Below are 576,716 nucleotides of genomic sequence, written 5' to 3'. Positions count from 1 at the left end.
ATTATCACGTATATAGATAATATGTATATATAATGCATTGAAAATGCAAATATAAAAATTTACTAAAATATATATATATATAAATAAATAAAAGATACCGTAAGTTCCCAGGTGCATGACTATTTAGTAGACTTCCTGGAGGTGCAAGCAGACCCCTCCCATATCTGGATAAGACGTCCAATCAGGAGCCTCTCATTGTGGCTTGTGAGGTCTGATATTATCCCATAATCCTCTGTCTGGAAGAAGTTTTATGGGACAATTGACGTGGCAGTCTGGAACTCTTGCTCTGAGCAGCTCGGCAGACTGATCTGAGGGTGTATCACTGCAGATATAAGCAGCAGAGGAACTACGGCTGGTTCTAGTGTTGCGGCTGCACGTTGAGGGGGCCCATCAGGTAACTCATGCACCTAGAGCCACCCGATATGCATGTGTTATCAGGGACCCGGTAGTGCGCTTAGTTCTTTAACAGAACGACCAGGCCCCTTCAAAAATGTCAGTACTGGGAGGAAGTGACAAGTGGTCACTTCCTCACAGCTACCTTACATGGAGCCATATAAGTGGGAGTGGAGAAGAAGGCAGAAAGAAGGGGGAGACAAGTGGCAGAGCAAGCCCCTGACACCCAACAGCTATAGTCAGCAGAAGACACCGTCCTGCACTTAAAAAGTATGAAACTGGAGGGTGGCTAGAATTTTGATCAGCATGTGTGTCTGTATGTGTGTCAGTGTTTGGATCCTGTGTGTCTGTGTATCTGTATGTGTGTCAGTGTGTGTGTATATGTATGTGTGTCAATTTGTGTGTCAGTGTGTGTACCTATGTGTGTTTTGGTGTGTGTATCTGTGTGTCTGTTTATATGCATGTATGTCAGTGTGTATCTGTGTGTGTTGAAGTGTGTGTGTACATGTGCAAACACTACACACAAATACACCCCTGCATTCAAACGATAATACTACTGTACATACAGACACACCTCTGTATTAAAACCCCAGCATTATATATAAACACACCCCTGCATTGAAAGATCAACACTGCACACAAATACACCCCTACATTCACTCATACATACTCCATACAAAAACATACTTACACACACACACACACACACACACACAGACTGCTCAGTGATGAATACAGCCCTGCAAGGATGGGCAAATGGTAGATCCCCGGTTGGCAAAGCATTCTGGGAGTTGCCTGACAGATGGGGATCAACCTTTTAGCCACATTTGTGATGGGGGGGGTACCCAAAAAAATTCTTGCACCAGCTCCCTCTCTACGTTAGTTCCTCCACTGGATCTAACTCTTTCAACTTTCGGCACTCCAGATGGTGTGCACCACATTCCACATAATGCTGTTACAGCCATAATGCTAGCAAAGAATCATGGGAGATGTAGTTCACGATATCAGGAGATGTGAAGGTCGCATACCCCTAATCTAAGCCATTATCACAGCAGATAGACATTCAGAGTTCTCCAGGCTCAGTCAGCTTTGCAATTAGGGGCTTCACGTGACCTTTCAATCATAGGGGAATCCTGACAGCAGCATGTAAATCCTGGGCCGATAGGGGGGCGCAAGGATTTGTTTGGGAACCATTGAGTAAACTTCCGTGCACTGCCCATAAACACGAGGATTCTGCAGCTCTAACCAAGACACAAACACAGACAATCGGTGACTGTTCGAGATTTATAATTAAATGTCTAATGTGCAATTGTAAGTCTTATTTAAGAGCTTCCTGCAGGGAGTAACCCTCTCATTACCAGTGACCAGTATTAAAGTCTCTGGTCACTAGCAGGGCGATACCCAGAACGTATCATTATTGTAAACTGTCGTACAATGTGAATTCAATCATACTGACAGAAAAGGAATCGGCATCCGGCCATGATTATTATTCCTAAAATGCCAACACGTTCTGTAGCGCTGTACAAATTGTTCATAAGACTTACAGATAAGTGCAGCTCACAGATTTGACTTTTAGGAACAAGAGGCTGTGAGAATTTCACTCAAACAAGCTTTTAACCTAAAGCCATTAAAGTAATAATTATATCACAGAGACTAACGAGGCATAAAGACTGCTGGGGGCCTCATTTATAATGTAAATCAGTGATGGTTCATGGTAGCAGACTAGGTGTGTGTAAACTACATTTCCCATCATACCTTGCTCCGAATAAAGCAAGGTGAGCCCCCACTGGTCTATGTCCCATTAAATAGTAGAATAGTAGAGAGCCCGGGGGGGGGGACTGGGAAGTTTTGCGCTGACCGCCTGTCATTAACATCTGAATTGGTCTCGACAGCAGAGGGACCAAGTTCCGGGGGCCAGGAAAGCCTTGATTTTTGCAAACTGTTAGAAAAATGAGAGCTACCAAGTCAGACGTTTACTCAGTGCGACACGTAATTTTCCTTCCAATCACCTGACAGACCATGTCTTTCATCGGATGTGCAGAGGACTGAGGGGATGTACAGCATGATCACATAGCTGAATGCACTTATGTTCCACTTGTGAGTAGTGTCCGGGTATCTTCAAAGAACAAACAAAACAGCATAACCACTGCATTGCACTATAGTGGTTATAGTGCAATGAGTGCCCTAGTGCTCCCCACTGTAAGTAGGCAAACCATTTTAGAACCTCATACTGCAGTGGTTATGGTACTTAGAATGTTCCTTTAAGCCCATATGCAACTGCTTCATTGATGTTCAGCATATGGGCACAGACTATTATCCTATCACACCTTGTTTACAACTAACACGTTGTTAATGACATCAGCTGTTACACAAACACACTCATCCAAAAGCTCCACTCACCCCCACACCTCTCCTTTTATTGGGTGTGCCAAAATGAGAGGGAAAGCTTTCAAAACCTCTTTGTTATGAAATCATGAGTTGTAATGATACGATAAGCTGTAATGATATGATAAGCTGCAATAATATGATAAACTGTAATGATACAATAAGCTGTAATGATAAGAAACTGTAATGATACAATAAAATGTGATGATACAATAAGCTGTAATGATACGATAAGCTGCAATAATATGATAAGCTGTAATGATACAATAAACTGTAATGATAAGAAACTGTAATGATACAATACACTGTAATAATATGATAAACTGTAATGATACAATACACTGTAATAATATGATAAACGGTAATAATATGATAAACTGTAATGATACAATACACTGCAGTAATCCCATAATTTGTGATTATACAATACTCTGTAATGATACGATAAGCTGTACTGATACAATAAGATGTGATGATACAATAGACTGTAATGTCCGTGCTAGTTACAGTGTCTTGATAATGGGAATACAGATCAATGAAGGGGCTCACTGACCCCCCTCATCATAGCTTACAGGGACCCCCAGAATATTGTGTCACATCCAAGTCTAGTGATCTGCACCTGTATACACAAACTGGGCAAATATTATACAAACTACAAACCCAGACCCTTCCCTATAAAGCGCTCTCTCTATGACATTATACATAACAAGCTATTTTTAAATAATCCTGAAAGCAGCCCTATTTATTTTTGTCTGAGACAGCGCCTAGTAACCTGACACTACACGTATTCCATTGCAGCTCATTGTGCAATCCTGCTTTATGTTGATAAATAAACACACTTCGCACCGAACCCAAGTTCCACATTTAGCATTGCTTGGTGTCTGTCATCGCTGCTCTGCGTACCTCCTTCCTTATTTCCTTGACGTGCTTAGAATGTGTTTACCTGTCCGGCTTGCGTGTCTGCCAGAGCACACCTTTTTTTTTTGTTCACTAAGCAGTAAATTGTGATGCCAGTTTTGAAAATTGTAAAAAAAAGAAATATATTAGACCCGTTTTAGACCGAGCAGCTAAACTCAGATAATGGTTGATAAAGTTTCAGGCAGAAATACACAAGGTACTTAATTCCAAACGTAAAATGCCAAATTTCACAAATTAACACTGAATACAAAAAATGAGGCAAAAAAAAAGCCCCATTTGTGACTACGGCTTGGAAGTTTTCCAAATCAGCTACTGTTGCCTCAGTTTTGTCATTGAGATTTTATTCACAAAAATCTGGGTTTTCATCAATAACGCTGACAGGAGCTGAACACGTATTTACAATCTGATCATTTTGACCTAAAATTTACAATTTCTTTGCCAATTTCCACTATTTCAGTTTAATTTTTTTTAAGAAAACTCAGTTTAGTTACTTTTACCTAAAAATTGCATTTTAAATTCACAAATGTTTAAGAAACATCACCCAAAATGCACAGAACCTCATCTACAAACTATACTTTCTATAATGGAGGGTCAAACTGTCAGAACTCGCTGCAATAGGCCCCGTTACAGCTGTCACAAGGCCGACTGCTCCACAATTTCACTATTGTTGGACTTTCTCTTGACCTACTTAAAGATCTCCTCCTCTTTTCTGAGTCTTGAACCAGTTACAAAATAAACGTTTTGCAGTTTGAAAATCTGTAGCGAGTAAAAAAAATAATAAAAAAGTGGTCCGGATCATGTGTGAGTTAATGATTTCAGAACAATATAAGAAAAATGTTAGGTCCAACTGTTGTGAAAATATTTCAACAGCTACTCCAAACACCATGACCACTTCAGTAATTTAAAGTGATCATGGTGCCTGGAGGGTGTGAACACAGTGTTTTGCTATAATTATTATTATTATCGCCATTTATATAGCGCCAACAGATTCCATAGCGCTTTATAATATTATGAGACGGGGGATTTAACTATAAATAAGACAATTACAAGAAAACTTACAGGAACGATAGGTGGAAGAGGACCCTGCTCAAACTGGCTTACAGTCTATAGGAGGTGGGGTATAAAACACATTAGGACAGGAAATAGCAATCAAATAGATGGGAGTGAGGCAGAGCTGGAGGAGAGAGTAGAGTGCTGCCCTTTAGGAGAGAGCAAGAGACAGGTATGTGAGGGAAAGGTTACTCTGGGAGGCCATAAGCTTTCCTAAAGAGATGGGTTTTAAGGCACTTCTTAAACAATTGAAGTCTAGGGGAGAGCCTGATGGCGGTAGGCAGGCTATTCCATAGGAAGGGAGCTGCTCGTGAGAAGTTCTGCAAGCGTGAGTTGGCCGTACGGGTGCGAACAACGGACAGGAGAAGGTCACGGGCAGAGCGGAGAGATCAAGAAGGGACATACCTATGGATCTGTGAGGAGGTTAGAATTGTTCAGTAATAGGTGTGAATTAATACCTTGAATTGACTCCTAAAAGATACAGGCAGAGGAATGGCAGAGGGGTGAGGTGTGAGAGAACCGACTAGAGAGGAAAATCAGTCTGGCAGCAGCATTCATTACGGACTGTAGCGTTGCAGTACGGCTTTTGGGAAGACCAATCAGGAGAGGGTTACAATAATCCATGCGTGAAATTACTAGAGCATGGACAAGCTCCTTGGTAGCATCTTGTGTAAGAAAGGGGCGGATGCGGGCTATGTTTTTAAGATGGAATCTACAGGATTTGGCGACATACTGGTATGCTATGACATTCTGCACATACTAAGTTTAACCCCTTTGCTGCTGGAGGTGTATCTCTACTTCCGGCAGCATCATTGGGGTGTCATTATCGCCAGCACCAAACATGAGGTCCAGACTGGCCAATTCTCTACATATTTCTACGCACAGTTGAATTGCTTGAAATTCATGCTCTTAGCAAATGAATAGATCTGCAGATGCTAGTTGCAGCCAGCGGGGACCCAGGTAAGAGGACAAACCATTGCAAAGCAGTTTACCCCATTATCGGTAAACGGGTCAACTGTACTCCTAAAACCATTGTATTGTATTTGTTTTCCGTTAGATGTGTTGCCTGGTGTACAGCTCTGCTGGAGAAAATACTGTGCGAATGCACGTTTTCAGGATAACTTTTCTAGGTGACTAAGTGTGCGGGCATGAGTCCCAGGGATCATGGGGCAGCAACATTGTGGACATCGTTACCTAAATTTTGCCATTTGGATGTGAATTCACCAAAATTTGGAGTTTAGTAAATAAACCTTTAAAGGGTTATTCGCTAAAGTGAGAATTTAAAATAAATTTCAAATTTAATGCCAGAGTTGCCAAACTGAAAGCACAGCTGAATTTTTCCAGATCGGCTATTTCGACCTTAAATTTTAAATTAATTTTGAACTCTCACTATGGTAAATATTTTAATATTGAAATAAATTTCGAAGTGAAAGTCAAACTTCAAGTCAGCTATGTGTTCAGCCTGACTAATTTGGCATAAATTTTAAATTCATTATGAATCGCTAACAATTCACCCCCCTGTAAATAGATATGGTAATATCTAAAGCAAATGTTTTTCTGTGATTTATGGTTTAATGGTAAATTTTGCTTCTTATCATTTTTTGCTTGTTTAGAAATCCTGTTGCTTGGCTTGTGGGATAAGAAAGACTAGTTACGGTTGTAAGATGCTTTCTTTCCTTACTACTGTTATAATTGGCATTTATATGGCGCCAACACATTCCCCATCAATTTCTGAGAATCTCCATTTGTTCTTGATGTCTGTACATTCCTCCCGAATATGTCCTCTTCGTTTGGATTCTTGAGATTTTGACCTGAGGCTGAGGAAATAAGAAATATTCATAATATTTGGATTACGCTCGTGTCTAGCTTCTCTAATATGGAGACTGTGACTGTGTATAGAGCAATGAGACGGGTGCATGCTGTTATGGTACATAGCGAGCACATTGCACGTAGACACTCCATCTGCGACAGAAACTCTCTGGTACTTCTTGTAGTTATCCTCAGTATTAACAGCCTGCACGGTAAGACCCCACTCTGCTGAATAATTATCCCCAAATATGACACGGCCACAGATTTTGTAATTGGAAGTGTTATCTCTCACTAAATGTTACAGCGGATTTGGTGTGAACAATAAAATGGTGCCAAAATCAGACCAGGGTTTTTTAGGACCTCTACTTGGGGGCGGATTTGGACATATCACCAATCGCCCAGAATTCGGACCAATCACTATTTGTCTGAAACCGAAAGTCTAATGCTATACAGGAAATATGCGTGCGGGCTGTTAATCGTCTGATCCCCCCAATAGGTAACAAAGCAATAACAAGCCATAACCTCTTACACTAGACATAAGATCAGTGCGTTTCTATAATGATCTGATCCCTAGGGGTGTAGATTGGAATACAGGGCAACGTTCGTATCAGAGTTAGACATTAACGGACACAAGATCAATACAGAGCCTGGTTCGAGCTTGTACCGTTCCACCCAAACACACATTGCTCCTAGGTAGCGGTGACACATTGCTCCTAGGTAGCGGTGACACAGATTGCCCCTAGATAGCGGTGACACAGATTTCCCCTAGATAGCGGTGATACACATTGCTCCTAGATAGCGGTGACACACATTGCTCCTAGGTAGCGGTGACACACATAGCCCCTAGATAGCGGTGATACACATTGCCTCTAGATAGCGGTGACACACATTGCCCCTAGATAGCAGTGATACACATTGCTCCTAGATAGCGGTGACACACATAGCCCCTAGATAGCGGTGACACACATTGCCCCTAGATAGCGGTGACACACATTGCCCCTAGATAGCGGTGACACACATTGCTCCTAGATAGTGGTGACACACATTGCTCCTAGATAGCGGTGACACACATTGCCCCTAGATAGCGGTGACACAGATTGCTCCTAGATAGCGGTGACACACATTGCTAATAGATAGCGGTGACACATTGCTCCTAGGTAGCGGTGACACACATAGCCCCTAGATAGCGGTGACACACATTGCCCCTAGATAGCGGTGACACACATTGCCCCTAGATAGCGGTGAAACAGATTGCCCCTAGATAGCGGTGACACACATTGCTCCTAGATAGCGGTGACACACATAGCCCCTAGATAGCGGTGACACACATTGCTCCTAGATAGCGGTGACACACATTGCTCCTAGATAGCGGTGATACACATTGCCCCTAGATAGCGGTGACACACATTGCCCCTAGATAGCGGTGACACACATTGCTCCTAGATAGCGGTGACACACATAGCCCCTAGATAGCGGTGACACACATTGCTCCTAGATAGCGGTGACACACATAGCCCCTAGATAGCGGTGACACACATTGCTCCTAGATAGCGGTGACACACATTGCTCCTAGATAGCGGTGATACACATTGCCCCTAGATAGCGGTGACACACATTGCCCCTAGATAGCGGTGGCACACATTGCTCCTAGATAGCGGTGACACACATTGCCCCTAGATAGCGGTGACACACATTGCTCCTAGATAGCGGTGACACAGATTGCTCCTAGATAGCGGTGACACACATTGCCCCTAGATAGCGGTGACACACATTGCCCCTAGATAGCGGTGACACACATTGCTCCTAGATAGCGGTGACACACATTGCCCCTAGATAGCGGTGACACACATTGCCCCTAGATAGCGGTGACACACATTGCCCCTAGATAGCGGTGACACACATTGCTCCTAGATAGCGGTGACACACATTGCCCCTAGATAGCGGTGACACAGATTGCTCCTAGATAGCGGTGACACAGATTGCTCCTAGATAGCGGTGACACACATTGCCCCTAGATAGCGGTGACACACATTGCCCCTAGATAGCGGTGACACACATTGCTCCTAGATAGCGGTGACACACATTGCCCCTAGATAGCGGTGACACACATTGCCCCTAGATAGCGGTGACACACATTGCTCCTAGATAGTGGTGACACACATTGCCCCTAGATAGCGGTGACACACATTGCTCCTAGATAGTGGTGACACACATTGCTCCTAGATAGCGGTGACACACATTGCTCCTAGATAGCGGTGACACACATTGCCCCTAGATAGCGGTGACACACATTGCCCCTAGATAGCGGTGACACACATTGCTCCTAGATAGCGGTGACACACATTGCTCCTAGATAGCGGTGACACAGATTGCTCCTAGATAGCGGTGACACACATTGCTCCTAGATAGCGGTGACACGCATTGCCCCTAGATAGCGGTGACACACATTGCTCCTAGATAGCGGTGACACAGATTGCTCCTAGATAGCGGTGACACACATTGCCCCTAGATAGCGGTGACACACATTGCCCCTAGATAGCGGTGACACACATTGCTCCTAGATAGCGGTGACACACATTGCCCCTAGATAGCGGTGACACACATTGCCCCTAGATAGCGGTGACACACATTGCCCCTAGATAGCGGTGACACACATTGCTCCTAGATAGCGGTGACACACATTGCCCCTAGATAGTGGTGACACAGATTGCTCCTAGATAGCGGTGACACAGATTGCTCCTAGATAGCGGTGACACACATTGCCCCTAGATAGCGGTGACACACATTGCCCCTAGATAGCGGTGACACACATTGCTCCTAGATAGCGGTGACACACATTGCCCCTAGATAGCGGTGACACACATTGCCCCTAGATAGCGGTGACACACATTGCTCCTAGATAGTGGTGACACACATTGCCCCTAGATAGCGGTGACACACATTGCTCCTAGATAGTGGTGACACACATTGCTCCTAGATAGCGGTGACACACATTGCTCCTAGATAGCGGTGACACACATTGCCCCTAGATAGCGGTGACACACATTGCCCCTAGATAGCGGTGACACACATTGCTCCTAGATAGCGGTGACACACATTGCTCCTAGATAGCGGTGACACAGATTGCTCCTAGATAGCGGTGACACACATTGCTCCTAGATAGCGGTGACACGCATTGCCCCTAGATAGCGGTGACACACATTGCTCCTAGATAGCGGTGACACACATTGCCCCTAGATAGCGGTGACACACATTGCTCCTAGATAGCGGTGACACACATTGCCCCTAGATAGCGGTGACACAGATTGCTCCTAGATAGCGGTGACACACATTGCCCCTAGATAGCGGTGACACACATTGCCCCTAGATAGCGGTGACACACATTGCTCCTAGATAGTGGTGACACACATTGCTCCTAGATAGCGGTGACACACATTGCCCCTAGATAGCGGTGAAACAGATTGCTCCTAGATAGCGGTGACACATTGCTCCTAGGTAGCGGTGACACACATAGCCCCTAGATAGCGGTGAAACACATTGCCCCTAGATAGCGGTGACACAGATTGCTCCTAGATAGCGGTGACACACATAGCCCCTAGATAGCGGTGACACAGATTGCTCCTAGATAGCGGTGACACACATAGCCCCTAGATATCGGTGACACAGATTGCTCCTAGATAGCGGTGACACACATAGCCCCTAGATAGCGGTGACACACATTGCTCCTAGATAGCGGTGACACACATTGCTCCTAGATAGCGGTGACACACATTGCTCCTAGATAGCAGTGACACACATTGCCCCTAGATAGCGGTGACACACATTGCTCCTAGATAGCGGTGACACAGATTGCCCCTAGATAGCGGTGACACACATTGTTCCTAGATAGCAGTGACACACATTGCTCCTAGATAGCGGTGACACAGATTGCTCCTAGATAGCGGTGACACACATTGCTCCTAGATAGCGGTGACACAGATTGCCCCTAGATAGCGGTGACACATATTGCTCCTAGATAGCGGTGACACACATTGCTCCTAGATAGCGGTGACACACATTGCCCCTAGATAGCGGTGACACAGATTGCTCCTAGATAGCGGTGACACAGATTGCTCCTAGATAGCGGTGACACACATTGCTCCTAGATAGCGGTGACACACATTGCTCCTAGATAGCGGTGACACACATTGCTCCTAGATAGCGGTGATACACATTGCCCCTAGATAGCGGTGACACACATTGCCCCTAGATAGTGGTGACACACATTGCTCCTAGATAGCGGTGACACAGATTGCTCATAGATAGCGGTGATACACATTGCCCCTAGATACGGTGACACACATTGCTCCTAGATAGCGGTGACACACATTGCCCCTAGATAGCGGTGACACATATTGCTCCTAGATAGCGGTGACACACATTGCTCCTAGATAGCGGTGACACACATTGCCCCTAGATAGCGGTGACACACATTGCTCCTAGATAGCGGTGATACACATTGCCCCTAGATAGCGGTGACACACATTGCCCCTAGATAGTGGTGACACACATTGCCCCTAGATAGTGGTGACACACATTGCTCCTAGATAGCGGTGATAAACATTGCTCCTAGATAGCGGTGACACACATTGCTCCTAGATAGCGGTGATACACATTGCCCCTAGATAGCGGTGACACACATTGCCCCTAGATAGTGGTGACACACATTGCTCCTAGATAGCGGTGATACACATTGCTCCTAGATAGCGGTGACACACATTGCTCCTAGATAGCGGTGACACACATTGCCCCTAGATAGCGGTGACACACATTGCTCCTAGATAGCGGTGACACACATTGCTCCTAGATAGCGGTGACACACATTGCTCCTAGATAGCGGTGACACACATTGCTCCTAGATAGCGGTGATACACATTGCTCCTAGATAGCGGTGACAGACATTGCCCCTAGATAGCGGTGACACATATTGCTCCTAGATAGCGGTGACACACATTGCTCCTAGATAGCGGTGACACACATTGCTCCTAGATAGCGGTGACACACATTGCTCCTAGATAGCGGTGACACATATTGCTCCTAGATAGCGGTGACACACATTGCTCCTAGATAGCGGTGACACACATTGCCCCTAGATAGCGGTGACACATATTGCTCCTAGATAGCGGTGACACACATTGCTCCTAGATAGCGGTGACACACATTGCCCCTAGATAGCGGTGACACACATTGCTCCTAGATAGCGGTGACACACATTGCTCCTAGATAGCGGTGACACACATTGCTCCTAGATAGCGGTTACACACATTGCTCCTAGATAGCGGTGACACACATTGCTCCTAGATAGCGGTGACACACATTGCTCCTAGATAGCGGTGACACACATTGCTCCTAGATAGCGGTGATACACATTGCTCCTAGATAGCGGTGACACACATTGCCCCTAGATAGCGGTGACACATATTGCTCCTAGATAGCGGTGACACACATTGCTCCTAGATAGCGGTGACACACATTGCTCCTAGATAGCGGTGACACACATTGCTCCTAGATAGCGGTGACACATATTGCTCCTAGATAGCGGTGACACACATTGCTCCTAGATAGCGGTGACACACATTGCCCCTAGATAGCGGTGACACATATTGCTCCTAGATAGCGGTGACACACATTGCTCCTAGATAGCGGTGACACACATTGCCCCTAGATAGCGGTGACACACATTGCCCCTAGATAGCGGTGACACACATTGCTCCTAGATAGCGGTGACACACATTGCTCCTAGATAGCGGTGACACACATTGCTCCTAGATAGCGGTGACACATATTGCTCCTAGATAGCGGTGACACACATTGCTCCTAGATAGCGGTGACACACATTGCCCCTAGATAGCGGTGACACATATTGCTCCTAGATAGCGGTGACACACATTGCTCCTAGATAGCGGTGACACACATTGCTCCTAGATAGCGGTGACACACATTGCCCCTAGATAGCGGTGACACACATTGCTCCTAGATAGCGGTGACACACATTGCTCCTAGATAGCGGTGACACAGATTGCCCCTAGATAGCGGTGACACACATTGCCCCTAGATAGCGGTGACACAGATTGCTCCTAGATAGCGGTGACACAGATTGCTCCTAGATAGCGGTGACACACATTGCCCCTAGATAGCGGTGACACAGATTGCTCCTAGAAAGCGGTGACACACATTGCCCCTAGATAGCGGTGACACAGATTGCTCCTAGATAGCGGTGACACACATTGCTGCTAGATAGCGGTGACACACATTGCTCCTAGATAGCGGTGACACAGATTGCCCCTAGATAGCGGTGACACACATTGCTCCTAGATAGCGGTGACACACATTGCTCCTAGATAGCGGTGACACAGATTGCTCCTAGATAGCGGTGACACACATTGCCCCTAGATAGCGGTGACACACATTGCCCCTAGATAGCGGTGACACACATTGCTCCTAGATAGCGGTGACACACATTGCTCCTAGATAGCGGTGACACAGATTGCTCCTAGATAGCGGTGACACAGATTGCTCCTAGATAGCAGTGACACACATTGCCCCTAGATAGCGGTGACACACATTGCCCCTAGATAGCGGTGACACACATTGCTCCTAGATAGTGGTGACACACATTGCTCCTAGATAGCGGTGACACACATTGCCCCTAGATAGCGGTGACACAGATTGCTCCTAGATAGCGGTGACACACATTGCTAATAGATAGCGGTGACACATTGCTCCTAGGTAGCGGTGACACACATAGCCCCTAGATAGCGGTGAAACAGATTGCCCCTAGATAGCGGTGACACACATTGCTCCTAGATAGCGGTGACACACATAGCCCCTAGATAGCGGTGACACACATTGCTCCTAGATAGCGGTGACACACATTGCTCCTAGATAGCGGTGACACACATTGCCCCTAGATAGCGGTGACACACATTGCTCCTAGATAGCGGTGACACAGATTGCCCCTAGATAGCGGTGACACACATTGCTCCTAGATAGCGGTGACACAGATTGCTCCTAGATAGCGGTGACACACATTGCTCCTAGATAGCGGTGACACAGATTGCTCCTAGATAGCGGTGACACACATTGCTCCTAGATAGCGGTGACACACATTGCCCCTAGATAGCGGTGACACATATTGCTCCTAGATAGCGGTGACACACATTGCTCCTAGATAGCGGTGACACACATTGCTCCTAGATAGCGGTGACACAGATTGCTCCTAGATAGCGGTGACACACATTGCTCCTAGATAGCGGTGACACACATTGCTCCTAGATAGCGGTGACACACATTGCCCCTAGATAGCGGTGACACAGATTGCTCCTAGATAGCGGTGACACACATTGCTAATAGATAGCGGTGACACATTGCTCCTAGGTAGCGGTGACACACATAGCCCCTAGATAGCGGTGAAACAGATTGCCCCTAGATAGCGGTGACACACATTGCTCCTAGATAGCGGTGACACACATAGCCCCTAGATAGCGGTGACACACATTGCTCCTAGATAGCGGTGACACACATTGCTCCTAGATAGCGGTGACACACATTGCCCCTAGATAGCGGTGACACACATTGCTCCTAGATAGCGGTGACACAGATTGCCCCTAGATAGCGGTGACACACATTGCTCCTAGATAGCGGTGACACAGATTGCTCCAAGATAGCGGTGACACACATTGCTCCTAGATAGCGGTGACACAGATTGCTCCTAGATAGCGGTGACACACATTGCTCCTAGATAGCGGTGACACACATTGCCCCTAGATAGCGGTGACACATATTGCTCCTAGATAGCGGTGACACACATTGCTCCTAGATAGCGGTGACACACATTGCTCCTAGATAGCGGTGACACAGATTGCTCCTAGATAGCGGTGACACACATTGCTCCTAGATAGCGGTGACACACATTGCTCCTAGATAGCGGTGACACACATTGCTCCTAGATAGCGGTGACACAGATTGCTCATAGATAGCGGTGATACACATTGCCCCTAGATAGCGGTGACACACATTGCTCCTAGATAGCGGTGACACACATTGCTCCTAGATAGCGGTGACACACATTGCCCCTAGATAGCGGTGACACATATTGCTCCTAGATAGCGGTGACACACATTGCTCCTAGATAGCGGTGACACACATTGCTCCTAGATAGCGGTGACACACATTGCCCCTAGATAGCGGTGACACACATTGCTCCTAGATAGCGGTGACACACATTGCCCCTAGATAGTGGTGACACACATTGCCCCTAGATAGTGGTGACACACATTGCTCCTAGATAGCGGTGATACACATTGCTCCTAGATAGCGGTGACACACATTGCTCCTAGATAGCGGTGATACACATTGCCCCTATATAGCGGTGACACACATTGCCCCTAGATAGTGGTGACACACATTGCTCCTAGATAGCGGTGATACACATTGCTCCTAGATAGCGGTGACACACATTGCTCCTAGATAGCGGTGACACACATTGCCCCTAGATAGCGGTGACACACATTGCTCCTAGATAGCGGTGACACAGATTGCTCCTAGATAGCGGTGACACACATTGCTCCTAGATAGCGGTGACACACATTGCTCCTAGATAGCGGTGACACACATTGCTCCTAGATAGCGGTGACACACATTGCTCCTAGATAGCGGTGACACACATTGCTCCTAGATAGCGGTGATACACATTGCTCCTAGATAGCGGTGACACACATTGCCCCTAGATAGCGGTGGCACATATTGCTCCTAGATAGCGGTGACACACATTGCTCCTAGATAGCGGTGACACACATTGCTCCTAGATAGCGGTGACACACATTGCTCCTAGATAGCGGTGACACACATTGCTCCTAGATAGCGGTGACACATATTGCTCCTAGATAGCGGTGACACACATTGCTCCTAGATAGCGGTGACACACATTGCCCCTAGATAGCGGTGACACACATAGCCCCTAGATAGCGGTGACACACATTGCTCCTAGATAGCGGTGACACACATTGCTCCTAGATAGCGGTGACACACATTGCTCCTAGATAGCGGTGATACACATTGCTCCTAGATAGCGGTGACACACATTGCCCCTAGATAGCGGTGACACATATTGCTCCTAGATAGCGGTGACACACATTGCTCCTAGATAGCGGTGACACACATTGCCCCTAGATAGCGGTGACATACATTGCTCCTAGATAGCGGTGACACACATTGCTCCTAGATAGCGGTGAAACATATTGCTCCTAGATAGCGGTGACACACATTGCTCCTAGATAGCGGTGACACATATTGCCCCTAGATAGCGGTGACACACATAGCCCCTAGATAGCGGTGACACACATTGCCCCTAGATAGCGGTGACACACATTGCTCCTAGATAGCGGTGACACACATTGCTCCTAGATAGCGGTGACACACATTGCTCCTAGATAGCGGTGACACATATTGCTCCTAGATAGCGGTGACACACATTGCTCCTAGATAGCGGTGACACACATTGCCCCTAGATAGCGGTGACACACATTGCTCCTAGATAGCGGTGACACACATAGCCCCTAGATAGCGGTGACACATATTGCTCCTAGATAGCGGTGACACACATTGCTCCTAGATAGCGGTGACACACATTGCCCCTAGATAGCGGTGACACACATTGCTCCTAGATAGCGGTGACACACATTGCTCCTAGATAGCGGTGACACACATTGCCCCTAGATAGCGGTGACACACATTGCTCCTAGATAGCGGTGACACACATTGCTCCTAGATAGCGGTGACACACATTGCTCCTAGATAGCGGTGACACACATTGCCCCTAGATAGCGGTGACACACATTGCTCCTAGATAGCGGTGACACACATTGCTCCTAGATAGCGGTGACACACATTGCTCCTAGATAGCGGTGACACACATTGCTCCTAGATAGCGGTGACACATATTGCTCCTAGATAGCGGTGACACACATTGCTCCTAGATAGCGGTGACACACATTGCCCCTAGATAGCGGTGACACATATTGCTCCTAGATAGCGGTGACACACATTGCTCCTAGATAGCGGTGACACACATTGCCCCTAGATAGCGGTGACACACATTGCCCCTAGATAGCGGTGACACACATTGCCCCTAGATAGCGGTGACACAGATTGCTCCTAGATAGCGTTGACACAGATTGCTCCTAGATTGCGGTGACACACATTGCCCCTAGATAGCGGTGACACAGATTGCTCCTAGAAAGCGGTGACACACATTGCCCCTAGATAGCGGTGACACACATTGCTGCTAGATAGTGGTGACACAGATTGCTCCTAGATAGCGGTGACACACATTGCTCCTAGATAGCGGTGACACACATTGCCCCTAGATAGCGGTGACACACATTGCTCCTAGATAGCGGTGACACACATTGCCCCTAGATAGCGGTGACACACATTGCTCCTAGATAGCGGTGACACACATTGCCCCTAGATAGCGGTGACACACATTGCTCCTAGATAGCGGTGACACACATTGCTCCTAGATAGCGGTGACACACATTGCTCCTAGATAGCGGTGACACACATTGCTCCTAGATAGCGGTGACACATATTGCCCCTAGATAGCGGTGACACACATTGCTCCTAGATAGCGGTGACACACATTGCCCCTAGATAGCGGTGACACAGATTGCTCCTAGATAGCGGTGACACAGATTGCTCCTAGATAGCGGTGACACATATTGCTCCTAGATAGCGGTGACACACATTGCCCCTAGATAGCGGTGACACACATTGCTCCTAGATAGCGGTGACACACATTGCTCCTAGATAGCGGTGACACACATTGCCCCTAGATAGCGGTGACACACATTGCCCCTAGATAGCGGTGACACAGATTGCTCCTAGATAGCGTTGACACAGATTGCTCCTAGATAGCGGTGACACACATTGCCCCTAGATAGCGTTGACACAGATTGCTCCTAGAAAGCGGTGACACACATTGCCCCTAGATAGCGGTGACACACATTGCTGCTAGATAGTGTTGACACAGATTGCTCCTAGATAGCGGTGACACACATTGCTCCTAGATAGCGGTGACACACATTGCCCCTAGATAGCGGTGACACACATTGCTCCTAGATAGCGGTGACACACATTGCCCCTAGATAGCGGTGACACACATTGCTCCTAGATAGCGGTGACACACATTGCTCCTAGATAGCGGTGACACACATTGCTCCTAGATAGCGGTGACACACATTGCTCCTAGATAGCGGTGACACACATTGCTCCTAGATAGCGGTGACACATATTGCCCCTAGATAGCGGTGACACACATTGCTCCTAGATAGCGGTGACACACATTGCCCCTAGATAGCGGTGACACAGATTGCTCCTAGATAGCGGTGACACAGATTGCTCCTAGATAGCGGTGACACATATTGCTCCTAGATAGCGGTGACACACATTGCTCCTAGATAGCGGTGACACACATTGCCCCTAGATAGCGGTGACACACATTGCTCCTAGATAGCGGTGACACACATTGCTCCTAGATAGCGGTGACACACATTGCCCCTAGATAGCGGTGACACACATTGCTCCTAGATAGCGGTGACACATATTGCTCCTAGATAGCGGTGACACACATTTCCCCTAGATAGTGGTGACACACATTGCTCCTAGATAGCGGTGACACATATTGCCCCTAGATAGCGGTGACACACATTGCTCCTAGATAGCGGTGACACACATTGCTCCTAGATAGCGGTGACACACATTGCTCCTAGATAGCGGTGACACACATTGCCCCTAGATAGCGGTGACACACATTGCTCCTAGATAGCGGTGACACATATTGCTCCTAGATAGCGGTGACACACATTGCCCCTAGATAGCGGTGACACACATTGCTCCTAGATAGCGGTGACACATATTGCCCCTAGATAGCGGTGACACACATTGCTCCTAGATAGCGGTGACACACATTGCTCCTTGATAGCGGTGACACACATAGCCCCTAGATAGCGGTGACACAGATTGCTCCTAGATAGCGGTGACACACATTGCCCCTAGATAGCGGTGACACACATTGCCCCTAGATAGCGGTGACACACATTGCCCCTAGATAGCGGTGACACAGATTGCTCCTAGATAGCGCTGACACAGCCAGGGGTATTACTAGGTTCCAGAAACACCAGGGGCTTCAGCCCAGGGGAAAACTCCCTGAGTCCCCCTGAGGTAGTTTGGCAAAGCACTATACTACTGATATAAAATTTTAAATAAAAATCCACTACTATCCCCCCCCCACCCCCAACTGTAAAGATCTAGGATTAAAACGTCAAACGCCCTTCTGCTCCCAAGTCCCCTCCCCAGCAACGTCTGTGTACAAAACCCTAGTATTAACGTACAGCAAAACCTTACTGAGATTTTTCATCTATCTATGAGTGATTGTGCGGAGCCCATGCTATCATTAAACATAATGTTACACCTAACCCCCTCCTACTCCCTACACACAGCAATCATGTCCTGAGCATCCAGCGGTGAGATTGGTGAATAGACAGGGGTACCTACTGTCACCCCCTTACTTGGTAAAAATTGGTGCTTGGGCCCTGTACCGTTGGAGAGCTAGTCGGTGGAGATCTTTTGACGGCTGCATTCTCATGGATGGAACCCCCAGATTTTTATATTTAATCATTGACTGGAGTAATCACTCAGGCTAGTTCTGTATATCCCATAGACCCCTGGCAATACTGGTTTATGAGATATCAAGCTGTGATAGGGTTCGCATAGCTGCTGAACAGAAATCCATACATGCTGAATACATGCCATGTATGAACACACTGTACAAGATCTTGTATGGGTGATACAGACTCCATACTTGTCCAATTAATCCAAAGATTAGGGCTTTAATGTCACAAGTTGTCATAGTGACACAGTAACTTCACAGAATTAATAAGAGTGCTATTACCACTGATTGTACAATGCAGCACTCATAATGATGGGATAATAAACTACACTGCTCTAATACAAACACAGCACTATTATCCCATGACTATTACATCACTTTCTCTACTTACAATACTGAAATCAACATTTCTGATGTGAACCAGATGCTGGGATTTTGCAATTCTCTACGTCACTAATGAACCAAGGAGACAGGATTAATTACCTCCATTCTCCACACAAGGAGCTGAGGTGGTTATGGTTTTTGCAGAGTCCCTTTAATTCTGAGTATAATATACTTTTCCTCAGATCTCTGGATTCTGTGTTGTTTGTCACCTGCCGTTGTACACACACACACACACACAGCTTTACATCGTAATGTAGGGGTGTGTCAACTTTTACCAATCTTTTGTCACTTATATTGAACATTCTGAGACCTGCAGGAGTGATTGTACTGAATCCACCTGCCTCAATGCGGATGACATTAACACACAGATTGTCTAAGATCCTTTCCAGTCACTGTGATCACCACACCCTGCACAAAGCTTTGTTATTATGTTAAAGGGAATATTTAGCACATCTTACTGTAGGCCCCGGTGACGTTAACCTGGGGTGGTCCAGTTTCATGTTAAAATCTTTTGTTTAACTGATCTGTAATTCGAATCATGAATATATTCACAGACATTTAGGAGCGAATACTGAATTCCCCACTGATCCCTAAGCATTGCTTAATAAATCTTAAAGGAACCGTTAACATAAAAATAAATCAATTTAAATTTAACATTAGAGTATTTTTATTTTATTTTTTTACGTAAGAGGACCTTCATTAAGATCCCTTAGATCATCCCTCAGAGCAGGGATAGGGAACCTTTAGCACTCCAGATGTTGTGGACTATATCCCCCATAATGCTCTTACACCCATAATGCTGGCAAAGCATCATGGGAGGTGTAGTCAAAAACATCTGGAGTGCCGAAGGTTGCCTATGCCTGCCTTAGAGTGGTCATATTTTCACTGCTAATGAGTTACAATTACAATTTTTTTTATATAGCACCACCATATTCCTCAGCGCTGTACAAATGATAAACCAAGACAAACAATTCTGACAAAACAAGTTTTAACATTACAGGCCGTACTGTTACGAGGAGTGAGGTCTTAGAACATCTGTTCCTGAGTCTACAACTACTTTTACATGTCATTTATCGGGGGTGATCTAAGCAGCAGATTCTCATTTTCTGATCACCTACACATCGGAGGCAATCTGTCTCATATGATGGATGTCCTTATATGTAATATGTGTATCATTGCAGTAATGCCCTGGTTTCTACGGGTTTGTTAATTAAGCTCCATATTATAGTAAACTGGAAATCAAATAAGAAAACGAAGGCTTTAACTAGGCCATTTTTTTAGATCCGCTGTTTTTTGCGTTTAATAACGCAGAGATAGATGGGTTTATGTTTTTCTTAAAACAACATTTTAGGATCTCAGTTGTTTAAAGAGTAAAAAGAAAATGATTTAAAAAGGCTCAGGATAGACGTAGCGCTGTTAATATGATCAGAATGATGACGTAGACTGCGATAGGGTTTAGTTAAAACCTGCAACCTTATAATTTAATCGTTCCTTTATGCCATCAGCGTAAGAACTGTATGGGGTAAGTAGATGCTTGATCTAAGAATGTTTGTGTCCCCTCCTGGTTCTATCCAAAAACCAGAGGTTTGGGTCAGAGGGTCGGGTCTATTCTCACTCAGAGGTCCGGGTCTGTTCTCACTCAGAGGTCCGGGTCTGTTCTTACTCAGAGGTTCGGGTCTGTTGTCACTCAGAGGTTCGGGTCTGTTCTCACTCAGAGGTTCGGGTCTGTTCTCAAACAGAGGTCCGGGTCTGTTGTCACTCAGAGGTCCGGGTCTGTTCTCACTCAGAGGTCCGGGTCTGTTCTCACTCAGAGGGTCCGGGTCTGTTCTCACTCAGAGGTTCAGGCCTGTTCTCACTCAGAGGTCCGGGTCTGTTCTCACTCAGAGGTCCAGGTCTGTTCTCACTCAGAGGTTCGGGTCTGTTCTCACACAGAGGTCCGGGTCTGTTCTCACTCAGAGGTTCGGGTCTGTTCTCACACAGAGGTCCAGGTCTGTTCTCACTCAGAGGTCCGGGTCTGTTCTCACTCAGAGATTCGGGCCTGTTCTTACTCAGAGGTCCGGGTCTGTTCTCACTCAGAGGTTCAGGCCTGTTCTCACTCAGAGGTCCGGGCCTGTTCTCACTCAGAGGTCCAGGTCTGTTCTCACTCAGAGGTCCGGGTCTGTTCTCACTCAGAGGTCCGGGTCTGTTCTCACTCAGAGGTCCAGGTCTGTTCTCACTCAGAGGTCCGGGTCTGTTCTCACTCAGAGGTTCGGGCCTGTTCTTACTCAGAGGTCCGGGTCTGTTCTCACTCAGAGGTTCAGGCCTGTTCTCACTCAGAGGTCTGGGCCTGTTCTCACTCAGAGGTCCAGGTCTGTTCTCACTCAGAGGTCCAGGTCTGTTCTCACTCAGAGGTCCGGGTCTGTTCTCACTCAGAGGTTCGGGTCTGTTCTCACACAGAGGTCCGGGTCTGTTCTCACTCAGAGGTTCGGGTCTGTTCTCACACAGAGGTCCGGGTCTGTTCTCACTCAGAGGTCCGGGTCTGTTCTCACTTAGAGGTTCGGGTCTGTTCTCACACAGAGGTCCGGGTCTGTTCTCACTCAGAGGTTCGGGTCTGTTCTCACTCAGAGGTTCAGGCCTGTTCTCACTCAGATGTTCAGGCCTGTTCTCACTCAGAGGTCCGGGTCTGTTCTCACTCAGAGGTCTGGGTCTGTTCTCACTCAGAGGTTCGGGTCTGTTCTCACTCAGAGGTTTGGGTCTGTTCTCAATCAGGGGCCGGACACAGTTTCACCCAGAAATTGACTCCACAGACCGTTTCTGAGAATGCAGAAGAACATAATATTTACCAAAACATTGTGCCAAGGACATTAATTATCAATTGGTTTCATAAACAAACGGCTTTATTTAAAAATAAACCGTTTATTTAATGTAGTTTCTGCAATCTCCGGATTTCTATGAGTTTCAGTTCACAGAAAATCCACCGGTTTTCACTGTCATGTTCTTGTAATTAGCTTTTCCATGTGACTAATAGTGTGACCACAGCCACAACCCACAGCCTGGCACCATATACCACAAACCCGCAGCCTGGCACCATATACCACAAACCCATAGCCTGGCATAATATAACCAACACCCGCAGCCTGGCACCATATACCTCAACACCCACAGCCTGGCACCATATACCCCAACACCCACAGCCTGGCACCATATACCCCAACACCCACAGCCTGGCATTTTATACCCAACACCCGCAGCCTGGTATTATATACCGAACACCCACAGCCTGGCATTTTACACCCAACACCCACAGCCTGGTATTATATACCCAACACCCACAGCCTGGCACCATATACCTCAACACCCGCAGCCTGGCACGATATACCCCAACACCCACAGCCTGGCACCATATATCCCAACACCCACAGCCTGGCATTATATACCACAAACCCACAGCCTGGCATTATATACCCAACACCCACAGCCTGGCACCATATACCACAAACCCACAGCCTGGTATTATATACCCCAACACCCGCAGCCTGGCATTATACCCCAGCACCCACAGCCTGGCACCATATACCCAACACCCACAGCCTGGCACCATATATCCCAACACCCGCAGCCTGGAACTATGTATCGCAACCTACAACCCGGCACTATATACCCCAAACCTGCAGCTTGGCACTTTAACCCCAAATTCACATCCTGGCACTATATATCCAACACCCACAGTCTGGCACTATATAACCCAAACTCACACCGTGGTCCTATAACCCAACACCACAGTCTGGCACTGTATAACCCAACCCCGCAGCCTGGCACCATATACCCCAGTCCCACAGTCTGGCACTGTATACCCCAACCCCACAGTCTGGCACTGTATACCCCAACCCCACAGTCTGGCACTGTATAGCCCAACCCCACAGTCTGGCACCATCTAGTTCAACCCACAACTTGGCACCGTACCATTTAAACCACAGCCTATTAGCCAGAGCTGTTTTTAGCACAAGGCAAACAAGGTATTTGCCTAGGACGGCACTTTCAGGGGGGCAGACAAAAGCACAGCCCTAAACTCCCATGCAAATGACTTGTTTGCCTTGTGTCCAGAGGGGCCCAACAGCTGGTGGCCCTCTAGGTGTTAAACTACTAATAATCTAGCTGGGCGGCGAAGAAGCTATGTCCTTTTAAATAAAAAAAATATATATTTATAATTGGTGAGTGTATGAGAAAATGTGTGTGTCTGTCAGTGAGTGTGTGTGTCTGTCTGTCAGTGAGTGTGTCTGTCATTGTGAGTGTGGCCTTGACACGAATTGGTGGGGCAAATTTGGATAAGGGAGGTGCCGAATTTAGTCGTTCCCAGCACAAATCCAAAATACACCACTGCTATTAGCTGTAACTATAATTACAGTTCAATCCACAGTCTGGCACCATGAGTTTAATTTTCATCCCATCCAATGCTCTCCAAACCCCACAGCTCATTAACTGATAACTTAACTCACATTCCATTTACCATACACTGCAATCAGGACACAGTTCTATGGACTAGTGATGTCACTGCGCAGTCAGTAGTGATGATTCCCACCATCTTCCCCTGAACTCAGCAGTTTCTATTGAACTCTGCACCGTACTCGGCAGTATCTCAACTCCCAGCTCATCCGGCTAAGTTTAGTGAGACTGATGCAGGCTGCGTGCAGTGAATAGGTCAGAGAGAGAACAAGCAGCGCGCCAGCCATCCTGCAGATCTAAACTCCCATCATCCTCAGCCAGCCTGGGCTCAGCTGTATTACTGGTTACAATCTATATTTTTTATACATCCGCCTTTTTAAGCCAATCCGTTGTTGGAGCTCCAATTTGGGTTCAGAAACAAATGAGCAGATTTTATTTCTTGTCGTAACCCCTCAGTGGTGCTTCACAGGCAAAACTATTTATTAAATTGAGAAATCAAGGTGAATTCAAAGTGAATTTCAAATTTAATTTCAGAATAGACAACCTGGGACAATTTTGTAAGTCAGCTAATTGAAATACGCTTTCAATTGTGGCCTTAGAGGATAGCTGTGATAGAGGTAACTCTGGTTTACATATAGTTAACAGCTGATGTGAAGGAAAGATAAGAACAAAGTACAGAACAGACAGCTGGGAGTTCCTGGAAAGGTCTGTTTATTATGGTCTGTCAAGCTGTGAGTATAATTTGGAGATTGGGCAAAGCACGGGATATCCCTGCATGCACACAGGGGAATCTGTACGGGGATTATTCACTTAACTGAGAATTAACCAGGACTAGCTGGGTTATTGTCAGGAAAAAAAAAGCTGAACTCTGAAAAATTCTCCACATCAGCCAGACTTCCTGGTCAACTATTCTGAAAAATGTGAAATTACCTTTAAATTCAGGACAATTCTCACGTTAGTAAATAACCCTATAAATCAGTGTTGGGGAATGACTTTTTGGCCATCACCGACACAAATGGGATGTCCCTGGTCAGTAAAGGGTTAACTGACACTTCCTGTGTTCAATAAAAGTCTGTTTTCAATATTGCATCATTTGTAGAGAAGAATCATTTCCAATGGAAACAATGTTACACGTTATTGTTTTGTAACAAACTTTAGAATGTTTGGAACGGGGCGTGTCCTCAGAGATGCTGACCCGCCCACTCACTGCCTTTCCCAAGCCTTACATCAGAGAAGTGGGCGTGGCTTGAAGCTGCCCTTTATAAGGTGGCCAGCAGGCTCTCCAGCCTTCAGTAGGTCGCTGTGTCATCAAGAACCCAAGTCTGGGACTGCCTGCTGGCTGCTAACAAGGTATGGGGGAGGAGGGGGGACTGGTCCTAACTTGTTTTGGACATGTGCTCTGAGTGCTTTGTTTGCCATCTCCTGCCCATGTAAAGGGGTAACTGGGGGCATCACCTGGGCTGGCACGTCCTGCCACGAATACAGTGTGCCCACTGCCCACATGACTACAATCACTGAACTATTAACTCCTTCCTTTCTGCACTTTTTTTTTTTTTTTTTTTTTTTAAATTGGGGTTTAACTGTGGTGAGCTGGCCATGGGGCTCACACTACTATAGTGATCACAATGCTTCAAATTACTTTTCTGTTGTCTGGTTGGTAAATATCTGTAAATATGTCATAGAGGATGGGGGTGAGGTGTGTGTGTGTGTGTGTGTATATATATATATATAATTTTTTTTTTTTTTTTTTTTTTTTTTTTATCCTTTGTCAAATGTGAGATTGCTTGTGGGGGCACTGTGATGGATTTTTTTTTTTTTTATAGCCTTACTGAACGTGTGAATCTAGATTGTGATTGTTTAATAATTCAGAGATATTGTGTGTATAACTCCCCCTTCCATCAGCCTTGGAGAATGAATGTCCCTCACACAATAGAGTTCTTTATTCCCAGACTCAGTCCATGGTGCAAGTAAAATGGGGATTAAATAACCTGATGTGGATAATCTGAGGAATCCCTTTGTTCTGATTGATGGCCTCTGGCTCCCACAGGGTTAAAGTCCAGTAGCCCAGGAAGGCTCTGACCATCCGCTTAGTTTTAGTACAAAACTTGTTGAACTGGTTGATTCCAGTTTGTCTATTCTGTTCTCCTGCGTAGGGTGGAGTTTAGTGGTGGGGAGGGGGGAGATAAAATATAATTTGTCTAGTGTTCTAATCTCCATTGGATACAAAGCTATATATCTACAAATCTCTATATTTTTAATTTCCGCCCAGACGGTATATCCATAATTAGACGTGTGATAAACTGCAAGCTAAGCTGTGGAGTTCTAAAAGCTCATTATTTATCTAGAATTCAATGCACTTTATGGGATTGGATGCCAGTCTCTGACTTGAGATCTTCATCATAGGAGACAAGGGTCCAGTTTATTGCTGGTGGTCCCCCGCCCCCCCCTCCCTCCCCCCCCCTCCCCTCCACCGTGGCTAAAACCCAACTATAACCGGTCATGCTGGAAAGTGTGGTTACAAATGTAACTTTTTATAACATTAGAAATTCTAGCTGCGGTGTATGGACTTGAGCTAGTAGTCCATTCGCAGAACCAACCCTGTTCAGATTCTTTAATGTATTTATCCACGTTAATCAGATTTCCAAGATGGTTTAGTGTATACACCACAAAATCTCAATTTCTCAATCTGTAGGTTTATTTTTTTCATGACGAAGAATTTTAAAAACGCCACGTCTAATATTTTAATGTGGATGTGTGTATAATTTGTTTAAATTGAGTTTTTTTTCTCTTTACACACAGATCAGCTGCAACAATGTCTGTGTCTCACAGTTCAAGACTTAACAAGGGGGTAAGGGAGCAGTACATGAAACTGCCCCAAGGAGGGATGGTCCAGGTCACCTACGTCTGGATCGATGGGACTGGGGAAGGAGTCCGCTGCAAAACCAAGACCCTGGACTATGAACCAAAGTCTGTTGAAGGTGAGACAAATAGACAAATGCCCCCTCCCCCACATGGCATCCTGTTGTGACTGTCTGTCCTTCGCCCTGCATGGGGTGTCTAATTACAGAGCTTGAAGTGTCTATGCAGGGTATTACGCAGTCACATCCCTATCCTTTAATAGTGTATCTGGCTCAATCCTGTCTGAGCCATTCTGCTCCTTCTTGAAGGAATATTGAGCTGCATTTTCTGGAAGTAAAATTAACACTATTTTTTAAGAATTTGGATAGAAGACAGCTATCCTTGGGCAGACTAACACATTCTTCTACAAGAAAACCTTGATTGGCCTATGGGGAGAAATGCAGAATTTATTTGGTTTTTTTTTTTCTTCTTGATATTTTACATTTTGAGCGTTTCAGTGGTGGTATGGTCTGATCCCTGTGATCTTGTCAGTAACGGTGATACCAGCTTTGCATAAAGTCACTGCAATAACTTTAAGTATAGTTGCAAGACATGACCTGAGTCCTCTGTTCGCTCTTGTAAACACTTAAGTGGAAAATGCTGGCAGATAAATGGCTACGTTTATGTAATATATAATTTTTTTTTTTTTTATTGTGTTGCTACTTGATTACGAAACCTGGATTCAGTATGTTCACTGGTGCTTTTAATGTCTTATTCCAGAGATCCCAGAATGGAACTTTGATGGATCGAGCACGTTACAAGCAGAAGGATCAAACAGTGATATGTACCTCGTCCCTGTCCACATGTTCAGAGACCCTTTCTGCCTGGACCCCAACAAGCTGGTCATGTGTGAAGTTCTGAAATACAACCGTAAAGCTGCAGGTAAAAAAATGGGCCATTTGCTGAAATCACAAGTCCACTTTTGGACGTTATTTATTTTTCCCGATCAAGTCATCAGGCTTCGTCCGTCTCTGGTCTGAACTGCAGAACTCCTGCATATATGGCCATAAACTATGCTTTGACCAGTGTTGTGATGAGTTGCTGATGGTTAAATTAGGTGGCTTTATGTGCTTAGAAATCCATGGGGAAAAAAACAGCCCCACCCCAGATCCGTGTAAACAATGGGTTTGCTTTGATAAAGTTGCTGAATGATGTGTAAGTTGAACTTTGTGTATTTACAATCATCCTTCTCTCTATGCAGAAACCAACTTGCGTCATACGTGCAATAAAGTAATGGACTTGGTTAGAGATCACCGACCCTGGTTTGGAATGGAGCAGGAATACACCCTGCTGGGAATCAATGGTCACCCTTATGGCTGGCCCGATAATGGCTTCCCAGGGCCACAAGGTAATCCACTCTATCTGAAAGCATTGAATCTATTCTTGTAATGGTTGTCTGTGCTGGTTTTAACATTCTACAGCACAGAGGTTAATGTTAGAACCATCTGGTCAATGTGTGCCGTGCAGGTCACATGATGATCTACGGACTGCTTCGTCTGTGTCCTGTCCTCATTAACATGCTCTTAGCTGGGGAAATGTTGATGGGAGCTTGGACATCTCCTGGCTACATAAGTCTGTCACTGGGATCGAAATCTGGAAATTCTGCCTTTCCAGACCAAAATGTCTTCTGATGACATAGGCCATCAGAACAGTCTACTAGAAAATTCTCAGTCTGGCAACATCTGTAGATAAAGTTTTTCCTTTTTTTGTGTTTAAACCTTATAGAGGCAGGAAACTAAATGGATGCCATAGTCTCTGATTAAATGATTTCTTGCCAAATACTAACCCTATGATTTATTATCCTTCATATTTCCTCAGGTCCCTACTACTGTGGAGTTGGGGCAGACAAAGTCTATGGACGTGACATTGTGGAGTGTCACTATAAGGCTTGTCTCTATGCTGGCATCAAGATCTGTGGTACAAATGCAGAAGTGATGCCCTCACAGGTAAGGGGGGAACCCTACTTGTATCTATGTAGTCAACTTTTTACCAGTACTTCTTTATAACAAAGCCACCGTTTGGTCTGTTTTCAGTGGGAATTCCAGGTTGGTCCTTGTGAAGGCATTGACATGGGCGATCATCTGTGGATGGCTCGGTACATCCTTCATCGGGTCTGTGAAGACTTTGGTGTTGTCGCCACTCTTGATCCAAAACCTATGACTGGTAACTGGAATGGGGCTGGATGTCACACCAACTACAGCACTGAGAACATGAGGAATGAAGCTGGATTAAAGTGAGTTCTCAGACACCTTGTGTTTTGTGTCAAGAGTAAAATCTTTTTGGTGTTTTGTATAACTAAATGGCCAATCTGGAGCAGTTCTCAGGAACACTCCACATGCTTCATTATTTTACCTTCACTCAATATAGACATCGCCACAAAACGTAGCAGATGCATAGTCCACAGTAGCTGATTTTTGTTTAAAAAAACAAAACAAACTTTGGTTTCGCAATGTGTTCTTGTGGGAGTTTCTTAACTTTTTATTTGTCTAACATCTGCACAATTCCTCTACTAGGTACATTGAAGATGCTATTGAGAGGCTTGGAAAAAGACATGACTACCACATCTGTGTGTATGATCCCCGTGGTGGCAAAGACAACCTCCGTCGTCTTACCGGCCAGCATGAGACCTCTAGTATCCATGAATTTTCTGCAGGTGTTGCCAACCGTGGTGCCAGCATCCGTATACCACGCCAAGTTGGGCAGGAAGGCAAGGGGTACTTTGAAGATCGCCGGCCAGCTGCCAACTGTGACCCATATGCTGTTACTGAAGCTATGATCAGGACAACCATTCTGAACGAAACTGGCAATGAGACCAAAGACTATGGAAACTGAACTAAGAGCTGGTACTCTTCAGTTCTTCAACCGTGCCTCCATATCTTCTGTCTCTTACATGACTGCCAAAATTCAATTTTTGTAACTGTTTTGTCATCTGTTTCTACACTACTTGAAATTTTATTCTCACTGAGAAATCCTTTCTTTTTATGAAAGGAAGGGCATTAAATCCATAGACTATGCAGCCAAATTATTTTGGCTCTTGCCTCCGGAAAGGGTTAATAAAGTTTTTTTTTACTCTCCTGTTGGGTGGGAGCGGAGCGTTTAGCGAGTAGCAAGTTATATGGTGCAGCAGTAAATTCTGTAAGTCTGATGTGCCTCCCCCAGCTTACCAGGGCCTGAACGGGGAAGTTAAATTAAAGTTCCTTTTATTAAAGGAAAAGAAGACCTCCATTGTGGAATAACTCTACACCATATTTTTTAAAACGTGATGTGACTTTTTTTCCACTTTATTGTTGCAAATGTTGATTAAAATAAAATCTCTACTCCATTCTGTAATGGATTTTTTTTTTTTTTTTTTTTTTTTTGTATTGAAATTGGTGCCAGTTAACCTCCAGCCTCTCTCACTCTTTATGAGAACCAATACCCCCTCCCTCCCCCCCCCCCCCCCCATTCTCTGAGTAAATGCAATATGGAAATGATCGCTATTTGTATAGCGCCAACTTTAAATTAAATCAAAAACACTTCAAAATGTTAAAGAAACAATAGGTTAATGAGGAGGACCCTGCTTAAAATAGCTTACAATCTAGAACAAAACTGTTTGCAAGAGTGTGCCCTAAATGTATTCTAAAGTAAGAATGTGGGTTTAACCCCTTAAGGACACGTGACATGTCATGATTCCCTTTTATTCCATAAGTTTGGTCCTTAACGGGTTAAGTGTAGTTGACTTGCCAAAATGTAAATAACTAACACACAAACCATTGCGTGGTTTTGTTTTTTGCTTTGGAAATTGTGAGGTACTTCGATGCAAAACTAGCAGCACACACTACTCTTAGAGTTGCCAGGTATTTGAGGCTGCTGGTATTACAGTAATACCGGCAATAGAAATGTCAGTCTCAATATAAACAGATTATTCTGCAGTGTGTGTATAAGAAGTAAAAACCTCTCCTCCCTGCCCCTCTACTCATTGATTCGCGGGGGAGCAGCTCTGCACAGAGTTCAAACCTGCAGAGACAGCCTACAGCTCAGGTAAGTGAGGGATGGGGGAAAGGCTGCAGGGAGACCTGGGGACGCAGACACTAGGGGAAACAGAATTAGGGACACTTGGTAATACAGACACTGGGGGATCTGAGACACTAGGGACACAGTGGCCTCTAGTCTTTGTGTCCCAATGTCACTGGACGACTTTAAGACCTGAGAGACATGGTGCGCCACCAGTGTCCCCTACTATAAAATAAAACGTCTCAGGCACTCAATGTGATTTAAGCAGGTTAATTGGACACTGCAACGTTTTGACCTGTACCCAGGTCTTTACCAAGTCTCCAGTGTCCCCTATGTATCAGTGTCTGTATCCCATGTCTCTCCGTGTCTGTAGTGTCTCAGTGTCCCCTAGTATAAAATAAAAACATCTCAGGCAGTGGCGTACATACCGGGGTCTCGATTGCGGCCCGGTTATGTACCCACTGGGCCAGTCTCTTCTCCTGGGCGGCCCAAGAGCCGCCCACCTCAGGGCCCCCTGAGGTTGGCCCGGCTGGCGCGCGCAAGGGAGCACTGTCCTCTGAGTGCTCCCTCGCGCGCCGTGTACTGATGCCGGAAGATGACCTCATCTTCCAGCTCCGGTATCAGTATGCGGCTCACGGGGGGGGCGGCAGTGCTCCCTTGCGTGCCAGCCGGGTGACACCACTGGACCCCAGGGAATCCCCTCAGCTCTCCCACAGATAAGGAGGCTGGGGGATTGAATAAAAAAAAAGTCAGTGTGTGTTACTTCCCGATTAGTGTGAGTGTGTATCTTCACCAGAGAACCTGTCCCTTTTGCCCTGAGAAAAACGCAATCCTAGTCCTGTGTCGTTAGAAAAGGGATTCCATCAAAAAAAGCATTCACATTTCACCTCTATTAATTTGTAAATTTTCTTTTTTTTTTTTTTGGATAATCTGATTTATTAAGTTGAAGTCATAGATATGTTGGGCACGCAGGCCCTTGCAGTATAGCATAATAAAGATCAGAATAGTATAAGAGTTATCAAACTGTATGTACTACCTAACAAAACAGGCATAAATGCAGGAAGTAATACGTTAACGTCATGGATATGGTAACACTAAGGTCGCATGTAATACATAAAAACAGTGTTCCCCACTGGCGTTGTTCCGATTCCGTGAAGCATTTAAACCTAGTGTCGTCCATCAAACTGGGAACATTAGCCATATCTGTCTATTTTGGGTGTTGTGTCGTAGGGAAATAAAGTTAAAGATTAGAAGGAAAAAGTGGGGGAAATAGAAGTGTAGGGGTGTAGAGGTGCCCCCCCCCCCCTCTCCACGTTGACCACCTCTCCATGTAAGTGCTATGTGGGCACACATTGTACTACCTATTCACTAGTGGCCTCCCTTCAGCAATCCTTTCCTGGGATCATTAACCCTCACTACTAATGTTATCTGGGTATTAAATGGGTTTGCTGAATATTATATTAACACACTGTATAAATCAGTTTCACCTCTCTGGTGACTTCCAGAGCTCATGCTTGTTTACATTCGGACATTTCACAGACTGAATATAAGGAACTAGTGTCTTATTCCAGGTTATGGGATATCCGCTAGAAATGGGGAATGTTATCTAACATCTGGGGTTTAAATACCTCCACAAAGCCCAATTCACAAGGTCACGAATTGCTGAAATTTACACTGGACCCACGTGGGCTAAGATACACTGAACTGGAGCTGCTTTGAAGGATAATGGGCAAGTTTAATAGGACTGGCCAAAAATACATGTTTGTCTATACAGCTGTGATTCCCTACGCAGAGACTTGTGAAATTAAATGCTGATCCAGAAAAAAAACTCTCTATTTACACAAATTTTTGCAATTTCACTACAGTTCGAATTAAACGAAGTACAAATATTGCTCTTTTTAAAGTGGCTTTAACACTGCACGTTTTGCTTCTAAATTAATACCTTTTTTTTATTTTTTATTTTTTGTCCCTCTATATCTCCTAGTTTTAATTATTTTTATTTTTTTTGCCTTCGTTTTTTTTTTATTTTTTTTTATTCGTACACAGTATGGACTACTCCTCCTCATGAGGAGTGTGATCTTTGGCAAATCGTGGCAATAGGTGGAGCTTAAAGGACCACTATAGTGCCAGGAAAACATACGCGTTTTCCTGGCACTATAGTGCCCTGAGGGTGCCCCCACCCTCAGGGTCCCACTCCCGTGGCGCTGAAGGGCTTAATCCATTGCTCCCTCGTCGCTGGGACTCTCCTCCCTCTTCTGACGTCCCTGGCTGAATGCGCATGCGCGGCAAGAGCTGCACGCGCATTCAGCCAGTCTATAGGAAATCATTCTCAATGCTTTCCTATGGACGCTGGTGTCTTCTCACTGTGAAAATCACATTGAGAAGCGCGGAAGCGCCTCTAGCGGTGGTCAATGAGACAGCCACTAGAGGCTGGATTAACCCATAGGTAAACATAGCAGTTTCTCTGAAACTGCTATGTTTGCAGCAAAAAGGGTTAAACCTATCTGGACCTGGCACCCAGACCACTTCAATAAGCTGAAGTGGTCTGGGTGCCTATAGTGGTCTTTTAAGCAGAGCTCCATTTGCCCTAAATCTATGAGTCAAAAGAATCCAGCAGAAGGCAAACTCCTGGCACCATGGACAGAAGAGAACAAAATGGGTGCACCCAGTTCAAGGAAATATAAATAAATATAGGCAAATAGCAAAGTGGGAAGTGTAGTCATTTAGATATAAAGGGCCTAAGGAGGGGAAAAAAAACACAAACCTGAAACAGGAATTAGTTTTGCTAAACATAAATCCATTTGATGAATGCTCCTAGCACTATAACCACTACAGGTACCCTAGCACTTTCCCCACAGAGGTAGTCAAAGTGAAAGAATAGCTTGAAAACCTACCTTGGTTCTGCTGGGCCTCCCCTGCCATTGGCTTTCCCTGCAAGGAGTTTCCACTTAGCTTCACTGAGCTAGGCCTGCCCCACAGGGCCATCGTCATTTACTAAAATTATCAGATTAGCACTCACAGCCAATGAGCAGAGCAGAGCTCCATGGTAGGACCCTTAAGCAGGAGCCAGGAAAGTTCTCAAACTGTTCTTAAATAGTCTAACTACCTTATCTGGGAGACAGCCAGGCCACTCCCACACCATAACCACTGCAGCAGGCTATAGTTATAATGAGGCTCGGAGCGTTCCTTTAAGTACTTCAATTATAAAGAAGAAGGTTAAAAACTGCACATTTCACAAATTGGCTGAGTTTGTTTCGGTTATATTGATCACTGTAAAGTGTGTAGAAGAGAATGTGCAGAAACCAGTCATTCAAGAGAGAGAAGAATAGTCATCGATCCTGCAAAACTGGTCCTATCAGTTAGACGGGATCCTCAGCCTGGCTGCTTAAAGGGACTCTCCAGTGCCAGGAAAACATATTAGTTTTCCTTGCACACACTGCAGGAACCTGCAGTGCCCCTCATCCTCCCACCCCCATCCCAAGTTGCTGAAGGGGTTAAAACCCCTTCAGTGACTTACTGGAGTCCAGCGCCAATGTCCCTCGGCGTTGGGTCAGGCTACGCCTACTCTCCTCAATGGCCGCGCACGCGCATTAGACCTCAATGCTTTCCTATGGGGATTTCGCCGACGCTGGAGGTCCTCACCTAGCATGAGGATGTCCAGCGTTGCTTAGAACACTTTTTGTGTTCTAAGAACACGGAGGTCCCTCTAGTGGCTGTCTGATAGACAGCCACTAGAGGAGGACTTAACCCTGCAAGGTAATTCATTGCAGTTTATAATAACTGCATTCATTACACTTGCAGGGTTAAGGGTAGTGGGAGTTGTCAGAAGTGGTCTGGGTGCCTGGAGTGTCCCTTTAACTTCAGAACACAATTACTGGACCACAGAAAGAGCAAGAACAGCAGAACCCACTGAATCCACATCATCACCCAGTAAACATCACATTGCTGTGAACTGAAAACCGACTAGTAAAAGCCAGGATGAAATGTCCAGGCAGTGACTATCGCTGAGAATTTCTCAGAATTGGCTATTTTCACCTAATATTTAGCTGTCTCACTTTCACTCTACTACAATTGGATGTTTAATGAACAAATTCCTGAGTGCTCTAATAAACACAGGCCTCCCTTAGCGTACAGTGATGGTGGTCCCCATCTAGCATTCATTGCAGTTTTATTGGTCGCTGCAGTAACAGCGCCTCTAGTGGCAGTCTGAAATACAGCTACGAGGAGTGTGTTTAACCCTGCAGTGTAAACTGTTTCTGTAAAATGGCAGGACCCCTGCACCCAACCCACTTTATTGAAATGACGTGGTCTGGGTGACTTTAGGAGTCCTTTAAGGCCTCCTCACACATATTGACCGAAGCCCTTCCTAAAGCCAGCCGTATGCCATGCCCTACATCCAGCCTATAAATCACACTGTCACATCAAATCTTTGAATAAAATCAGAGCTTTATATAAACCAATATTTATAAATGTCACTGCTGCTGTATTATCCCCAAGCAATAATGTATTAACCCTTAAATTTCCACTGTAGTGAAACCCTATACCCACAGCGATACCCCGTCTCTGTGCCGAATAATTAGCTTTAAAGGGACACTATAGTTACCAGAATCTCTAAAGCTTAATGTAGTTATTCTCTGGTGTCTATAGCCTGTCTCTGCAGGCTTTTAATGTAAAAGGCAGTGTTTACATTACTGCCTATTAACATCTCTAGGTGCAGTCATTGAGACCGCCACTAGAGGTGCTTCCTGGGTCAGTGCAGCACTGGCGTTCAGCGTCTCCACGCTCTGCATGGAGGCAGTAAACGTTCCTCAAGGAGGGGTGCAGCGTCTTGCCGTGCATGCGCAATAGCATCCCTATAAGAAAGCATTGGATGAGATCATCAAGTTTAATGATTTCAGCCAATAGGATGGAGCGGAAGCGGAGTAAGCTGTGAGGAGACTCACGTGGCACTGGGAAAATGTGAGTAAATCCCCTTTATAACAGCGACAAGAGGGCCTGTGACCTAAACAGTGCATTTAGAACTATAGTGATAGGAATACATGTTTGTATTCCTGACACTATAGTGTTGCTTTAAATGTGGTGCATCACAAAATTACACCTCCAATTATATAATTTGGCACTGTCACAAATTCTGTAAAGGAGGTGTAATTTCTCCCCCAGTTTTATAGGAGACTCAGGGCTAACAATAAAATCTGGACAAAATTAAACCGGTGGCATTTCAGGACCCCAATCAGTGCGTGAGATCCTGTCAGCCCCTCTATGAACACCCCTAAGTAGGATGTATGACAAAAACTATAAAATTGTACAATCTGATTAGATTGTATAACAAAAATTAAATGAAGCGATGTGAGCTGAAATCAAATTAAATCAGCAGATATCAGAAATAGACATAATATTAAACACTAAATCAACCATTAACACAAAAACAAAGTACCTTACAAAATACTAGCCAGTATTCAAAGACAACGCAAAGTTTCACATTAAAGCCTTTCTCAATGAAGGTATGTGTTTGGCCAAACCGTGAGCCATTTGACTGCGTTGAGATGCCTTTCGATAATGAAAGTTTTAACGGGTTTATGACAAAGCACCTTACAAAATACTAGGCAGTATTCAAAGATAACGCAAAGTATCACTTCAGAGCAGGCTTCCCCAAACACCGGCCCTCCAGATGTTGCTGAACTACAACTTCCTTGATTCTATGAATAAAATAGATAGGCTGAGAATCATGGGAGTTGTAGTTCAGCAACATCTGGAGGGCCGGAGTTTGGGGAAGCCTGCTTTAGAGCCTTTCTCAATGTATGTGTTTGACCAAACCGTGAGCCATGTGACTGCGTTGAGACGCCTTTCGATAACAAAAGATTTAACGGGTTTATGAAGTAAATCTCTGTAATTTAATCCATTCTTTTACATACTACGGAAGAAGTCTTCATTCAACGCCACTTCTTCACAAGAAAAAAATGAATCTCCCAGGGCCAAAGAACAGTTTGCTAAATATTATGTATAAACGTACAGACAGAAAACGATATAAAATGCTTTCTGTAAGACTGATCTATGAAACCTTTGGTTTGTTTTCACTATACAATGAGTCGGGGCAGACTGACATGGAATCCAGAACTTTAACCCATAAACAGCCCAACTGGTAAAATCTCTGACCAGGCTTCCAAGAAGAATCTTTTAATTGGGTTATCTGGTCACAAGGCAATCAGCTTATCACAATTTTGTAACACAGGCTGTTAGTGTTTGACGTGAGATGTAAAATAATGCAAGATTTATAGTTTGTCATACTAATCTTTAATTTTCCTGAATAATAAATTGTAAGCTAGCTGTAAATAGAGAATAGAGTTCTACAACCGCTATAATGAATATAGAATTACACAAGAAATTAAAGGGAAAGGAGCCGAGAAAACGAAATATTAACATAACCTTTCCTCCATGTGATTATAAAATCAGGGAATAATTTAAAATGTACCAACGTAATATATAACACCCTAATGGAATGGATGTAAAACTGTCCCATCATAAATATATATTGTTTGGCGTAATGTTAATTAGCAGAAGCAGAAAAATCGAAACTTGCAGTTTCTACATAAACCAATATGTATCAGAATAAAGACTCGTAGTGCGATGTTAGTATCAGTTCATGTCTTCACACACCGGATCAAAGCGATGTTGAATCTCTCCATTCTCTCTAAGTACTTCCCACCCAGGTTCTTATTAAATTTATAGCATGTTCCTCAACTGTTTGAGATCTCAATTACCTCCTCATCCCCTTTACATTTTAGCTGTAGCTTCACCTCTCTGTTAATGTCCTCAGGCCATCACTTCCAAATTCCCTCTGCTACCTCATCTCAAATCCCCATTACATCTTTTAGATTGTAAGCTCATGGGCTTTTAAACTTGGCACCTTAAATTGGCAGCATCTGCATCTTACATAGTTACATAGTTACATAGTTACATAGCTGAAAAGAGACTTGCGTCCATCAAGTTCAGCCTTCCTCACATTTGTTTTTGCTGTTGATCCTAAAGAAGGTAAAAAAAAACTAGTTTGAAGCACTTCCAATTTTGCAACAAACTAGGAAAATATTCCTTCTTGGCCCCAAAATAGCAGTCAGATGTCTCCTTGGATCAAGCAGCTATTACCCCACTAATTAGAAATTATATCCCTATATGTTATGTTTTTGCAAGTATTTATCCAATTGCAGTTTAAACATCTGTATAGACTCTAATAAAACCACCTCTTCAGGCAGAGAATTCCATAACCTTATTGCTCTTACTGTAAATAAAATATTTTTCTTTGCCTTAGATAAAATCTCCTTTCTTCCAGCCTAAATGTGTGACCTCGTGTCCTATGTATAGCCCTGTTTATGAATAGATTTCCAGATAATGGTTTGCACTGGCCCCGAATATATTTGTATAATGTTATCATATCGCCTCTGAGGTGCTGTTTTTCCAAACTAAAGAGATTTATTTTTCTTCATAACTAAAATGCTCCATTCCTTTTATCCTCTCTATGAGGAGTGTTGAGCACACCCATGTAGAGTGTAGAGACGCTGAACGTAGGTGCTGCACACTGTACAGAGCTGAACTAGGAAACATCTCTAGTGGCCGACTGAGTCATTGCACCAAGAGATGTTACTAGCAGTAATGTAAACACTGCCTTTTCAGTGACTATATTAGCCAGAACAACTACAACAAGCTGTGGTGGTCCTGACGACTATAGTGTCCCTTTATTTGCACATGGTGAGGAAGTTTAAATAGGTCTAGTACCTGATTATCACTTAAAAATCACTTGAAAACAGTTTGACAAATAAATGGCCACCACACCTATAGATTGCAGCAGGGGCTAGGGGCAGCGGCTTACATACCGCGGTCGCAGGGGTCGCAGCTGCGACCGGGCCCTTCATTTCAGGTGGCCTGGCCGCCCTCCAGACCCCCGCGACCAGGTACCAACTGCCACATTTTGCGGCCCCGGCCCGCGAGGTAAACCGCTGGGGCCGCATGTTAAGGGGTCCATCGGGTGGCTCATGCTGTCAGGGCCACCCGATGGATATGGATTGTCAGGAGGCCCGGTCAGAACTGGGCGCTTTATCTGCGCGACCGGGCCTCTTGTGATGACATCACTGCTAGGAGGAAGTGATTCCCCAGTCACTCCTCCCAGCTATCAGCCCCTGCGGTAGGAAGCAGGAAGGAAGAGGGAGTCAGAGTGGGAACTCTGACTCCTATCAGTCTGAGCCCCCCACTGGACCCCAGGGAAAGTAACAAAAGGTAGGAAGAATTGTGTTTATGTGTGTGTGTCTCTGTATGTATGTGTGTGTGTGTGTATGTGTCTGTGTCTCTGTATGTGTGTGTCTGTATGTATCTGTGTCTCTGTATGTGTGTGTGTGTCTGTGTCTCTGTATGTGTGTCTGTATCTCTGTATGTGTGTGTCTGTATGTATCTGTGTCTCTGTATGTGTGTGTGTCTGTGTCTCTGTATGTGTATGTCTCTGTATGTGTATGTCTGTGTCTCTATATGTGTGTGTGTCTGTGTCTCTGTATGTGTGTGCGTATGTATGTGTCTGTGTGTGTGTGTGTGTCTGTCTGTGTGTCTGTATGTATGTGTCTGTCGGGGGGTGTCTGTCTGTGTGTATGTGTTTGTGTCTATGTATGTGTCGGGGGGCCCATGGATCGGGGGAGAGAGGGGAGGGAAGGGGAGAGAGGCGAGGAGGGAGCAGGGGAGGAGGAGGGGATGCAGCAGTTTCGCACCGGGGCCCCATGGATTGTGTGTACGCCACTGGTTAGGGGGCTCAGAGCGGCTTGTTTTATTATTTTCTCAGCTCAAACTCTATCTCTATGTTATAGTCATTACCATAATATTCCACTAGAGGGCACTCTACACCTTCTTTACCCTACTCTGTACTGCTCATAGAAGCAGTTGATATAGGGCAGACTATGTACCATGACAGCTTTTCTATCTAGGAAAAGGCTTAACGCTTGCATTTCTTACATTCTTAGGATCGCAGCGTTTCTCTGTGAGCTCGCTTGGATTTTGCACAGTATTAGTACCTACCACATCTGTTGGAAGGCCGCTCCGTATATCCACAACCCTTTCTGTAAAAAGTATATATATTTACTGAATGTCCTGTCTACATTCTCCACATTATATTGTATCTCTCTTCCTATAGAAAGAATCGCCAGATGGACAAGTACCTTGGTGGTATTTGTTTTATTGATTTCCAATAGTTTTTTTTATTAACTACTTTCTTTAAACACTGGAATGTTTATAATTTTTTTTTCTTTACTCTTATTTCTAAGTGTATATTGTAGAAAGCAAGAAAATGGAATATCGACTGCTTGCACTATTTTTATCAGGACGTTGTCATTTTTAAGGACAATCCAGGTGTGCATTAATCTGTACAAGAGGAGTTTGGAGTCGGTGACGGCTGTATCTAAAATAACGGAAACTTGTTAACCCATTGTTGCCCGCGCTCCCCAGCACTCTTCACCTCCTTCAGTGTAAAGCAATATGTAGACACATATAAGAATTAGCTCAGGCACAGAAAATGGACTAGTGACTAGCGTCACTCCAGGTTTAACGGAGGTAATAGAATACAATAATGTACCACATTTTGGCCATAATACCCTTTGTCAATGTACAATGCCCCCGAAATGACTTTGCCACTGACAACAAGTAACCACCTTCCCTTGAAGACCACTGCGACCAGAAATGCATTCAGAGTCCATAGATTGAGCAGCATTTATCACCACGAACTTATCTTTCTCCAATCGTTCCTGCAACTCTGCCTCTCTCCGAATCCATTCTTTCTTTCTTCATTTCCCATCTTTTTGTCATAAAATACATAAGACAAAGTAGGTATTATTCCTCCGCTTGACAAAACTTGATAAAGGCGAGAATCACTTCTCTTGTCAAGTCCCATTTTCCCGCAGTGCTCACCTGACCGTTGTGTCTCCCGTCTATAATATTATGATCTAGGTTCAGTGGGCACGGGTAAGGCAGGGTGGGGAGAACGGGAACACGAAGGCAGAGACTACACGTCAACATGGCAGCAGTGTGGATAGAAACCCGCCGCCGCAGTGGAGTAGGAAAAAAGGTAAAACTGGCCAAAATTAACCAAAAAATACATTCAGAAAGAATAAAAACTAAAAGTTGGAAATCAGAATTAAGAAGGAAAAAAATTGCATGCTGGTTTGGGGAGGGCTCTCATCACATTCCTTTCATGTCATATGTGTTTTATTAGAACCAATTATTGTCTTGCTTTACATGTTGTACAGCCCTGCAGAGTATGTTGGCGCTATATAAACAATTGTAATGGTAAAAAAGTCGGACGTCATTCTCAACCTCCTTGGAGAAACTGGTAAGAACGTCTGTAAGCCCTCCTGCAGACCACAGGTAAAAAGTCAATTCGCTAGCAAATGTTTTGGTAACTTTTTTGGTAGGAAGGAGTTCCAGGGCACCTTGGCACCATAACCACTACACTGTGCTACAGTGGTTATGGTGTTTTAAGTGTTCCTTTAATACCAGATTGAACTAAAACGGAGCATCACGTGATTAAAAAATAACACAATTTATTGGGGGATTTTAGTGTTTTATTCTGTAGGATCATCTCCAGATAAGGGACGGTTCCCCTTTAAATAGACAGCGCTATGTCTTGCTGTTGGATCAAAACTGCAGATTCCACCACGTGAAACAGTAACATGAATTGTAGGAGCAGGTTAGACATTTCTGTTGAGTCATAGGGCACCTGATCCCAAACATATACACGCGTGTCCTGCAGCCACACCTGGCTATACACGGTAAAGAGGAAACAAATTCATTATCAGGTGTGCGAGTATGTTGCAGCATACTTTATGTTACAAACAACGTAATTGCAAGCTACACAGAAACCTTCTCAGAGAATAGCAAGATCACATGCACAGCATTCCTGTCTGCCAAGCTCACAAACAACACACACAAAAAGGGTATTGATCAGAGTGGGGGTCACACAGGTGGGGAGCTGGGGGTATTTGGGAAGGAAATGGAAGGGATCAGTCCTGTTAGAGCGGGGAGGTATTGATCAAGGTGGGGGTCACACAGGTGGGGAGCTGGGGGTATTAGGGAAGGGATGTGATCAGCCCAGGAAGAGCGGGGAGGTATTGATCAGAGTAGGGGTCACACAGGTGGGGAGCTGGGGGTATTAGGGAATGGATGGGATCAGTCCAGGTAGAGCGGGGAGGTATTGATCAAGGTGGGGGTCACACAGGTGGGGAGCTGGATGTATTAGGGAAGGGAAGGGATCAGTCCAGGTAGAGCGGGGAGGTATTGATCAGGGCGGGGTCACACAGGTGGGGAGCTGGGGGTCTTAGGGAAGGGATGGGATCAGCCCAGGTAGAGCGGGGAGGTATTGATCAAGGTGGGGGTCACACAGGTGGGGAGCTGGATGAATTAGAAAAGGGAAGGGATCAGTCCTGGTAGAGCGGGGAGGTATTGATCAGGGCGGGGTCACACAGGTGGGGAGCTGGGGGTATTAGAGAAGGGAATGGATGGGATCAGTTCAGGTAGAGCGGGGAGGTATTGATCAGAGTAGGGGTCACACAGGTGGGGAGCTGGGGGTATCTGGGAAGGGATGGGATCAGTCCAGGTAGTGCGAGGAGGTACTGATCAGGGTGGTGGACACACAGGTGAGGAGCTGGCGGTATCTGGAAAGAGATGGGATCAGTTCAGGTAGAGCGGGGAGGTATTGATCAAGGTGAGTGTCACACAGGTGGAGAGCTGGAGTATTAGGGAAGGGAAGGGATGGGATCAGTTCAGGTAAAGCGGGGAGGTATTGATCAAGGTGGGGGTCACACAGGTGAAGAGCTGGGGTATCTGGGAATGGATGGGATCAGTCCAGGTAAAGCGGGGAGGTATTGATCACAGTAGGGATCACACAGGTGGGAAGCTGAGGGTATTAGGGAAGGGATGGGATCAGTTCAGGTAGAGTGGGGAGGTATTGATCAGGGTGGGGGACACACAGGTGAAGAGCTGGGGTATCTGGGAAGGGATGGGATCAGTCCAGGTAGAGCAGGGAGGTATTGATTGACAGGTGGGGAGCTGGGGGTATTAGGGAAGGGATGGGTTCAGTCAGTTACATTGATGTCTGAAACTATTGACGTCAATGGGTTGAGATATTTTATAGAATGGAGTCTTGGTCTGTATTTACCTCCAAACCTCCCTCTCGTTCCCGATCACTGTGCGATTAGATACCGTACCCAATGGTATTAGAGCGATCACATACAGAGTAAGATCAGATATCATGTCCTCTGTCCTTCAACAAAAACACTCAGAATAACTTGTTTTCTTATTCCAGGAAATGCAAAGCGTGTTATCATCATTTAGGTCCATTTTGCTGTCAGGACTGAATGTTAAAGTAGGTGCAGCCGGGGCTAGCTGCTATTGGCATGGAGGGCAAGTAAAAGAGTAGTATGTACAATTTTATTTTTTTTTGCATATGAAACTCACAGACCTGTGTTGCTAGTCCGACTCATGCGGGACATTAAATATTTGACAAACAGAGGCTGCTGGAGTGGTGAGGTCAGTCCATATCCCTGCACAGCATGACGATCATTCACACAGATTGGAGCAGAACAAGAGACACAAGCTGTGCTCCCCATGACTCCGCGGCCACCGATGACATCTGTCGTATGTTTTGAATGTCTTGAATACTGTGTCATCTCAAACTGTGGTAACCTGTAAACACCTCTAGCCACATCATAGATACTACTCATAGCCTGACAGCAGGGCTGCCATCAGAAATGTTGGGGCCCTTACACAGTTCCACACGCCAAGTCAGTCCATAGGAGCCGTCACCCATTCCACCACCGTGTGTGTGTAGTGGATGCAGCATTAGCGTGATGGATGGAGTGTGTTTGTATACTGCATGCAGTGTGTATTTAGCACGGGTAGGCAACCTTCGGCACTCCAGATGGTGAGGACTACATCTCTCATAATGCTCTTACAGCCAGAATGCTGACGAAGCATCAGAGGCAATGCAGTCCACAACATCTGGAGTGACGAAGGTTGCCAACCCTTGCTATATAGTGGATGCAGTGTGTGTATTTGTGGGCTGTGATAGGTGTTGATCTGTGGGGGGTCCTGAGAGGAGCAGATAATTGGTTTTCCCCCCCTGTGTCTTACCTGTGGCCAGCAGGGTCGGCGACACCGTTAGGCGAACTAGGCATTCACCTAGGGAGGGGGCCTGCCGGGGGCGCCCACCGTGAAGTATCCTGGTGGGCTGCCCCTGTCTTGGGCTGCAGCGCTGGGTGACTGGGCAAACTGCTCTTGAGCTCTCAATACCCAGCGCAGGGCCAATCCTCAGGGCGCCCCAAAATCGGCGCCCCCAATTATGTCCTTCTTCAATATGGCAGAGCAGGCACCTGCTTACCTTGATGGCAGGTGCCTGCTCTGCCGAAAAATGCCAGAGAAGAGGGGGGCAGGAGGCAGGTTGCTGTATTGTGGGTGGCGAGAGAGGCTGTTCTTGCAGCTTCTCACTCCTCCCCCGCGCGCCCTCTATGATGCTGAGAGCCGTAATATGACATCATTCTGGCACCAGCATACTAAACAGCGCACTGGAGGAGTGAAAAGCTGCCCCACACTGGACCCCAGGGAGTTAGGGAGGCTGAATTTGCCTCAAATATATAAAATTGTGTGAGTCTGTGTGTCAGTGACTGTGTGTTTGACTGTCAGTGAGTGAGTTTGTGTGTCAGTGAGTGTGTGTGTGTGTGTGTGTGTGTCTGTCATGAGTGAGTAAATGTCTGTCAGTGAGTGTGTGTGTGTCAGTGAGTGTGTGTATGTCTGTGTGTGTGTCAGTGAGTGTATGTGTGGCTGCCTGTCAGTGAGTGTGTGTCTGTGAGTGTTTGTGTCTGTCAGTGACTGAGTATTTGTCTGACAGTGAGTGAGTGTGTGTGTCTGTCTGTCTGTCAGTGAGTGTCTGTCAATGAGTGTCCAAATGCTTTGAATACATAATTTATCACAGCGATAAATTATATATTCAATGTATAATGTATGTATTAGGCAGTATGTGTGTATGGATGTATGTATTAGGCAGTGTGTGTGTATGGATGTAGGTATTGGGCAGTGTGTGTGTATGGATGTAGGTATTAGGCAGTATGTGTGTATGGGTGTAGGTATTAGGCAGTGTGTGTGTATGGATGTAGGTATTAGGCAGTATGTGTGTATGGATGTAGGTATTAGGCAGTGTGTGTATGGATGTAGGTATTAGGCAGTATGTGTGTATGGATGTAGGTATTAAGCAGTGTGTGTGTGTACTAGGCAGTGTGTGTGTGTGTGTGTGTGTGTGTGTGTATGGATGTAGGTATTAAGCAGTATATGTGTATGGATGTAGGTATTAGGCAGTGTGTGTGTATGGATGTAGGTATTAGGCAGAATGTGTGTATGGGTGTAGGTATTAGGCAGTGTGTGTGTATGGATGTAGGTATTAGGCAGTGTGTGTGTATGGATGGAGGTATTAGGCAGTATGTGTGTATGGATGTAGGTATTAAGCAGTGTGTGTGTGTATTAGGCAGTGTGTGTGTGTGTGTGTGTGTGTATGGATGTAGTTATTAAGCAGTATATGTGTATGGATGTAGGTATTAGGCAGTGTGTGTGTATGGATGTAGATATTAAGCAGTATGTGTGTATGGATGTAGGTATTAGGCAGTATGTGTGTATGGATGTATGTATTAGGCAGTGTGTGTGTATGGACGTAGGTATTAGGCAGTGTGTCTTTATGGATGTAGGTATTGGGCAGTGTGTGTGCATGGATGTAGGTATTAGGCAGTATGTGTGTATGGATGTAGGTATTAGACAGTGTGTGTGTATGGATGTAGATATTAAGCAGTATGTGTGTATGGATGTAGGTATTAGGCAGTATGTGTGTATGGATGTAGGTATTAAGCAGTGTGTGTTTATGGATGTAGGTATTAGGCAGTGTGTGTGTATGGATGTAGGTATTAGGCAGTGTGTGTGTATGGATGTAGGTATTAGGCAGTGTGTGTGTATGGATGTAGGTATTAGACAGTATGTGTGTATGGATGTAGGTATTAGGCAGTATGTGTGTATGGATGTAGGTATTAGGCAGTGTGTGTTTATGGATGTAGGTATTAGGCAGTGTGTGTGTATGGATGTAGGTATTAGGCAGTATGTGTGTATGGATGTAGGTATTAGGCAGTGTGTGTGTATGGATGTAGGTATTAGGCAGTATGTGTGTATGGATGTAGGTATTAGGCAGTGTGTGTGTATGGATGTAGATATTAAGCAGTATGTGTGTATGGATGTAGGTATTAGGCAGTATGTGTGTATGGATGTAGGTATTAAGCAGTGTGTGTTTATGGATGTAGGTATTAGGCAGTGTGTGTGTATGGATGTAGGTATTAGGCAGTATGTGTGTATGGATGTAGGTATTAGGCAGTGTGTGTATGGATGTAGGTATTAGGCAGTATGTGTGTATGGATGTAGGTATTAAGCAGTGTGTGTGTGTACTAGGCAGTGTGTGTGTGTGTGTGTGTGTATGGATGTAGGTATTAAGCAGTATATGTGTATGGATGTAGGTATTAGGCAGTGTGTGTGTATGGATGTAGGTATTAGGCAGAATGTGTGTATGGGTGTAGGTATTAGGCAGTGTGTGTGTATGGATGTAGGTATTAGGCAGTGTGTGTGTATGGATGGAGGTATTAGGCAGTATGTGTGTATGGATGTAGGTATTAAGCAGTGTGTGTGTGTATTAGGCAGTGTGTGTGTGTGTGTGTGTATGGATGTAGTTATTAAGCAGTATATGTGTATGGATGTAGGTATTAGGCAGTGTGTGTGTATGGATGTAGATATTAAGCAGTATGTGTGTATGGATGTAGGTATTAGGCAGTATGTGTGTATGGATGTATGTATTAGGCAGTGTGTGTGTATGGACGTAGGTATTAGGCAGTGTGTCTTTATGGATGTAGGTATTAGGCAGTGTGTGCATGGATGTAGGTATTAGGCAGTATGTGTGTATGGATGTAGGTATTAGACAGTGTGTGTGTATGGATGTAGATATTAAGCAGTATGTGTGTATGGATGTAGGTATTAGGCAGTATGTGTGTATGGATGTAGGTATTAAGCAGTGTGTGTTTATGGATGTAGGTATTAGGCAGTGTGTGTGTATGGATGTAGGTATTAGGCAGTGTGTGTGTATGGATGTAGGTATTAGGCAGTATGTGTGTATGGATGTAGGTATTAGGCAGTATGTGTGTATGGATGTAGGTATTAGGCAGTGTGTGTTTATGGATGTAGGTATTAGGCAGTGTGTGTGTATGGATGTAGGTATTAGGCAGTATGTGTGTATGGATGTAGGTATTAGGCAGTGTGTGTGTATGGATGTAGGTATTAGGCAGTATGTGTGTATGGATGTAGGTATTAGGCAGTGTGTGTGTATGGATGTAGATATTAAGCAGTATGTGTGTATGGATGTAGGTATTAGGCAGTATGTGTGTATGGATGTAGGTATTAAGCAGTGTGTGTTTATGGATGTAGGTATTAGGCAGTGTGTGTGTATGGATGTAGGTATTAGGCAGTGTGTGTTTATGGATGTAGGTATTAGGCAGTGTGTGTGTATGGATGTAGGTATTAGGCAGTATGTGTGTATGGATGTAGGTATTAGGCAGTGTGTGTGTATGGATGTAGGTATTAGGCAGTATGTGTGTATGGATGTAGGAATTAGGCAGTGTGTGTGTATGGATGTAGGTATTAGGCAGTGTGTGTGTGTATTAGGCAGTGTGTGTGTATGGATGTAGGTATTAGGCAGCATGTGTGTATGGATGTAGGTATTAAGCAGTGTGTGTTTGTGTATTAGGCAGTGTGTGTGTATGGATGTAGGTATTAGGCAGTATGTGTGTATGGATGTAGGTATTAGGCAGTCTGTGTTTATGGATGCTCGCATTAAGCAGTATGTGTGTATGGATGTAGGCATTAGGCAGTGTGTGTGTATGGATGTAGGTATTAGGCAGTGTGTGTGTATTAGGCAGTGTGTGTGTGTGTATTAGGCAGTGTGTGTGTATGGATGTAGGTATTAGGCAGTATGTGTGTATGGATGTAGGTATTAAGCCGTGTGTGTGTATTAGGCAGTGTGTGTGTATGGATGTAGGTATTAGGCAGTCTGTGTTTATGGATGTTCGCATTAAGCAGTATGTGTGTATGGATGTAGGTATTAGGCAGTATGTGTGTATGGATGTAGGTATTAGACAGTGTGTGTTTATGGATGTAGGTATTAGGCAGTGTGTGTTTATGGATGTAGGTATTAGGCAGTGTGTGTTTATGGATGTAGGTATTAGGCAGTGTGTGTTTATGGATGTTCGCATTAAGCAGTATGTGTGTATGGATGTAGGTATTAGGCAGTATGTGTGTATGGATGTAGGTATTAAGCAGTGTGTGTGTGTATTAGGCAGTGTGTGTGTATGGATGTAGGTATTAGACAGTGTGTGTGTATGGATGTAGGTATTAGGCAGTATGTGTGTATGGATGTAGGTATTAGGCAGTGTGTGTTTATGGATGTAGGTATTAGGCAGTGTGTGTTTATGGATGTAGGTATTAGGCAGTATGTGTGTATGGATGTAGGTATTAGGCAGTATGTGTGTATGGATGTAGGTATTAAGCAGTGTGTGTGTGTATTAGGCAGTATGTGTGTATGGATGTAGGTATTAGGCAGTATGTGTTTATGGATGTTCACATTAAGCAGTATGTGTGTATGGATGTAGGTATTAGGCAGTATGTGTGTATGGATGTAGGTATTAGGCAGTATGTGTGTATGGATGTAGGTATTAAGCAGTGTGTGTGTGTATTAGGCAGTATGTGTGTATGGATGTAGGTATTAGGCAGTATGTGTGTATGGATGTAGGTATTAGGCAGTGTGTGTTTATGGATGTAGGTATTAGGCAGTGTGTGTTTATGGATGTAGGTATTAGGCAGTATGTGTTTATGGATTTAGGTATTAGGCAGTGTGTGTGTATGGATGTAGGTATTAGGCAGTGTGTGTTTATGGATGTTTGCATTAAGCAGTATGTGTGTATGGATGTAGGTATTAGGCAGTAGGTGTGTATGGATGTAGGTATTAGGCAGTATGTGTGTATGGATGTAGGTATTAGGCAGTAGGTGTGTATGGATGTAGGTATTAGGCAGTATGTGTGTATGGATGTAGGTATTAGGCAGTGTGTGTTTATGGATGTTCGCATTAAGCAGTATGTGTGTATGGATGTAGGTATTAGGCAGTATGTGTGTATGGATGTAGGTATTAAGCAGTGTGTGTGTGTATTAGGCAGTGTGTGTGTATGGATGTAGGTATTAGGCAGTGTGTTTGTATGGATGTAGGTATTAGGCAGTATGTGTGTATGGATGTAGGTATTAGGCAGTGTGTGTTTATGGATGTAGGTATTAGGCAGTGTGTGTTTATGGATGTAGGTATTAGGCAGTATGTGTGTATGGATGTAGGTATTAGGCAGTATGTGTGTATGGATGTAGGTATTAAGCAGTGTGTGTGTGTATTAGGCAGTATGTGTGTATGGATGTAGGTATTAGGCAGTGTGTGTTTATGGATGTTCACATTAAGCAGTATGTGTGTATGGATGCAGGGCCGGCGCTACCATAAGGCGGCCCAGGCGGCCGCCTTAGGGCGCACCGGCCGTGGGGGCGCAAAATCAGGCTGACCGGAAGGAGGGAAGCGCACTGCGCTCCCCTCCAACCGACGACCTGTTGTAGCGTGGCCGAGCGCCCGGTTCTGCGGGCGCGCGAGGGAGCACTCTCCCATGTGTGCTTCCTCTTCAGCTCCCTCGCGCGCCGCATACTGATACCGGAGCCGGAAGATGACGTCATCTTCCGGCGCCGGCATCCCTACGCGGTGCGCGAGGGAGCTGAAGAGGAAGCACACATGGGAGAGTGCTCCCTCGCGCCCGCCCGGGAGCCAGCCAGCCAGCCAGCCAGCCAGCCAGGGAGGGAGCCAGCCAGCCAGCCAGCAAGGGAAAAAGCCAGCCAGCCAGGGAGGGAGCCAGCCAGCCAGCCAAGGAGCCCAGCAGCACCACTGGACCCCAGGGAATCCCTTCAGCACTCCAAAAAGGTAAGGAGGCTGAGGGATTAAATAAAAAAACAAACATGTGTTAGTGTGAGTGTTAGTGTGTGTGTCTGCTAGTGAGTGTCAGTGAGTGACAGTGTGTGTGTCTGCTAGTGAGTGTCAGTGTGTGTGTCTGCTAGTGAGTGTCAGTGTGTGTGTGTTTGCTAGTGTCAGTGAGTGTGTCTGCTAGTGTCAGTGAGTGTGTCTGCTAGTGTCAGTGATTGTGTCTGCTAGTGTCAGTGAGTGTGTTTGCTAGTGAGTGTCAGTGTGTGTGTTTGCTAGTGAGTGTCAGTGAGTGTGTTTGCTAGTGTCAGTGAGTGTGTCTGCTAGTGTCAGTGAGTGTGTCTGCTAGTGTCAGTGAGTGTGTCTGCTAGTGTCAGTGAGTGTGTTTGCTAGTGTCAGTGTGTGTGTTTGCTAGTGAGTGTCAGTGTGTGTGTTTGCTAGTGAGTGTCAGTGTGTGTGTTTGCTAGTGAGTGTCAGTGAGTGTGTTTGCTAGTGAGTGTCAGTGAGTGTGTCTGCTAGTGAGTGTCAGTGAGTGTGTCTGCTAGTGAGTGTCAGTGTGTTACTGTGTGTCTCTTACTGAGTGTGTTTGTGTGTGTATTAGTGAGTCTGTTTGATGTCTGTTAGTGAGTGTTTGTCAGTGAGAGTGTATGTTTTGTAAGTGAGTGTGTATGTATGTCTGTCGCTGAGTGTGTCTGTCAGTAAATGTGTGTGTCTGTTAGCTGGTGTGTATGCATCTGTTCGTGAGAGTGTGTGTGTGTCTTCAGCACTTACCTTTCTCTAGCGCCGGACTCCCTTGGCGCTGGGGATCCCTCCGCCTCTCAGCTCCGAATGCTCTTGCCGCGCATGCATTCAAACCGCCCATAGGAAAGCATTACTCAATGCTTTCCTATGGACGTTCAGTGTTTTCGAATAGCGGAAGCTCCTCTAGCGGCTGTCAGTGAGACATCCACTAGAGGCTGGATTAACCCTCGGTGAAACATAGCAGTTTCTCTGAAACTGCTATGTTTTCAGCTGCAGGGTTAAAACTAGAGGGACCTGACACCCAGACCACTTCATTGAGCTGATGTGATCTGGGTGTCTGTAGTGGTCCTTTAATTGTGTGTGCATCTGCATGCACTGGCGTAAATACCGCGGTCGCAGGGGTCACAGCCCTGCAACCCCTGCGACCAGGTGCCCGCCGCCATGTGTTGGAGGGGGCGAAGATATGAATGACATCATATCCCTGCTCCCTGTGTACCACACAGCGCGGCTGGCGCCCTGTGATGGGGCTGGGCTGCAGGACAGGACTCCAAGGAGCCAGACAGCATGCATCCAGGGGACAAGATTGAACTAGTATGTAATTGTGTATGTCTCTGTATGTGTGTATGTCTCTGTATGTATGTATGTAGGTCTCTGTATGCCTGTATGTCTTTGTATGTATGTTTCTGTATGCATGTATGTCTCTGTATATACAAATGTATGTGTCCGTATGCCTGTATGTCTCTGTATGTACAAATGTATGTGTCTGTATGCCTGTATGTCTTTGTACGTATGTGTCTGTATGCCTGTATGTCTTTGTACGTATGTGTCTGTATACCTGTATGTCTCTGTATACCTGTATATATGTATGTGTCTGTATGTCTCTGTATGCGTGTATGTCTTTGTATGCCTGTATGTATGTATGTGTCTGTATGCCTGGATGTCTCTGTATGTATGTTTCTGTATGTCTGTCTATGTATGTATGTATGTGTCTGTATGACGGTATGCCTCTGTATGTATGTCTATATGCCTGCATGTATGTCTCTGTCTGTGTCTGTATGTCTCTGTATGATTATTTCTGTGTTTGTATGAACCTTATTTTAAACGAGGGTGGGGGGCACCAAAATGCATCTTCGCCTGTGTAACTAAAAATCCTAGCACCGGTCCTGTATGGATGTAGGTATTAGGCAGTATGTGTGTATGGATGTAGGTATTAGGCAGTATGTGTGTATGGATGTATGTATTAAGCAGTGTGTGTGTGTGTATTAGGCAGTATGTGTGTATGGATGTAGGTATTAGGCAGTATGTGTGTATGGATGTAGGTATTAGGCAGTGTGTGTTTATGGATGTAGGTATTAGGCAGTGTGTGTTTATGGATGTAGGTATTAGGCAGTATGTGTGTATGGATGTAGGTATTAGGCAGTATGTGTGTATGGATGTAGGTATTAGGCAGTGTGTGTTTATGGATGTTCGCATTAGGCAGTATGTGTGTATGGATGTAGGTATTAGGCAGTGTGTGTTTATGGATGTTCACATTAAGCAGTATGTGTGTGTGTGTGGATGTAGGTATTAGGCAATGTGTGTGTATGGATGTTCGCATTAAGCAGTATGTGTGTGTGTATTAGGCAGTATGTGTGTATGGATGTAGGTATTAGGCAGTATGTGTGTATGGATGTAGGTATTAGGCAGTATGTGTGTATGGATGTAGGTATTAGGCAGTGTGTGTTTATGGATGTAGGTATTAGGCAGTATGTGTGTATGGATGTAGGTATTAGGCAGTATGTGTGTATGGATGTAGGTATTAGGCAGTGTGTGTTTATGGATGTTCGCATTAGGCAGTATGTGTGTATGGATGTAGGTATTAGGCAGTGTGTGTTTATGGATGTTCACATTAAGCAGTATGTGTGTGTGTGTGGATGTAGGTATTAGGCAATGTGTGTGTATGGATGTTCGCATTAAGCAGTATGTGTGTGTGTATTAGGCAGTATGTGTGTATGGATGTAGGTATTAGGCAGTATGTGTGTATGGATGTAGGTATTATGCAGTATGTGTGTATGGATGTAGGTATTAGGCAGTGTGTGTTTATGGATGTTCGCATTAAGCAGTATGTGTGTATGGATGTAGGTATTAGGCAGTATGTGTGTATGGATGTAGGTATTAGGCAGTGTGTGTTTATGGATGTTCGCATTAAGCAGTATGTGTGTATGGATGTAGGTATTAGGCAGTATCTGTGTATGGATGTATGTAGGTATTAGGCAGTGTGTGTTTATGGATGTTCGCATTAAGCAGTATGTGTGTATGGATGTAGGTATTAGGCAGTATGTGTGTATGGATGTAGGTATTAGGCAGTATGTGTGTATGGATGTAGGTATTAGGCAGTGTGTGTTTATGGATGTTCGCATTAAGCAGTATGTGTGTATGGATGTAGGTATTAGGCAGTATGTGTGTATGGATGTAGGTATTAGGCAGTATGTGTGTATGGATGTAGGTATTAGGCAGTGTGTGTTTATGGATGTTCGCATTAAGCAGTATGTGTGTATGGATGTAGGTATTAGGCAGTATGTGTGTATGGATGTAGGTATTAGGCAGTGTGTGTTTATGGATGTTCGCATTAAGCAGTATGTGTGTATGGATGTAGGTATTAGGCAGTATGTGTGTATGGATGTAGGTATTAGGCAGTATGTGTGTATGGATGTAGGTATTAGGCAGTGTGTTTGTATGGATGTAGGTATTAGGCAGTATGTGTGTATGGATGTAGGTATTAGGCAGTGTGTGTTTATGTATGTAGGTATTAGGCAGTGTGTGTTTATGGATGTAGGTATTAGGCAGTATGTGTGTATGGATGTAGGTATTAGGCAGTATGTGTGTATGGATGTAGGTATTAGGCAGTATGTGTGTATGGATGTAGGTATTAGGCAGTGTGTGTTTATGGATGTAGGTATTAGGCAGTGTGTGTTTATGGATGTAGGTATTAGGCAGTATGTGTGTATGGATGTAGGTATTAGGCAGTATGTGTGTATGGATGTAGGTATTAAGCAGTGTGTGTGTGTATTAGGCAGTATGTGTGTATGGATGTAGGTATTAGGCAGTATGTGTGTATGGATGTAGGTATTAGGCAGTGTGTGTTTATGGATGTAGGTATTAGGCAGTGTGTGTTTATGGATGTAGGTATTAGGCAGTATGTGTGTATGGATGTAGGTATTAGGCAGTATGTGTGTATGGATGTAGGTATTAGGCAGTGTGTGTTTATGGATGTTCGCATTAGGCAGTATGTGTGTATGGATGTAGGTATTAGGCAGTGTGTGTTTATGGATGTTCGCATTAAGCAGTATGTGTGTGTGTATTAGGCAGTATGTGTGTATGGATGTAGGTATTAGGCAGTATGTGTGTATGGATGTAGGTATTATGCAGTATGTGTGTATGGATGTAGGTATTAGGCAGTGTGTGTTTATGGATGTTCGCATTAAGCAGTATGTGTGTATGGATGTAGGTATTAGGCAGTATGTGTGTATGGATGTAGGTATTAGGCAGTGTGTGTTTATGGATGTTCGCATTAAGCAGTATGTGTGTATGGATGTAGGTATTAGGCAGTATCTGTGTATGGATGTAGGTATTAGGCAGTGTGTGTTTATGGATGTTCGCATTAAGCAGTATGTGTGTATGGATGTAGGTATTAGGCAGTATGTGTGTATGGATGTAGGTATTAGGCAGTGTGTGTTTATGGATGTTCGCATTAAGCAGTATGTGTGTATGGATGTAGGTATTAGGCAGTATGTGTGTATGGATGTAGGTATTAGGCAGTATGTGTGTATGGATGTAGGTATTAGGCAGTGTGTGTTTATGGATGTTCGCATTAAGCAGTATGTGTGTATGGATGTAGGTATTAGGCAGTATGTGTGTATGGATGTAGGTATTAGGCAGTGTGTGTTTATGGATGTTCGCATTAAGCAGTATGTGTGTATGGATGTAGGTATTAGGCAGTATGTGTGTATGGATGTAGGTATTAGGCAGTATGTGTGTATGGATGTAGGTATTAGGCAGTATGTGTGTATGGATGTAGGTATTAGGCAGTATGTGTGTATGGATGTAGGTATTAGGCAGTGTGTGTTTATGGATGTAGGTATTAGGCAGTGTGTGTTTATGGATGTTCGCATTAAGCAGTATGTGTGTATGGATGTAGGTATTAGGCAGTGTGTGTTTATGGATGTTCGCATTAAGCAGTATGTGTGTATGGATGTGTGTATTATGCAGAATGTGTGTATTAGGCAGTATGTGTGTATTAGGCAGTATGTGTGTATTAGGCAGACCTAACTGGAAACCATATGGCAAAATTTAGGCCATAATAGCTGATCTAGAAGAATTCTCCAATTCGGCTAGTCACAGTTCAGCTATTTTTGCTTAAACTTTGCAATTTGTTTTTCAACTCACTGCAATTCAGAGTTTAGTGAATGAACCTCTGTGAGATTGTATTTGCTTTCATGAGAGGGCGGCAAAATGGATCTTTGCCTAAAGTGGCAGAAATCCTTGCAACGCCCCTTATAGGTACAGGCTTAGTCTTGCCCGGTGCCCATGTCGATCTCACGAGCCCTGGCAGAGTGCAGTGTCGTAGCATTGCCGTGGGAACCAGTAGCAATGCTCCAACTGCTGGGGCTAGAGAGAGAGAGAGAGAGAGAGAGAGAGAGAAAGAGAGGAGAAAGGCAGCAATGGTACGTCTTTGATTTCCCTCCGCGCAACTGTGTAGATAGATACAATTCAATATTTGTTATATGGGGGCCAGGTCGTACTACCTGTACCCCTTGATGGCGGCCCTGTCTAACAGCCTCGCAACCCCAATACTGCAGTCCACCAGGTAAAATCCCAGTGGGTCAGATAAGGTCTGGCAAGCCTTTTACTGCTTGCACAAACCCACACAGTACCAGCAAAAGCCCTTCACAAATGCGGTCTGTAGCCTCACACCTGCAGTACTGTGCTAGCAAACACTCCAACATCCAACATCCCAATGTATATTATGCTATTTTAATCAAAGAACGGCACCTTTGCCAGAGTGCTGACGAAATATGTCATTTTTGCTCAGGATGTTACAGGACTCTTTAATAGGCTGGTGGGATAACTCAGTGGGCTAATGCATCATCAGTAGAATACCCAGGATGTACTTGGAAACCAGAGTAATCTGAATGTACCGATCCTGGTTAAATACTTTGTTATTATTATTTGCAATATATATCTAAAACTAACTATCACACTGTTAGCACAAACCCAGCAATTAAAAATTTTTTAACATAAAGAGCGACTTAAAGGCTAAAGGAACTCTGTAGAATAAATGTTTCAAAGCAAAATGGGATTTCCCCTAACTGTCAAATAAACCATTTACACATATTTTAAATATCTGATATCCTAGAAACTTTTTGGAATTTACCGTCTTTACAAACGCTAAGATTTACAAAAGATTTCCACTCAAATTATCTCAACTATTGGACACGAAGTCACTTCTTATCGTAAATCTACTGCCAACTATGAGGGCAGCCAGAGAAAGGAGTGTGTGGGCATGAGAGTCATAGATTAGCATGTCTGGATGCCAGACCTGGCTGTGCCAGTCTCCTTGTGGTCCCGAAGAAGAAAGACAATAGAAACGAGGAAGTTTTCATAAAATATCTGGGAATAATATTGCAGAATTGGTTTTACATTTTAGATCATGACCTCTATAAAAGGAAATTAAATTATAAAAAAAACATGTCACAATGCCTAAACAGGATAACAGTGGATAATACGGATTACTGGCGTTGGTCACATGACTGATGTTAGCAGCCATCTTGTCCATAAAAGTACCCGCCCTCTTTTGCTGTCCCATGAACCCGCCCATCCTTGATGATACGTCTCCCCCTCCAGATGGAGAATGATTTGTGGCTAGGGGTTAATATTAACCCTGTTGGTGTAGACATTGTGGGTTGTTGATGCATGACAGAGCACTGCAAGGATTAAATTAACTCTGTAATGTGCTTTACAAAGCTTTTTTTTTTCTATTAAGATCTTTATAATTCTTTTAAACTAAATGGTCACGAGTGCGTCAAGGTGGTCACGACATCCTTCATTGGGTCAGGAGGACGAAGAATGTCTTGTTATTACATTCTGATGGTGTTAATTTGCATGGTGGTTAGACTGGATGAACTTGAGTCTGCCGACATGTGTGTACATTGTGTGATAAAAGTATCCCTGCGTGAGAATGCGGGCTGACTGGTTATTCTGAGCCCAGTTATCTACCTGGCATGTTATAATTACACATCGGCACTCAGTGTCCTCTGAATGCTGGGCTAGTAATGTCCCTTCCCCATTGTGTTATATCATTGGAGGAAATAAGAGAGAGACAGTAATATTATTTGTATAGGATATTCGTGAATATTGCTCACATCTAAACAGGTCAAATGACAAAGAGAGAGGCCTGTCATTTAGGATACGTGGGCGAAGCGGGGAGTAAGTCATTCAAGGCAAAACCAGATTATTTTATTTTCAGAAATTTATGAGGACAAATTATTGTGAGTTTTATTACTGTGGAGCTCTGTGACCCACTCACCCAGCCCACACTTTACTGTGAGTTTTATTGCTATGGAGCTCTGTTATCCACTCATACACACTGCACATTACTGAGAGTTGTATTGCTGTGGAGCTCGGTGATACACTCATACACACTGCACATTACTGAGAGTTGTATTGTTGTGGAGCTCTGTGATACACTCATACACACTGCACATTACTGTGGTTTTTTGCTGTGTAGCTTTGTGATCCACTCATACACACTGCACATTACTGGGAGTTTTATTGCTGTGGAGCTCTGTGATCAGTGGCGTACATACCAGGGTCGCAGGGGTTGCGGCTGCGACCGGGCCCGGCCCACCAGGGGGCCCGGCTGCCCCTGCGACCCGGTATGTACGCAATGGGCCAGCCTCTTCTCCTGGGGGGCCCAGGAGCCGGCCACCTCCGGGCCCCCCGAGGCTGGCCCTGCTTACACCCGGTGGGCAGTCAGGCTGGCTGGTGCGCAAGGGAGCACTCTCCCCTGACTGCTTCCTCTTCAGCTCCCTCGTGCACCGCAATGATGCTGGAGCCAGAAGATGACGTCATCTTCCGGCGCCGGTATCAGTACGCGGCGCGCGAGGGAGCTGAAGAGGAAGCACTCAGGGGAGAGTGCTCCCTTGCGCACCAGCCAGCCTGACTGCCCGCCGGGTGACCGCCCCCCCCAGGAGCCCAGCAGCACCACTGGACCCCAAGGAATCCCCTCAGCACTCCAAAAGGTAGGGAGGCTGGGGGGATTAAATTTTTTTTAAAAAGTGTTAGTGTGTGTGTGTGTGTGTTACTGTGAGTGTTAGTGTGTCTGTGTGTGTGTTACTGTGAGTGTTAGTGTGTCTGTGTGTGTGTTACTGTGAGTGTTAGTGTGTCTGTGTGTGTGTTACTGTGAGTGTTAGTGTGTCTGTGTGTGTGTTACTGTGAGTGTGTTAGTGTTACTGTGAGTGTTAGTGTGTGTGTGTGTTAGTGTTACTGTGTGTGTTAGTGTTACTGTGAGTGTAAGTGTTACTGTGTGTGTTAGTGTTTCTGTGAGTGTTAGTGTTACTGTGAGTGTTAGTGTGTGTGTTAGTGTTACTGTGAGTGTTAGTGTTACTGTGAGTGTTAGTGTGTGTGTGTTAGTGTTACTGTGAGTGTTAGTGTTACTGTGAGTGTTAGTGTTACTGTGAGTGTTAGTGTGTGTTAGTGTTACTGTGTGTGTTAGTGTTACTGTGTGTTGTTAGTGTTTCTGTGAGTGTTAGTGTGTGTGTGTTAGTGTTACTGTGAGTGTTAGTGTTACTGTGTGTGTTAGTGTTTTTGTGAGTGTTAGTGTGTGTGTGTTAGTGTTACTGTGAGTGTTAGTGTTACTGTGTGTGTTAGTGTTTCTGTGAGTGTTAGTGTGTGTGTTAGTGTTACTGTGAGTGTTAGTGTGTGTGTTAGTGTTACTGTGTGTGTGTTAGTGTTACTGTGAGTGTTAGTGTGTGTGTTAGTGTTACTGTGTGTGTTAGTATGTGTGTTAGTGTTACTGTGAGTGTTAGTGCTACTGTATGTGTTACTGTTGCTGTGAGTGTTAGTGTGTGTGTTACTGTGTGTGTTAGTGTTACTGTGAGTGTTACTGTGAGTGGTAATGTGTGTGTCAGTGAGTGTATGTCTGCTAGTGAGTGTCAGTGAGTGTGTTACTGTGTGTGTCTGTTACTGAGTGTGTTTGTGTTAGTGAGTCTGTTTGATGTCTGTTAGTGAGTGTGTGTTAGTGAGAGTGTATGTTTTGTAAGTGAGTGTGTTTGTATGTCTGTCGCTGAGTGTGTCTCTGTCAGTAAATGTGTGTGTCTGTTAGCTAGTGTGTATGCGTCTGTTCGTGAGAGTGTGTGTGTGTCTTCAGCACTTACCTTTCTCCAGCGCCGGACTCCCTTGGCGCTGGGGATTCCTCCGCCGCTCATGCTCCGAATGCGCATGCACGGCAAGAGCCGTGCGCGCATTCAAACCGCCCATAGGAAAGCATTACTCAATGCTTTCCTATGGACGTTCAGTGTCTTAGAATCACGGAAGCTCCTCTAGCGGCTGTCAGTGAGACAGCCGCTAGAGGCTAGATTAACCCTCAGTGAAACATAGCAGTTTCTCTTTTAGCTGCAGGGTTAAAACTAGAGGGACCTGACACCCAGACCACTTCATTGAGCTGATGTGATCTGGGTGTCTGTAGTGGTCCTTTAACCCCTTAAGGACACATGACATGCGTGACATGTCATGATTCCCTTTTATTACAGAAGTTTGGTCCTTAAGGGGTTATGTGTGTGTGCATCTGCATGCACTGGTGTACATACCGCGGTCGCAGGGGTCGCAACCCCTGCGACCAGGTGCCCGCCATGTGTTGCGGCCCCGGCCTGCACAGAGTAAGCGTGCGGGGGGGGGCCCACGGATCAATTTTCGCACCGGGGCCCCATAGGTCATGTGTACGCCACTGTCTGTGATACACTCATATACACTGCACATTACTGGGAGTATTATTGCTGTGGAGCCAGGGCCGGCGCTACCATAAGGCGGCACAAGCGGCCGCCTTAGGGCGCACCGGCCCGGGGGGCGCAATCCTGGGGTGACCGGCAGGAGGAGAGCACCCTGCATAGTGCTCCTCTCCTGCCGGTCATTGCGTGTAGAGTGGCCGAGCGGGCGGGCTGGCGGCGGTTTACCCGGTCTGACAGGAGATGCAACAAACTGCTTCCTGTCAGACCGGGACAGGAAATGGGATCCTCTACCACATACCGCCCGCTCAACCACGCTACATGGAGAGAGAAGGGGGCCCAATGAAAGGTAGGAGGGGAGTGGAGGACAATACAAGTTACAGGGTGGGGAGAAAAGTTACAGGAGGGGGGGCACAATAAAATTAACAGGGGTGGGGAGAAAAGTTACAGGGGTGGGGAGAAAAGTTGAAGGGGGGACACAATAAAAGTAACAGGGGTGGGGAGAAAAGTTACAGGAGGGGGTACACAATAAAAGTTACAGGGGGAGAGAGAAGAGTTACAGGAGGGGGACACAATAAAAGTTACAGGGGGGGAGAGAAGAGTTACAGTGGGGGGGGCAAAATACAAGTTACAGGGGGGGAGAGAAGAGTTACAGGAGGGGGGCACAATAAAAGTTACAGGGGGGGAGAGAAGAGTTACAGTAGGGGGGGGCAAAATAAAAGTTACAGGGGGGAGAGAAGAGTTACAGGAGGGGGGACACAATAAAAGTTACAGGGGGGAGAAGAGTTACAGGGGGGGGACACAATAAAAGTTACAGGGGGAGAGAAGAGTTACAGGAGGGGGGGACAAGAAGAGTTACAGTAGGGGAGGGGCAAGAAGAGTTACAGTAGGGGAGGGGGACAAGAAGAGTTACAGGAGGGTAGGTGGGCAATAAGAATTACAGGAGGAAATGGAGGGGCAATAAAAGGTACAGGAGGGTATGGGGATAATAAAAGGTTCAGGGGAGGCAATAAAAGGTGGGGGACATTTAAAGGCACAGGAGGGGAGGTGGGACAATGAAAGGTATAGGGGAGGGGGACATTGAAAGACACAGGAATGCTGGGGGGGCACAAAGAAAGTCACAGAGGCTGAATGCACACGGGGGGCAAAGAGACACACAGAGGGGCTGAGGGAGGACACATAGACAGACAGAAGGGTTGTGGGGAGAAAGAGACGTACAAAGGGACTCTGGAGGAGAAAGAGACACACAAAGGAGCTGGGGAGAAGAAAGAGACAGACAAAGAGGCTGGAGTAAGTAAAAAATACACAAATGGGTTGTAAGAGAAACACGAGGAGATAAAACACAGCAAAGCGGGTGTAAGACACATAAAGGAGAAAAAGGGAGTAAGATATTCGAATGATAGGATATAAAACTCTGAAGGGGGTAAGAAATTCAAAAGGGGGGGGGGTTACTTGACACACAGGTGAAGACGCATTTTTGGGGGGGGAGGAGGGGCGGCAAAACGCATCTTCGCCTGTGTAGTCAAAAATCCTTGCACCGGCCCTGTGTGGAGCTCTGTGATACACTATTGACGGGGTATGCATTGGTAAGTAGATTGCTTGATCTATACATTTGCTACATATCCCACTATCACAAACTAAAATAAATATCAGGAGTATTCTCAGAGTATCAGGGGGGGGTATTCTCAGAGTATCAGGGGGAGTATCAGGGGCATTCTCAGAGTATCAGGGGGTGTATTCTCAAAGTATCAGGGGGACTATCAGGGATACAGCACATTCCGTGGATATATGGATCTTGGGACGAGAACCTTGCGTGTCGAGGCAGAGAGACAGACTGACAGCCGAATTAGCCTGGATTATCACATCTATACCGAAAAGCTCCCAATTAAGCGGGTTTCAGTAACATTTTGTGAACTTGAATTTTCAAACTGGTTTGGGTGCATTTCATATAAAAATCTCTGTTTCTGGGTCACCGAGGTTTGTTTCATGACAAGTTACTGTTTACTGTGGAGTTCACTAACCCTTTCTCACCAGTGTCACTTCAATGACTTCAGGAATTAAATTTTTTAGGAATTGAATTGAATACCAAACAGCTAAACTGTACAAATATCTGATTTTAATATTTTTCCAGTATGGATACAATTCATGATTTAGTGATTAGCCGCTATTATGACATTTTATTTTGTTATTAAAGGGGCACTGACACCATCTGTTTTTTGTTTTATTCACAATTTATGGCTGATGGGGCGGGGCGGGGGGGGGGGGGCGGCATGGAAAGGTGGGATATACTTACCTCATCCTATTCCTGACTCTCTTTTTCAGCTCGTTGCGCTTCGGTTGATGTCATGCCCAGTACTTTTGCACATGCACAAGAGTAAAGTATTGAGGTTTATGGAGGATCGCGCAGGACCATGGAATCCTACGTAGAAAGAGCTTAATTTCTTTACAGCGGTCACTAGTGGTAGCTCCACCCAGTGTCCAGCTTTGTCAGGCGTAGGAAAAATGCTGAGACAAAGTAGTCCCTATTTTGTCTCAGTATATCTTTTGACTGGGTTGGGGTTTCAGTCTGAGTATTCCAAAATGATTTTATCGTTACGAAATACTCATTTTGGAGGGTGGCAGTGCCTCTGTAAATGATCACTAAAGTCACCCAGTCTCTATGATTTGGCCTGGATGCAGCGGCCTCTTCATTTTAACCCTGGAATGTAAAATATTGCCGTTTTTGGAAAGTATAATTATGTTTTAATCGACATCTAGTGATTGTCTTCCAGAGTGACGCTAGAGGCGATTCCGCCCTTAGAACCCAGTAAAACCCAGTGACGCTCCGATCTGGAATCACATACTGCTGATAGCTGCGTTTGATTGGAGCTTGAGCCTGCAGCGGAGATTAACGTCACTGGAAACGAGGTGACTAAACTTTATTTAACTTCATTTTACAGAGCAAAGGTGGGGCGGATAGTGATCACGGTGCTCCAAGGGAACCTAGAGTCAAAAACAAAGATTTCTCAAGACTATAGGTTCCCTTTAAGTGCTTTAACGTGTCTATAGAACCATTTCATCAAAACTACCGGTAGTATTCTCGGGGCATTCCAAATTTGCTAATGCCAAGATACTAATACTGTATCTCTATGGTATAAATTATCCAAATTCCTCATATGTTTCTTGCATACAAGTTACATAGTTACATATGCTAAAAAGAGACATGCGTCCATTAAGTTCAGCCTTTCTAATATTTGTTAATCCAAAAGAATGTAAAAACCCTAGTTTATGGCACTTACAATTGTCCAACAAACTAGTAAGACACTCCTTCTTGACCCCAGAATGTCTCCTTGGATCAAGCAGCTGGTATATTCTGGTAAACTCTCTCCTGAACGACATTTTTCCTGATATTTATTACCTTAAAATTTAGCCAAATCTAGAAAACCCCAAAGATATAGCTGAATTCACCTCTATAGACGACACCAGGAATCCCATGTACTCTGTGCTTTACCATGCCTGCCATAACTACCTGTTAACTCAGGGGTCCTCAAACTCCGCCCCCCCCCCAGATGTTGCTGAACTACAACTCCCATGATTCTCTGTCTATCTATGTAATTCAAAGAATCATGGGAGTTGTAGTTCAGCAACATCTGGGGGGCCGGAGTTTGAGGACCTCAGTGTTAACTTGTTGCTACATGACCAATATTGCTGTAGATTAGTACATATGCCATAATCCCACGGTGGGCGAGGGATTACGGACTGTGCTTAGCGCTCTCATAGAAAATAACTGGAGAACTAGGATTGGCTTGGGGGATTCAGCGAATCCAGATTTTGAGAAGAACCCAAGAAGAAACTGCGAATCCTAGCTCTTTGCAAGTAAACACAGAAACCTCAAGGGCGAGTATATTTTTGTATTCATTTTTTTTTTAAATGTTTATTTTCATAACATTATTTACATAAAGCATTAAAACGAGGTCAACCCCAAGCTGCAGTGTCCCTTTAAAACCTTCCATCAAAATACATTAATTCTCTCACCCTGTAACCAAGACAACCACAGTGCTTTATCTGCTGGGTCTACAGGCGAAGTGAAAAGTCGTTTTTCCGAGAGAACACAGGATAACAGCTACTTTGTTAAATAAAAATAGAGCTTTTGTATGATTCACTGAACTCTGAAGATTCTATATCCTGTCCTACCGTACACCTTGTAAGATTGCATTCTAATAATCAATAAATCTGAGCAACTCAGTAAAATCAGATGATGATGTAATGTAGCTGAAAATTAGTTCCTGATTTTATGACATAATGTCAGTGTTTGCATTATGTTAAACATATTATAGGATCGATATTATTTAGGAAGCAGCAAACTAAAGCAATGCGCGGTGGGTGTGAACAAGACAGTAATTTCGACAAACCAGGTCTAACTTAGAGAAACAAGGCGTAGGGAGAGAGTCGGTCACAGGAGCTTGCAATCTGTAGGGAGTGGGAGAAAATGACACAATCAGCAATGTTAGAGGACATTCTATGATACATGGATTGAAAGGTGTAATGCAATATAATGCTGCTTATATTTATGTTTGTAATGCAATATTTGTCTGGAAACACTTTATGAGTTGGGCAGATGAGGAGAGTGTGGCGAGGGGACAATCTGGGATTGGTGAAGACAATGTCGAGATACAGCGGAGGAAAGAAGTTAAGTGGTAAGTTGGTATGTCTTTGTAAACCCCCCCCCCCCCTTTTTTTTTTAGGGTGTTCTTGATTTACAGTGATATTTCCTGTAGGTTCCTAATGACAGGTATGGATTTTATAAATGATGACACATGTCTTCCCCTTCTGTTTCCTCATACGTCATTATCTAGAGAGGTTGCAAGATAGCGATCATCCATGGATTTACACAATCTGTGTGTGACGGAAGAACGAGAATTAATTCAAACTACCTACTATATGATAAACTGTCAGGGATCTACACCCCAGCATGCACACTGGGGGGGGGGGGGGGGTACAAGTATCCTGTGCTGGAATAGAATGTATTACTGGTCCTTAGAGTGGCCGGGCTTATCGTGTGATAGTATATAATAAAGTCTGTACAGAGACAAGAGTAAAGTAAGACAGATAGATGAAGAATTAATAAAGAGAGTCAAGGAACCCAGTAATCAAATATCAGAGCCATGTCAAAACCAGAGTAACACACCGCAAGTCAAAACGCACTCCTCGGTAACAGAGACCATGATAGGGCGAGGAGGAGTGGTCAGAATTGTTTAAAAACTCTATAGTAGATACACCACCAAAGAGAACATACACAGATTTATTTCTTGCACGTCTTGCAAAACCTGCTGTGTACAGCCTTTATAAATCCTCCTCATTGAAAAGCCACATGCATCTGCCATCGCAGCTATCCTATGCTTCTCAGTGAGATGGGGTACACTGACCCTGCATGCCTTTGCTTCCATTAAAATGATTTTCCAAAACAAAGGTTTCTGTTTTTACCATGAACATGAAACAGGTTTGCTGAACAAATTCAAATTGTTACTTGTCCATAACCTCATTTGTCCTCACACCTACCTACTTCCTGGGTGCACACGCTTACCTGAGCCGCAGGGCGTGGGAGCACTCAGCACCCTCTTATCAAACGTGAGGCAAGATTCCAGTCTGCACTGTGAGTGCACAATACTGGAGCCGTGGGTAGTAATAAAGCACATCAAGGACAACATCAAGTATATTATTATTATCATTATTTTATTATTTATTTAGCACCATCAAATTCCGTAGCGCTGTACAATGTGTATATAATACAGGGTGTAAATAAACCCATCTTGACAATATGCATCGATAGCCAGCAGGCTTCCAAACAGCAACGCAGAACAAACCTCAAAATAATTTCTTCTTAAAGGGACACTCCACACACATAAAGCAGTTTATCCTGCAGATTTCAACAGAAATTTACACTTTTATAACTGAATCTTATTACACCCCCAAGTTGTCAATCGGAGAGCCGGTCCTGTTACTTCCTGGTTTGCTCAGCTCAATGGAGATAAACTCAAGAGGCAGCAATTGCCCAGAGCACCTGCCTTGCAAAGACTCCTCATTGAGCTGCATTAGGATGTCAGTGATTGGACTGCCACAGAAAGTCTGGGCGGGGTTATAAGTGCTTGCAAAGGCTGCAGACAAATGATCTGCAGTTTTACAAGCTGGTTTTAGGTATGCCCCAATAAAAAAAAAAAAGCATAATTAAATAAAAGCATGTTTTTATTGGGCGGTGTAACTATTAAATAGGGATTTATATTTTATTCGGGCAGTGGAGTGTCCCTAATTGGTTATGTAAATAAAATATATGTCGGACATAAAAGGGTCCAGAATAAGCAAGGTGAAGTGTCTGCTGACATGGTTGTGCCTGGACGGTGAAGGGAATGGTAGATATACTTACCTGATCTCTCTCACATTGAAGCTAATTTCTTCACAGTTCTGGTGTTTAGCTTCTCGCAGTTGCGTCAGCTTCCCCATTGTATGTCCCCCCAGGTCTGTTTACCTGTGCAGCGAGGCTGACCGGCCAATGCAATCCCTCGTCTAGCTTTGTCTATATGTTGTATGTTTGTAATGCACAATTCAGGTTGTTGCGTAAATACGAGTACTATATTCCCATACGGGCATCTCTTCATGGTGGTAATGTCATAAATGTATTGAATTGCCGTGTTCCTTTTTCACAACTTCATTGTTGGTTTATTTCAGACTGACCTCATCTATAATTCAGGATACTCAGATATTGAAGCCAATTAACATTTTATAACTGCTGTCAGGAAGAAAAGGCCAACATGCAAAACATTTTCACAAACACAGCTTAAAAAGAGAAGAAGGAACGAACAGACATGAGAGAAGAATTAACACTGTCCCTTTTAGGGGCCTGGCCGCATGATCCTTTACAAGTCTGGTTACATAACAGCAAATGATCTGTTGCACACAGTACTGCGGAATGCAATTTATCAGCACGCACTCACAGGGAACACCGATACGATGTTGTACTAATTGTTGTGTACCTAGCTATCAAAAATTCCGTGATGTACGTAATGAATCAAAGTTCATTTTTTTTCCTTTTTGCGAACCCGCAGACAGGATTTACCTTTTGCCAATGCCAAATAAATCCGCAGCCTGGGCCGGATCTGTGGCCTGAAATCGGAGAGCTTGTAAGTGGCCTTCACACCATCTGTTGGAGCTTGGTTTATATTAAACCAGAATGCAGATCAGGGTTTATTTCCCACTGATGCAAATATTAAAGGGATTTTGACATGCATTAATGAAAACAAGTCGTATAAGTTTCAGAATTTAATATTTCCAATCAATCCTCCCAAGGGCATACCTCCCAAGTGTCCCTATTTTGAATTGACAGTCCCTAGTTTAGATCTAAGTCACTTTTGCAAATGTTTCTGTCCTAGTTTCCTTTTTATTCTAGGAGCCCAGGATGTTCAGCGTGTGAGAGAATTACTAATTAAACGGCAAAATATGGCGAATTAGAAACCAAATAGCACATTTTAGGCATCTTGGGTATTTTAGACTGGATTTTACTATTTTGTTCAGTGAATAACTCACACAGTTATGTTTCTTTAAAGGGTAATTGCTCACTATTTTAATGCATTATATGGAGAATGCATTGCAGAAAATGTAAATTACAAAACCTAAAACAGATACTTATCATCAAATCATCACGGTTGTGCCTCACCCATGATAAGCAATAACGGTATTCTGTTTTAACGTTTTTATTTTGCGCTCTTTGTGTTTAACCTGCTGCTGTGTTTTGTTACTAATCGAGTTACTTTGGGTAAGTTCTAAATAATTTAATCTTTTTAATAAGACGCCTACCTACTAACCTTTGGAGTATTAATTGGAAATGACGGTCAGAGAGAGGGGGCGTGTAAGTGGCAGGGGGACGCAATGCGTGCCAGGTTATCTCCCGTGGCTCCTCGTGCCAGGAAAGTTGCGTAAGAAATTGCTCTAAAATTAGATCTCCAACAAAATCTCTAAAATATGGGATTTACATTTATTTCTAATTATCTTGTGATCTTTCTAAGTAGTCCCTGCCCATCCCATCATGTTTTACAACACCAACTTCACGTTTCAGAAAGAGGCCACGGAACATGGAAATTTTCATGTAAGACTTTCCTTTGGAGTACAATAAAAATGCAAAGGGTGAGTCACTGTGATCTTCAAACTCGTTATTAGAACAAAGAAAGGTATTATGGATCATGACGTGTGTGATCCGTATGAAAATAGCGAGGAGTTTAAAGCAAACCTGTATGTCATCAATCAGCTTTCTCTAATTTCATAAAATTAAAGCGGTCTGGGGTCAGTGCCACTTCAAACATTCCTCCCAAGTGTCCCTGTTTTACAGGGACAGTCCCTTTTTTGGGGCACCAGTCCCTCTGTCCTCTTTTCTATGCAGTTGAACAAGAACAATATATCTTCTCTACACAGACTGATTTCTAAACACATTTATTGTAGTTTAAAGACACATTACTGGGAGTATTATTGGGGTTGGAGCTCTGTTATACACTCAGGCACATTACTGGGAGTATTGTTGCTGTGGAGCTCTGTTATACACTCAGACCCATTACTGGGAGTATTATTACTGTGGAGCTCTGTTATACACTCAGACACATTACTGGGAGTATTATTACTGTGGAGCTCTGTTATACACTCAGACATTACTGGGAGTATTATTACTGTGGAGCTCTGTTATACAATCAGACACATTACTGGGAGTATTATTACTGTGGAGCTCTGTTATACACTCAGACACATTACTGGGAGTATTATTACTGTGGAGCTCTGTTATACACTCAGACACATTACTGGGAGTATTATTACGGTGGAGCTCTGTTATACACTCAGACACACCAACAATATGGAGCTCTTAGAAAAGAGGGACATAAGCATTTGGCTCCAACATAGGGACTGTTCCTCTTAAATCTGGACACTTGGGAGGTACGCAAATAGGTGAAATGTTCCGTGCTCTAAATAGTTTTAAATTTTTCTTTTTTCACACTGTAATTCTCACCATTTCTTTAACCCCTTAAGGACCAAACTTCTGGAATAAAAGGGAATTATGACATGTCACACACGTCATGTGTCCTTAAGGGGTTAAAGTTCGTCGTTTAAAAAAAACCAAACCATTCATTTTCTGTTCAGTTACATTATTTACCAGGTAACGTGGCTGCTTTACTAGATCTGACGACAGGCTCCAGGGACAGCAGACATACCTTCCCTTGCCATTATTCCTGTGTGGGTGCGGACGCCGATTACCTGATCAAATATTAACGTGGTCTCCTTTCACTGAAGTCATGTTACATGGGACAAGGCAAGCAAAGATCAAGTGCTGGATTGATCGTTCTCAACAGCTGAGCTAGCACAGAAATATTTATTTGATAATCCGTTGAAAAGGAACAGCAAGCCTCTCACTGTATTCTCCAGTGATGGGAGTATTCCCCATGCCGTGCTACAAATGGGTGTGCAAGACACTGATAAAATGGAAAATAGGGAAACCAATGTGCAGAGTGGTTGTGGGTTGAAGTAACTGGTGGTTTCAGAGCATGGACGCTATTCTTCTCGTCTGGCAGAGTAAAACATTGCCATTTTTAAAAAAAACTGAATAACTATTTGGGCGTGGACATGCCAGACTGACGGCCACTAGAAGCACTTTGTAAAATCTTAGATATTTTAAAGTCTTTGCAATCGGCGTTAAACAGGCCCAGCGTCGGAGCTTGTTCGAGGCTGGCTAATGATGCTGGCAGTGAAGGGGTTAAAACGCTGCACATACAGACTGCAAGCACCAGGGCCACTTCAAATCACTGAAGTGGTCATGGTGCTTTCAGTAACTCGGTGAAGATTTAAACATTTACATCACAATCCAGGTCAGGCTTGGTACAGCTATGGCACACACTGACTGGGGAAAAACATTGTTTGTCTCCATCGGTCTGTAGGCTGTCTCTGTGTTGACTGACAGAAATAAAGGGCAAAACTATGACAGGGAGCCAACATGGAGGTGCTTAGTTCCAGGGTAGAGGTAAATACGGCGTTGTGGTTCTCTACAATAAATTCTATGTTTCACACCTCATATATTAAATATTGGGAATGAGTCAACGTAATATTAAAAATTCCAAGACGTTATGCTCAGCTTTAAACGGCAAACTATTCTCTGCAATTTAAACAGAAAATTAAAATGATGCAATTAAGCACTACAGGGAAATTTCAGGCACCATAACCACTACATAACCCACTCTCTCAGGTTTCCTCCCAGAAGAAACCGCCAGTCTGCAGGCTGTACATGCGCAGACTCTAACAAAGTGAGAGCAGCCACTGTATTGCTGCCATTGGTTTCTTGAGCAGTTCCAATCACCCTATGTGTCACCGGAACGCTTCTCTGGGAGATATTGACAGTGCTGCAGAATTTGTTGGCGAGTGGCGCTATATAAATAATAAACAATTTATCCCATAAGCCGCTGCTGTGCAGGATGTTATGGGATGTTTCTTTCCTGGTTTGTGAGGGGTTTGTCTGCAGCTGTACAAGGACCCCCACAAGCAGTTAATTAAGGCAAACTGTGGGAGATAGTTTTTATTTATTTTTTTCATTCCTTTTAGTTATTTAAAAAGCAGGAAGTTCATTATTTCCCCACAGCTTCCAGCTCAGCTCTCATGGTGAGTAAATGCTCAGAGAGGCTGCTGCCATTATTCGCCAGGTGGCTGAGAGTCACAGGAGTGGCAGTTCACCCTGTGTGACAGGGCAGCTGTCAGAGTGGGCGTGGCTGACCCCTGACAGGCTCCGGGGTGGGCGGGCAGTTTGCGTTCCACGCTGGTTGTGGGCGTCGCCGTGACGTTACGGGGAGGCGCCGCGCTGAGCCCAGCTCGCAGTCAGTGTGGTTGCGGACGCAGTGTGAGCTCGGGCATCGCTCCGGCCATGGGGAAGGTGCAGCTCTTCGAGATCAGCCTGAAGGACTCCAGAGTGATCTACAGCCCGGGAGAGGCGCTGTCTGGAACCGTCACCCTGAGACTAGCCGCAGCCCTGCCCTTTAAATGTGAGTGAACCCCAATAACTGTACAGCCTGCACCCCAATAACTAACTGCCAACCTGGCCCTTTAAATGTGAGTGAACCCCAATAACTGACACTGAACCCCAATAACTACAGCCCTGCCCTTTAAATGTGAGTGAACCCCAATACACTGAACCCCAATAACTACAGCCCTGCCCTTTAAATGTGAGTGAACCCCAATAACTGCAGCCCTGCACCCCAATAACTAACTGCCAACCTGGCCCTTTAAATGTTAGTGAACCCCAATAACTACAGCCCATCACCACAATAACTGCCAACCTGGCCCTTCAAATGTGAGTGAACCCCAATAACTGACACTGAACCCCAATAACTACATCCTGCACCCCAATAACTAAAGCCCTGCCCTTTAAATGTGAGTGAACCCCAATAACTGACACTGAACCCCAATAATTGCCAACCTGACCCTTTAAATGAGAGTGAACCCCAATACCTGCAGCCCTGCACCCCAATAACTACAGCCCAATAACTGCCAACCTGGCCCTTTAACTGTGAGTGAACCCCAATACCTGTCATACTAATCAATAACGGCTAGCCCAACCCTTTAAATGTATGTACACCGACATACTGAACCCCAATAACGGACACTTCCCTACACCCCAGTAAAGGACACTGCCAGGCCGGCCCTTTAAATGTGAGTACTGCTCAGTAACTGCCAGCCTGAACTCCAGTAACCACATACATCCCAATAACTGCCCTCTTATTCCAGACCTGACCCCAGTTACTGACATTCTTCCCTTTTAGATGTGAGTACACCCCAATAACTGCAACTGAACTCAAAAACTTCCACTGACACTTCCTCCACTACCTGCCCTGAACCCTAATAACGGCCACTGACATACACCCCAACAACTGCCAGCCCTGCCCTTTAAAAGTACACTGATACACCCCAATAACTGTAGCCCTTTAAATGCAAGTACACTGATATACTCCACTGCCAGCCCGGAACCCCAATATCTGCCACTGACATACACTTCTCCACTGGCCCTGAACTTAATAACTGCCAACAATATACACCACTCCATTGCCACTGATCTATACACCCCCCCGTCAGCTGGGTCAGAACCTGTTCATCCCAAGCATCGCGCTCTTTCCTGCCCCTCAGTCCATTCTGCTAATCCAGATCAGTCCGCTCTGAAAACCTTCCCCTCCCTGTACAAAACTTCAAATAACCAGACTGGACAGGAGCAGAACCTCTTCCATTGTTTGTCTATATCTGGATTCACTAGCCCCAAGCACACTATCTGCCTAGAAGGACCTGTGCCACCCCCCTCCTCCTGTTCCTTTAAATAGTCTCCCAGGGTGTCGCTGTCCCGTTAGTCTGGTTTCTTCCAAACAGGTGTGTGCAGATTGGTGTACGCCAGGGACCACCCCACTTTAACATTTTGTTTGCCCTGTGTAAGGGTCAACGGTGATAATACAACATTAAGGCTACAATAGCCGAGCTGTGACCTTAGTTTAGTTGGTGAATGTTTCTAAATCTGCTATTTAACCTTAATTTGCAATTATTTCGCAATTGCGATTTGGTGTTTAGTGAATTAATCCCACTCTGTTGTCATTTATTCGTTGAACCAGGAATTGTAGTGAATTGACGAGAGGCTTGCGTAATTTCTAACAAAATAGCGGCACTGGGAACATAGCGGAGTCGCAGAATGTTTGCATCTCTGTCATTTTGTCACCGTCATTGTTTTAGTGAACGTACAGTTTTACTCTCGGGATATGTAACAGCAAGTTATTGACAAAATCCGGCCAGTAGAAACAAGGTAAAGGCTGCCCTTCTGGTACGAGAGAGCAATCTACTTCGGCCAAATATTTCCAGGTCTGTTGGCAGTTCTGTACAGTTCCTTGACTTGTCAATAAGTTTCTGTGGGGCTTATTCACTTAACAGTGTATTGTGGTAAACTGAAAAACAGACTTCGAACTATGTCAAAAAATAAATTTCATTTGAAAAGTTGCCCAAATCACTTATTTCACCCAGTTTCACTATTGAGGTCTACTTTGAGTTCTCAAGTTTTCTGTCCCCCTCAGTTCAAAACCCCAGTGAGTTGTAATTTACCGTACACGTAAGCCGTGATGTCAGCAGCAAATGATGTAAGCCTGTATGTTTTGACTATCCTAGCTTTGTGCAACGTTATAGCGTTTTATAAATACACATATACGGTAATACTCTGACAATTCTCTTTCTCGATCAACTCTGGAAATCGGTAACCTGAGCAGTGAAATGGATTACATGTTTGTTCAAAGAGGATGTAGGTAAACCCAATTTCTGATACTTTTTGGCGGAATAATTGTCCCCATTGTATGGTGTCTTGCATTGGTGGGTATTTTGCTTCTGATCCTGTTTTTCAATGTAAATATATTTTTTTATTTTTTGGGGTGGAAAAATAATCTTATCGCCTTGTTCTGGGAGAGGACTTATTCTGTACTATTCATTGTTTTCATATGAGTTATGTGGCTGGTGCATTTCAGCTGCAAAAGGGAACCCACGTGAGGTTTAAGATGTTTGTGTGTATGTCCCACATCCCATTTGTCAGTGTGTACCTTAACTGATGGCTGACCCCAGCCTGCGATCGAGTTGTATAGCAGGGGAATGTAACCATCAACTCATGTACTCCGAAAGCAGTAACTTTAAGGCAGGACACAGTTTGAAGAAGAAAACATTAAAAAGCTAATGATTATCAAAAACCAAACAGTTCTGTTTTCGGAAGCATTGCAGCGTATCTTGCTGCCTGTATATCGGTGTTCAGAACTTCCTGTCTGTGAAGTTGGAAGCGCTTCTGTATATTTTTGTAATGTGTTTGTTTTTCCGCATTCTTATGCTTGGCTGTGGCCGATGTTTAGTTAGGGAAAGTGATTTCGTAGTTTAGGATAGTGAATGTATCCTTTTATTAAGTGCGGTTGATCATTTTTAAAGCGGCAAGTATCAGAATATCCCAAAATGCTGAATTACGGTATATACAGTATTGTCTCCTTTTACCATTTTACCATGGTAAGGCCTTTGTATGTTTGCAGTTTGTTTTCAAGAAGGTACATATTTTCTGGGTAATATTAACCATTTCTTTGCCTCTCTGCAGTTTAAACTGGCACAACTGAACTTTGCATTTGTTGTGACGTTCAATGCGCCGACAGGCCTGTTCATTAAAACGTACATTTTTGGGAATTCAAAGTGAATTGAAACTTTTTATCCAAAAATCCCCAAATTGGCTTTGTTTTCAGCTCTGCTGTTTTGGGCTAAAACTTGTAATTCACATTGAATTTCAAACTATTCACAGTTTAGGAAATAATCCAGCATATGTGATTCGAGATTGCAAAATTCCATTCTTGTTTGTCGGGTGTAGTGCACCATCCTCATTACCTTGCAGTTTGTCAGGTTCATACACCGTTGACAAGCAGCCGATTCATTCATGGCCTTGTATCTTGAAAAATGTTTCAGAAAATAACACCTTTTTTGTATCATCTCTGAATTCTCAGCTAGCCTTTATTTTTTTGTTTTGTTTTGGTTTTTGAGGTCTTGTATGCAGACGTGTTGCTTCCAAAGTGGTTACGTAGAACAGCCATCCAGCAGAAGTGGTTGAAGCAAAGATTTATTTGGTTTGTGTGTAAGGCTTCCTAGAACACGCAGTGTTTACAGCCAGACACATTGTATTCTCGATAGGATTGCAAAGTCCATAGTGTTTTCTGGGTCCGTTCCACATACCCATATTGATGGTCAGCACATTAAAAGTAATGTCCTGCAGTCTGTAGAATTCAAATACATCTGGTGGGAAATAACATGATTTAAAGTAACACTCTTGGCACCATAACAACTTAATTTCAATGAAGTTATTATGGTGCCTGAAGTGATCCTTAAATAGTCACTCTAAGCACGAAAACTGAGCCTGTTGTGGTACAGTAGGTAGTAATCAATGCCCCCCCGGTTCTGAGTCATTCAGTTTTCAAGCAGTAATCCCAGGCACCCGGTCGCAGCCCCTATTCACTGTATTGCTAATGCAGAGGTTCCAATTTTGCATTGGCAATATCAATTGCCTATACGTGGATGGCAGCGATAGGCTGAGAGTGTCAGCTGGTGTGTTCAGATTATCGAGGGTAATTAAATATAGACATTTTAGGTATTCGTGGTCTGTGAGTGGCCATGTGAACCTCTGAATCAAATCTCTCCAAATACCTTGACCCGGAACTGGGGAGCACTTCCCGCAGTCTGTTGGCACCATAACCACGACAAGAAACTATATTTGCCCCCATTTATTTGATCATGTAGCAGGCACCATATAATACATACTGAACCGGCAACACTAATTCCAGAGGCCAAAATGAGTCTCTTTGTTTCCATTATTTGAGCTAGGGTGCAGGACAGCCTTGTAGATTGGTGGTGATATAAGGGCCCGTTTCTGTGGTTCCTATGATGTATACAGCCCGTAGTGATGAATAATTGTCTTGTCAGTAGGTAGGAATGTCCCATCATAGCCCTAATACCGTATTCATTAATTCCAATGCATGACACTCTAGGGCTGAATTTAACTGTTTAACATCTAGCGTCTTTTCCTGGTTACGGTTTTGCCAGACGCCGTTTAGTATTTGTTGATAGAGCGATGTGGGAGTTACCGGAGATTACAGGTAACGGATTATAGTAACATTGTGTGGGAGATGCGGGTATGTCACAAGCAGACAACAGTACTTCATTTTAGGGAATTTGCATTTCATACTTGGTCTAACTGGCATTAAAAGGATAGGGAAAAAGCCCTGACTACCCCTGAAATGCTTAAACACATGTTCGCGGATGCATTGTGTAAACTAGTGTACCCACTAAATGATAACATTTCCTTCACAGGAAGGGTTACGTTGCTACGGAGTTAATATTTCTTTTCTGCATGAAATAGACAGATATATATATATATATGTGTGTTTGGCACTCTTCCTTAAAAAAGAAAAAATTCCAATACGTACCAGGGTGAAAATCAGCCAGCGAAGATATATAGCTATGAAAAATATAGGCGCACACCTGGGTTTAAGTGATATTCAGTTTACTGTGTCCGTAATTTCAAAATTCAAAAGATCCTATATTTCTCATATATATATATATATATATATATTTTTTTTTTTTTACTATTTCTGAAATGAATTGTACACAGGATCAGTTCTGATTACCAAATGGGGCGTGGATGGTATCGTATTGTGTTCTGCAGATAGAACAATGGGTGTGTTTTGCAGTCTTACTTCCTTTTAATGTGGTTTTGCAATATTTTCTATTTTTAAACATCACTATATTAACCACTTTGTTTATGCGTTGTAATATTGCTTTATATCATATGGCTGTGAATTCTATGATGTACCTGACCTGTTCAGATGGCGAGAGACCTTCCTTATTACTGGTCCCATATGTTCTCTAACTTTTACAATGTCTTTAAAAAATAAAACAAATACATAATACTAAATTGATGCGATTTATACGAGATATCAACTATATCTTTGAAAGACTTTGCTTTGTGAATATTTGTTCACCCCTTGCTGCTACTTCCACACGTTTCTGGTGGTAGGACGTGGTTCACCAACATGCCTCCTTGTGGACGAGATCGATGGAATCCTTCCCATTAAGTCGTATTATTGTTATTGACATTGCCAACTTATTCTGCAGCGCTTTACAATATTATAAAAGAGGGACATTTTAACAATAGATCAGACAATTACAAAATGTTACAGGAACTATAGGTCGATGAGGACCCTGCTCAAACCAGCTAACAGTCTGGAATAAGCGTACCAGATGGATTGGAAGAAGAAAGTACTTTTGCTTTCAAGTAAGGACAAAGTTTTGAAGGACAAATTCTCTCTGGTCTGGATCACTCTAGGATTTTAATGGGAGGCTTAATGCAAACTACATCAGTAAGCTTGGTGAGATGAGCGCAGGCCGTCCATGTCCATGCCACAAATGAATCTCACCACCATAGAACACTGCATGGAAGAACCTGGAACCTGCATAAGTAAGATACTCGTAAGGACATTTTACCTTTTTGTTACTTTGTGTCCGGTTTTGACCAGGTAAAATGTTGGGAGCTAGCTCGTCTCTTGCTATACCGGCTATGACCTCTGGTTCTGTGTCAGCAGGATGAAAGTCCCTGAAATATAAACAGTCCGGCTCTGAGACATCTTGCAGCCACCATGGCTAGTTTAGGCTAGTTTGTATTGTTCCCGATCACACCCATCCCATTATAAGGATTCTTGGACAATATCTCATTTTGCACCAGATGCGATAAGACATGCGTTTGCGCCATTTTTGTTTTTACTGCCTGACTCGCATTTTCTGTCCGTATTGTGTGTGTGTGTGTGTGTGTGTATGTATGTATGTATGTATGTATGTATGTGTATATATATATTATATTTTAATATCATTTCTGTGTTACAGCGTTCTGTAAAGTTGTTTTCTTTATTTCATATCAATTCTCTGAGTGCTGCTGATGTGAGCAAACCATGTTGGATGTTTTGTTCAAGCAGGAACGTGAGCCAAAAGAAACAAAACATTTCTCGAAGACATAACAGCTGGTTTTTATGAGTTGGACTTAAATCCATCCAGTAAAATGTTTTTGGTGAGGTGTGTGGGCCAGCTGTAATCCTGCTAAATAATAGAATTCTGTATAAAGCATGCACCTTGTGGGGGCGCTGTTAGCACTCACATTAAATTCATATGAAATCATTGGGTGTTCAAAGTGCAGGACAATGAGGGGAAAATGCCCCCTCCATGGAACTTCCCCTTTCTTCTGTTTAAATGGTCCTGGGTGGCCGCTGCCTTTTACCTTTTTTCTTTCAGACGATGCTTCGGTCTGTCCAGAAATCGCTTTCCTTTCTGGATCACCCGCCTTCGAGGCAACGTAGCAAGTTACTAATAGAGGTGCCCAAACCAGCCTCCGCGAGAAAGGAGATTGCATAGAAGGCTGTTACATGGTCGACCTTGTATTGAAAACTGGATATCTGGGTGGGAGGCTTGTGTGACTCATAATTTGGGACAGAGCCCAGGCCTCTCCTTTATTTACAGTAAGACAAACGGCAACAGGCAATCCCTTCTCAGGCCCTGTGCGTTTTGTGTCTACCTAAAGCTACCGGGGTGGGAGAGAAGTCCCAATTAGAGAACTGTGTGAAAGGCCTTATCTCGGAGGTTGCTCGTTGGATTTATGTTCATTTGAAGTCCAGTATTTGGCAGTGAGAGCCCACTGAGAGGGTAATTGTTTGTTTATACCAGGAGAGCCAATGTCGCTCTTATTCTGTACCTGTGAAATCTAGGAATCGGGCTTGTACGCAGTTAGCACAAAAACCATAACAACCTACTGGATTGGTTTCTTTAATTGATACATTTAGCAATGGGGATTTTATTTTCCAATAAACGATTGTATACAAAGCGTCCATAAATAATTCATTCTGTGGAGGACCTTTCACTAAAATGTGAATTGGTGCACCTGTTAGCTGGGAGCTATATTCTGTTTGGTCTCTGAGGGGTTAAATGTTGTTTACATATTGTGATATGGTTCTAAGATGGCGACCTCCATTCTATCATTAAAGGGCGTTTTGGTTTTTTTTTTCAGCTGGTTTTTATGCACTGTAGAAGTTATTGCATTAAAAATAAGCAAACCAAACTACCGTAATCTGCAGTGATTCACGTAGCTCGAACAGGTAAACAAATCCCGGCCCATGTCATAGAACAAGAAGTAGCTCTGCTATGCCAGCCGATCCCTGGCCGAACGATGTCACACACGTGCATTGTCCTAAAGCCTCCATAAGACACCGCTATCCTGGTTCAAATGGCATCTCATTCACTGTAATATGAACTGGGACTTTAAGTCACTTGTTTGGTCCTATTCTGTATTTATTGGGGGATTTTTGAGGGGGGCCTAATAAATGACCATCTTTGGCTGTGTTGTGCAATTTCAGGTCTGATAGACGCCAATAACAGAGGAATGGGAAATATACGGCGTTCGTGTGTGTGTGGTTTTTGTTGTGTGTCTGATTAAATACAAAATTTCAGGGTAACAATACAACCTGTATTAAACATACTGTATGCAGCCTCAGATTGTCTTTGCACACACTCCTTCATGCGTAATATAGCTAATTCTTTATACTTGATGGTATAAATTTTATTCCGGGGTTACCCACCTGGAACATCATTGGGATCCCAAAAGGTATTGCGCCTGTGTTTTAGTGGTCCCTCCGGCACTGCCAGGGTTAAACCAGTGATTGTTCTGCTATTTGGTACTCCTGACACTTTAGAAGTACGGCCAAGGGCTGCTTCCTCCTAGACTGAGAAACCACAGACTCTTTATTGTTAAATTTTTTGTTAAAATGAAGCGCTCACTTCTGCTTCGGTACTAAGCGACGACTGGGTTGAACTGCTACCAGCAACACCAGTTCTGTCTCTTGGATTAAAAGGCATGTCATTATAGACAGTGTTTATGGCCCTTTAAATTGTCATCTTGTCTGTAGGACAGGAGCTTTGTGTAGTAATGTGTTTGTGAGTGTAGGTGCTCTGCCAGGTAGAACATCATCAGACTGGCACACTCCGGAGGTTTGCCAGTACCACAATGCTGGAAAGCCAGATATGGGGTACCTGGGATAACTCCTCATTGACCCCCCGAGGGTGACCTCTAATCACTGCCCTAAATCATTTCACTGTGTACGTGTGCTTGAAAAACCCCCATTCTGATTCAGGAGAAGCACAATACCACGTGCCCTCCCTCTGAGACACGCTTAGCCACTTTCACTAACATTTCTGTATTTATCTGTGGATTAATGATTGTGCTGAAACCTGTAATTGGTATCTTTTACTTCACAGAACTATAAAGTGTGTGTGTCTTATTTTTGTAATTTTCTTTTTTAACAATTTAAGAAACTGTTAGAATTTTTGCAGAAGTTCGGCATTGCCTTGGACTAGCCATTCCGGGACATGCTTATAAATGGTGGAATTCTTTTTATTTTATTTCTTGGTCAAATTGTTTATTAAAGGGTAACCCTCTTTCAAAAATACTTATTTTTGTTTAATGAATAAAATGAACTATTTAAAAAAAAAAATAAAATAAAAAAAATTGTACAAATATTTACTAATATTAAATATATTTACTAATATGAGAAACTTTCCTTTAATTAGCTGTGGAACTGTCAGAATTCACCCCCATTACTCCCTTGTTAGTCGTTGGCATGGTCCAATCATATGCTTCTCAAAGGATCATCGAGGAGGGTGCGGGGAGGGGGAGCTATTTTGGGCTAAAATTATTTTCAGGCTCAGCCAACCACTGGGTGAAGTTGATTGATGTTATAATCCATAGATGTAGTCCATCAAGGGCAGGCAACGTCTTACCACATTCATTTCCACTAGAGTGGCTTGGGTTTATTTATTTTTTGTAGTTATTTTTCTCTGAAATCTTTACTTAAACAATTATAAGATTTACGAAAAGATGAAGTATTTATAGTGCTGTGCGTAATCTTTCAAGGAACACAAATTACATACACGGTAGATCGTCATGATGTGTGTGGTGGCGTGCCGAATGTGATTTTTTTTTTTTTCAAAATGGAAGGTTTACTAGGTAAAAATCTACATTTCTTTAAATTAACAATGTTTATATTGTTAGATAAAAAGGACAGCATCTGTGCCAAAACCACTGTTATGATGCTTGGAGTATATCTTTATTAGTGCAAATTGCAATTATATATCTTTTATATTTTTCTTTTCCATTTATTTTTTACGCACCAGCATACCAGGAGTTAGGGAGAGCAGCAGCTCCAGGCTCGCCTCCAGTTACGTTTAAATACACTCACTAAGAAAGAGCGTGGTTCTGCAGCGAACTCCTTGGGTGTTTGTTCAGACATGTTTGAGTATTTTAGGAGTATATGAGGCATTCTGCACATTTTATTCCCCTTGTTTATTTTGTTTTCCTTAAAGCAGGATCACCATAACAAACTTTTTAAATTGAACGTAACCTGCTACCTGACGTGTCTCTCCAGTGTCTTCCTTGATACCTTGTACGCTAGGCCGGAGACGCAGCCTGCTCGATTTTGCAGTAACGTTGGCAGCCATTCTCTTCAGTAAGACTGTGTCTCCTTAGGCCAACAAACGTGTAAGTTCATATCTGACTTCATTTCCATCACCGTGGCATGACTACACCTTCTTAATACGGGGTGGATGGAAGGCGTTTGTGCGAGTGCCTGTTTTATTTGGTAGCGTGCAAACAGTGGGTTTTACCCAACACCAACCTTTGTCTTTGAAATCTGTAAGCATTCAGCGGGCGAGTTGGGTTTACGCTGATATACACAAGTACTGCAACAGAGAATGTAGTTAATGGGATGTGGATTATGAAAAATATACACTTATATCATTTTAAAGAAACTTAGGGAAGGAGTTTAAAACAGTGGTTACTTTTGCAGATCCTGCGTTTTATTAGGACAGTCTAATTATCTATTTTTTCAGTGAGAGCTGTGTTTTGCTGTATAAACCCACCTTGTTTCTGTCGCTTTCTTATGGGAGTTGCAGTTAATTTATCTTTATACAGGAGAACACAAGTAAATTAAACTACAACTCCCAGAAGCCCTTGCTGTTGCCCCGCATGTCTTTACAGTGTGTACTGTATGAATCTCAAACATTCCATACTTAAGTTTTTCGGTCAACTGAAAACTTATTTTTCTTTCTCCTTTCTTTTAACACGAATATGAGTTTCAATTGTTCACGAATTCTAAAGAAGTTCATAAAAGCAACAATAAGACTGGAATTAAATCCAGAGAACCACGCACTTGTAGGGTGTGTGCGGGATCTTCCAACAAAGGAGCGGTCGAGCTACCTTTGGCCAGTGAGCATTTACAAAGGTTCTATTCTACTATAACACACCGCATTTTGTCATTAGATGTTTAAATCTAGTTTCCTTTACATTTTCTAATGGAAGGTTTGCCATATTAAAGGGCCGGTCCCCTCTGTTTTATGACCTGTCATCAACACTCAGCGTGGGCCTGGGAGTGCCTTAGTTTAGAAAATAAATCCCTATATTTAACGCGTTGGTTGACAGAATCAAATGAATCACCTGTTCACTGGCCAGGTCATTAATCACCCACCACTTCCACTAATTAACCATATTATCCTGCCTTCTGAAAAGGTGCACACAAGGAATTTGGTGCCCCTTTAGGCTAAATTACAGATTCTCCTGTGATTTCTCGCTTGTAATTGCCCTCGCTTGTAGAGGGCGCTTTAAGTTTAGTGGAAACTCGCAGTTTGCTGCTTATTTCCAACCTGTATGTGCGTAGGAGACTGTGGCGTTTTGCTAATTTTGTGCGTCAGAATGTGTTTTTTTTTTTTATTATTATTTAAAATATTACCTAGTATTACATCTCCGTAAACACTTGTTTTTACTAAGTGAATAAAGTAGAGAAAGGGGGCTTGACCGTTCCTCTTTAATATCTTCCTGTCTGTTTCGCCCCTTGAAGCCAGTTGGGCAATCCTCACCTACGTCTAACTCCAAAACAAGGCCGAAGCCAGACCAGAGTACACACTGCTATTAATAAACAGAGAAAGGGCGCTTGTTCCAGCTTACACTTTGTAACCAGGGGAACGGCTAACCCTCTTCATCATCGAAATGGGGAAGGCATGCTAAACATTAACCCATTCTCTACTGCGCTGCTTAATGCACCCACGGCACTCTCTGGTTAATCTTTCCCCAATACCAGGCGCTATTTGTACATTTGATTTAGCCATACAGCAATATTAAAAGTTGCTATATAACTTTTTAAAGTTGGTTTTATAAAAAAAAATATTTGATTATAAAAAGAATGCAATATGATAATATTTCTCACTACTAGCCTCTCCCCAGATTATATACTTTTACCCTTCGACAAGGGCTGTAGAGTTTCCAGAGTTGTATTTCCCATATTCTGCCTATAATTTATTGCTAACACAGTTTTTATATATAAGATTCTGAACTTATTCTGGACATGTCATGACATGGGTACAAGTTTAAAACTATTTATATATATATATATATATATATATATCTCAAAACTAAAGCCTAACAAGATTTGCATCCTTAACTGCTGTCAATTGCTTTAATTTTAAATGACGTCACCTGCTGTGTAGTGATGTCACCTGCTGTGTAGTGATGTCACCTGCTGTGTAGTGACATCATCTGTTGCTCTCTGCAGGGGAGATTCCATGCTATTGGTTTTCACCCCCAGCAGTTATGGAATATAAAGAGCTTATTAACTCCTGGTACACAAAACACTTTGCAAATTGAAGTGCGCCCTGTATTACAGAAAATTTTGTTTTAATGTTTTACTCGTATCGATTACCCACACAGACTTTGAAGAGTGCCAAACGCCAAGATTTATGTGATTCTCGACGTCATTCACTAATTCTAGAATCCGAAATTTAAGGCTAGAATAGCCAGGATACAAATATTCTCCTGCTTGGCCTATAATGTGTAACTCCCCAGTGAATTCCCAACACGTCAGTTTTATTGATAACCCAGTGTCAGTCCGTCTGTCTTGGCTGGACACATGGTGTATAAATTAAAGGGTTATTCACTAAACCAGTATTGCGAATTAACAGGAAAATGAACTCTTAGGCTTAAATCTTGTTTCAGCTTGTTCTACCTAGACGTTGTGTTGCTTGGTAAGCCCTGGGGTCGTTTGTGCAGGAGATGATTAGTTAGGCCGGGAATCTTTATAATTACTTATCCAGGAAAGGACATCCTGACAGCTTCCTGGGTTAACCCCGTGCTGCCAGCCAGGTGAGGCTGTTGCATTCCATACAGGTGAGACGAAGTCCGTCATTTCCCTGGAGGGAGTAGCCGGTACGTAAGGGAACGGAATGAAATCTGATCGCAGTGAATAAGCCTTGGCAGAACAGTCTGGCTGACTGCGGAATCCGATCCTTAACCCGTTCACTGCTGGAGGTTGATTCATGAAGTGGTTTGTTTACACAAAAATGTGCTTCGCGAGGATGTCCTGTTTTAAAAACTCATTCTTTCCCCCTCTCTGTCAGTGAACCGGTAACAAAAAAATCCGGTCTTCATAGTTTGAGCTGCCAATTCAAATCGTGACCTTTATTCTGGTTAACGGTCAGGTAATCGTAGTATTCCCTGAAAGCCCTTTTTATGTGTGGCTCACAGACACACAAAGGATTTAATTGTAAGAACAACCATTCTCGACACTTTCTGTATGAGAAATTGGTGCTTAAAGGGAAAGTGTCACTCCCCAGTATTTGTAATATAAGATAAGGCCAGGGACTAATGAAAGTATTTCGAAAATTGGGCAGACTGGATGGGCCGAATGGTTCTTATCTGCCGTCACATTCTATGTTTCTATGTAATATTCTGTTCACCTGTCCCCTGTATCTAACAAATGTGTATTTATGAGATTTGGTAAATAAAATGTAGAAATTCTAGCCAGTGTTTATCTCTATCTCTATCCTGGAACTGACATGGTGACCCACTAAAGTGAGAATTCAAAGCTAATTTCAAATTTAAGGTCAATTCTCTAAGTTGGCTACTCTTTGAGCTTGGTTACGTGAGCTTAAAATGTGAATTTGAGTTCTCACCTTGGTGAATAACCCTGCAAGTTGTCGTTATAAGGTCGGCCATTTGCAGACAATATTTGAAACACACTTTTTTTTTTTGTCACAAACACAGAGGTATTGCATTTTACATTGCCCAATAGCCCCACTGCTGAATGTCCCCAACATATTTATATATACTTTATAATCCGTGAACTCTCCGGTCTCTCTGACAGCAGCTATGGACTCAAATCTGCGATGTCCCTTGGAGATGTCTGGGCAGTATAGTATAGTTCACACGTTATCCCATCACTGATTCTATTGGCTAACCGAGGGATATGTGTAAGGTCATCAGTGAATCAAGGATCCCACTCACAGACCACAGGAAAGGTTTCGGCTGCCACGTTAAGAGGCTAAAGCCGAACTCTGGTGACACAAAGGGTTCTTTGTAGTCCGATACAGGCATTCAGTGTTTACGTACCCTGAACTGGCCGTGAAACATTTTTTACTGTTGGTTTTGCTAAAATGTGAAAAGTATAAAGAATAGGGGGAACATTTTAAAACAATTACCTTTAATGTGCTGTCGTTTAACCCTACCCTGTATGTTCTGTGTTTGTCAGATTTCGGTTTGGTAGCCTCACACCCTATGATAAATAAATCTCATGGATCGTTACGAAAGTAAATTCACTTGGAAGGCCTCTCGGAGAGCTGCTGTGTTTAGTTTTTGGCACTTGTAAAGGACTGCTCACATTCCTAGAATTAAAGCTTCTTAGAAATTCTATTAAACAATCTAGAACGTGGATGTCAAACTTAGTCCTTCCAACTATTAGAAAATGTTAGCAGAGAGTTATGGGAGTTGTAGTCCAAATTTCTGATTTGGTTTGAAACATTTGGTTATTGCGGAGCAGACTGGGGACGCCATTTAGCATCACACCCCTCACTTCCTTCTGTCTAATAAGGGAGGGGAAGGAAACCAGCTTCCTCTCAACCTGCAACTTGAAACACTGCTTTAAATATGCTCCGTTTTGACAATATATGATAACTTCTACACACGTAACCGTGAAAGCTCTAAGAGAATGTTTATTTCCATAATTATTATTTATTGATTTTTTTTGCACGTGATTTACTGCAGTCATCTCGGTCTCTGCGCCCTCCAATATTACTGAACTACAACTCACATCATTACCTAGCTATCTATTGGCTTCAGGGAATTCTGGGAGTTGTAGGCCATTAACATCTGGAGGCCAGATTGTGGGGTCCCTGCTGTGGCTTGAAATGAACATGACTGCTCTGAGTAGCCTGTCCTAACGTTTCGCAATGCCTTCTTCTTCCTTCCAGCCATTAAGGTGAGCTGTGTGGGGTCCTGCGGTGTATCGAACAAGGTGAACGATTCCTCGTGGAATGTGGAAGAGCAGTACTTTAACAGCACCTTCTCCCTTGCCGATAAAGGTAATCTTATCGAACGCCATTAACTTCAGGATGGTCGCCCTTTCTACACATCTAGAATTGACTAGCGACCCATTGTTCAGTGATCCTAAAACCGAATTGCATCAGCTGATTTGGAAAGGAATGTCCCATCTTGGCCATTTGAGCTCGAATTTTGTAGTTTAGTTTCCTAGGATTCGGCCTGTCCCTCCACTGCTTCCTTCAAAGTCTTCTGCATTTCTGGGACATTATTTGGTGCGTGGAATTTTGGTGGGGGTGTCCCAGCGTTTACTGATATACACAGGAATGTGATGGAATTGTTCCTTCCGTCTAAAAAAAATAATTTGTAACCACTCCGACTCCATGCCTAGATGTTTGTCTGAATGCAGATTGGAAAAAAAAATACTGCTATTTAAAACAACTGGGGGTGTCATTATTCTAAATGTTTAAGAATGAAATGCTCAATAAATTAAGTTGCATTAATAAATCTAATAGATGTGTCATCCTCCTTATTGGTCAGATGTCGTGTCCTTTAAAAAAAAAAAAAAAAAAATGTAAAAATCCCATTACGGTTATTCCAAAAGCAAAAAATCACAAAGAGCTTTCAGAGACACTTAAACCTCCTTCTCTGAACGTAATCGAAGGTCCTCAGTGCTTCGTAGACTCGAAGTTCTTGGAAAATGCAAGTGTTTTTCACGTTTTTTTATACTAGCTATATTTCTATAATAAGACTGGATGAGGTAGGACATGACGTCTTTCTCATTTTTTTTGTTTTTTTTGTTTCTTAAATTAGAAAAAGAAGGTTTGGGAATGTTATAGAATAAAAACGTTAAGTTAATCCTAAGAAAGCCCCTTGTGTGATGCTTTTCATGGATCAGAGTTTAGTTTTTGATTTTGCTTTTCTAGGCAAGTTGTTTTTTCTATGCTTTCTATGCTAGAATTAATTTGTAGTGATTTTTACTCTATGATTTATTTATTTATTTAAAATCTTTTAGGAACTCTCCAGCCTGGAGAACACACATTTCAATTCCAGTTCCTGCTACCAAGTAAGTCTTAAATCTCTTCTTTTTTTTATTTTTTATTTTGGGTGTTGGGGGGCGGGGGGGTTGGAAGAGGTTATTGATACTGTAGAGAGAGTTCAAAGAAGGGCTACTAAACTGGTTCAGGGATTGCAGGATAAAACTTACCAGGAAAGGTTAAAGGATCTTAACATGTATAGCTTGGAGGAAAGACGAGACAGGGGGGATATGATAGAAACATTTAAATACATAAAGGGAATCAACACAGTAATGGAGGAGACTATATTTAAAAGAAGAAAAACTACCACAACAAGAGGACATAGTTTTAAATTAGAGGGACAAAGGTTTAAAAATAATATCAGGAAGTATTACTATACTGAGAGGGTAGTGGATGCATGGAATAGCCTTCCAGCTGAAGTGGTAGAGGTTAACACAGTAAAGGAGTAGTTTAAGCATGCGTGGGATAGGCATAAGGCTGTCCTAACTAAGATAAGGCCAGGGACTAATGAAAGTATTTAGAAAACTGGGCAGACTAGATGGGCCGAATGGTTCTTATCTGCCGTCACAGTATAATGTAAGAATGTCCAATATCCTGATGACAGTGTGTTAAATTTGTGTCTCTCAGTAACGGTTTAATTTGTCGACTTTATTACCATTCCATAAATTATGAAACGGGTGTCTAAACCTCCTATTTAACCAAGGTTGCTTATGGTCTACTCTATTCCAATAAATATTACAGATCTTCTAACTGGACAAGAAACCTGAATCTGTCATTTTTACTATTTGCAGCTTCTGCACCCACATCCTTCGAGGGGCCATTTGGGAAGGTGATACACCAGGTTAAAGCAGTGATAGAAACTCGAAAGCTCTCTAAGGATTACAAGTGCAACAAACTCTTTTATATCTTGAGACCACTGGACCTTAATGAAATCCCAGAAATCGAGGTAAGCAGGGTGGAGCTATACGGACATATCTCCTTATCTTTACCTTGGAAAATCTGGATCCCTGGACAAAACGTACTTTAAAGGGACTGTGCCTCAAGTATTCTTGGCATCCAACGCATTGTACATTTCATATTGGGTGGATTCTGGTCTGTCAGTGACTTTCTGATGGGTCATCTTCATGGTTCTTATTTTATCAATTTAATGCAGAGCATTTACCCAAATATACTCCCCTTTTCTCCTTCAATATAAAAAAAAAAACAACATGCTTAACATTAAACCAGGTGTTGGGTAAAAAAAGCCAAAATATTACCATTTTTTTTTTCCTGAAATTTAGTAACCAGTCTTACCAATCGAGGTCCAGTTTTAATTTGGTTTTAGACTGAGGCATTTATGTAAAACTGTTTGTTTTTATTTTAATTTTCTTTTTTTCAGCAACTGAGCTGTTCAACAGCCACAAAGAAGTTTAACTACCTGTTAGTGAAGTCTGGGCAGATTACGCTGAAGGTGACGTCCGATCTGAGAGGGTACATTGTGGGCCAAGTTATCCAAATCCACACAGACCTGGAGAACAAGTCTGGCCGGGACACTGGGCCTATTGTGGCTTCTCTCATTCAGGTAAGGTGCTTGGCATCTAATAGGGAGGGGAGAGTACTCTAGATTAGAACATATTCTACCTAACTCGGAAAGCATTTTGAGAAGATCTGTCAGGCTCCCACTCACAGCATCGTTTTTTTGTGCATCTTCAGAAAGTTGCCTACAAATCGAAACGTTGTGTTTATGATCTGAGGACCATCGCAGAGGTTGAAGGTTCAATAGTGAAAGCGTGGAAACATGGAGTATGGGATGAACAGATCCTAGTGCCACCACTCCCCCAATCCATTCTACATGGCTGCAACCTCATACACATAGACTATTACCTTCAGGTAAGTGCGGACTTTGGTCCATAATGGTCTTGGGTACACTTGGGTCCAAAGCTGTGCATTCTGATTGTATTGTTTAAAAATACAAGCAGGAGAATTTAATCTGAATACGCGAAGGTGTGAATGACCAGGCCCCCTTCAGTTAAGTATTAAAATGTTATCTAAATATTCATATCATTCTCTATAAACTTCCTCCATGCAACACTTGTCATGCCACTAATTTCCCATCAGTGATTCACCACCAGTTCATCAATCTATCAGGAATTGGGCTAAGTGGCGGATGACAACGCAGTCATCTTGCCTGAGCACGTTTCATTCTCAGTGCCGACTATTGCAGAGCCAAAGATTCTATTATTGGCCGTTGCTGGTATATACGAAGCTGTAAAGGCTCACTTAAACTTTCTAAGCTTTGGGGAGAAATAGAGCTATATTTAAAGTGAATCTGAAATATCTCCCATATACATTGAATACACCTTATACCACAAATATAAATACAGTGGCTCGATCCTCCTTTTCCTTCAGACACCGCAATTATGGAATAACCTCAGGGACACAGTCAAATCCTCATTCAATCTAAAATCTTTTAAGAGATCTATGGCAATATACGTCAGCACAGAATGCACCTGTCATGGTTGAATATAATTCTTACCGGTTATGTATTAAATTTATATATGTGTGAATATATAGTTTGTATATTGTATTTTTGTAATATTGTATCCTATTGTAACAATGCAATGTTTTGTGGACATACTTTTGTGGAAGACCCAGGACATACTTGAAAAAGAGAGAAATCTCAATGTATCCATCCCGGTAAAATATTTTATAAATAAATAAATGTAACATATAGAGATTACCGGCAATGTAAAATATTGGTTTACTAGCAAAACGCCTGGCTACAAGCACATTTGCTGTAGTTGCCATGGGTGGAGAGTAGAGGGTCCTCCTCTGAGAAGTCTTTTCTGCTCTCCCTGATCAGTCAATGCCTCGGAACACCAATCATTGATTGACAGCTGGTAGAAAATCTGATTTTTAATAGATTTTTATCCTAATCTATACATTTGCTAGCAAAACTGCCGGCACAATGTAGAGAGAAAATCTTATGCTCAATCTAATGAACATAAGTTGTTTGGAGCATGACAGGCGCCCTTTAAGACAAAGCTGCCCCTTATAAAATATATATATTTTTTTATATAAACAGGAACTTAAATTAGGATATCACTGTTTCTTTAAGATGCCTTGTTCAGGTGCCTTGCCAGACTGCCACCCGGTGGACAGAGTGTATCATTACAGTGTATTTCTCACACATGACTTTATTTATTTGTACAGTCTTTATCCATTTAGACTGTCTGTCTGACTTGCTGTTACTGTATCCATGGTGATTACATTACAAACGGCGATGTATTGTGACTCACTCTGTGCAAACACTTAGGAATTCTCCAAAGACGGACATAACCTGATCTACAGCAGTGCAGATCTGTACACACTGTGAGCTCACGGAGCCATTTTTAAAGTGCAGTTACTTACTGTTTAGGGCCAATCAAAATCCAGGTGGAGATTAAGTCCTGATTAGGGGACAGAGAACACAGAAATTAGAATAACCCAACGGCAGCCCCAGTCTGCTATACAATGCAGACTTTTTGGAGCAGTGAAAGCCAAAACAGGCGTATACCCTAAGTGTTGGATATAAGTTACTTGTGTTGAGACAGTGCTGTCTCTTTAATAAATGAATTGTTAAAGGGCCATACCAGCCTCTGCATTCATTATCATGCTATTGGGAACATGTATGCGTATTGTGCAGTTACAGAGCTTCAGCCATTGCTTTCAGTGGGAGGTAGGTATTGGCTGGGAGACACTTCCTTACTGTGGGGGTTAATTCATGACATGGATCAGAGCTCCACGTAAACCTGGACGAGAGAGGGCTGTTAGTGATATATTAACGTAGTTCTCTCCCTTTAATGTCTTAACAACAATAATAATGACTGCATGTGCAATAGTCACGGTTTTAGATGATCATAGTTGTTGACTCATCGTGTCTAATCTCTTAGTAAATTCCATTATCTAATTGCTGCTTCCGCTGGGATGACATGCAGCATGGTGTGTATTCCGATCCGGTGATTGATTCTGTCCTGCTGCCTGAATCAATCGCTAATTTGCCTTTTATGAAACTGGTTCTTTGTCCTCCGTTACTATAGACACTGTCTGAAAGCCTTCATTGTCCTGGTTCATTTCTTGTCCACTTCAGCTCCTGAAGATACCTTCTACCACCTTCTCCTAGGCGTAGGATGATCCAGGTTTAAAACGGAACCCAACCTCCCATTATTGCTTGAACTGTATGTTGATCTGTTAGACCAGTGTGAATAAACTGACCAAAATATTTTGGAACGAGAGACCCAGGAGCTCCACTCCAGGCTCCCACACACGTTAGGTTACAGTTAGTTATACTGGGTGGGATTATATTATTAAAGGGACACTCCAGGCTCCCACACACGTTAGGTGCACTGTGTAGGTTAGGTTACAGTTATACTGGATGGGTTTATATTATTAAAGGGACACTCCAGGCTCCCACACACGTTAGGTGCACTGTGTAGGTTAGGTTACAGTTATACTGGGTGGGTTTATATTATTAAAGGGACACTCCAGGCTCCCACACACGTTAGATGCACTGTGTAGGTTAGGTTACAGTTAGTTATACTGGGTGGGTTTATATTATTAAAGGGACACTCCAGGCTCCCACACACGTTAGATGCACTGTGTAGGTTAGGTTACAGTTAGTTATACTGGGTGGGTTTATATTATTAAAGGGACACTCCAGGCTCCCACACACGTTAGGTGCACTGTGTGGGTTAGGTTACAGTTAGTTATACTGGGTGGGTTTATATTATTAAAGGTACACTCCAGGCTCCCACATACGTTAGGTGCACTGTGTAGGTTAGGTTACAGTTAGTTATACTGGGTGGGTTTATATTATTAAAGGGACACTCCAGGCTCCCACACACGTTAGATGCACTGTGTAGGTTAGGTTACAGTTAGTTATACTGGGTGGGTTTATATTATTAAAGGGACACTCCAGGATCCCACACACGTTAGATGCACTGTGTAGGTTAGGTACAGTTAGTTATACTGGGTGGGTTTATATTCTGAAAGGGACACTCCAGGCTCCCACACACGTTAGGTGCACTGTGTAGGTTAGGTTACAGTTAGTTATACTGGGTGGGTTTATATTATTAAAGGGACACTCTAGGCTCCCACACACGCTAGGTGCACTGTGTAGGTTAGGTTACAGTTAGTTATACCGGGTGGGTTTATATTATTAAAGGGACACTCCAGGCTCCCACACACGTTAGGTGCACTGTGTAGGTTAGGTTACAGTTAGTTATACTGGGTGGGTTTATATTATTAAAGGGACACTCCAGGCTCCCACACACGTTAGGTGCACTGTGTAGGTTAGGTTACAGTTAGTTATACTGGGTGGGTTTATATTATTAAAGGGACACTCCAGGCTCCCACACACGTTAGGTGCACTGTGTAGGTTAGGTTACAGTTAGTTATACTGGGTGGGTTTATATTATTAAAGGGACACTCCAGGCTCCCACACACGTTAGGTGCACCGTGTAGGTTAGGTTACAGTTAGTTATACTGGGTGGGTTTATATTATTAAAGGGACACTCCAGGCTCCCACACACGTTAGATGCACTGTGTAGGTTAGGTTACAGTTATACTGGGTGGGTTTATATTATTAAAGGGACACTCCAGGCTCCCACACACGTTAGATGCACTGTGTAGGTTAGGTTACAGTTAGTTATACTGGGTGGGTTTATATTCTGAAAGGGACACTCCAGGCTCCCACAGACGTTAGGTGCACTGTGTAGGTTAGGTTACAGTTAGTTATACTGGGTGGGTTTATATTATTAAAGGGACACTCCAGGCTCCCACACACGTTGGGTGCACTGTGTAGGTTAGGTTACAGTTAGTTATACTGGGTGGGTTTATATTATTAAAGGGACACTCCAGGCTCCCACACACGTTAGGTGCACTGTGTAGGTTAGGTTACAGTTAGTTATACTGAGTGGGTTTATATTATTAAAGGGACACTCCAGGCTCCCACACACATTAGATGCACTGTGTAGGTTAGGTTACAGTTAGTTATACTGGGTGGGTTTATATTATTAAAGGGACACTCCAGGCTCCCACACACGTTAGATGCACTGTGTAGGTTAGGTTACAGTTAGTTATACTGGGTGGGTTTATATTATTAAATGGACACTCCAGGCTCCCACAGACGTTAGGTGCACTGTGTAGGTTAGGTTACAGTTAGTTATACTGGGTGGGTTTATATTATTAAAGGGACACTCCAGGCTCCCACAGACGTTAGGTGCACTGTGTAGGTTAGGTTACAGTTAGTTATACTGGGTGGGTTTATATTATTAAAGGGACACTCCAGGCTCCCACACACGTTAGGTGCACTGTGTAGGTTAGGTTACAGTTAGTTATACTGGGTGGGTTTATATTATTAAAGGGACACTCCAGGCTCCCACACACGTTAGGTGCACCGTGTAGGTTAGGTTACAGTTAGTTATACTGGGTGGGTTTATATTATTAAAGGGACACTCCAGGCTCCCACACACGTTAGATGCACTGTGTAGGTTAGGTTACAGTTATACTGGGTGGGTTTATATTATTAAAGGGACACTCCAGGCTCCCACACACGTTAGATGCACTGTGTAGGTTAGGTTACAGTTAGTTATACTGGGTGGGTTTATATTATTAAAGGGACACTCCAGGCTCCCACACACGTTAGGTGCACCGTGTAGGTTAGGTTACAGTTAGTTATACTGGGTGGGTTTATATTATTAAAGGGGCACTCCAGGCTCCCACACACGTTAGATGCACTGTGTAGGTTAGGTTACAGTTAGTTATACTGTGTGGGTTTATATTATTAAAGGGACACTCCAGGCTCCCACACACGTTAGATGCACTGTGTAGGTTAGGTTACAGTTAGTTATACTGGGTGGGTTTATATTATTAAAGGGACACTCCAGGCTCCCACACACGTTAGGTGCACTGTGTAGGTTAGGTTACAGTTAGTTATACTGGGTGGGTTTATATTATTAAAGGGACACTCTAGGCTCCCACACACGCTAGGTGCACTGTGTAGGTTAGGTTACAGTTAGTTATACCGGGTGGGTTTATATTATTAAAGGGACACTCCAGGCTCCCACACACGTTAGGTGCACTGTGTAGGTTAGGTTACAGTTAGTTATACTGGGTGGGTTTATATTATTAAAGGGACACTCCAGGCTCCCACACACGTTAGGTGCACTGTGTAGGTTAGGTTACAGTTAGTTATACTGGCTGGGTTTATATTATTAAAGGGACACTCCAGGCTCCCACACACATTAGATGCACTGTGTAGGTTAGGTTACAGTTAGTTATACTGAGTGGGTTTATATTATTAAAGGGACACTCCAGGCTCCCACACACGTTAGGTGCACTGTGTAGGTTAGGTTACAGTTAGTTATACTGAGTGGGTTTATATTATTAAAGGGACACTCCAGGCTCCCACACACATTAGATGCACTGTGTAGGTTAGGTTACAGTTAGTTATACTGGGTGGGTTTATATTATTAAAGGGACACTCCAGGCTCCCACACACGTTAGGTGCACTGTGTAGGTTAGGTTACAGTTAGTTATACTGGGTGGGTTTATATTATTAAAGGGACACTCCAGGCTCCCACACACGTTAGGTGCACTGTGTAGGTTAGGTTACAGTTAGTTATACTGGGTGGGTTTATATTATTAAAGGGACACTCCAGGCTCCCACACACGTTAGGTGCACCGTGTAGGTTAGGTTACAGTTAGTTATACTGGGTGGGTTTATATTATTAAAGGGACACTCCAGGCTCCCACACACGTTAGATGCACTGTGTAGGTTAGGTTACAGTTATACTGGGTGGGTTTATATTATTAAAGGGACACTCCAGGCTCCCACACACATTAGATGCACTGTGTAGGTTAGGTTACAGTTAGTTATACTGAGTGGGTTTATATTATTAAAGGGACACTCCAGGCTCCCACACACGTTAGGTGCACTGTGTAGGTTAGGTTACAGTTAGTTATACTGGGTGGGTTTATATTATTAAATGGACACTCCAGGCTCCCACAGACGTTAGGTGCACTGTGTAGGTTAGGTTACAGTTAGTTATACTGGGTGGGTTTATATTATTAAAGGGACACTCCAGGCTCCCACAGACGTTAGGTGCACTGTGTAGGTTAGGTTACAGTTAGTTATACTGGGTGGGTTTATATTATTAAAGGGACACTCCAGGCTCCCACACACGTTAGGTGCACTGTGTAGGTTAGGTTACAGTTAGTTATACTGGGTGGGTTTATATTATTAAAGGGACACTCTAGGCTCCCACACACGCTAGGTGCACTGTGTAGGTTAGGTTACAGTTAGTTATACCGGGTGGGTTTATATTATTAAAGGGACACTCCAGGCTCCCACACACGTTAGGTGCACTGTGTAGGTTAGGTTACAGTTAGTTATACTGGGTGGGTTTATATTATTAAAGGGACACTCCAGGCTCCCACACACGTTAGATGCACTGTGCAGGTTAGGTTACAGTTAGTTACACTAGGTGGGTTTATATTATTAAAGGGACACTCCAGGCTCCCACACACGTTAGATGCACTGTGTAGGTTAGGTTACAGTTAGTTATACTGGGTGGGTTTATATTATTAAAGGGACACTCCAGGCTCCCACACACGTTAGGTGCACTGTGTAGGTTAGGTTACAGTTAGTTATACTGGGTGGGTTTATATTATTAAAGGGACACTCCAGGCTCCCACACACGTTAGGTGCACCGTGTAGGTTAGGTTACAGTTAGTTATACTGGGTGGGTTTATATTATTAAAGGGACACTCCAGGCTCCCACACACGTTAGATGCACTGTGTAGGTTAGGTTACAGTTATACTGGGTGGGTTTATATTATTAAAGGGACACTCCAGGCTCCCACACACGTTAGATGCACTGTGTAGGTTAGGTTACAGTTAGTTATACTGTGTGGGTTTATATTATTAAAGGGACACTCCAGGCTCCCACACACGTTAGATGCACTGTGTAGGTTAGGTTACAGTTATAATGGGTGGGTTTATATTATTAAAGGGACACTCCAGGCTCCCACACACGTTAGGTGCACCGTGTAGGTTAGGTTACAGTTAGTTATACTGGGTGGGTTTATATTATTAAAGGGACACTCCAGGCTCCCACAGACGTTAGATGCACTGTGTAGGTTAGGTTACAGTTAGTTATACTGGGTGGGTTTATATTATTAAAGGGACACTCCAGGCTCCGACACACGTTAGATGCACTGTGTAGGTTAGGTTACAGTTAGTTATACTGGGTGGGTTTATATTATTAAAGGGACACTCCAGGCTCCCACACACGTTAGATGCACTGTGTGGGTTAGGTTACAGTTAGTTATACTGGGTGGGTTTATATTATTAAAGGGACACTCCAGGCTCCGACACACGTTAGATGCACTGTGTAGGTTAGGTTACAGTTAGTTATACTGGGTGGGTTTATATTATTAAAGGGACACTCCAGGCTCCCACACATGTTAGATGCACTGTGTAGGTTAGGTTACAGTTAGTTATACTGGGTGGGTTTATATTATTAAAGGGACACTCCAGGCTCCCACACATGTTAGATGCACTGTGTAGGTTAGGTTACAGTTAGTTATACTGGGTGGGTTTATATTATTAAAGGGACACTCCAGGCTCCCACACACGTTAGGTGCACTGTGTAGGTTAGGTTACAGTCATACTGGGTGGGTTTATATTAATAAAGGGACACTCCAGGCTCCCACACACGTTAGATGCACTGTGCAGGTTAGGTTACAGTTAGTTACACTAGGTGGGTTTATATTATTAAAGGGACACTCCAGGCTCCCACACACGTTAGATGCACTGTGTAGGTTAGGTTACAGTTAGTTATACTGGGTGGGTTTATATTATTAAAGGGACACTCCAGGCTCCCACACACGTTAGATGCACTGTGTAGGTTAGGTTACAGTTAGTTATACTGGGTGGGTTTATATTATTAAAGGGACACTCCAGGCTCCCACACACGTTAGGTGCATTGTGTAGGTTAGGTTACAGTTAGTTATACTGGGTGGGTTTATATTATTAAAGGGACACTCCAGTAAACTTTAATTTTTATATATTTATACACTATATCTCTCTGATTCTAGTAGCTTCTGGTCATATTTAAGTGAAACAGATTTCTGCTTTTTGGAAAAGAGTGGTTTTGTATGATGTGATGTATTTACAGAAACTGGTGTAACTGAGTATCTTCGGTATTTCAGATTGTGAAATTTTTAATTTGTAATAGAGATGTATTTTGTGTAATATAGTCACTTGCGTAAAGCAAGCCTTTGGTTTCATTCACTCTTTTCTCTAATTTTAGGTTTCCGTGAAGAATCCAGAGGTGTCTGTCATATTACCGATATACATTGGCAATATTCCAGTCAATCTATCACGTCTTGCCCCAAGACTTTCCATCTCACAGAGTCCTGCCCCAGTGGTGCCCAGTGCCCCACCGCAAGACGATGAAGCAGCAGGCAGCTGCCCACCAATGGACGATGTTTCTTTACCTACCAAGAGCCACTCCCAGCAGCAGTCAAGTGCCCCTTTCTCTTACACCCCAGAACTTTGTTTCCCAAACTATGGTAATGGAATGCCGGAGTCATTGGGTTCACCATCTCACCCCACCCTCTGCTTGTCCACTGGAGCCACTGTCCCGTATTACGCCGAAGGAGCTGTAGTGCCTATGTCCACAGCCAACATGCTAATATTGCCCCCCGAATACAGCACGTGGGGCTATCCCTACGGTAAGTCTTTATACCAGAACATGGCTATTTATTGTCAACAATGCATAGATTTATTTTTGGGGGGATTATTTTTATTTATTGATTTTCATTGATTTATTTCACTGCTCCTCCGGGTTTTTCCTCTATTGGTTACTTTGTCTCACTTGACCCATTAACCAAATGGCAGTAAATGTAAACAATATATATATATATATATATATATATATATATTCCTGCCCTAATGTGTTTTGCACCCCACCTCCTATAGAATGTAAGCTCAATTGAGCAGGGTCCTCTTCAACCTATTGTTCCTGTAAGTTTATTTGTAATTGTCCTATTTATAGTTAAATCCCCTCTCATGATATTGTAAAGCGCTACGGAATCTGTTGGCGCTATATAAATGGCAATAATATTAATAATGATAATATATATTTAGCAGTACATTTTGGCTTGTCTGAATGTTTCCCCGAATAGCTTCTCATGGAAGTTCAGCCAAACCATCACATGAACCAGCTTCAAACATTCTGAGCAAAACATTAATTTTCGGAAAAAATGATTGTCCCAACCCAAACAATCCCCACCATGCTCAGTACTGCATGGATCACCAACAGACCAACTCAAATAATGATCTCTTAAAGTAGCAGTGTTACTGTACTCTGATCTACTGGCTGCACAAGTGATACAGTTCTAAAATGTAACCGTTCTCTCTACAGATGCTCCTCCTTCATACGAACAGAGCTGCAGCAGCACCAACGTCGAGAATGGAAACTAACGCAGTTCTTCTTGTGTGTCACAAACAAGAGACTTAACAAAGGTCCTGGATTACTCAACGGGACAGATTTTATATTTTATTTGCTCTGTATTTGCACTCTCTCTCCTTTTACAATCATTTTTTTCAGCCTTCCCCTTCACATGAAAGATCCTTTTTTTTTTTTTTATCGGTTTTCTTTTGACCACACAGGACCAGAAAACGAAAGTGACTTTTGTCTTTATGTGAAGGGGGGAGGTTAATTTATAATGTTTTTAGCACCTGTGATGCCTTATGAAAACTCAAATTATATATATATATATAAATATTAAATCTATAATAGACCAACGGGTTGTATATATTTTTTTTTTTTTCTTCAAGCAAAGAATGTTTTTGAACTTTTCGAGAAGCCCTCTCCAAACAGATCCTCATCACTTGGTCCTTGGCTGCTGGAATTTTAAGAATAAGTTTGGACTTGGATGAGCCTTGAGGCTTTCCAATCTTGTTGTCCTGGTGTTTTGCTGCATGGTGGGATAATATAGTTGGGGAGTTATCACAACCTTTCCCAGTATATACTTTGATATACAGAAATATCCTTTGTTTAGTGAAGAACTGATTTTAGGTTCATAATAAATGGCAGATTGCACAATCGATGAGGGGGGAAAAAGACTTGAGGCTGGAAGGTTTAATAGTGAGCTGAAATGTATATTTCTTTTTTAGTAAGAGTTTAGATTTTGTGTATGCAAGTTTGCGTCCAATTCTTTAAATTGTTATGTTTTTGCTCTTTAGCTCTTAAGGTTTTTCTCTGGTAGAGCTTTCTTTCATTTAAACTTTGGGTACTTTGTATATTGAACCGAACTAACAAATAAAGATGTAAGTGGGTGCTAACATGTGATCTGGATGCCACTTAATTGAGCTGACCTGTACGTTGGCTTTTGGGTGACAATGACTAAAATCGTAACCTTCACTGTAACTCCGTGCCTCCAAAAAGTCATTACAGTTTAAGATCCAAATCCTTCTGTCTTGTTTCCACTTTTTGTTTGTGTTTTGTTAACCCCTTAAGGACGGAGGCAGTTGTCCAATTCCTGAACCAAACTAAAACCTAGAATTTGAGATATGTCTATTGAACCAAACGTTTACCTCTTTCATATTAACTGCACCCACACTTATTATACTTTATTTTGTTCAGGGGAAATAGGGCTTTCATTTCACATCAAATATTTGTATATGAAACATAATTTAATGTGAATAAAATCGAACGTGTAAGAAATTTATATTTTCAAAATTCTGCCTGGCATTTTAACTGTGAATGTCATAATACTGTTAGCTGTTACTGCAATAAAATACACATACTTGTATGCTGCGATATTCCATGAGTACAATGATGTCCCCTATGTACACGTTTCATTGTGTTTTGGAAAAGTCAAATAAAGTGCTTGCCCATTTCAGTTTTTATAAATTGACATTTGCCAGATTGGTTTGCTGGGCCTATGGTGCCTTTGAGAACGTATAGCCGCCCAGGAATAACCATTATCCTTATCATGACTTACCATTTGCAAAAGTAGACAACCCAGGGTATTCAAAATGGGGTATGGTCCAGTATTTTGTAGTAGCCACTTGGTCAGAAACCCTGGCCAAGTTTAGTGTTCATATTTTTATTTTAGTTTTTTTGCATTTTTCACTCAAAAACTGCACTGCATCACTGATTGTATCATCATTATACATTTTACTGCTCTAACAAACTTCTATTTCTGTTCAGCAATGTCTCAGTACCCCCCCATGTACAGGTTTTTATGGGCTTTCGGGACGTTACAGGGTCCAATATAGGGCTTGCAAATTAATGTTTTTGGAATTTCTGCCTGGGTTACTATAAAATAATATATATATATATATATATATATATATATATATATATATATATATATATATATATATATATATATATATATATATATATATATAATCTCTCTCAAAACACGCTTACAGTGAAAAAAATATATATATTTAATTCTAAGTGTATAATATATATTTATTCCTTTATTAATTCTATATTGGGGATCTGCCTGACCACTCAGACAATCCCCCTGCAGCCAGTCATTAAAGTGTTATAGGGAAATTCCAGTGCCAGGAAAACAATCCGTTTTCCTGGCACTGCAGGTCCCCTCTCCCTCTCACCTCCCATCCCCTGATAGCTGAAGGGGTGAGAACCCCTTCAGTCCCTTACCTGAGACCCCGCCGATGTCCCTCAGCGGTGGTTTCTTCTCGCCGCCGCTCCTCCCAGTCTTTACGTCGGTCTGTGGGCGAGACTAATCTCGCCCACCAGCCGGGGAGACCTAATGCGCATGCGCAGCGCATTATAGCTCCCCATAGGAAAGCGGCCAGCGACGCTCTAGCACAGGTTTTTTGTGCTATGGAGCAGGAAATGCCCTCTAGTGGGTGGATTTAACCCTGCAAGCTAATTATTGCAGTTTATAAAAAAAACTGCTATAATTATACTTGCAGGGTTAAGGGTAGTGGGAGTTGGCACCTATACCACTCGAATGGGCAGAAGTGGTCTGGGTGCCTGGAGTGTCCCTTTAAGACGTTTGCTTGTGTCCATTAAATCATTTTGGTTTTTATTTTGAATGACTCCTGCTTACCTAGTGTCCTTGCAGACAATCCATGCCACCATCTTCCCGAGACACTATTTGCCGTTTCTCCTGTATACTGTTAATGTAATATTTTAAGTTCATGTTGACGTCTGGCTGTGACAGAATTAGCATTAGAGACAAATTGAAAGGAAAGAAAAGTAGTTTAAAAGAATACGTGAAATATGCAGCTAACCTTTACTGGTTTTAATGGTTTTTAACAGGTTTTTCTTTGTGTTATACCTTGATCTATTGTTGTAATAAATCACAATTCATAGAATTTCTGCATTTCAAACCATCTTGTCTTATGTAAGAGAGTCCACATTGCGAGTGATTTCTTCCTGGCATTCTAAAAATGTACACAATTTGAAAGTATTCGATTTATGTTTAAGAATTTGAAAAATGCAACACCGCTACAGAAAATGTTCTTCTAACAGACGATTCCATTATGTCATCAGAGTACCAGAAGCAGTAAGTGGGGATTGTGCAATTTCGCAGCAGATCCTGGCTAAACTGGAAGACACCGCGGCAGATGTTTGAGCCCTAAATCTCTCTTCTTGGGGTGCGAGAATATTTTATTTCAGTCCTCACATGGTACTGATCATCGCCCATGTTTTTGTTTAGTAATGCGGCTTTCTGTTAAATTCTACCATGTTGTAAGCCGGGCTAGGCAACCTTCAGCGCTCCAGGTGTTGTGAACTTAATCTCCCCTGATGCTTTGCCAGCATTATGGCTGTAAGTGTATTATGGGAGATGTAGTCTACAATAGGTGGAGTGCTGAAGGTTTGCCTACCCCTGCTGTAAGGTTTTGCTGCTGCATTTAAAGGACGCATATAAAACAAGAAGTGGGACCACTTTTAAAGGACCCTTCCAAGCACCATAAACACTTCAGACGCCCGCACCACAGTCTGTTCCAGTAGGTTCAACTGTCGCTCTCAGCCAGTGAGAGCGATCGTGAATGGCCCTGCAACGCTCAGGAGGGTTAAATGGGTTCTGTTGTAGGAGAATCCAGTAGTAACCGCTGCAACTGCACCCAGAAGGACCCAGGTATATTGCTAAACCGTTCTAAAACGGTTTGAGAAATGACACTGGGAATATGGCAGGGTTCTCCTGACACCACAACCACTTCAGCAGGCTGTAGTATTTATAGTGCTTGACGTGTGATTTTATTTTAGCTTATCTGGGACAAAGGATGAATAGAGGCCTGAACAGACCTGATTTTATTAGTAATTAGTGGGCTGGAATTAAGTTGTGGATTTAAGATGGGCAGTAGTGTTTAACTCTCCCGGCTCTTCTAATCTCTCACCGCCTCGGCAGACCACCCTGGACACCATCATTATCGATATTTATAGCCAACCTAGTTCACAGCGCTTTACAATATTAATATAGGACTACATACAATCTTACAAGTGTTATATGAACTGAGATTATTGAATGAGCTTACAATCTACAGGAGGTGCAATGTCAAACTCCCATTGCCATACAATTCCAGGCTGGGGACTATAAAGGTCACTATAAGTTGCATCTTACCCACTTGGATCACAGTAAGGTCTGCTTTTTGTAATCGGTTATTACAGGCCAGTTATATTATTTACATTGTGTTATAGCTCAGATTCTTCATCCTGATAGACATCTAAAGGCTTTATTTCCTGAAATTGTAATTATAGAGAATTGAAGTCCAAACTGCAATCCTCATTGTAAAAGAGCCGAGCTCTGACCATATCGGAGCTGGATAGATATATATATATAATTTTTTAATTTATTTTTTATTATTATCATTAAGTTCACTCTAATTTGATGTTTGAATAAAGAGGTGTATTCCCTAATCTGTTTTTTCCACTAAAGTGAATCTCAAATTTAATGTCAAAATAGCCGAACTGTTAATTTCTCTAAGTCGCTCTCATTTTAGCTACTCTGGCCTTACGTTTGAAATTCCCTTTAGTAAATAACTCTATGTATATGAGTTAGACAAGAATTCACAGGGAACTGCATTTTTTTTGGGTCCAAGTAGCTAAACTGCTAAAATCTCAAACGATGCTCTCTTCTTATTCCTTAAAAGCTTCTCAGTTGGTCTTCCTTAAAAAATAAAAATCATTCAGTATCTGATAGATTCCTTGTCAAAGAAGCCAAAAACACTTTAAAAAAAAAAAAAAAAAACAACCCTGTTGATCGTCGAAAACGCAGTTGGCCTTGGTTCACAGATTTATAAATAAAGTTTAATTGTCAGAGTTCTTCTCTTGAAAATTAAAAACCCGAACAATTCCTCACATAAACATAGCTCAACATTTTTATTTAACCCCTTAAGGACCAAACGTCTGGAATAAAAGGTAATCATGACATGTCATACATGTCATGTGTCCCTAAGGGGTTAAACAATGTGCTGTACAATGGGGAAAAAGACAGTACAATATTTTGACCCTTACGTGATAGATCTTTTAAATTGCCATTTACTAGTCTGTGTGTATGGCATTATTATAATAAGATAGATACATCCTCTGCCTTTAATTTGAAATGTTTTTTTGAACATGACATAGAAGCACCACTAGGTGGCACCTTTTCTCCACTGACCTATGGTTTTCAATAGTTAAAAAAAAAAATAAAAAAAAAAGGACAGGATTCTAATATTAGCTTTTCTGTAAAATGTATTGTTTTACTAATTATTTGTTTCAAGACTTTGGATTTTTGGAAAGAGTGAGGCAAATGATAGATGACACGAGTCATTTTTTTATTGTATGTGTAGCCTGGGACGTTCGTGAAATATAAATGTATTCTTGTTGGTAGAACATTTTCGTTAACCAAATATTTTTCTTTTTTACGTTGCGCACCAACGCACCATTACTCATTTGAGATTACCTATCAGTGTTTGTGTGGATTTAATAAAGAATTTAGGGAAATGTGTCTAGTAGATTTCTCTTGCACACATTGGCGTTTAGGGAGTTTAGCTGAATTTAATAAGATTTCCAAAACCCACCAGGGATCAATTCATGGTTTATATTGTCTCTGGGAATTAGCAATCATGTTACAATATATCCAGTTCAACAGAAATCCAAATAAGTGGCACTATAACGTTTTAAGGCTGATTTAATCTTTAGAAATGCAGCCCATTCGTTATTGGTATATGCCAGTAACAGATTTCATTAGTGCTCAGTCAGGCTGCAAACAGTCTCTCTGGGGTACCGAGACAAACCGTGCTGCAAAACGACAAAGAGTCGGAGAATTTGGGCAGCTAACTTAAAGGGACACTACAATCACCAGCACCACTATAGCTTAATGTAGTGGTTATGGTGTATATAGCCTGTCCCTGCAGAGAAAAGGCAGTGTTTATATTGCTACCTAGTAACACTGCTAGTGGCAGTCGCTCAGATGACCACTAGAGGTGCTTCCTACATTCAGCGTCTCCACGCTTTGCATGGAGATATTGAACGGTCCCCACAGAGATGCATTGATTTAGTGCATCTCTATTAGGAGATGCTGATTGGTGCAGCTCTGCGTTTTGCCGCGCATGCACAACAGCCTTCAAATGCTTTACCGTTACAGTCGAAGCGCTGAACCGCCTTACAAACACAAGTCTACGTCTTTCAGCTGGCTACAATGATGGCTAGTAAAAGCAGGCAGAATGTGTGCTTGTATGACACAACTTGATCTGCTGTTGTGTGACAATGGACATGGAGAGGGCAAGAAGGATCTAAATGGGGAACAGGAAAACTCTGGGATCGGAGAGGGGGCTATTGGAAGGACAGAGGACCAAAGGGGGAGTGTAACAAACTGGAGAGGACTCCGCAAGAAGGCCAGCTGGAGGAAGTCACATGGAACGGGGATCCACAAGAGAGACAGGAGGATATGAACATCAAGAGGACAGGACTGTAAGAGACACACAGGTGATTTTCTACATTAAAAATTGTCAGGAATTCAACGTGAATTGGAAATGAATTAAAAATTTAAGGCCAAAATAACCAAACTGGAAAAATTATCCAAGTCAGATATGCTTTGAGTTTAGCTATTTTGGTGTAAAATGTGAAATTCACTTTGGATTCCCATCAAATCTCAATTTAGTAAATAGCCCTGCACATGTGTTAGAAAGATGAGCAGGATAGAGGATTAATGTTATAGAGAACGATAGGAGTATCACAAAGGCAGTCGACCCCCAAAGGACCAGATCGAGTCGAGTATCAGGCAGGCAGTGGAACCCCAAAGAACCAGAGCGAGTGGAGTATCAGGCAGGCAGTGGAACTCCAAAGGACCAGAGTGAGGGGAGTATCAGGCAGGCAGTGGAACCCCAAAGGACCAGAGTGAGGGGAGTATCAGGCAGGCAGTGGAACCCCAAAGAACCAGAGTGAGGGGAGTATCAAGCAGGCAGTGGAACCCCAAAGGACCAGAGCGAGGGGAGTATCAGGCAGGCAGTGGAACCCCAAAGGACCAGAGTGAGGGGAGTATCAGGCAGGCAGTGGAACCCCAAAGGGCCAGAGTAAGGGCAGTATCAGGCAGGCAGTGGAACCCCAAAGAACCAGAGTGAGGGGAGTATCAGGCAGGCAGTGGAACCCCAAAGAACCAGAGTGAGGGGAGTATCAGGCAGGCAGTGGAACCCCAAAGAACCAGAGTGAGGGGAGTATCAGGCAGGCAGTGGAACCCCAAAGGACCAGAGCGAGAGGAGTATCAGGCAGGCAGTGGAACCCCAAAGAACCAGAGTGAGGGGAGTATCAGGCAGGCAGTGGAACCCCAAAGGACCAGATCGAGTCGAGTATCAGGCAGGCAGTGGAACCCCAAAGAACCAGATCGAGTCGAGTATCAGGCAGGCAGTGGAACCCCAAAGAACCAGAGTGAGGGGAGTATCAGGCAGGCAGTGGAACCCCAAAGGGCCAGAGTGAGGGGAGTATCAGGCAGGCAGTGGAACCCCAAAGGGCCAGAGTGAGGGGAGTATCAGACAGGCAGTGGAACCCCAAAGAACCAGAGTGAGGGGAGTATCAGGCAGGCAGTGGAACCCCAAAGGGCCAGAGTGAGGGGAGTATCAAGCAGGCAGTAGAACCCCAAAGGACCAGAGCGAGGGGAGTATCAAGCAGGCAGTGGAACCCCAAAGAACCAGAGTGAGGGGAGTATCAAGCAGGCAGTGGAACCCCAAAGAACCAGAGTGAGGGGAGTATCAGGCAGGCAGTGGAACCCCAAAGAACCAGAGTGAGGGGAGTATCAGGCAGGCAGTAGAACCCCAAAGGACCAGAGCGAGGGGAGTATCAGGCAGGCAGTGGAACCCCAAAGAACCAGAGCGAGGGGAGTATCAGGCAGGCAGTGGAACCCCAAAGGGCCAGAGTGAGGGGAGTATCAGGCAGGCAGTGGAACCCCAAAGAACCAGAGTGAGGGGAGTATCAGGCAGGCAGTGGAACCCCAAAGAACCAGAGCGAGGGGAGTATCAGGCAGGCAGTGGAACCCCAAAGGGCCAGAGTGAGGGGAGTATCAGGCAGGCAGTGGAACCCCAAAGAACCAGAGTGAGGGGAGTATCAGGCAGGCAGTGGAACCCCAAAGGGCCAGAGTGAGGGGAGTATCAGGCAGGCAGTGGAACCCCAAAGGGCCAGAGTAAGGGCAGTATCAGGCAGGCAGTGGAACCCCAAAGGGCCAGAGTAAGGGCAGTATCAGGCAGGCAGTGGAACCCCAAAGGGCCAGAGTGAGGGGAGTATCAGGCAGGCAGTGGAACTCCAAAGGGCCAGAGTGAGGGGAGTATCAGGCAGGCAGTGGAACCCCAAAGAACCAGAGTGAGGGGAGTATCAAGCAGGCAGTGGAACCCCAAAGGGCCAGAGTGAGGGGAGTATCAGGCAGGCAGTGGAACTCCAAAGGGCCAGAGTGAGGGGAGTATCAGGCAGGCAGTGGAACCCCAAAGAACCAGAGTGAGGTGAGTATCAGGCAGGCAGTGGAACCCCAAAGGGCCAGAGTGAGGGGAGTATCAGGCAGGCAGTGGAACCCCAAAGGGCCAGAGTGAGGAGAAGATCAGGCAGGCAGTGGAACCCCAAAGAACCAGAGTGAGGGGAGTATCAGGCAGGTAGTGGAACCCCAAAGGGCCAGAGTGAGGGGAGTATCAGGCAGGCAGTGGAACCCCAAAGGACCAGAGTGAGGAGAAGATCAGGCAGGCAGTGGAACCCCAAAGAACCAGAGTGAGGGGAGTATCAGGCAGGCAGTGGACCCCCAAAGGACCAGAGTGAGGGGAGTATCAGGCAGGCAGTGGAACCCCAAAGGGCCAGAGTGAGGGGAGTATCAGGCAGGCAGTCGAACCCCAAAGGGCCAGAGTGAGGGGAGTATCAGGCAGGCAGTGGAACCCCAAAGGGCCAGAGTGAGGGGAGTATCAGGCAGGCAGTGTGCCCCCAAAGGACCAGAGTGAGGAGAAGATCAGGCAGGCAGTGGAACCCCAAAGAACCAGAGTGAGGGCAGTATCAGGCAGGTAGTGGAACCCCATAGGGCCAGAGTGAGGGGAGTATCAGCCAGGCAGTGAACCTCAAAGGGCCAGAGTAAGGGCAGTATCAGGCAGGTAGTGGAACCCCATAGGGCCAGAGTGAGGGGAGTATCAGGCAGGCAGTGGACCCGCAAAGGGCCAGAGCGAGGGCAGTATCAGGCAGGCTGTGGACCCACAAAGGGCCAGTGTAAGGGGAGTATCAAATAGGCAGTGGAACCCCAAAGGGGTATTGTTCACTTTGGGTAGATATTGTCATAATCCTCCATGTCTTTCTTTACACGTGTTTACTTGTATGTCTTAATTTAAAGAATAAGAAATTCTATCATGTTTTACTCTGATAAAAATAAATGTTATCATTCCTATCATTCCTAATAAACAGAACAATGAATTATATTGCAATGTGCTGCCCTTGCCTATACATGATGAATGGATGGTAAAATGTTCTCAGAAACCAGTGAAATTCTGAAAATGTCAGATCTTCCCTCCCCCATCATCGCTGGCTGCTTTTGGATTGTCACTTTGTGGAAGGAGACAGAAGCTTTGACATGTTCACAGAGGCTGATTGGCCACTTGGCCTCTCCGGTCCTGTGAGTGACTGCTCAGGTGCTCCGGCTGCTCTCCCTTGTCCTCGTTCGAGCCTAGTGACAGGTGAGTGTGTTTTTTAAAAGCACAATGTCCCAGTCACAGGAAGGAGGCTCGGCATAAAAGAAAGAAATTAAGAAAACTGATTACGCTTTACGACTGTGGCAGGGTAGAACATCAGTGAGGCAGTGGACTACAATTCTCAGAATGCTCAGCCACTGAAACAAGGGGCATTTTGAAATCGCGACACTGTGGTGAATTACGCGCATGTCTCCTAGGGAAGAATTTTGTTAAAACCGTGTCCAGGGCTCTAACATCAGACACCACAGATCTAGGAGGCTTCTAGTCTAATCTAGAACAATTCTTCCAAGCTGAATGACAAGAGACAGGAGACATGCTGGGCTGGAGCAGGCCTAGGTAAAATACACTCGAGCTGCTAAATATAATACGATGTTAAATATTGCTTTCATTGCATGGTTTAAAATGTCTCTAGTGACAGCCACATGAGGCACCTCGCCTGAAATATCTGAGTTAAACTCATAAAGACCATCTGGTTGGCACAGTGCTTTTTTGCTGTGCATGCACACTAAGGCCAGTGCTTTCCTATGGGAAAAGAATTGGATTGGCTGAGATTATCAAATTTGATGATGTCAGCCATGGAGACGGGACGGCAGCATGTAGACCAGCGCTGCGAGGAAGAAAGGAGAGTAAAACTGTTATAATACTCCTAACAGGTGGGGGACGGTCACCTAAACTATTAACCAGGCACTGTAGCGTTAAGAATACACGTTTCTATTCCTGATGCTATAGTGTTCCTTTAAGCAATTAGAAAACAAGCAATCAAGCTCAGTCTCATGGGGCAGCAGCGTAGGAAGCTCTAACACGTTGTATGTCCATGATACATTAATATCCATATACAATCCTTTGCTATTCATTCCAAGGACAGCGTGAGAGCGGCCATATTTACTCACACAGTCCTCCTCACACTAGTTGACTCACTCCGTCTGCTGATTGGAAGGACCGTCTGCAATTTGTGTGTCACATGATCACAAGTGTGGGGACAAACTACATATCCCATAACATCCTGCTGTGCATGAGTTTATCAGATAATAAAAGTACCCCATAAACCAGAATGAGAGGTTCCTGATTGCTGGGGCCTCTCCCAAATCAGGCAGGGCTGTCCTGGTGCTTTGTTTTATTCATGTATCATCCGCATAATACATTGTAAGGGAGGAATCAAATCCAGCTTAAATCATTCAATCAAAGAAAAAGAGAGTTCCTGCACTTTAATTAAAAATAAGCTCTCACCCAGTCATGCTATATAATGACTCCAGGAAGATAATGATCTCCATTTATATATCAGTAAAGTCTCTTAATCCGATGCTAATCCCTTACTACAAAGTAGTTTTTGTCAAAATAAATAAATAACACTTGTGTATATTTATCCAATTTTTAACTTTCCATCTGTTAATTCATCCATTACAGCAATAACAGAGGACACAATGTATCAGAGAGTATATGGGAATAGCTCAGTCAGGCTCTGAAATATCGCTGAAGAAGACGTGTTTTGCTATGAAAGGTTTTACAGGAAAGATTCATAATATGAGCAGATTATTTATGGCATTTACAAGGACCCAGAATGTACATTATTGCTATATGTAGATAAAATGTCCACATACAGTAAATGCAGACTTTGCATTATATAGCACATTGTAAATTGCTATTGCAGCCTGCACAAACACCCTGTAGTGAGATCAGAGCCTCATTTCCTCCCTTCACCCGACCTACAATGGAAGGTAAGTTTCTCTAATATATGTTTTCATTTGTAATGCACAATTATACAGGTTTGGGGGTAGTTACATTTGGGCTTTTCAGTATTGTCTGATAAGTACTTTGCAATAAAAAGTATCAGATAGCCTAGATCAGGGCTTAACATTCCCACCTGCCATTAGCCATTGACTTGTGAAATTTGAGCCCTGGTGAATAGAAATTCACCTGTGTTGAATGTACCGTGAACCCTCCAGGCTTCCTGTGGCAAGTAACTTTATTGGACTGGCTACTAGCTTAGGATCTGGAATTCTAAGTCCTGAAAAAAATAGAAACTTGCTTGTAGTTCAACATTGATCAGAGATGATCTCATTTTCTTTAAGAGACAAATACAGCCCATTCCCCATAACATAGCAAATACAGTTTGTCAATAATAGAGACACAGGGGCTTATTAGTCAAAAGAAAAATGATGACCTAAACTCATTCATGATTAGGATGCTATTTATTTTGTGTGGAACAAATAATATTGGTCCTGTACAGCATATCCCGGTGTTGCTCGCTTCCCGAGGGAAGGATTTGGTATTGAGTTGGTTAGAGTGGTGTATTATATCATCAAAGTAAGCTTTTTAATTGCTTGAGCTATTAAAAACTGCTGAGGGAGGGCGTGGCTAGCTGAGCAAGCAACCAGACGTGCTGATGTGGAGCTCCTGCAGGCCCCATCAATAATAATAATATTTAGCCACGAAAATTGATCATCAACAACTCAAAAAGCATACCTGTGCACAGCAGAACCCCCACAGAGAGAAATGGGACGAAGAAACCGTAGGCTGACCCACTCCGGTAGCTCTAAACAGCCTGATATCCGCACGTCCTTCGACAGGCCGCAGCAACAGGCGCAGCCCAAGATGGCGCCCGAGCGGGCCCGAGACGCCAGCTACTCAGACGACTCCCCGGAGGAAGAGGACAACAGGCCATCAGGGACCCCAAACCGGGTGTATGTGAGTGAGGACTCGGACTCTGACACCTCGCCCTCCACTAAAGGGGACATTAAAAGACTGCTGGTGGACCTGAGGGGGGTCTGGAAGGCCGACCTGGCAGGAGTGAGGTCTGAGGTGGATGGCATAACCGCGCGGATCGGTGCGGTAGAAACAAGGGAGGGGAAGAGGAATCAGGAGCTGACAGAAGCAAAGGTCCAAATGGAGGCCATGTCCCAGCAACTTAACAGGCTCACACGCACGGTCACCTCGCTGGAAGCAAGGCACCGTAGGAAAAATATTCGGATTCGCGGTGTCCCGGAGAGTATGGGTGTGGAGGAGGTACTGGGTTTTGCCAACACAGTCGCAGAAACATTAGGAGTGCGCCCCACAACAGGAGCCTCACCTATTACGGCGGCATTCCGAATTAGAAAGGCCCCGACGGCGCCGGCAGACGCCTCGAGAGACATCATAGCAGTAACGCGGGATATCTCCACGAAAAGTGCAATCCTGGCCCGCTCCAGAAACAACCCTACGACCTTGGTGAAAGGCAACCCCGTCCGACCTACCATTTACGGTGCTCCTGGAGAGGCGGAGGTTCATGCCCGTGACACGGGAACTCCGTGACAAGGGGATAAGGTACAGGTGGGGCGCTTCGGGCACCCTCATAGTGCAACAGGGAGAAGCGGTGCTCACTTTATCGGCACATGAGGACCCGGCGAAATTCCTGAGGGCGCTACATCTGCAGACGCAAACCTCCTCTACAGGGAGGGAAAACGCCAGCATCACGCCAGAGGGACCCAGCCAAGCCCGGAAACAGACCACAGAGGCCGACCACACGCAGCAAAAGAACAGAGCTCTGCACCCACCATAGATCGGAGTAATGGGCGGTAAGCGAGACTTTTACTACCCCAAGGGATCCATGGACGCCCACACTGACCCCCTGCCCAGGACTTAACCCGCATCACACACCACAACTACACCAAGACTTCCCCTACAGCGGTGAACCGTCCACATTGCCACAATCATATACTTTTACTTTATCATATCTTTTTATTTTTATTTTTTTACACAAGCGGCCCTCTACAGTGTATAATATTTTTTCAATTTTTCGATAAAGAATGGGGAGCATTTCACTGTTTTTGTGGCTCCCTGGTTGAACATAAATCTTGATGGAATAGCCGTTATGTTGTGGACAGATAGCGTCTCCCCACTCTTAGAAGTGCGCACCCACCCCCAACGTCTGCACATGGAGGATTCCTCAGAGGCCGTCATTTTTTAAATTTTTTTTTTCTAAAACGAATGGCTTCCTCCAAGATCTGAAAGAAGAACCTACGGGCTGGAAGGCTTTATGACCCCTGGAAGTCTGGAACACTTAACCCTTGTGTCACGTACTCAGGGGGCCACTCCTGACTCCTTTGGTACCCCACAGTGAGAACTCACGAAAAATTAACCAGGGTGCTTGTTACTTAACTTGTTATGATTAGCAGTAGTATCTGTGTAACCTGTATCTTCCGATTACCTGCCAACCTAGCAAAGAGAAACCGCTGGTCATCTAGTAATATTGATCTTAGAAAATGTATGTGATATATATCCACTTGACTGATATTAGGCATATTGTTTTATAGAGTGCAAGATTTCCTTAAAATTGTACTTATGCTTAGTTAGTGGGAACTAACTCAAATGATGCGATGGCGCATGCAATAAATACTTCCCTACATGACCAGCTGTTCCGATCACATAGTAAAGTACCATCGATGGAACTAGGTTCCTAAATAGTGAAAGGTGATGCACCTCGTCATATAGCAAATCTGGAGGGACCTGAGTGTCCATGCTATAATATTTTATAATTTGTACTGTTCTCTATAAGTTTATAATATTGGTGCAGTTTTGACAGCCTGGTAGACCGGCAATTCATGCTACGGCATGGCGGTCACCAAAACTCCTGCCATGCTTTGATGTTCTGTATTCCCTTTGGCTCGTAATGACGGCTGTCACTTTTAACTAGTCTTGAAAGCATACCCTTTTTGCCCCCTTAAGTATTTGACGCACCTGGGGAAACATGTATAAATCAGTCACCTCTGCGGGTCACTCGGGGGGACAGTCCCACCGTATCGATGATGTGCTCTGCACGCAGGCTCAATATATTTGAGTGACTCTTGCAACTTAGACAGGGCGCCAGACTGTAGGTCATACATTATACTTTATATATTTTACGGACTTGAGTTAAGGCAAAACAACTCCTTCCAATATCGTAAATGTACCTAGTCATGTCGAATAGATGGCCCTCATTAGCCTGATAGGTCTTATAACTGCAACTCCCCAAAAATACAATATTGCCACAACAAGAATAGAAAAACTAGATCTTCACATCATAATCTGTTCACGCTACTTGTATGCGATGTTAATCTTGTTAAATTTTATAATACTTTGAGTAATGCACTGTATTTGTTATACCATATCATCCTATGTTTATTGAACGGCCGGCTGTAGCTATTGTGGCGCAGCTTGCCAGACTATACTTTCATGCACAAACAAAAATAAAGAATTAAAAAAAAAAAAAAAAAAAAAAACTGCTGAGGAATCTTCATGTGTAATATCTCGAAGGTTGTCCTCCTGTCCATAAATCTTCTGGGAAGGAGCATCTTTTCAGACAGGAATTGTCCTCTGATTCCCTATTAATGTCAGAAAGAGGAGTACGCGCATTAGACGCTACCAGTCTTTATATCCTAAATAAATCTGATAGGTGATGGGTAATCTTTAAAGTAAAATATATTGGTTTTGTATCTTTTGTTTTGTTTTTTTTAAGAATTCAATTTTATTGGCTTTTTTTGTTGGTTTTTTTTTGTCATTTAATTCTCTATAAAACAAAGACTGTGATCATGAAAATCCCATGAGGTCAACCATTTCTGTGATGATAGACCCACCATAGTGGGGACCAACAATCATGGCCTAAAGCTGTATGGGTTCCAAATGTTCTCCATTGTAACTTGGTGGACAAATTAATAACGTTTTCAGATTAAGAGGATGTTGAACACCATTATCCAGGGAATACGTCCATCAGAGTAGTCCAAACAAGGTGAACCAAATTCCCAATTGTAGAAAATATAGGTCTGGGCTGACCTGGTGGTTTCCAAGATTTGACAGAGGCCCAGCAGAGCCAAAACGTTGTTTCTGTTCTGCACTTTCAAATAAAGACTGCCTCCTTAAGAAACCACCAGGTCAGTCCAGACCTATATTTTCTACAGATAAATAGTTCTTGGCAATGTCTGATTTTTTTACATAGTAAGTTCCAGCCAAATGATTCAATATTTGGCTATTTACTTTACTACCTAATAAAGTGACAACCCATTTCGTATATTGACAACAATTCATTAAATCCCAGAATGCAAGGCAATGATCAACAAACCAAAACCACTTCACTAAACTTAACTTGTTCTGGTGCTTAGACTATCCCTGTAAGATTTGGCCTGTAATTTTTAAACTTGGGACCCTATGCCAATTAACCGTGTCCTAACTGGCTGGAACATGTACATCACATTTATGTAGAAACATTGCTGCGGAGACCCTCTGACATCGGAGAGAGTCTAATTGAGTGTATTCTTCAGACATTTGGAAGGAGATTTATCAAAATTGGTCTGAGAATCGTCTTTTGATTTTGCTCTCTTTTTTTTTTTTTTTTTAAATTCTTTATTTTGTTTGTGCATGGAAATTCACAAATAGCACACCGTGCCACAATAGTCAGGGTATGTAGAGTTGAACACATGTTTACAACAAGTAGGCAGTGGAAAAACTTTGCACATTTTTAAATTTTTATCAAGGCTGACTGTTAATATAATGAATACAGGTTACAATGGTAATAGAGAACAGTGCAGGCTAGTTGTCCAAGTTGATGTTGCTACGTAATATATATGTTAGTGTTTGGCTGCATCTGGCGTAACATTCTGAATCAATGAGTATACGCTTAAGTATGCAATGTATGCTAGTAATTGAGTTTCGCAGGCTAAGAAGCCCTGTGGAGGGTAGTTTAGGCAGCCTAAGTGGATTGGTATTGCTAGAGAGGCGGGCCACAAAATGCCTTCATTGAACCGCTTAGTAGATAGGGCAAAAAAATAAAATAAAATAACAGGCCACAGGTGATATACCAAATACAAACACGAGAAATAGTCTCCAGCATATGTTAAACCTTCCGCTAGTAATCGCCCGCTGCCTATTATCTATCGGTTGGGCCAGAAGCTATGTACAGTTAGTTATGCAGCCTACGTTGCTGGCTAACCACAGATAAGGTTGCTGTTATACGGTTATTCCTTACGTGCAAATAGCTGTATACGTAAGTGGAACGTTATAGGTTTAACAGTAAGGTGTGTGATTAGCATTACATTAAGCGCTGTAAAAACAAAATCAAAATTTCTAACATTCGCTTGTCACAAGAAGGTCAAGGCATGGAAAATAAAACATAAAGAGTTGGAGGGACATAGTCCGCAAGGGCTGCGTTTATGTGGTAGCATGTCAGCAGTCCAGGCCGCCGTGCGGCAGCGAGAGTCAGTGGGTGTCAACCTACACCTGTGGTCGGCTCTGGCAGATCACATACCGATAAGTCCCATGAGGCCTTGGCGTCGTCGATCATGGTTGCTGCTCTCTTGTGTGCATCTGTGCCGTGGAAGGGAAGCTGGAAGCCTGGTTGGACGTCGGCTTTTAGAGCTTGTGAGTAGCTTGTGTGGGATGTCGGCTCAGCCGTCTTGTTCTCTCGGGTGCAGAGGTCTGGGAGTTCGGCCATGCGGTATGGCGCCGCTTTGCAGGTCGCTGATGTCCCTGGGTGAGAGGTGGTTCTGGCATGAAGGGTGGTCTCCCCTGGGTGAGGCATTGCTTGTCCCTGCCGTTTGGGTGCCTGGCGTAGCCACCGTCGGGTAGCCGTCCTGGGAGCCGCTGGCGGGTGTCTGTTTAAGCGGTGGCGGGTTGTAGGGCGTATCCACGCCGCTGCGTGTTGCAATATCATTTTGAAGGCCTGGCCTTTAATGTGGAGTGCAGACCAGAGGCTCTCACCAAGCCGGTCAAAGAACTCCAGAGTATGTATAGGCGGTTTGATACGGGTTCTCCCCTTCGCGGGCCGTGTCTGAGCCGCCATCTTGGGTGGGCCCATGCGGTGTTGCCTGTCTGCTGAGTTTGTCGCTTGGTTGGGGGTGACCGTCCCCAGCGGGGACCGGGATAACCCCCGCCGGTCCATGGGGGGGGATAGCAGGGCTGCGTGTGTATCTCGGGTGGGAGCGGGTCCCTCTTTTGTTTTTGCTCTCTAATCTGTTCATACTTATTGAATTTTCGAAAAAATGGCCTAAACAGTATCAGCTTTTTTTCCTTCCTACCAGAAATATACATTTCTGACGAATCTGCCAAAAAAGAGAAATGGAAAAGAAACACAATATTTTTTTTAAAAAGATTGATAAATCCATTGGGATGCTTAAAAAAATATCTGCGGCATTCAAGAATGAGGCACAAATAAGGCATCAATGAAAACATCGTAGCTGCCAAAAAAAAAAAAAACAACACTCCAAAAGAAGGCACAAAACTAAACTAATGTGACACTTTGATAAGTATCCCCTTTTACGTATGAAGAATTGAGACACCAGACTAATTCCAAGTGCATAAGTCCCTGATAAAAAAAAAAGTTACTAATTGAGTTAGGCTTCCAATGTTCCCCAACACCTATTATATAATTTAATGTAGCTTTCCAATATTACTTGTCTTATTTCACAAGTTAAGGCAACCAAAGTAGTTTTGGTACGGTTTGGTAAACAGCCACAAAAGAGCATTAAAATAATTCTTGAAAAAAATTAGCAAATAAAAATATACACAAACAAAATAAGACAGTGAAGAAGTAGAGTCTAAAGTCTCGGAAAAAACTAAAATCAGTCACTGCGCAGCCAACGATCGGTACACGGATTTCACTCTAAAAACTGATCATTTCTTAATTATTTATTTACTTTACCTAAAATAGAAAAGTGTATCTTCTCATTGTAATACATTTGAACTAATATGATATAAAGATGCCAGGCACAACCTTGATCATTTCCCCGTACATTTTATGAAATAATTATACAAACTTTATTATTTTTTTATTTATTTTTATTTTTTTTTAGCGATTATTATACTTGAAAAACCTATAATAATAATTTCACTGTTTGTCTTTTTCGTTTATGTTCTGACCTGAATGAACACTAACATAAAATAGCGAGCCAAGATTGTTCTAATATTTACAACAACAAAAAATTTGTGCTATTTTGACATTGATTTAGAAAACAGGAAAATAAAATTACATTTGTTTATTTTTCTAACATTTTATTTTTTGAAAACATTTTTGAAAACATTTCTCCAAAACACTCAGCTGCATAACTCCCTTTTGTAGGGGTGGGGGTTCCCCAAAAGCGCCATTTGTTCTGCAACCATTCTGTTTTCCAGCAATCGGATGATATTATCTATTGACAGTCATGATGCAGAAAATACTAAATGAAATTTCAGGGAAACAATTTCATAGAGCAGGAGACATCGGAAGGGCAGAGCATTTTCCCAATAATTTTTTTTCATTGCTAATTCCCCCCTAAGGATCCTATTGTTTCAATTCTAAAGCACTTTATATTGATAAACAGCCAGCCCATTGTTTAAAAACATCACAGGGATTTGCAAGCACAGCACCTTTTATCATGAATAAAATTCTGGTCTTTCTACGTTAGGAGCCAGTGAGGTCCCCACCCCATGTCCACACAATGCAACTAAAGGGCCGATCCACAGAGATGGCCACGGCTTGTGAACCGGGGTTAAAGCACTTTCCTGTTCTAGAGCCAAAAGGACAGTAATTAGGTTGATAGTTGTCTCCATAGAAAACCGGTCTCCATCTATTATTAATCTGCTAGGACATAGAATGCAGTCATAGAAAGTGGAGCACCAGAGCTGTATATCAATCCAATCTTTTGCTCTCGGAATGCTCCCTCGTGTCCCATCGCTCAATCTCCAGGTTCAGTGTAATAAAGAAACCCGGAACATTCAATCGTCTTGTGTCTGTTTCCCAGCCCACAAAATGTTCGTTAAGCTTGGATCACTGAGTGATTGACTGCCTTATGCCAGCCAGACCCGAATAACGAAAGGCTGCCCTCCGTTTCCAGCAGATTATAAATCTTAATATGCTCAGCCAGACTAAGGCTTGGCTTTTGCTTTGCTAGCTTCATGAAACTAAAAGCGACTAAAGGTTGGTAGATAATGATTATAAATTCAGCGATTGCCTCTAAACTCTAAACTGAATAAGGGAGATCTTTGAGGGTAGGGGGTATTTTTACAATGGACCCTTACGATAAAAATGATTTGAAGTTACTTATGTAGAAACCATTTAGGGACCAATGACAAAGCATGCCATATTCATCTATTTTTAAAGACATTATAGCCACTATATTAGTGTAACATGTTAACTTTCAATTAGCCACTCTACGGAGCCCAGCTAATGCTAAATGAGTAGGACGCCCCATCCTATAGAGCCGGCTAATGCTAAATGAGTAGGACATCCTATTCCATATCGCCCGCCTAATGCTAAATGAGTAGGACATCCTATTCCATATCGCCCACCTAATGGTAAATGAGTAGGACGCCCCATCCTATAGAGCCGGCTAATGCTAAATGAGTAGGACATCCTATTCCATATCGCCCGCCTAATGGTAAATGAGTAGGACATCCTATTCCATATCACCCGCCTAATGGTAAATGAGTAGGACATCCTATTCCATATCGCCCGCCTAATGGTAAATGAGTAGGACATCCTATTCCATATCGCCCGCCTAATGGTAAATGAGTAGGACATCCTATTCCATATCGCCCACCTAATGGTAAATGAGTAGGACGCCCCATCCTATAGAGCCGGCTAATGCTAAATGAGTAGGACATCCTATTCCATATCGCCCGCCTAATGGTAAATGAGTAGGACATCCTATTCCATATCACCCGCCTAATGCTAAATGAGTAGGACGCCCCATCCTATAGAGCCGGCTAATGCTAAATGAGTAGGACATCCTATTCCATATCGCCCGCCTAATGGTAAATGAGTAGGACATCCTATTCCATATCGCCCGCCTAATGGTAAATGAGTAGGACATCCTATTCCTTATCGCCCGCCTAATGGTAAATGAGTAGGACGTACCATCCTATAGAGCCGGCTAATGCTAAATGAGTAGGACATCCTATTCCATATCGCCCGCCTAATGGTAAATGAGTAGGACATCCTATTCCTTATCGCCCGCCTAATGGTAAATGAGTAGGACGTACCATCCTATAGAGCCGGCTAATGCTAAATGAGTAGGACATCCTATTCCATATCGCCCGCCTAATGGTAAATGAGTAGGACGTACCATCCTATAGAGCCGGCTAATGCTAAATGAGTAGGATGTTCCATTTAATTGCTAAACAAGTGGAACATTCTATTCTATAGAGCCCGGCTAGTGCTAAATGAGTGGAACATTCTATTCTATAGAGCCCGGCTAGTGCTAAATGAGTGGAACATTCTATTCTATAGAGCCCGGCTAGTGCTAAATGAGTGGAACATTCTATTCTATAGAGCCCGGCTAGTGCTAAACGAGTGGAACATTCCATTCTATAGAGTTCGGCTAGTTCTAAATGAATGGAACATTCTATTCTATAGAGCCCGGCTAATGCTAAATGAGTGGAACATTCTATTCTATAGAGCCCGGCTAGTGCTAAACGAGTGGAACATTCCATTCTATAGAGTTCGGCTAGTTCTAAATGAGTGGAACATTCTATTCTATAGAGCCCGGCTATATAGCCTGGCTAATGATAAATGAGTAAAACATTCCAGTCTATAAAGCCCGGCTTATGATAAATGAGTAGGACGTTCCAGTCTATAAAGTCTGGCTAATGATAAACGAGTAAACGTTCCAGTCTATATAGTCCGGCTAATGACTATATTGTATACACCAGATTATTTCTTTATAACTCTGGTACTCTACATTGCATACATAGCTCTGGCAATATCTTTTTTGCTTTTTCCAGCAACCAAAGGTTATATACTGTGGGGTGTGATGTGATCGTTATAGCACAGAGCAGGAGAGAGCAGTACAATGCACATATGGAGAGTTAGAACTCTCTATAATTCATTAAGTGTCACTAATTATACAAGAAGTTGTTCCATCTGGAAATCTATTTCAGAATAATGAAAACATAATGATGCTAATAAAAGTGTGTAAGGTTTAATTGGCATAGTTCTTAATGAGTGGTCTGGGGAGGTTATTTTGTGCCGTACTCTTCACTTCCTCTTGGGCTTGCGCAGTGATAGTACTTAGAACCCCAGATTCCGCACCAAGAAAAATATCCTGAATGTTATTTCAGATACACAAAATTCAATGAAATATCGCAATATTTACATGGATATTTAGGGAATTCTTGCATTATGCTCTGTCTAATTTCTAGACACATTTGTAACTGGACTGAGTGATCCATTTTGAAAATACCAGCAGGAAAGGTGTCTTGGTTCCATCGTCTTCAACTAACTGGAACCTAACGCAAAAATCAGACACGTTTATTATATTTTATTGAGGAAGAATACAAAACACAAACAAGAAAACATGGATATTATTTTGTATTGTGGAGCCTTGCAATCAGTTCTCTTCTGTCCCGCCTACTAGTCCCCCGTGGCTCTGTAGAGGGTGATGAAAGGACAGTGGACTTGGAGTCAGAGCTCCATGTTAACATGCTATAGCAGGTTCAATGAAATATTAAACATTTGTGTGGACCTCGTTTCTCACAAGCTGCCCAGGGAATTGGGTCTGTAGGTTCTGAGGGTCACTCAGCCTTGTGTTAAGTAAGTGGTAGACCTTATTGTAGAGGAGAGGACAAACTAGCTTCTCGGGAAGAGAAAGATGGTCTCTCCTGGTCTTTTCAATACAATCCAGGGGACTTTTATTTTGGAAAGCTGCGTTTCGGTCTGTTCTGCTATGTGACCATGAGGTGGCAGCCTGCCGCCTTTAATGTCGCTGTCTGCTTCCCTCCTGGCTCTCAGAGGCCTACAAGACCTGATAACGAGAGAGGCCTCCGCGTTGGTTTCTTGTTTCCAACCTAGCAGCTGGCTGCTCTAGGCCAGGACTGGCCAAACGCTAGAACCTCGGATGTCGTTGAACTGCAACTCCCATGATGCTTTGACAGAACTACAATTCCCATTATGCTTTTCCAGAACTGCGATTCCCATGATGCTTTTGGCCATTCCTGATCTTGACCCTTTTGTCTTTTGACCCATGTTCTTCAGCACATGTGGAACACAGCAGTAAATAACCAAACGTATATTTAAGAAAATGGCTGTGAATTCAGATGTAGGTGGTCATGCATTGGGCAGTTCATGTATAGTCCCCTTCCCATGTAGTAGGAGTTAGCTGAGTTACATCATGCTTTCCCGCTGTTGGTAAATAAACACCACCCAATATCCTCCACCAACAAGACTCTTGGGAATTAAAGTCATAAGCTTCCGAGCCGTCTGTCACATATGCGGTTTAATGAAGCTGTGAGTCTGTTCCATTTTGTCAAGGAATTACCTAGTTCTGCGTCTAAAATATAGAGATGACTCTTCCCTGTGGCATTTTTTGGATATCTAGCTCCATGGGATCCTTAGGATGATGGTAGTTGTGATTCTGCTGAAAAGCCTCCAGTTTCTTTTTCTGTGACCTAACTAGGTGGGTCCATATTGCCAGCTACAGAATTAACTTTCCATACTGTCTTTCTTTATAGTAAAAGCTGAAGCCTAAAACTCATTGGTTTGTAGGACATCCAAATACTGGACCTCCATCTGTATTGGCTGCAAATGTCATCACACACACTAACAGACTGACACACACTAACAGACACACTCACTAACAGACAGACATATACACACACACACTCACATTAACACTTTTTTTTTTATTTACCCCCCCAGCCTCCTTACCTTTAGGAATGCTGGGGGGGGTTCTCTATCTCCCTGGGGTCTAGTGGGGCTGCCGGTCGGGCTGCTGGGCTGTCTGCTGGGAGGGCGGGCGGCTGGCGAGTGAGCACTTCCTCTGAGCTGTCTGCTCAGCTCCCTCGCGCGCCACAGAGTGAGGCTGGGAGCCGGAATATGACGTCATATTCCGGCTCCCAGCCTCACTCTGCGGCGCGTGAGGGAGCTGAGCAGACAGTTTAGAGGAAGTGCTCCCTCGCCGGCCGCCTGCCCGCCAGCGCCACCCGCCCGACCGGCTTGTCGGTTAGCCGCAAGGCTAACAAGGCATTTGCCCTGGGCATTTGGGGGCGGCTTTTTTTGCCGCCCCCTGGAAAATGCCGCCCAAGGCAAATGCCTTGTTTGCCTCGCAGCTAAAACGTCCCTGACTATGTAGAAACTCATTACTTTAGAGAGCTGTGGAGAAAATGGAAAAATGCCCTTTCTGGGCGTTTAAACGGACAGTGAAGTGGTGGCCACCCATTAACTATACCGATGGACAAATACCGGGGACATGTAGCTGGCAATACCCTAGATCTTATTTTTTTCAAATGCATGTTCAGTCTCCAATCTCTGTAATACTCAATTTCCTCTATCAGACCACCACCTCCTATCATTTGTTCTTGAGTGCCCCCACACCCAATATCCTCAACCTAATCCCCCTCGACTCAGGAGGAATATGAATTCTCTTGATCTCCAGCAGCTCTCAACTGTAATCCATTCTGAACTCATCCGTCCATCCATCCATCCCTACCCTCTCCTGTCCCTCTCTGGCTATCTCCTCATATAACACTACCCTCACCTCGGCCCTAGATGCTGCAGCCCCGCTCCAAGCACGCACCTCAAGGAGGGCGCGCCTCCAACCGTGGCACACTAAGTCAACACACTACCTGCATAAATGCTCCCATTTAGCTGAACGCTGCTGGAGGAAGGCCTGCACCTTGTCAGATTTCCTCCATTATAAATTAATTTTGCCCTCAATTAGCACAGTCCTCACCCTTGCTAAACAATCCTACTTTTTCTCTCTCATTAGTTCATGCTCACGCAATCCCAGGCGTCTCTTTAATACCTTCAACTCTCTACTTCGCCCACCTCAAGCTACCCTTCAAACAGACTTTTCGGCAGTAAGCCTTGCATGCTACTTTACCGACAAGATTGAACAGTTAAGGAAAGAATTCTCCCCCTTAGCTCCTCCCTTTCGCAACCACACATCGGCTTTACCCTCCCTACCCTACAGGCCTTCTCCCCAGCTACAGAACAGGAGGTGGCTTTGCTTCTCCACTCGTCCCACTACCTATCTGCTTGATCCAGTACATTCCCATCTTATCAGATCTCTCTCCCCTTGTCTTGTACCATCCTTAACACACATTCTAACTATCGGCCCATATCCCTGCTTCCTTTTTCCTCAAAACTTCTAAAAAGACTAGTCTTACCTCATATGACTCACTTCCTAAATTCCAACTCCCTCCTCGATCCTCTTCAATCTGGCTTTTGCCCCCTCGACTCTAGTGAGACTGCTCTTATCAAAGTTACTAACGACCTAATTGCAGCTAAATCCAAAGGCCACTACTCCATACTAATTCTTCTTGACCTCTCTGCTGCCTTTGGCACTGTTGATCATGGCCTCCTTCTCCTAACTCTTCAATCTCTTGGTCTCTATGACACAGCCCTCTCATGGTTATCCTCCTATCTCTCCCAATGCTCATTCAGTGTCTCGTTTTCTAACGACACCTCCTCTCCTAGTCCTGTCTCAGTCGGAGACCCTCAAGGTTCAGTTCTTGGTCCCCCATTGTTCTCTCTCTATACTGCCTCTCTTGGCAAACTCAATTAAAAGTATTTTGAAATATTGGGCAGACTAGATGGGCCAAATGGTTCTTATCTGCCGTCACATTCTATGTTTCTATGCTGCTCGCACCCTTACTGCAAATTCACGCCTGCAAAACTTCTCACGGGAGGCTCCTTTCCTTTGGAACAGCCTGCCTACCCCTGTCAGACTCTCCCCTAGTCTTCAATCCTTTAAGAAGTCCCTCAAAACCCATCTTTTCAGGAATGCTTATGTCCTCCAAGAGTAACTTCTATCTCTCAAACCTTCCTCTTGCTCTCTCTTAAAGGGCCACACTCCTCTCTCACCTCCATTTCTGCTCCTTTCCCACCATGTCTATTTGCTGTCTCTCTCAATACCCTTCCTATTATGTTTTTATACCCCACCTCCTCTACATTGTAAGCTCATTTGAGCAGGGTCGTCAACTATCTATTGTTTCTGTTATATTTTGCTATTGTCTCATTTGGTAAATTCCCCTCTTATTGTAAAGAACTGAGGAATAAGCTGGCGCTATACAAATACCAATAATAATAATAATAATAGACTTATCGCCTGATAAGACGAAGACAGGGTATATCTACTAAACCATGTGTGAATTTCAGTTATGTCTACAGTATTATGTTTGACACTGTAGATGTTTACGGACCACATTCTTCTTGAAGAACAACCAAAAGTATATCAACAGATACTTAACTGTACAGTTTGGGCCCTATCCCCTGCTGTGTGTAATTACACCACCAGGCCCATCCCCCCCTCCCTGTTTACTGAATAATGAAGAAGATAATGCTTTATCCCCTCTTGAGACATTACAATTAACTCAAACAATGGGGAGATGTCTAATTAAAGGCAGTATTTCATGCACTAAACTGAAGGTTTTTAGACATTTTTAAGTGCTGCACTCTCTCAGAGATCTATAAAGGTTTTGGAAAATTTCGTACATGTGAAAGGATACACCACCAAGAACATGGACTCTAAAATTCGATGTTTAGTGAATTATCCTCAAAGGAGTAATAAGTCCGAGTTAAACAGAAAGGATCCATTTATCTTGATTTTATGTATGAGCTGCGGTGCGGTTGGTTTTATTTCCAAGTTTGATATTACTCTTTATATTGACCTCATGAAACCTGCAACACTGAGCTTTTACTTAATAAACTGTAATAACTGAAATCCAAATGGAAAAATTTGGGCTAAAATAAGCAACTTGGAAATTTTCCTATCTCGGTTGGAGTCACAGTGCGACTATTTCAGTCTAAATTTTGCTGTTTGGATTTCGATACGCTGTGACTAGATTGTAAGCTCATGGGCTATCTAACTAAGCACTTTGTATAAAAGATCTCCAATGGCTAGATCTCGGCTCCCGTACAGGGCCCTCTTTACCTTTCGTATTGGTCTGTTTAAATTGTACCTTCTCCCTTAATTGCACAGCGCTGCGGAATATGTCGGCGCTTTATAAATGCTTGTAATGATTATAATAGTGAATAAACATTAACACTAACTACTGAGCTATCTCAGGATCATGCAAGGGAAGCAGAACTTTATCTACCTTATTAGATCTCTTTTTCTCAAACACGTCTGCCTTGTGGAATATATTTCCATATATAAAATACAGTTTCGGCTCAGCAGTAACCCTAACAAGGAGGCTTTCTCGCGCCTAATTACTACATTTGGCTTCTTTAATGAATCCTTAAAAAATGCCTCGTGCAGGGCTCTGCTGGTTAAAGTGAAGCTACGCAGGATCTATTTTTTTTTTTTTTTAACAATTATCTCCTTGTAAAATAGCCAATTACGAGAGCCCTAAGTTAATAGAAAATCAATACAGGATTCTCATAAAAACACATAAAAGAGAATCATCATGTGTTCAGGAAGACAATAAACAGCACATCGCGCACGTTATTCTTCTTAGAAAGTAGTCCAGGCAGCCTTATTGCATTGCTAGGCTTTACCACTGCTATCTACTTCCCTTTCTGTATCACTATGACAGGGTTATTCAATAAAAACTGAACTGAAGAGAATTGAATTGGAATGTCAAAATGTACGCAAAATAAATAAATAAAACCAGCTGATGTGGAATAATGCTCTAACTCTGATATATTTATACAGGGTTGTTCTCTAAACTGAGAATTCAAAGTGATTTTAAATTGAAGGTCAAAGTAGATGAATTGGAAAAAAATTCTGTCAGGTATGTTTTCAGTTCGGTAACTTTGGCCTTAAATTTGAAATTCACTTTGAATTCTCACATTAGTGAATTGCTATAATTTAAACCTTAGATATTAAAACCCCACAGTGTTTTATAATGTCACTGAAAGGTTGTTCAAGGTATCTACTACAAATAATGGTATATGTATTACCCTTCTATATGACAGTTAGCATTTACTGCTTCCACTGGAAGGCTATTCCAGGTATCTACTACACTTTCTATATCACCGTTACTGCTTCCACTGGAAGGCTATTCCAGGTATCTACTACCCTTTCTATATCACTGTTACTGCTCCCACTGGAAGGCTATTCCAGGTATCTACTACCCTTTCTATATCACTGTTACTGCTCCCACTGGAAGGCTATTCCAGATATCTACTACCTTTTCTATATCACTGTTACTGCTCCCACTGGAAGGCTATTCCAGTTATCTACTACCCTTTCTATATCACTGTTACTGCTCCCACTGGAAGACTATTCCAGGTATCTATTACCCTTTCTATATCACTGTTACTGCTCCCACTGGAAGGCTATTCCAAATATCTACTACCCTTTATATATCATTGTTACTGCTCCCACTGGAAGGCTATTCCAGATATCTACTACCTTTTCTATACCACTGTTACTGCTCCCACTGGAAGGCTATTCCAAGTATCTACTACCCTTTCTATATCACTGTTACTGCTCCCACTGGAAGGCTATCCCAGGTATCCACTACCCTTTCTATATCACTGTTAGCCTTTACTGCTCCCACTGGAAGGCTATCCCAGGTATCTACTACCCTTTCTGTATCATTGTTAGCCTTTACTGCTCCCACTGGAAGGCTATTCCAGGTATCTACTACCCTTTCTGTATCACTGCTACTGGTCCCACTGGAAAGCTATCCCGGGTATCTACTACCCTTTCTATCTCACTGTTAGTCTTTACTGCTCCCACTAGAAGGCTATGTATATTGTAAATACCGCCGTGCGGTTCTTCCCGAAATGGAACGCACACGGTCCCAAAATGGCCGCTGATGTGTTCCAAGCCTACTATTCGCAGTATTCACTGCGTATATAGACGTCGTGTCACTTCCGGTATGACGCACACGACCTTAAAATGGCCGCGGATGCGTTCCACGCTGGAACACATAGCACTACTCCACGTGGTAACGCCGCGTCACTTCCGGAATGACGCGTGCGTTCCACGAGCGAACACACCAGGAAGTCATTGTCAATAATTGCATTACCTATATAAAGGACATGTATTAAGACTCTTTCTCACACTTTTGAAGAAGCCTGACGGGCGAAACGCGTAAAGTGGGACTTTTTTCTTTTATATATAGCCATTTTGTTTTATATATTTGTTATTAAATATTACATTTTAAAGCTATATACACTTATTTTCTATTTTTACTTCCTGGTCACCATATCCTTCGGTGGGGATTATACCACCCAAGCTGATTATACTAGAGCAGGTTTCTGCTCTAGTAAATGTGAGTACCACATTCTCTATCTGTACTTTTATTTATTTTATCAGTACATATTATACTATTGGAGTTCTCTTTTTTTATTCCCTTTATAATACCACCACTATTGGAAATTTGGAGTTATTCGCTGAGATACAAATCCTAAGACGGGTATTGTTCCGTCCAAGCAAATTACGGTAGAGCTCCTGGAAAGCTCTACCAAATGTGAGTGCAAAATTACTCTAATTCACTCCATTATTTCACTTTTCACTCAATAATACTACACTATGATGTTTTCTCTCTGTTTTTATTTCTGAGGATTTACAAAAATTGTTAATAACTTTTATGTACGTATATTTTATAAATTAATTACTATCTGGGGCGCGGTTCCTTTTCCCCTTTTTTGTATCCTTCTTGTCACAAGGTTTTGAACCCTTGTATTGGTTACCGCTGCCTATTTTATTACTGTTATTGGAGTGAGCACCTATTATATCCTTCTCTATCTTTCCTTGTATGTCTTGGTAAAGGTACATTATGAGCGCCGTAACCACTATAGTTCTCTGTAGTGGTTATTGTGTCAAGACTGCCCTGAGAACCCTCCCCTGTAAGTAGTCAAACAGTTTTTGAATGGTTTGTCTTCTTACTTGGGTTCCCCGCCTCCGCTACTAATACCGTAGGGCTGGACGTTTCTGGGCAGCCAATGAGCAAGCTCAGCTTAAAAACCTCCAGCTCTTTCGCATTAGTATTGGAGGCACGGAGGTGCGTCTTGCAGAACCCAGAATTAAAAACGGTTTCACTACTTAAAAAGGGGGGGGGGGGGGGGCGCCATGGCGAGCTGTAGTGGTTATGGTGCTTTGAATGTTCCTTTAACAAACATGAGTTTGTGACGTGTGAAAAGTTCAATACAATATTAAATTTCACACTGATGTATTAGGTGTGCAATTTACATTGAAATTTCTTTTTCCCACCTGACAAACCCATGTTTGTTAATCGGACACTGCAAGAACCCTCTGTCTTGTTCTAACTGTTAAAAATAAAAATGGGGCAATCACTATGGAAACCATTGGAATAACCAGGGATATATCTCATTGATGATTATTCTTGCACTATTACATGTTTGCACCACTTTTTGAGAAAGCCATTTGTGCTGAAATGTTGGTGGTGCGGGGTTGTTGTCTTCAGGAGCCTTTCTCATAACATTGTGTGTGCATTGCTCCTGGTATGTAATGGTATGTTTGTCTTGTGTTTGTATTTTGTTATTATGCACTCTGTATTCTGTGTTATAATGTAAGCTTGTTTGAGCAGGGTCCTCTCCAACCTATCGTTCCTGTAAGTTTTGTTTTTTGTAATCGTCCTATTTATAGTTAAATCCCCGCTCTCATAATATTGTAAAGCGCTACGGAATCTGTTGGCGCTATATAAATGGCGATGATAATAATAAATGGTTAAACCGATAGATATTGTAATTAGCTCTGGGTTTTTTGTATTATCTGTTGTATTTTAATTTTGCATTATTATTATTTATATATTTTTTTTGTGTGACTATTAGAGTCTATATCCAGGATATTACTATAAGGCCCAGTGTCAGACAGTAGCCAGGCAGCCATAGCTGTTATTATGGGATACACTCCCTCTATAAAACCCTGTGTATCTGAGGGAAAGCAGCTGAGAAGGCCTGGGGTGGGAGACATTCACCCTGGCAGGCCTGGCACTGTACGGAATGCTGGGTGTGGGGGCCGCCATGACGCACGGTCCATGAGGCTCTGCCAGCATGGCGGACGCCATCTTACTGTACGGACGGTGCGGAGAGTGTGCGCATGCGCCGGATCCTCAGATTCCCTCACTCCCCAGGAGCCCGAGACCGGGTTAGTAAAAAGGAGGGGGCGTGGCTAGTGTCGTCACCGGCGGAGGGCGGAGCTACGCTCGGCGCTGGAGCCATGGCCACACTGGATGCTGAGGTGAGGGAGATGAGGAATGGGGTGCAGGGGCTCCTGGGGGCCCCGGGTTGGGGGGCCGGGCTGTGGGAGGGCCCCGCACTCTGTATGTGTTATGGGGGCTTTATTGGGGCTGCTGGGGGAGATACCGCCGTAACGTGGGTACAGAGAGTCAACGGTGCGGCCTGCTGTGTGCTGGGAGAGCCATACAGCGACCCCCGGCCCCAGCTCTACCGAGTACCCCCCACTAACCAGCCCCCCGAGTACCCCCTAACCTGCCCCCCCCGGCTCCAGCCCTACCGAGTACCCCCCTCTAACCTACCCCCTAACCTGCCCCCCCCCCCGGCCCCAGCTCTACCGAGTACCCCCCACTAACCAGCCCCCCGAGTACCCCCTAACCTGCCCCCCCCCCGGCTCCAGCCCTACCGAGTACCCCCCTCTAACCTACCCCCTAACCTGCCCCCCCCGGCTCCAGCTATACCGAGTACCCCCCACTAACCAGCCCCCCGAGTACCCCCTAACCTGCCCCCCCCCCCGGCTCCAGCCCTACCGAGTACCCCCCATCTGACCAGCCCCCCGAGTACCCCCTAACCTGCCCCCCCCCGGCTCCAGCCCTACCGAGTACCCCCCACTAACCTACCCCCTACCCTGGCTCCAGCTCTACCGAGTGCCCCCATCTAACCAGCCCCCCTAGTACCCCATTAACCGCCCCCCCGGCTCCAGCTATACCGAGTACCCCATTAACCTGCCCCCCTAGTACCCCATTAACCGCCCCCCCGGCTCCAGCTATACCGAGTACCCCCCACTAACCTGTCCCCCCCCCCGGCTCCAGCTCTACCGAATACCCCATTAACCGGCTCCAGCTATACCGAGTACCCCCCACTAACCTACCCCCTACCCTGGCTCCAGCTCTACCGAGTGCCCCCATCTAACCAGCCCCCCTAGTACCCCATTAACCGCCCCCCGGCTCCAGCTATACCGAGTACCCCCCTCTAACCAGCCCCCCTAGTACCCCACTAACCTACCCCCTAACCTGCCCCCCCCGGCTCCAGCTCTACCGAGTACCCCATTAACCTGCCCCCCGGCTCCAGATATACCGAGTACCCCCCACTAACCTACCCCCTACCCTGGCTCCAGCTCTACCGAGTGCCCCATCTAACCAGCCCCCCTAGTACCCCATTAACCGCCCCCCCCCCCCCGGCTCCAGCTATACCGAGTACCGCCCACTAACCTATTCCCCCCCCCCCCCGGCTCCAGCTCTACCGAGTACCCCCATCTAACCTACCCCCCAAATCCTCTAACTGCCCCCCGGCTCCAGCTATACCGAATGCCCCCCTAGTATCCCACTAACCTACCCCCTAACCTGCCCCCCCGGCTCCAGCTCTACCGAGTACCCCATTAACCTGCCCCCCCGGCTCCAGCTATACCGAGTACCCCCCACTAACCTACCCCCTACCCTGGCTCCAGCTCTACCGAGTGCCCCCATCTAACCAGCCCCCCTAGTACCCCATTAACCGCCCCCGGCTCCAGCTATACCGAGTACCCCCCACTAACCTGTCCCCCCCCCCCCCCCCCGGCTCCAGCTCTACCGAGTACCCCCATCTAACCTGCCCCCCTTTTCCCCCCCCGCTCCAGCTATACCGAGTACCCCCCTCTAACCAGCCCCCCCGGCTCCAGCTCTACCGAGTACCCCACTAACCTGCCCCCGAGTACCCCCCCCTAACCTGCCCCCCCTCGGCTCCAGCTATACAGAGTACCCCCCTCTACCTGCCCCCCCTGGCTCCAGCTCTACCGAGTACCCCCCTCTAACCTACCCCCTAACCTGCCCCCCCCCGGCTCAAGCTATACCGAGTACCCCCCCACTAACCTACCCCCCCCCCGGCTCCAACTCTACCGAGTACCCCATTAACCGCCCCCTGGCTCCAGCTCTACCGAGTACCCCCCACTAACCAGCCCCCCGAGTACCCCCCTTTTACCTGCCCCCCCAGGCTCCAGCTCTACCGAGTACCCCTCTAACCTGCCCCCCCCCCTGGCTCCAGCCCTACAGAGTACCCTCCACTAACCAGCCCCCCGAGTACCCCCCCTTTTACCTACCCCCTAACCTGCCCCCCCGGCTCCAGCTCTACCGAGTACCCCCTCTAACCAGCCCCCCGAGTACCCCCCTCTAACCTCCCCCCCCCCGGCTCCAGCTCTACCGAGTACCCCCCCACTAACCTGCCCCCCCCCCCCGGCTCCAACTCTACCGAGTACCCCATTAACCTGCCCCCCCGAGTTCCCCCCTCTAACCTGCCCTCCAACTCTACTGAGTACCCCCCTAACCTGCCCCCCCCCCCGGCTCCAACTATACCGAGTACCCCCCACTAACCGCCCCCAAATCCTCTAACTGCCCCCTGGCTCCAACTGTACCGAGTACCCCCCTTCTAACATGCCCGCCGAGTACCCCCCACTAATCTACCCCCTAACCAGCCCCCCTGGCTCCAGCCCTACCGAGTAGCCCCCTCTAACCAGCCCCCCGAGTAGCCCCCTCTAACCAGCCCCCCGAGTAGCCCCCTCTAACCAGCCCCCCGAGTAGCCCCCTCTAACCAGCCCCCCGAGTAGCCCCCTCTAACCAGCCCCCCGAGTAGCCCCCTCTAACCAGCCCCCCGAGTAGCCCCCTCTAACCTCCCCCCCGGCTCCAGCTCTACCGAGTACCCCCCACTAACCTGCCCCCCCCCCGGCTCCAACTCTACCGAGTACCCCATTAACCTGCCCACCCGAGTCCCCCCCCCCTCTAACCTGCCCTCCAACTCTACTGAGTACCCCCCTAACCTGCCCCCCCCCCCCCCCCCCCCCCCCGGCTCCAACTATACCGAGTACCCCCCACTAACCGCCCCCAAATCCTCTAACTGCCCCCTGGCTCCAACTGTACAGAGTACCCCCCTTCTAACATGCCCGCCGAGTACCCCCCACTAATCTACCCCCTAACCAGCCCCCCCGGCTCTAGCTCTACCGAGTACCCCCCATTAACCGGCCCCCCGACTCCCAACTGTACCCTCTGTGTCTGGTCGCTTAACCAGCCACCCCTGAGTACCCCTCTAACCGGCCCCCCCGAGTACCCTTCCCGGCACTCCAGCTTTGCCCCCTGTGTCTGGCCGCTTAACCTGCCCACGACTACCTTTAACCTGCCCGACTAACCTACCCCCTCACTCATTGCCCCCTGCCTAACCATCTCTAACCTGCCCCACTAATCTGCACTCTACCTAACCTGCTCCACTAACCTACCCCTACACTCTGCCCCCTGCCTAACCTGCTCGACTAACCTACCCCCTCACTAATTTACCCCTCTAACCTACCCCCTCACTAATTTACCCCTCTAACCTACCCCCTCACTCAGTGCCCCCCTAACCTACCACTTCACTCATTGCCCCCGCCTAACCTGCACTCTAACCTTCCCCACTAATTTACCCCCCCACCTATTGCCCCCTGCCACCTGACTACTTCTAACCTGCACTCTATCTAACCTGCCCCACTAAACTTCCCTCTCTCTAACTACCCCATAACCTGCCCCACCAACCTACTCCCTCACTCATTGCCCCTACCTAACCTGCCCCGGACTACCCCTCTAACCTGCATGCTATGTAACCTGCCCACTAGCTGACTAGCCCCTTAATGTGCCACCTTACAGTCTGTCCCATCCCTAACTACACCTCTAATCTTCCCCATCCCTGACTACCCCTCTAACATGCCTCCTTCCTGGCTACGCCTCTAACCTGCCCCTCCTCTGTCTGACCCCTTAACTTGCCCCATCCATGACTACCCCCTTAAACGTGCCCCCCTAACCTGCCCTCTGTGACCTGCTCCCTATCAATGTGCCCCACATAACTTGTCCCCTCTGTGTGCCCCCCTAACCTGCCCTTCTGACTGCCCACTCTGTATGGTAACCTGCCCGCTCTGTGTGCACCCTAAACTACCCCTTTGTGTCCAGCCCCCAATCTGCCCCTTCCCTGACCACCCCTGTCTCATCCCCTAAACTGCCTGTTCTCTGTTTGCGCCGCCCTGTAAGTCTGTCCACCTTAACCCACCCCCCAACTGGTCCGCTCACCACATCGTTCCATGCATCATCTTTGTGCCCACTCCTTTTGCTCATTCTCTCTTGGTCTGCCTTTTCTGTGAACCTTTTTATTTCCTCTAGCCTTTTTCCTGATGCCCCTTCTCTATCGGCCCTTTTCTGTGCACTTTCTATCAGCCTCTGCTCTCTCTGAATTATTTGTCCCCTTACACCGCTCCTCTCTAAACTGCACCCAACTTTTAACATAACATTGATATCTGCCAAACCTCACATGCTTTTACTTCACTTCCTATATCCTCTCTGCAAACTAACCATTCCATGCATTTATAGTTAGTACATATGACAGAGGCTAAAATAGACTCCAGTCCATCACATTCCGCTTTTCGGGCAGGGTGTACCTGAACCCCTAGATCTGTCTCCAGACTCCTACTTCTTTTCATCAGCTTGTTTTCTATATTTTAATGACTTTCACTGTAAAACACAGGTATGAGATGTGAGCAAATTCTTGGTGAAAGGGAAAAAACTAATAAAAATTAATATGAATGTCCCCCATTCCTTTTAACTTACCTGTCTGTCTCCCTTGTTACTCAATAAGTAGGTTCACTCATAGTCTGTTTTATAGTGAGAGATGCCCAACTCCTACATCATGGGTCCTCAAACTCCGGCCCCCCCGATGTTGCTGAACTACAACTCCCATGATTCTCCGGCTATCTATGTAATTCAAAGAATCATGGGAGTTGCAGTTCAGCAACATCTGGGGGGCCGGAGTTTGAGGACCCATGTCCTACATGCTCAAATATATTAATCACAGAACATTTACTGAAAACATGTTGCAAAATATTAAACAATATACCCGTTGACCGTTTGTTCATACATTGGTATAATTTACAAGTCATTTTACTGTATACTAATACACCAATTTAGCAACTATATTGTATTTACCGATTGTTTAAATAGATTATGGGATCACTATGGGGGTAGACGGTTATGGAAAATATACTGTGAGATGTAATCATTGATACCTTGTAGGATGATCTTTAGTTTATTCCTGTCCCGTCTTAGAATAAATGCAACGCATTTTTTTCCTTCTTCATTAGACTTGGGAAGATTTTTGTTTTTAGGAGCAAAGCTGGTCAGTCCATCTCGTGTTGCTCCAACATTTACAAATGCTCTTTTACTCAGGAAATTGATGGAGCATAGTTTTTTCAATCTTTTCCAATATCTGGTTCATAAAAGAAAAACATTACCTTCTGAAATTAAACAGGTGTTTATAGACCCGTAGATTTGTCTTGAGAACCCCACAGTTGATGGGTGGTTGAGTAATGTAAGTAAAAGCAATGTATGTTCCCTTGTCCCTGCTAAACCAGGAGGTCAGCCATTTTTTTACATTTGTGGTTTGTTCCTGCTATATACCAACCTATTGGAAGATCACAGAACTTTCAGGCACAAACACTTGCCTCTTCCACGAGGTGTTTCCTTCTTATTCATTTCCACTCCTTCCCTTTCTCTTGCAAAACCACAAGCTCCTTGTGAGGGGTCTTATAAAGCGGGAATAACACTGCATGTACTGTATAAGTTGTAGATTGTTGGGGACCTGGGATCTTGCTTACATGTATACATTCAGGACTCAGTATTGCCACTAGCCATTGGTGAAATATTTACCATGGCTATGTATGCTATGGCTTGCAGTGGCAGGTACCTTTTTAGTCCTGGCTAGTAGCATAGACGCCCAGATATTGTTTTTAGCCACAACTATAGGTGTAAAATATAACTATTGTTTAAAATATAGTGGCTCTTTAAAGGAACACTGGTCACCAGAGCTAGTACAGCTAGCGTAGTCGCTCTGGTGTCCAGGGCCTGTCCCCACAGGCTTTTAAATAAAACCTTTACTGCCTAGTGACACCTCTAGTTGCAGTCACTTAGTCAGCCACTAGAGGTGATTCCTAGTCCGGTTCTGCACAGTGTGCAGCACTGACATTCAGTGTCTCAACGCTCTACATGGAGACACTGAATGTTCTCCATAGAGGTGCATTGATTCAGTGCATCTGTATGAGGAGATACTGATTGGCGTAGCACAGTGCCACGCATGCGCAAAAGTCTCCTAATGCTTTCCTGTGGGAAAGGGTTGGATTGGCGGAGATCATCATCATGTTTCATGATCTCTGCTGTGGAGGCGAAACCAGCTGTGGTGAGACCGGTGCGGTGTTGGAGAAAGGTGAGTAAAATAACCCTTTCAGCGTATTTAGGGGACCTAAACAGCCATACCAGGACTATAGTGTCACAAACGCATGTTTGTATTCCTAAGACTATAGTGTTCCTTTAATGGAAAAATCAGATAACTGTCCGATGGATTTGGCGCATGAAACGACTATGCCTTATATCAGAACAAAATACATTCACGTTTATTAAAATAAGTGAGGCACAAGTAAAAACAAACAATATTTATTTATTTATTAAATATTTTACCGAGATGGATACATTGAGATTTCTCTCGTTTTCAAGTATGCAATACTAATGTTCAGTTATAAGGTCAGGACTCTAGAATTCCAACATCCAAAGTAAACATTGTACAAAACAGCATAGTGTGTATACATAGAAATAAAAGCACACACATGATTTGGAGGCGCAGTTTAATTTTTCCACATTTATTGGCAACGATTAAAGTGAAATGTGTTTGTGGTGTGGAGAGTTTGCAGGGGGTCTTCGTCGCAGAATATCCTCAAAAACTAATTTGCCAGAATTTAAAGGGACACTATAGTCACCAGAACAACTACAGCTTATTGAATTTGTTCTGGTGAGTAGAATCATCAGAGAAAATGCAGTGTTTACATTACAGCCTACTGATAACTTCACTGGCCACTCCTCAGATAGCTGTTAGAGATCCTTCCTGGGTCATGGCTGCCTAAAATGCATCCAAACATTCAGTATCTCCTCCCTCTGCATGCAGACACTGAACTTTCCTCATAGAGATTCGTTGATTCAATTCATCTCTATGAGGAGATGCTGATTGGCCAGGTCTGTGTTTGAATCATGCTGGCTCTGCCCCTGATCTTCCTCTTTGTCAGTCTCAGCCAATCCTATGGGGAAGCATTGTGATTGGATCAGGACACCACTTCTGATTATGTCAGAGGTCAGATGAAGTTCACAGGCAGAGGCAGCAGCTTCAGACTTGAATACAGGTAAGATTTTACTATCTTTTGGGAGGTCAAGGGGGCTAGATAGTGGTTTTAACACTATAGGGTCAGGAATACATGTTTGTGTTCCTGACCCTATAGTACTCCTTTAATGAGCGGATGAGCTATAGACACATTAGCCGTTGTCCCAATAAAACACAAACCTTTGGACTTTGTATTTTGGGAGATTTTCTTGTCTTCATGCTCCTTACAGTCTCTGTGACCTGTCTAGTTAGGGTTGGGGCCTGTAGTCGATTTTAAGGTATGTGTGTGTGTAGAAGCTGATCTGAACACTGGTACGACTTGCATTGAGAATTTTGCAAATAAACACCTGCAATACTATCGGTCTATCGGTATGGAAAAGAAAGTTACCACATGAATATACAACATTACCAATCCCTCGCTACAGCAATACAATAAAACAAAATAGACGCAGCCATTTTCTTTGATTCCAGGAGTTTAAGGAGTTATTTTGTCGGTACAAAGCTCAATTTGAAAGATTGAGTTTGTTTATACGACATTTTCACCACTTTATAATTACTTGAGATTTCCCCAATATTAAAAAAATATCCCCCTATTTTCTGCTTTTTTTCTGAAATTCCCAGGTGGCAGGAGAAATAGTTTTTTTTGTTTTTTAAATTGGATATGTACTCACTTTAATCAAAGAGTTTGATTTTGTCAGATTGGAAAATGGATGGTGTATCTGCAATCCTAGCATATAAAGGCCGTGGGTCTATATGGTCGTAATGTGAGACTGAGTCAAGATCATTCTGGGACCTCAGTTTACCAGCTAAGAGAAAAACCTCAAGATACACATTGAAATCATTTGGTACTTTTTCACTATAACTGGTGGGGGATGTTTGTGTTTTGTTTTTTTTTTTGCCAAAAAAAGTGTGAGATGTTCCCTTCCATGGTGGCTACTGGTTGGAGTGGGAAAAACTTATAGGAACACTGTAATGTCAGGAATACAACGCTGTATTCTTAACACTATAGAGTGTCCCTCTGCTCATACCCCCGTGGCAATTAAAGGGTTAAAAAAAACCACCTTATTCCAGCACCATGGTCCCTCGGCATTGGCTCCATTGTGCCTCTTCTGACATCAGTGCCAAGGGAGAAACCTAATGCACATGCGCGGCGAGTTTGAAGATGCTGTCCTCATGAAACAACAGAAAGTGTCTCTAGTGGCTGTCTGGCAGTATCTGAAACAACAATGTTTTAGATTGCAGGGTTAACTGGACAGGGACACTGCTGCTAGACCACTTCAATAAGATGAATTGATCTGGGTGCCCATAGTGTCCCTTTAAATTCACAGCTTTCCCTCCTCACCAGGAGCTGTCACTGGTATACTCTGGCAAATGTGCATCATTTCAAAACATGGGTTTATGGAAGACCCTGCGAGACTGCAGAATCCCCCATAGATCTTCTTGCTCATGCACAACCACGTCCCATAGCAATTTGGAATAGCAAGCCGAATGGAGGCTACTTGCAGTTTGCCACATTATGCCAGACATGGGCTCCTGCATAAGATAAAGGAGTTCCTTCTTTGCATTTTTAATGCATTCTAACGATATACCAGTGCAGTTTAAATGTATTTATATGTCATGAAGATTTTGCCGTAAAGACACTGTATTCACTTTTACTGTGGAATCACCTAGTGGCTGTCAGGGAGACTGTCCCTAAAGGTGCATTTAACCCTGTAAAGAATGACAATGTTTTTACATTACGTTAAAATGACAGGACCACTGCTCCCAGATCAATTTACTGAGATGACATGGTCTGGGTAAATTTAGATGAATAACTCAAAAGTAATACCGTTAACTGGTCTCATTAGCTAAATAAAACCTTAAATGAGTAAATCTACGTCCCATCAGCTTCCTTCAATCTGCCAGGTTCGTTATGTCTGTTGGAAATAGACTGATATTTTGCAGCCTCTCAAATAGGTTTTCTAGACCTAGGTATAAGGGGCCACCAAACAGCTGGAGAAAATGATATATTAAGGATTTTGAGCAATGAAGAGAGTCAGTTACATTTTGACTTAAGAAATTAACTTTAGGTTATTCCACATCAAAACTAAGGACAGAATCAGAAAGCTATCCGAAGAAGGAGTCGAGGACAACATTTATTAGGAAACGGGTTTAGTCTTCACCTCCATACGTGTTACATTCTGTGGAATAACCCATCGTTTGTGAACCAAATGCTTGTTTACAGTCACTTGAGCTGATTTGTTCCTCGGGGCAGAGGAGGAGTTAAAGGGCCCTTTCATACCGGCCTATATTAACAAGTCATCAACTTAGACATAACTACAAACTCTCTGCCTGGGAAGTTTTATCAGGTTCGCTGGATGGATTTCAATAAAGATCTGGGTGCCTTGTTTTTGGCAAAACTGGATATTCTGATCTAGAATAGCTAATATGCAGAGTATTAATAGCTTGTGGAGCCAATAAGGAATATTACCTCTTTTTTGATAGCACAATTATAAATTGCCTAATGTTTCTTGGCTTCTTTTGGATCAGCAGCCGCAGCAACTGGAATATGTGGGAAATAGAACTGGATGGATCTTTTCATCCTAGTACTAGGTAGATGGGGAACAACGTTTTGGTTACAGTTTATACAGCCTCTGTCTGATTGTGCTGTTTGTATCACTGAGTAACCCACATGTGGCAGCCTGTGGCCTCTGAAGGCTGTATTTAAAGCCTGGTCAGGTTTTTCAAACAGAGCATGGATTTACACCTTTTATGTGTCCTTCAAGTTCACAATAATAGTGTATCAAAGCTCGGCCGGCTGAGCACCATGTGAGTTATGGTTTCACAGCAGCTCTTTAATACCAGGGTTTTTCTTTTGTTTTTTTTTCTTAAAATATAATTGATCTGGAATATCTGCTTTTTAGGGATTCAACGTGTCCGGGGTTTCAGAGTAGCGTCTGATTAGCATCGCTAATCAGTTTATTTTATGATCGTTACAACCTTATTGGTGTGCACATATTTGGTTTATAGCAAACATGTCAAACTCAAAGGACAACACAGGCCAAATAAACAAGGTTTAAGTTTATGTGGGCCACAATAAAAACAAAAACGTCAGTTTCATTGAAACGTAGGTTTATTTAGAAAAAAACGGTATAAAAAAAGTTGCCTAACTGACACTGGATGTCCTCACGCTTGAAAGGCTTCAAAGTTAACAAAAGAGCAAATTTATTTTAAGGAGAGGTGCATTTGCATATAACCAATGTTTCAGTCCAACTACCTTGACATATTAAGAAAAGCTTGGTAATGGGACTGAAATGGTGAATGTGTGCTGTTGCACAGCTGTAAAAAAACTAATTAGGTTATCTTGTTTTTGAAATCCTATGAGTGTGTTCTTCATTTTTGCCGAGATCTTCAAACTTGATGATCTCAGCCAATACAATGCTTTCCCATAGGAAATAATTGGGAGGCTATTGTGCATGAGTGGCAAAAAGCTGCACGGCCAATCAGCATCTCCATGGGGAGCATTCAGCACCTCCATGAAGACCCAATCTAATACACTGCCCACAAATCCAATACACTGCCTTCACTCTTACACACCGGCCCCTCCACCCAATCTACACTGCCCCTTATTCATCTAACACACTGCCCCCTCCCCCAATTAAATTACGCTGCCCGCACCCCACTTAATTACACTGCCCCCACCACTTTAATACACTGCCCTTCCCCCAATTTATCCCACTACCCCTCCCCAAATTAATACATTTCTCTCCCCCCAATTTAACATTTTGCGCCCCCTCTAATACACTCCCTTCCCCAAATTAATAAATTGCCCTCCGCCCAATTTAACACATTGCCCCCCCCCACCACTCTAATACACTGCCTCACTCCCTCCAAATGAATACACTGGCCCCCTCTGTCCCCCAAATTAATACACTGCCCACTCTCTCCCCCAATTTTATACACGGCTCCTCTCCCCAATTTGACACACTACACATGAAGGACCCCAAGCCCCTCTTCCCCTACCTTAGGATGAGTGCCCGTCCTCCAGTTCCAGCCCTGTTCTTTTCTGCTCAAGCAGGCCAGACGCTCCTCTGGCACTGCGCGCAGGAGGGAAGACAGCCAGCCACTCTGTGCTCTTGCGGCCGCGGGAGCACGGTATCGGCCATGGGAGGGAAGACAAGAATCAGACAGGAGATATCTTTCCTGTCTTGCGGCTGGTCGCAGCCACAGCACAAAGTGGCCCCAGGGCAGGTGGGCCGCAAATTTGACATGCTTGGTTTACAGCTTCAGTAGTCACCTTAGAGAGAGATCCATTGCGGAACAATATCTGGTGCAAGAATAGAAATTCCATGCATGATAGAGAACGCGAATAGGATTATAGAAAATGTAAACTATGCCATGTCTAACCTGCTGTCCGTATAAAAATGGCAGCAGGTATTCTGAAATGTTTCAGATTATTTGCAGTGATTGATATAGTCTTTACATATATATTTTAGGTGGTGACTGAAGCTAAGGGTCAGATTTCAAAACTGTCTGCATGGCTACTTAACCCTGTGCCTGCCATGCGAGATACCTGTACTGAGAATTTTTTTTCAGATCCATGTTTCTCTAGATAAGCTTTCCTGCTCTCTGTGGTGGTCCTGCTGTTCTGTGTTCATAAAGATAGTAGTATCTGTGTAAATGTTAAATAGGTTTACATTCTGTGCCGTCTCCTGGGAGTTTGCAGGGAATTACAGCCCAGCGTTGCGGTAATGACCAGATTAATGTGCGTTCAGGGTCCGGTGACTCTGTGGGGGCCTCAATCTGACAAAGGAAAGATATCCTGCAGGTGTCTGCCCAGATGGGGATGATTATAGGGATTTGTGAGATTGCCTTCACTGAGGGGGTCCAGTTATGCTAGCATATGCCATCATGTGCACTTTTTTTGCTCTCTTTGTTATCACGTTTGTGTGCACATTATGTTAACTATTCATCATTTTTCGTTGCCGTGTTTATTGCATAGGGAGTGCCATACTTCTAGGATAACCCAACGTCGGTCCATTCTTTTATACGTGTGTAGTTTGTCTCCCCTAATCCATTCATTGTAAACATGCACAATAAACAAACTTGCTTTTGTATACTGTTGCATGTGAATGATTAGTTAATGCATGACCAGGAAGTGATAGCCTGAGATGCAGACCTGGTCTATACTGAGGCAGTATACGGACTGCGATTCCAAGTCACGCAGTATTGTTTAACTGTACAGCCCCATTTATTCTAATATGTAGCATTATGTTCTTTCCCGTCATGTTTCAAGAAACAGCCCACATATTGACCAATGTTGTTTTTTTTTTTTCTACTTTATTGTAGTAATTCACAGGACTTTATGGATGTAAAAGAGGTTTATGGGAGTTGTAGTTTCTACTACAAAAAGCTTACAGCTAAAGTACAACCCCCAGACATTCTGCAGTACTCATTACGGCATAGTATAGCTAACTGCATCATAGGAAAGAAAAGACAAAACCTTAAAGGATCACTATAGGGTCAGGAACACAAACATGTATTCCTGAGCCTATAGTGTTAACACCACCACCTAGCCCCCCTGGGCCCCTCATGCCTCCATAAACATAGCAAACTCTTACTGTATTCAAGCCTGAAGCTGTACATCTGCATGCTGTTTGCCTCAGAAAAACAAGCTGTCTGCTGACATCATCAGAAGTGGTAGCCTGATCCAATCACAATGCTTCTCCATAGGATTGGCTGAGACTGACAAAGAGGCAGATCAGGGGCAGAGCCAGCAGGATTCAAACACAGCCCTGACCAATCAGTATCTCCTCATAGAGATGAATTGAATCAATGAATCTCTATGAGGAACGTTCAGTGTCTGCATGCAGAGGGAGGAGACACTGAATGTTTGGATGCATTTTAGGCAGCCATGACCCAGGAAGGATCTCTAACAGCTATCTGAGGAGTGGCCAGTGAAGTTATCACTAGGCTGTAATGTAAACACTGCATTTTCTCTGAAAATACCGTGTTTACAGCAAAAAGCCTAAAGGTAATGATTCTACTCACCAGAACAAATTCAATAAGGTGTAGTTGTTCTGGTGACTCTAGTGTCCCTTTAAGATTAAAGGGGAGGGAGCGGGGAGACTCAAAATGGATCTAAGAATAATTACTGCAAAAGACCACTCAGAAGACAACATGTATGGATGTACAACGTGTCCTGTTACATAGACCACATGATCAATGATAAAGTGGAATTAAGATATCTATAATAACCTTGTTTAGCTGCTGTGATTACACTCTCCTTGCAGGCCAGGTAAAGTGATTGGCTGTCTCCTTGATGGTGTGTATGGATATTGTGGGTCTGTCACCTAAAACTTGCCTTTCTCCTATTGTTTCATCTCCTGTTCTACTTTTCTGATTTATTTCTTTTTAAAACCTACGACAAAATAGGGACTACTTTGTCTTGTGCATTTTTCCTATGCTTGACAATCTTGACAAAGGGTGGAGCTTAAACGGACACTATAGGCACCAAAACATCTCTACAGGGCAGGAGATTAACATTTCCAAAGCAAGTTACCATCTGATGGAAATTTAAACTTTTTTTATTTTTCATGCCGGCTGTGTGAGTCACAGCCAAGGGAGGTGTGGCTAGGATTTCATGGACAGAAACAAAATTGATTTAACTCCTAAATGTCAGAGAATTGGCATGATCTATACACAAACACTGCTTCATTACGCTAAAGTTGTTTTGGTGCCTATAGTGTCTCTTTAAGGCAATCAACACTATCTTGACAAAGGGTGGAGCCTGCCTTATTCCTTAAAAGCCACCCTTTGTCAAGATTCGCAATTGTAGGAAAAATTCATAGGACAAAGTAGTCCCTACTTTGTGTTATTTTTTTATTGAGAAGTATATACAGATTCTGGAAAAATAAGAGAAAGGCAAGTTTGAGGTGATCGTGCCACTTAAATTGAAAACCTGGTTTGGTTTACAAACAAATATTGCACTGAATGTCAATTGACCTGCTTTGCATCATTTCAGCTAACTCGGCATTATTAGACTAATGGCAAAACAAATCAGAGTACTATTGTTTGTTTTTTTCCTATAAATTATTTTTCTCATTCTCTGTTAAAATACGTGAATAAATCTCTAACAAGGATTGCGCAACAACTGCAATCTCAAGCAATCTTCTGATAAATATAGGATATGTCCATAGTTTTGACATGGCTGAGAGCAGAGGAATGCGTTTTTGCGAAGATATCTCCTAATCAAATCTGGATCATTATATTTACACATGACATATTTTATTGGGACAGGCCTGTGGGCTTCGTTGATGTCTGACTCTAAGCCTGGTTGATTCTTCCACAATATTGGCTTTTGTGATCGTGGCATGGTGCGGTGACCACTAACGTCCATAGACAGTGAATAACTAAGCTGGCAGTGTTCTGATATTTCTGCCAGGGATATTTACTAAAGTAAGAGTAAAGTTGGGCACACAGAGTGAATTTAAATTGAATTTCAAATTTCAGGCCAAAGTAGCTGAGCTAGAAGCATAGCTGATTTAGAGAGTTTTTCGGTTCAGCTGCTTTGGCTTCAAACTTAAAAAGCACTTTGAATAATCGGACCTGTTTCATTTGGATGATCGTTTTTGAGATGGATTTTAATTTATTGGATTTTAGCCACATAAAACTAATTCTAGGCTAAAATAGTTCAACTAAAAAAGAAAAAACAAAAACACTCATTTTAGATAAAAAAAAATTGCACTTTCTTTTTTAGACCAAAACAGTCAAACTGTGAACAAATAAATCGTTTTATTCCGTCAGCGTAAGATGAGCAATTAACTAGTCAGTTTGCCACAGCCCCTGCGTTAGTGAATTACTAATAACTAGCTGGAATGCGTAACCGTTGTCCCACTGAGGAACACATCCTTTTTATCGTTTTTTTAAGTTCCTGTTTATTAGATGAGAATTTGTGATGGATGATGTTTACTTTTGGCCCTATAAAATAAATTTCAATTTCTTGCAAATAGGAAGCATGTAAACCCTGTCTATGAAAGACCTACGGGTTCACAAGATTCATGTTAAATTTAAATCTATATCATCTCCCACTAAGCATGATCTGTGTCATATGAGCCTTGTGGCTGGTAACGTGGAGGAATATTATTACCAATAACAGAGTGCTAACATGTGGCAGCGCTTTATAATTATAGAAAGGGAAAGAGGTGAAGATGGCCGTGCTCAGACAATCTGAGGAATTGAGGTGGGCCGATGTATATTGTTAGGTGTCTTACCCAGGGACACTTACTGGTGAGGTACAATAAACAATACACAAGATCCAGCGCACTCTCCTATCTACTAAACAGCAACTTCAATGTTGACAGATTTTATTAGTTTAAAAAAAACCAAAAAAAAAACCCTAATCTAGGCAAAAAATAATGGGGATTTAGTTACAGTATATGATCATACATTGCATAAGCTTGCCACAACGTCAATGTACCCCGTCTTTGGCAGGTCCTACTCTCATAGTCTAATGTCTACTCTTATGTGAATAACGCACTTACTTGAGGGGGGGGGAGGGGGGGAGAGGAATCCATCTGAGGCTCTCTGCAGTACAAGGCTAAATAGGGACCTGAGATGAGGCTCCTGTGACAGGGAGGGGTGCAAAACCAAGGAGTTGGCTAGACTCCCGAAGATGGGGGGTGGTTGCACTCACCTGAACATGCTTAAACTGGTGATGTAGTGTGGACAGGTCTTCGAACCTGGGGCTAAACAAAAACACATTTTCATATAGGAGATTGGCATGTTTTATTGTCCAGTAGCAATCGCTCCAAGCTGTAAATATCACCTACAGCAAATTATTACATTAGTCTGCATTGTATGCTATGGAGCAAAATATATAAAACATAGGATATGACCTCACTAACCAGCAATTGTGGCTGTCAGTATGTCCTATCACTAGTGTTTACATATTACTTTAGTTTCCTGTTATAGTTTGCGTCTTCGTTATGGTGAAACCCTGAAAAATGGAATTTGAATTGACACAAATAAACATGATATTATCTTTATAGATAAAATGTAACAGGAAGCAGTCAGTTCCCACACTGATCTCTACAGCTGGAACCCCCTATCATATTTGAACAACCAATCAGTTGTTCCCCACGTCACATACTGTAATGTATCCATAAGGCAGAGTCAGTGACACGCTGGGATCATGGGAGTTTTAGTTGGTCCATAGTCTTTGGGCACTTTAGTGACAAGGGAGACTTGGTTTTAAGGAACTTGAACACTGACGTGTCAATCATTGATCGTGTTAACTCTGTAGACCTGCTTTTTTCAGAGTGGGCAATATGCAAAGTATGGCTTGTTAACTGCAGTGTGCCCACATAGTTTTACTTGCATAATGGAAGATTATGATCATTGCTCATTCAAAAGGAATTTCACATTTTAGACTAAAATAGCTGAAGTGGAAGTTTAGATCACTTAGAAAATTCCAGTTCAGCTATTTTGGTCTGCAATTTTAAATTCACTTTGAATTCCCAAAAAGTCTCACTTCAGTAAATAACCCTGATAGTGTGTGCAGGTGCCCCCTTCTCTCTCCATCAGGTCATCAGATAATTAGATTAAAGAGGCTGAAGTCAAATCAATCCTCTCATTAATCTTGTTATTATCACAATCTATGTATGGACTTCCTGCTATTCCATTTAGGCTAAAATATTCTTTTTCAATCTGTTACGGTACGTGGTGGGACGTCAAAATGTTCTAATTACAATTGGTTTAAAACAAGATGCTGTAAATAGTGCTATTAATTATATCAGTATTCTTTTGAAAGGTAGTAAATGGCAAAGGCGCTGCATTTCACCCCCTTTGGATAAATGCCTTTAACATTGGGGCCCCCAGCTTCCCCGCTGTAAGATTAGAAAGCCTTGCTCCCTTCCCTCTGAGATGGCAGTGAAAGAGGCCGGCTCCATGATCTGTTTTCACTCTATCAAGCATGCTCACAGCTCCCTCGTCTTACATAGAGCTTTGTGGACCCGTTGTAGGCCTCAGCAGCTCTGGTAGTGAAATCAAGCCATGATGGTTTAGTAGACGACCCTGTGACGTTGCTGTCTGGCTTTCACACCGTGTCTTTGTAGATCCATTTATAGACCGCCAGCACTACTTCCTGCATAGTGATTTCCCCCCATGCCTTTTATGTTGCAAAATTTGTGTTATGATCCAGATGGAAAAAAATATATATTTTTTTATTTTCTGCAACAATTCACATTTTTTAAAGGGAGCAGGCTATTTGATAGTTTTATTTAGCAGGTTCAATATTGAGATCAGAGGCTTTCATTTATTCTAACGTATCTCCTTCGGGATAGGATTTCCTGGAGAAAAGCTCCCCCCCTTGGGCCTATTTTGAAAACATGGAGGCTCTGTGTGATACATGCTTGATACTTTCTGTATACCTTTCACTGTCTGAGTTATGTTGGCTTTTTATGGCTCATGTTAATTTCAGTTAACCCTTTATTTTGGTATTCTGAAAATGGTAATTATTATTATTATTTTTTTTTATATTTAAATTAAACTAGTCTGGTCCTCTCCAAAGCAGCAATCAGTACTTTTTTTCCACGTAAATAAGATTTTAAGGAAACATTACAATTACCCTTTAAGCCTCCCCCTTTCTTTACAAACCCTATAAATGTCAGCATTTTCAATGCTAAAACCTCTTCAAGCGGTTTAAATGTCCAAGTAATTACCAGATCTAGCGAGGGCAGTGCAGTCTCCTCTTAACCTTCAATGCCTTAATGTTTAGTAATGTACACAGCTTTACGTGGTAACACTGTCTCTGACTCTGTTACCTAGTACTGGGAGTGTATTTGTTGAGGGGACGGAAACTATGAATTATTTTGCACCAATTATTGTATTTTTATACAATCTCGATAGATTTTTCCCTTGCTATCTATAGTGTGTGCTGTACTTGCTGTGAGCTTACTATTTCTGTATTGATATCAGGCAGGTAGGGATTGATCCTCCTTTCTTTGTGTTCACCTGCAATAATTCTAGTTTTGCAGCTGTAAACATCATGGCGACGACCTGCTTTGGCCTCTTTTGTACAGTCGTCATTTCAGCTCATTGTAATACGTAGATCTGTGGCTGTTTGCATCCACGTGTGCCACCAGGATGGGGAAAGAACTAACATACATTGTGATATGAGTCAGATTGTATTTAAACTGTGTAGGGGAGAGTTCTTATTAAGATCTAGCCTGCCCACACTAAACTGCCTCTGTGTATATATCTTTAAACCCACAAAGACCTCCCGGATGTGAAAAGCTATACAAACTGTGTTTAATTTGAAATAACTTGGGGAAGAGCTGATCTGATACAGACTTCTTACTGACCTAGATGCACAGGAGGTCTAGACCTAGATTTATGGGAATTGTATTTAATATCCCCCGATATTCATAGCACCAGTTCTAGACCTCAATTAACAGACCATTAGTTCCAGATCTGTCTCGCTGCTTGCTTTGTTGTTGACATTTTGGCTGCTGTCTGCACCAGTTCTAACCTTCTAGAATCTAGTGGCGTTTCTTAACCAGTTTTAGAATGGATACCTGCCGCCTCTGTGCTTGGAATACGAAGGCCTTGCTTTACGTTTTGCATAATTGGGTACTGTCTTGTTTTTCAAAAGATCATATCTATAACATTAACGCTTCCATTGCTGGAAGAAGCCGGAATGATACATATTTACAAGTGACTTTTCCAAATGTCTTTTCTAATCACTGGTTGATGGGTCTGGATGTTGGATGTTTTGGTGTTGGGAATGTAGTAAACCTCACCCTGTTGGCACCATTCCCTTGTGGTATATTGTACCTTAAACACAGTGCATTTACAGGAAAGTTAAGGGCTTTACTAAGGATTAGTTAAGAGTTAATTAACTAAATAACTTGCATACAGACAGACTGTGGATGAACATGTGTGGAGCTAAAAGTTCACTGTTGAACACTGTTTACCCTTTTTTTTATTTATCTCTTTATCACTTTGTTACAACTGTAACCTGTGTACTTGTGTGTCAATGCCATATTGCAATTCTTGGTATGTCATTTGTTGAACGGAATTCTCATTGTTCTGTTGACAAAATCTCCCAGAAGAAAATGTTTTGAGAAAAAAAAAATAGAACAGTGTGTTTACAAACAAGTATTGCATTAGCCTTTTTTTAAGATTCCTAATGTGATCTAGCGTGTCAGCAGTATTGATGGGGTTATATGGGGTCCTGCTCCCTGTGATAAAGCTAGGGCACATTTTAACCCTCAGTCTGCCAAACCAGTGATCAGCATATATCCTAGGCACATACAAGTTCAGAGTTTACAGATCTGTTAAACTTATGCAGGCGTAGGGTCATGCTATATGTTTGGTGGACAATTGGAACGATTGAAAATGGTATGAAAATTGTAATATGTCATGCACGTAGGTAGGTTATTTCAAGATAATCACGTGATCCTGATGGCCAAATAATTAATGTTGGTTACAGTGTAATATCTCAATTTGTGGTACTTGCCTCCCACTGTATCCAAACAGTATGGACTGGATGATGTGTTCGTTATGTGTCTTTTATCTTGCGTTTTGTCACAACCTGGTAATCTACTGTCATGGCTGTTTGGTAGGTCCTCTTGAGAGGTCAATGTAAATCATTCATTCTATAGCAACAATGGCTGGTATGGGAGAGCGATGACAAATTATCCTTTGTTGTCAAGGAAACTCACAGACGTTGCATTTATTGTTTAAGCCAAAAAAAAAAAAAAAAAGAATCTCAATAAGGAGGGGCGCGTAGATACACACAAACTGTCACATATCGTGTGGATGCAGTCTGAATGTGTATTTAACAATATCCTCACTAATTTACAGAACACCTTGGGGATTCTGTGAAGAGGGTAGATCTGGGGTAAAGTCCTGAAAGTGAAGCAATACGCAGGAACATTCATTGGTTTCCACGGTGATTGCTCCACTTCTAGAACTTTACCCCAGAATTGCTAGTCATACGTAAGTAACCCCCTTTTAAGTATTTTTTTTCTTCCCTTTGTTGCATAAATCAAGCAAATCAAATTGCCCCTGTTCAGAGTTAACAGAAGGCAGTAAGAGACTTGCTTCTACTTGGTCAAAATATAATCTGGCCTGATTGATTTGTAGATCATTATGCCAATGAATTGAGTGTTATGGTATGCCATTATTTTGTCAACCTGCCCCCCAGTTCCTCCCCTGATGCCTGCTAGAATGACAATAATCTTGCTTTAATGAATATTGTGTTGGTTGGGCGATCTTAAACGCAAGACCTTGGCTGCATTGCTTCAGTAAAATCCCTTAAAAGAAAATGGAGAAATAACCTTTTGTTTAACTAACGTGCTTAATCTTGCTGTGTGGTCTGGAGCAACCTTGGGAGATCCACACATCACTGTTTAAAAAAACCAACACAGTGAATTAGGCCACAAGGCTGAAGGTTGATGTTAAGCAAGTCTCATTTTCATAGATATGACACTTCCTCGTGTATTCAATGGCTCTCTCAACTGAGCATGCCCCAACTTTGGCTGCACCCACTGTCTGACTGGAACGTGTGCCTGGAAGGAGTTTGTAGGCCTGTAGTCTGGATCAAGCAGGAAATGAGCCCAGACTGAAAACAGAAATGTTCTGAAAGGAAGACTAGCCTGGAAAGGGGCTCTGGTGAAGGTTCTGTAAGGGCAATCCGCATGGCTTGTCCTATTTGCATGCCTTTGTGTTGTGATTTGCATGCACGTGTGTGGTTGTTTTTCCTTTCCCCCCATCTCATGGAAATGTATCTTGTGCTCTAATTATGGAGCTTTTGCCACACTGATCCCAAGGAAGTGCTGGGAAAATAAATTCTGGCTTTAGCTCTATGCGCATTTGTTTATTGCATTGCAGGTCATGCTGTCTGCGATTTAAGGTATGATTTGAGCTGTTATCTGACTTGAAATAGGTGCTGAGAATCTGACTTTTAACACTCACTAGTACCTGGCACAGGATTGGAGTTTGGATAGTGTTGGCTGTTTTAAATACATTTTAACATTTTAGTTTTTGGATTTACCTACTTTGTCCTGCGAAGGCTTGGCTGCTAGCCACCTCTGAGTCCTTCATTATAAGACAATGGCTTCAACGTTGGCATGTTTGGGGAAAAAAAATATGGTTCTTTGTTTAAAATGTACCCAATCTGAAAATGGCAAGGTTTGGGTATTGGGTAACAAAAAACTTTCATTTCTTCATAGTCCACACTCTCTGCCCTTTGCTTGCTAACATCTCTATTTATTTTATTTGATCTCCTAGCAAGATAAACAATGTGCACCCAGTATAAAAAAATAAATTAAAAAAAATCCCCAACAAACCCCCCAAAGGGTTTATTGGCAGCACTGTAGAAGAGTTGGAGCTACCAGATCTTTTTGGAGTAGGGTTGACAAAAGTCCATACCATTTAAGAGGCCAGTTTGAATGCTTCATGCTGTTGGACTGTGTATGAAAAGTGATCCCAGCAGGTCACAGCATACACAGGGAATAAAAACAATTTACTGTGGCAGGGATTCCAAAAGAACACCCTGGACTGTTGCTGCTCTAAACGCATGTTTGTCCTGCGGCATATCAATGCTACATACTGCTTTTCATACAGCTGAAAGTGTTATTTAACCCCTTAAGGACACATGACATGTGTGACATGTCATGATTCCCTTTTATTCCAGAAGTTTGGTCCTTAAGGGGTTAAAAGGATGATGATCTTGATTGGGTGGTATCCAAATTGCATGTGTTGTCCTGCTAATTGATTGCTGGTGGCTTATTACAATGCAATGTTTGTTTCTAGGTTAGAATGTATTTATTTTTTTACCCATCAGATTTGGTATTTGCCCTGATTGGCCTTACTATTACTTTAGCCGTTTTCATGAACTGATAAATTTAAGAGGCCACCAAGCCTGTCTGTAGTTTAATTTTGGTTTTCTTCTGGGTTGAGATTCTCGTTCCCCTCCTTTTTAACCTTTAATTTTCAGGATTATCCAAGGCAGGGCCTAGCAAACAGCTAGAGAGCTAAGGAAGCCACACAGACCTTTAATATGATCTAGATGTTTTCATTTAATGGCTAATTTTGTGGGTTAACCTTAGGATGCTATGTAAAATAGCCAACCACATTGGAAGCCAGATATAGCCTTGTTTGGTTGGTCCTAACTCTCTTATCAAATCTTAGTTTTCTGTCTGATCTGGGTCCAGTTTGTAAATTATAATTGGTTCAAGTCTCTGTTGGAAAAATATGCAAATGGACTTTGGTTAGAACTTGGCTAGAGTGCTGTATTAATCCTCCCTCCCCCTATTCTTTAGACCCTTTGGATCCCAAATATCCCTTTTCTCTTTGTATCATTATGTCCATTAGCTATTGAATCTTAAATCAGCACTGTCATGCCCAGCTTACCTTTCCCCAATCGCTTCCACTTCTTTCCCTCTCTCAGGATCTGTTCTTCTTTTCTTCCTGTCTGCTCTAGTTTTCTTCACAACATAAGACCGTTCTTTGTAATTTTCCCACGCTGTGTAAAATTACTCAGAGCACTCTGGTTGGTTGGATTCCAAGCCAACCAATAAGAGTGTTCTGATAGGAAAACAGTGAGCCAATAGGCTCACTATTTACCTATCGGAGCGCTCGTATTGGTTGGCTTAAACCAACCAACCAGAGTGCTCTGAGTCAACTTGCGTGGCTGGGAAGGCTTTATAACCCTTCCCTGCGAAGTTCAGTCTGCGTGGTGCCCTCGCTGGGTGAACATGGATTGTTCTTTTGTTTTTTTTTTAGTGTCATGATTTTTTTTTCCTGTTCGTCTTTTTTTATTTATAAATTCGACGGGCTTTATGGTTTTAATTTGGCCTTTTTGGGGCTGAAAAAAGATTTTAGAAAAAAAGGGAAGTATTTATTTTAATTACAGAGACTTAGTTTTATTGCCTATACTAGTCACCCCCCCCCCCCCCCCCCCCCACCCCCACACACTGTTTTTTTTCCTTTTACAGCGGACAATAGGTTCTTCTTCGATTTTCATGTAGGGCCCCCACCTGATGGGTGGGGGCCGGACCTATGTTGTTGTCCCCATTGCCATTTAGGGTCCCCCTTCATTGTCACAGCTCCCTTACGCTTCTATTTTTAACATATTACAATACCCTTGTAATAAACGAACGAACACCGACATTCGGTATTTGTTCGTTTTGAAATTTCTATTCATTCATTCGTCTTTCTGACGAATTAATAGTCTAAATTCCTATCCGAATGCCGAACTTGGCATGCGTGGGAATTTCACAGCGCTATCTCGTGTGGGCAGATGATGTGTCCCACAGGGACTTTATCTACCCACACAAAGATGGCGGCGCCCAGGACCTGGCACAAAAAGGGCATTAAATATAGGTAATCTGGGGGGGCTTAAGGCCATTTGGGGGCAACCAGGGTAGCTGTTGGATGTATTAGAGTCGGGAAAGGGGTTAAAAAAAACGGATGCAGCCATGACAGTGCCACAGATAAGAACCATTCGGCCCATCTAGTCTGCCCAATTCTCTAAATACTTTCATTAGTCCCTGGCCTTATCTTATAGTTGGGATGGATAGCCTTATGCATACCCCACGCATGCTTAAACTCCTTTACTGTGTTAACCTCTACCACTTCAGCTGGAAGGCTATTTCATTTTAAAGTATCAATATCGTTTTGGAGATACGGTCTCCAGAACTGCATACAATACTCTAAGTGAGGTCTCACCAGTGTTCTGTTCAATGGCATGAGCACTTCCTCCTTTCTACTGCTAATACCTCTCCCTATACAACCAAGCATTCTGCTAGCATTTCCTGCTGCTCTATTACATTGCCTGCCTACCTTTAAGAAATCAGTGATAATCACCCCTAAATTCCTTTCCTCAGATGTTGAGGTTAGGACTCTATCAAATATTCTGTACCCTGCCCTTGGGCTTTTATGTCCAAGATGCATTATCTTGCACTTATCCACATTAAATGTCAGTTGCCATAACTCTCACCATTTTTCTAGTTTACCTAAATCATTTGCCATTTGGCTTATCCCTCCTGGAACATCAACCCTATTACATATCTTAGTATCATCAGCAAAAAGACATACCTTACCATCAAGACCTGCAATATCACTAATAAAAATATCAAAGGGGCACTATAGTCACCCAGACCACTTCAGCTCAATGAAGTGGTCTGGGTGCCAGGTCCCTCAGGTTTTAACCCTTCAGATGCAAACATAAGTTTACATTTGGGGTTAATCCAGCCTCTAGTAGTGGCTGTCTTCCGGACAGACACTAGAGGCGCATCTGCGACGCTGGAGGCACATTTCACCTCTATCATGCAGAGCGTCCATAGAAAAGCATTGAGAAATGCTTTCCTATGGACACTTTGAACGCGCACTTGCCGCGCATGCGGCTCCCCCTGATGTTTGCGGGGGAGGAGAGGTCACCAGCTCCGAGGGAGCCCGGCGCTGGATTAAGGTAAGCTGCTGAAGGGGTTTTAACGGGAGGGGGACACTGAGGATGGGGGCACCCTCAGGGCACTATAGTGTCAGGAAAACCGCTTAGTTTTCCTGACATTATAGTGATCCTTTAAATAGAATGGGTCCAAGTACAGATCCCTGAGGTGTGACAAGCCCAAGCTTCGAATATACTCCATTGACTACAACCCTCTGTTGCCTGTCACTCAGCCACTGCCTTACCCATTCAACAAAATTGGAATCCAAACTTAAAGATTGCAATTTATTGATAAGCCTTCTATGTGCAACAGTGTACATATCTCATAATATCCCCCCAGCTCAACCCCAGAAATAAAAATGCCAACCCAAATGCCAAATAAACTGCAGCATTATCTTTCAGTGAATTTTGGTTCTGAATCTGCAGAATTTCCCTTTGGGCCAAACAGAATCTCCAAGTTGCTACCTTTCTGACTCCCAGTACTGCAACCCAGTAAAACCTACAGAGGGCTTTACTGCCCTTCACCTCCCGAAAAACAACTCCCGTAATTCTGCAAGTTTGGAAACACCTATGTGCTTCATTTTTATGTTTATCAAAGAAATATATAACATAGCCTAATGATAAGCTAAATCTAAAAGCTGCCCTGGATTTTGGGAGGGCAGTAAGGAACATTGTGGTTGCACAGCCATGTCCTCTGGAGCTGTGATCAGTGGAGTATCTCCCTGCCTGCTAGCTTGCTTACTCTACTTCACGTTTACCCATAGAGGGAGTCTGCTCACGTGACTCTTTGTGGGCCAAGGAAGAGAGATCCAGGCAGAGCACGTTGGCTGGCTGATACAGGCCTGTATTCTGTTTACACTCTGGGGTGGGTTTCCTGAGGGGGACTAGAACTCAGATCAGGATTGTTGTGAACTGCATACTTTGTAGACTATCCCAAATGTTGCCTTTGAATGATGGGTGGGATTTACTCAGCGTGACTTGTGTTGTTAGAAGTGTTCTTTGTCATGATCTCCACCCTTCATCCAGTGCTGTGGGGCTTTATATTTTCTTTAATACCTCCATATCGCTACGGTACCCTGGTTAGATTCTGAGGATATTATGTATCAAGAGGCTGTATTGCATCCAGATAAATAGCTACTCACTTGCATCAGACAGTAGAAATGGGACGGTCATTTTTCTTGTCTTAGTTGAATTCTTCTGAAGTTTCTAAAGACAAAACTGTGTTGTTTAAAAAAAATAAAAATAAATCTTGGCTCTATTAATTTGCTAGATGGCCCATGAGCAACTCTGAAACCAGGCTCAGTGGACCTCTCTTAGAGTGTCTATGATGGGTTGATATTGCTACACTTTCTGTTCCTCCTATTCATAGCCTATTCCAATTAAAATGTCTCTGTTTCAGCAGATCGTGTTGTTGTCCAGTTCCTGTATTGAGCCGTGTTTCTTGTTGCTTTATAGCTTTTCCCCTGTCAGAGAATACACAGTGTTAATGTGGGAGATTCATGTTTAAATTAGCCGTCTCTTTTGTGCAGATCACTGCTGCCCTCTGTTAATATTGCTGCAATGACATCTTTGCTGTATAGGCATTTGTCTGCTTTCTGTATGGGGGAAAAAACACACACACTGGTATTCATTTACTGGCTGGAACTAGCTGGCACAGACCATGACTCTGCCTATCACCGGTGGTTTTGGTATGATGCCAGCTATACCTTTTTATATTACCAGCTAATTCATGCCAATCTTTGCAGATTCCCATATATTGGTTTTGCGTCACTATGCATAGATATTATTAATCGATCTGTGATTATCACTGTCTTTGTTGTAACTGTAGACTCCACTCCTTAATGATGTATTTTTATGTTTGAAAAAAGTAGGACACTAGTCTTACACTTGCAGTTTCCATGGCATTGCACGGAAATCTCTTCTCCCCCCCCCATTCCCACCTCAACCACAGCAGGCAGACAGCCATGGGCTTTGCAGGCCAAGAGCTGACGGATTAGTGGGAGGAATAGGTGGTCATCTTGTCATCTGCCTTTTAATGCACAGCCTTTTCCATTGGGTCTGTCCATTTAAACACACGTGTAACTGTGAAATAGAACACAATGTTACATAACACAAATTATTATATTCCTTGAGGACCCATTCATGTTTTTTTTTTATTTTTACGTTTATAGTTTTCTCTTCATCTATTTAAGGTAATTTCGAATCATTTGATGCAAATTCCTATGGAGATATATTTTGTATTAGCCGTCAATATAATTGTAGGCACTTTGTTTTTATTTAGTTTTATTTTAAAGCCATGATAATCTATAGTATGTAAATATATTTATGTAGGTTAGTGTTAATTTACCAGTTTACACATTGACCAACTTCGCACATGTCCTTCACTAATTTGGCAGAATGTTTTCATCCTGCGCAGAATGTGGCACAGTGTAAAGCAAGGCTTGTAAACCCTAATAAAATGAGTAAGACCCTTAAATGTATAGTTGTAAAATATAGTGGACGGAGATTGTGGCGATGAAGTCAAACTAAGCAGATCTATTCAAATGCATTAATTAGTTCACTATAGGGTGGTAGAGAAAACAGTTTGTTCTTTGTTGTGTCCCTCAACCCGTTAGATTGTAAGCCTGCAGGTACAGCCTCGTATATCAGGCTACACAGGTACAGTTCTAACAAGCCTGTCTATGAGCGGTGGCCTACTGGCTGCAAAGCATTGTGGGGATTGTATCTGTGGCTTCGTCGCAGACCATGCAGCTAACATGAGACAGGTTTTTCGATGGCTTTGCAATGACCTTTTTTGACTAATAAATTAAGAATAAACGATTTAGAGAAACATGAAAGTAATTATAGATCCTCAATCCTGTGTCATTTTCACCCTTTCCCCCCAAGTCTTAGAACCTCAAAGGTGTTACTGTTGACTGTGCTTTGCAAGAATAGCTGCGAAATATTGTTAAATCTCCCTTCCTTATTGAAGAGCAGCCATAGTTTGTCAATAAATAGAGCCACAAAGTCCTATCTCCCCGTCAGGTTGTTTAAATCCCTGGATTTGCATTATAGGAAAGGATCATGTGGCTGCCTTCTTCACAGTAAGAGACCGACATGTCCTCATTCTTGTAACATACAGCGATGATGCATTGTAGACAAATCCAGCTTCTAAACTCGAGGACTCTTCTCCTGAATCAGTTAAAACCCAAGATAATTCCCAAAGAACCTGTGTTGGGTAATGAGGACTTGCATGATATAGCTGCTATGTGGCGCTGGAAGCCTGTAGAGTCAGTGTTTATTTTCAAGTCTAGGTGCTGCAAGGTTTCTTTTGTTCCAATGTATATAGAGCAGTCTGCACACTCCATAAAATGGCTGCAGCTCTGCAAGGAATGAAATGGTGTCCACAGTGCACTGGCCACCACTAGAGGGAGCTGAACCCCATGCTCACTGCACACTCACTGATCTGGAACATTCACTCTTGTTTCGGAGTTCTTCTGCAACAATCCAGGTAATATAATATCAGGCCCCTACCATCTGCAGCCAGATCTCCAGATAAAGGGGGGAGAGGGGGCGGATCATCTGCTGTGTAGTAGGACTCCCTTGCTAGATGTCTAGAGAGAAAGCCAGCAAGATTCTGAGCATGTTACTTTGTAGCAGGCCACACCAACAGGAGGCCAGCAAAGCAGATACACTGTGTCCCCGCTGGCCATTGACAGTGATTTGACATGATCCTCAAACAGCTGGCAACCATTAGGGAAGCGTTGGTGGCCTCTGAAGACTACAAACATGCTCTGTTTTTGCCAAGGTGTTTATCATGTTTGCCAGACCATGTGATAAAGGTCCATTTCAAGTTGTAGGCCTTACAATTAGTTGCTGTGAGCACTGTTTGGTTATCCTCCTGCGACAAGTGGGAGAAGATCATTTACATATCTTTTCATTAACCAATTGGGCTATACTGAGATAACTCTACAAGAGGTCTTTTTCTTACTGGGAGCATATATTGATCGAATATTGCATGATTTTTGACCAGGCCGCTTCCTATTTAGAGCTTAAACTATTGCTTGAATAGTTGATGTTACATAAAGCCTACTGACCACATTAGATGTGAAACCATTGCGGCTAGTAACAGAGCGGTCTTGGCTCATTGAGACCTTTTTGTTTTTTGTGGGATAATCTGATGCTACTAGTTCGTGATCCAGTCAGAAGATGGTTAAAATAAAAACTGTATTGCAGGAAATAAGGGAGAGAGAGAATTATTTTCCACCATCTGTCTGCATGTGCCTATAACATGCTTCTTGATAACCCCTGCTGTTTGTTTGAGTAGGGCTCGACTCCATTGTCTGTACCAATCTAGTGTGCTTGGTCTGTCTCCCAGACTATTGTCACCCCCCGGTTCTCTCCCTCTTACCTCACGTTGTACTGTGTAATCTCTCCTCCAATACCAGCAATGACTACAATCTGCTTAAATCGAAGCTCCTTGAGCTTCTAATTGTCTTCTTGATTTTACCAACACATGGCGAGATGACCTGAACCTATCAATATGTGGTTATCAGTATGGGTTTCGGCCCTAGTAGATACACTTAACAATTTTTTTTTTTTTTTTTTTTTACTAAACAGTGAGTTTTAGCAGCTGGAAAAAAAACATCTCCAATTCAGCTTAGCCGGCAGTTGTTTCACTTATTTTTCTATCCCCATATGCATTGTATTTTCACTGTCTTTTTTTTTTTCCCCTCCCCCCCCCTCCGCACTCCCCCGGCACTTTTTTTTGTTTAAATGTATTTCCAAGTGCTTGAGGGATGTATTTTACTTTATTCACGTAAGGGGAGCAATCCCCATGGAGTATCATGGAATAATCTCCTCTAAGCTATATATTCTAGAAATGATCCTGTCTCTGCACTCTTTCTCCATATCTATGCCGGTGAGCTTGCAGTAAGGAAGGATTCACATTACGCTCTTTATATACAGTTTATTACATTTGACTAATACCAACTTTTACATTTTTGATGGATCGAAGCTATTTTCAGTCCAATATAAGGACAAGGTCCATGCTGTGTAGTGGCCCACAGACAAAATGGCGTTGCGTAACAATTGATGAATGCAGCACTCTTTCAGTGCTCTAAAAATAAGATCACTTATTACAATCACTTATTACAACAAAAAAAAACTCGACTACTCAACCGAATTTGGATCATTCTTACTGGGCTCAGCTTGATACTATCTCTCAATGGAAAATACTGCCAGTTTGCAATGCTGAGGCCTACGTATGTCCCTGAAATATATAGGTGGCTGACTGCTCTTTTCTAATGCCACTTTTAGATTTCTTGGTGAGAGCGTTGGAGTTAAATAACCTTCAAATAATTTAGAGCAGAAGCAACATTTGTTGCAGTAAACATGTGTTTCATTTTCAGTTAGATGTAGGTCTGGTCAGTCCGACTCCTTTTCTAATGATACCTCCTCCCCTCGCCCTGTCTCGGTTGGAGTCCCCCAAGGCTCCGTCCTTGGTCCCCTTCTATTTTCTCTTTATACTGCCTCTCTTGGCAAACTTATTACCTCTTTTGGATTCCACTACCACCTGTACGCTGATGACACCCAGCTATATCTCTCCTCCCCGGACCTCTCCCCTGCCATCCTGCAACGTGTCACTGCTTGCCTTTCTTCCATCTCTGACTGGATGTCCTCCCGCTTTCTGAAACTCAATCTCTCAAAAACTGAGCTCCTTGTCTTTCCTCCTCCTAATACTGATCCTCCTCTTTCGCTCTCCCTTCAAGTTTGTGGTACCAACATCAGTCCATCTTTGCAAGCGCGCTGTCTTGGCGTCATACTTGACTCTGGTCTCACCTTTGAGCCTCACATCCAGCATGTTGCCAAATCCTGTAGATTCCATCTTAAAAACATAGCCCGCATCCGCCCCTTTCTTGCACCAGATACTACCAAGGAGCTTGTCCATGCTCTGGTAATTTCCCGCATGGATTACTGTAACCCTCTCCTGATTGGTCTTCCCAAAAGCCGTACTGCACCCCTACAGTCCGTAATGAACGCTGCTGCTAGACTGATTTTCCTCTCTAGTCGTTTCTCTCACACCTCACCCCTCTGCCATTCCTCTGCCTGTATCTTTTAGGAGTCAATTCAAGGTATTAATTCACACCTATCACTGAACAATTCTAACCTCCTCACAGATCCATAGGTATGTCCCTTCTCGGTCTCTCCGCTCTGCCCGTGACCACCTCCTGTCCGTTGTCCGCACTCGTACGGCCAACTCGCGCTTGCAGGACTTCTCGCGGGCGGCTCCCTTCCTATGGAATAGCCTGCCTACCGCCATCAGACTCTCCCCTAGTCTTGCATCTTTTAAGAAGTGCCTTAAAACCCATCTCTTTAGGAAAGCATATGGCCTCCAAGACTAACCCATACCTCACATACCTGTCTCTTGCCCTCTCCTAAAGGGCAGTCCACCTTATTTGATTGCAAATTCCTGTCCTAATGTGTTTTACACCCACCTCCTATAGAATGTAAGCTCAATCGAGCAGGGTCCTCTTCAACCTATTGTTCCTGTAAGTTTATTTGTAATTGTCCTATTTATAGTTAAATCCCTTCTCATAATATTGTAAAGCGCTACGGAATCTGTTGGCGCTATATAAATTGCTATAATAATAATAATAATAAAGTGCAGAGGAAGCTGTCATTCTGTTGAGCTTTGGAGATCTAAAAACATGAGCTGCGGGACTCTAACTCCCATCATTCCTAGTATGCCAGTGGTAGATCTCCAGCTGTTGAATTAGAACACCCAGCTCTGGCCTCTGGTGTCATAGTTGGCGATGAGACATGTTTTCTGTTGACGAAGTGTTGAAATTCCCCAGTTCCCAGCTTGATTCCTGTGTTACAAGTCCATGAATATAGTGCTTAGCTGAGTTGTGCAATGGGGGAGGGGAATTAGGCACTTCTTACCAGGATATACATAGATAAACAGATGCTGCTTTCTTAGCTCAGCACAAAAAAAAATGGCTGTTGGGTGTGTTTTGATCCATATATTTGCATACAAGTTCCCCTTTAAATACAATACATATTACAAATGTCCTCTGGAATCTGCATGATAACTGTGTGTATGGGAGGGAATGTTTTTTAAAGAAATGTTAATACCTTGGCCCCCCAAGTGTTGTTGGACTATATTTCCTAGAATGCTTTGCTACACTAATGGTAGACTCACACAGACACTGAAACTTTCAATCCTCTTTAGGATTTCTCTTTTTCCAGAGTCTGTTTGTGTTATCTAGTGTATAGCTTTTTAATGATCGTAATTCAGGAAAAACTGTCCGTTTCTGAAATCCAAAATGTATGGGTTCTTGGGTTAGCTGAGAGTAATTTCAGTTTTTTTTGGTGGACATTCTGTTGCCTTTTAGGTGTGTTTCAGATATTGAAACCCATATGTATGTAGAAACAATAAGCAGCTATTTAATATTCCCATCCGTCTGTAGCTTGTTGGAGAAACCCAGCGTCTGTGTGATTTGGAGGAAGAGAGCTAGGTTCCGTCTAATCCTTGCTTTTTGTATTTTTATGATGGAAATTCTAAAAAAAGCGTCTTGTTGCTGCTGTCGAATTAAAAATGGAGGGGTCACTGGGCCTGTAAACAATGCTGTGCGGATGGAACTGTGTGCAGACAGGGTGCATGGCTAGGACAGGCCTGTAGGGGGAGGTGGTTTAGTAAAGATGATCTAATTCATTGCAATCCTTGGGATTGAAGGAAACCGTCCAGACTTCATTTTAATGACACAGCAGAGAAACACAATACTTCAGGGACTAGATTTGTAGGCCTCAGCCTGCAGACTTCAAGCACCCAGGGTACATCCTTGACCCATCCCTCTTACCTTGTATCCTTTTCACAGTGTGATCTGGGCCTATGGGGAAGCAGCATGTAATGTGTTATTGCAATGATTAATATTTAGCTCCTTGTCTGGAGCCATCCTGTGTTTGTATGTCTGCTGGGTTATTTCCTCACGTTTTGCCATGGTCACTCAGTCTTTGTTCCTTTTTGAGGGAGCTTTTATTTCCAAGAGATGCAAGCCTGTGTTCTTTAGGAAAAGGGAAGTGTGTTTAATAAGGATCTGGCCACTGGGATCTCGGCACTGAATGGTCTTAAGGTGAAAACTAATATATATTTATTAGGTGTTATGGCTTCTCAAACTCAATTATAATCCGAGGGAGGCCATCAAGCAGCAGCTTCTCTTCATTGCCTGTCCTTTCAAAGGGATTGTATTAAAAACACATAATCGGGTCTTGTAATCTGCCCTCCAGTCTTCCTGACTGCACATATTTTAACCCCTTCCAGGCAAGTGACATTCATTGCCCTTTGTCCTCTGGTCTAGATAGAGATGATGCCTTCAGACAGGTTACTCAACCTGAGCAGGACTCTACTGAAGTAGCCGTGGTATGAAATCAAGGCAGCCCATTCTGACATAGTGTCCTCTGTAACCACGATTGTGGATGTGGATAGCCTTGCTAATAAAACGAGCTACGGGCGCAGTCAAAGGGCGTGCCTTAATATTGCAAAATGGACATAGTTTTACCAAAATGACATTCCAAAAATCCTCATAAAAAGAATTGCTCTGCAAATTTTGAAGTGAGAGAGTTAGATTTAACGATCATGGCTAGGTTGTCCTCTGCTCTTTCCTCTTTACTCTTCATCAGAGACTTATTTGAGCCATATTAATGACCAGTGGGATAATCTAGTACCCTTTATCACTGGTCCCTGTCGTAATTTCACTATATTGGCTTTTAAACAACACGCCGTGCACTCATAGGTTTTCAAACCTATTAGAAATGTAATAGTGCTTGGGGTAGCATTGAATAGGTTAAACCATGAGCTGTTATAGCGTCGGTAAACAATGTAGTACCTTGCATTGCCCAGAGGAAAGATTTCTATTCTGAATAAATAAAGGGTGAAGTGAAAATGAAATTTTGATAGTTTTCTGTAGAAGTGCAATGTAAAAATTCACTCCACTTCTGAAAGGTTTATTGGCCAAGGAGGCTATCGGATGGACGTATCCCCCCACCACAGATGATTATTGAGTTTTCTAAAAAACTTTACTGTTTGGGGGGGTCTTCCATACATTGGAGAAGTAATCACAATGTAGATCTTAAAATGCAGATAGGCTTGTTATTTGAACTGAATACACTGTGAATTCCTAGTACCGGTAGTTTATTTCCTTTCCGTTTTGGTTTGGTTATGTGCCGATACAGGAATAGCTCGTAATTTAAAGTAGAAATCTGTTCTTTCACTTTGTAGCTCAGACTGTATGTTTTTGTAGTCTATATGTGGACATCAAGTTGTGGTCTTAAAAAAAACACTCATAAGGCATCCAACATTTGGCCACAGTGTGCAATAAGACTGGACTGAACATTTTTGCAAGTGTTGGGTCATCATGGCAGGCCCTGCAAGGTTTAAATGACCTTGTATTGTCTGTGTGTGTTTTTGATTTCCATGGGAGATACAGTGTCTCTCATGCCTACAGCTTGCAACAAGATTGCGTGTGTTTCAAAGAAACAAGTCATTCAATGCAAAGGCTTTGTAATCTCATTTTTGATTTGTGTCTCCACCCCTCTTTCACTCTTTTTTTTAAATTTTTTTTTGCATTTGTCTGTTTTGAAGAGGTTTACTGGAAAACAGGTCACCTCTGAGTTTCCTTTGGCCGTTCGCTGGTTTGAGCCCTGAGCTTTATGAATGCAGGAGACTTGCTAATCACTGAGTCAGTGCATTGACTGTAGGACGAGGAAGGTAGTAGGGACTCTTATTGTGAAAGCACACAGAGCTGTGTGCAGTTGGCTTTTGTTGGGTCTGTTCAATCCATCAGCCGACATTTTCTTGGGAGGGTGCAGAGTCCTTCCCTTGCCAATCACAAGATTGCCCATGGGTGCCTGCTGGACAGAGGGCAGGCAGAACTTTTGGGGGGCAGATTGAAGGTATTGCTTAATAAGAGAAAGTTGCAGACAGACAAGTTTTGCAGGGGAGGGGTGAGGAGGGGACTTCATGTGCTGTCAGCTGACCAATATGGTTGAGCAGTCTGGATCATGTGGAGTTCATGGCTCTCTACATGTTTTCTCTGTATAGCTCAGGGCACGTGTGGCTGCATTTGCTTAAACGAAATCCAGCATGCTCTGTCTGCATTGTGTAAATGCAAGGGGGGAGGGGAGAAAGCATTTGCATCTAGAAGGGTTTAGACATGGATTGGGACCTCACCCAATATCCAGCTTATAACTGCTATGTGAACATGGGGGCAAGGCAGTGCCTTCTGTAGGTGTATTTCTCTAGACCAGTCTAGACATTGCTGTCTGCAGGGTTTAAAGAGCTGCATGATTGGGTATTTTTGTGCCTTAGATCAGATTATTTGAAGAGATCTTTGAACCTTGTTATTCTGCAACACAGCTCAATAAACGTGTCATGTTTGGGGGCCGTCTTATTTTCTTGCATACTATGGCCTTCTAAGGGGTTCTGGAGAACTTTAAGGATTGGAGCCTCGCTTCGGTAAGACTTTTTTATTCTCTCCCCCCCGCCCCCCCCAATTTATTTGTATTTTTTTTTTAATCCTATTTTGTAGCAGAAACGTGGCTTCCGAGAGACACAGCTTCTTCGGTGTTGGCCTTTCCTCCACAGGTGTCAAGTGGAAACCTTGTATTCCTTAGAATTTTGCTCAACTGGATCCAGTAACTGCTTTGAAAAATATTGGGCCACCGAGTTAGAATTTTATTATTTCATTGATTTAAAAAAAAATAAAAAATAATAATACAAAAATCCTGTTTTCTACAGTAGTAAATCATTGCTTGGATATCCTGATAGGATGACAATCTAAAAACATTTTTTTCAAAGCCAAAAGAAATGAAATCTGAAAGTCTTGTTGCCAACTGGTGAATGAAGAGTGCAGCTCATTATGCTGTTTGTGCCACTCTAGCTCTGTGTCCACAAATTGCACAATTTGTCTTTTATAGAACCATCAAACTCTCTGTATAAAGTATTCCCAGCATGCCTTTCAAGCCATTTGGGAAATTTTTGAGAAGCTGATATTTTATCTAGAATAGGCAGACAGATACATGCTGATGTATTATGGGTTTTATCAATTTGTGTGCGGAGCGTGATTCTGATGAAGAATCTCTTCCGTTTGACGAAGCACCAATAAATCTTTCACAGCCGTGCCTAATAGACTGACCTGTCTACTAAGCTGATGGTTGATTTAGAAACAAGGTTATTTTTTAGAGCCAGGTGACACAAAATTATTGGCTTCCCCTTAGGTTTAACACTTGCAGCATTTAGCGCGGATCCAATCACCCGAAGTAAACGGCACAGAAGATAGAATCTGTGTGTTGAGCGCCATTTGTAATTTTCGGGAGAAGATTTTCTAAGTATAATTTAACATGTTGGCTACAAGGTTGGTCACACTGTGTGCGCTGTCTCCTTTTTCCCATTGTGCCATTAAGACATGTTAACAAGTGAACATGGCATACATTAGGCATTGTTATGTGTACCTTTAATAAGCATGAGGTACACGCCCTTTAAATGCCATGCACACCACTGCTGTATTCACATTCTTGTGATCTTTTACTAGAACGTGTGTTGTTGAGATTTGGAATCTTGTTAATTGAGTAGTATAACAAATTGACATTTTCTTCCATAAGCTTAATGGTATAGTTGTTGGCGCAGTGGAGCACCAGGAATGGCTAAAGCTAAGTCCAGTGTGAAGGTCGCACAGCCAGCCAATCCGTGATGGAGATTTGAGAACTATGTTCTAGTTAGTTGCTTCACACCGTGTATTGTATGGGACTATTTTCTCTTTTTTTAAATTTAATTTCTATGGTTTGTTTTCTAAATGCTTGTTGATTGTTAATGATTGAGAGCGATCTGCTGATTCTAGTCCGCTAACCTAAAGTTATGGCCCTAATAACAAACTTTTTATTGGGTTTTGTTTTTGTTATGCTTTTTGACCCATCTAATTCCCACACTGCTTCAGTTCCCGATTAAGTGCTGATTTTACATAATTTGTTTACATGTGCTGAGCGAGCACCTATTAATCCATTTAATGCACAGTAGGGTCAAATGAAACGATCTTTAAACCAGCCGTGCCATTGTAAATAAATATTGTAGACAGATTTTGTTATCATAAACTACCAATATGGGATTTGCTGGGCTGGCCACCAATCACTGTGTTCTAACCATGAAAACAGAACCAACAATGAGCAGGAAGCAAACTTTTGGTAAATATACATTTACTTCCCTGGGGAATTGTCCTCGACACAAGACAGAGAAGGGAACTTGTATCCTCAGAAGTTCCTCCTTTTTATTCCAGTCCTCAATAATTAGTTTTCTGGTTTCTTGCCGTGATGTAAACTTGGATTGCCTTGTAATTTACGGATACATTGGCGCCAGTCCACTCCCGTTAGCCGGGGCTTCAGGAACCAATCTGTTTGGCTGATTCACTGCTGTATTACTCTCGCTGTTGGCAGATATCGTAGTCAGAGAGGATTTCCCAGACTGTCCCTTCCACTAATATTCCTGCCAGGACATATAGAGAAACAGATGGGATGTGAGGTCATTTCACAATGCACAGAGTGGGGACAATAAGTAAATATTATATATGGCTAGAGTTTGTTTTGGTGTTTTTTTTTTTTACTCTTTCAGAAGAACACTATGGGGTTAAAATGTATATGCTTTTTCTTTTTTTAAACGTTAACATATGTTTACCTTTCTGAAAACTCCTTCTCACACATAATTAACCATTCTCTGACACCATTTCATGATCCCTGGGCAAGACTCCTAGCCATATATATTCACCTACCTCAAAGCCACATAGATTGTAAGCTTGTTTGAGCAGGGACTTGTTCAGCTCTAAATATCCCCTCTCTGGAATTGTAAAGTGCTGCGGAATATCTTAATTTGCGGAGGAGTTAGCTGTGCACTTTGTACCACGAATAGGTATTCGAATCTCTGACTTGCTCTCCTTCCATTGGCTTCGTTGTAAGATAGTTCAGTGGGTTAATGCGTCTATTGTCTGCCAAATGAAATCCTGACCCTTCCGTCGTCCTACATCTCCTGCAGCTTGTTGGCTAGCAGCCAGGGCCCAGACAGCATGCGGGGTCAGGTTGTTGTTTAATTTAGAATGTTTTTTTACAATGTACAGCTCAGGCTGGAATGCTGGTTCTCCTGCACCTTTCAAGTAATGAATATTGAGCAGCAGTTGTGCATTCTGGCCATGTATTCCATCAAACCTCCTATATCTGCTTCCAAATAGGGACAGTCATCCAAATTCTCATGTTTATATGTGGAATTGATATACATTACCTCTATTAATCTTCTACTTTGTCAAATCTTGTTTGTGGACAGACAGACACTCACTCACTCTCTCATCCTAGGATTAAGTCACGTTGATATGGTTCATGGTCCATTGTATCTTTTATAATATTCCCAGTGAATTAAACATTGACGTGGCAGATCAATCTCTCAGGGTTACTCACTAAATGGTATACAGTATCGCTAGGAACTCCCAAGGGAATTGCATATATTAAACAAAAAATAACTGAAATGAAGAATGTTTCCAAATGGAAAATTTTGGCCTGAAATTTCCCTTTGACAGTCCCTAATGGTTCCCTGTTTAGTGAGTACACTTGACCCTTTTGAAACATCCAGAAAAAAGGGATTTGTTTCCCTCTCCTTATTGCCTGCTAATCATGTGTCAAGGCTTGAATCTGATATAGTGCGATGTATATTTCATCCAGTGAAGGTATTAATACATGATTAAGTTAGTATTATATCTCTGAAAACCATAGTGGTTGGTGCTTTGCTTCTAGAAAGTAACTGTTGCTGTTATGTTTTCACCTTGCTAGTGATTTGGACTAAATTTACGAGGAGATCTCTTGGGAAATCTAACCTATGGCAGGGTCTAATGAGCACTCATTTTGTTTTACAGCGCGTAGGGACAAGTACGGTGGACGGGTTTGTCAAGACGGACCTGTTGAAAGATATTACGAACAGCAAAGAGGAAGGTGAGCGATTCTTCTTGAAGCACCCTTTCTCCTTAATTCTTTTGACATTCGTGGTTTTAAAGGAGCAGTAATGCATTGACACAAACAGCTGCTTCAATACAGTAATGCCTTGATGCATTGCTACCTGTCTTTAATAAGTTAATTCTAAATCAGATTACCTGATTATAAGGACCACCCCCATCATTTCATCTCATTGAATTTGTTACGGTTGCTGTAGGGCCTAGGTGCCATCTTATCTTCTGGTATTACACCATATTCAACTGGTTTATCCCAAAGTTTACCCTCCAGGAAAGTTTGGCTTGAAGGCTGGTGATAGGATGAGGTTATCAGCTAATGACATCAGCTTGACAGCCAAGGTAAAACTTCCTGGAGTGGACGGTGGCTGGGAAGGAACTGAGGAAGCTGTCAGATGCTGGGGGACCAACTTTAGAATTACCATTTTAACCCTCCTTGTTCAGTCCTCCTCCTAATGTTTTACATCCCATTAGAACATGATCACATGGCTGAAAACACACCTTGCGGTCTGTGACACTGTATACTAAATATACACTATACAGCCACAGAGAATATATTGTGTGATTTTTTTGATTTTTAAAAAATAAATAAAAAATTTTGTGTGATAGATTCAAAGCAGCAACCATGTATTGAAGTTCTCCTTAAGTCCTGTCCCAAATCATCGTTACAATAACTTTCTTACCTGGTTGCACCATTAATTTGTATTGAGGTCCATTGAAAGCACATTTTACTAACTTACTCCAAATTCACTGCTGGCTAACGTTGTTACTGTAGGTGTTTTGTGAAATGTAGCATATGGGGGGAAATGTAACTTACTCTGAGCATTATCGGGGCATTGCAGCTAACTGAGCATTATGGGAGATATGTAGCTCACTCTGAGCATTATGGGAGATATGTAGCTCACTCTGAGCATTATGGGAGAAATAGTAGCTCACTGTGAGCATTATGGGAGATATGTAGCTCACTGTGAGCATTATGGGAGAAATAGTAGCTCACTCTGAGCATTATGGGAGATATGTAGCTCACTGTGAGCATTATGGGAGAAATGTAGCTCACTGTGAGCATTATGGGAGAAATGTAGCTCACTCTGAGCATTATGGGAGAAATAGTAGCTCACTCTGAGCATTATGGGAGATATGTAGCTCACTCTGAGCATTATGGGAGATATGTAGCTCACTGTGAGCATTATGGGAGAAATAGTAGCTCACTGTGAGCATTATGGGAGAAATAGTAGCTCACTGAGCATTATGGGAGATATGTAGCTCACTGTGAGCAATATGGGAGATATGTAGCTCACTGAGCATTATGGGAGATATGTAGCTCACTGTGAGCAATATGGGAGATATGTAGCTCACTCTGAGCATTATGGGAGATATGTAGCTCACTCTGAGCATTATGGGAGATATGTAGCTCACTCTGAGCATTATGGGAGAAATAGTAGCTCACTCTGAGCATTATGGGAGATATGTAGCTCACTGTGAGCATCATGGGAGATATGTAGCTCACTCTGAGCAATATGGGAGAAATGTAGCTCACTCTGAGCATTATGGGCGATATGTAGCTCACTGTGAGCATTATGGGAGATATGTAGCTCACTCTGAGCATTATGGGAGAAATAGTAGCTCACTCTGAGCATTATGGGAGATATGTAGCTCACTCTGAGCATTATGGGAGAAATAGTAGCTCACTCTGAGCATTATGGGAGATATGTAGCTCACTCTGAGCATTATGGGAGAAATAGTAGCTCACTCTGAGCATTATGGGAGAAATAGTAGCTCACTCTGAGCATTATGGGAGATATGTAGCTCACTCTGAGCATTATGGGAGAAATAGTAGCTCACTCTGAGCATTATGGGAGAAATGTAGCTCACTCTGAGCATTATGGGAGATATGTAGCTCAATCTGAGCATTATGGGAGATATGTAGCTCACTCTGAGCATTATGGTAGAAATAGTAGCTCACTCTGAGCATTATGGGAGAAATGTAGCTCACTCTGAGCATTATGGGAGATATGTAGCTCACTCTGAGCATTATGGGAGATATGTAGCTCACTCTGAGCATTATGGGAGAAATAGTAGCTCACTCTGAGCATTATGGGAGATATGTAGCTCACTCTGAGCATTATGGGAGAAATAGTAGCTCACTCTGAGCATTATGGGAGAAATGTAGCTCACTCTGAGCATTATGGGAGAAATAGTAGCTCACTCTGAGCATTATGGGAGAAATGTAGCTCACTCTGAGCATTATGGGAGATATGTAGCTCAATCTGAGCATTATGGGAGAAATAGTAGCTCACTCTGAGCATTATGGGAGATATGTAGCTCACTCTGAGCATTATGGGAGATATGTAGCTCACTCTGAGCATTATGGGAGAAATAGTAGCCCACTCTGAGCATTATGGGAGATATGTAGCTCACTCTGAGCATTATGGGAGATATGTAGCTCACTCTGAGCATTATGGGAGATATGTAGCTCACTCTGAGCATTATGGGTGATATGTAGCTCACTCTGAGCATTATGGGAGATATGTAGCTCACTCTGAGCATTATGGAAGAAATAGTAGCTCACTCTGAGCATTATGGGAGAAATGTAGCTCACTCTGAGCATTATGTGAGAAATGTAGCTCACTCTGAGCATTATGGGAGATATGTAGCTCACTCTGAGCATTATGGGAGAAATTAGCATTATTTAAATCTCAAGCATGTGTGGTGCTAAAATTTACAGACCGAACATTGCCTTTGCTACTGTTGAACTAAAACTCCAGTCATCCATTTGGTTTGCAGTTATGATGGGAGTTGTAGTACGGCACCAGCTGCTCCTTTACTTAATGTGTATTATTAAATATCAGTAACATGTAGTATTTACATGCAACATGAATGGTGTACCCATGATGATGTGGAGTCTGACTCTAATTGTGACTTTTCTTTTCTAATCTGCAGTAACGGATGTCATGGCGGGAGATGAAAATCTGCCAGAGAAGCAGGCGGGTGAGACCAACGGCTCCTGTGACAGGAGTGAATCCAAGGACCACCACCCTATAACCACACATGGCGCTCAGGACGGCCCGAAACTACCCCATCAGGACTCCACCTTCAAAACCTGTTGGGTTGCAGAGAATGGAGTCTGTGAGCGAGATCCTGGGGACATCAGACCGCACCCCCTAAAATCCAGCAACCCCACACAGACCTCTATTGTTGGCAGCAATGGCTTTATTTTAAGTAAATCTGCTGCCCTAGAGCAGCCATTAAGGACTTCCAGCTCATCTCCCCTTAGTGGGCACGCTGCCAAAACCCTCCCTGGGTCTGCCAGCCGAGTAAAAGCAGCGTCCGGGGCTTATGTGACTCCAGTACCCTCTCCTGCTCCTCCACAAATCGGAGATTCAGCTAAGGAGGAGAACACCAACCAGCTAGATGCATCTTTATCCGATTTGAAGATACACAGAGCACGGAAAACCATGCCGAAAGCTGGAGGCAGTTCGGTAAGGAGAAACATCTGTCCCAAAGCAAGGATGTTCTAAACTTTCTTTCCAGTAAACTCTCCTACCTTCTTCCTTTGAACCTTTTTATCATGTAGTTACCAAGCTTGCACGTCTTGGCATACATTGCAGCTAAACAAATTCACTATGGAAAGCTATAGATATAGATGGAGATATGGAAGCTACGATGGCAAATGAGACACCTTGAGCTTGTTCAGGCGCCGGTTGCCTGCTGTTTTGGTGTATCATTGTACATCATTGTAACCCTCTGCAGGCTATTTCATGTATTTATAGCATGGAGGGTTGGAGAGAAAGCACACTAAGAATATAATAAACAATAGGTCAAGTGCTGAGTATGGCTAGTTTGCAATCTAATCCCTTTCTTTTTTTTTTTTTTTTTTATTCTTTATTTTGGCAGGTGATATATGGCAATACAGCAGTTTCATTGCATCACAATATATAAGCATTAGCAGTATTTGTAGACAATGATGTCTAGTGTGTTCACCTATTTTTTTTTTTTTTTTTGGTGATAACTATCGGTAAATGAGTGGTGCCCAGGAGCTTGGCGATGGATAGTCAAAGTGTCCGTCTTTTTCTTCGTGTAGGCTAGGAAACATGAGTCTATGTGTCCATAGTAGTTAAACCCCCTATATATATATATATATATATATATATATATAATCTGTTGGAGCGGTGAGAACTATCTATCGATTGGGGGGTGTTGTGTCGCTATAGCAGCACTTGGTGGGCCGTCGTGTGGTGGTTGTATGGTGATCAGTTGTATCTAGGCATAGGTATGCACGTGTAGGTAACAAGGTCAAACTTAGGTAATGTATAAAAACATAGAATATAAAGCTAAAACAGAAACAAAGGGTTCTTTTCCAGACTTTAGGTACTTAAGTCAGTGAGTCCCGATCGTTCCCTGGTACAAAGGGAGTGATTGCCGTTACGTCCCATTGGTGAGTGGGGCTCGTCGATGGGGTCGCTTCCGTTATGCCCAGGGACTGAAGGAAGGCCGGTTCCTCTGTGGGGTTTGATGCTCGCAGGGCCTTTCCCTCTCGAAGTACTGTGATGGATCTCGGGTAAGTCCAGCGGTAGGCTGGTCCCGCAGTTTGTAGAGCTGCAGTTATAGGCTTCATCGATTTTCTCCACAATAGAGTGGGCCTGGAATAGGGTAATGTCGTGTGTTTCAAAGTGGAGCGGGGTTTTCCCTCTAAGTGCCGTGAGGAGCCTTTGCTTATCCGCAACGGTTTGACAGCACAGGATTATATCCCTAGGTGCCGTGCTGGGCGCTTGTGAGGATTTTGCGATGCGGTATGCACCGTCGAAGGCGAATTGCTTGGTGGATTTTGCAGGTAAGATGGTTGCTGCCAAACGCCTTATGAAGTGGGGAATTTCTTCCGGGGGGGAGCGAGTCTGCTACCCCACGGATTTTTAGGTTACGTTGCCTTCCTCTGTCATCCAAGTAATATGTGGATAGTGAGGTATGTAATGCTCGTAGTTGCTGGACAGATTCATTAAGGGTAGTCATCTCTTGATTGAGATCCTGTATGTCCTCCTCAGTAGCCTGTACCCTGTCAGCCACTGCCTGCACCTCTGTCTTGACCACATTCAGCTCTGCTGAAAACATGTTTTGGAAGTGCATGAGTAAATTGTGAATGTCCTGCTTTGTGGATGGGGCTGTTCCATTTGCTATGGCTGGGGCCTCAGGAATTACTATTCCCGGCCTGGGTGGCGTTGGGATAGTCTCTGGCTGTGTAGCTGTCATACCTCTTGTGTGTGCAGGGGCTGCCAGCATCTGGCCGATGTCTTGCCCGTCTTTTGGGGTAGGTGGAGTGGGCTTTTTGCGCACCATGTCTGAGTCTTTAGTTGTCTGGGTTTGTTGTCTGTTTGCCGTTTGCAAGTTACCTCCAGTGTCCAGGAAGCCCCAGTAGGCCGCGCTCAGGTGCCGCGGTATTCCCGCGCTGTAGGCCCTGTTTCCCCGCCGTCGGTTTTTGCCACTCGCGGGGAAAATGAATGGCATCTGCCTGCTCGGGACCGCTTCCCCTGTGAGACGGTAAGGTGCTTTCGCCGGTCAGGCTCTCGGTTACGGGAATTTTGTCGCTTTTGTCGGTGGCGTGCTCAGAGAAATGGCGTCTGGCTCCGTATGCTGCTTGGCTCCGCCCCTCTAATCCCTTTCTTGACAGATGACTTCTGTCTCAATATTTTGCATCTTTGTAGCCTCCTTTAATTTGTAATAGCTGCATTTCTATGTTATCTATTGAATTTTTGGGAGGGAGGATGGGGGAATTTTTATATTCTGTATCCTTTGAAAATGACATTCCAATATAAATCAAGTACAAGCATTTTATCTTTACATTTTTGGCTAGCATAATACAGTAGATTAATATTTCATTATACAGTGGAACCTCGGATCTCGAATGTTCACGTTCTCAAACAATTCAGAAGTCAAAGTAAAATTTTGCGTAAAAAATGTCTCGGTACGTGAACGATCCTCGATACCCGAACACTTCACAGAGGGATTCACAGAGGGATACAAGTGTGAGATGAGGAAATATGGACAGATGGACTATTTAAAGGGATAGAGGGAAATATATAGGGAGAGGAATACCAGAGGGCAGAGAGACACAAGTAAAGGGTGGAGAGACATTGGACAGAATTATTATGCAAGGAGAAAGAGGAGAAGGACACCACAGGACAAAGGGACACGAGTAAGGGAGGAGGGAACATGGACAGAAGGACTCAAGCAGAGGAAAGAGGCGTATGAGATATTTTCAACCGGATACAGCCATTTTATATGCTTTTGTATGTAATGCCAGAAGTTACCTATCCCCGTCCATGTAATTTTGGGAGTCTGGAACGGATTAAACAAATTTACATTAATTCCTATGGGAAATGTTTATTTGGTTCTCAAACAAATTGGAACTCGAACAGCCTTTTGGAACGGTTAAAGTTCGCGTTCCGAGGTTCCACTGTATATCCATGTTCTAATTGGATGACAATGTCTCAAACAGTGTTTGATGGGAGCATGAAAACAAAATATAGTCTGGCATGTAGGAGAGCTCATTATTTACTGAACAAGAGGCAGACCAAACTACATGCCTGCTAGCTGGCTGCCATCTTTGTCCTGTCAGCATGATTATGAGCTGTAATATAAAACAGGCCAATTAGATGACACATAAACACAGTAAACTCTCCTCACATAGCACATGGTTTAGCTGCACTAACATGCAAAACATCTTTCTGGTCCTATGATTTCTCAAAAATCCAGCACTCTTCATCCAAGCTCGTAACTTTTTGCTGTTTTATCGGTTAGTTTAAGTTGACTTTATTGGAATTCTAACAGTGTCTCCTGCTGAATCCGTTGGGTGCTTGTTAATACCTTTATTTTTGTAGTGCAGAATAAAAATCACACATTTTGTCGTGCCACATCAGCCAACAGTAGATTCACAATACATAGCTTATACGTAGTGATGTAGTGAGAGAATCCTGCACATTTTTTTTTTTTTTTAACAGGTATAACAACAAGATTAGAGGCTTGCTTAGTATATTTTGAAGGGTTTCAGGCATTATATAGACATTTCGTGTGTGATATATAGGATTAAGATTTGCTTAAGTCGACACCTGTGCTACATTATCCTATGCATTAATAAGTTGATGCTATTTATGTCATACGATACACAATAGTGGTGAAGAAATGTCATTCTATTTCAAGATAGGTAAACAACGATCAAGCTGAACAAATAGAGGGAGATTAACTAAGCTGTGTTGGTCGCTTAACAGATGGAACAAGCTAAATGCTAAACATTTTATCGGTATACAAATTTAGTCAAAATGAGTAATGCATCAAGCGTTGCAAAAGTCAGGCCTAGTATCTGTCGGTCAGGACATAGGCTGCTTACATCACTTGTCTTAGCTGGTAGTCTAGTCTAAAAGGAAAATTGTGTAGCTGCAACATATAAACAATAATAATTAACGATTCGGTGTAGGTAGGATAAAGTTCCTTGCTGCATAGTTACATGTTAAGTCCCTTGGATATAGTGGGTGTCCCTGGGGTCATCGCAGTGGGGACTGCTTAGCCAATGCCCGCCTGATGGTGCACAGAGTCCCGTGGCCATGTGGCATACAGCAGGCTGACCCATCCTGTGGTGTATCGGCAGGTAGGAGTTTCCTCTGGGGTTCTCCGTAGCTCCGTCAGTAAGTCCTGTCGGCTTGCCCCGTTGGTAGGAGTGGGAGCATCGGTTCCCGAATTAGGTGAGTGGCTTGTGCGGAGGCCAGGTACGATCCCGCTTGGTTTCCACGTAATGACTTGCCATATTGCTCCGCCAGGGTTCTTCTGAGTGCTGGATGCGGTTAAGCATCCCTGCTGGTGGGAGATGGGCCGATAGTTTAAAGAGGCCTCCCCTGCTGCAGGCCAAACATAGGCCTCTCGCGTGCGCCTCTGTGGGTTGCACAGCGGCGGACCGCGTTGAATAGCTCTCCGAACACGTCGGGGCCTGGGCCGGCGGCGTCTGAGGCGTGGTCTGCGGTCTCTGAGTTTGGGCAGAGCCCCTTGTGCCCCTTGCTGCTTTTTGCCGGTCTGTGGCCTGACTGTGTGGTTCAGAGCCGGTGCGTGTGAAGGCATGGCGGTGGACCGTCGAGGGATCCTTGTGGCTGCTTGGGCCTGTGCCATAATGGTCCACCACCGGTTCCAAAAATGGTCAAAGGCCGCTGCTATGCGGTCCTCCTGGGGGAGCTCGCTTGTCAGTTGCGTCGGTACAGATTGGTTGCGTGGAGGCCCCGGAGCCCGAGCAGCAGCCGCCATCTTGGGTTCCGGATGAGGGGTGAGTGCGGTCGTGTGTGCTCGCAGAGTCCTGTGTCCCTGAGGAGGGTGGACCGGGATGACCCCCGCCGGTCCGTAGGGGGGGGAACGTGGGCCCAACAGGGTATGTGCCGGATAGGCAAGCGGCGGGAGAGCGGCCGTCTCTCCCGCGCCGCCCGCGTGTGTAGGCCGCATGTCGGCGCCGGGCAGTATCTCTGCTTTCGAGGTGTCTTTAGAAAGGTCTCGGTGTCCGCCGCCCGGTACCAGCTTTGTAAGAGCCCAGTTAGTGTGCCTTTTTGGTATAATCCGCATTAATAGCGGTTCGGCTCAGGAGCTGTTGCTTTGTGCGTCCGTTGCTCTTAGCGGTCAGGCCCCGCCCCCTCTTGTTAATACCTTATCACTATTTGGGATATCTCCTTTATTTGTAGAAAATATGATCATCCCACTGAATTTACGTGCCCGTCTCCTTGATAAGGCTGCACTTATTTTAAAAGGTTGTTTTCCCCTTTTACCTGTGCAGATATGGGATCTTTACCACAATGGGCAGAATCTAAACATGTTATAGGTAGTACATGATCAGAACTTCCTCACATGTATCATCATGTACCTGGGGGGAAAAGGCACTGAATTCAATGCATTTTGGGGTTTCAGTATTTCTAGAGTCTGTTGCGTTGCCAATACTACTGTAGTAAGAAGTGTTGGGAATTCTAAGTGAATTTAAAATGAAAAAAAAACAAAATAGCTAAACTGAAACAGAATTAGATATTTTTATAATTTTGTCTGTTTTGACATAAATTTAGTAATTTGCTTTAATTTCCCAGCCATTTAGTGAATAACCCTGACTCTGTCATGTGTTTTGAGAATTGCCTTTTTTTTCGTTCTGATAAAGCCTGTGCACAAGGACCCCAAAGAACCAACAGTTCAAAAAGAAACCAAGGAAGAGAACTCCCCCAAAAACGGCTTGGAAGGAGGGAAACTGCAGCCACTTACCCACTCAGCCACACTACAACAGGTGCTACCTCAGGGCCAGAGCTCCGGGACCAATGCTAAATCCCAGTCAGGTAAGGTCCCTCCTCATTATGGGTTTATCTAGAAACAGCTTGCAAAACACTGCAGATTTCTTCTCTGTAGCCGTTGCAAGCCTTTACAGACTTTCTGTGGCAGTCCAGTCACAGACTTCCTAATGCAGCTCAGTGAGAAGTCTTTACAAGGCACGTGCTCTGGGCAATTGCTGCCTCTTGGGTTTAATTTCACCGAGCTAAACAAACCAGGAAGTAACAGGACCGGTTGTCTGTTTAATAGCCAGGGGAGTAAAAAAGTTATTTTCTATTGAAAATCTCACTAAGCTAAAGTGCTTTAGGAGACCGGAGTGTCCCTTTAATACAGCCACATCTGCTCTTTGGGGGTGAGGGGGGATTAACGGACAGTTGTGTGTGCCTTGAGCACAGATCTTTGAAACCCACCCTACATGGTAAACAAATGATAAATATTTTCTTAGATTAACCTCCTCCCCTTTGTTCTCTCTGCAGAGCAATAATCTCTGATGATAATGTCCAGTTTAGAATTTAGGCCAGGGCAGTGCTTAGCACATCTTAGTAGTGAAATTAAAAAAAAATAAAAAAATAATTGGGATTAAAAGTTCTCCTTGTGAGATTATGTTCCGGGATCAGTAGAACTCATTTCCAGTATAGTTGAACCTGAGGCTTGCTTAGTTCCAGGTATTTATGTTCTCTCACTGATATACATTTGTGATGTGGGATATTTTATTACTTTATATTATCATACTGGCAGAGAAGTGTCTATATAGATTTTAGCAAATGTTTATATATATATATATATATATATATTTTTTTACCTATTATTCCAGGGGGAATCCTTATTTTACACTGCTTTTATATTGAAGTAGTCCGATTCAATATATTTGTTTCACACTTGTTATGTTCCTGCTTTTTTGTTGGTCAATTATCCTCTCCTAACCATACTATAGATTCTTTAGCATCTCCTGGCTGTTGACCTTTGCCAAAAGGTCAAGTGTAATACTGCACATACCATAACCACTACATCCCCCTCCCCAAACGCACACATTTTGACTTCTTACATGGAGTCTGCGAGGTGCAGCTCCCCACCTCCGTTTTGGCTCAGTGGAAGTCGGGGCTCTCTTCACTTGGCAGTGCAGGCTGAGTGTGATTATCTGATCCTCTCAAACAATGCGCTAACTCTGCACTGCAGGGCTTTTCTCAGGATAGCTAATGGAAATGCCTGGGGAGGAAATTCCTGCTCTCCAGGGCTGTAGAGGAGGGAGGGGAGCAACGTTCGGCGGACCCCAGATAACAAGTCAAACTGTTTTAAAACGACAGCATACTATAGTGATCATGGTGCTTGAATTGTTCCTTTAAACAATTTAACCCCTAGTGAAACCTCTTTTTTCTTTCTTTCAGTTTCTGTAGTTTCTCGGAAGAAGAAACGGCGGATGGGAACATACAGCCTCATACCCAAAAAAAAGGCCAGAGTGTTAAAGCAGAGAACAGTACTGGAAATGTTCAAAAACATCTCTCATAGCTCAGCCGGTTCCAAGGTGAGAACAGCTTCATTGTCCCTGCGATTATTAATTATCTTCTTGTGTTAACCATATGATGTTTATATTGTTTGCGGAATAATGACAGTCTCCATTCGTTTGCTCGCAGAGTGAGAAGGAGTCCGATATGCCTCATGTAAATGGGGACAGCATGGACATGGACTCAGAAGAAGAGTATTCAGAAGACCTGGAGGAGGAGGACTATCACAGCGGGGAGGCACCTGCATCTGAAAACCAGGACGAGAGCAGTGCTTCCAAACAAGCCCCATCAGAGGCGGACAGCTTGAAGAAGGTATTGCGATCCGCTTGGGACTTGGCCATATGGATTTCTTAGAGCAGTGTATTGTGTGTGCCCCTGTTGTGTGTACTTTGAGAAGGGGGCACTTTAAACAGCAATACAGTTCATTGTGTGCCAATCAAATGGCTATTGAATGCATACACTACAGAATATATTCAGAGCTCAAGAGTTACTTGGTGTCCACTTCATGTTGGCTACAGATGCAATCTATGTGCCAGGGTTTGCAAAATCTCTTGTAAATCGATACATGTTCAATAATGTTCAGCTTACACTGCTTGGTTTGTGGGGTTGGTTACACGGGTGTCACTGCTCTCCCACAATGATTAGTGTGTGATGGTCTTGTTCCGTATAAAATAGTTTGGCTACTTGGAATGGTTGAAGGGGATGGAACTGCTTCTCTTTTTGCATGTAATTAATAGTCTGTTAACATCTAGGGAGACGACATGGAATCAGAAGGTGACGAAGAAGCTGAATCTGTGGGATCGCTGGAGGAGGAAGATGATGACGATGAGTCTGATCTGGTAAGTAACAGCACATGTTTGGAATTGCAAACATTTGACTGTGATATTGAAACAATGCAGAACTAGAGAGTGGATACAAGTTCAAGTGATAGCCAGTGATCATTTGTATCTATGTCTCCAAAATGTGTTAATGTATTAAAGGACCACTCTAGGCACCCAGACCACTTCAGCTTAATGAAGTGGTCTGGGTGCCAGGTCCAGCTAGGGTTAACCCATTTTTTTTTTATAAACATAGCAGTTTCAGAGAAACTGCTATGTTTATAAATGGGTTAATCCAGCCCTCAAAGCCTCTAGTTGCTGTCTCCCTGACAGCCGCTAGAGGCGCTTGCGTGATTCTCACTATGAAAATCACAGTGAGAGCACGCAAGCGTCCATAGGAAAGCATTGATAATGAGACCGGCTGAATGCGCGCGCAGCTCTTGCCGCACGTGCGCATTCAGCCGAATGGGAGGATCAGAGGAGGAGAGCTCCCCGCCCGGCGCTGGAGAAAGGTAAGTTTTAACCCCTTTCCTCTCCCCAGAGCCCGGCAGGAGGGGGACCCTGAGGGTGGGGGCACCCTCAGGGCACTATAGTGCCAGGAAAACGAGTATGTTTTCCTGGCACTATAGTGGTCCTTTAAGCTATTTGAATTAGTTTCACATTTAATTATTATTATTTTTTTATACCTCATCCTGATCATTTTTTTCCCCTTTTTTCCATCAGCTAAATCCCCTCCCCAACTCCCAAGCATTCTGTAGCATGTATGATCCCTTTGCAGGTTACCCGTATATACTCGAGTATAAGTCGACCCGAATATAAGCCTGTGTGTATATAATGAATGCAGTGTGTGTGTGTGTTTGTGTAGTATGTGTGTATATAATGAATGCAGTGTGTGTGTGTTTGTGTAGTATGTGTATATAATGAATGCAGTGTGTGTGTGTTTGTGTAGTGTGTGTATATAATGAATGCAGTGTGTGTGTTTGTGTAGTGTGTGTGTATATAATGAATGCAGTGTGTGTGTGTTTGTGTAGTGTGTGTGTATATAATGAATGCAGTGTGTGTATGAATGCAGAATGTGTGTTTATATAATGAATTCAGTGTGTGTTTGTATGAATGCAGTGTGTGTGTATGATGCAGTGTGTGTGTGTTTGTGTAGTGTGTGTAAACTGGGTGGGGAGAGGGTCTTTTATTATTTATTTTAATATTTTTTTTATTGAATTGTTTAATTATATTTTTTAGCCCCCCTCCCTGCTTGATACCTGGCCAGGGAGGGGGGCTATGTGAATCCCTAGTGGTCCAAATTAGGATATATTCCAAAACCAAAGAGCAACATATGATGCCCTATTACTAAACAAATTGAGAGCTCAACTCACCTCCCCACTCTGTGTATCAAAGATGTATAGTGAGCCATCACTGGTGCCTACCACGGCCATTCTACCCTCTGAGCCCAACACGGCACAACTGGGAGAAGAAGGGAACTCCAATGATTTGCTGTGGGTATAAAATAATTTATGGGCATGGGCTGTGCAGGGGGGCTGGAGCAAGCTCTTACTTACCTTTGTAGCAGCTCCGTTCAGCTCCCCTGTTCAGCTCACAGTGTAAGTCTCGTGGTCTGCGTGCCGCGTGGAGCGTTGCCACGGTAAACGTAGACAGGGGAGCTGAACGGAGCTGAACAGAGCTGACTGGAGCTGCTACAAAGGTAAGTAAGAGCTTGCTCCGGCCCCCTACAGGACCGCCGGGCTTGTAATGAGCCTGGCAGTCCTGGTCTGTATTATGGCAATGTAAGTTGCCATAATACAGACCTTGACTCGAGGATAAGCCGAGTGGGGCTTTTTCAGCACAACAAATGTGCCGAAAAACTCTGCTTATACTCGAGTATAAACGGTAATTATGTCTTCCAAAGCGTAAAAAAGCCCTCTTAGTTCAATATCAACAAATATGTATTTAGGCGTTTTAAGAGAGACCCTGTGTGTTTTTATTTTCTTCAGCCATTCTGAAAATCAATAACACTTGTTTCAAATTCTACCTTAAAAATAAGTGACTTTAATTACCTTGTAACGAAATCCCTATCTTTTTATTGTTGACCAGTCTCCACATTTCGTTTAGTTGACGTCTTCATTAGGGAATTATTTGACTATAAACTGGGAAACTTATTGGTTTGTTACAAATTTCTAAAGATTTTCTCCCTGCTAGCAAATAACTATAAACCTACTGAGCAGCTACTTAGAAAGGTTTGTTGATACATATTGGTCAGAAATGTGTTGGTTAATGTTTTGAAAGAGATTTTACTGGGCTTCTTACCATGTGGGTCTTGGAATTATTACACAGTTGTTACTTTATCACAGATATTTTAATTGGTTTTGTTGAGGGAATGCATTGTTCATCATTGCATTTAAATTGCAGGAATCTGTTCGATTTTAGTTGAGACTGTTGAACTTTTTAAATTATTTTGTTCACTTTTTTCAAAGAACATATTAATTACACTTTTCCAGAGCTCGGAATCCAGCTTGCGGAAAAAACAGAAGAAAGGGGTCCAGACTGGGAGTCCATGGATGAAACCCTCCGGGAAGTGGAAGAAAAAAGCAAAGCGGAAGTCAGAAGATGTTCTTGGTAATGTAAATGTTGCCTGCTGTAGTGGTTGTGATGCCAGGAGTACTCTGGCACCGTTCTCCAGTAATGGGCCAAACCATTTTGAAACGTTTGCCCACTTACCTGGGTCTGCACATAAAGTTGGTTATGTGTATCCAGATTCTGCAGAGCTGTAGAAGCAGGGATTCTGGTCCTGCTAGTCATTCATTGGCTGACGGCATTACCTGAGCACTCTCGGCCAATGAGTGACCTTCTTGGTATAGACATACCCATAATTGACACATCTGGCTGGATAATGACATACTATGACGCTGCCAAAGGTAGAGTTACAACATATTAAAAATCTCTCTACGTGCATTGTATCTTATTGAAAGGTTGCACATACAGACTCCTAGCACCGTGACCACGTCAAATCACCGAAATGCTCATGATGCTTGGAGTAACATTTTTAAATTGCCAAGCATCAACAAACATAATCATTTCCCATAATTCTTGCATAATTTTGTGTGCCCTGTTTTTTTGTTTTTTTGTACATTTAAAAAAATAAATAAATAAATAAAAAATTGTGCCTGGGATTGCATACAAACTTGTATAGCCACGACAGCTCAAATAAACCGTATGACTGTAAACATCATGCGACAGCGATATGTCATGTAGATTAAGTGGCGTTTACCCTGTTTTATTAACTCGTGTTTTGTGGTGCCATAGGATGTGATTTCCATAGGAAACACACCTTAGTTTCTTAATGGCAGCAAATACCAGAACGTCCTCCACATAGAGATGCGTGGCACCTACTGCGTAAAACTGACCTGTCTCACTAGCTAAAAACCACAAACTATTGTAATTTATAGGAAATGAGAGGTAGCGGCCTATACAATCATTCTACCATTAGTTGTTGCTTAGACTTCACACACATTTTCTTTCCAACAGCTACAAGTACTGAGAACCAGGAGAATAGCGTGGACTACACAGAAGTTTCTCTAGACTCATTGGACCTTCGAGTTAAGGAGATATTGTCTCCTCAGTCCAAAGGTGAGCGTCTGCTGCCCACTTACAATGGCGTCATCTTTCCTGAGCTGCCCGGTAAATTGAAAATCAATGGCTGTGTCACTGTGAGATGTTGCTCAATCTAAGGATCAGTTAGCTCCAATTTAGGGAGCCTGGCATCACCCTGACAGTTTTAATTGCACATACTGTCAGTAATTCGTTTTTTTGTCCTTAAGCGCCTGCATGTAATGTTCGGACATTCCAGGCTGATTATCGAAACGCTGATTGACATGAAAATATGTCAATGATTGTTCTCTACGAAGCATGGAACATTGTCTGGCTTTATGAACTTCGTGGTTTATTCACCAAGTAGTAATTTGTTTTTGTGTTAACTTGGGAAACTTAGGCCAAAGTATCCAACCTGTTAAAAAAAAAACTTTTAAATTGGCCAAATTATACCAGTGTCATGTCAGATCTCTGTGGATTTCCAGTCAATGTTAAGAGGTTTATTTAATAAATTATTCTCTCCACAAAATAAGTCACCAGGAAATGTTAGCATTAAATGTTACACTTGATGGTTGCATGTGGATCTTTACTGTGTAATTTTGTGTGCAACATCTCATGCCGAACATGTTACCCAACAGCGCTTTATAAGTTGCAGATTTTATTGAGAAAGTTTCAGAAATTAGTTTTACGTGCATACAGACATTCTAGGTATATAAGTTCCAATCTTAAAGTACGTGACATTTGCTGTATACATTTGCTAGCGGTACATATCCACGTTTCATATAGTGTTGTTGAGTCCTCCTTGTATATTGGTGATCTGAAGTCCGTTCATACCTCAATGCATTCATTTATATACAGATATATATATTTTATCCCATTAAGTCTTTTAGGGTCCCATAAATGATACGTTTTTCTGTCCATGTCCGTTGAAATCCGGGGTTCTCTTTTTAAATGTTGGGGAGCATACTATAGCAATGTTACTGGGCTTATCGATAATGTTTACACTAAAAGCAGTCTCTGAGATGTGCATCTGCTGTCTTGTATCTCTGTATCCTGTTTTTTAATGATCAGAAATGTAAAACTGAAGAACAATATAACCCCCCCATTCTGCCATGGCTCTGGAATATCACCTTTAGTGGCCTGTTAGTCTGTTTCTCTCCATTGTGCCATTTTGTTTCCTTTCTTTTATAAACTCCATGTAATCAGATATGCTGCCCCCTGGTGGCCAGTCCCAGATTAAATGAGCAATCTCTATTCATTGGCACCAGCCCTCCTTTTATACTGTCACGAAGCACTGACTGTTCGTGCTGGTGCGTTTTCTATAAAATACTCTCAGTAGAATTGTCTTCATTTTGAGATCTCACGCTCCTCATCCTCTCATGTGAGTCCCTGCAGCATCCATTAACCCTTTAGTACCTTTGGCAGGTCTGCGGTGTCCCATGTATCAGGGTTGATATATTAATAACTGATGTTTCTCATTGTAAACACCTTGGTTTTAATTAAACCTGGTGAACTTCCTTGTTACAACAGCTCTTAAAGTGTGTTCAGAAGAGCTTTACATTGAACCCCATAATGTAAAGAACTAATTGTAGATATTAAGTTGCAATCAACGTGGACACTCTGACCAGTACCCTTTACAGACTTAGAAGGTGTTCTCTGAGTATCCTTAAAGGGACTCTATATACATCTCCATGGAGTGGCCTGAGTGCTATGTGTCTGTCTTTTTATCCCTGCAACTAAAAACCTTGTCATTTTGCAGGAACTGCAATGTTTTAATTGCAGGATTAACACACCTTTAGTGAGTATCAGTAAGGCAGCCTTTGCAACTGTAACAGAGTCAAACTTGGTTATGGATCAATTGAGTCTTAGTGGAGGCCAGCTTGCCGCAGGATCTTACCTTAGGATGAGACACCAACTTAAATAGGGAAACACTATAGTCTTAGCAATACAGCTTTTCACTTCAGCAATTCTTTCTGTCTCTGTGAAGTGTCGTCTCATTTTAATGTTAGTTGTCGGAGGTCTCAGGACAGAAAGATCCGGATTACAAGGGAATCTCTCTGCTTCTAACATTCATCATCAACCGCCAAAATTACATTATGCCGTGCCACAGGAAGCGGCAGGCATAAAAATGTTATGAGTGCTTACAAATAACTTCACAGAATGTTACTAAATCCATGTGCATTAAATGAAATGCCTTCTAGATATGTTCAATGGAGCCGAGGCCATGGAGATGGACAGTCTTCAAGGGATCCCCCTCTGCAGCTGCCGCATGGAAACCCCCAAAGAAGACGAGGTGACAGAAAAGTCTGGAGATCACTGCATGGCAATAGAGAGCACAGACCATGAGGTAAGGGGTCTGCAGTGGGCCAAAATTCTCAGATAGCAATCTTTTCTGTTTTGTGTAGACCTTTGCATGTAGACCTGTAGGTATGTACTGGATTATACACAGTCAGAGAAGCCCCCGTATTGTGCCCCTTTCTATTGCAAGGCATCCTTGCTTGTCCAAATGGCTACTGCACCGCTCTGAAAACACTGGTAGCCAGAATGCGGTGAGCACTGATAGTTTGCTCATTCAGTAAGAGGAGTAGGGTTTGTAAGCTGGAAACATTTTGTGTAAACTGATACTGAAGCCCTTGATTTTGTGAATCCCTGTGGTTCATGTCGAGTTCTGCTTCTAGTATTCTTTTGTAATCTCTGTGTTCTTTATTCCTCAGTTATCTCAGTGTACGAATGCAGTGGTAAAGTATGAACTGATGAGGCCATCGAACAAGGTGCGCCATCTTGTGTTGTGTGAAAATCACCGGGGACGTATGGTCAAACACCAGTGCTGTCCAGGCTGTGGTTACTTCTGTCTAGCGGTAAGTCCCTGGGTCACGCATCCCATTAGTTGCATATTTTTGCCAGGGAAACTGAAAATCACCTATAACATATTGTAACCATTTTAGAATAATGTTCTCAATTTTGATAAAGGATTATTCCCGCCCCCCCCCCCCCCCCCCCCCTTTTGTAAGTAGTCCAACAGTTTTAGAATGGTTTGACTTCTTACCTGAAGTCCCCCGGCATCCGCAAGAAGCCTCTGTTTAGTAGTTTTTGTTCGCTGACCTGAAAAAAACCTGGCATTGCAATGCTCTCTCATTGGCTGAGAGTGTCAGCTTATCGCAGTGCAGGCTTTAACTCAGACAGAGGGTTTCTTGCTCTCTGATTGAGGTAGTGCAGGTGGGAAGTGACGCTCGGCAGACCCAGAGAAGTCCAAGTTCTAAAACCGTTGGACTACTTACATTGGGGGTACTCCTGGCACCATGAGCACTACAATGCACTTTAAATTTCTGTCCAGGCACTGCCAGGGCTAACATTGTAAATGAAGGAATGAGCAATAGTAACATTTGTTTAATTTCTCATCCTCTCTGCATGCGCTGACTGCCCGGTGCAATGGGCAGAGCGTATAATAATGACTGACAGGGAGATAGAGGCGCCTAGTTGCAGGATAAAAAGAGAGAGAGATTTCTATTTCTATTTTTCAGACCTTGCTAACTCATATATGTTTGTTATAGAGATATGAAAATATAACTTTCAAAAAACCCTTTTTGTAGTTTTATTTTTTAAATCCTGTTCTTATGATGTTTCCAAAGCATTATGGGTATATGAATCAATCTTAACGTTAAACCTGGAATGTCCCCTAATCAAGCTAAACATGTTATTTAAATATTGCACAAAATGCTAAAGTTTTGAACAAGTATGTTAACCGTACCTATAAAGGTTCTGGAGATGTGAAGATAAACAGTAGAATTTTCATGAACACTTGTTATTAAAAGGTCATTGTTTTTTTTTATTGTTTTTTCTTCTTCTCGCTGTGTAGGGTACATTTATGGAGTGTCAGCCTGAAGCCAGCATCTCACATAGATTCCACAAGGGTTGTGCCACTCATGTTAACAACACCAGCTACTGTCCACACTGTGGGGAAGAGACCTCCAAAGCCCTGGAAGTGACCATAGCTAAGGCAGATACCACGTCCACCGTGGCTACGACCAGCTATGAGAAAAAAGACAGCCCAGCAGATGGCCAGGCAGACACTACGACAGAAAGGTATAGCAATTTCCCCCCCAAAAAAATTCTAAAGGACGAGTCGCTAAATTCCAAAATGGTCGTCATCTGAGCGCCCGATACCGTCAATTTGTGCTTTTCACAGAGCTTTGTATTCATGGTAAAGAGGAAGAAAACATTTGCTCTCCTTATCGCTAATGTTTTGCATTACTCTGTGTCTCGCCAGCGATTTTACTGCCCAGAAATCCACAGAAGAGAACAAGGTGGATATTCCATCTCTCCCGACATCTGAAGCTACAGATTCTCCAGAAACCCCCGGGGTGGGGAAATCTCCTATTCTCTCACAAGTTCCAGTCAAAGAGACCCTGGAAAGCGCGCTTCTTGCTTTGGACTCAGAAAAGTGAGAACGGTTTCTTGCTGTTGTAATGTGGAGGGTGGGGGGTGGAGTTCACCCTTAACCTTTATCCCTCCAGCTGTTGTTGGTTACACTTTTCATGGCTATGGTCAATTAACCGTTCATCATTTCATTCACATCATTGCACTTTTTTTCTCTAAAACTATGATTTTACTTTGTTGGGTTTTTCTTTTGGTTTTCCAATATACGCGGTGGTTGTCAAACTACAAACATCAATTACCCTCAGGAAACCCCATCAGCACCTGCTAATTCTCATGGTCGGAATAATCAAAGGCATCTGTCTCATATCAATCATTTTCAGAAAAGCTGTTTTTTTTTTTTTTTTTTATGTCAGAGATACACTTTGCACTCTGTGGTCCATTTCTCTTCCGGTGAAGGCATTATTAATCCTGGCATTATTAATCCAATAAGATGCTTGTCACAGAGAAGCATTGAGGACACAGAGCACACATGCTAGGCAGTCTCTCCCCGCAGTGTGCTTCTCATATTGAACAGCTTCTGGCATCGGAATACTTTGTTTGTTGAAGCTGCACCTCAAATTCTTAACTAATTAAAATGAACAGTATACGGTCAGAACACAAAAAAAACAAAATTTTGGTAACTAGCCCCCCTCCCTCCACACCCATTAGCATTAAAAGTTAAGAAAACTTACCTTATTACCAGCACTGCACGGGTCTGCTGACACTGGCCCCGCCCCTGATCTGCCTCCTTACTGACATCAGCATTTAGGATTTCAGCCAATTGGCTAAAATTGGCGCGGTGGCCAAACTCTTGGCCAATCAGCACCTCCTCATCGAGATGCATTGAATCAATGGATCTCTGTGAGGAAAGTACAGCATCTCCATGCAGTGGAGACACTGAACGTCAGTCCCACTGTGCAGCACTGCCTCTGGAAGCACATCTAGCAGCCATCTGAGGAGTGGACACTGAAACGATCCCTAGGGGGCAATGTAAACACAAGGTAGCGTTTGCGTGAAAAAGCCTGAATTAAATGATTATACTCACCAGAACAACTACAATAAGCTGTAGTTGTTCTGGTGACTATAGGGTTCCTTTTCAGTCCAAATTAAAATACTGATACAAAAATAGCTGATCTTGAAAAATTCTCCAACTTGCCAAATTTTGCCTCATTTTTGCCATTTGGATATAATTTGAAAAAAAAATGTGTAGTTTAGTAAATAATCATGTATGTGTGGCAAGTCCCTGTCTGATAGGCACTAGTCTGTGTGGACATTGCAAACTATAAACAATGCTGCTTGTGTTGGTGTCTATACCCAAATGGTTTTCAATCTGTTCCCCATGCGAGCATGTCCTATGGTTCTGGACTGCATACAGCACGTTCTGCAGCCACCGTTATTTTAGGGTTAAGGTAGATAAGGACACCCATGCAAACCCGTTGAAATCCTCTTAACACTTTGTTCTCTGCTTCACTCTACAGGCCTAAGAAGCTGCGCTTTCACCCAAAGCAGTTGTATTTTTCTGCGCGTCAAGGAGAACTACAGAAGGTCTTGATGATGCTTGGTAAGCAGTTCTTGATGTCCCTAACCGTGCTTTATGTGTACTATGGGGTTTGCATTTGTGGCTTTTTAAAAACAGCCTCTTTCATACACTCTTGTTTAGTTTAGGAATTACAAAGAGTTCCTCAAATGATACCTGCGGTTAATATATGTAGCTATTTAATATTTGTAAAAACAATATGTTTAAGAAATGTTGATTCATTTTGTTTGAAAGGTTTGGAGTCTCTGCAGTGTGTATGTTTCATAGCATTATTTATCTTACATCTTAATTCCTTGATGACCATTAAAACTACTACAGGAGTACAGGCATGCTTATACGCGTTTTTTTATTTTTTATTTTGCTCTCCTGCATCATGTTAAAGTGCCCACCTTAGCAGCTTTGTGTTTGACAGTCGTGCTCGCTTGCAGTTCACTGAAAAGTTTCAACCTAAAATTTGTTGTTTTGAGGGAAATAAATGGCTCCGTCTTACAGGAGAAATGACAACTGATTTTTTTTTTTTTTTTTTTGCTGCATCTAAAAAAAAACCTCAGTGTGAGCTTAGCCCTAGGCAACATCCCTGCAGTGTAAGCGGAATCGGTGAGCAAAGCTGCACAGAGTGTATTTCAACCTTCTCTTCAGTCATTTCTTTCAGTGGATGGATCATTTCTGGGGTGAAACAGTGTTTTTAGATCATCCTGTCTGATCCAATCTCCTCGTAGATAAAAAAAAGAATATTTTTCCAGCTGATTTTTTTGGTTCCAGCAGCTCTAAATTCCCATATGTGTTGACATTATCTGTGTGGACTTCAAACACTCAAAGTGCTGATGCAGGCAAAGTGTTGTGTTCTCTGAGAAGGTCAACCCAGCTGCACCATGCATTTAAAGGAATTTAATATAGGCCATGTTGTTAAAACTTTATGTTGGCAATAGTTTGTTGTGTACACGGGATAGGCTGGTAGATTCTCTGCACTGTGTGTTAGTTTCAGAACGCTGATCCTCCGGTACAGACTCCCACTGACCCGATTTTGCCTGCTACAGGAGGCAATAAAAGTTAAAGCAGAATGCTCTCATCTAAACTTTTTGCAAAATGTGGTAGCTAAGAACTTTGTGCTATTTCGGTTTTTTTTTCATTTTCATTGTATATCCGGCAGAATGTACAGACTAGATTGTGTGACTACCCTACAGAAGACAGAAATATGTGCATCTACACATTATATAATAAGTAATTATGCCTCTTGTCATGCATTGTGTAACAAGGTCATCAATAAGAGACCATGGTGTGGACAGGTTTTCAGTGGTTGGCTCAGCGTGGTATGTCGGCATCCTAAGCATGGTCTGTCCGTTATCTCTCGCACACCGCAGGATAGCTGTTCCTGATCTATCCTGTTGATAAGAACTGGTTCATTTTCAGCTGCAGTCGACCAAAGTCTGACTGAATGGTGTGCTAAAGGACTAAATGTACCATTCTATGTGAAGGACTATTCCTGGGGCAGTGTGCTATAAGTGGAGTAATCAGCAGGGATATTTTATTTCACTGGTTTCCATGGTGACTGCTCTACTTTTAGAACTTCCCTTTGAATCACTTTTTATGCAAACCCCCAGTGTCTTTCAAAGCTGTATATGTAAATAGCTTTTGTTATTTTTCCAGTTGATGGCATAGACCCCAACTTCAAAATGGAACAGCACGGCAAGAGAACCCCCCTGCACGCCGCTTCCGAGATGGGCCACACCAACATCTGCCACATGCTCGTTCAGGTGCCTGCTAATAACTGTATAATGAGTGCTTTAAAATCCTATTCCCCTTCTGTGTGAATTGATTGATACGATATATACACCCGTTATTGTAACTTTCTTCCTGCTCTTTCACCATTCTTTCCATGTGGGATTCCATGCTGCAAATTCAATGTACCCCTGTGCTTCTCAGGGTATTCACAACTTATGCCGTTTCATGACTTTAATTATATTTAAAGCGGCACATTTACCCCCTCCCCTCCTCTGTATAATAAGTATTTCATCAAGATAGGATCTTTATTAAATATTCATATTGACTGTGTTGGAGTTTCAAGAGTTATACAGAGACAAGGTAGGGACTAGTTTGTGTCTATTTCTCTTCCACCTGACTTTGTTAGACTCAGAGTGGAGTATAAGTGTCAATCCCGATAGGCATCACCAGTGACAGCTGGAGGGAATTGTCTGTGTCAAGTAACAGGGACCCACCAGATCAAGATGGCCGTGCCTTCACCATCATGTAAATGATGGTAAGGAAGACATAGGTGTCTAGAAGTGGCTGCCTGTTGTCCCACTCCTCCGTGGGCAGCCTCAGGGTGATGAGCATGATGCCAGTAACATGCTGATTTTAATGGATATTTTCTGCTGTTTCAGGCCGGAGCTAATCTGGATAATTGCTCTGAAGATCAAAGAACTCCATTAATGGAAGCCGGTGAGAACAACCACTTGGAAACTGTGAAATACCTGGTTAAGGCAGGAGCGTTGCTAGATCCCAAGGTAAAGAGCCTCATGTCACACTGTTCTGGATGTTTATAGATATGCACATGTCTGCCTGAGACCATCTGTGATATAGCTATTTAGTGATACAACACATTTAGTGTTCCCTTATACTCATCTGGGGTGAGCAAATGTCCGCCCACCTCCTCGGGAGCCATAGAATTTGCCTCATTTTACTCAGTGGCATTGAGGTAACTAGAATACAAAAAAATAGCTAGAATTTAGACTGTGCATGTGCCAGAAATGGGGTTATCTCAGTGTCTCGGTGAATGGTATAATATTCAATAAAGTTTATTATATGCTGTTGCCTGGCAGGTACATTTTACCATATGACTGTGCAGCCCTATTCTGTGCATTCCCTGTTGCTCCTTTCTGACTAATGTCTGTATTTTAGGATTCGGAGGGCTCCACCTGTTTGCATCTGGCCGCTAAGAAGGGTCACTACGAGATTGTGAAATATCTTCTGACAAACGAACAAATGGATGTTAACTGTCAGGTGAGCATCTGTCATCCCTAAAGCACTACTTCAGAGTCATTAAAGGGATACTCGGCTTACAACTTCCTACATTTACTTTCTTATTCTCGTATCGGCATTCTCTTATTTATCCTTAAGCTCAGTGTAGGGTACTGTAAGGTAAGGAATTAGCAAATTGCTTGTGTTTCGATCTAATTATGCTAAGCAATATTTTGGCAGTGTTTTTTTTTTAGCATTTTTGGCTTGCTTTAAATACTGGTTAAATTCCACTTTAGTAGTAGGAGAGATTGAATATTATTTCTGATAGTGTTAGGCCAAGTATATTCTTCTATTTTTTTCTAACAGAAAGAGGCAAGCTAGGGATCATACAACTAGTATTGTATAACCTTCCCTTATTGTATCAGTGGTTCGTATCCCAGAGTGTCAGAATGGGAGGACTATTAGCGGGAGCGGCTGATAAATACTGGAAATTTAAAGTAACAGCATCTTGTTTTTTAAATGTTTACATAACTTATTTTTTTCCCCTTTCTTTCGTGGTTTTTATTACATTATCACCATAATATATTAGTCTCTCCAGCATTGTGTGTCCTTTTACTTTGCAGTTTTTCTTTAATGGTACATTGCCCTCTGTAGTAGTGGATCTGTAATATAACACTTGGATCTGTTTTAATAGATTGAAAGAGCCACAAAAACAGAAATGAGAAAGAAATAGCATACAATTGTACTGATATCTATTCTGCCTTAAACCTGTTCAAAAAATTTAATTAACCCCTTAAGGACACATGACGTGTGTGACATGTCATGATTCCCTTTTATTCCAGAAGTTTTATTCCAGAAGTGATGCACTACAGTACTTTTTGTAGCTATAACACTGGCAGCTGTGGTTTAATGCCTCTCTGTCCTTTAGTATTTTAGATATGTTTGTCATTTATCAGAAGAACACCCCTGTTTTCTGAGTCAGTGGGTAGAGGGGGCTTATCAAAACCTTCATCTGAAGTTATTTAAAATACTAAAAAAAAAAAAAAAAAATAGCTGTCCGAAAGCGGTGATATACGGTGTACAGATCATGAGGCCTGTTGTTTGTAAAGCCCAGATCCTAACTTGCCCTGTTTCCTTTGTAAGGACGATGGAGGTTGGACCCCAATGATTTGGGCTACTGAATACAAGCATGTGGATCTGGTTAAACTGTTACATTCCAGTGGTGCAGATATCAACATACGCGATAATGTAAGTCTTTTTGGGTTGTTTGTTTGGTTCGATATTTTTTTGTACATCGTAGAACTGTGACAGTAATACATGCTCCCCGTTGTGTGAATCATTTGTCTTTGAAGACTTTCTCCATTGATTGAGATCAATTTCAATGTTTTTTGGGTGACTGGTAACCACTTTTCCATGCATTATTTGTTTAAAAAATGAGTATTAAAACATTAATTGAACAATTATCCTGCTACAAATCTGTAGGCCCTAATCTCCCTCCAGTAATACCCTTAGCTAGAAAGTGGCTGAGATATCCCAGCCAATCCTTGTATGGGGGTTACATTACACCTGTTCATATGTCACCTTTCTTATAGACATGTACAAATAGGCACAGTATATGTGTCCATTAATACCTGCTGAGGACAGCGGTGGCTGTACCATTAAGTCAAATTAATTTTGGGCAGATCTGTAAAAATGTTAAACAATCAGCAGGAACGTTCCATTGGTTTCCCAGTGATGGTCGCTTTTAGCACTTTGACCAAGAGCTTAACACCCCGCTTTCCCAGAACCGCTCCCCATGCTTACCGTTTTCATCATCTCAAGATTAGAATTTTAAGGCAAATTATTATTTTTACTGTTGGTCTTCTTTTTTCCCGCATTGGTTGGTTTTCTCCCCCCCCCCTTTTCTGAATAGACGGCAAGAATGTAAGAGCAATTGGCTCCTCCAACGTCACCAGGATTTAGTAGCAATATGTTTAGTGCTAATAAAAGCCATTGCAGGATGCCTTGTCAGACACCAACCAATAATAGATAACAGCATTGTCAGTCGCCGTGTTGCCGAGGCCAAGTAATAGCTCAAATTCTCCTCTCAAACAGATGTTGTCAAAGTCTGTTTGCTCAGTAGGGGAGGTGTGAGGTTCCGAAACACTCAAACTCAGCTGAACATGATGAAAAATTCTCAAACTGAACCTGTCCGTTAAAGAATCATTAAATAAACAATATTCGCAGTAAAGCATTTTTATGTTGTGTGAACACATTTTTAAAAAGCCTTATTTTAATTGTGTGTTTTTTTTAATGTATATATATATATATATTTAGTAACACATCTTTATCACACATATGTACCTCTTTTCCCCAAATTGGCTTCTCATATGGAGCCTTTAAACTGTCACAAGACTCCCTGGAGGGGAGAGGGATGTTAAATTTAATCCCTGTGCTCACACATCACAGTGACTGACTTTATATTAGAAGAACACATTAAAATTGCTGAACCATTTTACATTTTGTTGCTTTTTCCCTTCAGTCCCAGTGGTCATAGAAGCAGGGATTGCTTTGAATATGCACAGTGTGTGTATATATATATATATATATATATATATATGTATATATATATATATATATACATTTTCTTTCTGATATTAATGTTCCTTTTTTTTTCAAGAGAGCTACTTAACCCCTTAAGGACACATGACATGTGTGACATGTCATGATTCCCTTTTATTCCAGAAGTTTGGTCCTTAAGGGGTTAAAGAAACACAGAAGCTGAAAAATAATATATTTATTTTATGATTTAAATATAGGATGCTAAAAATACTATTATCTCTTCAAATAATTCATTATTTACTTACAAACATTGGTCCCTTTTTGAATATTTTTTTGCGAAAAAAATTCTCCCACATTTTCTATTGTATTTGCATGGAGAAAACATATTGTGTGCTAGTGGCATTGTAGTGTCTCTTTATTATACATGTTTGCCTCTCAGCATTACATATGAAATTTGCTGCAGTTTATGGGCTAAAATGTTGTTGGATAATGTCCCTGCTGACCCCTTTTTTTTGTGACTTCTAGATGACAAAGGGGTGTGTAGTTACCCTTGATTTAACACAATAATTCTGTATCAATAAGGGATGTTTACTGGCTCAGTCTTTGTAGCAAAGTGAATTAACAACAAATTGCCTTCCCTTTCCAATCACCCTAGGAGGAGAACATTTGTCTGCACTGGGCAGCGTTTGCCGGTTCTGTTGAGATTGCAGAGATTCTACTAGCGTCGAAATGTGACCTGCGAGCCGTGAACATACATGGGGACTCCCCCCTCCATATTGCCGCCAGGGAAAATCGACACGAGTGTGTAATGTAAGGAACAGGCTTCTTTTAATCTATGTCTGTTTGGTTGCTTCACTGAAAGAAAGCTCTAAGCATTTGTAGGCAGGTCTGGTTTAATATGTTATTAACTTTTCTAAACAATTACCTTATTTATTTAGTTATATAAATAAAACGTTTTGGGGTTTTAATTGATTGCGGTTTCCACTAAGTTTAAGAAATAACATTAAACAAATCCACTTGTTGTTCCAGCATAGACAGTTTTGGAGTTTCTGTAGAGGACTGGTGACCTCTCGGGCAATAAGTTTCCATCCACACAATTTATTTTTACGGAAAATGATCAGAGGTTACTGGAGCTCCACAAAATCATTTCGAAAAACGTTTTGTAGTGAAACCGCCTTCTTTCCAAAACTGTAATAATTGTAAAGTGCAGTTATGTCCCCAGTCTATCCTTTGTCAAAGCTCACAGCAGCCTCGTGTCTCTGTTCAGACTCTTTTTAGCCCATGGTTCTGACGTGAGCCTGAAGAACAAAGAAGGTGAGACACCGTTGGAGTGTGCCAGTCCCAATTCACCTGTCTGGGCAGCTCTAAAAAAGAGCCACACATTGATTGACAAACCAGAACCAAAGGAGAAGCTGATGAACAGGTTGGTGGAGAGTTGGATCCAATTCTTTGCTTTGGTTTTTGACTGTTTAGTTGATTTGAATTTGTTACAGTTTGGTCTATTTATTTGTTTTGGATTGCTGGTAGTCATTTGATAATGGTCACTGGTTGACATTTGGTAACGGTCACTGGTTGACATTTGGTAATATTTGGTAATGGTCACTGGTCTACATTTGGTTCAGGCGCTCATGTTAGAATCACAGGGAATCAAAGCAGAAAAATGTTGCTTATCTTTACACCATATATTCATCAGGGACATATCTCGAGGCTATGAGAACATCCCCATTCCGTGTGTTAACGCTGAAGACTCCGAGCCATGTCCCACCAATTTCAAGTACGTCTCTCAGAATTGTGTGACTTCACCTCTGAATGTAGACCGGAACATCACCCATTTACAGGTAAGGCCAGAGAGAACAGCTATCTAGTCAGTCTCTCTATTCTGTTTTTTTGTTTTTGTTTTTTTTACAGTGAGATAGAAAATTGGTTAGGCATCCCGCTGCAGTACCTCCAGTGACTGCTGTGACTTCAAGAACGCTCTCCCACAAAGCCAGGCCAAAAATTATTTCTTTTAAAATTGATGAAATTAGTTAAACTAAGTATGCTTAAAACATGAATACCTCATGATAGAAAGGGAAAATGATGAGCTAAATGGGCCTTCCTTGTTAAATGATAATAGTATTCAAATCCTGTTTCCTTTCTCCTGTAGTACTGTGTATGTATAGATGACTGTTCGTCCAGTAACTGCATGTGCGGCCAGCTAAGCATGAGATGCTGGTATGACAAGGTGAGTCCAGTAATTTTAATACGCTGCGTCCTACAGAAAATAAAACTAAGTAGACCATAATTTGCAGCTGTCAGACTGGTGGGGTGTACGGCCAAGTTGGCTAACCGGTAGCACCACAGCCAAATACTGCCAAAGAATCATGTTATCGTTCGTTCTAGAACAGTTGATTAGCTACGCGCTTATCTCATAGGCAGCAGTGAAAATGACGGGGTTACAGCCTTAGTGTAAAGACCATCCTAGTCTTAATGTGAAGCCCAACTCAGTCCTCAGGTTAAGACGTTTTGGGAGTTAAAAGTGACAGTAATGAATTTCAAGGAAGGCACTCCCTCTGAGACTGTCTCTCCTGTAGGGTTTTCTTAGGTTTGGATCCACCACTTCCGATGTAGTGGAGATATCTCACCCAATTGTGGTCTCCGTAGGAATAACTGGGAGCCACCTGGCACATGTGCAGTACATTCATTCATATTTATGTATTAAAGAGGTAGCAGCAGGATTTAACAGAAGGTTTTCATCCTGTAATTACATATTAAATGAATACAGATACTCCTGGATGCCTAGTCCAAGACTGTAGTTTTTTTAAATCTGGTTCCTGTAACGGGACATTGTTTTTTTGTTTTTTTTGTTTTTTGTAATATAAGCTCAGCCCATTCCCATCTGGTGTGGCCTTATGATTATATAAGCTATTGATTGTGTTTTCACTTGAATTTGATGTTAGCGATCATGTCACTTTCTTTCTGCAGGAAGGGCGTTTGTTGCCGGAGTTCAATATGGTGGAGCCCCCTCTAATCTTTGAATGTAACCACGCCTGCTCCTGTTGGCGTAACTGTCGGAACCGTGTGGTGCAAAATGGATTGAAGTAAGTCACCCAGTGTGCATTTGTTGGAGTGCCCTCTATCTGTAATGTGCCTGTATTAGTCACCCTCTCCATAATCTGTCAGGGATCACCATCACAGTACAGGTAATTACAGGTTAACATTTTTTTGTTAATTTATTTTTAGATAATTGTTTTATTATTCTTGAAGCACAGATTTGTTGAGTGTCTGCTGTTTAACATATTTTAGTGCCCCTGTTAGGAAGTTAGCATTACAAGGTAACATGTTTTATACCTATTTCTCTTTTCTTCCAATTACATGAAGCGAAGATGACATAACAAAGGGTTAAATACAGATCAAGGGAGAGAACAGGGGGGACATGAAGGCAGATCTGCTTAATTCACTATTAAACGTATGAAAAGAGTAAAAATATAATCCTGGTAAACTGCAATTATTTATATGGCGCCAGCATATTCCATAGCTAGTTGGATATATAGATGTACACATGGCAAATAAATGACAAACCAATTAATATGAGCTGGGCTCTATTGATGGGTAATATAAATACCATTGTGTGCTGTTTTCCCTGCAAACGGGTAGAATTGTGCTGAAGAATATGGAGGTGTTCTATAAATGATAAAATAAAATAACCTCCTATATATTGTGACGTGCTGTGCGGGATGGAAGAAGGCGTTGCAATCATTCCCTGGTTTTCCTGTCTGGCTCTGTTGTTCTCTCTAGTTATATAAAGGCATTTCTCCTGTATTGCTCTGTTGCCCTTGTTGGCCGTGAGAAGCATTGAGTAACCCTCTATATTTCCTGTTGGGTTTTGTTAGAGCTAATACCAGTGTAAGGGTATTGCACAAAACTCCCAACAGTAACAGCAGTAAACCTTTAATTCTCATTCATGGCTTTCTTGCCCTTGACAACTGGGAGAATGCAATAAAAATAAACCCATTTGACTCCTAGGGGGAGCTGTGCCCTTCCTGCTAATTCATTGAATTTCAGTAAAACCTGTTTCTAATGTGGTTGTTTCTTTCATTTTTAGGGCTCGGTTACAGCTTTTCCGTACCAAGAGCATGGGATGGGGAGTGAGATCGCTGCAGGATGTTCCGATGGGAACCTTTGTGTGCGAGTAAGTGACCCAGGTTACATATACATTCAGCCCCTTCAACACCCCTATATGATTCAAGTGATCTTAAAACTGCGACGTTTAGCGTAAATAACTACAATTCCTATGACACCTTTATAGCTAGTGCAGGTAGTGTGATATGTGCTATACACCTTTATAGCTAGTGCAGGTAGCGTGAAATGTTCTATACACCTTTATAGCTAGTGCAGGTAGCGTGATATGTTCTATACACCTTTATAGCTAGTGCAGGTAGCGTGATATGTTCTATACACCTTTTATAGCTAGTGCAGGTAGTGTGATATGTTCTATACACCTTTATAGCTAGTGCAGGTAGTGTGATATGTTCTATACACCTTTATAGCTAGTGCAGGTAGCGGGATATGTTCTATACACCTTTATAGCTAGTGCAGGTAGCGTGATATGTTCTATACACCTTTATAGCTAGTGCAGGTAGCGTGATATGTTCTATACACCTTTATAGCTAGTGCAGGTAGTGTGATATGTTCTATACACCTTTATAGCTAGTGCAGGTAACGTGATATGTTCTATACACCTTTATAGCTAGTGCAGGTAGTGTGATATGTGCTATACACCTTTATAGCTAGTGCAGGTAGCGGGATATGTTCTATACACCTTTATAGCTAGTGCAGGTAGCGTGATATGTTCTATACACCTTTATAGCTAGTGCAGGTAGCGTGATATGTTCTATACACCTTTATAGCTAGTGAAGGTAGTGTGATATGTTCTATACACCTTTATAGCTAGTGCAGGTAGTGTGATATGTGCTATACACCTTTATAGCTAGTGCAGGTAGCGGGATATGTGCTATACACCTTTATAGCTAGTGCAGGTAGTGTGATATGTTCTATACACCTTTATAGCTAGTGCAGGTAGCGTGATATGTTCTATACACCTTTATAGCTAGTGAAGGTAGTGTGATATGTTCTATACACCTTTATAGCTAGTGCAGGTAGTGTGATATGTGCTATACACCTTTATAGCTAGTGCAGGTAGCGGGATATGTGCTATACACCTTTATAGCTAGTGCAGGTAGTGTGATATATTCTATACACCTTTATAGCTAGTGCAGGTAGCGTGATATGTGCTATACACCTTTATAGCTAGTGCAGGTAGCGTGACATGTTCTATACACCTTTATAGCTAGTGCAGGTAGTGTGATATGTTCTATACACCTTTATAGCTAGTGCAGGTAGCGTGATATGTTCTATACACCTTTATAGCTAGTGCAGGTAGCGTGATATGTTCTATACACCTTTATAGCTAGTGCAGGTAGTGTGATATGTGCTATACACCTTTATAGCTAGTGCAGGTAGTGTGATATGTTCTATACACCTTTTATAGCTAGTGCAGGTAGTGTGATATGTTCTATACACCTTTATAGCTAGTGCAGGTAGTGTGATATGTTCTATACACCTTTATAGCTAGTGCAGGTAGTGTGATATGTTCTATACACCTTTTATAGCTAGTGCAGGTAGCGTGATATGTTCTATACACCTTTATAGCTAGTGCAGGTAGCGTGATATGTTCTATACACCTTTATAGCTAGTGCAGGTAGTGTGATATGTTCTATACACCTTTATAGCTAGTGCAGGTAACGTGATATGTTCTATACACCTTTATAGCTAGTGCAGGTAGCGTGATATGTTCTATACACCTTTATAGCTAGTGCAGGTAGTGTGATATGTTCTATACACCTTTATAGCTAGTGCAGGTAACGTGATATGTTCTATACACCTTTATAGCCAGTGCAGGTAGCGTGATATGTTCTATACACCTTTATAGCTAGTGCAGGTAGCGTGACATGTTCTATACACCTTTATAGCTAGTGCAGGTAGCGTGATATGTTCTATACACCTTTATAGCTAGTGCAGGTAGCGTGATATGTTCTATACACCTTTATAGCTAGTGCAGGTAGTGTGATATGTTCTATACACCTTTATAGCTAGTGCAGGTAACGTGATATGTTCTATACACCTTTATAGCTAGTGCAGGTAGTGTGATATGTGCTATACACCTTTATAGCTAGTGCAGGTAGCGGGATATGTTCTATACACCTTTATAGCTAGTGCAGGTAGCGTGATATGTTCTATACACCTTTATAGCTAGTGCAGGTAGCGTGATATGTTCTATACACCTTTATAGCTAGTGCAGGTAGCGTGATATGTTCTATACACCTTTATAGCTAGTGCAGGTAGTGTGATATGTTCTATACACCTTTATAGCTAGTGCAGGTAGCGTGATATGTTCTATACACCTTTATAGCTAGTGCAGGTAGCGTGATATGTTCTATACACCTTTATAGCTAGTGCAGGTAGCGTGATATGTTCTATACACCTTTATAGCTAGTGCAGGTAACGTGATATGTTCTATACACCTTTTATAGCTAGTGCAGGTAGCGTGATATGTTCTATACACCTTTATAGCTAGTGCAGGTAGCGTGATATGTTCTATACACCTTTATAGCTAGTGAAGGTAGTGTGATATGTTCTATACACCTTTATAGCTAGTGCAGGTAGTGTGATATGTGCTATACACCTTTATAGCTAGTGCAGGTAGCGGGATATGTGCTATACACCTTTATAGCTAGTGCAGGTAGTGTGATATATTCTATACACCTTTATAGCTAGTGCAGGTAGCGTGATATGTGCTATACACCTTTATAGCTAGTGCAGGTAGCGTGACATGTTCTATACACCTTTATAGCTAGTGCAGGTAGTGTGATATGTTCTATACACCTTTATAGCTAGTGCAGGTAGCGTGATATGTTCTATACACCTTTATAGCTAGTGCAGGTAGCGTGATATGTTCTATACACCTTTATAGCTAGTGCAGGTAGTGTGATATGTGCTATACACCTTTATAGCTAGTGCAGGTAGTGTGATATGTTCTATACACCTTTTATAGCTAGTGCAGGTAGTGTGATATGTTCTATACACCTTTATAGCTAGTGCAGGTAGTGTGATATGTTCTATACACCTTTTATAGCTAGTGCAGGTAGCGTGATATGTTCTATACACCTTTATAGCTAGTGCAGGTAGCGTGATATGTTCTATACACCTTTATAGCTAGTGCAGGTAGTGTGATATGTTCTATACACCTTTATAGCTAGTGCAGGTAACGTGATATGTTCTATACACCTTTATAGCCAGTGCAGGTAGCGTGATATGTTCTATACACCTTTATAGCTAGTGCAGGTAACGTGATATGTTCTATACACCTTTATAGCCAGTGCAGGTAGCGTGATATGTTCTATACACCTTTATAGCTAGTGCAGGTAGTGTGATATGTTCTATACACCTTTATAGCCAGTGCAGGTAGCGTGATATGTTCTATACACCTTTATAGCTAGTGCAGGTAACGTGATATGTTCTATACACCTTTATAGCTAGTGCAGGTAGTGTGATATGTTCTATACACCTTTATAGCTAGTGCAGGTAACGTGATATGTTCTATACACCTTTATAGCTAGTGCAGGTAGTGTGATATGTTCTATACACCTTTATAGCTAGTGCAGGTAGCGTGATATGTTCTATACACCTTTATAGCTAGTGCAGGTAGTGTGATATGTGCTATACACCTTTATAGCTAGTGCAGGTAGCGGGATATGTGCTATACACCTTTATAGCTAGTGCAGGTAGTGTGATATATTCTATACACCTTTATAGCTAGTGCAGGTAGCGTGATATGTGCTATACACCTTTATAGCTAGTGCAGGTAGCGTGACATGTTCTATACACGTTCTATACACCTTTATAGCTAGTGCAGGTAGTGTGATATGTTCTATACACCTTTATAGCTAGTGCAGGTAGTGTGATATGTGCTATACACCTTTATAGCTAGTGCAGGTAGTGTGATATGTTCTATACACCTTTATAGCTAGTGCAGGTAGTGTGATATGTTCTATACACCTTTATAGCTAGTGCAGGTAGTGTGATATGTTCTATACACCTTTATAGCTAGTGCAGGTAGTGTGATATGTTCTATACACCTTTTATAGCTAGTGCAGGTAGCGTGATATGTTCTATACACCTTTATAGCTAGTGCAGGTAGCGTGATATGTTCTATACACCTTTATAGCTAGTGCAGGTAGTGTGATATGTTCTATACACCTTTATAGCTAGTGCAGGTAACGTGATATGTTCTATACACCTTTATAGCCAGTGCAGGTAGCGTGATATGTTCTATACACCTTTATAGCTAGTGAAGGTAGTGTGATATGTTCTATACACCTTTATAGCTAGTGCAGGTAGTGTGATATGTGCTATACACCTTTATAGCTAGTGCAGGTAGCGGGATATGTGCTATACACCTTTATAGCTAGTGCAGGTAGTGTGATATATTCTATACACCTTTATAGCTAGTGCAGGTAGCGTGATATGTGCTATACACCTTTATAGCTAGTGCAGGTAGCGTGACATGTTCTATACACCTTTATAGCTAGTGCAGGTAGTGTGATATGTTCTATACACCTTTATAGCTAGTGCAGGTAGTGTGATATGTGCTATACACCTTTATAGCTAGTGCAGGTAGTGTGATATGTTCTATACACCTTTATAGCTAGTGCAGGTAGTGTGATATGTTCTATACACCTTTATAGCTAGTGCAGGTAGTGTGATATGTTCTATACACCTTTTATAGCTAGTGCAGGTAGCGTGATATGTTCTATACACCTTTATAGCTAGTGCAGGTAGCGTGATATGTTCTATACACCTTTATAGCTAGTGCAGGTAGTGTGATATGTTCTATACACCTTTATAGCTAGTGCAGGTAACGTGATATGTTCTATACACCTTTATAGCCAGTGCAGGTAGCGTGATATGTTCTATACACCTTTATAGCTAGTGCAGGTAGCGTGATATGTTCTATACACCTTTATAGCTAGTGCAGGTAGCGTGATATGTTCTATACACCTTTATAGCTAGTGCAGGTAACGTGATATGTTCTATACACCTTTATAGCTAGTGCAGGTAGTGTGATATGTTCTATACACCTTTATAGCTAGTGCAGGTAACGTGATATGTTCTATACACCTTTATAGCTAGTGCAGGTAGCGTGATATGTTCTATACACCTTTATAGCTAGTGCAGGTAGTGTGATATGTTCTATACACCTTTATAGCTAGTGCAGGTAACGTGATATGTTCTATACACCTTTATAGCTAGTGCAGGTAGCGTGATATGTTCTATACACCTTTATAGCTAGTGCAGGTAACGTGATATGTTCTATACACCTTTATAGCTAGTGCAGGTAGTGTGATATGTTCTATACACCTTTATAGCTAGTGCAGGTAGCGTGATATGTTCTATACACCTTTATAGCTAGTGCAGGTAGTGTGATATGTGCTATACACCTTTATAGCTAGTGCAGGTAGCGGGATATGTTCTATACACCTTTATAGCTAGTGCAGGTAGCGTGATATGTTCTATACACCTTTATAGCTAGTGCAGGTAGCGTGATATGTTCTATACACCTTTATAGCTAGTGCAGGTAGTGTGATATGTTCTATACACCTTTATAGCCAGTGCAGGTAGCGTGATATGTTCTATACACCTTTATAGCTAGTGCAGGTAACGTGATATGTTCTATACACCTTTATAGCTAGTGCAGGTAGTGTGATATGTTCTATACACCTTTATAGCTAGTGCAGGTAACGTGATATGTTCTATACACCTTTATAGCTAGTGCAGGTAGTGTGATATGTTCTATACACCTTTATAGCTAGTGCAGGTAGCGTGATATGTTCTATACACCTTTATAGCTAGTGCAGGTAGTGTGATATGTGCTATACACCTTTATAGCTAGTGCAGGTAGCGGGATATGTGCTATACACCTTTATAGCTAGTGCAGGTAGTGTGATATATTCTATACACCTTTATAGCTAGTGCAGGTAGCGTGATATGTGCTATACACCTTTATAGCTAGTGCAGGTAGCGTGACATGTTCTATACACCTTTATAGCTAGTTCAGGTAGTGTGATATGTTCTATACACCTTTATAGCTAGTGCAGGTAGTGTGATATGTGCTATACACCTTTATAGCTAGTGCAGGTAGTGTGATATGTTCTATACACCTTTATAGCTAGTGCAGGTAGTGTGATATGTTCTATACACCTTTATAGCTAGTGCAGGTAGTGTGATATGTTCTATACACCTTTATAGCTAGTGCAGGTAGTGTGATATGTTCTATACACCTTTTATAGCTAGTGCAGGTAGCGTGATATGTTCTATACACCTTTATAGCTAGTGCAGGTAGCGTGATATGTTCTATACACCTTTATAGCTAGTGCAGGTAGTGTGATATGTTCTATACACCTTTATAGCTAGTGCAGGTAACGTGATATGTTCTATACACCTTTATAGCCAGTGCAGGTAGCGTGATATGTTCTATACACCTTTATAGCTAGTGAAGGTAGTGTGATATGTTCTATACACCTTTATAGCTAGTGCAGGTAGTGTGATATGTGCTATACACCTTTATAGCTAGTGCAGGTAGCGGGATATGTGCTATACACCTTTATAGTTAGTGCAGGTAGTGTGATATATTCTATACACCTTTATAGCTAGTGCAGGTAGCGTGATATGTGCTATACACCTTTATAGCTAGTGCAGGTAGCGTGACATGTTCTATACACCTTTATAGCTAGTGCAGGTAGTGTAATATGTTCTATACACCTTTATAGCTAGTGCAGGTAGTGTGATATGTGCTATACACCTTTATAGCTAGTGCAGGTAGTGTGATATGTTCTATACACCTTTATAGCTAGTGCAGGTAGTGTGATATGTTCTATACACCTTTATAGCTAGTGCAGGTAGTGTGATATGTTCTATACACCTTTTATAGCTAGTGCAGGTAGCGTGATATGTTCTATACACCTTTATAGCTAGTGCAGGTAGCGTGATATGTTCTATACACCTTTATAGCTAGTGCAGGTAGTGTGATATGTTCTATACACCTTTATAGCTAGTGCAGGTAACGTGATATGTTCTATACACCTTTATAGCCAGTGCAGGTAGCGTGATATGTTCTATACACCTTTATAGCTAGTGCAGGTAGCGTGATATGTTCTATACACCTTTATAGCTAGTGCAGGTAACGTGATATGTTCTATACACCTTTATAGCTAGTGCAGGTAGCGTGATATGTTCTATACACCTTTATAGCTAGTGCAGGTAACGTGATATGTTCTATACACCTTTATAGCTAGTGCAGGTAGTGTGATATGTTCTATACACCTTTATAGCTAGTGCAGGTAGTGTGATATGTTCTATACACCTTTATAGCTAGTGCAGGTAGTGTGATATGTTCTATACACCTTTTATAGCTAGTGCAGGTAGCGTGATATGTTCTATACACCTTTATAGCTAGTGCAGGTAGCGTGATATGTTCTATACACCTTTATAGCTAGTGCAGGTAGCGTGATATGTTCTATACACCTTTATAGCTAGTGCAGGTAGTGTGATATGTTCTATACACCTTTATAGCTAGTGCAGGTAACGTGATATGTTCTATACACCTTTATAGCCAGTGCAGGTAGCGTGATATGTTCTATACACCTTTATAGCTAGTGAAGGTAGTGTGATATGTTCTATACACCTTTATAGCTAGTGCAGGTAGTGTGATATGTTCTATACACCTTTATAGCTAGTGCAGGTAGTGTGATATGTTCTATACACCTTTTATAGCTAGTGCAGGTAGCGTGATATGTTCTATACACCTTTATAGCTAGTGCAGGTAGCGTGATATGTTCTATACACCTTTATAGCCAGTGCAGGTAGTGTGATATGTTCTATACACCTTTATAGCTAGTGCAGGTAACGTGATATGTTCTATACACCTTTATAGCCAGTGCAGGTAGCGTGATATGTTCTATACACCTTTATAGCTAGTGCAGGTAGCGTGATATGTTCTATACACCTTTATAGCTAGTGCAGGTAGCGTGATATGTTCTATACACCTTTATAGCTAGTGCAGGTAACGTGATATGTTCTATACACCTTTATAGCTAGTGCAGGTAGTGTGATATGTTCTATACACCTTTATAGCTAGTGCAGGTAACGTGATATGTTCTATACACCTTTATAGCTAGTGCAGGTAGCGTGATATGTTCTATACACCTTTATAGCTAGTGCAGGTAGTGTGATATGTTCTATACACCTTTATAGCTAGTGCAGGTAACGTGATATGTTCTATACACCTTTATAGCTAGTGCAGGTAGCGTGATATGTTCTATACACCTTTATAGCTAGTGCAGGTAACGTGATATGTTCTATACACCTTTATAGCTAGTGCAGGTAGTGTGATATGTTCTATACACCTTTATAGCTAGTGCAGGTAGCGTGATATGTTCTATACACCTTTATAGCTAGTGCAGGTAGTGTGATATGTGCTATACACCTTTATAGCTAGTGCAGGTAGCGGGATATGTTCTATACACCTTTATAGCTAGTGCAGGTAGCGTGATATGTTCTATACACCTTTATAGCTAGTGCAGGTAGCGTGATATGTTCTATACACCTTTATAGCTAGTGCAGGTAGTGTGATATGTTCTATACACCTTTATAGCCAGTGCAGGTAGCGTGATATGTTCTATACACCTTTATAGCTAGTGCAGGTAACGTGATATGTTCTATACACCTTTATAGCTAGTGCAGGTAGTGTGATATGTTCTATACACCTTTATAGCTAGTGCAGGTAACGTGATATGTTCTATACACCTTTATAGCTAGTGCAGGTAGTGTGATATGTTCTATACACCTTTATAGCTAGTGCAGGTAGCGTGATATGTTCTATACACCTTTATAGCTAGTGCAGGTAGTGTGATATGTGCTATACACCTTTATAGCTAGTGCAGGTAGCGGGATATGTGCTATACACCTTTATAGCTAGTGCAGGTAGTGTGATATATTCTATACACCTTTATAGCTAGTGCAGGTAGCGTGATATGTGCTATACACCTTTATAGCTAGTGCAGGTAGCGTGACATGTTCTATACACCTTTATAGCTAGTGCAGGTAGTGTGATATGTTCTATACACCTTTATAGCTAGTGCAGGTAGTGTGATATGTGCTATACACCTTTATAGCTAGTGCAGGTAGTGTGATATGTTCTATACACCTTTATAGCTAGTGCAGGTAGTGTGATATGTTCTATACACCTTTATAGCTAGTGCAGGTAGTGTGATATGTTCTATACACCTTTATAGCTAGTGCAGGTAGTGTGATATGTTCTATACACCTTTTATAGCTAGTGCAGGTAGCGTGATATGTTCTATACACCTTTATAGCTAGTGCAGGTAGCGTGATATGTTCTATACACCTTTATAGCTAGTGCAGGTAGTGTGATATGTTCTATACACCTTTATAGCTAGTGCAGGTAACGTGATATGTTCTATACACCTTTATAGCCAGTGCAGGTAGCGTGATATGTTCTATACACCTTTATAGCTAGTGAAGGTAGTGTGATATGTTCTATACACCTTTATAGCTAGTGCAGGTAGTGTGATATGTGCTATACACCTTTATAGCTAGTGCAGGTAGCGGGATATGTGCTATACACCTTTATAGCTAGTGCAGGTAGTGTGATATATTCTATACACCTTTATAGCTAGTGCAGGTAGCGTGATATGTGCTATACCCCTTTATAGCTAGTGCAGGTAGCGTGACATGTTCTATACACCTTTATAGCTAGTGCAGGTAGTGTGATATGTTCTATACACCTTTATAGCTAGTGCAGGTAGTGTGATATGTGCTATACACCTTTATAGCTAGTGCAGGTAGTGTGATATGTTCTATACACCTTTATAGCTAGTGCAGGTAGTGTGATATGTTCTATACACCTTTATAGCTAGTGCAGGTAGTGTGATATGTTCTATACACCTTTTATAGCTAGTGCAGGTAGCGTGATATGTTCTATACACCTTTATAGCTAGTGCAGGTAGCGTGATATGTTCTATACACCTTTATAGCTAGTGCAGGTAGTGTGATATGTTCTATACACCTTTATAGCTAGTGCAGGTAACGTGATATGTTCTATACACCTTTATAGCCAGTGCAGGTAGCGTGATATGTTCTATACACCTTTATAGCTAGTGCAGGTAGCGTGATATGTTCTATACACCTTTATAGCTAGTGCAGGTAGCGTGATATGTTCTATACACCTTTATAGCTAGTGCAGGTAGTGTGATATGTTCTATACACCTTTATAGCTAGTGCAGGTAGTGTGATATGTTCTATACACCTTTATAGCTAGTGCAGGTAGCGTGATATGTTCTATACACCTTTATAGCTAGTGCAGGTAGCGTGATATGTTCTATACACCTTTATAGCTAGTGCAGGTAACGTGATATGTTCTATACACCTTTATAGCTAGTGCAGGTAGTGTGATATGTTCTATACACCTTTATAGCTAGTGCAGGTAGTGTGATATGTTCTATACACCTTTATAGCTAGTGCAGGTAACGTGATATGTTCTATACACCTTTATAGCTAGTGCAGGTAGCGTGATATGTTCTATACACCTTTATAGCTAGTGCAGGTAACGTGATATGTTCTATACACCTTTATAGCTAGTGCAGGTAGTGTGATATGTTCTATACACCTTTATAGCTAGTGCAGGTAGCGTGATATGTTCTATACACCTTTATAGCTAGTGCAGGTAGTGTGATATGTGCTATACACCTTTATAGCTAGTGCAGGTAGCGGGATATGTTCTATACACCTTTATAGCTAGTGCAGGTAGCGTGATATGTTCTATACACCTTTATAGCTAGTGCAGGTAGCGTGATATGTTCTATACACCTTTATAGCTAGTGCAGGTAGTGTGATATGTTCTATAAACCTTTATAGCTAGTGCAGGTAGCGTGATATGTTCTATACACCTTTATAGCTAGTGCAGGTAGTGTGATATGTTCTATACACCTTTATAGCTAGTGCAGGTAGTGTGATATGTGCTATACACCTTTATAGCTAGTGGAGCTAGTGTGATATGTTCTATACACCTTTATAGCTAGTGCAGGTAGTGTGATATGTTCTATACACCTTTAAAGCTAGTGCAGGTAGTGTGATATGTTCTATACACCTTTATAGCTAGTGCAGGTAGCGTGATATGTTCTATACACCTTTATAGCTAGTGCAGGTAGCGTGATATGTTCTATACACCTTTATAGCTAGTGCAGGTAGCGTGATATGTTCTATACACCTTTATAGCTAGTGCAGGTAGTAATGGCAGAAATAAAGGCAATCAAGTTGTGTGCTTTAAACTATAACTTTACATAAAAAGAGAACCAAAGTGCGTTGACAACCTTGCTCCCTTTTATCCTGAAGGTTTGGGTTTGGCCGTTCCATTTTGGTGTTTTATCTAGGTGCTAATTTCCACAACACCCTTCGAGATTAGCTATGGTGTACCTGGAGTTTTCCAGATTCCAATCTCTGAATCCTTCTCACTCGGTTTCATTGTCGTTCTACCCTAAACGTGTTTATTTATCCTTTTATTTACATATATAAAGCAAGGGTTACTCAGTTCCTCTGTATTTATCCTTTTCTTTGTTTGCCGGACAGGTACGTGGGAGAGTTAATTTCTGACACCGAGGCGGACGTTCGAGAGGACGACACGTACCTTTTTGATCTAGATAACAAGGTAATTTTGAGATTCTATCAGACCTAGTGTAGTGTCTTGTTCCACTAGCCGCACTCTCTGTTCCAGATAGATGGATCTGAGCTCTGGGGGGGGGGGTTAGCAGTCAGGGTGTCTGAGATGCTGTGGCAGCAATGGAGTCAAACCATGCATATGGGGTGAGCCAGGAGAACTGGTTTGTTTGTAGGTCTGGTCGTTGTCAAGCTGCAACTGGACTACAATACCCATCATCCTTTTTGCAGTGGGAATTAGGAAGTGGGCAAACGTTTATTCTACTTGTTGTCTCCATTCTGCAGTCTCTTGCTTTTCTAGGGGCGCATCAGACTATAGGCACTTGAAGCAGTCATCGTTTGCAAGTACTTACAAGCTTATGTGATGGATATTCCAGGGTGAGATTCACCTAGTTCTGTAAGGAGTGATGGGAGTGGCTGATGTGTATTTAATGCAGTCACAGCCTCCGTGGACTGTACAAAGGCTGAGTCTCCGGGAGACCCGCTCTCTGTCACTGTTTATCAGCTCGGATTGTTCTGTGCGATTCACCCTCAGCCTCAATCTCCACCAGCTACTTTAATTGTGCAGCCCTGGCCGTCCATTAAACATCATTAGGAATGCACCCGAGGGCACGGCCTCTTCCTTTAATGCATCTTTCAGCTTGGGGCCCCGATGCTGCTGAAATTAGCTGTGGTAATTAAAGTTGGCTTGTACAGTTCTTTGCCACAGAGAAGAAAGACGCTTCTCCTTGTATCCCCCACCCTCCAAGACTTTTATTCCCTTTCTTAGGATCTATAACGGGAACGGCATGGCGTTCCTCTCTTTAATGTTCATTGTCCATTTACCCATAGAATCTCATTGTCCATTTACCCATAGAATCTCATTGTCCATTTACCCATAGAATCTCATTGTCCATTTACCCATAGAATCTCATTGTCCATTTACCCATAGAATCTCATTGTCCATTTACCCATAGAATCTCATTGTCCATTTACCCATAGAATCTCATTGTCCATTTACCCATTGAATCTCATTGTCCATTTACTCATAGAATCTATGTAGCCAGATCTTGTCCTAATTTGGGATATTGCCATTTCGAAGAACGTGTCTTTTTGACTTTACATTTTAGGTTACTTATACAACCAGTCTAAAAAGGCAGATCCCAGACCCTAAATTCTTCCCAAGGCTTTTTGAAAAAATAGCATTTTTTTTTTATAAGTGCCAGTTTATTTAGCATGAAATACAAACTAATTTTCCCGCTGTTCCTCCATTCTTTATTAGTTTGATTTTTAGGTGTTGATTACAAAGAACTGTATCTTTTTGGAATAAAGAGACACTCTTGGCACCATAACCACTTCAGATTATAGTGCCGTGACTCTGTCCTTGCAGCCTTTTCTTTGGGGAAATTGATCAAATTGACAAAAATAAGGCTTGAAAGGAGAGTGAGTCCTCGTGGTGGGATTCTGTAATACGATGTTAAATACCAGTAATTATTACAGACTGCCAGTGAGTCCTCGTGGTGGGATTCTGTAATACGATGTTAAATACCAGTAATTATTACTGACTGCCAGTGAGTCCTCGCGGTGGGATTCTGTAATACGATGTTAAATACCAGTAATTATTACAGACTGCCAGTGAGTCCTCGTGGTGGGATTCTGTAATACGATGTTAAAGACCAGTAATTATTACAGACTGCCAGTGAGTCCTCGCGGTGGGATTCTGTAATACGATGTTAAAGGCCAGTAATGATTACAGACTGCCAGTGAGTCCTCGCGGTGGGATTCTGTAATACGATGTTAAATACCAGTAATTATTACAGACTGCCAGTGAGTCCTCGCGGTGGGATTCTGTAATACGATGTTAAATACCAGTAATTATTACAGACTGCCAGTGAGTCCTCGTGGTGGGATTCTGTAATACGATGTTAAAGACCAGTAATTATTACAGGCTGCCAGTGAGTCCTCGTGGTGGGATTCTGTAATACGATGTTAAAGACCAGTAATTATTACAGACTGCCAGTGAGTCCTCGCGGTGGGATTCTGTAATACGATGTTAAATACCAGTAATTATTACAGACTGCCAGTGAGTCCTCGTGGTGGGATTCTGTAATACGATGTTAAATACCAGTAATTATTACAGAATGCCAGGGTGTCCTCGTGGTGGGATTCTGTAATACGATGTTAAATACCAGTAATTATTACAGACTGCCAGTGAGTCCTCGTGGTGGGATTCTGTAATACGATGTTAAATACCAGTAATTATTACAGACTGACAGAGTGTCCTCGTGGTGGGATTCTGTAATACGATGTTAAATACCAGTAATTATTACAGGCTGCCAGTGAGTCCTCGTGGTGGGATTCTGTAATTCGATGTTAAATACCAGTAATTATTACAGGCTGCCAGGGTGTCCTCGTGGTGGGATTCTGTAATACGATGTTAAGGACCAGTAATTATTACAGACTGCCAGGGTGTCCTCGCGGTGGGATTCTGTAATACGATGTTAAAGACCAGTAATTATTACAGACTGCCAGAGTGTCCTCGTGGTGGGATTCTGTAATACGATGTTAAATACCAGTAATTATTACAGACTGCCAGGGTGTCCTCGTGGTGGGATTCTGTAATACGATGTTAAATACCAGTAATTATTACAGACTGCCAGTGAGTCCTCGTGGTGGGATTCTGTAATACGATGTTAAATACCAGTAATTATTACAGACTGCCAGGGTGTCCTCGTGGTGGGATTCTGTAATACGATGTTAAATACCAGTAATTATTACAGACTGCCAGGGTGTCCTCGTGGTGGGATTCTGTAATACGATGTTAAATACCAGTAATTATTACAGACTGCCAGGGTGTCCTCGTGGTGGGATTCTGTAATACGATGTTAAATACCAGTAATGATTACAGGCTGCCAGTGAGTCCTCGCGGTGGGATTCTGTAATACGATGTTAAATACCAGTAATGATTACAGACTGCCAGTGAGTCCTCGTGGTGGGATTCTGTAATACGATGTTAAATACCAGTAATTATTACAGACTGCCAGGGTGTCCTCGTGGTGGGATTCTGTAATACGATGTTAAATACCAGTAATTATTACAGACTGCCAGTGAGTCCTCGTGGTGGGATTCTGTAATACGATGTTAAATACCAGTAATTATTACAGACTGCCAGCGAGTCCTCGTGGTGGGATTCTGTAATACGATGTTAAATACCAGTAATTATTACAGACTGCCAGAGTGTCCTCGTGGTGGGATTCTGTAATACGATGTTAAAGACCAGTAATTATTACAGACTGCCAGGGTGTCCTCGCGGTGGGATTCTGTAATACGATGTTAAATACCAGTAATTATTACAGACTGCCAGAGTGTCCTCGTGGTGGGATTCTGTAATACGATGTTAAATACCAGTAATTATTACAGACTGCCAGTGAGTCCTCGCGGTGGGATTCTGTAATACGATGTTAAATACCAGTAATGATTACAGACTGCCAGTGAGTCCTCGTGGTGGGATTCTGTAATACGATGTTAAATACCAGTAATTATTACAGACTGCCAGTGAGTCCTCGTGGTGGGATTCTGTAATACGATGTTAAATACCAGTAATTATTACAGACTGCCAGGGTGTCCTCGTGGTGGGATTCTGTAATACGATGTTAAATACCAGTAATTATTACAGACTGCCAGTGAGTCCTCGCGGTGGGATTCTGTAATACGATGTTAAATACCAGTAATTATTACAGGCTGCCAGTGAGTCCTCGTGGTGGGATTCTGTAATACGATGTTAAATACCAGTAATGATTACAGACTGCCAGTGGGTCCTCGTGGTGGGATTCTGTAATACGATGTTAAATACCAGTAATTATTACAGACTGCCAGTGAGTCCTCGTGGTGGGATTCTGTAATACGATGTTAAATACCAGTAATGATTACAGACTGCCAGTGAGTCCTCGTGGTGGGATTCTGTAATACGATGTTAAATACCAGTAATTATTACAGACTGCCAGTGAGTCCTCGTGGTGGGATTCTGTAATACGATGTTAAATACCAGTAATTATTACAGACTGCCAGTGAGTCCTCGTGGTGGGATTCTGTAATACGATGTTAAATACCAGTAATTATTACAGACTGCCAGGGTGTTCTCGTGGTGGGATTCTGTAATACGATGTTAAATACCAGTAATTATTACAGACTGCCAGTGAGTCCTCGTGGTCGGATTCTGTAATACGATGTTAAATACCAGTAATGATTACAGGCTGCCAGTGAGTCCTCTTGGTGGGATTCTGTAATACGATGTTAAATACCAGTAATTATTACAGACTGCCAGTGAGTCCTCGTGGTGGGATTCTGTAATACGATGTTAAATACCAGTAATTATTACAGACTGCCAGTGAGTCCTCATGGTGGGATTCTGTAATACGATGTTAAATACCAGTAATGATTACAGGCTGCCAGTGAGTCCTCGTGGTGGGATTCTGTAATACGATGTTAAATACCAGTAATTATTACAGACTGCCAGTGAGTCCTCATGGTGGGATTCTGTAATACGACGTTAAATACCAGTAATGATTACAGGCTGCCAGTGAGTCCTCGTGGTGGGATTCTGTAATACGATGTTAAATACCAGTAATGATTACAGGCTGCCAGTGAGTCCTCGTGGTGGGATTCTGTAATACGATGTTAAATACCAGTAATGATTACAGACTGCCAGTGAGTCCTCGTGGTGGGATTCTGTAATACGATGTTAAATACCAGTAATGATTACAGGCTGCCAGTGAGTCCTCTTGGTGGGATTCTGTAATACGATGTTAAATACCAGTAATTATTACAGACTGCCAGGGTGTCCTCGTGGTGGGATTCTGTAATACGATGTTGAAGGCTGGTAATTATTGTTATTTTGTTTTTTATTATTATTATTTTTTTGTTCACACCACTCTGATTTGCATCGCACCGCCGGAAGGCTTGCCTTTGACCGTCTAGTTGTTGCAATGTCCTTCCTTTGCCAGTCAGCCCCCAACCACTTCCTTGCCAAATGTTAGCCATTACTGGTGTAAGTTGCGAGGGCCAGGAAAGTGATTTAAACCCATGTGACTTCCAGCTTTCTCTCCTTCCTTGGTAATGTGATTAATCTGTTCCCTTGTATGGATAGAGACAGCAAATGAATTCCTACTGCATCTGAGTATGCTTTGTGCTCGTTAAGTGGTGAGTGCCAAGCAGCACATAGATATTTTACCTGGAATTTGCTTCTGCAAGCCTTTTCCTAAAACCACCTTCTTGAAAACAGACATTTTATTTTATTTTTAAACTAATATATTTTATTTGTTTTTAAAACAGGATGGAGAAATTTACTGCATTGATGCCCGTTTCTACGGCAACATCAGCCGCTTTATCAATCACCAGTGTGAGCCCAACTTGCTACCTGTCCGTGTCTTCATGTCACACCAGGATCTCCGCTTCCCTCGGATAGCGTTCTTCAGCAGTCGACATATTCACGCTGGAGAGGAGATTGGGTGAGAAAATAATTTCCTTCAAACAGATAATATTTGGGAACAGATTCCCCTTCCCCCTTTACTTACTTAAAGAGCAACGAAAATGGCATTTATAGCTCGGCTGTTTTCTGATGTGACCTGACATATAAGCAGTTTATTTCCAGTACTCCCCAATTACTTTGGATAAGTTCATTAGTGACTGTATAATGGAGTCAAATGTATTATCTGGGTGGGTTCTTCAGAGCCAGTTCCTTTGCCATTGTTCCAGAGTGTGTTGTCAGAACGAGCTGCAGTATTCGATGCAAAAATCAATTCCGTGCACATTACTCTGATTCAGTGTTCATGCCATCACTTTTCTGTATTAAGAAATGCATTAACTCATGAAGTGCAAGATATCCGCACATTTCTCTCTCTAGAAACCTCACCCGATAGACCCAGAGCATTTTTTTTTTCTTAACTTGTTTTCCTCCTTGTTGTTTTCAGATTTGATTACGGGGACCGATTCTGGGACATTAAGAACAAGCTTTTTACCTGTCAGTGTGGCTCTTCCAAATGCAAACATTCGGTGAAAATCACCTCTCAGTGCCAGCCCGTTACCCCATTAGACGTTCCGCAAGAGAACGGATTACCTGACACTAGCTCCTCCACCTCTCTTAGCGTCTGTTGAGAAGCGCCCAACTCGGCTACAAATGGACGTGTTTTTTCTTTTTTTCTTTCTTTTCGTACAGGTGTCTGAAAAGACGGATGTGGACTCTCTTTTAGACTCCGACTTTTCTAAAGACCTTTTTTGTTGCCCTCCGAAAGAGAGCGGAATAAACACACAAAAAAACAATAAAACCGTTTACTAGTCTTCTGGACAAAAGGCGGTGATGGAATCTAAAGTGAACATTCTTACGGACACCATCATTCTAAACCCTTTTCTAAATCTAATCCTTCTGCTCAAGCATCTCACATCTCTGACCAGCATTGAAGCAGTTAATGAGTCAAAGTATTCTCACCTCTGGGGGAAGAGTTGTATTAATCCTCTTTTTATCACGGTCACTCACACATTCAAGCAAATTAGATGTACTTTGCTTGTTTTCATCTGTAAATTTGCAAGCCTCTGGAAAAGAAGGGGGAACGGTAGCAAGCAAAAATTCATTCTACAATTGTATTTGTATGAAACAGAATGAGCTTACCGTAGAGGCAGAGTTACAGGAATTTCACAGTTACCTGGGTGACTTTTTGGGGGGGAGGATTCTTGTCTGGTGCTTACAGATTACCATTGCCATCCAGATTTGGATGGATTTGTACAAATAATAAGAAAGTGAAATGTTCGCATTCTATCGGCTGCAGCAGAGGAGCCGGACCTTGGGTGCCTGCACAGCCCCAGTTTTTGTCAAACGTCTTGAAAACGGTTTAACAAAAATCAGTGGGATGACACCTGAATACTCCTTGCACCTTGACGAGCAAAATAATCTGTACAATAAGCTGTAGCAGTTATGGTGCCCACAATGTCCCAACTGCAAGGGAACCCACCACAGAATTTGGCAAAAACTTGTTAATTATAATTTAGAAAATAGTGTAGCACAGTATGAATTATAGGTTGTCAGAGCACCACTCTTGGCCAATAGTGCCTGTTTCTGAATTGTCACAAAGTTTGTGGGGTCATAAACATCTCTCTAACCTTACTGACTAATTAGATAACTTTGTATCCTAATAATATACACTGCTGGTGAGAACCAAGGGTGTGTTTATGTCATTGTGTTTTGGCTATGACTAGATCATTGGTAGTCCTGCACAGCTCAAGGGAAACCAGGTTAAATTTGAATTATTTTGGAACAGATATAAGTCACTGGCTTAAAACCAAAATGATCATTATATGTCCACTTTAATCTGGAGTTGAAATTTCAAACTTTATTTTCCTCGAAGCACGAAGTTAATAAAACTCCACTTTTATTTTACCCCTTGGTGACTTTCTTTACACCCCTATCATCTGTTAAAGGGACAATCCACACACATAAAGCACTTCAGCTTCCTCGACTGCATTGTGTGTCTGGAGCCTGTCACATTTGTGCCAATTTCCACAGAGCTAATGGAAGCAGCCGGCGCACTGTAATATCCTACCTCTGATTGGATACTTTCAGATTGGGCTGGGTAAAAGGGAAGGGCTTGCAAAAGCTGCAGACAAAAGATCTGCAGCATTCACAAGCTTTTAAATATACCCCCAATGAAACAATGCAGAAATAAATGAATGCATTTGGCACTGGGGGTATATATACTAAATTGTTTAAAAAAACCAAACATTTCAATGGAGTGTTTCTTTAACCATTATTTTCTAAAGTCTATTGTAGGCTCTTTATATGTACATGAGAACTCACAAGCCGTCAAGCCAGTAGTTGTAGAGGTAAAAAGCCCACGTAGATAATTTCTAGGACAGTGTAACTTCTGGCTGCTATTCTGGAGATACTAAGATTTCTCACTGAACTGCAATAGTCCCATCAAACACGAAAGGCCCTCATTGTGTGTGAGAAGGCACCGTATTAAAATATACAAAGCAGAAACGTACAATATCAGATCTTATTTCCTGTCATTTCCACGAGTATCATACACTTTTTTTTTTTTTTCCCCCATGGAAAACAATTAACCGATAAAAATAGGTTCTAAGTTTAAAACTAGGTTCATTATGAATTTTTATTTTATTTTAACTTCCCTAAAAGCTTGATGATAGCCAGCGTGATTTATGTTTCACAACATCTTCTTAAAATCCCACTCTCTTCTGAACAGAACCTTCTAATTATACTTCCACATGTTTTGAGATAAAACGTCACCTCAACTGGAAAAAATAGTCTGTTATTGCGAATTCAAATCTCTTGTAGAGATGGTTGGAGATGGTGCGAGATAAAGCCAGTCGGATGTAGATGCGTACCTCTACACCTCTCCCGTAAGTTGGTTCCAAACTACTCGAAGCCTGGAATTCCCTAGTTTAGCATTTGCCAAGTCAAGTCAAGTATTTTGCCTAAATACCGGCCCAATGTCAACACTGTTTGACATCTTAGAGAAGAAATGTATCTTGCTTCCGTGAAAATTGGAAAGTGGACAAAAATCATGGGTTAGAAAATCTGCAAAAAAAATAACAAAACTGAAACGGTCCTTCACACTCTTTATACAGAAAAAAAAAAAGTTTTGGAAATAAAACAGTTAAAAGGTGCTGAAAATGCTTGTGATTTATATGCTGAACAGATACGTTATCAATTGTACCATAGAAATTGATTTTAGGATACAATACCGGAAGTGAAAACCTTTTTTAAATTGTTAGTATTATCGTAGTGTGAATAAAATTCTTTTTGTATTTTATGGTTTTTTTTTCCCCCATCCCTCATCACTTTTGAATAAAAATCCTGCAGCGATACATTTCTCCCCCCCCCCACCCCCATTTGTTTTATTCTGTATTTAGTTTTTTTTTTTCCAATTGTAAATAGTGCTGCCGTTGACATTTTTCTTCTGCCGTTTTGTGAAACCATTCACTATTGAGATTGTATTTTGTCTTTTATTTTTGTTGTTGTTTAAAACATCCTGAGTCTTGCTTTCTCCTCTCCCCAATTTATTGGCCCCTTCTTCCCTCCTTCCTCTGGACCATTAATGCCAGTTTTCTTTCATCTTTTGTTTCCTGTTCGTTTCAGTGAAACAATAAAAAATGCTTTAAGTCTTTTTTATTTTCTGTTGATGCTATCTCTTAATAGGAAAGAGGCGGATATTTTTAACTGTAATTAGTGTTTTTGTAAGCAGTTTGCACGGATTATTATGGGATAAAGGTGACATTCGCCTAATATTGTCCTTTGAATATAACCAAGCAAAAATTTAACTAAAGAAGTAAAATTGTTGTGCGATAAGGGCATCTGTTCAGGGTCATTGCTAAAAAATTCTTAATATTGGCGGTGTACATACTATGGAAGTGAAATATAAACACTTGCCATTATTTAATGTGACAAATTAAGGAGATACAGAATGTGTTGGGGTCATCTTTTTTATGTAAAACCTGCCGACGTATGGCACATGTAATGAATTGTTTTAATATCATAGATGTGTTTTTTTGTTTTGTTATTTAAGACACGCGCAACAAATTCATTTTAAGTAATTCTTCTGAAAAAAAATCCTAGTAATCATGGAAAAAATGGATTCCGAATTGTGGAGCAGACGTGCAAAAGTGCAATTCGTTCATAAACAAAGCGAACCGTCCAAATCAAAATCTTTTTTTTTTTTGTCAATCTTTGTTTTATTGCGGCATATGATATGGAATACAAAAGAGAGAAAAGGGAAGTCTACGGTTTGTTCACAGGATGGGGTTAATGCATCGTTAGCGTTAGGTAGATACATTTCCTTTTTTCGTAATGCCACATTTTTTTGTTTGTCGATTAATGAAAACATATATAAAGCATTTTGAAGGTAAGCAAACAACGGTTATGTTAAGTTACTACCACAATACTAGAGCCACGCTTGGAGCCCAGCTGTCAATGTAGATACAGTGCAAATACAGTCATGCTATTCACCTAGACCAGGGCTGTCCAACCTGCGGCCCCCCAAATGTTGCTGAACTACAACTCCCATGATTCCCTGGCTGTCTGTTTAATTGAAAGAATCATGTGAGTTGTAGTTCAGCAACATCTGGGGGGCCGCAGGTTGGACAGGCCTGACCTAGACAATAGTTAAAAGACCACTATAGTGCCAGGAAAACATACTCGTTTTCCTGGCACTATAGTGCCCTGAGGGTGCCCCCACCCTCAGGGTGCCCCTCCCGCCAGGCTCTGGTGTGAGGAAGGGGTCCCCTCCTCCTCTTCGCCTCCGATCCTCCGAGCTGCGCGCGCATTCAGCCGGTCTCATAGGAAAGCATTTACAATGCTTTCCTATGGACGCTGGCGTCTTCTCACTGTGAAAATCACAGTGAGAAGCGCGGAAGCCCTCTAGCGGCTGTCAATGAGACAGCCAATAGAGGCTGGATTAACCCTATTATAAACATAGCAGTTTCTCTGAAACTGCTATGTTTATAGAAACAAGGGTTAAACCTAGCTGGACCTGGCACCCAGACCACTTCATTAAGCTGAAGTGGTCTGGGTGCCTAGAGTGGTCCTTTAATACGTTGGAATCGTCTGAGTGCAGCGTGTCTAGAAAATTGTTAGATAGCTATTCAGTGCGAAGTAACCTGCTGATATACTGATATGTCGGTAGTAAACATGTGATTGCAAAGTAACTAACAAAATATGCGTAAACGTAGCTGTACAGAATAGACATATCTGCGGCTTATGAGCCTTATTTTTTAAGTTTAAACTGTAGCAAGGAAATTCAGGCTATGGATTACAAGATCCAGTATGTAACATGCTAAATTAACAGTGCATGAACTAATCTTAATATTCCAACAGTATAATACCGAGTAGGTTAAACCATGAGTCAGCTGGTGTGCCTTTGCCAATCATTAGGGTAGTTTATAACAAGCTATTGCGTTATGATTATTTAACTGCTGCATATTGATAAGAATCACAGTCACAAGCAAGAATGGGTTGAGACATTGCATGACAATGAAAGTAACACAGGTGTGTGGTATAGTGTGGAAGCATGCTGCGGCACTATAGTGGTTTGTGAGGATGAAGCTGTACTATCAGAGTCTGCTGTGATGGACATTCTGGGGGTCAGGCTGGTGTGTCGATATATGTGTGCGGTGGTAAGCGGTTATGTCCGCCATGCAGGTGGCGAGGGTAGTGTTGGTCTTATGTGTGGTGCCTGCGAACAGCCAGCTGTGCCGGGTGAGTGTACTCCCTTGGTAGGGATGAAGTATGTGTTGCTTATGGCTGGGTCTGATTACCATGGTAGGTGGCATGCATTAGAGTCTATAGTTCGGTTGGTTAATAGTTTAGTCTCTGCGTTGTGGGCTGGGTTGTTGGTTGCGGGCCGCGGCCTGCATGAATCTGGGTTGCCTCACCCTATGCCCCTTCTGGTGGCTCTGCTTGTGCGACTGGGTAAGTGTAGGCCGCTCAGGATCCCTCTGGGCGGGAGTTCCTGCAGCGTTTTCAGGTGGGTCAGCGAGGAGTGGAGGTGGTTGCGGCAGGGGGCTTCTCCGTTATTCCCGGCATCATGTGGGGTTGGCACCATGTGGCCACAGACTCGGTTGCCTCTCGGGGCCGGGTCTTTCCCATGATGGGCGCTGTGGAGGGCCCTGGTAATTGTCCACTGCCAGCGGCAGGCGGCTCTCCTGCGGTGTGGTCGGTTGATAGGAGGGAGAGGTCCTAATGTTCCCCTGCCCGGATGGGTGTTCCGCCCGTCGGTGCGCAGCGGTTTTTCCCGGGGTCTGCCCGCTCTGCCTTACAGCCTGGGTCTGCCTCACCTCTTCTTGGTGTTTAAAGGTTTGATGTGCCATCCGTCTTTCCAGCTTCTCCCAGAACCATCTAGATGCTCGTGTAGAGGCTGGGTGGAAGCATGCTCTGCAGTTTGGCCTGAGGTCGCCATTTTATGAGCGTCTGCTTGACTTTGTGTTTCGTGCTTTTGGCTGTCTTCACAATTGCAGTCAATTTAGGCTTAAGGTACATGCTTGTATGGACCAGGATAACCCCCATTGGTCCTGGGGGGTGGGAGGGGTAGGGAGGCCCGATGCTTCGGGTGCCGCTTGGTTTGGCGAGTCGTCTCTCCCCACCACCATGCGTTGTAGGCCCCAAGTTCCCGGCCCGGACTCCCAGCGGGTTTGTAGGATTGGGAGGTGTCCTTCTGTACCCCTGCTTTCACAGTGCCAGTTGCGGTGGGCTGAAGGACCAATTTGGGTGAGGTTTCCTCCATTTTCCGCTGAAAAACGGACCAAGGCTCGGGAGCTCACAGAAAAGCGTGTCTGCTCAGCTCCCCGGTCAGGCCCCGCCCCCCAATCAAAATCCTTTTAATCCACACCGGAATGAATCAATTTGCCTTTATTTTGCAGATGAAATGATTTTTTCGGGTGTGTTAAGAGGATTTTGTCTAGGACAATTCGCTTTGTTAATGAAAGAACCATGTTTTTTGCACGTATCTGCTACAGGTGAGAGAGATTCAGAATCTATTAGATCCAGTATAGATTACCAGCAATTATATTCAGACGAAAAGTGTAATGTTGTTATTTGCTTTTGTGTTCTGAGCCATTCAGAATCCAGTTACGAATTAAATCCTGGTCAGTGATTATAAAATGTTTAGTTCAAAATGAACAAATGGGTGCTCCTCAAACTTCTACAAACTGGAGATATTCTGGAGTAATAAAATTAGGAATAGACATGTTCATTTTACACACGCTTTCCTATATCCCAGGGGTGTCATTCAACCTGCAGCATCATAAATACTTTCCAGTTGCCCAGAGTGAGTTTTACTTGCAAACATTAGGCCAAGTCAGTAGAATTGCCAAAAATTCCTCAGGATTCCAATTTTGGCCTAAGATTGCAATTAATTTCTAATTCTTTGCATTTCCTGGTTTAGGGAACGAATCACACATGACTGAGCCATCAGAAGATATTGCATATTGTATTCTATTGTATTTCTTTAAATACTGACTGATTCTGTTTAGAATAACAAGATTTCCGTATAACCGAATTATATAGATTCCCATATGACTCCTAAACCAATGTGCGGTTGAGGATGTTGCTAGTTTGAAGTGCAACAGTTCAAGTGTCCAACTTTTCTGGCTTTACGTGGGTGGTGTCTTGTGTTAAGACATGCTACTGTCTAATATGAGTAGAGTACATGGTTTTTTTTTTCCATTGCTATTCTGCTTGATTTCATTGCTCACTATGCACAAGCCAGCTACACTTTCAGTATATTTCACTAAAGTTAGAGTTAAAGGTAAATTACGAATTTAAAGTGATCCTGTTATCAAAAAAACAACTTACCGGAAATCTTTAGCCACTTACCTTAATCCAGCACCGAGCTCTTCTCCCCGCCGACGTCTGCTTTTTTGACGCTGGAGGTCTGTGAGGACGTCCAGCATCAGATAAGTGCGATTTACTCCATGTAAATCGCTGAAGCGGCTTCTAGCGACTGTCGGGGAGACAGCCAGCAGAGGCTGGATTAACTCTAAAACTTCTATGTTTTCAGCTGTAGGGATGAAACTAGGGGGACCTGGCACTCTTTCATTGAGCTTAAGTGGTCTGGGTGCCTATAGTGGTCCTTTAAATGTATAAAAAAAATATATAGACCAGTCATGACAGGTAAGTCCTTTAAAAGGCTTTATTCCGCACCAGCGGGATGACATTTTGGCTCGGAAGGACCATTCCCATATTTGGATATTGATCAATTTTTTGATGCCGTGCTATCGCCCTTTGTGCATTATCAAAAATGCACCAAATTCGGAAACTGCCATCAATATTACAGTTTCACTACAATTCACTAACAGATAAACCCTCGTAAATGGCAAATGACATTGTGACATCGCTAGACGACATGCTGGCTTTTTCCATGGAAACCATTCCTTGTCTGCTTTCGAGTCACTTCTGATACGCTCTATTTGTTAGGGAAATAGTTGTTGTTTTTTTTCTTTTCCTGTGACCTATTAAAAGGTTTGGTAGCCGCTTTGCTAAAAGCTTTTCTGAAGTATTTGCTAATACAGATCCCGAGGGTGCGGGCTGTGAGGAATCTGGTATTGTCATAGGTATGTAGAGCTAAATGCTGCTGCTGGCTAATGACAGTTACTGCCCTTATTTACTGCCTCTCCATACAATGCAAGAGTAGTATGTTTAGTGCTGTGCACTAGACGATTAGACTTTGCAAGCTCTCCGGCTCCCTTGGCTTCAGTGCACAGTGCTAGGAAAATTAATTTTTTTATTTTGCATCCTATATGTGGTTGGTTGTTTATTAAATTAGGAATCGTCCAGAATTGTCCTGGGAATATCAAATTCTAGTTTAAAATCATCTAAAATTCTAAATGCGGCGTATTTTGGAATTAAAATCCAAATGGCAAAACCGAGGCAAAAATAGCTGATTTGGAAACAAAATGACACATTCGTTTATAATCACATTCGTTTATAATCACATTCGTTTACACATTCATTTTTAACCTTGATTTTGCCGTTAAGATTTAAATTTGCTCCAAGTGGGAGTTTCGTATATAGCCAAGTAAAGAGTAAATTGTAAGGAATTCTACTTTTAGGCTGAAATAATCTAAGTGATTGTGTCATTTTCCCCAGTTCCTTTATTTTGGATGAAAATTTTCCTGCAAACCCGGCAGTTCCCACTTCATTTACTAACTTCGACTGCTTTTGATGTAGCACTTCCTTAATCCATAGGCGGCGTCCTTTTCATTTTTTTACACATGAAGTCAACATCCTCTTGTGCTCACTCAAAGGAAACAGAGCCTCGGTCTGAAAAGAAAAAAATCGCAAACATTCTAAGAAATGTTTTCAGAACATCAAATAACTTGCAATATTTTTTATAAATGGGAGGTCTATTACAAATTGCAGCAATTGAAAACAAATCGCACATTTTAGACTATAAATAGTTGCTCTGGAAACATCCCCCAATTCAGATGGCTGGTTCGATTTTCAATTAAAATGGAAATTGTACATCATATTGTGTATCAACAACGTGAATTGTAAATGTGAGAACTCTGGGTGCACGGTGTGAATGCTGTGTCTAACATAGAGTGCAGGGTGCGAATTCTGTGTGTGAACTCAGGGTGCAGGGTATGAATGCTGTGTGTGAACTCGGGTTGCCCGGTGTGAATGCTGTGTCTAACATAGAGTGCAGGGTGCGAATTCTGTGTGTGAACTCAGAGTGCACTGTGCGAATGCTGTGTGGGAACTTAGGGTACAGGGTGAGAATGCTCTGTGTGAACTCAGGATGCAGGGTGTAAATGCTGTGTGTGAACTCAGGATGCAGGGTGTGAATGCTGTGTGTGAACTCAGGGTGCAGGGTATGAATGCTGTGTGGGAACTTAGGGTGCAGGGTGTAAATGCTGTGTCTAACATAGAGTGCAGAATGCGAATGCTGTGTGTGAACTCAGGGTGCAGGGTGTGAATGCTGTGTGTGAACTCAGGGTGCACGGTGCGAATGCTGTGTGGGAACTTAGAGTACAGGGTGTGAATGCTCTGTGTGAACTCAGGATGCAGGGTGTGAATGCTGTGTGTGATCTCAGAGTGCACGGTGTGATTGCTGTGTCTAACATAGAGTGCAGGGTGTGAACGCTCTGTAAACTCATAATGCTGGATGTGAATACTGTGTGTGAACTCAGTGTGCAGGCTGTGAATGATGTGTGTGAGTACAGAGTGCAGGGAGTGAATGCTGTATGTGAATAATATGTGTGCGCTCACCATGTATGGTATGAATGCTGTGTGTGAACTCAGAATGCAGGGTGCATGGTGTGGAAGTTGTATGTGAACTCAGAATGTAGGGTGCATGGTGTGAATGTTGTGTGTGATCTTAGCATGCAGGGTGTACATGCTGTGCGTGAACCCAGAATGCTGGATGTAAATGCTGTGTGTGAATGCAGAGTGCAGGGTGTGGAAGTTGTATGTGAACTCTGAATTCAGGACGTGAATGTTTTGTGTGAACTCAGAGTGCAGGGTGTAAATACTGTGTGTGAACTCAGAATGTAGGGTGCATGGTGTGGATGATGTATGTGAATGCAGAATGTGGGGTGTGAATGTTGTCTGTGAACTCAGAGTGTGGTGTGTGAATGCTCTGTGTGTGTCAATGCAGAGTTCAGGGTGTGAATGATGTGTGTGAATACATATTACAGGGTGTGAATAAAGTGTGTGAAAGCTGAGTGCAGGGTGTGAATGCTCTGTGTGTGAACTCAAAATGGGGGATTTGCAACTCCAAATCATTCATCCTTAATATTAGCATACCGACCAAACGAGCTGAACCGTTACGCCATAGCTTTCCATTCCACTGGGCTGACAGTAAGATAAGATACTTGGGCATCTGGCTAACGAGGAAGAGCAGTGACTTATTTAGGGAGAACTTTGCAGACATGCTTAAAACATTCCAAACTGACATGAGAGACTGGTTGTACCCACACATATCGGTTGGGACGTATCCAGGTCATTAAAATGAAGTTCCTCCCGCGACTCCTCTACCTCCTCCAGGCTATCCCGATAACTATACCTAAAACGTTTTTCACCACCCTCAACTCCGCAATGACTAGATATATATGGAACAGGGGGAGGCCCAGACTTAAACTCACCACCCTGATGCAACCCAAAAATAAGGGAGGGCTGGCCCTACCAGACTTTCATCTCTACTATGTCACCACACACCTACAGAGGGTAATGGAGTGGTCGAAAGAGGGAGTATCTAAACTATGGAAGATAGCGGAGGAGGCAGAGGCAGGTAAGCCGATATCCGGGATTCCCTGGATGAGGGAGATCACTGATAGCCAGGAACTGTCAATATACACGAAACACACCCTGGATGTGTGGCGAAGGACCTCGAAGCAACGGGGACTAGCGCCGTACCCATCTCCCTTAACCCTGCTAACCCACAATGAAGCCTGCCCGCCTGGCCTGGACCCACGGGCATTTCGGAACATCCTCCCAAACCCCACACCGCGCCTACACCACATACTGCGGAACGGGAAATGCAAACCGTTATCGGACATGATAGGAGACACTACACCCTCATTCATGCACCAATTCAAACATACTCAACTCAAGAACTTTGTCCTCACCCTACCCCAGGGGCCAGCGCTCACTAGGGGCCATACCACATTAGAAAGGATATGCATGCAACCAACCCCAACCCCACACGGCGTATCCCTTCTATACTCCATGCTCCAGGCTGAGACACCACAGGAGACACCCCAATTCATGGGCAAATGGGAGACGGCACTAGACACCACGTTTTCGGACACAGAGTGGGACACCATATGCTACTTCACTCACCACTGCTCAGTACATAGCAAGACACAGGAGACAGCCTATAAGATATTGACGAACTGGTACAGGACACCACATCTCCTCCATACCATAGACCCGACCCACCCTGACCTCTGCTGGAGGAGCGATAAAGACCTAGGTACCGCAAAACACATCTGGTGGGATTGCGAGATGATCAGACCATACTGGGAGGGGATCCACAAAATTCTGGAGATGTTCTCCGATGCGCCCCCCCCCCCCCCCCCCGGAACCGGAAGCAATGTTACTCCACCATACAACCGTACCCAGATCACGCTACAAAAAATCTATGACCATTAGAATATTAAACATAGCAAAACAGGTCCTTCCCCAACTATGGAAGCAGAAGAAAACCCCCTCACTACTAGTCTGGTTCAACCAAATGGAGGCACTCAGAGCTATAGAAGAGCTGACTCTGACGACCACGACCAATCCAACAATTTACACTGACATATGATAACGATGGATCCTAGAGACAGGAAAGGAAGACTTCCAACGTAAGCTCCGGTACGACTACCAACCTGACACTGACCACTAGAATCCTTGTCGACTGAACAACACCCAGTCGTCTATAGACAACCGACCTAATAGGACGCCATCAACCATCCCTACCCCCCTTCTCCAAACCCCCAACGTCATCAGACCTGACACCCCTCACTCCTACCCCACCGCACCGACCAAACCGACCGATAGGGAGAGACGGGGGAATGGGCACCGCCGACCACTTGAAGGGCCAAAGATACAGGAGGGAGACGGGACTGAATGGGAACGAGGAAAGCATGATTGTTCAATGAGCACAACACATTGGGCATGGGATAAACACAAGGGCAACACACAACCTACCCAATAACAACCGAGGGGTAGACTGATCCGATCCTTGACGCAGGGGGCCACAAGAGTTACCCCCCCCCAAACACCAGCCACCCGCAGAGTTGATACCGACAACATAAAAACACAGTTACCTAATCCACAAACAGCACACATCGCACAGGAATTACCCCAGAGTACGACAGGCGAAGCGACCTGTGAACCAAGGTTCTGGGGAGCGGAACTCAGGGGAGGGCCTAGAGTGGAAGAGGGGGATAGGTGGGGGGAGAGGAACAAGACACTTAAGCAGTGACTGAAATATATATTGTAATTGAGGCCTGCGAGCCAAAAAGCAATGCACTTAACAATGGACCTGCGAGCTTGGTTGCTTCATCTAAGTGTTGCTTCTAAGTGTGTGTGTGTGGTTGGAGATATTCTGGAGATAAACTGGAGGTAATCTGAGGTATTCAGGAGGATAAATAAAAAGGTTTGTTTGATTTAAATTATTCACCTCATTGGAATGGCAGACTTAGTTCGGTGTAATAGTTGCTTTGCATTTGTTTCACGTTCCACTTTTTGGAGGTTTGGTTGTTGTCTAATCTGTAGACAGTTCTCTATCTTGCGGCAGGAGATTGTATTTTTGAAGTCTGAGATTTGTAAATTATCTGGTAAACAAACTCAGGCTGGAACTGCTGCAAAGCCACTGCCGCAGAGACATACTAGGAATGGCAGATGGATTACTGTAGGATCTGGTAGACTTGGAGTTGTGGATAAAAGGCATATTGCACAGTCTGTTGCTCTACATAATTATTTTTCTGCACTTTCAGAGTGTAGTGGTGTCGTGGAGAGAGGCACTGAGGCTAGTGGTGTTGTGCAGAGAGGCACTGAGGCTAGTGGTGTTGTGCAGAGAGGCACTGAGGCTAGTGGTGTTGTGCAGAGAGGCACTGAGGCTAGTGGTGTTGTGCAGAGAGGCACTGAGGATAGTGGTGTTGTGCAGAGAGGCACTGAGGCTAGTGGTGTTGTGCAGAGAGGCACTGAGGCTAGTGGTGTTGTGCAGAGAGGCACTGAGGCTAGTGGTGTTGTGCAGAGAGGCACTGAGGCTAGTGGTGTTGTGCAGAGAGGCACTGAGGCTAGTGGTGTTGTGCAGAGAGGCACTGAGGCTAGTGGTGTTGTGCAGAGAGGCACTGAGGCTAGTGGTGTTGTGCAGAGAGGCACTGAGGCTAGTGGTGTTGTGCAGAGAGGCACTGAGGCTAGTGGTGTTGTGCAGAGAGGCACTGAGGCTAGTGGTGTTGTGCAGAGAGGCACCGAGGCTAGTGGTGTTGTGCAGAGAGGCACCGAGGCTAGTGGTGTTGGGCCGAGAGGCACTGAGGCTAGTGGTGTTGTGCAGAGAGGTTTGAAGACTATGGTGAGGCCTAATAGAAAGCAGTTGTTGTTGGGGGATTCCATCATAAGAGGCGTGGAGATGGACAATGGTGGTCTTGTGAGGTGTCTTCCCGGAGCTACTGCTCACAGAGACAGAAGACGTATCTGTAATATTGTTAAGCAAGCAAAGCAGGAAGGGGAATTGGATGTACTTGTCCATTTAGGGACAAATGACTTGGCTTGCAATGAGGTTTCAGAGGTTAAGGAAGTTTTTAGTGTTTTTGCCAATGATATACGGCAGGTTGCTTCCACATTGTCATTCTCTGAAGTTCTGCCTGTGCATAACACTCAGAACGACAGGCGGATGCGTATTAGGGACTTTAACTTGTGGCTTGGTGAATGGTGTCGGGAGCAAGGATTTGGCTTTATTGCTCATGGTAGCTCTGTTTGGAATGGAAATAAACTGTACAAAAAAGATGGTTTGCATCTTTCTCAAAAGGGAACAAATGTTCTCAGTGAGCAGTTCAGAGGTTTTGCTAGGATGTATTTAAACTAGGAGCAGTGGCGGATCCAGAGCCTGATCTCGGGAGGGGCACTTGTAGATTATTTAAAAAAAATAATCCTGGCACAATAACCACTACAGCTCAGTGTAGTAGTTATGGTGCCAGTAGTGCCAGGATCCCACCCCAGAGTAAGTAGTCATACCGTTTAAGAACAATTTGACAACTTACCTGGGGTCTGCTGGGATATAGGGCATAGGAGAAGTGGTGTGTGTTAGGGGTGAAGTGTGTGTGAAAGGTGCAGTGTGTGTGTGTGAGCGGTGAAGTGAGTGTGAGTGCGTAAGGGTGACAGTGTGTGTATGGGGGCACTGTATGTATGTGTGGGGCAGTGTGTGTATGGGGGGCACTGTGTGTATGGGGGGGTCGTGTGTGTGTGTTGGGGCAATGTGTGTATGGGGCAGCAGTTTGTGTAGGGCACTGTGTGTGTATGGGTGTGCAGTGTGCGGGGCAGTGTGTGCATGGGGACAGTGTTGTATGGGGACAGTGTTTGTGGGACAGTGTTGTATGGGGACAGTGTTTGTGGGGCAGTGTGTGTATGGGGGCAGTGTATGTGGGGGCAGTGTTTGTGGGGGCAGTGTATGTATGGGGGCAGTGTTTGTATGTGGACAGTGTGTGTATGGGGTCAGTGTGTGTAGTGTTTGTATGTGGGGCAGTGTGTGTATGGGGTCAGTGTGTAAGGGGGAAGTGTGTGTAGTGTGTATGGGGCAGTGTTTGTGGGGCAGTGTGTGTATGGGGACAGTGTGTGTATGGGGTCAGTGTGTGTATGGGGTCAGTGTGTGTATGGGGTCAGTGTGTGTATGGGGTCAGTGTGTGTATGGGGTCAGTGTGTGTAGTGTCTGTATGGGGTCAGTGTGTGTATGTGGGGCAGTGTGTGTAGTGTTTGTAGTGTGTGTATGGGGTCAGTGTGTGTATGGGGTCAGTGTGTGTAGTGTCTGTATGGGGTCAGTGTGTGTATGTGGGGCAGTGTGTGTAGTGTTTGTAGTGTGTGTATGGGGTCAGTGTGTGTATGGGGTCAGTGTGTGTATGGGGTCAGTGTGTGTATGGGGGCAGTGTGTGTAGTGTGTGTATAGTGTGTATGTGGGGCAGTGTGTATGGGGGGGAGGGGAGGAGGGAAGGGGCGCTTTTTTAATTAAAAAAAAATGTATTTAATGAAATATATTTATGCCCCCCCTCCCTTCTTACCTTTATTGAGGAGGAGGGGGGACATTTCTGGATCCCTGGTGGTCCCAGTGGGGAATCCCTGGTGGTCCAGTGGTTCCAGTGAACTCTAGCCCGCGCTCCAGGGCTAGAGTTCACTCTCGCGAGATTTGGAGCGTTGCCGTGGTAACCGCGGCAACGCTCCAAATCTCGCGAGAGGAGGACCCGGAGGAGCTGCTGGTAACAGCTCCCGGGTCCTCTCTCCCTCCCCTGCCGGCTGTCAGCACAGTGCCTGCAGACCGGGGAGGGAGATCACTGATCACTCTCCCCGATCCGCAGGCACATTGCAGGGCTGGCGCTTGGGCAATGCCAGCCCTGCACTAGCCGGCAGGGGGGAATCTCGGGGAGGGCAATTGCCCCGTTGCCCCCCCCCTGGATCCGCCAATGAATAGGAGGGGGGGGGGAGGCAAAAGGGTGATAAAACATCAATCCAATTGTCCCCCAAAACAAGGACAGAAGGTGCCTGTAGCAAGTGTGTTAAAAAATGATAAGCTTAGAGTCATGTCTACAAATGCTCGCAGTTTAGGGAATAAGATCCACGAACTTGTGGCAATAATGGCAACTGATAATGTAGATTTAGTTGCTGTTACTGAGACATGGTATAATGAGAAAAATGACTGGGACATAGCAATACCAGGGTACTCTTTATATAGAAAAGACAGGGAAGGCAAGAAAGGGGGAGGGGTGGCCCTGTATGTAAAGGATAGCATAAAATCTAGCCTAATAAAGGTTAGTGAGGCGAACATAGAGTCCGTTTGGGTTACGTTAGAATTTGGTAATCACACAGTAACTCGTGTAGGTGTGATTTATAGGCCCCCAGGACAAATTGAAGAGTTAGATAATCTACTAGTTGAAGAAATAGCTAAAATGACAATGAAGGGGGAAGTTATCATCATGGGTGACTTTAATCTTCCTGATGTGAATTGGAAAACAAAAATAGCTACTTGTGCCAGGAGCACACATATTCTAAACTCCCTACTGGGATTGTCTCTAAAACAAGTCGTTGAGGAGCCAACTCGTAAAGAGGCCATACTAGATTTAGTGTTAACAAATGGAGATTTGGTATCAGATATTACTGTAGGTGAAAGTTAAGGATCCAGTGATCATCAGTCAGTGTGGTTTAATATAAGAACAGTGACTGAGTCACACCACACAAAAACAAAAGTTTTAGACTTTAGAAAAACAGACTTTTCTAAAATTAGAATATGTGTAAAGGAGTCATTATCCGACTGGAGCAATTTAAATGGAGTCCAAAAGAAATGGGATTATTTAAAAGTGTCACTACTGAAGGCAACAGAAAATTGCATTAGGCTTGTCAGTAAAAGCAAAAAATTCAAGAAACCACTGTGGTACTCCACAGATGTGGCCAAAATAGTAAAAAACAAAAAGTTAGCATTTAGTAATTATAAAAAAAACCAGAGTGAGGAAGACAGAATGACCTATAAGATTAGGCAGAAAGAGGCTAAGCAAGTTATAAGAGCTTCCAAATCACACACAGAAAAGAAAATAGCACAGTCAGTAAAAAAGGGGGACAAAACTTTTTTTAGATACCTAAATGAGAAAAGAAAAGTAAAACAAGGATTAGTTAGATTAAAAACAAAAGAAGGAAGGTATGTAGATGAGAATAAAGGTCTAGCTGACTGCCTCAATGAATATTTTTGTTCGGTATTTACAGATGAAAATGAAGGAAAGGGACCTCAGTTAAGAAAAAGGATAAATGAGTCATTTATTACACGTGAGTTTACAGAGGAAGAGGTTCTATTTCAACTGTCAAAAGTAAAGACAAATAAGTCAATGGGACCAGATGGAATACACGCAAAGCTATTAAAAGAGCTTAGTGGTGTACTAGCAAAACCATTAACAGATTTATTTAACCAATCATTGATAACAGGAGTAGTCCCAGAAGATTGGAAGTTAGCGAATGTTGTGCCCATTCACAAGAAAGGTAATAGGGAGGAGCCGGGCAACTATAGGCCAGTAAGCCTTACTTCAGTAGTGGGGAAAGTGATGGAAACCATGTTAAAGGATAGGATTGTTGAACATCTAAAAACACATGGATTTCAAGATCAGAGACAACATGGGTTTACTTCAGGGAGATCATGCCAAACTAATCTTATTGATTTTTTTGATTGGGTAACTAAAATTATAGATCAGGGTGGTGCAGTAGACATTGCTTACCTAGATTTCAGTAAGGCTTTTGACACTGTTGCACATAGAAGGCTTATCAATAAACTACAATCTTTGAGTTTGGATTCCAATATTGTTGAATGGATAAGGCAGTGGCTGAGTGACAGGCAACAGAGGGTTGTAGTCAATGGAGTATATTCGAAGCTTGGGCTTGTCACCAGTGGGGTACCTCAGGGATCTGTACTTGGACCCATTCTCTTGAATATTTTTATTAGTGATATTGCAGAAGGTCTTGATGGTAAGGTGTGTCTTTTTGCGGATGATACTAAGATATGTAACAGGGTTGATGTTCCAGGAGGGATAAGCCAAATGGCTTATGATTTAGGTAAACTAGAAAAATGGTCAGAGTTGTGGCAACTGACATTTAATGTGGATAAGTGCAAGATAATGCATCTTGGACGTAAAAACCCAAGGGCAGAGTACAGAATATTTGATAGAGTCCTAACCTCAACATTTAGGGGTGATTATTTCTGATGACTTAAAGGTAGGCAGACAATGTAATAGAGCAGCAGTAAAATGCTAGCAGAATGCTTGGTTGTATAGGGAGAGGTATTAGCAGTAGAAAGAGGGAAGTGCTCATGCCATTGTACAGAACACTGGTGAGACCTCACTTGGAGTACTGTACACAGTACTGGAGACCCTATCTTCAGAAGGATATTGATACCTTAGAGAGAGTTCAGAGAAGGGCTACTAAACTGCTTCATGGATTGCAGGATAAAACTTACCAGGAAAGGTTAAAGGATCTTAACATGTATAGCTTGGAGGAAAGACGAGACAGGGGGGATATGATAGAAACATTTAAATACATAAAGGGAATCAACACAGTAAAGGAGGAGACTATATTTAAAAGAAGAAAAACTACCACAACAAGAGGACATAGTCTTAAATTAGAGGGACAAAGGTTTAAAAATAATATCAGGAAGTATTACTTTACTGAGAGGGTAGTGGATGCATGGAATAGCCTTCCAGCTGAAGTGGTAGAGGTTAACACAGTAAAGGAGTTTAAGCATGCGTGGGATAGGCATAAGGCTATCCTAACTATAAGATAATGCCAGGGACTAATGAAAGTATTTAGAAAACTGGGCAGACTAGATGGGCCGAATGGTTCTTATCTGCCGTCACATTCTATGTTTCTATGTTTCTATGAGTCAAATGTATGCTGAACAGTAATGTACACCTATACATCCCACTATGCCTACCATGTAGCTTCAGTATACTGCGCTTCCCTTCCTAACATACTGATGCCAATGGAAATCTCAAACTTACTGATGTTAATGTAAATTGAAAATCTCACACAAAACGAAACTTACAAAAATGATGGGAGACCTGCGCGTCTCAAAAGTATGTTTTCCACAGAAGAGATGAAACCTGTGAGTTTCGAAACTTACAAGTGAAAGGTTAAAACTAAAGGATATAAAGTGAGACCTGCGAGTCTCAATGTTACTTTTTCTATGCGAAAACAAATAAAAACATATTTACAAAATGGGGGATTTGAATGCTGTATGTGATCTCAGAGTGTGTGATATGAATGCTCTGTGTGAATGCAGGGTGTGGAAGTTGTATGTGAACTCTTGTATGTACGTAGTGGGCATTGGATAGCATTCCATTCACCCCCAAAACCCGTAACTTACCCCATCAAATAACGACAGACAACTTCTTGGGAAAAACAGGCCACAGCATTTATTAACATAACCAAATACTGTATAACTCCTTAAACGTATAACATAATAATAAATATAATAAATTAACATAAACACTTTTTTTTCATACAGTAACAAAAGAAAGAAACCGTCCTTGCCAATCTAATTTCCCGAAGGCTCTCACCTCCCCCCCCTCGGCATAATAAAACCTCTTCCTTTTCAGGGCTCCCCACCATCCGGTTTTCCGCTCGGTGGGGCCCAACCATAATGCCCCCCACCGGTCGACTTAAAACCCAGTGGGGACACGTCCAACCTGGTACCTCCTTCAGGTTCACCATAAGAGACAGGGGGAGGATGAGACCCATTTTTACCCCCCTTTTCATCTAATTTAACAAAATACCCCTTATTGGCAAGGACATGCCCCCGCCGTGCTGTGACAACCCCACCGGGCCCAAAGCAGCAAAGGGAGGGAGGGCGGGAAACTTGTTGCTGGCCCGGCTCCTAAGTGGCACTGAGGTCAGTCTGATCTGTCACCACCCACTTCCTCACATCTCACACTCCCACACGTAGCACATAGCCAATCATGCATCATCCATCCCACACTCATACATGTGCCCCTGTCCGCTAAGCTGCGCACTCTCCCTGGGGCCTGAATTCAGCATGTGAATGTTTTGTGTGAACTCAGAAGGCAGGGTCTAGATGCTGTGTGAGCACAGAGTGCAGGGTGTGCATGCTATATGTGAGCTCAGAATGCAAGGTGTGAATGCTGTGTGAGCACAGAGTGCAGGGTATGAATGCTGTGTGTAAACTCAGAATGTAGGGGGCAGGGTGTGGATGACGTATGTGAATGCAGAATGCAGGGTGGGAATGTTTTGTGTGAACTCAGAGTGCGGTGTGTGAATGCACTATGTGTGTCAATGCAGAGTTCAGGGTGTGAATGATGTGTGTGAATGCATATTGCATGGTGTGAATAAAGTGTGTGAAAGCAGAGTGCAGGGGGGTGAATGCTCTGTGTGTGAACCCAAAATGGGGGATTTTAGTGCTGTATGTGATCTCAGAGTGCGGGATCTAAATATATGTGAGGAAATGCTAATTTGTAGTGCCGAGATGGTGCCTATTCTGCATATGATAACTCCATCCCTGTCTGCTATTATAATGATATCCGTGTCTGCCGTTATATCTCCATTATATCATTGATTTATTAGTGACTGCAGTTTAGCATTGATTCTTCTTCCTGCACTGGGAGTGAACATTGAAAGCCAATGTAGGAAGCAGCACGGTTCCTTGATCACCCCAGTTGACCCTTGGGCCAAGACCATCGGGTCCGCAGGCTAATTGCCTGAGTCCAGGCCTTGGAAACCATTTTCTGACAGCCAACATTCTATAGATATGTCCCAATCTTCATATTCAATTGTTACAGCCCCCTTAAAATGTTAAATTCCATTTAATTTTCACATATAAAAAATGATTGCTGGGCCGGCGGAGGTCTTAAATGTTGCAGAATCTGTTTCTGTAAAAAAAAAAAAAGAGAGAGAGCCTCTCGCAGCCTTAAATAATTATTAACTGAGTAGGACATCCTGGGATTTTCTCTTGCTCTGAGGTTCAGATGTGACTATTAGCTAAAACAAAGCTCATTTATGAAGAAAGCTGAAAATCCGAGTTGACCCTGATGATAAGTTGTGGTTTCCAAATGCATTCCAGTTGGTGCATTAACCACCTGAGCTAGCACCAGCCATAAATAAATAATGGCAGTAAATAATACATTGATGGTGATAATATGGTACTAAATTCTTACTCCTTCAACCACTGTCACTTCCTGCACAAAAATGCCAGATAATGGAACTCATGTCAGACCCTCTCCTGCTTAATGCCAGAATCACTTCCAAATTGTTACTTTCAGTGAATTTTAAAACCTGTATAAACAGCTGGACCCAGTCCTCAGATAATTTAGTTTCCTGCACTTTAACATGTACTCCTTGTACAGAACACTGGTGAGACCTCACTTGGAGTATTGTACGCAGTACTGGAGACCGTATCTTAAGAAGGATATTGATACTGTGGAGATAGTTCAGAGAAGGGCTACTAAACTGGTTCATGGATTGCAGGATAAAACTTACCAGGAAAGGTTAAAGGATCTTAACATGTATAGCTACTACCTTGACATATTAAGGAAAGCTTGGTAATGGGACTGAAATGGTGAATGTATGTAGGGCACAACTGTAAAAAATGACGGTATCTTGTTTATTTTGAAGTCCTGTGGGTGCGCTCTTCACTTTAAATATGTCATTGTGCTGGAGTGTGCACCTACCTAGCAACAAGACTGGGCCAATATCTGCTTATTACATATGGTCCATATCAATGACATTTCTCTGTGTATTATGCATATATAAATGTACATTAATATATGTGTAAATATAATAGGCATAATTATATATATATATATATATATAACTAATACACACATTAATATACATGATATATATATATATACACACACACACACCAGTGGCGGATCCAGAGCCTGATCTCGGGAGGGGCAATTATAGATTTAAAGAAATAATCCATGCACAATAACCACTACTGCTCTGTGTAGTGGTTATGGTGCCAGGAGTGCCGTGACCCGCTCCCAGAGTAAGTAGTCAAACCGTTTAAGAACAGTTTGACAACTTTCCTGGGGTCTGCTGGGATATGGGGCTGTAGTAGGGTATAGGAGCAGTGGTGCAATGTGTGAGGGGTGCAGTTTGTGTGAAAGGTTCAGTGTGTAGGGTGTGTGGGGCAATGTGTGTTTGGGTGGCTGTGTGTGTGGAGCAATGTGTGTGTATGGGGCTAGAGGTCGCAGTGGTGAGAGTGAACTCTAGCCCGTAGCTCCAGCGCTAGAGTTCACTCTCACGAGCGCTGGAGCGTTGCCACTGTAACCGCGGCAACGCTCTGTACTCGCGCAAGAAGCGTTCTAAGTGGGGTATTGGTGTGGTCTCCGTTCGGGAGGCGAATGGATTTCCTTTGCGGCAGCCCTCCCGAACGGAGAGCGGGTACAAAACACGAAAATACAAGGGAAACACGTTAAAAGAAAGAGGGAAATCCACGAACAGGCAGCGGCTCTGCCACAACTTGCAATATGTTTTCTATGCATCTTTTCCTGATTTGTGTCAAGGGAATTAGCACATTTAGAAAGTCCCAGGAAGATGAGTTATTTATATTTAATTGGAGGTAAGTAGCAGTCAGGAACATGTGTAACAAAGAACTAAGTGGTCATTTAGATTAAAGGGCTGCCCTTTGAGTGACTGTTAGGTTATCATTAGCCTAATGACGCTGTTCAGGATTAAGAAATGGGAAATCGTCAAAATTTCAATATGAAATGCAAATTAATAAGTAATATTATTACTTATAATGTTATTAAACCTTTCTAACAATAACAATCTGGAAAATGAGTTAGAAGAAAGAAGTTAATTAAAGAAGCCAATGGAACATGATCTTATTAAATTAATAAACATATTGAAATTAAATGTATTAATGTAAGAGAATCCCCCCTTTTCCCTGTCTTTCTCTCCCTCTCTACCATCTCTCTATCCCGCTCCTTCTCCCCTTGTGTCTCACTCTCCCTCCCCCTCTGTCTCTCTCTATTCTCCCACTGTCTCTTTCTTCCCTATCTCTGTTTTATTTCCCCCCCTCCCCTTGTGTCTCTATCTTAACCCCCCCCCCCCCCATCCCCTCCATTTACCTGAGAGGAGTCAGAGGGGGCCGGCCGCTTTCCACGCTGGTGCCGTCGGGCCGGGTGGCAGCCTCGCCGGTCCGGCGGCACTTATAATGCTGAGGACGGAGGAGCATGAAGGAGGAGGGAGGAGCATGTCTCTCTACCATGCTCCCTCGCGGTTCCCACAATTCCCAGCACAGGAACCGCGAGGGACATGCTCCTCCCTCCTCCTTCATGCTCCTCCCTCCTCAGCATTAGAAGTGCCGCCGGACCGGCGAGGCTGCCACCCGGCCCGACGGCACCAGCGTGGAAAGCGGCCGGCCCCCTCTGAGTGTGCCACCGGACCGGCCACCCGGTGGCACATACCTCTGCAGCCCCCAGGTGCCGCAGCCCACCGGGAAATTTCCCGGTATCCCGGTGGACCAGTCCGGCCCTGCAGGGGGGATATGATAGAAACATTTAAAATACATAAAGGGAATCAACACAGTAAAGGAGGAGACTATATTTAAAAGAAGAAAAACTACCACAACAAGAGGACATAGTCTTAAATTAGAGGGGAAAAGGTTTAAAAATAATATCACTATTTCTTTACTGAGAAGGTAGTGGATGCATGGAATAGCCTTCCAGCTGAAGTGGTAGAGGTTAACACAGTGAGGGTGTTTAAGCATGCGTGGGATAGGCAGAAGGCTATCTTAGCTATAAGATAAGGCCAGGGACTAATGAAAGTATTTAGAAAATTAGGCAGACTAGATGGGCCGAATGGTTCTTATCTGCGGTCACAGTCTATGCCTTTGTTTCTGTTTATGCAGCCCTAGCCACACCTCCCATGGCTGTGACTGACACAGCCTGCATGAAAACAAAATGGTTTCATTTTCAATCCAATGTTAACTTGCTTTAGAAGTGTTTTAATCTCCAGCTCTGTAAACTGAACTTCAATCATACAAAGAATTCTCCTGCAGGGTCTATAAGGCTATTAACGTATCTTATTAACTTCCTCTAATCATAAAATCTACATAATCTCCACAAATCACTGGCTCCTAACCAGATATAAACCGCGCTTCTATTAATAATGATTTTTTATTCGATTTATCAGTTTTCTTGCATATCAACATGGATATTGATCTTGTGTATCTCGTGTAGATCTGCTGGGAATGTAATCCATGTACCTTCTACAACATTAGTAAAAATAATCATTAATAATTATCACAAGGCCCTCTTTACCTTCTGTTCCCGTATATCAAGCTTGCTTTGTTACAATTAATTGTTTTACCTATTGTGCAGCGCTGCAGAATACGTTGGCACTATATTAATAATTATAAGTATTCCTATCTCAAATTGGCCTGCATGCTCGGAAACACAGGGAGATATTTTAGCTAACTGTCTAGATATTGCAAATCCCACAGGGAGGTTTTCCTTTTCTGTGATACAGGATTTGGGCTACGTCCTGTCCAACATCCTCTGTTAATTTGGGTGTAGATCAGTGTGCCTGAGAGCACAGGACGCCAGTAAACTGGGTCTGTTCTGCACCCTAGCACAATGCTAAAATTAATCCGACCATCTCAATGGAAAGAGACCAAGAGTTCGGTGGAATATGGTAAGTCGTAGCCAATATGTAATAGAATTACAATGACAGCAACGCTTGACAGGGTTATTCAATAAAGTTGAATTTCAAATTTAAGGCCGAAATATCCAAAATGAAAAATTATTCTCCATGTCAGGTATGCTTCCAGTTCAGCTTTTGTGGTCTTAAATTTGAAATTCACATTGAATTATCACTTTATTGTATCAACCTGTAAGGATTCTGGTGTTCGTTCATTGCATGCTGAGCCCGAATACAGTCAAACTGAAAAATTCTCCAATTTGATATCATATTAAAATTTGCTCCATTGTATCCTTCGGGGTTAAATAATTTCATTTTACTATTCAATCTCGCTTTCAACTCATCACAATTCACTGCTGAGGAACAGATTGATCTAATACAGTTTCCCTGGTAATTAAACATTCACAAACGTGAAGTTTGCTACCGCCTTGATCATCATGTGATGCCTAGAATAATTTTAGTTTTTTTTTTCATTATTAATATATTATTAGTTTTATATGCCTATGGTAGAGCCTTATGGGAAATCTGCAATATCAAAGTAGGTTATCAGGAATCAGTCGTTACAAAAAGCTCCAAAAAATGAAGATCTTAAATTCAAACATTTATAAAATTGTATCAAGTGCAGTAAAGTTTTAACTTTGTGATCCTGCGATACTTTTATCCAGAGCTGTTAAATTTGAATATTATTTTATTACGACTTGCATGTTTTTGATATTTATTAAAGCTAATTAATAAAGGTTCTTCCTGTTTATACTCAAAGCACTTCATTCATTTGATTTATTATATTTTTTTTTTTTGCTTTTTCTAGACATTTAAAGTTTGCTGTATATTTGCTGTGCTGTTTTGTATATGTAATAGAAAAATTTAGGAGCTTGTTCAGTAAACAATTAATTTTAATGAACTGAAAAACAAATCACAAAATTCAGGTTAAATTTGCCAATCTGTGTCTATAGTTATCTTGGCGATTTCTGCAAATCACTTTTTAATTTGATTTCAAATTCACAGCTATTAACTGTTAACATCGTAAACCCTTTAGGGGATTATTTACTAAACGGTGGATTTCGGTGAACTCTGAGACCGAATGAACTAAATCTATGCCTAAAAACCGAACTATATATCACTACTTGGCCGCTCCAGCCAAGGCTTCACTAACTCAGTTTTCTGTTCATCACAATCCTCCATTAACGAATAAACCTTTTTATCTAAGTTAAGGCAGAATTTTCAGACAGTCGATGGAAATTAGAGATCGCCATTATTTAATAAGGTCTCTGATTGGCTCTGGTAAACTTGGTACATTATATATTTAATAACCCAACCCTCGGGCTTGTTAGAAAATCAGGCAATTTTATCCTGCCATTCTTTAATCATCATACGATTACACGAATAATTTATTGATGTAAAAAAACATTGAATGGATGCCACGCCAGTATTAGTCATTTTATCACAGCTCCCAAATAATATATCTTGTTTTAATGCAGAGTCTCAGTTATTAACCTCTGAACTGCCACCGCAGCACCAACTACAAAGCACTACAGAACGCAATTTGTTTAAAATATATTTTTAATAAATAAAATGTATTTATTGAGTATTTTATTATATTCCTGAGCCCTCCTTTTTATCCCGTGTTTAACCTGATTCCTCCTGTATTTTCCCGTTTTCTCTCCCCGCTCGTTTCTTTATCATTCTCACTCTAATTCTTTTGACACCCCTCATTTATATTTGTGAAAATGTTATTTATTTTATGGCCCCATCCCATCGTTTTGAACCCCTTATCTATTTTCTCCCCTATTTATCATTCTGACCCCCTTTATAATTTAGATTGATTTACTTTTTATAAAGGGTACATAAGCATTATACACTTTGCAGAGCTGTGCAATGGATACATTAAAGGAACACTATAGGGTCAGGAACACAAACGTATTCCTGACCCTATAGTGTTAAAACCACCATCTAGCCCCCCTGGTGCTTCAAAAACAAATAACTTAAAGCTGGCAAGGAGACATAATAGTGAGCATGCGCAACATTGCAAGAGGTTAAAGCTACAATCTGCCAGCAAACCTCATGATATGATTATTTAGTACGATGTTAAAGGTGGGTTATCTGCCAGTCCTTATGGTGGGATTATTCTGATAGTAGAAGTAACTGTTATTATCAGGTACTTTTTTCCCTTTGATCCCCTTCTGCCCCCCTTATCTTATGGCTTCACTCCATCAGCAATTACTAACCATATCCTTCTTTCTCGCCTTTTTATCCTTTACGATCCTCTTATCCATGATGGATTCCCTTCTAATTCCCAGATCTCTAGCTTTTCGGTAGTTCTGGGGTTTTGCACAACTCTGCAAATTCAATCATCAGCACATGCAATGTCAGTAGGGGGTCAACAGTCCTAGTGAGGTCCCACGGTGCTGATATAACATAATGGGACTTAGAAAGGGGTGTTTCTCAAGACCACCCGAACCACCACAACTGACGCTACAGTACAACCAGTAACACAGTGCCCAGCTCACCACCCTATCCGGCAACCAATGACAAATATCAATTATAAATGGTGGAGCTGCTAATGCTAGTGATTCATATGTGTCCAGTCGGATACAGAAAGTGACACAGGAAGTAGATCCTGCAGTTGTCTTGCGACAAGGTCTTACTGTCTTCTAACTAGGCCATATTGTCTTTTTAGTAGTACTTATCGCATACTTCTCAGGCACAGGGGTGGGTGGATAGAACAAAAAGTAGGTGGTGATGAGGGGCAGTTCCACTCAAGAAAAGTGCAAAGGCAATTTGAGACAATTCAGTTGTGTCACCAGATGGTGTGACACAGGGGAACAAACTTGGGATGGTATTGCTAGAACACGGATAGTGTGGATGTATCTTAATGTCTCACCACTATGCCTTATTATCTTTTTACTAAGTATTAGTTGATTTGTTGCCGTGGCAACAGCTATCGGGAAGGCCAGACAAGGTCCGTTCCTGCAGGGATGAAACCAGGGTTCACAGTTAGGGCTAATTCACTTACAAAATCGTTAGACAACAAAACAGAAAAGGAATCTGTAATATCCCCCAGACATGCGGAACCTTCATTAAGGGACGGGTGCTAAAAACAGAAACCGTTACTTTGAGAATAAGAATTAGAAAGCTTTTATCTTTAAATTAAATTAAGTATAAATGCAGCCTTTGAGTAAAATAAAATAACATATACAGGGTTATTCACTCAAGTGAACATTTTGGGGAATTTTAAGTGAATTTAGTGAACAGCCCTGTTACCATATCGCCAAGCCGTCCATCCACAGAACTCCTTCAATCCGCACAATGTCTCACTCACCTGAACTATCTATTGAGTTTCCATAAAAATACTTTTATAAGACATTGGTTTCTACTCAGAATACAAGAATAAAATGTGACTGTCTAGCTGTGCTTCCCACAGATATATAATGAAAGGGGAATCCCAACTGCAACACTGCTAGCATCAACGTATTCTAGAGAATTCTGGCCACCCGGGTCCCCCCCTGTTTCTGTGTGTTTCTTAATATTGGTCTTTATGTGGGACACCGACAACAACTTTCTCTCCATAAACCACCCCAATATAAATAGCAAAACACAAGATAAAAAATACTTTGCACTAAAAACGTTCTTACATATGCGAAAGATAGAGAGACAGACATATAGAGAGATAGAGAGATAGATAGATAGACAGACAGACAGATAGATAGATAGATAGATAGATAGATAGATAGAAAAATAGACAAACAAACAGATAGAGACAGACAGACAAATAGATAGATAGACAGACAGACAGACAGATAGGCAGACAGATAGATAGACAGACAGACAGACAGACAGACAGACAGACAGATAGATAGATAGATAGATAGACAGACAGTTAGATGGACAGACAGACAGACAGATAGATAGACAGACAGACAGACAGACAGACAGACAGACAGATAGATAGATGGATAGAAAAATAGACAAACAAACAGATAGAGACAGACAGACAAATAGATAGATAGAGACAGACAGACAGATAGAGACAGGCAGACAGATAGAGACAGACAGACAGACAGACAGATAGATAGATATAGATACATAGACAGACAGATAGACAGACAGATAGATAGATAGATAGATAGACAGACAGACAGACAGACAGACAGACAGACAGACAGACAGATAGATAGACAGTTAGATAGATAGATAGACAGAAAGACATACAGACAGATAGATAGTTAGATAGATAGACAGACAGACAGACAGATAGATAGATAGATAGATAGATAGATAGATAGATAGGTAGATCAGTGCTGCATTCTGTGGGCAGGGATGGGATGGTTTTTAACTATTTCTCCTAAGTGATAATAAAGTGATTTGGTGACAGTCTAGTCCTCTGGTTGAAATGACTGTCTGGGTCCTGAACTAGTTTAACTTGAGATAGTTGGTGCCTATATATGTCGGACGCAGCTCTGCTGAAATCTGATTAAATATTATGATTAATAATTAAAGAGAAAAATGTTCCTTTATTTGTTTAAGAAGCTCTAAAGAGCAAGCCATCATTTCAGTAAATGTTGGCAGTTCGGTAAATCATGTAAATCATTCATGGTGCGTACGCCTCACCTAACGGACAGATTATTCCAGAAATTAATCTAAACTCTAGAATGCAACTTTTTTTGTCTTGAAATCAATTTCTTTTGGCGGCACAGACAGGACCCAGACAACTGTCTCCATTAACAGTTCTCTGCTGGAGCAGTGCCACTTACAGTGGGTAACACGTCATCAATATATTGTGCTGACTATAACAACTGCAAATGTATGAATACAGAGTGACGCGAGCATGCTGCAAAATGGGTGCAGTAAATGAATGTTAGCAATGGGTGCAGGATGAGACACCTGGAGGAGCTGGGGGGGGAAGAGAATGAGACACGTGGAGGGGCTTGACCGGAGGGAATGAGACACATGGAAGGGCTAGGGGGGAGAGAATGAGACACATGGAGGGGCTGGGGGGAGGATGAGACACATGGAGGAGCAGGGGGAGAAAATGAGACACTTGGTAGGGCTTGGGGGGAGAATGAGTCACATGGAGGAACTTGGGGGGAGGAAATGAGACACATGGAGGAGCTTTGGGGGAGGAAATTAGACACATGGCGAAACTTGGGGGACAGAATGAGAAACATGGCGGAGCTGGGGGGGAGAGAATGAGGCACTTTAGGGGGAAGAGGGGGCATGGCAATTTTTGCACATGGGCCTGTGTTTTCTAGTTCTGTCTCTTGCCTGGACATTAGTCGGGTGCTCTCATGAATTTCTGGCAAATATATTTGTATTTTACTGGGGCACGTAGCACTTGAAGTGAGCCAATAAAAACACAGCAGAAAATAACAGTTTATGATCTACACATTCGGTAGCTTTTCGGCTTGTATATAAAGTATGTATCTATAGTGGTTACGATATTAGGCTATAAGAATGAAACAGCAGTTTCTTCTGAGTTGACAACTAATTGCAAAATTACCCCCCTCCAAATTGTTTTATTACATTCTAGTTTTTGTGAGTCCATAACTCACCTTTTAATGTAAAAGTCCCTTAGAGTAAACAAGATCACTTACCCCTGATACGTACCTAGACCATAAACCGGCACATCTAATTCATATTTGGAGTCACTCTGGCATAGCAATCCCATTAATACAAAATATATTGATTTCAGTCAGTGAGACGTCCCAAACCTCCAAATCCCAGTTCTATAATGAGCAACATTAGGTAAAGAGCAGTTAATTAATGTATGAAGACTCATTAACCGCGCGTTATCTCACACCTAACGGTATTGAATTCTGGTCTAGAACATTATTAATGAGGCTGTGACCGGGCGGCGGTTGCTCATTGGTGAGTCCATGGGTCACCAGCCCGTCTGCCTGTATCAAGTCCCTGCTCAGTCGCTGGTATCGGGAATATTGGAGTTTGCAATTTGTTATTAGACGTATTTAACGTTCAAAATTTATGACTTCATTATTTCAGTGATAGGATATGATTAATTATTTGAAGATGGAATTTGTTCGTTGACGGTGCAAGAGGTGTGCATAGAAACCACAAAAAAAATTATTTGGGTAGTTTTCTTTTTCTACAGTATGCAAACTATAATAATTTCTAGGTGTCCGTGTACGTAATTGTGACGATATGCCTGTCTTTCTATATATCTTTCTTTCTGTCTGTCATTATCTATCCATATCTATGTCTGTCTATCTGCCCATCTGTCTTTATTTGTATCCTTCTTTCTGTCATTATCTATTTACCTTTCTTTCTATAATTGCCTGTGTGTCTGTCTGTCTGTCTGTCTGTCTATCTTTCTTCTATCTATCTATCTATTTATCTATCTATCGTTCCATCCATCCATCTATCTGTTAGTCTATACATACATCCATGGCTGATCCCTGGATTATTTCATTATGTATTGACTTTATTCAGCGGCTCTTCCCTAACCATAAACCATCTTTTTTTATTTATTTTTTGGCTTCAAGAGAAGAAATCCCAATCACGAAACAAATTAAATTGGCTCACCCTTTGCCCATTTTGGTTATTTCTTGATTCAGTCATATTGCAATTTAAAGTTACAGAATTTGGAAGAGCCGCCGATTGGCTAGAATTTAGAGAATTTAGAGAAATCTCAATTTGTTTGAAACCAAATGCAAAGTCTATTTCCTATGAGACTCAGCCAAGATAGGAAGATGAGTTCACAATTACTTGGTTGGCAAGATTCTATAGTAATCCTACCTTAGCACCTGAAGTTCTAACCTTCACTATTAGAGATCAAATCTCTATTTCAAGTACTGATAAAACATAATGGTTCAGCATCAAGGGAAAATAATGGATTTGGATTTTAGAAGCTTTGGAGCTTCTTAGAAGCTTACCATGATATCAAAGGTAATGTTTACATGTTTCCTTAACCCAAACATAGAGTAGGGGTTTATAGGGGTCATCTTTTTCATTTTTATTTCCTTTGATATGACTAGACAAAATGTCTGTGTCTTTCAGCTCTCCGCACAGTTGGGTACAACAGCTGGAATCTCCTGACTCTAGGTATAGAGTACGGGAGCCCTTGGTCAAAACAAACGAAAGACAAGACACTCGACAATCGAGGAGAACAGGAAGGAGTGAGCCAGGTGGATGATGCACCTTCTAAAGACCAAGAACAACCATTTTACCATGCTGTTTATCAGCTCTGGGACAAGAGGCTAGACGAAGAAGAAAACTTGTCCCACCTTCAAGAAGAAGGAGAAGAATCTTGTAGACTAGTTGTCTTCCATAAGAAGTCTAATCACAATGAAGATACGGTTGTGGACGGGTAAGAGTCAATTTAATCAGGCCGTGTGAGATTGAATTGTGGAGTTTGGACAGGATAAGTTGTGTAAAAGTAGCCAGACTAGACCCGGCTTCGTTGTAGAGTTTCAGAGTGATGAGGTCCCATGTATGAAATCTTTGTTTCTTGCAGAGATGACTAAAAGTGAAAGTTTGTAATATTGACTTGTTTGCTTGGAACACCTAGAATCAGATCACCTCTTACTGGTACACTAAAAATCAAAAGAGTCACAAAAATCTCCCTCTTGCTCATCATCACAAGGATACTGATACAAATTGCAATTGTAATGGCTACAATTTCCTCAATCTCTGTTGTTCGGCAATGGATAACTCCTTACTTCACAAACTATTTTCTAGTCCCTTCAGGTACCTTAGAAAGTGTCAAAGGATTATATAATCAGGTGATAGGATTGGGGTGAAGAAAAGATGAACGCATAGGAGTTCTTCAGTATTTAGCTCAGTCACGTAGCCACGTAGGGTCAATAGTACAATCCCTGCTCTGTCTGGAACAGGATGCGTTCTGCTGTTCAAGACAAAAACATAATTGCCACTCTAAGCATCTGTGTAAATTTTTAGGACATCTGTCAGTTTTATTTAGACAAACAGCTCATGTGTAAAGGGCCTCACCTAAATCGTCCTTCCCTTCTGTAAGCATTTCAAGGCACATCATTTGTTGCTTGGTCTTCAGTAGAAAATTTCGTTTGTTTCTCCAGCAAAGACACAACTGAAACTTTCTCCCAGTTTCAAACGGGGGGGGGGGGGGGGGGGAGGGGAATAGGCTAGTTTGACATTTGGGCAGTTACCCCTCCTGCTGCAAGCATACAGGGAAGGCTGCATCCTCCAAGTATCATTCTCCTGTCGTGCCTGGTCATCTATCTGGACAGTACTGTTATAAAGGCGGTGGAATGGGGATGGTAAAGAAGACCATATATTCATTTTTCCCCCCCAGACCAAAATTTACAACTTCAATTTTCCCAAATATGTCCTGATATGTTTTTTTTAAATACCCAACTCAATAGTATTAATTTTATCAAGTTGGCTTGGCAAGGAAGGAAACCTTCAGTCCTGCAGTGCAAACTGGCGTTTTAGTTGGCACTTTAACCATCGTAGCTATCGCCACATCAATATTCACATCCAGCTTCCCTGTGGAGAATTTATGAATTATTTCTCTAAACCTTTGGTTGTCAGATTCATCGGACGATAGTTGGACTTGCCAACATTTTATGAAATTAAGACTTGCTTATAAACTAGAATTGTGATAGATAGATGGACAGACAGACAGACAGAGATAGATAGATAGATAGACGATAGCTAGATAGATATATAGATAGATAGATAGATAGATAGAGACAGAAGGCAAATAGATAGACAGATAGACATACAGACAGACAGACAGAAAGATAGATAAATAGATAGATAGAGAGATAAAGACAGACAAATAGATAGATAGATAGATAGATAGATAGATAGAAAGAGACAGAAGGCAAATAGATAGAAAGACATACAGACAGACATATAGATAAATAGATAGATAGAGAGAGATAGAGACAGACAGACAGACAGACAGACAGACAGACAGATAGATAGATAGATAGATAGATAGATAGATAGATAGATAGATCGATAGATAGATAGATAGATAGAGAGATAGATAGATAGATGATCCTTTAATATATTGTAGAACAGAGAGTTTGTCTTTAAAAATCTTTATGAGGAACTAAAATCCTCATGAGATGTTAAACCCCTTTTGTAATCTTTCCACTCTGACCTACCAGGAACAGAGTGAGGAGAGGTTGGGCCCTAATTCAGGTCACAAGAGTCCCACTCCACTGGAAGAAAACTTTCATCTTGACTTCTATCTGAGAATGAAAAATGAATGTTGCTATAAATATATGTATGTTTATATATAGGTTTACAAAGAACGGTTATTAATAATGTATCTCTGCAAGAATAACTTGACTTGTCCTATTCCCGATTTAGATCCATGAAATGTACTGAGCTAATCAATCTGCATTTATAATGGGGGTCTGTGAGTACTAACCTCATTACCGTCACCAGGTATCTACTAGCTCAGGCAGGTAATGGCCAGTTGGCAGACTTGTTTACTAAGTACAAGCTACGATTATGATGAATCAATTTCTGAAGCTTTTATGCTTATGATAGACCATATATCCACTTAAGGACTAGGGTTTGGGAAGTCTATTTATGTATTGATACACATGACATTTTGTTTGGTTCTTACAGGGTTAACACAAACACACTGGTCCATTGGGTTCCGTGCTAATTAAAATGTGAGTTAAGAGAGAATTTTTTCTGATCTTGGTATTTTCTGTTGCTATAATGTTCAATATAAAATGACTTTGGGGTACAGGCACCTACTGATCCCAAGACCCCAGTTTCTGATTCCACTCGCAAAATCATACTTTATTTAACCAAGATTTAAACTTTAACTGTTTAATCGCCAGAGAATCCTGTAACCTTTTCATACAATACATTATTTAATTAACTTAATTAAAAAAAATAAAATCTGGCCATTGCCGACAATTAAATGTAATTAGATTTTTACATTAAGCGTTCTTTTTAAACCCCCCTTTGACTCGCTAGCAGGGAGCCAGGCCCAGCAAAGACCATCGAGGGGTTAAGGGAGATGATCTAGAATAGTGCTTCTCGCCGTGGAATATTCAGCAAATATAATTATTTTTCTTGGTTTCATGCAGTGCTGCTAATATAGCCTGATATAATTGTTGCTATTACTGTTAGTGCGAGAATTATTTTGTAACACATTAAATAACTGTCCAATTGGGAGAAATATTCACAAATGGTGTCTCTACGACTCTGCAGGGCTACTCCACATTCTGTTTTACTTCCTTTAGCTTCCGTTGAAGGGCTACATCAACCACAAGAACCACTACAGCCCACTGTAGTGGTTATGATGCCAGGCGTATCCTCCAACAGTTCGCCCTCTTACCTCCTCACCGGGCACCTGTTCCCTTGTCAAGCAAGTTTACAAATTCTGGCGACTGTAGAGCTGCAGAAGCTGGACGTCGATCCCGTCGCTAATTCATTATTATTATTGCTTTTTATAATGCAACAACCTATTCCAGAATTCTGTACAATTATGGAGAAGACAAACATAAACAGTACAATGTAACAAAGGGATAAGAGATACACTGCTGATACAGTCGTATAAACAATTATACTAAAAAAAACACTGCCTACCGTTTTAGTCATGTAAGCAGTAATACTAAAATTGTCTGCCTACTGGTTTAAAAATAAATTCCCTTTTGTCTCATTCCTGGCGAAGACTAGTCAAGTCCTGACTTCTGTATTTTAAAGTCGGCAGATTTCGGGTGAGGTCTGCTTCTTACGGAGCAGGATCATCATTATTAAAAATAAAGAAAATATATATTGTTTTTTTATGTTCCCACGAGTATATCGGAAATCACAGATAATTCTTTATTTTCCCCTTCGTCTATACTAGCTTTCGTTTTCTAAAAAGAAACAAAATATAAAATTAGAGCAAAAAAGCAATTTAGGGTATTGATAGTTCTCTATTTATTTCTACCTAAAATGTAAATTATTTGTATTTGTATGTATGCTATACAAAAATAATATTGGGGATAAATTCCTAGCAGTTTTGTTATTAAATTGGCTGATAAAGGAGTCAAGCATTAAAGGGACACTATAGGCACCAAAACAGCTTTAGCTCAATGAAGCGTTTTTTGTTTATAGAACATTCCTCTGCAGTCTCACTGCTCAATTCTCAGCTATTTATGAGTTAAATCACTTTGTTTATTCAGCCCTAGTCACACCTCCCTGCATGTGACTTGCACAGCCTTCCAAAAACACTTCCTGTAAAGCCATCTAATGTTTATACTTCCTTAATTGCAAATTCGGTTTAAGTTTGAATTTCTTCTCTCCCGCTCTGTTAATAGCATGCTAGAGCTTGCAAAGCCTCTTATGTGTGATTAAAGTTCAATTTAAAGAGCCAGAGATACAATCTTCTAGAGAAAGTTAACATCTAATAGAATGTGAAACCATGTTTTTTTCCATGCAGGCTGTCAGTAACAACCAGGTGAGGTGTGAGTAGGGCTATATAAACAGAAACAAAAGTGATTTAACTCCTAAATGGCAGAGACTATAAACTAACCTGGTTACAACCTCCCCCCTCCCCCTCCACCTGTCAATCAGACAACCAATCCTGTTACTTCCTGGTTTGTTTAGGTCAGTGGGGTAAAACTCAGGAGGTAGCAATTGCCCAGAGCACATGCCTTGCAAAGACTTCTCATAGAGTTACATTGGAAAGCCTGTGATTGGACAGACACAGAAAGTCTGGGCGGGGTTAGAAGAGGATGGCTTGTAAAGGCTGCAGACAAGGGATCTGCGGTTTTTGCAAGCTGTTTTTAGATGAACTCCAATGAAGAAAAAGCATAATTAAATACATGCATGTTTTTATTGGGAGTATATAAACTAAACAGTGATTTTTTTTTATTTGGGCAGTGAAGAGTCCCATTATTATTTAGAGCTAGTGATAGTCCTTTACAGTTGCTTGGGATGTAAAGAGTTAGTTGGACTTTCATAAAGTTCTTAAGAAAGAAAAGAGATAAGAAACTGTAACGATTTCATTCGTCTCGTTTTGTTTTCTGGGTCTCGAGTTCTTTAATGATGCATAATATATGGGACAGAATGACACACCGAGGCTGCAGCAGCCAATCACGCCACTCTTTTGTCAGCCAATTTAATAGCGAAAATGCTGAGTTCGTTTTTGATTAATAGATCTCTTAATGTAAGTCAGATTGTTTCTGGCCTTCGTTAATGACATCATAGATGCAAAGCGTTCCTGTAATTAAGTAAAATACCCTTCGATCTCTAAATAGTTTCATTTTAACTGCAAACAGAAAAAAGAGAGAGTTGTCTGGCTTGTACCGGTGCCCAGGCCGAGTCTTTGGGCATGTCTGCCGATAAGAAGGGGGATAACTAATACTCGGAGCTGAATGAACGGTTAGACTCATTCATTCCTGTGGACTAAATTACCCAGGATGCAATGACAAGGGAAAGGTTAACTAGCACCCTGCTCTAGTCGCTCTATAATTTCCTGGCTAGATGACTGTATTCTAAATTAGAACACCGCGCAGCCAATCAGAAATAAGAGAATGGAAACGCAAACATTTATTGGCTGCGTAGAGTTTGCGCTTATAAACCGTGCTGCGTGCATAGCTTGCATGCCCAGTCTGTGATGTACAGAGGCTGAGCGGAGGACGGCCAGGAGGTGGGTGCTGGAACGGAGGAAAAGTTTAAAATTTTTATATTTTACATTGAACACAGCATGTATCGTTAAGATGTCCGGTGTGTTCAATGTAAATGGGAGCGGATTAAGGCAAGTTGTTTTTCCCGTAACAGGTTCACTTTAAAAAGATCCAGTTGGGAAATCACTTCGTAGATCGGAAAGAAGTCTTAGAGCAGGCTTCCCCAAACTCTGGCCCTTCAGATGTTGCTGAACTACAACTCCCATGATTCTATGAATTAAATAGACAGGCTGAGAATCATGGGAGTTGTAGTTCAGCAACATCTGGAGGGTCGGAGTTTGGGGAAGCCTGTCTTAGAGGATATCAATGCTAAGCACTGCAGGCCAGCACTTTTCATGTACACCCCTTCAGCATGAAGAAGGGATAATGTGTCCAGGGAAACATGAGGAATCTGGCAGTCTTAGAGAAGCCTCTTGGGAAATAAAGAAATGCTCCCCTACCAACCACCGTCTCAAAATACACTTGACAGCCAGCGCGGTGAGCTATTAAGCCTCCAGCGAAGTTTCACTGGTTTTAAAGATCACAGCTGCAGCTCTGCGAGAATATGGGAGAGGAAGGGTTAAAGGGCTGTTTTAGCGTTGCTCTCACAGACGGGAATAGTTATTTAACTTTGAGTTACTGAGTAAGAGTCCCTCCTCCTCTCGGGTGGATGTCTCCCCAGGGGTTCTGACCCAGTTTCTCGTTCATGCCTAGAAGGCTTTGCAGCTGCTGCTGCTGTTCTGAGCTTCATAAATCAAGAAAAATGCAAGCTCGGCAACAAATTTCCCAGGGTCCTCGCGGTATCATATTCTTCAGAGGGGAAGCAGCGCTCCTTAGATTTTATTTGGAGTTTACATGAATTTTTTCTTCTTTTTGCTGAAAAAGTGTTTTCAGAGAAATGGACAGCATTCTCCGGAACTACCGATGTATCCAGAATTACCTTTTCCATCGCATCAGAGTAAAACAAGGCTTGACAAAATCGCTTTAAATCCAGGAGCCAGCTAAAAAGGTTATGAGCCATTTTTTTCCAACGACATAAATACAATTCTTAAAGGAACACTTTAGCCACCAGAACGACTGCAGCTTAATGTAGTGGTTCTGGTGTCCATAGCCTGTCCCTGCAGGCTGGTTCTGGTGTCTATAGCCTGTCCCAGCAGGCTTCTTCTGGTGTCCATAGCCTGTCCCGCAGGCTGGTTCTGGTGTGTCTATAGCGTGTCCTGCGGGCTGGTTCTGGTGTCTATAGCCTATCCCTGCAGGCTGGTTCTGGTGTCTATGACATGTCCCTGCAGGCTGGTTCTGGTGTCTATAGCCTGTCCCAGCAGGCTTCTTCTGGTGTCCATAGCCTGTCCCGCAGGCTGGCTCTGGTGTGTCTATAGCGTGTCCTGCGGGCTGGTTCTGGTGTCTATAGCCTGTCCCTGCAGGCTGGTTCTGGTGTCTATGACATGTCCCTGCAGGCTTTTTAATGATAGTAATCAATTGTAAACCCGTTGGGTCCAGGGGCTTTTCCTATCTTTTCTTTTTTTATTGCCCAAACCACCTCTTCCTCCCTGATAGGGGTGTTAAGGATGTCTCTTTGATCATTGATTAATTTAGGTGGGGAGAGTTCCAAACTCTTATCAGTAAGTACATCTTCTTAAAGGGACACTCTAAAACCCATAAACTCCGCTGCTTATACTCCTTATGGGTATGATGCAATAAATCTTTGATTCAGTTTTGAGCAGCTCAACAAAAAACATTGCTCTTCTGACGCCCAAGGCCAAGCCCCTCCAATGCCACCCAGATAATGCTGAATTTCTTTTCCTCATTATCTGTACAAGCAGTGGGATGGATGGTACCCAAGCACTATCAACACCATAACCAATACAATACTGGGTTTGGTGTTTTGTCACATAATATAAAATATTTTATTTTGGCAAAGAGCATCCCTTGATCTGTATAGTATTTTACATCAGGTTTCGACAAATCCCAGGCCAGGTCACAATGTCGACTAAGAACTTTGTCCTGGGATTTGCCAGCCTGTTCCATCCTAATCCTCACTCTCTATCTCTATGCCGGGAGGAAGTGAAGGGAACTGTAATTACTTCCTCCCAGCGTTGATGCCGTTCGCAGAAATGGCAAGCTGGCAGGTCAACAGGTAAATACGGTACTGCTCGCCACTCACTGCCCACCCCCATTCTGCAGTGCTATCCGCCTTCCTCGATTCCCTTGTGCGGCCTCAGTGCCGGGAGTAAGTAGTTACAGTTCCCTTCACTTCCTCCCGGCGTGTAGAGAGCTGCATGGGGATAGAAAGACAGGGGGAGGAGAGGGAGTCTGGACCAATGGCAGCCCACTCCCATCAGCCAGCCCTACTGTTACTAAAGTAATATTTACGGAACCAGTCCGAAATATCACAAGATATTGGATACTGGATGATATGTTTTATCCTCTGACTTCCCTATGAACAAATAAATGTAAAAACTAAAATTGTTGAAATTTACATAACGTATATATGTCGGGTACTCCTAAATTGCAAACTCTATCCATATTTAATGTTTTCGCCTCGTTTTAGCTGCTAGCTACGCATCTCATTTCAAATAAACACGAGATTGTTTTACGATGAAAAGCAGTAATTTGCGAAGAGGTGAAAAGATGAAACGGGTCTACGTCAGTGGCGTGCGCAAGCAAACTTTTGAACAATTCATTTTTCAAACCAAACAACATATTGATTTGCATTCTTCAAAACTACATAATGACTAAAACAAGATTTGATTCTTAAGGGTAAAGTTCCACCCACAGAAAGCATTTACTGAGTACTTCGGCATATTACAGACAGAGAATTAAGTAGATCTTTTTTTCCTTCTTGTTCCTCGATGGTTTGAAGCCGGCAATCAAAGACCATAAACTTTCATCAAGCTCCCCAACCAATCAGTGACGTCAGCTTGTGTCACATGACTCCAGGTTACCATTAATTCAGCCCCAAGAAAATACAAACTTTGATATGATAAAATAATTGTTTCTGCCTAGGGCTTGAGAATTCAGAACTATCTTTTAATATGTAAACTTCAAAGCAAGCTTGCAAAGAAACATTATATTCAATTTATTCTACATTTAAAGGCTTGTGTTAGTTATCAGTGCACCCAGTGATAATGCATGTAATATATCGGAAAACACATTCGTCTTCCTGTTGACTAGAGTCAAAAAGTTCATACTAATCAGTGAATGGTAGTGAACTCCAAGTTGTTATGGTGCCAGGAACTCCCCGGTGACCCTCATTGTAAGTTGTTAGAACAGTTTGACTTCTTATCTGGGGTCCGACATCTCCACTACATCCGTCAAATAGCTGGGAACTCCCGCCTAGGTGCCTCTGTTAGCTCTCCTGCGCTAAACCCTGCAGTGACAATGTCACATGACCACTCTCAGCCAACGAGGTAAGCCTAGCTTTCGGCTCTACGTTCGAAGTAGTGTAGGCAGGGAACGGTGTCTGGGAGACCCAGGTACGAAGTTAAACCAGTCTAAAACACTGACACTACTTACCATGGGGAGGGAGTGTCAAGTCATTCCTGTTACCATAATGGCTTTAGCGCTGTCGTGGTTATGGTGCTCTGAGGTTTCCTTTAAAACCAAATTAGGCCAATACAGCTTTTTTGGAAAAAAATAAGGTTTGGATTTAGGATGTGATATAAGGCTGGATTAGGGAGGGGGCATAACATTTCCCCTTGGACTGAAACACCTGGGGAATTTTGCCACCTAGCCACACCTCTGCTCAACGCCAACAGCCACACTATAACTGTCTGTACCGGCTCTGTGTCTGTACAATAAAGTTTTCAATCAGTAAAGGTGTTTAATCTACCTTTTCTGCTGGATAACTAAGACAGGCACCAACTACCCCTTCTGGCAGTGGTTATAGTACTTGTAAAATGCCTATATGCTTTAAAGGGACACTCTAAGCACCATAGTGGACGATTGGCAAGTAGATCGTAGCTTTTACATGAATCAGCCGCGGTTCCAAGGTACAGTGTGCTGATCTGACAGTACTCACAGGTAAAGCTGCCAGACACACCACGTTTTCGTGGACACATATCACTTTTATTAAGTCTCCCTATACCGGTAACGCCAGCTCCACCAGGCGTTACATGGTAGAGGTTTACTTCCCTTATCCATAGTTTTACATATCACTTGTGGTATGAAAAGTGCTGCCCTGCAGTATGCAGACTTCACATGCTGCAGGATCCCTCAAAGAATATTGACCTGATTTCAGCAGAAATGCTGGATTGATGCTAGTGTATACCATAGCTCCCCTGGCATCGCTCTGGATGACGGGAGTATATTTAACACGTACTACAGAAAGGAAGGAGTATATTTATCAAGTACAGTAAATATTAGACGTGCAAAAAATAGTTTTAATGATTTGTAAAATTTCTCTCAGACAAGGTGTCAGGTGTTGTTAATTAAAGGGCTGTCACTTCAGTGATTTGAAGTGGTCATGGTGTCTGGAGTCTGTATGTTCAATGTTTCGCTTTGAAACGTTGCACATATGGAGTTTAACCCTTTTGCTGCTGGAGATGTTACTCCACCTATGGCTGCGTCTTTGGGGTGTCAAGAGCCAGCCTGGATCTAGGGTTTAGGGTTGAATAATATCAATTTGGGGCATATTCCTATTCACAGACCCTCATTTATTGTCTGATAGTGGTCAGATTACATCAATCTACACAGAAAAACTGCTAAAACTGCTCGTATCACACTGGTAGATAAACACTTTTGCAGAAAACACTTTTCAAAACTCAACTTTCTTATAAAGTTTAGAATTCCTGATAAAGTTAGAATTCCTTAAAAGGTTTAGAATTCCAGATAAAGTTTAGAATTCCTTAAAAAGTTTAGAATTCCAGATAAAGTTAAAATTCCTGATTAAGTTTTGAATTCCAGATAAAGTTAGAATTCCTGATAAAGTTTCGAATTCCTTAAAAAGTTTTGAATTCCTGATAAAGTTTAGAATTCCTTAAAAAGTTTAGAATTCCTGATAAAGTTTAGAATTCCTTAAAAAGTTTAGAACTCCAGAAAAGGTTTTGGAATTCCTTATAAAGTTTAGAACTCCTGATAAAGTTTAGAATCCCTGATAAAGTTTAGAATTCCTTAAAAAGTTTAGAACTCCTGATAAAGTTTAGAATTCCTGATAAAGTTTAGAATTCCTTAAAAAGTTTAGAACTCCAGATAAAGTTTAGAATTCCTGATAAAGTTTAGAATTCCTAATAAAGTTTAGAACTCCAGATAAAGTTTAGAATTCCAGATAAAGTTTAGAATTTTTCAAATTAGTGGCAGCTTCCCCACTCCACTGATACCAGGTATCGAGGAAATATACGTACACCATGACACCTGTCACAGTAGATTGCAAGCTTGTGGGCAAGGCTCTCTCTACTTCTTGTACAATAAGAAAAAGAAAGGCTGCGCCAAAGGGAAAATTTATCAAAAGAATATAAAAATATAAATTTTTTAAAAAAAATAATAAGTTCCATTAAATATCTGAAGGTGTATATATATATAGTCACTGATTCCGCTGGTAGAGTATCTTCTCTGTTTATAGTAGTTCAAATCGTCTCGTGATATGGAAGACACAAGAAGAGAGAACCAATCGTGTGGGTTGTACAGAATAAATATTACAAAAAATAAAATGTAAGTATTCCACTCACATTTGGATGAGCTATGGCCAGCTCAGGTATAACAGACATACAGCGGAATAATCCCCGCTTGTAGGATATGTTGATGCTTGTCCTCCAGGGGGTAGTAATGTCCAATTCTCAGGAGAAGAAGATAAAAACAGCAAATAGTGCTCTCTGATAATATAATGTGTCAGTATATAAAATAGAATAAAATATACTCACAAATAGAATGCAGAAAACACTGCACTCTGGAAGTAGCGTTGGTGGTATAATCCCCACCTCAGGATAAATTGAATAAAATGCCAGGAAAAAATATTTCCTGGCACATACAGAATATATATAGGTACACTGGTACTTTAAAAAATGGCGCCAAAATGACATCATTAGTCAGTGGCCAATCAGAAACATACATTATACATATACAGAATAAAATTTACAATTAAGAATAAAATAATGAATAGAAGTATGCGTAATCACTAGCTATATTGTACAAGCATTTATAATAAAAAATGAGGTTTCAAACTTAAAGTTTAATATTAAGTTAAATGGGACGCGTCACGGGACCCGCACAGCACTATGGGAAATGTAGTGTGCGGGTCACGTGATCGGCGTGATCGTGAAGATCATAGGAAAGGGGCTTAGCCGCATAATACAGAAATATGTCCTTCCCCTCCCCTTCCCTCTTCATCTACAGATCAACCTATATACATCAACACTGACCTCAAACCAAAATCTACATTTTATCCTTATCATTTTAAATCAGCTCCACTTGTGATGTTTGAAAAGTCTGTACTGAGAGATTTTAACAAAATCAAGTACAATAAATATGACACCCAAAACTTAAATACACTAGAAAAAACAGCTATTAAACAACTCCAAGAAGATAAAGACATTGTCATTAAACCTGCAGACAAAGGTGGAGGTCTGGTCATCCAATCAAGGACTATGTACATTAAAGAAGCTTATAAGCAATTGAATGACACTGCTGTATATGAGAAATTACCTAAAGATCCAACATACTTTATACAACAAAAATTAATCATTTTTTTTACAAAAGGGACTAGATGAAAATATTTTAAACAAAAAAGAATTTGATTACTTATTCATCAAAAATCCCAAAATTCTGGTTATCTATTTTTTGCCGAAAATACACAAAGATGCTAGACACCCGCCCGGTAGACCTATCGTGTCTGGGATCAATTCTCCTTTATGCAATGTATCTCAATACATTGATACCTTACTCCAACCATCAGTCAAACGTGTGAAATCCTATTTAAAGGACTCAATGACTTTGTTGAGGTTTTTGAATGGATTTTATTGGGAACCAGATTTTATACTTGTCACACGTGATGTCACTTCACTATACACTATCATTCCCCATCAACTCGGATGTAATGCTGTTAAAACTATGCTATCAAATGAAAAAAGAATACCAGATACTCAGATTGATTTTATTGTAGAGGGCATTGATATCATTTTAAATAATAACTATTTTTGGTTTTATGATTCTTTTTATCTTCAAAAGAGAGGGACAGCTATGGGGACCAGGTTTGCCCCCAGCTATGCCAACCTCTTTATGGCAGACTGGGAATCTAGTGACATCTGGGGACGGCATGCCTGGGAGCATAGCCTGGTCTCCTATTTTAGATACATTGATGATCTGTTTTTTATATGGAAAGGTTCAGAGGACTCACTTAACTCTTTTATATCACATCTTAACGCTAACAACAGAGGGATTGTTTTAACATGCGAATATAGCAAAGAAACAATTAATTTTTTAGTTTTAAATATTTTTTATTAAGGAAGGTAGGAGCATACTAAAACATTTTTTAAAAAAAGTATGTACAAACACAGCAATTGACCAAACCAGCTGCCATTACAAGCCGTGGCTCGAAAGTGCCCCCAAGAGTCAATTTTTACGAATACGTCGGAAATTGTTCCCACATAGATGATTTTAATGAACAATCATCGTTTTAAAAAAACAATTTTTAGAAAAAAACTACTCACCCACGCAATTGGATAATACCATAGAAACAGTGAAAAATAAATCTAGAGAAAGCCTTTTAACTTATAAGGATAGAAACATCTCAGAAGCCCCTACCCTCCCTATAATTTTTAATTATAATAATGAAAGTGGTTTTATTAAGAAAACAATTAAAAAACACTGGCACCTTCTAAGACAAGATGATCTTCTTAAAGAAATCGTACCAACACAACCTAAAATAGTTTTTAGAGGTGCACCTAATTTTAGATCTATCTTAACTAACAACTATACTAGGGAAATAAAAAATACGCAACACACTTTTTTAGATGGAGCAATAGGTTTCTACAAATGTAAATGCTGTATTGTGTGTAAGAGCAACGATCCCTCCACACACTCCAAAGTTACTAGTTTTAAATCTAAAATAACTAATAAAAGCTATACTATAAAAGATTTTATCGGATGTAACACTACCAATGTTATCTACCTATTGGAGTGCCCTTGTGGCCTCCAATATGTGGGTATGACCACTAAGTGCCTTAAAACAAGATTAGCAGAACACTGCAGAAATATAAAAAACGGGTACCTAAACTATTCCGTTTCTAAGCATTTTGTCAAACACAATCAGGACCCCAAATTTCTCAAATGTATAGGAATTAAAAAATGTAAGGTGCCCTGGAGAGGTGGTAATATAAAAAATATTTTAGGTAGATCAGAAATGGAGTGAGTATTTAATTTACAGACCCTAACCCCGCAAGGCTTAAATGTAGATTTTGATTTATTTAATTTCTTATAAGATTATTATTGGTTTTATCCTTATTATTTTTTTCCTCTTTTTTAAGTTATTTGGTCATTCAATACTCTTGCTGTCACTTTGGGGCTATCCTATTCATAGTTGTTACCTACGGCATTATAGTCTAGGATACCCCCAACCTGACCGCATTTCAACTACCATGTGCTGTAGCAAAACTTTTACCAATATATGCTGTATTAATACTTTTACTAATATATGCTTGTTTCTTTTAATATATTCCAATTTTAGTTTTCCCTGATATTTTATGTAATTTATTCCCAGTCTGTATATGGATGCCCACAACTAATATGGCCACCTTGATTAATGTCCTTTATAGCTTCTTTTACAAACATATTATCATCTGCTAAATTTTATTATTTTATATTATATTACGTTTGCAGACTCATTCAATGAGGTACACTACTCATTGTTTGTTTTTATTTGAGCAATTCAAACATCTTCCTAATCCAAATGGCGGCCGGACGCTCTAAACTACAAGTCCCATGCGTCCGTGCGCCACTATCCGATCACGTGACCCGCTAACCATTTCCTCCTATTGGCCGCGGGTCGCGTGATCTATTACGGACCCGGCCCCCATAATGTACATGCCGCCCACCAATAGGACGGCTGCACATCTATCTGTATTATGCGGCTAAGCCCCTTTCCTATGATCTTCACGATCACGCCGATCCCGTGACCCGCGCACTACATTTCCCATAGTGCTGTGCGGGTCCCGTGACGCGTCCCATTTAACTTAATATTAAACTTTAAGTTTGAAACCTCATTTTTTATTATAAATGCTTGTACAATATAGCTAGTAATTACTCATACTTCTATTCATTATTTTATTCTTAATTGTAAATTTTATTCTGTATATGTATAATGTATGTTTCTGATTGGCCACTGACTAATGATGTCATTTTGGCACCATTTTTTAAAGTACCAGTGTACCTATATATATTCTGTATGTGCCAGGTTTTATATTAATCCATTTTGATAAAGCCCTAGTGGGGAAACGCGTTAATGGTTTTAAAAATATTGTGTATTTTATAATAAATGATTTTTTTTGTTGTCTGCACTCTATTTGTGAGTATATTTTATTCTATTTTATATACTGACACATTATATTATCAGAGAGCACTATTTGCTGTTTTCATCTTCTTCTCCTGAGAATTGGACATTACTACCCCCTGGAGGACAAGCATCAACATATCCTACAAGCGGGGATTATTCCGCTGTATGCCTGTTATACCTGAGCTGGCCATAGCTCATCCAAATGGGAGTGGAATACTTACATTTTATTTTTTGTAATATTTATTCTGTACACTCCACACGATTGGTGCTCTCTTCTTGTGTCTTTCATATCACGAGACGATTTGAACTACTATAAACAGAGAAGATACTCTACCAGCGGAATCAGTGACTATATATATATATACACCTTCAGATATTTATTGGAACTTATTATTATTATTATTTTTTAAAATATTTTAATATTTTTATATTCTTTTGATACATTTTTCCTTTGGCGCAGCCTTTCTTTTTCTTATTGTACATTTCTCACATAGAGGGTTAGAGGGTTACCCTCTGCAAGGCCGCTGCCTATTCACTGTATTATTAGCGCTAACCTAACCTTTTTTTTATCTCTACTTCTTGTCTATACAAATAGTTATTGTCACACAGAGCCCAGTTCTACCCTTACTGTGATTTATTTGCAGGAATATGTCACAGGCCAGTACAGGAGACATAAAACGGTCCTGTTTTTATTTTAACCCCTATATTGCCAGTGACACAAGATTTGTCTCACACACGATACAATGTGAAACGCACGTTGCCCTGAAAGAAGTTAAAATAGGTGTCAGTTTCTAGCCCCCGTGGCTAAGCCTGTGATCAGTGCCCATATCGCCTACTGGGAAATTCATTGTAACTAAACAATAAACAATATTTAGGGTTATTTGCTACAGGAAGAACTCTTGCGAAATCAAAATGAATTAAAAGTGAATTTCAAATTTAAGGCCGAAGTAGCAAAATTGGAAGAATAAGTGACATGCAGATTATTTTTTTTCTAATATGGTTATTTTGGTCTTAAATTTTAAATTCTCTTTGAATTTTTTTTTTTTTAAATTCCCAACAATTCTCACTTTATCGAATAACCCCGAATGAGTTCTGTATGTATTAACTACCTCTATTCCATCATGTAAGTGTGCAGGAAGGGAGATCCAGCTTCGTATTAGGATTTAACCCTTTCCTGCCCAAGCAGACCTTGCTTTGCCTTCCGTCAGAGAGTGCCGGGGCATCTTGGAAACCCATCTGCAGCTCTAGATTAACCCTTGAAGTGTACAAGCAACAAGCTTTAAATGCCTTCGAAGGATTACGAGTGTGAGTAGCGGGCGGCCCTGCCAATCCCTGTAATCTGTGGAAGAATTAAAAAAAAAACTTAAAAAACAAACAAAACAAAATTAAAACAGTTACAAGGGGTTAATAGCATTGGATTTTCTTCCCGTACATTATTATCGTACGGTACAGGTATGCCTGCGTGGCATCGCTCATTCATATTAATTGTCTCGTCTGTCACTGGAAACCAGTGCTAGTTCTGTAGCAGAGACAGAGGGTGTGAATAAACAGGATTAAAGGATAGAGAAGGCAAATATAGGATACGAGCTATCTCCAATGCTGTAAAGCAGGACCGTAGGCCTGTGGCGGGGAATGCTATATGATGTTAATACCGTGTATTCGGCAGGGAAATAGAGACAATAGGAAAGTCTATTGGAAAATGGAACGCCGTGCGTCTTCTGTTATGAGCTAAAAGTCCTTAGGGGATGATTTTATTCTGTGCAAAGTATCTGAGCGGAGGGAACTGAACCCCCGGGAGAGTCAGAGAGGGAGGGCAGAGCCTGCCACCAAAACAGCTGCATGAGCCTTAATATATCATGCTATTTTATGGGGGTTTCCATGAATTTAAGGCTAAATAAATTCGGTGTCCCTGCGTTCGCTAATGTATTTAATAGATTCTTTCCTAAAGCTGGTACTTAGAGTTTTACTATAAACAATGTATCTCCATAAAGCTCACAAAAAAATGATAAATGGATCATTTCTACCGCAATCACGTTTCAATGGGTTAAAATATAACAGTAATAAAGGCGCAGTGTAGTCTGCTGTTGATCAATTTATATTACTTTTGTAAAAATGATATGCTACATTAAACTAAATAAATGTAATAAAAAGGAGATGTGATAAGCTTGTCTGTTTGCTACCGATCCCCTGGTTTTACACTTTTCGCAATGGGCATTTCACAATACCAGGACGAGACTCGGTCAAATATGGTGGTAACTTAAAGGGACACTATAGCTTAATGTAGTGGTTTTGGTGTCTACAGCCTGTCTCTGTAGGCTTTTCAATGTAAAAGCTGCCTTTTCAGATAATTGTTGAATAGTTACACCTCTTCGTGCAATCACTCAGACGGCCATTAGAGGTGCTTCCTAGTCCTGAATGCATCTATGAGGAAATGCTGAATGGTATTTTGCCACGCATGTACAATAGCCTTCCAACGATCTCAGCCAAAGAGGCAGGGCCAGCCACGGCGAGACCAGAGCAGCATGGGAAAAAAGATTAGTGAAAGCACCTTTTAAGAGTGATCTAACCGAGGGGGAGTGGAGGGGGTGGGGGAAGGGGGCCAGGACCCAAACAGCCACACTGGCACTACATGTTTGTATTCCTGACACTATAGTGTTCCTTTAACTTTAGCATGGGAAGTAGGGGGATATATGAGCTTAACAAATTATTACTAAATTATATAAATAAATAAACAGATAAAAATGATAAAAACACAACCAATGCAACTTACTGTAACCTAACGTAAATATTACACCAATACATTCATGTCTGTATGAATACAGGCTATACATGAAAAGGGCTCCTCTTCCAGCACATGAATGCTACAAACTACAAGGCAGCACTTTGTATACACTGCCCAACAGCCTGCATAAATGATACCTGGCCATATAAACATGTCAGTGCCTGTGTCTGTGTGTGTTCCTGTGTGTGTCTGTGTGTGTTCCTGTGTGTCTCTGTGTTTGTTCCTGTGTGTGGCTTTGTGTGTGTCTGTGTGTGTTCCTGTGTGTGTCTTTGTGTGTGTTCCTGTGTGTCTCTGTGTTTGTTCCTGTGTTTGGCTTTGTGTGTGTCTGTGTGTGTCTGTGTGTGTGTTCCTGTGTGTGTCTGTGTGTGTTCTGTGTCTTTGTGTGTGTTCCTGTGTGTGTGTGTGTGTGTTCCTGTGTGTGTGTGTGTCTTTGTGTGTGTTCCTGTGTGTTCCTGTGTGTGTCTCTGTGTGTGTGTGTGTTTGCACTGAGCCATCATTAGCGATACATTTCAGATACATTTGTAAAAGTGGAGCAATCGCCACGGAAACCATGTGATGCTCCTGCTGCCTCCAGTTATTGCTCTGGTTTCCCCTGGATAAATATGTCCCTGTGGTATTACTTTACTTCAATTCAAAGTCCTTATAAAGGGCCTTAAATTGCAATTCAGAGACAGATTTATCAAGGAACGCCAGAGCATTCATGAGCCAAAGTGCCAAATATTGACAGAGATTCCAACGGTTTCCGTGGTGATTGCCCCTGACATAGCGCTTTGCCCCAGAATAGCCCCTGCTCTGCCTTGATAAACATAGTCTTCAGTGAATTATCTGGGAATTATCAGCTGTGCTAGTTAACATGTTAACCCTCTCACTGCTGGAGGCATGAATACATTGTAACAGCTGATTAGGAGTTAGACAGTGGGGGTTGAGGAAACTGTTCAGATACAGGGGGTGAGGATCTCCTGATCTTGCCTATCCCTGTCACATACTGACTAATTAACAGAGATTAGAGCATGTGTGTGCATGTGTGTGTTCCTTTGTGTGTTCCCGTGTGTTTGCATGTGTATGTTCCTGTGTGTGTGTACATGTGTGTGTGCATGTGTGTGTTCATATGTGTGTGTGTTCATATGTGTGTGTTCCTGTGTGTGTGCATGTATGTGTGTGTGCATGTTTGTGTTCATATGTGTGTGTGTTCATATGTGTGTGTACATGTATGTGTGCATGTTCCTGTGTGTGTACATGTATGTGTGTTTGTTCCTGTGTGTGTACATGTATGTGTGTGTGTTCCTGTGTGTGTGTGTTCATATGTGTGTGTCCCTGTGTGTGTGTGTGCATGCATGTGTGTGTTCCTGTGTGTGTACATGTATGTGTGTGTCCCTGTGTGTGTACATGTATGTGTGCGTGTTCCTGTGTGTGTACATGTATGTGTGTGTTCCTGTGTGTGTACATGTATGTGTGTGTGTTCCTGTGTGTGTACATGTATGTGTGTGTTCCTGTGTGTGTACATGTATGTGTGCGTGTTCCTGTGTGTGTACATGTATGTGTGTGTGTTCCTGTGTGTGTACATGTATGTGTGTCGGGTGGGGGGAATGGTGTTCACAGCACATTCTTATTTCATCCAAGGTTTATGTAGCGATCAAATTAGTAACTATCTCCTCGCCCCTTAATTCTGAATGTGTCAAAACAGAGCCACAAATTGCTATCTCCAGTCTCTGATATCCTTTGCTAATTGCAGACCCAGACTTGCTCAGTGTTTATTAACAGGGGCTGTGAATAAATGTCTCCCCCCCCCCCCCCACAGGCGTTTCCCAGGGCCACAAATTACTCTGACACTAATGACCACTCTAGTTGGGGCCTCAAGTCTTGTGCTGACACCATCCAGGAGCTTTCAGCATCTGGACAGCTCCCAGCAGAGTCCAGGCTCCTCCCTGGATCTTCTCCAGTGGATCCAGTGATGGGTCCAGCTTCTACCCCCCACCCCCCAACCCCATACATCTTGGTGGGACCCTGCAGCCCATTGAGTGGGATGGAGAAGGGCACAGCCAGCAGCTCCTGCTGATTAGTCAGTAGCCCATCTAGAGAATTAGCTTTTTCCATGACCAGGCAGAGCTAATGCCTGAGATTTCTGTGTCTACAGGCAAAAAGGGAGGAGGAGGGGGAGGGGGAGATTATTAACCTTTGCAAGACTTGGCTCTGTGTAGTTATTCACTGTGTACCAGGAGCCCCCCAGCCCCCAGACTGGCAGTGAGTTAGTGCTCTGTAAGTGGTGTCTGAATGTCCCTTTGGGTTTTGGTTTTTCTAAGGGGGGGGTGGGGAGAACCTTTTGCTTATTCTAAGGGTTGTTGGGCTAGGTGGAGTCCACAGCTCATTGGCTGCTGGGAGTCACATGCCTTGCATCTTATAGGGGCTGAGATCCACAAACTGGTTACTGTCTTCATATGGTAACTAAGTGTCTGTACAGGGACCAGTAACTGAGCTATAGCACATCCCTATTGGGCATTGGAGGAGCAGCAATCACAGGAGAAAGCAGGGCTGGAGATTACACCCTGCACATGCTGCTCCCTGTCTCTGCATTTTACACTGTGAAATCTGCTTCTCTGCTCATTTAGCATCTGGAGGATCAAAGGTAGAAGCTTCACGTTGCAGCCCAGGGAGGCAAGTTAAGTGTCTATTATTATTTTGTATCTTTTTTTTCTTGTTGCATGTGCCCTGCTGTCCTCCTTGTGTTGCATTCAGTGGGGAGCCTGCTCTCACAGCAGTCGATTCATGGTGACAAGCTCTTCTTGAATAGCATCAAAGTGCGAGGACTTGCTTCTTTGCATGGGGATGTGTGTTCACCCCCCAACCTTGGCTGCCAGTTTGGATTTTAACACTTGGTCCTGTGAATTTGTAGAATGGCTCGCTTTGGAGATGACCTGCCCACTCGATATGGAACTGGCGTGCCAGGGGGCACGGGAAGGGGCAGCAGCCGACAAGGTGGTCCCCAGCCTGGCCAAAGGATGTACAAGCAATCAATGGCTCAGCGAGCCAGGACTATGGCTCTATATAACCCTATCCCTGTCAAACAGAACTGTTTCACCGTTAACAGATCCCTCTTCATTTTCAGCGAAGACAATATCATTAGGAAATATGCCAAAAGAATCACAGAGTGGCCATATCCTTTACCCCGTCTGCTAGGGTGGTATGCTGAGAATGGGCGAGTGTGGCTGATGTTTGGGTTGATCAGGCCACCTGGCTGTATAGGAAACCTCACGTACAAGGTCCTACAATGGCTTTTCCCACAGTCGTGTCACTTGAACCAGTTATTCAATGCATTTAAAATCTCTCTATTGCTTTGCAGGTCTCTTCTCCAAATGTAAACCTTGTATTATCTTGGGAAGGGGCGGGGGATGGGGAAGGATGCAGTGGGTACCACAACTATACAGTGCAGGCCTTTTTGTGCCAGCCAAATAGTTCCTGGTCAGTGTGGGCAGCAGCCGGCTGTGGCCAACCCATGATGTCCATCAGGTGACCAGACCTGACGCTGTTTCGCTGGTCACAGGTGAACAATGTATCACAGACAATGAGGATCAATTGTGTTCAACATGAAATGTATCAATTTTTAAAATATTTTATCATTGGTGCTAGTGATGGGTGGGCCTGCGTGGTCCACAAGCTGGGTATCAGACCCCCCAGTGTCTTAGATAGATAGATGACTGACCCCCGGATGCAGCCGGACCACAGGGTGTCTCCAGGTGTGTGCTGTCTGCCTGGGTATGAGAAGGAGCTCTGTGCTGTGATTAGCTGATGTGTCCTGTCACACACCTATTGATTGTTCAGTGCGAGCCGCCGGGCCTTCCTTACAGAAGCCTAGCAACCTTCTGTTTCTATCAATATGCACAGGAATGGGCGGAATACACCCCCACTCTCCCCTACTAACGTATTTAAACCAACACAAGGAATGCCCAGCGCTCACCGTCAAATTAACCAGCTGACGGGGCCTACTAGCTACTCCTTCTATTTAATATTAACAAAGAAAGCTGATCTGTGTGTGGGGGGAGGGGGTAGATTTGGGGTTTGGATCAATGTCACAAGGAGGGGGTCACCAAACTCAGTTATGTGAGCCATGGATTGGTGACTACTGGCTTTTAAACGAGGGTGGCCAGATCTGAAACCTTTAGAATATAATTATTATATTTGTAGAAATTGCTCATTATCATATGGCAGATTTGATTCACGGATTAGAAAGAGGTCAGAATTTGGAATGTCCAATGACTACCTACCTATCTTCCATGGTAGAATGGTTGGACCTTTAAATGGAATTAAAATGATTTCCGAGATATAGTATGGCTCCCCTCCCTTCAGATTAGATTGTATGATACAGGAGGTATGTTGGGGGTGCAGTACTGCTTGCTTGCCTGACTGTGTACATGTCTTCAATATAGCACATACTATGGGATCTCTTACTCTGTCCAAGGTGCTGAAGGAAGACCCTATCCAAACACTGTGCACAAGCACATGGAGCAGGATTTGTAGCTATTTATTGGGAGTTGTAGAGGTTGTGAAACACCCAGTACGAAACTGGTAAATATTTCCCTCGAGCATGTGTGATATTAAATGTGTTATTTGGGTTATTTGACTATACACAAAAAATACACGTTTACAGCTAAAACAAATCCAGGGAAATCCAATTACTGACATTAAAAGCTTGGGCCCCAATACTCTTTCTGGGGTACATTAACTAAACTGGGAATTGTATACAATTGACAAGAGAATTTCCGATTTAGAATATAGTTGAGTTTGAGAATTTATTTTTTCACTTGCAACTGTTCTCATGTCAAATCTGCACAAGTCACAGGTTAACAAATAAATTCTACTAAATTAAACATTTTGCTATTTATTTCCCAATTTTCTCAAATTAATACCATGTATTCATTGCAGATACTTCTCAAGTTGCTGCTGGTACTGCCCAATTTTCAACCCAAGAAAGAGAGAATTTTGGACAAATTGTAGCCACGGTTTACCTTACACTACGTTAGTGCTAAATAATGACTTTAAATGTATTCATTAGGAAGCGGAGGGGACAAGTTGGGACACATTTTGACTTTCTAAATAAAAAAGACACATTTATGTCAGAAAATGTTCCAATTATTCTCAGCAATCCTGTATAACTTTTAAAATACTAAACCCCTTTTCCTGCACGAGTGCTGTGCAACACATGGAAAAAGAAACTGTCTCTTGCCCACCATATTGGGTGGGACCAGCATACTGACATTTCCTTTTATCTCTATATTGATGTGTATATCTCTTCCAATGTCATTTAATTTCCTTAACCCTCTTCTACTCCATTCGAATATATGATTTTAGCCACCATCATTGCCAATTGCATAGTTTTGGCCTTAGAACAACATTTACCGGAGCATGACAAGACGGACATGTCCGAAAGACTGGTAAGTACAATCACAAACTTTAACTTAATCTCTAAAATAAGTTTTAAAAAAAAGATTTGAAGCCCAGAAATTCACTGTTCACTAGAGTTCTTTGATCACGACAGTGGTTTTCATATGTCTCATAAAATGTTTTATAACCCTTTTATTTAGGCCTTTTATAAAAAAAAACTTATTTTTTTACAGATATATTGATGATTTTTTTTAAATCTCGTTTTACGCAGAGCAGTGCACGATTCTTACTGCATACTAAATGAACGTTAAGTTGTAACATTAATTATTTACTATAATTCACTGTATTGAGTTCACAAAATTTTAATGCACATTCAAGTGTTGCTTTTTCTTCTCTTGTTTTTTTTTTTTTATATTTACTGTACAATGTTTTATGACTGTGGCTTGGTAACTCAAGGCTCTGTTATTGAGTCCGTCTTGTCATTGGTTGTCATTTTCTGGAAAAGGGGAAGTAAAATGGATACAATGTTACAAAGATTAATTACCCTGGATTGGTCCAACTCGGGGGTAGGCAGCCTCGGCCCTCCAGATGTTTTGGACTACATCTCCCATAAAGCTGTTAGAGCCATAATTCTGGCAAAGCATTAGGGGAGATGTAGTCTACAACATTTGGAGATCCACAGGTTGCCTATCCCTGATCTAACTGATTTAGGGGTGTGTTAATTTGTTGAGGTGCAGCTGTAGCCCTGATGCAAAGCAAAGGAAAAGGGTAGAAAAATGTAAGATTGCTCTATGGCACCTCCGTATTCATGCAGTGATGCTTTTGAAATTCAAATATAATTTTGAAGCTTTTCAAAGTTTTTGAGGAACTGAAAAAGCCAGAATTTTTTTTTGCGAGTTTATAGTTTTATTTATGGTAGATTTTGTTGGATTTGAGCCACTAAAATGCCACTTTAGGTCTAAAAACTCAGAAGTCAAATCTTGGTCACTTAGCTTTTGTTGAGCAGTAACTCACATTAATCCCCACGAGCCACAGTCTTGCAAAGATTTATGAGAGTTTTAGTTCCTAGCATCTATGGCTCAGATTTGGACACTGCTGTGGAAGGGTCTTTCATCAAAAAATCATTTTCCTTTTTTGTTTAAAAAAACATTTTGGATTTACCGGTAAATGTTTTTTTTTTTATGGACAATTCTAAAGGAATTAGTTAATCTGATATTATACGGTCAATCCATTCTACAATTAATTATTAGTTTAATCTGATATTATACGGTCAATCCTTTTCAGATGTTACACGTATTGTCTTGAAAGGAAACCTTTCTGCTTCAATTAGAGGCATTCATTTTGGGCCAATTTGTTATTCTGAAAACGTTAGAGTAACGAAGATGTAACTTGTTATGCCATTGAAATTCTGATATAAATGTATTTTTCTTAGACACCTCATTGGCAACCCTTTGTCACAGTCACCCAGAGTATGACGCTTATCCTACAGAGACATTTTCTGATGATTAAACAGATCACCCAAGGCTCGGGGTCTCTCTGACTCATTAAGTCCGCTTTGATGGGCAATGAATTGAACTAATTTTCCTATAGACTGATTGACTCCTTGTTAAATTAAATAACTGGTACAATTCAGATTTAATCAGTAACAGGGAAGTTATCACATAGATGAGGACACAATTAGGACAATAGTACATATTTCGTATTCATTTTCTTCTTTTTTTAAAATCCAGATTAATGGACAATTGTATCATGTTTCTAGATATCTACATATATGATATATCTTATAAATATAGCTATATATAAAAACTGCTAATTTGTGTTATTGTTGTTTTGTTCCTTAAACAGGAAACAATACTTCCCATAGTTCATTGCATCGCGAGCGTTGTAGTCCCGTTATATAGAAATATAGTGTAGACAAAATTATCTCAAATCGTAATGTTGTAACAGCCGGCATTTATTTAAACAAGTCACAGAGTTTGAATTTAATGAAAGGTTCGGTAGGATTCAGCAAGTCTATGCTCTCACTTCAGTGAATAGCAGTTATTTGAGTGCAGTCGTCGATAGATCTTTTCAATCTCCCGGCAGATAAGTAACTTGCGAATCACAGCTTTATTCTACGGGATTATCTGCATTAAGATTCACACACATAAATGCACACATATATACACATGTGGGTGGACAGCAGTTACACTGTGTAGCCTGTAGGGGGCGTGCAGTGCAGAGGAGAACAGCCCCCCCAAAAATCCTTAACTGACATGTGGTGGATATCAAGTGTTTATTTATTCCTAAAGGAGTCAAAATTCCACAAATAAGAACATAACCTCAAGTCCTAACCTATCTCTCCGTTGTATGTAGTATAATAGTGTAGTATAATAGTGTTATTATGAACCCGTTCAATGTCAGCAATGTGTACATCCATGGTACACATCCAATGGTATTGTAATAGCCTGCCCTATACTAGCTCACTTTTTATTCTACAGAACCATGTTAGGGGTTCATTTGTGTTTTAACATCTTGTCTGCCACTTGTCGCCTCCTGGCCCTGTGCTATGTCTATGGCAAATGTTGTCTGCATATTGCATAAGGATTGGAGGTGGTTGTGTTATTAATGCACATAGTCCAGTATAATACTGGCAGGTATCTCACAAGGCCAGATATACTGCATTCTATCAGGTACCTGGCTATACAGATGTCTCCATGATTTTGAACTGGATAGAAGTGTTAGCATATCGGGGAAATCCCATTCCCCTGGACTCCTAGCTGTAACGTCCACCCACTCATTGAATTCACATTAGTTAGTGCCATGTTATGTAAGACTCTTACAGCTAGATTTCCCTTTTGGCCGTAACCATGCCAACTCAACAGCACTTTTCGACCTTAGGTCTGAATTGTTCCTGGACACACAGTAGCCAAACACCCCTGGTGATTTTTATCCGCAGCCGAAGTGTGCTTCCAAACACCAGCTTGTCCTGTCCCGCTCACCGCCTTGTCTTAGCAACCTTGCAGGTCTGACCGTGACCAGGGTCTCTTAAATTTACACTCCAGACCCCTAGGATACTTTAACTTTCTGAAATGCTCTGTGTGTGAAGAATGTGTCCTCTTTTTTCATTTTACAAACAGTGCAGATTTCAATAGAAATTGGCACTTTATACGAATTGACCAGGTCACACCCTGGCTATCAAACAGATACCCGGTCCTGTTACTTCCTGGTTTGGTTAGCTCAGTAGAGCAAACCTCAAGAGGCAGCAATTGCCCAGAGCACCTGTCTTGCATAGACTTTTCATTGAGCTGCATTGGGAAGTCTGTGATTGGACAGCCGTAGAAAGTCTGGGCGGGGTTAGAAGGGGAGGGCTTGCAAAGGCTGCAAACAAAATCTGTGCAAGTTTTGCAAGCTCTTTTCAGGTATGTCCCCAATGAAAAAATACATAATTAAATGTGTGCATATTTTCATTGGGGGTGAGGTGGGGGGGGGGGGGTTCTACTAAATAGTGCTTTTGTATTTATTTTTTCTATTTGGGCAGTGGCCTGTCCTTTTAATGCAGTTTTAGTAGATTTCTAATTCTATGTTTAAAGTTTATTATTATTATACAATTATATTAGTACATATACATCTAAAAATATATTTGTTTTCATGGTATGGTTTGCCAATTTGAACAGGTGTTTGTGTTTAAAACGTCACTCTCTTACCGAAACTCATATAGATGAGTACCGTATATACTCGAGTATAAGACGAGTTTTTCAGCACATTTTTTGTGCTGAAAAACACTTACTCGTCTTATACTCGAGTCAGTTGTCTGTATTATGGCAATTTTCATTGCCATAATACAGACAAGGACCGGGGGCTGTCAGGAAGCTGTAACTTACCTTCACCGCAGCTCCTGTCAGCTCCCTTCTCTCTCCTCCGTCCGTGCAGCTCCCAGGTCAGCTCCCTCTGCAACTCTCGCGAGAGCCGCGGGGTCAGAGCGTTGCCACGGGTTACCGTGGCAACGCTCCGCACGGCCGCGAGAGTTGCAGAGGAAGCTGACCTGGGAGCTGCACGGACGGAGGAGAGAGAAGGGAGCTGACAGGAGCTGCGGTGAAGGTAAGTTACAGCTTCCTGACAGCCCCCCTCCTACAGCCCATCCACTGGACCACCAGGGAGTGAGAGCCCCCCTCCCTGGCCAGCTAACAAGCAGGGAGGGGGGACGAAAAAACAAATAAAAAAAATAATATAAAAAAAAAATATATATAAAAAAAAATAATAACATTAAAAAAGTATATATCACAATAATAATAAAATAATAATAATTAATAAAATGCCCACCCCCACCAATGCTCTGCACTCACACACACACACACACTGCACTCACACACACTGCATTCATACACACTCATACACACACTGCACTGCATTCATTATATTCACACACTGCATTCATACACACACTGCATACACACTGCATCACATACACACACTGCACTGCATTCATTATATATACACACTGCATACACACTGCATTCATACACACACTGCATTCACACTGCACTCATACACACACTGCACTCATATACACACACTGCATACACACTGCACTCATATACACACACTGCATACACACTGCACTCATATACACACACTGCATACACACTGCACTCATATACACACACTGCACTCCATTCATTATATACACACTGCATTCATACACACACTGCACTCATACATACACACTGCATTCATTATATACACACTGCACTCATTATATACACACTGCACTCATTATATACACACTGCACTCATTATATACACACTGCATACACACTGCACTCATACACACACTGCACTGCATTCATTATACACACACTGCACTCATATACACACATTGCACTCATATACACGCACTGCACTCATATACACGCACTGCACTCATATACACGCACTGCACTCCATTCATTATATACACACTGCATACACACACAGCATTCATATACACACTGCATTCATACACACACACACACTGCATTCATTATATACACACACTGTAAATAAATATTAAATTAATATAATTTTTTTAGGATCTAATTTTATTTAGAAATTTACCAGTAGCTGCTGCATTTCCCACCCTAGTCTTATACTCGAGTCAATAAGTTTTCCCAGTTTTTTGGGGTAAAATTAGGGGCCTCGGCTTATATTCGGGTCGGCTTATACTCGAGTATATACGGTAATTATTCTCTAGAGCTGTACAATCTGATGATCGGTCGGCCATACATCTTTCCACTGTAACGTTAACAGACAAAATCATTTAAAACCATAATTTGAAGGCAGAATGCCATGAAATAAAGTCTATTTGGTTTTGCATTTAGTTGATGTGTAGTATATTTTATCTTTTTATTTATACTGGTCTGTTGGCCCTTCTCTGCTCTTTAGTCATATGTCTGATTCCTCGTACACAGAAATACAGCACGTTGTTATTTGACCATAGAGATTCTCCGTCTTTTTACCTCGTACTTGTATATGGGAATCATCTGAAAAGCTGGAACTGCCATGTTACTGGGATAAGATTTTAATATATATTCTATAGCAGGTTAGAAGGCAAAAAGAGAGATTCTACACACAAGCAACTTGCTAAGAAATCAAGTAACAAAATATCATATATGTATACTGGGTGGGAGTATATTATAAAAGGGACACTCCAGGCTCCCACACACGTTAGGTGCACTGTGTAGGTTAGGTTACAGTTATACTGGGTGGGTTTATATTATTAAAGGGACACTCCAGGCTCCCACACACGTTAGATGCACTGTGTAGGTTAGGTTACAGTTAATTACACTGGGTGGGTTTATATTATTAAAGGGACACTCCAGGCTCCCACACACGTTAGGTGCACTGTGTAGGTTAGGTTACAGTTAGTTATACTGGGTGGGTTTATATTATTAAAGGGACACTCCAGGCTCCCACACACGTTAGGTGCACTGTGTAGGTTAGGTTACAGTTAGCTATACTGGGTGGGATTATATTTTTAAAGGGGCACTCCAGGCTCCCACACACGTTAGGTGCACTGTGTAGGTTAGGTTACAGTTTGTTATACTGGGTGGGATTATATTTTTAAAGGGGCACTCCAGGCTCCCACACACGTTAGGTGCACTGTGTAGGTTAGGTTACAGTTATACTGGGTGGGTTTATATTATAAAGGGACACTCCAGGCTCCCACACACGTTAGGTGCACTGTGTAGGTTAGGTAACAGTTATACTGGGTGGGTTTATATTATAAAGGGACACTCCAGGCTCCCACACACGTTAGGTGCACTGTGTAGGTTAGGTTACAGTTATACTGGGTGGGATTATATTATTAAAGGGACACTCCAGGCTCCCACACACGTTAGGAGCACTGTGTAGGTTAGGTTACAGTTAGTTATACTGGGTGGGTTTATATTATTAAAGGGACACTCCAGGCTCCCACACACGTTAGATGCACTGTGTAGGTTAGGTTACAGTTAGTTATACTGGGTGGGATTATATTATTAAAGGGACACTCCAGGCTCCCACACACGTTAGATGCACTGTGTAGGTTAGGATACAGTTAGTTATACTGGGTGGGTTTATATTATGAAAGGGACACTCCAGGCTCCCACACACGTTAGATGCACTGTGTAGGTTAGGTTACAGTTAGTTATACTGGGTGGGTTTATATTATTAAAGGGACACTCCAGGCTCCCACACACATTAGGTGCGCTGTGTAGGTTAGGTTACAGTTTGTTATACTGGGTGGGATTATATTTTTAAAGGGACACTCCAGGCTCCCACACACGTTAGGTGCACTGTGTAGGTTAGGTTACAGTTATACTGGATGGGTTTATATTATAAAGGGACACTCCAGGCTCCCACACACGTTAGGTGCACTGTGTAGGTTAGGTTACAGTTATACTGGGTGGGTTTATATTATAAAGGGGCACTCCAGGCTCCCACACACGTTAGGTGCACTGTGTAGGCTAGGTTACAGTTATACTGGGTGGGATTATATTATGAAAGGGACACTCCAGGCTCCCACACACGTTAGGAGCACTGTGTAGGTTAGGTTACAGTTAGTTATACTGGGTGGGTTTATATTATTAAAGGGACACTCCAGGCTCCCACACACGTTAGATGCACTGTGTAGGTTAGGTTACAGTTAGTTATACTGGGTGGGATTATATTATTAAAGGGACACTCCAGGCTCCCACACACGTTAGATGCACTGTGTAGGTTAGGTTACAGTTAGTTATACTGGGTGGGTTTATATTATTAAAGGGACACTCCAGGCCCCCACACACGTTAGGTGCACTGTGTAGGTTAGGTTACAGTTAGTTATATTGGGTGGGATTATATTTTTAAACGGGCACTCCAGGCTCCCACACACGTTAGGTGCACTGTGTAGGTCAGGTTACAGTTTGTTATACTGGGTGGGATTAAATTTTTAAAGGGGCATTCCAGGCTCCCACACACGTTAGGAGCATTGTGTAGGTTAGGTTACAGTTAGTTATACTGGGTGGGTTTATATTATTAAAGGGACACTCTAGGCTCCCACACACGTTAGATGCACTGTGTAGGTTAGGTTACAGTTAGTTATACTGGGTGGGATTATATTATTAAAGGGACACTCCAGGCTCCCACACACGTTAGATGCACTGTGTAGGTTAGGTTACAGTTAGTTATACTGGGTGGGTTTATATTATTAAAGGGACACTCCAGGCTCCCACACACGTTAGGTGCACTGTGTAGGTTAGGTTACAGTTAGTTATACTGGGTGGGATTATATTTTTAAAGGGGCACTCCAGGCTCCCACACACGTTAGGTGCACTGTGTAGGTTAGGTTACAGTTATACTGGGTGGGTTTATATTATAAAGGGACACTCCAGGCTCCCACACACGTTAGGTGCACTGTGTAGGTTAGGTTACAGTTATACTGGGTGGGTTTATTTTATAAAGGGACACTCCAGGCTCCCACACACGTTAGGTGCACTGTGTAGGTTAGGTTACAGTTATACTGGGTGGGATTATATTATTAAAGGGACACTCCAGGCTCCCACACACGTTAGGGGCACTGTGTAGGTTAGGTTACAGTTAGTTATACTGGGTGGGTTTATATTATTAAAGGGACACTCCAGGCTCCCACACACGTTAGATGCACTGTGTAGGTTAGGTTACAGTTAGTTATACTGGGTGGGATTATATTATTAAAGGGACACTCCAGGCTCCCACACACGTTAGATGCACTGTGTAGGTTAGGTTACAGTTAGTTATACTGGGTGGGTTTATATTATGAAAGGGACACTCCAGACTCCCACACATGTTAGGTGCACTGTGTAGGTTAGGTTACAGTTATACTGGGTGGGTTTATATTATAAAGGGACACTCCAGGCTCCCACACACGTTAGGTGCACTGTGTAGGTTAGGTTACAGTTAGTTATACTGGGTGGGATTATATTTTTAAACGGGCACTCCAGGCTCCCACACACGTTAGGTGCACTGTGTAGGTCAGGTTACAGTTTGTTATACTGGGTGGGTTTATCTTATTAAAGGGACACTCCAGGCTCCCACACACGTTAGGTGCACTGTGTAGGTCAGGTTACAGTTTGTTATACTGGGTGGAATTATATTTTTAAAGGGGCACTCCAGGCTCCCACACACGTTAGGAGCACTGTGTAGGTTAGGTTACAGTTAGTTATACTGGGTGGGTTTATATTATTAAAGGGACACTCTAGGCTCCCACACACGTTAGATGCACTGTGTAGGTTAGGTTACAGTTAGTTATACTGGGTGGGATTATATTATTAAAGGGACACTCCAGGCTCCCACACACGTTAGATGCACTGTGTAGGTTAGGTTACAGTTAGTTATACTGGGTGGGTTTATATTATTAAAGGGACACTCCAGGCTCCCACACACGTTAGGTGCACTGTGTAGGTTAGGTTACAGTTAGTTATACTGGGTGGGATTATATTTTTAAAGGGGCACTCCAGGCTCCCACACACGTTAGGTGCACTGTGTAGGTTAGGTTACAGTTATACTGGGTGGGTTTATATTATAAAGGGACACTCCAGGCTCCCACACACGTTAGGTGCACTGTGTAGGTTAGGTTCAGGGCCGGACTGGCCCACCGGGATACCGGGAAATTTCCCGGTGGGCCGTCGGCACCTGGGGCCGGGGAGAAATGTGGGTGTCCTGCGGCTGGATGGCGGCCGCAGGGGAAGCTCTCCTTGCGGCCGCAGGGGAAGCTCTTCTGGCGGCCGCTGGGGGAGCAGGCTGTTCTGTCTCTGCTCCCCCTCCCTCGCGCGCTAGAAAGAGACCGGCGCCGGAATATGACGTCATATTCCGGCCCCGGTCTCATTAAGCTGCGCGCGAGGGAGGGGGAGCAGAGACAGAACAGCCTGCTCCCCCAGCGGCCGCCAGAAGAGCTTCCCCTGCGGCCGCAAGGAGAGCTTCAGGAAGGCTGGCTGGGCTGGAAGGTGAGCAGGGGAGGGGAGGGGGTGGGGGAGTAACAAAGGTCACAGGAAGGGGAGGGTGGGGGGTAACAAAGGGCACAGGAGGGGAGGGGGGGTAACAAAGGGCACAGGAGGGGAGGGGGGGTAACAAAGGGCACAGGAGGGGAGGGGGGTAACAAAGGGCACAGGAGGGGAGGGGGCAAAGAGGTCACAGGAAGGGGAGGGGGGTAACAAAGGGCACAGGAGGGGAGGGGGCTAAGAGGTCACAGGAAGGGGAGGGGGGGTAACAAAGGGCACAGGAGGGGAGGGGGCTAAGAGGTCACAGGAAGGGGAGGTGGCTAAAGAGGGCATGGGAGGGGGCTAAAGAGGGCACAGGAAGGGAGGGTGCTACATAAGGGCACAGGAGGGGAAGGGGCTAAAAAGCACACAGGAGGACAGGGGGCAAAATAGGGCACAGAAGGGGAGGGGCACCTATCAGTCTGCCCACCCACCCACACAGGTAACAACAAGTATGTATGTCAGTGGGAGTGTGTCTGTCTGTGTCATGCTGTGTGTGTGTCTGTCTGTGTCATGCTGTGTGTGTGTCTGTCTGTGTCACGCTGTGTGTGTTTCTGTGTCATGCTGTGTGTGTGTGTGTGTCATGCTGTGTGTGTGTCTGTGTCATGCTGTGTGTGTGTCTGTGTCATGCTGTGTGTGTGTCTGTGTCATGGTGTGTGTGTCTGTGTCGTGTGTGTGTCTCTGTGTCACTGTGTGTCTGTATCATGGTGTGTGTCTGTCTGTGTCATGGTGTGTGTATGTCTGTCATGGTGTGTGTGTGTCAGTCGTAGTGTCTGTGTGTGTTTGTAAAAATAGTGTTTTACTCACTTTTTTTTTTCCAACGTCATGCTGGTCTCTGCCTCTATGACTGAGATCATCAAGCTTGATGATCTCAGCCAATCCGCACTGACACAGGAAGCGCCTCTAGTGACCGTCTGAGTGTCTGTCACTAGAGGTGTCACTAGGAAGCAATGTAAACACTGCCTTTTCTCTGAAAAGTCAGTGTTTACAGTGTTTACATTGTGTTTACATTCAAAAGCATGCAGGGACAGGCTATAGACACCAGAACCACTACATTAAGCTGTGTGTGTGTGCGCCTGCTAGTGAGTTTGCTTGCTTGCATGTGTGTGTGTGTCTGCTAGTGAGTGAGCTTGTGTTTTTATGTCAATGAGCTTGTGTATATTAGTGAAATTGTTTGTCTATGAGGCTGTGTATCAATGAGCTTGTGTGTGTCAGTGAGATTGTCTGTGTCTGCATGTGAGTATGCTTACTGTATAATTAAACGTTTTACTCTGAAAGGACCAATATATTATATTAGAAAAAGCAATATATATATATATATATATATATATATGTGTGTGTGTGTGTATATATATAATTACTCAATCATCTGGGGTGGCAAGCCTTACATATTACATGCGACAATATATGGCGCAATGACTTATGGGGCTGGCATAGATTTTTTTTCCCAGGGCTGCTTTGTATCCCCAGTCCGGCCCTGGTTAGGTTACAGTTATACTGGGTGGGTTTATTTTATAAAGGGACACTCCAGGCTCCCACACACGTTAGGTGCACTGTGTAGGTTAGGTTACAGTTATACTGGGTGGGATTATATTATTAAAGGGACACTCCAGGCTCCCACACACGTTAGGGGCACTGTGTAGGTTAGGTTACAGTTAGTTATACTGGGTGGGATTATATTATTAAAGGGACACTCCAGGCTCCCACACACGTTAGATGCACTGTGTAGGTTAGGTTACAGTTAGTTATACTGGGTGGGTTTATATTATGAAAGGGACACTCCAGACTCCCACACATGTTAGGTGCACTGTGTAGGTTAGGTTACAGTTATACTGGGTGGGTTTATATTATAAAGGGACACTCCAGGCTCCCACATACGTTAGGTGCACTGTGTAGGTTAGGTTACAGTTATACTGGGTGGGTTTATATTATAGAGGGACACTCCAGGCTCCCACACACGTTAGGTGCACTGTGTAGGTTAGGTTACAGTTATACTGGGTGGGATTATATTATTAAAGGGACACTCCAGGCTCCCACACACGTTAGGGGCACTGTGTAGGTTAGGTTACAGTTAGTTATACTGGATGGGTTTATATTATTAAAGGGACACTCCAGGCTCCCACACACGTTAGATGCACTGTGTAGGTTAGGTTACAGTTAGTTATACTGGGTGGGATTATATTATTAAAGGGACACTCCAGGCTCCCACACACGTTAGATGCACTGTGTAGGTTAGGTTACAGTTAGTTATACTGGGTGGGTTTATATTATGAAAGGGACACTCCAGGCTCCCACACACGTTAGATGCACTGCGTAGGTTAGGTTACAGTTAGTTATACTGGGTGGGTTTATATTATTAAAGGGACACTCCAGGCTCCCACACATGTTAGATGCACTGTGTAGGTTAGGTAACAGGTAGTTAAAATGGGTGGGTTTATATTATTAAAGGGACACTCCAGGCTCCCACAGACGTTAGGTGAACTGTGTAGATTAGGTTACAGTTAGTTTGTTATACTGGGTGGGTTTATATTATGAAAGGGACACTCCAGGCTCCCACACATGTTAGATGCACTGTGTAGGTTAGGTTACGGTTAGTTATACTGGGTGGGTTTATATTAATAAAGGGACACTCCAGGCTCCCACACACGTTAGATGCACTGTGTAGGTTAGGTTACAGTTCGTTATACTGGGTGGGTTTATATTATTAAAGGGATACTCCAGGCTCCCACACATGTTAGATGCACTGTGTAGGTTAGGTTACAGTTAGTTATACTGGGTGGGTTTATATTATGAAAGGGACAGTCCAGACTCCCACACATGTTAGGTGCACTGTGTAGGTTAGGTTACAGTTATACTGGGTGGGTTTATATTATAAAGGGACACTCCAGGCTCCCACATACGTTAGGTGCACTGTGTAGGTTAGGTTACAGTTATACTGGGTGGGTTTATATTATAAAGGGACACTCCAGGCTCCCACACACGTTAGGTGCACTGTGTAGGTTAGGTTACAGTTATACTGGGTGGGATTATATTATTAAAGGGACACTCCAGGCTCCCACACACGTTAGGGGCACTGTGTAGGTTAGGTTACAGTTAGTTATACTGGATGGGTTTATATTATTAAAGGGACACTCCAGGCTCCCACACACGTTAGATGCACTGTGTAGGTCAGGTTACAGTTAGTTATACTGGGTGGGATTATACTATTAAAGGGACACTCCAGGCTCCCACACACGTTAGATGCACTGTGTAGGTTAGGTTACAGTTAGTTATACTGGGTGGGTTTATATTATGAAAGGGACACTCCAGGCTCCCACACACGTTAGATGCACTGTGTAGGTTAGGTTACAGTTAGTTATACTGGGTGGTTTTATATTATTAAAGGGACACTCCATGCTCCCACACATGTTAGATGCACTGTGTAGGTTAGGTAACAGGTAGTTAAAATGGGTGGGTTTATATTATTAAAGGGACACTCCAGGCTCCCACAGACGTTAGGTGAACTGTGTAGATTAGGTTACAGTTAGTTTGTTATACTGGGTGGGTTTATATTATTAAAGGGACACTCCAGGCTCCCACACATGTTAGATGCACTGTGTAGGTTAGGTTACGGTTAGTTATACTGGGTGGGTTTATATTAATAAAGGGACACTCCAGGCTCCCACACACGTTAGATGCACTGTGTAGGTTAGGTTACAGTTCGTTATACTAGGTGGGTTTATATTATTAAAGGGATACTCCGGGCTCCCACACATGTTAGATGCACTGTGTAGGTTAGGTTACAGTTAGTTACACTGGGTGGGTTAATATTATGAAAAGGACACTCCAGGCTCTCACACACGTTAGGTGCACTGTGTAGGTTAGGTTACAGTTATACTGGGTGAGTTTATATTATTAAAGGGACACTCCAGGCTCCCACACACGTTAGATGCACTGTGTAGGTTAGGTTACAGTTATACTGGGTGAGTTTATATTATTAAAGGGACACTCCAGGCTCCCACACACGTTAGGTGCACTGTGTAGGTTAGGTTACAGTTAGTTATACTGGGTGGGTTTATATTATTAAAGGGACATTCCAGGCTCCCATACACGGTAGGTGCACTGTGTAGGTTAGGTTACAGTTCGTTATACTGGGTGGGTTTATATTATTAAATGGACACTCCACGCTCCCACACAAGTTAGGTGCACTGTGTAGGTGAGGTTATAGTTAGTTATACTGGGTGGGTTTATATTATTAAAGGGACACTCCAGACTCCCACACATGTTAGGTGCACTGTGTAGGTTAGGTTACAGTTCGTTATACTGGGTGGGTTTATATTATTAAATGGACACTCCAGGCTCCCACACAAGTTAGGTGCACTGTGTAGGTTAGGTAAAGTTAATTATACTGGGTGGGTTTATATTCTGAAAGGGACACTCCCGGCTCCCACACACGTTAGATGCACTGTGTGGGTTAGGTTAGTTAGTTATACTGTGTGGGTTTATATTATTAAAGGGACACTCCAGGCTCCCACACACGTTAGATGCACTGTGTAGGTTAGGTTAGTTAGTTATACTGGGTGGGTTTATATCATTAAAGGGACACTCGAGGCTCCCACACACGTTAGATGCACTGTGTGGGTTAGGTTACAGTTAGTTATACTGGGTGGGATTATATTATTAAAGGGACACTCCAGGCTCCCACACGTTAGGTGCACTGTGTAGGTTAGGTTACAGTTAGTTTGTTATACTGGATGGGTTTACATTATTAAAGGGACAATCCAGGCTCCCGCACACGTTAGGTGCACTGTGTAGGTTAGGTCACAGTTATTTATACTGGGTGGGTTTATATTATAAAGGGACACTCCAGGCTCCCACACACGTTAGATGCACTGTGTAGGTTAGGTTACAGTTAGTTATACTGGGTGGGTTTATATTATTAAAGGGACACTCCAGGCTCCCGCACACGTTAGATGCACTGTGTAGGTTAGGTTACAGTTAGTTACACTAGGTGGGTTTATAGTATTAAAGGGACACCCCAGGCTCCCACACGTTAGGTGCACTGTGTAGGTTAGGTTACAGTTAGTTATACTGGGTGGGATTATATTATTAAAGGGACACTCCAGGCTCCCACACATGTTAGGTGCACTGTGTAGGTTAGGTTACAGTTAGTTATACATGGTAGGTTTATATTATTAAACGGACACTCCAGGCTCCCACACACGTTAGGTGCACTGTGTAGGTTAGGTTACAGTTAGTTATACTGGGTGAGTTTATATTATAAAGGGACACTCCAGGCTCCCACACACGTTAGATGCACTGAGTAGGTTAGGTTAAAGTTAGTTATACTGGGTGGGTTTATATTAATAAAGGGGCACTCCAGGCTCCCACACACACGTTGTCAGGGTACCTGAAGCCTCTACCTCCGAAAGAGGTAGAGACTTAGTAGTTTACTCCTCCAGCAGGTCGGCTTCCTCCATCCCTCGCGGCTCCCCTAGACACTCTCACGCCGGCCGCGAGGGATCCGTCTCATTTTATGACGTCACGCACGCTGCCCGACGTCATGACTTCAGGATCTGATTAACGAAGTTCTTAGGGAATTTCAACAGGATTGTATTATTGTATACCTGGATGACATTCTCATACACTCTAGAGAGATTGAGACCCACCATAGACAAGTCAGAAAGGTATTACACAAACTTCTACAACACGGCTTATACTGCAAATTGGAGAAATGCAGCTTTGACCAGACCCAGATAGATTTTCTTGGATACGTGATTTCTGGGGAAGGCTTTAAGATGGATCCTGACAAACTCCAGTCTATTCTAGATTGGCCATTGCCTAAGGGACTCAAGGCTATCCAGAGGTTTATTGGGTTCTCCAATTATTATAGGCGTTTCATTAAGGGTTACTCTTCTATTATTGCACCTATTACCAATATGACCAAACAAGGGGCTGATACTAAGACTTGGTCTACTGAAGCTCTCGTTGCTTTCAAAAATCTCAAAGAACTTTTTGCTTCTGCTCCAATATTAGTCCATCCTGATACGTCCTTGCCGTTCCTACTTGAGGTCGATGCCTCTGAGACAGGAGTAGGTGCCGTTCTCTCACAAAGGTTGGGGGTGGATAAACCGTTACATCCTTGTGGTTTTTTTTCCAAGAAACTTTCTGGGCCTGAGAGCAGGTATGACATCGGAGACAGGGAATTGTTAGCAGTCATTAAAGCCTTGAAGGAGTGGAGACATCTATTGGAGGGCACCTTACATCCGGTTACTATTTTGACGGACCACAAGAACTTGTCCTATATTGGGGAGGCTATGCGTTTGTCCTCTAGGCAAGCTCGTTGGTCCTTATTCCTAACTCATTTCAATTATGTGCTTACTTACAGACCTGGCTCTAAGAACTCTAAGGCCGATGCTTTGTCTCGACAATATGAACCTTTCACTGTGTCTGAACCGATTCTTTCTTCTATAGTTCCTAAATGCAAGATTGTTGCTAATACAAATCTCAGGATTCATTCCCCGTTACTGGCCGAGATCATTAAGCTGCAACATCTAGCACCTAAACAGACTCCTGAGGGTCGACATTTCGTTCCTCCTACTCTTCAACTGGAGCTGTTGCAATGTTTCCATAACAGCAAGATGGCGGGACATCCTGGTATCCGCAAGACGTATGCTTTGATTTCTAAAGACTTCTGGTGGCCTGCTTTACGTAAAGATACTAAAGATTTCATCGCTGCGTGTGAAGTGTGTACTAAGACCAAACAACCTCATACGCTCCCAAGTGGATTCCTGCATCCCTTAGAGGTACCAGAGAAACCATGGTCTTGTTTGGCCATGGACTTTATTGTCGATCTACCTATCTCTAAAAAACAGACTGTTATCCTCACCGTGGTTGACAGATTCACCAAGATGGCCCACTTCATTCCCTTGCCTAAACTTCCATCCTCCCCAGAGTTGGCAGAGATATTCGCGAGGGAGATTTTTCGCTTACATGGGATACCTTCCCAAATCGTATCTGACAGAGGGCCCCAATTTGTTTCCCGTTTTTGGAGATCCTTTTGTTCTCAACTAGGTATTAAATTAAATTTCTCTTCTGCCTATCATCCCCAGTCTAACGGAGCTGCTGAACGTACTAACCAAAAGATTGAGCAATATCTACGTTGTTTTGTTTCCGAACACCAGGACGATTGGGTCGGTTTGATTCCTTGGGCGGAGTTTGCGCACAACAATCTCGTTTGTGACTCTACTCATTCAAGCCCCTTCTTCATGAACTATGGCTTTCATCCATCTATTCTTCCCTCGGTTTCTCCTTCCCAAGGTGTACCGTCGGTTGATGTACATGTTGCCAATTTGAGGAAGTTGTGGGATCAGACTCGACAAATTCTTCTACACAATTCTATGCTGGTTAAGAAACACGCCGATAAACGTAGAAGGGCGGCTCCGATTTTCGTTCCAGGCGATAGAGTATGGTTAAGCACTAGGAATATTCGGCTTAAAGTTCCTTCCATGAAATTCGCTCCTCGATATATTGGTCCTTACAGGATCTTGACTCGAATTAACCCAGTGGCGTATCGTCTAGCTCTCCCAGCTGCCTTACGCATCCCTAACTCCTTTCACGTTTCATTGTTGAAACCCCTAGTCTGTAACAGATTCTCCTCCACGATCGCCCCTCCTCGCTCTGTTCAAGTGGAGGGTCAGGAGGAGTATGAGGTTAACTCCATCATTGATTCTCGTATCTCTCGGGGGAGAGTACAATATTTGGTCGACTGGAAGGGATATGGTCCTGAGGAGAGAAGTTGGGTACCACAAGAGGATGTTCATGCTCCTCGCCTTCGCAGGGCGTTTCACTCACGCTTTCCGTCTCGTCCCGGTTCCTTCCGCCCGGTGGGCGTATCTGAGAGGGGGGGTACTGTCAGGGTACCTGAAGCCTCTACCTCCGAAAGAGGTAGAGACTTAGTAGTTTACTCCTCCAGCAGGTCGGCTTCCTCCATCCCTCGCGGCTCCCCTAGACACTCTCACGCCGGCCGCGAGGGATCCGTCTCATTTTATGACGTCACGCACGCTGCCCGACGTCATGACGTCAGTCCGGACCGATCTGTCACTCAGGTGACTGGAAGCCACTCAGGACTCGTCGGAGGCGGGTATACTCAATGTAACCAGGGTATTTAAACCTGTTTCTCCCATTCACTCATTGCCCTGTCGTGGTTCTAGCCTGTCTAGTCACACAGTGCTCTGGCGATTTCAGTTATTCCTTTGGTTCCGACCCGGCTAGTTTGTCTTACTCTGTTTCCCTCTGGTATCCTTGACCCGGCTTGTTCCTCGCTCACCTGTCCTCTCGTTCCCTCGACCTCGGCTTGTTTCTGACCATTCTCTTTACTCTCCGTACGTTAGTCCGGCCATTCTAAGGTCCGGTATACGTACCCTGTCCTGTTTGTACTTTGCGTGTTGGATCCCTGTCCCGATCCTGACACACGTTAGATGTACTGTGTAGGTTAGGTTACAGTTATACTGGGTGGGTTTATATTATTGAAGGGACACTCCGGGCTCCCACACACGTTGGGTACATTGTATAGATTAGGTTACAGTTAGATATACTGGGTGGGTTTATATTATTAAAGGGACACTCCAGGCTCCCACAGACGTTAGGTGCACTGTGTAGGTTAGGTTACAGTTAGTTATACTGGGTGGGTTTATATTATTAAAGGGACACTCTAGACTCCCACACACGTTAGTTACAGTTAGTTATACTGGGTGGGTTTATATTATTAAAGGGACACTCCAGGCTCCCATAAACGTTAGGTGCACTGTGTAGGTTAGGTTACAGTTAGTTATACTGGGTGGGTTTATATTATTAAAGGGACACTCCAGGCTCCCGCACACGTTAGGTGCACTTTGTAGGTTAGGTTACAGTTAGTTATACTGGGTGGGTTTATATTAATAAAGTTACACTCCAGGCTCCCACACACGTTAGATGCACTGTGTAGGTTAGGTTACAGTTCGTTATACTGGGTGGGTTTATATTATGAAAGGGACACTCCATGCTCCCACACGTTAGGTGCACTGTGTAGGTTAGGTTACAGTTCGTTATACTGGGTGGGTTTATATTATGAAAGGGACACTCCATGCTCCCACACACGTTAGGTGCACTGTGTAGGTTAGGTTACAGTTAGTTATACTGGGTGGGTTTATATTATTAAAGGGACATTCCAGGCTCCCATACACGGTAGGTGCACTGTGTAGGTTAGGTTACAGTTAGTTATACTGGGTGGGTTTATATTATTAAAGGGACACTCCAGGCTCCCACACACGTTAGATGCCCTGTGTAGGTGAGGTTACAGTTAGTTATACTGGGTGGGTTTATATTATTAAAGGGACACTCCAGGCTCCCACACATGTCAGGTGCACTGTGTAGGTTAGGTTACAGTTCGTTATACTGGGTGGGTTTATATTCTGAAAGGGACACTCCAGGCTCCCACGCACGTTAGATGCACTGTGTGGGTTAGGTTAGTTAGTTATACTGGGTGGGTTTATATTATTAAAGGGACACTCCAGGCTCCCACACACGTTAGATGCACTGTGTAGGTTAGGTTAGTTAGTTATACTGGGTGGGTTTATATCATTAAAGGGACACTCCAGGCTCCCACACACGTTAGATGCACTGTGTTGGTTAGGTTACAGTTAGTTATACTGGGTGGGATTATATTATTAACGGGACACTCCAGGCTCCCGCACACGTTAGGTGCACTGTGTAGGTTAGGTTGCAGTTAGTTATACTGGGTGGTATTATATTAATAAAGGGACACTCCAGGCTCCCACACATGTTAGATGCACTGTGTAGGTTAGGTTACAGTTAGTTATACTGGGTGGGTTTATATTATAAAGGGACACTCCAGGCTCCCACACATGTTAGGTGCACTGTGTAGGTTAGGTTACAGTTAGTTATACTGGGTGTGTTTATATTATTAAAGGGACACTCTAGGCTCCCACACACGTTAGGTGCACTGTGTAGGTTAGGTTACAGTTAGTTATACTGGGTGGGTTTATATTATTAAAGGGACACTCCAGGCTCCCACACACGTTAGGTGCACTGTGTAGGTTAGGTTACAGTTTTACTGGGTGGAATTATATTATTAAAGGGACACTCCAGGCTCCCACACACGTTAGGTGCATTGTGTATGTTAGGTTACAGTTAGTTATACTGGGTGGGTTTATTTTATTAAAGGGACACTCCCGCCTCCCACACACGTTAGGTGTACTGTGTAGGTTAGGTTACAGTTAGTTATACTGGGTGGGTTTATATTATTAAAGGGACACTCTAGGCTCCCACACACGTTAGGTGCACAGTGTAGGTTAGGTTACAGTTAGTTATACTGGGTGGGTTTATATTATTAAAAGGACACTCCAGGCTCCCACACATTTTAGGTGCACTGTGTAGGTTAGGTTACAGTTAGTTATACTGGATGGGTTTATATTATTAAAGGGACACTCCAGGCTCCCACACACGTTAGGTGCGCTGTGTAGGTTAGGTTACAGTTAGTTATACTGGGTGGGTTTATATTATTAAAGGGACACTCTAGGCTCCCACACATGTTAGGTGCACTGTGTAGGTTAGGTTACAGTTATACTGGGTGGGTTTATATTATTAAAGGGGCACTCCAGGCTCCCACACACGTTAGGTGCACTGTGTAGGTTAGGTTACAGTTATACTGGGTGGGTTTATATTATTAAAGGGACACTCCATGCTCCTACACACGTTAGATGCACTGTGTAGGTTAGGTAACATTTAGTTATACTGGGTGGGTTTATATTATTAAAGGGACACTCCGGGCTCCCACACATGTTAGGTGCACTGTGTAGGTTAGGTTACAGTTAGCTACACTAGGTGGGTTTATATTATTAAAGGGACACTCCAGGCTCCCACACACGTTAGATGCACTGTGTAGGTTAGGTTACAGTTAGTTATATTGGGTGGGTTTATATTATTAAAGGGACACTCCAGGCTCCCACGCACGTTAGGTGCACTGTGTAGGTTAGGTTACAGTTAGTTATACTAGGTGGGTTTATATTATGAAAGGGACACTCCAGGCTCCCACACATGTTAGGTGCACTGTGTAGGTTAGGTTTCAGTTAGTTATTCTGGGTGGGTTTATATTATTAAAGGGACACTCCAGGCTCCCACACACACGTTAGGTGTACTGTGTAGGTTAGGTTACAGTTAGTTATACTGGGTGGGTTTATATTATTAAAGGGACACTCCAGGCTCCCACACATGTTAGATGCACTATGTAGGTTAGGTTACAGTTATACTGGGTGGGTTTATATTATTAAAGGGACACTCCAGGCTCCCACACATGTTAGGTGCACTGTGTAGATTAGGTTACAGTTAGTTATACTGGGTGGGTTTATATTATTAAAGGGACACTCCAGGCTCCCACACATGTTAGGTTCACTGCAGGGCCGGTGCAAGGATTTTGGCAGCCCTAGGCAAAATAAAGATTTGCTGCCTCCCCCCCCCCCTCCCACCCAGCCCCCAGTGACATCGCAATGCCCCATCCATATGAACTAACGCCAGTGCTGCATACAGTGTGTGTTTACATTAAAAAGCCTGCAGGGACAAACTATAGACACCAGAACCACTTTATTAAGCTGCAGTGGTTCTGGGGTCTATAGTGTCCCTTTAATGTGAGGTAAATTATAGATTAGTGTCACTAATAATATACTAGATTGCCTACTTACAATCAGATGAGGATGGTGATGGGCTCTGGCTGCAGTCTGGCTCCACTGGTCTGGTGTAGAACAGGATCTCTGGAGGCTGTTTGTAACTGTGGTCCCAAAATTCAATGTTCTGGGAGAAAGGCAAGCAGCTCCATTTTTTGGGGCCCCTAACACAGCTCAAGGTCTGGGCCCCAGAGCCTGACGGTGAGTATGCCCATAAGGCCCACCCATAAGTCCACCTACATGTTCCACCCATGAGTTCGCTCACAGGGAGTGGAGTGTGTAGGGGATGCGTTATGTGTTACTGTAGAGAATCTAATGTGTGTGCTTATGAAATGTAGTGTATAGGGATACCAGTTTGTGTAGGTGATGCAGTGTGTTTGTGTGTAGTGGAAGCAGTGTGTTTTTGTGTAAGGTATAGAAAGCAGCGTGTGTTTGTGTATAAGGGATGTATTGTGTGTTTCTTGTTGTGTGCAAGGGATGCATTGTGTGAATCTGTGTTTGTATGCATAAGGGATGCAAAGTGTGTTTATGTGTATGTAAGGGATGCAGTGTGTGTCTGTAAGGGGTTCGTTGAGTGTGTGTAAGGGATGCATTGTGTGTTTCTGTGTATATGTGCAAAGGATGCATTGTCTTTATGTGTAAGGGTTGCATTGTGTGTGTAATGGGTGAATTGTGTGTTTCTCTGTGTGTAAGGGAAGCATGTTGTGTTTCTGTGTGTATAGGAATGCATTGTGTGTGTGTGTGTGTGCGTAGTGTGAAAGAGCTCCCTGTCCTGCCCCCTGTCCTATAGAGCTCTCCCTTTCATCCCTTAGAGATCTCCCCTGCCCCTTAGTGGTCTCTCCTCTCCCCCCCCCCCACCTCCCTTAGTGGTCTCCTTTTCTCCCCGACTTTCCATTAGTGATCTCTCGTCTCCCCCTTAGTGGTCTCTGCTCTCCTCTGCCCCCCTTTCCGTTAGTGGTCTCTCCTCTCCCCCCACCCTCCCCTAGTGGTCTACCCTCCACCCCCCTCCCTTAGCAGTCTCTCCTCACCCCCCTCCCCTAGTGGTCTCTCCACCACCCCCTCCCTCCTTTAGTGGTCTCTCCCTCCCACACGTTCTCCTCAACCCCCCTCCCTGTGTTCTCATCTCCCCCTGTGTTCTCCTCTTCTTCTCCCCGTGTTCTCCTCTTATTCCCCCCTCCCTGTGTTCTCCACTTCTTCTCCCCCTCCCTGTGTTCTCCTCTTCTTCTCCCCCTGTCCCTGTAATCTCTTCTTCTTCTCCCCCCTGTAATCTTCTATTCTTCTCCTCCCTCCCTGTAATCTTCTCCCCTCCCCCCTGTAATTTTCTTTTCTTCTCCCCCCCTCCCTGTCTGTAATCTCTTCTCCTCCCCCCTAATCTTCTCTTCTTATACCCCCATCCCGGTAATCTTCTCCACTCCCCCCTCATTCCCTGTAATCTTCTCTTCTTCTCCCCCCTCCCTCCCTGTAATCTTCTCTTCTTCCCCCCCTCCCTCCAATCTTCTCCATTCCCCCTCATTCCCTGTAATCTTCTCTTCTCCCCCACTCCCTCCAATCTTCTCCACTCCCCCCTCCCTCCCTGTAATCTTCTCCCCCCTCCCTCCCTGTAATTTTCTTCACTCCCCCTCCCTCCCTGTAATCTTCTCCCCCCTCCCTCCCTGTAATATTCTCCCCCCTCCTTCCCTCCCTGAAATATTCTTCCCCCCTCCCTCCCTGTAATATTCTCCCTCCTCCCTCCCTCCCTGTAATATTCTTTCCCCCTCCCTCCATCCATGTAATACTCTCCCCCTCCCTCCCTCTAATATTCTTTCCCCCTCTCTCCCGCCATGTAATACTCTCCCCCCCCTCCCTGTAATATTCTTTACCCCTCCCTCCCTCCATGTAATACTCTCCCTAACTCCCTCCATGTAATACTCTTCCCCCTCCCTCCCTGTAATATTCTCCCTCCTCCCCTCCAATCTTCTCCTCACCTCCCCTGTAGCATGGCCGAGCTCCTCTCCGGTCCGCGACCCGGCCGGACTGACAGGAAGTGCACACTGACAGTGTGCACTTCCTGTCAGTCCGGCCGGGTCGCGGACCGGAGAGGAGCTCGGCCACGCTACAGGGGAGGTGAGGCAGTGTGGCAGCCATCTGAGCGCTCTGTACAGAGCGCTCAGGCGGCTGTGGCATTTAAAGGGCGGCTGCCTAGTTCGCCTTATAGGAAGCGCCGGCCCATGTGCACTGTATAGGTTAGTTTACAGTTAGTTATACTGGGTGGATTTATATTATTAAAGGGACACTCCAGGCTCCCACACACGTTAGGTGCACTGTGTAGGTTAGGTTACAGTTAGTTATACTGGGTGGGTTTATATTATTAAAGGGACACTCCAGGCTCCCACACAAGTTAGGTGCACTGTGTAGGTTAGGTTACAGTTAGTTATACTGGGTGAGTTTATATTATTAAAGGGACACTCTAGCCTCCCACACATGTTAGATGCACTATGTAGGTTAGGTTACAGTTATACTGATGTGTTTAGAAATCAGCCTATGTAAATAATACACATTGGTCATGTTCTAAATTGCATTTTAATTCTATAAATTGATATTAGTCAGTCCCTTACAATGTCTCAGAACAGACACCTCCACTTAGATCCCTAAAATAAAAGTGTCCCGCTTTGTCCATTTGTCCATTTAAAGGGAGGTATGGAATTTAAAATATTAGGGCCAAAGTCAGGGCCGACATGTCCTATAGGCGACTCAGGCAGTCGCCTAGAGCACACTGGCCCGGGAGGCAGTGGCGGATCCAGAGCCTGATCTCGGGAGGGGCACTTGTAGACTATTTAAAGAAATAATGCAGGCACAATAACCACTCCAGCTCAGTGTAGTAGTTATGGTGCCAGTAGTGTCAGGATCCCATCCCAGAGTAAGTAGTCAAACCGTTTAAGAACAGTTTGAAAACTTCCCTGGGGTCTGCTGGGATGTAGGGCATAGGAGCAGTGGCATGTGTTAGGGGTGAAGTGTGTGTGAAAGGTGCAGTGTGTGTGAGTGTGTGAAGGCGGCAGTGTCTGTCAGGGTTGCAGTGTGTGTGTTAGGGGGCAGTGTGTGTGTGAGAGAGCTGCAGTATGTGTGTGTGTAAGCGGTGCAGTGTGTATGTGAGGGTGGCAGTGTGTGTAAGAGTTGCAGTGTGTGTGTTTTTGGGGCAGTGTGTGTATGAGGGGCAGTGTGTGTATGTAGTGTGTGTATGGGTGTGCAGTGTTTGAATGGGGGGCAGTGTTTTTGGGGCAGTGTGTGTACTGTGTGTATGGGGGGCAGTGTGTGTATGGAGGGAAGGAGGGTAGGGAGGCTTTTTAATATTTTTTTTATTTTATGTAATAAAATAATTATATTTATGTCCCCCCTCCCTTCTTACATTTACTGGGAGGAGGGGGACATTTCTCCATCCCTGGTGGTCCGGTGGGTAATCCCTGGTGGTTCCAGTGGTAGGAGTGAACTCTAACCCGCGCTCCAGGGCTAGAGTTCACTCTCGCGAGATTTGGAGCGTTGCCCTGGTAACCGCGGCAACGCTCTGTGCTCACGAGAGTAGGACCCAGAGGAGCTGCAGGCTGAGCTCCCGGGTCCTCTCTCCTCCCTCCCCTGCCGGTTGCCAGCACGGTGCCATCACAGATCTCCCTCCTCAGTCCGCAGGCACATTGCAGGGCTGGCACATGGACAATGCCAGCCCTGCATACGCCGGCAGGGGAGAATCTCGGGGGGCAATTGCTACGGGAAAAATGGGGGGGAGCAGTGTGGGATAGGAATGGGAGTTATGGAACAGAAGCCCTATATACAATACACTACTTGCAGAGAGGCCTGGAGATGAGGAAAGGTTCCAAGGAAGGCATAGGGTCTTTATAGGCAAAGTTCGATGAGTATGCAGACTGTCAAACCAGGTACAGGAACAGACAGTCTAGACAATGATGCAAAGTTACAGGGGCAGGCGAGAGCATTAAGAAGAGTCAGGGGAGATCATTAAGAGAAAGGGAGGGAGGCAGGGGAGTGCACTAAAGGGCAGGAGAGAGCACTAACGGACAGGGGGCAGGGGAGAGCACTAAGGGACAGGGGGGCAGGGGAGAGCACTTAGGGACAGGGGGAAGGGGAGAGCACTAAAGGACGGGGGGCAGGGGAGAGCATTAAGGGACAGGGTTCAGGGGAGAGCATTAAGGGACAGGGGTCAGGGGAGAACACTAAGGGACAGTGGGCAGGGGAGATCACTAAGGGACAGGGGGAGAAGAGGAGATGAGACCACTAAGGGACGGGGGGGGGAGTGAAAGAGATCATTAAGGGTCTCACACACAGACACACCGAAACATGCAATGCATCCTACACTCACACAGAAACACACCATGCTTCCCTTACACACACACACACACACAATACATCCTGTACACCTACACAATGCATCCCTTACACACACTGCATCCCTTACGCACACACACAAACACACACTGCTTCCCTTACACACACACACACAAACACACACTGCTTCTCTTACGCACACACAGAAACACAATGTATCTCTTTCACACACACTCAATGCACCCCTTACAGACACACACACTGCATTACATTATATACATACACAGAAACAAACACCTTGCACATACAAACACAGATTTGCACAATGCATCCCTTACACACACATTACATCCTATACACAAAAACACATAACACATCCCCTACACACATACACTCCACTCCCTGTGAGTGAACTCATGGGTGGGTCTTGAAGGCATAAGACTTATGGGTGGGCCTTGTAGGTATATTCACTGTCAGGCCCTTAAAGGGGCCCTTATAAAATGGAGCTGGTTCCTGTTCATTGATTTTTGTTAGCACTGCCTCCAGAGAGCCTGTTTTAACACCAGACCAGTGGAGCCAAACTGCAGTCTGAGTCCATCATCATCTACTTGTCCTCATCTGGTGGTAAGTAGGCAATCCAGTATATCATTAGTGGCACTAATCTCTAATTTACCTCACATTAAAGGGACACTATAGTCACCAGAACCATCTACAGCCAAAGTAATTAAACTGGAAAAATCCTCCAAATCTGCTTCATTTACAAATATGGATATTTTGGCCTAAGCTGTGACACTATCATACGATTTGGCAAAATTTCAAGTTTAGTGAAGAAGATCTAAGAATATTTCTCCATATAGCAAAAAAGAAATATGTATATAAAGAAAATAGCAACTCGTTTTAGAGGGCAGGAGGACCTACAATTATTGGTGGTCTAGTGGAACAAAACGTCATAATAGATATCTCACTTTCAATGGTCCTTTGAGTGACTTGGCAGTAAGAGTGACCACTATCAGGGTTATTTAGTAAAGTACATTTCAGAAGTGAATTTCAATTTTAAGGCCAAACTTTTCCAGTTTGGTTATTTTGGTCGTAAACTTTAAATTCCCTCTGATTTCACTAAAATGTCTGGGTAACCTTATTTTAGCAAATAACACCGGGACTCTTTCAGACTACACGTCTGAGGACAGCTCTTCCGCGTTTTTCCGATGTGCTGATACTCCCTCGGAATCTTGTAGATTGCATCATATAAGGCTCCTGGCACTGTAGTAGTTTTTGGGTCTGAATATTTAAACGAACCTACTCTGGAAGGAGAGGGTTAATCAGTCATGCAGATCTTGAGTTTGAAATCTCGGCGAGTGAGACAAATAAAATATTCTCTGGATTTTGATAAGTATTGTCAGATCCGGAGAACAATCTGTGCCATGAGCTTGCTTGTGAAGACGCAGAGAAACCCCCAAAGCTATAGCTTGTTATGGTGTAGAGTGTTTCACCATTAATTGGATGAGCACTCGAACCCCTGCTGAGAGATTCTCCGGATGGCTCTGAGACAGGAGAAGACAGATCGGCTGACGTTGATAGGGCCTCATCTCCTTGTTCCTGACTCATGTCTCGGAATGTCTAACAGTGTTTGAAGATTCTCCTCGTAAAACAGATATGTAACGGACCCAAACCCATCTGCTCCAGAGCAATACAGCACGCAGATTTTTTTGATTGGGTTAATACAGCTCAGAAACGGTTATAATCCTGCCACCCAGGGATGGTTATTGCACTATGCGAATGACAAACTAGAGAAATCAGGCAGGCCCGGCCCAGTCAGCCCTATATTTAAAAATATGGGGTAAAGATTCCTAAGTATAATATATTTCAATTAGTCAAGAGCTTCCTGACCTCATGTTTAAACGCACATGAATGTCTAGGGGCCAATGTGGACCGGTGGTAGCCTTTTGGGCCCTCTCTATATCCATGCACACAATATAACCTGGTTAATGATATTACAAAACTCGGCTTTTTGCCTGTTAGAATAAATATGGTTTTATTGTTCCGTAAAGTGTAGACTATAGAGTAAGCAGACTAAGCAGATATGGTCTGAGGGACACCCATTGAGAATTGACACAAATTCAAAAGTTTGTCCTTGAGAAGTTGACCAAATTTGAGTCTCTGAAATTAAATTGAGCAATTTTGGCATGAAAAGGACACTCCACTGCCCAAATACAAAATCAATAGTAAATATACCCCAAGTTAAAACTTGCATGCATTTAATTATGCATTTCATTTTCTCTGTCGTTAAATCTAAAAACAGCTTGCAAAACCCGCATTTCTCTTGTCTGCTGTCTTTACAAGCCCTCCCCTTCTAACCCCACCCAGACTTTATGTGGCTGTCCAATCACAGACTTCCCAATATAGCTCAATGAGAAGGCCTCTTGCCTCAAACCAGGAAGTAACATGACCTGTTGTCTGCTTGAAAGCCAGGGGAGGTGGTTACAAGGTTAATTTATAAAAGTGCCAGTTTCCATTGAAATCTGCACTTTTTACAAAATGAATAGAAAAGAGGACACCCTCTTCACACATAAATCTTTACAGCAAGTTAAAGTGCTTTAATGGTCTGGAGTGTCCCTTTAACCCAACATGTGTGACATCTCATGATTCCATTTTATTCCAGAAGTTTGGTCCTTAAGGGGTTAAAGAAGAAACCTGTACTGTGGATATATTAGATGAGTTCTACCTACAGGGTGCAGGCCAGATCTTTGCCGAAGTCAAGATGTCTCAGATTTACTAAGTCTATAATAGATTGATTTGCTTGCGTTAATGAGCTAAAACCCATTTGAGACACTCTGTAGAGGCCACCATGTCACAGGGCGCATTATTATTATGTTTTGTCTATGTTCTTGTTAAGCATCTCTTTTGTGTTTGGGTATTGCATACCTTCTAGGCTCTAAGCAAATGGCAAGCCTGATGTTGACCCTTGGTCACTGTATCCAGAAGAGAAATGAGACATATTTTACCGGCAAGGCCAAGGATAAGTTGAAACCATTGTGTAGAGTTTCTATATCATTTGTGACTGAGAGACTTGCCTTCAGATCTGGTCTGACGTGTGGATTGGACTGTCTGATTATTAGGAGCATTTCTCCACAGGTTCAAATGAGTTAAACTTTGTTGCCAGTTGAGATGTTTCCTAGTGGGCAGTACCTATAGGACAAGCTCTTCTTGGTAGGCGTATCTTATACATTGGCTTTTATATAAAAAGTATCCTAAAAACTGTAACACACCAGAGATATCAATAATGAATGAGATCTGGTCTCCAGGCTCTCAGACATCCGAAACGAAAACCAGCAAGCTCCCTAATTTATGTCCTGTCATCCTGTGAGTGATCTGTTAGACGTGAGTGGGACAGAGAGACATTTACTCTAAAAACGTAAATAGCTACGTCAATAGGAAACAGGTCAACAGTCTGCTCTGGCCTGAATTATTTACAAACCGGCTGTATTTACAAGATGCTTTTTCAGTAACATTTTGAATTCCTTAAAAGGGTATTAACTCTTTTTCTTTCATTTATATTTTGTTCAGGGTTTTCATGAGAAACTCTGCTATAGCACCTACTTTCCAAACCAGGCCATCCTGTTACCCTTGGGTCATCGGACACCCTGATCCGTGTGGAGACCAGGCTTGTGATTACAGATGGAACTTGGTGACATTGTGGTCCTTGATGATGGCAACTGTTCGTGTGACTATCTAGTTACCGTATTTTTCGCTCCATAAGACGCACCTCACCATAAGACGCACCTAGTTTTTAGAGGAAGAAACCCAGAAAAAAAATATTCTGATCAAACTGTCCCATAGTGTTTCTTACTATGGGACAGTTTGTACAGAATATTTTTTTTCTCCCCTGTCCCATAGTGTCCCCCCCTTCCATAGTCTTCTCCTCTCTCCCACAGACTTCATCTGCCCCCCTCCCCACAGACTTCCATCTGCCCCCCTCCCCACAGACTTCCATCTGCCCCCCCTCCCCACAGACTTCCATCTGCCCCCCTCCCCACAGACTTCCATCTGCCCCCCTCCCCACAGACTTCCATCTGCCCCCCTCCCCACAGACTTCCATCTGCCCCCCTCCCCACAGACTTCCATCTCCCCCCCTCCCTCCCCATAGACTTTATCCCCCTCCCATACTGTCCCCCTCCCCTTGTCCTATAATTACTTACCTGTCTTGCAGCGTTGGCCGGCAGCACAGGGCGCACCGCGGTAGTGGAACTTGAATTTCATGTTCCGGTTTCCGGCGGGACTGAAAGGAAGTGCGCACTCAGCTTGTGCACACTTCCTTTCAGTCCCGCCGGAAACCGGAACATGAAATTCAAGTTCCACTACCGCGGTGCGCCCTGTGCTGCCGGCCAACGCTGCAAGACAGGTAAGTAAAGCTTCATATTCGCTCCATAAGACGCACAGACATTTCCCCTCACTTTTGAGGGGAAAAAAAGTGCGTCTTATGGAGCGAAAAATACGGTAAATGTTGTCATATAATTTTAGGGCTGTGAGTGAGGGTGTGGTCAGGGGAAGGACTGTTCTGAGAGATTTTAGGTGACTTACTAATAATTTATAGAACTAAAATGTAAGAAGAAGAATGTAACTTATTTACATACTGATTTCTAAACACATTTATTGTAGGTTAAAGACACATTACTGGGAGTATTATTGCTGTGGAGCTCTGTTATACACTCAGACACATTACTGGGAGTATTATTGCTGTGGAGCTCTGTTATACACGCAGACACATTACATTACTGGGAGTATTATTGCTGTGGAGCTCTGTTATACACTCAGACACATTACTGGGAGTATTATTGCTGTGGAGCTCTCTTATACACTCAGACACATTACTGGGAGTATTATTGCTGTCGAGCTCTGTTATACACTCAGTCACATTACTGGGAGTATTATTGCTGTGGAGCTCTGTTATACACGCAGACACATTACTGGGAGTGTTATTGCTGTGGAGCTCTGTTATACACTCAGACACATTACTGGGAGTATTATTGCTGTGGAGCTCTGTTATACACACAGACCCATTACTGGGAGTATTATCGCTGTGGGGCTCTGTTATACACTCAGACACATTACTGGGAGTGTTATCGCTGTGGGGCTCTGTTATACACTCAGACACATTACTGGGAGTATTATCGCTGTGGAGCTCTGTTATACACTCAGACACATTACTGGGAGCATTATTGCTGTGGAGCTCTGTTATACACGCAGACACATTACTGGAAGTATTATTGCTGTGGAGCTCTGTTATACACTCAGACACACCAACAATATGGAGCTCCTAGAAAAGAGGGACATTAGGATAGACTGAGGGACAGAGGGATTTGTGGTGATGGGGATTGTCTAATGGAGAGAGGAAGTGAAAAAGATGAAGATGGGAGAAAGCATGATGGGTTGAGAGGTGATGGGGATGGAGAACAGAATTAAGGACAATGTGGACCCATTGGTGGTGATGGGGACCAAAGACCAAATGTTGCGGTACAATGAGCTATGAAAGGTAATTAAGGAATTATCAGTCTGAGAACCTTTCTTTTAGGACATTTGGATGTAATTTTGCTAACGCATTATATTTTATACTGTACACTGCAGGATGGTGGCCAGCTATTTTCTTTTGACATTTGTCAGATACTGAGGGTAAAATTGATCTGAAGACCCAAAGCATTGTGTACCTTGTCCTTTGCATTCTGAGAATCATTCTCCCGAGTCCCTATGTTGTGTTTGATAAATCATATATTTGAATTCACTTTACTATTTCTTTAAACCTCGTGTTACAATGTTACTGATTCCCCCTGTCCCTGAGATTGGCAGAAAGTGAGTCTTGTGTAGAAAGGGGATTTTTTTTCCTTTGGCTAAAAGCTTATTGGGTTAATCATTTTTTGCCCAAAACCACTAAAATCACATTACCTTCTGATATAAAGTTGCCTTAGAACAAAGGGCCCTTTCACATCACACCTGAGCCTTTCCCAGATGATCTCTTTTCCACAGGACCACAGATTGCATTAACCCTTTCCACACCTTAGCAAAAAGCAGGGGAATCTGACACTCTCTAATGAACACTTTGGGGGATTTATCACCTCTCTTATCCTGGTCATTTATTTAACCTCTTCCTCACCGAATTGACTAAATGTCCCAGTGTGTGATTACCTTGAATTGTGTATCAATTGTAAAATAACGTGTACATTTTTTATGGCAAAGTAACTACCAGAAAAAGCAGAGACACTTACCCAGGAATCAGGAGAGAGCGCTAAGGAAAGAGAGTGCAGGAGATATAGACAGTTACCAGGAATCAGAAGACAGTGCTGAGTAGAGATAGTGCAGGCGATATAAACAGTTACTAGCAATCAAGACAGATTGCTGAGTAAAGAGAGTGCTGGAGATATGGTACAGACAGTACAGGAGATATAGACAGTTACTAGCAATCAGGAGAGAGTGCTGAGTAAAGAGAGTGCAGGAGATATAGTACAGACAGTGAAGGAGATATAGACAGTTACTAGCAATCAGGAGAGAGCGCAGAGTAAAGAGAGTGCAGGAGATATAGACAGTTACTAGCAATCAGGAGAGAGCGCAGAGTAAAGAGAGTGCAGGAGATATAGTACAGACAGTGAAGGAGATATAGACAGTTACTAGCAGTCAGGAGAGAGCGCAGAGTAAAGAGAGTGCAGGAGATATAGATAGTTACTGGCAATCAGGAGAGAGTAGTGAGTAAAGAGAGTGATATATAGGCAGTTACCTAGGAACCAGGCTCCGAGAGATGGGAGTTCTGGGTATATAGGTGGTTACCTAGGAACCAGGCTCTGAGTGATGGGAGTTCTGGGTATATAGGCGGTTACCTAGGAACCAGGCTCTGAGTGATGGGAGTTCTGGGTATATAGGCGGTTACCTAGGAACCAGGCTCTGAGTGAGGAAGTTCTAGGTATATAGGTGGTTACCTAGGAACCAGGCTCTGAGTGAGGAAGTTCTAGGTATATAGGTGGTTACCTTGGAACCAGGCTCTGAGTGAGGGAGCTCTGGGTATATAGGCAGTTACCTAGTAACCAGGCTCTGAGTGAGTGAGCTCTGGATATATAGGCAGTTACCTAGGAACCAGGCTCTGAGTGAGGGAGTTCTGGGTATATGGGCGGTTACCTAGGAACCAGGCTCTGAGTGAGGGAGTTCTGGGTATATAGGCAGTTACCTAGGAACCAGGCTCTGAGTGAGGGAGTTCTGGGTATATAGGCAGTTACCTAGGAACCAGGCTCTGAGTGAGGGAGTTCTGGGTATATATATGCAGTTACCTAGGAACCAGGCTCTGAGTGAGGGAGCTCTGGATATATAGGCAGTTACCTAGGAACCAGGCTCTGAGTGAGTGAGCTCTGGATATATAGGCAGTTACCTAGGAACCAGGCTCTGAATGAGGGAGTTCTGGGTATATATATGCAGTTACCTAGGAACCAGGCTCTGAGTGAGGGAGCTCTGGATATATAGGCAGTTACCTAGGAACCAGGCTCTGAGTGAGTGAGCTCTGGATATATAGGCAGTTACCTAGGAACCAGGCTCTGAGTGAGGGAGTTCTGGGTATATGGGAGGTTACCTAGGAACCAGGCTCTGAGTGAGGGAGTTCTGGGTATATAGGCAGTTACCTAGGAACCAGGCTCTGAGTGAGGGAGTTCTGGGTATATAGGCAGTTACCTAGGAACCAGGCTCTGAGTGAGGGAGTTCTGGGTATATATATGCAGTTACCTAGGAACCAGGCTCTGAGTGAGGAAGTTCTAGGTATATAGGCGGTTACCTAGGAACCATGCTCTGAGTGAGGGAGTTCTGGGTATATAGGCAGTTACCTAGTAACCAGGCTCTGAATGAGGGAGTTCTGGGTATATATATGCAGTTACCTAGGAACCAGGCTCTGAGTGAGGGAGCTCTGGATATATAGGCAGTTACCTAGGAACCAGGCTCTAAATGAGGGAGTTCTGGGTATATAGGCAGTTACCTAGGAACCAGGCTCTGAGTGGGGGGGTTCTGGGTATATATATGCAGTTACCTCGGAACCAGGCTCTGAGTGAGGAAGTTCTAGGTATATAGGCGGTTACCTAGGAACCAGGCTCTGAGTGAGGGAGTTCTGGGTATATAGGCGGTTATCTAAGAACCAGGCTCTGAGTGAGGGAGTTCTGGGTATATATAGGCAGTTACCTAGGAACCAGGCTCTGAGTGAGGGAGTTCTGGTTATATAGTCGGTTATCTAGGAACCAGGCTCTGAGTGATGGAGTTCTGGGTATATAGGCGGTTACCTAGGAACCAGGCTCTGAGTGAAGGAGTTCTGGGTATATATATGCAGTTACCTAGGAACCAGGCTCTGAGTGAGGAAGTTCTAGGTATATAGGCAGTTTCCTAGCAACCAGGCTCTGAGTGATGGAGTTCTGGGTATATAGGCGGTTACCTAGGAACCAGGCTCTGAGTGAGGGAGTTCTGGGTATATATATGCAGTTACCTAGGAACCAGGCTCTGAGTGAGGAAGTTCTAGGTATATAGGCGGTTACCTAGGAACCAGGCTCTGAGTTAAGGGAGTTCTGGGTATATAGGCGGTTACCTAGGAACCAGGCTCTGAGTGAGGAAGTTCTGGGTATATAGGCAGTTTCCTAGCAACCAGGCTCGGAGTTAAGGGAGTTCTGGGTATATAGGCAGTTACCTAGGAACCAGGCTCTGAGTGATGGGAGTTCTGGGTATATAGGCGGTTACCTAGGAACCAGGCTCTGAGTGAGGGAGTTCTGGGTTTATAGGCAGTTACCTAGAAACCAGGCTCTGAGTGATGGGAGTTCTGGGTATATAGGCGGTTACCTAGGAACCAGGCTCTGAGTGAGGGAGTGCTGGGTATATAGGCAGTTACCTAGGGACCAGGCTCTGAGTTAAGGGAGTTCTGAGTATATAGGTGGTTACCTAGGAACCAGGCTCTGAGTGAGGAAGTTCTGGGTATATAGGCGGTTACCTAGCAACCAGGCTCTGAGTGAGGGAGTTCTGGGTATATAGGCGGTTACCTAGGAACCAGGCTCTGAGTGATGGGAGTTCTGGGTATATAGGCGGTTACCTAGGAACCAGGCTCTGAGTGAGGGAGTTCTGGAAATAGGCGGTTACCTAGGAACCAGGCTCTGAGTGAGGGAGTTCTGGGTATATGGGCGGTTACCTAGTAACCAGGCTCTGAGTGAGGGAGTTCTGGGTATATAGGCGGTTACCTAGCAACCAGGCTCTGAGTGAGGGAGTTCTGGGTATATAGGCGGTTACCTAGCAACCAGGCTCTGAGTGAGGGAGTTCTGGGTATATAGGCGGTTACCTAGGAACCAGGCTCTGAGTGAGGGAGTTCTGGGTTTATAGGCAGTTACCTAGGAACCAGGCTCTGAGTGAGGGAGTTCTGGGTAAATAGGCAGTTACCTAGGCTTTGTTGGAAGGAGGTTAGTTGGAGTCATGGAATCTGTGGGACATAAGCAGTGGGAGAGCAATTCCCATAGTTCTCTGGTTGAATACGCCTTCCTGTTCATGGCTTCTTCCGGCTGTTCCGAATGACCCCTTGTAACAGCATATACAGTATATATTACTCCCTGTAGCCGTGTACACAGTATATATTACTCCCTGTAGCCGTGTACACAGTATATATTCCTCCCTGTAGCCGTGTACACAGTATATATCACTCCCTGTAGCAGTATATACAGTATATATTACTCCCTGTAGCAGTATATACAGTATATATTACTCCCTGTAGCAGTATATACAGTATATATTACTCCCTGTAGCCGTGTACACAGTATATATCACTCCCTGTAGCAGTATATACAGTATATATTACTCCCTGTAGCCGTGTACACAGTATATATTCCTCCCTGTAGCCGTGTACACAGTATATATCACTCCCTGTCGCAGTATATACAGTATATATTACTCCCTGTAGCCGTGTACACAGTATATATTACTCCCTGTAGCCGTGTACACAGTATATATTACTCCCTGTAGCAGTATATACAGTATATATTACTCCCTGTAGAAGTGTACACAGTATATATTACTCTCTGTAGCCGTGTACACAGTATATATTACTCCCTGTAGAAGTGTACACAGTATATATTACTCCCTGTTGCAGTATATACAGTATATATTACTCCCTGTAGCAGTATATATTACTCTCTGTAGCCGTGTACACAGTATATATTACTCCCTGTAGCCGTGTACACAGTATATATTACTCTCTGTAGCCGTGTACACAGTATATATTACTCCCTGTAGCCGTGTACACAGTATATATTACTCCCTGTAGCCGTGTACACAGTATATATCACTCCCTGTAGCAGTATATACAGTATATATTACTCCCTGTAGCCGTGTACACAGTATATATTACTCCCTGTAGCCATGTACACAGTATATATTACTCCCTGTAGCAGTATATACAGTATATATTACTCCCTGTAGAAGTGTACACAGTATATATTACTCTCTGTAGCCGTGTACACAGTATATATTACTCCCTGTAGAAGTGTACACAGTATATATTACTCCCTGTTGCAGTATATACAGTATATATTACTCCCTGTAGCAGTATATACAGAATATATTACTCTCTGTAGCCGTGTACACAGTATATATTACTCCCTGTAGCCGTGTACACAGTATATATTACTCCCCGTAGCAGTATATACAGTATATATTACTCTCTGTAGCCGTGTACACAGTATATATTACTCCCCGTAGCAGTATATACAGTATATATCACTCCCTGTAGCAGTATATACAGTATATATCACTCCCTGTAGCAGTATATACAGTATATATTACTCCCTGTAGAAGTGTACACAGTATATATTACTCTTTGTAGCCGTGTACACAGTATATATTACTCCCTGTAGAAGTGTACACAGTATATATTACTCCCTGTTGCAGTATATACAGTATATATTACTCCCTGTAGCAGTATATACAGTATATATTACTCCCTGTAGCCGTGTACACAGTATATATTACTCCCTGTAGCAGTGTACACAGTATATATTACTCCCTGTAGCAGTATATACAGTATATATCACTCCCTGTAGCAGTATATACAGTATATATTACTCCCTGTAGAAGTGTACACAGTATATATTACTCTCTGTAGCCGTGTACACAGTATATATTACTCCCTGTAGAAGTGTACACAGTATATATTACTCCCTGTAGCAGTATATATTACTCCCTGTAGCCGTGTACACAGTATATATTACTCCCTGTAGCAGTGTACACAGTATATATTACTCCCTGTAGCCGTATATACAGTATATATTACTCCCTGTAGCCGTGTACACAGTATATATCACTCCCTGTAGCAGTATATACAGTATATATTACTCCCTGTAGCAGTGTATATTACTCCCTGTAGAAGTGTACACAGTATATATTACTCTCTGTAGCCGTGTACACAGTATATATTACTCCCTGTAGAAGTGTACACAGTATATATTACTCCCTGTAGCAGTATATATTACTCCCTGTAGCCGTGTACACAGTATATATTACTCCCTGTAGCAGTGTACACAGTATATATTACTCCCTGTAGCCGTATATATTACTCCCTGTAGCCGTGTACACAGTATATATCACTCCCTGTAGCAGTATATACAGTATATATTACTCCCTGTAGAAGTGTACACAGTATATATTACTCTCTGTAGCCGTGTACACAGTATATATTACTCCCTGTAGCAGTATATACAGTATATATTACTCCCTGTAGCAGTATATATTACTCCCTGTAGCCGTGTACACAGTATATATTACTCCCTGTAGCCGTGTACACAGTATATATTACTCCCTGTAGCCGTATATATTACTCCCTGTAGCCGTGTACACAGTATATATCACTCCCTGTAGCAGTATATACAGTATATATTACTCCCTGTAGCAGTATATATTACTCCCTGTAGCCGTGTACACAGTATATATCACTCCCTGTAGCAGTATATACAGTATATATTACTCTCTGTAGCCGTGTACACAGTATATATCACTCCCTGTAGCAGTATATACAGTATATATTACTCCCTGTAGAAGTGTACACAGTATATATTACTCTCTGTAGCCGTGTACACAGTATATATTACTCCCTGTAGAAGTGTACACAGTATATATTACTCCCTGTAGCAGTATATACAGTATATATTACTCCCTGTAGCAGTATATATTACTCCCTGTAGCCGTGTACACAGTATATATTACTCCCTGTAGCAGTGTACACAGTATATATTACTCCCTGTAGCCGTATATATTACTCCCTGTAGCCGTGTACACAGCATATATCACTCCCTGTAGCAGTATATACAGTATATATTACTCCCTGTAGCAGTATATATTACTCCCTGTAGCCGTGTACACAGTATATATCACTCCCTGTAGCAGTATATACAGTATATATTACTCCCTGTAGCAGTATATATTACTCCCTGTAGCCGTGTACACAGTATATATTACTCCCTGTAGCCGTGTACACAGTATATATTACTCCCTGTAGCAGTATATACAGTATATATTACTCTCTGTAGCCGTGTACACAGTATATATCACTCCCTGTAGCCGTGTACACAGTATATATTACTCCCTGTAGCCGTGTACACAGTATATATTACTCCATGTAGCCGTGTACACAGTATATATTACTCCCTGTAGCAGTATATACAGTATATATTACTCCCTGTAGCAGTATATACAGTATATATTACTCCCTGTAGCAGTATATACAGTATATATTACTCCCTGTAGCAGTATATACAGTATATATTATTCCATGTAGCAGTGTACACAGTATATATTACTCCCTGTAGCCGTGTACACAGTATATATTACTCCCTGTAGCAGTGTACACAGTATATATTACTCCCTGTAGCAGTATATACAGTATATATTATTCCATGTAGCAGTGTACACAGTATATATTACTCCCTGTAGAAGTGTACACAGTATATATTACTCCCTGTAGCAGTATATACAGTATATATTACTCCCTGTAGCAGTATATATTACTCCCTGTAGCCGTGTACACAGTATATATTACTCCCTGTAGCAGTATATACAGTATATATCACTCCCTGTAGCAGTATATACAGTATATATCACTCCCTGTAGCAGTATATACAGTATATATTACTCCCTGTAGCAGTATATACAGTATATATTACTCCCTGTAGCCGTGTACACAGTATATATTACTCCCTGTAGCAGTGTACACAGTATATATCACTCCCTGTAGCAGTATATACTGTATATATTACTCCCTGTAGCAGTATATACAGTATATATTACTCCCTGTAGCCGTGTACACAGTATATATTACTCCCTGTAGCAGTGTACACAGTATATATCACTCCCTGTAGCAGTATATACAGTATATATTACTCCCTGTAGCAGTATATACAGTATATATTACTCCCTGTAGCCGTGTACACAGTATATATTACTCCCTGTAGCCGTGTACACAGTATATATTACTCCCTGTAGCCGTGTACACAGTATATATTACTCCCTGTAGCAGTATATATCACTCCCTGTAGCCGTGTACACAGTATATATTACTCCCTGTAGCCGTGTACACAGTATATATTACTCCCTGTAGCAGTATATACAGTATATATTACTCCCTGTAGCCGTGTACACAGTATATATCACTCCCTGTAGCAGTATATACAGTATATATTATTCCATGTAGCAGTGTACACAGTATATATTACTCCCTGTAGCAGTATATATTACTCCCTGTAGCAGTATATACAGTATATATTACTCCCTGTAGCCGTGTACACAGTATATATTACTCCCTGTAGCAGTATATACAGTATATATTACTCCCTGTAGCCGTGTACACAGTATATATCACTCCCTGTAGCAATATATTTAGTATATATTACTCCCTGTAGCCGTGCACACAGTATATATTACTCCCTGTAGCAGTATATATTACTCCCTGTAGCCGTGTACACAGTATATATTACTCCCTGTAGCAGTATATACAGTATATATTACTCCCTGTGGCAGTGTACACAGGATATATTACTCCCTGTAGCAGTATATACAGTATATATTACTCCCTGTAGCAGTGTACACAGTATATATTACTCCCTGTAGCCGTGTACACAGTATATATTACTCCCTGTAGCAGTATATACAGTATATATTACTCCCTGTAGAAGTGTACACAGTATATATTACTCCCTGTAGCAGTATATACAGTATATATTACTCCCTGTAGCAGTATATATAGTATATATTATTCCATGTAGCAGTGTACACAGTATATATTACTCCCATATACAGTATATATCACTCACAGTATATATTACTCCCATATACAGTATATATCACTCCCTGTAGCAGTATATACAGTATATATTACTCCCTGTAGCAGTATATACAGTATATATTATTCCATGTAGCAGTGTACACAGTATATATTACTCCCTGTAGCAGTATATATCACTCCCTGTAGTAGTATATACAGTATATATTACTCCCTGTAGCCGTGTACACAGTATATATTACTCCCTGTAGCAGTATACAGTATATATCACTCCCTGTAGTAGTATATACAGTATATATTACTCCCTGTAGCCGTGTACACAGTATATATTACTCCCTGTAGCAGTATATACAGTATATATTATTCCATGTAGCAGTGTACACAGTATATATCACTCCCTGTAACCGTGTACACAGTATATATCACTCCCTGTAGCAGTATATACAGTATATATTACTCCCTGTAGCCGTGTACACAGTATATATTACTCCCTGTAGCAGTATATATTACTCCCTGTAGAAGTGTACACAGTATATATTACTCCCTGTAGCAGTATATATTACTCCCTGTAGAAGTGTACACAGGATATATTACTCCCTGTAGCCGTGTACACAGTATATATCACTCCCTGTAGCAGTATATACAGTATATATTACTCCCTGTAGCCGTGTACACAGTATATATTACTCCCTGTAGCCGTGTACACAGTATATATTACTCCCTGTAGCAGTATATATTACTCCCTGTAGAAGTGTACACAGGATATATTACTCCCTGTAGCCGTGTACACAGTATATATCACTCCTTGTAGCAGTATATACAGTATATATTACTCCCTGTAGCAGTGTACACAGGATATATTACTCCCTGTAGCAGTATATACAGTATATATTACTCCCTGTAGCAGTATATACAGTATATATTACTCCCTGTAGCAGTGTACACAGTATATATTACTCCCTGTAGCCGTGTACACAGTATATATTACTCCCTGTAGCAGTATATACAGTATATATTACTCCCTGTAGAAGTGTACACAGTATATATTACTCCCTGTAGCAGTATATACAGTATATATTACTCCCTGTAGCAGTATATATAGTATATATTATTCCATGTAGCAGTGTACACAGTATATATTACTCCCTGTAGCAGTATATATCACTCCCTGTAGCAGTATATACAGTATATATTACTCCCTGTAGAAGTGTACACAGTATATATTACTCCCTGTAGCAGTATATACAGTATATATTACTCCCTGTAGCAGTATATACAGTATATATTACTCCCTGTAGCAGTATATACAGTATATATTATTCCATGTAGCAGTGTACACAGTATATATTACTCCCTGTAGCAGTATATATCACTCCCTGTAGTAGTATATACAGTATATATTACTCCCTGTAGCCGTGTACACAGTATATATTACTCCCTGTAGCAGTATATACAGTATATATCACTCCCTGTAGTAGTATATACAGTATATATTACTCCCTGTAGCCGTGTACACAGTATATATTACTCCCTGTAGCAGTATATACAGTATATATTATTCCATGTAGCAGTGTACACAGTATATATCACTCCCTGTAACCGTGTACACAGTATATATCACTCCCTGTAGCAGTATATACAGTATATATTACTCCCTGTAGCCGTGTACACAGTATATATTACTCCCTGTAGCAGTATATATTACTCCCTGTAGAAGTGTACACAGTATATATTACTCCCTGTAGCAGTATATATTACTCCCTGTAGAAGTGTACACAGGATATATTACTCCCTGTAGCCGTGTACACAGTATATATCACTCCCTGTAGCAGTATATACAGTATATATTACTCCCTGTAGCCGTGTACACAGTATATATTACTCCCTGTAGCCGTGTACACAGTATATATTACTCCCTGTAGCAGTATATATTACTCCCTGTAGAAGTGTACACAGGATATATTACTCCCTGTAGCCGTGTACACAGTATATATCACTCCCTGTAGCAGTATATACAGTATATATTACTCCCTGTAGCAGTATATACAGTATATATTACTCCCTGTAGCCGTGTACACAGTATATATTACTCCCTGTAGCAGTATATATTACTCCCTGTAGAAGTGTACACAGGATATATTACTCCCTGTAGCAGTATATACAGTATATATTACTCCCTGTAGCAGTATATACAGTATATATTACTCCCTGTAGCAGTATATATTACTCCCTGTAGAAGTGTACACAGTATATATTACTCCCTGTAGCAGTATATACAGTATATATTACTCCCTGTAGCAGTATATACAGTATATATTACTCCCTGTAGCCGTGTACACAGTATATATTACTCCCTGTAGCAGTATATATTACTCCCTGTAGAAGTGTACACAGGATATATTACTCCCTGTAGCAGTATATACAGTATATATTACTCCCTGTAGCAGTATATACAGTATATATTACTCCCTGTAGCAGTATATACAGTATATATTATTCCATGTAGCAGTGTACACAGTATATATCACTCTCTGTAGCAGTATATACAGTATATATTACTCCCTGTAGCCGTGTACACAGTATATATTACTCCCTGTAGCAGTATATACAGTATATATTACTCCCTGTAGCCGTGTACACAGTATATATCACTCCCTGTAGCAGTATATACAGTATATATTACTCCCTGTAGCCGTGTACACAGTATATATTACTCCCTGTAGCCGTGTACACAGTATATATTACTCCCTGTAGCAGTATATACAGTATATATTACTCCCTGTAGCAGTATATATTACTCCCTGTAGCAGTATATACAGTATATATTACTCCCTGTAGCCGTGTACACAGTATATATTACTCCCTGTAGCAGTATATACAGTATATATTATTCCATGTAGCAGTGTACACAGTATATATCACTCCCTGTAGCAGTATACAGTATATATCACTCCCTGTAGCCGTGTACACAGTATATATTACTCCCTGTAGCAGTATATATTACTCCCTGTAGCAGTATATACAGTATATATTACTCCCTGTAGCCGTGTACACAGTATATATTACTCCCTGTAGCAGTATATACAGTATATATTACTCCCTGTAGCCGTGTACACAGTATATATTACTCCCTGTAGCAGTATATACAGTATATATTACTCCCTGTAGCCGTGTACACAGTATATATTACTCCCTGTAGCAGTATATACAGTATATATTACTCCCTGTAGCAGTATATGCAGTATATATTACTCCCTGTAGCAGTATATATTACTCCCTGTAGCAGTATATACAGTATATATTACTCCCTGTAGCCGTGTACACAGTATATATTACTCCCTGTAGCAGTATATACAGTATATATTACTCCCTGTACCGTGTACACAGTATATATTACTCCCTGTAGCAGTATATACAGTATATATTACTCCCTGTAGCAGTATATACAGTATATATTACTCCCTGTAGCAGTATATACAGTGTATATTATTCCATGTAGCAGTGTACACAGTATATATCACTCCCTGTAACCGTGTACACAGTATATATCACTCCCTGTAGCAGTATATACAGTATATATTACTCTCTGTAGCCGTGTACACAGTATATATTACTCCCTGTAGCAGTATATATTACTCCCTGTAGCAGTATATACAGTATATATTACTCTCTGTAGCCGTGTACACAGTATATATTACTCTCTGTAGCCGTGTACACAGTATATATTACTCCCTGTAGCAGTATATACATATACAGTTTTTTTGTGCTAATTTGAATATTCAGGTTTTGCAATCCGTCTGTAGATATCATGCGCCGAGAGAGGGCCTGTCCCTCCTCCCTAATCATCTGGGGTTGCTGTGTGTCCCAAGCAAAGGTGTCTGGGATTTCAGCTCTAGACGGCCCTGACGGACAGATCAATTCTTACAGTCCTTGTGGTGCAGCTTAGTCTGTAAGCATTGAATTATAGTGTAAAACAACACTCACTTATCATCCATCCACCCAGTTATGGTGTTTACTTTATTCCTGCATTATTTATACGGCACGCCTTTTCTCTCTTCTCACAGATTTTACTTGTTTGTAATGTAGGTCAGCTCCTGAATGGGTTAATACCCCCCCCCCCATTGCACCAGACACGATTACGGAATAATAGGGTAGAATGTCTGTTGAGTTTGTCCCAATTTCCCTAGCTATGAGATGCTCTCATCTAGTTAATACATTGCTTTATTCTGTCCAGTGTGGGATTTCGACTTCATTTTTTACTCCTGATATATATTTGCGAGGTTTTTCCAGCTGTCAAAATATTCTACTGCAGATACGGCCTGTTTGCATGTCAAACTTCATAGCTCCTAGAGGTAGCTATATCTATAGGGGCAATATCTATAGGTAGGCTTCTACAGGGGCAAACTTTGCTCCCATAATAGTCTCCTGGCAAGAACAAAATAGAGTGTTTACCTCGTGCTGGAATGCTCAAAAATGGTACAAATAGAAAAAAGCTTCTGGAAGTTTCTTCAAGAGGTTCTGGGCCCATCTCTTGGCGTGTTTGCTTTAACATGTGTCTATAATAACGATTTAGACGCATTCTGTTTTGGTTTTTGTAGTTTTAAGAGTGAAGCAAGACGCATTTTGTTAGTTGAAGGGTTGTAGAAATGTGATAATTTATGAGGTTACAGTAAACACAATCTTCATTACTCACACGACAGTAAAGACAATGTGTGATGATTTATAGCTTCAACGAGAAATCGCCTCCATAGATTAAGTAGTTGTTGTCTAGTTGCAGAGTTCAGCCTTGCTGAAGAATGCAGCTGGGATCATGGGCCAGTGCCACCTGTCATAGGCCAAATTGATTTTGTCTCTTTTGGCACCACAATCTATTAGATTGCTAACAGTAAGTAGCTGGATTGCCTAAAATCGGGTGTTACAAGTAAAAACAGCCATTTAATTGTGGATTTTAATCTCGCAAAATTCTTTATTTTTTTTGTCTGTTTCTGTATTTTATTCTATGATAATGCTTTGACTCTTCCGCTCATGCGGACAGTACTTTATAAGTAAATCTAGACCATGGTGGAGACAAGTTTACGCCTTGTACATGAACTGTTCATAAATAGAATTTGATGTATTTTTCCCAAATGTTGCATTCGTAATACGTACTTTCAATTCAATGGAGTTGTATTTAGTTGGATGGTAGTTACGGACGGAGGAGTGGGATTTAGGAAATTGTTGCCACACCGATCTAAACCTGGGGCAACTGCCATGGGAACCAGAATTGGCATTACATTACTTTTCGTGGTGGTGAACCCACTTCTGGTTTGAAGTCAGGCATGTGGGCATACAGAAATGGACCATTTGGTTGGCTCACATCTTCAGTAAAAACTTGTTAATGTACTCTCGAGTCAATAGGAAAATATGTCCGTGACACTCCCCCCCCCCCCCCCCCCAATGTGTCTTCCTGATTGGCTACAATAAATTTTAGCATTCTTAGAAATTCTAAATTGGTGAGCATGATGTTTTATTTTTACACTCAGGTGCAGTGTTCCTAATGGGTTTTTAAATATTCAAGTGAATACTAACATCGTTAAAACACTTAACACATTATATACATCCTCCAGTCTTAAAAATAAAAAGCCTATAAATACCCATGAGAAATTAGGGGCAATTAATGTTTAGATCCTGTGAGTCAATCACATTAATTAGCACTACGGACAAAGCAGGATCATTAGTGCATAAAATTCTAAACCTTTCATTATGACCAACGTGAATACGAGCCTCCACCATTGTATGTTACGCGCTTAAAGAGCCGGCATAGATAGAGGTGACACATGCTCTTCTATTATATGGAAATGGATCGCACTCTTATAACATGTATTATATAACTGTGATACGGACAGAAATGTTTAAAAATAAGCCTAAAACAGAGTGTCAAAGACATGCACACGAAAGGGTTTATTTACTAAAGAGAGAATTTTAAGTGAATTTCAAATTTAAAATCAAAATAGCCGAACCGAGAAATTCAGGTATGATTTCGACTCTGTCTACTACTGTAGCTTCTGGGGCCTTAAATGTGAAATTCAATCAATTTATTTAATAAACCTGAAATAAAGGAAGGAAAGAAAAATATATTTAAATAAAACTATCAGGCAAATGCTCTTTTGAAAGTTTTTTTTCTGCTTGAACCAGTAACCATTTGTCGTTGCTTTGGACACGTACAAGCAGGCATAGTGTTTTAATATGGCTTAATAATGTATATTGCAGTACATCTTGCCTTTGGTAAATTGCTGTATAATCACATTGCTGTATAATCATACTCTTCTTCTGGGCCAAATATTTGCTCACTTAGAGTAGAACTCAGCACGTCTAGTAAGCCCAATTCAATAATCGCAAAGTTGCAATAGATAAATAAACATGCAGGAATGTACCAGTTCTAGACATATTTTGTCCGGTTACTAGGAGTATGCATCTTTGCAGACTTTACATTCTTAAAAAAATCACTAATTTATTTTGCCATCATTTGCATCTGTCTAAGAAATCATTCAGATTTGATAGGTGTATTATCACTAATCTGCATCACATTACAATTCTTGAATAAAGATATTTTATTTTTTTTTACATATGTTACATCTTTGAACATCATCAAGAAAATGTATTGATGGGGATCTATATTTATGAATAAATTGGTACGCGGGGAACGTGTTTTATCATTACAGGATCATTTTAAAAACTGAATAAAGGTAACATTGTATCACTAACCCATTGAGAGACAGAGCAGTGGATTTCAAATCGTTGTCCAAGTATCAGAAAGAGATCATTAAGAGGTGCCTTGTTTTTTGTTTTGTTTTGTTTTTTTATACCTTGAGGACTGGTCTGTAAAGTGCTGGTGTAGAGAAGGGAAGACTGTAAAATGCATAGGTCAATACAATTGGAGGTAAAATTGTAAAATGTGTGGGTCAACACAAGTGAAAAAATTCTAAACATTTTTTTATCTCCTGAAATTCTGTAGGACGACACAGAGCCATATTTCATTGGCATATTCTGCTTCGAGGCCGGCATCAAAATTATTGCTTTAGGATTTGTTTTCCATAAAGGATCTTATCTTCGTAATGGCTGGAATGTCATGGACTTCGTGGTGGTATTGACAGGGTAAGAACATCCTTTACAACTTCCTGGGTTTTAGGGTTTTCAGAACCTCTATTACCAGCCTTTGGTTCTATTCGCATAATAGTGGATTATTGGTTATATTTTTTGATTACCATCTGATGGAAATGGGGGAAGGGGGGCAAGGGAGGGGAGGAAGGGGCAATACTAAAACTGTCACAGTAAAATAAAACTGCTCTTAATGAATGTGAAAACATGGAGGATGCTATAATTTAATGGTTTCAAGTCTAAACATTTCACTTACATTGAATATTTTTATGCGTTAAGGTTTTGTTGGTTTAAATCGGGCATGTGGTGTTGATTTATTTATCATAAAGAGTACAAGTGATTTAAACGGATATAGAGGAATTCAATTCCTGTACAGAACATTATTTATTAGTAAACATTTTGCAGCCATAGTCAAAGTCCATTCAATCTGATCCTTTCATTCACCTTATATCAATGTGCAAGCGAATAACTGATGCCATAGGGTAAAGGGATGGGCAATTTCCAAAAACGTCCCAAAGTGATGTCAGCATAACCCTGTGCCCTGCTCTGCTACAGCGAATTATTTATATGAACAGTTTATATGAGCAGTAGGGTTAAGTTCCTGTCTCCCATCTGATCCACTTTAGAAAAAAAAGAAGCCTTATCTCTCAGTTTGATACTCTAGAGAGGTAGGCAACCCTCGGCACACTAGAAGTTGTGGACTGCATCTCCCTTGAATGCTTTGCCAGCATCACGGCTGTAAGAGCATTATGGGGGATGTAGTTCACAACTTCTGGAGTGCTGAAGGTTACCTACCACTGACAGGCAGAACATACACTAAGATTAAAAAATATGCAATAAGACATCATCGTAAAATGGAATAATCAGGAAAAAAGGAACACTACACACTAATTCATATATTAAACCACAAACATGTGATGTGCCAAGGGTAGCCATCCTGGTCATAGTCTTCACAATCTCATCATGTGACCATTTTATACAACACAATCTGTTTTAGATGGAATACAAACTACGTCAGTGGAGGGGAACCGTCACATCACCTTTTAATGCTTTGCTCTGTTTTCTTTTAAATGCGGGTTTTATTCATGATATATTAATTGACTTCAAAATTCAATTCCACACACATTCCATTTTAGGGGGAAAATGTGAAACATTGTATCTGTTTGCCCTCTTCTCTTTATGCTTTTTTGATATATTTGATATATTTATGTACGTACAATATATTTTATTTACATTTTTTAAATATTTTGAAAAATTATCTATTTAAAAGTTTATCCCAAAATACTAAATGGGGGCGTAAATTGGAAGTAAATTTGAGTTCCAGGATCGCAGTACGTAAACCAGTATGGATTTCTACATCTCGTTTTATTTTTTTTTAGATGTCATAATAACATATTTGTAAAGTATAGGGAATAAGAAAACAATATTAAAAAATCTCAGGAAGTGTCAACTCCATCTAATTATACCAGGAGAGCTGAATCTAACTGCCACCGACTCCCGCTTGGTCCTGTGCCAGACAGGTTTGTACTCTGTTTAGCAACGTAAGCAAACGATAGCAGAAAAGCAGAGTGGTTTTAAAAGCATATTAATACAACATATAGGTGATATGTGGGTGATATTATTTGGGGACCCAGTTGGCGTGTTTAATCCATAATACCTTTCCTCCTCAATGGCAACCTTTATCAATGCAGGACTACGGGTGGCGAGTCCGACATCAAAATATGAGAATAGAGGATCTGTGGCCTGGAGCTTTATGCCAGTATATGCAGGGAGTTGCTAACTATGTAGTTATATTTCTGCTTAATCTCAGTAAAGCAGGAGAGATCGATCTACCTGGTGCACTGACCCCTAGCTCTCCTGCTTGACATCAGGTAGGGTCAGGAACGCAGAGAGCCTAGAAAGATATCCATCGAGGAAAGGAAGGAAGATACATCCAGCCAATCAGACCGCGCTCGCAGACTCTGTTTTATGTCAGTCCTGATAATTTAATGACATTTACCTCTGCTGTCGCATAATCACATGAGATACAGTAAAATAGCCCCAGTCCCATACCACGTGCAGCCGTGGCCAGGATTGAAACAGTTACACAGTGATGATACAAACATGGCACAGACTCAAAGGAGTTACAGAGTGCACTGTTGCTGTTTTTCTCATTGCTGCAAGGTTATACAAGCAGTAAACAATGCTGTATGAATTGTCACCAGGCTCCGACACAGAATTCCTTTCATTTTCTAACTTGGTCAACGAGCTTAAGAAAGGTCAAACCAAGAAATGGCTAGCTGGGGCCCAGCTGGTGTGTCTGGAATACATATCTCACGGTGCTCATAATATAACAAGCTGTTGTGATGCAATATGATGTAATGATGAAATAATCTGCGATAATAATATAAGCTGTAGTAGTTGTGGTGCTTGGAGAGGTTATTTGAACTCTTTCAATTCTAGAGGTGTGTCTCACCAGGTTACATATCTGCCCATCAGAAGGGAAGGTTAAGGCACCTTCCGGTGATTAAAGTGCTGGGCGAGGTTCGAAGGTCAGGTGGCACAGTTTCTTAAACGATGATACAGGCAAGGGTCAAACACCAGAAACCTGAAGCACAGCAGGACAGGAAGTTAACACCACTAATAGCACATTATAACTGAGCAAAAATAACAGGAGGACTGCTCTAAAATAGGGTCACTACTACCTTCCTCACACACCCTCTTTGGGACAACCTAAGGAGGCGTGTCTTCTCCGAGTCTCAGTCCATCTGCAATGCTTGCGTGGAGAGGGAATTCAACTCCGGATGTGGGCTGCGAATAAACGTGGCACCACTTGGGATGGAGAGAACAAAAACGTTGTCAGTTTGCAGTAGCAGTAGGTCTAGCCAGGATACCAGGAAGGCACGCATTAGCGGGGCGCCACACAGAAGATTGAGGAAACCATGGTGGGGGATTGAGAGATAATGCAAAGAGAGAGCCGGGGCCTAACACATATAGACAGAAATACCCAGCCTCGAGCTACATAAAAAATATAACGCCTTCTTCCTGGCCTTACAGCTTACACAGTGAAATAGATTATTTTATGCTCAAAAGACATCCATGTAAACACACACACACACACATACATAAATAATACACTCATACATATTTACACACACACACATACACACACACACACACATAATACACCCATACATATTCACAAACACACATACATAAATCACACACACATGGATAATACACCCATACATATTTACACACACACACATACACACACACAAATAATACACCCATACATATATACAAACACACATACATAAATCACACACACATGGATAATACACCCATACATATTTACACACACACATACATACAAACAAATAATGCAACCATACGTATTTACACACACACACATAAATAATACACCCATACATATTTACACACACACACATACACACAAATAATACACCCATACATATTTACACACACACATACATAAATCACACACACACAGATAATACACTCATACATATTTACACACACACACACACACACACAAATAATACACCAATACATATTTACACACACACACATACATACATCACACACACACACAGATAATACACCCATACATACTTACACACACACACATACATAAATCACACACACACAGATAATACACCCATACGTATTTACACACACACATACACACACACAAATAATACGCCAATACATATTTACACACACACATACATAAATCACACACACACACAGATAATACACCCATACATATTTACACACACACACACATACATAAATCACACACACACAGATAATACACCCATACATATTTACACACACACACATAAATCACTCACACACGTATAATACACCCATACATATTTACACACATACACACACGGATAATACACCCATACATATTTACACACACACACACACACGAATAATACACCCATGCATATATACAAGCACCTACATAAATAAATTATACACCCATAGCTACACACACATACACATAAATAACACCCATAGCTAAACACACATACACATAAATAACACCCATTTCTACACACACACACAAATAATACACACATATTTATATATACACACATATACATATAAAATAATATACCCAAACACACATATATATATATATAAAGACACACACATACAAATATATACATACCCATACCTATATACACACATACACCCATACCTATATACATACATACATACACATAAATAATACACCAACACATATACACGCACATATATAAATAAATAATGCACCCATACATACACACATCCATCCGTATATATCTATACAGATATATATTTATTGAAAACAACATAAAGTTGGAGAAATAATTAAAAAGCCAACCATAGCTGCCTCTGACTGTCGTTGGTACAGTCTCATAAGACTACAAATTCGTAATAGAAAAGAGGAACACAGGAGCACTCAGGAATTCGTAATCTAATGGTGGTTTTATTCAGTCATCAAAGTGCAACCATTATATGACAAACACACACACACACACATAAATAATACACCCACACACATACACACACACACACACACACATATACATGAATAATACACCCAAATGTGTCTTTCTCAAACCATACATAAGGTGTGTCCTAACAAAGTATTGTATAGGTGTGGAGAAATCATCCAACCACAATACTGTGTAACAAATCACATGTTATCGTGCAATTAGAATTAGCAGTAAGTGCACAAATGATTTAAACAGATGTATCTTCAAGTGATAAGTATCTATATATAATGTTTCCTTTTACTGGACCTATAATTTTTATTGTTATCATAATTTATCAATAAAATAAAAAAACCCTACTTTGTTTTTATACATTTAACTTTTTATTATGTTCCTGAATCTGTATATAAATAAGATAGTGGTTCACTATATTGTATGAAATGACTGATACACTGTCTCTATACGCAATATGTGTTTTAGTTTATTTTCTTATGTTGTTTGATACATAAGATAAACTTATCACTTGAGATACATTTTTCCCATAATGTTTGTACTTACTTCCAATTGCACGATTGCATGAAATGTGTTACACAGTAATGTGATTGGATAATTTTTCTTGCGCACAGCAATATAATACTTCTGCATGACACACCCTATTTATGGTTTGAGAAAGACACCTTTGATATACAAACGTTGCTATTTGATGACTGAATAAAACCACCATTATATCACAAAGTGACGAGTGCTGTGTGCCGAGGACTTTTCTATCATAGATACAAATTTTCACACACATACACACACACGCTGATGTATGCATGATGGGAAATGCAGTCCTCGCTGAGCTGAGGCTAAGCACCGGAGACATAGAATCACAGGCGACAGCAGGGGGATAATGAATAAAAAAAGAACAAAACGTGTGTTGGTGTTGATGATAATCAATCAGGTCCCTCTATGCCCTTTGTGACACTGCGGTCAGAGGTTAAACGCCAGCTGAGTGCATGCTTTGCTCCACTGCTTGATACAGTAACAGAGAAAGAATGACTTGTGACGTCTCTGAATCTGATGAATATGTCTATAGACCAGAGTTCACCTGGCCCTGATTGTAGGCTAAACCCACCGTTCTGCTAACCTCTGCACCCCAGATAGTTAAAAACGAACTTCCCGTAATGACCTGCCAGAAATGGCCAAATAAATGTTTGATCGTGTATTGTCTAGTATCTACATTCATTTCTATACGAGTGTTATAAAAAAAACTTAATTGACTTAATTGCTGCTAAATCTCACGGCCAATACTCTATCCTTATCCTCCTTGATTTTTCTGCTGCCTTTGACACTGTTGATCATCAACAGCTTCTTCACATTCTTCGTAACTTTGGTCTACGGGATACTGCTCTCTCCTGGTGCTCCTCCTACCTCTCCCAGCGCTCTTTCAGTGTTTCTTTCTCTGGTTCTGCCTCTTCTCCCCAACCCCTCTCTGTCGGTGTCCCCCAAGGTTCTGTCCTCGGCCCCCTATTGTTCTCTATCTATACTGCCTCCCTTGGGAAACTCATCAGCTCCTTTGGCTTCCAATATCATTTATATGCAGATGACACACAAATCTACCTGTCCTCCCCTGATCTCTCTCCGCCCACCTTGACTCGTGTTTCTGACTGCCTCTCTGCTATTTCCAACTGGATGGCTGCTCATTTCCTTAAACTCAACCTGTCCAAAACAGAACTTCTATTTTTTCCTCCCTCAAGTGCTGCTACTCCTGTGTCTGTCTCCATCCAAGTCAACGGCGCTACTATCACCTCTACCTCGCAGGCTCGCTGCCTAGGGGTTCTTTTCGATTCTGACCTCTCTTTTACCCCCCATGTCCAATCGATAGTCAAATCCAGTCGCTTCCCACTCAAGAACATAGCGCGCATCCGCCCATATCTAACGCCGGACGCAGCTAAGATACTGGTTCATGCTGTTGTTCTCTCTCGCCTCGACTACTGCAATCCCCTTCTCACCGGTCTTAGATGTTCCCAGCTTGCACAGCTGCAATCTATAATGAATGCGGCTGCGAGGCTTATTTTCCTGTCTGGACGCACCTCCCACGCCTCCACGCTCTGTCAGTCCCTGCATTGGCTTCCAATTAGATATAGAGCCCAATTCAAAATTCTGGCACTTGCTTACAAATCCCTACATAATGCTGCTCCACATACCTATCCTCCCTCATACACAAGTATGCCCCGTCGAGACCCCTGCGCTCAGCCCAAGACCTACGCCTATCTTCTGCCCGGATCCCCACCTCTGACGCTCGCCTTCAAGACTTCTCTAGGGCTGCACCTATTCTGTGGAACTCCCTTCCCTCCTCAATCACCCAGCCTCCACTCCTTCAAAAAATCTTTGAAAACTCACTTCTTCATTAAAGCGTATCAATTAAACTGTCAGCAGGCTTCTCATCCCCCACCCCATGACTCCTTTCCTGCAACTGCCAAAAATGACCTACCAAGCACTCAATAAACCCTTCTCTAACAAACTATTTAATTCTCCTACTTTAACCCATTTGTGTCACTATACCCCACTCCCTCTAGCATGTAAGCTCATTGAGCAGGGCCCTCAACCCCCTCTTTTCCTGTACGTCCAGTGGTCTGATCTCAATTATGTGTCTGTTAGTCCACCCATTGTACAGCGCTACGGAATTTGTTGGCGCTATATAAATAATAAAATAATAATAATAATAATAAAAGAGAAAATACAGGTTTTCTAATTTAAGCAAAGGCAGATTTCGCACATAATAAAACACATTTCTTACATTATGCTCTCGTGGGATAGCTATAATATGGCTCCTTTTTTATTCAGTATTTCAGCCATCTCTTAATTTAATACCTATTCACTAAAAACTGAAAGGTATTAAATTAACAAGCAAATTGCAAAATGCAAGTTAAAATAGCCAAGATTTGACTATATATGAAAACGCTACAAATCTAGCTATTTGCCTGAATTTGGTTTGGTTTAGTTTTGAGTTTGCCACACTACGGTGTTTAGAAATTAAACCTGTCTGAAATTTCAGTAAAAGAGAGTAAAAATAATGGCCAAAAATATTCAGAACGCCTGTGAGGTTTGAATCAGATACATGGTGGGATTAGGAAGGGAGTGGCACAGAGCGCCCCTTCTGACAACTTTTATTTTATTTTGCTAATCTGAACTCAGGCCCAAATTTAATATTGTTGGATAAACTTTTCAAAGGATTTTTAATATTTTAGGATACACTTTTAAAATATTTTTTTTCAATATATTAGAAGATCAAAAAATATATCACATATACAAATATATCAATATATCAAAAATATAACAACATTTTATATTAAATCATTTAAAAAAAATACATCCAAAAATATTAAATAATTCGAAAAGCTTATCCCCCAATATTACTTGGTTTTCTTAGTTAGAAAAGGTAGGCCCCAATAGATAAACCGGAAAAATTAACCAAATCAGTTATTTTTATTTTGGTGTAAATGTTGCAAATCGGTTGTCAGTATACATCACAACTCACCGTGAAATATGAGCATTTTGGGAAAATTGGGAAATTTCACAGTAAGTCTCATAACTTGACTGCAATGGCTTTTAGGCATTTAATATGAAAAAAATAGACTATCATAAGTAGCCAAAAAATAAACTATAGCCAGAAAATGGATGACTAAGGAATAGCAAAAAAGCCAGACTGTAGTTAACAAAAAATAAAAAAAATGTAATATTAACTAAGATTACTATTGCTGGTCAGGGCAGATAGAAAGACACTTTTGGGTCAACTGGATCCAAAATGGTCTTCTCTGTCACAAAGCTGAATCCTTTCTCCGTGATTTCGGAGTGCTTCAAATAATGGCTTCTTGCCTTATTCTGAAAAGACTTCCAATGCATAGAAACGCGTTGAGACATTATTAGCGTACATCTGTAACTGGGAATGAACTGCATATTTGATAAAAAAAAAAAATAGAAAAAAAAAAGCCCATACCATTAATAAAGCTATGAATTGAGACTTCTGGCAGCTGTAAGGAAACCTAAAATGAATACAGAAATGATGGCATTATTGAGAGAGAGGCTACAGAACAAGCAGAATTGATGAACGCACTGTGTTCTTCTGTTCCTCCTCTTCAATCTTATGCACCATCATGACAGCTGTATTGGCTTGTATTTTTTAGCTTAGAACATTTTTTTTTATTATTATTCTTTCCATTTTTGACTGGTTTACTTATTATTTTATAATTCCAACTCTCTGCTTCTCGTGAGCCCGATTGGAATGAATCGTGTTGGGAGAAACTGCTAGTTGGAGGAAAAAAAAAAGAAAAAAGATTTTTGAGGGTTAAATAATTCAGAGGATAACGAATAATCACAACTGGGTAATTTCAGTCCTCTTTCTACAAAATTGTCCCCTGTTTAAAGCCAAGATATTTTATCTTTGTTTTATTGCTTGTTCCACTAGATTATTTTTAAAAACTTGAAGTTTAACAGAAGAAATCGTTTGGATTCTGTGGTTGTCAACCATTTGGCAAATCGTTTGTTCAAGCTGATTATATCAAAAATAATAAAGTTTCGAGTCATCTATTACCACTTTCAGGATCTATTAACGCTACCAGAATACCTCGTTCTTCTCTATTCTATAGTTTTATAATCATAATAAATATAGAGGTACATTAAGAATTTATTACTGTTATTATTAATAAAGTGCTAGATTATTCCTCAGTGCTCTCCAGTGGGTTAATAGGATAACCCTATAAATTGTGACAAAACATGTTTTTGATTTGGAAAATGGAACTATAAGGATCCCGCTGGTTTTGAATACTTATTGGGAAGTTTTGGGGTAAAATAAAAAATTGAGACCTTTTTGCACCAGGTTGGCACTGCGGACCAACGGCATGTAAAGGAATGTGAGATTAGGTCTGCCCTGGCAAAGAAAAACCTACAGACTTATTTACTACAGTGAGAATTAAGTGAGGGGGCTGTGGCTAGGGGTGGGGTGTGTGGCGGAACCAACCTCACCACCGGGCACTGGAGAAGCCTGGTTGCTCGCCTGCTCCCTTTGGACTATGGCCCTGCAGGTTAAACCTGCTATTTTCCCTGCAGAAAGGCTTATTCGTGCCTTTCTGCCAGGGTGTTCGGTAGATTTGATCTACCGAACAAACTACCGAATGCATGACCACCTAGGAGCTGGAGTGTGCTGCCAATTGACCTCCCTGAAGCTGCGGTTAACCGCAGCTTAATTGACGAACGCTGGGTGGCCTTTGTTCGTGTCTTAAACTCCTGAACAGCTGTGTTTTGCCGTCAAGTGTCTGGAACTAAAATCGGACACTCGACTAAGCAAACACCGCTGAGACCTCCAGACTTCCATGGATTTGTGCTGGAACTACCGAACAGGCCGCCGTTCGGTAGAACTACTCATACGAACAAGGGGATTCCAACGAAGGCAAGCCACAGCTATTTCCTTTGGTATTTTCAGCCGGTTATACTCATAACCAGAGACCGACCACAAGGCCAAACCTTATGGAACTATTGTCGGCTACTGTTGCCTGTGCGGTCGGTCATAACTTTCAACTCCTTTCAACTTTCAACATCCATAACTCCTTTCAACTTTCAACATCCATAACTGGGTGATCTTTGAGTATGTTACTCACCCAGATCAGGGCTATCAGGGGACCCCCTAGTTAGGAGTGTACTCCAGGTATTTGGGGTACATCTAGAAAGTGGGGAAATAATGTACATGATTAAGGGGATTATGTGTCATGCTGAGGGGAGGAGATGTGTGTGAGGTAACTCATGTGTGATTGGTGTATTGTGTAATTATTGTAAATCCCTCCCTTGCATGGGAGAATCCTTTATAAGGAGGTTATGTGAATAAATGAGTGTTCCTGTTTTAACCCTCAAAGTGAAGTGTCGTCTCATTCTTGGGGGGGAATTTGACTGTATGCCGATTGCCAGGAGTGTAAGCTGTTCGTAGGGCTTTTCCTGTTCGGCTGCTTTCAGGGTTCGTGTGTTTCCTGTTCGGGAGTTGGGGGATTCGTGCCATTTGGAGTTCGGGAGATTGGTGATTGCAGTAGCTGCTGGTCTATCTGAAAGGGGATTATCGCCTAAACGTTTTTAATCCTCTTGTGAGCGAAACGGTCCGTTACAGGGTGTTCTGAGAAATGTAAGGCAACTAATAACAATACTAATAACAATTTATAGAACTAAAATGTAATTTAGAACGAGAACAATGTATCTTATTTACACTGACTGATTAATAAGCACATTTATTGTAGGACACATTACTGGGAGTATTATTGCTGTGGAGCTCTGTTATACACTCAGACACATTGCTGGGAGTATTATTGCTGTGGAGCTCTGTTATACACTCAGACACATTACTGGGAGTATTATTGCTGTGGGGCTCTGTTATACACTCAGACACATTACTGGGAGTATTATTGCTGTGGAGCTCGGTTATACACTCAGACACATTGCTGGGAGTATTATTGCTGTGGAGCTCTGTTATACACTCAGACACATTACTGGGAGTATTATTGCTGTGGGGCTCTGTTATACACTCAGACACATTACTGGGAGTATTATTGCTGTGGAGCTCTGTTATACACTCAGACACATTACTGGTAGTATTATTACTGTGGAGCTCTGTTATACACTCGGACACATTACTGGGAGTATTATTGCTGTGGAGCTCTGTTATACACAGAGACACATTACTGGGAGTATTATTGCTGTGGAGCTCTGTTATACACTCAGACACATTACTGGGAGTATTATTGCTGTGGAGCTCTGTTATACACTCAGACATATTACGGGGATAATTATTACTGTGGAGCTCTGTTATACACTCAGACACATTACTGGGAGTATTATTGCTGTGGAGCTCTGTTATACACAGAGACACATTACTGGGAGTATTATTGCTGTGGAGCTCTGTTATACACTCAGACACATTACTGGGAGTATTATTGCTGTGGGGCTCTGTTATACACTCAGACACATTACTGGGAGTATTATTGCTGTGGAGCTCTGTTAAACACTCAGACACATTACTGGGAGTATTATTGCTGTGGAGCTCTGTAATACACTCAGACACATTAATGGGAGTATTATTGCTGTGGAGCTCTGTTATACACTCAGACACATTACTGGGAGTATTATCGCTGTGGAGCTCTGTTATACAATCAGACACATTACTGGGAGTATTATTGCTGTGCAGCTCTCTTATACACTCAGACACATTACTGGGAGTATTATTGCTGTGGAGCTCTGTTATACACTTAGACACATTACTGGAAGTATTACTGCTATGGAGCTCTGTTATACACTCAGACACATTATTGGGAGTATTATTGCTGTGGAGCTCTGTTATACACTCAGACACATTACTGGGAGTATTATTGCTGTGGAGGTCTGTTATACACTCAGACACATTACTGGGAGTATTATTGCTGTGGAGCTCTGTTATACACTCATACACATTACTGGGAGTATTATTGCCCTGGAGCTCTGTTATACACTCAGACACACCAACAATATGGAGCTCCTAGAAAAGAGGGACATTAGGAGAGAAAATGGATTTGGGGAATGGGATGATGGAGAGAGGAAGGTGAAGATAAGAGAAAGGATGATGGGTTGAGAGTCGATGGGGCTGGAGAACAGAATTAAGGGCAATGTGGAGGCGAAGAGGACACCTAATGTTGCGGTACAATTAGCTATGCTATCCTAGAAAAGAGGGACAAATGGATTTGGGCCCAGAATAGGGACTGTCCCTCCTAAAGAGGGACACTTACGGGGAAGGTATGTTACTGTCCAAGCTTTTCGTACGCCACCTAACTGGACCTGTGCAATTTAGGACGTTTTACTTGATCTAGTGGGTCTAGTAGAAATGACTGACTGGAGAGTCAATCAAACGGCTACAAATTTTGGAAACCTGTGCCTGTTAGTAAAGAGAGGTGATGATGGAGCGCCATTTCATTCAGACCTAATTCACCTATTATTGAACACAATAAAACGGATTTTCCTCTGATTACTTGCCCGGCAAATTTCTGACAATTAAAGTGAAATACAGCGAAAGCCATTCTGTTTCTGGCAAAACAGCAATTTTTAATACCTTTAATGCTCGTCTTTCCTTATATAGATCTCCTTTCCCCTTATATTTCAGCAGCACGGTGTTATTATATATAATGCCATTATAACGCATGGACAGAGTTTTTATAATGGAATAACCCAAGCATCGCTCTCTCCCTGTGTCACATGAATTATTGGCATCAAGACCACTTTAGCATAATGAAGCAGTTTTGGTGTATAGATCATGCCCCTGCAGTCTCACTGCTCAACTCAATGACATTTAGGAGTTAAATCACTTTTGTTTCTGTTTATACAACCCTAACCACACCTCCCCTCACTATGACTGACACAGCCTGCATAAACAAGCAGTTGCGTTTTCAAACAGATGTTAACTTGCTTTAGAAGTTTTTCTCTCCTGCTTTATACATTGAGCTTTACTCACACACAGGAGGCTCCTGCAGGGTCTATTAACAGAGCAGGAGGAAAGACATTCTAGATTAAACTCTAAAATATCTAGGTTCTTTTTCAGGAAGTGTTTAGGAAGGTTGTGCAAGTCACATGCAGGGAGGTGTGACTATTGCTGCTTAAACAAAGTGATTTAATAAATGGCAGAGAATCGAGCAGTGAGACTGCAGGGGCATGATCAATATACTAAAACTGCTTCATTAATCTTAAGTTGTTTTGGTGTCTGTAGTGTACCTTTAATATAGCGACACAAAAATGCAAAGTGTAGGCAAATTCAAATTGGGCTGTGGTTAAATTAATATTTCTGGGTAGAATTTCAGTATTAAAAAATATATATTTTCCACCAGTGCTGTATTTGTACTTCGCTGCTAGATGCCAGGTCCATAGCGATGACTCTGATTTTCCACCTATGTGCAGACAGATGGCTGCAATTCACGGTCTGAGTTGTCTTTCACCCCATGTGGAGAGCAAGCAGTGAAATGACCTCCTCACCTTCTGTATCTATGAGCATTCCAAAGCCCCCCCTCTTCCCCTCCCGCAGCCTTTTAACCTATTGAGAGCTGCTTCGTTGCTCACCCCTGCGGCACTCAACGGGTGAAGGTTGATGGGTTGCAGGGACACCTCCAAGCACAGACAGACCTGATCTGATATGACAGCGGTATTTTTACACTTACATCCAAATTCAATGTTGACCGAGATGTTTTTTTTTCTGATACGCTAAAAATGGCAAAGAACAAAACACAACATAAATTTCTGATCAACATCTTCACTTCTGCATTATTAATTGCTTTTGGCAGTTGATTGCTAGGATGTTTTGCTATGTCGATAATTTATCTAGCAGCTCACGAAAAAAATAAAAAATACCCTCAATAAATTCCATGACTCTTGCTCCAAAATAATGTCCTTACAGTTGAGCGCCCAGCGTTCCGTAATGATGTGTGCAAATCCTGATATGGCTAATCCTGGCCAAAGTAATTTGGAACTAAGAGGACACCTCAAGGTTCATTGCCGGTAGAACTGCAAACCCTCACACGGTGTCATTGGTATTAATTCCTGTTTTAAGTACCCAGACTTTCCCTATACTAAAATCTGCTTCTAAAAATATATTGTGTTTCCAGAATCTATGTTGCAGAGTGCATTCTTCATTTACCGCGTTAATTAAACAGGACGTCACTATACTTTATGACATAGTATCCATACAAAATCTTTGCAAGAAAATAGAACTTTAAATATAACTACGCGATTCTAAACGTGGAACAATACGTAGAAACATTCCATTGGTATCTGTGGCAACTGCTCCACTCCTAGTACTTTTCTCCAGATCTGCTTCTTGCATATCAACCGCTGAGTATTTAATGAGATGTATATAATGTATAAAAAGCTTTCGGGCGATCTGTAAATAATAATAGTTAAAAAATTTTTTAAAACGGCAGGATTTGTGCTTTAAGGCTTATAATTACAAGCAATAAATCTCACATCCCAAAGAATATCTTATATATACCTTAGCGTTGCCCACACACCCCTTTCCATCTGCTGCACAGAGTGTTTTCGGGACTTTGTGATCCATGTATTTAAACAGAATAAGTCCCGAGCGGGGAGGGTGTTTCACACTCAGAAATCAACAGATCTTGTTTAATGTTAAAACACCTGCATTATTTATTGTTCCGTATGGGAACTGACATGATGTACCATCAACAAGGCAATAAAAACAAACATAAATACAGACCCATACGAGAATAAAGAAGAATAAGGAAAGGGTACTGGCACAGCCAGGGCCGGATTTTCCTATAGGCTAACTAGGCTTCAGCCTGGGGCCTCAAGATCAAGAGGGGCCTACATTCAAATTGTTAGCAAAATTAAAATTACATTATTCTAAAAACAGTGAACACTAAAACACTGAACCGAAAATAAGGAGAAATTCTATGCATATGATATGACCAGTGGCGTACTAAGGGGGGGCCGGGGGGGGGTGGTCCGCCCCGGGTGCCACTTACTAGGGGATTGCCCAGGCGGACTGCAATGCCCCTCCTGCCGCGATCGCCGAGACCGGCGGTCTGCAGCTCCGCAATGTGCAGAGCTGCAGACCATGGATCTCGCGTGCACTGCCCAATCAGAGCGTTGCCGCGGGTTACCACGGCAATGCTCTGATTGGGTCTCGCGAGATCCATGGAGCTGCAGACCGGAAATGAGGGCCACCGGACCACCAGGGACCCCACCGGACCACCAGGCAGCCCCCACTGGACCACCAGGGATTTAAGGTAATTTTTTTAGTCACCCCCCCTCTCCTCATCACCCCCCTCCCTCTCACAATCAGCCCCCCTCTCCTCATCACCCCCCTCCCTCTCACAATCACACCCCCCCTCATCACCCCCTCCCTCTCACAATCACCCCCTCTCTCCTCATCACCCCCCTCCCTCTCACAATCACCCCCCTCTCCTCATCACCCCCCTCCCTCTCACAATCACCCCCACTCTCCTCATCTCAACTTTTTTTTTATTTATTATCCGTGTCACATTTTTTATAAAGGTTAGTACCAATCACAACATGTTTTATTTAACATATTGATATATATCACAGTAATGATGTATTTTATTGTCTCTCATGTAATTTACAAACTTAAAAATGGGAGGTGAAAGGGCCTCATAAGTGGAATAGCCGTGGGCCTCTTTTCATCTAAATCCGGCCCTGGGCACAGCGTTGACTTGTACCCACTGCCAAACCGTAAAAATTCAGCCCCGAGAGGCATCAATTAAAGGGCAATCATTGCTTCTCAGGATTTTTAATATTAAGTTTCCTTAGTTCTCCTACATTTAACAATGTGTTTGTAAGGTCTAAAAAATAAAGGTAAACCTAGAAATTCACACCTTTTTATGGCAACTGGGCGCCTCCATCTTAGCTCCCTGTCTATCATTGTTATGATCCGCCCTTTACACCTGGTAGTCAGCACAGAAAGAGCCACCTCCATCTTAAATCCCTGTCAATCATTGTTATAAGCTCCGCCTTTTACACCTGGCAGTCAGTATGGAGAGAGCCACCTCCATCTTAGCTCCCTGTCAGTCATTGTTATAAGCTCCGCCCTTTACACCTGGCAGTCACATAGAGAGAGCCACCTTCATCTTAGCTCCCTGTCAATCATTGTTATAAGCTCCGCCCTTTACACCTGGCAGTCACATAGAGAGAGCCACCTTCATCTTAGCTCCCTGTCAATCATTGTTATAAGCTCCGCCTTTTACACCTGGCAGTCAGTATAGAGAGAGCGGCCTCCATCTTAGCTCCCTGTCAATCATTGTTATAAGCTCCGCCCTTTACACCTGGCAGTCAGTATAGAGAGAGCCACCTCCATCTTAGCTCCCTGTCAATCATTGTTATAAGCTCCGCCCTTTACACCTGGCAGTCAGTATAGAGAGAGCCACCTCCATCTTAGCTCCCTGTCAATCATTGTTATAAGCTACGCCCTTTACACCTGGCAGTCAGTATAGAGAGAGCGGCCTCCATCGTAGCTCCCTGTCAATCATTGTTATAAGCTCCGCCTTTTACACCTGCCAGTCACATAGAGAGAGCATACAGGGAAGAGAAGAAACAGGAACAATAGGAGAGAAGTATACAAAATGTTGTGGGATTGTTTTCAGTTCTGCGTCATACCCTGTCACCCACGCCGTTAGGTCACTCTTTATACAGCGGCACATTTTTTTCAGTTCAGCCAGACTGTCTGTGGCGTATTAAAATGTTGAAATTTAGAATTTGTACTTCGTTTTATACAAGCACAGTGCCACTAATTACTCTGAAAAAAAAAACATCAGAAAAAAGGGCACAAGATGAAAGAAAACCAAAAAAGAAAAATAGACGCAAAGCGAAAACGCGGAAAGTAAAGATGTAAATAGATATACTACGCTCCTGACTGCTAACCCCCAAAATCCTAACCAAAAAACACAAGACAACTAGATATATCGGGCAAGGGCAACGGCCACAGCTTTATTTAGATAAACAAAAACAATCTCAGCAAGCATGTTTGACCTGTCGGCTTTTGGGGTGTTTCTTCAATAGACAGCTCTAACCCGAAATCCAAGAGTCCAGCCATCAGCTCTTGGCAGGCAGCAACTCCCCAAACCAATTCGCCAGTTTCTTGTACGCCGCCACCGTGAAGCCGACTCTAATTACTGCCCCTAGTCGACATTGCACCCTCCGCAGACAGCACAGCCTCCAACCTCCACGGGTGACCCGCATTGAAGATATCCAAACAAATTAAATTGTGCCGTACACCGTCCATCCTCATCAAACTCAAGCTGTCTCCTTCCAGCTCCACGTGTCTAACCACCAACCCTCCCAGACGGCGCACAAACCTGGTGACCATCATGCTAAGTTTTTGCCTACTGCTTTCGAGCCCCCGAGCATTAAGAACCACCCGCCAACAAGGTCAGGGAACAATTTTGGACCATACCAGGGTGAGATCCAGAAAGAGCGCATGAATCAGATCTATAGTTCTCGCACTCTTAACGGATAACATCTTTAACGTTTTTTATCTCCTCCTCCTAAGCCGTGCCCACAATTCCTGATGTAGAACCTCTATATGTGCACTTTATACAGGGTTAATTAGTAAAGTAAGAATTCACAGTGAATTTCAAATTTAAGGCCAATATAGAAACTGGAAGCATAGCAGACTTTTTCCACTTTGGCTATTTCGATCTTAAATGTGAAATTAATTCAGAAGTCTCTCTCGTTTTATTGAATAACCCTGATAGTGTAGCTTTTTGTATCATATTGGGGACATTGCAAATAATAACGATTACCATTTGAGTTATTTCTCTCTGTCCTGATTTATCTGGATTTTCTAACCATGGATGTGCCGGACTCATTGTAACAAGCAATGTGCGCTGGGGTAACCACACTGGCGCTTTAATCGGAAATGCTTATGAAAAATGCATTACATCGTGGCTATAATGGGCCAACGATAGACTGGACTGCCTGGCAATGCTAAAATGGGAATACGGCAAGCTTAATTGGCACCCAAATAACTAAGGCACTTAGAACAAGCCATTTATAACTCAGAGCATAATGCAGCATATGGCTTTATAAACTGAGAGGCAGGCAGACTGTTAGGTGAAGATTATTAAAGGTACTGTCCCTTGTGAAGGTAGGCTTTTATAATCAGTACATCTTCCTGTATGCCAGAATGTTTACCCATTGTTCAGCGCTGTGGAATAGGTTGGTGCTTTATAAATATTAATAAAATAAATATAAATAGCCACTTATGACTCCCATGGTTATTTATCAAACGTTGTACTGTCAGGAATTCAAAGTGAATTCAAAACGAATTTCAGATTTTAACTCAAAATAGTCAAATTGGAAAAAATTCCCGGTGTCTTTTTTTCAGAGTAGCTATGTTGGCCTGTATTTTGCAATCTCTCCCCAAATAGTGAATATTACGGAAGTGTATTTCCTTATAAATATGCACAATATTATATCGTTTTTTTGAGAATTGTAAGAGTTGGGTAAGGTTTACACGAGACCCGTTAAGGTGTCATACCACGACTCTCTTCGTCAGCCAGCTGCCGGCTAAGGATTCCATCGCAACGCTCGGCAAGTCCTTTAGAATGACTTGGGAAACTTTATGGAAATGAAGAGTCCGGGCCAGTGCTTTAAATCATTTCTGCCCCGATTTAAGAAATGTTTGTTGCTATTAGAATTTTCTTAAATCTCAACGCCCTATAAAAAAACAGCAAATAAAATTCTCTCTGCACATTAATCCTTTAGGAGCGGCCTCCACAGGGCAAGACCGAAACAGTTTTAATATTTGGCCAAATTCACCCTACATTATTCCCTCATTATTCTTATACATTTGCCAAATTCGCCACTTTTTCCTGAATTTAGAAGTCTCTTTCCCCGCTGATGCCATTTCTGTGATGCAGAACGTAAATTGAGTCATTAATCAAAGCACGGCCTTAGGCAGCTCTCTTCTTGGTTAATAAATTGATTGACTTCCTGCAGCACACAAATGCTACATACAGCAGGAAAGCCCTTTTCATGGCTGACATACCTCCCAAGTGTCTCTATTCATGAGCAACAGACCCAACATTCCGTTAACAACGTATCAGGATTGTTTGCTAAAGTGAGAATTGTCATGAATTTAATGGGAATTTAGGGCCAAAATAGCTCAAAGTGAAAAAAAATCCAAGTCCGTTTCTCTTCCAGTGGAAGATGTGAATTGCAGCGATCCGGCAGCCATGTAGACTTTACATGTTGATGCATTGTGATGGGAAAGGCATGCATGTATTCAGCCTTCATACGCCCCAGATCTCTCCCATTACCGCTTGACCAGTGCACCTAATTTGTGCAGCCTCTTACCCCCTGGCTGCAGTCATATCTCCGACGCACAGAGCTCTGTCAGCGCACCTCGGACCAGTCACACATAATCTGCACTCACCTCCTCTGACTCCAGTGTTTGAGGCAGCCTCTATCCACAGGCGCAGTGAGAAGGTAATGTGGTGTGGCAGGCCAGTGTGTTCCTTTCAGACGAGAGCTCGCTATCTGTGCGGAATTAGGGGATAATAGGGCAGTTACTGAGCCACATTCCTCTGGATATAGATCCCGAGCCCAGTCTTTATATATGTCCCATCGGATTTCGATCACACTCAAAGCAGCAAGATTGCAGCAAACTTCCACGGAAGTGTATGCTTTATAAAAATGAACAATATTATGGAAAAATAAGCTATTCTGGGCAAAATGCTAAAAAAAGGAGCAATCCACAAAAACTTCCGCAAGAACCATATCTTTATCTGTCTACCTACATTATCTATCTATCTATCTATCTATCTATCTATCTCTCTGTCTATCTATCTTTCTATCTCTCTATCTATCTGTCTATCTATATATCCTTTATCTATCTATCTATCTATCTATCTATCTCTGTCTATCTATCTATCTATCTATCTATCTATCTCTGTCTATCTATCTATCTATCTATCTATCTCTGTCTATCTATCTATCTATCTATCTATGTCTATCTATCTATCTATCTCTCTGTCTATCTATCTATCTATCTATCTACCTATCTATCTATCTATCTATCTATCTATCTACCTACCTACCTACCTATCTATCTATCTATCTATCTATCTGTCTCTATCTATCTATCTCTCTGTCTATCTATCTTTCTATCTCTCTATCTATCTGTCTATCTATATATCCTTTATCTATCTATCTATCTATCTATCTCTGTCTATCTATCTATCTATCTATCTATCTCTGTCTATCTATCTATCTATCTCTGTCTATCTATCTATCTATCTATCTATGTCTATCTATCTATCTATGTCTATCTATCTATCTATCTCTCTGTCTATCTATCTATCTATCTATCTACCTACCTACCTACCTACCTATCTATCTATCTATCTATCTATCTATCTATCTATCTATCTATGTATCTATCTATCTCTCTGTCTATCTATCTACCTACCTATCTTAGTTCTACTTATCTATTGTCTTTTTTTAGAAAGACTTTGTCTTCATATCTCTGTCCACATATTTCTGTTTCTATTTCTATCTTTATATCTGACTGACTATCTCCCATTTCCAATGCATTGCGTACTTTGAGGGCACAAAAGGAACTAACTTGCTGAGATTCGTATTATTTTATTATTTATATAGCGCCATCACATTCCGTAGTGCTGTACAAGGGGATAAACCTCTATTTTATAATTCTGCCACAGCATAGAAATTGTTAATATACACAATATGTGACCAGTAAAACTATATTCTACAAAATGTCCTTCTCTGTGCGGTAATAAATAAAACCAAGACCTGAATTGGCGGCAGTCGATTGGTTGTGCTGATATCAAACAGCCAATAGGAAGCCACGTCTAAACAAAGCGTTGGCCTCCCATATCAGCTATTAGATCTGTTCTTCTCGTTAAATGCTCATTGTGCGTTGGAATTTCACCTTCATATATAATCGGTGTCACAACTTAATATAACAAACCACTAAAGTTGTTATTTTGAATTGGATGTTGTAGTACGCTAGGTGGCAGAGATGGAATATTAGGGTGGGGGATATGTTCACTAAACAGAGGGTTGTGGAGAAATAAGAAAGGAAATCTTGAAATTCAGACTAAATTAGCCAATCTGTGACTATAACCAGCTTGAAGAATTTCTGTTTTTGCCAAATGTTTGCAATTCACATTTCGATTCACCACACTGGTATGTTTTTCAGTTCAGTAGAACTTAGTACTTAGTTAATAACCCCCATGTAAATGACTCTAGTGGTCTCGTTACAGTACAGGAAGCGTTACTTGCATTCAGTAAGACTCGGCGGCTGTATTCAGTGACGTTGGCACAACCTGTTAATTGCATTTAATTACCGTTGGATGGGGGGGCGGTTTCCGTGAGATATAATGCACTGGTTTTGTACTTCAGTGAACCTCACACATCAAGGGTAACAACACATTTTATGACTGATTTGTAACTACATTTCAGGGTTAATGGGACTGAACTCACCCTTGTAATACTTCAAGCCCAGCGCAATTCATGCAGATGCTAATACACTATTCCCTGCCTTACAGAAAAACAAGGTATACGTTAAACCAGAGTCTTAAATTCACAGCTGTGGCTGAACTACATCCCCCATCATCCTTTGCCAGCCTTAAGGCTGTGGAGCATCATTGGAGTTGCCATTCTGCAACAGCTGGGGGTCAGCATGATCCCCACATTACCATTTATGGGATGGTAAAGAAGGAGTATAGGTAAACAAGACTCTTAAAGGAACAATGCGGACACTATAACCATTGAATCTCTTTGAATTGGTTACAGTGCCCGGAGTCCTCTGGCGCGGTCCCTACATTCAGTGTAAACCATATTTGATCAGTTTAACAGTTTAAATAGTCACTCACAGTACGGCCCTCACTGGAGATGTGGATAAGACAGAAATTGCATCTTCCTCCTAACCATACCACTTCATACCAGCAATGGACACTGTTATAGGCTGGAGGCGTACAGCTGGCTCTCTCAGCCAATTACAGATGGACATTGCTGCTCAGGATAATACTTCTTCATTCGTCCAAGCAGCACAAAGGGGATGAGCTCATGGGGACTCTCATTTAGCATTAAAACATTAAAAATGGTGCCAGGATGCCACCAGAAAGGATGACGCCACGGAACCATAGACACTATAACCACTTTCATAGGATGAAGCGATACAGTCCCTGTAGTGACCCTTTAAACACGGATATGCATTTGAGGGCATGGCATGCTTTTTATAATGTATACAAATGTTTGTTTTATGCTTTTCTTAATTTATTATCTCTGAACATCTTGAATTTAGTATGGGACTGCTCTGCTAGACCTATTCTGCTGAAAATGCTAATATACAGGTAATATTCAGCCCATTAATTAATGGTGAATAGCTAGAACAAACCAGGTTTAATAGAGTCCAGCAAAATATATGGAAGTGTTTGTGAGTATGCTTAGGCCTAGCAAGTATCCTTACATTCTAATAAAATGCTGGACTTACAGCTTCCCAAGCAGTGGAATTATCCTCTCACAGACGAGTGGTGCACCTAATTAATTTTTCAAAAAAACCTGGTGCTCCACCCCTACATAATTTGAGTGTTAGGGTTTACTGTTGGCTCCACCTAGTTTTGATTAACCACACCTTCTTTCTTGTGGCTTCGCCCATGAGGAGCACTGGGGCCACCTCTTCTTACCCAGGACCACCCCATAGGAAGCAGAAGGAAGCAATTTCCAGGGCCAATGGGAGCACAGCATTTTAAGGCACAGTAATAGGTATCAGTTGTAATGATAAATTCACTTTCAAAAAACCATTTAGTTTGTCTCTATTTGTAGTACAACAAGAGTTATGCTTCGTATGTAATGTGTCAGAGTTTTGGTATTCACGTGGGTGATGTCTGGTGGTGTTTAGTCTATAGTAAGAGATTAATGAAGCGACTTGGAAGAAAGCTGAATGTCTTTTTTTTTGGTTTCTAATTAGCTTTATTTTCCCGTAACTCCAGCTGACGAATCATCCATTGAAATCCATGAGCTACGTTTTCTTACGAAAATACACATACCATTCATTCTGACAATTATTTTAGAAAAGTAACTTCATTTAAACCTGCATATGTAAAATATGCAAGTCGCTTCAAGTAGCAATAAATTGGGATCTATTTATTAAACAGTGACTTGCAGATAATTAATAACCGTTTTTCAACCTTTAAATGAAATTATCTGATCTGTGATTTGTGTTTCTGAGAACGTCACACGTTCTGCGAATACTACTGTGGTTTAAAATTCATTAATGAAGAAAATGATTATTTAAATAAGAGAAAAATAAAGAATTAGAATTGTTTCTGTCCAAGTTCACAGACCCCCCCCCCCCCCCCAAAAAAAAAACATGACCCAAGTTTCAGGATCCCTCATCTATAGTACCTATATCAAAGAATGGATCTATAGCAGTATCTGTGTATATAGCAGTATCATACGAAGAGATAAACGAATGGCACAGATCTCTCTGTTATACCATTGAATGTTCGTGATACCTCGGGAATTATCGATTCCATCTGGTCCAGGGACAATAACTCATCTCATATAGTGCAATCGTGACATTACAGTCAGGTGTGTCTCAAGCCACCCGTTTCCTTGGGAAACTGAGGCCTTGTTCAGAACAAATGGTTATTTTGCGACAGGTCCCATCATTAGAACTTTCCCACCACAATGGGACAGTTGATAGACTCAGCAAAGTCTCTATATTTGAGTTCTGTGGATTTGCTGTCTGCATGGATCAAAGCATGCTGCACCAAGACAGGAAGGGCCGCCTTTATATGATGCTGTGTTATATCTAGAGCTGACTTCATTCAGACTAGAACAGATGACCAAGTTTATTTTATTGCTCCTATTAGCCCAGCTACATAGAGGACACTACACTATATTTTGTCTCATGTCCTTCTGCAATAGTTTACAGATAAATTCTTGGAGAGTTGGTTGGTATGCTGCCTGAATGCCAAAGTCGCAAAATTTAAGAGTCATTCTTGGAAGGATCTTGCACATGTGTTTTTAAAGAAACGCTCTGGGCACCATAACAACTTAATCAAAATAAAGTTGTTATGGTGCCATGAGGCCACTGGCGCTTTCTTCCCTGAAAGGGGTTAAACCGTTTTGCAATTGACTTTCAGGAAGTGTGCAGGGGCTCGTCTGATTGGCTAGTGTGGTAAGCTGATGCTCTAAGCCAATCAGTATCTACCCATTCATAAAAAGTCCACCTACTTCAAGTAACAAAGTGCCCTTTAATTGTCATAACAGAATAACACTATAGCATTTTTTTTTCTCAGTGTTTTTCGGGTTATATAAGTTTGTATCCCCCCCATTGAGTGGAATGGGTAACTTTACTAAATTGTTAAAATTCTAAGCGCTCCACTCACTGATTATATTGGGCGTATTCACCAAAATATATATTTTTTGCACTGCATTCTATATTGTGTCCACAAGTGTGTGTTCACCTTTAATAATCTGTCGGTGGTTGAGGGGCCTGGAGATCCCTGATCTGTTGCATCTTCCAGACCTCTCCTTCTGTAATACATTTTGTTACTCCTGAGACCATTGCATAAATTAAGAGGCTGGCCTTTAACGAGCTTCCTGTCATAGCTTCCTTTGAAAGCAAATTGTCACTGATTAGTTTCAGGGTAAAAACACATTTTCAACCAGCTATCTGAAAATCGTGACTCATTACTTTCCCTTTTCTTTCGCAGCTAGATGTCAGCGGACACTTTGTGGTGGAAGCAATCCCTCATTGCTTCTATGTGTCAGCCTTACAGAAGGGGTAAAAGAAACGTTGATTAGCTGGTATGATCTATTTACTGCAAGGTGCCATACACCCTTATCCATCACGGGCTGCCATCGCTGAGCGACGCTGAATCTAGATCAGGGTGCGGTGATGGTGAAGACAGATTTATCAAACCTTCTGTACTCAGTCAGGGAGAAAGACTGCTAATGCTAGTGTCGCCCCTGATCTACAAAGAAAATCCTGAAATTACTTCGTGATGAGAACCATCATCATTCTAGAGAGTCTAGACCAAAGGTTTCAAATGTGTAGCTCCCTGGCTGTAGGACTGCAAAGCCCAGCATGCTGGGCTTTTTAGAGCTGAAGATGTGAAATAAGCATGGCATTCCATGCTGGCATATGGACCAGATTGTGATAGCAACAGAGTTAAATATTTTGGCCCTTAAGGGGTTAGTTAATAAACAGTCAAATACAAAGATTGTTGCACACAGGTCCATAGCTAATATATAGTTATTAGTCTGTCTGAGCATCACAGAAAATGTTGTGAATAAGCATCTATAAACCCGTAATGTTTCTTGATTGGTCAATATGCTACAGTAAAGTTTTTTTAGAAAATGGTACAAAATATTCAAAGATATCCCATGAACCTGCCTCCCTCTAAGTGATTGGCTACTAATTTTGGGAGACATGTATTAATGAGGGGGAGAAAAAAAAAAAACTATTAACCAGTATGTTGTTTTTTTGCAAAACGCCCAAAATTTCGACTTTCTGAAAAAATGGTTAGGCTGAGCCAAATATTCTCGCCATGCACAATTCTAGCGGTTAGCGGTGATAGTAATTTATACGTCAAATACACAGCTGGTAGAACATTTCTGAACTGCGTAAGTTAGAAATATTTTAGCTTGACTTGTGTTCCCCTGGAAGTGACCCTCATCATCCTTACACATTTTATTTTCACTTTTTTATCACAGTAGTGCACTTATATTCTCGTTATTGATTTTTGAAGAATTATATGCAAGTAAGAAAATATATATATACAAAATAATAATTGTTGTGACTTTTTTATATGCAGTTCATGTTTACTATATTTTTTTTTTTTCATTTGTGGCTGCTTAGTACATAATACCATTTACGCACTAAATAAAAAAAATATTAGCCTGCTTTTCTAAAGGAATGCCATGTTCCCTTGTAGGATTTAACATATACATTTTACCAGGAAGCATATAAATTCTAAATTCTGTTAGAGAGGGTTCAAGTAAGTGGAAATAATATGATACTTTATAATTCATAGGCCCTCCAACCTGCCCCCCGATGTGTCATCTCAACAAATTAATCATGGCTGGAATTCTAAAGAAATTTAATGCCAAGAGTATGCATAAGCCTTCCAAAAAATAAATGGCAATTGTAAATTTATAGCAATCAACTTAACATTTGAGCTATTAAAATAATAATGGTAAATATATATATTTATATAATAACAACTACAGTATCCATTAAATAAATCAATACAGCATCGATCAGATTGGCCATTATTTGTCACATTATCTATCCCTGTTTTGAATGATCTGATGGTTGGTAATGTTACTGACATTAGTACACGGTTTGCTAATTTGGTGGAGAATGAGTCTCTAATTGGGGATTGGCATCTAAAGCAGTGGCCGATCCTGTTAGGTTGATTATCTGGCTACACTGATTATCCACCACCCGGGATCCTCCTGGTTATCAGTGATGTACTTTATAGTTTTTCATCGTAAATTGAATAGTGATTCGGAGAGAAACGGGAAACGGGAAAATGTGCACTTTATTCTCAACTCCGAAAAGTCACATCAGAGATTTGTAATGAACCAGGAACTGTCAGTAAAAAATAACTACACCGTTCTGAGTGATGAATTTATCCCACATGGGAATTGCACACACTGGATATTTATCGCAGAGCCGTAACAGTTAATGTTCTTCTTTTGCGTAGTAAAAATCCTTAATATCCAGCCTGCCTTGTTCTTCTTCGTTTCGTTCATTTCCTTTCTTTTTTTCTCTCCTCGGTCGCGACGCTGTCCCGTAACATTTTTAATCTGCCAAAATGGAAAATGTCATTATTTCGCGGCTGCTGCTGGGTTGAAGGCTCGGGGAGGAATGAATAGTTGGCGGAAATGAAAATGGCTACTCTGAGAATTTAGAAATATCTCTGTCTCTTCCAAACCTTCTCTTCATTCTCTCTCTCTGCCTTGGTCTCGATCTACACAAAAGGGTTCTGATATTAGGCCTTTGTGGGGGTACCGCCTGCTTAGAAGATAATCTGATAATAGAGTTTGGGAAAAATTCACATTCAAGGTAAATCCTTTGAAGTCCACACAGCGTTAATTAAAGGGAAGTTGCCCATGGGCTCTAATGCTCAGAGAGTTAAATTGGGGTTGCATCACAGGTTCTGACACTGAGAGTGTTAAATGGAGGTTGCATCATAGGTCCTGGCACTGAGAGTGTTAAATGGAGGTTGCATCATAGGTCCTGGCACTGAGAGTGTTAAATGGAGGTTGCATCAATGGCTCTGGCACTGAGAGTGTTAAATGGAGGTTGCATCATAGGTCCTGGCACTGAGAGTGTTAAATGGAGGTTGCATCATAGGCTCTGGCACTGAGAGTGTTAAATGGAGGTTGCATCATAGGCTCTGGCACTGAGAGTGTTAAATGGAGGTTGCATCATAGGCTCTGGCACTGAGAGTGTTAAATGGAGGTTGCATCATAGGCTCTGGCACTGAGAGTGTTAAATGGAGGTTGCATCATAGGCTCTGGCACTCAGAAAGTTAAAATAATGTTGCATTCTAGACATATGGAACTAAATGATTACAAATATACCACATCTTATAAACAATGTTACAGGATTATTCATTAAAGGTCTTTTTTGTTGTTGTTGTCAAGAATTTAAAGTCAATTCTAAAATGTAAAACTTAAGGACGAAACAGCCGAACTGAAAACGTTTTCTAAGTCAACAATGTTTTTAATCCGATTATTTTTGCCTTAATTTATTATGACTTCCATGACAAATTATACTTTAGTAAATAACCCTATTACTGTAATCAGATATATACTATGAAAGTTACCATTAACCCCCCCTCCCCCCCATTTTTAATATATTTCATAGATAGACATTGTTGTTATATAAATCGTGATGGGACATGCAGACTATAATCAGTGATAGGTTGGGATCCGGCCAACTGATACTTATACAGTGTTTTACTGGTAGGACAATGCGAATATGCATCCGCTGGAAACTGTTACATTGTCTGTGCTGGCTGCCGCCAACAGGTAGAGCCAGTTGCCGGGTGCCGCAGAGGACACTACGTGGGTGGAGACATAGTATGGAATGTCACAATGTATCTGTATGTGTCATGGAGTATTGTAAGACTTGTAGAATTGCTCTATGCACCTTCGTATAGCACTTTAACCCCTTAAGGACACATGACATGTCATGATTCCCTTTTATTCCAGAAGTTTGGTCCTTAAGGGGTTAAAACGGTCTGTACCTTGTGTTCCTCATTTTGCTTCTATCTGTCACTTTTTTTTTATATATATATATAATTAAAACCTAATGAATCTTAAACCTGGTACTTCCGTTTACCACAGAGGGAAGCTGAAAACCAACTGGCAAATCACAGGTTCTGACTGGCTGCTGCTATCACATGTTCTCTGCAGCCATTTTAATTATTACTAAGCAGACCCCGAAGGGTCAAAAAAGGCGATACAATCCAAATATGGCCAATGTCAAACCGAAATAATGTCAGCAGACTTGCGCCATCATTTTCAGTTCTTCCGAATTGATTCAGGTCAGATTTCCGAAATACGTGTGATGGTGAGGTTAGATCTGGGTATGGCAGCTGGTACTTCCCAAACCAGTCTCTTCTATCTGGCAGTAACTAGGTATAGTTCAGGAAAGGGTACAGGGAAGCAGTGCCTTCTGGGTGTCCTCAAACCCGAATGGTGGTGAGTCAGTATGGAAAATATGAAGACAGAATATAGGTCGTGAGGTAAAATAAGAAAAATTACACTTACAATTTTCTGGAGCTTATGTTCAGCTCCAGATATATGCGGCTGGGCGGTATGATCCTCGCCTGTGGATATGTCATTCAGCTAAGCTTGGTTCCTTGTAGATGGTAGGTCAGGGTCAAGCGTCACAGTGTCGAGCGTTCACGGGTATTTCCCTCCAAATTGCAGTGTCACAGGTATTCACCAAATACATAAAATGACAATAAAAACAGAAACATAGTGCTCTCTGTTTTGTTGGTTTTCACACTTTGAAAAAGCCCCTTTGGGTGAAACGCGTTCGTGTTTTTATGTTAGTGTTTTTTTGTTTTTTACCTTACCTGGACCTTCCTGATTTTATCCCTGAAGATTTTATCTGGAGGAGCCACACTTTCTACAGTGAGGGAAAAAAGTATTTTATCCCCTGCTGATTTTGAACGGTTGCCCACTGACAAAGAAATGATCAGTCTATATTTTAATGGTATGTGTATTTTAACAGTGAGAGAAAAAAAAATCCAGAAAAACGCATGTCGAAAAAGTTATAAATTGATCTGCATGTCAATGAGTGAAATAAGTATTTGATCCCCTATCAATCAGCAAGATATCTGGCTCCCAGGCATCTGTGATACAGGTAACGACCTGAGATTAGGAACACTCTCTTAAAGGGAGTGCTCCTAATTTCAGCTCGTTACCTGTATAAAAGACACCTGTCCACAGAAGCAATCAATCAATCAGATTCCAAACTCTCCACCATGGCCAAGACCAAAGAGCTGTCCAAGGATGTCAGGGAAAACATTGTAGACCTACACAAGGCTGAAACCGGCTACAAGACCATCGCCAATCAGCTTGGTGAGAAGGTGACAACAGTTGGTGCGATTATTTGCAAATGGAAGAAACACAAAATAACTGTCAGTCTCCCTCGGTCTGGTGCTCCATGCAAGATCTCACCTCGTGGAGTTTCAATGATCATGAGATCGGTGATCATCAGCCCAGAACTACACAGGAAGATCTTGTTAATGATATCAAGGCAGCTGGGACCATAGTCACCAAGAAAACATTTGGTAAAACACTACGCTGTGAAGGACTGAAATCCTGCAGCGCCCGCAAGGTCCCCCTGCTCAAGAAAGCACATGTACAGACCCGTCTGAAGTTTGCCAACGAACATCTGAATGATTCAGAGAAGAATTGGGTGAAAGTGTTGTGGTCAGATGAGACCAAAATCTAGCTCTTTGGCATCAACTCAACTTGCCATGTTTGAAGGAGGAAGAATGCTGCCTATGACCCCGAGAACATCCCCACCGTTAACAATGGAGGTGGAAACATTATGCTTTGGGGGTGTTTTTTTGCTAAGGGGATAGGACAACTGGATGATGGACGGGGACATGTACCGTCAAATCTTGGGTGAGAACCTCCTTCCCTCAGCCAGGGCATTGAAAATGGGTCGTGGATGGGTATTCCACCATGACAATTACCCAAAACACACAGCCAAGGCAACAAAGGAGTGGCTCAAGAAGAAGCACATTAATATCCTGGAGTGGCCTAGCCAGTCTCCAGACCTTAATCCCATAAAAAAATCTGTGGAGGGAGCTGAAGGTTTAAGTTGCCAAACATCAGCCTCGAAACCTTAATGACTTGGATGGAATCTGAAAAGAGAAGTTGGACAAAATCCCTCCTGAGATGTGTGCAAACCTGGTGGACAACTACAAGAAACTTCTGACCTCTGTGATTGCCAACAAGGGTTTTTCCACCAAGTACTAAGTCGAAGGGGTCAAATACGTATTTCACTAATTGACATGCAAATCAATTTATAACTTTTTTGACATGCATTTTTTAAAATATTTTTTGTTTTTTTGTTATTCTGTCTCTCACTGTTATATAAATACACCTACCATTAAAATTATAGACTGCTCATTTCTTTGTCAGTGGGCAAACATTTCAAATCAGCAGGGGATCAAATACTTTTTGCCCTCACTGTACCTCCTTGGTGGGGAGGAAACCACCTACGCTACACAGGATTGAGCAAAAACCTAATCTTTTGCTCTGCTTTTGTGAGTATACCTCCTTTTATGAAAACAAAACCGAGAGCACTATTTTTTCTGTTTTTATTGTCATTTTATGTATTTGGTGAATACCTGTGACACTGCAATTTGGAGGGGAATACCCGTGAACGCTCGACACTGACGCTTGACCCTGACCTACCATCTACAAGGAACCAAGCGGAGCGACATATCCACAGGCGAGGATCATACCGCCCAGGTGCATATATCTGGTGCTAAACATAAGCTCCAGAAAATTGTAAGTGGCATTTTTCTTATTTTACCTCACGACCTATAGAACATACTACACTATATTCTGTTTTCTGTCCACGTATTTTCCATACTGACTCACCACCATACGAGTTTGAGGACACCCAGAAGGCGCTGCTTCCCTGCACCCTTTCCAATTTTCAGAAATGTTTAGATTCTGAAGAATTTCAGTTTGGGAAAATTTGGTTCAAAGATCCGGATCGTTCATGAAAAATTCGGACAGAAACAAATATTGCCTGGGAAGCTCTAAAATGAAGGACATATTAACAAAACTAACTACTCGAACTGTAAATGGGGGGTTCAGAGTGGGTGTTAAATGGCAGTGGCTACAAACAGTAGTCACCGCAAAACTAATTCTGAATTCTGAGTGAACCAAATAAGTGAGGCTATGGTGCTATCCAGTTTATTCAGAAATTTGGACATTTAGTAATAAACCCAATCGGGCTAAATTCACCATAATTTCAATTCGGACTAAACTGAATGTCCAATAGAAAAAAAAGGGTAGGGTCGCACTCAGTCACAACAATTAAATACAGGGTGCTACAATTAAGCATAGGTCAGCAAAGAACCCCAAGGGATATGTACAAATAGAAAAAATCCCAGGCACTCACTGCGATTGTCTCCAGGCAGATTTATTGCAACGTTTCGACCTGTTAAGGTCTTTATCAAGCTGATAAAGACCTTAACAGGTCGAAACGTTGCAATAAATCTGCCTGGAGACAATTGCAGTGAGTGCCTGGGATTTTTTCTATTTAAACTGAATCTCCAAGCCTAGCTGTAAAATCCCGTAAGCGGAAAACAGTACTATCGAGAATATTGCTTTAAACTGATTTTTTTGTGTGTGTCTGTTGATTGTCAGTGTCGCTTTAACCCTTAAAGTATCAGAGATTTTCCCAACACGTTTTGCTGCCACCGGCAAGGGTTAAAGTACAGATAATCCACTTTGTTGATTAAGCACCCAGTTCTCTCCAGCACTGCGCTAGTTAAGAGCAGGGCCTGTACCATTCCCCGTCATATTTTGATTAGTTGAGCAGAGGCATTTTGCTTTGGCCTCGTTACTATGGTGATCTCAGTACCTTATCTTTTATTTCCCTGTAGATGTGACTGACTGTCTTTAACATGACAAATGCTTTTCTGTCTCTTTATACTGTCAGAACCAGGGGCCCTGTCTGGCATATAATATGACATTGCTCTTTGAATTAACCCTGTCAGTGCTGGAAAGGTGGATTCAGGCAGCAATGCCAGTCCCTCGCTGGTTTCCCCCAGCAGTCATATGAAAGTAGAGATCCATATTGTGGGTGTAGGAGCCTCACATTACATAGAGGCAGGATATGCGGGGGATGTGTGCTGCCGATGGACAGCCGAGTGACATACAGCAATGACAATCCGTTTAAACCGCCATATTTAAATAATTCCCTGCTGTGTTTATGGCTTTATTGCAATATGTCACCATTTCCTGTATGCTATGGAAATCTTCTCTCTACCACCTCTGTTGGGAGGCTGATCCCTAAATCCACTGTTATTTCAAAATTTATTTTTCAAAGATGAGTTTCTCTACAACCTTGCAAAAAAAAACAACAAAAAAAAGGAAATTATTTTAAATGATTCTTTCAACAAAGAAATAAATCAATACATCATGCTATAATTTAATGTAACTCTAACATGGTTTAGCGGAGGTACATTTACAGAAATCCTCACCTTACTGGTGACATCTTTCAATCTAATTGGCATTATGTGTTCTCATTAATAAATGTTGGCCGTTTGTAAGAAGGTGAATAGATTGTGCAATTCCCAAAAGAGAAATGAAAGCTGCAAAGTCACCTTAGGACAGGTGAGTAAAAAAACAAACGTAGAATTTGCCAGAGAAGGTACAAGAAGGTGTACGTCTCTGTTTTGCAGAGTCTGACTAATGACTTTAATATCTGCCGAACTATTGCATTCTGTAAATGAGAAAGGAACAACATATAGCCGGTTTCTTAATTGTCTTTGTTTGCGACCCTCCTTGATGAGTGAATTTCTCGGCTGACCAATTACGGAATAGTTTGGCATTTTTAATATTGCCTTAACACAACTGTTGAGTGATATAGGTTTATATGGCGGTAATAAAATTGGATGTGTTGTGGGGAGTCATGGGCAAACTAACTGCATAAATGCAATGGGGACGCAAACTGTGAATTGTGCGGACTTGTTTTTTTTTTTTTTTTTGAAAGGCTAAAATAGCCAAACATTGATTATAATGGATATTTCTTTTTTTTTTTTTAATCAGTATTATTAATTCTAAACTGTGGTTTCCAATTTGTAAGTTGTTTAGTAGCTAAACCCCATTGTATGATACTTTCCACATTAAAAGAATGTTTATGGAATTTCAGGATGGCCTGTGAAGGGCAATCACTTTGGATTGCTCTTTATAGGCTACATAAGTATGCCTGCACTATTATTTGAAAAGTCACCTGTTCAGATCACATGGAGCTATTCTCCAGATGTTGTCCTGTTATTCTTTGGCAGCCATAACCTGGAAGAGGATTATGGGAGTTTTAATTGACCTTCTTTTTTTGGGGCAGGAGGGGGAGGGGTTAAATTCTTTATTGTTGTAAACGCATATTACAGAAATATATAATAGATAGACAAGGGAAGTACATGCTGGATAAATGAAACAGGAAGGAAATACATGAATTAGGCATAAGTCCACACTGTGGAGCCATATGTGGATTGATGATGTGGCTATATGGAAGGGGGGGTAGTCCCACCTTTTTGAGTCTTGTCATAGTTTGTGCATCTATCACTTTTCAGAGTGCATTTCCAGTTGTCACAAAGGCTGAGGTAGACCTCCAGATATGTTGGAGTGACATAGTGTATCTTGGTGTATCCTACAACGTTTTAAGCCCAACTAGGTGTGGGGGTGTATATGGATTAATGTATGTGGGCCTGTTGGTGGACCATTTGTTCTTACTGCTTGAAATGACCAAATGACTGAGGAGCCTGTGGGTCAGTTATCCTCCGGAGTTCGATCTCAGGCTGTGTCATTTGGCCTTTTCCAGAGTGCGTATTATGTGGGTGTCACCCTTTGTGAGGCTTGAGTCTGGTCTGAATACTGTGTCCCTACTGAGGGTTAATATCGGCTATTTGTGATGAAGGGTATCTCCCTCCCAGGGCGAGAGATTACAGTATATTGTGAGGTGTGCCTATTTAGCTCGTGGTTGAGGGGTTGACCTTCTTTTATGTTGGCTGCCGTTTGATGAATCTTGCCAAGCTTAATTAAAGGGGAACGGTCACTTCTTTGGGATTTAAACCATTAAATACAAGTGAAAATCCCCTGTAATTTGTGTTAACATTTTTCCATGGGTGAGCGGTCTTCTTTTAAATGTAAATTAAATATTTAGCGAATGACAACATAATCTCGTTCAGAGAAGCCAGGCCCAGGACAAACACGGCATTGGAAGAGGAGAAACCGATACATTGTCTCAATGCTTCTCTACTCTGTATGTATTGTCTTTGCCAATTACCAGGTTCAAAGGGCAGAGCTTATAACAATCACGGACTGGGAACTAAGATGGTGTCACCATCCTGTGCTGGGAATTGTGGGAACCGCAAAGGAGCATGAGTGAGAGAGACACATGCTCCTCCCGTCCTCAGCGTCAGTGACAGCCAGAACAGGAATGCCGCCGGACCGCCCGGCGGCTCCAGCATATAACGCGGCCGGCCCCCTCAGACTTCTGGTAAATGGAGGGGTAGGATAAAACAGGGGGGGAGGGGCAATAAAACATGGGGAGGGGGCAATAAAGAGGGGGATAAAACAGGGGGAGGGGGCAATAAAACAGGGGGAGGGGGGAATAAAACAGGGGGGGATAAAATAGGGGGAGGAGGGGGCAATAAAACTGGGGGGAGAGGGGGGAATAAAACAGGGGGAATGGATATGGGGGGAATAAAATGGGAGGGGGCAATAAAACAGGGGGAGGGGGCAATAAAAAGGGGGGGGGATAAAACGGGGGGAATAAAACAGGGGGAGGGGGCAATAAAACGGGGGGGGGGGGGCAATAAACCAGTGGGGATAAAAAAGTGGGAGGGGGGAATAAAACAGGGGGGGAGAGGGGGAATAAAACAGGAGGGGGAATAAAACAGGAGGGGGAATAAAACAGGAGGGGCAATAAAACAGGAGGGGCAATAAAACAGGAGGGGGAATAAAACAGGAGGGGGAATAAAACAGAGGGGGAATAAAACAGAGGGGGAATAGATGGGGGGATAAAACAGGGGAAGGGGGCAATGAAACAGGGGGAGGGGGAATAAAACAGAGCGGGGGAATTGATAGGGGGAATAAAACAGAGAGGGGGAATAGATGGGGGGAATAAAACAGAGGGGGAATAGATAGGGGGGAATTAAACACAGAGGGGGAATAGATAGGGGGAATTAAACACAGAGGGGGAATAGATAGGGGGGGATTAAACAGAGAGGGGGAATAGATAGGGGGGGAATAAAACAGAGAGGGGTAATAGATAGGGGGGAATAAAACAGAGAGGGGGAATAGATGGGGGGATAAAACAGAGAGGGGGAATAGATAGGGGGGAATAAAACAGAGGGGGAATAGATAGGGGGGAATAAAACAGAGGGGGGAATAGATAGAGGCAGGAGAAGAGGGGAGAAACAGACAGTGGGAGAATAGAGAGAGAAGCAGGGGGAGGAGGGAGAAAGAGGAAGAGAGGGGGAGAGAGAGAGAGAGAGAGACAGACGGGGAAGAAGGAGACACAGGGGGAGAAAGAGGGGGAATAGAGAGATGGTGGAGGGGGGAGAAAGCGACAGAGAGGAAGAGAGATGTGGGGGAGAAAGAGACACAGGGAGAAAGGAGAAAGACACACAAGGGGAGGGGGAGAAAGAGGTAGAGGGATAAGAGAGACTGGGAAGGAGAGGGGAGACATGGACACAGAGGAGCAGTGAGGGGGAGAAAGAAACATACAGAGGGACTGGGGGGAGACAAAAAGGCACACAGTGGGACTGTATATATCACTGGTGGATCCAGGGGGCAACGGCGCAATTGCCCCTCCCCTGCTGGCCGATCTCTCTCCCCGGTCCGCAGGCACCGCGCGGGCAGCCAGCAGGGGAGGGAGGAAGATAGGACCCGGGAGCTCAGCCTGCAGCTCCTCTGGGTCTTTCTTGCGCGAGCATAGAGCGTTGCCGCGCTCTGGCTCTCGCGAGAGTTAACTCTAGCCCTGGAGCTACGGGCTAGAGTTCACTCTCAACACTGTGACCACCAGGGATTCCAGGTGGTCACAGTGGTGAGAGTGAACTCAAGCCCCATAAACACACTGCCCCCACACACACACCATACACATTTACACACATTGCCTCACACACTCACATACACTGCCCACCCATACACACACAGCCCCCCATACTAACATTGCCACACACATACACAGCCCCCTCATACAGACATTGCACGACACACCCTACACATTCACACCCTACACCCCCCACACACACACACTGAACCTTTCACACTGCACCCCGCACACATTGCACCACTGCTCCTATACCCTCCTACAGCCCCATATCACAGCAGACCCCATGTAAGTTGTCAAACTGTTCTTAAGCGGTTTGACTACTTACTCTGGGAGGGGGTCCCGGCCCTCCTGGCACCAGAGCAGTAGTGGTTATTGTGCATGGATTATTTCTTTAAATAATCTACAAGTGCCCCAGTAGCCAGCCAGCCAGCCTACAGGCTGGCCAGTAGCCAGCCAGTCATCCCATTGGCCAGCCAGGCCAGCAGACAGGCACAGGCCAGTAGCCAGCCCACAGGCCTACAGCAAGCCACAGGCTTACAGCCAGCAAGCCCACAGCCTGCCAGTCGTAGCCAGCAAGCCACAGCCTGTCAGCCCCAGCCAGCAAGCCCACAGCCTGCCATCAGTAGCCAGCAAGCCACAGCCTTCTAGCAAGCCCACAGACTGCCAGCCAGCAACAGTAATTAAGGTAAGAGGAGCCAACTTGGCCTAGGTATCAGCAAGCTATGTTGTGTTGCTATATTGTGAATAGGAACCAGAGTGTTGGAGAGACACCCCTGCAGGCCCCATTATACTCCATTGTAGTCTCTAATGGGGCCTGGAGGAGATTCTTTCTAACACACTCTCTAAAGGACACTGCGATAGCCTCTGCTAGAATGACCCCCCCTCCATGGCCCAGTAGCTGTCAATTGTAATCTCTACTGGGGCCTGGAGGCTACTGTTTCCAGTAGAGGCTATCTAATGGACGCTGAGATGGCCTCTGCTAGAAAGACCCCACTCCATGGCCCATTAGCCCTCAATTGTAGTCTCTACTAGGGGCCTCGAAGGGATAATTGCACTTTTGTTCCTTGTGCCGAAAGATTGTGTAGGGTGTGGCTGGAGGCGGGACAAGGGTGGCGCTTGCTGTGGAGCATGGGTGGGGCCTGTAAGGGGGCCCTTGATTTATTTTGCCCGGGGGCCCTGAGGGTTCTCAGTCCACCCCTGAGAGCACCTCTTCTGTGTTGTGCGTACGTCCCCTAATCCAATCGTTGTAAGTGTCGCAGGGGTTGTCATGCGTCAGCATGGTGCTAGGTAGGAGTAGGAATGTGGTTGTTGTGCCCATGTCCGGACTTCTAATACCTATACTAATCATTCCCTGTGAGAGTGACAAAAAAGAATAACAATAATAACATCTTAACGCCAACAAAAAATATATGAAACATTTGTGGGATAGTACAAGCCTGTCTCTGCAGGCATCCAGGAGCCATTCAAATGGTAGCAGCCACATATGCATCTGGTAGTGTCCCCCGGGGTACAAAGGGAAGCATTGCTGCAGGATTCCATGTATGGGTTGGGGAGATGGTATTATTTAGTAGTACTGTGACCAGGGTGTCTATTGGCAGTCCCAGTATTGCTAGCAGATATTTCGCTTCCCAGAGATCCGGGACAGAGTACGTTGCAGTGCCGTGCTGAACCTTCAGCATGTGTTGCAGTTTCCATCTGTACGTGATGCCTTTAGACATCTTGAGTGATCTTCTCCACGCCTTAGTGTTCCCGGACAGGTACGCACAGAAAGAGAGCTGCATTCCTTCAAAGGTGTACGCTGAGTGGTTCCGGACTGCGCTTATCATACCTGCTTTATCCTTGCTGCTTTGGAATCGCAAAGAGGTCTCTCTGTGCTGAGGTCGGTGCTTTTGCTGGTTTTTGCAGGGGGAACATCCCCTCCTGACCCACCTGTTTTGCTTGATGGTTGGGTAGCAGTGCTGTGAGAAGTTGCCACAGCAGATGTGGTAGCTCTGTCTCCGGAGTCGCCTCCGAAATACCTCTTATCTTGAGGTTCAGTCTGCGCCTCTGGTCCTTAAGCACTGCAAACCTCTGATCTGTTTTTGCCTGTTGGATCTGTAGCTCTTGCACTGCCTTTTGAAGTTGGGCCATGTGCTGGGTGTTTTGGTGGGTGTCGCTTTCTAAAGCCCCCATGCGCCTCGTTAGGCCGTGCAATTCTTGTCGGAGCTGGGCCATGATGGCTTGGATGGTATGTCGGAGATCCGTGAGCAGCTCTTTCATTATCGCCGTCGTCACGAGTCTGGGTGAGAAGCGGTAGGTGTGGGAGCCCTCTGCTCCATTGTGTGCCCTTCTGCCATTCCCTGTAAAAAGTCATCTGAGATCTCAGTGTCGCCGGCCATTTTAGGCTCTACCCCACTCCGGGCCTGGCACCATAAGTCGCCGATATTCATGCCCATGCTCGGCTTCTCACGTCTTGGTTTTTTGTTCTTCCTCCCCATATCGTGAGAGTCAGTTGCTGGGTTGGTTTGCAGGTTTTTGGAGTGATATAAACCCCATTAACCGTTTGTGGAGTTTTTCAGCACGGAGCTCGGACGACATGTGTGCATTCAGTTCAGTAGCTTGGCTCCGCCCCTAAAAATACATTTTTATACAGTATAGGGCATAAGTAAATATAATATTAAGAATCCCGGGGAGCTGCAAAAGCAGACAGCAATCCATGGGCTGTCCAACCAGGTATCCATTAGGGAAATCATGTGATTTTTTTTACATTAGAGAAAAAAATGAAATATTTATTACATTTAAATAAGTGTTGAGTTACGTGTGTTATTGTGCCTTTATGTGTGAGAGGGAACTGTGAAAACGCACAAAATACAAGAGGAGGGATGCATTCAAATAGATGGAGACGCTGTAAGGGGGAGAACATGTCAACGGAGTGGGAAAAAAAGATAATTATTGAATAGAGAGATAATAGTCAGAGTGAGAGAAGACTGAGGCCCTCAAGGGAATACGTAAGTAGTAGCACTCACACCAGCACTAAATTGAATTCCCAAAATAAAATCTAATTTCTTAATCACAGCTACCGCGAGAGACTGCCTGTCTGTGTGCAAACCTAGCTTTACCAAAGAGTTTTCAAGTGATTTCATCAGAGGTTAAGAGGTGGACAAGAAGGTCCATGGGTTTCGGTTGTTTTCTCACTGCCAAATATGCATTTCCAAATACAAACGAACCATCCCCAAATGAAAAACGCACAAAAAGCACATGTTTTTATTAAGGTTAACGCTCTTTGTCTCAGGTTTAGAACTTTATATCCAATGTTATAACTTTATCGTTAAGGATTAGAGCTCATTTTTTAAGGTTAGCTCTTTTTATTCAGGAATTATAACTCTTTTCTAGGTTTCGCGGTAAAATTTTAGAACTCCATATCGAAGTTTAGCACCTTTTTCTCAAGTTCTAACAGTCCTTAGTGAAGGTAAGCCTTACTTGTCCGTGCTTAAAACTGCTTATTTTAGGTTATTTTTAACAGGGGCTAAGGGTTTCCTGCAGAGAGCTTTTTCTTAGACTTGTACATTGGATTTCAAGCAAACTGGGATTCGGCTAAATTTTGGATGATCTCTGGGTCATGCAATATCTGTTACTCCGAACCACGGTACGGACGTATCGAGAGCAAACAAGCCGACCAATGGGCCACAGGGTCAAAAAATGATGACGGCTATGGGACAGCCACTAAATGTTGATTTTAGTCAAAGATCAAGTGAGAAATTATTAATAAAGGGGAAAGTGGAAGGGCATTAAGGAAACAAAAACGATTTAATATATACATTTTTTTCCGGCTAATCTGTTTATCCCTTTATTGGTTACTTTGTCTCACGCTTTAGTCAGTATACTGAAGTGGACAATGCTTACATAATATTTATATTTTGCAATACACTGATTAGCCCATTTTGGGGCCTTTTTGATTTGTCCAAATAGTTTTCTTGGATATTTTGCACGGACTACCACGTGGACAGCTATCGGACTACCTGAAATAAATTAATTTTCAGACAAAGTGATCCAGTGGAACCAAATTTTTCCCGGTTTATTCTTTAGCCAGGGCTTAGTGCTCTGTATATAATATTATTATTATTATTTATATAGTGCCAACAAATCCCGTAGCGCTGTAATATATGCTTAACTCATCTTATTTAAGGTGTATCTCTCAATGCACAGGTTTGATCTATTTATCCAGGGATTAGCACTGTTTATATGTATATGATTAAAGTTCTTTATTTGAGGTTTATCTCTCACTGCACAGAGTTACAGCTCTGTATACAGGGATTAGCACTGTATATCTATCTTTTGTTTAAGGTTTACAACTCTGTACCTTGGGGTAGCACTATTTGCTTGTAATGCCTTGCCCAGTATAGCTCCTCCATTTAACTGTTCAGTGATTTGAAGTGGTCATTGTGCCTGGAGTCTGTTTGAGCATCGTTTTGCTTTGAAACCCTGCACATACAGAGATTAGCGGCACTTGGATTTCATCAGCCAGCTTGGAACTAGACTTTCATTGCATATAGAATGTCAGTCGTTAGCTGAGAACGGTCAGGTGACACTTTGCGGAAGCCGGAAGCGTGTCTCCAGACCACCAGGGAGAACTGAAGCCTGGTGGGGACCCAGATAAGGTGTGCAAACTGCTACTAAATGGTTTGCCCCATTACTGGGGAGCCGGGGCATCATTCACATGCAGCTGGCTGTAGTGATTATGGTTCCCGGTGTGGCCCTTTAAGCTAACTTCTAACTCATTAGCTAAGCTGTCATTGAATATGTTTATCCCACTGTATGAAGCTCCTTACTTAAGGAAACCTTTGTTTATCAAAGTCTTAGAACTCCGTAAGCGAGTCATAACCACAGTAAGCATTCATGGTATTGCTGCCTTAGACCATCATCTGTAAGGTTTATACAAAATACAGATTAGCAAACAGCACACACAAAAACACAGCAAACATAAATGGGGTTTCAATTCCACCATACGGCCATATTGTGTTAAGACCACCACTACTTCACAGTACCCCAGTATAGGTGGGTTCTACAATAACTCCAAATGTGGGAGATAAATGAAATATTGCTAAATAAGCCAGAGTGTATTATAATCATTTCTTGTTAGAGCATTGTGAAAATATATAATAAAAAATTAATGTGAGAAAAAATGAAAATTACAAAAATGCAGTGTCAAAACGAAACAATTAAAGTGATAGTGTTTTGATGTGTATACGCACAATGCATGTATGAGAAGCCTTTAATTGCCCTTTGGCGCGGCTCTCGTGACATCAGATGGGGGTGCGCCGTAGAACAATTTTATGGCCTAATAATGACCCGTACAAAATTTTGTTTTTTTAATTCTGTCATTCAGGGGCTGTTAATGTCAAGTGTACAAGTCTTGAGTTCCCGGCCTGCGATCTTGTTACTATCTATCTAAATGAATGAAACAGCTGATACATTAAGGAGCAGGTCCTTTATTGGGACACTTTGATGAATGCTCACTCTTTTATAAATGCAATAGGTTCTTTTTCTGTTTTTCTGTTTTCTTTTTTGCCGTACTAAGAAAATCGACCTGTCTTGCAGATGCAATGTATACGTCATACCTGTAAAGGGTTACAATCAGAGAAGCAGGTGTACAATTATCATGAAAACTAATCACACGAGTTTGAGAGAAATTCATCTCCATGACATTTATAACGTTTGATTGAAAATGGTAATAGAATTGGATAGATCAAAATTTGCATCTTTAACATGTTTTTCCTTTTGTGCCAGCTCAGAACTGAACTTAAAGGGAAATAACTCCACTTGGACTTTTTTTTACAGTATTTAATTAAAGGAGGTCTGAAACTTACACAACTTTTAGCTGGATTGATTTATTAAACAAAACCCGTGGACGTCATGACTTTCTGATCTCCTGCACCTGGGGTGATGCTATCAGACGTGGCACTAAACTGTCCCACAGCTGATACAAAAACGCAGTTTGGGGATCCACTGCTATATCATTTCATATTTTTACCTCCACATATTATTAATGTACTATTTATGTATAACTATTTTGAGGTTCCTTTAGAATGGCCAAGGGTCCAGGCCATCATTAACTCTCGGCCGTCAAGGTTTGAGCGAACACAATTGGTTCCCAATATGCCTCTACATGTGATTTTAAACTAGTTGATACAGGTTTGCATTTAGATCGCTGAGAGCCACAGGCACTTTGACAGATCAATCTGTAATTAAAAAGAAACTTATACCAATGTGAATGGATCATCAAAGACTTAAAGATAAACTGTCATGGAGTCTTGTAAGGCCAAGTACTCCTTTTTTATGTAGCCCCCGTCTCATGATATCATGCATTTTGGGGATTATAAGCCAAACTCTTGATATATGAAAATCCAAAACTTACCCAACCCTAAACAGAAACCTAACCTACCCTAATGTCCCATCAGAAACCCCCTAACCGCTGTTTTAACACCTACATTCTTCCACAACAAGGTCTAACAGAAGCCCTCAGCTCCTGTGTATCCAACCTAAAATTCCCATCTCCCCAGAGTCCATATATTAAGCTCCTGACCACCAAAAACCTGGGCTTTGAACCCAGGGAACCCAATGTTCGACTCCTTGTCAGACCACCTCATCAGCACGTGTCCCTAACAATATATATAATGATATTTATATCTGTCTATTTTGTCTTCTTTTGAATCCACAGCACAAAAGAATGGGTTTCAAGGTTGAACTTGATGGAGTTTAAACCTTTTTTCAACCTAGATCACTATGTAACTATATGTACCTCAAAAATGCTCAGATTGGGAACTTGTTTGAGCAGGCCCTTCTCCTCTAGATTTTCCCTTTCTATAAAAATGCCTATAATAATGAGCTGAATCCACTTCCTGGTGCACATATCCCCTCCAGTGTAACAAGACCCCCCAGTCTGACATACCCTGAGAATGAGTGACGGTTTGTGTATGAATGTGGAAACTAGTGAGATCGATCAAGCTCTGAATATCACAGAGAGGGTTAATAAAAGACTTGGCTTTCAAAGAGTCAATCTTGCAAGTATTGTTACACTAGCTGCCCCCTATTTCCTATTATAACCCAAAAGGTATTTTGGGCTTGTGTGACATTGACAAATATAGATAATACATTATACGGTGACGTCAAGTAGGAACTATTGTACTGGCAAAAAGGCAATTTCGCAGGAGAGGGAGAGGGGGATGGAGCACGGGGAGAGAGATGAGTGAGAAACAGAGTGTTAGAGCGCGGGAGTGCGAGACACAGCCGAGAGAGAGGAGTGAGTGAAGCAGATAAGTGAGAGATCTGAGTCAAAGAGACTAGTGAGGGCAGCAAGTTAGGGAAAGAAATGAGAGAGATGAGTGAAGAAGGGTTACGAGTGCCGATAGAAGCATGGCATAAGGGGAGAGAGAGACAGTCAGAGAGAGAGCTAGACAGAGAGACAGTCACAGAGAGAGACAGAGAGACAGGAATAGAGATAGTCATAGAGAGAGATAGACAGAGAGACAGTCACAGAGAGAGAGAGAGACAGGAAGAGAGACAGTCATAGAGAGATATAGACAGAGAGACAGTCACAGAGAGAGAGAGAGACAGGAAGAGAGACAGTCGGGGAAAGAGACAAACAGGCAGAAAACAGTCAGGTAGAGAGACAACCAGAGAGACAGTCAGAGAGAGACAGTGAGAGACAGTTATGGAGAGAGAAAAAAAAAGAGAAAACAAAGAGTGACGGGAGAGAAGGATAAGTTGGGGAAAGAATGAATGAGGGAGAAATAAGTGACAAAGAAAGATGGGAAGATGTGAGGGTGGGGAGAGAAGTGAGAGAGAGGTAAGTGGGGGGGAGGTGAGAGGGGGAGAGAGGTGAGTGAGGGAGAGAGAGAGGTGAGTGAGGGAGAGGTGAGTGAGGGAGAGAGGTGAGTGGGGGAAAGATGAGTGAGGGAGAGAGGTCAGTAGGGAAGAGGTGAGTGGGGGAGAGGTTAGTGGGGGAGCGGTGAGTGGGGGAGAGAGAGAGAGGTGAGTGAGGGAGAGATGAGTGAGGGAGAGAGATGAGTGAGGGAGAGAGGTGAGTGCGGGATAGGTGAGTGAGGGAGAGAGGTGAGTGGGGAGAGGTGAGTGGAGGAGAGAGGTGAGTGAGGGAGAGGTGAGTGAGGGAGAGAGGTGAGTGGGGGAGAGGTGGGGGAGAGGTTAGTAGAGGAGAGGTGAGTGGGGGAGAGAGGTGAGGGAGAGAGAGGTGAGTGAGTGAGTGAGTGAGTGAGTGAGAGGTGAGTGAGGAAGAGAGGTGAGTGGGGGAGAGGTGAGTGGGGGAGAGGTGAGTGGGGGAGAGGTGAGTGAGGGAGAGAGGTGAGTGGGGGAGAGGTGAGGGAGGGAGAGAGGTGAGAGGGGGAGAGGTGAGTGAGGCAGAGAGAGGTGAATGGGGAGAGGTGAGTGAGGGGGAGAGAGGTGCGTGGGGGAGAGGTTAGTGAGAGAGAGAAGTGAGTGGGGGAGAGGTGAGTGAGGGAGAGAGGTGAGTGGGGGAGAGAGGTGAGTAGGAGAGGGGGGAGAGGTGAGTAGGGGAAAGAGGTGAGTGGAGGTTAGTGGGGGAGAGAGGTGAGTGGGGGATAGGTTAGTGGGGGAGAGAGGTGAGTGAGGGAGAAAGAGGTGAGTGGGGGAGAGGTGAGTGAGGGAAAGAGGTGAGTGGGGGAGAGAGAGGTGAATGGGGAGAGGTGAGTGAGGGGGAGAGAGGTGCGTGAGGGAGAGAAGTGAGTGGGGGAGAGAGGTGAGTGAGGGAGAGAGGTGAGTGGAGGGGAGGTTAGTGGGGGAGAGGTGAGCGATGGAGAGGTGAGTTGGTGTAAGAGAGATGAGTGGGGGAGAGAGGTGAGTGGGGAAGAGGTGAGTGAGGGAGAGAGAGGTGAGTGGGGGAGAGGTGAGTGGGGGAGAGGCAAGTAGGAGAGGGGGGGAGAGGTGAGTAGGGGAAAGAGGTGAGTGGAGGTTAGTGGGGGAGAGAGGTGAGTGGGGGATAGGTTAGTGGGGGAGAGAGGTGAGTGAGGGAGAAAGAGGTGAGTGGGGGAGAGGTGAGTGAGGGAAAGAGGTGAGTGGGGGAGAGAGAGGTGAATGGGGGAGAGGTGAGTGAGGGGGAGAGAGGTGCGTGGGGTAGAGGTGAGTGAGGGAGAGAAGTGAGTGGGGGAGAGAGGTGAGTGAGGGAGAGAGGTGAGTGGAGGGGAGGTTAGTGGGGGAGAGGTGAGCGATGGAGAGGTGAGTTGGTGTAAGAGAGATGAGTGGGGGAGAGAGGTGAGTGGGGAAGAGGTGAGTGGGGGAGAGGTGAGTGGGGGAGAGGCAAGTAGGAGAGGGGGGGAGAGGTGAGTAGGGGAAAGAGGTGAGTGGAGGTTAGTGGGGGAGAGAGGTGAGTGGGGGATAGGTTAGTGGGGGAGAGAGGTGAGTGAGGGAGAAAGAGGTGAGTGGGGGAGAGAGAGGTGAATGGGGGAGAGGTGAGTGAGGGGGAGAGAGGTGCGTGGGGGAGAGAAGTGAGTGGGGGAGAGAGGTGAGTGAGGGAGAGACGTTAGTGGGGAGAGGTGAGTGAGGGAGAGAGGTGAGTTGGGGAGACATGTGAGTCACAGGTAGAGATGAATAGGGGAGAGGTAGGTTGGGGTATGTTATTACTACAGGATAGAAATGGGGATAATGGATGGTGAGCTGGGAGATTGAGAGTATATCAGGACACGTCAAGGAATACAAGAAATAAAATATGGCCTTGAGTTGCTGTTGAAGCAGGTGGCTGTCTGTAGATGCAGTTTATGTAGTTGCTGTGTGACTTGGAAAGTTACGAAAGGCTGTCTGCAAGCTTCTATTGTTTACACAAACAACCAAATCAAACAAAGAAATCATTGAACAATTAACAAAGAGACAAACACATTATGACACCATAAAGACTGCGAGTATCCCCATTGGGGGAGGAGTAATAGCGCCCCCTTACCCAACAGCAAACCCCATGGGGCTACCTGCACCCCATGATCCCCGAAAACATGTCCAGCAGAAATAAATGGTTTAATGCACAAAGATCCATTTTATTTTCATGGTTCCCCTGATCTCAAAGTCCGTTTCAACATATTAATATCTTACTGGCCTTCCCTTATCAGCAGCTGACAGGCATTGACCGCGCACGATATAAGTGTTACTTATTTGTTCCCGTATCAGGGCAATCTGTCTGGCTAACACCGGTGTGGCACGTTTAAGATGGTGGCGTGATTTTTTGCAAGTAGGCATGAATCTGGGTGATTTATGTTACTAAATGCACATATGATAATTATACCCACGCCGAGCAACAGAAGGATTCCTGACAATTATCAACGAGCTGCCACGGCTAATGTTTGCTATCAGACAAGAATCCTCTGTCTGGATGGGAGGATATAAGTAACCAGAACCCAAAATGCTAATTTTCTGATTCCATACATTTGGATCTATCACTTCAACCAATGTTTATTTGAGCTACTAGTCAACTCATGATCTTACATCAAAAATACACCACCAACTCCCTCCCATTTCTTCCTAAACTGGATAGTTGTTTTTGCACTGTAAAAAATATTCGCAATACGTGCAAACAAATGCACAGCAACGATGGGTTGCAAATCCCTGGCTGGATGAGATTATAGGAGTGGTATTCAAGTACTAGGCATTGTGGCGGTACTTCCCCGAGACATTGTTTTTATTGTGAAACCTTGAGAAATTGAGTCTCAGAAGTTGGTACTTGTAATAACACACTGTGAAAGGCACAAATTGTTGTTTTATTGCTGCCGACGTGTATGTTTCGTTCACCCACTCTGATTACAGCTTTCCCGAGGAGCGGGCTCGGAGTGACCAGCGGCGCAGGAGAGAGATGTGTCCTGGCTCTGTGCGCCTTTATCAGTCTGGACACCTTGACTTCATGTCAACACAATTGCCATGTCACGGAGTTACTAGTCATCCGAACCTTTTTCGCAACTCAAACCCCAAATTACCAGGCCTTGCAAAACAAGACAGGGATTCTGAAAAATTGGATTTATTACACAGAGAAATTACTGAACCAAGAAACTGTATTTCACACAGGAAGCCCAAGAAACGATAGCACGGAGGGAAAGAAAATATCAAATTTGGGTTTTTAACCCGGTCAATACCAAAGAGCAACCAGTCCACCACGTTGCTAGATACCTGTTTAACTGAAATAAAAGTTATTTAAAATAAGTTATTCTGGGATAACTGTTATTCTGTGCAGTCACCATGGAAACCAATGGAATCTTCTTGCCGATTGCGTCATTCTAGAGTTTTTCTCTGTAATTAAGAAATGGCCTGCAATATGCCCAGATAGTCAGACGAGTGCTTTGATAATAACTATGATCATTTATAATATATTTATATATATATATGAAATCATGAGGGCGGCACTCACCTAAACAGATATACACTGCAAGGAGCCCGGGAGGAAGTTTTTTCCCAAACAAGTGGATTCATCTTATAAGGGCAGGTATTAGGTTGCGAGGATAAGATTTGACAAAAATGGGGTACATTGACGTTGTGGCAGGCTTATTCAATGTATAATAATATTCTGTGACTTTAATTCCTATTACTTTACCCTAAAAAAACAAAAACGATTACATTTTGTGAGCTTCAAAGTTGCTGTTTAGTGAGTGAGTGTGCTAGATCTCGCGAAATTTTAAGAGGAAAGGTGTTATGATCATTAAAGGAGCCCTACGAGTACTTAAGGTAAACTAGGAGCTTCTCAGGGTCAAGATGGACGATCATATTCTCAGGATGAACGGGCACATTGTCAGGCTGTCAGTGTGAATGGGCACATTCTCCAGGTTAATAGGTAGGTTTACAGATTCCCCAGGTGAATATGCAGATTTAGAGATTCTCCAGGTGAATATGCAGATTTACAGATTCCACAGGTGAATAGGTAGGTTTACAGATTCTCCAGGTGAATAGGTAGGTTTACAGATTCTCCAGGTGAATATGCAGATTTACAGATTCCACAGGTGAATATGCAGATTTACAGATTCCACAGGTGAATATGCAGATTTACAGATTCCACAGGTGAATAGGTAGGTTTACAGATTCTCCAGGTGAATGTGGAATTTCTTGTTGCCTCAGTGAGCATACAGATTCCTTACCCACCCACCATTGGTGTCCTATGAAGTGGCACACAAGGGGACGGGGTAAAAGGTGACGGGTGAGTGAGAAGACATGATATGACTGGGACCACTGAATGGGGACAGATGTGCTCAGAGAAGGACACTAGGGAACAAAGTCAGGATGGCGGGACAGGACCTGAAAATTGAGACTGTTTTGACAAAATCAGGATGGTTGGGAGGCCAGGGATTATCAATGTCCCACAGGCTAATAGACAGACTGTTGGTGACCTGGGTCTGCAATATATTGTTGGAGGCGTGCTTGCTGCCCCCTTCCTTTCTGATATTTTATGTTCCAGCTCTGTAGGGGAGAACAGTCCAGAGGCTGAAACTTTCCGAATGTCTGTCTCTGACACTCTGTTCTGGGTCAGGATGAAAGAGAACCAGAATTAGGTATCTGAGGACCACAGCCCTCGCCCCTCTGTCTTCAAAGCCTCCCTGGCAGTGTCTGAACATCCCATCCCTGTGAATTAAGACGCAGCTATCAGCCTTCATCTCCCCTTCCTGCTACCTATAAAATCTCGTGCTCCAAATACGATCCGGCACTATGTGTCATCCGAAAATGATTTTAGAACTGGCCTGAAGTACGTCACTATGTGAGATTGGCTGATTGTCCGCTGCCAGCACTGACGATCCAATGTAATATCTGGGCTGCTTCAAATGAAATCCACCCTATTGCTATGAGACTGTCTTCAGATACTCAAATTTATTCGACATGTTGCATGGATTGAACTATAAAGAAAGAAAAGGAGCAAATATCGGGAGCTTACTCAATAAAAACCTGAATTTAGTGTATTATAAATAGAATTGCCAGATTTCCTCCCTCCCCCACTATCCTGCCTCTCCACCCACTATCCTGCCTCCCCCTCCAGTATCCTGCCTCTCCCCCCAGTATCCTGCCTCCCCCTCCAATATCCTGCCTCCCCCTCCAATATCCTGCCTCCCCTTCAGTATCCTGCCTCTCCCCCAGTATCCCTCCTCCCCCTCCAGTATCCTGCCTCCCCCTCCAATATCCTGCCTCCCCCTCCAGTATCTTGCCTCCCCCTTCAGTATTCTGCCTCTCTCCTCCAGTATCCTGCCCCCCCAGTATCCTGCCTCCCCCCCAGTATCCTGTCTGTCCCCCAGTATCCTGCCTCCCCCTCCAGTATTCTGCCTCTCTCCTTGTCAGGATCGGGACAGGGATCCAACACGCAAAGTACAAACAGGACAGGGTACGTATACCGGACCTTACAATGGCCGGACTAACGTACGGAGAGTAAAGAGAATGGTCAGAAACAAGCCGAGGTCGAGGGAACGAGAGGACAGGTGAGCGAGGAACAAGCCGGGTCAAGGATACCAGAGGGAAACAGAGTAAGTCAAACTAGCCGGGTCGGAACCAAAGGAATAACTGAAATCGCCAGAGCACTGTGTGACTAGACAGGCTAGAACCACGACAGGGCAATGAGTGAATGGGAGAAACAGGTTTAAATACCCTGGTTACAGTGAGTATACCCGCCTCCGACGAGTCCTGAGTGGCTTCCAGTCACTTGAGTGACAGATCGGTCCGGACTGACGTCATGACATCGGGCAGCGTGCGTGACGTCATAAAATGAGACGGATCCCTCGCGGCCGGCGTGAGAGTGTCTAGGAGAGCCGCGAGGGATGGAGGAAGCCGACCTGCTGGAGGAGTAAACTACTAAGTCTCTACCTCTTTCGGAGGTAGAGGCTTCAGGTACCCTGACAGTACCCCCCCTCTCAGATACGCCCACCGGGCGGAAGGAACCGGGACGAGACGGAAAGCGTGAGTGAAACGCCCTGCGAAGACGAGGAGCATGAACATCCTCTTGTGGTACCCAACTTCTCTCCTCAGGACCATATCCCTTCCAGTCGACCAAATATTGTACTCTCCCCCGAGAGATACGAGAATCAATGATGGAGTTAACCTCATACTCCTCCTGACCCTCCACCTGAACAGAGCGAGGAGGGGCGATCGTGGAGGAGAATCTGTTACAAACTAGGGGTTTCAACAATGAAACGTGAAAGGAGTTAGGGATGCGTAAGGCAGCTGGGAGAGCTAGACGATACGCCACTGGGTTAATTCGAGTCAAAATCCTGTAAGGGCCAATATATCGAGGAGCGAATTTCATGGAAGGAACTTTAAGCCGAATATTCCTAGTGCTTAACCATACTCTATCGCCTGGAACGAAAATCGGAGCCGCCCTTCTACGTTTATCGGCGTGTTTCTTAACCAGCATAGAATTGTGTAGAAGAATTTGTCGAGTCTGATCCCACAACTTCCTCAAATTGGCAACATGTACATCAACCGACGGTACACCTTGGGAAGGAGAAACCGAGGGAAGAATAGATGGATGAAAGCCATAGTTCATGAAGAAGGGGCTTGAATGAGTAGAGTCACAAACGAGATTGTTGTGCGCAAACTCCGCCCAAGGAATCAAACCGACCCAATCGTCCTGGTGTTCGGAAACAAAACAACGTAGATATTGCTCAATCTTTTGGTTAGTACGTTCAGCAGCTCCGTTAGACTGGGGATGATAGGCAGAAGAGAAATTTAATTTAATACCTAGTTGAGAACAAAAGGATCTCCAAAAACGGGAAACAAATTGGGACCCTCTGTCAGATACGATTTGGGAAGGTATCCCATGTAAGCGAAAAATCTCCCTCGCGAATATCTCTGCCAACTCTTGGGAGGATGGAAGTTTAGGCAAGGGAATGAAGTGGGCCATCTTGGTGAATCTGTCAACCACGGTGAGGATAACAGTCTGTTTTTTAGAGATAGGTAGATCGACAATAAAGTCCATGGCCAAACAAGACCATGGTTTCTCTGGTACCTCTAAGGGATGCAGGAATCCACTTGGGAGCGTATGAGGTTGTTTGGTCTTAGTACACACTTCACACGCAGCGATTAAATCTTTAGTATCTTTACGTAAAGCAGTTCGAAGTGGATACTAATCTGGTTCAAAAAACCACGACACTTCTCCGGTGAACCACCATAACGTACAGGTGGGGTAATACGGGAAGAGGCACCTACAGTGGCTACCTCTAGACCAGAACTTACAGGAGAGATGGAAGTAGTACGGATCTCCTCAGGTGGGTTATTGGCACGAGATAATAGCGCCTGTAGTGCTAGTGCCATCTGGTCCATTCTGTGTTCCATGGCGTCAAACCTGGAATCAGAGGGACCAACCTGACTGTTTGTACCTGCAGGATCCATTGGCCCTGTCGTAATGTCAGGATCGGGACAGGGATCCAACACGCAAAGTACAAACAGGACAGGGTACATATACCGGACCTTAGAATGGCCGGACTAACGTACGGAGAGTAAAGAGAATGGTCAGAAACAAGCCGAGGTCGAGGGAACGAGAGGACAGGTGAGCGAGGAACAAGCCGGGTCAAGGATACCAGAGGGAAACAGAGTAAGTCAAACTAGCCGGGTCGGAACCAAAGGAATAACTGAAATCGCCAGAGCACTGTGTGACTAGACAGGCTAGAACCACGACAGGGCAATGAGTGAATGGGAGAAACAGGTTTAAATACCCTGGTTACAGTGAGTATACCCGCCTCCGACGAGTCCTGAGTGGCTTCCAGTCACTTGAGTGACAGATCGGTCCGGACTGACGTCATGACGTCGGGCAGCGTGCGTGACGTCATAAAATGAGACGGATCCCTCGCGGCCGGCGTGAGAGTGTCTAGGAGAGCCGCGAGGGATGGAGGAAGCCGACCTGCTGGAGGAGTAAACTACTAAGTCTCTACCTCTTTCGGAGGTAGAGGCTTCAGGTACCCTGACACTCCTCCAGTATCCTGCCTCTCCCCCCAGTATCCTGCCTCCCCCTCCAGTATCCTGCCTCCCCCTCCAGTATCCTGCCTCTCCCCCCAGTATCCTGCCTCCCCCTCCAGTATCCTGCCTCTCTCCTCCAGTATCCTGCCTCCCCCTCCAGTATCCTGCCTCTCCCCCTACTATCCTGCCTCCTCCTCCAGTATCCTGCCTCTCCCCCAGTATTCTGCCTCTCTCCTCCAGTATCCTGCCTCTCTCCTCCAGTATCCTGCCTCTCCACCAGTATTCTGCCTTTCTCCCCCAGTATCCTGCCTCCCCCTCCAGTATCCTGCCTCTCCCCCAGTATTCTGCCTTTCTCCTCCAGTATCCTGCCTCTCCCCCCAATATTCTGCCTCTCTCCTCCAGTATCCTGCCACTCCCCCCAGTGTTCTGCCTCTCCCTCCAGTATCCTGCCTCTCCCTCCAGTATCCTGCCTCTCCCCCCAGTATCCTGCCTCTCTCCCCCAGTATCCTGCCTCCCCCTCCAGTATCCTGCCTCCCCCTCCAATATCCTGCCTCCCCCTCTGGTATCCTGCCTGTGACTATATATCCCTCCTCCCCCTCCAGTATCCTTTCTGCCTTCCCCTCCAGTATCCTCCCTCCCCTTGCAGTATCCTGCCTGCAATTATATATCCTTCCTCCCCCTCCAGTATCCTTTCTGCCTTCCCCTCCAGTATCCTGCCTCCCCTTCCAGTATCCTGCCTCCTCCTCCAGTATCCTACCTCCCCCTCCAATATCCTGCTTCCCCCCCAATACCCTGCCTCCCCCTCTGGTATCCTGCCTTTGACTATATATCCCTCCTCCCCCTCCAGTATCCTTTCAGCCTTCCTCTACAGTATCCTCCCTCCCCTTGCAGTATCCTGCCTGCAACTATATATCCTTCCTCCCCCTCCAGTATCCTTGCAGCCTCCCCTCCAGTATCCTGCCTCTTCCCCCAGTATCCTGCCTCCCCCTCCAGTATCCTGCCTCCCCCTCTAATATCCTGCCTTCCCCTCCAATATCCTGCCTCCCCCTCCGGCATCCTGCCTGTGACTATATATCCATCCTCCCCCTCCAGTATCCTTTCTGCCTTCCCCTCCAGTATCCTGCCTCCCCCTTCAATATCCTGCCTCCCCCTCCAGTATCCTGCCTCCCCCTCCAATATCCTGCTTCCCCCTCCAATATCCTGCTTCCCCCTCCAATATCCTGCCTCCCCCTCCAGTATCCTGCCTCCCCCTCCAGTATCCTGCCTCCCCCTCTAATATCCTGCCGTTCCCTCCAATATCCTGCCTCCCCCTCCGGCATCCTTCCATTCCAGTATCCTTTCTGCCTTCCCCTCCAGTATCCTGCCTCCCCCTCCAATATCCTGCTTCCCCATCCAATATCCTGCCTCCCCCTCCAGTATCCTGCCTCCCTCTCTAATATCCTGCCTTCCCCTCAAATATCCTGCCTCCCCCTCCAGTATCCTTTCTGCCTCCCCCTCTAGTATCCTTTCTGCCTCCCCCTCTAATATCCTGCTTCCCCATCCAATATCCTGCCTCCCCCTCCAGTATCCTGCCTCCCCCTCTAATATCCTGCCTTCCCCTCCAATATCCTGCCTCCCCCTCCGGCATCATGCCTGTGACTATATATCCCTCCTCCCCCTCCAGTATCCTTTCTGCCTTCCCCTCCAGTATCCTCCTTCCCCTTGCAGTATCCTGCCTGCAATTATATATCCTTCCTCCCCCTCCAGTATCCTTGCAGCCTCCCCTTCCAGTATCCTGCCCCCTCCTCCAGTATCCTGCCTCCCCCTCTAGTATCCGGCCTACCCTTCCAGTATCCACCCACCACCTTCAGTATCCTTCCTCCCCCTCCAGTATCCTTGCTGCCTTCCCCTCCAGTATCCTGCCCAGTGACCATATACAGAGTCCATATCCATTTTATAGGAGGTCCCTCCACTTTTTGAGACTGCCTAGCTATGTCTCTGTCCCCCTTATTGAGCCAAACCTGAATTTCTGATCATGTCTAAGGCTGCCTCTCCCAGTCTCTGAAAATCCATGTCCCCTGATATGGCCTGTGCCTGCTTCCTCTCCGCTACCAACTACACTTGGAGTGGATATCATTTTGTTGCAGCTCTTCTTCATAGTTTTTCCATATGACCTATGGTTCGGCGGAACTGTCCTCATACATTCTATCTGCCGAGTTCCACAGGTATCTACAGTCGGCGTCTTTCAGAGACAAGAGAGGTCTGCACCGGCTCAGGTGCACAGTATCGGCTTGCAGTTCCTCATCGACGAAGTGGTAACATTTGTTCGACTGTGTTATACTGCACCAATGCTTATTTGTGGCACTTAGAGATAAGTTCCACCACCAAATCTTGTAAGAGTTTCATAAAGGGGTTGATTTAGGGAAATATTTACAATGCTACACTATATTTGCATCTTTCCTAATTTAAGGTCGATAAAAGATTACACCTGGATTGGATACAGCTGAAAGCACACACAGATCACTGTTCTATTCCCTTCAACTTGGAATAATATCCTTTTTTTCTGATCAAGAATATTGTTGGAACTCTTTTAATTTAGTTTTGTTTACTCTTGGACTTTTCTCCCCACTTTTGGGTTGTAGGGGAGTATTAACTAAGCGCCGATACTATTTGTGTTTTTATTTGTATTGTATTTTCAAACTTGGGAAGGTTTTATTGTATCTAGTGGCTTTTTAATAATTTTTTATCTTTTGTTTTAACAACTGTTTCCATCATTTTCATTGCGCTCTCTTATATATATTTTTGTATCTACAGAGATATTGTTTTATTAGATCCAAACCCTATGGCTGCCAGTTAAGGCGTTGATGCCTCAATTTAGCAGGCGAGAAATGACACGGAGCTTGCTACTAACATACCGTTACTTAGACAATATGCAAACTGTCACATTTCTAGGAGAGAAACATAGTTCATAGCATTTCATGATTAGGTTAGCAAAAATTAAAGTGTGGTAGTGTCCCTTGAACATTAACCCTTTAATTACCGGGACAGTGACTACCATTATAAAGGACTGAACTGGGTTCACCCCGCAGCTCACAAAGTATCCAGTACATTTTAAATCCAGATTGATGCTTCTTCGCCTCCTATTAAGGTCTGCATTGGACGCGCCGGTTGAGACAGCGAGAAAGGGGAAGACAGAGAGAACGGTTACACGGGATACGGAATATAATGAGCTCGGTGTCATCTGCATCTTCCGCTCTCCTATTCCATTTCATTTATATATTCCGTCCAAAATCTGCCACTTGTTAGACGCTATAAATCTCCCGTTCTGCATCAGATTGTCTGCATCTTACCCATTAGAGATGAAAAAATGTTTGCTTTATCCGAGATGGATTATGTGGGTTCACCCATGCGTTGCCGTGTTTCCCTCTTGTTGGAAAGAAACCATCTAGTTAAATAGTTTTAACCCTGATTCCTCTCCTGAAACTGTCATCAAACAAAACATTAAGCCCTCAGTGAATACTATCCTACCAACCATGGGTGTCCGCGGGAATTTTTCCAAGGGGGAAATGACATCCATACTTGGCCCTTTTTTGACAATGTCGTGAAGGGGAGGGACATAGTCATTATCACATAAAGCCAGGGTGAATAGTGTTTTCACAACTATGGTGTCAGGAATAAATGTTTGTATTCCTGACACTATAGTGTTCCTTTGATCAAATTAAAGAAACATTCTGGTCACCATAACAACTTCATATAAATGAAAATGCTATGATGCCAGGAGGCCCCTGGGTGCTCTCTTTCCTTTAAGGGGTTAAACCACTCTCAAATGGTTTAACCCCAAAGGCTTCCTCCAGCTCCAGGTCGCTCAGTTGTATTCGGCATCTGAAACGGAGTGTCAGGAAGTGCAGATTGACGTCAGGCATGGGTGCCACTGATAGAGTAGAGTCAGTTGATGCTCTAAGTCAATCGCTAGTTCCCAGTTCATAAACATGTTTTACTTTTTTATGACTGGGGAGCTACTGATTTGTTTCGAGTGCCAGCTGACCACTCTAGCCAATCAGCGACACCCCTACCCAACGACACTCTGTGCTTCCTGACAATAAAAGACACATTAACACTGACATTTTTTTTTACCTGGGGAGATGAGAAGGTCCAAAGTTTCCTGCCAGGCCCAAGTACCAAAGCCTTATGATCTGGTGTCCAGAATGAAGTGGAGGGTTTACTTGTCCTTCTCGCTCCAATCTCTTTTTCTTCTTCTTCATTTGACAAAGTCTTCTTATTCTTCTGACACTGTCTTCTCTCCTCATTGGCTCCTTCTGCTCCTTTACCTTTCTGCTACTTTCTGCTTCTTTTGCACCCTTCTGCTCCTTTCTCTTTCTAATCCTTTTCTGCTCCTTTCTGTTTCTGATCTCCTTTTGATCCCTTTCTGCTCCTTGCAGACCCTTTCTTCTCCTTCTCCTACTTTACCTTTGTGCTCCTTCTGCCCCTTCCAGCTCCTTGCTGCCCCTTCCAGCTCATTGCTGTCCCTTTCTGCTCATTTTTATTAATGCTTCAGTATCCTCCTCCTTAATGCTCCTTTTCCTACTTTACCTTCCTGCTCCTTGCTGCCCTTTCTGCTCCTTGCTATTCCTTTCTCTTCCTTCTCCCACTTTACCTTTGTGCTCCTTCTGATTCTTTCTGCTCATTTACCTTCCTGCTTCTTCTGTAACTTCCTGCTCCTTACTGACCCTTTCTGCTCCTTGCAGACGCTTCCTGCTCCTTGCTGACCCTTCCTGCTAATTTCTATTCCTTTCTGCTCCTTCTCCTACTTTACCTTTGCGCTCCTGCTGCTCCTTTATACTCCTTGCTGCTCTTTCCAGCTCCTTGCTGCCCCTTTTTCTACTTTACCTTTGTGCTCCTTCTGTCCCTTTCTGCCCCTTCCTTCTCCTTGCAGAGCCTTACTGCTCTTTGCTGCTCCTTGCAGACCCTTCCTACTCCTTTCTGACCCTTCCTGTTCCTTGCAGACCTTCCCTGCCCCTTTCTGCTCCTTGCTGCCCCTCGCTGCTCTGCTCCTTCTCCTACTCTACCTTTGTGCTCCTTCTGCCCCTTCCAGCTCATTGCTGACCCTTTCTGCCCCTTGATGCTCCTTCCTGCTCATTTCTGTTCCTTCTCCTTTCTGCTCCTTCTCCTACGTTACCTTCCTGCTCCTTGTTGACCCTTTTCTGTATGCTGCCCCCATCCCTCACTTACCTGATCTGTAGGCTACACCCCATGCCTCACTTACCTGATTTGTATGCTGCCCCCATCCCTCACATACCTGATCTGTAGGCGGTCTCTGCAGTCTAGGAGTTGCTGGTTGCACTCTGTGCTGCTCCCCTGTGGATTCAGTCAGTAAAGAAAAGCAGGGATAAGATGTAGCTTCCTATTCTTGCCTCTCTCCACACACAAAATCCAGTGGGGGGCACCTGCCCCCACTTGCCCGCCCCGCTGTAGTCTGCCCCCATGCCTCACTTACCTAACCTGTAGTCTGCCCCCATGCCTTACTTACTTGACTTGTAGGCTGCCACCACATGCCTCACTTACCTGATCTGTATGCTGCCCCCCATGCCTCACTTACCTAATATGTAGGCTACACCCCATGCCTTACTTACTTGATCTGTAGGCTGCCCCCGCATGCCTCACTTACCTGATCTGTAGGCTGCCCCCGTGCCTCACTTACCTAATCTGTAGGCTACCCCCTATGCCTCACTTATCTAATATGTAGGCTGTCTCCCCCATCCCTCACTTGCCTGATATGTAGGCTGCCCCCCATCCCTCACTTACCTAATCTGTAGGCTGCCCCAATCCCTCACTTACCTGATCTGTAGGCTACACCCCATGCCTTACTTACTTGATCTATAGGCTGTCCCCACATGCCTCACTTACCTGATCTGTAGGCTGCCCCCATTCCTCACTTACCTGATATGTAGGCTTTGACCATAATTGTTGATCTGTTTTCTGTTTGAATTTTCCGTTACTGTTGTGTTCTAGACTTATTGTAACGTTTTTCCATTCGGATTGCGATATTGTTTGCCGGGCCTGCTTTCTCGGTATTTCGTGTTTTTTTTTTCATTGCGATGTAATATAGTTTTCTCGAGATGATTTTGTAGAGAGCTGAATTCACACAGATCTACTAAAAAACCTGAAACAAAAATTCACAATAAGAATATATCACAGAGCTCTGCAGCAATAAAACTCACGGTAATGTGCAGTATGTGGGCGTGTGTCAATAATAATAATGTGCAATGTGTATGAGTGAATGACAGAGCTCCACATTAAAACAACTCACAGCAATGTGTTAAGCGTACGAGTGAATCCCAGAGCTCCACGGCTGTTTGAATTGCTTGGTGTCCATGTCTATATAAGTAGATATCTTTTTGAAGAAATAGACACTCTTTGGTGGGATTAAGGATATGGTACTTTTGTCCTTCTAGATTAATAATGGTTTGACGATTATTATTATTATTATTATCATTAATATAACACCAATATATTCCGCAGAGCTTTACAATTATTGAATGGGGATATTTGATTAAAGTAATTTACATACAGATTATAACAGAGAGGTGAAGAAGGCCTTACTCAAACGAGTTTACAATCTATGAGGAATAGAATAAAGACACACAACAGAAACAGCATGTCAGAGGAGAGACGTACCCGATGGATAACATGATGATATATGTTCTATGGTGTAATAGTGCCCTCGTTAATTCTAGCTGCCTGTTCTTTCGTTTTGTTACTATGCTGCTATTGAGCTCTGAATATTGCTTGACTGTGATTATCTGCCTATCTCTATCTCAGAAATCTGAAGACACGGCTGTCACAAGCCCCACTTGGTGTTCAGCCATAATTATGAGGTTTTGACTTGACAATTAGTATGGGATGTTCTGGACGTCCTTCAAAGATACTCATTTGATTAAGTGTTCTCAGCCAACACTTATCAGAGAAGAACAATCTGGGAAACGGACTCCTGAAGACTACCGGGCGAAGACTTGAGCCAGAATCCACTGCTGATGGCCTGGTGTATTAATTCTTTGAGAACCAGAGTGATTGATCGGTTGATTAGTCCTTAGGGTTAAATGTATTGCTTCCAAAAGACATCATATTTACTTCTTTGGCAGCGCCCTATGTCATCATAGATGGCCATTTTACTAAACCACAAAACTGGAGACCTCAACGTTCAACCTGGCCAATGTATACTCTATCTAAAGTCTATATCTAAATTTATAACTATATAAATTATTATTTACTCACAAGCCTAGCTGATCTTAACCTTGCTGAAGAATATGGCATGGCAATAATTTAGAATTTAATAGCGTTGCCGACAGTAATTTTGTGACTATTGCTTGGTTGTAGTTTTTTTTTTAATAATTGTTTTATGAAGATATCAGTTGCATTGTGATTGCGTTACTATTGTCTCAGCAGCATTTTTCTGCATCTCCCTCATCGTGACAGCTTGTGCTACTCCCATAAACAAGTATCTCGTTAGGATAGGCAGGCCAACATGTCCCGAGGGAATCTTGTGTAGCCGTGCATAACCATGAGGTTAAAAGGCCAGTGGAAGGTGTTGAGGTTTCAAGCCGAAACAAAGGTGGTAGGATGAAAAGTGAAAGTTTTGAGGACAAAAGACTGTGTACAAGTGTTGAATTTTAAAAAAGTCGAGTGAAGTTATTAAAATGTTAAGTCCAGGTTGTAGGGTTGCTCAGAGTTAAAGACCAAGTAAAGGGTCTAAGGTTAAAAGACTACTGAATATTTTATCTAAATTAGCACAGAATATACCTTTTAATTTCAGCTTCATGCATTTTGCTCAATTCCCCCACATTTGGTTGTTAAAATTATTCCTTGGGCCACAGTTTTTACTAATAACCGAATTGTAACTGAATTGAGCCCGTTGGATTCCTGTTACTTTAAGATAGATCTCATTACAGCAGAAAGATTCATTTTCAAATCACCCAACCAAATTCTAGCTGAATTGTAATTTAATTTCTCTGTTAGAGGCAAGAATATCAGATACTACTAATGTAAGAGTTGGTTTGGGGGGGGAAGAGGGAGGGTAGAGGTATCCTTTTGGATATAGGTGGTGTTTGGGGTTTTGTTAAGGTGATTTAAGATTACAGAGTTTAGCGTTTTAAGTGCCATTCCACTGGTCTGTATCTAGGGAATTGGAACAACTGATTGAAGGTTATTCTGTTGCAATTCAACTGTTTGTGAATAGCAGAATTATCCTTTATATTTGGAGATTCGGCAGATTTTAACTGACAGCCAAACTGCAGTCAAATTGCAGTACAAATTGACTTGAAATAACAAAACCCATCTCTTGTGAATTAAAACACCCGAACTGTGACAACTGGAGAGCGTTCGACTGCTGTTCGTTTGCCGTCCATCATTTAGTGAATAGATAGTGAGTAGAGGTGTCGAGGATAAAATCCCAATAGATGACATTGAGGATAAAGAGCGCAGTAAAGGTGTAGAGATTAAAGGCCAAATAAATATGTTGAGGGTAACTGTCCCCCCAAAAAACGGTAAAAGGCTGAAATTAGGGCATTGGGATTAAACAGTGAAGTGTAATAAAATGAGATGTTGCGCTAATTATTTTTTAAAAGTATGAGGATAAAAGCTCTAATGAAGATTTTGAGGACAAATGGTCAAACTAATGAGGTTAAAAGGGGGAGGTGTACCTATCATTTTACGCTGGCTTAGAACACGATGTGTGGACGGCACAGAACACACTGCTGTTTCGTAGACTCCCCTGTAATCCCCATCTTTTGTTGCCTGTCTGTTCCTCTCCCTCCTAACTCTGTGCGGGTTTTCTGATTATAACATCTTCCACGCCTTCCTCGCTGTCACAGCAAGAATAGAATTCCAAGTCTTGAAGCCTATTGTACAAGATAGACTCTTGTATTAATGACATGCACAGCAGAGCTAGCCTGTTATTTATAGAGGAATACTTATCATTTTCTGGGTTTTTATCACGGGAGCTGAAACGCGCACACCCCTTGTGCGCCAGAGGGGGGGTGGGTGGGGAGGCAGAGAAAGCTGCACATCTTGTTTACACCCAGATTTAGATGAAATACTTAAGACTCTGCCGAGAAACCACAACTAGCTAATTTCACTTTATTTCTAAATTATACTCCAGTTTAGATTTCATTAAAGAAGCTGTATGCTTGATGTGTGGCTAAATAATCATTTTCCATTTCGTGGTGTCTTAAAGGAAACCAGGGCGTCGGGTCGAAAATACGCGAAGAGAAATTTAAAGGGATCGCTTGCTAAACAGTAATCGGTAATAAACGGAATTGATACAAACTGGCAGAGTTGAAAATTCTCCTATTTGGTTTTATTACGTATTATACTGCGTTAGCTTCAATTTTGCAAATGTGTCTTTTTTTTTTTAACCATATCAAGTTTCCAATTAGTGCATAAACGCATATATGTTGGTAAAAAAACTAAATAAAAACCACAAAAGATATCAGACAAAAGTATGATTCTCGATAATATTAAGAATTAACGTGGTTATTTACTAAGGTAAGAATTCAAAGTGAGTTTCAAACTTAAGGCCAGAGTAGTTGAAATGGAAGCATTGCTGACTTAGAGAATTTTTCCATTTCGGCTATTTTGACCTTAAATGAGAAATACCCTTTAAATTCTCACTTTCGTAAATAATCCTTTATGTGTTCTGACGTCTTCTCCTCTCGGCAAATCCCTTTATATAGTGGCTGCCTTGTAAAGCCACATGTCCCCAAGGGGTTAATGAGACGGGCAAAAAATAGTGACCGTATAGATGGCGTTAATTTTATCTCTAATAATACATACTTCAACATTATATTTATGTATTTATTTTGTGCTTTTTAGTACAATTTTTTTTGAAGAAATATAATTTGTTTCCTGCCAGAATCGCACATACACATAAAAACATACACTGCGTTCTTTTTTAGGACAGTGCAGAGCTATGCGTGCACCAGCCTGACCGAAATCTCCTCCCAGTCAGATATTTTATATGCGGGTGCTCTCATTAGTTCCCTTTCCAGATCGGCAAGGAGAGGCACTGGGAGACTGATTCTGTGTCCCTGGCCCCTCGCCAGCGTATGAGTAATGGGAGAGGGCCGAATTCATTTCAGTATGTAAAATTCTGACTTCTGCTTGGCAGTATGGCTTGGTCAACCTGGGGCACATATGTCCCAAGGTTGTTCTACGACTGATTAATCCCCTTATTGACAGTTTTAAGTTGCATCCTGCAATATTTTTTTCAATGCCAACATTCAGCATATACAGTTGCCTGTCTGCAACCAAACATCTGTGCTATTCAGGCCAAAGGAGACTGCTTTGCCAACGTGCAATAAAGCAGTTTAGTGTGTTTGGATAAATCCAGTTTTCTGCCCAGTACCTTCTGATACATACATAGAATGTGACGGCAGATAAGAACCATTCGGCCCATCTAGTCTGCCCAATTTTCTAAATCCTTTCATTAGTCCCTGGCCTTATCTTATAGTTAGGATAGCCTTATGCCTATCCCACGCATGCTTAAACTCCTTTACTGTAACCTCTACCACTTCAGCTGGAAGGCTATTCCATGCATCCACTACCCTCTCAGTAAAGTAATACTTCCTGATATTATTTTTAACCTTTGTCCCTTTTGTTATACTATTAACTATAAAGGGTCCTTTATGCTAAAAAGGGCAAGGGGGTTTCATTTAATGTCACCCTTTGTGCTATGCAGTAATGAGTAACCAAAAATGTTGTTTTCATGGCAGAGAGGGGACAATAACTGAGTCTTAGGGAGCACGATTTTCTTTTGCAAATGGTTGGTATTACGCAATATAGTTACTTATACACTTGGTTGGGAAGAAAGTTAATACTTTTTTTTTAAAAATAGCATTTATATTTTCTGCAATTCAAGATTACTTGGCAGTAAATTTCATGCAAAATGAATGATTCTCATTTATTTTAAAAAGCAAAAAACAAAACTGTTTAACACATTTGCACAAGCAGGCTGTATGTTAAATTGTCAACAGCGAGATATACAGACGTTGCTTGCTGTATAATCTTAGAACACGATGCGTTGAATTGTGAATAATTTACCTTCGTTTTTTTAACCAGTGTCAGTTTTTTTTCATATAAGGTTTGCCTGTGAATAAACTCCCCTTCCCCCTGCCGTCTAGCACACTGCGTGACTTGACGGATCGTTTTTATTATATATTACCAAGTCACACGTTGACTAAGTTTGCATTTTCTGCAACTGTGTCAACGCAACTGGATCACGATCTGGATAACGATCCAGATGTAGTTCCGCTGAAACTAAAAATTATGATATTATTTATTTCTAATGTTTATATCAATTTGCTGTGTTTGCAAATTCCCAAATAAAAATATATATCGGGAGAACCAATAGTGTCACGGCCCTTACACGGCATGTGCTAAAGGCAAAACGAGACACTCAGCAAATAACGCAAATAACAGCTACAGGGGGAATAACAAACCATCGAAACATGAATATGGTCAATATTATGTAGTTAAGGATGAAAAAACACATTATTCAATAAAAAAAAAATGTGACAACATTCTTTGAAATAAAACGTTACACACAGCCACACTTACTTCAAAACGAGAGAAATCTCAATTTATCCATCCTGGTAAAATATTTTATAAATAAATAAATACATTATTTAAAGGATTACTCCAACACCATGTACGCTCCAGTGATTTGAAATCCCTCTGTTCCTCGTTTCTCTCCTAATGTCCCTCTTTTGTAGGAGCTCCATATTGCTGGTGTGTCTGAGTGTATAACAGAGCTCCACAGCTATAATACTCCCAGTAATGTGTCTGAGTGTATAACAGAGCTCCACAGCAATAATACTCCCAGTAATGTGTCTGAGTGTATAACAGAGCTCCACTGCAATAATACTCCCAGTAATGTGTCTGAGTGTATAACAGAGCTCCACAGCAATAATACTCCCAGTAATGTGTATAACAGAGCCCCACAGTAATAATACTCCCAGTAATGTGTCTGAGTGTATAACAGAGCCCCACAGCAATAATACTCCCAGTAATGTGTCTGAGTGCATAACAGAGCTCCACAGCAATAATACTCCCAGTAATGTGTCTGAGTGTATAACAGAGACCCACAGCGATAATACTCCCAGTAATGTGTCTGAGTGTATAACAGAGCTCCACAGCAATAATACTCCCAGTAATGTGTCTGAGTGTATAACAGAGCTCCACAGCAATAATACTCCCAGTAATGTGTCTGAGTGTAAAACAGAGCTCCACAGCGATAATACTCCCAGTAATGTGTCTGAGTGTATAACAGAGCTCCACAGCAATAATACTCCCAGTAATGTGTCTGAGTGTATAACAGAGCTCCACAGCAATAATACTCCCAGTAATGTGTCTGAGTGTATAACAGAGACCCACAGCGATAATACTCCCAGTAATGTGTCTGAGTGTATAACAGAGCTCCACAGCAATAATACTCCCAGTAATGTGTCTGAGTGTATAACAGAGCTCCACAGCAATAATACTCCCAGTAATGTGTCTGAGTGTAAAACAGAGCTCCACAGCGATAATACTCCCAGTAATGTGTCTGAGTGTATAACAGAGCTCCACAGCAATAATACTCCCAGTAATGTGTCTGAGTGTATAACAGAGCTCCACAGCAATAATACTCCCAGTAATGTGTCTGAGTGTATAACAGAGCTCCACAGCAATAATACTCCCAGTAATGTGTCTGAGTGTATAACAGAGCTCCACAGCAATAATACTCCCAGTAATGTGTATAACAGAGCCCCACAGTAATAATACTCCCAGTAATGTGTCTGAGTGTATAACAGAGCCCCACAGCAATAATACTCCCAGTAATGTGTCTGAGTGTATAACAGAGCCCCACAGTAATAATACTCCCAGTAATGTGTCTGAGTGAATAACAGAGCTCCACAGCAATAATACTCCCAGTAATGTGTCTCAGTGTATAACAGAGCTCCACTGCAATAATACTCCCAGTAATGTGTCTGAGTGTAAAACAGAGCTCCACAGCAATAATACTCCCAGTAATGTGTCTGAGTGTATCACAGAGCTCCACAGCAATAATACTCCCAGTAATGTGTCTGAGTGTATAACAGAGCTCCACAGCAATAATACTCCCAGTAATGTGTCTGAGTGTATAACAGAGCTCCACTGCAATAATACTCCCAGTAATGTGTCTGAGTGTATAACAGAGCTCCACAGTAATAATACTCCCAGTAATGTGTCTGAGTGTATAACAGAGCTCCACAGCAATAATACTCCCAGTAATGTGTCTGAGTGTATAACAGAGCTCCACTGCAATAATACTCCCAGTAATGTGTCTGAGTGTATCACAGAGCTCCACAGCAATAATACTCCCAGTAATGTGTCTGAGTGTATAACAGAGCCCCACAGTAATAATACTCCCAGTAATGTGTCTGAGTGAATAACAGAGCTCCACAGCAATAATACTCCCAGTAATGTGTCTCAGTGTATAACAGAGCTCCACTGCAATAATACTCCCAGTAATGTGTCTGAGTGTAAAACAGAGCTCCACAGCAATAATACTCCCAGTAATGTGTCTGAGTGTATCACAGAGCTCCACAGCAATAATACTCCCAGTAATGTGTCTGAGTGTATAACAGAGCTCCACAGCAATAATACTCCCAGTAATGTGTCTGAGTGTAAAACAGAGCTCCACAGCGATAATACTCCCAGTAATGTGTCTGAGTGTATAACAGAGCTCCACAGCAATAATACTCCCAGTAATGTGTCTGAGTGTATAACAGAGCTCCACAGCAATAATACTCCCAGTAATGTGTCTGAGTGTATAACAGAGCTCCACAGCAATAATACTCCCAGTAATGTGTCTGAGTGTATAACAGAGCTCCACAGCAATAATACTCCCAGTAATGTGTATAACAGAGCCCCACAATAATAATACTCCCAGTAATGTGTCTGAGTGTATAACAGAGCCCCACAGCAATAATACTCCCAGTAATGTGTCTGAGTGTATAACAGAACCCCACAGTAATAATACTCCCAGTAATGTGTCTGAGTGAATAACAGAGCTCCACAGCAATAATACTCCCAGTAATGTGTCTCAGTGTATAACAGAGCTCCACTGCAATAATACTCCCAGTAATGTGTCTGAGTGTAAAACAGAGCTCCACAGCAATAATAATCCCAGTAATGTGTCTGAGTGTATAACAGAGCTCCACAGCAATAATACTCCCAGTAATGTGTCTGAGTGTAAAACAGAGCTCCACAGCAATAATACTCCCAGTAATGTGTGTGAGTGTATAACAGAGCTCCACAGCAATAATACGCCCAGTAATGTGTCTGTGTATAACAGAGCTCCACAGCAATAATACTCCCAGTAATGTGACTGAGTGTATAACAGAGTTCCACAGCAATAATACTCCCAGTAATGTGTCTGAGTGTATAACAGAGCTCCACAGCAATAATACTCCCAGTAATGTGTTTGTGTATAACAGAGCTCCACAGCAATAATACTCCCAGTAATGTGTCTTAGTGTATAACAGAGCTCCACAGTGATAATACTCCCAGTAATGTGTCTGAGTGTATAACAGAGCTCCACAGCAATAACACTCCCAGTAATGTGCATGAGTGTATAACAGAGCCCCACAGCAATAATACTCCCAGTAATGTGTCTGAGTGTATAACAGAGCTCCACAGCAATAATACTCCCAGTAATGTGTCTAAATGTATAACAGAGTTCCACAGCAATAATACTCCCAGTAATGTGTTTTTTAAACTATAATAAATGTGTGTAGAAATCAGTTTGTAAATAAGAAACATTGTTCTAAATTACATTTTTGTTGTATAAATTGTTATTAGTAAGTTACCTAAAATTTCTTGGAAGAGCCCCTCCCCAGGCCACACACCTACTCACATCCTTAAAATGAAAGGCTCCCTCTTTGTCCATTTGAAGTGCTGGGATATATGTATAGGGCAATAAGTTGCCGGAAAATAACCAGAAAATGATTCATAGCTAGAGATTGAAAGAGGAGTAATATACAAAGATGCTATGTTACAAAAAGGGTAGTAGGTTCAGGGAATAGCCTTCCAGTGGTGGTTGTAGAGGATAACATATTCATATTGAATCTTCTATATCTAGAAGAACAATCAGAAAGATCAGTCTCAGTTTTTGTAGAGTTCCAGAGAATTCTAGGTGTCTGTAGATCCAGTGGTTAAAGTTCCTGTAATTGAACAAAGTTTATGACCACTATAGAACTCCCTTAATTAGTGCAAGGAGTCTGTCAATATTACGCCGGAACGTGTTGGATCTCTTGGAATGAAGGAGTGTTGAGGCACTGTTTAAAGCACTTTAACACGCAGTTGAGTTAACCGCGCAGAAGCTGCTCCGGGCAGTGAAGGCGATACGCAGTCACTGTACAACATGCAGCATGGCTGAGCATTAACTCTCAGCTGCCCCCTCCCTCGTGCCCGCTTGGCTGGCAAGCTGTCTCTAAGCCCAGCAGATGGATCTGAATTTCACACCAACTGGAACCATTCTTACCACCTCCCAGACGCCATGGTACAAAATGATACAGATTCTTTACGGCAAGCGGGAGGTTCACAATTCATGCCAGCCTTCCACTTACACCATGAGTTACAGCCCCTGGCAGGTAGCAGGTGGGCAGCATGTTATTGCTCATAGTTCTTCTATATCTGCAATATGTTTCTATTGTACCTAAAGACGGCGCGGTGGAATACGGCATTTACAAATATAAAAGGATCTAGACAACATACTGTCTTGCAGTAGGTGAGAGGAAAGGGGTCAATGTCCTCATTATCTGAGAACGGTGAAAATGAACAAGGGAATGGTACCTCAATGCCAGCATTGACATTTGTAGAGCCATGGCTTAGACAGATTTGCAGGGCTTCCCTTCCTAACAGAACCTCCATTCATCCTTCCAGGACCCTCCATTCATCCTTCCAGGACCCTCCAGTCATCCTTACATGACCGCCACTTGTCTATGGATAGCACAACCACACAGATTTGCATATACACACATACAGACACAAATACATGTATAAACATACACACAAAGACATGCACACAGACAGATACTTACACAAACACAAATAAACCTGCATATACACACACACATAAAGACACTCGCACGTAAACACACACACTTGGCATTCCCATACAGATGCTTGTTTACCCCCAAATACACTTAAACACACACACAAAAACACTTATACATACACACACTCAGAGACTTACATACACACAAATACACTTGCACATACACACACATAAAGACACTTGCACACACACACACACAAGTACAGATGCTTATTCACACAAAGAAACACTCACATGCCCACACACATGCCTATGAACACTTAGGTGCATACAAATACCACTAACACATAGATGCTCACACACATTTGCACTCATGCAGATGCTTGCATGCACACACAGAATCTTCTCCTGGTGCCACATTTGTTCTGCCCAAACTAGTGGCACGAGAAAACATTCTCCCCCTAGTTATTTTGGCCTAAGATTTGCAATCCCTTGGCCAGTTCTCCACATTTCCTGCCCTAATCTGGGATCAGAGAGGAATGAAAGCCAGGTGGCACTCCACATTGACTCGAAGGTGGGATCAGGAGCAAAACTACCAAACTCAAGCAGATTGTATCATGGAACGAGTGAGCTGACAGAGCAAGAATTAAATCCTGTAGTGTTCATCTCAAAAATTTTACTCTTTTTCCCTCTTTCACCTCCCCAAATCTAATACACCTCAACCACTATTGGCAGCCACCATCATGATCATCTACCAGCTTCCTTCTTTTTGTCAAACTGCCAATGATTAGCAGATGGCATGCACACAGAGAATGACAGAACAAAATGTAAACCCTCGGGGGTGGAGAAGGCAACCACGAGTGGTAGACCATGAACCTTCTGTGAGGCTTAGAGGACCAGTCTCTGTGGTAATAAAGACTAGAGATCAGGGACAGCAGTGCACATCTTTTATTTCCTTTATTTAAACAACTGGATTATCACGGAGGTCGTGGAAAAAAAATCCAAGACCTCCGTGAATGATGTGTCTTTGGTCATTGCTGGTAAATACTATAAAGGGACATTTCCCTAACTAATTCAGTTGAAAAGCTAGAATCATCTTTAAAATAAATATTTTTCTAATACTAAAACTAAAATGTATCTAATCTACTTTAAAAAAACAAATTATAACTATGTAAACCCTACTTTTTACAGAAATGAAACAAACAAATGCAATTTTTATAATATGGTAACACTTCAATAGAAAAATAAAAAATATATGTATTTAATGTTAAATATTAATATACGTCTCTACCTTTTGTATTTGTCTGGGTAAATTGTACGTCCTCCACTAATTGTACAGCGCTGGCCAACTGGGGATTCGGTAAAATGTACCCTGTGGTCACCTTGGTCTACCTGACATTAATGGGAGTTTTAGAATGGTAGCGAGTACCATTGTTTGCCAATCAGACGTCTGTTGAATGTGAAGAACCCCGCAGTTTAGCATGAGTTGAAAACCAGCTTGGATACTTTAACTGACTCTGCTAGACTGTGTGTGATGCAACCAAGACTTGTCAAACATCCCGGAGGGGACAGTGTGCGTTTGTGCATGTGTGTTTACGACTTTGTGCACATGTGGACAGCTCCAGCTGAGACCCATCACGTGGAAGTCCCACAAGGGCTACGAGCTTTGGGAATCCCCAAACATCACACGTCTAGCAAAGACACACTCGGATTTGTTTTGGAAATCATTTTATGTCCAGCCAAACTAGAGCCTATTATAGTAATACTTTCCCAAAATACTTTCTTCAGGACTCCATTAAATGTTTTAATAAAATTAATAAAATTATTCTGTTAAAATTTTTTTATACACCATAGATTTATAATCATAGACCTAAAATTAACAAGAAGAATGTTAATCAAATAGACGGTCTGGATGGGTCCTTTCTACACATACATTTATCCTTACAAATGTCCCTTAAAATTAAAAAAAATATATTATTTGATTTCACTTTTTCTCTTATTTTTTTTTCCTTTTTTTTTTTTTTCCTACTTTTTCTCTTATTTTTTTTTTACCTAAACAATGTATATTTTTCAGTGGAGTTATATATTTAATTTCTGCATCATTTTTATTGCAAGTTATTTACATGATACAATGACGGATCCTTCACTGTCCCATATGAACAACAACATATAACCTATGGCTGAACACCAGTTCACTTCTCAGACAGGCAGAAAGGCGTTCTAGTGAATATGTAGCCCCTTCTACAGGGTTATTCATGAAATTGTGAATGGTCAGAAATTCTAAATTAATTCAAAGTGAATTTTAAAAAACCTTCTCCGAGTCAGGCAGTTCCTGAAGATAATGTGTTTTTTTGTTGTTGTTTTTTTTAAAATAAACTATAATTTTTAATGATGTCAAAAATAAAAAGCAAAGCAAAGCAAAATACAAAGATTTAACAATACCTTTGAATGGTTTATGTAAAAAGCCATTATAATTCAAGAGAGGACAAAAAAAAAAAAGTGAAAAAATAAATAGTATAGCTAAATAAAAGACAAATAGCCATCTACAATATTAGATGTGAAATTCAACAATAACAAAGAACTGGAATAAAAGAAACAGAACAGAATAGAAATTGGAGTTCATAAATCAGTTCCACACAAAGCATAAAAGCAGGCCGACTATAAATAGATATTATTAACTAAAATCACTACAATTGCATGTATGGTAACATGTTGGAGATCCGACATTAAATCTGCCTTTCTGACGTCAAAAGCTACGTATGAAAAAAACCCAAATATTTCTTAAAGTCATCCTGTCCTCCAAAGGTTTTTTTAAATTTTTGGGAAAGACAAGAGGTATTGTGGGAAATTCTTAAATATAAACACGACTGGTTCTTCCTTCTCCCATCTTGGTCAGCGAAGCTACCAGAGCTTGGTTAGTCTTGCACTCTCGTCCACGTGCAAAAAAATGCAATACGGGAAGGTACGTTAGAGCCCACGGAATGTGTCACAGATATTGTCCTGCGTGCTGATAGATTTGACCTAAATCATTGCATCTAGTTTGAGAAGATACAATTCCCACATGGGCAGATGGGAAAAATATCGGCCTCAAAGGCACGTAACTTGTCTTATATTTATTCATGTAATTCGAGGAAATTTCATAGAAATTTTGCTGAGGTCCATGCGGAATATATTGGGTTTAAGGCTCTAACACAAAAGGTCTGCTCTGCTTTATGTGAACACAAAACATATTAAAGGAAGACTATAGAAATATAAATATGACTGCAACTATTTAGATTAGTGAGTCACACTAAAAAAAAGGAAAAAATATTTTGACATATTTTTTTCCAGTTTCCCCTACATGGACCAACTGTACCAGTGAATTGTCCTTTTTAAACACTGAGTAGCCAGGTTAGACGGACCAATTAGTGTTTGTTTGACGTTAAAATACATGTTTGGGTATTTATGTTCCAAGACATTGACTAATTAGAGTCTTTTTTTTATCTAGGATTCTCGCAACTGCTGGGACTGATTTTGATTTAAGGACCCTGAGGGCCGTCAGAGTGTTACGCCCACTGAAGCTAGTGTCTGGAATTCCAAGTAAGTCATTTTTGGTGCTTCTGACAAAATTCTAAGGTTTTCAAATACTTGTGATGTATCTCGGAATTGTCAAAAAGCCTATGTTTACACACATACTGTGTTTTTTTTAAGTGGCAAAGCTCTGACAATGGAGTGACCAATCTGGAGACCAGTGGGATTTTTTCTGCTAACCCACTTTCAGAACTTTGCCCAAGAATCTCTCCCTGTCGTCATAACTAACACTGCAGGGTTTCATCTTCTCATAAATAATTCTGGTGCAAAATGTTAGAAGTGAAGCATTTCAGAAGCAACATTTGATCAGTTTCCATGGTAACTGCAACACATTAGAACCGTGCCCCAAAATGGCTCTTTATACACCATGCACTGTATGTATAGAGAAACTATACCAATAATGAATTTACTATAGCTGTCCAAATCCCGCACTCAAGGGCCTCCTGCTTTGTATTATTGGTTAGCAATTTTCAAAGAAAAAAATGAAAATTGCATTTTAATAACATAAAATCTTTACACTTACGTACATCTACCAAGAATTATCACAAGGATTACATCGCCCTGTAAGAAATGTGTGGATGACCGTGTTCTTTGGCTTCTTTAAACAGAGTTAAATGTATTGAAGATGTCCTTGCTTTCTCCTAGGTCTGCAGGTGGTGTTGAAGTCTATCATGAAGGCAATGGTGCCTCTGCTTCAGATCGGTCTTCTCCTGTTCTTTGCTATAGTCATGTTTGCTATAATCGGGTTGGAATTTTATATGGGCAAGTTCCACAAAACCTGCTTTCCCAAAGACTCAGGTAAGGCTCATCTAAAATCTTCTATTAGACAGATACTGAAGAACGTGGTATTATGGGCTTTGCCTTTGCCCCACAGTTCATAGATGCTGGATAGAAATGATTAATTAGGGCATATACTGAAAGGATTTTGTTCCCTACTCTCCTGGACTCAGCAATCGAAAGTGTCTACTACAACCTTGTGAACTTGGACACTGATGATTTTATTGGGAAGTCTACTGATAATGGCTAGGTTTCTAAGATCCCAAGAAAATATCAGCCACACTATTAACTTTGAACCATGTACCGTGTTGACCTAAAAATCCTAGTCTCCTAAATTGGAGGAGAGAGGGGGCACCCGAGTTGTGGACATGTTTCATTAAATTGTAGATGTATATCTCAGTGAGAGAAACGTATTGTAGCTAGAGGTTGTAGTTAATCCTACAAGTCAGGAATCTCATGAATGCCTTGTATCATAAAAATAGTAAAAGTCCTGAAAGTAGAACATTCAAGAGTATAACATTGTATTGGTTTCCAAGGATCCACTTTTCGATTTTTGCAGAATTGTTTATTATACCTCGAGCCAAACACGGACCATGAGGTACACTACTTCAGGTGGTACAATTAACAGGTTAAAGGTCTACATGTGATTTTTTTTTTTTTAAATGTGAAATTACATATTATAGGAACACTATAGTGTTAGTGAAACAAATCTGTACTCCTAGCACTACAGTGCCCTGGTCCCAAATTAGATTTAGCTCCCCCCCGTTATCATTAAACATTATTGAAAAAAAAAGTTTTAATTGCCCCTTTGAGATGAAGTGGTCTGGGTGCATTTAATGGTCCTTAAAAACAAAGTGATCCAATTGAAAGCCGTTGGAGTTTCTAATTGATGAACATAGAGCAAATGTTTAATCTTTCCTCTGTTTGAATTATTACTTGGTTACCGACCAGAAGTGGGTAATCAGGCTGAGCGTTGGTATCTGCTGATTGACTCATACTCTGCTATCTAAAGTGGAGTTTGTAGATGAAGACAGCAAAGGGTTTGGTGTCAGGGAGTGTTAATAAGTTTTCACAATATCGCTTGTGCAGACATCTGCCAGTTCAACCTCTTAGAAAAAAAATTGCGATAATCCACTGAAGCCTTTTCCCCTCTGATTTTGCTAATTTGCAGGGCCGCCTGTGTGCCAGGGCTTAAAAAGATTACCCCGAAGTCGGGCAGTGTCTAATTCTCATTCCAAATACCCAGCCAGCACGAGAGCCTTCATTATATCTCAGATAGCATTAACCGCTTGCAGGCCTCACGCCCGTGGAACTGGCATTGAAATACAACAGACCCTTGGTGGGTTATAATGAATGCTGTCCCTATGGGTTGCTGAGAAGGAGAAGGAGTGATTACATAATTATATAAGTCAATTATTAGTGTCCCCTTTCTGTACAAATAAAGCCACTGTTAGACTTGTGCACGGTGGGACAATGCGGCTAGACCAAACCATTTTTTCCAAAAATCGAACAATTTTCGGAACACCCACATTTTGGCTGTACTGTATGTCGGTTTGGCTAAGCACAATTTTGGAACCAAATTTCTAATTTGGAAAAGGAATCTGAAGAACAGAAAAGGGTGAAAAATTGTGCAATCAGTGTGCTGTAAAATATATACCCTAAATATAATATTCTGAATATATTTAGCAGTGCACTGATAGGAGCATTTCCCCGCCAATTGGTTCACGGATCGAGTGAGAAACAATAGAGGAAATCAACGGAGGAGAGGTAAAAAAATAAATCTATATTTATATATCTGTATATTATACTTTTATTAAATATATCATACATAGATACATAAAAATAGATTATTTTATATATCCTCCTTTCTCACTCTGTTGGTTACTTTTCACTTGATCTGTGATCAATCGTCATTTTTTCCCAATCAATCGTCTATTTTTCTAGCGTAACGGGCGGGATTTGTGGTGGCTCTGCTAATGTAGCTCCGCTTTGCATGATTTTTATGCAACCATAGACTTTACAATCTATAAAATGATTAACATAAACTGACTTCAAATAATTGAAAATATTTTTGAATGAACATTTACATATTGCTCCCACTTGACTGTGTCTTTAAGAAATGCTGATTGCATCTCTTTTTTTCTTTTTAATTTATCCGTTAACTAGAGTGTGTCACAACCTCTTGTTACTTGAAGTCAGACATGTCTTGATGAATTGACTTGTGAGTCTCGTCTAATCATTGTACTGCACTGCAGAATATGTTGGTGACATAGATGTAGTAATAATTATCTCTGGTCATGCTGAAGCCTGTTAGAAGAGTACGGTGTTGGCGTTAGACAGAGAGACCCACCTGAATAACAACATTCCAGTCTCCTCGCTGTAACACAATAGGAGAGCCAGATGGTATTTTATGAAAGTCTAATATTTGTTAATGTGACAATGTCAACTAACAGCCAGCGGAGATTTCCAATTAACCACGAGTCCACGACATAACATGTTTAGAAAGTCCAATGTGAAACATAAAAGTACCTTGCCAGCCCAGCTAGGTTCTAAAACACGTCCACCCCCACCATTCTTAGACTACAAGTCCTATCATTCTCTGTCATGGGGACTTATATCATAAATTAAAAAATGGAGGGGGCAGAGGTCGAATGCTCTTAATGTTTCTGGAATTACATAACTGCTGATAAAACCTTAAAGAGCAGGCTGTAGAACGCATCTCTTAAGATGCATTGCCGACCAAGGGGACGTTTTTTTTTTGTTTTGTTTTTTTTTGGTAAAGGACCTCCATCAATGAAAACTGCATAAACACATTTCTGAGTTGCTCTAACACGAATCAGAATGGTTCACCGGGTTTAACCCCTTAAGGACCAAACTTCTGGAATAAAAAGGAATCATGACGTGTCACACACGTCATGTGTCCTTAAGGGGTTAAACAACTTGTTTGCTTTAAAATATTACATTTCAGATACAGGTGTCAGGCACTTACTTTACCTGTCATGTGTGTACTCTGTAAAGTGTCAGTTCAAAATGTCAAGTCAAAGCAAAACTGTCATTATTTTTTATTATTATTATAGCGTTACCGTGTATTGTTTTGGGGAAAAAAAAATATAAATTAAGAATTATTTTTAGTGACTCTCTCGGCCCATCCTAGCTATGTGGGTGCAGCCATATTTATACCTCTTTGGTTAGAAGCGATATTTATCAGCACAATATGAAGGTATGAACCTGCCCCAGAGTTCGTTTCTATGATGCTTAACAAATGTTGTTGTGGTTTGTGAACCCACACTAGTTCTTGGTAATCCATGCATCCGATTAAAGAGGACTTAAAGATGGCTGCCCCCATAAAGCAAGACTTAGCCAGTCCTGAAAAGAGGCATTCACTTAAATGTATAAAATACAAAATAATAAATACAAATGCTATACTACACGTAATCATTTATTTTAAATTATAATAAAAACCAAGAAAGGCTTCCTTTAAAAAAAAGTTTAAAATAAGGCAGCATTAATTAAGGTGTAATACCATAATGGAACCATGATATCAGACTCATGTTACTATTAATTGTCTCCATCAAACAGATGACCCTGTGGGAGATTTCCCCTGTGGGGAGGAGTATCCTGCGCGCCTCTGTGACAACGAAACTGAATGTCGACCCTACTGGAAGGGACCCAACTTTGGGATCACGAATTTCGATAATATTCTCTTTGCGGTTCTGACTGTGTTCCAGTGCATCACCATGGAAGGCTGGACGGACATTCTGTATAACGTGAGTCAACGGGAAACGTATTCATTAGCGCACTTTGTCTCATTCTCTTGAATTGTTGATTGTTGAAAACTTGGCCAATGTCTGGTGTTCCTTTGGAACAGAAATTTAAATATTCATAAATCAAAATAATATTTTAATAATAATAATAATATAATAATAATAGTTTTATGCTTGGATTGTTCTGTGCAGCCAGTATATAGAGTGTTTGAGATAGGTATTTTTGTTAGATATTTACAACAGTGGAATTTACGACCCAGCGAAGAGAATTCTGGGAATTGTAGTCGAATTACAGATGTAGGGTCACAGTTATCCAAAAGGTCATTGGAAAATATGCAACATACTTTATAATTTTCCGTATAAATAGTTATTAGCTCACTGTCTGGTTTCTGTACGACAAAAAAGGAATTCCCAGAAAATGTGTGTGTCTAAAACACACGTGCACTCACACAAGTTGTGTATTCAGAAGAGCATTTAATAGGTTACTCAACTAACGGATGGGGTTTTAGGTACAGTGGTGCATGTGTTAAACTGGTTGGCATGCAAGTTACATGTTGCTGATAATGTACGTGTCTTGTCCCCTCTTAAAGCCACACCTACTGCGCTCCGTTATGAGATAGCAAAGTGTTAGGTTGCATGTTTGTAGCATAAAACAATTGTGAAAACACCATGAAGTTTGGCCAATATACAAAAATATGTGTAATTAAATGCAGAGAGTTTGCCTGTGTATAAAATATACACCAATCACATTGGTCCCGAATCCCTCTGTCTCTGTTTTCTATCCTAATGTGCCTGTTTTCTAGGAGCTCCATACTGTTGGTGTGTCTGAGTGTATAATAGAGCTCCACAGCAATAATTCTACCTGTAATGTATCTGGGTGTATAACAGAGCTCCACAGCAATAATACTCCCAGTAATGTGTATATGTGTATAACAGAGCTCCACAGCAATAATACTCCCAGTAATGTGTCTGAGTGTATAACAGAGCTCCACAGCAATAATACTCCCAGTAATGTGTCTGAGTGTATAACAAAGCTCCACAGTAATAATACTCCCAGTAATGTGTCTGAGTGTATAACAGAGCTCCACAGCAACAATACTCCCAGTAATGTGTCTGAGTGTAAAACAGAGCCCCACAGCAATAATACTCCCAGTAATGTGTCTGAGTGTATAACAAAGCTCACCAGCAGTAATACTCCCAGTAATGTGTCTGAGTGTATAACAGAGCCCCACAGCAATAATACTCCCAGTAATGTGTCTGAGTGTATAACAGAGCCCCACAGCAATAATACTCCCAGTAATGTGTCTGAGTGTATAACAGAGCTCCACAGCAATAATTCCCCCAGTAATGTGTCTGGGTGTCTAACAGAACTCCACAGCAATAATACTCCCAGTAATGTGTCTGAGTGAATAACAGAGCTCCACAGCAGTAATACTCCCAGTAATGTGTCTGAGTGTATAACAGAGCTCCACAGCAATAATACTCCCAGTAATGTGTCTGAGTGTATAACAGAGCTCCACAGAAATAATACTCCCAGTAATGTGTCTGAGTGTATAACAGAGCTCCACAGCAATAATACTCACAGTAATGTGTCTGAGTGTATAATAGAGCTCCACAGCAATAATACTCACAGTAATGTGTCTGAGTGTATAACAGAGCTCCACAGCAATAATACTCACAGTAATGTGTCTGAGTGTATAACAGAGCTCCACAGCAATAATACTCACAGTAATGTGTCTGAGTGTATAACAGAGCTCCACAGCAATAATACTCCCAGTAAAGTGTCTGAGTGTATAACAGAGCTCCACAGCAATAATACTCCCAGTACTTTGTCTTTAAACTACAATAAATGTGTTTAGAAATCAGTCTGTAAAAAATAAGATACATTGTTCTTTTTCCTAAATTACATTTTAGTTATACAAATTGTTATTAGTCAGCAAAAAATTATCATAACAGCCCCGCCCGTGGCCACACCCCACTCATACCCCTAAAATGTAAGTGTCCCTCTTCGTCCATGTGAGATGTTGGGAGGTGTGGATATATTGAATGTTCCACTGAATCTAGAGGTTGAATATAAGCATAGAATGATTCAGACAGCAATCTGTACTTGAGAAAAAAAAAATCTGCAGAAATTTGAATGATAGCAAATGTGCTTTAAATTAACACGCTGCTAAATTATCCGTAGCCCTCTTCATTAGCATTAATTGTGGTATAACGGCTGACATAGATTTCAAATGTTCTCCATACAAGTACACTGTAATTTGGCGGATTTCCTCTCCCTTCCTGCAGATAGATACCTGCTTTTTATTTATTTATTTATTTTTTTAAAGGTTTTTATTCACTTTTTGCAAATGATAACATAGAAAGATTTGAAACATAAGACAAAACATAATACATTTTGAGTAACTATGGAGCATATACATTCAATGGACCATAGGAAGAATTGTCTTACATAGATAACAATGGACCATAGGAAGAATTGTCTTACATAGATAACAATGGACCATAGGAAGAATTGTCTTACATAGATAACAATGGACCATAGGAAGAACTGTCTTACATAGATAACAATGGACCATAGGAAGAATTGTCTTACATAGATAACAATGGACCATAAGAAGAATTGTCTTACATAGATAACAATGGACCATAGGAAGAACTGTCTTACATAGATAACAATGGACCATAGGAAGAATTGTCTTACATAGATATCAATGGAGCATAGGAAGAACTGTCTTACATAGATAACAATGGACCATAAGAAGAATTGTCTTACATAGATAACAATTGACCATAGGAAGAACTGTCTTACATAGATAACAATGGACCATAGGAAGAACTGTCTTACATAGATAACAATGGACCATAGGAAGAATTGTCTTACATAGATAACAATGGACCATAGGAAGAACTGTCTTACATAGATAACAATGGACCATAGGAAGAATTGTCTTACATAGATAACAATGGACCATAGGAAGAACTGTCTTACATAGATAACAATGGACCATAGGAAGAATTTTCTTACATAGATAACAATGGACCATAGGAAGAATTGTCTTACATAGATAACAATAAACCATAAGAAGAATTGTCTTACATAGATAACAATGGACAATAGGAAGAACTGTCTTACATAGATAACAATAAACCATAAGAAGAATTGTCTTACATAGATAACAATGGACCATAGGAAGAACTGTCTTACATAGATAACAATGGACCATAGGAAGAATTGTCTTACATAGATAACAATAAACCATAAGAAGAATTGTCTTACATAGATAACAATGGACAATAGGAAGAACTGTCTTACATAGATAACAATAAACCATAAGAAGAATTGTCTTACATAGATAACAATGGACCATAGGAAGAACTGTCTTACATAGATAACAATGGACCATAGGAAGAATTGTCTTACATAGATAACAATAAACCATAAGAAGAATTGTCTTACATAGATAACAATGGACAATAGGAAGAACTGTCTTACATAGATAACAATGGAGCATAGGCAATTATGTATATGCGTTCACTGCCTGGATGATAAGGGTTAGCCACGGTAACCTCCTAGACCACTACATCCGAACATTGTTTCACATCGTTACTGTCTTAGGGTAGAAAGGACCACCTGTTTTTTGTTTTTTTGTGGCTCTGGATATGAACCTGATTCGTTTTTAATTTTTCAGCTATTTAAACAGGGAGGGAAGTATTCACTAAACAGAGAATTGTAGTGAATTGAAAGCCACATCTACTTCTATTGGAACTATTGATTTTGTGTTGACGACTAATACCCAAAAATGCTCAGTATGCAAATGTTGATTTATCTTCCGCTGATTCTTCCCATAATTCCATCATTGGAGGTTTTTTTTTTAATTTGCGCCAAACGCCAGAGTATGCCAGCACATCCTCGCTTTCAGAGCTGAAAAAAGGGGTTGAAAAAGTGGCTAACTTATAGTTGATATTCTGTTAGAATGTGTTTAAGTCTTGCTCAGAATAATTTTGCATAAGCTTTTTTAATGATATAATATCTTTGGATAAACTGTTTAAACTTTTTTTCCCCCTCAAAATATGAAAATAGAGAAAAATATGTCATGTTAAAAAAAATAATCAATATACATTAAAAAAAATATAAAATCATTTGAAAAGCGTATACAAAAATATTAAATCGAGACTTAGGTCTAAAATAGCCAAGTGAAAATATGTTGCCAACTAATCTATAGAATACGTTTGTTTATTATCTCTCCCGATTTATAAAATCGTTTTCTCTAACTGGTTCAATATTTGGGTTGATATAGTTTAGTTTTCATTTTTAAAGCATATCCTCTAATGATCTAATTCTATTTTCCAATAACTCTAGTATTCTGTGTTTCTCGTTTCCAGTCGGAAGACCGATCAGCTCCCGTGTTCTAACCAATAGCTCTGTCCTCCGACGTGATATAGGCGGGTGTTTGAATTTGCTGGAGTCATAGCTTTTAGTTTGAGCCGGGCTGTACCCTCCCATTTTGTCTGGTAAATGGTGTGATTGATATGGCAGAATCACGAACTGTCACATACTGACGGTAGAATTCGTCTCTCGACCCTCGTTTTTCATCTCATTGATTGCCATGTACCACTCCAATGGTAATAGGGAAAAAAATGAAAAATTGCCCAAACCATCCTACATCAGTCAAAACATTTTCGTAGGCTTTTGTTTTTTAATTTTGTGGTTCTCTTAACCCCTGGGCCGGGACACGTACACCAATAAGATGTTAATAGAGAATTCATTATGCATTTAGAGTGGATTTTTCTGTATACACCACAGTTTTGTTTCATACATAGGCAATACATTTCCTGTACTAAACTAGGAGGTTCCTAGGAAAACGTATAGATTTTTAAACAAATCTTAATAAAAATATGGTACTTGAAATCATCTGCACGTTCACTGTAGTTGCTGGCAATTAAACCAGGGTATCACTGTCATGGGGTAGGTGCACCCTATTTGTGAAAGTGGTCATGGGCCGAGTATTAACTTAACGTTCCAAGGAAATTTATTATATAAAGAATTGTGGTCCTTTTCAAAAAAGGTTAAGACTCACTCGTCTACGTAATAAACTCTAACCTTAATCGGCTTCGTGATAACGGTTTTACAGAGACATGTTTTTATATTTTATTTCACTTGTTCTAAGTACCGAGAGAAGCTGCGAGTGTCGGCAGATACCTCTCGTTAGTCTCGAACCTTTGTTTACTAAATGATAACTCACGGATGCTTGCTGGGTGTCTGCAGAGGTCCTCTGTGTAGGCGGCTGCTCAGATAATGTGCAAGTTTGAAAACATCTTGTTTAGAAATGTATAGTGCAGGTCTTGTTGGGCTACTTTTGTTTATTTCCTATAATGGCCTTTAAAATGTTTTATCTGTGAGTTCACTGAAATACATTTGACCAACTGCACTTCATTTTTCTGTCCACAAAACCATTCATCAATTCATTCTGAGCTCAGCTCAGCTCAGCTCAGCGACGGTATCTTTTTTTAGCACGTAAATCTGTTGCTTCTGTCTGTCTGCTATGTGTGTCTGTCTGCTACGTGTGTCTGTCTGCTTTTTCTGTCTGTATGGCATGACTATCCTGGAGTTATGGGGGTTGAGCCCCAGATTTGTAAACAGTGTCTGTGTCCTGTGCCTCATGTTTCTGGAGGGCTTGATTGCCTGTGCAGATCCTCAACACATCATTATGTCCATCGCCACGTAGACTCTCCTGCAACTACCAAGAAACATTTATTTGTACTAATTTAAGGCTCACAGCTTGTGACATGGGGAAGGACAGGGAGGGCTAGTGACATGGGAAAGGACAGGTTGTGGTGATGGCGACTCTGGGTTGGGTTATATGTTGTTGTGATGGTGACACAGGATTGGGCTATGTGTTGTGTTGATGGTGACACAGGGTTGGGTGTAGAGAAGAGTGCCTGATACCAGAAAAAAACAAGGCGTTTCATGTTTAAGTAGAAACCAAAATGATGCTTATTTTTGTGATGGGGGCATAGCTGGGGTGAATTTTTGAAAACTTGGCAACATCCCTGTCTGTCTGTATGATTGTCTCTTGTTTCTGTTTCTCTGATTGTCTGTCAGTTTCTTATATTCGTCTGCCTGTCCCTATCCACCTGTCTGTCTCTTATATTTGTTTGCCTCTGTGTGTGACTGTCTGTCTTTTATATGTATCCATCTCTTATATCTATTTTTTTTCTACTTTTGTAAATAAAATGTAATAATTAGCAATATTCATAATCAATGGCATATTTAATACAGATATTATCAGTAGTGTAATGCCATCTATAGAACTAGGAGACACAGCTTTCTAATTGGTTGTAGGTTCTCTACCTGTCAATCATTAATTATCCTTGATCTATCTACCTGTCAATCATTCATTCTTCTTTATCTATCTACCTGTCAGTCATTCCTTCCCCTTGAACTATATACCAGTCATTCATTCTCCTTAATCTGTCTACCTGTCAATCATTCATTCTCCTTGATCTATCTATTATTTAATCGTTAATTATCCTTGATCTATCTACCTGTCAAGCATTCTGATTGACAGGTATATAGATCAATCAGAATGAATGATTGACAGGTAGATAGATCAAGAAGAATTAACGATTAAATAGATAGATAGATCAAGGAGAATGAATTACTCACAGGTAGATAGATCAAGGAGAATGAATGACTGACAGGTAGATCAAGGAGAATAAATGATTGATAGGTAGATAGATCAAGGAGAATGAATGATTGATAGGTAGATAGATCAAGGAGAATGAATGACTGACAGGTAGATGAAGGAGAATAAATGATTGATAGGTAGATAGATCAAGGAGAATGAATGATTGATAGGTAGATAGATCAAGGAGAATGAATGATTGACAGGTAGATAGATCAAGGAGAATGAATGATTGACAGGTAGATCAAGGAGAATAAATGATTGATAGGTAGATAGATCAAGGAGAATGAATGATTGGCAGATAGATAGATCAAGGAGAATGAATGATTGACAGGTAGATAGATCAAGGAGAATGAATACCTGACAGGTAGATAGATTGAGGGGAATTAATGATTGACAGGTATATAGATCAATCATTAATTCCCCTCCATCTATCTACCTGTCAGGTATTCATTCTCCTTGATCTATCTACCTGTCAATCATTCATTCTCCTTGATCTATCTATCTGCCAATCATTCATTCTCCTTGATCTATCTACCTATCAATCATTTATTCTCCTTGATCTACCTGTCAGTCATTCATTCTCCTTGATCTATCTACCTGTGAGTAATTCATTCTCCTTGATCTATCTACCTGTCAATCATTCATTCTGTCTACCTGTCAATCATTCATTCTCCTTGATCTACCTGTCAGTAATTCATTCTCCTTGATCTATCTACCTGCTTATCATTCATTCTCCTTGATCTATCTACCTGTCAGTAATTCATTCTCCTTGATCTATCTACCTGCTAATCATTCATTCTCCTTGATCTACCTGCCAATCATTCATTCTCCTTGATCTATCTACCTGTCAATCATTCATTCTCCTTGATCTACCTGTCAGTCATTCATTCTCCTTGATCTATCTACCTGTCAGTAATTCATTCTCCTTGATCTATCTACCTGCTAATCATTCATTCTCCTCGATCTATCTACCTGACAATCATTCATTCTCCTTGATCTATCTACCTGTCATTCATTCTCCTTGATCTACCTGTCAGTCATTAATTCTCCTTGATCTATCTACCTGCCAATCATTAATTCTCCTCGATCTACCTGTCAATCATTTATTCTCCTTGATCTATCTACCTGCCAGTCATTAATTCTCCTTTATTTATCTACACATCAGTCATTCACTTAATCTCCCAGCTGGATCTGTTTCCTCATCTTTTTGCTTGGTCTCACAACTGGATCTATTCCTTACTTATTTTCCAGCCAGATCTATGTTTTTATCAGTCTGTCCGCTGTCCTTAGCAGTCCTTTTCACGTAGCAATCTGATGGATCTCCTCGTTGGATATATATTCCTATACCGAGTCATGATATATCTCCCAGCTGAATCCATTTCCATGTCTCTCTGCAATGTCTCTGTCATTCTATTGGACCTGCTAGTTCGGGTTTATTCCCTATCTCTCTGCTGGAACTCCTGGGTGGACATGTCTTCCTGTCAATCTGTCTGTGTTACCTTCTATTAACAATCTATCTGTGCCATGTTTATCCACCTCTCCCAATCTGTTAGATCTCCTAGTCCAGTGATGACAAACATTTTTGAGCCCGAGTGCCCAAACCGCAATACAAAACAACTTTTTTTCCTCAATGTGCCAACACGGCAATGAAACCTGAATACTGAGTCCGAACTAATTAACATCTTTTGTTTTAAAAGAAGAACACAACAACATAGAGTTCAATGATACAAACAGTTTTTTTCACAGATATACACTGACACTCACAGATCCACACACACTGACACACTCACATAGATCGACACACATGCTCACAGATGGACAGACACTCACATATACACACTGACACTCACAGATGGACAGACACTCACATATCCACACTTACACTCACATATCCACACTTACACTCACATATCCACACTTACACTCACATATCCACACTTACACTCACATATCCACACTTACACTCACATATCCACACTTACACTCACATATCCACACTTACACTCACATATCCACACTTACACTCACATATCCACACTTACACTCACATATCCACACTTACACTCACATATCCACACTTACACTCACATATCCACACTTACACTCACATATCCACACTTACACTCACAGATACACAGACACTCACAGATACACAGACACTCACAGATACACAGACACATATCCACACACATACTCACAGATGCACAGACACTCACAGATACACAGACACTCACAGATACACAGACACTCACAGATACACAGACACTCACAGATACACAGACACTCACAGATACACAGACACTGGCACACACACACACAGATCCACACACATACTCACAGATGCACTGACACTCACAGATACACAAACACTCACAGATACACAGACACTCACAGATACACAAACACTCACAGATACACAGACACTCACAGATACACAGACACTCACAGATACACAGACACTCACAGATACACAGACACTCACAGATACACAGACACTCACAGATACATAGACACTGGCACACACACACACACAGATCCACACACATACTCACAGATGCACTGACACTCACAGATACACAAACACTCACAGATACACAGACACTCACAGATACACAGACACTCACAGATACACAGACACTCACAGATACACAGACACTCACAGATACACAGACACTGGCACACACACAGAGATCCACACACATACTCAGATACACTGACACTCACAGATACACAGACACTCACAGATACACAGACACTCACAGATACACAGACACTCACAGATACACAGACACTCACAGATACACAGACACTCACAGATACACAGACACTCACAGATACACAGACACTCACAGATACACAGACACATAGATCCACACACATACTCACAGACGCACAGACACTCACAGATACACACAGACACTCACTAACACACACACACTCACATATACTCACTGACACACACAGATACACACATACCTAAATATACACATTGGCAAACACACAAATTGCAATTTATATTTGTTAACCATCCTCTGCTCCCATACCTTTTGTTAGCAGAGAGGTTAATGATGATGGGAGTCTGAAGGAGAAGCTGCAGAGCTCGCTCTCCTGCCTCTTCCTCTCTCAGTTGCTTCTTCAGTGTCCTGTCAGCCTGCACGGCCGGTACGCTGGGAGGAAGTAACAATCACTTCCTCCCAGCACTCTCTGCAACATTAAAAGGGGCCCGGTGTGCCAAAGGATTGCAGCACCTGACCGGGCCCCTGATGAGGCAGTTCCCCTATGGGAGCTGCACCAATTTCTCGGGAGGGGCAATTTCCTCGTTGCCGCCCCCCGGATCCGCCGCTGCCACTCATTCCGGGACACTACATTCTCACTACGGGACACTACAGGGCTCGCCGTACAAGCTGTGGCACGCGTGCCATAGGTTCGCCATCGCTGTCCTAGTCTGTCCTTGGGGTCTAGTGGGTCAGTAAATCGGTCTCTGTCAGCAGCTGGTCTGTCTCTGTTAATATGCCTGTCTGCTCTGTGTTCAGTTTGTCTGTCTCTGCTGTCAGGATCTCGTTCTGCCTTTGTAGATTTGTCTGCTGTACATTCCTATACGTTTTCTTGTTCCACCACTGATCCCACCTTGCCATTCCCATGATATATTCCAGTATATATTAGCTGTATCTATATTCCTTACCCGTATTAGCGTATGTGTCTGTACAGCCTCCTCGGTGGATGGGGATAAAATTAGCATTATCCTCTGTATCATATTGATGGGTAACACTGTGACAGATTTTGACATAAATTGCACACCTCTCAGGTGCTCAAAGGGTTAAGGAGCAAAGTACTGTGTCAACAGAACAGAAGGGGTGCGCTGGTAGCAGAACGTGTGCGGATGAGGGGGAGTGTGGGCTGCAGAGTGAAGGAGTTAGGCTGTGTTTTGTGCGTGAGTTATATTCGGTGGAAGGTAAAAATATTGTCTCCTATCTCTGCCAGCTACGGAATTATTTATACGAGAGCCCAGTTAGTTAACCCGCTCTCCCGCTTGGCAGCAAGGCGTGACCAGCACTATTCTACCATGAATTTTAGTCAGGGCTGCGATCGTTTACATAATGTACAAAATGCATTGCTCGTTCCTCTGGCATTCAAAGGATTAAATCTATCAAACGTCCGCAACCTGCGTCTCGGTTTTCATTCGATCGCTAGTTTCACAGTGTTTCACCCTATAAAGAGTGTAGGACACCCTGCTCTGGGCGAGAGAGTCACAGCCTACGGGCACCCTCGCAGGGAAAAGTACTGAAACATTGAGGTCATCTTCTACAACAGTGTCAATAGAGGAGGTTTGGATAAACTCACAGGTTTCAACTTGGATCCAAACCATCATCTGACCCCTGTGTTTATGGCCGCATTGCCCCCATCGAATTTGATTCTTTGCCTGAGAGCTTGTGACCTTTGGAATCTATGAAATTAAATTTACAGCTCAACCAATGCAACACATTACACTTACCTTCACATACCTGATGGCAGACTGTCTCATTTCAAGGTGTTCACTGGTAGGGATATATTGTAAACATGTGAACCTCCCTAAAACCGGCTTCCAAACCAGCCTAAACAGACTAGGTACTCATCTTCAGTGCTCCTCAACCCTCTCCTCAAGGCACACCTAACAGTCCAGGATTTAGGAATTACCCAGGTGTGTTTAAGGTGTTTAGAAAAAAACACCTTGGAGTCTAAGGTATTTTTATTTATTTTTTTAAACACCTTAGGTACACCTGGGTAATCCCTAAATCCTGGACTGTTAGGTTTGCCTTTGGGAGAGGGTTGAGGAGCACTGCTCATATTAATACATCTATCAGCTCACCTACTAGAACAAACTACTCATAGTTCCCAAAAAACAGAAAAAGGACACATAGTACGTAACGTTCAACCCATTCCGCTTCCTGTATTTGTTAATCCAGGAAAACGTTTTCTGACTACTGGCTGTAATCAATGGACAGTTATCCAAGCGATCGTAATGCAATTTCACTAACCATTTTATTGTCGGTAATGATGGTGAAGTCTGAATATGTTATTGATTAAAACCTGGCCAAACTCCCACTTTACTTCTCAATCTCACTATGTCAAGTTTGATAGCCCCATATCATGAGGTTAAAAGAACACTCCAGGAACCACAACCACTACAGCCTGCTAAACGGTTGCACCAAACTTTTCCAAAACAGTTTGAAATCTTACCTGGAGTCCGCCGGGCACCGCTCCACACCTCCACTACTGTCGACAGAGACCCGAAAGCTCTCTGTCCGAGCTAAGCCTGGCAGTAAGGGCTTAGCTTTTTGGCAGAGAGTGATCAGCTGACATTTACCGCCAATGAGATAGCCCTGTGCTGCGGATTTAGCTCAGGAGAACAAACTGAAGCTTCAGTTCTCGGTCAGAAGTAGTGGAGGCAGGGAGCAGCGAACGGCAGACCCCGGTAAGAAGTCCATAATTTCTTAAACTGTTGGACTACTTCTGATAGGAGGAGGCAAAATACTCCTGGCACCATAACCACTACAGCATGCAGCATTATTGTTCCAATATCACTGGCTGACGACTACAGACATCCAAGTATTGTATTGATGCTAACAGATGATAGATCAGGCTATAACTATTATATATTTTATATAAACTTTGCACAGGGTGTTTCTAAGATGCATCTAAACAGACTTATCCTATATATAACATTTACCTGCTGGATGCAGCGTGATGTCTATGCGTGACAGTCTTGCAGATTTATGGGCTTTTATCATGTACGCGTGACGTTGTTTCGGTGGGATTTCCTAGAAGTTGAGTGCAGATGTCTAGTTAAATATTTTGGGCGCGCAGTGCTATTTAAGGCTAATTTTTTATAAACTCCTAAACAGCTGTTTGGGTTGTTTTCAGATGAAATCTATCATTTCACCAGCAGGAGATTTTAGCCAAAAATAGCTCAACGGACAATCTGAAGCCTCTGCTATCCATCTCTGAATACTGTGTCATGCGTTGGGATATTTATGGACACAGCAGCAGCTAATGCACTCAGTAATTTATTACATTTTAATTACAGAGATTTCAGGGCTTTGCACTTAATACAGTTTAATTACATTGCACACAGTAACACTTGGAGTTACCATGACCAGTTATTGCAAGAAAAAAGAAGCTGACTGAGACCCTCTATATTTACTAGGGGACCCTCCATAACTAATGCAGAATCCTTCACACTTACTGTGAGACCCTCCATATTTACTGCGGGACTCCCATACTTACTTCGGAATCATCCACACTTACTGCGGGATCCTACATACTTACTGCGGGACCCTACATATTTACTGCGGGACCCTCCAAACTTACTGCGGGACCCTCTATAGTTACTGTAGGACCCTACATACTTACTGCGGGACACTACATACTTACTGCAGAATCCTCCACACTTACTGCGGGACCCTCCATATTTACTGCGGGACCCTCCATATTTACTGCGGGACCCTCCATATTTACTGCGGGACCCTCCATATTTACTGCGGGACCCTCCATATTTACTGCGGGACCCTCCATATTTACTGCGGGACCCTCCATATTTACTGCGGGACCCTCCAGACTTGCTGGGCAACCCACCATGCTTATTGCAATGCCCACAGTACTTGCTGCGGGACCCACCATACTTACTGCAAAACCCACCGTACTTACTGCAGGATCCACCGTACTTACTGCAGGATCCACCGTACTTACTGCAGGATCCACCGTACTTACTGCAGGATCCACCGTACTTACTGCAGGATCCACCGTACTTACTGCAGGATCCACCGTACTTACTGCAGGATCCACCGTACTTACTGCAGGATCCACCGTACTTACTGCAGGATCCACCGTACTTACTGCAGGATCCACCGTACTTACTGCAGGATCCACCGTACTTACTGCGGGACCCACCATACTTATTGCGAGACCCACCATATTTACTGCGGGACCCACCATACTTACTGCAAGGCCCTCCACACTTACTGCAGGGCCCACCATGCTTAGTGCGGGCCCACCATACTTACTGCGAGGCCTTCTATACTAACTCTGAGATCCTGCACAGGACAGAGCTTTGTACCCTTTGTGTATTTCTGACAATCTATCACGTGGTTCTTGGCGTGATATTAGCTGTTTATTGTCGATGTTCTTTGTCCCACTCCTAGTTTTTCACTTGCTCATCTCCAGTACTAGCACCTCAGCGTGATATTTGGACTACATTGTGTCGGTATATCGACTCCTTTTTGTTTAGCTCCATGGAGACAGATTGTTCAGTTTGGTCAATATAAAGATCGGTGATACATCTTTCTGAGCCTGTCTTGCTATCCTGTCCTTTTGTGACATTTCCAGCTGATGCTCTACCTGTTGGATTCCTGAAACAGTTATACTCAGGACCTAGGTGTCTCTGTGCATCATTCCCCAGTCACCACATTATTTGGCATTTTACTTTAAATGGACACTAAGGTCACCAAAACATCTATAGCTTAATAAAGTATTTTCGATGTATAGATCACACCCCACTAGTATCACTGCTCAATTCTCTGCCATTTAGGAGTTACATCACTTTGTTCATGCAAATCCTAGTCACACCTCCCTGCATGTGACCTGCACAGCCTTACTAAACACGTCCTGTAAAAGGTCATTGTAACGGATCCCAGTACTCCAGCTGACTACATCCGAGAAGAATCTCCCAAGTTCCAAGCGCTGTAGTGATTATAAGTGTGAATATAGCTCCCAATCCTCCAAACATGAGCCTAGACTTCATGAAGGAGTAAGATGATCTGTTTAATCTAGGCTCAATGGACTGCTTTTGTGCAGCACAAGGACACAGAAAACAAGCCCATGGCACTCCCACACACAACAGGTTATCCCTCCCCTGTGCCTTGGAGATAATCAAGTCAGGAACTTTACAAACTCAATTATCTCCAGGGACAGAAAAACATACAATTTACAAACACCCCAAAAGTACCTTCAAAACACATGAAACCCCCACAAAAGTTACATCCCCTGATAGTCCCGATCTAGGTGACCAGCATATCCAAAAATCACCCAGAGTGGTTCAGGGGTTCAAGATTTCTATTGAAGTCAATTATTTGACTGACCATGCACATGGTCCTATGCCCAAAACATCTGATTGAAAATTAAACCATTTTGTTTTCAGGCAGGCTGTGTCAGTCACAGCCATGGGTGGTGTGTTTAGGGCTGCATAAACAGAAACTATAGTGATTTAACTCCTAAATGGCGGATAATTGAGCAGTGAGATTGCAGGGGCATGATCTATACATCAAAACTGCTTCATTAGGCTAAAGTTGTATTGGTGACTATAGTGTCCCTTTAAGGATGCAGAGAGGTCTGTGCCCCCAATTATACATATTTACCTGTTTGATTCCTTAACTGTTAGAGAGAACATTGGGGTGGGACATCATATCCTGTTGTCCTTACTGGCGCAGCCATACAGGAGACACTTGCAGAGATCCCGCTCCCTTTGGGGTTACTGAGATAATAAATAGTAGGGGCTGCAAAGATATTTTGACATTTGTTCACTTTCAGCTTGAATTCTATAAGATTATTGCTTTTTTTTGATGGAGTCAGTTTCAGGACCCTCAACCGTTAGTGGACTATAATTCCTATCCTTCATTCTTTGCCATCGTTTGGCAATGTAGTCCAGATTCTGGGGTGCCAGGCTCACACTGTCTGAGTAGCAGTGAGACTGGCTGACAATGAGTGAGAATTCACATCTACTGAGTAATTAATCAGTGGGTTGTTGCTAGCGTGTGCTCCTAGCAAGGGCTGGCAACTAAGTGTTGCTCTTAAATAGGATTAATAATCGATTAGTTACAGGAATGAGGGAGCAGATATGAGAAGATTGTGCCTGGAAGAGGGGGGGGGGGGGGGGAGCTGGAACTTAATCATTCCCTGGCACAAGGCAAGATATCAATCTACAGCCGGCGAAATTTAACCCCTTACGGGTAAAAGCTCACTTTAGAATTATCACTGTCTGGTCACTATATAGCACAGAAAATCTTTTTTATTTTATATTTTATAGAACCCTCCTGTTGTTATATGAGGAGACAGTCTATTTTGGAATAGGAACTGATTGTCACTATCACATTGGTTCTTAAGGGGTTAACCAAAGTGGGATCAACTGGATACACTATTGTTTCTGTGTCGTTTTCTATTAAGAATAACATTAGAGAATTAGAACATTAGTAAATATCGTTGCATCGAGATTGGCACACTGGGCGAGTTTACGTCAGGTGAGCTCAGACACAGGGCGAGCAGCTGGCCAGGGACAGGAATCTCGTCTCCCATGCACAATAACTCGTCCCTACAGTAACTCCTCCCCAGGGTCTTCAAAACATGATTCAGTTAACCAGTTCTAACCCCAAATCCTAGTCCTTGGCCCCTCAGTGTCAGGATTACTGTTTGATCCAGCACGTAGAACTGTATAGCACGGATGACAAATAAGTAACGTATTACCGGTCCTTAGAATGGCCGGATTTAACGTACATAGAATAGTCAAAATACTAGCCGAGGTCAGGGAACACAGAAAGGGACACAGCGATGAGGAAAGCCAGGAGTCAGGATACCAGAATACAGGAAGTCAATAAACAAAGCCAAAGTCAAAAACCAGGTAGAAAACTAATAACAGGAACGCACTCTCGGACAACCACAAGGGAAACCACGACAGGGCACTGAGCAGGATGAGAACTGGGCCTAAATACCCCTCCTCTAGATCTGATAGGCTGTAACCGGCCTTTGACCCCAAAGTCCGTTACCAGGTTTCATTTGCATAATTGCTGCTCAGCATTAACCCTTCTGTGGATTAGGTTGCTGCTCGGCACAACTTTTCCTGTGTGGACAGTAAATGTCATTAATCACATTTGTATAAGCGGATGAATACGTGACACTCAGTTCCTAATCCCTGACCTCCCATATTTTATAACACCTAACCCCAAATACGTAATTCTTATCCCCAAATACTTAATCCCTATACCTTGCAGACTACATCATAGATATTAACCCTAAACCTAATAATTCTTAATTCATTACCATGATTTTTAACCCTATCCTGTAAGCCTTAACACCATCTCCTAACCTGAAACCAATAAGATTAGTCTATAACCATTAATCCTTACCCTTAAAGGTTTACTATAACCCATTTGAGAAGGAGGGACCTTCCTGGTGTAATATGTCCTATTGGACACTACGTAGACGGTGTCATTCCCCTGCCCTTCCCCTCCCCCCCCCCCCCCCCCCCCAACAAAATTACAGAACACCCTGCAAAAACTGCGCTGCCCTACCTCTCCCTTTCTAATGTCACTGGGCTCGCGTCCAGTCAAATCACAGGCTTTTCATAGAGAATCCCATGATCGGACCATTTTGTGCATGCTCCACCAGCAAGCAGAGGAAGAGAAGGGAGGGATTTTAGACTGAAAAAAAACCCTACAATATTCAACAGAGAGAGGTGGGACTGTTGACAGACATATTTTAGAGTTCTGAGCTGCTAATGTGACGTGTGCTGGGGGTGCAACCCCGGCACACAATTGCAAATATTGCAGTATGTGCACTGTTTCAAGCACTGTTTCAAATTACTGAAGTGGTCATGGAGGCTGGAGTACTCCTTTAACCCTAACCTTAATCCGTTAACCTAAATCCTGACTCCTAACCCTAATCTCTAATTCTGCCCCCTAACCTTACAGTGCCGAAAAAAAACTCTGAAACAATACCGGAATAAATGGCGTTGGAACACGCGAACACAGTCCTTCTGATACAATGTGACAATGTCATAAGATACACCTAGGCTCTGAACTTGGACTAGTGGCAACATGGGGGTCCTGCCATCTGCCACGATAATTTATATACAGCCATGTTTACTCACTGAATGACCAGACTGATCTGACTGTATCTCTCTTTGCATGGGATGTGAGATAACGTCTTTCTATGCTCACGGGGGTCTGTGATTTAAAAGGTTTTATTCAATAAATGGTGAATTGAAAACCGATTATCAATATGTGGGCTAAAATAACCAAGCTACAAATATAGCCAAGTTGGAATTTATTGCCTAAATTTGCTGTTTAGTGAATAATCCCCAAAGTGTTAAATATATAGCCTCTGTGCTGTGCGCTCCTCGCTAGCATTACAAAGGGAGGGCATGCGCCGGCTGTGGGAATTTCATTCTGTAGAAAAGAGCTTAGCAGCTGAATTCAGCCGAGCGAGAGAATGAAGCACACATCTATTATACATAGTGATGTAAAACAGGCTGCAGGCACCAGCACACGCACTTATTATATATACACACACTGAAACAACCTCTGAGCCCAATACATCCATCCTACACTGGCACGCACACTCTCAGCCTTACACAGTGTGTGCGAGAGCCACTGAGGCTCACAGGTTGCCACAAGTGAATAATAACCAGAGATCAAAACACATCACTTCACATCTGCACACATCCACACCTTCATTTATAGAGACGGATATGTTAGAAGAGTCGCTGAAACCAGGAGCCAAGAAAATATCATTTGCATTGAAACCAGAATAATCTGTTCCTCCTTAACTAGGTCGGTATGGAAGGAACGGCACAGTATTTACGTCCAGTGGGAATATAGAAACATTGTCAGAGCAGATATGATCCAATTATTCCAACTACTTTTCCAATTTTCCTAGCCACCCCCAACCCTTACCACCTCCGTTGGCATGCTATTCCACATATTTACTACTTTTTTATGTGAAATTAAAAAAAAAAATTCTCAGCTTTTTTTTTCTAAAGAAAAAGTCTTCTGGTTGAACTCCAGTTTATCCATTAAACCAGATTTGTCATGTTCAAATTAATTATCTCATCCAACATATTTAATCCGGATCATAACGTCTCGACTCTTCGTGTTGTTATAGTTTTCTTACATCTGAATCAGTAGGTGTATTGAAATTGCTGTGGTCACGGAATAAAGTGTTTATATTCATGAGGAATTTTAAATTTCAAATATTGCAAACAATTCCATTTACTTGGAACACCTGATAATTTTAGGCAATAACACTATGTGACCTAACATAGCTTGTATGTCCGGTATTCCTTGATCCACATACTATGAGCACGATATGATATAATATAGTCACGGTCCATACAGACATGTTAATAATATGCATGGTCCGTACGATAGGTCAATAGCCACGGTCCACAAAGGGAAATGCTCTGTGCGTCTTGTCATTTCAGAGAAACAGGGACTACGGGTGGTAGAGTGTGCATTCTGGCGGTAGAGTGTACATTCTGGTGGTAGAGTGTGCATTCTGGTGGTAGAGTGTGCATTCTGGCGGTAGAGTGTACATTCTGGCGGTAGAGTGTGCATTCTGGCGGTAGGGTGTGCATTCTGGCTGTAGAGTGTACATTCTGGCGGTAGAGTGTGCATTCTGGCGGTAGAGTGTGCATTCTGGCGGTAGAGTGTGCATTCTGGCTGTAGAGTGTACATTCTGGCGGTAGAGTGTGCATTCTGGCGGTAGAGTGTACATTCTGGTGGTAGAGTGTGCATTCTGGCGGTAGAGTGTGCATTCTGGCGGTAGAGTGTGCATTCTGGCGGTAGAGTGTACATTCTGGCGGTAGAGTGTGCATTCTGGCGGTAGGGTGTGCATTCTGGCTGTAGAGTGTACATTCTGGCGGTAGAGTGTGCATTCTGGTGGTAGAGTGTGCATTCTGGCGGTAGGGTGTGCATTCTGGCGGTAGAGTGTGCATTCTGGCGGTAGAGTGTGCATTCTGGCGGTAGAGTGTGCATTCTGGCGGTAGAGTGTGCATTCTGGCGGTAGAGTGTGCATTCTGGCAGTAGAGTGTGCATTCTGGCGGTAGAGTGTACATTCTGACGGTAGGGTGTGCATTCTGGCTGTAGAGTGTACATTCTGGCGGTAGAGTGTGCATTCTGGTGGTAGAGTGTGCATTCTGGCGGTAGGGTGTGCATTCTGGCGGTAGAGTGTGCATTCTGGCGGTAGAGTGTGCATTCTGGCGGTAGAGTGTACATTCTGGCGGTAGAGTGTGCATTCTGGCGGTAGAGTGTGCATTCTGGCGGTAGAGTGTGCATTCTGGCGGTAGAGTGTGCATTCTGGCGGTAGAGTGTGCATTCTGGCGGTAGAGTGTGCATTCTGGCGGTAGAGTGTGCATTCTGGTGGTAGAGTGTGCATTCTGGTGGTAGAGTGTGCATTCTGGTGGTAGAGTGTGCATTCTGGTGGTAGGGTGTGCATTCACCAAACTTGGAAGACTTAAAAAAATAAAACAAAGAGCAATGCAGTTTAAGCAAGATTTCACGTATATGGCCCCTTGCATGGCTGGGTTTAGATACCAGATAGATAATTAACTCTGATTGTTGAATAGCAATTCTCCTCTTTTGAAGTCTATGGGAAATTCAATAAGCAGTGGAAAGCGTCTCTGTGTTAACAGAATCTAGCCCACACTCAGTAGACCCCGTGTAGCTCCTTGTTCTGGAATATAAGTGTTGGTGCCTTTAAGTATGGCTGCTTCTCTCTCTCTCTCCTTCCACAGAGTTTTGTATTAAGAAGGAATCAGGAAATACAATCATGTACAATAGGACAATTCTATGCGCATGGTGATAACTACGCTTGCATGGTTATCCATTCAATGTGAATTCAAAGTCAATTTTAAATTAAAGGCCAAAAAAGCTGAATTAAAACAATTTTCTTATTTTTCTATTCCTGTTACTTTGGCCTTAAATGTGAAATTCACTCTGAACGCACTTTGAACTCTCACGTTAGTAACTAACCCTGTAGTTATTGAGGGTTTAAGCTAACTCGCCAATCCCCTTTGGGAATTGAATTTACTGATTGTACATAACTACTCCGAGTTTGTAGCCACTTTTTTTTTTTTTTTAAATTCTTTATTTTTTTTCGTGCATATTGAAGGTAACATCTAACATGTTTCTCCGCTTTGCCCCAACAGCTGCAGCGGGATTTGAACAACATATAGCATTTGTATGGTTAAAGTCAGTCATTACGATAATTGTTTTGCACTTTTTAATTGGTTGATTGTGTATGTTGTGGTGTAGCTGGGATGGGTTATAGGAGTGGTTGCGAGTGTGTATTCTGAGATTGTGCAGTGATTTGTCTGGATTGGTAGTGTGGATGTGTCGGGTCGGGCTGTTCGTTTTGGAGCTATCGTATCGTGGCATGTAATGAAGGTGGGTGAACTGGCCCGCCATAGGTAATACCCCTTACCAAGGGGGTAGCGGGGGGGGGAGAGGGCTGGCCCGTGTGGAGACGGTCTCTTGCCATGTTTCCAGGTGTTGTGGGTCAAGGAGTGGAAGGTTCCCTTTGAGGGGGCTGTCGTGTGTGTAGTGCTGTAACACCTATGTAACATCTACGTAATATCTACAAACTACTTATAACAGGCTCTGGCATAACACATTGCGAGCAGGTGTAGTCTCTTAAGGGTTCAAGTCCCTGGGTGAGTGGCCGGGTTGGCACCTGGAACAAACTGGGCAACTTGGGAGGGATTCCAGCTCTGTGAGTTTGTCCGTCTGTCGGTGGTTATCGTCTGGGGTGGTATGCCCAGTGCCGTGAGGAGGGTCGGGGCGTCTGCCAGCGACGAAAGCTTGTGTAACGTTCCTTCATGGTCCACCACTAGTAGTCTTGGGGACATCCAGCGATATTTAATACCGGCTGCTCTTAGCTGGCTTGTGAGTGGTTGTAGAGATCTCCGCCACTGCAGGGTGGACCTCGTGAGGTCCTGATAGAAGGTGAGGCTAGCGCCTTCAAAGATGAGCGGCGTCTTACCCCGCACCGCCGACCAGATGGAGATTTTGTCGTGGGAGTGTGAGCATCTCACTATGGCGTCCTGTACGGCTGTTGCTGGGGCCTTGCTGGACTTAGGCAGGCGGTAGGTCCCGTCCAGGGAGACTTTTTTGGCATGTGCAGCTGGCAGGATGGTAGCCACCAATCGCCTCACATAGTGTGGGAGTTCCTCTGGGGTTACCGTGTCTGGGATGCCCCTTATCTTAAGATGGTTTTTCCTTGATCTGTCGTCTAGCGTGGCTTGGTGTATTAAGAGTGATTGTTGCGTGGTTTGTAGTTGTTGGATGGCTTCCTGTACTGTGGTCATACCTTGTTTGAGGTCTGCAATGTCTCCCTCTGCTGTTCTCACTTTGTCATTGACCCTCTGCAGGTCTGCCTTTATAACTGCCACATTAGCCGCCAGCAGGGTTTTAATTTCTCCCACCAAGTTTTGAAAATCCCTCTGGGTGACTGGGGCTGATCCCTCTTGTGTAGCCTGTGTGGTGTGCCCTGCATGTGGCTGGGCAGGCTGTGTGTTGGTCTCGCTCAGTGGAGGAATCTCCTGTGCATCCACGGCCCTGTTGCTCCCAGACGGCGCCATTTTTGGTAGAGGCTGCCTCTGGAGCATATCTCCAATATTCTGCGCCCCTGATGGTGTGTGTGGGGGCGATTTTTGGGACCTGCGTCCCATCTCGGCGGCTGTTGCGACCTGAGGTGTCGGCCTGTCTCCTATCGCACCCGGCGGTGAGTATGCGCCGAACAGTGCTGCCAGGTCCAGGCCTTGGGTGGTGTAGTAGGCCCCGGTTTTCCGTTTCTTCCGTGGCGCCTTGGCCGCTTGGAAGAACGGCATGTGGCGTGTCGGGGTTGCGCCCTCGGTGCTTGTGGGTGTTCCGCCTGCTTGAGTGGGTTTTTTGGGGGTATTTTGGGGTATTTGCCGAGTATTTTATCGGAGCTGATGTTATTTGCGTCCGCTCCGGTTCAGGCGCAGGCTCCGCCCCCGTTTGTAGCCACTTTTAAAATAACTTTTTATTGTCATGGTCGTGCCCAATATGCTGGGCCCCCCTATGAGCATTAGGCAGGGTTCTTCTCATACTGTGACTCACTGTGCTACTGATCTCAGAACTCTAGTGTCTGATTTGTGGACACACAGCTCATTAGTTACAGCCTTTCAGGCGGATTTAGCAGACAGCATAGTAGATTAGATAGCTGCTAAGGAACTATCTATGGATTTGAATGACGTGATAGACTACTGCATCGATATAGATAATCGTATCAGAGAAAGACGTACAGAGAAAGAATGGTTTATTGTCCTGCCCTAAAATTACCTCCTTCTGAACGTGTGCAATTAGGTGTTACTAAACTATCTGAATCATAGAAGGCTCTCAGGAGGAGAGATGGCCTATATCTCTACTGCGGACAAAACGGTCTCCTTAGGAAAGAGTACCCTAGCTAGAAAAATACTTTTACACTTAAGGCCAATCAGGAGGCCTTCACTGTGTTAACCTCTACCACTTCAGCTGGAAGGCTATTCCATGCATCCACTACCCTCTCAGTAAAGTAATACTTCCTGATATTATTTTTAAACCTTTGCCCCTCTAATTTAAGACTATGCCCTCTTGTTGTGGTAGATTCTCTTCTTTTAAATATAGTCTCCTCCTTTACTGTGTTGATTCCCTTTATGTATTTAAATGTTTCTATCATATCCCCCCTGTCTCGTCTTTCCTCCAAGCTATACATGTTAAGATCCTTTAACCTTTCCTGGTAAGTTTTATCCTGCAATCCATGAAGCAGTTTAGTAGCCCTTCTCTGAACTCTCTCTAAGGTATCAATATCCTTCTGAAGATACAGTCTCCAGTACTGCGTACAATACTCCAAGTGAGGTCTCACCAGTGTTCTGTACAATGGCATGAGCACTTCCCTCTTTCTACTGCTAATACCTCTCCCTATACAACCAAGCATTCTGCTAGCATTTCCTGCTGCTCTATTACATTGTCTGCCTACCTTTAAGTCATCGGTGATAATCACCCCTAAATCCCTTTCCTCAGATGTTGAGGTTAGGACTTTATCAAATATTCTGTACTCTGCCCTTTTTTTACGTCCAAGATGCATTATCTTGCACGTATCCACATTAAATGTCATTTGCCACAACTCTGACCATTTTTCTAGTTTACCTAAATCATTAGCCATTTGGCTTATCTCTCCTGGAACATCAACCCTGTTACATATCTTAGTATCATCAGCAAAAAGACATACCTTACCATCAAGACCTTCTGCAATATCACTAATCACTAATATTCACTATAATTACTAATATTTCCTCATCGCCTGCTGGCACAGAGTTCTTCTTCCTTTCTAAAAGGAAAGATAATTTAAGGCCATGTATTGATTATAGGGGACTTAAATCTTATCACTGTCTGGAATGTATACCCTATTCCCCTTATAAACGAGTTGTTTGATCCTCTCAAGGGGGTCCAAGGTTTTCACTAAATTAGACCTTAGAGGTGCTTATAACCTGGTTAGAATACGTGAAGAAGAAGGTTGAAAGATGGTTTTTAACACTTGCAGCGGACATTACGAATACTTGGTGATGCTCTTTGGGGTATTTAATGCTCCAACCTTCTTCCAAGATCTTATCAAAGATATTTTACTGGATATGTTACCTCTATGTGTTATTGTCTATCTGGATGACCTTCTTATACATTCACCAGATCTAGAAACATACTACAAACATGTTAGAATGGTATTCAAACTTCTACAAAAAAGTTTGATTTGGAAATTGGAAAAATGTTTATTCCACCAATCTAATTTACAATTTCTGGGTTATATCATTTTTAAATCAAGGTAATTAGAGTTCACTATGGATCTTTCCATGTTGGAAGCCATTCTAACATGGCCCCTATCTCAAGTTTTGAAGGCTATTAAATGTTTCATTGGATTTGCCAACTATTACAGGAAATCCATACTAAATTTCTCTTTTATCATATCACCCCTCATAAATATGACAAAAATGGGAATTAATCCTCTTGTATGGAATTTTGATCTGCTATAGAAAAACTAAAGTCAGCAACCTCTACTGCACCAATGTTGATCCATCCTGATGTTACCATACCATTTATATTGGAGGTGACACATTGTAATCTGGAATTGGAGTGGTATTGTCACAAAGAACGTCTCCTGCCCAACCGCTACACTCATTTCTATTTTAAAAGGTGTCACCCTGAAAAGAATTATGACATAAGTAATAGAGATCTTCTAGCTATTGTCTTTGCTTTTAAAGAATGGCGACACGACTTTGAGGGTACTAAAACCCTGTACTGGTTATAACAGAGCATATGAACCTGTCATACAGAGCCGATGCAAAACGCCTGTGGCGGAACCAACCCCGCCACTTGTGCCTGGAGAGGACTACTACTAGTTGTGGATCAATTTTCAAATGGCTCATTACAAACCTCTCAAGAAATTAACCTCTGCAAAACAGCCCTATCCCAAACGTCCTCTGCAGATAAACTTTGTTGGCCTGTTTCTGCTGTTGTGGTTGTAGAAACATAACATTCATCTTCGTTCCCTCTATGAAGTTTGCTCCAAAATATATTGGTCATTATAGGATTCTCATGTGTAAAACCTATTTAGTATACGTTGGACCTCCCTGATTCATTCCGTAACCCTAATAGTTTCTATTTCTCCGATCTATAACTGCAAATTTGTAAGAGATACACAAAACATATTCTCAAACCTCATCCTGTCTCTGCAGATGGACAGGGAGAGTTTGAAGTACAAACTATCATTGATTCCAGGCATTCGCATTGTGGTTTACAGTGTTTTATACACTGGAAAGGTTATGGTCCAGAGAAATGCTTGTGGGTTTCTGCTTCAGATGTTCACATATGCGCCTGCTCGGTAGATTCCATGTACGTTTTTTTCCACATGCCTTCTGCCTACTGCCCTGTGGGTAATTCTCGAGGGGGTACTGTCATGCTTATCTGTTCCAGATCTCCTCCTCAGGAACTCCAGCTTGACTCCAGATGCCGCACTCACAGAGCCCTAATGAACTGACTTTACATGAATCTTAGTGAACTCACATTTCATGGAGCCTTGGTGAACTCACATTACATGGAGTCTTGGTGAACTCACATTACATGGAGTCTTTGTGAACTCAAATTACAATGAACCTTTACGTACTCATATTGCACAAACCTTAATGAACTCAAATAACACAGAGCCTTAATCGTACTTGCGGAGTGGATAACTTCTAATATGCTTCTGATATCGTATAGACCCTTGATACACATCTCCCTGATCTTAAAATCAATAAATATAGTATAAATTATGTAGCACACTTAGTATCCACCTTATTAATTATACATGCTTTTCCATAGTTCCAAAGAGACATGTTTCCATAGTTTATCAGGCATTGTCACTTAATGTTTCCTAATACATATAGGAAAAATATGGGAATCATTCCCGGAAGATTCATGCTATTGGCATACAGCTATATGTTATAAGTGTGCGCATGCATCGTATTGCTCCTACAATGCGGGGATCCATATACAGGAGTTTATACACTAAACAAAATAAAATCTGGCAATATTTTCGCTAAATTATCTGATCTTAGCGTGACATTATTTTTTTCTAAATGTTTCCATTCTGATATCTTCTTTTGTTACAGTTCAGGTGCTTTAGTGAATAGTTCTGAAAGTTTGAGAGCATTTGCAATCACTTTATTTTGTCCCTAAACAGACGGTTCCATATGACTTTGTTAGAAAAATAATAAAAAACGTAAAAAAATATATATTTTCACTATTTTAGTGAACAATCCCAAGAAACTCAATTGAATTCAAAATGCACTCAATTTTTTAGGCCGGAATAGCCAAACAGGAAATGTAAAACTTAAAAAAACGCCACTAATTTTTCTTTGGAAGACGACCTTCCAAAAACTATAATTTGGTTAACTGTCCAACTGATTTAGGAAAAACAAATGGATATGAAGCTTGATGAAGGTTTTGAATGAGGAAATATAAAAATACAGGTTTTTGATGAATTGTGGGCTAAACGATAATTCTTTCAATGACGTGAATTCTCAATACAAAAACCTGACTGTAAACACCTTTTTTTGAGGGGGGAGAGTGAGGGGTTTGTTAACACATACATAAATCCCTTTGAGTCATGACCAGCAATGTAACACAATCATTTATTGACCAATTCAGATTGATTTAGTCATTATTCCCACTGTTAGTGCGTTTTCACGGTTCTCCTGTTATTCACACTCAGTAGGTTGATGAGATTTTCCTGAATGCAATGTGATGGTCTAAATCGTGTCTATCGGAAGGCTGTAAGGACTGACGCGATTGGACGCTGATATGACCATACCACTTCAACACAGCGGGGCTTATTCGCTAAACACCAAATTGCAGTCACTGGAAAACGATTTGTGAAATTAAGAACAAATTTCTAGTTTTTAAAAATTGTCCAACACACCTATAGTCAGAACTTCCTAACCAATTTGTCCCTTTATATTTTTATATCCCATTGAGATTCCTACATTATGTAAAGAATATTGCTGGCAATTAAACAATAGTATTTATGATTCAGCATTTTATAAATGTTGACTTTTTATGGAAAAATGACCCCTGGACGCATATCCTAATTAAAACTGCTCTGCGTGCCTGTGGGTTAAGATAACTGGCATTGCCAATCCCGTGGCATCACCATGGGATTGGCAATGCCAATGGCAGTGAGGGGGTTAAATGGCATCCTGAAATTTGAAGGAGAAGTGGTAAAGACTGGCATGCGCCTTTATATACTGATAACAGCAGAGCTCAGCCCTGCAAGCGGCCAGCAACCGCAGCTCTTTTTAACAGGGAAAGGGTTAATTATTAATGTTTTTGGTTGGCTAGGCAGATGTTAAATCACATTAGCAATGAGTGGGGAAGGCAGACACAGGCAGTCTGCCGGGAGCTCGAACGCGCTCTCATACCCACTGCTCTGCCTTATTGCAACCGGATTTAAAAGCTGGTGTTTATATGTGGATTTATAGAGCAAGGAGGGTACGGGGGGGTTAAAAGGTTGCCAGCATGTAGGGATCCTGCCTGGGGGCATTCCAAAACCATTTAGAAGTTGAGGATAAGAAACATGTTATTTATTTTTAAATGTCCAAATTGTTCACAATAAGGCCTCCTTGTTAGCAGTGTAATAGTCAAAATGTAAGATTTATGCCTAGAATTTGTGTGATTTTTTTTTCCACGAGCTACCTTGTGCATGACTAAAATCTCCCTGGGGCACAGTGGTCACCCACGCCCGCTTCCGTGATCAGCCATCCCAGGTGCCGAAAATTCCCTTTCTTCCCAGAGACAGATCAGCAATTTCCTGTTATCTGCAGGAAATATCTAGAGGGCTGCATTAAATATAAATATGATCTGGGAATAGAGGCTAAGTCAGCCGTGGTGTCTACAATTAGCGCTCCTTCTGCACAGTGATACACACGGGGCATGCTGCACAGGGTGGCAATGAACACAGCATCGGAGTAAGCCAGAACACCTTGGCCACTCATTGCGTGCAGATATCAATCACCAGTCTCAGTAAAACACTCTTCATCACTGCGTGCAGACTGACAAAGGGGAATAGTTATTTAGCCATCACTCCCAAATTTCCCCTGCTACCTCTTGTCTCAAATCCCCATGGTATCCTTTAGATTGTAAGCTCACGGGCTATCTACCTATGCACTTTCTATAAAAGAGCTTAAATGGATAGATTTCAGCTTACGGGCAGGGTCCTCTCTACCTTTTGTATTTGTGTGTGTATATTGTATGTTGTCCACTAATTGTACAGCGCTGCGGAATCTGTTGGTGCTTTATAAATACCAGTAATAAATAAATAAAAAATAGTTGGATCCTCTGTGATTCAGGAAGTCCTGTAGGAGATGAACGTTTATATTACTGAGCATCGTTTTCCAGCAGTCTTATACTATACTAAAAGCTGGCTGAGAATCATAGGCAATGTAGTCCTGAAATGACTTGGTTGGCAGCATGGTCTGGGATTGAAATTATTGAAAGTCATTTGATCATAAGTAATCATTGCACAGTGCACTACCATGCTTAGCTGTTTCCTCATGCATCCACACACATTCCCATACATATGCACACATTCCCATACATACATATCCCATCAACTATATAGTCCTGTAACCTGGTTATCAGCTGGGAGATAACCTTGGGAGGCCGTGTACCTATCAGTTAAGTTAAAGTTTTTTCTTAAGTTTTTTGTGTTTCATCACTTTTTCACGGGTGTCCGTGTTGTTTGTTATTCCCATACATACGCATACATTCACATGCATATGCACACATTCACATACAGAGACACTCACCAATACATCCCCACAAATCAACACATATCCACATGTATCTATGTGCATCCACACCCATTCAAACATATATCTTCATACATGTAGTCTGCATGCATTCACACATGTGTAGATACATCTACATACATTCATACCCACCTACATGCATCCACACCCATCTACGTACACATCCACATGCATACACAGATATCTACATGCAAACACACACATCCATGTGCAGAGACACTCACCAATACACATCCCCATGAATCGGCACACATCCACACACATCTACATGCATTCACATCCAGCCATGCAAATCTATGTATATCTACCTGTTTCCACACATATTTAGGTACATCTACATATATCCACCACCATCTACATACATTCTGATGCACCGTCACATGTTACAGTTCCCTATGCTGATTGGACAAGTCCTGACAAACCCAACGTTACTGTAATTGACTTATTATATTAGTATATTGCCTGCTTAGGGTGCAAGGATACTTCAAATTGGTCAAAATGACAACATTTGCATAATTTTCCAAATCAAATATTTTAGTTTCAAATGTGCAATTTTCTCATTGATTCCCCATATATGTGTTAAGAGACTGCACACCGTTGGTCCATTAAAAAATGTGTGAAAATATAGACAATACCCCATTATCAATACAGTGCTCCAATATGTACATAAAATATTATAATTAACATTCAACAAGTTACACAGTGACACTGTATACAAACACCGAAGGAAGCTGAGACATTGGGGTTATGTATGAAAAGTGATGTGTTCAACTTCATGATCGCACTAGTTTTGTGGGGAAAAAAAGATGCATTGGGAATTGGAAGGGTTCAGTAAACAAAAAGGAAGATTGTCAAAGCTGTTTTCCTATCACGGAAAACCTTGGCTGAAAATTGTATTAGAAAGAGAAGGTACAATTGCTGTACATTGGAAGCAAATCATTAGTGAGACAATATAGGGGTTTAATAGGTGCAGGTAGGGTAGGAAACGAACAAGAAAACCCACATAAAATGGGACGCTTTTTAAACTAAACCTCTCTATGAATTATTTGAGTTTACCAGAACTGGTACCCCACGATCACAGCCTGCATCCTGCACAGGAACACGTCTCTATGAATTTGCGCAGGTTTTTTGGGACTGGGCTTTTGTGTACCTCGAGGTGACGACTGATGTTTCAGCCGTGGAAAATAACAAAAAATAAAAAATACATATAAATAAATAAAACAAGGTATATCTCGTAAGTGCAGTGTCCCTTCTATACACAGGAGGTCAATGTTCCCCGAAGCAGTTTGCATCTACCTAAGGTGTTAAAAGGAAAATGCAGATGTGTTGTTTATACTATCTCTGGCACTCCAGCTGCTGTGGACCACATATCCCATGATGCTTAGCTGGTGTGTCACCAATGTTCATAGAAAGAGAGGAATAAACAATTTTAACTGTCCAAATGTCTCTGTGTTACAGACAAATGATGCTGTTGGACCCATGTGGAACTGGCTGTACTTCATTCCTCTTATCATTGTTGGGTCGTTCTTCATGTTGAACCTGGTTCTGGGCGTCCTGTCAGGGTGAGTGTCATGGGGCAATGTTTTATTTTCTATGTGAAATTAATTCAATCATCAGCACAGTATGTAAGCATTTCGAAACATGTGACGTGACATTCTATCGTGCTACCACTGTGCCAAGGATTCTATTGGCTGCAAGGGTACAATGACAGGTTTCTATTGGCTGCAAGGGTACAATGACAGGTTTCTATTGGCTGCAAGGGTACAATGACAGGTTTCTATTGGCTGCAAGGATATCACGATATCCCTACGGATAGTATAAAACTGAGCCTGGATGCCACAGGTGGGAGTGGGAAAATATTGTAAGATCTGCTTTTTCCTGATGGTGCTTCTTTGGACATTGGAATGCAAGAAAATACGTTTAATGTTAACACTTTCATTTTTACTATAACTCATTATTTTTTTTAACTCATGTTCCATTGTGGGTAGCTATCTATCAGAACTTCTCAAATTTTACTTTAATACATAGTTGTTTTTAATTATTGCAAATCATGGCTTGTTCCTCAATTAAAAAAGGTACAAAAAAAACAAAAAAACACTGTGGGTTTAGGGATTTACTTATTGTACAGCGCCACGGAATTTGCTGGCACTATATAAATAATAAAATAATAATAATAATTAATTACAGTTCTGGTCCAATATCCTGGACTTATATTTATGGCTATGGAAACATATGAAATGTTCCTCTTGATTTCACCACGTTTAGAAATATTCACCAATTACGCTCATTATACACCATGCCACCTCCGCTGCGGATACACCAAGATATAATGATAATCAGAAACTCTTTGCTTAGGATAACTCTTTACTTAATGGAACACTACATTCACTACAACACTACACTTCAATTCATGATTTTATTTTACAAACATTTCATAGACATTCCCCCAGGGAAAACATGCATGGTTTTCAATGTTTCATTCAATGGGTTAAATTCCAGAGAAGTGAAAGTTTCCAGTCTATCAGGGTCATTCACTAACGTGACAAATCAAAGTGAATTTCAAATTTAAGGGCAAAGTAGCCAAACTGGCAGCATTTCGAAATTAGAGAATGTTCCAAATTTGGCTGTTTTTTTATCTTACATTAGAATTCTCACATTACTGAATAACCGTGTATTTTTATTATTGTCATCATGGTTTAAGGTTTACATGACTATTATTTATTTAGAAGTTTCACCAGTCCAATCACATCTCTCTAGTTTTTCTTCTTTGTCTGATTTAAGCGTTACGCCTGTTGTTTTCCCATGAGCCTTTGTGCTTTTCGAGACTTGTTGAATTTTTTTAAAGTTCCTGTCACTTCTCCGTGCCTCGTTTGTTTTCTTTTTCTTTTTTACATTTCATTTCTTCTTGTCTATTTCTTTCTAACCAATGACATTATCTTTTGATGTGTTTTTAATCAATATCCTCTGTGTACACCTGGAACCCCACCCTCCCCCCAAAGATGCAACGTGCCTCTTTCTTGTCATTTGAAGCCCTCATACCAGCAGGCCTTGTTTTCTCTCAAATGTCGTGTTGACCTATCACTGTGCCCAACAGGGGGTAAACCAGGAGCTCAAAGATCAGCCTTCCTTCAAGAGAGCGCGCCATTAAATTATTAATCAGAGATCAGAACATGACTGACTCCTGACAGGAACCCACTGCTTCTTTGTATGGATGTATCTACTTGATTCCCGCTCGTAGACATTTTATTTCCGTTCCTTCTATATCTCATTTCATATAAAGGTTTTGTTCACTAATAAGGAAATCGTGCAGACTTGCAAAAAAATGCAAAACTTGAGTATGTTTTCTAACTCAACTTGACTTAAATTGTACAGTTCCTTTGTACATCTCCCAGTTTAGTCGATAAACCCTGCTTTTTTTTTTTTTTAATTCTATGGCGTTTGTTTTCTAAATGGCGAATGCTGGTGAATTCAAAACCAAATTGCAAATTCCATTATAAAATATAAAGATGTAACTATTGCAGAGTTGGTACATTTTTTCTGAATCACCCACTCTGGCCTGCATATTGCAATGTGGGTTTCGATCTATTACAATTTGCATTTTGCCAAATAAACCTTTTAATTTTCTGTGTTAGCAGCACAGCTTTTACCTGTGTATTCCATTTACTGTGACGTTTATCATCGGGTCAATCACAGAACACTGCTTTTTAGTGAACTGAATTTTAGGCGGAAATTGGCATTTTCGAGAAAATATAACAAAAAAAAAAACGAGAGTAGCAGAATTTTTCCAGACAAGAAATGTTTACCAAAATTTAGCAATAACGATTTTTAATTCTCCTATATACCTTGCTTGTTAAAAAAATATCCCTGCTTGTTTTGTTATAAGAAAACTGAAATTAATGTTCTTTTTAAAAATGCAAACATTGAAACATTTTAACAATGAAATTAAAATTCTTTCTGGCACAAAAGAGCAATTTTTTAATACTTAGTAAATGGGCCATACCGTTAAGCATTGGCATAATCAAATTAAAAGTCTGCCAAGTGTAAAAGACATCTTTGTATATCCGTAAATATTTTAATCTGATTCCACGTTTTAAAGTGACGTATATTCAGTTTCTATGAACGTATACATCTACAGATGATGAAATATATATGTAAAACCTGTGGAATGTTGCTATTTTCTGCTTTTATTCCTTCAGGAAGTTTGCATTTTATAGTAGACAGAGCTTTGCCATTATTTATTTTTTATTTTTTTCATCATTTCATTTTCCGGTCACTGACCAGAATTTGAATTCTAGCTGCGTTCTGATTGGCTGAAAACACCAAGACGTCAATCTAAAAAGCTTTGACCTCAGATATGTCAGGGAGGATATTTTATTTCTCTCTCTATTCTTTTCCTAAGATGCTCAGCTGCCAGTAACAATAAAACGCATGATATGCCCCAGTTTATCTCAATAAAATATTTCATATTAAAAAAAACAAAAAAACATTTACATCAGCACATTAGTAACCCTTTATTGATTTTGACAAACAGGTGCGGTTTTCCAGTAGAGCGCACTGCTGCACTGTTAATTTCCTGTTGCCTTTTTACAATTTTGTTTCCGGCCTAGAAAAAACGAGTACAGAGTAAAATTGCTTCCCTGCCTTTTGAATAATTATGGGTTGTATACACTGAACAGTCAATTGTAGTGTATCGAAAACTGAATTGCAAAAATATTATTTTAAAATGCCCCCCAACAAACAGGAGGAGCAGGGCCATGAGGGGGCAATTGGCATAGGAGAACTGAGGTGGGGTGAGCAGGGACCTGAGGGGAAATCGGGAGGGGAGAACCAGGGAGTGGTGAGCAGGGCCCTGAGGGGAAATCAGGAGAGTAGAACCTTAGCAGGGCCATGAGAGAACATTCGGGAGGGTAGAACCTGAGTAGGGCCCTGAGGGAACAATCGGGAGGGTAGAACCTGAGTAGGGCCCTGAGGGAACAATCGGGAGGGTAGAACCTGAGTAGGGCCCTGAGGGAACAATCGGGAGGGTAGGACCTGAGTAGGACCCTGAGGGAACAATCGGGAGGGTAGAACCTGAGTAGGGCCCTGAGGGAACAATCGGGAGGGTAGAACCTGAGTAGGGCCCTGAGGGAACAATCGGGAGGGTAGAACCTGAGTAGGGCCCTAACAGAACAATCGGGAGGGGAGAACCTGAGTAGGGCCATGAGGGAACAATCGGGAGGGTAGAAACTGAGTAGGGCCATGAGGGAACAATAGGAGGGGAGAACCTGAGTAGGGCCCTGAGGGCATGTGCACCCAGGAACAGAGTGGCCAGCCCACACGGTCCTAGGGACCACTGCACAGCGCGATGCAGGACATCAGGGCACTAAATCGGGATGGCAGGACTGTCCTGCCAAAAGTGAGACTGTTGGGAGGCCTGAGCTAAGATTTTCAAGCTGTGACCATCTGCTCTTTTTTCACTAGATTTTGCGATTTGGTTTTCAATTTCCTACAATTTTGTGTTTATTGAATAAACTGCATAATGTAATTTGGTAAATTATAGAAAATGGAAACTGTATAAATGCAAAAGATACAAAATTTTGTGACAAAGTCCATAATTTCTCTGGCCTGGAGGGGACTATGACATTCTTGTTTTTAATGTAGTTTTACATCCAAAGAAATTAAAGGAGAACGATAGTGTTCGAACTACAAAGCTGTGCTCCTAACACTACACTGTCATTGAGGATTAAATAACTCTTTAAACACTTACCTGATTCCCAAAAACTGCAATATTATACATTAGGTGCTAAGGGAGACAGGGTTTCTGTAATCAGACCATTTCAATGAGATGCGGTGGTCTGGGTGCATATAGTGTCCCTTTAACACAGTGCACTTACTTGCTACACATCACTGACAAAGCTATTCTCTAAAGATAGAAAGGCCCTGTACCAAATGGGGCAAAACCATTCAGGTCCATATGGCGCCATTTGGACTTCAAAATCCAGACATTGTTCACAGTATTTAACAATGTCCGGGTTTTGCATTTCTATCTATGAACTATCCAGAATTTTGTCTGGAATTCAGCCTGTCCGAAAGCTGTTTAACCCCTTAAGGACCAAACTTCTGGAATAAAAGGGAATCATGACATGTCACACATGTCATGTGTCCTTAAGGGGTTAACCATGTCAAACCGTATCCCCGTCATGCCTTTTTTCCGGGACTTATAAATTGTAGTCTAAAGTCATGTGACACAGGAACAGGGAAGTGATTGGTTGAAACGAAGACTTTATTACAACAGCAGCTAATGTTTTCTAAAAGCTTCTCTGTCATGTGTTCAAAACTATTGTAAATTAGTACAAATCGTAAATCCTGTCTTTAAGTATTTAATTTCTTCGTTGAACATGCTAGAGCACCAAGATTATATTTTGCCAAGTCTGTACTAATAGATCACGTTTAAATGGCTTTAAGTAAATAGATAGCTATTACTAAACCTCAGCTTAATTTGGCTTATTTTATAATATTATTTACATGTATTTAATCATTGTTATTTCTGTTTCCATATTCAGATAAACAAATTAACTCATTCCATTTCCTGTCCGTCTCCATTCAGCAAGCGGCATTTTGCACTTGACATTTAATTAAAGCTTGCAGTTTATCGCTAAACTGGGAATTGTGGTGAATAGACAAGGAGATCGCTCATTTTGGGTCAAAATAGTCAAAATTGGCGAATTTCTCAAAACCGGGCTGTGATTTTTAGGTCCGCTATTTAGGGCAAAATTGTGCAATTCTTTGGTCAGATCCAGATCGCTGGGCTTTATTCACTAAACACGGAAATACATGGAACTGAAAACCGAGAATTTAGGCAAAATTAGCGGATATTGAAACATTCTCCAACCGAGCTCGGCTATTTTTGCCTAGCTTTTGCTATTTGCTATCCAGTTCACCATATTATGTAAAACTTCACCCCAGTGAACTATTTCTGTAACTATAATCTATGCTGTACATTTAAGAAGAAGATTCCTTTAGACCAGGGGTGCCCAGATGGTAGATCCCCAGATGTTTTAAAACTACAGCTTTCATAGGCTCTGTCATTGTAAAGGCATGCAAAGCATCAATGGAAATGTAGTTCTAGAACCTCTGGGGATCTACCTTCTGGGCACCCCTGTTTTAGACATTTCAGACATGTTGGGCTTGCGAACATTGTGTCCTTTTCTTAAAGGGAGTTTGCTAAGGAGCGAGAGAGAGTTGAAAACAGACGGGCGTTCCTCAAACTAAGGAGACAGCAGCAAATCGAACGGGAACTAAATGGATACCTTGAGTGGATTTTTAAAGCTGGTGAGAGGCCTACAAAATTGTGATTTAAATATGTCGTATGTCATGAGTGATGATGTATGTTTTTATAAATACCTCCTATTAACTGTCCCAATTTAAGAGGGACAGTCCCTACTTTGGCACCAAATCCCTCTATTCTAGGAGCTCCATATTGTTTGTGTGTTTAACAGAGCTCCACAGCAATAATACTCCCAGTAATGTGTCTGAATGTATAACTGAGCTCCACATAAATAATACTCCCAGTAATGTGTCTGTGTGTATAACGGAGCTCCACAGCAATAATACTCCCAGTAATGTGTCTGAGTGTATAACAGCGCTCCACAGCAATAATACTCAAAGTAATGTGTCTGATTGTATAACAGAGCTCCACAGCAATAATACTCCCAGTAATGTGTCTGAGTGTATAACAGAGCTCCACAGCAATAATACTCCCAGTAATGTCTGAGTGTATAACAGAGCTCCACAGCAATAATACTCCCAGTAATGTGTCTGATTGTATAACAGAGCCCCACAGTAATAGGATTCCCAGTAATGTGTCTGAGTGTATAACAGAGCTCCACAGTAATAATACTCCCAGTAATGTGTCTGAGTGTATAACAGAGCTCCACAGCAATATTACTCCCAGTAATGTATCTGAGTGTATAACAGAGCTCCACAGCAATAATACTCCCAGTAATGTGTCTGAGTGTATAACAGAGCTCCACAGCAATAATACTCCCAGTAATGTGTCTGAGTGTATAACAGAGCTCCACAGCAATATTACTCCCAGTAATGTGTCTGAGTGTATAACAGAGCTCCACAGCAATAATACTCCCAGTAATGTGTCTGAGTGTATAACAGAGCTCCACCGCAATAATACTCCCAGTAATGTGTCTGAGTGTATAACAGAGCTCCACAGCAATAATACTCCCAGTAATGTGTCTGAGTGTATAACAGAGCTCCACAGCAATAATACTCCCAGTAATGTGTCTGAGTGTATAAGAGAGCTCCACACCAATAATACTCCCAGTAATGTGTCTGAGTGTATAACAGAGCTCCACAGCAATAATACTCCCAGTAATGTCTGAATGTATAACAGAGCTCCACATCAATAATACTCCCAGTAATGTGTCTGAGTGTATAACAGAGCTCCACAGCAATAATACTCCCAGTAATGTGTCTGAGTGTATAACAGAGCTCCACAGCTCCACAGCAATAATACTCCCAGTAATGTGTCTGAGTGTATAACAGAGCTCCACAGCAATAATACTCCCAGTAATGTGTCTGAGTGTATAACAGAGCTCCACAGCAATAATACTCTCAGTAATGTGTCTGAGTGTATAACAGAGCTCCACAGCAATAATACTCCCAGTAATGTGTCTGAGTGTATAGCAGAGCTCCACAGCAGTAATACTCCCAGTAATGTGTCTGAGTGTATAACAGAGCTCCACAGCAATAATACTCCCAGTAATGTGCCTGAGTGTATAACAGAGCTCCACAGCAATAACACTCATAGTAATGGGTCTGAGTGTATAACAGAGCTCCACAGCAATAATACTCCCAGTAATGTGTCTGAGTGTATAACAGAGCCCCACAGCAATAATACTCCCAGTAATGTGTCTGAGTGTATAACAGAGCTCCACAGCAATAATACTCCCAGTAATGTGTCTGAGTGTATAGCAAAGCTCCACGGCAATGATACTCCCAGTAATGTGTCTGAGTGTATAACAGACCTCCACAGTAATAATATTCCCAGTACTGTGTCTGAGTGTATAACAGAGCTCCACAGCAGTAATACTCCCAGTAATGTGTCTGAGTGTATAACAGACCTCCACAGTAATAATACTCCCAGTACTGTGTCTGAGTGTATAACAGAGCTCCACAGCAGTAATACTCCCAGTAATGTGTCTGAGTGTATAACAGAGCTCCACAGCAATAATACTCCCAGTAATGTGCCTGAGTGTATAACAGAGCTCCACAGCAATAACACTCATAGTAATGGGTCTGAGTGTATAACAGAGCTCCACAGCAATAACACTCATAGTAATGGGTCTTTAAACTACAATAAATGTGTTTAGAAATCAGTCTGTGTAAATAGGATACATTGTTCTTGTAATCTTGTACATTCTAGTTATATAACTTGTTATTACTAAGTCACCTAAACTTTCTCAGAACAGCCCCGCCCCACTCACACCCCTAAAATGAAAATGCCCATTTGAAATGTTGGGCGATGTGTTAAAGTTGTTTTGTTGCATTACATTGAATAGATTTTGTAGGTTGAATAGATTTTTTTCCCCAATTACTTTTTCTTTATGCAAAGAGAGAGAAAATTATCATAGATAAAGCCTTTTTCTCAGTTTGGCTATTTGGGTCTAGATTTTAGAATTTAAATTTTATTTTACCGTTCAGTGAATAAACCCTCAAGTCACTTCCTGTTTTTGTCATATTGATTCATGAATTGTCTGTTTCTCCTACAGAGGAAGTTCTTTTGGCAGAGGAAGACAGGAAGGCTGAAGAGAAATCCCCATTGGATGGTAAGAGGCGGCCATGTTTGTTGTTGTTGTAATGTTTTTTTTATAATTTTGTCATATAATTTCCCCTCCTTAGCTCAGTAACAGGCAAGCGTTATTCAATAAACACCGAATTTGAGCAAACTGAAATCTAAATTGCAAATTATAGCCACAGCCCCATTTTATTTTATGATTTTTTTCACGAATGTCGTCCTTTGGATTTGAATATGCTACAATTTAAAAAAATAAATACATTTTATGAATAACCCCGGGTGAGTACAGAACTATATCCATACTAAATCCAACCTTGACTGATCTGCCCCAATATAGCTCTCGGCCCTTTTAATTTATGTTATGCTATTTAATGACCAAATGTTTGGGTTTTGTTTTTTCTTTTTTTTCCCTCCAGTTTTGAAGAGAGCAACTATCAAGAAGAGTAAGATCGACCTCATTCACGCCGAGGAGGGTGAAGACCACTTCACCGATATCTGCTCTGTGGGTAGGTTCAATATGAAATCTCTTTCCAATCAAGAGACTGTTCAAGGAACACTAAAGCATTATAAACACAATCACTTATTGTCAATAAATCTCTACGAGGAGCGTTCAGCATCTTCACGCAGTGCGTGGAGACACTAGATGTCGGTCCTACAATCTTCCAGGACTGAACCCAGGAACTCCCGCTAGGCTGCCGGATCCACAAAATGTGGTCATAAACTGCAATGTAAACGTTGCGTCTTTTTCAAAATATGTAGCATTTATACTACTAACCCAGGAGGGACTGGCCATAGGCCCCAGGGCTGCTACATTAAGGAAAGTGGTCTGGTGCCTTTAGAGTCCCTTTAATGTTTAATAACAACACAACATTTATAACCAGATAAAGTAACAAATGAAACTCCACCAAATTACCCAATGTATCCACACTGTACACTGCCATCAAACTACAACATTTACCTGAAATAATATAAACAAGCAAATTGTGCTTTTTTTTTTACACCATCAACACCATTTGTGTCTACTTGTTCGGTAGAGAATCATCTTTGCAAGTTTCACGAGGATTAAAACAGATTAGTTATTTTATTTTAACATTTTCAATTCTCCAGAAAATTCTTCGTTTACTGAAAAATTCCTCTGAAATGTGGCTCTTGAGTGAATTTGACAAATAGGGCCTCCATACTCCCTTCAAGTGTAGAACAGCATCCTAATATACACTGCTCAAAAAAATAAAGGGAACACAAAAATAACACATCCTAGATCTGAATGAATTAAATATTCTTCTGAAATACTTTGTTCTTTAAAAGTTGAATGTGCTGACAACAAAATCACACAAAAAGAAAAAAATGGAAATGAAATCTTTCAACCCATGGAGGTCTGGATTTGGAGTCACACTCAAAATTAAAGTGAAAGACACACTACAGGCTGATCCAACTTTGATGTAATGTCCTTAAAACAAGTCAAAATGAGGCTCAGTAGTGTGTGTGGCCTTCACGTGCCTGTATGACCTCCCTACAATGCCGGTGCATGCTCCTGATGAGGTGGCGGATGGTCTCCTGAGTGATCTCCTCCCAGACCTGGACTAAAGCATCTGCCAACTCCTGGACAGTCTATGGTGCAACGTTGGTGGATGGAGCGAGACATGATGTCCCAGATGTGCTCAATTGGATTTAGGTCTGGGGAACGGGCGGGCCAGTCCATAGCATCAATGCCTTCGTCTTGCAGGAACTGCTGACACATTCCAGCCACATGAGGTCTAGCATTGTCTTGCATTAGGAGGAACCCAGGGCCAACCACCCCCGCATATGATCTCACAAGGGGTCTGAGGATCTCATGTTGGTACCTAATGGCAGTCAGGCTACCTCTGGCGAGCACATGGAGGGCAGTGCGGCCCCCCAAAGAAATGCTACCCCACACCATTACTGACCCACTGCCAAACCGGTCATGCTGGAGGATGTTGCAGGCAGCAGAACGTTCTCCACGGCGTCTCCAGACTCTGTCACGTCTATCACATGTGCTCAGTGTGAACCTGCTTTCATCTGTGAAGAGCACAGTGCGCCAGTGGCGAATTTGCCAATCTTGGTGTTCTCTGGCAAATGCTAAACGTCCTGCACGGTGTTGGGCTTTAAGCACAACCCCCACATGTGGACGCTGGGCCCTCATACCACCCTCATGGAGTCTGTTTCTGACCATTTGAGCAAACACATGCACATTTGTGGCCTGCTGGAGGTCATTTTGCAGGGCTCTGGCAGTGCTCCTCTTGTTCCTCCTTGCACAAAGGCGGAGGTAGCGGTCCTGCTGCTGGGTTCTTGCCCTCCTACGGCCTCCTCCACGTCTCCTGATGTACTGGCCTGTCTCCAGTGCCTCCATGCTCTGGACACTACGCTGACAGACACAGCAAACCTTCTTGCCACAGCTCGCATTGATGTGCCATCCTGGATGAGCTGCACTACCTGAGCCACTTGTGTGGGTTGTAGACTCCGTCTCATGCTACCACTAGAGTGAAAGCACCGCCAGCATTCAAAAATGACCAAAACATCAGCCAGGAAGCATAGGAACTGAGAAGTGGTCTGTGGTCACCACCTGCAGAACCACTCCTTTATTGGGGGTGTCTTGCTAATTGCCTATAATTTCCACCTGTTGTCTATCCCATTTGCACAACCGCATGTGAAATTGATTGTCACTCAGTGTTGCTTCCTAAGTGGACAGTTTGATTTCACAGAAGTGTGATTGGAGTTACATTGTGTTGTTTAAGCGTTCCCTTCAGGCATCAGGAAAATATGTATCAGTTAAAATGGTTATCTGTTACAATACCATTTTAGAATATGAATTTAGGTGGGCGTGGCCTGACCAGGGAACGAGCTGGACGTGCCGGAGTAGAGCTCTTGCCCCAACGCGCTGTATTTAGCCTACTTAAGCGAAATTCTGGACATCGATCGATATTGATTTCGTCTCACCATTGCAAATGGAGAAAAGGTTGTCGAAAAAACAACCCAAGAAAGGAACAGAGGGGGGTTCGTCAGTCCTGGATCTGCTGACGGCCCATAAGACCGGGCCTGCGGATTCCCAAGATGGCGCCGGACGTTGCCCTTCCTCGCGCCCGTCCTCGCCTCAAGAGGCCCAGAGGGGAGACCGCCACAAGGGCGAGACGGCACGCATACTGGAGCGACTGGCCGAGGTTCAAACCTATTTAGCAGGCGAAATTGAAAACTCTACCTCGGTCCTCCGTAACGAAATTGCCGCACTGGGCACTCGAACAGCCCGCCTTGAGGAGAGATTGGAGGCCACGACTGAGGCCCACAATTCTGCAGCCGCCCATATCAACGGGTTGACAGCTCGCATGTCTGAGGCAGAACTTGCCATCGAAGATTTAGCCAACCGGTCTCGGAGAAATAATCTCCGCATACGCGGCCTGCCGGAAGGAGAGAGTGAAGGCACACTACCCGCCTTACTTAAGGCTGTCTTCAAGCCCTTACTGCCAGACCTTCCGGAAGAAAGATGGCATATGGAGAGAGCACACAGGGCCCTGCGCGCCAGGAGAACGGACGCAGCCTCGCCCAGGGACGTTATTGTCCGTTTCTTATTCTTCCAAACTAAAGAAGCCTTGATGAAGAGGAGCAGGGAAGCCAGGCTGGTGCACGGGGGAACGGAACTCCAGGTTTATCAGGACCTGGCCCCCAACACCCTTCAGAGACGTCGGGAGTGGAGGCCGATCACGGAGGCTCTGCGGAAGGAGAACATACCATACGCCTGGGGCTTCCCTTTTCGGCTGATGGCGTTCCGAGGGGGGAAGACCCACACCCTGACCCCTAGCGGCGAACCGAAACGGTTCCTGGAGGTCTTAGGCATTCCTACCAGTAGCGGTTTGCCGGAGATGCGGCCTACCACACACATGCTGGAGCCTCTTCCGACCGAGTGGCAGGAGGTGGGAGCTCGACGGCGCTGATCTCCGAGCATCGTACCGTAAGTGACTTTGTGGTCTTTCCTGGAGGGGTTCCGGGACAGTGTTGGAGGGCATGGCATGCAACGTCCCGGCCACTGCCCTGGCGGAGGGTTAGGGGGCATCGATTGCTGGCTTGGGAGGGGGTCGTGGGGGTCCTGTCCGGGGTACAATATGTATTTTTCTGGTGGGGCACCGGGACACTCTTGGGAGGCAGGGCATGCTCCGTGTCAGCAGCTGGGCCCGGAGAAGAGCGGGGGGGGCCTTACATATTTGCTTGTTGGGGGGGGGTTGTGGGGGCCTAGACAAGGGTACACAGTGGGGTGCAGCCGGGGTCTGGACTGTGGCCATATTGGAGAGAGAGGCCATCTTGCCGCATAGCCACATTGCCATGGGCGGGAAGATGCAAGGTACTGTGGCCATCGGGCCCTGATCTACAAAGTACTTTCCTAATATGGCAAGCACCGGACATTGCCCGTGCAGCGCACCCGTCCTCCATCCTACTGTATTCTATGGGAGGCGGGATGCATGTTTGGATATCTATGTCATATATGTTGCATATGTGGGGGACTGGGCGCCGGCAACGGCTTGCTTTATTGCCTTCATTGCTGAAGGGATCTGGGGGACCCCAACCTGACACGGCCCCATCATCCCACACTGGCACACACACCGTAAGCACAGGGAAGGGACACCCACAGGACCTGTGGAACGCTTAACCATACACGCGAGGTCACCATGGGCAAGGGGAGGGCGAACATTGGGGAGGGGAGGGGGAGGGAGGGAGTAAAAGGGGGACAACATTTCCCTTATTAAAAAAAAAAAAAAAAGGAAAAGATACAAACCCAAAACATGAAACAGCTTTAGTAACCGGAAAACAGATGATCCATAAAGGGGGACGGGGGCAGACAAATATAACACTGAAATTACCACTACTACCCCGTAAGTTTCCCGCTCGCCCACCTCACACAGGCCACATAAGCAGTGGATCGCCAACGGGGGCAATATTACTACAGGAGATTAGCGCTCTGCACTGCAACCAGATAGGCACACACGCACAGCCACCCGTGTTAATCCGACAGCGCTCATAACCCGAAGGACACCAGTACTCTCACGTACACCTTTATTGGGAAGCGGGCCCCTAAAACAACTCAGACCTGGGACCGGTTTGCCGGTTAACTGCCTTCGCACTGGGATGTACCACCGCTAAGCCCTGTGTACAGAATCTGGGGGGCACCACCATGTTCCCCGAAGCAACCCGAGATTCAGAGCCCCCCCTGAGGCCGGGAGTGGGATTGAGGGGCACATTTTAGATGGGACAGACGCAGGGAGCGTCGAGCTAGCACCCCTACTTTGCCCTCGTACTTGCATGCCACGACCCTTACCATTGTTCTACCGCAATGTTTGCATACTTTGTTGTTACATGTTTCACCACTGTTTTTTCCCTGATGATCGCCCCCAGAGAGCACGGGCGGGGTACCTAATGTACCCGTAAAAACTGTTCCTTTTTCTGTTTTAGTGCAGTATCCGAAGCCTACACAGTCCAGATACCATTACCTTTCGCGCAACAGCGCGTCAAGGGGAGGGCTCGCGAACCTGAATCTCTTCCGATCGCTGGACGCGGATGGGATTCTGGATCCTGACCCCCAAGATAGTCTGGCGACAGGTAAGACCAGACACCTGTTGGTGGCGCACTGGAAGTGCTCCACACTCTCTTTCTGTTTCTCTCTTCTTTCTTTCTCCTTCCCTACCTTCATTTCCCTTTCCTTTTCTTCCCCGAACCTATGTTATCCTGAGGGGGCGGTGAGGAGGGGCGCAGCCCGAGCAGAGACGGGCGCAAACTGTAGCACACACAGTAGTGGTAACCCATGGCTGTTAAACTTACTTCATTGAATGTAAAGGGGTTGAACTCCCCTAACAAACGGCGTCTATTGTTCAGGGAGCTCAAAAGGTTAAGAACTGATATAGCATTCATACAAGAGACGCATTTACCGAGGCAGACTAAATTCAAACTAAACGATCACACATACAGCACAACGTATGAGGCCAGGGCGCTGCGCAAACGCAATGGAACGGCGATCCTCATACGGAACAGCTGCCCCATCAGAATTTTGTCCACTGAGTCTGACCCAGAAGGGCGTTACGTCATAGTTTCAGGCACATTGCTGTCCCACCATATCCATTTAATCAACGTATACGCACCTAACCAACCAGAAGCAGCTTTCTGGGAGACACTGCAGACCAAGCTCCGTACCTTGTGCCACGGACTGGTCATTGTGGGGGGTGACATGAACGCTACGACAAGCCCAGCGGTTGACAGGAGGGCGGGCAGTGGAGTACAGGCGTCCCAAGGGGGCGGGAGGCAGGACAAACTACTACACAAATTTATGGCGGAGTCGGGCTTGGTGGACGCTTGGAGGGCACATCATCCGGGTACGCGGGACTATACATTCTTTTCGGCTCCTCACGGATCCTACTCTAGGATAGACATGTTCTTAGTAAATAGCAGGTGCCTACCACGAATTACTAGCACCAACATAGGTCCCATCACGTGGTCGGATCATGCCGACATTTCAATGACGCTAGGGAGGCTGTGCGAGGCAACCCCGTGGACATGGAGGCTTAACGCCTCCTTACTGAAGGACCAGACTATAGCATCCCAGATTGGGACGGAACTCGACAATTATTTTAAAACTAATGTAACCCCGGACGTCTCCCTGGCGACGGTATGGGCGGCCCATAAGACAGTCATTAGGGGCACGCTCATTAAACTAGCTACTACCAAAAAGAAACTGAAATTCCAAAAGCTAGAGGGACTCCTGTCTGACCTGAAAAGATTAGAAACACTACATCAGAGTAGTCCGGACGACCGGACTGCGAGTCGGCTGACAGAGCTGAGGCTGGAAATCCGCCAGCTGCTCTTAGACGACACGGCCAAATCCATTACGTGGTCCAAAAGGACCTTCTATGAACACGCAAATAAGATGGACACTCTCCTAGCTAGAGTCCTGAAACCCAGACAAAGAGGGGGACATATCACATCCATTAGACACACTGACGGCTCAATTAAAACTAGCCCTCGAGACATCGCTGAGGTCTTTACTGATTACTATGCGTCCCTTTATAACCACTCTCCAGGTACTGAGGGGAGGACGGGGGAGGAAGAGGCCATGACAAGACGATTTCTAGCAAACTTGGGGTTGCCCAGACTGGCACAGGACGGGGTGGACGCGTTAGCGGCGGAAATCACGACGAAAGAAGTGGCTCAGGCCATCGCGGCCCTGCATGGGAATAAAGCCCCGGGACCGGATGGGTTCGACGGGAGTTACTACAAGGAATTCCGAGACGTGCTAGCCCCTCATTTGGCCGCCCTTTTTAACGACTTTCGAGAGGGGAGCGCTCCAGACTCAGACATGTCGTTAGCGACCATTGTTTTATTGCCCAAACCCGACAGAGACCTGACACTCCCGAGTAGCTATCGACCAATCTCGCTGATTAATCACGATATGAAAATCCTGGCAAAAATCCAGGCAACGAGGCTGAACCCCTTTCTGGCCACATTGGTTGACCCGGACCAAGTGGGTTTTGTGCAGGGTCGACAGCTGTTTGAGAATACCCGCAGGAATATTGATATTATTTGGAAACAGACAGTTACGCACACAAAAACCTTGTTAGTCTCCCTAGACGCTGAAAAAGCGTTCGACAGAGTCACGTGGACGTACCTGTTCACACTCTTGTCCCACCTGGGGTTCCCCGACCAGGCTATAACTCTGATTAAAGCAATGTATACAAATGTACGGGCACAGGTGAAGATCTCGGGTGCCCCTATGCGGCCCTTCAGGCTGTTCAACGGCACCAGACAGGGGTGCCCGCTGTCCCCTCTCCTGTTTGTTCTTTCCTTGGAACCACTTCTTCAAGCCCTTAGAAGTCACCCAGACGTGCAGGGGACCCGGGTGGGAGGCAGGGAGTTCTTGGTGTCAGCGTACGCGGATGATGTGCTCTTGACGCTCACTAGCCCCGCCACCTCAATGCGGGCCTTGCAGGTGGTACTAGACTCCTATGGCGCCGTTTCTGGCTACAAAGTTAACATGACTAAATCCAGCGCCCTCCCCATCGAGATCCCCACCGACGAATTGGCAGCTCTGCGGAGGGCCCACCACATAAGAATAGATCACCAATCGATCAAATATCTAGGCATCAAACTGACTGCCGCTCCCGATCAACTCTATTCACAAAACTATACCCCCCTGGTGAAACAACTCATTAGGGATTTAGAAACTTGGCACGATCGACCCATATCCTGGATAGGGAGGATCCACGCAGTCAAAATGAATGTCCTGCCCAGGATTCTATTTTATTTCCAGTCACTGCCCATCCATGTATCTAAGACACAACTCGCGCCGCTGCAGCAGGCGATAGGGAACTTCGTTTGGCAACACAGACGCCATAGGGTAGCGAGACACACATTACATAGGCCAAAGGACAGGGGGGGTCTTGGACTGCCCGACCTATATGGGTACTACTTGGCGACACAATTGTCGCAAATAGCTCTATGGCACTCGCCACCTGGTGAGAGGAAGTGGGTGGAGCTGGAATCCTTGATGGTGGGGGCGGACATCCCCCAGCTACTCATATGGGTTCCCAGAACACATAGACCCATCATTAGATCAACATGTCCAGCGATATTGAACTCTATTCATCTGTGGGACAGAGCTCAACAGAGATACGGATTGGCATCTTCCCCATCCCCACTAATGCCGTACCTACGAAATAGAGCATTCCCACCAGGCATGGCAGCGCGTAGTTTCAGGAATCTTGAAAGTATAGGCTTGCAACGCATACAACAGCTGGTGCAGGGCTCGGAGATAGTGTCGTTTGATGCCTTACAACAAAGAGGCCATCTCACTCCCGCCGATTTTTTTTAGATACATCCAAATAAAAGATTTTGTACAAAAGCCCTGGGTCAGGGAGGCGGCTCGAAAACCCATGACATTCTACGAACAAATATGCACCCAAGACCAAATGCCTACGGGCCTGATTACCCGGCTCCACGCTCACATCTGCTCGACAACTAGGGAGGGGAGCGTGCTAGCCTACACGGAACAATGGGAAAGGGACCTAGGGGAGCAGCTGGAAGGGATAGAATGGCAGGAAATATGGGAGGCAAACCATAAATCCTCTGTTTGTGTAACCCTGCAGGAGCAAGCAATTAAGACGATGTTCCGCTGGTACACAACTCCTGTCCAACTATACCGCATGAACAGGACCCCTACAGATGTATGTTGGAGAGGGTGCGGGGTAAAAGGGACATACATACACATGTGGTGGGAATGCCCCTTGATCGCAAGTTTCTGGCAACAAATCAAAAACCTCCTAGCCCAGGTATTTAACAGAGCTCCCCCCCTAGACCCTTGGGTATACCTACTTAGAGATCAATAGACGGGTGGACTAGGCATGAACAAGCCCTTATTCATAAGATAACGTTGGCAGCCAGGAGGGCAGTTGCGGCGGACTGGCTGAAACAATCCACACCGCCAATTAACGGAGTCATTAACAGAATTAGGGAAGTTTACTTGATGGATGATCTGACAGCAAGAGTTCGAGGAACACAAACACGCTTCCAGAAAGTATGGGCTCCTTGGGAGGCCTGCCCCCTGGGCTGACTTGCTTAGCGGACATAGAGTCTGTGTGATAGGGAAGCAGTGAGACATCGCTCCTCGCCTCCCCCCCCCCCCCAGCCCCCTCCCCTCTCTACTCTCTCACCTCTCTCTCCCTTCCCTATCTCTATTTCTCTCTGTAACACCTCTACTCTCGTACTGTGAGCAAGTAGAGATACAAATAGGACGGCACTCCTGACATAGGGGGGCTTAGAGGCATATACGCCACAACCCTTGAGGATCCCACCGGTCACCGGTATTAGATGAGAACATACACTGCTGTCTGCGGCAGGGGACCCTATGGCCCCTCCGGCGGACAGGGTGTGGTAAACATATAGCATCCTGCCGTAGGTACCTCACCGTTGCTAATACGCACCTTCTTAACGTGATAGCAGCACGCCCCCTGGGAACAGATACAATCCTGCGGCATGGGTGTCACTGTCCATTGGCAGAGGTACAGGTGTTAATTCTTTCCTTAGGGTTTCTCGTTCATACCCACATAAAATCTAAAAGTTGACGGCCAGTAGCTGGACATACCGAGGACTTCAGACGGACATGCGGCATTAGTAAAAGTCGTAAGTGGTGGTTCCTAGGCAATCACTACACACTTTTTCTCGTTCATAACCTTTTACAACTAAAGTTGGCAGTTAGTAGTTGAACGTACCGAGGAATACTGACAGGCATACTTTTTTACTGTACTGCACCCAAAATGCTGTATATATGTCAATGGCTGTGCATAATGCGATATTCCCGATGTGAGTGCATTATTTCCTGTCAACATGTATTGAATTACTGAACCACATATGCTGTATGTATGACGATGGATATGCATTATGTGATGTTCTCGATGTGTGTACGTTATTTCCTGTCAACAAAAATAAAGAATTAAAAAAAAAAAAAAAAAAAAAGAATATGAATTTAGTGTTTGAAAACATCTACAACACAGCTTTTTTATTTAAATGCTATTGTTGTAGTGTTTGAAAACATCTACAACACAGCTTTTTTATTTAAATGCTATTGTTGAAAAACTCTACAACACAGCTTTTTTATTTAAATGCTATTTGTAATAAGCCTGCTTTTCCCAAGGAAATAAACGCCTACAATCTTTGAGGTCACCAGCCTTTTCAAGGATTTCCCCAGAGGGGACAAACCTTTTTGCAACGATGTAAGAGCTACAGTTGTTATATCGAGGAGCTTGCATTATCTCCCGTCCTTACGCCCTCGCAATATTCAGGTCAAGTCACTACCCATCGTTAGGGCTGTTTCTATTGGCACACGGCCACTTACCTTCCCTGACCAATCATTCTGTTACTCATTTCCTGACATTTCCTGCCAAGAGAAACGAAGAAATGTCTCACTGTGTCCGAGACAAAATGGAAGCATTTCATACTTTGTTTCCTTTCAGTCTGGGTGAAAAGACATTGGTTTTAACCTGTCATAAATGGCTTTAAGTAAATAGATAGCTATTACTAAACCTCAGCTTAATTTGGATTATTTTATAATATTATTTACATGTATTTAATCATTGTTATTTGTTACAGTTCACACATTTTTTTACTGGCATAACCAAGATGGTTTATTTCAGCTGAGCATCGTTTGTGAGCCTCGTTCTTAGCCAACTTAATAATCATTTATATAAAAATTATCTACTGGAACAGAAAATATATCATTAGAAAACAATCCAGAACCGTTGGTTCTTCTGGGCCTTGGTTGACGCAGATCTCTGATCCGTGTTTTATTTTCTCGAACACAGTGTGATGTTCTGACATCTTAACCGAGTGTCCACCATCACAATACCCAAGAGGACAGGGGTCCCGGCTCCGTAGCAAAAAAACATCGGGGATGTGATACCCAATTGTTCTATATAACCACAGCAACATATTGCACAAGAGCCATGACCACAGCTGGACATAAAATAACATATTTGCTATCAGATAGCATTTAATTGTCTCCTTCCCAGAAAAATACAGATTTGGTTAGTAAAGGATGTGGCCCAGAATGTGGTTTAGAATCTGTCAGACTCGCCTCCCTATAAGATGAGTCATTTCCAAAACATGAGGAACACAACATTCCTCTCTCTTCGTCCTCGTTGTTGTAACCTCAATAAGTACACAAGTTTCTGCCTCAGTGAACAAACTTATGAATAATGAATCTGGGCAAGCAATGTATAATTAAGGTTGATAGTGTCTCCTCTGGTCCTGAGGACATCACAGAACACCTTCGATTAGTTCTCTAGTTAAAAGCATTATCAAAAATCATTGGAGCCAATGGCTGTCTGATTGCATATTACACACCTGCAGCTAATATTGTAAGCAAAGATATTTCCATTATTGCAATTATTTCTTCCCAGACGTAACTGATCCTTTCTCCTTATAGTGCTCAGGATTGTCTACTGAGGTGCTAACAAAGTGTTCTTAAAAGAGTAGGACTTATCGACCATGATGTCTAAGTACCCCTACCTAAATTTAACTCCTCCTGTATTTGTTTGTCAAATGTTTTTATCGTCTCGTAGCTGTATTGTACCTTTGTATTTTTACTTATACCATTTGTTCCCATGGACAGTGCTGCATCATTTGTTGTGTCTCTTTATAAATTATAATAATACTAAGAATTAAAATAATAAAACGGAGGACAGAAAGAATGAGATGAGCAAATTAACTTGTATTGTACATGTGTGGTCGGTAGTGGTGGCATTTCTACAATTAGCTACAAATGTATATAACATCTGAGAATGTCCTCTCAACTTTGTAGGACTGTCCCCACCCATGTAGTCTTTTCAAGTTTGCCCAACAAACTCTTTCACCCCTGTAGGTTCACCCTTTGCCAGATCAAGTCTGAAGAGTGGAAAGAATGAAGGATCGTCCTACCTCCGCCGCAAAGAGAAAATGTTTAGGTTTTTCATCCGTCGTATGGTGAAAGCTCAGAGTTTTTATTGGTTCGTCCTTTGTGTGGTCGCACTGAACACACTTTGTGTTGCTATGGTGCACTACAGCCAGCCTCCTTGGCTCACCAGAGCCCTGTGTAAGTATCTACAAATGGGTTGTTACATTTAAAAACATTCACCATTCATTTACTTTATTTTATTTGTGTTCTCATATATATTGGCTTAAGTAGATAGCATTTATTGAGTTTATCTGGTGATGGGTTTTCATAGCTAATCTATAAATTATCATCTAAGACGTCCAGTAAGGCCACCAAGAGTCCAACGTTTAAGGTGAACAAGGCTGCTAAATTCATAGGTACTTTTTCTTAGGTTGCTTTGTGAAGCCAATCTTGGGAGACTTTCTAAACAGACTCAAACATCATTCTCCCTGTCCCTTTACATTCTAGGTCTCGATGCCATCTACTTCAACCGCCCCATCTTAAGTTCAATTTTCTTAATTATCTCTTGTTCCTTGATATTTACCTCCCTTCCCGCTATTCCGTTGTAGAGTCAAGTCATATATTGAAAAGGATCCCTCTGTCCCATGACAGATGAGTGAGGTGCTCAATAAGCCATCGACATACTGTGCTCTTAAAGTGGAATTCAAAAAGATCACATTTGTACCTTCCTTGCTTAGACCCCAGACAAATCTTTCCTTTTCAATCCTATATATACCTCATTGCTGCTAGGTCTAGTATTGAGTTCACTACATAGAAACATAGAATGTGACGGCAGATAAGAACAATTCGGCCCATCTAGTCTGCCCAATTTTATAAATACTTTCATTAGTCCCTGGCCTTATCTTATAGTTAGCATAGCCTTATGCCTATCCCACGCATGCTTAAACTCCTTTACTGTGTTAACCTCTACCACTTCAGCTGGAAGGCTATTCCATGCATCCACTACCCTCTCAGTAAAGTAATACTTCCTGATATTACTACATCTTCTAACGAGCAGTGGGGCGTATCACCAATAGTTCCCCTGTGTATATTTGTCTCCCACAAGGCCCTCTGCCTCGCAGGCTGTTGGTTACACAAGCTGCAATAACAAGGCGCTTATTTTAACATGTCTCTTGTTCAACCTAGATATGTCAGAATATAAAATATCAACATATTGTTACAGCATAAAAACTGTGACATGTTAATCCTGCGCATTACCCGCCTCTTATGGAACCTCTCAAGAACACTGTGTATTTATAAGAGAAGACAGACAGACAGATAGACAGAGAGAACAATGCAAATATAAAGTGTGCTCATAGCTTGGTTCTGGGAATGAAAAGATGAAAAATCACTATTTGCCAGCACTAGACCAGAAATAATGATAAAACCTAGCTTAACACCACCCTCACCAAACCCTACTAGCCAAAGCTGCCTCCAGCAAGGTCATTTATAAACACCTTTCATTACCCACCAAAAATCAGGATTATAAAAACCCAAAACACAATTTAGCAAAACATCTATATTCTGAAATCTTCTATTAAATAGGTTTGGGAATCCAGATACTAGCGACCAAAGACAGAGTATAGAGTATTAATATTGTAATAACAAAAGGCAAAAAAGTTACACCGTAACCAAAAAAATTGTACAAAAACAAAATCAAACAAATGTAAAAAAACAACAAAAAATAAAATAAAGCGAGACTTAAACAAAACACAGCAAATATCACTAAGAATCTTCCTGGTGAAGTCCAGTCTGATGTTGAGCAAGTAAAGTCCAAGAAGAATTCAATTTTCTCTGGTTTGGCGTTCAGTTATATATCTGAGTCTATCTCTTTGTTTCCATCAAAGCCAGCCCCCTCCAACTTCATGACCAATTTATGGTACCTGGTTTATTTAGGTTATTAATGTGGACTCAACTCTTTGATCCAAAGCACTTAAAGGGACACTATAGTTACCATAACAACTATAGTTTAACTTAGTGATTCTACCTCCATCACCATCACTGAATGGTTACTTTTCCTTACAGATTTTGCAGAGTTTGTGTTCCTGGGACTTTTCCTAACTGAAATGTCTCTAAAGATGTACGGCTTGGGTCCTCGAAATTACTTCCATTCATCCTTCAACTGCTTTGATTTCGGGGTGAGTTATTGAGGGATCCTGCTGCCATGGAAACAGTAAGATCTAAAATACAAAGTATTATATCTACTACATAGGTACATTTTTTTATAGATAGGGAAAAGATTTCTCATCCCTTTGTTCAATGTTTGTGTTTTCTGCTTTTTTTGCTGTGTAATGCACCGTTCTCTATCTTTGATGAATGTTGATTCAAATGAACTCTACGGGGATTATATTACCCATTGTTACATAAATATAATGCTCTGATAAATGGAGTGAAATAAATAAAAAATAGAAAAACACACTCACCTCTAAATGTATCTTTAATGGCTTCAAATCCACACGATCTTCTGCAACTTTTGCAGTGATATCTGCAGGAACCAGGATGCGGCTGAGATCGTTCAGTCAATCCTGATCATAGATTTGCTTGCAGCCAAGGCAGGATCTGGATAATCAGTGAGATTCTTGTATTGGATGCATGGACAGGGCTATTCACTAAGGTGAGATTTGTCTGGAATTCAGAGTGACTTCAAAGTGAATTTTACATTTAAATCCAGAATTGCTGAATTGGAATAATTTTCCAAGTCAACAATGCTTCCTGTTCAACTGGTCTTGAATTTAAAATCCACTTTGAATTCCTGACAGTTCTAACCTTCAGTAAATAACCATGAGAGACCCACAGTAGATCCCATACATATTTAAGATCTATTAGGCTAAATTTGCGAGCCGTTGACTATAGTCAAATTAGAGAATTTCTAAAATTTACTTTTCAGTTCCTAACAATTCACTGTTTCGGGAATGCCCCATGTCCTGTATTGGTTTCTGTGTTCCCAGAGTAATACTCTGTACTTCCTTTCTGTTGCAGGTGATTGTTGGGAGTATTTTCGAAGTAATATGGGCGGCCGTGAAGCCAGGCACATCCTTTGGGATCAGCGTCCTCAGAGCTCTGCGATTGCTCCGTATTTTTAAAGTGACCAAGTAAGACGATGAAAGTTGTGTAGCTTACAAAGAATAGTGACAGTTTTTTTTTTTACCGTATTCCAGGATTTAATATGCATTCTCCATGTTTGCCGAGTGATTCCTAACTGTCCACCTCTTTCTGCTTAACCCTGCCACCATTTTACTGGATCCCTCCTCCCCATTTGTGGCCCTCCCATATATCCCATCAGAATAAAGTTATCAGAATGATAGCACCCAGTCCCAAATGCATGGAAGGTCCTAGCAATACACAGTATCTCCACACATTGCCCCGAAGCCGTGCGACAGATCACTCATTGACACAGTGTATCGAAATATTTCCTCCAACGTCCTGAGAGATCTATTCTTTTATATTCTGTTTTGGTAACTCTAGGTAACTCAAGACTCTGGTATACTGGGTGTCGATGTCAAAGACTAGATATTCCACGATGATCAAACGTATTGTTCAAAGTTTATGGGTCTGCACTCATGGGGTGCTTAGGGTTCATCATTACTAATGTAGGCCTTTGTTTTTTAAAGTATAAGATCTTGTTGGTCATACTGAGCCCCAATCCTTGCAGGTATTGGAATTCCTTGCGGAACCTGGTTGTGTCTCTGCTAAACTCCATGAAATCCATCGTCAGTCTGTTGTTCCTACTTTTCCTGTTTATTGTGGTCTTCGCCCTGCTCGGGATGCAGCTGTTTGGAGGACAGTAAGTGGCATTGCATTTGTTGTCCTGTTTGTTATTGCTGTATAAATGGCATGTATGTCTAACCGATACAGTCTGATGATGGGCTTACAGAGTAAACATGTAACACCTGTAACTAAAACACAGTTTATCGATGTAATGCGTGTTTTTATGTTGGTACAAGGAAATTGCATTTCTTTTTAATTTGTGGAGGGAAATGTGTACTTTCTAATGCTCTCCTGCATCCTTCAAGTCACAGAGCAGAACACATAGACCTGGATTTTTGGGGGAGGGAGGTTTGGGAGTCTTAGAACTCTGCACCTACAGACTCCGGAGATGTAAATCCAGTCCTGAAAGTGCGATGGGTTTGTAAGTAAGAGGGGGTGTAAGATGTAGAGAGATGGGCGTAATTTATCTGAAACTCCGCAGAGTTAAATAAACCGCTCTGTCAAAACAAATTTCATCTGATTTCTAAAAACCGTTACATTTTAACAGATGACTGAACTTTGTTGTGATCTCCAACAAAGATGTTATTTTAATTCCAATTTGCAGGTTTTACTTTGAGGAAGAAACGCGGAATACCAACTTTGACACCTTCCCAACAGCTATCCTTACAGTCTTTCAGGTGAGTTTAATAACGATTCTTTGTCTCGTAACGTAAAGTTGGCAGGTCTTTGTGTCTTTCTTATATCGAAGGATGTATGTCAACACCTTCCTGCTCAACCCTGCGTTTACATAGGGGTAATATCATTTTGCTCTGATTTTCAACAAAAAACAAAATCTAAAAATACGAACCATTCTTACTTCATCTCTCCATCTGGTGCCCACAGATAGGCTGCTAATACGTTCCTCTGCATGAAGCAGAGAGACTATGATGTACAGGAGCCTATATAACTCACATAATAAAGTGTTACTAATTATCAGGAAGAAAGAGGGACAGTTTATGGAATATTATAGAGCATTATTGCTGGCTGAAATACAACTACATATTTTCAATCATGTAACCGTATGTGTTACAAAAACTGGTATAGTAGATACCCTGTTTGCCTATTCCTCCCGAACTGCTGAACCTTAGTGATTATAGCTGCAGTTCGGGTGTAGATACGAATAGTTTCAGACGAATGCAGCTTCCAAGTAGTTTCTCCCCAGCAAGTAGATAGTTACCCAAACATGAGCCTAGACTTCATGAAGGGTACAACAGGAATTAACTTTAATGGTGCCACACTGGCTTTCATGCAAGTCCTCATGTAAGGGGACCTCCCACATGGACCTTGTGGGGGACAGGGACACAAAGGTTTCAGCCAATAATATTACAGTGACAAAGTGTGACACTCCCAGTACAAACAGACAATCCCCTCCTCTCTGCCTGCGAGATAACGGAGTCAAATAACTTAGTAACTCGATTATCTCCAGGCAGAAAAAACATATCTTTCCCAAAAAGTACCCTAAAACACATGGCATTCCCATAAATGTCCTATCCCCTGATAGCCCTGATCTGGGTGACCAACATATCAAAAAATCACCCAGATAAGTTCAGGGGTTTTTGAAGTTTATGAAAGTCCCATTTGTACCGAGCGCACACAAGGCTCCTGCCCAGAAAGAGTTCCATGAGTTTAGGCTGTGCGGTCAGTCTATTTTGAAAAGTCATAAAACCGAATAAATGCATTAACGGAACCCCCTGTCTCATAGTAGCGATTGTTCCCCTGGTTCGTGGGAACCAAACTACCGAACAGCGCTCTCCTGGCTGTTCGGGAAAAGGAAGCAGGCGTTCGGATACTTTGACCGGTGTTCGGGAAGTCGAGTGTCTGATTTTAGTTCCAGACACTCGACGACCAAGTCCCGCTGCCTCCTTATGTGCGAACAAGATGGTCGCTGTTTTCTCTTGCACGTGGCATTCGGTTATACGAACGGCGGCCACACAGGGAGAGCACTCAATCGACGGTTTCTTTTGAAGGTAATGAGCCGGGGAGTGGTCGGTGTTCGGTAGTTACAGCTACCGAACCAATAAAACATAAAAAGTCCGAATGGCAATAAAAAGTCCAAAATAGCAGGCTATTTTCTTCACAGTATGTACTGTATGTAATCTTATATTCATATCTTACTGGCATTTTTGGTAATCTGGGTTCCCAAAATACCAGCAGATTCCCTTAAGAGGAGGAGGCTGTGTACATGATCATTTTTCTCTCTAAATTGTATATAGTAAAGTGATATTCTATAACAGCTGATATTTAGAATCCACCCATGTCACCCCACACATGTTAAGATACAACTGGAATTATAAATTATTCAAATTATATTCTAGGTATGTTCTGCATTGGTTTTAGTGAATGATATACATTCTGTCCTCAAAGATATCTCGCCAGTGACGAGGTTAATCCTGCATGGTGATAGTGTTTTCTCATATTCACAGTTTATTACGGGGGGTTGTCTGTCTTCGTTTTCTGTTCCTGTCTTATTTCCTTGCTGTGTGTCACCTTCTGTTGTGTTTTGTGTCGTAGATCTTGACCGGCGAGGACTGGAATAACGTAATGTACTTTGCCATTGAGTCACAAGGGGGCGTCAGTAGAGGAATGTACTCCTGCATTTACTTCATCATCCTCACATTATTTGGGAACTGTATCCTTTGCCTGTAATAGCGGACATTCTGTTGGAGAATGTTGTTTGCCTGTAAAGAGCTGAACGAAACAAAACTCGGCTCTCTTCGTTGGTTCATAATGTGTATATTAACATTCCGTACCAGGGTTAGAAAAATTCTTTGTTATTACAATAGTCCTTCCATATCATCAATTTTTAAGAGGTTAAAAAATAAAGTTCCCTATTAAAAAGGTATTTTTCAAATAATTGACCATGTGCACAATTTCCATAGTCCTACTTTTTTTTATTTCTATGTCATTCACGCCATAGTCGATGTTTATAGGAAATGCCCCTCTGGATGGTAGAGCTTTGATCCTCAGCTGGCGTATAACTAGATACCCTTCTGAATGTATTTTTAGCCATCGCTGTTGATAATCTGGCAAATGCACAGGAGCTAACCAAGGTACGTAAATCTGGACACCGCAAGGAATGGGTTACATCAATACATTGATACATTCATTCTAATAAACTGATTTAGCAAATATTACTTTCTAAGACAACTCACAGTTAAGGAGATTCACAATCTGCTAACACGATATCTGAGATAGAGTAGATCGATGGGTGAGCCACATTATGGGGTTGCTAAACAACGGGGATCTGATTATTTAGATTTAGACCCATGATGTCTAGTGACCCCAAAACTGGTATCGGGGAGATTTGATTGTGTAAATCCATGTGCCAGTTATGAAAGGGATTGGGTAATGCATAAAAGAAGAGAATTGGGTGCAAAAACTTTAGATCTGAAGATATATGGATTTAATCACTAAAACCTAAACTGTAGTATACTGAGATCCAAATGGCAAAGTTGAGGCTAAAACAGTCAACTTGTGACTACAGCTGATCTGGAGAATTATTCTATATCAGCAAGTTTAGCCTGAATGTTGCGATCTAGATTTGATTTGTTACAATTCGGAGTTAGGTGAATAACTCTGACCTGTCTGAAGAAAAGAATTCTGGGATATAACACAGAGGACGATGGGTGAGAATTAATCATACTTTTTTTTAAAACACGACTAACTAAACGAGAATTGACGAGGTGATTGCTTATTTTAGGATAAAATTTACTAACTTGAAATATTTTCCAATTTGACTAATCCGCCCTAAACGAATCACCCCCCCTTATCGGATCTCCGCAGATCACTATTTAGTGAATAAGCCCTTACTGTATTATGCCTGGCAGAGTTCCTTTAAGGATCTGAATATTGTGCCATCCCCTTTTCGTCCACTGAGCTCCCATACCCCAATGAATACATTATAATTATCTTACAGCTTAGAGAATCGTTACCCAAGATCAATGCGCACTGTGCGGATTAGAACATCCTGTTTTATTTATATATATATACAAATGTATTCATGTGATACTTTTCATTCTGACAGGAGAAGCTGCGCGTGGGGCAGGGTTGTACATCTCCCAATAAAATTTTTTTTAAGGATGTCTGAAGGTCTCGCTCTGTTAGGATGATTTTATTAAAGTACGGACTGTTGGGAATTCTAAGAACATTTTTATACTTAGGCAAAACTAGCTAAAACAGAATATTCTTTAAGTCAGATGTGCTTTCTCGTGGGATATTTTAGTCTAAACGTTGAAATTCGTTTTGAATTATTTTTTTTTCCTGGCAATTCACTCTTACGTGGATTACCTTGCCAGATATTTTCCAGATATGTGGTACAAGTATTAGAAAATACAATAAAAAATACCCAGATTTTTTATCCCTGTATCATTGTTGGACTTTTGAAGTGGTTTGTCTGAATCAAATACCTTTCAATACACAGTCGCACAAATCGATCCATCTTGGATTTACCTGCGGACTCTTATTCATTAAGTAAATTCTTGATTTATAATTGAATTATGCGGGCGTGGATTTAAAGGACTTTGATTTGAATTTGATGTGATCCGAATTTGATTTGATACAGTTTTCAAAAAAATGACGCTTCAGAGGAGATATGAAAGCATTATACAAATATATTCGGGGACAATACAAACCATTGTGTGCAAATCTTTACCAGTATGGGGGACAATTTAACACGTACAGTGTTCTGAAAAATGGTGCAAAGTACTATATAGTGCTGCAGTCACCATGGAAACCAGCAGGCACACATTCCATTAGTGGCTCCTCGCCTTTTTCATATTTGCACCAGTTTTTTGTAGCCTGGAATTAGGAAAAAAGTAGTCTAGTTCAAGTGCATGATGGGATTTTAATATACTATGCTAAAATATATATCCCCCCCCCTCCCCCCAATATATTTTTGTGTTGCTTTTTGTCTGTATAAAATCTATGCATGACGAGGAAAACCAGACCCTAATTACCGACTCCTGGAAGTAATTTGTCTTATAAGAATTTATTTATGAGAATACAAGTGAAAAGTGAAAATGTTTTTTTTTTTTTAAGGCTCATACATTTTTGAAGCTGTCAGAGTCTGAGAACCCATATTACATGTGTCTTTCTCTAATTTAGCTGTAGATTGGTGCACTTCCTGAATCGGGCCAAATCAATCGTTTTTCAAATATACTGTATTAAAATGAGTAGAGACATCCAAAAACCCTACATAAATTTACAGCCACAGACTGCAATGTATAACATTATGGGACACTACATCACCGAAGCTGTGTTCAGATGTAAATAGGATGTTAAATTGGTTATGATTGATTCATTCTCAGGATAATTCTTCCCATTAAACATTTAAAAGCCTGACATGTGCTAAATATTTTAACGCTAGCAATGGTTTTATTTTTATATGGATCTCACCCTGAAGTCATAAAATCACGTTGTCTGTGTCTTATAAAGACGATAGTAAATCAAATAATTTTATCTTGTCGAGGTTATTCTCTAAACTCCGAACTGAAGCAATCTAATCTAAATAGCAATAGTTATTTGGAAAAAAAACTCTTTAATTCCGCTCTATTTACAGCCTGATTATTTTAGCCTCTATTCTGTCTTTCGGTTTGCAATAGACTTGTGGACAAATACGATAAAGCGAGGACGAATTTAAAAAAAAAATCCTGTTCATCTACGACAACCCAAATAAATTAATCTGCCCAAGAGTTACCTGTGGGGTCTCATAAGATGTATACTAACAAGAATTTTTGATTGAATTGTAGTTTTTAGTTTGTTAGATCTGGAGTTTCGTGAATAAAGAGGTTAAAGGAGAGCCTACCGTAGGACCACAGCACTCCCAATCACCCTATCTTCCCCAAGTGGGGAGAGAGGTGACACATTTTTCTTTTTTTCGTACCCCCTTACTGCGTTCTTTAAGTAACGGAAGATATAACATTTTTCATCTAAGCCCTAGAACGGCTCAATATTTGGAGTGTCCTCTTCTGAGGCCCATGGATACTTTGCAATAAAATTGTACAGTTTCTTTTTATCTCAAGGGTTTCAATTTCTGTGATTTTATACCCCAATTATGTATATTTTTACAAGATATTTCAATAAGAGTTCAAAAGAAATATCACTAATTGGTGTCTTTTATCCCTAGTGCATTTAAAATGTGCCTTAATGGCAGATTACTTAATGTAAAATGCTCTTTTCCCCACACTGAATTTATTTTAAAGTGTGAAATTAATGGGGTTTATAACTTCACTCCTTCTAACAAAGTAAAGGATATGACTTTCATTATTTTTTTATTTTTGGCCTTTATATCTGTTAGTTTGGCTTTCATTCCTCCACAGTCCTTTGTTTAGTAAAGAGTTAGCAAATTAGATCTAATCTGGAATTAGGACTTTTATTTAGATTCTTTTGTTATTTTTTTTTTTTGAATAGCTCAGCCAGATCACTCTTTGGATCAATATTACTAAAGTATTCTGGAACCAGCAGCAATCATTTTCTAGATCGTTTATCTAAGGGTGTCCCTTAGCCATCACCTGTGGAACTAGAACCATGGGTGATATGTCAACAGAATATTTCTGCATAGACATAGCCGTGGGGACATGTCGGATGGGATCAATTATTGTGAACCAGCAGGAAAGTTAAGGTGTAAGAGTTAATCTGGTGACATGGGATGACTGAGCCACTGAATCCATGTAAAGGCCTCATTTTAGGCAAATTAGGTGTTCTATCTTAATTTTTGGCGCCTTGAGGGTTCTTCCAATACAAGCATGTTTTTATTTTTCTGGTACCTAAAAAGTTTTCCCTTTCTCAGGATGAAGAAGAAATGGAAGAAGCAACAAATCAGAAGCTGGCATTACAAAAAGCCAAAGAGGTTGCCGAAGTGAGCCCGATGTCTGCAGCGAACCTCTCAATTACAGCGTAAGGAACCTCACTCTTGGGGTCACCCACAAAGCTGTCCTCTCTAAACCTGCGGTCCCTTAACCCTTTGAGTGGTGATATTTGTTCTGCACCATTAACACTCCCAAATCACTCAAAGGGTTAACCAGCAGGAGAGTTGGCTTCACATTCTAAGCCCTGATTTTAAACAAGATCAGTTACCTATTCCTGAATACCCATTGTATGATCCTGTCACCCACCCATCCACCCTGATGATTACTTACCCTGTAAACCAATCCATCAATACCCATCATATACCATATCACTTTTTAATGATGCATTTTTCCTGATCTCAGTCAGGAGATTCCTGAATGATCGATTAGTAATCAACTTAGCTTCACACAATTAAAGGAGCTTCAGGTGTATGTCAGGTATATTACCCTGTAGGTTCTTCAAAGATAGTTACAAATGTGCAGCACCCAACTTTTAAGAGTGTCAGAGTTGTACCACATCAACCATCATAAGACATACCGGCCACCAATGAGCGACTTTAGCAGACAAATGTCCTACGCTCCATTCACTCTACCATTGAGGACAGAGTAAAAGGACAACTGTCATCAAATTTTCACTGTTTGTTTTTCAAACTTTTCTTAAATGTAATGAAAATGATGTATTTTTTAATGATGTATACTCATTTTAATTTTATTTTCTTCGAGAATATTTAACTTTTTATCTGGCTGAGCAACGATGTTAGGCCAGACTCTACTGTTATCTGATCTACTGCTGCTCAACCCAGCTTGCCTTCTTCTGTGTGAACCTGCAAAAGCATGCAAGTTGGATTGAGCAGCATTCGGTCAGATAACAGTATAGTCTGTCCTAACAAGGCTACTGAGTCAGATAAATAAAAGTGCATAGTGGAAATGTGATGACAACTGCCCTTGAGCAAGGTACAGCTCACATTTACCATTCAACTCTGATTTCCACAACCTTAAGATGGCGTTGGCACCATATTTTGTGTGTTACAGGAAAAAAATTATTTTTTTTGCCATTTATTTTTAAAAATTTGACCCCAATTACTTGGCCAGCTAAAGCCAGTGTTCAGCATATAACAAGCAAGAGCTTCTGTTGCTAATCAGACATCGAAGTAGAGAGTTGATCACTTTAGGCAAACAGATGGCGGGCACCTGTTGTAGAGCAGATGGATGTAACCTTTACATACACCTGTTAAATCTCTCCATAACTTTCAATGTAAACAGTAACAACCCAAATAAATTAAAATACAAATTTAAAACAGTACAAAACAATTTATTTTTGGGGGGTCAGGGGAGGGGAGCTCACATAAGCTGCAAATTAGCGTAGCAATCTTTACATAGAGCCAAAAGTCAAAGTAGTGATGTTTAGACATGCGGTGGATATTCATGGACAGAGCGATTGGCCGCTGCATTCAACACTTTGGGGTTAAGCTGCTTGTTAGTGGTTTAACGCCTTAAAGGTAATCCATTGCCTGGAGACCTCCACACACCATAACAACTTAATTCCAACTTAATTCCAATGTTGCAGATTTGTTCCTTTAACATAATTTGCCTTATTCGTTTTTAGGTATACAAATTGCTTACTTTGCATTTACCATATTTTTAGTTAAACTCTTTATAGTTATAGAGAAGCCTACCCTGAGGTTACGTGACACAGTTTAGTGCATCAAACTAGCATATTGTATGCTTAAAACCTACAGGAAAAGTGCTGCCCCTAATATGTCCGATGAATTTGATAACAACAGAAAATCAGATCGTACCAAAGATTAATGTACCTGAAAAGAAGTATCAGGAAGTCTTATGAAATTAGCCTAGAGACCCATTCTTTAATTCTAAAATTTGTTTTATCCCTAAAACGAGTTTAGAAAAATATGATTTATGTTTTAGACCCTTGCCGTTATTTTAGGGCTCCCCGTTGCATTGTATAAGGCCATGCTGCTACAGTGAACAATTTAATATGCTTTGTTGCTCCTTGCCTGATGAATATATTATGCCTTTACCAGTCATTGGAGACCCACTAAAATTGCTGGGCATTCTAGGTTCCAAGTCATGGTATAAGAACCAATATGATAGATAGTGATTGCATTAATCCAGAATGTTTTCTGCATTACAGGCATGACAATGTATTCATAGTAAAGCCTCTTCCTCCATCGTTGATTCCCAATATTCCCCTTCCTCCATTCCTTCTAATTTGTTGTATTTAAGAAACTTGTAAATAAGACAAGTCTCAATTATATGTGTTTCCCCTACTGATATTCCCACACCCACTCCCAATGAATGCCTCACGTCTTCCTCTTTTTCGATAATACCCCTCATCCTTTTTGAACGTTTACTTTCGTTACCTCTTCTTCGTACCATCCCCGGCTCCATTTCTTATTTTTGTCATTCTCACTTTCCCTTCCTCCTATATACTCCTATATGTAACCGCTTTCCTCCTTCCATTTGTCTTGCAGTAATCCACCCCCTCCCCGTTTCACCTTTCCTTCGGATCTTCCTACTCATTTAGTTGTCTGTCCTCCCCACCCCTTTTCTGACACGGTGGGAAGAATCAAAGCTTTATTCCAGGTTCTTTCAATGATGAAATACAATTTGGGATATTGTCATGTTCGGTTGCCTGTTGTGGGCTAAAGCGTTGATTTCTTTCCTTCACCCACATGTCTCTTATAGTTTGATATATTTTGTTTTTCACTTCTTTTTCTTGCATGTGCAGTTTTGTAAAGCAAACTCAAGGTGCAATATCTCGGAGCTCGTCCGTTTCCAACGTAAACTCACCGTGAGTTGCCCTCTGTTACGATATTCACTGTGTGAACTGAATTATCAATACCTGAAATATGCATAAATTTTATATATTTTTATATTTATATATATATATATATACGTATACAAAAAGCATATATATATATACATACACACACACACACACTTCTAATCCCCTCTTCTACATGAACCAGACATTCATTCTCTCTGTGGGCGACACTTGCTGTACACCGGGCTGAGCACTGAGAAGGTGCCTCATTGCTTCTAATCGTAGTATTCATCATGAGCTGTCCATCCCATCACTCCTCTTCCTCACTCATACTTCCCTTCACCATCCCTTTGTTCGCTATTGTCTTGCCCCTCCTTATTCTTCCCACCACCCTCCTCACTTTTTCTTCTTCAATCTTACATCCCCCTCCTCTTCCAATCTCACTATCACATCCCCCTTCTCTTCCAATCTCATTCTTTCCATCCCCCTCCTCTTCCAATCTCATTATTTCTATCCCCCTCCTCTTCCAATCTCATTCTTTCCATCCCCCTCCTTTTCCAATCTCACTCTTTCCACCCCCTTCTCTTCCAATCTCATTCTTTCCATCCCCCTCCTCTTCCAATCTCATTCTTTCTATCCCCCTCCTCTTCCAATCTCATTCTTTCCATCCCCCTCCTCTTCCAATCTCATTCTTTCCATCCCCCTCCTCTTCCAATCTCACTCTTTCCACCCCCTTCTCTTCCAATCTCATTCTTTCCATCCCCCTTCCTCTTCCAATCTCACTATTTCAATCCCCCTCCTCTTCCAATCTCACTCTTTCCATCCCCCTCCTCTTCCAATCTCATTATTTCAATCCCCCTCATCTTCCTATCTCACTCTTTCCATCCCCCTCCTCTTCCAATCTCATTCTTTCCATCCCCCTCCTCTTCCAATCTCACTCTTTCCATCCCCCTCCTCTTTCAATCTCACTCTTTCCATCCCCCTCCTCTTCCAATCTCATTCTTTCTATCCCCCTCCTCTTCCAATCTCATTCTTTCCATCCCCCTCCTCTTCCAATCTCATTCTTTCCATCCCCCTCCTCTTCCAATCTCACTCTTTCCACCCCCCTTCTCTTCCAATCTCACTCTTTCCATCCCCCTCCTCTTCCAATCTCATTATTTAAATCCCCCTCATCTTCCTATCTCACTCTATCCATCCCCATCCTCTTCCAATCTCATTCTTTCCATCCCCCTCCTCTTCCAATCTCACTCTTTCCATCCCCCTCCTCTTTCAATCTCACTCTTTCCATCCCCCTCCTCTTCCAATCTCATTCTTTCTATCCCCCTCCTCTTCCAATCTCATTCTTTCCATCCCCCTCCTCTTCCAATCTCATTCTTTCCATCCCCCTCCTCTTCCAATCTCACTCTTTCCACCCCCTTCTCTTCCAATCTCATTCTTTCCATCCCCCTTCCTCTTCCAATCTCACTATTTCAATCCCCCTCCTCTTCCAATCTCACTCTTTCCATCCCCCTCCTCTTCCAATCTCATTCTTTCCATCCCCCTCCTCTTCCAATCTCACTCTTTCCATCCCCCTCCTCTTTCAATCTCACTCTTTCCATCCCCCTCCTCTTCCAATCTCACTCTTTCCATCCCCCTCCTCTTCCAATCTCATTATTTCCATCCTCCTCCTCTTCCAATCTCACTCTTTCCATCCCCCTCCTCTTCCAATCTCATTCTTTCCATCCCCCTCCTCTTCCAATCTCATTCTTTCCATCCCCCTCCTCTTCCAATCTCACTCTTTCCATCCCCCTCCTCTTCCAATCTCACTCTTTCCATCCCCCTCCTCTTCCAATCTCATTATTTCCATCCCCCTCCTCTTCCGATCTCACTCTTTCCATCCCCCTCCTCTTCCAATCTCACTCTTTCCATCCCCCTCCTCTTCCAATCTCACTCTTCCCCCCTCCTTCTCTTCCAATCTCATTCTTTCCATCCCCTTCCTCTTCCAATCTCACTCTTTCCATCCCCCTCCTCTTCCAATCTCATTATTTCCATCCCCCTCATCTTCCTATCTCACTCTTTCCATCCCCCTCCTCTTCCAATCTCACTCTTTCCATCCCCCTCCTCTTCCAATCTCACTCTATCCACCCCCTCCTCTTCCAATCTCACTCTTTCCATCCCCCTCCTCTTCCAATCTCACTATTTCAATCCCCCTCCTCTTTCAATCTCACTCTTTCCATCCCCCTCCTCTTCCAATGTCACTCTTTCCATCCCCTTCCTCTTCCAATCTCACTCTTTCCACCCCCCTCCTCTTCCAATCTCATTATTTCCATCCCCCTCATCTTCCTATCTCCCTCTTTCCATCCCCCTCCTCTTCCAATCTCACTCTTTCCATCCCCCTCCTCTTCCAATCTCACTCTTTCCATCCCCCTCCTCTTCCAATTTCATTCTTTCCATCTCCCTCCTCTTCCAATCTCACTCTTTCCATCCCCCTCCTCTTCCAATGTCACTCTTTCAATCCCCCTCCTCTTCCAATCTCATTCTTTCCATCCCCTCCTCTTCCAATCTCACTCTTTCCATCCCCCTCCTCTTCCTATCTCACTCTATCCATCCCCTTCCTCTTCCTATCTCACTCTTTCCATCCCCCTCCTCTTCCAATGTCACTCTTTCCATCCCCCTCCTCTTCCAATCTCACTCTTTCCATCCCCCTCCTCTTCCAATCTCACTCTTTCCATCCCCCTCCTCTTCCAATCTCACTCTTTCCATCCCCCTCCTCTTCCAATCTCATTATTTCCATCCCCCTCCTCTTCCAATCTCACTCTTTCCATCCCCCTCCTCTTCCAATCTCACTCTTTCCATCCCCCTCCTCTTCCTATCTCACTCTATCCATCCCCCTCCTCTTCCAATCTCATTCTTTCCTTTATCGTGCTCTTCCTTAGTTTTTCTTCCCTCCTCTACCCCTTTCCTCACTCAGTCATCATTCACCTTTGTCTTCCTCACTTTCTCTTCCCATCCTCGTGATTTTTCATTTTCACATTCCTCTTCTATCCTCCCCTTCCCATTGGTCTTTTCTTTCATCACCATCTTCCTCTCCACTTGTCTTCTAATTACTTCTCTCCTCATTAGCTTTTAATGTTATGCATTTTTTTCCGATATTGCTTTCCCAACCACTCTCCCTAGTTCCTTCACTATCATTCTTTTTCCACCATGTTTCTCCTCACCTATGCTTCCCATATCCATCTATTTCCTGATGCTCTTCCTATGACCTTCTTCCTTTGGTCAGTTCTCCTCTCTCTTGCTCTTCCCATCCTTGTCATCTCCACTTTTTCTATAAATCACCCTAATTATCATAATCTTACTCCCTCATTTGCTCCTCCCATTACCCTCTCCCTCCTCATCCAATCTCCTCATCATCGTCATCATCTGCTATTCTCACCCCACAATACTTTGTTTATCCAAGCTCTTCATCATTTCACCATGTCATCTTCCTATCACCCAACAATTTGTCCTCAACTTTCATTATCTCCATAACACGTTCCTCCTTTTTCCCATTGCCATTCCGGCCGATCATATACTCACTTTCTTTTCTATTTTTGTTTTTTTGCTCTCACCCTTCACATTTCAATTAAATAGAGATAAATATATGCCATCGTTTATATGTTAGATTTTGTTCATTGCCAAGCACTGAGATTATTTTTTAATTTAAATTTTTTTTTTTCCATGTTATGCTGTGAATGTTTATTTTTCTGCAATTATGAAAATGTGTCTCTATATGTGTCTTCCTGATGAGCAATGTATCACACAGTGAAATGATTGGCAGCTGCGAGAAGCAAGTTTGTAAAATAATTAAAAATAAGAAGAGCATTTTAAACACTTTGATTTAACTATCAGCGTGCCAGACAGGTTGCTAATGCATTCCTCAAACCTCTGTCTTGCACAGGTTTACAGATATTTCGTAGTGCTGGAAGCCAGATTAACCCATGCTCTATTTAATGTACTCCTAAATTACTAAAGTGGACCTCTGTTTATAGTGTGTGAAATAAAATAAAAACATTTCACAACACTTACATTCTGTTAGCTGGATGGCAAATCAGTTTATAGATTTAGGTGATAAACATTTTTAAGGTTTATGCAAGGCAAGAGGCAGTTTATTTGCTATGGGCTCAGGTAATTAAAAAAACAAAAAAAAACTATTATGTATTTATTTATTTATTTATCTTGGGCTAATAAATGTGTTTTTAACCTGGCAAGCTTACTACATTCCCTTTCTGAGATGTAAAATATTTGCTGCATTTCGTTCATGTGATAAGAGAATTAAACAAAAGGATTTTATTATACGAAGTATAGCTCCATGACATAATGCTTATATTATGTTACATATTATAATTGGTATTTATATAGCGCCAACTTAATCCGCAGTGCTTTACAATATTATTATAATTATAATATAATTACATCTCAGATTAGGAATGTAGTTTAAGTATCAGTTCAAAAAGATGCAAAACAAAAATCGTTACTTTATTTTCCCCGTAACCTTTTTTTTTTTTCAATTTTTTCATTTGAATACTTTAATGTCACGAGGGGGCCGGGAACATAATTTAAAACCTCTTTTTTTCCTCAATCTATATATTTACATATTTTGTAACGTTCATTTTGATTTCTTAATGAGGAATCGTTTAAAAAAAAATGAATGCAATCAGATAGTTTCCATGCTGATTGTTCTTCAGTCATCAAAGTTTTATCCAGGCTTACGTTTTAATTTACATCTCGGTACATGCATACAGCACACTATTTATGTGCACAAACATTACATTTTTAACTTATCCACACAATATTAATAAGCTCTGCATAGGCAGCGTGATCTGGGATGATAGATACATTTTCCTTTGAGTTTGGTGATAAAAGTGTCTGTATTCTGATCGTAGGTTCCCAATGCATTCCTTGACAGGCCTGTGTGTGTCTGTCATTAATGGTCTGCCTGCTTGCCGCCCCTCCTGCCCTGTATCACGGTGATTGTCAGTCTTGTTTGTTGCTGTTTGTCACTGTCCTGTCTGCGCTGAGCCCCAGGTTTGAAGCTCTGTCAGTATCTGTTTGTGTGCTCACACTGCGGATCTGTTTTTATCACCTTCAGGGCAGAAAATGAAAGAATAAAACATGCGCTTGAATCCTCAATTACGTCAAAAGGTGCAAGGGCCATTATGCCCAAATAAGCAAGCGATGACCCTCGGATTCTGGACCGGGGAGGGTTCTAAGATATGTGATTAGCATATGTTCAGGTTCTTTTTGTTCCCTAACAAAGGTCTTCTGAAGAGCGATTCTTTCACTTAAAAATACGTCTTTTAAATTAACCCCTAAAGGACACAACTTCAGAAATAAAAGGGAATCATGACGGAATATTTCATGTGTCATGTGTCCTTACGGAGTTAAACATTTTACATTCATTCAAGTTTAGTGTCAAAACAAACTACTTGTGTTAACTCTTACAAAATGTTACACCTACACTAAAAGTTTCCATATTTTAATGCAGGTATTTCCATTTATTTTATCATTTTTAGAAAGGACATTTGTAGTAGAATGCCTTCACATGTTCGAACGTGAGTTTAACAAACCGTTTCAATGCTAGTTTATACCAAGAAATAGCTAGCGACCGATTAAAAAAATAAAGCAGGCTTTATTTTGCATTTAAACAAAAAAACATACTTGGTGGTTAAAAATTGCCCATTCTTTACTGTTCCCTAAATGAACAGATGAATGCGTTGTCAGTGACACGGAATATGTTGGTGCGTTATAAATGTACCTTCTACGCTTTCTAGACAGTAGCCTTTCTAGACTGAACTATCATGTGTCGATTAATATAGTCATCACCTATTTGGGATTCTGCACACCAAAAGTGAATGGAAAGTGAATTTCAACTAAAAATAAGTTTACAAAAAATGTAAATTAATTTTAAAATTACATTAAAACACAGTGAATAATCCTGTAGGACTAAATCTAAGATATTTTTTTGGGTTTAGTTATTTTGACCTACTTTTTTTTTTTTATTATTCTTTATTTTTGTGTACGGCAAAGGTTCACTCGGCTCTTAGGTATACTCAGGTGACTCTCTATGCTAAGTTTCGTGGGTCTGGTGAGATTTTGACCTACTATTAACATTGCTTAAATGAATACTTCTGACACACAGATCACTTCATGTTTCTGAAGTCTGCCAGACTGTCGTGTTTGTGACAGTTTATTAAAGTGCCAATTTCAACAGAAATCAACTTTTATAAAACTTCACCAAATCAGTCAGTCTGTGAGATGTTTTTCTGCTTCCATTAGCTCCACAGAGCTAACGGAAGTGGCAGGCTCGCTAGGCTAGCTAGCATCTGCCTTCAGCCCTTTTCAATGAGCTGCATGACTGCTCATTGAGAAGCATAGGACGTACAGCTTAAGGCTTAAGCATAGAGGCCTCTCATTGAGAAGCATAGGACGTACAGCTTAAGGCTTAAGCATAGAGGCCTCTCATTGAGAAGCCGCTGACTGATCATTTTTCAGGCACAGAGGAAAGTCTATGCTGTGCAAAGAGGGGAGGGACAACAGTTCTGCGTTTTTTGAAAGCTGATTTTTATACATACCCTCCAATCATCCTGTCCCCATCTCAAAGCTCCTCTCCTGAGACAAGTTAAAGAGCTTGCCTCCCTCACCAGCCAACTCGCCCCCATGGCTAGTTCCCAGTTCCACTCGCAGTTGCTCCATTTCACTGTCCCCTGTCAGGAATACCTTCACAGTTTCTCATGCCTTTTGAGCAGTGGTGCACACTGGTGATCCAACAATGGGTGGCTTAGGTTGAGGAAATGAGAGCCGTGGAGGAGATCAAGGCCTTCCTATACCAGAGACATGAGCTTTACCGCTCCACCTGGGACCGATCTCTGAATTTCCTGTATGGGGACATCTGGGGAATGGGGTGATGGGTTCTGGGGCCTCGGAGGGTTAGTAGCCCACTTTCTGTCTTTTAATCAAAAAGATTGACCAAAAAAAAAAAAAAAATCAATAGAGTGTTCCTTTAATAAATAAATAAAATTTTAGGATGTAATTGCCAAACTGCAAACTTAAAGGGTTACTCCAAAAACCATGAACCCTTCATGTATGTGCAGAGTTTCACTGTGCCAAGTTTAACCCATTGGCTGCTGGAGGTGTAACTAAAGTTCCAGGCTGACTAATGTAAATTATGTTTAAGATAAAAAATCTGTGACTAGACTGGAGAATTTTCTAGGTTAGCTATTCTTGCCTAAATTTCGCAGACAAGATTTAATCGGCTAAAATTCTGAGTTTAGTGAAAAACCCAAAAAGTAAAAAAAACGTTAGTCTGGTTCACATTCACTAAACAGTGAGATGAGGTCAGTTTACCTGTTTCCCCTTTCCCACTGCTTTCCAAATATGTTACTTTGGACTTTGATGCCCAGGTAGAACTACAGTCATGATTTTCTATCAGTCAGTCCTACCTTTTTTTTTTTTTTTTTATATATAGAGGGTGTCTCTCCAGACAGTGACTTCTGTGCAAGCAGTGCCTCCAAGCTGCCTCCGAGCAACTAATTGCACTGCCCTTGTTAAAGAAGCCAGCATCTCAAAAATAGACCTCATCAGTATGCAAATTACCCCGTTCTTCGCAGACTCCTACTGCGTCCGAATTCCTGAGTTTCAGCTCTCGCTGTGAGTTCTCTTCTTGCTCGCAGCAGGTACCCACAGCAGAAGGTGTGCGAGAGCTCGCAAATGGATTGAGTTCTTTTAAAGGGCCACTTAACTAATGGCCGTGATCACTCATTAAAACTGTCCTGTCATCTGCAAAGGGCTCAACATGAGAGAATATTGTGCAGAGTTGGCAACAATTTCATAGGTAAAAACCTCTGCCATCTAAAAGTAAAACTTTACATCAATCACTTTAACACAAAAAAAAAAAAAAAAAAAAACACAGCCCGTAGGTTGGGTTAATATTTTTTCCACTTGAAATTTTTTTTTTTTTTTAAAGTGGTTCTATATTTTTAAATTATTTTTATTAAAGCATTTGTATTCAAATTATCCATCTCTTTCCCGAGCAAATATAATTTTCCAGTAGCAATCGGACCTCCTCCTATTTTGTGGGGGCCAAAAGGTCTACACCCAAAGCCTGGCAAAGGATCATGGTAGCTGTAGTTCTACTGGAGCTGGGTATCTACTGTTTTGCCATCTCTGCATTAGGGCACAGGGTGGTGTTGACTTATATTGGTACTGCAGATGTTTGTAAACCTAAAGGCTTCCGGAGTCTGTTTATAATGAAGTTCACAAGTATTCGCAGTGCCAGGGTGAGCCATTACGGGTGGCTTTCGATGGAGAAGAAGACTTGTAAAATGTTTCAAGTATTTGCTTACTCTACAAATATGCAGTCATTCTTTAGCTGCCATGTGGCTCTGTCATTATTTTTCGTGGCTCCCAAGAGCTTTCAATCCCCTGGTACTCCTATGAATTCCTGGTGGATAAATAGACCCTGAAATCTCTATTCGAAATAAAAGAATAGATTATAACTAAATGTATTACACTGTCCTTAGATAAACTAATATACAGCACCTTTAACCAAATTGCTACTGATTGACAGCTAAGTGTTAAAGACACAGTAAACAATTATACCGAATAATAAAGTTAGACACACAGGTGTTTTCATAATAATAAAGTTAGATACAGGTGTTTCAACTAACAGTTAGTGAATGTCCGTCTAATCTTGGGATATGGCCGCTGTAGATCATCTGTATTTTGTAAAAGTTTGCTAATCTTACACATAGTGGAATTTCATTCAAAGACAAGTTTTGTACCAGATTGAGATTTAATGCCTATTGGGGATAGAACTAGGTCATACTTTATGCCTGCATGCCTGCACTAGGTCACCAAACTGCTCTATTTCATACACTGGTAATTAATTAGTTACAGAGTATCTACATAAACAACAGCGTAAATTGCACAAAGTTAACTTTAGTTTTAGATGCACATTCTCTACACCTAATTATGTTACATCTTTTTGTGTGCATCTCTGTATACGACACAATTGAATAAAATATTAAAAAAATCCCCCATAACTTCGAGCGATGCTCCATTTTCTTTTCAATGAATGTTAAAGACTTAGCAGCTGACATCACAATCCAGTTTAATCGTGGCATACTTAGGGCACACATTGCGTTGGAGGAGTAGAAATAGAAACATTGTTTCTCTTTTTCCTTCTTACACTAGCCTCTCACAGGTGTAGATATTGGAGCTTCTAACAGTGATTGACGGTGCCAATATGACGGCTCTGAGTTTCAAGATAAAGATATATACTATAGTGTGAATTTTCACATTTAGTTGTATTTTTTCAGATCCCACATATACCTTTTTCTGTTAAATACAGCAAAATAAGTAAATATAACCTCAAAAAATGCTTGGTAATGCAGTTCCCCGTTAATGACTAAATTTGGCATTGTTTGCAGAACACTAGGCAGTACTCTAGTGCCAGGGACAACTGGTGGGGGCATAGCTCTGCTCGGTATTTTGCTTTGTGCCCTGGTTTTTATTCTGTGTGTTTCCTGCGCTGACAAAAATTCATTATTATCCTGCTTTCTTTCTTCCTTTCATTCTTGAAGGATTTAATCCCAGTTCTCTCAAATGGAGTCATTTGTTCACAAATAATTCATTTGGGAAATGTGCCTTAAACAGCATGAAAACCAGTGAATGGTATTTCAATAATATATCCCCTACCAGGAATAGCTAAGCTTTTTTCTACTTCGCAAAAATCCCTCATCAAACACTGTAAAGGATGGGTATTAGGGCTGACGGGGATTATAACACACACTAATTATTATGAGTAACATGATAGTCTGGGGCCCGAGTTTCTCTACATGCATTGAAATCTCAGGTGACAGAAGCCTTAGCTAACAGTGCACTTGTGGCAATTATGAAAAACTGACATTTTACAGAGCTGGAATAAGCAGATAGAAAAAATTTTTTTTCTTTGGGTGGTACGTTGATGATATCTAACAGTGATGCTATAGGTTTTTTAAAAGGTGTTACTGCAGTCAGCATAGGAACGATGACAGAGTTTTTATCGAATCATTGTCTTGCAGCTTTACTATTACCCAAATTAATTAGCTTCCTTTCTAGGTCTTAACCTTAAATCTTTTTTTAATCTTATTAGTATCTTTTATGTAATACGTGCTCACTATACGCATACGCACAAGATGCTACCAAGGAGCTTGTCCATGCTCTAGTAATTTCCCGCATGGATTACTGTAACCCTCTCCTGATTGGTCTCCCCAAAAGCCGTACTGCCCCGCTACAGTCTGTAATGAATGCTGCAGCTAGACTGATTTTCCTATCCAGTCGGTCCTCTCACACCTCGCCCCTCTGCCAGTCCTTACATTGGCTCCCTGTATCCTATAGGAGTCAATTCAAAGTGCTAACCCATACATTTAAAGCACTGAACAATTCCAGCCCCTCTTATATCTCTTCACTGATCCAGAGGTATGCCCCTCCTCGTACCCTCCGCTCTGCCCGCGACCACCTCCTGACCGCTGCTCGCACCCGTACGGCCAACTCACGCTTGCAGGACTTCTCACGGGCGGCTCCTCTCCTATGGAATAACTTGCCTACTGCCATCAGACTCTCCCCTAGCCTTCAATCATTTAAGAAGGGCCTTAAATCCCATCTCTTCAGGAAAGCGTATGGCCTCCCAGAGTAATCTCTCCCTTACATACCTGTCCCTATGGAATAGTGCTTTGCTCTCTCCTCCAGCTCTGCTTCACTCCTACTTGATATTTCCTATCCTAATGTTTCTAATACCCCACCTCCTATAGACTGTAAGCTCATTTGAGCAGGGTCCTCTTCAACCTATTATTCCTGTCAGTTTTCTTGTAATTGTCTTATTTATTGTTACATCCCCCCCCTCTCAAAATATTGTAAAGCGCTACGGAATCTGTTGGCGCTATATAAATGGCAATAATAATAATAATAATAATACGTAAGCAGTATTGAAGAAGGTTAAACGGTCTGATAGTTTCTCCATGAGCTTATTCCTTTTGGTGAATTTCAATTATTCTTTACAAAAAGAAAATGGCGAGCATTGTTGGTATATTAGCATTATTTGCCCTTATACCTTTATTGACACTGGTCCGGAGAGCAATTTTGTGTTATAGGTAACACCACTGCATAGACGCAGTTATTTTTCCAAATTGCTATTATTTATAGAATTGTCTAATTACTATGATTTGGGTTTTTCACCTATGGAATAACGATTCAATCTAAACATGCTAATTAACTAGTTATGGTGCCTAGAATTGGGCCTTATCCAAATTATACAGTTAAAATAGCTGCTGTGTCGTAAAGGTTCCAGAAGGATACAAAATATCTTATAAACACACCTGTGTTCCCTTTCTATAAGGAAAGACAGACAGTTATCTAAAACCAAAACAACTGCCTGTCTTCCCTTAGATAAAGGAAGAGCAGACCTTGACCTCAAGCCACCTAAAGTTGGGGTTCATTCCTCTGCAAATATAATTTTAGCAGTAATAACGTAGTCTATTTGCAAATCATCAAGTTATTTAGAGAACTTGACACATTCAGAAAAGATACCTTCCTCGAGGAATCAATTTTCTGGGGGAAGTCAGAAGTACTTGGCAAAATTAACATGGTATCCTGCAGAGCAAGAACTTAGCAATTATTGAGTTGCAAGTGAATTTCGCCGAGTACCTGTGTTGATGAGTTTTGGCTGCCAAATTCATAAACATCAATAGTGAAATTTGAAGAATTCTGCAGCTAGACTAGATAAGAGTTAGTATAATCTTGCTCCAGCTATCAGAACCCCCTGTGACATTAGTAGAATGTTGGGTGGGAAGATGGAATAGGAAGACTCCAGCTTCCCGCCGATGATGAATATAGGAAGAGACTAGTCCACTTAGATTTGTTGCTTTGACCATTACAAATAGCATTACCTTTTTGTTATATGTTGCTTCTGGCTAATTGATTTAATTTCCTGAATGTAGAGCAATATAATTTTGTTTAACCAAATATAAGATAATAGAAACCATACTCTTTCTGCTCTCTATTTATTGTTTTCCCTTTCAATTCCCTCTTATCATCGTCACATCTTCAAACCATTGACCACCAACTCTTGCTTTCATTGATCTCAGCTTTACACAACTTGTCTGATTCAAAGCTTTGGTTTTATTTCTTGCTTTGGTTTCGTTCTCTCTGTTGATTATAGTTTTTCAATTATCTCCATTCTCACTCCATGTGACTCAAGTCTTAATTGTCTCGTTTGATAAAAATACACTCCCTGTCCAATTAAGTCATAACTGGCCTTCTGTTGTTCACATCTAATATTCACTTGTTGCAAAGTAATCATTATTTGTTTTTGTATACTACACACTAGTTTGATTTTTTTGTTGTTGTTTTTTTTTCCATGTTCCATTATGTTCATATTTATTTTTCTCTATATGTTCTTCCGGTAAATTCCATTGTCTGATTCTTTAACTTCCTGACTTCCGTCTTCATTTCAGCAGACAGCAGAATTCAACTAAATGTCGCTCAGTATGGGAACAGCGCACCACTCAAATCCGCATGCATAATTTCCGTGCAAGTTGTGAAGCCCTGTACAGCGAGTTAGAACCAGAAGATCGCGTGCGCTATGCCACCAACCTGCGTCTAAGGCCAGATATGAAGAGCCACATGGATCGACCACTGTTGGTGGACCAACAGGACTCTGTAGAAACAAAAGATGGTAGCCCAGAAGCACCTCCCCTGAATGAATTAGAACCAGGTCCTGGGGCTCCTACTGAGCAACCTCAACGTAAACAGCACCGACACCGAGAGAGGGGAGGTGGTGATACAAATGGTGGTGGTCGAGAAAATGGGAACAATAATGGAGATTCAGGCAGTAATGATAGAGAGGAACGTCATCACCAAAACAGGAGTCGTAGTAAAGAAGGGGAAGGTGGAAAGGAATCAGGTAGAGGAGAGTGTAACCGTAGTCAAGAAAGGGGAAAGCGACACCACCGGAGGGCGTCCCCTGAGGACGGGACAGAGAGGGAACATCGACATCACCGCACTCACCGACACTCAGCTGAAAGGCAAGGAAAAGAGGGCAATGGACAACCGACCTCTGGAAGTAAAGGTGAGCGTAAATCCCGACACAGAGGCGGGGGCTCCAGGTCTGGCAACAGAGAAGCTGACGGGAATAATCGGGGAATGGGAGAAAATGGTGAAGAACCTCATCGCCCTCGGCATCGAGGAAGACATAAAGCACTTTCTACTTATGATACAGATGATAAACGAGATAACAATAACCATGAAGGAGAAGATGGGGAGAAAGAACATCGGAACCACAGGACCAGGTAAGTCTACAAAATCTGACATATTGCGCAATCTCTTTGTCAATTCAGGACAGCACTGTCAAACTCAAGGCCTCCGGAGCTACAAACTGGGCCAGAATTTTTGGATTCCTCTGCTTTAACATAGGTATGCTAACAATTTCCTTCAAACAACCTGTGTTGAATCAGGGTATCCAGGATTGTTTTTGGCCTCCAAGACCTGGAGTTTAACATCCCATATAAAAATATTTGTGTAATAATGTAATAACTATAATGCGCATTGCTCATAAAATAAAACAATAATTTGCATATATCTCAATAGGTTTAAGCAGTTGCAATATATATAAACGTATTATTTGAGATTAAACAATGTTTTTTATCAAAGCAGCCTAAAAACCTTTTAAAAAGTACGGTACCCATTTCTGCAACAAACCGTACGTGCTTCTATTTGTCACGATGAATGTCGTATTACGGTACATTTTTCTTAATGTTTGTAAATGGGTCCAGTGAGTTGAAGGTTTCAGTGTACTGTTTAGATAACAAAACCCCAATGACATAAATTCAGCCTGTCACTGAGCAATGAATTTCCCTACCCACAGTTTATTCACTAATGCGAGAAAAATGGTGAATTGAAATCCAAATGGAAAAATTTAGTCAATATATCCAAGTAGTGACTCTAGTTGAATTGGATAACTTTTTTCCAACTTATGGAATAAACTGGAGCTGCACTCTCGGTCTTCAAATGCAAAAAGTTCTTTATTTATGATGAAATAAATAATTTTTTGCATTTGAAGACCGAGAGTGCAGCTCCAGTTTATTCCATATGTACAACAATCCCCTGAAGCCTGGCACCCGGCAAGTACAAGCCATTTTGGCTTGAATATACTATTTAGCTTGAGTGCAAGGATGTCTGTTTTTTTTGTTTTTCCCAACTTAGCTATGTTGGTCTAAATTTTGCAGTTCAGTTTGTAATTCACCTTCTGGTTAATATGTTTTAGGTCAAAAGTATTTCTAGGATAATAATAATTTTACTATATTAATTAATTGGCGAGAGCAGAGGATTCTGGCCCTATGGTGTATCCAAATTAAATTTCTCCTTGAACAAAGGAAAATATTAATACTGAATCTCTTTACTGCAGGGAGAGCCGTAACGAGGCTGAAGGTCCTGTCTGTGGGCTGCAACAGCTGCCAGAGCAGCCAGAAGATGCAGACAATCAGAAGAATGTGAACAGGATGTCCCAGCCTCATCCCGACCGCGCCAGCACCGTAACCATTCCAGTGACCATCACAGCCCCACCGGGAGAAAGTGCCGTCATACCAAGTGAGACCTTCCTTCACACCACCAGCAGAACATCTGCTCAATCCACCAAAAGATCAAGCACTCAAATTCTTGGGGAACATCAACTCATTGAGCCACAGGAGCACACACTCAGTATCAGCAGGGCTTCTTCTAATTTACGCACCACTCACACGCAGAGAAACTTTTCTACAAAAGATCACAGAGCACCAACACAGTCTGCCAGAGGAGCACACACTAACACCTCTCTTAGAACACTCATTCATTCCACCAGGTTATCACACACTCGTACCTCCAGATTAGCATTTACTAAATCAGTGCCCACTCAATAAGCCATAAGTAAATACTAATACAATCAATCCCCTAACGACATGTACTTACAGAGTGGAGTGTGTACTTACAGAGCAGAGTGTGTGCTCCAGGGCTTCGACCTCATGTGTTTTAATAACCAGTTATATCAACTTCATTAAAAAGCTGCCGGTTCACACTACTCGAGGGAATAATCTGAGTTGGATTTGTTCTCAGGATGTCACTAGGACTTCATTCAAGCAATATATTGATCAGTGATTGAAGAAATATCGGATTCAATAAGAGACAGACTTTCACACAAATTAATGTCGAACATTTCCTCATCTCTTACAGTGAACAACGTAGAGTTTGATGTGAAGTCTGAGGAGAAGAAGGAGATGGAGGCGGACGACCTGACCAAAAATGGACCAAAGCAGATTCTGCCTTACAGCTCCATGTTCATATTTAGCTCCACCAACCCGTGAGTACAGTGCCAATATAATGATGGTTATTAAACGAACACTCTTCCACTTTAAGAATAAAATTCAGTGGAGTGTTTCTTTAATTCTTATTCTTAAACCTTAAGAATAAAGCAAACTCCTCTTCCATTACCTGTTGGTGGTTCTTTATAGAATACCCCATAAGAGGTCTGCATGGAGATTACTCGTTAAGGGTTTTCTTTATTTATGGTTAAACATAAAAAAACACAGACAAGAACGCTTGCATCAATAAACAAGTACCTCTCCTGCACAACTTCTTTTAGAGTGCACCTCCTTTAATTATTGGTACCCTCATGCCCAGTTCCCCAGGTGAGCTTACTAAAAAAGGTTTCACCTCTGACCGGAAAAAAATGAGATCACTGTGGTACTTAAAATCTCAATCCTTTATTAGCAAAATGTAAAATATTAATGTAACTACGTACAGTGAAGAAAGGGATAATTTTTGTGCTAGCAGCATAATCTACGCGTTGTGTGCATTAGGCACAATATTTCGAAACACCTAAACGTACCTCGGATGTAAATGTGATTTATGGCTGGCTTTTGCTCTGCCCCCACCCTGGCTGTTATGCCCCTGATATCAGCTTTCAGTTTGGACCCAGGGGCTTCTAATATGTGCATCAAGTTATCTCACCACCTGAGTGGGTTCGCTTATTCAAAGTTTTCCCTTAAATCAAAAATTAAGGAGAAACTAAGAAGGGAATTGGAAATATGCCAAAATTAGATGTACACATTCTCCAACTCAGCAATATTTGCAACTTGGTAAATAAGTCCTAGAATGCGCATGCCCGTGTCATTTGCCCATTATTGTCAGTTTGCAATGCATTGCAAACATGTCTGGCATTTATGTAGTGCTAATATTGCCGGTTGCTTGTCCCTTTCTATCCATTCTATACGTGCAGATTATCCTGCACAAAGATGGCAGAAGATGTTAAGTACAATCATCAGTGGGCTTTTCTATGACAATTACAATTATTAATGTAGCACTAACATATTCTGCAGCGCTGTACAATAGCTAAACAAGAAGAACAATTGAATTTAACAAAAGATGTATGTTGAAGAGATTGCAATCTATTTCACCAAAATGGCTGAATTACGGTGTGTTTACAATTTTCCCTTTTTTTGTTTTAACTATCGCAGAGTCCGTCGCCTCTGCCATTACATTGTTAACATGCGATACTTCGAGATGGTAATCCTCATCGTGATCACATTGAGCAGCATCGCTTTGGCCGCAGAGGACCCTGTGCATTCGGACTCCCCTCGCAATGATGTGGGTATCACAACGTGGTTATTAGAAATATGGTATTATGGGATGATGCGCTACAGCTGCTTACATGCCATTTTTTTATACCTGTGCGTGATTTAGTAATGCTTACCTGGAGAATGTAGAGAAGGGGCTCACACGTTACAGTGTTTTGGTTAGGGAATGATAGTCATATATTATTATTTACTATCACTTTTCAGAGTTTCTGTCTGATCTCTCTCCGGGAATTTGTAGACAATCAGAAAGCCAGAGAGACAAACAGTAAAACAGACAAATAAAGTGATGAATCAGTGGATTTTAAGTTAGACAGACAGGGCTGTTAATATATGGAATCTGCTAACAAGTGAAGCAGTTACTTCTGATTGAGTCAGTACTTAAGATTGCCATTTACAGCAAAAATAAAAAGGCACACAGTGTTATAACAATGAAATCCAACTCTGTTAATGCTCGTATAGGAAACAGTCAATCTCGGAAAACTAAATGTGACCGGTTTGCGGCAAAGTTGGAAAATGTAATATGGAGAAGTAGGTTTGGCCTTCTTCTAAATCAGCACTTAGTGCTTAAAAAGCTGGTGGATTTTGAGTAGCTCACGCTGTCGTTCACACCTTTGTCGCGCATGACGGTCAGTTTGTAATAAGTCATAATAAGTCACAGAGCCTCAGCTCGACTCATCACCCTCACTGATCTGAAATAACTCTGAATTATAGGTCCTGAAATACATGGATTACATCTTTACTGGGGTCTTCACATTTGAGATGGTGATAAAGGTAAGTGCTCACCATCCGAAGATTTTTAATTCATGTTTAAATCACAAACTGGTTCTTTCATGATGGTGGGAATGTCAAATTCCATGAAATAAAAAGGATGTCACTTTATATATTTTTTTTATTTGATCTCAGTTGGTGTTGCATAACATTTCTTCACTCGTCTTACTCTAAATAAATGAAGGTCAATGAGTCTATTAGAACATAATTAATTAGTCCAGTAAGGTGCGGGAACAGAAAGTCGCACGGTCACCTATAACACCAAGTGCCCTTTAGGGTCATCAGATTTAAATGCAGCTTCCTGTCAATCAGGTCTGGAAAGTGCTCCCCTGCAGTATGTTGAACTAATGGGGAGCACAAGAATTCTACGTATTTTCTGACCTATGAAACAGAATGCAGAATTCATAATCTTACACAAAAAACAACGGCTGATTTGACAAATCTGACTCCAGAGAAGGAAATCTAGTACGTTTACTGTAACGTTTTACTAATCGTTATATTAGTACTGTTTATTAGTGCTGGATGTAATGCTCTAAGTGTTTTTTGCCCACTTAAATGGTTACTACCATTTACCACGACCACTTCAGTGATTTGAAGTGGGCATGGGGCATGGAGTCTATTTGTGCATTGTTTCACTATGATACACAGCAAATACAGAGTCTAACCCCTCTGTTGCCTGAGGTTTAACTTCACCTCTGGACATGCCATTAGGCTATCATCAGCCAAATTTCTTTGTACAGAATGTCTTTCAGTGGCTGAGCGTGGTAAGGACTCAGAAACTCATCACCAAACCAGCAGGGAGCCTCGGAGCCCAGCGGGGAGCCAGTTAAAAGGGCAAATAGATAAGTCATAAAATCATTGGTAAACAGTTAGCCCCTATACAGGGGAACAAGATCAGGGTACTCCTAACATCAGAGGTGGAACAAATGTACAAAGGCCCCAAGTGTAAGAAACTTTTTGGGGGGCCCTCCCTCTAGTGCAAAGTTGGTGAAAATATAGATTACCATCTGTTGTACAACATTTGAGTGTAGTATTGGTGTTTAAATGTAGGGGTGTTTTTGTAGTTAATTTTGGCGCATGAATGCAAGTATGTGTTTGTATGTTATGTTTGCAATTGATTGCTGGGATGTATGCACACACACACACACACACACATGCTCAGATACACACTGACACATACACACACATTCAGAAAGACAGACACACACACAGTCACTGGTATATGCACACACACTGCCAAAGACATAGATATACACACTGACACAGACAGGTAATCATTTTCATGTTATTAGCCACATTCCTGTTAACATAACTTTTGTGTGCAGGAAGGTGACTTGCTCGGATCTTGGTGTCTGAGGCTGATAGGAGTGTGGGCTCTCATCTTGCTTCTCTCCTCCCATGCTGCCCATGCCTCCTCTTACACGGCTCCCTGTATATCTGGAAGGAAATTACAGGTTCACTCCAGGCTGTCGATACTACAATAGCTGCACCGGTGGTAGTTCCGCTGCTGCCTCACATCATTATGCCGCTTAGAGTAACGCTTTAACCATCCCCGTTATTGGCCATTAGCTTAATCAGTCATGTTTAAAAATAAATTTATTTTTTGTTTTCTCTCGTACTTTTTTCACCATTGTTTTTATTAAGCAGCAGTTACAGAGCTTCCACAGTGTATCAAAGTCCGCATCCCTTAATTAACATTTTCTCCTGCCTTCCTTTCCTATAGATTAATTAAAACCTCAGCAGTTCTGAGAATTAGATGTTCTGCACATTTACTAATTACAATATGAAAAGTGCTATTTAAAGAAAAATGTGGAAAAAAAATAAAAAAAGAATGTTATGCATAATTACCTTTGTAAAATCCATAGTTTCTGCTGCAGCCAGAGTCCACAGCTTCTTAACCTGGGGAATTTCCAGTGGAACCTGGAGTAAGACCCCATCCATCATATCAAGAAGAACGTCACGGCAAAATTTTGTCTTAATTTAACTACTTTACTAATGACGAGCAGGAGGATGTAAATTTGTATAATAAAACAGTAAAAGTAATGTGACATCCAACAGTGTCAAACAATTAGGGTCCCAACAAAACAAAACAAAACAAAACACAGACATCACAAAAAACAATAACCCAATTTAATGATTGGGAGGTGGTTGGGAGTGTATGTAGAATGCCTCTACAACAGTGCTCCTCAACCCTCTCCTCAAGGCACACCTAACAGTCCAGGATTTCGGGATTACCCAGTGTGTCTTTAAAAAAAAAAATCCTGGACTGTTAGGTGTGCCTTGAGGAGAGGGTTGAGGAGCACTGCTCTACAACATTGAGTTAGCAGGTCACCCAACTGCCCTTTTTTTGAAGGGACAGCCCTGATTTTAGAGTCCTGTTCCGCCATCCCAAATTAGATGCCTGGTGCCCCGCATCCAGGGACAACAGGGGAGGACAGAACGAGTGCCTAATTAGACGTGCCCGCACTGTATAGTGGGCACTTGGACCCTGCAAAGAGCGTTTCATCATTGTTCCTGTAAGAAGAGGGCCAGCCAGGGAGGATGTGTTTTAGCCAAACATGCTTTGAGTCATTTAAAAATTACTTAATTTTTATGGTACTTTAAGTGGTAATTTTGTATTTTTATATATTTATTTTTTTACGTTTCGTGTCTCTTTAATCATTTTGCTTCTGAACTTTGAAATACGGAAACCCAAGAATTATATTTATCTTCCAAGTTCATAATGGATCTATTAAAAAACTATCCCCCTGATCGCAACCTAACGTGTAAATTTGAACAGGAAGCTGAGTCTTTCATAATAATCACCTTGTCAGAATTTATAACGTAATTTCAGCTGCATAGATTAATTTTTTTTTTAAGTTCTTATATAATGCCCACGGGAGACATTTATTATTTTTATTACAGAGTTCTAAAATGTTTTTTCCTCTAAGATTTATATGTTTTTTCAGACTGGCTTAAAAATACTTTTGTTTCAAGGTGAAGTAACTATATGTATAGTAATTATAATATATAAATAATGACGTTTTAATCATCACTGTTTGCCACTATAAAAATAGTAGAAAGAGTGACATTTCATATGAGAAAAAAAAATAAACAGGCTTCTCCAATACAAAATAATTGCAGTTTTTATATTTTCCTATGAAACGCTCATGTTCTGTACGGAACCCTTTACTAACTGCAGTTGCGGCAAAGTTACACCAGTTAGGAAATGCCAATTTTGGCATCACTTTGCCGCAACACCAAAGTTATAAAGAAACACCAGGCGTTAGTAAATCGAGCTGCAGATTCCAGGAGATTTGTATTTTTATCACATGACAGTGTCTAATGGCTTGCAAGTGGAACATAAAAATGACAATTAATTTGCCTGTTTAGCAACACAGTGATGTATCCTTTATTTTTACAGATGATTGATTTAGGGCTTCTGTTACACTCAGGCTCATATTTCCGTGATCTGTGGAATATCCTGGACTTCATCGTGGTCAGTGGAGCGCTGGTCGCTTTTGCATTCTCGTAAGCAACTTATTTTCATGGTATCGACACAACTGTGTCTTTAAGGAAAGGTGTCAAGTAAAAATGATGGTGGTACAATTTTAAAGAGACAGACCTGACTCCAGCAGTTAGAAATTAATCAGAGGTGTACCATTAGGATTTTTCCTGTACTAAGTATATCTCACTGTGTGCTGGTGATTTTATTACGCACCCTGTATTTTTTATACAATTTGTGATATTATATATGTGTCTTGTGAGTGATTATAGACAATAGGGGAGCTGCACAGGCACTTTTCGTATAGCGCCAATCCACCTATATCCCATTGTCTTTTTTTGGGTTTTATAAATTTTAAAGAGAATTTTAAAAATAATGTTTATAATATTCTTGACGATTGCTTTTTTCACAGCAATGTTAGCCTGTAAAACAGAAAAGAGACCCAGTATAAAGTATAATAGGAAGTGAGGCCCATGGTTTTAAATATCTTGTACATTTACTACAATTATAAAACTGGATATATTAGAATATAGGTTCTGATAAAGTGTGTTAAGGGTAGTTTCAACATATATTAGCAATGTGTGTGAATGTCTGTAGAATGCAACACAAAAGAATTGACTGAGCTATTTCACAGCATGTGTTCCTGCCAATAACTGAACACACCTTGATTTCTATAAAGAATCACAAGTCACTTCAAGCACTCTAAAGCCAGGATGGCACAGTGCACGGCAGTCACACCACAGGGTTTTGTCTCATTATTCACAAGATATGTTTGCGATCCTCACACAATACAACGCGCATGTTATAGATCATGTACCAAGCAAGTGGTCAGAAACTGGTTTTCTATATAAAAAAAAAATCAATGAAGAACATCATGGGGCAACGTTGTAAACATGTAGCAGTTACCACGGAAACCAATGCAATGTTCCGCTTTTAGAACTTTGCCTTAGATTGTTCTTTCTACAAAACATTCGTAAAACCATTTATTAAGGCCTATCTGAGCTTCCCATTCCATATCTTAGATTTTAAATTAACATCTCATAAGAGCAGTATGTCTGCCTTTTGTAGATCTTTCATTCAGAGCAGGAATGACTATAAGGTGACCCAAGGTGGCCCCCTAGGGCCCAGGGTTTAGATAAGTACCCCAGAACCATGCATTTGCTTGGCCCCATTAGATATCTCTTTGTGAAGAACGAAGCGGGGTCCCAAAACAGGTAACTCTCTAGGGCCCCGTAGCATCTTAATCCATCTCTCCTGTTTTATTAATATCTGCCATGTCTGCTTTGAGGATATTCCAAGATTTCTCTAAATATCTGGGTTGCATCCACGATTAATGTCCTAATGTGAGTTTGTAAGAAGCCCGTTGGAGCTCTGAAAATATTTTATATGGAATTCTCCCTCAATTGTGTCTCATGGTTTGGAAGTCTTGGGACTCCTGACCACAAAAGGTGGACTAACCTCAGCCATCACTCCGAGAACTATTGAGCCTAACCTACAGTTGTACATAAATCGTAGCACGGAGTCCTGTATGTTTGTGTGTTGATGCTGTACACAAAGCTTATTGTTTTCCTGTGTATTTACCACTGATTTAAAGCTCTTTCTTTGTCTCCCTCTCTTGCTGGATTCTCTCTCTTTCTCTAGGAGTTTTGTTGGGTAAATTCATATTCTCTTTACCTTCCGCACATACAGCTCAGCTCTGTATGTGCTCCATACCTTTCTATTCCAGTAACCCCCTCCCCTCCCATAATGTAGACGCCATTGCTAGAATTTCATCTGCCCTTCCCATGTACATCAAGCATTATTTAGATGTTTTATGGTACAGATTTCCCAGCCGAATGGTCAGGCGTAATGTGGGTTTTACGTGACGGTAACATTAACATGCAATGGACGGACCAAGGTGTAAGATCCTGTTTTGTTTTGAGAACCTAACAAAAATGAACACATTCGTTTAAGAATGCGGATACATTGTTCGTTACTGCCCTTCGGTTTTGGGATGGTGTGTTTTCCTGATCTCATGTAAAGAGATGGCGTGCACCCAATGTTGAGAAGATATAATATGTGCCAAAACTCATTGATTGATAACAGAAAAAGGCAGCCATGATTAAAAATAAATCTATAATTGGGACTTTTTGTAAAGGATTTTTGCGGCTAGAGGTGCACTCTAATGCCATCACTTAACATGTTACCTTAAATTCCTCTACGTTGTTGTACAATGCATACTAAAATATTCATGTTATGTAAGCTTTCATGAATAATACGGTAATCTGACTGCCAGACACAGACATTCTGATCTAGGAACACGGAATGAAGGGGATGCGATGGTCTTAATAGCACAAACAGCTGGGCATTGTCAGACAGAAAAAACTTAATTGTCCCTTTAACAAACAATAGAAATGTCAAAGTTGGAACCGAATTGGCCATTTTAAGCGTGCATCTGATAGATGTACATTTTGCCCTCTGCATATTTACTTATTTACTTTATGGGTTTATGAAAGTGTGTTGCTTTCTGTATCAAGGAAGGTGCCACTACTTAACGTGATCATAGAAGATGGAAGCAATACAGTCTCTTTACATTTCAATGTGATTCTGCACATTGCCATAAAATATGATATATCTATTGTAAAATAGTTTCCAAAGTTCTCAATTCATTATGTGAATATGCGGTTTACAGTTAGTAATGTTTTCTAAGGTTACCGTCTGGAGGCTATCGTCTTTACACCTAGAACTGGGAGCCATAAATACATTTGCATTCTCTGAAACATCTCTCCCTAGATCAGCCCCCCAGTACAGTCCCCCTATTATGTTCCCCCCTATTATGTACCCCCCTATTACAGGGAACTGTACCCCTGACTCCAGTCACAAACATCTAAACAGTTGGAGTGCACAATGCACGTTCTCAATGGTCTCCGACCGGCTGGGCTTGAAAAAAAGAAATTAATGGCTAACTAATAAGGGGAAACAATATTAAAAAAAAACATTTATCTGGCATGTCAGAGACCTCCAAAGAAGTATCCGTGCACTCCAATATTAGAGCATGTTTTATGCATTTTCATTGCCTTGGAAAAACAAAAAGAATTACAATATTTTAATGTATTGTAAAATGAACCAGAGATCCACATACGTATTAATGTATGGAACATCCTAACCCAGAGCTTGGCAACAGTTACACTCCATGATGATGAGGATCAACGCCATGCATTGTGGGAGTTGTAGTCCAAGGACAGATAAAGGACTGCTGCCAGAGTAGCCCTGTCTAACCCTCATTTGTCACTCATGATCTCCAGTACCTGTGTTGCATTGGTTATGACATACACAAGTAACCAGATATATATCATTGATTGGGTACACAGAGTCTTCTTTTTAAAACTTGCCAAATATACTCTCTTCTTAGCAACCACGGCAAGTTCTATATTACTATGAGTGTCTCCTGGTCATTGATAAAACAAAATGCAGACCCAATGGAAATGTCTGTGATTCTGATCGCTAAAGAGCCCAGATGGTGGCTCTAAGAGTCTGTATGTACCATAACCATCCAACACAGGTATTGTATTAGACTGGATCTGCATGTGGAACTCAGAAATGCATGACTGGTGCATGCCTTGCATTGGACAACGATCAGTAGATGCCATGAGTTCTGTCCATCGCCTGGGTCAGGAAATGTTACAACAGGGTGGTGTTAAAGGATTGGAGCTACCAGTTGTCTTAATTTATTAATTTATTAAGGTCTGTTTTGCGATCAGAGCTTATATTACAGAGAATATCATTACTGGAGGGTCATGAAGCCTCACACAGGCAACTTCTTAATATATAGTTAATCACCCATGTGGTTCCATACCAATATTGACCTCTGTACCAACCCCACAACAACACCGATAGGACATCCACACCAAGAACGTGACATGACATCTGCATCAACAAAAATAAAACATATGGATAAGTTTAAATCCCCCAAAATATATATTTTATCCCCACACCAACAGCAGTATGAGCAAAGTCGGCACCTATAGTAATGCGAAAACATTCTAAGTCACCTGAAAATGATATCTAATGCTATTTACCTGGTCAGTAGTATTTATAAGTAGAAGCATTTTTCCAGTTTAGTTGTTACAGTCTAAACAATAAAATCCACCAATTTTCTTGATGAACTGTGGATGATAATGGTGATGGTTGTAGTTCATCAATATCCTCTGTTTGGTCACCCTTGACACTCAAAAGGTTAAAACTGTATCTCCATGTGTGTATACGTGCGTCCAGGTGTAGACACCTACCACACTACGCACAAAAGAACATCAGCCATATGTTGGCAGCAAGGTCTAGCATAGACTGAAACATATGACTACATTTGCTTGATGTCTGGTGCAGACTGAACTTCCTATGGATCCTGGCTCTGGCCTGTCTTCAGTGTCAAATTCGGTATGATATATTCATAGATATTTTTTCCTTAGCAAGTGAGAAGAAAAAATTGTGTGAGATGATCTTCAGTGATTTATCCCACTAGGACATTTTATAACCTCTCTTCATTGATGGACGAGGTAGTTTCACACATCCTTATCTGTTAGAATCATGTAACATGCTATGAGTTTATCAGACGATCCAAATTATCACACCCGCACAAATCTGCACATGCACACTTCGACGCACAGGCCTACGTGTACAAACTTGTCCTTCCTTTAATATTTTCTCTGTTTTATAAGCAAAGATGTAGGGGCACAGGGGGTAGGTGAATGTTAGTATACAGCATGACACTGGCAATGATTTCCTACAAAAGATGAGGATATCAGAAAGTATGTGTATATTCTCAAGGAGTCATTTTAACTTTTGGGGGAGTCTGCTCTACTTTGGCCTTGATGACTGTGTCCCTGTGTGTATTTTTTATGATATAGAGGTAATAAGGGAAAGGATCTAAACACCATCAAATCCCTGCGGGTCCTACGTGTCCTACGGCCTCTGAAAACCATCAAACGACTGCCCAAGTTGAAGGTTTGATGTCTTCTTTATATATTCCCCCTTTTCTTGCCTCATTCACTGTATCCCCTTAATGCATGTCCTCTCTGTGCTCTGATCCTGATACATTTTATCTCTTCCATTTATAATTCACGTTCCCTACTCCACTTTCATCCTTTTCTGATATTCCATATTGCTTTCTTTGAATTAGTACAATCTTTTTAGAAAAATGTAACCAAACAATAACCTTCAGATACTACACTATAATTTACATCTTGAAGCTTACAAAAATATGCAAGATCCAGGCCTGCCGTGATCCTTCCTCTTTATTTTCTAGAAACAATTCGCAAGAGGATATTTAAATCTATGTCATTTATTAACATAAAAACTAAAATATGTTCAGATTTTTTTTTTATATAACTTTTGTTTTTTTATTATTGAGGCTTGCTGTATTTATTAGAAAGAAAAAAATTTCAGTCACAAGCCTAACCTTTCAAATGTTACAAATGAAAGTCAATTCAGCATGGATATTTGAAACACAATAGGCACTTGGGTAATATATGGGTAATATATCTTAGTTAATTATAAGATGTGAAATATGTATGATGTTTTAGAGAAACAGTACGTTGTTTAGAATAAGGGAGGTCAGATTAGGACAGAATAGTTTATGTATTAGTTGGGTGTATCTTACAGCCACTTACCTAAGGTAGATTTGAGAACGTCGGTATGGAAATGAGGGATATGTCATGGGCAGATAAATTATGGTAATGTTGGCTATAGGAGTGGTGTCATGCAATATATTAGTGCAGAGACTAATTTTGAAGAGGTATCCAAACACCCAGAGTTTTATGTCAGGTGCCAGCACAAAAAAAAACACAATGTCATCAGTTTATTTTGTGTCATTCCTACCACACTCTTAAGACTAAGAGGTCCATAATTTAGAGATTATTCGTTGAATGCTCCGTAATGTTCAAGGTACCAGTTGGCTGCCTAAGCATCATCACAGGTAGAATCCACAGAAGAATGACTGATCAGAATTTGACGTTTCTACTTATTGACCCCTATTTCCTCATTCTGCGTCCGCCAGGCGGTGTTTGACTGCGTAGTAAACTCTTTGAAGAACGTTCTGAACATTTTGATTGTGTACATGCTCTTCATGTTTATCTTCGCGGTGGTGGCTGTCCAGCTCTTCAAGGGAAAATTCTTCTATTGCACAGACGAGTCAAAAGATCTAGAGAAGGATTGCAGGTAGGTGTTTACGGGCATGGTGTCCAAGAAGGTGGGCAGGTTGGTATAGAATGATTCTGTTCCTAAAGCACATGTAAATATCTGTACAGACTTGACCCAGCTACTGTTGGAAGCATAGTCCATGTATGTAAAATATAAAAAGTATACCTAATTCAGTTTTTTTTATTTTCCTCCTCACTGTTGATGCTGTTAAATGCTAATATTATTATTTTTTTGTTTAGGGGGGAATATCTGAACTACGAGAGTGATGATGTTCGAGCACAGGCTAGGCAATGGAAGAAGTATGAATTTCATTATGACAATGTGCTCTGGGCTTTACTGACCCTATTTACTGTATCCACAGGAGAAGGGTGGCCCAAGTAAGTATTCACTACACAGTGTGGTCCGTATTATCATCTGAACAGTATCATTCACCATGTGTGAGGAGCAGTGACGGTTTACAAAGAAATCTTTTTACATCTATATGTGTACACACATCTGGCCACTGTTAAACTGTATCCATTATTTAATACTAGATTTATTATTTTTTAACGGTTCCCATTTTCAGCTTGAAACTGTAATGGCATTTTTTTACCTTTACTTTTTTTTTTAACTTCACGGTTGAATTATCTGTTGTAACTTGATTGACGGCTGAAGTCAACCTGCAATAAGCCAGTGGTCAAGTTTCAAGATTTGTGGAGTGAGAAAAAGGAGTAGGGCTTACGCTCCGAATATAAAACCTGACATTGCAATTTGGCTTAGATCGCCTACCAGAAGAAAGGTCCATTATCTTATAAAGTCACCACATTTACTTTCATTTGAAATTGAGACACTTAAAAAAATCAGTAACGTAATTAGATTCTTTAAAGGCTCTTTGGCATCAAATTCACATTACGATAATATTCATTTCTAGAATTAGTAACCCCTATATAATCATCCTTATCGTGAATAGGAATGAAAATGATTATTTTGCCATTAGCACTCCTTCCTATTTGCTGAATAGATCCCATTTTCTGAGCATTGTAAATAGGAGGATACATTTGTCATATTTTTTATTTATTTCAGCGTCCTCAAACATTCTGTAGATGCAACTTATGAAGATCAAGGTCCCACGCCTGGATTCCGAATGGAGATGTCAATCTTCTATGTGGTCTACTTCGTTGTGTTCCCCTTCTTCTTTGTCAACATTTTCGTGGCCCTGATTATCATTACTTTTCAGGAACAGGGAGACAAAGTCATGTCAGAGTGCAACCTCGAAAAGAACGAGGTGAGAAATTGTTGAAATTATACACCCTTGAATGAAAAACAACACCTACACGGGTACAGTGTTGTCTGGTAACCCACTTATATGTCCACAAGTCATATTATGACGTGCCACAGAATGGGTGCACTGCACTAGATACTTTTTTTGTATCAAATTACTGGTGAGACATTTGTCTCTTATGGATATAGGCTTCGATTTTATATTTTTGAATAAACTTTTCAAACGATTTCATATTTTGAAAAACAAAAAGTATATTTATTTATATGTATATTTTTTGATATTTAATACATTTAAAATGTTATCCCCCAAAATTGAATCATTTGAAAAGCTTATCCAATAATATTAAATCAAGTACAAACATACTACACTATTACAGTACCTCCCCATAGGATTTGTGCAACCGGAGAAACGCACGCTGACCCCGGTAGGTGGTTAAACCAGGCTGGCCTTTATATCAGTGCCTTTAAATAAGCCCTGAATGTTTCCATAAAGTAAGGATTTGGTTCTTGAATGGAAACTGAGAACAGCATACAGAGCAAAAATATTTTACGCATTAATTCAGGGTGATGAACCTAATTAAATTTGCTTTGAATTTGTCTTTGTTTGGCCTGGATTGCTATCCAAACTCCATTTAAAAAAAAAAAAAAGTATGTTAAGAGGATAATCAGAATAAAGTGACTGTTTGGAAATGCAACTTCTCTGCATTAACAAATTGTTTTTGTGTTAGGGTCACCTTGCTATGAATACTGCAACACAGAGCTGTGTTAATGTGTAGATCTGGGAACTTTTTTTTAATTAATCCAGCGATGGGGCCCTTGCTAAGATGTATCTGTATTGTATGTATTAACAATCACAATAAGTTGCAGTAGATCAAAACCTTGTCTTCGAGGCTGCAGATGGATCATACATGGAGGATAACAAGTGAGCACAGTGCTCATTAATGCACATTGTTAATTGCTTGATTGCATGCTAATTAGATAAATTCTTAGAAATCCGAAGTGATTACAATTGTCGGTTTATATAGATACACAGAATATTGAGCATAGACAAATTTTATACTTCAGTAACTCAGCACCAAGATCATGTGCATCTTGCCAGATGTGCAAATTCTTTATGGTGCCCAGGCTGAGCCCTGACTTCACTACCGTGCCAGGCTGGTGCACAAATACACTTACAATGGAAGCAGATCATTTAAGCAATTTTCCACCACTTGCCTGTCCCTAAATCGTATCCTATTCAGCCACCCATCTTCTCCTAGCAGTATATTCACCATTTCCTTTCTGTGTGGATAATCTGGTAGCACGGGCCCTTAAAATGGGGAGCACCGAGCGGATTTTTACATTGAGAATTAGCTAATGTAGCCAATTTTAATGTTTTACCTGATAGAGAGTCACAATGGGAACTTCTTCAATTTAAAAAATAAGAGTTATCTCATCTGCACAGCTAACCTCTGACTTTGGCTATTCATCCAGAGAATCTACTCATTCACTCTGAGAATCTGCCTATTCAGTCTCAGAATCTACTCATTCACCCTGAGAATCTGCCTATTCAGTCTCAGAATCTACTCATTCACCCTGAGAATCTGCCTATTCAGTCTCAGAATCTACTCATTCACCCAGAGAATCTGCCTATTCAGTCTCAGAATCTACTCATTCACCCTGAGAATCTGCCTATTCAGTCTCAGAATCTACTCATTCACCCAGAGAATCTGCCTATTCAGTCTCAGAATCTACTCATTCACCCTGAGAATCTGCCTATTCAGTCTCAGAATCTACTCATTCACCCAGAGAATCTGTCTATTCAGTCTCAGAATCTACTCATTCACCCTGAGAATCTGCCTATTCAGTCTCAGAATCTACTCATTCACCCTGAGAATCTGCCTATTCAGTCTCAGAATCTACTCATTCACCCTGAGAATCTGCCTATTCACCCCAATAATCTAATTAACTCTGAGATTATACCATTGTAGCCTAGAACCCAGTGAATCTACAGATTAACCCCCATTATCTACCGATGCCCTCTAGTTACTTGACCTAGAATGCTCCCATCCCTTTGTTCTGGTGGCTGAAAGGGGAAAGGACTAGGCAACAGAAGCCATGAGATAGCTAGAATATCCACAGCCTCTGCTATACTTTTACTAACCCTAAATATCTGGGGAAATCCCTGGATCCCAGGGTTTGTACATGCGTGATCTTAGGATATTTATTTAAATCTTCCATTTTTCTTCCATTTTGCTTTCCCAGAGGGCTTGTATTGACTTTGTCATTAGTGCTAAGCCCCTTACTCGGTACATGCCACAGAACCGACAGTCCTTCCAGTACAAGATGTGGAAATTCGTGGTCTCTCCCCCATTTGAATATTTCATTATGGTTATGATCGCTCTCAATACCATTGTGCTTATGATGAAGGTAAGATATCATCTCACTGGACGATTTTGCCCCACTTTTCCATATCCAAATCAAAAAAGCACCAAGTAGCCTCGTACTAAATAACATAGCTATTTTTCCCAGAGCATCTAATATCTGCAGTTCCTAATTCTGTACAATTAGTTTGTTTAATTAAGTTGTAGCCAATAAAGTTGGATTTTCCTTGCAAATCTACGTAAAAATGTGAAACCAAAATAATTACCTATTGATAATAGTGTAAGTGGAGTACTATCAAGTGCTATATAGATATATGTAGATATATGTACCTCTATTATAACTTGGATATGATACCATGCAAGTTGTGATTCAATGAATAGTAAGTAATCACACTCACATGTGGTGGAGCCTGTTAACAGACTGACTGTAATCTTGTAAGCTTTTTAGGCAGCACCTCACTTATAATGGCTTGATGTAACCTCTAAATGAAGAGAGAATGGATACAATATATATTAAGAAGAAATATGGTATATATAGTAAACCAAGATGTCTTGCTCACATTATGAAGAGCCTAAAATAAGCTCTGGATGTAGTAGGTGTAGTTTCAATCATGGGGAACTCACTCTTGTGAAAATGCTTCCAGGTATACATAGTTACATAGCTGAAAAGAGACTTGCGCCCATCAAGTTCAGCCTTCCTTACATTTGTTTTTTGCTGTTGATCCAAAAGAAGGCAAAAAACCCAGTTTGAAGCACAATTTTGCAACACGCTAGGAATAAAATTCCTTCTTGACCCCAGAATGGCAGTCAGATTTATCCTTGGATCAAGCAGTTATTACCCTACATTGAAAGATTATGTCCTTGAATATTCTGTTTTTGCAAGTATGCATCGAGCAGCTGTTTGAACATCTGTATGGACTCTGATAAAACCACTTCTTCAGGCAAATAAAAAATAATAAAAAGTCTGTTACAAATAAAGAAGCCTGCTTTCATCCCGAGATGCGTATCACCCTCAATCTGTACGCTCTGGTGCTCGAACTTTTAAATCCAAACTTTATATTTAAATCTTTCCTAAATATACATTAGAGTGGGCAAGAACATCCATCTCCCGGCTGATTAAAGGAAATGATGTTTCACCATCTGAAAGACACGTCACTCGGAAGGGAAAGACGCTCAAAGAAGTAAAGGAAGGATTGTATGCAAAGTAAAAAGACTGATGGGCAATGCCAGAACACGAAAACAAGGATACTGGGACAATTTGGATTTAAAAAAAACGAGCTCCAGAGTGTACAGAATGCTGATTGAGGAAGCTCATCTGGGCGAAACGTGTCTCTGGAGGACAGCAGGATTCTTAATTTCTAATAAACTTTTTTTGTCATCTTGTTTTTATTTTTTATTTAAAAAATCCCCAGTGGGATTGCGTGGTATCAAATAACCCTAAGTCAGAAATAGGAGTAGGCTCTATATTGACTTAATAGCGCTCCACTTATTATCAGTAGATAATTCTTTTGGTTGTTTCCATTTGGTTTTGTGGATCACAATGAGATTATCCACAAGGGTGGTACCTGTACACTAATTCAATATCTTCACTATATCTTTAAGTGCCACAAAACATTTTAAATATATATATATATTTTGTGCTACTTACAAAATGTTCTTTGCCCTCAGAGCTTCTACTTCCTATTTTACCTGCTGTTTAAGTTCAGTGGTATGTTTACTGTTCAGTAAAAAAAAAACAATTATCATCTCTGAAATAAATTTTTGTTAATTAACCCCTTAAGGACCAAACTTCTGGAATAAAAGGGAATCATGACATGTCACACATGTCGTGTGTCCTTAAGGGGTTAAATTGCTCCGGAACTGCACAGCTATGCTTAGAAGTACACTTCTATTGTTATATTGTTATTTACTGAGGTCAAGGCTAAATCTACTGTTACCTGCATTACTTAGCGAGTCAGTATAAAGTCTTGTAGCATTGAGTTTATGTTGCGTTTAGCTTAGAACACGAGTCCTCACTAAACTCCTGCAGGTTTTTATCAGCTAAATAGAGGGTTTCCATGCTCCATGTCCTGCCTATGATTAAGGACCTTAGCTCAGTGCTTGCATGGCCTGTGACTCAGTACCTTGTACCATTCCTTGTGCAACATTTTACAGCATTAACTTTTAGCAATATAGAATACTTGTATGCTCCCAGTGTTCATTAAAAAGCTATACCCCATCTAACTTATTGCATTTAATGGTATGATTGGCTAGATAGGATTTAGTCTAAAATCTCAAAATTAGTTTTGTGTCTTATAGTGGTTTCGTAAATCTAAAATGTATTTTTTCAAACCGTTTTCCACCCTTGATTTTTAGTAATCATTTCTCATGTACTTTCTTTTTTTCCCAGTTTCACGGTGCCTCGGAAACATATGAAAATATGTTAAAATGTTTAAATATTATCTTTACCTCCATGTTTTCCTTGGAATGTATCCTGAAAATCATTGCTTTTGGTGTGCTGGTAAGCTAACCGCAATCGTGGCATCATAAAGGCCAGACGTCGAACTCAAATTCATCACAATCTCAGCCAGCCACTTGTTCTTTTCTTGACATGTGTTTAGAAATATTAATGGATTATTAACACCTAGTAATGTCATTTAAACCTCTGCAACAATTAGGCTCTTAGAATAGCTGTCACAGTGGGGATTGGAGACATGAATCCCTCCTGCTTTTAATGTATTATATTTCTCCTAATAAGCTGGCTGAGGAGTGTCAGTGTTATAGTTTATGAACAATTGAAGCGTCATGTTTCAAATCCAAGCTGGTTTATTCTGTTAAATGTATCTGAAATAATTTTTGTGAATAGCTGATGCAGATGCGTAGAACATGTCTTATCTGTGTTACTTTAGGCAAAAGGGGCCAGTGGTGTAGTGTGATAAGACCAGATATCTGGCCAACTGATGGCGAGTTATTACTACTGCTTCTAGATTCTGTTACTCCACTCAAAGAATTGGCAGCTGACCAGTTTGATGGCCTTTAGGGTGAAGTAGAAAACCTGCCGAGGTTACTTTTGCAGTTGCCCCAGAGTTGGCATGGTCTTTGCCTTTTTGATACTTGTTGCGGAATCAGAACAAAAACACAAATGAAACTTATCTATAAACCACTGTCTGAGGGTACAGCACAAATGTTGTATTGGGTAAAAAAACCTGGCCTTTATGACCAAAAGGAATACGAGGGACATCTTCACATGAAACATTCACAAAGCATAAACCTAAATATCAGGGGCCAAAGGAACACTTGCGGTCATGGAACTGCGGTTTACAAATGTGTCAGAGTTGAGCGCTCGATAGGAGTAGAGGGTCGTAGTGTAGAAGATGTAGGAATAGGAGAACCACTGAGTCTAGGAAAAATCTGCAATTCTCCCTCAGAATGTAAGCTCTTTTGAGTAAGGTTCTCAGCACCTTCTGTTCCTGTACGCTCAGCTTATCTTCTTTCAGCTTCTTGTTTGTTAGTCCACCTATTGTACGTCTCTGTGGAATTTGTTGGCGCTTTATAAATAATCATGATAACAATTAACTGTGACTAATCTACCCGTATCTTTCTGTGTCCACAGAACTATTTCAGAGATGCCTGGAATGTTTTTGATTTTGTTACAGTTTTGGGGAGTATTACTGATATATTAGTAACAGAGATTGCGGTAAGTAGCTTTCTTAACACTCGTTACGGTTTACTTGTAAATGTTAAAATTTTAATGTCGCTGTACGTGGAGCTGAATCAATGTAGTGTTTTAAAGTATAAATAATTCTAGCATTGCCTACTTCGGTGACATCCATCTTTGGCATCATAGAAGTTTGTGATCTATGTTTCCCATTGCTGGTTGAGCATCATAAGAAATATATTTTACCGAAACCTGTGGGGGGGCAAGAGCTTACCGTCACTGTCCCAAATAAAAGTGGTCACTGGCGGTGTTAGTCTTTTGTAAACAGTAAATCCTGAGACTTCTGGAGAACGTTTAGGGATAGACATAGAGCCTTTAGCCTCCTATTTCTGTATAATAAAATATATTTTTTAATGTTTAATTAAAATGCATTTTTATACAAAACAGCTTCAGTATCGGTTTAGGAATTGTAGTAGGGACAATTTCAGGTGTGAAGATCCTTACAATGTTTCAGAATCACCCAGCATTCTATGGGAATTGGAAGATGATTTATAGACCCCTTATACATAGATATTGTGTGAGTTTGTTTTATGCCATTGGAAGTAAGAGTTTGGTAGTTGAAAGTACATTGTTTATAACCCATTCATCATATAGTTAGAGCAAAAACATATTTAAAGAGAACATGGGATCAGCCATCTTGAACTGATTTGCACGATAGCGTATTCTTGTTAGTTTATTCGACATCATTTGTTGCATGTTGTTTTCAACTTCAAAAGAGGGACTTAGAAGAAGGGAGGTGAGTTCACGATCTTGATAGATGTTGTGCTTTCATTGCAGGTTAGTAATCTTAAAAAAACGTTTTTGAACATTGGAAGTTACATTTTCATGTGACGGGGTCTGGTCAACCCACACACATTATTAGATACAAATTAGAACTAACTTTTTGAAAACAAATCCTGAAGGAAAACGTGTTGGTCTAGCCTCTTTTCATTATTAAATGGACATCCTATTTTGTTGTTTTGTTGTTTTTTTTTTCTGAAAATGAAACGTTATTTAAATAACTCTTTTATGAAGCAATAATTACCCAGATTATTATTTTACCTTGAACATTGCATCATACTGTTGATATTATCGAAGAAGTGTTCGTTTTATTGATAAAATAGGAGTTTATTTCTTTAGGTTATTATGTGATTAATATGCCTACAATATAAATAAATTGTTACCTTAATAAAATGTACCCAAGTAATATCACTACTGGGCAGAGTATCTTGGTACGACTTGGTGTGAATCACTGGATGGAATCCAAGGTGTCCAGTGGTCTGCCATAACTTTTCAAGAGGTCCTGCTTATTAGACAGACATTGGAATAATCATTGGAAGAACACAGATTGGTCAATTAGAGTTATCTGGGCCTTCCACTGTCTCACCTGTGTTCAAGCAGGGTTATCTAGATACTGATGAGTTAGCCTGGTTGTTTGAGACTAATTAAACTAGGCTAGTTGTAAAGAATAAAATAGTTTCCTAATGTTGACGTCGAAGCAGCTGTTCCTCTTGGTATCTTGAATCTTGAATCAGTAAAGCTACCAAGATTGTATTTTTTACAGTTAGAAACATCACATAGTAAATAACTAGTTGGGCTTATCCAGATAAATAAAAATGGCATCTCAGTATGGCGCTGAGATCTGTCTTGGTTGGCCACAATCCTGCATTAACTTGAAAAGAAATGTTAAGAGCCTCAGAGCCCAGCATAATACTAGATAAGCTCTTGAAAGAAAGTCAAGCAACTATGTATCTGAAAAATGAAGAATTATTTATAAAGTTTTTTTATTAGGCCCAGGTAAGAAAGGGCTGGTTTAAAAAATGCTACAGAGCCCACAATGAGCCTGTGAAGTGTAACTTTGCCACCCTGCCCCTGAAGAGCCTGTCCAGCCCTGCCTATGATGCAGCTGTACATCTATTCCCCTGATGAGCCTGTCCAGCCCTGCCTATGATGCAGCTGTACATCTATTCCCCTGATGAGCCTGTCCAGCCCTGCCTATGATGCAGCTGTACAGCTATTCCCCTGATGAGCCTGTCCAGCCCTGCCTATGATGCAGCTGTACAGCTATTCCCCTGATGAGCCTGTCCAGCCCCGCCCATGATGAAGCTGTGCGCAGCCCTGCCTATGAGGTAGATGTACAGCCCTGCCATGAGGAGCCTGTCTAGCCCTGCCCATGATGTAGCTATATATCCCTGCCCCTGATGAGCCTGTGCAGTCCTACCCCTAACTGTCCTGTTTAGCCCTGTCTATGCTGACTCAATCAAGCTCTGCTCATGATAAATGAATGCAGGCCTGCCAATGATTAATTATATTGAAACCTTTACCATTCTGGACGATACCTCACTTTATTGTTCAATTCAACATATAGACAAGTATATCGGAGAATATATATTTCTTCAGTCGGTTCAGATTAGCAAAAGAAAAAAGTTATTTCGAAATCAGTTTTGTTCCCTGAAAAAAAAAAAAAAGAACTCCTACCGGTTATTGTCGCTTTTTTCCTGTCCTTTAATTGTACCAATTAGCTGGCAATTTGCATTGTGGAAACCTATGCAAATAGAAGAGCTACCTCCATACATACCCATCAAACTACCATGTATTCAAGGAAATGTTATCTGCTCCTGAATTCTAAACACGGAGCTCTGTACATCGTGGTCTCTATACCTTAGAGTGATCAGACTTCCGATGAAATGGGGAGAGTTTGTAAAAGTTCATCTTGCAGGGCAGTTTTGATGTTTAATAGAGCCCTGCAGAATGCATTTTTCTATAACATCACCCACCTAGAAGACATCTGATCACCCTATAATATTCTGGCTGCATCTCGTCAACTTGCCAAGAAACTGTCAAACTTTTTCAGCATGGCACAAATAGCTATTTAAAGCTCTCGAGACCACCATGCTACGGGGCTAGTGTTTTAAGAGCTGAATTCATGAAGAGATAGCATTATCCCACGTGGACACATGTTGAAACAGTCTCATTTTGTTTTACATTTTTCTCAACCATTTATCATTCTGGGAGAAAGAAACTTGCTGGTAATTGGTAATAGAGCAAATTATAATTGTGCATAATGAGATAAGGCAAATTCTAAACGAATCCTACATTTAATAGAATTTGCTGCAGAGTCAGATATCCCACTTTAGAACATACGGCATATTATTAACTTTGCATAATGTGAGTTCAGCACTCTGCAGTGTGCCTTATCCCAGCAACTTAAAAGGAAATTATGCCTTGTTATCAATAATGACTTACCTACAGTTATAGGTAGGGCCTTTTGTTATGATAATCTTTTTATTAAATGACATAAAATAGGTAAAACAAGTAAAATAAAATATTTGCTATAACTGCTTTGCTTTTATAGCAGACTGCAGCTCAAGCAGACTACTATTATTAAGGATACGCCTGATATTACCATGTCCATAATGCTGCATGTAAGAAGAATATTTGTGTACAAAGTACAAATTTATTTTCCTTTTTTCGTATAAGATATTGTAAATACCATATTTTTACAAGATCTGCTAGGGAGACAAAAAAATTGAATATTTTGTTACTTCTTGGTGTGTGTCTACTGCACATTGTCTTATAAGTTCTATCATATCTCTAACAGTTATCATTTTTTATATATAATAATACAAGTGGCAAGTCAGACTACCTAATTTAAAGCTCTGCTTAGTTTTAAAGCATAGTTTCCTTTTAAGACTTAACAATCATAATAAAATAATCTATTGTGTTCAAGCTCTATTCCTGTTTCAATTTATATATTTCATATTTTTGTGTGTCCGTGTTTATCGGTCTTCGTGGTTTTTTATTTTTTTCCTTTTTTGTTTGTTTCACGGCCTGCCGATCCATGCAACCCAATCAACATACAATACGGAATATTACAAATATATATAAATATATCCTCTGTCTCTGTATGTTGTATTATCTGCAACACTATCCGCCACCAATATCACCCATGGCAACATCACCCCTAGGACACGGTTGGTTTTTCAAAGTATTTAAACTTTTATTTTTTTATTTTATTTTCGCTGGACCTCCTAATCCTCTTTTGTTGCTTGTTTTTTGGATGCAAGTCCATGCCGCATGTTTGATGGCGAGGGTGACGTAACGTGCTGAGCAATCTAATATAAGGAGGAGGGAGGATTTAAGGTCAGGATTGACAGAACTTTCAATTCCTTTTAATTCTTTCTTTAGCATGTTAAGAATTTACTCATGAGTATTGCGTTCTGACACCACAGTGTGGCACAAGTGATGTCTGTGTTTTTACATCACACATAGTAATTATTTTCCCACAAATATGTTCTTTGCTATCGATCTATCAGCAGCAAAGGATTAATGTGTATAGACAGCAAACCCTTATTGTAGTCTTAGGATAGACGACCGTATATTCTGTACAAGCATGCACATGCGTATCTGTAATTTGAACGTGTTCATTAAAAATACACAGGGTTATTCATGCAATCATACTATTCTGTCGTGTAAAGATAGGATATGATTTGTTTTTTAAATATACAGTCATTTAGGGAAAGTAGGACTTCCTGTTCCTGAATTTGAGTCACCCTGTTGCTGACAGAGCCCTTGATTTAATATTTTGGGTAAGCCTTTCAAACTATTAAATATTTTTTGGGGTAAACTTTAAAAAAACAAAAAAAAGCAAAATATTAAAATATCAAAGAAAAAATATATAAAAAGATATATTAATATATAAAAAAAATGCAAATAATTAAAAAAAAATTAAATAATTTCAAAATGTTATTGGAATTTTTTCAAAATAATTTCAACAGTTTATCAAAGAAATATTAAATAGGGGCCTGAGCCAGATGCATCTCTCAGACACCTGTAGGTACACAATTGTCAGTGCTTTTGTGCTTTTTCACAAAAAAAACAAAAAAAAACAAAGCAAAACACAATTTGGGTTTAATCATTAAACTGGGATGTGTAGTAAACAGGTGAGAAAACTGCATGTTTTCCGATTAGAATGAAAGAGTCACGCACAACCTCAGCTCACCGCCTAATGATGCAGCTTCTGGTATTGTACGCGGTCAGCAATGTAAAAGAAAATGTGTCCATTTTTCACACTAGGGTAAGCACCTCTACCAGATGGAACACATAGGAATCTGCTTTATCTGCCTGTCGGCAGTTTGCCTTTGCTGCCGGAGAGATCGATATCATTAGATTCAGAATGCCAGGGCGGAGAGAAAATTAGAGTCAGGTATTTAATAAGATCGCTCAGCACTCACCTTCTCCACAAACCATCCCAAAACCTGAATGTGCGTTTCACCAGGGGGTGTGAGGAACAGATCTCACTGTATGTCGCCATCGAGCAAGTCATTTTTTTATTTATTTTTTTTTACTTTTTATTTATCTTAGGCCGCTGTCACGCAGAAAGGCTTAAGATCTTGGAGCGGTAATGCTACAGAAAAGCAGTGAAAAGCCAGTCCTCCAGATCACTCTATGATGCAGCATCATTTTTTTTAACCACTCTTTTTAGTTTAAAATGCCCAAACCCTAGGTCACGTGACTTCTGTTCCTCAGCATGTAACCTCAGCCAGCTGCATGAAGCATTAAGAATGGGGGGCGATTGAGGTGAACTAGAGGATAAGAGGGGTATCAGAAGGGGACACAAAGAGAAAAAAATGGTGCATGTATTATTTAAGACCAGTCCTGTTTTAACCATTTCCTCCTTGTGAAGAGATCACTACAAGGAATCACGCACAAGACTAACCCACTACCATACCATATGAAACCACGGGCAATGCCGGTTTCTCAAAAGGCTCTCCGAGAGCTGTAGGGCGAGAGGTGTTTTTCTCACTAAACAATGAATCGATTCCCCAATTTTGCTCTGTGCCCAGCCTGGATGTATAGGCTTCTAAAATTTCAAATTAGATTGACCATTTGACCAAAATTTAGTGTTTAGGGAATGAACCCGCAAATCATCTGAGTACAATGTGGCTAAATGTTACTCCCACAGATATCCGCCAAGGTCTGCCCAGCTCACGTCAAGTCACTCCCTGATCACACAGTGACCCGTTCATATATTTACATTAAAAAGCCACTACAGTTTAAAAATAGTTCTTGCTTGTTCCTCAGACTCAAAAGTTACTTTGAAGTTGTCTTCAGCAGAGACGGTGGGGGATCTGATTAAAAAGCTATTTTTGGGCAAATTTCTGTAAGCAGTGTTGTCACCGTTGAAGTCAATATAATCTCGGTGATTGTTCCATTTTTAGCATTTGACCCCAGAATTGCTTCCCCTGATTAACTGAGTGGAGCAAAGCAGTTACCAACATCTGAATGAGCCCTCCGTTTGAGAGTCCTGTCTCCTTGGCTCTGCTGTTACTGCAGTGAGAGACACTCATTATGTGTAAAAAGTAAAACGTGAAATTCATTTATGACTATATTCTAAATTCTACATTGCTTTCAGATATAGATGGTCATCTTAACCTTACAGGGCCATTTATATATAAGTTTAGTTTACCTGCAAAAAGTGTACTGTTATAGAGACATAGCTTCTAAATCTCTAAATATAGTTTTATGGGAGTTGTGAGGATGCCGGTTTCATTTTTTCTCTCGAGTAAATCCGGTCCTATACAAATTACTTTGTGCAGTTGAATTTTTTTGCATGTCATTTACCAAACTCAAACCCTACCAAGCATTGTTATGGTACCACAAACATATTTTTTTTTCCCATCTTTGCCGATACTGACAAGTCTCTATCTGATAAAAGAGTAGAATTAGGAATCTTAATTTTATTAAGATATTATTATATTATTTTTAATAGAAAAATGAAATGGGGTTTAAATGTGTCACACAGAAATGTGTCACTAAAAAAATGTGGTGCAAAGTTCTCAAAGTAGGGCAGTCACTGTGGAAACCAACAAACTATTCCTGCTGAGTTTGCTGGTTTCCACGGTAACTGCTCCTCAGTCATAAATCATCCCCCAGAAACTTTTTTTTCCCTGTCAATCTGTGGACACATTTTCCTGCCTTGCTGCTCGTTATGGGAAGAAATCCGAGATGCACCAGATAGCAGAGCTAAATATTTAATATATAATATTTCATTAAATCTGGAGTTGAAGAGAATAATTTCATATATCCCATCATAAAGGTCTCATTAGTAATCTCCACCTCTATCGCTAAATTATTAACATGCCATCATTCATATGTCCCCCTTCCAATTCTTGATCAAGCCTTTTTTTTCCCGTATTTCATGTGATCTTCTCAAATATTCCATCCATATCTCTTGGTTGTTCCTAGTCCTGTCAGCCAGGCAAATCTGCCCAATTGTCTATTTTGCTTGCGCTACGTAAACCTTGGAGTATCAAAGATTTTGGGGAGTTAGATAGTAGGATTTGACAATGAACCAAGAGCATGCCATTCTGGACAAACATAACTTGGGGTCTGAGAAGGGTCTGTTATGGAGCATGTGAGCATGAAGCATCAGAGAAGCAGATGACATGGTAACTATGATAAATAGCTCAACTCTATGATGTATCTCATGAGGAACCATCAAACCAGATTTTCATAAGGTTTAACCTTCATGCCTACAGGCTCAGCCTCAGTCTCCGTTCTTTTATCTGTTTTATTTATTGCTAGAAGGATAATACAGATACCCTTATTTAGCTATCTGCTAAAGTCATTTAAGTTTGTTCTTTTCTTTTTCTGGTCAGTAAGAGGTTGTTTTGTGCATGTAAAGGGTCCGTTGTGCCCCTGTATGGTCTCTAAAGTGGCAGCAGCTGCAAGTTTTGTGCTTGAGAATGGAATGGGGCGGGCTTGGCTTATTTGCAGGGACGTGCTTGGGGACAAGTAAACCAAGGCATGATTGATACCTGGGAGAAGGACATGTAATAGAGTTGTTCCTTTTACTACAGGAAAATTTTATCAACTTGAGCTTTCTGCGATTGTTCCGTGCTGCCCGGCTGATCAAGTTGCTTCGTCAAGGATACACCATACGCATTCTGCTTTGGACCTTTGTGCAGTCTTTTAAGGTTTGGGAAACACAGCTTCTGTTGGCATTTTCTTAAACTGTCCCTTTACATGTTTGAATGTGATAACTATGAAGCTTTATAGAGTAGACTTTATAGGATAGAATTCCCAACTCATTTAGTTTTAGCTGTGTGCTATTGAATGGGATGCCCTACTCATTTAGCATTTGTCAGGCTCTATAGAATGGAATGTCCTACTCATTTACCATTAGCTGGGCTCCAAAGAATGGACCTGCCTGCTCATTTAGCATTTGCAAGGTTGTATAAAATGGAATGCCCTACTCACTTACCATTAATAAGCTCTAAAGAACAGACAGAAGGGAATCAGTCCCCCTAGAGGGGCTGTACCTAACTTCCAACACGGACATAGATATGAAGAAAAACAACACCATATAGCCTCCACTAAAAGCCCGACACCCGCAAAAATGAATATTGAGACGGTAAACACATCTCAATCATACTAACATGCAAAATGGTACGACTCACGTTGTATGTAAATAATGAAACAATTGTGGTTCAACTGTAACTCAATACAGGACCTGCGTGTCCACATGGATGTAGCAACGTTAACTATATGAAACGCATTTCACTCACGAAATAAAAGATTCAAAAAAAATAAAAAACTCTAAAGAATGGAGTGTCCTACTTATTTAGCATTGGCTTGGCTCCATATAATGGAATGTCCTTCTCATTTTGCAATATCCAGGCTCAATAGAAAGGAATGTCCTACTCATTTACTATTTACTGGGCTCTATAAATTAGAACTGCCAACTCATTTAGCATTAACTGGGCCCAACAGAAAGGCATGTCCTACCCATCTAGCCGAGCTTTACAGAAAATATGTCGGCTTCAGGTAGGCAATCAACGCACCACAAATCACTGTTTGGAGAACAATCCATGAATATCATTCACCAGACTTTACGCCAATATGCTTCTAAATAACCCAAACAAGTCTGTATATGAGTGCTATGGAGATTGTCTCCTTATAACAATACAACTTGATAGTTTCATGTTCTAAGACCTATGAACTTGTAACTAGACTGTGATTAGTTATCCATAGTTATTCCCTATATGTCCTTAACAAAATCCAACAACGGCCCTCTGAGTGATGACACACAATAAACCTACGTATCCGCTGTGCACATGTATCTAACTAATGAGCGTAAGCAATGGGTGCCCGCTCTAAATTCCATTGAATTACCAAGCAATTGGCAGAACAAATAGTCAGGTACTGCTTGGCAGCACAGTACGTGCCTGACCTCCGTCGGCTTGCGAGGCACTCGGCAGGATTCACGCTGTGAAAATTGGGATTATTGATGCAAGGGAGGACTTCAGGTTGAGCAGAATGCGTGCAAATGTTTGTAAGAAAGCTGCTTTTAATAAAAGTCGTATTTTTCTGTCTGCAGGCTCTGCCGTATGTCTGCCTCCTGATCGCCATGCTGTTTTTCATATACGCCATCATCGGCATGCAGGTAAGAGAGGTCATTAACCCTTTGTATATGGAATATAACCGCTCTATGCATTGGACAGCCTTTGCAGAGCTGTTAGGGCACAAATCATGCCATAAAGTACGTACCTGTGTTAAATGGAAGCATGTACTAAATAGACCGAAAGCCATTTTTTTAAATGTGGCTAGTAGTAAATTACTAATAAAATAATGAGTTTTAGGCAAATTTCACGTTATTAAGTATTTGTTTTTTTGTTGTTGCCATTTTTCACTGAAGTTTAAATATATGTATTATAATGAATATTAGTATTATAGTCATGATTGCCAGTTAAAGGGTAAATGAGAACAAAATTGATAATGCCATTATTCTAAATACTTTTTAAACATAATTTAAAAATATATATCTTTTGTTTTAATGTAGCTGTTTAGTACGTCATGCAACGTGTCGCTTGTTAATATCAATTGTATCTACTTAAGCCGAATGTTTCCAGCAAAGTTTATATATTTTACTCCCACCCATGCAAACCACGAGTGAGCATTTCATTGACCATAACGAATGGTACACAAACCACGAGTGAGCATTTCACTGACCATAACGAATGGTACAATGGCCAATTTGACTGAAAGTAAGAGACTTTATCTTGTGTGTAGGAATCCATTTTCACTGAGATTGTCTCCATCCCCCTTAACCCTTAAGCCATAAACGAGGAAATACATGTATTTATTTATAATATGGAAAAATCAGTGTTATATTAATAGTTGGTGACCCAGTACAGTCACAGTGTTTATAGAGTATTAATGTCAAGTCTTGCTGATTAGGTAAAAAAACACAAGTCATTTTGTAAATTTGTTTAAAGAGCCACTTTGTATTGAAATTAATTAATTGCTCCTAATTCATCGCTTTGTGTGATCTTCTGTCAAACAGGTTTTTGGTAACATTGGATTAGTGGATGACAGCGCCATTAACCGACACAACAACTTCCGCACCTTCCTTCAGGCCCTGATGCTCCTCTTCAGGTAGCCATCTTGTTTTATAATAACTGAGCGGTGCTTTGTCACAGGGTTTGTTTTATTGTATTATTTAGCTTGAACTAGTACTATTACATTGTAAAGATATCAGGCCAATAGGATTTCTATAGTTGCAAAAAGAAACCTATTATCAAGATCCAGGTCTTACTGGCTTACTGAAATTATGATCACACAAAAAATAAGGGATCGAACTGGTTATATGCATATACCTGTATAGAAGTACACCTGTTAGCGCTAAATAGATAACATATAAATACACTGTATACCTACTGCACTTACTGTACCTCCCTCTACTGTAATGTAACCTGTGCGCGATATAAATAAAATATACATACACTGTATACCTACTGCACTTACTGTACCTCACCCTACTGTAATGTAACCTGTAAAGTGCTGAGTACACCTGTTAGTGCTATATAAATATAATATACATACACTGTATACCTACTGCACTTACTGTACCTCACCCTACTGTAATATAACCTGTAAAGTGCTGAGTACACCTGTTAGCGCTATATAAATAATATATACATACACTGTATACCTACTGCACTTACTGTACCTCCTTCTACTGTAATGTAACCTGTAAAGTTCTGAGTACACCTGTTAGCGCTATATAAATAAAATATACATACACTGTATACCTACTGCACTTACTGTACCTCCCTCTACTGTAATGTAACCTGTAAAGTGCTGAGTACACCTGTTAGCACTATATAAATAAAATATACATACACTGTATACCTACTGCACTTACTGTACCTCTCTCTACTGTAATTTAACCTGTAATGTGCTGAGTACACCTGTTAGCGCTATATAAATATAATAAACATACACTGTATACCTACTGCACTTACTGTACCTCCCTCTACTGTAATGTAACCTGTAAAGTGCTGAGTACACCTGTTAGCGCTATATAAATATAATATACATACACTGTATACCTACTGCACTTACTGTACCTCCCTCTACTGTAATGTAACCTGTAAAGTGCTGAGTACACCTGTTAGTGCTATATAAATAAAATATACATACACTGTATACCTACTGCACTTACTGTACCTCCCTCTACTGTAATGTAACCTGTAAAGTGCTGAGTACACCTGTTAGCGCTATATAAATATAATATACATACACTGTATACCTACTGCACTTACTGTACCTCCCTCTACTGTAATGTAACCTGTAAAGTGCTGAGTACACCTGTTAGTGCTATATAAATAAAATATACATACACTGTATACCTACTGTACCTCCCTCTACTGTAATGTTACCTGTATAGAAGTACACCTGTTAGCGCTATATAGATAACATATACATACACTGTATACCTACTGCACTTACTGTACCTCCCTCTACTGTAATGTAACCTGTAAAGTGCTGAGTACACCTGTTAGCGCTATATAAATATAATATACATACACTGTATACCTACTGCACTTACTGTACCTCCCTCTACTGTAATGTAACCTGTAAAGTGCTGAGTACACCTGTTAGCGCTATATAAATAATATATACATACATTGTATACCTACTGCACTTACTGTACCTCCCTCTACTGTAATGTAACCTGTAAAGTGCTGAGTACACCTGTTAGCACTATATAAATATAATATACATACACTGTATACCTACTGCACTTACTGTACCTCCCTCTACTGTAATGTAACCTGTAAAGTGCTGAGTACACCTGTTAGTGCTATATAAATATAATATACATACACTGTATACCTACTGCACTTACTGTACCTCCCCCTACTGTAATGTAACATGTAAAGTGCGGAGTACACCTGTTAGCGCTATATAAATAAAATATACATACACTGTATACCTACTGCACTTACTGTACCTCCCTCTACTGTAATGTAACCTGTAAAGTGCTGAGTACACCTGTTAGCACTATATAAATAATATATACATACACTGTATACCTACTGCAGCCACTGTACCTCCCTCTACTGTAATGTAAACTGTAAAGTGCTGAGTACACCTGTTAGCACTATATAAACAATATATACATACACTGTATACCTACTGCACCCACTGTACCTCCCTCTACTGTAATGTAAACTGTAAAGTGCTGAGTACACCTGTTAGTTCTATATAAATAAAATATACGTACACTGTATACCTACTGCACTTACTGTACCTCCCTCTACTGTAATGTAACCTGTAAAGTGCTGAGTACACCTGTTAGTGCTATATAAATATAATATACATACACTGTATACCTACTGCACTTACTGTACCTCCCTCTACTGTAATGTAACCTGTAAAGTGCTGAGTACACCTGTTAGCGCTATATAAATAAAATATACATACACTGTATACCTACTGCACTTACTGTAACTCCCTCTACTGTAATGTAACCTGTAAAGTGCTGAGTACACCTGTTAGAGCTATATAAATATAATATACATACACTGTATACCTACTGCACTCACTGTACCTCCCTCTACTGTAATGTAACCTGTAAAGTGCTGAGTACACCTGTTAGCGCTATATAAATAAAATATACGTACACTGTATACCTACTGCACTTACTGTACCTCCCTCTACTGTAATGTAACCTGTAACGCGCTAAGTACACCTGTTAGCGCTCTGTAAATAAAATGTACATACACTGTATACCTACTGCACTTACTGTACCTCCCTCTACTGTAATGTAACCTGTAAAGTGCTGAGTACACCTGTTAGCGCTATATAAATAAAATATACGTACACTGTATACCTACTGCACTTACTGTACCTCCCTCTACTGTAATGTAACCTGTAACGCGCTAAGTACACCTGTTAGCGCTATGTAAATAAAATGTACATACACTGTATACCTACTGCACTTACTGTACCTCCCTCTACTGTAATGTAACCTGTAAAGTGCTGAGTACACCTGTTAGCGCTATATAAATATAATATACATACACTGTATACCTACTGCAGCCACTGTACCTCCCTCTACTGTAATGTAAACTGTAAAGTGCTGAGTACACCTGTTAGCGCTATATAAATATAATATACATACACTGTATACCTACTGCAGCCACTGTACCTCCCTCTACTGTAATGTAACCTGTAAAGTGCTGAGTACACCTGTTAGCGCTATATAAATATAATATACATACACTGTATACCTACTGCACTTACTGTACCTCCCTCTACTGTAATGTAACCTGTAACGCGCTAAGTACACCTGTTAGCGCTATGTAAATAAAATGTACATACACTGTATACCTACTGCACTTACTGTACCTCCCTCTACTGTAATGTAACCTGTAAAGTGCTGAGAACACCTGTTAGCACTATATAAATAATATATACATACACTGTATACCTACTGCACCTACTGTACCTCCCTCTACTGTAATGTAACCTGTAAAGTGCTGAGTACACCTGTTAGCGCTATATAAATAAAATATACATACACTGTATACCTACTGCACTCACTGTACCACTCTCTACTGCAATGTAACCTGTAAAGTGCTGAGTACACCTGTTAGCGCTATATAAATAATATATACATACACTGTATACCTACTGCACCTACTGTACCTCCCTCTACTGTAATGTAACCTGTAAAGTGCTGAGTACACCTGTTAGCACTATATAAATAATATATACATACACTGTATACCTACTGCACCTACTGTACATCCCTCTACTGTAATGTAACCTGTAAAGTGCTGAGTACACCTGTTAGCGCTATATAAATAAAATATACATACACTGTATACCTACTGCACTTACTGTACCTCCCTCTACTGCAATGTAACCTGTAAAGTGCTGAGTACACCTGTTACTGCTATATAAATAAATAGCTGAACTGGAAAATTCGAGTTTAGTGAACAAACCTGATTGACTTACTGAAATTACTAGCGAGATTTTAGATATTTTAGTTTATCTAACTATATATCAATCAGTGTTATTTTCAATCAGATCTTACAGCACAGTGTGTTTACTTTAGAAGTTTCTATCTCCTGCTTTGTAAATTGAACATTCATTATATACAGGAGGCTCCTGCCGGGTCTAGAAGGCTATTAAGAGAGCAGGAGATAACACATTCCAAGTTAAACAGACTGTGCAATAAAAGAAGTGTAAACATTAGATCTCTCTTTACAGGAAATGAGTAGGAAGGCTGTGTAAGTCACATGCAGGGAGGTGTGGCTAGGCCTGACTAAAAAAGTGATTTAACTCCTAAATGGCAGAGAATTGAGCAGTTAGACTATAGGAGTATGATCAACACACCAAACCTGCTTCATTAGGCTAAAGTTGTTTTAGCGCCTATAGTGTCCCTTTAAAGATGAAAAGTTATCGATATTAGAAAGTATTGGTATAAAATAATGTGTCTCTTTCACCAACTTTTTGTCACTTAGGAGCGCGACTGGAGAGGGCTGGCATGAGATCATGCTCTCGTGTCTTAGTAATCGACCGTGTGACCCAGGGTCCGGCAACACCAAAGACGAATGCGGCAGCGATTTTGCCTATTTTTATTTTGTCTCTTTCATCTTTTTGTGTTCCTTCCTGGTAAGTTAATGTTTTTAGTAAAATGTGTGGGGAAGTAGCAGAAAAGCAGGGATAGGCTGGCAACATTAATCCATATAGGGTCCTCTTCAACCTATCGTATCCTGTAAGTTTTCTTGTAATTGTCCTATTTATAGTTAAATCCCCCCTCTCATAATATTGTACAGCGCTACAGAATCTGTTGGCGCTATATAAATGACAATAATAATAATAATAATATGATAATATATATATGACCTCGCAAAAAATCTGCCAAAATATTACATTTTAGAGCCCCTACGTTGACCTGATAGGACAGTGCCCGTTGACTAATCCTATCTAAAATACAGATATACTTCGAAAGAAGCATTACACTTAGAGAGAGAACTTAGAAAGGATCCACCAAGTTCTGTTTAAACATATGTCAGACAATGTTCCTGTGCTTTTCCTGAACACACCCTTCAGCAGGGCTTCTGGTACTAGCCAAGCCCCAAAAGTTACTTGCCACTTCCATTCTAGCCATAGTATACATACAAAAGCAAATGACAGGGTTTATTGACTACAGTGTGAATTGTCGAGAATTCCTAGAGTATTCAAACTGAATTTCAAATTATTGTCCAAAATAACTGAAATCAAAACATTGCTGACTTTTGTATCTAGTTCTTCAGTTTTTGCAGAATACTGCTCTAAAACGAAAAATCCAATTTCCAACAATTCACACTTTAGCCATTAACCATTTCAGTTTTATCCTTTAACCATCTACAGAATAGTACGTAGTGTATTACCTATAGATATTACAGGGATGCTGAATGGAATATGTATGTTCCACAACTCTCAGGCACTCAAATGGTTAATACAGGCTATAGCAAAAAAAAAAAAAAAAAAAAAAGAACTGTAATGATTAATGATGTGGAGTTCCGAAGATTGGATTAAGTAAGGGAATTCATAGATTGTTTGGGATAGTGGCTGGAATTCTTGACAGGAGAGGATCTTGTTTTACCTGCTAAAATCCAGAAGAATTAATTGGTCCCAGCAGGGAAGGTTTGTTAGTTAATGGGTCAATATCCAGAGAAGCATTTATCATCACATGTCACGAGTCGCTCCATAATATCCTGTCCAATTCTATACTACTTCCTTAGAATCCCACGAGATTATTTCAATTTCACATCCACCACTCCCCCAGGGCTACATCCAAGCAATGCTGTACATTATAATCTCTTATTGAGATCAACATACCAGGGTTTATTCACTAAACAGTCATTTGAAGGGGTCCCTTCGCAGCCGTTCCCTGTTGTGAATAAATTGCTAAATGTAAAAGTCAAGTTGCAAGGAGCAGTTACATACTAAATTCGCTAAAAGAATGTTACAAGTACAGACACTTTCATTTTATTTTCCATTGTAACTTAGTAAAAATGTTTATTTGATCTCAACACAGTTGGATTTTGCCTTGAATAAGATATGCTTTTTAATAATAAAAATGTTGTTTTTCTCTCCTCCCCTCATCCCTTCCCTTGCCTCCTCCACCATGTAGATGCTAAATCTCTTTGTGGCTGTCATTATGGATAATTTCGAGTATCTAACACGTGATTCTTCCATTCTGGGACCACATCACTTGGATGAGTTTATCCGTGTTTGGGCTGAGTACGACCCAGCCGCTTGGTACGTAATCCGCTTGCTTTGATAAGCTTTTTTCGGAAGCACCATTATAGACCGTAATACTTGTGTCATATCCCGTGGCAGTTTGGTTTTAACAGACCCTGGACTATATATAACAATCACTAGTATAATGTCTATACTCCTGTAATCACATGAAACTGAACAATGGGTTAACAGATGTTCAAACAGCTACTAGATGCATACTTGCAAAGACATAATATTCAAGGATATAATCTTTCAATGCAGGGTAATAACTGCTTGATCCAAGGATAAATCTGACTGCCATTCTGGGGTCAATAAGGAATTTTTTGTCCTAGCTTGTTGCAAAATTGTGCTTCAAACTGGGTTTTTTTTTTTTTGCCTTCTTTTGGATCAACAGCAAAAAAACAAATGTGAGGAAGGCTGAACTTGATGGACGCAAGTCTCTTTTCAGCTATCTAACTATGTAACTATGTAACTACGAAACGTCCTCGTCTTTCATTTTGCACACGATGAATGAGTTATTGGGGGCTTCAGAATGGCTATTTCAGTCATTATATTTTTGCAAACATATTTTTATTTAAGATAAATAAGGACCCAATGGGGTTGTCCTTCCAGAAGCCACTGGAAGTTACTGTGAAAGTTGTTACAGGCAGTTGGCACCAATTTGGCTCCAGTTCAGGATGTAGTTTGTTAAAAATTTTGGACAGGTCAATAAATCTGTGAACTGCTCAACAAAAAATCAATTTGAAGGGACCCCAACCTGTATTGTCAGGGTATTTACTACAGTTTATTTGGGCAAATGTTGGACAAAGTAGTTGATCACCATTGACATGTGGCCACCATCCCAATTCATTGGCAGAGCCAAATATTCATTGAATAAATGGGGTGCTCCACTGACTAGCACAGTAACAGCTCGACTAACAGTCGATTCCTTCCTCGAGTCCTCTGCAGTCTGAATGCTCTTCAACTCAACAGTTAGTAAGCTTCACAATGAGCTAAATCTCCATCAATTTCAAACATTCTAGAATATCTTAGTTCACATTTTAAAAAGCTTGGCAATTAGAACGCAGTAAGCATATCCCTGTATGTGTGATATTTGAGGAGTGAGTCATGTAAAATGACTCCCTCAAATCTATTTCAGTATTTATTCGATGTTATGCGGAGGTTAAAACATTTTATACTCTGTTCAGAAGAGTGGTGTTGGTTTAAAGGTCACAAATAACAGATTGTTGACTCACACTATAAACACTTCGTTCTTTATTAAGCTTCTTTCTTAAATAAGGTGAGTACAATACGGGCACCATATCTACTTTCCTACAAAAGTTAAAAAAGGGAAAATACTAAATATAACATTTCACAACCAGGCAATAGCCAGATGTGTTTTCCTCCAGAGAGTGTCCTCCCACCTAAAATCAATAACCTATCCTCCAAAATATCGATGTTTGCCCTGTTTTCTATAGTAACCAGTTGTATGCCGTTTCCTGTAATATGCAAGTGTGTCCCAATCTCTTATACTATCCACGTATAACCCCTTCTTCTGTAATGTCCACCTCCAAACAATAATTAAATGTGTCCTTTCCTGACAATATCCATGTGTGCCCCCATCTCCAGACAACATTAGACATGTGCAATTAGTTTTGTTCCAAATCAAATTTTGTCTGAATTTGTCAATTTTTTTTCAAAGTGAAACAAAACAAAGATTAACAAAGTTGGAATGGGACGAAACTAATGATTTTGGATCCAATATAAAAAAAAAAGAAAAATTAACAAATTTGGAATGGGACAAAACAAATAATGTTGAATCAATTCATTAGGATGGACTTACCTTACTTACTTTAGTAGGGACTTAACCAACCAAAAAGCTGAAACAACAAAATTAATAAAAAAATTTTAATCTTTAATCTGTTTTGGAAAGTGGTATACTACCCTTATGTGGGATTGTCATAATATAGGGTACCAATTTAGAGACTTATCTGCTGAGCAACCAAAAGAACAAATGTAAGAAAAAGGGCATTTCTTATTCTTGCTCTTCCAGCAGTTTAGCCCATATACATGTACCCCGTCTCCTTACGATATCTGAGACCAATCTATGTGTCCCGTGTGCTTTGCATAGACAGGTGTTCGTCTCCTGATACAATGTACCTGTTCTTTTTCTAGTTACAGAATTCACTATAAGGATATGTACAATTTATTGCGTGTAATTGCCCCTCCTCTCGGGCTGGGAAAACGCTGCCCGTCAAGGGTGGCTTACAAGGTTTGCAACCTAAAGCAAGTTTGCATCCATGCCAAGCAGTGCTTGGGCATTATGGGGGTCTGATAATATTCGAGGGGGGCTGTGCCTGCATGGGTATGTGAGGCCTGCCCTCTTCCATTTCATCATGCTTTATATCCCTGCCCAAGCGGGTGACAGGCAGCTTCACTGGAGATGGTAATAGGGATAATAACATGGGGCGGTGGATGGGAATTTGGGGTGACACTCCCAGTGAATGCAGCACGTCTTTTCTCGTTAGTGAAGCTGCCTTCACCCGGTTTCTCAAGCATGATGACCAGAATGCTGTTTATCCCCTTCAATGCCACTAAGGAGAGTAACATATTTCGCATTGAAGGGTTTAAACAGGTGACCCGTCTGGCAAGAAACAGGGACACTGAGATGTCTTCATGTGGACTTCTGTGCCAGAAAATACGAGGGGTCACCTTCTCCACTCCAGGCAAACTGCTCTACGCTTCTGTATCAGTGGATATGTCTGAACAGAACACCATGCACAGTCGCATCTCTGCTATCCCTCCTCCAATACCTTCACCCGCCTTAACAATACAAAAAAACATACCTGTGGTTCCGTTACAGGACTGTACAGATTTAGGCTAATCAGATATGTTTTTTTTTTTGTCTGTTTCCCTCCCATTTTCAATCCCTTGCTTGGCCGTCATATCTTGTTCTTCTTCCATCACTTGTCTGTTACTTCCTTTTTCCAATCCCTAATTTCCTACATTCATCCATATGGGTTACTTTCGTGCTTTTGTTTCCTCTTTTTTTCACCCCAATGTTAAATTTCCTCTTCTTTCCCTCCTGACCCCTCTTCTATACCTGCCAATATCCCTCCTATCTTCCGATTCCCCTTGTTTTTCCTTGCGTACCCCTCCTTGTACCCTGTTGTCTTACCTTTCCACCTCTGTCCTCGTTGTATTCTTTGTTTCCCACATGTGTATACTGCCTCTCCATGTATCTCCATAAACCTACAATTCCCATTGTTTGGGTTACTGTGTTTTGTTTCTGTCTTTAACCCATGTCTCTCGCCCTGTCCCAACCCCTTGTCCCACTATACTTCTCCTGCCCATGTGCCTCCATGTCTTTGCTAATGTCAACCCATCTCTGGCTGAATCCATTTATCATTTGCTGTGTGTCCTCCTGTCTCTTCCTTTGTGACTATCCCTCTGTCCTTCCTGCCACACCTGTACCCCCCACCTTCCCGTCGCTGCAGTGGGCGTATTGGTTACACTGACATGTACGAGATGTTGAGACACATGCCCCCTCCCCTTGGCCTTGGAAAGAAATGCCCAGCACGTGTGGCATATAAGGTAGAACAGCTGTATCCCCTGTCATCAGTAACTCTACTTGACTGGTCCCCAGTCCTTTTTTTCCTCTCTCTGTACTGTGCCAGTAACGTGCTGTGTGCTGTCCCCAGTGATCCCCAGCTTTCTCTTCCTCTCCCTGTGCACTCTTTATTTGTACCTCAAATTATAAAGTGGGGAACCGTATCTCTGCAGAACTTGCTTTCTGTAAGATCTGCAAAGTACAAGTCCACCTCCCAAAGTTCTGTTCATTTTTTCCCCCACTGTGGTTAAAAAATTCCAAACTGCAATGCCAGTTTTTAGTAGCAACCTTCCCTTTCTCAAAAAGGGCAGGTGGACTTTCTTTTAACCCCCTCACCAGTCCCAAATGTTAGCCCTTTCCTCTCTATTCTTAATTCCCTATAAAGCAGGTTAATTTCTTACACAAAGCGTGATTCTAGTTTAGCATGCTTCCTGTTGCATGTTTTACTGCATGATTTTCAACGCATGCTCGGTGTTAACAGTGTGAAATCTTAATGGACTTGCCCGTTTCAGTTTCTTGTAGTTTGCTGTTCTACGATACGCTGTTCTCAGTTCCACTTTGTATTTTATTGTTGATTAATCACGCTTCTACAAACCATATGTCCTGTACGAAATACAGATTTTAAAGGGTTTCTATTATGTTTCTAATAATGTTGCATTTGAAACGATTTAATCTGGAATTTGACATTTTAAGCAATAGCAACATAACTTTGATGATCTTAAAGATGGTTTATTTAATAATTACTCTTGTTCTCATACTATCTCAGTAAGGTCCTATACAGGTCTTTATCTAATTACAAAACAGTGGCTGGATGTTAAATCGAACAGTTTGACCAAAAACGGTATAATAGAAAATAAGATTCTGTTAAAATTACACCCTAGGCAACCTAGCCACTACAACAACCTCTAGCAGTTATTTTACTTAAAATGTTCCTTTAACAGCCAGGCATTGCTTTATCCACAGCAGTTTCTGAGCTTTGCCATAAAGCAATCAACAGAGTAAGTTTGAGAGCAGAAACTGATGTCAGGTTGTCACATGATCGCCTACAATGGCCGCCTACATGATTGCTTGGTAAAGAACAAATCACTAGAAAATATGAAATTTAAAATACATATTATTCAAAATAATATATAAACCTGAAACTGGAACTGTAGATTTTTTTCTGTATTTTCTTCCTCTGACTTTCATTCAAAAGGTGCATGAATAACCTTCTCTGTGAGCTGGGTACAACAAGCAGGGGTAGTGACTCCCCCCTAGTCCTTCTCATGTCACAATGGTGGCATTAATAAACTCTATGTATAATCTCCACATGAAATTTAAAATTGTGAAAGTAGTGGAGGTGATGAGTGGTAGTATGGTCAGTAGTTGGAGTTGTAGTTATTGAGAAGTTGTCATGGAAACTGGACATAAAATAAGACTACTGATCATTTGTTTGACCTCGCTGGGAATCAAACCTTTGACTCTGAGGTGCAACAGCTTGCTTCCTTAACCAGTGCATTACCTTCCCAGCAGATTCATATAAACATACGAATTAGATATCTGCATGAATTATGGATTTCATTGCAGGGCTAGTTGGGGATCTTTCTCCTCGCTTCCAAGTCAGGTCACAGAGACGTATTAATTTCTTTGCATGGTATGTTGGGAGAAATTGGGTCACCACAACCCTCTATTTCCCTCATCTCTCTCTCTCTCTTATCAGCGCCTTGTCCGGATGAACATGCCCATCTCCGACAAAGACCTAACTGTCCACTTCACGTCGACTTTGATGGCTTTAATCAGGACTGCACTGGACATCAAACTGGCTACAGGTTGGCAAAGGTTGCTCAGTATCTGGTTGGCCCAAGGGATTGTAATTAGTCATGAAATCCTTTCAACCAAACTCACTCCTAATCTAGCCAGATTGACTGCTCCCTTCAAAACGTTGGAGCCATAGTTGGCCAGCCAGTTGCTCCTTATGAGTTATTGAACGTAAATAAACATCACTGCTATATCTAGTCTTTAATGATGCGTCTGTAGGTTCCACACCACCACCAACTCCTAAAGTTTTATTATATCACATTTTCATTTTAATTAGTTCTGACACACTAATCAGTGACTTCCCTCTCAAAAACATCTTCCAGAACATCTACATTTTATGAAATGGACAAGATTATTTCTGGTACAGGAAAAAATACATGAATATGATGATGCCTTTCCCTAAATCAGACATGTGGAGAATTGACAAGAGAAGAGCAAACTTTACACCAGTGTAGATGCTTCAGAAAAATTCCTCTAACTTGACAAGTTTCTAGCTCGGCTGTATTGGCCTAACATTTGCAATCCCTGGGTCGAATCTCCAAGGGCATCATTAACATACAATTTGTGGGCATTTTGGGGTCGAAGACTATAAATTCCTATGACAGCCTATAAATGATGGAAATCTTTAATGCTTTCTTTGGTTCTTAACACGGCCTTCCTAAATTGACCTAAGAGGTATTATTTGCCAGCTAAGTACTCTGGCTAACTGGACCGACCTTTCAAAAATACATTATTATGTCTGTTTTGCCCACTATTGAATGCTGCTAGAGGTTCCGTCTCTCCTTCATCCCTTAATTGCCCTCTTCGTGGAAACCACACATAATCCTGGGAATGAACTTCAAAACATTCAAAATAGAAGCAAAGCAAAAGTGATCTCATTAAACGAGAACATTTAGGATAATTCTCCAATCCCATATAAGTTGAACGCCAATTATTGTTCGTCCAGAAAGTCATTAATTTGTTTAAACATGCCTGAGCCTCTTCCCCATTCAATCTTACAAAACTTTCGAACCATCATCAAACAGATATATGTTGGGAAGTTGATAGTAGCTGGTGCAGAGACAAAATGTCAGTTGATGTGATAAAAAGTATTGTTTTATATGCTAGATGTGTTACCTTTTTAGGAGGAATAAAACAGCATGAAAGTGACGCAGAGCTACGGAAGGAAATCACTTCAGTGTGGCCCAACCTGTCTCAAAAAACATTGGATCTTCTTGTTCCACCTCATAAACGTGAGTCTTTCACTAAAAACAAAATAAAAAACATAGTAGTGTGAACAAAAAATACACATAACTTAATATATTTATACACTTATTTCTTGTGGTCTTGTGGTCTAAATAAAACTGAATACACATTAATAGTGTAAAACCGTTTAAAATCCAATTGGTAAGTGATAATTATTGACACACTCACATTTCCCAGAGCTAATACCATAGCTCTTGTAGTAGGAACTTTTTGGGCCGTTAGGCGAGCATCCCCTTCTGTAGAGTTTCTGTATTCAGTGGTAGCTCTTCTCAGTTGGTGAGAAAAAAAATATGAAGAGATAATAAATATCCAAACAGTGTAATACTATTTAAAAATAATTTCCACACATTCACATAAAGAATTTTACTCACAAAATAGGAGCCTATAGGTTGGCTCAATGTATGGGTTTCATATGGTTAAAGACCATACAACTTCTTGAGCTACCAGGAAACTGATGGCAGATCTTGAAGATATAAACACTTTATTAACAAATAGTAAAAACTATTAAAATAAATAATGAAAGGTACCTTAAGTCTTAAGTCTCTTTTCACAAATATGAAGTACTCCGGAGACGCGTTTCACCAATGCCGGCTTCCGCAGTCTGGTGTGTAAAACGCATCTCTGGGGAGATTCATATACTGCAATGCACTAGCAGTGTTATTTTTTTAATAATTTATCACTAAAAGTAGAAAATTTTCACTTCGGAATAACCATTACAGAACACGTATTCTATTCGTGCTTCTACACTATTTCTTTAAGTCTTTCACTGTATAATTGTCAGCTTGGCCCAGAAATTGGCAAGGAAGTCAGAACTCTTACTGTTTGCCAAGTTACAACTTGTCACACTGTGTCATAGTGGTTATGGTGCCAGAAGTCCTCTGGTGTCCCTGGTTTATGATTGGTTTGACAATTACCTTGGTCTCTCTGGCCCTCATGTTTCTTCTAGTCCGCACTGATATGCTAAAGCAGAAGGTCCCCATTATTGAAACCTGTTCAATTTATAAAAGACAACATTCTCTTTTTCTCCCATAATGCAGCTGATGAAATGACAGTCGGGAAAGTATATGCGGCACTCATGATCTTTGACTTCTACAAGCAGAACAAGAACAATCGTGACCACTCTCACCAGCAATCTGGGGTCCTTTCCCAGGTAATAAATAATAACTCTTTCCCTCTGAGGTGTGGCAAACTAAAATATGAATAATAGCAACTATTACAGTATGGAACTTTAGGGCCTCAAGAAATAGAGCAATTTCATTTCACTGCTGGCTGGTTTCTGTATTGCAGACAGGGACGGTCTCATTATTCCAACCTTTGAAAGCAACGTTAGATCAGAACCTGTCTTTTGGAAATGCCAAGATGTTCATGCGGCAGAAGAGTTCGGCCTCTCTAAACAATGGTGGTGTCATGTGAGTAACTGAAACCTTAACCACGTCAACTCTATCTTCATTAGGACTTGTGAGACAAAAAAAAATCTGTCTTTCAGACCCAACCAGGACACTGGCATACGAGAGTCTAGCTCTTGGGGGACTCAACCAGCTCAAGATCCATTTTCTACACCTAGAAGTACGGCATTTCAAAGAGGGCATTCGGAAGAGATCCACGCACAACCCAACGGCAAACAGGCAAGACCTGGAGTATTTTACCTGTTTGTTTTTCTGGTTAGAATAAACCACACCAAGTTTCACCTAACCATACCTCATAGTATGTACTCAAACAGGGTTATTTACTAAATGGAGAATTGCAGAGAATTCCAATTAGATCTCAAACTAAAGGCCAAAATAGCCCAACTGGAAAATCTCCAAGTCCCCTATGCTCCCAGTCCAGCTAATTTGGCTTTACATTTGAAGCTCAATTTAAATTCACTATGAATTCCTGACTTTAGCAAATAACCCTGTAAACATCAAAGCTATATTTTTATTTGAGGAAGAGAAACACTTCACTGCACCAAAGCTTTGCTCACTCCCTAAATGCCATAAATCATGTAACCTCCAGATGTATCTCCAGGCTGTAGAAATGAAAGAAATTGGCCAGAGTTTGTCTAATGGTGGAGAGCATCCAACTGGGCTGGAAACCCAGGGCCGCGCTGTCTCCATGCCACGACTGGCAGCTACGAGTCATGTGAGTACACACTTCAAGGAGACAGGTGTGGTTGGAAGTCTATCTTGACAGATGCAGGAGACTCTGACTCTCCAGAACTCGTCTAACAGATTATTAAAGGATCACTATAGGGTCAGGAAACAAAAACATTTAGGTGGCCCTTAATCCCCCTATAAAAGTTTAAAACTCACCTTATTTCCAGTGCTGCACGGGTCCGCCGGTGCGGGCTACGCCCCCTTTGTGACATCATCAAAAATGGCCGATTTTTTGCTTAGATTGTCTAAAATCGGCACGGGTGCGGGGCCAAATGCCGTTTTGGCCAATCAGGACCTCCTCATAGAGATGCATTAAATCAATGCATCTCTATGAGGAAAATTCAGTGTCTCCATGCAGAGCGTGGGGACGCTGAACGGCAGGGCTGCTTACTCTGAGGAGTGGCCACTTGGAGGTGTCCCTAGGGGCAATGTAAACACTGCCTTTTCTCTGAAAAGGCAGTGTTTACATGAAAATGCCTGAAGGGAGCTATTATACTCACCAGAATAACTACATTAAGCTGTAGTTGTTCTGGTGACTATAATGTCCCTTTGAAGTGTCCTGGAACATTAGAGAGGCTAGAGAGAGGCTGTTTTATCAAACTCAGGAGGTGCTATTAAAGTAGGCTATATATTCTTTTTAAGCTGCAATAATACCATAGCATGTAGGGGTTATGGACTTGTCATGTCCCTTTAATAGTAGATTGTTAGTCAAGGATAAATAATGTATTAGGCATTTGGAATTAATTAAAGGTGCATTCTAAGCACCATAACTACTGTTGTATATTGGTTACGATGCTAAGAGTATCCTTTTTGAAGATGATTGATTCAGTATAGTTTTGGATCAACTACAACAAAATACTTAAAGGCTGAACATGACTGAGATATTTTACTAATATTATTTTCACCTAAATTCCATGACTTGCTTATTTTTGAAAGGGGTAATTCAGTAGTCACAAGCCCCAATATGATTCTTGCCACTGACATTAATTTGGTGGGTGTGCATGTAGATAGCTGGAGCCTGCGTGAGCAGAAATTCCTATGTCTGATATAAGACACAAACTGTATACGTAGCTCCTCTGCCATAGTTACCCTGAATCTGTACGTTGAACTGATGGACATACCGTATGTCATGAAATAGCACTAGCTAGCAGTCCAGCCTGAGCAGTCATAGAGCATAGACTAGCTATCGTCCAAGTGAAATGCGTTGGAACGATGGCGCACTCACCGCTTCTCTGCCATCTCATTGCAGATATTGTCACCAGTCAGTGTGAATGTATGTTTGTAAATTGCTTTGTCATAACACATAATATCTTATTACTGATATGTGAATTTTACCCTTTTTTGTTCCACATTCCCTCTATCTCTGGACCTTCATTTCCATCCATTCTGCTTCGTCCTCACCCGTCCATCTGTCTATCTGTCTATGACTTCCACATGTGTTTGTGTTGCTGCTGTTCTGTCTTTTCCTTTCTCCTATTTTTCCTTCCCTTTCCCCTTTGTTTTTGGGTTTCCCTGGCTCTCCCTGGTCCTCTGTTCCCAACCCACCATGCTGTCCACGGCTGATCACCTTGATGACGTTTTGCCTGTCTGTGTCTCATCAGCAGAGGAGCCGGGCTCCTTCACCTGGGAACGGCTGCCTGCCCGTATGTAAACATGTTACTATTATATATCTTGTGTGTAAAGCTGTCTGACAACTCAGCACCATGGAAATTAGTCCATGTCCATTAACCAATCAAAATTCTCCATTTGCAGATTCATACCGCTGACGTATCACAAACTCTGATTTTTCTAAGTTACAATCTCAGGCGCCTCAAAACTTTGCAACTATTCAAAAATATTTTTAAAAATTAATAGAAAATACTTTAAAAATGTGTATAAAATATAGTGCAAATGGTACATGCGGCGGGTGCATGCGATATGCACTATATGGACAAAACGAAAAAAGGCATCCCAGAACTGAGATTCCCAGCCCCATGACTGACAGCTCTGAGGGAGTGACTGGTAGCCGACAAAATTCTGCAGTTATAAGTCACACTCCTGTGTGCTGGCACTCAATAATGCAGGGTTGTTATGGGGCTAAAAGTGACCCTTTAAAGCGTTGTTTACAGGAAAAAAGTTATCACTAGAACATTACTGGTCCTTTAATCAAAAATGGTAGGGTTTTTTTTGTAGCTAGTAGCATTAAAAGGTGCTTATCATTTTAATTTATTTTAAACAAACTATATTTTAAAAATTGCCCAATTTAATGTGTGATCTGAAATATCCCTCAAGCATTATAAATGCTTCCATTGACAGGATCCACACTCACGTTGGCAGCTCACATTGGTTTGCATTTAGTTTATTAAAACATACATATTGCCAAGCACATCAAATGTACGAACAATCTGAGTTTACAAAAAAATAATTAAAAAATTCAAGGTTAAAAGTACGCTGAAATCACAACTTACTGCGGCACAAAGCGAATTCACAAGAAATGGGACGGTAAAACGTCATAAAGAGACTTACTCATTGAAAAGCAAAATTAAGTTAAAACTACCTTCTAAATTGTGAAGTACCTTAAAAATGTAACACAACAGATAGACTGATTGTATGCTCTGTTAACCCTTGGACGAACAAGACTGTGCTATTTTGGGACTTTGTTATATCCTCCTCGTTTATCATGGCCATAGTCTTATTGAGGACAATTTAGCAGCCCACCACAGACAATTACCACCACGAAAGTATATGTTTTATAAAACTAAACTAGCCATGCCCACGTTATTATGTTTTAGTATATTTTTTATAAACACTACCTTCAAGAATACATGCACATATATAGACACGCACACAGCTACCCATGTACACGATACATGTACATAGATATAGACATGCACACAGCTACCAATGTACATCAATACATGCACATAGATATAGACACGCACACAGCTACCTATGTACATCGATACATGCACATATATAGAGACACGCACACAGCTACCTATGTACACCGATACATGCACATAGATATAGACATGCACACAGCTACCTATGTACATCGATACATGCACATAGATATAGACATGCACACAGCTACCCATGTACATCGATACATGCACATATATAGAGACACGCACACAGCTACCTATGTACACCGATACATGCACATAGATATAGACACACACGCAGAGCTACCCATGTACATCAATACATGCACATAGATATAGACATGCACACAGCTACCAATGTACACCGATACATGCACATAGATATAGACATGCACACAGCTACCTATGTACATCAATACATGCACATAGATATAGACATGCACACAGCTACCAATGTACATCGATACATGCACATAGATATAGACACGCACACAGCTACCCAGGTACACCGATACATGCACATAGATATAGACACGCACACAGCTACCCATGTACATCAATACATGCACATAGATATAGACATGCACACAGCTACCAATGTACATCGATACATGCACATAGATATAGACACGCACACAGCTACCCAGGTACACCGATACATGCACATAGATATAGACATGCACACAGCTACCTATGTACATCGATACATGCACATAGATATAGACACGCACACAGCTACCCATGTACATCAATACATGCACATAGATATAGACATGCACACAGCTACCAATGTACATCGATACATGCACATAGATATAGACACGCACACAGCTACCCAGGTACACCGATACATGCACATAGATATAGACATGCACACAGCTACCTATGTACATCGATACATGCACATATATAGAGACACGCACACAGCTACCTATGTACATCAATACATACACATAGATATAGACACACACACAGAGCTACCCATGTACATCAATACATGCACATAAATATAGACACGCACACAGCTACCCATGTACATCAATACATGCACATAGATATAGACATGCACACAGCTACCAATGTACATCGATACATGCACATAGATATAGACACGCACACAGCTACCCAGGTACACCGATACATGCACATAGATATAGACATGCACACAGCTACCTATGTACATTGATACATGCACTTAGATATAGACACGCACACAGCTACCCATGTACATCAATACATGCACATAGATATAGACACGCACACAGCTACCCATGTACATCAATACATGCACATAGATATAGACATGCACACAGCTACCTATGTACATCGATACATGCACATAGATATAGACACGCACACAGCTACCCATGTACATCAATACATGCACATAGATATAGACATGCACACAGCTACCAATGTACATCGATACATGCACATAGATATAGACACGCACACAGCTACCCAGGTACACCGATACATGCACATAGATATAGACACGCACACAGCTACCCATGTACATCAATACATGCACATAGATATAGACATGCACACAGCTACCAATGTACATCGATACATGCACATAGATATAGACACGCACACAGCTACCCAGGTACACCGATACATGCACATAGATATAGACATGCACACAGCTACCTATGTACATTGATACATGCACATAGATATAGACACGCACACAGCTACCCATGTACATCAATACATGCACATAGATATAGACACGCACACAGCTACCCATGTACATCAATACATGCACATAGATATAGACATGCACACAGCTACCAATGTACATCGATACATGCACATAGATATAAACACGCACACAGCTACCCAGGTACACCGATACATGCACATAGATATAGACATGCACACAGCTACCTATGTACATCGATACATGCACATAGATATAGACACGCACACAGCTACCCATGTACATCAATACATGCACATAGATATAGACATGCACACAGCTACCAATGTACATCGATACATGCACATAGATATAGACACGCACACAGCTACCCAGGTACACCGATACATGCACATAGATATAGACACGCACACAGCTACCCATGTACATCAATACATGCACATAGATATAGACATGCACACAGCTACCAATGTACATCGATACATGCACATAGATATAGACACGCACACAGCTACCCAGGTACACCGATACATGCACATAGATATAGACATGCACACAGCTACCTATGTACATCGATACATGCACATAGATATAGACACGCACACAGCTACCCATGTACATCAATACATGCACATAGATATAGACATGCACACAGCTACCAATGTACATCGATACATGCACATAGATATAGACACGCACACAGCTACCCAGGTACACCGATACATGCACATAGATATAGACATGCACACAGCTACCTATGTACATCGATACATGCACATATATAGAGACACGCACACAGCTACCTATGTACATCAATACATACACATAGATATAGACACACACACAGAGCTACCCATGTACATCAATACATGCACATAAATATAGACACGCACACAGCTACCCATGTACATCAATACATGCACATAGATATAGACATGCACACAGCTACCAATGTACATCGATACATGCACATAGATATAGACACGCACACAGCTACCCAGGTACACCGATACATGCACATAGATATAGACACGCACACAGCTACCCATGTACATCAATACATGCACATAGATATAGACATGCACACAGCTACCAATGTACATCGATACATGCGCATAGATATAGACACGCACACAGCTACCCAGGTACACCGATACATGCACATAGATATAGACATGCACACAGCTACCTATGTACATCGATACATGCACATATATAGAGACACGCACACAGCTACCTATGTACATCAATACATACACATAGATATAGACACACACACAGAGCTACCCATGTACATCAATACATGCACATAAATATAGACACATACACAGCTACCCATGTACATCAATACATGCACATAAATATAGACACACACACAGCTACCCATGTATACAGCATACTGACAGATACACAATGTATTTTTGGTGTGATTGTTCCTTTAAGTGTTTCCGCGCCCTGCAATGTTTTAGTTTGGCGGACAAAGGGTTATCAAACAAGATCAACCGAAGCCAAGTTGTCTGAGATACAGAGAAGCCATTTCCTAAAGACTCTCCTATTGAAGCCCTTAATACATGTGGCTTAGCACCTGCTAACTGATCCCTATTATCTCTTGTCATCGACGACTTAGCGACCCCTATGGACAGCTTGCCAGGGGGGAGATGAGGTGTTCTTGCAAGCCTCTGTTATTTCCTTACCTTTCCCCATTCCATGTGTGTAGGTAGCGGTTACGTGTGGTGCGACACAATACATCACCCCCATTCAAACCCTTAACCCAATCAAAACCAGGAAACATATATGTGTGGTATAAAAAGGCCACAGCTTTTATTTATATTTTGTTTATAATTTATCAAACATATTTATAAAACCAACCATAAATAAAACAAGGTATAAACATTATTTAACTTGAACTAGTCCTTGCCAACCGTACCACCAACCCTCTAGGGTACACCCCCTACCGAGGCATCAGCCCTCCCCCCTCGTCCATGATACCTGGCCTTCACCTTGGCCTTCCAATACCACATGCCAACCCCTGGCCACCATTCCTGGCACAGAGGGCACGCGCAAATACCCAAACCTTTCCCGAGGTTAGGGGAGGGGACCCGACCCAGCATCCTTCTTTTTCTTGTACTCCTCTTCCCAATTGGTTCGGCAAGGACCATACCCGCCAGCTGTGACAAGATATTGAACACCTACAGAGGAAGGAAACAAAAACAGCAAAAAAGGGGAGGGAGGGAGGGAGATTGTCACCTTGCCGTTATTTTAAGATGGCTGAGGTGAAGGGGACAAAATGTCCGTTATTTATACAACCCCACCCAAACCCTTAACCTAAATGCCACACCCATTTTACACCCACACCCACCACACCCACACATGCCTCCTATCCGGCTAGCTTTCAGCCCGCCTCCTCTGGGCCTTGTGTGTAGGTAGCGGTTACGTGTGGTGCGACACAATACATCACCCCCATTCAAACCCTTAACCCAATCAAAACCAGGAAACATATATGTGTGGTATAAAAAGGCCACAGCTTTTATTTATATTTTGTTTATAATTTATCAAACATATTTATAAAACCAACCATAAATAAAACAAGGTATAAACATTATTTAACTTGAACTAGTCCTTGCCAACCGTACCACCAACCCTCTAGGGTACACGCCCTACCGAGGCATCAGCCCTCCCCCCTCGTCCATGATACCTGGCCTTCACCTTGGCCTTCCAATACCACATGCCAACCCCTGGCCACCATTCCTGGCACAGAGGGCACGCGCAAATACCCAAACCTTTCCCGAGGTTAGGGGAGGGGACCCGACCCAGCATCCTTCTTTTTCTTGTACTCCTCTTCCCAATTGGTTCGGCAAGGACCATACCCGCCACTAGCCCCGCTGCATTTACGCCTAAATCAGCGGGCGCGACCCCCAAGCAACGCCATGGCCTGTTCCAACGCATCCTGCAGCTCTAGGTTAAACAAGTCCAAACCGACATCAGTGAGATGGACCCCATCCGGGCGGAAAAAGATAGCCGCCTCCCGCTCAAAAGTACGGTGTCGAACTGCCAAGCCCCCGATACCTAGCACAAACTTGGAAACCCGCTTATTAATCTTTATGCGACAGCGCTCCATAGCACCCTGATCGCGTGCGCACTTCCAATAGTTCCTGGAAACTATTCCTGACCATATTAAGCAAATTTTTGGAAAAAGTACTCGCAAGCGCGCCAAGTCTCGCCTGATCAGCTCCCCTAAGCCCCACGCGGGCAGTGAACCTAAATCGTTCCCTCCCAGATGCACCACCAAGATATCCGGGATTCCTAATAACGTGGATAACTGCACGACCTCAGGCAACAGCTGACCCCATTTCATGCCCCGGAACCCGAACCACCGGACCTCCGCCAGCTCCCGAGGTATTCCAAGCCTTGTCCCACCCGGGCGAACCCCAGCCCGCAGGTGGGCCCAGTAGATGTAGGAATGACCGATTATCCAGATCCGTCGGCCGGGCCCTGTGGAGAAAACACAAGGGGAATACCGATCAGCCGAGTGGGCCGAACATAGGACCGAAACCTCCCCGATTCCCATCTACCAATCCTTTGAATGGCCTGGTCCGAGAAACCTAAACGAGAGGCTTCCGTAGCGGCCCCAATCCGAAAAGAGTGACCCCCAAAGTCTGTGCTCGAAATACCCAGATGTTCGAGTGCCAGACGGAAAACCCGGAAAATTGGAAGCGGGAAAGAAAAGACCCATCCCCATGGATTAACAATGGGCCTACAACATCCGGGCGACACAGAAGGTAAGATTGAAAAGCTGCGACGGGACAGACAGCCGAGCCGGGAATGGCGCGAAGGGACACCCATGCCCCCCTACCAAAAATGTCAGTTTTCGACTTTCGCACCAAAAAACGCACCGTATCATCCACGACCGACACATCATGGAACAACAAGCCGCCTGGAATCCGCTTGCTAGGGCTCACAAGTTCCCCAATCCGCAGAGCACCAAAGAAGGCGAAAGAGAAAGCCACCCGAAACAAACGCGCTTCGAAATCGGACAAACAGACCCTGGATAAGACCGACGCAATACCAAGTAGCAGAGCGCCAGAAACCGGTCTCCTGGAATCCCGAGGCTGCGGACCTCTACGCCAGCCACGCATAGCGAGCCGGACCATGAAATCTTTGGTCACATCCGGCACGCGAGTCAGGTTGAACCAGAAGCTCAGACCTGATAGCTTCCCTGCTACCGTGGCTGGGGAACAACCACTAGCCTCCCAAAACCAGAGCAACCGTAAGACCCCCTGAACCCTCTCCGCAGATGAAGAAAACCCACCTTGGTCCTGCTCCAGAGCGACCCAGTCACCCCATGCCTTACCGTACCGGGCCCAAGTAGCATCCGACACTGAAGACCGAATCCATTCCCTTATTCGCTCAGGCCAAGGGACCATAGCTCTCTGGGACAGGGAAGGCCCATCGTATCTGCTTCGGGCGCGATCTGACGAAACACCTGCCATTGGAAACGAGAAAGGGCGTCAGCCGTGGTATTCTCTACACCGGGAATATGCACAGCGCGACATGTAACGTTCAAAGACAGGCAACGCAGAACCAAGCTCCGCAGGAGCCTGACCACCGGAGGAGAGGAGGCTGTCAACCGATTAATGGCCTGGACAACGCCCAAATTGTCACAGTGGAACACGACACGCCTGTTCTTGATCTCCGGTCCCCAAAGATGGAGAGCCACCACAATGGGAAAAAGCTCCAAGAACGCCATGTTCTTGGTCAGGCCCGAGTCGAACCACGATCTTGGCCAAGGTTCTGCGCACCATTGTTTTCCCATGATAGCCCCAAAACCCGACGAACCCGCGGCATCCGTAAACAGGTGCAGCACCGAGTTTGCTACCTCGGGCTGCTGCCAGTAAGACCTACCATTGTACTCTTCCAGAAAAACCGCCCAAACCGCTAAATCCTCCCTGAGCGGTCTGGTCAGGCGGACGAAGTGGAACGGCTTCAGTATCCCTGACGTGGCAGCCGCCAGGCGTCGGTTAAATACTCTACCCATGGGCATAATCCGGCAGGCAAAGTTTAATTTGCCCAACAAGGACTGAAGTCGTTGCAGCGTGATCTTCCGCAAGGAGCTCGCCTCCTGGACCACCCCACGTAGATCAGCCAACTTGTCCAACGGAAGCCGACATTCCCCGATGACCGAATCAATCTCGATCCCGAGGAAGCACAAGCACGTGGAAGGGCCGATTGTTTTGTCAGGTGCCAGCGGCACGCCGAACATACAGGCCACATCCGACACTGCTTGTAAGATCTGGGAGCATATCGGGGAATGCGCGGGGCCCACACACAGAAAGTCATCTAAGTAGTGAAGCAGGGAATCGTAACCGGACTCCATTCTCACTACCCATTCTAGAAAAGAGCTGAAGCATTCAAAATAAAAACAGGATATTGCACAACCCATGGGGAGACACATATCCACGTAATAATGACCTTCAAATGCACATCCCAAGAGATGATGACACTCTGGGTGAACTGGTAGGAGGCGAAAGGCAGACTCGATATCAGTTTTTGCCATGAGTGCCCCGGGGCCAGCGGCCCTGACTATGCCCACAGCAGCGTCAAAGGACGCATAGGAAACGCGGCATAATTCAGCTGCAATGTCATCGTTTACCGAGCACCCATGAGGGTGCGACAGGTGATGAATCAGCCGGAACTTTCCCGGTTCCCGTTTGGGCACCACGCCCAACGGTGAAACCCTTAGATCGGGGAGTGGCGAATCCCGAAATGGGCCCGCCATTCGGCCCAGCGCCACTTCCTTCGCCAGTTTTTCCCTGACCACCCCTGGATATTCAGAAACAGATCTCAGGTTTCTGCAAAAACCGGAGACCTGCCGAGGCCGGTGAGGGATCCAAAACCCCTGCCCAAATCCCTCTAGCAATAAGGCAGCCGCCTTCTTATTCCTATAACGATTTAGCCATGGGCGCATCGCGTCGACGTCCACCGGCGTCTTCGCTCTTAGCGCCCACGGAGTCCCCTTTGTCGCCAGTTTTTGCTCGTTTAAAGCATTTTGAAGCGGGGTGGGACCCACCGCACCCCGAACACTCATGCTTGAAGCGGCAACTAGACCCGAATTTGCATTGGCCATCGTTATATTGCCAACAGCAGCCTGTTTTACGTTGCCCGGCCGACGCTGCGGTTGAAGAACCCGCGCCGGCCCCCCCAAGAAAGGACGACAGGCCCCCTTGATGTGAGGCTGGGCGGGTCATGATAGCTAACCACAAGCCAATGTCCATTTGATCCCAGCCCATGGAAGGCCGAACCGCTAAACGTTGGCGGAACTGCTCATCATACCGCCACCAACCTAAACCGCCGTACACCCGACAAGCGGTCCATATGACGTCCTGGTAGCAGAATAGGGAAGAACATTTGGCGGGAGTCTTCTCACCTATCACGCTGGCTAAGATCGAAAAGGCTCGGATCCAGTTTCCGAAAGTTTTCGGAATCTTCCGGTACCGAAACTTTTCTTTGTCCTTTTCGGACTCTTTAGCGTCAGCGTCAACCCGGGGAAGATCTTCCATAGGGAGGAGAGAAAAAATTTCAACAAATTCCCCCTTGTCTATTTTGGCGCGCAATTCCGGCGTGAGATGGAGGCCCAGAGGGCCTGACCAGCACATGTACGCCGCACCGTGCGCAGCCGGAGCAACCCCCAAACCCGAGAGAGCAGCGGCGTCCCCGGCCGTGCCCACTGCAGATTCCGGCGTCACCGGCAGTAACGCCGAGGTTGAGGGGATGGGGGCCTGTGTTATATTAGCGGGCATTGGCGCCGCGACTGCAGAAGGATCAGACCCTGCGGAACCTGCCCAACCCGCCCGAAGTTGGTTATCTAACGCCACCGGGGGGGAAGCCCCGGGGCGATAACCCCGCTCAAGGGTTAGCAAAACCTGCTTCATAGCCTGGAGTACAGAACCCAATTCTTGCATTTCCCCTGCGCCAGCGCCCCCCAAACCCGACCCCGTTATACCAGAGTACTCACCTGCAGGAGCTGAATTGGCAGGTAGTAGCGGGACTTCAACATGCCCACCAGGCTGCAACGGCCCCAAGGGAACTGCGACCGCAGGAAGCACTGCACCAGTCACAGCATCAGGGAACCGGCTTGTCAGCCGACCAGGGGTGACCTGTGAAGACAGGACAGGTGAAAAAGAACCCTGCCCACCCAACCCAGGTAACTGGGGACCCGCAGAAGTGGTAAAGACTGTGTGTGAAACTGGCATGGCAGAAGGAGCCCCAGAGGGGGCAGCATGGACCATGGGTAATGGCGGGGCAGATGCAGAGGGCATCAGACCCATAGGGAGGGGGCCAAGGGGGGTAGGATGGGCAGGAGATAGTGTTGGAAGAGCTTGATGGGCGGCTGAGGATGATGAGAATGCAGGATGAACGGATGAGGTTGATGGGAGTGCATGCTGTCCGGCTGAGGATGATGGGAGTGCATGCTGGCCGGATGAAGCTGATGGAAGTGCCTGTTGAACGGATGAGGCTGATGGGAGTGTGGTAGTGGCCGAGCCAGGGGAGACAGAGCGGGGAGGATGATAAGGGGGGGGGCTGTGCCCACGAGTAGCCGGACCTGGCTCCATACCCCGACCCCCCGAACCCCCCAACCCCCTACTGGTTGCCCTGCCGCCTCGCGGCCTACTCACCACTCCTGAAGAAGAGCCGGCCGCCGACCTCACTTGCTCGCGCTCCGCCTGGGATCCACCATGAGCCGAGCGCCTGTCAGGTGCTCGGGTTGTCGCCATCGTTGTGCTGGAGAGTGATCTCGCGGACGACCTCCTGGAGGCCCGCGAGATCACAGGAGCAGGAACCGGCGCGGGATGGCCATCACCTCCCCGAGAAGCGGCAGCCGCACGGGTAGCTCTAGACCGCCTCGGGGAGGAGGCGACAGGCTGCACTGACACGTTGCCGCCCGCGGCCGCGGGGGACCTGGCGCGCGGGCCGGCAACGGGGCTCCTGCTCCTACCCCTCACCCGACCCTCCCGCGAGGGGCTATAACGGGTAGGAGGACGCGCCCGGCGGCGCGGAGTACCCTGGCTGCCGACAGAGGGAGCAGCTACCAGGGAGGCACCCTGCAGCCTTACCAGCTGGGCCTGCAGGTGCCGGCCACCGTCCTGGAGGGCCTCAGCCCGAAGAGCAGCAAGGATTCCGTCAATATCCATGCTTCTGGCCGTGGGGTAAGCAAAAGCAACACAATGATAGGAAACAGGGGGAGAGATTGTCACCTTGCCGTTATTTTAAGATGGCTGAGGTGAAGGGGACAAAATGTCCGTTATTTATACAACCCCACCCAAACCCTTAACCTAAATGCCACACCCATTTTACACCCACACCCACCACACCCACACATGCCTCCTATCCGGCTAGCTTTCAGCCCGCCTCCTCTGGGCCTGTCTTACAATCCACAATGTTATGTTTGGCGCTGCCTAGCCTAGAAGTCTCTCAAAACACAAAAAACTGTCTAAATCCAACTGAGTCTAAAACCAACACTAATAACAACAATAAAACCATTTGATAAATAAAAGGCCATTTGACACGCAAATCGGAATAAAACCGGGTTTAATGCAGAAGACAAAGCACAGAAACCCCCCTCTGTTAAGCGGCGCCGGCATGCCGTAACCTATCGCAGTTTACACTGTATTCTCTAGAAATCCCACGGAACTCCCTCTGACATTGACAGGTGCTTTAAATTAGAGGAGATTATCTGTTCTTTTTTTCTAAAGGACTCGTAAAACAGAATAGAATTGCGACTCCCATCCAATATTTCCTGGCAGGGTTATTCACTAGAGTGAGAATTAAAAGTGAATTCCAAATTTAAGGTCAATATAGCCGAAAATTGAAAAATTCCGCTACACTCAGCTATGCTTTCATTTTGGTTACTCTGGCCTTAGCTTTAATATTCACTTTGAATTCTTTGAAGTGCTTAGAGTAGATGAAGAGAGTCAGTATTCATGTTTCTGGGTTGAGGCCTGAACGTTGCAGGGAGATGAGGTTAACAGTTCAGTGAACCCAGCTCCTACTCTGCCCATATTGCCCAGTGAGTTTGTCTGGTGCCGTTAGAACCTGGCCTCTCACTCAGTTTGGCGAAGATATAGTTCCCCCATATTTTAGCTTTTGGCAGTAAAGATCAGCTTGTTGACCAATCTGTTCTCGGCCTCCATGCTGCTAAGCAGCTCATAAACAGTTAAATGGCAGGTTTTAATATCTGGCATGGTGTATATTATGGATCGTTCCCATTGTACATACTGTACGTTTTAAGCCTCGAATAAAAGTCAAATTCGAGCTGTTACCTTGATCCACCGCAGTTCTGGGCTCGAACGAGAATTGACTAATCAATCTACATTATTGGTTTCCGAGAGCTTCCAAATGATATCTTATGTTTTACATTCAGTTCAGAGTTCTGCCTCATTGGCAGATGCCTGTACAATCCAGCAAGAGAACGTATTTTGGGGATACAGACCCCAGTTTATATAACTGAAACCCATATGCCACTCTCAATGTCTAAACAACTTACTGTATCATACAGGTCAATGCCAATCATGGGAAATGTATTTAATAGACATCTAAAATGCCATGGCTAAATCTTCTAAACATTGTGGCACATGTACTTCATGAACAACTTCAGGACAGGAATTAGGACAGGAATTTGCAGTCAAATAAGGTGGGCTGCCCTTTAGGAGAGGGCAAGAGACAGGTATGTGAGGTAGGGGTTAGTCTTGGAGGCCATAAGCTTTCCTAAAGAGATGGGTTTTAAGGCACTTCTTAAAAGATGCAAGACTAGGGGAGAGTCTGATGGCGGTAGGCAGGCTATTCCATAGGAAGGGAGCCGCCCGCGAGAAGTCCTGCATGTGTGAGTTGGCCGTACGGGTGCGGACAACGGACAGGAGGTGGTCACGGGCAGAGCGGAGAGACCGAGAAGAGACATACCTATAGATCTGTGAGGAGATATAAGAGGGGCTAGAGTTGTTCAGTGCTTTATAGGTGTGAGTTAGTACCTTGAATTGACTCCTATAGCATACAGGAAGCCAATGTAAGTACTGGCAGAGGGGTGAGGTGTAAGAGAAACGACTAGAGAGGAAAATCAGTCTAGCAGCAGCGTTCATTATGGACTGTAGGGGTGCAGTACGGCTTTTGGGAAGACCAATCAGGAGAGGTTTACAATAATCCATGCGGGAAATTACTAGAGCATGGACAAGCTCCTTGGTAGCATCTTGTGTAAGAGAGGGGCGGATGCGGGCTATGTTTTTAAGATGGAATCTACAGGATTTGGCGACATACTGGATGTGAGGCTCAAAAGTGAGACCAGAGTCAAGTATGACGCCAAGACAGCGCGCTTGCAAGGATGGACTGATGGTGGGTAGCACAAACTTGAAGGGAGAGTGAAAGAGGAGGATCAGTATTAGGAGGAGGAAAGACAAGGAGCTCAGTTTTAGAGAGATTGAGTTTCATAAAGCGGGAGGACATCCAGTCAGAGATGGAAGGCAAGCAGTGACACCTTGCAGGATGGCAGGGGAGAGGTCCGGGGAGGAGAGATATAGCTGGGTGTCATCAGCGTACAGGTGGTAGTGGAATCCAAAAGAGGTAATAAGTTTTCCAAGAGAGGCAGTATAAAGAGAAAATAGAAGGGGACCAAGGACGGAGCCCTGGGGGACTCCAACTGAGACAGGACGAGGAGAGGAGGTATCATTAGAAAAAGAGACACTGAATGAGCGTTGGGAGAGATAAGAGGAAAACCACGAGAGGACAGAGTCACAGAGACCAAGCGATTGAAGAGTTTGAAGAAGGAGAGCATGATCAACGGTGTCAAAGGCCGCTGAGAGGTCAAGAAGAATTAGTATGGAGTAGTGGCCTTTGGATTTAGCTGCGATTAGGTCATTAGTAACTTTGATAAGCGCAGTCTCTGTAGAGTGGAGAGGGCGGAAGCCAGATTGAAGGGGGTCAAGGAGAGAGTTGGAATTGAGTAAATGAGACACACGGGTAAAGACAAGTCTTTCCAGAAGCTTTGAGGAAAAATGGAGCAGGGATATGGGACGGTAGTTAGAGGGGGTGGACGGGTCGAGGGATGTTTTTTTTAGTATAGGTACTACAGTGGCATATTTAAGGTTAGCAGGGACAATGCCAGAAGAGAGAGAGCGGTTGAAGATGTGTGTTAAAGAAGGCACAAGACAAGTGGAGAGAGATCTGATAAGGTGAGATGGGACAGGATCGAGTGGGCAAGTGGTGGGGCCAGAGGAGCAAAGAAGAGCAGCCACCTCTTGGTCAGTAGCTGGGGAGAATGTCTGAAGGGTAGGAAAGCCATGATCTATGTGTGATTGAGAAACAGAAAGGCAAGGAGGGGAGAATTCTTTCCTTAGCTGTTCAATCTTATCAGTGAAGTAACATGCAAAGTTAACAGCAGTAAGGTTAGTTTGGGGGGTGGCCACAGCAGGGCGAAGAAGGGAATTAAAGGTGTCAAAGAGACGCCTGGGATTGCGGGAACATGAACTAATGAGAGAGGAAAAGTAGGACTGTTTGGCAAGGGCAAGCGCTGCACTGTATGAACACAATATGAATCTATAATGGAGAAAGTCTGACTGGGTGCGAGACTTCCTCCAGGAGCGTTCAGCACAACGGGAGCATCTTTGCAGGTAGCTCGTTGATTTAGTATGCCATGGTTGGGGGCGGGTCCTCCTCGAGGTGCTTGTTTGGAGTGGTGCTGCAGTGTTCAAGGCAGATGTAAGAGTAGAGTTATATATGGAGATGGCCAGTGAAGGACAGGAGAGGGAAGGGATGGACAGCAGTCGTGAATCAATGTCAGCTGACAACTGCTGGAGATCAAGAGAATTAAGGCCCCTCCTGAGTTGAGGGGGGTTAGGCTGAGGTTGTTGGGTGAGGGGGTACGTGAGAGCAAATGATAAGAGGTGGTGATCAGAGAGTGGATATGGAGTGTTGCAGATATTAGATACTGTACATGCATAAGTGAAGATTAGGTCAAGGGTATTGCCAGCTACATGGGTGGGAGAATTTGCCCACTGCGATAGCCCGAGGGAGGAAGTAATTGAAAGTAGTTTAGTGGCTGCAGAGGTCAAAGGTGGGTTTATAGGAATATTGAAGTCCCCGAGAATTAGAGATGGAATGTTAGAAGAGAGGAAATAGGGTAGCCAGGCAGCAAAGTGGTCAAGGAAGAGAAGAGGAGAACCAGGGGGACGATACATAACAGCAATGTTAGCAGAGAAGGGTTTGAAAAGGCAAATTTAATGTATTTCAAATTACAGGAAGGGGGGATGGGGGGGTGGGTAGAGGTTTAAAGGAGCAGTGAGGGGAGAGGAGAAACCCAACACCACCACCTTTACATTCAGAGTTTCTTGGGTTGTGGGTAAGTTGGAGACCACCGAAGGACAAAGATGCAGGGGTAGCAGTGTCAGAGGGGGAGAGCCAGGTTTCTGTTAAGGCTAGTAAATCTATTGAACGAGAGACGAAGAAGTCATGGACAGAGGTGGATTTATTTATATTGCAAACAGAGCGTGCGTTCCAGAGGGCAGTATGGAAGGAGGATTTAGAGGAACATGAGATGGGTATGAGATTAGTGTGGATCCTTGGGTTAGTATGTGGTGAGTTTGTTGAGAGGGGACCGGGGTTTGGAGAGACATCACCAGCTGCTAGGAGCAGAAGGATAGAAAGGAAGTGAAGGTGGGAGTAGGACTTGAAAGTTTTGTAGGAGGGTATGTATGTAGAGGATTTGGGAGGAGTTGGTGGAGATAGGCTATAAAGGTATGTGTAGAGTGCATGGGATGAATAGAGAGGGGAGGGGAGTGAGGTGGAAGTAATGACGATGGTGTTGCCAGGGACAGGTGAGCGAAAGGATAGGGATATTTTAGTAATGAGAGAAGATAGTGTTAAAGTGAAAAATAGAAGGGAGAACATTAGAGAAAATGTGTATTATATAGATATGTAGATCATATATACAAACACACACAAATATCAATGAGTGTTTAAACCATTGGAAGGATGCAGTGTGTTAGAGGATTTCAGGTGAGGAGAGCTTTAGTGACTTGATTGGTGTGTTAAGGAAACCAGCTGATGTGCACTATCTATAACTAAGTTGCTGACCATGGGGTGGGATGGGTAATCTTCCAGAGATGATACCTCTGCTCAGAAGATTCTGCAGGACTTGGTTGCTTGGGAGTGCTGGGTGTTAATGCTGTTTTAAGGGGCCCAGTCTGAAATATAAAGGTCTGAGGTTAGAAAATAAAAAAAAGGAAATAACACTATTATGGGTGGGGAGACATGGGGCTATTGAGGTAATTAATTAGAGATGAAAAACTAAAGGAGAGAACTTTGGGATAAAAAGATATGAAGGATCAGATAGGTGAAAGTCATAAACCATGAAGATAAATTTACGAGATTATCAGTGAGAGTAGTAACACTAGCTAAACAAACAATTAACAAAGAGTCTTAGAGAATGAACATAAAATGGCATGATCATACCAGCTTTAAGAAAAACAAAAACAGAAGATCAGGATGGGAGATGTAGTTATCAATTAAGTAGTGATAGTATAGGGAGGGAGATGGAATAGAACACAATTTTAAAATAAGAGTTTAAAGGAAACAGTAATGCAGGAATTCTTGAGTAGATCTTCCAGAGATGATACCTCTGCTCAGAAGATTCTGCAGGACTTGGTTGCTTGGGAGTGCTGGGTGTTAATGCTGTTTTAAAGTCCTACCACTCAGCAAACTGCCTTAACCCCTTAAGGACACATGACATGTGTGACACGTCATGATTCCCTTTTATTCCAGAAGTTTGGTCCTTAAGGGGTTAAGCAGAGTCTGGCACCAGTTGCTGAAGAAGATGGAATATAAAAGTAAATTGACAAATGTCCGTTACATTGTTTCTCAGAGTTCCCTCAAATAATTACTGTAGTTAAGCCAATAACTAGTGAATGTGTTAAAAAGCCCTGTTGCGTCTGGCATTGCCACATCGGGTTTGGCCAGTAGAGGGCAGAAAAAAAACAGTTTATCACCTGGTGCCCGTGCATTCATTAGTTGGAGGACATGTTTCTTTCTATATGCAGGTCATGAGCAATGTAGGCAAGCCTTGGCGGTGAGATGATATTCCTAATGTGAAACGTAAACAGAGAGACCTAATTTAGATTTGTTTTTGTTTTGCTTGGCAGAATTGCTGTATATAGATATTTGAATAGGATTTGTAAATTTAAATCTAAGAGTCAAACTGTGACTTACAGATTCAGCGTTGGGCCACTGGTCAGCTGTATAAATGGATCTAAACAATAATGCAATGTTATGGCATGGTTTATTGTTCAATATTTAGAACACTAGTATTTTGGCGCACACGATGTAACCGATGTCTTTTCAACCTGTATTTTATATGATACGGCTGACTCACATGTATTATGCGTTAAAAATCTGGATGATGTTTCACTTTCGTTGTTCCAGAATGTGTGACATTTTAGAAGAATTAAGTAATGAGAGTTTAGGGTAGACCTGAAAACGAATTAAATTAAAGGTGCATCCTGAATGGATGTCCTAGTGTCTTCAGCCAATTAGAATAAAGCTGGAATTAATTTAATATTAGTAGCAGTAACTAACAAATACATGGGTCTGAAAAATATACAAAATGTACACAAAACACACACACACACACACACACATATATATATATATATATATATATATATATATATATACACAGTATCTCACAAAAGTGAGTACACCCCTCACATTTTTTAAAAATATTTTATTATATCTTTTTATGTGACAACACTGAAGAAATTACACTCTGCCACAATGTAAAGTAGTAAGTGTACAGCAAGCATGTCAAACTCAAAGACTAACACGGGCCAAATAAACAAGGTTTAAGCTTATGTTATGTGGGACGTAAAAAATCACATCTAATTCCGGCACCTGGCATCACTACAGATGGTGCGCGCGAGGGAGCAGTGAGGAGCAGGAAGACTGAGCTCCCTCGCTGCCGCCAGCGTCCTGCGTCCTCCCCGGCCTGGTAAATTTTAGCAGAGTAGGCACCTGCAATGTTGAGAAACCAGGTACCTACTCTGCTTTAACACAAAGCATATACTCGCGGCTCGCTGGGCCGCAAAGATGTTCATTGTGGCCCGCATGCGGACCATGGGCCGCGAGTTTGCTATGCTTGGTGTACAGCCTGTATAACCATGTAAATTTGCTGTCCCCTCAAAATAACTCAACACACAGCCATTAATGTCTAAATCATTGGCAATAAAAGTGAGTACACCCCTAAGTTGAAATGTCCAAATTGGGCCCAGTGTGTTCGTATTTTGTGTGGCCACTGTTATTTTCCAGCACTGCCTTAACCCTCATGGGCATGGAGTTCATCAAAGCTTCACAGGTTGCTAGTGGAGTCCTCTTCCACTCCTCCATGACAACATCACAGAGCTGGTGGATGTTAGAGACCTTGCGCTCCCCCACCTTCCATTTGAGGATGCCCCACAGATGCTCAATAGGATTTCGGTCTGGAGACATCCTTGACAAGTGCATCACCTTTACCTTCAGCTTCTTTAGCAAGGAAATGGTCGTCTTGAAGGTGTGTTTGGGGTCATTATCATGTTGGAATACTGATCTGCGTCCCAGTCTCCGAAGGGAGGGGATCATGCTTTGCTTCAGTATATCACAGTATATGTTGGCAGCTCCGTAGTGCTGGCAGCACTCATGCAGGCCCAGACCATGACACTCCCACCACCATGTTTGACTGTAGGCAAGTCACACTTGTCTTTGTACATCTCACCTGGTATCTGCCACAAACGCTTGACACCATCTGATCCAAATAAGTTTATTTTGATCTCATCGGACCACAGAACACGGTTCCAGTAATCCATATCCTTAGTCTGCTTGTCTTCAGCAAACTGCTTGCGGCTTTCTTGTGCATCATCTTTAGAAGAGGCTTCCTTCTGGGATGACAGCCACGCAGACCAATTTGATGCAGTGTGCGGCGTATGGTCTGAGCACTGACAGGTTGACCCACTGGCGGATCCAGGGGGGGGGGGGCAACGGGGCATTTGCCCTCCTCCCCCCCCCCCCCCGAGATTCTCCCCTGCCGGCTAATGCAGGGCTGGCATTGTCCAAGTGCCAGCCCTGCAATGTGCCTGCGGACCGGAGAGGGAGATCAGAAATCTCCCTCCCCGGTCCGCAGGCACTGTGCTGGCAGCCGGCAGGGGAGGGAGTGAGAGAGGACCCGGGAGCTCAGCCTGCAGCTACTGTCCCCCCATACACACTGCCCCCACACACACATACACTGCCCCCACACATACAAACACACTGCCCCACACACATATACACTGCCCCTGTACACACACTGCCCACACACACACTGCCCCCCACACACACATACACTGTCCCCCATACACACATTGCCCCCAAACACACACAATGCCCCCATACACACACAGCCCCACACACATATACATTGCCCATGCATACACACACTGCCCCCCACACACACACATTGCCACACACACACATACAGTCCCATTATACACACACTGCCCCCACACACACATACACTGTCCCCCCATACACACACCATACACATTCACACACTGCCCCACACCCATATACACTGCCCCACACACACACACATTGCCACACACATATACAGTCCCCCATACACACACTGCCCCCACACACACATACACTGTCCTCCCATACACACACCATACACATTCACACATTGCACCACACACATATACACTGCCCACCCATACACATGCTGCCCCACACACACATACACAGCCCCCCATACACACATTGCCCCACACACCCTACACATTCACACTCTAGACCCCTCCCCCCCCCACACACACACACTGCACCCCTCACATTACACCACTGCTCCTATGCCCTACTACAGCCCCATAGCCCAGCAGATCCCTGGTATGTTGTCAAACTGTTCTTAAACGGTTTGACTACTTACTCTGGGAGGGGGTCCCGGCACTCCTGAGCTGTAGTGGTTATTGTGCATGGATTATTTCTTTAAATAATATAAAAGTGCCCCTCCCAAGATCAGTCTCTGGATCCGCCACTGGACTGACCCCCCACCCCTTCAACCTCTGCAGCAATGCTGGCAGCACTCATACGTTTATTTCACAAAGACAACCTCTGGATATGACGCTGAGCACGTGTACTCAACTTCTTTGGTTGAACATGGCGAGGCCTGTTCTGAGTGGAACCTGTCCTGTGAAACCACTGTATGATCTTGCCCACCGTGCTGCAGCTCCGTTTTAGGATCTTGGCAATCTTCTTTTAGCCTAGGCCATCTTTATGTAGAGCAACAATTCTTTTTTTCAGATCCTCAGAGAATTCTTTGCCATGAGGTGCCATGTTGAACTTCCAGTGACCTGACCAGTATGAGAGATTGTGAGAGCGATAATGATCAAATTTAACATACCTGCTCCCCATTCACACCTGAGACCTTGAAACACGAGTCACATGACACCGGGGAGGGAAAATGGCTGTTTAGACATTTCCACATAGGGGTGGACTCACTTTTGTTTCCAACTGTTTAGACATTAATGGCTGTGTGTTGAGTTATTTTGAGGGGACAGCACATTTACACTGTTATACAGGCTGTACACTTACTACTTTACATTGTAGCAGAGTATAATTTCTTTAGTGTTGTCACATGAAAAGATATAATAAAATATTTTCAAAAATGTGAGGGGTGTACTCGCTTTTGTGAGATACTATATGTAGAAATATCTTCTTCTTTAAGTGTACTCTTATTATCTATTTATTGATGATAAAAAGGTTGTAGAATAGAAAATGTGTTACAAAGTATCATATTCGTTAAAACTAATTTGAAAATGTAGACGCCTTCTTTTTATTTCTAAGTTGAGTTTTTAAAATACACAAATTCAAGCATTTCTTAGATTTGCTTATTTTTTTTGCTTGCAGCCCATTCCGGACACCAGCCCCATGAAACGTTCTGTCTCTACCCTCACCCCACCACAACGCCCACAGCTTTATGAATATTCCCTAGAGAGGGTGCCCCCTGAACGCACTCACCAACACCACCACCGCTGCCACCGTCGCAAGGAAAGGAAGCAGAAATCTACCGAACGATCGCCACACAACGAAGACACAGGTAAATAGTTTGATTGCCGTGAATTTACAACAGTTTGGACTGAGTTTATAACAGTTCAGTGACAACGTAATTGAGCGTATAATCTTAATTAGCTTCAAATGCAGGTTCCATTTCTTCTTGACTGGTGGATGACCCATTCAGTTGCTTTCACAGCAGGAGAAGGTCATTTATATATATTTTTTAATTTTCATTATAGCTCCCAGGTTTGGTAAGTTTTACACAGAATAATGGGAGGGGAGCTGACCGGGCATGCCAGTGAGACATTTAGCACCAAAAAGGGGCATTTCAGACTGGTTTGAGCCTAGTATAAGTGCCTATACACCGAACGGCAAAACTGCATGACATGCTGGGTATGAAGCCTTATGTGTACGCAACTGTAACGTAAAAATGCAACAAATTGAAAAAAGAAAAAGAGAAACACAACATATATTGCCCTAAATAATACGACATTCGTGGAAAGTTGTGGTTATAATCTGGGAAAACATTTAATTACAATGTTTTCCTGAAAATAAGACATCCCCCGAAAAAAGCCCTAGTCATTAGTTTGCTAATCTATGTTCGGGGAATTTTTCTCTAACAAAGATTCACTGGATTCCATACGCGAGTAAACTAACTATGTTCAGGGAAGTTTCTCTTGTGGTTTGTGGGATTCCCTACATGCCCTAGTGAACTGGTCTATGTTCGGTGGAATTCCCGAAAATAAGCCCTTGTGTGTTTTTCTGGGGAAAAATTAATATAAGACCCGGTCTTTTTTTCGGGGAACGACTGTAATGTTGTAACTTATATACCAGCTGCATAGAGGTAGGTGAGCTTATCCAATCAGTTTACATTTTGGATTTTTGTGGCTCTTTCAATTGAGCAAATGTCTGACCTCAAAGGGTCCCATTTCAGATATCTGATACTTTGTTAGCATTTGTTCTCTTGAGCAGTTCCCTTAACCATGGCTATGGTGTTATGTAAAAGGAAGCAACACACTATACTCATTGATATGGTCCATCACGAAATGGAAAACTTTACCAGCGGGTAGTTTTTTTAAGTGTTACTTGATATCATTTCTGTTTGGTTCCTTTAAAATGGGTTTAGATTTAGATGCCAGTCGATACTGTGAATTCATTTTGTGTAGCAGGAAATGTCTAGGTTTGACCCTCTCACCCACAGCCCTTGCTAATGAGCTGGTGTCTGGTTCACGGTCAGCAGAGGCCATCTCCAGAGAAAGGAGGCAAGAGAGAGGAAGATCTCAAGAAAGGAAACAGCAGCCCCCCTCTTCATCCGAGAAGCAGAGGTTCTACTCCTGTGACCGGTACGGCAGCCGAGAGTCTGGCCACCCACGTCACTCTGACCACAGCCGAGCTACATCGCCGAGCAGTGGGCAGGAGCATGGCACCCAAAGACAGGTGAGGATGGCATCAAGCATTTCTTAATTAGAGATGCAGAGGATTGCACTGCATATTACAATGTGGCCAGCAGAGGGTGCTGTGCACCACCATGTATATTATAACATTCCAAATAGACTGCTGAATTGACTGTGTGTGTATAATACACTGTACATAACACAAATATAAAATAAATAATTATCGCTCCTGGAAGACATGCTCACAAAAACACAGCATTAGTAATGGATTAAAACTGGGAATTTCTGGTTCACAGTTTGCTGGAGCATTGCTGTGAATGTCTGGATGAGAACCTGTTTTTGTACATCACATAATATTTAGGATTCCATATGTCTTATACACACATGGCTATCTGCATGCTGATTTATATGTTGTATTTATATATATATATATATATATATAGGTAGGTATTATATAGCCAGTGCTGTGTTTGTAGTGTTGGAATATGTGCTTGCATATGTATGTTCTCTTTGCTGTAGAGCCTGCATATTGTATGTTGTGTTAGTACATGTGTGGTGTGTTAGTGGTAGTAGTTTGTGGTCAGGATACGGTGTGTCAGGGTGCGATAGTTGTTTGTGGTCAGGATATGGTGTGTGAGTGCCAGGTAGTTGTTCGTGGTCAGGATACGGTGTGTCAGGGTGCGGTAGTTGTTTGTGGTCAGGATACGGTGTGTCAGGGTGCGGTAGTTGTTTGTGGTCAGGATACGGTGTGTGAGTGCCAGGTAGTAGTTTGTGGTCAGGATACGGTGTGTCAGGGTGCGGTAGTTGTTTGTGGTCAGGCTATGGTGTGTGAGTGCCAGGTAGTTGTTCGTGGTCAGGATACTGTGTGTCAGGGTGCGGTAGTTGTTCGTGGTCAGGATACGGTGTGTCAGGGTGAGATAATTGTGTGTAGCCATGGTGATGTGTGTGTTGTGTGTGTCTGTGTTGTGCTGTGTGGGTGTCATTGTGAAGAAATAGTGTATTGTCAGAACACTGTGTGGATTTTGTTGTTAGTGTGTAATCGAGATGCTGTCTGTATCACTGAGTATGTGTAGTCAGTGTATTTGCCAGTGCTAGCTATGAATACTGGGTTGTATTAGTAAGTGTGAGGTGGTAGTGTGTAGTCAGCATGCTGGGTGTGTATCAGTGTGAGGTAGTAGTGTGTAGTCAGCATGCTGGGGTTGTGTATCAGTAGGTAATAGTGTGAAGTCAGGATGCGGTGTGTGTATCAGTAGGTAATAGTGTGAAGTCAGGATGCGGTGTGTGTATCAGTAGGTAATAGTGTGAAGTCAGGATGCGGTGTGTGTATCAGTAGGTAATAGTGTGAAGTCAGGATGCTGTGTGTGTATCAGTAGGTAATAGTGTGAAGTCAGGATGCTGTGTGTGTATCAGTAGGTAATAGTGTGAAGTCAGGATGCGGTGTGTGTATCAGTAGGTAATAGTGTGAAGTCAGGATGCGGTGTGTGTATCAGTAGGTAATAGTGTGAAGTCAGGATGCGGTGTGTGTATCAGTAGGTAATAGTGTGAAGTCAGGATGCGGTGTGTGTATCAGTAGGTAATAGTGTGAAGTCAGGATGCTGTGTGTGTATCAGTAGGTAATAGTGTGAAGTCAGGATGCTGTGTGTGTATCAGTAGGTAATAGTGTGAAGTCAGGATGCGGTGTGTTTATCAGTAGGTAATAGTGTGAAGTCAGGATGTTGTGTGTGTATCAGTAGGTAATAGTGTGAAGTCAGGATGCTGTGTGTGTATCAGTAGGTAACAGTGTGAAGTCAGGATGCGGTGTGTGTATCAGTAGGTAATAGTGTGAAGTCAGGATGCTGTGTGTGTATCAGTAGGTAATAGTGTGAAGTCAGGATGCGGTGTGTGTATCAGTAGGTAATAGTGTGAAGTCAGTATGCGGTGTGTGTATCAGTAGGTAACAGTGTGAAGTCAGGATGCGGTGTGTGTATCAGTAGGTAATAGTGTGAAGTCAGGATGCGGTGTGTGTATCAGTAGGTAATAGTGTGAAGTCAGGATGCTGTGTGTGTATCAGTAGGTAATAGTGTGAAGTCAGGATGCGGTGTGTGTATCAGTAGGTAATAGTGTGAAGTCAGTATGCGGTGTGTGTATCAGTAGGTAACAGTGTGAAGTCAGGATGCGGTGTGTGTATCAGTAGGTAATAGTGTGAAGTCAGGATGCGGTGTGTGTATCAGTAGGTAATAGTGTGAAGTCAGGATGCTGTGTGTGTATCAGTAGGTAATAGTGTGAAGTCAGGATGCTTTGTGTATATCAGTAGGTAATAGTGTGAAGTCAGGATGCTATGTATGTTTCAGTAGGTAATAGTGTGAAGTCAGGATGCTGTGTGTGTATTAGCAGGTAATAGTGTGAAGTCAGGATGCTATGTATGTTTCAGTAGGTAATAGTGTGAAGTCAGGATGCTGGGTACGCTGTGTTGAACACTATGTAAGGCTGTCGGTCCAGACTTGTCGTTTCGCTGCTCTTAACTCTCCTTTGTTTCTCTCTCTTTTGTGTGCTCTCTGCTACCTCACTCTACAATGTGTTTGTGCCTGTCTGTCATCATTTGCTTGTGTGCTGCTTTTAACATTTATGTTATGTTTTAATCAATCCCTGTCTGCGTGCATTGTTCACTATGTATGTTATTCCTTCATTCATTCCTTTATACCTCCTTATTTCTGTGTTAATGTGTTATGTCTCATGTTGCCATGTTGTTTGTGTGTCCTCGGTGTGTTGTCTATGTCATGTCTCCATCACATGTTCCTGTGCTGTTTTGATGTGCTTTTTCCCCCTTTCAATGTAGGGCAGTGGTTCGGCCAGCGGGAGTCCACGTCTGACGAGCTCCGGTGCTAGCACACCATGCCGGGGAATCCGGAGGCAACTCCCCCAGACTCCTCTCACCCCTCGGCCCAGCGTTACCTACCGGACAGCTCACTCTTCCCCAGTGCATTTTGGGGGGTCTTCTTACTCCCCTGGTCGTCTAAGTCGGGGCTTATCGGAGCACAACACCCTGATGTACAGTGACTCTCCTAGCCATTCTGCCTGCACAGTTACCCGCATCGGTTCTGACCCTTACTTAGGGCCACGCCAAGATACTGACAGCTACTGCCCCCTTCCTGAGGATACATTAACCTTTGAGGAGGCATTGGCCAGCAACTCTGGTCGTTCCTCACGGACTTCATATGTCTCCTCTCTCACCTCCCATTCCCACCAGCTCTGCAGGGTACCCAACGGCTACCACTACACGCTGGGGCTTAGCACGGGGCCTGGGACAGCCCCTAGAGGCCGAAGCTACTACCATGAGGCAGATGAAGATGACTGGTGCTAGCACAGGGAGCCAAAACACATTCTCACTCCCACCCCTGCTTCACTAGAAAGCTGAAGCGAGAGAAGCTTGGTGGGATCGGAGAGGGGCCAGTTGCTTGAGTTATTACTGATGAGTTTTATCATCAGTTGGCAGATCACCATGACAACAGAGCATGTTATGAGAATAAGAAGATGGCTATCTTGGGAGAACTCTAAATATAGAGATCGTATGGGCGGGATAGTGCAAGGATCGAGGAAAGGAGGAAGCGAGATAAGGCAGCCAGAGATAATCTGAATCCATAGGACATCTTCTGGTTTTTGTCTTTCCATGGCTATTTTATTTTTGTGGTGGGAGATCTCAGATGGCCCGTCCGTCGGGATTGAGTGATGGACAAGTTGAAAACAAGGATATTGAGGACCACACAGTATTGAGTTTGGGATTTTCTTTTTCCGTGCATTTTATTTTTATTTAAACACATATACAGGATAGGAAGGAAGAGATGACAACTCCTACACTATTTCTGTAATCATCATTTTACAGGACATTAGTGACCATCAACTCAACCCAAAAGCCCTCACTGCCATTGACACTAAGACGGCTCTACAGTACATTTTAGCAGGGAAGGGTTCATTTATCTCGATGCTTCATTTACATAAATAGCTATAACTCATTGCTGCTTTTCAAGATAATTACGGTCCTTGTAGTTCACCTATTCTCTGCTCTCTGAAGAAGCTACGGTGCTTTGTGGTAGCTCTATGGCGTAATCTTTGTACTAGGACTGTTAACTTGAGAATGAGCTTGTTTTTGCAACACACTGTAAAATAAAACATAGGCTAGGTCTGCAGCATCATGTGTGGCTCACACCTTAGGCCCAGTTGCAAGTCTTACAATGGATTCGGGGGAGATGTGGTCCGTATGTTTGCCGTAAGCAATTTGTATGTCCGTTCACTGTCCTCAAACACACCAATGTAATTAAAACACAAGGGTCATGCCTTTCCTTAGTGTAGTATTTGCGACACACTGGCCAAGCATGCAACGAAGAGGTTAGTGTGATTTTGCACAAGTCGAGGTCATAGATTATTATTAAAGGCACCTCTGTTTTTTTCTGTTGAGTGGTTTCCAAATCTGAAATTGAGAGCCACTTGTTTACAACGTTTCTTAAGAACTAAGTCTGACTATGTTGTACATTGAGTAGTAACGAAGTTGTCAGCGGTTTGGCCCCTAAATGGTTGCATTCCAGAATGGCTAAGCTATACCGTCTTTGTCTCTGTATGCTGACTTCTCTGTAGAGCAGCATTACTGTAGAGTTGATCGGTTATGCAATGTTTTAAAGGTTTTCCGTGCCATTCAGTCGTAAGGCAGCCTATGCTCTGCTTTCAGTGCCAAATTTCCTGAGCCTCTGCAACCAACAGGTGACAGTTTGTGCCAATCTCTGCATGCCCAGTGTGCTACAACCATTCCTTAACTTTGACAGAGTTTGGTGTTTGTATATCTGACCTTATATTGGCAATAATGCCCTTCCGTGATTTCGGACATCAGATTCTGACGGTGCCACCGTGGCCTTTATACATTCATATGTAGCATAAACACTTCATAGCAAGCACAATATGATAAGAGATTTATGATAAGAGAGATAGTGTTGTATTTATTCAGTGCAACGTATATATTATAACAAAAATACATATATACATACATATATATCTATTTTAAGGGCAAAAAGCTGATTTTCCAAAGACATGTAGGACATCATTTAACCGGCAGAGATCCAAATTCAGCCAATATTGGTATTATATTGGTAGTACAGCGCAGGCATGGTGATCACAGCGATCCTAAACGATTTGTCACCTACCTTGACCGAAAAAAAAAAGATGTAGTTTTGGCGTTATTGTCAAGTTGGCTGGCTGCCGTTGGTGTCATCAAAAGTTCTCCTTCATTTCTTATTTTTGCAATATTTTTAATAGCGTTAAATTACTCATAGATGGATTCTGCTGTTGTATTGCTAATTTAATGAATATAACGGCCAAGAAGCCTATCTTGCACAATATACTAACGCAGGCGTACTGATCACAGGGCTAAGGTTCTAAAACAAGATTCAGAGAAGTAGGGATTTTTTTTGTATATTAATTAAAATAAGTGGATGTTATTAATACATAGTACTCGATTTTTTACAAATATTTTCTGCACAGACCAGGCATTTTGAGCGCAGAATGTGATAAGCTACATAACTTTTACGTGTAGCAAATGAGATTTGCAAGGGATCAGAATGAAAAATTCACATGGTAAATCCACAAATGTTTATGGCAACTCCACCCCGTGTGTAGAGTGTTTTTTTTTTTTTTTAAATAATCTTTTTATTAATGTGGCATAGCATGAGTTTAATTTTAATTCTAAGTGCCTAAATTTCCATTCTATGGTCTGTTTAAGAGCAGTGCTTCTGTAAAAATGTAATGCCTCGTATTGTCTCATAGACTCACACGTTTATTGCAGAAGTTGCCCCATAAATATTAACATAAGCTTTTCACGTCGATTTTGGTTGCTTAACGTGGACTCGGTGTGAACCTCATTTTGCTTTTATCACCACATCTGTAGCTCAATAAACGCATATCTGAAAATAGTGTAATTTGTTTGCTATTACAATGGAGTTGTCTCCTCCTTCTTTACGTGTAAATTAACCTCACTTGCTAGTTAAATAAGTAGTTGAAAAGCGAGATGGAATTTTGTGTAAACAACCTTATGAAGCCACTAATATCTGATGTCTACTAATTTACTTTTAACGTAACCCATATGCGGGGTTGTTATTATCAACAAAGGGCCACAGTAGAAACCACTTAAATTTTCTCATAGGGGAACTTCCAGGAAAGGTGTGAACTATGTATATTAAAATGTTTTTATCAGCCTTTGTCTCAGTATAATGGGCCATGTACTCAACAAAAGCGAGACGGTTTGTTGAAATTAGTCTGTAGGTGTGATTTGTTTAATTGTGCATTATTGGTGTGTTGATTGTATGAAAGATGCATAGTACTACAAAAATAAATCACGGCTTGGGTTAAAAGATGATACACAGTCAGATTTACCTTATTGGCATGTGGCTATCATGGGGCTGTAAAGTGACGATTCACCTGCCAGTTGGCCAGTTGGACAAGCGGATCATTAGCTCAACTGTTGTTAAAGGCTGCTGTTGGCATGTATCCAACTTAATTGGGATTATCTCTGTTATCTCAGAATTGTTCATTGTTTGATTTAACTTTTTTTTAATGGAATGTAGCTTGGTTTAATGCATCTTTCAGTGACCGTTGTTGTGATAGGTTGTAATGAACACTGAATACGCAAAAAGGTCTTTGCTATTACAGAGGAAATGGGATATTTGTTAGATAACTAATAAAGAACCGAGCGGGTAAACTGTTCACAACTGCATTCTCACCCATCAAACTCCAATTACCAATTAGAAAGCCATGCGTTTAATTATCTCACTGACTGCAAACATTTCACACATTAAAATGATTGGATTAAAAAGCAATTTCGTAGCACACTAGCAACACCTGTCATATAATTTCGTTACTGGGTGTAGGTGGGTTGGTGTTGTATATAAATGACACATTTTGTCTGTTGTCAACTTTTATTTTACATGGGTATGATCTGCTTAAAGAGGATTTATTCACTTCATTTCTTAAGCTACCATAACTGTAATTTGGGGTTTATAGCCCTACACCCCATACCCTATGTAACATAGGGTACTTGACATGTTACCTAGATTGACATGAAGCTCTGTCTTGACCATAGTGGATCACTTATTCTTTAATGTTGGACCTGAGAAGAAGTCATGTTCCCTTTAAGTAATTCAGTACTCGTGGATGTATGCAGCCGAGCAGCAGGGTTGAACTCATATTTTAGTTGCACAAAAACACGACAAACTACATACACTATCTTAGAGGCGTAGAGAGAAAGCAAAATAAAGTGTTAATTAATAATAAAGATAGTGTTGTCTATTCACTACGAGTTGTGGTTAGTTAAGAATCAACTTGAAAATTTCACCTAAGTTAGAAAAAACTTTCAACTCTGCCAACATGATGCTAGTCCATTCTCGATTCATCCCAATCCCTTGTTAGGAGAATTAACCTGAAATAATGGGTAAAACAGGCTGGTCTTACAATTGGGCCGCCCTTGGCATTTTAGACCATTGCTTTTTCAAATATCGAGGACCATAAATGGTCATGTTACATTAACCCCTCATCGTAAAAGCTTGTTTATTCCCTAAATCCTGGTTTGGCTACCACTATTCTTCACAACTATATCGTGATTTTTTATGGAAAAGGTGGCACTGACAATATTTTTTAGAAACATTCATCATTTTAAATTCTTAGTTGATAATAGAAGAGTCGCTAAGATCATATTCTGAATTGAAAGCTTGGTGGCTTGTCTCATTTACTCAGTTTTCCAAATTGTGATCTAGATTTGGTTCCCCATCCCAACCTTCTTTTGGAGATAATTTGACACACTTCGAGTTTCACAAGCGTTTTCCAACTTCTCATCCTCGAGATCTTTGCATGCCTTTGACATAACTAGGGAAAGGGTCCATGAGAGTCTACATGAGAGATATTTTGCTGCATTTTTCGGAATTAAAAAATTTACTTTGTGCAGATTGCGTTAACAATATTTAGTAGACAGGTTAGTGACCCCACCTGTTTAATTAGCCTTGAAAGCAAAGGGTTAGTAGACAGTCATGGTTGTATACCACCAAAGTGAAATTAAAGTGAATATTGATTACAACACACTATGACTGATCCATACATTTAATAATTACCAATTTTATATTAATTAAGAAGTTGACATCAGAGCCTTTATTTTCGAAAATAGAAAATCAACAGGTATTTTACAGACAGAGTCTACAAGTATGTTTTAGAAATTTAACAGTCAGTTTTATAATTTGTGGGTGGATGACCCACCATGATCACCCGATGACTTCCCCAGTCAGTGCCTCCACCTGCAGACAGAATGGTACGCACCCAACTGGCTATGCAAAAAAGAGATTAAAGCGGGGACCAAGGACATCACCATTCCCGTATGCTGTAAGCTTTACGTGTCGGACTCTGCAATTTTCCAAGGCTTCAGGATAAACGCGACCAAATGTTTTCTATGGTTTGGTTTTTTTTTCCCTAAAAAAAAAAGAGGCACAACTTTTCCAAAAAAAATGTAAAAACAAACAAAATAAAAAAAAAATAACAAAAAGAAATATATATATATATATATATATATATATATATATACAAAAAATAATTAGCTTGGAGAGGATGTTAAAACGAAAATTGTCAAAAATGCATAAAAATTTGTAGAAATCATTTTGTCCAGGAAGCATGGGATTCTGAGTAGCCCCACATAGAAATGGGGCACATTTGTTGCTGTACTTGCTGAATGACATGGCCTTTTCTCTATTCCGTACATGTACACTTAGTCCTATCTCTTGTGGGGGTTGCAAAAGGTTGGATATTCCAGTGTTAGACCAGAAAAGCTTACTAGGGTTAATGCAGCTCTCGTATAGACTGTGTGGAAAACATATTTCCCCTGTTTGTGTCTGGACAGTAGGGAGGCTTGTGAAATTGCAGATATCACACAAAATTCTGGATTATGTAACACAGAAGTAAAAAAAAAAACACATGGACACAGTGACACAAGAGATAGCATTATCAACGACAGGGCAAATACAGTGTTGAAAGAAAACACTCTGTTGCTGGACCGATTGACATGTTTTGGGTGGTGTATGCCTCATGCTATGCAAAACTGTTTTTGGATTGGCAGCATACTCCGTCCACTGGACCTCTTTTTGCATCCATTTTTTTTTGTGTGTCATTATTGTTTGGAGATAACGTCACTTTTTATAAGTTGGCAACTAGAGTTACGCCTTTTTGAAAAGATAATGTTTGTCTAGCCATGGGCAGCTGGTGGCTCTAGATGTTTGAAAAGGAGAGATTTGCCCCCTCTGATATTGCAGCTGCCATAATCTACCATAACACAGTGAGAGACTGTGAATCTCTGACTCTTTCATCAACCATTAACAACCACACCAAAGATCGTAGGATTGAGCATCCATGGTAGCTGAAATGCCATTGGGTGTGGTTATCAATGGCCGTCTAGAGGTATAACTGAACTCTGGCTCAAATACAACCATGTGGGGAGCAGAAAATTATACTGTCACGAATGGACTGTTTTTAACTTTAGCCACAAGGATTGTAGGTCTTCTGCACTGTTACCACTGCTGATTGGGGGTTCTGGACTTCAAACATCTTAATTCCTCCTGGAGCTTACTCTAAATTATTGTTATGGATGGGGCGAGTGATTACTGGAACCAACTAGACAGTTCCAATCTTATGATGTCTGTTTGTAAAAGAGTTTAACTCACTTACATTGGGAGAAGTAGCATTATGGGTCAGTATTAACCTACAAGCTAGCCGAAAGTTTGTTGTTTTGGTAGCAGAACGGTTAAATGTGGCCATTTTGAAAATGCACTTCCCTTTTTTTTTGCAAATTCCGTTCGGCGTTGTCATCACAAAACCTATCACTTTTCATAGTTTGCATCCCAAAACCAGATTGAACTGGCCGTACCTAGCATAATTAATGTTTGCATGTAAAATATATACATATTCAATTATAAAATGCAACAAAAAAAAAAATCACAAAAAAAAAAATACAAACACATTACTTGCATGAAAAATGCTGAACCATTTCCTCGTACTCTTTTGATACGATATATTCATTAGTTGTTTATTTTTTATTTATATTTGATAAAAATTTGGGGGTTTGTTGCAAAACTTTCTATGAAAAAAAAAGAAGGAAAAAAAAAAATATTTAAGCAACAGTGTTGAAAATTGGACGCACTTTTTTTTTTCCCCTTCAACACAATTAAAAATGTTAAATAGCCTGCGGCCTAAATTGTAATTCTTGGCCAAGGCATTGGCATTGTGTGATTGATTCTACAATTACCAGTTTTGTAAGCAGCAAAAAAAAGTCCTCGGATTCAAATAAAACTTGGCAAATTAGTAAGTGTACTGTGGTCTCTGGGAAAGGGAAGAAAGAGTGTAATAATGTCATTATCTATGGGTTGTTCTTAGTTATTATATGGGTTGTGACACGGTCTACTCTCTCCCCTTCATTAAAAATCATTCAAAGGGAGAATACGATTTGTGAAGCTGGTCGAACAGATCTCTTATATTCTACATTATGTCATATCCCAAGGTTGCCATCTGTAATACAATAAAATGTAAAACGCGTTAACTCGATGGAATTCTGGGGATTTTTCACAACTTTGTTGTGTGAGACTACCTGTTGTTAAGCCAGTGTTTGGTAACGAGTATCAAAAGCATTAAACAAAGGTCAATCATCAATGGATGTAAATTAATATTAATTAAGTATTGGTTTTTTTTTTAGCAAAATGCAACCTCATCTATTTCTGATAGACCAGCATTCAAGCAAAACTGTTCTTTTGTGTCCCAGTAACTGCTCCTTGTTTCTACAAACCCCAATAAATTTGACGATATGCTGCTAGTTAATGTCTGTGCAAATAAAAGAAAACTCCACCAGGAGGCGCCATTTCCTTGGACTGAAATATTAACTGGACAAAGTATTTATTTCATTTAAAAAAAATGCATATAAAAATAAATATCTAAATCAATATCAAATGGGATTCAAAAACTACAAAATGGAAACAAAGAAATGGAAGTCGTAAAAACATGAAAAATATTATGTATCTCTAGCAACAGACATTCAGTGACCGGTAGCTGAGAGGGATTTCACATTAATTAATAGGAAATGACACAAATGTCTAAATGTAAATTAATGTGGATAATTGTGGCTACTCATATTAATTATTTTAAAATCTCTCTGAGCAACTATTCACTGAGTGTATATATTTAGTATGACTCTTCATCGTGTAGTACGCTAAAACTGCTTAAAGGACCACTATAGGCACCCAGACCACTTCAGCTTAATGAAGTGGTCTGGGTGCCAGGTCCAGCTAGGATTAACCCTTTCTTCTATAAACATAGCAGTTTCAAAGAAGCTGCTATGATTATAATAGGGTTAATCCAGCCTCTAGTGGCTGTCTCATAGACAGCCGCTAGAGGGCTTCCGTGCTTCTCACTGTGATTTTCAGAATGCTTTCCTATGGACTGGTTGAATGCGCGCTTGGCTCCTGCCGATGACGGCGATATGGAGGAGGAGAATTCCCCGCCCGGCGCTGGAAAAAGAGGTAAATTTAACCCCTTCCTCCCCCTAGAGCCCAACGAGTAGGTTTTCTTGGCACTATAGTGGTCCTTTAAAGCTCATGTTTCTAATTTTAAATGTATACTGAATATATTTTGAAACATTCCTAGCAAACATTTCTTCCCTTGGCCATGCGAGGGACAAAAACTCAAACTGCTACAAAGGACACGCAAAGCACAAAAAAACCTTTTTCTCATTTAAGCAGTTTTTGGTGTATAGATCATCACCCTTGCAGTCTCACCGCTCAATGATGTGCCATTAGGAGTTAAAACACATTTTTAAGCAGTCTTTGACACACCATACCTGACTAAGACTCACACAGCCTCCCTGTACCCTTCCTGAAAAAGAGGCTATTTTTTTAGCTTCTCTCATTCCACAGTGTGTTTAACATAGAAGTTTTTGTCTTCTCTGTTAATTGAGGTTTAATCATGCACAGGAGGCTGCTGTAAGCTCTAGCAGACAATTATCAAAGCAGATGCTAATAACTTCTAAAGCAAACACATTGTGCTGTAAAATGGTGGAGGGGGGATTTATGCAGGCTAAGTTACGGAGATGTTAGTGCTGCATAAACAGAAATAAAAGTGATTTAACTAAATGTCAGAAAATTAAGCAGTGAGACTAAAGGGCTGTGGTCTATACACCAAAACTGCTTCATTAAGCTAAAGTTGTTTTGGTACTTAGAGTGTCCCTTTAAAGAATCCTATATGGAGTATATTTTTTTTAATTCAGTTTTATTCATTAAACTGTAGCAAACTCAAAAACCGAATTGCAAAATATAGGCTAAAATAGGCAAGCTGTTTCTAGAGCAGAGATTGAGAATATGTTCATATTTGCACTTTCACTCATTGTTAGCCATTTGTTTTTCAATCCAGTATGATCGGCTGTTTAGTGAATAAACACTTTAATGTTTGGAAATTGTGATGTGATTTCAAGATGGCCATCTCCAGCGGAAACACGATCAGATCTCCAAGTAGTAATTACAAGTCGGATTACTGTAGTTTGGCTTGTCTCAAACAACATTAAACTGATTTATTGAAGGAAAATGTTACAGTCCCACTCTAAAGAGTCTCTGTCACTGTATAAGTGATATAATATGTCATCTTTATGGAATACTCCTGTTGACTTTGTTGGAATTGTATTGAAATTCCAATGGAATCAAAGGCTATCATAAGACAAAGCAGCGATTAGTTTGTCTTTTGGTAAATCCCGAGGTTGTAAAAAGCTGACAAAACTCAGAACCTTGTCAATTCCCACAGCTATTGCTTGAAACAGCTGTGGAAAAAAGGCATTTCTTCTCACTAAAATATCTGTGATCTTCATCTGGTCTTGTGGGATCATCCATAGACCTCGACTGTGTTATACACTTGTGCATGAGCAAGCGTACATCTTGACAAGGGCTCCTGGTGGATGAAAAGCCAGGAGCTGAAGAAGGCCGCTGGAGGGAAGTTGGTGGCACACATGAGGGAGAACTTCAGGCCACCACACACAAAAGTACACGTCACCTCTGGGGATCTTTGGAAAATAAGCACCAAAGGGTTGCACCAAGCGTCATGGCCACTTCAGTGGTTTGAAGAGGTCATGGCTCCTGCAGTCTGTATATGCAACATTTCACAAAAAAAGGTGCACATACGGAATTTAACCCCACTGCTGCCAGATTTCTTACTCCAACTCCGGAAAACTCATTGGAATGTGATTAGATTACCCCTACACCCATGTCGTCCAATTAGCCCTTCCTCCCCCTACATCCTTTCCTCGGGAGCTAAGGGTTGACCCCAATGGAGGTGGATCGCGCTGATGGGAGAACCTGTCGTCTGTGCTAAAATGGTGGTAAATTTGGGCTTTCATTTTTTTTCTTTTTAAGTTGGGGCAGGACAGGAAGGGTTACTCTTAAGGCACGTTTTTTTGGTTGCATTAACCTTTTACTGTTTTTATTACATTGTGCTATTTTCTGTTTGTTGGAGGGTCCTTTGGGGGGATAGTGAATCACTGTTTAGAGGTATGATAATTGTGTGCACCATTTAATAGTCATTTTTCCAATAAAATGTATGCCAAATATACCAAAATTATAACCTATCGAAATAAAGCTTTCCGGTCAAAACAACCATTTATTGACAGACCCCAGATAGCGTGATATATAGTCCTGTGTGTTTCATTGCTATAATGGTTTCCACTGAGCTCTGCATAATGTAAATGCTGGCTCTGCTGAAACTGGCACCCTCACATTTTAACCTCCTGTATCATGGCGCCCCTCACATTATAACCTCCTGTATCATGACTCCCTCGTATTATAAATTCCTGTATCATGGCGCCCCTCAAATTATAACCTCCTGTATCATGGCGCCCCTCACATTATAACTTCCTGTATCATGGTGCACCTCACATTATAACTTCCTGTATCATGGCGCCCCTCACATTATAACCTCCTGTATCATGGCGCCCCTCACATTATAACTTCCTGTATCATGACGCCCCTCACATTATAACTTCCTGTATCATGACGCCCCTCACATTATAACTTTCTGTATCATGACGCCCCTCACATTATAACTTCCTGTATCATGGCGCCCCTCACATTATAACTTCCTGTATCATGACGCCCCTCACATTATAACTTCCTGTATCATGGTGCACCTCACATTATAACTTCGTGTATCATGGCGCCCCTCAAATTATAACCTCCTGTATCATGGCGCCCCTCACATTATAACTTCCTGTATCATGGTGCACCTCACATTATAACTTCCTGTATCATGGCGCCCCTCACATTATAACCTCCTGTATCATGGCGCCCCTCACATTATAACTTCCTGTATCATGACGCCCCTCACATTATAACTTCCTGTATCATGACGCCCCTCACATTATAACTTTCTGTATCATGACGCCCCTCACATTATAACTTCCTGTATCATGGCGCCCCTCACATTATAACTTCCTGTATCATGACGCCCCTCACATTATAACTTCCTGTATCATGGTGCACCTCACATTATAACTTAGTGTATCATGGCGCCCCTCACATTATAACCTCCTGTATCATGGCGCCCCTCACATTATAACTTCCTGTATCATGGTGCACCTCACATTATAACTTCCTGTATCATGGTGCCCCTCACATTATAACTTCCTGTATCATGACGCCCCTCACATTATAACTTCCTGTATCATGTCGCCCCTCACATTATAACTTCCTGTATCATGGTGCCCCTCACATTATAACTTCCTGTATCATGACGCCCCTCACATTCTAACTTCCTGTATCATGGCGCCCCTCACATTATAACTTCCTGTATCATGACGCCCCTCACATTATAACTTCCTGTATCATGGTGCACCTCACATTATAACTTCGTGTATCATGGCGCCCCTCACATTATAACCTCCTGTATCATGGCGCCCCTCACATTATAACTTCCTGTATCATGGTGCACCTCACATTATAACTTCCTGTATCATGGTGCCCCTCACATTATAACTTCCTGTATCATGACGCCCCTCACATTATAACCTCCTGTATCATGGTGCACCTCACATTATAACTTCCTGTATCATGGCGCCCCTCACATTATAACTTCCTGTATCATGGCGCCCCTCACATTATAACTTTCTGTATCATGGCGCCCCTCACATTATAACTTTCTGTATCATGGCGCCCCTCACATTATAACTTCCTGTATCATGACGCCCCTCACATTATAACTTCCTGTATCATGGCGCCCCTCACATTATAACTTTCTGTATCATGGCGCCCCTCACATTATAACTTTCTGTATCATGACGCCCCTCACATTATAACCTCCTGTATCATGGCGCCCCTCACATTATAACTTCCTGTATCATGGCGCCCCTCACATTATAACTTCCTGTATCATGGCGCCCCTCACATTATAACTTTCTGTATCATGGCGCCCCTCACATTATAACTTTCTGTATCATGGCGCCCCTCACATTATAACTTCCTGTATCATGACGCCCCTCACATTATAACTTCCTGTATCATGGCGCACCTCACATTATAACTTTCTGTATCATGGCGCACCTCACATTATAACTTCCTGTATCATGGTGCCCCTCACATTATAACTTCCTGTATCATGGCGCCCCTCACATTATAACTTCCTGTATCATGGCGCCCCTCACATTATAACTTCCTGTATCATGACGCCCCTCACATTATAACTTCCTGTATCATGGTGCCCCTCACATTATAACTTCCTGTATCATGGCGCCCCTCACATTATAACTTCCTGTATCATGACGCCCCTCACATTATAACCTCCTGTATCACGGCGCCCCTCACATTATAACCTCCTGTATCATGGTGCCCCTCACATTATAACCTCCTGCATCATGGCGCCCCTCACATTATAACCTCCTGTATCATGGTGCCCCTCACATTATAACTTTCTGTATCATGATGCCCCTCACATTATAACTTCCTGTATCATGGCGCCCCTCACATTATAACTTCCTGTATCACGGCGCCCCTCACATTATAACTTCCTGTATCATGGCGCCCCTCACATTATAACTTCCTGTATCACGGCGCCCCTCACATTATAACTTCCTGTATCATGGCGCCCCTCACATTATAACTTCCTGTATCATGGCGCCCCTCACATTATAACTTCCTTTATCATGGCTCCCCTCACATTATAACCTCCTGTATCATGGCACCCCTCACATTATAACTTCCTGTATCATGGCTCCCCTCACATTATAACTTCCTGTATCATGGTCGCCCCTCACATTATAACTTTCTGTATCATGGCGCCCCTCACATTATAACTTCCTGTATCATGGTGCACCTCACATTATAACCTCCTGTATCATGGCGCCCCTCACATTATAACTTCCTGTATCACGGCGCCCCTCTCATTATAACTTCCTGTATCATGGCGCCCATCACATTATAACTTCCTGTATCACGGCACCCCTCACATTATAACTTCCTGTATCACGGCGCCCCTCACAGTATAACTTCCTGTATCATGGTGCCCCTCACATTATAACTTCCTGTATCATGGTCGCCCCTCACATTATAACTTTCTGTATCATGGTTGCCCCTCACATTATCACTTTCTGTATCATGGCGCCCCTCACATTATAACTTCCTGTATCATGACGCCCCTCACATTATAACTTCCTGTATCATGGTGCACCTCACATTATAAGTTCGTGTATCATGGCGCCCCTCAAATTATAACCTCCTGTATCATGGCGCCCCTCACATTATAACTTCCTGTATCATGGTGCACCTCACATTATAACTTCCTGTATCATGGCGCCCCTCACATTATAACCTCCTGTATCATGGCGCCCCTCACATTATAACTTCCTGTATCATGACGCCCCTCACATTATAACTTCCTGTATCATGACGCCCCTCACATTATAACTTTCTGTATCATGACGCCCCTCACATTATAACTTCCTGTATCATGGCGCCCCTCACATTATAACTTCCTGTATCATGACGCCCCTCACATTATAACTTCCTGTATCATGGTGCACCTCACATTATAACTTCGTGTATCATGGCGCCCCTCACATTATAACCTCCTGTATCATGGCGCCCCTCACATTATAACTTCCTGTATCATGGTGCACCTCACATTATAACTTCCTGTATCATGGTGCCCCTCACATTATAACTTCCTGTATCATGACGCCCCTCACATTATAACTTCCTGTATCATGTCGCCCCTCACATTATAACTTCCTGTATCATGGTGCCCCTCACATTATAACTTCCTGTATCATGACGCCCCTCACATTCTAACTTCCTGTATCATGGCGCCCCTCACATTATAACTTCCTGTATCATGACGCCCCTCACATTATAACTTCCTGTATCATGGTGCACCTCACATTATAACTTCGTGTATCATGGCGCCCCTCACATTATAACCTCCTGTATCATGGCGCCCCTCACATTATAACTTCCTGTATCATGGTGCACCTCACATTATAACTTCCTGTATCATGGTGCCCCTCACATTATAACTTCCTGTATCATGACGCCCCTCACATTATAACCTCCTGTATCATGGTGCACCTCACATTATAACTTCCTGTATCATGGCGCCCCTCACATTATAACTTCCTGTATCATGACGCCCCTCACATTATAACTTCCTGTATCATGGCGCCCCTCACATTATAACTTTCTGTATCATGGCGCCCCTCACATTATAACTTTCTGTATCATGACGCCCCTCACATTATAACTTCCTGTATCATGGCGCACCTCACATTATAACTTTCTGTATCATGGCGCACCTCACATTATAACTTCCTGTATCATGGTGCCCCTCACATTATAACTTCCTGTATCATGGCGCCCCTCACATTATAACTTCCTGTATCATGGCGCCCCTCACATTATAACTTCCTGTATCATGACGCCCCTCACATTATAACTTCCTGTATCATGGTGCCCCTCACATTATAACTTCCTGTATCATGGCGCCCCTCACATTATAACTTCCTGTATCATGACGCCCCTCACATTATAACCTCCTGTATCACGGCGCCCCTCACATTATAACCTCCTGTATCATGGTGCCCCTCACATTATAACCTCCTGCATCATGGCGCCCCTCACATTATAACCTCCTGTATCATGGTGCCCCTCACATTATAACTTTCTGTATCATGATGCCCCTCACATTATAACTTCCTGTATCATGGCGCCCCTCACATTATAACTTCCTGTATCACGGCGCCCCTCACATTATAACTTCCTGTATCATGGCGCCCCTCACATTATAACTTCCTGTATCACGGCGCCCCTCACATTATAACTTCCTGTATCATGGCGCCCCTCACATTATAACTTCCTGTATCATGGCGCCCCTCACATTATAACTTCCTTTATCATGGCTCCCCTCACATTATAACCTCCTGTATCATGGCACCCCTCACATTATAACTTCCTGTATCATGGCTCCCCTCACATTATAACTTCCTGTATCATGGTCGCCCCTCACATTATAACTTTCTGTATCATGGCGCCCCTCACATTATAACTTCCTGTATCATGGTGCACCTCACATTATAACCTCCTGTATCATGGCGCCCCTCACATTATAACTTCCTGTATCACGGCGCCCCTCTCATTATAACTTCCTGTATCATGGCGCCCATCACATTATAACTTCCTGTATCACGGCACCCCTCACATTATAACTTCCTGTATCACGGCGCCCCTCACAGTATAACTTCCTGTATCATGGCGCCCCTCACATTATAACTTCCTGTATCATGGTCGCCCCTCACATTATAACTTTCTGTATCATGGTTGCCCCTCACATTATCACTTTCTGTATCATGGCGCCCCTCACATTATAACTTCCTGTATCATGACGCCCCTCACATTATAACTTCCTGTATCATGGCTCCCCTCACATTATAACCTCCTGTATCATGGCGCCCCTCACATTATAACTTCCTGTATCATGGCTCCCCTCACATTATAACTTCCTGTATCATGGCTCCCTTCACATTATAACCTCCTGTATCATGGCGCACCTCACATTATAACTTTCTGTATCATGGCGCACCTCACATTATAACTTCCTGTATCATGGTGCCCCTCACATTATAACTTCCTGTATCATGGCGCCCCTCACATTATAACTTCCTGTATCATGGCGCCCCTCACATTATAACTTCCTGTATCATGACGCCCCTCACATTATAACCTCCTGTATCACGGCGCCCCTCACATTATAACCTCCTGTATCATGGTGCCCCTCACATTATAACCTCCTGTATCATGGTGCCCCTCACATTATAACTTTCTGTATCATGATGCCCCTCACATTATAACTTCCTGTATCATGGCGCCCCTCACATTATAACTTCCTGTATCATGACGCCCCTCACATTATAACTTCCTGTATCATGGCGCCCCTCACATTATAACTTCCTGTATCATGGCGCCCCTCACATTATAACTTCCTGTATCATGGCGCCCCTCACATTATAACTTCCTTTATCATGGCTCCCCTCACATTATAACCTCCTGTATCATGGCGCCCCTCACGTTATAACTTCCTGTATCATGGCTCCCCTCACATTATAACTTCCTGTATCATGGTCGCCCCTCACATTATAACTTTCTGTATCATGGCGCCCCTCATATTATAACTTCCTGTATCATGGTGCACCTCACATTATAACCTCCTGTATCATGGCGCCCCTCACATTATAACTTCCTGTATCACGGCGCCCCTCTCATTATAACTTCCTGGTTCATGGCGCCCCTCACATTATAACTTCCTGTATCACGGCACCCCTCACATTATAACTTCCTGTATCACGGCGCCCCTCACAGTATAACTTCCTGTATCATAGCGCCCCTAACATTATAACTTCCTGTATCATGGTCGCCCCTCACATTATAACTTTCTGTATCATGGTTGCCCCTCACATTATCACTTTCTGTATCATGGCGCCCCTCACATTATAACTTCCTGTATCATGACGCCCCTCACATTATAACTTCCTGTATCATGGCTCCCCTCACATTATAACTTCCTGTATCATGGCGCCCCTCACATTATAACTTCGTGTATCATGGCTCCCCTCACATTATAACTTCCTGTATCATGGTCGCCCCTCACATTATAACTTTCTGTATCATGGCGCCCCTCACATTATAACTTCCTGTATCATGGCGCCCCTCACATTATAACTTCCTGTATCATGGCGCCCCTCACATTATAACCTCCTGTATCACGGCGCCCCTCACATTATAACCTCCTGTATCATGGTGCCCCTCACATTATAACCTCCTGTATCATGGTGCCCCTCACATTATAACTTTCTGTATCATGGCGCCCCTCACATTATAACTTCCTGTATCATGGCTCCCCTCACATTATAACCTCCTGTATCATGGCGCCCCTCACATTATAACTTCCTGTATCATGGCGCCCCTCACATTATAACTTCCTGTATCATGGCGCCCCTCACATTATAACTTTCTGTATCATGGCGCCCCTCACATTATAACTTTCTGTATCATGACGCCCCTCACATTATAACTTCATGTATCATGGCGCACCTCACATTATAACTTTCTGTATCATGGCGCACCTCACATTATAACTTCCTATATCATGGTGCCCCTCACATTATAACTTCCTGTATCATGGCGCCCCTCACATTATAACTTCCTGTATCATGGCGCCCCTCACATTATAACTTCCTGTATCATGACGCCCCTCACATTATATCTTCCTGTATCATGGTGCCCCTCACATTATAACTTCCTGTATCATGGCGCCCCTCACATTATAACTTCCTGTATCATGACGCCCCTCACATTATAACCTCCTGTATCATGGCGCCCCTCACATTATAACTTCCTGTATCATGGCGCACCTCACATTATAACTTCCTGTATCATGGCGCCCCTCACATTATAACTTTCTGTATCATGGCGCCCCTCACATTATAACTTTCTGTATCATGGCGCCCCTCACATTATAACTTCCTGTATCATGACGCCCCTCACATTATAACTTCCTGTATCATGGCGCACCTCACATTATAACTTTCTGTATCATGGCGCACCTCACATTATAACTTCCTGTATCATGGTGCCCCTCACATTATAACTTCCTGTATCATGGCGCCCCTCACATTATAACTTCCTGTATCATGGCGCCCCTCACATTATAACTTCCTGTATCATGACGCCCCTCACATTATAACTTCCTGTATCACGGCGCCCCTCACATTATAACTTCCTGTATCATGGCGCCCCTCACATTATAACTTCCTGTATCATGGCGCCCCTCACATTATAACTTCCTTTATCATGGCTCCCCTCACATTATAACCTCCTGTATCATGGCGCCCCTCACATTATAACTTCCTGTATCATGGCTCCCCTCACATTATAACTTCCTGTATCATGGTCGCCCCTCACATTATAACTTTCTGTATCATGGCGCCCCTCACATTATAACTTCCTGTATCATGGTGCACCTCACATTATAACCTCCTGTATCATGGCGCCCCTCACATTATAACTTCCTGTATCACGGCGCCCCTCTCATTATAACTTCCTGTATCATGGCGCCCCTCACATTATAACTTCCTGTATCACGGCACCCCTCACATTATAACTTCCTGTATCACGGCGCCCCTCACAGTATAACTTCCTGTATCATGGCGCCCCTCACATTATAACTTCCCGTATCATGGTCGCCCCTCACATTATAACTTTCTGTATCATGGTTGCCCCTCACATTATCACTTTCTGTATCATGGCGCCCCTCACATTATAACTTCCTGTATCATGACGCCCCTCACATTATAACTTCCTGTATCATGGCTCCCCTCACATTATAACCTCCTGTATCATGGCGCCCCTCACATTATAACTTCCTGTATCATGGCTCCCCTCACATTATAACTTCCTGTATCATGGCTCCCCTCACATTATAACCTCCTGTATCATGGCGCACCTCACATTATAACTTTCTGTATCATGGCGCACCTCACATTATAACTTCCTGTATCATGGTGCCCCTCACATTATAACTTCCTGTATCATGGCGCCCCTCACATTATAACTTCCTGTATCATGGCGCCCCTCACATTATAACTTCCTGTATCATGACGCCCCTCACATTATAACTTCCTGTATCATGGTGCCCCTCACATTATAACTTCCTGTATCATGGCGCCCCTCACATTATAACTTCCTGTATCATGACGCCCCTCACATTATAACCTCCTGTATCACGGCGCCCCTCACATTATAACCTCCTGTATCATGGTGCCCCTCACATTATAACCTCCTGCATCATGGCGCCCCTCACATTATAACCTCCTGTATCATGGTGCCCCTCACATTATAACTTTCTGTATCATGATGCCCCTCACATTATAAATTCCTGTATCATGGCGCCCCTCACATTATAACCTCCTGTATCATGGTGCCCCTCACATTATAACTTTCTGTATCATGATGCCCCTCACATTATAACTTCCTGTATCATGGCGCCCCTCACATTATAACTTCCTGTATCATGGCGCCCCTCACATTATAACTTCCTTTATCATGGCTCCCCTCACATTATAACCTCCTGTATCATGGCGCCCCTCACATTATAACTTCCTGTATCATGGCTCCCCTCACATTACAACTTCCTGTATCATGGTCGCCCCTCACATTATAACTTTCTGTATCATGGCGCCCCTCACATTATAACTTCCTGTATCATGGTGCACCTCACATTATAACCTCCTGTATCATGGCGCCCCTCACATTATAACTTCCTGTATCACGGCGCCCCTCTCATTATAACTTCCTGTATCATGGCGCCCCTCACATTATAACTTCCTGTATCACGGCACCCCTCACATTATAACTTCCTGTATCACAGCGCCCCTCACAGTATAACTTCCTGTATCATGGCGCCCCTCACATTATAACTTCCTGTATCATGGTCGCCCCTCACATTATAACTTTCTGTATCATGGTTGCCCCTCACATTATCACTTTCTGTATCATGGCGCCCCTCACATTATAACTTCCTGTATCATGACGCCCCTCACATTATAACTTCCTGTATCATGGCTCCCCTCACATTATAACTTCCTGTATCATGGCGCCCCTCACATTATAACTTCGTGTATCATGGCTCCCCTCACATTATAACTTCCTGTATCATGGTCGCCCCTCACATTATAACTTCCTGTATCATGACGCCCCTCACATTATAACTTTCTGTATCATGGCGCCCCTCACATTATAACTTCCTGTATCATGGCTCCCCTCACATTATAACCTCCTGTATCATGGTGCCCCTCACATTATAACTTTCTGTATCATGGCGCCCCTCACATTATAACTTCCTGTATCATGGCTCCCCTCACATTATAACCTCCTGTATCATGGCGCCCCTCACATTATAACTTCCTGTATCATGGCGCCCCTCACATTATAACTTCCTGTATCATGGCGCCCCTCACATTATAACTTCCTGTATCACGGCGCCCCTCTCATTATAACTTCCTGTATCATGGCGCCCCTCACATTATAACTTCCTGTATCATGGTGCACCTCACATTATAACCTCCTGTATCATGGTGCCCCTCACATTATAACTTTCTGTATCATGATGCCCCTCACATTATAACTTCCTGTATCATGGCGCCCCTCACATTATAACTTCCAGTATCACGGCGCCCCTCACATTATAACTTCCTGTATCATGGCGCCCCTCACATTATAACTTCCTGTGTCATGGCGCCCCTCACATTATAACTTCCTGTATCATGGCGCCCCTCACATTATAACTTCCTTTATCATGGCTCCCCTCACATTATAACTTTCTGTATCATGGCGCCCCTCACATTATAACTTCCTGTATCATGGTGCACCTCACATTATAACCTCCTGTATCATGGCGCCCCTCACATTATAACTTCCTGTATCACGGCGCCCCTCTCATTATAACTTCCTGTATCATGGCGCCCCTCACATTATAACTTCCTGTATCACGGCACCCCTCACATTATAACTTCCTGTATCACAGCGCCCCTCACAGTATAACTTCCTGTATCATGGCGCCCCTCACATTATAACTTCCTGTATCATGGTCGCCCCTCACATTATAACTTTCTGTATCATGGTTGCCCCTCACATTATCACTTTCTGTATCATGGCGCCCCTCACATTATAACTTCCTGTATCATGACGCCCCTCACATTATAACTTCCTGTATCATGGCTCCCCTCACATTATAACTTCCTGTATCATGGCGCCCCTCACATTATAACTTCGTGTATCATGGCTCCCCTCACATTATAACTTCCTTTATCATGGTCGCCCCTCACATTATAACTTCCTGTATCATGACGCCCCTCACATTATAACTTTCTGTATCATGGCGCCCCTCACATTATAACTTCCTGTATCATGGCTCCCCTCACATTATAACCTCCTGTATCATGGTGCCCCTCACATTATAACTTTCTGTATCATGGCGCCCCTCACATTATAACTTCCTGTATCATGGCTCCCCTCACATTATAACCTCCTGTATCATGGCGCCCCTCACATTATAACTTCCTGTATCATGGTGCCCCTCACATTATAACTTCCTGTATCATGGCGCCCCTCACATTATAACTTCCTGTATCATGGCGCCCCTCACATTATAACTTCCTGTATCATGACGCCCCTCACATTATAACTTCCTGTATCACGGCGCCCCTCACATTATAACTTCCTGTATCATGGCGCCCCTCACATTATAACTTCCTGTATCATGGCGCCCCTCACATTATAACTTCCTTTATCATGGCTCCCCTCACATTATAACCTCCTGTATCATGGCGCCCCTCACATTATAACTTCCTGTATCATGGCTCCCCTCACATTATAACTTCCTGTATCATGGTCGCCCCTCACATTATAACTTTCTGTATCATGGCGCCCCTCACATTATAACTTCCTGTATCATGGTGCACCTCACATTATAACCTCCTGTATCATGGCGCCCCTCACATTATAACTTCCTGTATCACGGCGCCCCTCTCATTATAACTTCCTGTATCATGGCGCCCCTCACATTATAACTTCCTGTATCACGGCACCCCTCACATTATAACTTCCTGTATCACGGCGCCCCTCACAGTATAACTTCCTGTATCATGGCGCCCCTCACATTATAACTTCCCGTATCATGGTCGCCCCTCACATTATAACTTTCTGTATCATGGTTGCCCTTCACATTATCACTTTCTGTATCATGGCGCCCCTCACATTATAACTTCCTGTATCATGACGCCCCTCACATTATAACTTCCTGTATCATGGCTCCCCTCACATTATAACCTCCTGTATCATGGCGCCCCTCACATTATAACTTCCTGTATCATGGCTCCCCTCACATTATAACTTCCTGTATCATGGCTCCCCTCACATTATAACCTCCTGTATCATGGCGCACCTCACATTATAACTTTCTGTATCATGGCGCACCTCACATTATAACTTCCTGTATCATGGTGCCCCTCACATTATAACTTCCTGTATCATGGCGCCCCTCACATTATAACTTCCTGTATCATGGCGCCCCTCACATTATAACTTCCTGTATCATGACGCCCCTCACATTATAACTTCCTGTATCATGGCGCCCCTCACATTATAACTTCCTGTATCATGGCGCCCCTCACATTATAACTTCCTGTATCATGACGCCCCTCACATTATAACCTCCTGTATCACGGCGCCCCTCACATTATAACCTCCTGTATCATGGTGCCCCTCACATTATAACCTCCTGCATCATGGCGCCCCTCACATTATAACCTCCTGTATCATGGTGCCCCTCACATTATAACTTTCTGTATCATGATGCCCCTCACATTATAACTTCCTGTATCATGACGCCCCTCACATTATAACTTCCTGTATCATGGCGCACCTCACATTATAACTTTCTGTATCATGGCGCACCTCACATTATAACTTCCTGTATCATGGTGCCCCTCACATTATAACTTCCTGTATCATGGCGCCCCTCACATTATAACTTCTTGTATCATGGCGCCCCTCACAGTATAACTTCCTGTATCATGACGCCCCTCACATTATAACTTCCTGTATCATGGTGCCCCTCACATTATAACTTCCTGTATCATGGCGCCCCTCACATTATAACTTCCTGTATCATGACGCCCCTCACATTATAACCTCCTGTATCACGGCGCCCCTCACATTATAACCTCCTGTATCATGGTGCCCCTCACATTATAACCTCCTGCATCATGGCGCCCCTCACATTATAACCTCCTGTATCATGGTGCCCCTCACATTATAACTTTCTGTATCATGATGCCCCTCACATTATAACTTCCTGTATCATGGCGCCCCTCACATTATAACTTCCTGTATCACGGCGCCCCTCACATTAAAACTTCCTGTATCATGGCGCCCCTCACATTATAACTTCCTGTATCACGGCGCCCCTCACATTATAACTTCCTGTATCATGGCGCCCCTCACATTATAACTTCCTGTATCATGGCGCCCCTCACATTATAACTTCCTTTATCATGGCTCCCCTCACATTATAACCTCCTGTATCATGGCGCCCCTCACATTATAACTTCCTGTATCATGGCTCCCCTCACATTATAACTTCCTGTATCATGGTCGCCCCTCACATTATAACTTTCTGTATCATGGCGCCCCTCACATTATAACTTTCTGTATCATGGCGCCCCTCACATTATAACTTCCTGTATCATGGCGCCCCTCACATTATAACTTCCTGTATCACGGCGCCCCTCACATTATAACTTCCTGTATCATGGCGCCCCTCACATTATAACTTCCTGTATCACGGCGCCCCTCACATTATAACTTCCTGTATCACGGCGCCCCTCACAGTATAACTTCCTGTATCATGGCGCCCCTCACATTATAACTTCCTGTATCATGGTCGCCCCTCACATTATAACTTTCTGTATCATGGTTGCCCCTCACATTATCACTTTCTGTATCATGGCGCCCCTCACATTATAACTTCCTGTATCACGGCGCCCCTCACATTATAACTTCCTGTATCATGGCGCCCCTCACATTATAACTTCCTGTATCATGGCGCCCCTCACATTATAACTTCGTGTATCATGGCTCCCCTCACATTATAACTTCCTGTATCATGGTCGCCGCTCACATTATAACTTCCTGTATCATGGTGCACCTCACATTATAACTTCGTGTATCATGGCGCCCCTCACATTATAACTTTCTGTATCATGGCGCCCCTCACATTATAACTTTCTGTATCATGGCGCACCTCACATTATAACCTCCTGTATCATGGCTCCCCTCACATTATAACTTCCTGTATGATGACGCCCCTCACATTATAACTTCCTGTATCATGACGCCCCTCACATTATAACTTCCTGTATCATGGCTCCCCTCACATTATAACTTCCTGTATCATGGCGCCCCTCACATTATAACTTCGTGTATCATGGCTCCCCTCACATTATAACTTCCTGTATCATGGTCGCCCCTCACATTATAACTTCCTGTATCATGGTGCACCTCACATTATAACTTCGTGTATCATGGCGCCCCTCACATTATAACTTTCTGTATCATGGCGCCCCTCACATTATAACTTTCTGTATCATGGCGCCCCTCACATTATAACTTCCTGTATCATGGTGCCCCTCACATTATAACTTTCTGTATCATGGTGCCCCTCACATTATAACTTTCTGTATCATGACGCCCCTCACATTATAACCTCCTGTATCATGGTCGCCCCTCACATTATAACCTCCTGTATCATGGCGCCCCTCACATTATAACTTCCTGTATCATGGCGCCCCTCACATTATAACTTCCTGTATCATGGTCGCCCCTCACATTATAACTTTCTGTATCATGGTGCACCTCACATTATAACTTCCTGTATCATGACGCCCCTCACATTATAACCTCCTGTATCATGGTCGCCCCTCACATTATAACTTCCTGTGTCACGGCGCCCCTCATATTATAACTTCCTGTATCATGACGCCCCTCACATTATAACTTCCTGTATCATGGCGCCCCTCACATTATAACTTCCTGTATCATGGTGCCCCTCACATTATAACTTCCTGTATCATGGTCGCCCCTCACATTATAACTTTCTGTATCATGGCGCCCCTCACATTAGAACTTCCTGTATCATGACGCCCCTCACATTATAACTTCCTGTATCATGGTCGCCCCTCACATTACAACTTCCTGTAACATTGTGCCCCTCACATTATAACTTCCTGTTTCATGGCGTCACTCACATTATAACTTCCTTGACCGTTGCATAGTTGCCATATGGGCAGGCGGAACCAGGACAAAAACACCCACATAAATAACCCAATAAAACACGGACACTAGTGTATATGGGTCAAAATTGTACACAGCTTTTATTAAATAGTAATAATAAATTAACATAGAAAGAACAGGTCATTTCCCCACCCCCACCATCACATTTGTATCCTTCAGTTAGGTATCCAAGGCAATGACCCCTATTTAAATAACATATAACAGTATACCAACATGAACATAACTTAAAGTGCCAACATTGTTATAGAGGTATACCCGGATACCCCTACTCCACCAGGTTCTGAGCCACCGACACCTACCAAACTTACCACGAACCACATTCAACCATTTCCATAACCATCCTAATTTGGAGCCTATTTCCTATCCTTCAGCTCCCTATCCCACCGCTGTGACAAAACGGGACAACCCAACCTTTTCCATAACCCAGGGAGGGAGAGTGGGACAAACTCGTCCAGGTATCATGGCTCCGTCACATTATAACTTCCTGTATCATGGGGTCTCTCACATTATAACTTCCTGTATGATGGCTCCGTCACATTATAACTCCCTGTATCATGGCTCTGTCAGATTATAACTTCCTGTGTTACCACCCACATTACAGACCGATCTCACAAAGCTCCCTTCATATTACACACTAAACTAACAGAGATGCCCCTACATTAGACACTGTTATCACAGAGCTCCCCTCACATGACATATCTCACAGAGCTCCCTTCACCTTAGACACTGCTTTCACAGAGCTCCCCTCACATTACTTACTGCTTTCACAGAGCTCCTCTCACATTACATACTGCTATCACAGAGCTCCCCACACATTACATACTGCTATCACAGAGCTCCTCTCACATTACATACTGCTATCACAGAGCTCCAGTCACATTACATACTGCTCTCACAGAGCTCCTCTCACATTACATACAGAAATCACAGAGCTCCCCACACATTACACACTGCTATCACAGAGCTCCCCACAAATTACACACTGCTATCACAGAGCTCCCCACACATTGCACACTGCTATCACAGAGCTCCCCACTCATTACACACTGCTATCACAGAGCTCCCAACACATTACATACTGCTATCACAGAGCTCATCTCACATTACATACTGCTATCACAGAGCTCCCCACACATTACACACTGCTATCACAGAGTTCCTCTCATATTACACACTGCGATCACAGAGCTCCCCACACATTACATATTGCTATCACAGAGCTCCCCACACATTACATACTGCTATCACAGAGCTCCCCACACATTACATACTGCTATCACAGAGCTCCCCACACATTACATACTGCTATCACAGAGCTCCCCACACATTACACACTGCTATCACAGAGCTCCTCTCACATTACACACTGCTATCACAGAGCTCCCCACACATTGCATACTGTTATCACAGAGCTCCCCACACATTACATACTGCTATCACAGAGCTCCCCACTCATTGCATACTGCTATCACAGAGCTCCCCACACATTACATACTGCTATCACAGAGCTCCCCTCACATTACATACTGCTATCACAGAGCTCCCCTCACATTACATACTGCTATCACAGAGCTCCCCTCACATTAAATACTGCTATCACAGAGCTCCCCTCACATTACATACTGCTATCACAGAGCTCCTCTCACTTTACATTCTGCTCTCACAGAGCTCCTCTCACATTACATTCTGCTACCACAGAGCTCCTCTCACATTACATTCTGCTACCACAGAGCTCCTCTCACATTACATACTGCTATCACAGAGCTCCTCTCACTTTACATTCTGCTCTCACAGAGCTCCTCTCACATTACATACTGCTATCACAGAGCTCCTCTCACTTTACATTCTGCTCTCACAGAGCTCCTCTCACATTACATTCTGCTACCACAGAGCTCCTCTCACTTTACATACTGCTATCACAGAGCTCCCCTCACATTACATACTGCTATCACAGAGCTCCCCTCCTCTCTTCCCTCAGGTGCTCCAACCTGTTCTCTAAGAAATCAGAACCCCGGAGTGGGCGGGGCCAGGTACAGCTGTAATCCGTAGCACAGTGCTGATTGCTTTAGGATCTGGGGGGGGCTGTGCACCATAATGGGGTATCTGGGGGGCTGTGCACTATACTGGGGGGCTGTGCACCATAATGGGGTATCTCGGGAGCTGAGCACTCTACTGGGGGGGGGGGGGGGGGCTGTGCACTATAATGGGGTATCTGGGGGGCTGTGCACCATAATGGGGTATCTGGGGAGCTGTGCACCATAATGGGGTATCTGGGGGGCTGTGCACCATAATGGGGTATCTGGGGGGCTGTGCACCATAATGGGGTATCTGGGGAGCTGTGCACCATAATGGGGTATCTGGGGGGCTGTGCACCATAATGGGGTATCTGGGGGGCTGTGCACCATAATGGGGTATCTGGGGAGCTGTGCACTATACTGGGGGGCTGTGCACCATAATGGGGTATCTGGGGAGCTGTGCACTATACTGGGGTATCTGGGGGGGCTGTGCACCATACTAGGGTATCTGGGGAGCTGTGCACTATACTGGGGGTCTGTGCACCATAATGGGGTATCTGGGGAGCTGTGCACTATACTGGGGTATCTGGGGGGCTGTGCACCATAATGGGGTATCTGGGGATCTGTGCACTATACTGGGGGGCTGTGCACCATAATGGGGTATCTGGGGAGCTGTGCACTATACTGGGGTATCTGGGGGGCTGTGCACCATAATTGGGTATCTGGGGAGCTGTGCACTCTATTGGGGGGGCTGTGCACCATAATTGGGTATCTGGGGAGCTGTGCACTATACCGGGGGGCTGTGCACCATAATGGGGTATCTGGGGAGCTGTGCACTATACCGGGGGGCTGTGCACCATAATGGGGTATCTGGGGAGCTGTGCACTATACTGGGGGACTGTGCACAATACTGGGGTATCTGGGGAGCTCTGCACTCTACTGGGGGGCTGTGCATTATACAGTGGTATCTGGGGGGCTGTGCACTCTACTGGGGGGGGGTTCATTATACTGGAGTATCTGGGGGGTTGTGCATTATACTGGAGTATCTAGGGAGCTGTGCACTCTACTGGTGGGGGGTTGTACATTATACTGGGGTATATGGGGAGCTGTGCACTCTACTGGTGGGGGGTTGTACATTATACTGGGGTATATGGGGAGCTGTGCACTCTACTGGTGGGGGGTTGTACATTATACTGGGGTATATGGGGAGCTGTGCACTCTACAGGGGGAACAACGGGGCTCTGCATTATACTGGGAGGAACGGGGGGCTCTCTGCACTCTAGGGGGGGCAGCAGGGCTGTGCCCTATACTGGGGGGCTGTGCCCTATACTGGGGGGCTGTGCCCTATACTGGGGGGCTGTGCCCTATACTGGGGGGCTGTGCCCTATACTGGGGTATATGGGAGCTGTGCACTATACTAGTGAGCTGTGCATTATACTGGTGGTATCTGTGAGGCTGTGCACTATACTGGGAGGATCTTGAAGGCTGTGCACTATGGTGGTGGATTTGGGGGGCTGTGCACCATACTAGGAAGATCTGGGGGTCTTGTACCTTACTGGGAGGGTGGGACTGGGGTCTGTGCACTATAGTGGGGGATCTAGGGGGGCTGTGCACCATACTGGGGGGAAACTTGGAACTGTGCACCATACTGAGAAGATCTGGGTGTCTGTAAACCATACTGCACTCTTTTTTTAGGGTTTCTGAATTATACTGGGGGCTGTGCTTCATACAGGGGGGATCTGGGGGGTCTATGCACATATTTAGGGTGTCTGTGCACTATTCTGGAGGATCTGTGAATCATATTGTGCATAGTGTCTCTTACAGAAGGGATCTAGGGGTGTCTGAGCATCAAACAGGAGGGTTCTGGGGTCCTGTGCATCCTGCAAAGCATATCTTAGGGTGTCTAAGCTTCATACAGGAGATACCTGGGGGTCTGCATCATACCAAAACGGTCTGGGGTCTGTGCCTCATACAGTAGGTCTGGCTGGGGTATGCCCCTCACACAGTAGGTCTGGGGTCTGTGCCTCACACAGTAGGTCTGTGCCTCACACAGTAGGTTTGGGGTCTGTGCCTCACACAGTAGGTCTGGGGTCTGTGCCTCACACAGGAGGTCTGTGCCTCACACAGTAGGTCTGGGGTCTGTGCCTCACGCAGTAGGTCTGGGGTCTGTGCCTCACACAGTAGGTCTGTGCCTCACACAGTAGGTTTGGGGTCTGTGCCTCACACAGTAGGTTTGGGGTCTGTGCCTCACACAGTAGGTTTGGGGTCTGTGCCTCACACAGTAGGTCTGGGGTCTGTGCCTCACGCAGTAGGTCTGGGGTCTGTGTCTTACACAATAGGTCTGGGGTCTGTGCCTCACGCAGTAGGTCTGGGGTCTGTGCCTCACGCAGTAGGTCTGGGGTCTGTGCCTCACGCAGTAGGTCTGGGGTCTGTGCCTCACGCAGTAGGTCTGGGGTCTGTGCCTCACGCAGTAGGTCTGGGGTCTGTGCCTCACGCAGTAGGTCTGGGGTCTGTGCCTCACACAGTAGGTCTGGGGTCTGTGCCTCACACAGTAGGTCTGGGGTCTGTGCCTCACACAGTAGGTCTGGGGTCTGTGCCTCACACAGTAGGTCTGGGGTCTGTGCCTCACACAGTAGGTCTGGGGTCTGTGCCTCACACAGTAGGTCTGGGGTCTGTGCCTCACACAGTAGGTCTGGGGTCTGTGCCTCACACAGTAGGTCTGGGGTCTGTGCCTCACACAGTAGGTCTGGGGTCTGTGCCTCACACAGTAGGTTTGGGGTCTGTGCCTCACACCGTAGGTTTGGGGTCTGTGCCTCACACCGTAGGTTTGGGGTCTGTGCCTCACACCGTAGGTTTGGGGTCTGTGCCTCACACAGTAGGTTTGGGGTCTGTGCCTCACACAGTAGGTTTGGGGTCTGTGCCTCACACAGTAGGTTTGGGGTCTGTGCCTCACACAGTAGGTCTGGGGTCTGTGCCTTACACAGTAGGTTCGGGGTCTGTGCCTCACACAGTAGGTTCGGGGTCTGTGCCTCACACAGTAGGTCTGGGGTCTGTGCCTCACACAGTAGGTCTGGGGTCTGTGCCTCACACAGTAGGTTTGGGGTCTGTGCCTCACACAGTAGGTTTGGGGTCTGTGCCTCACACAGTAGGTCTGGGGTCTGTGTCTTACACAATAGGTCTGGGGTCTGATCCTCACACAGGAGGTCTGTGCCTCACACAGTAGGTCTGGGGTCTGTGCCTCACACAGTAGGTCTGGGGTCTGTGCCTTACACAGTAGGTCTGGGGTATACCTCCTCATACAGTAGGTCTGGGGTCTGTGCCTCACACAGTAGGTCTGGGGTCTGTGCCTTACACAGTAGGTCTGGGGTCTGTGCCTCACACAGTAAGTCTGGGGTCTGTGCCTCACACAGTAGGTTTGGGGTCTGTGCCTCACACAGTAGGTTTGGGGTCTGTGCCTCACACAGTAAGTCTGGGGTCTGTGCCTCACACAGTAGGTTTGGGGTCTGTGCCTCACACAGTAGGTCTGGGGTCTGTGCCTCACACAGTAGGTTTGGGGTCTGTGCCTCACACAGTAGGTCTGGGGTCTGTGCCTCACACAGTAGGTTTGGGGTCTGTGCCTCACACAGTAGGTCTGGGGTCTGTGCCTCACACAGTAGGTCTGAGGTCTGTGCCTCACACAGTAGGTCTGGGGTCTGTGCCTCACACAGTAGGTCTGAGGTCTGTGCCTCACACAGTAGGTCTGTGGGTTACTTTCTATCTGCA

The 576,716-nt window shown here is 42.4% G+C and overlaps 4 protein-coding genes across 11 annotated transcripts; all 4 read left to right on the top strand.

Moving 5' to 3' along the window:
• The first annotated feature begins 25,358 nt into the window (after positions 1–25,358).
• LOC134573275 (glutamine synthetase) lies at positions 25,359–30,290 on the top strand. Its single transcript, XM_063432932.1, has 7 exons — positions 25,359–25,420; positions 26,870–27,048; positions 27,689–27,850; positions 28,170–28,316; positions 28,787–28,914; positions 29,002–29,201; positions 29,482–30,290. The coding sequence occupies exons 2-7, from the start codon at positions 26,883–26,885 to the stop codon at positions 29,798–29,800; spliced, it is 1,122 nt and encodes a 373-aa protein (XP_063289002.1). The 5' UTR covers positions 25,359–25,420; positions 26,870–26,882; the 3' UTR covers positions 29,801–30,290.
• A 40,337-nt stretch (positions 30,291–70,627) lies between these two features.
• Positions 70,628–99,634, top strand: ARRDC1 (arrestin domain containing 1). The gene is made up of 8 exons (XM_063432931.1): positions 70,628–70,809; positions 85,688–85,798; positions 86,770–86,820; positions 87,583–87,737; positions 88,170–88,352; positions 88,484–88,660; positions 97,126–97,549; positions 98,242–99,634. Exons 1-8 carry the CDS (start codon positions 70,692–70,694, stop codon positions 98,298–98,300), a joined length of 1,278 nt encoding a protein of 425 aa, XP_063289001.1. The 5' UTR covers positions 70,628–70,691; the 3' UTR covers positions 98,301–99,634.
• A 29,377-nt stretch (positions 99,635–129,011) lies between these two features.
• On the top strand, positions 129,012–217,626 carry EHMT1 (euchromatic histone lysine methyltransferase 1). Of its 8 annotated transcripts, XM_063432925.1 has the most exons (28): positions 163,532–163,621; positions 164,085–164,183; positions 167,614–167,689; positions 170,644–171,182; positions 176,870–177,041; positions 178,419–178,555; positions 178,665–178,847; positions 179,288–179,374; positions 181,846–181,963; positions 182,873–182,974; positions 185,137–185,282; positions 185,650–185,793; positions 186,792–187,018; positions 187,203–187,376; positions 188,830–188,912; positions 190,536–190,642; positions 191,270–191,392; positions 191,787–191,888; positions 192,990–193,094; positions 195,043–195,197; positions 195,655–195,810; positions 196,081–196,225; positions 196,534–196,611; positions 197,352–197,467; positions 198,472–198,558; positions 210,132–210,210; positions 215,529–215,704; positions 216,167–217,626. In XM_063432925.1, the coding sequence occupies exons 4-28, from the start codon at positions 170,655–170,657 to the stop codon at positions 216,348–216,350; spliced, it is 3,714 nt and encodes a 1,237-aa protein (XP_063288995.1). In that variant the 5' UTR covers positions 163,532–163,621; positions 164,085–164,183; positions 167,614–167,689; positions 170,644–170,654; the 3' UTR covers positions 216,351–217,626. The 8 variants fall into 8 exon arrangements, with proteins under 8 accessions (XP_063288993.1, XP_063288996.1, XP_063288997.1 ...); XM_063432923.1 differs by lacking the exons at positions 163,532–163,621; positions 164,085–164,183 and adding an exon at positions 129,012–129,073; XM_063432926.1 differs by lacking the exons at positions 163,532–163,621; positions 164,085–164,183 and adding an exon at positions 149,791–149,916.
• Positions 217,627–267,934: 50,308 nt separating this feature from the next.
• On the top strand, positions 267,935–550,938 carry CACNA1B (calcium voltage-gated channel subunit alpha1 B). Its single transcript, XM_063432933.1, has 48 exons — positions 267,935–268,631; positions 270,801–270,906; positions 317,666–317,805; positions 389,634–389,725; positions 390,362–390,514; positions 394,073–394,260; positions 424,552–424,655; positions 430,289–430,404; positions 432,858–432,914; positions 433,300–433,389; positions 445,287–445,496; positions 447,363–447,475; positions 448,317–448,429; positions 448,990–449,121; positions 449,650–449,722; positions 451,596–451,713; positions 452,067–452,134; positions 455,872–455,978; positions 458,679–458,741; positions 471,224–472,057; positions 473,173–473,354; positions 473,973–474,099; positions 475,256–475,385; positions 476,087–476,146; positions 479,547–479,653; positions 484,511–484,607; positions 485,659–485,819; positions 486,041–486,178; positions 486,864–487,065; positions 489,306–489,470; positions 491,814–491,924; positions 493,017–493,100; positions 500,963–501,079; positions 502,483–502,548; positions 503,449–503,540; positions 507,923–508,073; positions 509,581–509,708; positions 511,845–511,941; positions 514,979–515,087; positions 516,201–516,308; positions 517,359–517,471; positions 517,609–517,730; positions 517,808–517,946; positions 518,317–518,442; positions 520,058–520,099; positions 540,936–541,125; positions 542,284–542,519; positions 545,292–550,938. Exons 1-48 carry the CDS (start codon positions 268,372–268,374, stop codon positions 545,814–545,816), a joined length of 7,062 nt encoding a protein of 2,353 aa, XP_063289003.1. The 5' UTR covers positions 267,935–268,371; the 3' UTR covers positions 545,817–550,938.
• Positions 550,939–576,716: the final 25,778 nt, after the last annotated feature.

Source organism: Pelobates fuscus, chromosome 9 (genome assembly GCF_036172605.1).
Source record: "Pelobates fuscus isolate aPelFus1 chromosome 9, aPelFus1.pri, whole genome shotgun sequence".
Taxonomy (NCBI): Eukaryota; Metazoa; Chordata; class Amphibia; order Anura; family Pelobatidae; genus Pelobates; species Pelobates fuscus.
This window is presented reverse-complemented; position numbering and strand designations above follow the sequence as displayed.

Excerpts from the sequence above, each read along its gene's own strand:
- LOC134573275 (XM_063432932.1), top strand. The coding sequence starts at position 26,883 with ATGTCTGTGTCTCACAGTTCAAGACTTAACAAGGGGGTAAGGGAGCAG. Across the intron at positions 28,317-28,786 it reads TGGCTTCCCAGGGCCACAAG|GTCCCTACTACTGTGGAGTT; the intron begins GTAATCCACTCT and ends ATATTTCCTCAG. Across the intron at positions 29,202-29,481 it reads AGGAATGAAGCTGGATTAAA|GTACATTGAAGATGCTATTG; the intron begins GTGAGTTCTCAG and ends TTCCTCTACTAG.
- ARRDC1 (XM_063432931.1), top strand. The coding sequence starts at position 70,692 with ATGGGGAAGGTGCAGCTCTTCGAGATCAGCCTGAAGGACTCCAGAGTG. Across the intron at positions 86,821-87,582 it reads ATTCCAGTTCCTGCTACCAA|CTTCTGCACCCACATCCTTC; the intron begins GTAAGTCTTAAA and ends TACTATTTGCAG. Across the intron at positions 88,661-97,125 it reads ACATAGACTATTACCTTCAG|GTTTCCGTGAAGAATCCAGA; the intron begins GTAAGTGCGGAC and ends CTCTAATTTTAG.
- EHMT1 (XM_063432923.1), top strand. The coding sequence starts at position 129,053 with ATGGCCACACTGGATGCTGAG. Across the intron at positions 129,074-167,613 it reads TGGCCACACTGGATGCTGAG|CGCGTAGGGACAAGTACGGT; the intron begins GTGAGGGAGATG and ends TTTGTTTTACAG. Across the intron at positions 188,913-190,535 it reads GAAGGTCTTGATGATGCTTG|TTGATGGCATAGACCCCAAC; the intron begins GTAAGCAGTTCT and ends TTATTTTTCCAG.
- CACNA1B (XM_063432933.1), top strand. The coding sequence starts at position 268,372 with ATGGCTCGCTTTGGAGATGACCTGCCCACTCGATATGGAACTGGCGTG. Across the intron at positions 509,709-511,844 it reads GAGTACGACCCAGCCGCTTG|TTACAGAATTCACTATAAGG; the intron begins GTACGTAATCCG and ends TTCTTTTTCTAG. Across the intron at positions 517,472-517,608 it reads AATCTGGGGTCCTTTCCCAG|ACAGGGACGGTCTCATTATT; the intron begins GTAATAAATAAT and ends TCTGTATTGCAG.